A 576,716-nucleotide genomic window follows, 5' to 3' on the forward strand; every position below is an offset into this window, starting at 1 on the left:
GCGCAGCTAGTTCTGGAGCACAAGTTTTCAGCATTACAGCCGGGATGTTGTCGGGGCCCATAGCCTTTGCTGTATCCAGTGCACTCAGCCATTTCTTGATATCACGTGGAATGAATCGAATTGGCTGAAGACTGGCTTCTGTGATGGTGGGGATATCGGGAGGAGGCTGAGATGGATCATCCACTCGGCACTTCTGGCTGAAGATGGGGTTGCAAACGCTTCAGCCTCGTCTTTTGAACTCACGTGCTAGACTCTGCCATCATTGAGGATGGGGATATTTACAGAGCCTCCTCCTCCCGTTAGTTGTTTAATTATCCACCACCATTCATGACTGGATGTGGCAGGACTTCAGAACTTTGATCTGATCCATTGGTTGTGGAATCATTTAGCTCTGTCTGTAGCATGTTGCTTACGCTGTTTAGCTATGCATGTAGTCCTGAGTTGTAGCTTTACCAGGTTGGCACCTCATTTTTAGGTACGCCTGGTGCTGCTCCTGGCATGCTCCAGGATTGATCCCCTGGCCTGTTGGTAATGATAGAGTGAGGAATATGCCGGGCCATGAGATTACAGATTGTGCTGGAATACAATTCTTCTGCTGCTGATGGCCCTCAGCGCCTCAACGATGCCCAGTTTTGAGCTGCTAGATCTGTTCTGAATCGATCCCTTTAGCACGGTGGTAGTGCCACACAACACGTTGGATGGTGTCCTCAGTGTGAAGACGGGACGTCTTCTCCACGAGGACTGTGCGGCGGTCACTCCTACCAATACTGTCATGGAGAGTAGAGCAAGAGCAGGAGGTGATTAAGACCGAGAGTGGAGCGGGAGCGGGAGGTGATAAAGCCTGAGAGTAGCGCAGGAGCGGGAGGCAATAAAGCCTGAGAGTAGCGCAGGAGCGGGAGGCAATAAAGCCCGAGAGTGGAGCGGGAGTATTGGTGAGTATTACTGTTTTTTTCTCTCTAAGTTAGGGCAGGGATTTAACTACAAACTTAAATCAATAACTTTAACTGGATAAATTAATTAGTTAATAAATCTAAGAATAGCGAGAGATTAAAAACTCTTTAAAGTATATGAATAAATTCTGGTTCGACAAGTGATGGCAGGCCAGGAGGTGTGTCATAACTGCAGCATGTGGAAGTTTGTGGAGAGCAGTGTGATCCCAGGCAACCACATCTGCAGTAAGTGTATGCTGCTCAAGGAACTTCAGCTCAGAGTTTGTTGATCTGGAATCTGACCTGCAGACATTGCGATGCATCAGGGAGGGGGAGAGTTAACTGGACACTTTGGTCCAGGAGGAAGTCACACCCCTTAGATTAGGTAGTAGTTTAGATTCGTTCAGGGTTCAGGGAGAGGAGGGTGTGACTGCGAGTCAGGCAGGTAAAGGGACCCAGGATCCAGTGATGGAGAAGCCTCAGCCTTTGACCTTGACAAACAGGTATGAGGTACTTGATACCTGTATGGATGAGAGCAAAGACTGCAGAGAGGATGAGCAAACTGATCACGGCACTGTGGTACAGGAGGCCATTCAAGCGGGGGGAGTAAAAAGGAATGTGGTCGTCGTAGGGGATAGCATAGTCAGGGGGTCTGGCAGAGATGGGCTGGGCCTCAGGGTCCTGCAATATTTTGAAGCGATCCTGCAGCTGGGAACACTAGGAGGAGAATGCTATGGTCTAAGGACACTGCAGAGAGGGATCTCTGAGGATGGGGATATTTACAGAGCCTCCTCCTCCCGTTAGTTGTTTAATTGTCCACCACCATTCACGACTGGATGTGGCTGGACTGCAGAGCTTTGATCTGATCCATTGGTTGTGGAATCATTTAGCTCTGTCTGTAGCATGTTGCTTCCGCTGTTTAGCATGCATGTAGTCCTGAGTTGTAGCTTTACCAGGTTGGTACCTCATTTTTAGGCACGCCTGGTGCTGCTTCTGGCATGCTTTTCTACACTCCTTATTGAACCAGGGTTGATCCCCTGGTTTGTTGGTAATGGTAGAGTGAGGAATATGCCGGGCCATGAGATTACAGATTGTGCTGGAATACAATTCTGCTGCTGCTGATGTCCCACAGCGCCTCATGGATGCCCAGTTTTGAGCTGCTAGATCTGTTCTGAATCTATCCCATTTAGCACGGTAGTAGTGCCACACAACACGTTGGATGGTGTCCTCAGTGCAAAGACGGGACTTCGTCTCCACGAGGACTGTGCGGTGATCACTCCTACCAATACTGTCATGGACAGATGCATCTGCGACAGGTAGATTGGTGATGACAAGGTCAAGTAGGCTTTTCCCTCGTGTTGGTTCGCTCACCACCTGTCACAGGCCCAGTCTGGCAGCTATGTCCTTCAGGACCCGGCCAGCTCGGTCAGTAGTGGTGCTACCGAGCCACTCTTGGTGATGGACATTGAAGTCCCCCACCCAGAGTACATTCTGTGCCTTTGCTACCCTCAGTGCTTCCTCCAAGTGGTGCTCAACATGGAGGAGGACTGATTCATCAGCTGAGGGAGGACGGTAGGTGGTAATCAGCAGGAGGTTTCCTTGCCCATGTTTGACCTGATGCCATGAGATTTCATGGGGTCCAGAGTCAATGTTGAGGACTCCCAGGGCCACTCCCTCCTGACTGTATATCACCGTACTGCCACCTCTGGTGGGTCTGTCCTGCCAGTGGGACAGGACATACCCATGGATGGTCAGGGAAGAGTCTGGGTCAATGACTGAAAGGTATGACTCTGTGAGTATGGCTGTGTCAGGCTGTTGCTTGACTGGCATTCAAATTCATTTTCCAGCTTGGGTTAAGTCACTTGGAGAAAACTGAATTGGTATTTGACTTCCCACTCAGAAAAATAAATTCATTCTCAATAAAGATTCAATTGGTTCACATTTTTTCCCTTTTTAATTTTTTTTTTGGCAGTTTCTTCTGTCTGGTCATTCAGGATTAGTTCTGTTTGTAAGTCTGCATTAGTTTCTCATTGACTCTGTTCCAGCAGTTGATCTGTACGTTCCCTATCTCTTCAGTTCTGATTTGTTGCTGTTTTACCGTGAGGCAATCAATGAAGTGTTTCGACAACAATGTGATGGTAAACGTGTGCCAACGGAAGTAAGACCAACATGAACAACATGAAGTGTACACCAGATGCAGGACTGTTCATAGATTGTTGAGAGTAAGATGTCTTGTGGTGCTGCTCTGGTTAACTCAGATGATACAGTGCTTCATATGGACAAGACTGTTACATCATGTAATGCACAACACGTTAATCTGCTGCTAAGGTGAAGCTGTGATCATAAAGTATAATCACTGCTAAGTAAAAACAGCCCGAGGTCAGAGCTTAATTGCTCTTCGATTGGAAGCTTTTTATAACTTTCAGTTTGCAGGTCAGGACCCAGGGTGAAATGTCTGTTTTTAAAGTGTGATTACAAAAACCAGTCATAGATTCTAGCCTAGGTTTTCCAATCTTAGTGTCATTTATGCTGGAATGACATTGGTTGGGTTTTGGACAGACCCGATTTGGATGGCAGTTTTCATCTAGTTTTCAAGGTCATTTCATCAGCGTGGCTTCAGGAGCAAACTTCGATGGGTGCAAGGAACGCACTAGTGATGGGAGTGAAAAATTCCATGCAAATAAAATTTAACGGCATGGAGATAATTAAAGAGGACTGTCACCAAACTTCTGAAAGGTTTCTCAACAGAATCACGGCCTTTGCCAAGGCTGAAGGGGCAGGGGGTTAATAAGTGATAGGCGGAAATGAACATAAGAACATAAGAAATAGGAGCAGGAGTAGGCCAATCGGCCCCTCGAGCCTGCTCCGCCATTCAATAAGATCATGGCTGATCTGATCCTAACCTCAAATCTAAATTCATGTCCAATTTCCTGCCCGCTCCCCGTAACCCCTAATTCCCTTTACTTCTAGGAAACTGTCTATTTCTGTTTTAAATTTATTAAATGATGTAGCTTCCACAGATTCCTGGGGCAGCAAATTCCACAGACCTACTACCCTCTGAGTGAAGAAGTTTCTCCTCATCTCAGTTTTGAAAGAGCAGCCCCTTATTCTAAGATTATGCCCCCTCGTTCTAGTTTCACCCATCCTTGGGAACATCCTTACCGCATCCACCCGATCAAGCCCCTTCACAATCTTATATGTTTCAATAAGATCGCCTCTCATTCTTCTGAACTCCAATGAGTAGAGTCCCAATCTACTCAACCTCTCCTCATATGTCCACCCCCTCATCCCCGGGATTAACCGAGTGAACCTTCTTTGTACTGCCTCGAGAGCAAGTATGTCTTTTCTTAAGTATGGACACCAAAACTGCATGCAGTATTCCAGGTGTGGTCTCACCAATACCTTACATAACTGCAGCAATACCTCCCTGTTTTTATATTCTATCCCCCGAGCAACAAAAGCCAACATTCCGTTGGCCTTCTTGATCACCTGCTGCACCTGCATACTAACTTTTTAATTTTCTTGCACTAGGACCCCCAGATCCCTTTGTACTGCAGTACTTTCCAGTTTCTCGCCATTAAGATAATAACTTGCTCTCTGATTTTTCCTGCCAAAGTGCATAACCTCACATTTTCCAATATTGTATTGCATCTGCCAAATCTCCGCTCACTCACCCAGCCTGTCTATATCCCCTTGTAGGTTTTGTATGTCCTACTCACTCTGTACTTTCCCTCCCATCTTTGTACCATCTGCAAACTTTGATATGTCACACTCGGTCCCCTCCTCCAAATCGTTAATATAGATTGTAAAGAGTTGGGGACCCAGCACCGACCCCTGCGGAACACCACTGGCTACTGGTTGCCAGTCCGAGAATGAACCATTTATCCCAACTCTCTGCTTCCTGTTAGATAACCAATCCTCCACCCATGCCAGAATGTTACCCCCAATCCAGTGATTCTTTATCTTGAGCAATAATCTTTTATGTGGCACCTTGTTGAATGCCTTCTGGAAGTCTAAATACACTACATCCACTGGTTCCCCTTTATCCACCCTGTACATTATGTCCTCAAAGAACTCAAGCAAATTTGTCAGACATGACTTCCCCTTCGTAAAGCCATGCTGACTTTATCCTATTAAATTATGTTTATCCAAATGTTCCGCTACTGTCTCCTTAATAATAGACTCCAAAATTTTACCCACCAAAGATGTTAGGCTAACTGGTCTGTAATTTCCAGCCTTCTGCCTGCCACCCTTTTTAAATAAGGGTGTTACATCAGCAGTTTTCCAATCTGCCGGAACGTTTGCCGAGTCCAGAGAATTTTGGAAAATTATTACCGAAGGGAAAGGAAACCCAGTCTAAAGTCAAGTGATGGTGCAGCTCAGAATAAGGCCCTCTGTTTGATAACTACCCTGAAGTGGAGGTGGTGCTGTATGAGGTAGCTCTGAGAACAGTGGCCATCAGTGCCACTCCACAGTACTGTGAGGATGGTATAATGTTGCTCTGTGGGGATGGTATAATGTTGCTCTGTGAGGATGGTATAATGTGCCTCACAAAGCTACATAAGACCATCCTCACAGAGCAACATTATACCATCCCCACAGAGCAACATTATATCATCCACACAGAGCAACATTATACCATCCTCACAGAGCAACATCATACCATGTCCACAAAGCAAAATTATACCATCGTCAAAGAGCAACATTATACCGTCCCCACAGAGCAACATTATACCATCCCCACAGAGCAACATCATACCATCCCCACAAAGGAACATTTTACCACCCCAGAGATCAACATTATACCATCCCCACAGAATAACATCATACCATCCCCACAGAACAATACTATACCGTCCTCAGATAGCGACACAATACCATCCCCACAGAACAACATTATACCAACCCCACAGCATCCCCACAGAGCAACATTATACCGTCCCCACAGAACAACATTAAACCATCCCCACAGCATCCCCACAGAGCAACATGATGCTGTCCTCACAGAGCAACATTATGCCATCCCCACAGAACAACATTATACCATCCCCACAGAGCAACATTATACCATCCCCACAGAACAACATTATACCATCCCCACAGAGCAACATTATACCATCCCCACAAAGCAACATTATACCATCCCCAGACAACAACATTTTACCATCCCTACAGAGCAACATTATACCATCCCCACAAAGCAACATTATACCATCCCCACAGAACAACATTTTACCATCCCTACAGAGCAACATTATACCATCCCCACAGCATCCCCACAGAGCAACATTATACCATCCCCACAGCATCCCCACAGAGCAACATTATACCATCCTCACAGAGCAACATTATACCATCCACACAGCATCCCGACAGAGGAACATTATACCATCCCCACAGAGCAACATTATACCATCCCCACAGAATCCCCACAGAGCAATGTTATACCATCCCCACAGAACAACATTTTACCATCCTCACAGAGCAACATTATACCATCCCCACAGAGCAACATTATACAATCCCCACAGAGCAACATTATACCATCCCCACAGAACAACATTATACCATCCCCACAGAGCAACATTATACCATCCCCACAGAACAACATTATACCATCGCCACAGAGCAACATTATACCATCCCCACAGAGCAACATTATACCATCCCCACAGAGCAACATTATACCATCCCCACAGAGCAACATTATACCATCCTCACAGAGCAACATTATACCATCCTCACAGAGTAACATTATACCATCCCCACAGAGCAACATTATACCATCCCCACAGAACAACATTATACCATCCCCACAGAGCAACATTATACCATCCCCACAGAGCAACATTATACCGTCCCCACAGAGCAACATTATAACGTCCCAACAGAACAACATTATACCGTCCCCACAGAACAACATTATACCGTCCCCACAGAGCAACATTATAACATTCCCACAGAGGAACATTTTACCACCCCAGAGATCAACATTATACCAACCCCACAGAATAACATTATACCATCCCCACAGAGGAACATCTTACCACCCCGGAGAACAACATTATACCATCCCCACAAAGCAACATTATACCGACCCCACAGAACAACATTATACCATCCCCACAGAACAACATTATACCATCCCCACAGAACAACATTGAACCATCCCCACAGAGCAACATTATACCATCCCCACAGCATCCCCACAGAGCAACATTATACCATCCCCACAGAGAAACATTATACCATCCTCACAGAGCAACATTATACCATCCCCACAGCATCCCCACAGAGGAACATTATACCATCCCCACAGAGCAACTTTATACCATCCCCACAGAACAACATTTTACCATCCTCACAGAGCAACGTTATACCATCCCCACAGAGCAACATTACACCATCACCACAGAACAACATTATACCACACCCACAGAACAACATTATACCATACCCACAGAGCAACATTATACCATCCCCACAGAAAAACATTAAACCATCCCCACAGAGCAACATTATACTATCCCCACAAAGCAACATTATTCCATCCCCACAGAACAACATTATACCGTCCCCACAGAGCAACATTATACCGTCCCCACAGAGCAACATTATACCATCCTCACAGAGGAACATTTTACCACCCCAGAGATCAACATTGTACCATCCCCACAGAATAACATTATACCATCCCCACAGAGGAACATTTTACCACCCCAGGGAAAAACATTATACCATCCCCACAGAGCAACATTATACCATCCACACAGAACAACATTATACCATCCTCACAGAGCAACATTATACCAATCTGAGAGAGCAACATTGTACCATCCTCACAGAGCGACATTATACCATCCCCAGAGAACAACATTATATCATCCCCACAGAGGAACATCTTACCACCCCAGGGAACAACATTATACCATCCACACAGAACAACATTATACCATCCTCACAGAGCAACATTATACCAATCTGAGAGAGCAACATTGTACCATCCTCACAGAGCAACATTATACCATCCCCACAGAGCAACATTATACCATCCCCTCAGAGCAACATTATACCATCCCCACAGAGCAACATTCTACCATCCCCACAGAGGAACATTTTACCACCCCAGAGATCAACATTTTTCCATCCCCACAGAGCATCATTTTACCACCCCAGGGAACAACATTATACCATCCCCACAGAATAACATTATACCATCCACACAGAACAACATTATACCTTCCTCAGATAGCGACATTATACCATCCACACAGAACAACATTATATCGTCCCCACAGAGCAACATTATACTGTCCTCACAGAGCAAAATTATACCATCCCCACAGAACAACATTATACCATCCCCACAGAGCAACATTATACCATCCCCACAAAGCAACATTGTACCATCCCCACAAAGCAACATTTTACCATTCCCACAAAGCAACATTGTACCATCCCCACAAAGCAACATTATACCATCCCAACAGAGCAACATTATACCATCCCCACAAAGCAACATTATACCATCCCCACAGATCAACATTACACCATCCCCACAGCATCCCCACAGAGCAACATTATACCATCCCCACAGCATCCCCACAGAGCAACATTATACCATCCCCACAGAGCAACATTATACCATCCTCACAGAGCAACATTATACCATCCCCACAGCATCCCCACAGAGCAACATTATACCATCCCCACAGAGCAACATTATACCATCCCCACAGAGCAACATTATACAATCCCCACAGCATCCCCACAGAGCAACATTATACCATCCCCACAGAGCAACATTATACCATCCTCACAGAGCAACATTATACCATCCCCACAGCATCCTCACAGAGCAACATTATACCATCCCCACAGCATCCCCACAGAGCAACATTATACCATCCCCACAGAGCAACATTATACCATCCCCACAGAGCAACATTATACCATCCCCACAGAGCAACATTATACCATCCCCACAGAGCAACATTATACCATCCCCACAGAACAACATTATACCATCCCCACAGAGCAACATTATACCATCCCCACAGAGCAACATTATACCATCCCCACAGAGCAACATTATACCATCCCCACAGAACAACATTATACCATCCCCACAGAGGAACATTTTACCACCCCAGAGATCAACATCATACCGTCCCCACAGAATAACATTATACCATCCCCACAGAGGAACATTTTACCACCCCAGGGAACAACATTGTACCATCCCCACAGAACAACATTATACCGTCCCCAGATAGCGACATTATACCATCCCCAGAGAACAACATTACATCATCCCCACAGAGGAAAATCTTACCACCCCGGAGAACAACATTATACCATCCCCACAAAGCAACATTATACCGACCCCACAAAACAACATGATACCATCACCACAGAACAACATTAAACCATCCACACAGCATCCCCACAGAGCCACATTATACCATCCCCACAGCAACCCCACAGAGCAACATTATACCGTCCCCACAGAACAACATTATATCGTCCCCACAGAGCAACATTATACCATCCCCACAGAACAACATTATACCATCCCCACAGAGCAACATTATACCATCCCCACAAAGCAACATTATACCATCCCCACAGAACAACATTTTACCATCCCTACAGAGCAACATTATACCATCCCCACAAAGCAACATTATACCATCCCCACAGAGCAACATTATACCATCCCCACAGCATCCCCATAGAGCAACATTATACCATCCCCACAGCATCCCCACAGAGGAACATTATACCATCCCCACAGAGCAACATTATACCATCCGCACAGAACAACATTATACCATCCCCACAAAGCAACATTATACCATCCCCACAGAGCAACATTATACCATCCCCACAGCATCCCCATAGAGCAACATTATACCATCCCCACAGCATCCCCACAGAGGAACATTATACCATCCCCACAGAGCAACATTATACCACCCGCACAGAACAACATTATACCATCCCCACAGAGCAACATTATACCATCCTCACAGAGCAACATTATACCATCCCCACAGAGCAACATTATACCATCCCCACAGCATCCCCACAGAGCAACATTATACCATCCCCACAGAGCAACATCATACCGTCCCCACAGCACAACATTATACCATCCTCACAGAGCAACATTATCCCATCCTCACAGAGCAGCATTATACCATCCTCACAGAGCAACATGATACCATCCCCACAGAGCAACATCATACCGTCCCCACAGCACAACATTATACCATCCTCACAGAGCAACATTATACCATCCCCACAGAGCAATATTATACCATCCTCACAGAGCAACATTATACCGTCCCCACAGAGCAACATTATACCATTCCCACAGAGCAACATTATACCATCCCCACAGAGGAACATTTTACCACCCCAGAGTTCAACATTATACCATCCCCAGAGAACAACATTACATCATCCCCACAGAGGAACATCTTACCACCCCGGAGAACAACATTCTACCATCCCCACAAAGCAACATTATACCGTCCCCACAAAACAACATTATACCATCCCCACAGAACAACATTAAACCATCCCCACAGAACAACATTAAACCATCCCCACAGCATCTCCACAGAGCAACATTATACCGTCCCCACAGAACAACATTATATCGTCCCCACAGAGCAACATTATACTGTCCTCACAGAGCAACATTATACCATCCCCACAGAACAACATTATACCATCCCGACAGAGAAACATTATACCATCCCCACAAAGCAACATTATACCATCCCCACAGAACAACATTTTACCATCCCAACAGAGCAACATTATACCATCCCCACAAAGCAACATTATACCATCCCCACAGAACAACATTTTACCATCCCAACAGAGCAACATTATACCATCCCCACAGAATAACATTATACCATCCCCACAGAGGAACATTTTACCACCCCAGGGAACAACATTATACCATCCCCACAGAACAATATTATACCGTCCTCAGATAGCGACACAATACCATCCCCACAGAACAACATTATACCAACCCCACAGCATCCCCACAGAGCAACATTATACCGTCCCCACAGAACAACATTATATGGTCCCCACAGAGCAACATGATACTGTCCTCACAGAGCAACATTATGCCATCCCCACAGAACAACATTATACCATCCCCACAGAGCAACATTATACCATCCCCACAGAACAACATTATACCATCCCCACAGAGCAACATTATACCATCCACACAAAGCAACATTATACCATCCCCAGACAACAACATTTTACCATCCCTACAGAGCAACATTATACCATCCCCACAGCATCCCCACAGAGCAACATTATACCATCCCCACAGCATCCCCACAGAGCAACATTATACCATCCTCACAGAGCAACATTATACCATCCACACAGCATCCCCACAGAGGAACATTATACCATCCCCACAGAGCAACATTATACCATCCCCACAGAATCCCCACAGAGCAATGTTATACCATCCCCACAGAACAACATTTTACCATCCTCACAGAGCAACATTATACCATCCCCAGAGAGCAACATTATACCATCCCCACAGAGCAACATTATACAATCCCCACAGAGCAACATTATACCATCCCCACAGAACAACATTATACCATCCCCACAGAGCAACATTATACCATCCCCACAGAACAACATTATACCATCCCCACAGAGCAACATTATACCATCCCCACAGAGCAACATTATACCATCCCCACAGAGCAACATTATACCATCCTCACAGAGCAACATGATACCATCCTCACAGAGCAACATTATACCATCCCCACAGAGCAACATTATACCATCCCCACAGAACAACATTATACCATCCCCACAGAGCAACATTATACCATCCCCACAGAGCAACATTATACCGTCCCCACAGAGCAACATTATAACGTCCCAACAGAACAACATTATACCATCCTCACAGAGCAACATTATACCATCCCCACAGAACAACATTATACCGTCCCCACAGAGCAACATTATAACATTCCCACAGAGGAACATTTTACCACCCCAGAGATCAACATTATAACATCCCCACAGAATAACATGATACCATCCCCACAGAGGAACATTTTACCACCCCAGGGAACAACAATAAACCATCCCCACAGAACAACATTATACCGTCCTCAGATAGCGACATTATACCATCCCCAGACAACAACATTGTACCATCCCCACAAAGCAACATTATACCGTCCCCACAGAACAACATTATACCATCCCCACAGAACAACATTAAACCATCCCCACAGAGCAACATTATACCATCCCCAAAGCATCCCCACAGAACAACATTATACCATCCCCACAGAGCAACATTATACCATCCTCACAGAGCAACATTATACCATCCCCACAGAGCAACATTATACCATCCCCACAGAGCAACATTATACAATCCCCACAGCATCCCCACAGAGCAACATGATACCATCCCCACAGAGCAACATTATACCATCCTCACAGAGCAACATTATACCATCCCCACAGCATCCCCACAGAGGAACATTATACCATTCCCACAGAGCAACATTATACCATCCCCACAGCATCCCCACAGAGCAACGTTATACCATCCCCACAGAACAACATGATACCATCCCCACAGAGCAACATTACACCATCACCACAGAACAACATTATACCATCCCCACAGAAAAACATTATACCATCCCCACAGAGCAACATTATACCATCCCCACAGAACAACATTAAACCATCCCCACAGAGCAACATTATACTATCCCCACAAAGCAACATTATACCATCCCCACAGAACAACACTATACCGTCCCCACAGAGCAACATTATACCATCCTCACAGAGGAACATTTTACCACCCCAGGGAACAACATTATACCATCCCCACAGAACAACATTATACCTTCCTCAGATAGCGACATTATACCATCCCCAGAGAACAACATTATACCGTCCCCACAGAGCAACATTATACCGTCCCCACAGAGCAACATTATACCATCCCCACAGAGGAACATCTTACCACCCCAGGGAACAACATTATACCATCCACACAGAACAACATTATACCTTCCTCAGATAGCGACATTATACCATCCACACAGAACATTAAACCATCCCCACAGCATCCCCACAGAGCAACATTATACCGTCCCCACAGAACAACATTATATCGTCCCCACAGAGCAACATTATATTGTCCTCACAGAGCAAAATTATACCATCCCCACAGAACAACATTATACCATCCCCACAGAGCAACATTATACCATCCCCACAGAGCAACATTATACCATCCCCACAGAGCAACATTATACCATCCCCACAGAACAACATTTTACCATCCCGACAGAGCAACATTACACCATCCCCACAGCATCCCCACAGAGCAACATTATACCATCCCCACAACATCCCCACAGAGCAACATTATACCATCCCCACAGAGCAACATTATACCATCCTCACAGAGCAACATTATACCATCCCCACAGAGCAACATTATACCATCCCCACAGAGCAACATTATACAATCCCCACAGCATCCCCACAGAGCAACATGATACCATCCCCACAGAGCAACATTATACCATCCTCACAGAGCAACATTATACCATCCCCACAGCATCCCCACAGAGCAACATTATACCATCCTCAGAGAGCAACATTATACCATCCCCACAGCATCACCACAGAGCAACATTATACCATCCCCACAGAGCAACATTATACCATCCCCACAGAGCAACATTATACCATCCTCACAGAGCAACATGATACCATCCTCACAGAGCAACATTATACCATCCCCACAGAGCAACATTATACCATCCCCACAGAACAACATTATACCATCCCCACAGAGCAACATTATACCGTCCCCACAGAGCAACATTATACCGTCCCCACAGAGCAACATCATACCATCCCCACAGAGGAACATTTTACCACCCCAGAGATCAACATCATACCGTCCCCACAGAATAACATTATACCATCCCCACAGAGGAACATTTTACCACCCCAGGGAACAACATTGTACCATCCCCACAGAACAACATTATACCGTCCCCAGATAGCGACATTATACCATCCCCAGAGAACAACATTACATCATCCCCACAGAGGAACATCTTACCACCCCGGAGAACAACATTATACCATCCTCACAAAGCTACATTATACCGACCCCACAAAACAACATGATACCATCACCACAGAACAACATTAAACCATGCCCACAGCATCCCCACAGAGCCACATTATACCATCCCCACAGCATCCCCACAGAGCAACATTATACCGTCCCCACAGAACAACATTATATCGTCCCCACAGAGCAACATTATACCATCCCCACAGAACAACATTATACCATCCCCACAGAGCAACATTATACCATCCCCACAAAGCAACATTATACCATCCCCACAGAACAACATTTTACCATCCCTACAGAGCAACATTATACCATCCCCACAAAGCAACATTATACCATCCCCACAGAGCAACATTATACCATCCCCACAGCATCCCCATAGAGCAACATTATACCATCCCAACAGCATCCCCACAGAGCAACATTATACCATCCCCACAGAGCAACATTATACCATCCTCACAGAGCAACATTATACCATCCCCACAGCATCCCCACAGAGGAACATTATACCATCCCCACAGAGCAACATTATACCATCCCCACAGAGCAACATTATACCATCCGCACAGCATCCCCACAGAGCAACATTATACCATCCCCACAGAGCAACATTATACCATCCTCACAGAGCAACATTATACCATCCCCACAGAGCAACATTATACCATCCTCACAGAGCAACATTATACCATCCTCACAGAGCAACATTATACCATCCTCACAGAGCAACATTATACCATCCCCACAGAGCAACATCATACCGTCCCCACAGCACAACATTATACCATCCCCACAGAGCAACATTATACCATCCTCACAGAGCAACATTATACCATCCTCACAGATCAACATTATACCATCCCCATAGAGCAACATCATACCGTCCCCACAGCACAACATTATACCATCCCCACAGAGCAACATTATACCATCCTCACAGAGCAACATTATACCATCCTCACAGAGCAACATTATACCATCCCAACAAAGCAACATTATACCTTCCTCACAGAGCAACATTATACCATCCTCACAGAGCAACATTATACCATCCTCACAGAGCAACATGATACCATCCCCACAGAGCAACATTATACCATCCCCACAGAGCAACATTATACCATCCCCACAGCATCCCCACAGAGCAACGTTATATCATCCTCACAGAGCAACATTATACCATCCCCACAGAGCAACATTATACCATCCCCACAGAGCAACATTATACCATCCCCACAGCATCCCCACAGAGCAACGTTATATCATCCTCACAGAGCAACATTATACCATCCTCACAGAGCAACATTATACCATCCCCACAGAGCAACATTATACCATCCCCACAGCATCCCCACAGAGCAACGTTATATCATCCTCACAGAGCAACATTATACCATCCTCACAGAGCAACATTATACCAGACCCACAGAACAACATTTAACCATCCTCACAGAGCAACTTTATACCATCCCCACAGAGCAACGTTATACCATCCCCACAGAGCAACATTATACCATCCCCACAGAGCAACATTATACCATCCTCACAGAGCAACATTACACCATCACCACAGAACAACATTATACCATCCTCACAGAGCAACATTACACCATCCCCACAGAGCAACATTATACCATCCTCACAGAGCAACATTACACCATCCCCACAGAACAACATTATATCATCCCCACAGAGCAACATTATACCATCCTCACAGAGCAACATTATACCATCCTCACAGAGCAACATTATACCATCCTCACAGAGCAACATTATACCATCCCCACAGAGCAACATTATACCATCCCGACAGAACAACTTAATACCATCCCCACAGAGCAACATTATACCGTCCCCACAGAGCAACATTATACCGTCCCCACTGAACAACATTATACCGTCCCAAAGAACAACATTATACCGTCCCCACAGAGCAACATTATGCCATCCCCACAGAGCAACATTATACCATCCCCACAGAGCAACATTATACCATCCCCACAGAGCAACATTATACGGTCCCCACAGAACAACATTATACCGTCCTCACAGAGCAACATTGTACCAATCTCACAGAGCAACATTATATCATCCTCACAGAGCAACATTATACCATCCCCACAGAGCAACATTATACCATCCCCACAGAGCAACATTATACCGTCCCCACAGAGCAACATCATACCGTCCTCACAGAGCAACATTATACCAATCTCACAGAGCAACATTATATCATCATCACAGAGCAACATTATACCATCCCCACAGAGCAACATTATACCATCCCCACAGAGCAACATTATACCATCCCCACAGAGGAACATTTTACCACCCCAGAGATCAACATTATACCATCCCCACAGAATAACATTGTACCTTCCCCACAGAGGAACATTTTACCACCCCAGGGAACAACATTATACCATCCCCACAGAACAACATTATACCGTCCTCAGATAGCGACATTATACCATCCCCAGAGAACAACATTATATCACCCCCACAGAGGAACATCTTACCACCCCGGAGAACAACATGATACCATCCCCACAAAGCAACATTATGCCGTCCCCACAGAACAACATTATACCATCCCCACAGAACAACATTAAACCATCCCCACAGCATCCCCACAGAGCAACATTATACCGTCCCCACAGAACAACATTATATCGTCCCCACAGAGCAACATTATACTGTCCTCACAGAGCAACATGATACCATCCCCACAGAACAACATTATACCATCCCGACAGAGAAACATTATACCATCCCCACAAAGCAACATTATACCATCCCCACAGAACAACATTTTACCATCCCAACAGAGCAACATTATACCATCCCCACAAAGCAACATTATACCATCCCCACAGAACAACATTTTACCATCCCAACAGAGCAACATTATACCATCCCCACAAAGCAACATTATACCATCCCCACAGAACAACATTTTACCATCCCCACAGCATCCCCACAGAGCAACATTATACCATCCCCAGAGCATCCCCACAGAGCAACATTATACCATCCCCACAGAGCAACATTATACCATCCTCACAGAGCAACATTATCCCATCCCCACAGCATCCCCACAGAGGAACATTTTACCATCCCCACAGAGCAACATTATACCATCCCCACAGAGCAACATTATACCATCCCCACAGCATCCCCACAGACCAAGATTATACCATCCCCACAGAGCAACATTATACCATCCTCACAGAGCAACATTATACCATCCCCACAGCATCCCCACAGAGAAACATTATACCATCCTCACAGAGCAACATTATACCATCCCCACAGCATCCCCACAGAGGAACATTATACCATCCCCACAGAGCAACATTATACCATCCCCACAGCATCCCCACAGAGCAACGTTATACCATCCCCACAGAACAACATTTTACCATCCTCACAGAGCAACATTATACCATCCCCACAGAGCAACATTATACCATTCCCACAGAGCAACATTATACCATCCCCACAGAGCAACATTATACCATCCCCACAGAACAACATTATACCATCCCCACAGAGCAACATTATACCATCCCCAGAGAGCAACATTATACCATCCCCACAGAGAAACATTAGACCATCCCCACAGATCAACATTGTACCATCCTCACAGAGCAACATTATACCATCCTCACAGAGCAACATTATACCATCCCCACAGAGCAACATTATACCATCCCGACAGAACAACTTAATACCATCCCCACAGAGCAACATGATACCGTCCCCACAGAGCAACATTATACCGTCCCCACAGAGCAACATTATACCGTCCCAAGGAACAACATTATACCGTCCCCACAGAGCAACATTATGCCATCCCCACAGAGCAACATTATACCATCCCCACAGAGCAACATTATACCGTCCCCACAGAACAACATAAAACCGTCCTCACAGAGCAACATTATACCAATCTCACAGAGCAACATTGTACCATCCTCAAAGAGCAACATTATACCATCCCCACAGAGCAACATTATACCATCCCCACAGAGCAACATTATACCATCCCCACAGAGCAACATGATACCGTCCCCACAGAGCAACATTATACCATCCCCACAGAGCAACATTATACCAACCCCACAGAGGAACATTTTACCACCCCAGAGATCAACATTATACCGTCCCCACAGAACAACATTTTTCCATCCCCACAGAACAACATTAAACCATCCCCACAGCATCCCCACAGAGCAACATTGTACCGTCCCCACAGAACAACATTATATCGTCCCCACAGAGCAACATGAGACTGTCCTCACAGAGCAACATTATACCATCCCCATAGAACAACATTATACCATCCCCACAGAGCAACATTATACCATCCCCACAGAGCAACATGATACCGTCCCCACAGAGCAACATTATACCATCCCCACAGAGCAACATTATACCAACCCCACAGAGGAACATTTTACCACCCCAGAGATCAACATTATACCGTCCCCACAGAACAACATTTTTCCATCCCCACAGAACAACATTAAACCATCCCCACAGCATCCCCACAGAGCAACATTGTACCGTCCCCACAGAACAACATTATATCGTCCCCACAGAGCAACATGAGACTGTCCTCACAGAGTAACATTATACCATCCCCACAGAACAACATTTTACCATCCCCACAGAGCAACATTATACCATCCCCACAGCATCCCCACAGAGCAACATTATACCATCCCCACAGCATCCCCACAGAGCAACATTATACCATCCCCACAGATCAACATTATACCATCCTCACAGAGCAAAATTATCCCATCCCCACAGCATCCCCACAGTGGAACATTTTACCATCCCCACAGAGCAACATTATACCATCCCCACACCATCCCCACAGAGCAACATTATACCATCCCCACAGCATCCCCACAGACCAACATTATACCATCCCCACAGAGCAACATTATACCGTCCCCACAGAGCAACATTATGCCATCCCCACAGAGCAACATTATACCATCCCCACAGAGCAACATTATACCATCCCCACAGAGCAACATTATACGGTCCCCACAGAACAACATTATACCGTCCTCACAGAGCAACATTGTACCAATCTCACAGAGCAACATTATATCATCCTCACAGAGCAACATTATACCATCCCCACAGAGCAACATTATACCATCCCCACAGAGCAACATTATACCGTCCCCACAGAGCAACATCATACCGTCCTCACAGAGCAACATTATACCAATCTCACAGAGCAACATTATATCATCCTCACAGAGCAACATTATACCATCCCCACAGAGCAACATTATACCATCCCCACAGAGCAACATTATACCATCCCCACAGAGGAACATTTTACCACCCCAGAGATCAACATTATACCATCCCCACAGAATAACATTGTACCTTCCCCACAGAGGAACATTTTACCACCCCAGGGAACAACATTATACCATCCCCACAGAACAACATTATACCGTCCTCAGATAGCGACATTATACCATCCCCAGAGAACAACATTATATCACCCCCACAGAGGAACATCTTACCACCCCGGAGAACAACATGATACCATCCCCACAAAGCAACATTATGCCGTCCCCACAGAACAACATTATACCATCCCCACAGAAGAACATTAAACCATCCCCACAGCATCCCCACAGAGCAACATTATACCGTCCCCACAGAACAACATTATATCGTCCCCACAGAGCAACATTATACTGTCCTCACAGAGCAACATGATACTATCCCCACAGAACAACATTATACCATCCCGACAGAGAAACATTATACCATCCCCACAAAGCAACATTATACCATCCCCACAGAACAACATTTTACCATCCCAACAGAGCAACATTATACCATCCCCACAAAGCAACATTATACCATCCCCACAGAACAACATTTTACCATCCCAACAGAGCAACATTATACCATCCCCACAAAGCAACATTATACCATCCCCACAGAACAACATTTTACCATCCCCACAGCATCCCCACAGAGCAACATTATACCATCCCCAGAGCATCCCCACAGAGCAACATTATACCATCCCCACAGAGCAACATTATACCATCCTCACAGAGCAACATTATCCCATCCCCACAGCATCCCCACAGAGGAACATTTTACCATCCCCACAGAGCAACATTATACCATCCCCACAGAGCAACATTATACCATCCCCACAGCATCCCCACAGACCAAGATTATACCATCCCCACAGAGCAACATTATACCATCCTCACAGAGCAACATTATACCATCCCCACAGCATCCCCACAGAGAAACATTATACCATCCTCACAGAGCAACATTATACCATCCCCACAGCATCCCCACAGAGGAACATTATACCATCCCCACAGAGCAACATTATACCATCCCCACAGCATCCCCACAGAGCAACGTTATACCATCCCCACAGAACAACATTTTACCATCCTCACAGAGCAACATTATACCATCCCCACAGAGCAACATTATACCATTCCCACAGAGCAACATTATACCATCCCCACAGAGCAACATTATACCATCCCCACAGAACAACATTATACCATCCCCACAGAGCAACATTATACCATCCCCAGAGAGCAACATTATACCATCCCCACAGAGAAACATTAGACCATCCCCACAGATCAACATTGTACCATCCTCACAGAGCAACATTATACCATCCTCACAGAGCAACATTATACCATCCCCACAGAGCAACATTATACCATCCCCACAGAACAACTTAATACCATCCCCACAGAGCAACATGATACCGTCCCCACAGAGCAACATTATACCGTCCCCACAGAGCAACATTATACCGTCCCAAGGAACAACATTATACCGTCCCCACAGAGCAACATTATGCCATCCCCACAGAGCAACATTATACCATCCCCACAGAGCAACATTATACCGTCCCCACAGAACAACATAAAACCGTCCTCACAGAGCAACATTATACCAATCTCACAGAGCAACATTGTACCATCCTCAAAGAGCAACATTATACCATCCCCACAGAGCAACATTATACCATCCCCACAGAGCAACATTATACCATCCCCACAGAGCAACATGATACCGTCCCCACAGAGCAACATTATACCATCTCCACAGAGCAACATTATACCAACCCCACAGAGGAACATTTTACCACCCCAGAGATCAACATTATACCGTCCCCACAGAACAACATTTTTCCATCTCCACAGAACAACATTAAACCATCCCCACAGCATCCCCACAGAGCAACATTGTACCGTCCCCACAGAACAACATTATATCGTCCCCACAGAGCAACATGAGACTGTCCTCACAGAGCAACATTATACCATCCCCACAGAACAACATTATACCATCCCCACAGAGCAACATTATACCATCCCCACAGAGCAACATGATACCGTCCCCACAGAGCAACATTATACCATCCCCACAGAGCAACATTATACCAACCCCACAGAGGAACATTTTACCACCCCAGAGATCAACATTATACCGTCCCCACAGAACAACATTTTTCCATCCCCACAGAACAACATTAAACCATCCCCACAGCATCCCCACAGAGCAACATTGTACCGTCCCCACAGAACAACATTATATCGTCCCCACAGAGCAACATGAGACTGTCCTCACAGAGCAACATTATACCATCCCCACAGAACAACATTTTACCATCCCCACAGAGCAACATTATACCATCCCCACAGCATCCCCACAGAGCAACATTATACCATCCCCACAGCATCCCCACAGAGCAACATTATACCATCCCCACAGATCAACATTATACCATCCTCACAGAGCAAAATTATCCCATCCCCACAGCATCCCCACAGTGGAACATTATAGCATCCCCACAGAGCAACATTATACCATCCCCACAGAATAACATTGTACCTTCCCCACAGAGGAACATTTTACCACCCCAGGGAACAACATTATACCATCCCCACAGAACAACATTATACCGTCCTCAGATAGCGACATTATACCATCCCCAGAGAACAACATTATATCACCCCCACAGAGGAACATCTTACCACCCCGGAGAACAACATGATACCATCCCCACAAAGCAACATTATGCCGTCCCCACAGAACAACATTATACCATCCCCACAGAAGAACATTAAACCATCCCCACAGCATCCCCACAGAGCAACATTATACCGTCCCCACAGAACAACATTATATCGTCCCCACAGAGCAACATTATACTGTCCTCACAGAGCAACATGATACTATCCCCACAGAACAACATTATACCATCCCGACAGAGAAACATTATACCATCCCCACAAAGCAACATTATACCATCCCCACAGAACAACATTTTACCATCCCAACAGAGCAACATTATACCATCCCCACAAAGCAACATTATACCATCCCCACAGAACAACATTTTACCATCCCAACAGAGCAACATTATACCATCCCCACAAAGCAACATTATACCATCCCCACAGAACAACATTTTACCATCCCCACAGCATCCCCACAGAGCAACATTATACCATCCCCAGAGCATCCCCACAGAGCAACATTATACCATCCCCACAGAGCAACATTATACCATCCTCACAGAGCAACATTATCCCATCCCCACAGCATCCCCACAGAGGAACATTTTACCATCCCCACAGAGCAACATTATACCATCCCCACAGAGCAACATTATACCATCCCCACAGCATCCCCACAGACCAAGATTATACCATCCCCACAGAGCAACATTATACCATCCTCACAGAGCAACATTATACCATCCCCACAGCATCCCCACAGAGAAACATTATACCATCCTCACAGAGCAACATTATACCATCCCCACAGCATCCCCACAGAGGAACATTATACCATCCCCACAGAGCAACATTATACCATCCCCACAGCATCCCCACAGAGCAACGTTATACCATCCCCACAGAACAACATTTTACCATCCTCACAGAGCAACATTATACCATCCCCACAGAGCAACATTATACCATTCCCACAGAGCAACATTATACCATCCCCACAGAGCAACATTATACCATCCCCACAGAACAACATTATACCATCCCCACAGAGCAACATTATACCATCCCCAGAGAGCAACATTATACCATCCCCACAGAGAAACATTAGACCATCCCCACAGATCAACATTGTACCATCCTCACAGAGCAACATTATACCATCCTCACAGAGCAACATTATACCATCCCCACAGAGCAACATTATACCATCCCCACAGAACAACTTAATACCATCCCCACAGAGCAACATGATACCGTCCCCACAGAGCAACATTATACCGTCCCCACAGAGCAACATTATACCGTCCCAAGGAACAACATTATACCGTCCCCACAGAGCAACATTATGCCATCCCCACAGAGCAACATTATACCATCCCCACAGAGCAACATTATACCGTCCCCACAGAACAACATAAAACCGTCCTCACAGAGCAACATTATACCAATCTCACAGAGCAACATTGTACCATCCTCAAAGAGCAACATTATACCATCCCCACAGAGCAACATTATACCATCCCCACAGAGCAACATTATACCATCCCCACAGAGCAACATGATACCGTCCCCACAGAGCAACATTATACCATCTCCACAGAGCAACATTATACCAACCCCACAGAGGAACATTTTACCACCCCAGAGATCAACATTATACCGTCCCCACAGAACAACATTTTTCCATCTCCACAGAACAACATTAAACCATCCCCACAGCATCCCCACAGAGCAACATTGTACCGTCCCCACAGAACAACATTATATCGTCCCCACAGAGCAACATGAGACTGTCCTCACAGAGCAACATTATACCATCCCCACAGAACAACATTATACCATCCCCACAGAGCAACATTATACCATCCCCACAGAGCAACATGATACCGTCCCCACAGAGCAACATTATACCATCCCCACAGAGCAACATTATACCAACCCCACAGAGGAACATTTTACCACCCCAGAGATCAACATTATACCGTCCCCACAGAACAACATTTTTCCATCCCCACAGAACAACATTAAACCATCCCCACAGCATCCCCACAGAGCAACATTGTACCGTCCCCACAGAACAACATTATATCGTCCCCACAGAGCAACATGAGACTGTCCTCACAGAGCAACATTATACCATCCCCACAGAACAACATTTTACCATCCCCACAGAGCAACATTATACCATCCCCACAGCATCCCCACAGAGCAACATTATACCATCCCCACAGCATCCCCACAGAGCAACATTATACCATCCCCACAGATCAACATTATACCATCCTCACAGAGCAAAATTATCCCATCCCCACAGCATCCCCACAGTGGAACATTATAGCATCCCCACAGAGCAACATTATACCATCCCCACAGAGCAACATTATACCATCCCCACAGCATCCCCACAGACCAACATTATACCATCCCCACAGAGCAACATTATACCATCCTCACAGAGCAACATTATACCATCCCCACAGCATCCCCACAGAGCAACATTATACCATCCTCACAGAGCAACATTATACCATCCCCACAGCATCCCCACAGAGCAACGTTATACCATCCCCACAAAACAACATTTTACCATCCTCACAGAGCAACATTATACCATCCCCACAGAGCAACATTATACCATTCCCACAGAGCAAAATTATACCATCCCCACAGAGCAACATTATACCATCCCCACAGAACAACATTATACCATCCCCACAGAGCAACATTATACCATCCCCAGAGAGCAACATCATACCATCCCCACAGAGCAACATTATACCGTCCTCACAGAGCAACATTATACCATCCCCACAGAGGAACATTTTACCACCCCAGAGTTCAACATTATACCATCCCCAGAGAACAACATTACATCATCCCCACAGAGGAACATCTTACCACCCCAGAGAACAACATTATACCATCCCCACAAAGCAACATTATACCGTCCCCACAAAACAACATTATACCATCCCCACAGAACAACATTAAACCATCCCAACAGCATCCCCACAGAGCAACATTATACCATCCTCACAGAGCAACATTATACCATCCCCACAGCATCCCCACAGAGGAACATTACACCATCCCCACAGAGCAAAATTATACCATCCCCACAGCATCCCCACAGAGCAACGTTATACCATCCCCACAGAACAACATTTTACCATCCTCACAGAGCAACATTATACCATCCCCACAGAGCAACATTATACCATCCTCACAGAGCAACATTATACCATCCCCACAGAACAACATTATACCATCCCCACAGAGCAACATGATACAATCCCCACAGAACAACATTATACCATCCCCACAGAGCAACATTATACCATCCCCACAGAGCAACATTATACCATCCCCACAGAACAACATGATACCATCCCCACAGAGCAACATTATACCATCCCCAGATATCAACATTATACCATCCCCACAGAGCAACATTATACCATCCCCACAGAGCAACATTATACCATCCTCACAGAGCAACATTATACCATCCTCACAGAGCAATATTATACCATCCCCACAGAGCAACATTATACCATCCCCACAGAACAAGTTAATACCATCCCCACAGAGCAACATTATACCGTCCCCACAGAGCAACATTATACCGTCCCCACTGAACAACATTATACCGTCCCAAAGAACAACATTATACCGTCCCCACAGAGCAACATTATACCATCCCCACATAGCAACATTATACCATCCCCACAGAGCAACATTATACCATCCCCACAGAGCAACATGATACCGTCCCCACAAAGCAACATTATACCATCCCCACATAACAACATTTTACCATCCCCACAGAGCAACATTATACCATCCCCACAAAGCAACATTATACCATCCCCACAGAACAACATTTTACCATCCCCACAAAGCAACATTATACCATCCCCACAGAGCAACATTGTACCATCCCCACAGCATCCCCACAGAGCAACATTATACCATCCCCACAGCATCCCCACAGAGCAACATTATACCATCCTCACAGGGCAACATTTTCCCATCCCCACAGCATCCCCACAAAGGAACATTATACCATCCCCACAGAGCAACATTATACCATCCCCACAGAGCAACATTATACCAGCTCCACAGAGCAACATTATACCAGCTCCACAGCATCCCCACAGAGCAACATTATACCATCCCCACAGAGCAACATTATACCATCCTCACAGAGCAACATTATACCATCCCCACAGCATCCCCACAGAGCAACATTATACCATCCTAACAGAGCAACATTATACCATCCCCACAGCATCCCCACAGAGGAACATTATACCATCCCCACAGAGCAACATTATACCATCCCCACAGCATCCCCACAGAGCAACGTTATACGATCCCCACAGAACAACATTTTACTATCCTCACAGAGCAACATTATACCATCCCCACAGAGCAACATTATACCATCCCCACAGAACAACATTATACCATCCCCACAGAACAACATTATACCATCCCCACAGAGCAACATTATACCATCCCCATCGAGCAACATTATACCATCCCCACAGAACAACATTATACCATCCCAACAGAGCAACATTATACCATCCCCACAGAGCAACATTATACCATTCCCACAGAGCAACATTATACCATCCCCACAGAGCAACATTATACCGTCCCCACAGAACAACATTATACCATCCTCACAGAGCAACATTATACCATCCTCACAGAGCATTATACCATCCTCACAGAGCAACATTATACCATCCCCACAGAGCAACATTATACCATCCCCACAGAGCAACATTATACCATCCCCACAGAACAACATTATACCATCCCCACAGAGCAACATTATACCATCCCCACAGAGCAACATTATACCTTCCCCACAGAACAACATTATACCATCCCCACAGAACAACATTATACCATCCCCACAGAACAACGTTATACCATCCCCACAGAGCAACATTATCCCATCCCCAGAGAGCAACATTATACCATCCCCACAGAACAACATTATATCGTCCCCACAGAGCAACATTATACCATTCGCACAGAGCAACATTGTACCATCCCCACAGAACAACATTATGCCATCCCCACAGAGCAACAACAATTTGCATTTATATCGCGGCTTTAATATAGAAAAACGTCCCAAGACACTTCACAGGAGCATTATCAAACAAAATTTGTCACCAAGCCACATAAGCAGATATTAGGACAGTTTTTAAGGAGCATCTTATAGGAGGAGAGAGAGGTGGAGAGTTGGAGAGGTTTAGAGAGGGAATTCCAGAGTTTAGGGCCCAGGCAGCTGAAGGCAAGGCCGCCAATGGTGGAGCAATTAAAATTGGGGTTGCGCAAGAGGCAAGAATTGGAAGGGAGCAGAGATCTTGGAGGGTTGTCGGGCTGGAAGAGGTTGCAGAGATAGGGAGGGGCATTGCAGCATCCACACAGAGTAACATTGCAGCATGGCTGAGAGGCGAAGTTGGGCTTGTGGCATCACCTGATCTTCACTTTCGCTGGATGTGCCAGCCCCATGCATTTGCTTCTCTGCTGACTTGGATCCTAAGTAGACAGTTCTCCATGATTATTGCCATGCAGCTATGCCAGGACCTGCAGAATCAGCTGGTAGCATCCTGGCAGGTGCAGCAGCGAGTGACTCACCTCCTGACTCCCCAAAGCCTTTCCACCATCTACAAGGCACAAGTCAGGAGTGTGATGGAATACTCTCCACTTGCCTGGATGAGTGCAGCTCCAACAACACTCAAGAAGCTCGACACCATCCAAGATAAAACAGCCCGCTTGATTGGCACCCCATCCACCACCCTAAACATTCACTCCCTTCACCACCGGTGCACAGTGGCTGCAGTGTGTACCATCCACAGGATGCACTGTAGCCACTCGCCAAGGCTTCTTCGACAGCACCTCCCAAACCCGTGACCTCTACCACCTAGAAGGACAAGAGCAGCAGGCACATGGGAACAACACCACCTGCACCTTCCCCTCCAAGTCACACACCATCCCGACTTGGAAATATATCACCGTTCCTTCATCGTCGCTGGGTCAAAATCCTGGAACTCCCTTCCTAACAGCACTGTGGGAGAACCTTCACCACACGGACTGCAGCGGTTCAAGAAGGCGGCTCACCACCACCTTCTGAAAGGCAATTAGGGATGGGCAATAAATGCCGGCCTCGCCAGCGACGCCCACATCCCATGAATGAATAAATTTTTCAAAAGCCAATCCTGGTACGCTGTAAGTTGATTGCCCTAGTAAGCCTTCTTTCACGCAATGTCAGTAATTGTAGGATGTACGGTGATTGAGATACTTCCCAATAAGCATCCAACTGTATGATTAGGCAGGGACTGACATATTTCAGTGGTGTCATCGGGTCTGCTGTCGCAGCGTCCTGTGGGACGAGGCGCCTCCACCTGCTTTAAGTGCCTGCGGCACGTTCACCTCTGTCAAGAGGTAGCAGCGTATGGTTACACAGCAGCTTGACCTGCCTCCTATCCCTATGTAGACCCTCCTCTTCTTGCAAACATGTCAGGATGATTCCCATTGGGAAGCCCAATTGGTGAGAATAATGCTGCTGGGGCAGAAAATAAATGACACTAATTGTCATGAAGGTTCACAAGACTGAAGCGCCAGCAGGAAAGAAAAATCACAAATAAAGAAAAACAGTTATGAAATGGCTAAAATAGTCTTCCCTTCATATGACTGTTTCCTTTGTACTACTTATGCCTTGCAACCCTGGAACACCCAATTCCAATGGACGTGATTTACGTTGAATGTTCTGCATGCCAGAACGGCACAGAATGGCTTACAGGTCAGACACGCAAACAGATTAATATTTAAATGAAGCGCCCGACCGTTTGAGGCAGAAGCTTCCAATTCCACTGGTCCCAACCACTGGAAAATGCCCCAGTACACAAAGTGGGCAGAGTTCTGGAGGGTTGGGATTTCTGCCCATTTTCTGACGCCAGCTGCCTGATTTACGCCACGGCTGGTGGTGGAAAATTCAAGCTTCTGACTCTTGTTTTTTCTGCTGTTGGGGGAATTTTTCTGTTCATTGTTAGTGATTGCTTCTCTTATTTTAAGACCTTTTTTAGAAAAAGAAGTGTGGTGTATAAATCTTTATATAAGATATGTATGGTTACAAAGTGTATGTTTCATAGACTAGCCTGAAATTCCAGCATCCTGGGGACAGAAATATGTTACGGCTGAAGGGGTAGGTGTTGGAATTTGGGCAGGACCTGGTTATACTGGGTTCTTGCCCCTTTTATTTGCCCATCAAAAATTCTGTCAGGTGTGGGAGCAGTCACATAATACACCCACCCACATATGGGCAGGTGCATTAAGATACCATGCAAATGAGGGAAATATGTCATATAACGAACGTCCAGTTGTTTGCACCCATCGCTGAACATAAGAACATAAGAAATAGGAGCAAGAGTAGGCCATACGACCCCTCGAGCCTGCTCTGGCATACAATAAGATCAAGGTTGATCTTCGACCTCAACTCCATTTTCCCGCCCGATCCCCATATCCCTTGATTCCCTTAGAGTCCAAAAATCTATCCATCTCAGCCTTGAACATACTCAATGACTGAGCATCCACAGCCCTCTGGGGTAGATAATTCCAAAGATTTACAACCCTTTGAGTGAAGAAATTTCTCCTCATCTCAGTCCTAAATGGTTGACCCCTTATCCTGAGACTATGCCCCTAGTTCTGGACTCTCCAGCCAGGAAAAACAGCCTCTCAGCATCTACCCTGTCAAGCCCCCTCAAAATCTCATATGTTTCAATGAGAACACCTCTCATTCTTCTAAACTCCAGAGAGTATAGACCCATCCTACTCAATCTCTCCTCATAGGACAATCCTCACATCCCAGGAGTCAATCTAGTGAACCTTTGTTGCACCGCCTCTAAGGCAAGTATATCCTTCCTTCGGTAAGGAGATTAAAACCGTGCACAGTACTCCAGGTGTTGTCTCACCAAAACCCTGTACAGTTGCAGCAAGACTTCCTTATTCTTGTTCTCCAACCTCCTTGCAATAAAGGCTAACATACCATTTGCCTTCCTAATTTCTTGCTGTAACTGCATTTTAACTTTCTGTGTTTCGTGTATAAGGACACCCAAGTCCCTCTGAACACCAACATTCAATAGTTTCTCACCATTTAAAAATATTCTGTTTTTCTATTCTTCCCACCAAATTGAATAACCTCACATTTCCCCACATTATACTCCATCTGCCACCTTCTTGCCCACTCACTTAACCTGCCTATATCCCTTTGCAGACTCTTTGTGTCCTCCTCACAGGTTACTTTTTCATCAGCAAACTTGGATACATTATACTTGGTCCCTTCTTCTAAGTCATTAATATAGATTGTAACTTGCTGAGGCCCCAGCACTGATCCTTGCGGCACCCTACTAGTAACAGCCTGTCAAACTGAGAATGACCCGTTTATTCCTACTCCCTGTTTTCTGTCTTTTAACCAATCCTCTATCCATGCTAATATATTACCCCCAACCCCATGAGCCCTTATCTTGTGTATCAACCTTTTGTGTGGCACCTTATCGAATGCCTTTTAAAAATCCAAATATACTACATCCACTGGTTACCCTTTATCTACCCTGCTAGTTACACCCTCAAAAAACTCTAATACATTTGTCAAACATGATTTCCCTTTCATAAAACGATGTTGACTCTGCCTGATCATTTTATGATTTTCTAAGTGCTCTGTTACTACTTCCTTAATAATGGATTCCAGCTTTTTCCCGATAATGATATCAGACTAACTGGTCCGTAGTTCCTTGTTTTCTCTCTTTTTCCTTTCTTGAAAAGCAGTGTTATATTTGTTTCCTTCCGAGCCACTGGGAACGCTGGCTTCAGACTGCAGTAAGATACCAATGGACTGTTCAGGTGGGCAGAAAAGTGGCAAATGGAAGTCAATCCGGAGAAGTGTGAGGTAATGCATTTGGGGAGGGCAAACAAGGCAAGGGAATACACAATAAATGGGAGGAGACTGAGAGGTGTAGAGGAAATGAAGGACCTTGGAGTGCATGTCCACAGATCCCTGAAGGTAGCAGGACAGGTAGATAAGGTGGTTAAGAAGGCATACAGGATACTTCCCTTTATTAGCCGAGGCATAGAATATAAGAGCAGGGAGGTTATGCCGGAACTGTATAAAACACTAGTTAGGTTACAGCTTGAGTACTGCATACAGTTAAGGACACCACATTACAGGAAGGATGTAACTGCTCTAAAGAGGGTACAGAGGAGATTTACGGGGATGTTGCCAGGACTGGAGAATTTTAGCTATGAGGAAAGATTGGATAGGCTGGGGTTGTTTTCTTTGGAACAGAGGAGGCTGAGGGGTGATTTAATTGAGGAATACAAAATTATGAAGGACCTATTTCCCTTAACAGAGAGGTCAATAACCAGGGGGCATAGATTTAAAGTGATTGGTAGAAGGACTAGAGGGAAGCTGAGGAAAAAGTTTTTCATCCAGAGGGTGGTGGGGGTCTGGAACTCACTGCCTGAAAGGGTGGTAGAGGCAGAAACCCTCATCACATTTAAAGAGTACATGGAGATGCACCTGAAGTGCCGTAACCTAAAAGGCTACAGACCAAGTGCTGGAAAGTGGGATTAGGCTGGGTGGCTCATTTTCGGCCAGTGCGGACATGATGGGCTGAATGGCCTCATAAGAACATAAGAACATAAGAAATAGGAGCAGAAGTAAGCCATCCAGCCCCTCAAGCCTGCTCCGCCATTCAACAAGATCATGGCTGATCTTCTACCTCAATGCCATTTTCCTGCATTATCCCCATATCCCTTGATGCCTTTAATATCTAGAAATCTTTCGATCTCTGTTTTGAATGTACTCAATGACTGAGCCTCCACAGCCCTCTGGAGTAGAGAATTCCAAAGATTCACCATCCTCTGAGTGAAGAAATTACTCCTCATCTCAGTCCTAAATAGCCTACCCCTTATCCTGAGACTGTGACTCCTGGTTCTAGACTCCACAGCCAGGGGAAACATCCTCCTTGCATCTACCCTGTCGAGCCCTGTAAGAATTTTGTATGTTTCAATGAGATCATTTCTCATTCTTCTAAACTCTAGAGAATACAGGCCTAGTCTACTCAATCTCTCCTCTTACGACAATCCCACCATCCCAGGAATCAGTCTGGTGAACCTTCCCTCTATGGCAAGTATATCCTTTCTTAGGTAAGGAGACCAAAATTGTACACAATACTCCAGGTGCGGTCTCACCAAGGCCCTATATAATTGCCGTAAGACATCTTTACTCCTGTACTCAAATCCTCTTGTAATAAAGGCCAACATACCATTTGCCTTCCTAATTGCTTGCTGCACCTGCACGTTAGCTTTCAGTGACTCATGTACAAGGACACCCAGGTCCCTTTGAACATCAACATTTCCCGATCTCTCACCATTTAAAAAATACTCTGCATTTCTGTTTTTCCTATCAAAGTGAAAAACATTTTTCCACATTATATTCCATCTGCCATGTTCTTGCCCACTCACTTAACCTGTTTATATCCCCTTGAAGCCTCTTTACATCCTCCTCACAACTCTCATTCCCACCTAGTTTTGTGTCATCAGCAAACTTGGAAATATTACATTTGGTCCCCTCATCCAAATCATTGATATAGATTGTGAATAGCTAGGGCCCAAGCTCTGATCCCTGCGGTACCCGACTAGTGACAGTCTGCCAACCTGAAAAAGACCCGTTTATTCCTACACTCTGTTTTCTGTCTGTTAACCAATTCTCAACCCATGCCAGTATATTACCCCCAATCCCAAGTGCTTTAACTTTATTCACCAACCTCCTGTGTGGGACCTCACCGAAAGCCTTCTGAAAATTCAAATACACCACATCCACTGGTTCCCCCTTATCTATTCTACTAGTTACATCCTCGAAGAACTCCAGTCGGTTTGTCAAACATGATTTCCCTTTCATAAATCCATGTCGACTCTGCCAAATCCTAGTATTAATTTCTAAGTGTCCTGTTATCACATCCTTTATAATAGATTCTAGCATTTTCCCTACTACTGATGTCAGGCTAACAGTAGTTCCCTGTTTTCTCTCTCCCTCCTTTCTTAAATAGTGGGGTTACATTTGCTACCCTCCAATCTGCAAGAACCGTTCCAGAATCCTTCTGTGCTGTGAATTTTCTATGATTCTATGATTCTATCCTTCCATGGTTCTATGGAAGTAAATTGACCCCACAGCAATTAATTGGAAATCAGCCCAATGAGACACTGGAAGAGGTTAAAAAAAAATTTGAGCCTATCGAGCTGGGTCTGCCGGCATATTCATGCTGTGCCAAGGTGTCACAGTGAAATCCTTCCCCTGTATCTGAGGCAGGCGCCCCATCAGTGCTATAAATGGCCTGGGCACCCACTCACAATATATAAATGCCCCCGGACGTGGGCCATGATTGGAGGGCATCCATGGGGTGGCCAGAAGTTCTGCTTCATACACACATACATCTGCCTCAGATCCATCCCTTTGGTACCTTCGCCCAGAATTTCCGGGCCACTGTTTTTAAAGAGTCAAAAAATAAAGAGATATAAGTACAGACTAAATCAGTACCTCGCCTGATCTATAGTCATTGCTATTTTCCAATATGACTAAAACTACAATAGTACTTCTTTGAGACTGCCAATTTGGATCCAATTTGCATAGAAATTAAGTTAACGTTCTGTAAAACATTCAGGTCACAGAATCGGCAACAGTTTAAATGAACTACCTCAGAAAACTAAATGAACAGCCACACTTACTCATACACGCTGTGACACTGTAGTGTCCATTTGTCAGCCGGATACTGTGATGTCATTTCCCTTGGTGTACACTCCTCAGCACAAAGCCAAAATGTCTACCCAGCCATAAACGTAACCGGTTTGATCAGGCTGAGACATGAATTGGTTTTAAATCAGCTTATGTTGGATCTTGGAAAGTGACAGAATGTGTTGTTCATCAAAAAAAATCTGAAGCCACACCTGACATTTGATGCAAAGCCAAGAATTCAACTGCTTTATGGACTTCAGCAAATTGAAGTTTAATGGAGTGGAGCCAACTTAGGTCAAAACATAATGGTTCACATGACCCTACTGGCTAACCTACATGTCTCGAAAAAAAATTACATTGGCAATATTTCATCTCTGAATTTTACTCAATGTTCCTAGTTTTACACCTGAAAATTTTCCATAGCCTTTAGGGTGAGATAGTTCCAGATTTCCACTACCCTTTATTTGAAAAAGTGCTTCCTGATTTCACTTCTAAATGGCCTAGCTCTAATTCTAAGATTAAAAATTCATATGCGTGATTTAGAGCCATGTAATCACATGCATGATTTAGAGCCATGTAATCACATACATGATTTAGAGCCATGCATTCACATGCATGAATTAGAGCCTTGTAATCATATGCATGATTTAGAGCCATGCATTCACATGCATGAATTAGAGCCGTGTAATCACATGCATGATTTAGAGCCATGCATTAACGTGCATGAATTAGAGCCATGCATTTACATGCATGAATTAGAGCCATATATTTACATGCATGATCAGCACTTCAAGGGAGTGAATCCTTCATCTAGCTCTGGAATATGAGAAGATGCACCTATGGCTTGCGCTTTGGGGAAATTAATTAGATGGTTGAAGCAAACTCCCTTTACTCCTGCTGCTCAAGGACCATGCTGAACTCAATGAGCTGGTGCATCCTCCAGCAGTTGATCTCCATCAAGTCTCTGATGAGTCCTTGAAAAGTGCTGATGTAGAAATGCAAGTGCTGATTACCTTTACTTCCACCAACAGTCCTGTTGTTCCTTTTAACCTCAGCCGAAGGTCTCCCCACACCAAACAGCACAACTTGGTGTTAGCTTCTTTGCTCAGCCTGAGCCTTATCACACACTGCATCTTGATGAGTTCCAGGTAACAGTGCCTTCCACAGAAGCAGCCTCAGCCTGGGGTTGCAGTCAAGTTAAAAGCTGAGGGAAAAGCATGAATGTATGGCAAGTACACAGCTATGGCCTGAACAACAAATACATTACCTGACATTACTTGTTAAAGTGCACAACTTTGCAAGTCGGTGCCTTTGTACAATATATTATAGAAGACGGCAATGATGATTCATGTGGCTGACAGGCTGATTTACAATGTGTGGTCACCCAACAACTGTGCCTTCCTATCCTGAGAATGAAGGTATGTCTCACAAAGAAACTGCACTAACATCTCAGGTGCTTTATATCAAGTTGTAGCTGTATATAGGGAGATGGGATTTGAGCACAGGGGCCATGATTGACAGAGTGGGCCCTGTTTGAGAGCCAGTCAAGTTTGAAATGGAAGCAGGATGATCATTTGCATCAATCCCAAAGTAGCCACCCTGCTTCAGATAGTATTGCCTGCTGAAACTTAGGGGTGTGCATAGTTACAAAAATATTGAACTAAATTATTATTGATTCATAATAACAATATAGTGGAACATGCTTCTTGGACAGATGTACCTCTGTTTGAAATTTAATGTCCAGTCTGAGTAGATAGCAATGTCACCCTCTTTGAACTGTATCCAAGTTAAGGAAAGCACCAACTGTTTCTGTACAAAAAGGTTCAAAAAACACATTCCTGGTGTTAACAATCAATTAACAAGTTTTTTCTCATCTTCCATCAGCATTTTATGAACAGGAGGAAATCATCTTCAAACAACAAAAGCCCGAATCGAAGGAACTTTACAGAAAGATTGCTTCACCACTTTATGCACTGCAACTTTTTTCTAATGGTTTTCACATGAAAGACAATGTAGGGTATGGAGTGTGTTTTTTTAGTGTAATATACATCAAATAGGTTACATTTTAAAACTAAAATGAGTAATAGTTGATAGGACTGCAAATACACAGAATATTAATACATCAATACCGAGCATATGTACTCCAGAGTGCCTACTGTCATCTTTTATTATATATGCTTGAATTTATTTTGAACTTAATACCTCAGCTAAGACATGTAGACAAGAACATTTCGTAATTGCTGTTAATTTTAAAATCAAGCCTCTACATGCTTGTGATCTTTGACTCTGCAAAAAAATACATAGTAATCATTTTGTCAAAGATATCAGCTGAATTTCAAGCACAGCCAATTCTCGCTCACACGAACACTACCTGGACTGTAACAAAAGCTTTTTGTATAAAGAGGCAGACTTGAATTGGAAAACACTAGATTTTTTTCTATCACTGATAAGTTCATAGGAGATATCAGGAAAAAGTCATATAACCTGGTGAGATTGTCACAGCAGTTAACATTAATGACTGAAGTAGACTTGATCCCAGTATTGTAAGTAACATTTGATGCCTGTGACCCAGGGACTTTCACAAGCTCATAGTTGTGTGGGGTTTGTGAAAGAGCTGGTTTCATTGCTAGGACCGAACAGGACCAGTCTAAAGCAATTTCCCAGACTCTGTCAGCAGCCCTGCTGACAACTATGGTGCTGGTTCTCAGATGTAATTGCAATGCCAGCCTCACTCAATATAAACTACCTTAAGCTCAATTGCCTCTTGAACAATCCTACAAATTCCCCAGTTGCATTGTACTTCAGCTCAGGCTCTCTTCATTGAAACAGATCGATGTGCTTTCCCACAGGTGACCTATGTTAGAACCTAATTTAAATGCAAAGAAGTACGACAAGCCCTCTTAAAGGGACCACGCATTATGTCTGGAATGTGTACTAATAGCTAAGTGTAAAAAAAAACACAGGCTCGGCAATCAGAGTGAGGAGTTTGAGCTCATTAATGATTTTTCTGTTCCCCATTTCAACAGAGAATCTGCAGCATTCCAACACGATAGGTAGCTTTTTTAGTGATGAACACTAAACTGAAGTTAACGATTGGGCCAATTAGCATTAATTTACACAAAACATAACATTGGGCTCAGATTGGCCTGAACCTTTAACCCTCATTCTGCTATTTATGGATTTTTATTGTGTGTCCACGTGGGAATTTCAGCAGACTGAAAGTAAATGCTGGAATACCTGCTCAGAGGAACAGGCTAGCCCACTGATGAACACCATCCTTTCTGACTGCAAGTTTTCCTGACATGATTCATTGCAGCCAGCAAGTGAACAACTACTATTTGTGCGCCACCATAGCCATGGGGGAGTTTTCAAAGTAACTGTTGAATGATGTCCATTGGAAGTATTGGTCCATCTAATTCTAGGCAGCACGGCTGGGATCCTAATAGCTGGTAACCCAATACTCGTATTCAGCTATCGGATCTCCATCAGTTCAATGGGGAAGGAGTATGTATGTACAAACCCTGATAGTCAAGTGCGGGAATATGCTTTTAACTAATCTCTGATAACCTAATGTTTTTATTCAAGTTCTGTTAGCTCAGTATGGCTTTTTCAAAGCTGTGATCGTCTACAGTGGGAGGGTCTTCTTTCATCTGATCTAGTGTAGAGGGGAAGGAGATGCAGCCTTGAGATGATGATGCGCCGTACAGTCCAATCCAAACTGCATAATACAGTGTTGTATTTGGGCAGTTTCACAGGTCAACATGACTATGGTACTTACCCATTCTCTCCAGCACTGGTGAAAATGCTGTTTAAGTTCTGTGGGGCTCAAAACCTCTTTAACAAGACATTTGAAGGAAAGGCTTAACTGTACCCCTTTTAAACAAAGACATTTGAAAACTTGCAAACTGTGTTCTCGCTAATCCTGTTTTCCCCTCACAGACGCTGATGGCATTAGAGAAGTGTGAGTTTCGGGATCGAAGACATTGTACTGAGGATAGATATCTAGATTGTTAAATACATAAGCTAGATGGATAATATTGAGCTTAAAGTGTTTTCAGGCTTTCAAAACGCATAGGCTTTTGGAAACACAAGCTTTTCAACACAGCAGGGGGTAACGTAAGAAAAGGCAACAGGGACATACATCAAAGGCTTCAGATCAGGAAAGCAATGATAGGTGTGAAAAAAGCATGGGCCTCTCATTCCTATCTGGTAATCTGTTCAAAGAACTGGGATTTGTAAAACATCAAATAGTGTTGCATCCAGCATATGGTCAAATGGTATAAGGATTGGATTTGAAGCCACTTAAGCAATCAAAATTGGAGACGCAAGAGCCATTAAGAATATCTGGGCATAGAAATGTAAGGGGCTATCTCTACATGAAAGGCCATAAACAAAGACAATAAAGGAGCTTTTTATAATCCATGCTTCGAGCACATGGTCTTTTCTACATCAAAAAGTCTCTGGTCACATGATCTAGGTCTAAACTGTCAATCATTGAGGTATGTTAATGATTAATGAATAGCAACTGGGAGCGATTGGACAAAAAGAATGTCCCTCCCCAATCCTACGGCCTATATTTTTAAAAAAATATAAAAAGACTTTGAGAGAAGAACAGTCTCTTCACCACCTGGCAGTCACAAGGAACACACACTGCAGTTGAACATCATGCAAGAAGAAGAAGAAGAAGAAGAAGAAGAAGAAGAGCACCTCAAGTACTGAAGAGCTGATCAACCTTCAGGCCTGATGAGCAAAATCCTTGGTTTAAAGGTTGTATATATATTAATGGTGTGCCTGGTGCGTGTATGAATTGTTAAGTTATTACATAATAATGTTGCAAATTATTAAGTGTGTAGTGGGATTTTATAGAGGAAATTCATGTGTATGGTTTGATTTTGCTTCATGAATGCTTGTATGAATGATAACATCATTAAATAATTACTTCTGATTAATAAAACTACCATGAGTGAGGGTGACTTTCTTTGCTTGACTATTCGACCAGTGTCCAAGAATCACACGAAATAAGGAATTCCCTACGGTTCCTAGAACAGTTTTAGCTATAATAATGGTAAGAAATTTTGATAAGGATCACTGTCATTTTGACTTGTGTAGCACTGCTTTAAATTTGGTGAGCAGAGTCCCTGATCTTTCATCACCCCAAATTAAATTTGAACGATTGCAAATACTACATGCTGTTTTCCAACCAGAGGCTCCCACCCACCTTCCTACCCTCCAGAAGGGTACTTTTGTTTTAGCTCTAATGTTAAATGTGATGTCATGCAATAAGGAAATAAAGAGACATCAATATTACAGCACATGTGCTGTGTTCATAAAAGTCAGGTTATTAATAGAACAAGGGGTTAACCTTCTATCAATTACCTGTGAGATCTCATCTCCAAGGGGTGTCTCTGTTATGGATGTTGCAATAAATGGGCACCAGGATAAAACATTAGAGATGAGAAATAAGGTGCACAGAAGACTGGGAGAGACAAGTAGCACTAGAATAAAGAATAGCTGAAATAGGCGGGATCAGACGGGGCAAATGTGAGGCAATCTAAGATGAGTTTAGAGTGCATGTACATAAATACAGGTAGTGTGGTAAATAAGGTTGGTGAGCTGCAGGCACAAGTCACCACATGGTACTATGATATGGTGGCAATAAGAGACCTGGCTCAAAGAAGGGGAGGATTGGGAACTTAATATTCCTGGGTACCAGGTATTCAGGAAAGAAAGGGGGCAGGGGTGGTGACAGTATTGATCAAAGAAACTATTATAGCACTGGAAAGGGATGATGTAGTTGAGGGTTCAAAGACAGAATCTATTTGGTTAGAATTAAGGAACAATAGAGGAGCTATTATGCTACTGGGTGTATACTATAGGCCACCAAATAGTGGGAAGGAATTAGAGGAGCAAATTTGCAGGCAAATTACAGAAAGATGCAAGAACTATAGAGTAGTGATAATGGGGGACTTCAATTAATCCCAATATAGACTGGGATAGTAACAGTGTAAAGAATCATAGAATCATAGAAAGTTACGGCACAGAAGGAGGCCATTCAGCCCATCATGTCCGTGCCAGCTGAAAAAATCTATCAAGCTTAATCCCACTTTCCAGCACTTGGACCGTAGCCCTGTAGGTTACGCCACTTCAAGTGCACATCCAGGTACTTTTTAAATGAGTTGAGGGCTTCTGTCTCTACCACCCTCTCAGGCAGTGAGTTCCAGACCCCCACCACCCTCTGGGTGAAAAACTTTCTCCTCAGCTCCCCTCTAATCCTTCCACCAATTACTTTAAATCTATGATCCCTGGTCACCAACCCCTCTGCTAAGGGAAATAAAGTCCTCCCTATCCAATCTATCTGGTCCCGACATAATTTTATACACCTCAATTAAATTTCCCCTCAGCCTCCCTTGTTCCAAAGAAAACAACCCCAGCCTATCCAATCTTTTCTCATAGCTAAAATTCTCCAGCCCTGGCAACATCCTGGTAAATCTCCTCTGTGCCATCTCTAGGACAATCACATTTTTCCTGTAATGTGGTGACCAGAACTGTACGCAGTACTCAAGTTGTGGCCTAACCAATGTTTTATACAGTTCCAGCATAATCTCCCTGCTCTTATATTCTATGCCTCAGCTAATAAAGGAAAGTATCCCATATGCCTTTTTAACCACCTTATTTACCTGTCCTGCTACCTTCATGGTCCAAGGTCCCTTTGTTCCTCTACACCTCTCAGTATCCTCCCATTTATTGTATACTCCCTTGCCTTGTTTGCCCTCCCCAAATGCATTACCTCACACTTCTCTGGATTGAACTCCATTTGCCACTTTTCTGCCCACCTGACCAGTCCATTGATATCTTCCTGCAGTCTACAGCTTTCCATCTCACTATCAGCCACACGGTCAATTTTCGAATCATCTGCAAACTTCTTGATCAAGCTCCCCATTCAAGTCCAAATTATTAATATATACCACAAAGAGCAGGGGACCTAGTACTGAGCCCTGCGGAACCCCACTGGAAACAGCCTTCCAGTCGCAAAAACACCCGTCAGCCATTAGCCTTTGCTTCCTGCCACTGAACCAATTTTGGATCCAACTAGCCACTTTCCCTTGAATCCCATGGGTTTTTACTTTTTTGACCAGTCAGCCAAGTCGGACCTTGTCAAAAGCCTTGCTAAAATCCATGTACTCTACATCAATAGCGTTACCCTCATCAACCCTCCTTGTAACCTCCTCAAAAAATTCAATCAAGTTAGCCAGACACGACCTTCCCTTAACAAATCCATGCTGACTGTCCTTGATCAACCCATGCCTTTCTCAATGACGATTTATGCTGTCCCTCAGAATTGATTCCAACAATTTGCCCACCACCGAGGTTAGACTGACTGGCCTGTCAGTCTAACCTCGGTGGTGGGCACCGGTCTATTGGTGTATCTTTTTCTCCCTTTTTAAATAACAGTGCAATGTTAGCAGTCCTCCAATCCTCCGGCACCACGCCTGTAGCAAGGGAGGATTGGAAAATGATTGTCAGAGTCTCTGCTTTTTCCTCCCTTGCTTCTCTTAACAGCCTGGGATACATTTCATCCGGGCCTGGCGAATTATTTACTTTTAAAGATGCTAAACCCTTTAATACTTCCTCTCTCACTATGTTTATCCCAAACAATATTTTACACTCCTCCTATTCTACTACAATCTCTGCGTTGTGCCCCTCTTTTATGAAGACATTTCCAAAGTATTCATTAAGAACCATACCCGCATCTTCCACCTCCACACATAGGTTACCTCTTTGGTCTCGAGTAGGTCCTTTTCTTTCCTTAGTTATCCTCTTGCCCTTTATGTATTTATAAAACATTTTTGGGTTTTCCTTAATTTTACTTGCCAGTATTTTTTCATGCCCTCTCTTTGCTTTCCTAATTTCCTTTTTAACTTCACCCTTGCACTTGCTATACTCCTCTAGGCTTTCTGCAATATTGAACTCTCGGTGTCTGACATAAGCTTCCCTTTTTTCCTTTATTTTACCCTGGATGCTCCTTGTCATCCAGGGGGCTCTAGATTTGGCAGTCCCACCCTTTATCTTTGTGGGAACATGTTTACTCTGAACCCTTTGAATCACCCCCTTGAATGCTCTGACACTGATTTACTTTTAACTGATTTACCTTCAAGTAGCTGTTTCAAGTCCACTTCTGCGAACTCACTTCTCAGCTTAGTAAAATTGGCCTTTCCCCAATTTAGCACTTTTACTCCTGTTCTATCTTTGTCCTTTTGCATAACTATGCAAAATCTGACTGAATTATGATTACCACCACCAAAATGCTATCTCACTGATACTCCTTCCACCTGCTCAGCTTCATTCCCTAAAACTAAGTCCAGAACTGCTCCCCCTCTTGTTGTGCTTTTTTAAAATTCATTCATGGGATGTGGGCATCGCTGGCAAGGCCAGCATTTATTGCCCATCCTTAATTGCCTTGAGAAGGTGGTGGTGAGCTGCCTTCTTGAACCGCTGCAGTCCGTGTAGTGAAGGTTCTCCCACAGTGCTGTTAGGTAGGGAGTTCCAGGATTTTGACCAGTGATGAAGAAGGAACGGCGATATATTTGCAAGTCAGGATGGTGCGTGACTTGGAGGGGAACGTTCAGGTAGTGTTATTCTCATGTGCCTGGTGCCCTTGTCCTTCTAGGTGGTAGAGGTCGCGGGTTTGGGAGGTGCTGCTGAAGGAGCCTTGGCGAGTTGTTGCAGTGCATCCTGTGGATGGTACACACTGCAGCCACGGTGTGCCAGTGGTGAAGGGAGTGAATGTTTAGGGTGATGGATGGGGTGCCAATCAAGTGGGCTGTTTTGTCCTGGGTGGTTCTTGAGTGTTGTTGGAGCTGCACTAATCCAGGCAACTGAAGAGAATTCCATCACACTCCTGACTCATGCCTTGTAGATGGTGCAAAGGCTTTGGGGAGTCAGGAGGTGAGTCACTCGCTGCAGAATACCCAGCCTCTGACCTGCTCTTGTAGCCACAGTATTTATGTGGCTGGTCCAGTTAAGTTTCTGGTCAATGGTGACCCCCCATGATGTAGATGGTGGGGGATTCAGCGATGGTAATGCCGTTGAATGTCAAAGGGAGGTGGCTAGACACTCTCTTGTTGGAAATGGTCATTGCCTGGCACTTGTCTGGCGCAAATGTTACTTGCCACTTATCAGCCCAAGCCTGGATGTTGTCCAGGTCTTGCTGCTTGCGGGCACGGACTGCTTCATTATCTGAGGGGTTGCGAATGGAACTGAACACTGTGCAATCGTCAGTGAACATCCCCATTTCTGACCTTATGATGGAGGGAAGGTCATTGATGAAGCAGCTGAAGAAAGTTGGGCCTAGGACACTGCCCTGAGGAACTCCTGCAGCAATGTCCTGGGGCTGAGATGACTGGCCTCCAACAACCACTACCATCTTCCTTTGTACTAGGTACGACTCCAGCCACTGGAGAGTTTTCCCCCGATTCCCATTGACTTCAATTTTACTAGGGCTCCTTGATGCAACACTCGATCAAACGCTGTTTGATGTCAAGGGCAGTCACTCTCACCTCACCTCTGGAATTCAGCTCTTTTGTCCATGTTTGGACCAAGGCTGTAATGAGGTCTGGAGCCGAGTGGTCCTGGCGGAACCCAAACTGAGCATCGGTGAGCAGGTTATTGGTGAGTAAGTGCCGCTTGATAGCACTGTCGACGACACCTTCCATCACTTTGCCGATGATTGAGAGTAGACTGATGGGGTGGTAATTGGCCGGATTGGATTTGTCCTGCTTTTTGTGGACAGGACATACCTGGGCAATTTTCCACATTGTCGGGTGGATGCCAGTGTTGTTGCTGTACTGGAACAGTTTGGCTAGAGGTGCGGTATAGTTCTAGAGCACAAGTCTTCAGCACTACAGCCGTGATATTGTCTGGGTCCATAACATTTGATGTATCCAGCCATTTCTTGATATCACGTGGAGTGAATCGAATTGGCTGAAGACTGGCTTCTGTGATGGTGGGGATATCGGGAGGAGGCCGAGATGGATCATCCACTCGGCACTTCTGGCTGAAGATGGTTGCAAAAGCTTCAGCTTATCTTTTGCACTCACGTGCTGGACTCCGTCATAATTTAGTTTAGTTTTAGCTTGCTACGTACTGGCTAAAAAGTTCTCCTGAATGCAATTTAAGAATTCTGCGCCCTCTATACCTTTTGCACTGATTGTATCCCAGTTAATATTAGGGTAGTTGAAATCGCCTACTATTACTGCCCTATTGTTTTTGCACATCTCAGAAATTTGCCTGCATGTTTGTTCTTCTATCTCCTGCTCACTGGGGGTCTATAGTACACTCCCAGTAATGTGACTGCCCCTTTTTGTTCTTTAGCTCAACCCATATGGCCTCATTTGATGATCCTTCTAATATATCATCCCTCCTCACAGCTGTAATTGTTTTTATCCTTTTTTATCCCCCTCTTTCTCGTCTGAAAACCCTTTAACCATGAATGTTGAGCTGCCATTCCTACCCCTCTTTGAGCCATGTTTCAGCAATAGCTAAGATATCATACTTCCACGTGTCTATCTGTGCCCTTAGCTCTTCTGCCTTGTTCACTATTCTCCTTGCATTGAGGTATATACCATTAAGCACTGCCAAACTCGTTTGTTGTCCAGTTTTTAACCTTTGTTTCCTCTGCTTTCCAAACTCACTAACTAATTTTCTGCCTTCCATTTCCACCTCTGCTTCTTTCCCTTCTGAATCTACGCTCAGGTTCCCATCCCCCTGCCAAGCTAGTTTAAACCCTCCCCAACAGCACTAGCAAGCCTCCCCCAGAATATTGGTCCCAGCCCTGTTGAGGTGCAACCTGTCCGGCTTGGTCCCACCTCCCCCAGGAATCTAAAGCCCTCCCGCCTGCACCATCTCTCCTGCCACGCATTCATCTGCTCTAGTCTCCTATTTCTATGCGCACTAGCACATGGCACCGGGAGTAATCCGGAGATTTGAGGTCCTTTGAGGTCCTGCTTAAAAATCTGCAAGCAGATTTTAACTCCTTAAAATCTGCTTGCAGGACCTCATGTCTCTTTCTATCTATGTCGTTGGTACCAATATGAACCATGACCTCTGGCTGTTCACCCACCCCCTCCAGAATGTTCTGTAGCCGCTCAGTGACATCCTTGACCCTGGCACCAGGGAGGCAATATACCATCCTGGAATCACGTCTGTGGCCGCAGAAACGTCTGTCTGCTCCCCTAACAATAGAATAACCTATCACTATAGCTTACTTGACCTTTCTTCTCCTACCCTGTACAGCTCAGCCACTCATGGTGCTATAGTCTTGGCTCTGGCTGCATCCCCAGGGGAACCCTCATCCTCACCAGTATTCAGAACCGGTTAAAGAGCGAGATACCCTCAGGGGACTCCTGCACTACCTGCCTGGTCCTCCTTGTCTGTCTGGCGGTCACCCAGTCCCTCTCTGGCTGCATTCTCTTAAGCTGTGGGGTGACCACCTCCTGCAATGTTCTATCCACGTAGCTCTCAGCCTCGTGGACGCACTGTAGTGACACCAGTTGCTGCTCAAGCTCCGAAACCCAGAGCTCGAGCTCCTCCAACTGACGACACTTTCTGCACCTGTGGTTGTCCAGGACATGGAAAGCGTCCTGGAGTTCCCACATGGCACATGATGTGCATTCGACGGGAGTGAGCTGCCCTGCCATGCCTCGATTTATTATATTATTAAATAAACTTAATGGAAATAAACTTAAAGACTTAAAAAAATCACTCACCAGCTACTCACCAATTAGCTCCTTCCCTTGAGCTGATATTACTTTGGGTTCTTTTTCTCCCTCCCTGACGTTCGAACTTCCTCCACCATTCCTCTCCTCTGCACCACCGCCTCAGCCGCTTTCGGGCCTTTGGCTCCCGCCTTTTTATGGGCCGTTCCCTATCTTCCACTCTGCCGCCTCAGCCGCTCTCGGGCCTCCGGCTCCCGCCTTTTTATGGGCCACTCCCTCTCCTCTGCTCTGCTGCCTTAGCTGCACTAAAGGGCAAGGAGGGGGAGGAATTGCTGAAATGTGTACGTGAATTGCGGAATGTAATGGGGCAGGTGGATCATGCTTCAATGGGGGAGCATTTGGGCAACAGTGATCATAATATCATCAGGTTTAGAATAGCAATGGAAAAGGACAAGGAACAATCAAGCTTAAAAATACTTAACTGGAGGAGGGTTAATGTCAGTGAGTTAAAAAGGGATTTTGCCCAGGTGGATTAGAATCAAAAATTGGTGGGCAAAACAGTAATTGAACAATGGGAGGCCCTCAAGGAGGAGATGGTTCAGGTACAGCGTAGACACATTCCCATGAGGGGGAAAGGAAGGGCATCCAAAGCTGGAGCTCCATGGACGACTGAAGATATAGAGATTAAAATTAAACAGAAAAAGGAGGCTTATGATAAAAGTAAGGTTCATAATACAGTAGAGAACCAAACTGAACATAGAAAGCACAGAGCACATCTAAAAAAGGAAATAAGAGGGGCAGAGAAAGAGTATGAGAATAGATTAGCAGCTAACATAAAAGGGAACCCAAAAGTGTTTTCTAAACATATAAATCGTAAAAGGGTAGTCAAATGAAGGGTGGGGCAGATTAGGGACAAAAAAAGATATTCTTGTGGAGGCAGAGGGTATGGCCGAGGTACTAAATGAATACTTTGCATCCGTCTTCACTAGAGAAGAGGATGCTGCCATTGTATCAGTAAAGGAGGAGGTAGTAGCGATATTGGATAGGATAAAAATAGATAAAGATGGGGTACTTGTAAGATTGGCAGTACTCAAAGTAGAAAAGTCACCCAGTCCAGATGGGATGCATCCTATGTTACTGAGGGAAGTAGGGGTTGAAATTGCAACGGCTCTGGCCACGATCTTCCAATCCTCCTTAGATGTGGGGCGATGCCAGAGGACTGGAGGATTGCAAATGTCACACCCCTGTTCAAAAAAGGGGAGGGGATAAACCCGGCAATTACAGGCCAGTCAGCTGAACGTCGGTGGTGGGGAAACTTTTAGAGACAATAATCCGGGACAAAATTAATTGGCACTTGGGAAAAGTATGAGCTAATAAATTAAAGTCAGCATGAATTTGTTAAAGGAAAATTGTGCTTGATTAGCTTGATTGAGTTCATTGATGAAGTAACAGAGAGGGTTGATGAGGGTAGAGCAGTTGATGTTGTGTATTTGGACCTTCAAAAGGCATTTGATAAAGTACCACATACTAGACTTGTTAGCAAGGATTAAAGGGACAGGGGCAACATGGATACAAAATTGGCTAAGGGACAGAAAGCAGAGAGTAATGGTGAACGGTTGTTTTTCGGACTGGAGGGAAGTATACAGTGGTGTTCCCCAGGGGTCAGTATTAGGACCACTGCTCTTTTTGAAATATATATTAATGACCTGAACTTTGGTATAGAGGGTATAATTTCAAAGTTTACAGATGACACAAAACTCGGAAATGTAGTAAACAATGTGGAGGATAGTAACAGACTTCAGGAGGACATAGACAGACTGCTGAAATGGGCAGACACATGGCAGATGAAATTTAATGCAGAGAAGTGTGAAGTGATACATTTTGGTAGGAAGAATGAGGAGGGGCAATATAAACTAATGGTACAATTTTAAAGGGAATGTAGGAATATTGAGACCCGGGGTGTATGTACACAAATCTTTGAAGGTGGCAGGACAAGTTGAGAAGGCTGTTAAAAAAGCATATGGAATCCTGGTCTTTATTAATAGATGTAAACAATTTTACAACACCAAGTTATAGTCCAGCAATTTTATTTTAAATTCACAAGCTTTCGGAGGCTTCCTATGTTACTGAGGGAAGTAGGGGTTGAAATTGCAACGGCTCTGGCCGTTCACCTGACGAAGGAGGAAGCCTCCGAAAGCTTGTGAATTTAAAATAAAATTGCTGGACTATAACTTGGTGTTGTAAAATTGTTTACAATTGTCAACCCCAGTCCATCACCGGCATCTCCACATCTTTATTAATAGAGGCATAGAATACAAAAGCAAGTAAGTTACACTAAACCTTTATAAGCCATGATGTGGAGATGCCGGTGATGGACTAGGGTGGACAAATGTAAGGAATCTTACAACACCAGGTTATAGTCCAGTTGGACTATAACCTGGTGTTGTAAGATTCCTTACATTAAACCTTTATAAAATATTGGTTAGGCCTCAGCTGGAGTATTGTGTTCAATTCTGGGCAGCACATTTTAGGAAGGATGTCAAGGCTTTGGGGAGAATGCAGAAGAGATTTACTAGAATGGTACCAGGGATGAGGGACTTCAGTTATGTGGAGAGAGTGGAGAAGCTGGGGTTGTTCTCCTTAGATTAGAGAAGGTTAAGGGGAGATTTGATAGAAGTGTTGAAAATCATGAATGGTTTTGATAGAGTAAATAAGGAGAAACTGTTCCTAATGGCCGAAGGGTCAGTAAGCAGAGGACACAGATTTAAGGTGTTTGGATAAAGAACCAGAGGCATCATGAGGAAACATTTTTTTACGCAGCAAGTTGTTATGATTTGGACTGAACTACCTGAAAGCGGGTGGAAGCAGATTCAATAGTAACTTTCAAAAGGGAATTGGATAAGGACTTGAAGGGAAGGAAAATTACAGGGCTATGGGGAAAGGGCAGGGGTATGGGACTAATTGGATAGCTCTTTCAAAGAGCTGGCACAGGCACGATGGACCGAATGGCCTCCTTCTGTGCCATAAAATACTATGATACTATGATAAGCTCATAGAAATACAGTGCAACTTTTAGAATCTCTTGTTTGCCAAAACTAAATTTCACTACGTCAAAAGCAAGCCGATTGAGTGCTACTGACAGATTAATGAAACAGAGAAACAACAATTAGGTACTCCTCTGTACACAATTCGCACACAAGACTTGCAATCTTGAGACTGTAATTGGACTTGGCCTCACTGCCATCCCTGTTTCAGGTTGTGAGCCTGAGTAAAACTGACTGCCTTTGCTACAAAGAAAATTATGAGCTTGACACTGATTTTTTTTCTTGTAGTTGAATTGAATACTTAACAACTGTAATTGTGCAGACAGACATTAAGAGCTTTATTACTGGAGGCATTAGTCCTCATTGATTTCACGCCAATTTTACTGTTCCATATGGGCTAAATAACCTATCTATCTATATAGTTAAAGTTTTGCAACCAGCATATGTCCAATGTTTCTCTAGGACATGGGAAAGTATCCAATGTGTTCACGAGGCGAAGCATGTTGATTGGTGAAATCTGAGCCAATTTATCAAAAGACACTTAAACAGTCACAAATACAGAATAACTGGCCCCGATTTTAACTCCCCCCCCCCCACCCGGCGGAAACCGGATGGTGGCGGGGGGGGGGGCGGTGTCAGCTAAAATAACGGGAGTCACTTCCGCCCTCTGATTCCTGTTTCTTCCTGCCATGTGTCCATAGTAACCACACCTGCAGGAGGGAAGCGGGGTCCTTTTTAGACTCTGTAGATCAAGTCTGGTAATGTCATCAGGACCCAATTTGCAAATTTAAGCTGAGGCCCAAGGGGAGGGGGGGGGGGGTGAGGTCCGTGTCAACTCCCCCATCAGGCAAAACCTGCCAGGAGCAAGATCATGGGCCAGAGGAGGTCCTGAAGGTAAGATTTAAATTTATTTTTCAGGTCTCCTTGTGGGCCAGGACTCCGGTCCTCACAAGGAAGGTTTAGGCTTCTCTTGCACCGAGCAACCCCGCTCTCCCTGATCATATACAGAGCCTCCCCCTCCCCTTGATCACATACAGAGCCTTCCCCTCTCCCCCTGATCACATACAGAGCCTTCCCCTCTCCCCCTGATCACATACAGAGCCTCCCCTCTCCCTGATCACATACAGAGCCTCCCCCTCCCCTTGATCACATACAGAGCCTTCCCCTCTCCCCCCGATCACATATAGAGCCTCCCCCTTCCCTTGATCACATACAGAGCCTCCCCCTCTCCTCCTGATCACATACAGAGCCTCCCCTCTCCCTGATCACATACAGAGCCTCCCCCTCTCCCTGATCACACACAGAGCCTCCCCCTCTCCTTGATCACATACAGAGCCTCCACCTCTCCCCTCCGATCACATACAGAGCCACCCCCTCCCCTTGATCACATACAGAGCCTCCCCCTCCCCTTGATCACATACAGAGCCTCCCCCTCTCCTTGATCACATACAGAGCCTCCCCCTCCCCTTGATCACATACAGAGCCTCCCCCTCCCCTTGATCACATACAGAGCCTCCCCCTCTCCTTGATCACATACAGAGCCTCCCCCTTCCCTTGATCACATACAGAGCCTCCCCCTCTCCTTGATCACATACAGAGCCTCCCCCTCCCCTTGATCACATACAGAGCCTCCCCTCTCCCCCCGATCACATATAGAGCCTCCCCCTCTCCCTGATCACATACAGAGCCTCCCCCTCCCCTTGATCACATACAGAGCCTCCCCCTTCCCTTGATCACATACAGAGCCTCCCCCTCTCCTTGATCACATACAGAGCCTCCCCCTCTCCCCCCGATCACATACAGAGCCTTCCCCTCTCCCCCCGATCACATATAGAGCCTCCCCCTTCCCTTGATCACATACAGAGCCTCCCCCTCCCCTTGATCACATACAGAGCCTTCCCCTCTCCCCCCGATCACATATAGAGCCTCCCCCTTCCCTTGATCACATACAGAGCCTCCCCCTCTCCTTGATCACATACAGAGCCTCCCCCTTCCCTTGATCACATACAGAGCCTCCCCCTCTCCTTGATCACATACAGAGCCTCCACCTCTCCCCTCCGATCACATACAGAGCCTCCCCCTCTCCCCTCCGATCACATACAGAGCCTCCCCCTCCCCTTGATCACATACAGAGCCTCCCCCTCCCCTTGATCACATACAGAGCCTCCCCCTCCCCTTGATCACATACAGAGCCTCCCCCTCCCCTTGATCACATACAGAGCCTCCCCCTCCCCTTGATCACATACAGAGCCTCCCCCTCCCCTTGATCACATACAGAGCCTCCCCCTCTCCTTGATCACATACAGAGCCACCCCCTCCCCTTGATCACATACAGAGCCACCCCCTCCCCCCGATCACATACAGAGCCTCCCCCTTCCCTTGATCACATACAGAGCCTCCCCCTCTCCTTGATCACATACAGAGCCTTCCCCTCTCCTTGATCACATACAGAGCCACCCCCTCCCCTTGATCACATACAGAGCCTCCCCCTCTCCCCTCCGATCACATACAGAGCCTCCCCCTCCCCTTGATCACATACAGAGCCTCCCCCTCCCCTTGATCACATACAGAGCCTCCCCCTCTCCCCTCCGATCACATACAGAGCCTCCCCCTTCCCTTGATCACATACAGAGCCTCCCCCTCTCCTTGATCACATACAGAGCCTCCCCCTCTCCTTGATCACATACAGAGCCTCCCCCTCTCCGTGATCACATACAGAGCCTCCCCCTTCCCCTGATCACATACAGAGCCTCCCCCTCCCCTGATCACATACAGAGCCTCCCCCTCCCCTTGATCACATACAGAGCCTCCCCCTTCCCTTGATCACATACAGAGCCTCCCCCTCCCCATATCACATACAGAGCCTCCCCCTCCCCTTGATCACATACAGAGCCTCCCCCTCCCCTTGATCACATACAGAGCCTCCCCCTCCCCTTGATCACATACAGAGCCTCCCCCTCCCCTTGATCACATACAGAGCCTCCCCCTCCCCTTGATCACATACAGAGCCTCCCCCTCCCCTGATCACATACAGAGCCTTCCCCTCTCCTTGATCACATACAGAGCCTCCCCCTCTCCTTGATCACATACAGAGCCTCCCCCTCCCCTGATCACATATAGAGCCTCCCCCTCCCCTTGATCACATACAGAGCCTCCCCCTCCCCTTGATCACATACAGAGCCTCCCCCTCCCCTTGATCACATACAGAGCCTCCCCCTCCCCTTGATCACATACAGAGCCTCCCCCTCCCCTGATCACATACAGAGCCTTCCCCTCTCCTTGATCACATACAGAGCCTCCCCCTCTCCTTGATCACATACAGAGCCTCCCCCTCCCCTGATCACATATAGAGCCTCCCCCTCCCCTTGATCACATACAGAGCCTCCCCCTTCCCTTGATCACATACAGAGCCTCCCCCTCCCCTTGATCACATACAGAGCCTCCCCCTCTCCCCTCCGATCACATACAGAGCCTCCCCCTCTCCCCTCCGATCACATACAGAGCCTCCCCCTCCCCTTGATCACATACAGAGCCTCCCCCTCTCCTTGATCACATACAGAGCCTCCCCCTCCCCTTGATCACATACAGAGCCTCCCCCTTCCCTTGATCACATACAGAGCCTCCCCCTCCCCTTGATCACATACAGAGCCTCCCCCTCCCCTTGATCACATACAGAGCCTCCCCCTTCCCTTGATCACATACAGAGCCTCCCCCTCCCCTTGATCACATACAGAGCCTCCCCCTCTCCCCTCCGATCACATACAGAGCCTCCCCCTCTCCCCTCCGATCACATACAGAGCCTCCCCCTCCCCTTGATCACATACAGAGCCTCCCCCTCTCCTTGATCACATACAGAGCCTCCCCCTCCCCTTGATCACATACAGAGCCTCCCCCTTCCCTTGATCACATACAGAGCCTCCCCCTCCCCTTGATCACATACAGAGCCTCCCCCTCTCCCCTCCGATCACATACAGAGCCTCCCCCTCTCCCCTCCGATCACATACAGAGCCTCCCCCTCCCCTTGATCACATACAGAGCCTCCCCCTCTCCTTGATCACATACAGAGCCTCCCCCTCTCCTTGATCACATACAGAGCCTCCCCCTCTCCTTGATCACATACAGAGCCTCCCCCTCTCCTTGATCACATACAGAGCCTCCCCCTTCCCTTGATCACATACAGAGCCTCCCCCTCTCCTTGATCACATACAGAGCCTCCCCCTCCCCTGATCACATACAGAGCCTCCCCCTCCCCTTGATCACATACAGAGCCTCCCCCTCCCCTTGATCACATACAGAGCCTCCCCCTCCCCTTGATCACATACAGAGCCTCCCCCTCTCCTTGATCACATACAGAGCCTCCCCCTCTCCTTGATCACATACAGAGCCTCCCCCTTCCCTTGATCACATACAGAGCCTCCCCCTCTCCTTGATCACATACAGAGCCTCCCCCTCCCCTTGATCACATACAGAGCCTCCCCCTCCCCTTGATCACATACAGAGCCTTCCCCTCTCCTTGATCACATACAGAGCCTCCCCCTCTCCTTGATCACATACAGAGCCTCCCCCTCCCCTGATCACATATAGAGCCTCCCCCTCCCCTTGATCACATACAGAGCCTCCCCCTTCCCTTGATCACATACAGAGCCTCCCCCTCTCCCTGATAACAAACGGAGCCTCCCCTCTCCCTGATCACATACAGAGCCTCCCCCTCCCCTGATCACATATAGAGCCTCCCCCTCCCCTTGATCACATACAGAGCCTCCCCCTTCCCTTGATCACATACAGAGCCTCCCCCTCTCCCTGATAACAAACGGAGCCTTCCCTCTCCATGATCACATACAGAGCCTCCCCATCTCCCCCTGGGGGGTGAGGTCCGTGTCAACTCCCCCATCAGGCAAAACCTGCCAGGAGCAAGATCATGGGCCAGAGGAGGTCCTGAAGGTAAGATTTAAATTTATTTTTCAGGTTTCCTTGTGGGCCAGGACTCCGGTCCTCACAAGGAAGGTTTAGGCTTCTCTTGCACCGAGCAACCCCGCTCTCCCTGATCATATACAGAGCCTTCCCCTCTCCCCCTGATCACATACAGAGCCTTCCCCTCTCCCCCTGATCACATACAGAGCCTCCCCTCTCCCTGATCACATACAGAGCCTCCCCCTCCCCTTGATCACATACAGAGCCTTCCCCTCTCCCCCCGATCACATATAGAGCCTCCCCCTCTCCCTGATCACATACAGAGCCTCCCCCTCTCCCTGATCACACACAGAGCCTCCCCCTCTCCTTGATCACATACAGAGCCTCCCCCTCTCCCTGATCACACACAGAGCCTCCCCCTCTCCTTGATCACATACAGAGCCTTCCCCTCTCCCCCCGATCACATATAGAGCCTCCCCCTCCCCTTGATCACATACAGAGCCTCCCCCTTCCCTTGATCACATACAGAGCCTCCCCCTCTCCCCTCCGATCACATACAGAGCCTCCCCCTCTCCCCTCCGATCACATACAGAGCCTCCCCCTCCCCTTGATCACATACAGAGCCTCCCCCTTCCCTTGATCACATACAGAGCCTCCCCCTCTCCTTGATCACATACAGAGCCTCCCCCTCCCCTTGATCACATACAGAGCCTCCCCCTCCCCTTGATCACATACAGAGCCTCCCCCTCTCCTTGATCACATACAGAGCCTCCCCCTCCCCTTGATCACATACAGAGCCTCCCCCTTCCCTTGATCACATACAGAGCCTCCCCCTCTCCTTGATCACATACAGAGCCTCCCCCTCCCCTTGATCACATACAGAGCCTCCCCTCTCCCCCCGATCACATATAGAGCCTCCCCCTCTCCCTGATCACATACAGAGCCTCCCCCTCCCCTTGATCACATACAGAGCCTCCCCTCTCCTTGATCACATACAGAGCCTCCCCCTCTCCCCCCGATCACATACAGAGCCTTCCCCTCTCCCCCCGATCACATATAGAGCCTCCCCCTTCCCTTGATCACATACAGAGCCTCCCCCTCTCCTTGATCACATACAGAGCCTCCCCCTCCCCTTGATCACATACAGAGCCTTCCCCTCTCCCCCCGATCACATATAGAGCCTCCCCCTTCCCTTGATCACATACAGAGCCTCCCCCTCTCCTTGATCACATACAGAGCCTCCCCCTCTCCTTGATCACATACAGAGCCTCCCCCTTCCCTTGATCACATACAGAGCCTCCCCCTCTCCTTGATCACATACAGAGCCTCCACCTCTCCCCTCCGATCACATACAGAGCCTCCCCCTCTCCCCTCCGATCACATACAGAGCCTCCCCCTCCCCTTGATCACATACAGAGCCTCCCCCTCCCCTTGATCACATACAGAGCCTCCCCCTCTCCTTGATCACATACAGAGCCTCCCCCTCTCCTTGATCACATACAGAGCCTCCCCCTTCCCCTGATCACATACAGAGCCTCCCCCTCCCCTGATCACATACAGAGCCTCCCCCTCCCCTTGATCACATACAGAGCCTCCCCCTTCCCTTGATCACATACAGAGCCTCCCCCTCCCCATATCACATACAGAGCCTCCCCCTCCCCTTGATCACATACAGAGCCTCCCCCTCCCCTTGATCACATACAGAGCCTCCCCCTCCCCTTGATCACATACAGAGCCTCCCCCTCCCCTTGATCACATACAGAGCCTCCCCCTCCCCTTGATCACATACAGAGCCTCCCCCTCTCCTTGATCACATACAGAGCCTCCCCCTCTCCTTGATCACATACAGAGCCTCCCCCTTCCCTTGATCACATACAGAGCCTCCCCCTCTCCTTGATCACATACAGAGCCTCCCCCTCCCCTGATCACATACAGAGCCTTCCCCTCTCCTTGATCACATACAGAGCCTCCCCCTCTCCTTGATCACATACAGAGCCTCCCCCTCCCCTGATCACATATAGAGCCTCCCCCTCCCCTTGATCACATACAGAGCCTCCCCCTTCCCTTGATCACATACAGAGCCTCCCCCTCTCCCTGATAACAAACGGAGCCTCCCCTCTCCCTGATCACATACAGAGCCTCCCCATCTCCCCCTGGGGGGTGAGGTCCGTGTCAACTCCCCCATCAGGCAAAACCTGCCAGGAGCAAGATCATGGGCCAGAGGAGGTCCTGAAGGTAAGATTTAAATTTATTTTTCAGGTTTCCTTGTGGGCCAGGACTCCGGTCCTCACAAGGAAGGTTTAGGCTTCTCTTGCACCGAGCAACCCCGCTCTCCCTGATCATATACAGAGCCTCGCCCTCTCCCCCCGATCGAATACTGAGCCTCCCCCTCTCCCCCCCCGATCGCATACAGAGCCTCCCCCTCCCCTTGATCGCATACAGAGCCTCCCCCTCTCCCCCCGATCACATACAGAGCCTCCCCCTCTCCCCCCGATCACATACAGAGCCTCCCCCTCTCCCCCCGATCGCATACAGAGCCTCCCCCTCTCCCCTCCGATCACATACAGAGCCTCCCCTCTCCCTGATCACATACAGAGCCTCCCCCTCTCCCCCCGATCGCATACTGAGCCTCCCCCTCTCCCCCCCCAATCGCATACAGAGCCTCCCCCTCCCCTTGATCACATACAGAGCCTCCCCCTCTCCCCCCGATCACATACAGAGCCTCCCCCTCTCCCCCCGATCACATACAGAGCCTCCCCCTCCCCTTGATCACATGCAGAGCCTCCCCCTCTCCCCCCGATCACATACAGAGCCTCCCCCTCTCCCCCCGATCACATACAGAGCCTCCCCCTCCCCTTGATCACATACAGAGCCTCCCCCTCCCCTTGATCACATTCAGAGCCTTCCCCTCTCCCCCCGATCACATACAGAGCCTCCCCTCTCCCTGATCACATACAGAGCCTCCCCCTCCCCTTGATCACATACAGAGCCTCCCCCTCCCCTTGATCACATACAGAGCCTCCCCCTCCCCTTGATCACATACAGAGCCTCCCCCTCTCCCCTCCAATCACATACAGAGCCACCCCCTCCCCTTGATCACATACAGAGCCTCCCCCTCCCCTGATCACATACAGAGCCTCCCCCTCTCCCCCGATCACATACAGAGCGTCCCCCTCTCCCCCCGATCGCATACAGAGCCTCCCCCTCCCCTTGATCACATACAGAGCCTCCCCTCTCCCTGATCACATACAGAGCCTCCCCCTCCCCTTGATCACATACAGAGCCACCCCCTCCCCTTGATCACATACAGAGCCTCCCCTCTCCCTGATCACATGCAGAGCCTCCCCCTCCCCTTGATCACATACAGAGCCTCCCCCTCCCCTTGATCACATAGAGAGCCTTCCCCTCTCCCCCCGATCACATACAGAGCCTCCCCTCTCCCTGATCACATACAGAGCCTCCCCCTCCCCTTGATCACATACAGAGCCTCCCCCTCCCCTTGATCACATACAGAGCCTTCCCCTCTCCCCCCGATCACATACAGAGCCTCCCCTCTCCCTGATCACATACAGAGCCTCCCCTCTCCCTGATCACATACAGAGCCTCCCCCTCCACTTGATCACATACAGAGCCTCCCCCTCTCCTTGATCACATACAGAGCCTCCCCTCACCCCCCGATCACATACAGAGCCTCCCCTCACCCCCCGATCACATACAGAGCCTCCACCTCTCCCCTCCGATCACATACAGAGCCACCCCCTCCCCTTGATCACATACAGAGCCTCCCCCTCCCCTGATCACAGACAGAGCCTCCCCCTCTCCCTGATCACATACAGAGCCTCCCCCTCTCCCCCCGATCACATACAGAGCCTCCCCTCTCCCTGATCACATACAGAGCCTCCCCCTCTCCCCCCGATCACATACAGAGCCTCCCCCTCCTCTTGATCACATACAGAGCCTCCCCCTCCCCTTGATCACATACAGAGCCTCCCCCTCTCCCCCCGATCACATACAGAGCCTCCCCCTCTCCCTGATCACATACAGAGCCTCCCCCTCTCCCTGATCACATACAGAGCCTCCACCTCTCCCCCCGATCACATACAGAGCCTCCCCCTCTCCCCCCGATCACATACAGAGCCTCCCCCTCTCCCTGATCACATACAGAGCCTCCCCCTCTCCCTGATCACATACAGAGCCCCCCCTCCTCCCGATCACATACAAAGCCTCCCCCTCTCCTTGATCACATACAGAGCCTTCCCCTCCCCTTGATGACACACAGAGCCTCCCCCTCTCCTTGATCTCCCCCCGATCGCACAGAGGGCCTCCCGCTTCCCCCACCCTATCATGGCCAGTTCTCCCCACCCACTCCCCATGAGAAAAAAATCCAAAACCAATTACATCCCTGAAAACATTTTTTCCAAAGGATTTTGAATGGACCATATTAGTTGCCATCTACCCCAGTATATATCCCCCAAAAATAAAATATACAAAATAATGAACACAAAAGCAATTCAACAATTCTGAAAAAAGAAACCATAAAACTTAACGCATAATATTAGTCAAATTCTCTTCCAATACAAGTTTTCCCTGCATAAACCCTTCTCTGAGTGACCTTAGACTTGCTTGACACTCTATTCCCAGAGCTCAGCAGGTTCACAACTTTGACAAGTGCATTACCAGGTTTCTTTGAACAAGCAGGCAACCAAGGAATAATCCCCTAGGCTGCTGTAACTCCCCAAAAAATGAAGGTGGGTTGATTCTCTCAAACTTTAAATGCCACTATTGGGCAGCCCAAATCTACAGCATCATTGCCTGGAGCAGGCCTTCCCCAAGGATGTACCGAGATTAACCCTCATTTATCCACCTGTAGCAGAATGAGAAAGGGCCAAGTCAGAGTGCTCCACCATGCATATCTCATCCTGCACAAATTTAGAAAATCTTGCCTGACTATGGCAGATGTGTACTGGTGGAATTATGGCCACAAGGGCACACATTCTGTTCCTGCATCACTCTCCGGCACCTCGAAACTGAAGATAGGCCTAACCATTCCCATGGACCCATGCTCATGCATACTCAGCCTACTAGGCTCAGTGGTAGCACCCTTGCCTCTGAGGCAAAAGGAGGTGGGTTCAAGACCCAATCCAGAGACTTTAGCACATAATCTAGGCTGATACTTCAGTACAGTACTGAGGGAGTGCTGCACTATCAGACAGATGACGTCTTTGGGATGGGACGTTAAACGAAGACCTCATCTGCCCTCTCAGACAGGCATAAGGGATTTGATAGAGGTATTTAAAATCATGAAGGGTCTAGATAGAGTAGATAGAGAAACTGTTCCCATTGGCGGAAGGGCCAAGAACTAGAGGGCATAGATTTAAAGTGATTGGCAAAAGAACCAAAGGTGACATGAGGAAAAACTTTTTTACTCAGCGAGTGGTTGTGATCTGGAATGCCCTGCCCAAGGGGGTGGTGGAGGCAGATTCAATCGTGGCCTTCAAAAGAAAATTAGATAAGTATTTGAATGGGAAAAAATTGCAGAGCTACGGGGATAGGGCGGAGGAGCGGGACTAGCTGGATTGCTCTTGCATAGAGCCAGCGCAGACTCGATGGGCCAAACAGCCTCCTTCCATGTAACCTTTCTATGATTCTATGATAAAAGGTCCCATAGATCTATTGAAAGAAAAGCATCGGAGTTCTCTTTGAGTCCTGGCCAACACTTAACCTCAAACAATATCACTAAAACAGATTATTTGGTTGTTTATCTAATTGCTGTTTGTGGGACCTTGCTGTGTGCAAATTGGCTGTTGTGTTTTCCTACATTACAACAGTGACTGCACTTGGAAGGTACTTTGTTGGCTATGAAGCACTTTGGGATGTCCTGAGGACCTGTGTAAATGCAAGTTACTTTTTCTTCTTACCAGCAAGGTAAGGAATTCCGGCCACTCAAAAGCTCACATAAACTTTGCTCTTGGCGGCCCATGAGGGATGGATGGCCATGAAAGTTCATGATCCAGGCCCAGTTGAAAGAAGTAGCCTTGACAATGAGTGGCACCTCCAGCAGGGCTGCATGGCTACTCAATGCCAGAATAAGGATTACTGACATCTCCAGGGCAGTAAAGGTAATAGGAGGCAGTTTTACCTTGTAACAGTATTAAGCATGGATCCCAGTTACAGCAACCTTGTCTTCATTGCATTAAACAGCATCTGCAACGTACTAGCAGCATGCAGGAGGTACCACAATACCCTTCATAGCACTTCCTTTACTCACAGCTAAACAGGTAGGGATGTAGTGGAAGACTCACACATGCCTCCCATTTTCAGCACCTATTGTAACCCCGATGGAGGAATGCTTTCAATATGAAGGCACACTGAGTGCTTTCACACTTTCTACTTTCTTGTTGAAGAGGAAATGGATCACAACCAAAGACAAGGGAGTGCCACCTTAATCCTCCATGGCTCCTGGTGGTAAGCATCCAACAGACACCGAGAACCTCACTTCACTGCAGGAGAAGCAAGAGGTTAGGATTGAAAGGGCACACAATCGTAGGGAGAGAGGGGGGGTGGTGCAGACATCACCCTCCAGCACCTCGGAATTGAAGATAGGCTGTCATAAGCAGTAGGAAGTTAGGCCGATTTGTTTTCATTGAAATGTATTTGTCACTGACGGGATATTTGCTGAATGATTTGGGGCAAGGTGGGGAATGCCTACGGGGAATAGAAGAATGTGTTTGAACTCAGAGCATTGATAGTTGTGGAGGAGAGTTAAATGTCAGCAAGAGAATGAGTTGAGTTCATTACCAAAGAAGGAACATGATGGTAGAACTCATTTGGCAATAGACTAGGATCTTATTCAGCAGAAAGCCTGCAGCTGGCACAACTCAATTATTGCCTCATGAGGGAACTCCATTGCTGAGTCATGAAGCTGAAGTAACATTACATGAGCATGCAGACAAGAAGGTGTGGGTACCAATGGTTTGAGTGTTTGATGAGCCTGGCCCTACTGCGATGGTCCTCCTGATCTTCCTCTTCTTTCACCTCACTCCATTGTTTCCTGAGGTGCACAGTTCAGCAATATCTCCCGTCCCCCCAAAAAAAACAATTAGCTTAGATGCAGCTGGTGAATCTCTGAGCAAGGGATAGATAATGAAATCAACATTAAAAAAACTCACTACAGCAGTCTTCTCCAGCTAACTCTGATAACTCTGCAAGGACTCTTTTGCCTGTGCCCCAGCAACCTAAGTGCCTCTTTCCTTCAGACGCTATTATCCGGAGGTGGCCATGGGCAGCAGGGAAGGAAGAACCACACAGCTCAGTCAAACAATGGACAGTGCTGTCCGCATACAGTGGAGACAGAGAAAAATTTTGCCCGCATTTTTTGAATAGCAAGCCTCTCCCGCATTTCAATTCGGCCATCCTGGGACCACCTGAAAACGGGAAGAAAATCCAGGCCAAGTTTTCCAGGAACAGCAGAGGAACATAGGAACAGGAGTAGGCCATTCAGCCCCTCGTGCCTGCTCCGCCATTTGATAAGATCATGGCTGATCTGTGATCTAACTCCATATACCTGCCTTTGGCCCATATCCCTTAATACCTTTGGTTGCCAAAAAGCTAACCATCTCAGATTTAAATTTAGCAATTGAGCTAGTATCAATTGCCGTTTGCAGAAGAGAGTTCCAAACTTCTACCACCATTTGTGTGTAGAAATGTTTTCTAATCTTGCTCCTGAAAGGTCTGGCTCTAATTTTTAGACAGTGCCCCCTACTCCTAGAATCCCCAACCAGCGGAAATAGTTTCTCTCTATCCACCCTATCTGTTCCCCTTAATATCTTATAAACTTCGATCAGATTACCCCTTAACCTTCGAAACGCTAGAGAATACAACCCCAATTTGTGTAATCTCTCCTCATAACTTAACCCTTGAAGTCTGGGTATCATTCTAGTAAACCTATGCTGCACTCCCTCCAAGGCCAATATGTCCTTCCAAAGGTGTGGTGCCCAGAACTGCTCACAGGACTCCAGGTGAGGTCTAACCAGGGTTTTGTATAGCTGCAGCATAACTTCTGCCCCCTTGTACTCTAGTCCTCTAGCTATAAAGGCCAGCATTCCATTAGCCTTATTGATTATTATCTGCATCTGTTCATGACACTTCAATGATCTATGTACCAGAACCCCAAGGTCCCTTTGGACATCCACTGTTTTTAACCAGGAGCTAGACAATAGAAAATTAATAACAAGCTCGTCACAAAAAGGTTAGGAGCTCTTAAAATAGAAAGATTATCTGTACCCTTAACTTTTAAAGAACGTGGGGACTGAATTTAGTGGGGTTTTAAGTGACATTTTTGTAAGTTCACAGTTTGTTTGGTACAGAGGATTGAAATTGAGCAATACAGCCCCACTGTTCAAAAAACAATCATGAGATAAAACTGGAAGGTATACATCAGAAAGTTTAATAATAATCAGAAAAAAATCTTAAACCAATTGACCTAATCCGATGGGTGAGCATTTAGAGTATAATTTGATAAAGGACAGCCAATATCGACTCAGGGAAGGATGTTATACTTAACTGAAAGACACTACTGACATAGTGGACAACGGTAATATAGTCAACGTGACATATTTGGATTTTCAGAAAGCCTTAGACAAGGTTCTACATCAACAGTTAATGGCTATGCTAAGGAGGAATGGAATAGGGAACCTGTCTGTTTGAAATACTTGTTCCATCTATCTGGTAGCTGAATGCACCATATTAGCCATATATCTAATGATAGATTTTTGCTTTTTTTACACCCTGTAATCAGCCCCATGCAGAAGCTTCTCCAAAACTGTCCTGTAGTTGTGTTATGAATTGAGCTCTAAGAAACCCCTTCCATATTATAATTTTGTAACATTAAAAAAATGAACAGCAAAATGACAGTGAGAGTGGGCAGATTTTCCACTTCACCATCAGGCAGGGTGGATCACTCTTTTTAGAATCCACCTGATTTTCATTCCATTGATTTCAGTGACATGAAAATCAGGCGGGTTCCATAAAGGGCTTGCAATCTGCCCGGCCAGATTACTGTCTAAATGGTGATGAGGAAAATCGACTCCAATGTTGCTTTTTTTCATTCGTTCATGGGATGTGGGCATCGCTGGTGAGGCCAGCATTTATTGCCCATCCCTAATTGCCCTTGAGAAGGTGGTGGTGTGTTGCCTTCTTGAACCGCTGCAGTTCGTGTGGTGAAGGTTCTCCCACAGTGCTGTTAGGTAGGGAGTTCCAGGATTTTGACCCAGCGACGATGAAGGAACGGCGATATATTTCCAAGTCGGGATGGTGTGTGACTTGGAGGGGAACGTGCAGGTGGTGTTGTTCCCATGTGCCTGCTGCTCTTGTCCTTCTAGGTGATAGAGGTCACGGGTTTGGGAGGTGCTGTCAAAGAAGCCTTGGCAAGTTGCTGCAGTGCATCCTGTGGATGGTATACACTGCAGCCACGGTGCGCCGGTGGTGAAGGGAGTGAATGTTTAGGGCGGTGGTTAAAAATACAAAATGCAAATCTGCGTAGATGGGATTCCCAAAGCACCCTGAAGATTGAGAACATTACAGGTGACAACAAGAGAAAGTTGGGGTCGATATTGACTTGGCAAAGAGGCCCCTGTGATTTTGAGGCCCTGGCTTCATTTAAATTCAGCAGGCAAGCCGCGGCGTTCCAAGGAAGCTTACCAGATTGAGGCCTCAAGATCAGGCTGGGGCAGTTGCGGGGTGGTGGGGGGGTGGGGGTCGTGATTGTGAGGGTGGTGATCCCAGGGCTGCAGCAGCCCAGATCATCTTTGTGGACCCCAGAGGTGCTCCTCTGGGTCTGACATAAATAACTCGATATTTACTGATGGTGGGCCTCTTTGGTTCCATCGCCCGTGGAACTGGTCTTTCGCATGGTGCAAGTTCCGACTGAAAATGGCAATCGGGTTCCTATTTACATCATACAACCCTGACTTCATATTAAATGGGACCTATCGCCAGAAACAGGCGAGCACTTTGGACACCTGTCAGTAGGCCCCCTTTCAAAATGAAGCTGTCCGCATCGCCGGTGTTAATGGGGCAGAAATGCCACTGACCCCATTTTGCGGCTGTTACAACCCCATTGACGCCAGGCAAAGGCAGTAAAAATCGCTCCTAGTACGTGAGGCTCACAAGAAAATAATAGAAGATAAACAGAAAGACAGAGGGGTTGAAACCACACTGTGAGATATTGGTAACAAATGGGTGGGTTCATATAAAGAATCCTTTTTGCTTAGTGTTTAACAAAGATTTAAACTTTTTATTTTAAATATATTAATGCCTTTGTTAAAATAGCAGGTTACATACGATTACATTTATTGCTGATATTGCAGGGCTCGATTTCAACTCCAGAGTGAAGGAAACACAAAGTGAGAAATAAGTAGAAAGGAAGGAGAAAGGCACAATTGTTTTTTATTATTGTTGTCTATGGGCAACACCACGAGAGGTCAACTGGTGAAGTAATAGGTAATTAGTGCTTGGATTCTCACTCTAAGCAGTGGTGTTCCTATATCATGATCAGACTTTTCCTGTGAACTATGATTCTTTTTCCGCCCATATTTTTCTTTTTGTTCTTTGGGAATTCTCTTGTATATTTTTTGTATTCACATATGTGCTTTGGAACTCACCAAGAAAGCAACATAATCTCTTAATATTTTACAGCAATATGTGTATGTTAAGAATGCCAACCAGTAAAGACAAGAAAAGTAAATTGCATAACATAAAACATAATAGAATTTTATATACCAAATATTCTGTTTATTTTGCTTCCATCTCCCTTTTCTTTCTCTACCTCCATTTGCTTTGATTTTCTCCCCTTCTCTTAGCTAAAGTGCTTTTTATCTCACTGTCTTTTTCCTTTGCTCTCGTTACCTTGTTGCCTTTACTTTCTCTGCCTGCCAAAATGTAAGGCCTACTGTGATGTTGCTTGGTCTGAAGAATGTGCTTCAAAACTGTGTGAAATAAATTAATTCAAAATGCCTGCCCAAGATCCTGTTAGGAAACATACACTGAAAAACAGACATCATAGAAAGAATGAAATATTTGTATTTATATAAGCATGTAATCGCATTATTGAAACATTTCAAAGTGCTGCACACAAGTAAGTACTTTTGGAATTTAATCATTGACTGGCTGGTCAATATTGACTCAGCGTATAGTCCAGGGTGCATTTCTCTGCCCTTCTGAAAGTGGGAACTTACATTAGATACAATTCCACGGGCTCCAACAGTTCTGTAGTCTTTTAATCAAGTGACTAATGTTCAAGTGTTAACCTAGACGGTAAGGCCTGGGTATTCTTCTTGTGTGCTCACCAGTCCATCATATTCCCCCCATTCATTTTAATGGACAGGACAATCACAGGCTGCCTGGGCACAATGGCAAATCCCTGTCTGAGTGTTAGATGTTCAACGAGGGAACTCAGCCAATACTAATCTCATCCAAACAGGTACACTTTCCAGTCGAGGTCACTGGCTAGCAATTAGAAGTGGGAATACTGGCTGATGTTTACCATTCCTAGCCCAGCAATGTGGTAACCTTGCTGATATCTCAGTTGAGATCAACTAACTCAATACAGATGAAGTATTGAATCAGGAACCTTAGTGGCCTGTATGACTCAGTGCCACTCAATATGTTAAAGACATTAAATGGAGGTAATTTTTGATATTTTATTTGTATTTATATTCTTCTATAAAATTCAAGGCAAGGGATGCCAATGAACGGAAATGGAACACTTTTCCATTTTGGGCTCCTAGTGGGTGTTTACAGATCAGGTATACTATAGCTAGATTCAGGCTAAAGCTCTCTCTCCATCACTCAAACATTGCACTTTAGCACCAAACTATTGTCCCACACCTGCTGTCCTTGTGAGGTTGTCAATTTGTGCCAACTAGTGCTGAATTGTCAGTAGTTTTGTGTGGTGAACACGTCCCACTAGCAAATGGGTTGAGACTGCCCCAACTCATAACATGTATTTTAGGAGCCATACAGCCACCCAAGAAGGCATTCTTTCACCCCATCAGTTTGGGCTAGATTTGAGGGCAGTGCAATTCCTCACAGTGCTACTCAATGTATTAAAAACAAAGCAAAACAAGAGTAGTGAAACTGGTTATCAGAGGCAGCCTTACCACCATGGCAAGCTTGATCGGATGGTAAGGCAGGGCTCAGAATTGATCTGGACTAACAGTTCTTTTGTTGCAAATTATAAAAACTGTTTGCAAACCCAACAATTTAACCACTAGTTTTTTTTCTTAACACTTATCTGGGTCATTGAACTCGACATTTGTGAAATCAATTAATAGTGTGTAGAAAAAGGCCTGACTGTCCAGATCAATTCAAGACCCACTAAATTAGGCTGAGATAGATTAGAGAGTGAATACCAGACTGTGGAAATATAAAGGTCCCTAGTCAGTCTCCCGTGGCATTGGACACAGGGAGTCAAGAGCAAAAGTAGTATTCAGGTCAAGCAGGGTTAGAGGGCAGGATTTTTTTTTTATTGCTTTAAGGGATGTGAGCGTCGCTGGCAAGGCCAGAATTTATTGCCCATTCCTCATTTTTTTTTTATTCGTTCATGGGATGTGGGCATCGCTGGCGAGGCCAGCATTTATTGCCCATCCCAAATTGCCCTTGAGAAGGCGGTGGTGAGCCGCCTTCTTGAACCGCTGCAGTCCGTGTGGTGAAGGTTCTCCCACAGTGCTGTGAGGTAGGGAGTTCCAGGATTTTGACCCAGCGACAATGAAGGAACGGCGATATATTTCCAAGTCAGGATGGTGTGTGATTTGGAGGGGAACGTGCAGGTGGTGTTGTTCCCATGTGCCTGCTGCTCTTGTCCTTCTAGATGGTAGAGATCGCGGGTTTGGGAAATGCTGTCAAAAAGCCTTGGTGAGTTGTTGCAGTGCATCCTGTGGATGGTACACACTGCAGCCACTGTGAGCCAGTGGTGAAGGGAGTGAATGTTTAGGGTGGTGGATGGGGTGCCAATCAAGCGGGCTGCTTTGTCCTGGATGGTGTCAAGCTTCTTGAGTGTTGTTGGAGCTGCACTCATCCAGGCAAGTGGAGAGTATTCCATCACACTCCTGACTTGTGCCTTGTAGATGGTGGAAAGGCTTTGGGGAGTCAGGGGAATACCCAGCCTCTGACCTGCTCCTGTAGCCACAGTATTTATGTGGCTGGTCCAGTTAAGTTTCTGGTCAATGGTGACCACCAGGGTGTTGATGGTGGGGGATTCGGCGATGGTAATGCCGTTGAATGTCAAGGGGAGGTGGTTAGACTCTCTCTTGTTGGGGATGGTCATTGTCTGGCGCTTGTCTGGCACTAATGTTACTTGCCACTTATCAGCCCAAGCCTGGATGTTGTTCAGGTCTTGCTGCATGCGGACACGGGCTGCTTCATTATCTGAGCGGTTGCAAATGGAACCGAACACTGCAATCATCAGCGAACATCCCCATTTCTGACCTTATGATGGAGGGAAGGTCATTGATGAAGCAGCTGAAGATGGTTGGGCCTAGGACACTGCCCTGAGGAACTTCTGCAGCATTGTCCTGGGGCTGAGATGATTGGCCACTATCAACCACTACCATTTCCCTTTGTGCTAATTGCCCTTGCGAAGGTAGTGGTGAGCCGCCTTCTTGAACCGCTGCAGTCTGTGTGATGAAGGTTCTCCCACAGTGCTGTTAGGTAGGCAGTTCCAGGATTTTGACGCAGCAACAATGAAGGAACAGCGGTATATTTCCAAGTCAGGATGGTGTGTGATTTGGAGGGGAACGTGCAGGTGGTGTTGTTCCCATGTGCCTGCTGCTCTTGTCCTTCTAGGTGGTAGAGGTCGCGGGTTTGTGACGTGCTGTCGAAGAAGCCTTGGCGACTTGTGCAGTGCACCCTGTGGATGGTACACACTGCAGCCACTGTGCGCCGGTGGTGAAGGGAGTGAACGTTTACGGTGGTGGATGGGGTGCCAATCAAGCCGGCTGCTTTGTCCCGGATGGTGTCGATCTTCTTGAGTGTTGTTGGAGCTGCACTCATCCAGGCAAGTGAAGAGTATTCCATCACACTCCTGACTTGTGCCTTGTAGATGGTGGAAAGGGTTTGGGGAGTCAGGTGAGTCACTCGCTGCAAAATACCCAGCCTCTGACCTGCTCCTGTAGCCACAGTATTTATGTGGCTGGTCCAGTTAAGTTTCTGGTCAATGGTGACCCCCAGGACGTTGATTGTGTGGGATTCAGCGATGGTAATGCCGTTGAATGTCAAGGGGAGGTGGTTAGACTCTCCCTTGTTGGACCCAGGCAGAAAAAAGGGGTGGAGGGTCGAGGAGAGGAGGGAGGGGTGGAAGAAGGGGACGGGGATGGAGAAGGAGAGAGAGGAGAGGAGGAGAGGCAGGAGAGGATAGGCGGCGGGATAGGGGAAGGGAAAGGGATGGATGGAGAAGGACGGAATGAGTAATGGGAGGGGTGAGGTTAGGGGTTGAAAAGGATGGTGGTGAGGGATGGGGAAGGGGACAAAGGACAGGAGTGGTAGGTGGAATGGGGGTGGAAGGTAGGAAAACTACCTCAGCTGAAAGGGGTGACCCTCAATTTCACCTTAGCTATGTGGGTGGGGTGGGGAGTGGGGGAGGGATGGTGGGAAACTGTCATTCCCCTTCCCCTAGCCCCAAATTCCTTCTCAGTGGAGGGGTTGGGTGTGCTAGACCATCCATCTCTCCAGGCCCCACAGTTTTACATAGTGGGTAGGCATTTACACTGCTGCCTATTTATGTGACTGGTACTGCAAGCAATTGTTAATCATTTTAAAATGGTTCAACCCATTGACCAAGCCTGACACAGGAGTTTTGAATTTAATTTGAGATGGAAGGTTATTATCCACTTAGCATTTTTAATATATTACAGATTTCATATAATGATATTCTTTGTCAGAGTCTTGATAATTCAAAACAAAACTTAACTACATTCTCTGAACCTCATTGAACATAACATTTCAACATTTTGTTTCCTTAACAATTGTGCTCAATTTTAGTGCCAGGAATATGTCATCTTCAGGATGACGATTTGGGTCAATATGTTAAAAGATGTGAGGGTCCAAGGAGAAATGAAAATAACATGCCTGTTAGTCTCAGCTCTTGAAAACTACCTAAGGACTACAATATTATGCACACAAAATAAATAGCTGAATTTAAAGTGAAGTGTGTTCTGTTAAATTGCCCCGTAATTGTTAAGTGCTGTTACGGCAGAAATTGTTTATCCTCACATAGAATTACATTGAAACTATGGCATAGAAACAGGCCTTTCAGCCCAAGTGGTCTATGCCGGTGTTTATGCTCCACACGAGACTCCTCCCACCCCTCTTCATCTAACCCTATCAATACATCCTTCTATTCCTTTCTCCCTCATGTGTTTATCTAGCTTCCCCTTAAATGCATCAATGCTAGTCGCCTCAACTACTCCTTGTGACAACAAGTTCCACATTCTTACCACTCTTTGGGTAAAGACATTTCTCCTGAATTGCCTATTGAATTTATTGGTGACTATTTTATATGTATGGCCCTTAGTTTTGGTCTCCCCCACAAGTGGAAGCATCTTCTCTATGTCTACCCTATCAAACCCTTTCATAATCTTAAAGACCTCTATCAGGCCACCCCTCAACCGTCCCTTTTCTGGAGAAAAGTGCCAATAGTGTTTTTTAAAAATTTATTTATTCATGGGATGTGGGCGTCGCTAGCAAGGCCAGCATTTATTGCCCATCCCTAATTGCTCTTCAGAAGGCGGCTCACCACCACCTTCTCAAGGGCAATTAGGGATGGGCAATAAATGCTGGCCTTGCCAGCGACGCGCACATCCCATGAACGAATAAAAAAAGGTGGCGGTGGTGAGCCATCTTCTTGAACCGCTGCAGTCCATGTGGAGAACTTTCTCCCACAGTGCTGTTAGGTAGGCAGTTCCAGGATTTTGACCCAGCGACGATGAAGGAACGGCGATATATTTCCAAGTCAGGATAGTGTGTGATTGGAGGGGAACGTGCAGGTGGTCGTGTTCCCATGCGCCTGCTGCCCTTGTCCATCTAGGTGGTAGAGGTCGCGGGTTTGGGAGGTGCTGTCGAAGAAGCCTTGGCTGTTCTGTATGACTATGGCTCCTCCTTTGTCCGCTGGTTTGATGACGATGTTTCGGTTGGTCTTGAGAGCGTTGATGGCGTTGCGTTGTGCTCGGGTGACATTCTGGACTGTCTTCTGAGTGCGGCTGATGAATCTGGCATTGACGCATTTCCTGACAGCTTGAGCATACATGTCCAGCTGAGGGCAGCGACCCTCTGGAGGAGTCCAGTTTGACTCTTTCCTCTTCGGTTGCTGTACCACGGATCCCTCTGTCTGCTGTTCCGGATCGTCGATTGTCTCATTGGGTTCGCTGCTGAAATTTTGTGGTTTGTGGTAGAATTCCCGGAGCCTCATTTTCCTGATGAATTCCTCTGTGTCTGCCGCGAGACTAGTGGGGTCCATTTTGGTAGTGGGGCAGAAATTGAGCCCTCGGCTGAGAACTTCGATTTCGTCTGGTTGAAGGGTGTGGTCGGACAAATTGACGATAGACTTCCCTGTGGTTGCAACCGTGGTACCAGGGGAAGCTTGGTCGATGCTGGTGGTGATGCCGAGTTTCTCAAGCTTCCTGCTCTTGGTTTTCATGTAGGCAGCGTAGTTCCGTTGCCTCGTCTGTTTGGCGGTATATCGTAGCTGGTCTGCTGTGTCCTGAGTACAGGTTGAGAGTATGGACTCTATCTTGGTTTCGAGGTTGTGGCGTCTGCTGTAGAGTTGGTGTATGAGATGGTTGCAGAGTGTGCGAGAGGTACGGCGGCAGAGTCTCTCAGCATAATCCGAGTTGTATGTGGACCTGAGTGGGTTCGTGATCTGGAGTCCTTTCGGGATCTTGTCTGCTTTCTTGCAGCTCTGCAAAAACTTGATGTCTGTGTCTAAATGCGCGATCTTCTTGGATATCCTTTCCACTGTGAGCCGGCAGTTTGTGGTGTCGATGGTAGTCATGATGTGGAGATGCCGGTGATGGACTGGGGTTGACAATTGTAAACAATTTTACAACACCAAGTTATAGTCCAGCAATTTTATTTTAAATTCACAAGCTTTCGGAGGCTACCTCCTTCCTCAGGTGAACGATGTGGAGGCGAGGTGAAGGACAAGGGCAGCAGGCGCATGGGAACAACACAACCTGCACGTTCCCCTCCAAGTCACACACCATCCCAACTTGGAAGTATATCGCCGTTCCTTCATCGTCGCTGGCTCAAAATCCTGGAACTGCCTACCTAACAGCACTGTGGGAGAACCTTCACCACATCGACTGCAGCGATTCAAGAAGGTGACTCACCACCACCTTCTCAAGGGCAATTATTGATGGGCAATAAATGCTGGCCTTGCCCACATCCCATGAATGAATTTAAAAAAATACATAAACCAGTGCTCTTATTATAATATATCAACATGGATATCAACATATAGTTCAGCAAGTTTGTAATTTCCTCTTTCTGAACCCAAAGCAAATCCCTTGACTGGTTTTTGTTTGTGTGTATGAGTATATGTATCTGGCAAAATTAGGGATTGTTGACTACCTGACCTCATAGAGATTTTTGTTTTGAGCTGCAACATGTTTCTGCTATCAACTCAGGTTTGGATATGATAATGGAATTGCCATTGAAACCAACATCCATAATGACTTGGGACAATAGATAATTCTAGCCAAGCTGTTCCAGTACAGCTACAACATTGGCATCTATCCGACAATGTGGAAAATTGCCCACGTATGTCATGTCCACAAAAAGCAGGACAAATCCAATTATGGCCCATCCGTCTACCCCCAGTCATCGGCAAAGTGATGGAAGGACTCATCAACAGTGCTCTCAAGCAACAATTACTCACCATTAACCTGCTCACTGATATTCAGTTTGAGTTCTGCCAGAACCACTCGACTCCAGACCTCATTACAGCTGTGGTCCAAGAGCTGAATTCCAGAGGTGAGCTGAGAGTGACTGACCTTGAAATCAAGGCAGCATTTGACCGAATGTGGCCCCAAGGAGACCTAGTAAAACTGAAGTCGATGCGGAATATGCGGAAAATTCTCCTTGGCACAAAGGAGTAAGGTTGTGGTTGTTGGAAGCCAATCATCTCAACCCTCCAGCCTCGGTCCAACTATCTTCAGCTGCTTCATCAATAGCCTTCCCTCATAAGGTCAGAAGACGCGCTGTTAGCTGATGATTGCACAGTGTTCAGCTCCATTCATAATTCCTCAAATAATGAAGCAATCCATGCCCGCATGCAGCAAGATCTGGACAACATCCAGACTTGGGCTCATAAGTAGCAAGTAACATTCATGCCACACAGGTGCCAAGCAATGACCATCTCCAACAAAAGAGAGTCTAACCACATCCCCAACATTCAATGGTCATACCATCATGAGTCACCAACCATCAACATCCTGGGGGTCACATTGACCAGAAACTCAACTGGACCAGCTACATAAATGCTATGGGTACTAAAGCAGGTCAGAGGCTGGATATTCAATGAATGACTCACCTCATGACTCCCCAAAGCCCCTCCATCATCTACAAGGCACAAGTCAGGAGTGTGATGGAATACTCTCCACTTGCTTGGATGGTAACAACTGCAATAATACTAAAGCAGCTCAACATCAGGCAGGACAAAACAGTCCACTTGATCGCCACCTCACCCACTAGTCTAAACATCCACCCTCTCCACCGTATTATGACTGCAGTGTTTACTATCTACAGGCTTTTTCGGCAGCACCTCAAACCCGTGACCTCCAATCACCTAGAAGGACAAGGGCAGCAGGTGCATAGGAATACCTCCACATTCCCCTTTGTCACACTCCATCATGCATGAATATACATCCTTCATCATCGCTTGATCAAAATCCTGTCGCTCCCTACCTAACAGCATTGTGGGAGCACCTTCACCATATGGACTGCAGTCGTTCAAGATGATGCCCCATTAGCCAGATCAGGAACAACCTGTGCCAGGAATCACTGGTACAGCCATTCTATGGCATGGCACATTTAAAATAAGTGAATTAACATCTCCATTAAAATAGTGGTAGGATGAATTTGGTATGAGCAGATTTAGCATTTGTACTCTAACATTACCAACACTAATTTCTTCTCTTGAGGAAGGGAAAGGGAACCTACATTGCAAAAGTTAACACTACAGCAGAACAGGCACTTTCACAGCAACTCAGTGACTTTTCCACAGACACTTTGGTGTAGGCATCTGAGACTGGCTGCAGTGTGACAGCAGAGGGTATTTAAAAGCTATTGATAATAATTAGCGGAATTATAGGGCGCTAACTTGGGCCGTGTAGGATGCGCACGCACGTTTCCAGCGTGACGTGCGGCAGACGCCATCTTGGCATAGGAGTTAGCGCAGGCGCAGATAATACACGCTGGAATCATGTAAAGTAGGGAGAAAATGGCTTCAATCAGTGTGCAACACTGATTTATAGTGATAGACACCATTTTGGGACTTAACACTCAACTCAACGCAGTCTTAACCCCAACCATCTGAACATGTCTTAGAGTGCCTGGATGACCCCCTCACCAGCGCTATTTATAGGGACCATGCAGGATTTACAGATTAGTGGCTGGATTAATGCTTCAGGCTGCCGAGACATTTGTAACTGTTTTTAGAGGTCTCCTAGACTTGAAGACTAGGACGTGGGGACATAGCCCAACATTTAGAGCCAGGACGTGCAGGAGTGAAGTTAGGAAATGCTCCTACATGTAAAGGGTGGGAGATGTTTGGAACGCTCTTTTGCAGATGGCAGTTGATGCTAGCTCACTTGTGAATGTTAAATCTGAGATTGATAGATTTCTGTGAACCAAGGGTATTAAGGGATAGGGAGCAAGGCAGGTATATGGAGTTAGGTCACAGGTCCACTGTGATCTCATTGAATGGTGGAACAGGCTCGAGGGACTAAATACCGCTGCCACTTGCTGCTTCCTGACATGCGCCACCTTCTCCTGCAAGAAAGCGAGACATGTGTCTGGGTGATGTGCCTGTCATGGTTGAATAGCTAGTGTGTGTGGCCTGTGAGTTGTGGGGGGTGGGCGGCTTGAAACAGTGGTAATGTGTAAGGGTGAGAGGAAGCATCTGGTTGGAAGAGTTGAGTACTGATGGAAAGAGTTTGTTGGTATGTGGGTGATGGGGGGGTGTAGTGCATGGTGCAGTTGGTAGGAGACACCACTTGACAGTTGACCTCACTCACCTTGACCACTCTTGTCAAAGCATTGAACTTCTTCCTGCACTGCATCCATGTTCATGATGCTGTGCGCCTGGCATTGACTTCGTCCCCTGCTGCCTCCCACGGCCTTTTGGATATATGTCCGGAGGGCCTCTTGCCCCCCCACTCCCCCCCCCACTTCGGATATAGGATGTCCCTCCTTCTGTCCACCTCTTGCACCCAAGGTTTCTAGTGCATCAGCCTTTATTCAATGTTTTAACATAACTCATCAGTGTGTAAACATTGGGATGGGACCTGCATCTGTGTGTTATGTGCGCGAAGTCTGATCTCCGTTCAGACTCCGTGCAGACAGCAGACTGTTATTTTCAGCAAATAACAGGTACCAGCTACCTTTAAGAGATTTCTAAGAAACATCCTCCCTTTAAGAGATTGAGCTCCCCTGGTGGTGGAAAGTGCAAATTGCATTGATTCCAGTTGCAAGGCCTGGAAAGGAACGCTGATTGCAGGTGAGTCCTCGGGTGGGCCGAAACTTGCATCCTGCCTGCGCAGGGGGTCATTGGGCACGGGGTAAGAGCACATCACACTACCTATGCCCAAAAACGGCCCTTATCCAATTTTTCCCCCATAGATTGGTGGTAAGTTTCTCATTTACTTGTGAAGTGTGTATGAAAAAGTTCTCATGCAATGACTTGGCCCATCTACTGCCTTTATTAAAGTTTGCTTTGCATTGGTTGCAATTCTACTGCAATGTGTGAAGCTGAAGTGGTATGAGACTGCCTCCTGGTGCTGGTTTCACAACACTGCAACCAAAATACTCACACTTTAACTGCAGCATACACATTTATACCTGCAATATACACATAACGACATCCTAAATACTCACACTTACACCTGCAACAAACCTACATCCGAACTACCCACACTTATACCTGCAATACACATAAACCTAAATCCTAAATACTTACACATAGACCTGCAATACACCTACAGCTAAATCGAAAATACTCACACTTATACCTGCAATACACATACATCTACATCCTAAATGCCCACACTTACATCTACAATAAACAAACCTACATCCTAAATACTCACACTTACACCTGCAATAAACTAACCTACACCCTAAAGACCCACACTTACACCTGCAATAAACAAACCTCCATCCTAAATACTCACACTTATACCTGCAATGCACATACAACGGTATCCTAAATACTCACCCGTAAACCTGCAATAAACAAAGCTACATCTTAATTACTCACACTTACACCTGCAATAAACAAACATACACACTAAATACTCACACATATACCTGCAATAAACAAACCCACATCCTAAATACTCACACATATATCTGCATTAAAGTAACCTACATTTAAATGGGTACGGTAGCATAGTGGTTATGTTACTGGACTAGTAATCTAGAGTCATGAGTTTAAATTCTGCTGCGGCAGCTGGGGAATTTAAATTCAATTAATTAAATAAAGTCTGGAATTAAAATACTAGCATTAGTAACGGTAGCCATGAAATGGATTGTCGTAAAAACCCATCTGGTTCACTAATGCCCTTTAGGGAAGAAAACCTGCTATCCTTACCCGGTCTGGCCTATATGTGACTCCAGACCCACAGCAAGGTAGTTGATTCTGAAATGGCCGAGCAAGCCACTCAGTTGTAAAATCTCGCTAAAAAAAGTCAGAATAAGAATAAACCGGATGGACCACTAGGCACCGGACATGTCAAAGGCAAACAAAGCCCAGTCGACCCTGCAAAGTCCTCCTCACTAACATCTGGGGACTTCTGCCAAAATCGGGAGAGCTGTCCCGCAGACTAGTCAAGCAACAGCCTGACATAGCCAGACTCACAGAATCATACCTTTCAGCAAATGTCCCAGACTCTTCCATCACCATCCCTGGGTATGTCCTGTCCCACCGGCAGGACAGACCCACCAGAGGTGGCGGTACAGTGATATACAGTAATGGAGGGAGTGGCCCTGGGAGTCCTCAACATTGACTTCGGACCCCAAAGTTTGCACTTTCCACCACCAGGGAAATCTCATGGCATCAGATCAAACATGGGCAAGGAAACCTCCTGCTGATTGCCACCTACCGTCCTCCCTCAGCTGTTGAATCAGTCCTCCTCCATGTTGAATACCACTTGGAGGAAGCACTGAGGGTAGCAAGGGCACAGAATATACTCTGGGTGGGGGACTTCAATGTTCATCACCAAGAGTGGCTCAGTAGCACCACTATCTGACCGAGCTGGCCGAGTCCTGAAGGACACAGCTGCCAGACTGGGACTGCAGCAGGTGGCGAGCAAACCAACACGAGGGAAAAACTTACTTGACCTCGTCTTCACCAATCTACCTGTCGCAAATGCATCTGTCCATGACAGTATTGGTAGGAGTGACCACCGCACAGTCCTCGTGGAGACGAAGTCCCGTCTTCGCACTCAGGAGACTATCCAACTTGTTGAGTGGCACTACCACTATGCTAAATGGGATAGAATCAGAACAGATCTGTCAGCTCAAAACTGGGCATCCATGAGGCGCTGTGGACCATCAGCAGCAACAGAATTGTATTCCAGCACAATCTGTAACCTCATGGCCCGGTATATTCCTCACTCTACCATTACCAACAAGCCAGGGGATCAACCCAGGTTCAATGAGGAATGTAGAAGAGCAGGCCAGGAGTAGCACCAGGTGTACCTAAAAATGAGGTGCCAACCTGGTGAAGCTACAACTCAGGACTATATGCATGCTAAACAGCGGAAGCAATATGCAGCAAGTCCTGGACAACATCCAGGCTTGGGCTCATAAGTGGCAAGTAACATTCACGCCAGACAAGTGCCAGGCAATGACCATCTCCAACAAGAGAGAGTCTAACCACCTCCCCATTGACCAGAAACTTAACTGGACCAGCCATATAAATACTGTGGCTACAAGAGCAGGTCAGAGGCTGGGTATTCTGTGGTGAGTGACTCACCTCCTGACTCCCCAGAGCCTTTCCACCATCTACAAGGCACAAGTCAGGAGTGTGATGGAATACTCTCCACTTGCCTGGATGAGTGCAGCTCCAACAACACTCAAGAAGCTCGACTCCATCCAGGACAAAGCAGCCCACTTGACTGGCACCCCATCCACCACCCTAAACATTCACTCCCTTCACCACAGGCTATAGGGTGTTTTGGGGTTGTTCTCACCCTATTGATCGGTGCAGATATCTGGTCCCCGGTCTAGCCAAGGAACACTTATACCTCACGGATCAGGGGTTCAGGAAAACCGGACTTATACTAACGCACCCGGTGATGGATCACGCAGCCGAGTAGCACAGGGAACGCACAAACTCGGTGTTTGAATTGAATTGGAATGTTGGTTTTATTATACCGTCAACACGAAGAAAATAACAATAAAAACGGTCCTACATAGTACATTGAGTTACACAAACCCACTACAGCACTTTATCCCGCTAAACTAAGAGGTTGGTGGGGACCCTGAAGACACCTATCACACACACACACGCATGGTCAAGGCTCACTAATCCTTTGCGCTTGCAGGTCTGGCTGACCGGTTCTCTCACATAGGGTTCGTTGGTTTCGCTGGAAGCTGCTCTCCTCCCTGGAGAGCTCAGGTGAAAAAAAAAAGAAAAAGAAGAAGCAGAGCAGAAACTAAGAGGAAGAGAGAGAAAGAGAGAGAGAGAGAGAGCTGGAAAAGAGATGAGAGCTAAGAAGCAAGAACCAGAGACAGCAAACAAGAGCCAGAGAGCAAAACAAGAGGAGCAGAACAAGAGACAGCAAAAGCAAGACTGCAAAACAAGAGGGAGAGGGGTTTCAAGCTTCCACTTATATACCCCTCTCTTACAATGGTCTCCGTCACTTAAATGAGGCATTTCCTTGCCTGTTTAAACAGTTCTTACAAAGTCCTTAAGAATCTTTGATAGCTTTTGATGGTCCCTCATCATGTTGCAATTGCTTCTCTCGATGGGCCATTGTTCATTCTGATTTGTTGAGCACTTGCCACACAAGGCTTCCTTTTCATCCCATGTCCTAGGTGTCGATTGGTTTTGCATCAGAACCGAGGCATGGCCCCGCCATGTCTGGAGCAGTTGCCTCTCTCAATGGCCGACTGCCTCTCGAATTAGTGCTGACTGTTGACCACCTGCTGTAGGTTTTGCATTAAAACAGAGACATGTCTGAAGCAGTAATTATCCCACATTCCACTGTGTGTGTTATTGATTTGTCTGGTGACCTCTCACCTATCCTTCCATCTTAGGATTTTGGTCAATGGCCAAAGTTTTACATACTCAGGGAAAAGATGGAATTTCCAGAATCCTTACGGCGCACAGTGGCTGCAGTGTGTACCATCCACAGGATGCACTGCAGCAACTCGCCAAGGCTTCTTCGACAGCACCTCCCAACCCGCGACCTCTATCACCTAGAAGGACAAGAGCAGCTGGTACATAGGAACAACACCACCTGCACGTTCCCCTCCAATTCACACACCATCCCAACTTGGAAATATATTGCCGTTCCTTCATCGTCGCTGGGTCAAAATCCTGGAACTCCCTACCTAACAGCACTGTCGGAGAACCTTCACCAGGCGGACTGCAGCGGTTCAAGAAGGCGGTTCACCACCACATTCTCAAGGGCAATTAGGGATGGGCAATAAATGCTGGTCTCGCCAGCAACGCCCACATCCCATGAACAAATAAAAAAATTGCACACACTTACACAACAAAATCAACTTGCATTTATATAGCGCCTTTAATGTAGTAAAAAGACCCAAGGCGCTTCACAGGAACAAATATCAATCAAAATTTGACACCGTGCCACATAAGATGTTAGGACAGGTGACCAAAAGCTTGGTCAAAGAAGTAGGTTTTAAGGAGCATCTTAAAGGAGGAGAGAGAGGCGGAGAGGTTTAGGGAGGGAATTGCAGGTCTTAGGGCCTAGGCCGCCAATGGTGGAATGATTAAAATCGGGGATGCGCAAGAAGCAAGAATTGGAGGAGCGCAGAGATCTCGGAGGGTTGTAGGGTGGAGGAGGTTACAGAGATAGGGAGGGGTGAGGCAACGGAGGGATATAAAAACAAGGACTGTAATATTGAGGCATTCCCAGACCGGGAGCCAATGTAGGTCAGCGAGCACAGAGGTGATGGGAAAACGGGACTTGGTGTGAGTTAGGATATGGGCAGCAGAGTTTTGGGTGAGCTCAAGTTTATGGAGGGTGAAAGATGGAAGGCTAGCCAGGAGAGCATTGGAATAGTCCAGTCTGGATGTAACAAAGGCACGGATGAGGGTTTGAGCTGCAGTTGAGCTGAGGCAGGGGTGGAGACAGGCGATGTTATGGAGGTGGAAGTAGGCGGTCTTGGTGATGGAGCAGATATGCTGTCTGAAGCTCATCTCAGGGTCAAATCTCATACACATGCAATAATCAAACCTACATCCTAAATACTTACACTTGCACCTGCAGTGTACACACCCTACATCCTAAATACTCACACTTACACCTGCACTAAACAAACCTACATCCTAAATACTCACACTTACACCTGCAATAAGCACACACCTACATCCTAAATACTTACACTTAAGCCTGCAATACACACATAGCTACATCCTAAATATTGACATGCATACCTCTAATAAATAAACCTACATCCTAAATACTCACACTTATACCTGCAATATATACACACCTACATCCTAAATACTCACACTTACACCTGCAGTGAACAAACCTACACCCTGAATACTCACTTGCATCTGAAATAAACTAACCTACATGCTAAATACTCACACTTACACCTGCAATATGCACACACCTGCATCCTCAATATACAAACTCTTACATATGTAATACACAAACTTACATCCTCCATCTTTGGCTTATATTAGATTTATTTAGGTGCCATGGTGTCTTCATTGATCCCCTTTTTCTTCTGTTGAGGGAAATCTTTGTGTGTAACCACTTTAATGTGGTCAAGATGCTTTCTGAAGTCGTCTTCATTAAGAACAACTTTTGAAACTTGATCAATTCTGTGGACAATGGCAAATCATTAACTATTCCTCTGTATTTGTCACTTTTGATGGACTGCCAACAAATACATGTTTTATTTTCATAACGCTAAAACGAAAACCACCAAATACTGGGCAATCTGAAATAAAAACAGAAAATGCTGGAAATTTACATTTGGTGTATCAGCACAGCAGCCAAACAGGCTAATAGGCCTAATTTTCACTCTGGGAATGTTTTGGGTGGGTGGGCAGTGGTTGTAAGTTAGAAACTCACCTGCTGCTCCAGAAATGAGGCCTGGGGTATTTAAACTCATTTAAATCCCATTCTGGGTGGGAAGTCGGCGGGATCCGGCAGAAAATTACCTGGATGCCACCCTTCGACAACAATTAGGTGGTGGGATCGGATGCTTGGTGGTTCTGCAGGGTTCTCGCGATTGGGAAGGGGAGAGGACGAGTCCATGGCAGGGGAGGCATAAGCTTTCCTTGTGAGGCCCCGAGGAGCACTCCTTTTCCTCCTGGCCTCACATGGAAAGTAAAAAAACTCACCTGTTTGGGCCTCTTCTGACCCTGGATTCTTTCCCTCGCCATCTTCTCCTAGAGGGAAAGTTGTCATTGGGACCCGACATGCATTGTATAAAAGGACCCTGCCAGCTTTCACCAGGTGTCTTTGCTGCCTGCTCAATAGAGCAGGTTATAAACGGCAACCATCAGCTCCCAGTGGCTCCAGGGCGGGTAAGTAACCTGGTTGATTTTAACTGCTCACTCGCCAGGTTTCCGTTGGGCAGGTAGGGTTAAAATTGCCTCCAATGTTTTAGATGGAATCTTTCATTGAATGCTTTCAGAATTTTATTTAGGCTACAATACTAAAATAGTAATTTAATAATGTTTCGATTATATAGCAGCTCAAAAAAAAATACATAATGAGTTACTTTGAGTGACAGTGACATTGTTCTATAGAAAAACATAGCAGCCATTCTGCAACAGCATTGTTCCACAAATGGCAGAGATGAATGACTAGTTTATCATTTTTTTTGATGATGTGGAGATGCCGGTGATGGACTGGGGTTGACAATTGTAAACAATTTTACAACACCAAGTTATAGTCCAGCAATTTTATTTTAAATTCACAAGCTTTCGGAGACTTCCTCCTTCCTCAGGCAAATGTTTGCCTGAGGAAGGAGGAAGTCTCCGAAAGCTTGTGAATTTAAAATAAAATTGCTGGACTATAACTTGGTGTTGTAAAATTGTTTACAATTTTTTTTGATGATATTGCTTGAGGGAGGAATGTTGGCCAGGACACAAAGAAAACTCCCTTTTTCAAATCTTGCCATGTGTTCTTTAATCTGTATCTGAGCCATGTGAACATGCAGACAAGATCTCAGTTTAACATCTAATCCAAAGGATGGCATCTCCAACAATGTAGCACTCCCTAGGTGCTGCACTAGAGTGTCACCTTAGATTATGACGATGTGATTGAGACTCTCTGAAATGCAGTCTGCCTGTAGACTTGGGTACAATTACCATTTCCCACCAGAACAGTGAAAGCAAGTCTGACTTCAAGTGGCCAATTTCTGATTATTGAAGTAGTAAATCTGATGATTCAACTCACCGCCAAAGGTAAATTAAAATAAATGCAGGAGACCGGAAATTGCATTATTTTTCAGATTGGCAGTAATTGAGTGATAGTCCTCCGACTCTGGCCTTTTAGGCAACCCTCTTCCCTTTGATCCACCATTGGTGGCAGATCCTTCATCTGCTTCAGGCCTACTATGTGGAACATCCTCCCTAAACCCTTCCACCTTTAAAAATCTTTGAAAGCCATCTTCCTGACCAAGCTTTTTGATCACCCCTCCCAATCTCTCCCTACATGGCTTGTGCCCGTTCCCTTATCTTTTCGTGTTTTTTCTCTTTTCTGTGAAGCGTCTTGGAATGTTTTATACATTAGAGGTAACTATATAAATGCAACTTGTTGTTGCTATTGATAAACTGTCTTAACACCTTTTGATGTAAAAATATTTCCTTTGAGTTTGAGACATTTATTTTCTCAACAACAACAGCAACAACTTGTATTTATATAACGCCTTTAACCTAGTAAAACTTCTCAAGGCACTTGACAGGAGCAATTATCAAGCAAAATTTGACACCGAGCCACATAAGGAGAGATTAGGACAGGTGACCAAAAGCTTGGTCAAAGAGGTAGGTTTTAAAGAGTGTCTTATAGGAGGAGAGAGAGTTAGAGAAGCGGAGAGATTTTAGGGTGGGAATTCCAGAGCTTAGGACCTAGGTAGCTGAAGACACGGCCGCCAATGGTGGAGTGATTAAAATCAGGGATGCGCAAGAAGCAAGAATTGGAGGAGCGCAGAGATCTCGGAGGGTTGTGAGGTTGGAGGAGGTTACAGAGATAGAGAGGGGCGAGGCCATGGGGGGATTTGAAAACAAGGATGAGAATTTTAAAATTGAAGCATTCCTGGACCGGGAGCCAATGTAGGTCAGCGAACACGGGTGAAGGGTGAACAAAACTTGGTGCAAGTTAGGATAAGGGCAGCAGAGGTTTGGATGAGCTCAAGTTTATGGAGGGTGGAAGATGGGAGGCCGGTCAGGAAAGCATTGGAATCGTCAACTCTAGAGGTAACAAAGGCATGGATGAGGGTTTCAGCAGCAGATGAGCTGAGGCAGGGGACCGAGACAGGCAATGTTACGGAGGTGGAAGTAGACAGTCTTGGTGATGGAGCGGATATGTAATCGAAAGCTCATCTCAGGGTTAAATAGGACGTCAAGGTTGTGACAGGTCTGGTTTAGCCTCTGCCAGTGGCCAGGGAGAGGGATGGAGTTGGTGTCTAGGAAACCGAGTTTGTGGATGGGGACTGAAGACAACGGCTTTGGTCTTCCCAATATTTAGTTAGAGGAAATTTTTTTTCATCCTGTACTGGATGTTGGACAAGCAGTGTGACAAATCAGAGGCAGTGGAGGGGTCGAGGGAAATGGTGATGAGGTAGAGCTGGGTGTCGTCAACGTACATGTGGAACCTGACATTGTGTTTCGGATGATGTTGCTGAGGGGCAGCATATAGATGGGAAATAGGAGGGGGCCAAAGATAGATCCTTAGGGGATTCCAGAGATAATGGTGCAGGAGTGGGAAGAGATGCCGTTGCAGGTGATTCTCTGGCTACGCCCATTCACCTCTCTTGGATCATTCAGTTTTATAAACTTTCTGTATGCATGACAGCAAGAAAGCCAACTGCTCCACGATCCCCACCAAAGCTACTCTCAAACCAGTTACTTGGAGCTGGGCCTTTGCTCTGTGTCTGTAACTGCTGAGTTAGTTTCAAGTGAGTGAGTTACTTTGTAACTGCTGATAGTTTCACAGCAAATGGGGACATAAGTTGGGTTGCAATCGGGTGAAAATAACTGTCAGCAAGGAGAGCATTGGAATAATCGAATCTGGAGATGACAAAAGCGTGGATCAGCATTTCAGCAGTGTGTGCGTGTGTTGGGGGGGGGAGGGGGCGGGGGAAGGGCTCAGGTGTAGGTGGAGACAATGTATTTGAGTAAGTGGAGCTCAGCGATCTTGGTGATAGACAGGATGTGGGAATTAGAGCTCAGCTCAAGGTCGAACAGGATGCTTAACATGCTCATATCCAGGTTGTAATTAACTAATCACGTGAATGACTCCTGTGGAACTAGGAATTTGATTTAAGCACATTGCAAATCTGTATGATAAAATCGGTGACAGTTATTTCTGCTCTTTTGCGTTACTGATATTACAAAGATAGTGCGAAGGTTTGCTGTGTGAGACATTTCTAGTAAACTGGTGAAAGTATTCTGAAAGAACGGGTTCAGAATTTTGCTAAAAACAGCGAGCAGACGAATTATTCCTGCTGTGTTTATGATCTCATTAACACATAGCGACCAGAGAGAATCTTCCAGCTGTGTTTATTAATCTCATTAACACATAGCAACCAGAGAGAATCCTTCTGCTGCATTAATGATCTCGTTAATACATATTGACCAGAGAGAATCTTCCTGCTGAATTTATTGATCGCGTTAATACATATTGACCAGAGAGAATCATCCTGCTGCATTCATTGATCTCATTAACACATATTGACCAGAGAGAATCTTCCTGCTGTGTTTATTGATCTCATTAATACATAGCCATCAGAGAGAATCTCCCTGCTGTGTTTATGATTTTGTTAATACATATTGACCAGAGAGAATCTTCCTGCTGTGTTTATGGGGCCAGACCGCGAGTGGCGAACGAAAGGCACCAGCCATTCTTTTTTCTTATTCGTTCATGGGATGTGGGCGTCGCTGGCGAGGCCGGCATTTATTGCCCATCCCTAATTGCCCTTGAGAAGGTGGTGGTGAGCCGCCTTCTTGAACCGCTGCAGTCTGTGTGGTGAAGGTTCTCCCACACTGCTGTCAGGAAGGGAGTTCCAGGATTTTGACACAGCGACGATGAAGGAATGGCGATATATTTCCAAGTCGGGATGGTGTGTGACTTGGAGGGGAACGTGCAGGTGGTGTTGTTCCTATGTGCCTGCTGCTCTTGTCCTTCTAGGTGGTAGAGGTCGTGGGTTTGGGAGGTGCTGTCGAAGAAGCCTTGGTGAGTTGCTGCAGTGCATCCTGTGGATGGTACACACTGCAGCCACTGTGCACCGGTGATGAAGGGAGTGAATGTTTAGGGTGGTGGATGAGGTGCCAGTCAAGCAGGCTGCTTTGTCCTGGATGGTGTCGAGCTTCTTGAGTGTTGTTGGAGCTGCACTCATCCAGGCAAGTGGAGAGTATTCCATCACAAACTTTGAAATTATACCCTGCAGACCCAAGTCCAGGTCATTAATATATATCAGAAAGAGCAGAAGTCGTAATACCAATCCCTGGGGAACACCACTGTAAACTTCCCTCCAATCTGAAAAAAAAACGTTCAATACTACTCTCTGCTTTCTGTCCCTTAGCCAATTTTGTATCCATGCTGACATTGTCCCTTTAATCCCATGGGCTTTAATTTTATTAACTAGTCTACCACCGTGCTGAATGGAATAGATTCAGAACAGATCCAGCAGCTGAAAACTGGGCATCCATGAGGCACTGTGGTCCATCAGCAGCAGCAGAATTGTATTCCAGCACAATCTGTAACCTCATGGCCCAGCATATTCCTCACTCTACCATTACCAACAAGCCAGGGGATCAACCCTGGTTCAATGAGGAGTGTAGAAGAGCATGCCAGGAGCAGCACCAGGCGTACCTAAAAATGAGGTGCCAACCTGGTGAAGCTACAACCCAGGACTACATGCATGCTAAACAGCGGAAGCAACATGCTATAGACAGAGCTAAGCGATTCCACAACCAACGGATCAGATCAAAGCTCTGCAGTCCTGCCACATCCAGTCGTGAATGGTGGTGGACAATTAAACAACTAACGGGAGGAGAAGGCTCTGTAAACATCCCCATCCTCAATGATGGCAGAGTCCAGCATGTGAGTGCAAAAGACAAGGCTGAAGCGTTTGCAACCATCTTCAGCCAGAAGTGCCGAGTGGATGATCCATCTCGGCCGCCTCCCGATATCCCCACCATCACAGAAGCCAGTCTTCAGCCAATTCGATTCACTCCACGTGATATCAAGAAACGGCTGAGTGCACTGGATACAGCAAAGGCTATGGGCCCCGACAACATCCCAGCTGTAGTGCTGAAGACTTGTGCTCCACAACTAGCTGCGCCTCTAGCCAAACTGTTCCAGTACAGCTACAACACTGGCATCTACCCGACAATGTGGAAAATTGCCCAGGTATGTCCTGTCCACAAAAAGCAGGACAAATCCAATCCGGCCAATTACCGCCCCATCAGTCTACTCTCGATCATCAGCAAAGTGATGGAAGGTGTCGACGACAGTGCTATCAAGCGGCACTTACTCACCAATAACCTGCTCACTGATGCTCAGTTTGGGTTCCGCCAGGACCACTCGGCTCCAGACCTCATTACAGCCTTGGTCCAAACATGGACAAAAGAGCTGAATTCCAGAGGTGAGGTGAGAGTGACTGCCCTTGACATCAAGGCAGCATTTGACCGAGTGTGGCACCAAGGAGCCCTAGTAAAATTGAAGTCAATGGGAATCAGGGGGAAAACTCTCCAGTGGTTGGAGTCATACCTAGCACAAAGGAAGATGGTAATGGTTGTTGGTGGCCAATAATCTCAGCCCCAGGACATTGCTGCAGGAGTTCCTCAGGGCAGTGTCTTAGGCCCAACCATCTTCAGCTGCTTCATCAATGAACTTCCCTCCATCATAAGGTCAGAAATGGGCATGTTCGCTGATGATTGCACAGTGTTCAGTTCCATCCGCAACCCCTCAGATAATGAAGCAGTCCGAGCTCGCATGCAGCAAGACCTGGACAACATCCAGGCTTGGGCTCATAAGTGGCAAGTAACATTTGTCCCAGACAAGTGCCAGGCAATGACCATCTCCAACAAGAGAGAGTCTAACCACGTCCTCTGGACATTCAACGGCATTACCATCGCCGAATCCCCCACCATCAACATCCTGGGGGTCACCATTGACCAGAAACTTAACTGGACCAGCCATATAAATACTGTGGCTACAAGAGCAGGCCAGAGGCTGGGTATTCTGCGTCGAGTGACTCACCTCCTGACTCCCCAAAGCCTTTCCACAAGACACAAGTCAGGAGTGTGATGGAATACTCTCCACTTGCCTGGATGAGTGCAGCTGCAACAACACTCAAGAAGCTCGACACCATCCATGACAAAGCAGCCCGCTTGATTGGCACTCCATCCACCACCCTAAACATTCACTCCCTTCATCACCGGCGCACAGTGGCTGCAGTGTGCACCATCCACAGGATGCACTGCAGCAACTCACCAAGGCTTCTTCGACAGCACCTCCCAAACCCGCGACCTCTACCACCTAGAAGGACAAGAGCAGCAGGCACATGGGAACAACACCACCTGCACGTTCCCCTCCAAGTCACACACCATCCCGACTTGGAAATATATCGCCGTTCCTTCATCGTCGCTGGGTCAAAATCCTGGAACTCCCTTCCTAACAGCACTGTGGGAGAACCTTCACCGCACGGACTGCAGCGGTTCAAGAAGGCAGCTCACCACCACCTTCTCAAGGGCAATTAGGGATGGGCAATAAATGCTGGCCTCCTCAGTGATGCCCACATCCCATGAACGAATAAAAAAAAATTATGTGGAACTTTATCAAATACCTTTTGAAACTCTATATGCACAACAACCGCACTACCCTCGTCAACCTTTCCGTTACTTCATCAAAGAACTCAATCAAGTTAGTCAAACACGATTTTCCTTTAACAAATCCCTGTTGACATTCATTTATTAACCCATAGTTTCCCAAGTGCCAATTAAATTTGTCCCATGTTTATGGGCGGTAAATTGGGCCGTGTAGCGCCCGTCGTTTCGGTGCTACACGGCCTCTCTGACATCTAAGATGGCATCTTGGCTGCACACGCATGTTTCCAGCGTGATGTGAGCCGGACACCATCTTCGTATAGGAGTTAGCGCAGGCGCAGATAACGAACGCTGGAATCATGTAAAGTAGGGAGAAAATGGCTTCAATCAGTGTGCAACGCTGATTTAAAGTGATAGACACCATTTTGGGACTTAACGCTCAACTCAACGCACAGTCTTAACCCCGACTATTTTAACGTGCCTTAGAGGGCCTGGAGGAACCCCCATCAGCGCTATATAAACGGACCATGCAGGATTTACAGGTTAGTGGCTGGATTATTGCTTCGGCCTGCTGAGACATTTGTAACTGTTTTTGGAGGTCTCCTAGACTTGAATACTAGGACGCGGGGACATAGCCTAACATTTAGAGCCAGGACGTTAAGGAGTGAAGATAGGAAATGCTTCTACACGCAAAGGGTGGGAGACGTTTGGAATGCTCTTCTGCAGATGGCAGCTGATGCTAGCTCACTTGTGACTGTTAAATCTGAGATTGATAGATTTCTGTGAACCAAAGATATTAAGGGATATGGGGCTAAGGCGGGTATATGGAGTTAGGTCACAGGTCCACCATGATCTCACTGAATGGTGGAACAGGCTTGAGGGGCTAAATGCCACTGCCACTAGCTGCCTCCTGATATGCGCCACTTCTCCTGCAAGAAAGCGGGACGTGTGTCTGGGTGATGTGCCTGTCATGGTTGAATAGCTAGTGAGTGTAGCCTGTGAGTTGTGGGTGGGCGGCTTGAAACATTGGTAATGTGTAAGGGTGAGAGGAAGTATCTGGTTGGAAGAGTTGAGTACTGATGAAAAGAGTTTGTTGGTATGTGGGTGATGAGGGGTGCAGTGTGTGGTGCAGTTGGTATGAGATGCCACTTGACAGTTGACGTCACTCACCTTGACCACTCGTGTCAAAGCATTGAACTTCTTCCTGCACTGCATCCATGATGCTGAGCGCCTGGCATTGACTTCGTCCCTCGCTGCCTCCCACTGCCTTTTGGGTATATGTCTGGAGGGCCTCTTGCCTCCCCCCGCCCCACCAACAGCGGATATAGGATGTCCCTCCTTCTGTCCACCTCTTGCATCAAGGTCTCTAGTGCATCAGCAGAGAACCTTGGTGCACGCTCTCTCGCAGACCCGGTACCAACTCAGATCGGCAGATTGGTGAGGTCTGGAGTGCAGATTAGAGGATGTGGGATTTAGTAGTGCGCAACCTTTATTCATTGTTTTAACATCTCATCAGTGTGTAAACATAGGCATGGGACCTGCATCTGTGTTTTACGTGTGCGATGTCTGATCTCCGTTCAGACTCTGTGCAGACAGTAGACTGTTATTTTCAGCAAATAACAGGTACCAGCTACCTTTAAGAGATTTCTAAGACACATCCTCCCTTTAAGAGATTGAGCTCCCCCCTGGTGGTGGAAAGTGTGAATTGGATTGATTCCATGTGCAAGGCCTGGAATGGAACGCTGATTGCAGGTGAGTCCTCGGGCGGGCCGAAACTTGCGTACTGCCTGCGCAGGGGTCATTGGGCACGGGGTAATAGTGCATCATGCTACCTACACCCAAAAACTACCTTATCCAGTTTTTTTCCCCCATTGTCTCTAAAAGTTTCCCCACCACCGACGTTAGGCTGACTGGCCTGTAGCTGCCGGGTTCATCCCTCTCCCCTTTTTTGAACAGGGGTGTAACATTTGCAATCCTCCAGTTCTCCGGCAGTGTCCCATATCTAAGGAGGATTGGAAGATTGTGGCCAGAGCCTCTGCGATTTCCCTCAGTAACCTAGGATGCATCCCATCTGGACTGGGTGACTTTTCTACTTTGAGTACTGCCAATCTTTTAAGTACCACCTCTTTATCTATTTTTATCCTATCCAGTATGGCTGCTACCTCCTCCTTTACTGCTACAATGGCAGCATCCTCTTCTCTAGTGAAGACGGATGTGAAGTATTCATTTAGTACCTTAGCCAGGTGATCACTAAATTCAATAAGGACAAACTAACTAAATCTATAACTGAAGAAAAGGTCTAGTTGTTTGATGCAGCAACAATTGAAGCAGAAAAGAAAGCAGCAAAAGAAGAAGCAGCAGCAGCACAATAAGATTGGTTTTCTGATTTGCACTGTATATTCCACAAGCACTGCCTTCTAGCTATATATCTTTGTACCTCAGCCTCCACAAGAAGATCTTTTTTGTCTCTAATCTTTCCCACGCTTCCTTTAACTACCCTTTTACTATTTGTATGTTTATAAAAGACTTTTGGGTTCCCTTTTACGTTAACCACTAATCTCGTCTCATACTCTCTCTTTGACCGTCTTATTCCCTTTTTTAGGTCTCCTCTGAACTTTCTGCATTCAGCCTCGTTCTCTTCCGTATTATGAACCTTACATTTGTCATAAGCCTCCCTTTTCTGTTTCATTTTAATCTCTATATCTTTAGTCATCCAGGGAGCTCTAGCTTTGGATGCCCTTCATTTCCCCCTGTAGGAATGTTTCTATTCTGTACCTGAACCAACTCTTCTTTGAAGGCCTCCCATTGTTCAATTACTGTTTTGCCTACCAATTTTTGATTCCAATCCACCTGGGCAAGACCCCTTTTTAACTCACTGAAATTTGCTCTCTTCCAGTTAAGTATTTTCGCATTTGATTGTTGCTTGTCCTTTTCCATAACTATTCTAAACCTAATGATATTATAATCACTGTTCCCCAAGTGCTCCCCCATTGAAACTTGCTCCACCTGCCCCACTTCATTCCCCAGAACTAGATCTAATAGGTCTATAGTTCCCTGGACTTGTTCTATCTCCCTTTTTAAATATGGGAATAACATTTGCTGTCCGCCAATCCTCTGGCACTATTCCCTTTTCTAATGAATGTTTTAATATATGTAATAGTGCCTCTGTTATCTCTTCCCTAACTTCTTTTAATATTTGAGGATGCAATCCATCCGGACCAGGGGTTTTATCCTCTCCAAGTTTCATTAGTTTATCAATTATCTCCCCCCTTTCTATCTTAAATGTTTTTATATCTTTTTTGATCTCTTCTTCTAATGTCATGCCCACCTTGTTAGTCTCCCTAGTAAATACTGAGGCAAAGTAGCTGTTCAATATTTCTGCCATTTCACTGTCATTACCTGTGTTCATCTTGTGCATTCTTTAGTGGCCCTATCCCTATTCTGGTTTTTCTTTTATTATTTATGTGTCTGTAGAATACTTTACTATTTCTGTTTATATTCCTTGATAATTTAATTTCATAGTTCCTCTTTGCTTTCCTAATTGTTTTTTAAACTTCTTTCCTAATCTCTTCCCTTTTGTCATCCTCTCCTTTATTGTCTATGTACTTTTGTATGCTTTTTTCCTTAGTTTCAATTTCATCCTTATCTCTTTATTCATCCATTTATTCTTCATTATTAGCTAGTTTGATCTTGCTTTTTAGAGTTTATTTTCCCTAGTTCTAGTCTCATCCCCATAAAATCATTTTTTCCCAATCTATTACTTCGGTCTTTGTCTTACCTGCAGCCTTCTCAATTCTTGCCGTTTTAATGCCCTGTATTGTGATGTTCACCAGCGATGCTTCCATGTTGCTTCACCATCAGGAAAACACCAACCCACCCCTAATCAGCAACACTGTAAAATGATGGAAATAATGAACAATGTCACTAGAAAAAAAACAATAAATAAAAAAATTGAAATCATAATTCATTGAAGCTGACTCAGTGAAATATGAAGGTAATAAATTACTCTATTGATAATTAATGAAATAGTAGCAAAATATAGAAACAATCAATCATCTAGTGTAACTCGGTGAAATGTAAAAATTAATTGCAAGTGAGTATAGTTCAGTATGTGTATGCAAATTAAAATTAGCATTTATGAATTGAACATTTAAAAATTATATAAGATGATTAAGTGAATTAATATTTATTAATTGAAATTATAAAAATTATGTATTTATTAAATTCTTTATAAAGTATATATAAATACTAAGTGAATGAATAAATACTTATTCATTGAAGAAGTCTGGGGAACGGCTAAATGGATGGAAGAGAAGACCCTGGAAGCTCAAGTGAAATGTCCTTGAAGGCGGTAGTTCTGGCTAAGGGTAGGGTGGGTTGGGCATCAGGAATAGTCTGATCTCAGGCAGGGAATGTCTTCTCAACTGGAAAAAGGGAGCAGATGGAAGTTTTTGGGGGAGATGAAAGGAGATTTAAAAACAATTAAATCATAACAATCAAGGAGAGGCCAGATGAGTGGAATAGAGGGCCCAGGAGGCCCAAACTAGAATCTGGTGGGAGGCAGCATTTGGGAGGGGGTAGGGGAACTGCATGGAGGCCCCTTCAGAAACAGAATCCTGAGCTGGAGCCAGTCCACCTGCTTCACCATCTCCAACCTTACCCTCCCCCCACCATGTGACTGTGACTGTGGTAAACGATCCCTCCTCAACCTTCTCGACCTATCTGCAGCCTTTGACATGGGTGACCACACCATCCTCCTCCAATGCCTCTCCTCCATTGTCCAGCTGTGTGGGACTGCCTTCGCCATTCCTAACTATCCAGTCGTAGCCAGGGAATCACCTGCAACGCTACTCTTCCTGCTCCCGCACCTTTACTTCCATAGCCCCCAAGGATCTATCCTTGGCCTCCTCCTAATTCTCATCTACATGCTGCCCCTCGGCAACATCATCCGAAAACCCATCAGGTTCCACATGCTCGACATCCAGCTCTACCTCACAACCACCTCTCTCAACCCCTCCACTGCCTTCGATTTGTCACGCTGCTTGTCCGACACCAGTTTTGGATGAGCAGAAATTTCCTCCAATTAAATATTGGGAAGAGCAAAGCCATTGTCTTCGGTCCCCGCCACAAACTCCATTCCCTAGCCACCGACTCCATCCCTCTCCCCGACCACCGTCTGAGGCCGAACCAGACCATGCACATCCTTGGCATCCTATTTGACTCTAAACTGAGCTTCTGACCCCATATCCGCTCCATCACCAAGACCGCCTACTTCCACTTCCGTAACATCGCCTGTCTCCACCCCTGCCTCAGCGCATCTGCTGCTGAAACCCTCATCTGTACCTTTGTTATCTCTAGACTCGACTATTCCAATATTCTCCTGGCCAGCTTCTTGCCTTGCATCATTCGTAAACTTGAGACCATTCAAAACTCTGCTGCCCTTACCCTAACTTGCACTAAGTCCCATTCGCCTGTAAGAATATGGTTTGAAACAAGCATAGACAAGAATACCATCTCGCACAGCGCCAAGCATCATAGCAAGTGGGTGGATGTTAAAGGGGGGGGGGGGTGAAATTCAGTATCTCTATGAGAAAGATAACTTACAGAAATCCAAGAGGTCACTGAAAGAATGTTGAGGCATTAGAATGGTGAAAAACAAGTAAAAGTCAAGAAACAGTTCGTACCAGATAGTTGCTCAGAAACTACATATCAAGACTTGATTAACAGCGAAAGGCGAAGTAAACAATAGACATCGCAGATGCCAAGCAAGGCTGACATGGAACAAACTGTTTATGCAGCAGAGATAAGGATAAGGAGCCACGCTAACATAGTATGGCCATCCTTGGTTGTGTTTGACAGTCAGCACAGTGGGATGTTTTACAACCAGGAGAAAAGGACAGAGATGCTTACTTTCAGAATAACACAGCCAAATAGTATAAAGATAGGGCATGCTCCCTCTCACAAGTTACAGCTTTCGGGAGGAGACGGTCAGAAGTTCGCGGAGGTCAGGTCTGATCATCCTGAATTAATGGGAAATTATTGATTGCTTGTCATTTCATGTAATTTGAAGACAGTTGTATTATAACTATAATACTGTTGTGAGTCAATCTATTAAAGCTTGCTATTTTATAATCACACGGGCTTGTATCACGTGGCAGTTATTGTTGAAGGATTAACAACCGTTTTGTAGCGTTTTGTAATGAGAAAACCCGCTAACATCACCCATCACCTCCGTGCTCGCTGACCTACATTGGCTCCCAGTCCAGCAATGCCTTGATTTTAAAATTCTCATTCTTGTTTTTAAATCCCTCCATGGCCTTGCCCCTCCCTATCTCTGTGACTTCCTCCAGCCCTACAACCCTCTGAGATCTCTGCGCTCCTCCAATTCTGGCCTCTTGCACATGCCCAATTTTAATTGCTCCACCATTGGCGGCCATAGCTTCAGCTGCCTGGGCTCTAAGCTCTGGAATTCCCTCCCTAAACCCCTCCGCCTCTCTATCCTCCTTTAAGACCCTCCTACGCTCCTTAAAACCTACCTCTTTGACCAAGTTTTAGGTCACCTGACCTAATATCTCTTTATGTGGCTCAGTGTCAAATTGTGTTTGATAACGTTCCTGTGAAGTGCCTTGGGACATTTTATTACATTAAAGGCGCTATATAAATGCAAATTCTTGTTGTTGTTCCTATTGTGGCTGCTTTCTGAGATGCTCTTACTGTCAGGATGCTTCAATGAGGACCAATATCCTCGCGGGAGCATTTGCTAGTTCTGTTAGGGAGGGTTTAAACTAGTATGGCAGAGGAATGGGAACCAAAGGGCAGGTACAGATAGGACAAATTCAGACCAGGAAACGGGAAATAGAAAAGCAGTTAGTGACGTAGTTAACAACTCAGAAAGGCAAAAGAAGCAAAGGTTAAATAGTATTCAGCACAGGAATTTGACGGGGTTAAAGGGTACATACTTCAATGCAAGCAGTATTACAAACAAAGCAGATGAGCTTAGGGCACAGATAGACACATGGTACATGATATCATTGCTATAACGGAAACCTGGTTTAAAGAGGATGATAATTGGCAGCTCAATATCCCTGGATAGAGTTTTCAGGCAGGATAGAGTGGGTGATAAAAAAAGGAGGAGGGTAGCATTATTGGTTAAAGAATCAATTACAGTTGTGAGAAGGGATGAAATGCTAAATGGATCATCAATCGAGGCCATATGGATTGAGCTAAGAAATAAAATAAGGGGCAGTCACACTACTAGGAGTGTACTATAGACCCCCGAATAGTGAAAGGGAGATAGAAGAACAAATATGTAGGCAAATTTCTGAGTGCAAAGAGGGCAATAATAGTAGGGGACTTCAACTACCCTAACATCAGCTGGGATTCAAACAGTGTGAGGGGCACAGAGGGCGCAAAATTCTTGATCGGCGTCCAGGAGAACTTTTTTAGCCAGTACACGACAAGCCCAACAAGAGGGGATGCAATTCTAGATTTAGTCCTGGGAAATGAAGATGGGCAAGTGGGTGAAGTGATAGTGAGTGACCATACTGGGGATAGTGACCACAGTTAGTTTTAGCATTATTATGGAAAAGGACAGAGTTAAATCAGGAGTAAATGTTTTAAATTGGGGGAAGGCAAATTTTACAGATCTAAGAGGTGATTTGGCAGAAGTGGACTGGACACAACTACTTGAGGAGAAATCAGTGGCAAATCAGTGGGAGGCACTAAAAAGTGAAATTCTACGGGTACAATGCAGACATGTCCCCTCAAAGAAAAAGTGTGGCACTGCCAAATTTAGAGTCCTCTGGTTGTCTAGAAGTACACGGGGCAAGATAAAGCAGAAAAAGAAAGCTTATGACTGTCACAGAAAACTAAATGCTGCAGAGAGCCTAGATGTGTATAGAAAGTACAGGGATGACGTAAAAAAGGAAATAAGGAAGCAAAGAGAGGGCATGAAAAAATATTTGCTAGTAAGATTAAAGAAAACCCAAAGATGTTTTATCAGTACAGTAAGAACAAGAGGATAGCTAAGGAAAAGGTGGGACCTATCAGGGATGATAAGGGTAACTTGTGTGTAGAAGCAGGGGATGTGGGAAGGGTTTTAAATAATATTTTGTCTCCATATTCACAAAGGAAAGGGATGATCCGGATGTAGTAGTTAAAGAGGAGAGGTGTGAAATATTGGATAAGGTAAACATAACGAGAGAGGAAGTACTAGAGGGACTGGAATCCTTGAAAGTTGATAAGTCACCAGGGCCGGATTGTTTCCTAGGCTATTGAAGGAAGCCAGGGAGGAAATAGCGGATGGTCTGAGGATCATTTTCCAATCCTCAGTAGATACAGGGGAGGTACTGGAAGACTGGAAGACTGCAAACGTAGTACCATTGTTTAAAAAGGGTACGAGGGAAAGGCCGAACAATTATAGGCCGGTCAGTCTTACCTCGGTGGTGGGCAAACTATTAGAATCAATACTGAGAGATAGGATAAACTGTCACTTGAAAAGGCATGGTTTAATCAGGGATAGTCAGCATGGATTTGTTCAGGGAAGGTCATGCCTTCCAAATCTGATTGAATTCTTTGAGGAAGTGACAAGGAGGATTGATGAGTGCAGTGGATGTTGTCTACATGGATTTTAGTAAGGCATTTGACAAGGTCCCACATGGCAGACTGGTCAGAAAGGTAAAAGCCCATGGGATACAGGGAAATGCGGCGAATTGGATCCAAAATTGGCTCAGTAACAGGAAACAAAGGGTAAAAGTTGATGGATGTCTTTGCGAATGGAAATCCGTTTCCAGTGGTGTGCCACAGGGCTCAGTGTTGTGTCCCTTGCTGGTTGTGGTATATATTAATGATTTGGACTTGAATGTAGGGGGCATGATTGGCAAATTTGCAGACGACACAAAAATTGGCCGTGTAGTTGATAGTGAAGAGGATAGCTGTTGACTCCAAGAAGATATCAATGGGTTGGTGGAGTGGGTAGAAAAGTGGCAAATGGAGTTCAACCCGGAGAAGTGTGAGGTAATGCACTTAGGGAGGGCAAACAGTAAAAGGAAATACGCAGTAAACGGGAATATATTGAGAGGGGTAGAGGACGTGAGAGACCTTGGAGTGCATGTGCACGGGTCCCTGAAGGTGGCAGTACAGGTAGATAAGGTTGTGAAGAAGGCATACGGAATGCTCTCCGTTATTAGCCAAGGTATAGAATACGAAAGCAGGGATATAATGAGGGAATTGTATAAAACACTGGTAAGGCCACAGCTGGAGTATTGTGCGCAGTTCTGGTCACCACTTTACAGGAAAGACGTAATTGCTGTGGAGAGGGTGCAGAGAAGATTTACAAGAATGTTGCCAGGGCTTGCAAATTGCAGCTACGAGGAGAGATTGGATAGGCTGGGGTTGTTTTCCTTGGAGCAGAGAAGGCTGAGGGGAGACTTGATTGAGGTGTACAAAATTATGAGGGGCTTAGATAGAGTAGACAGGAAGTGCCTGTTTCCCCTAGCGGAGAGTTCAAGAACTAGAGGACATAGATTTAAGCTGATTGGCGGAAGGATTAGAGGGGACATGAGGAAAAACTTTTTTACCCAGAGGGTGGTGGGTGTATGGAATTCGCTGCCCGAATTGATGGTAGAGGCAAGGAGCCTCAACTCTTTTAAAAAGTACCCGGAGCTGCACCTAAAGTGCTGTAAGCTGCAGGGCTACAGACCTGGTGCTAGAAGTTGGGATTAGAATGAGCACCTGGTTGTTCTTCGAGCCGGCGCGGACACGATGGGCCGAATGGCCCCCTTCTATGCTGAATCTTTTCTGTGGTTCTATGGTTCGAATGTGCTCACCTCCAACTACTCCCTAACTCCAATGCTGTCAAACCTTCATCCCCACTTATGCCTCTGATTCACAGTGAGGAACTCTGTAACAGGTCCAGTGCTATCAATCTCAGTATTGTAAATTCTAATTGATCCCTAGCATCCACAGCCTTCTGGGGGAGCGAGTTCCAGATTTCCAATACCGTGTGCGAAAATGTATTTCCTGATTTCACTCCTGAACGGTCTAACTCTAATTTTAAGATTATGTCCTTTTTTCTGGATTCCACCACCAGAGGAAATGGTTTCCCTGTATCTACCCAGTCAAATCTACTTGTCATTTTAAACACCTCAATCCAATCACTCCTCAAATTTCCAAACACAACAACATCAACTTGCATTTATATAACGCCTTTAACGTAGTAAAACATCCCAAGGTGCTTCACAGGAGCATTATGAAACAAAATTTCATACTGAGCCACATAAGGAGGTATTAGGATAGATGACTAAAAGCTTGGTCAAAGAGGTAGGTTTTAAGGAGACTCTTAAAAGAGATGTAGAGAGCCAGAGAGGTTTAGGGAGGGGATTCCAGAGCTTAGGGCCTAGGCAGCTGAAGGCATAGCCGCCAATGGTGGAGCGATTAAAATCGGGGATGCGCAAGAAGCCAGAACCGGAGGAGCGCAGACATCTCGGAGGGTTGTAGGACTGGAGGAGGTTACAGAAATAGGGAGGGGCGAGGCCATGGAGGGATCTGAAAAAGGAATGAGAATTTTAAAATCGAGGCATTGCTGGACTGGGAGCCAATGTAGGTCAGTGAGCACGGGGTAATGGGAGAATGGGACTTGTTGTGAGTTAGGATATGGGCAGCAGAGTTTTGGATGAGCTCAAGGGAGGGTGGAAGATGGGAGGCCAGCCAGGTGACCATGGGAATAGTCCAGTCTGGAGGTAACAAAGGCATGGATGGGGGTTTCAGCAGCAGATAAGCTGAGGCAGGGATGGAGAAGGGCAATGTTACAGAGGTGGAAGTAGGTGGTCTTGGTGATGGAGTGGATATGTGGTCGGAAGCTCATCTCAGGGTCAAATAGGACGCCAAGGTTGCAAATGGGAAACTCAGGGGAATACCAGTCAAGTTTACGCAACCAGTCCTCATAATTTAACCCATCCCCCTTTCATCACCCCTCCCCCATCCATCACCCCTCCCCCATCACCCATCCATAACCCCTTCCCCATCCAGCTCAGCTCCCCATTCATCAATCACCCCTCCCCACCATCAATCACCACTCCCCATCCATCAACCACCCCATCACCCCACCCATCCATCCATCACCCCTCCCCATCCATCAATCACCCCTTCCCCATCCATCAACCACCCCATCACCCTCCCCCATCACCCCACCCATCCATCCATCACCCCTCCCCATCCATCAATCACCCCTCCCCGTCCATCCATCACCGCTCCCCATCCATCCATCAGCGCTCCCCATCCATCAATTACCCCTCCCCATCCATCAATCACCCCTCCCACGTCCATCAATCACCTATCCCCATCCATCAATCACTGCTCCCCATCCATCCATCACCCCTCCCCATCCATCAATCACCCCTCCCCATCCATCAATCACCTATCCCCATCACCCCTCCCCATCCACAATCACCCCTCCCCCATCCATCCATCACCTCTCCCCCATCCATCCATCGATCACCCCTCCCCATCCACAATCACCCCTCCCCCATCCATCCATCACCTCCCCCATCCATCCATCGATCACCCCTCCCCCTCCCCATCCATCAATCACCCCTCCCCCATCCATCACCCCTCCCCTTCCCATCCACAATCACCCCTCCCCCATCCATCAATCACCCCTCCCCCTCCCTATCCATCAATCACCCCTCCCCCATCCACAATCACCCCTCCCCTTCCCATCCACAATCACCCCTCCCCTTCCCATCCACAATCACCCCTCCCCTTCCCATCCATCAATCACCCCTCCCCATCCATCAATCACCTATCCCCATCACCCCTCCCCATCCACAATCACCCCTCCCCCATCCATCCATCACCTCTCCCCCATCCATCCATCGATCACCCCTCCCCATCCACAATCACCCCTCCCCCATCCATCGATCACCTCCCCCATCCATCCATCGATCACCCCTCCCCCTCCCCATCCATCAATCACCCCTCCCCCATCCATCACCCCTCCCCTTCCCATCCACAATCACCCCTCCCCCATCCATCAATCACCCCTCCCCCTCCCTATCCATCAATCACCCCTCCCCCATCCACAATCACCCCTCCCCCTCCCCATCCATCAATCACCCCTCCCCCATCCATCACCCCTCCCCTTCCCATCCACAATCACCCCTCCCCCATCCATCAATCACCCCTCCCCCTCCCTATCCATCAATCACCCCTCCCCCATCCACAATCACCCCTCCCCTTCCCATCCACAATCACCCCTCCCCCATCCATCCATTAATCACCCCTCCCCCATCCATCACCCAATTGGTCGGAAGTCGGGGAAAAGAAATCACGGAGCAAAAGACTTTCCACGGTTGGCAGATCCGGGACCGTTAAGTGAGGCCATCTCGGTGAGTTGTGAAACTCGGAGGGAGGCGACGATTCTCATTACAAAAATATACATAAAATATAATAACTGGCATCGAGCAGGTCGGCGCGAGCAGTTTCCGTTGAACTGTCATTACGCTGTACGCGCACGCGCATTCCTCCCTCCCGGTCAGAGCCGGGGTATAAAGAGCGGAGCGGAGCGAGGCGGCCGAGAGCGAGTTGGCGATATACTGATGATCGATGGTAAACACCGCAAATATCCGGCATGAGCAGGACAAGGGTGCGCTCGCTCGGCCGGCCGGCCGGCGTGAGTGAGCCCTCTCTCCCACTGCTGTCCAAAGGGCGTTTATTGCGGGTAGTGGGTATCATCAGTTAGAGGGAGATGCGCTTTGTAGATGTTTAGACAGCCCTGGGATTAGTCAAGATAGGCCACAGCGGTTGTCACGACAACGGGCTGAAAGTTGGCTGGCCGGCCTGTCAATCATGGCTGATCGACGTTGGGTTTTATCTACATGTCGAGTTGGCGATGATGGCTTTTGCCAGTCAATTTTTATTTTCCCTAAAACTTTCAATGTATTCTAAAATGTTGGTGGGCTTGCAGTCTGCCAGTCTTCCTCTTAAACCCCTCCATGTTCTTGTGCACACCGTTATAGGCCTGTTTCTGTGCAGTAAATTCTGTGTCTGTAATTTTATACACACGGAGCAGGGGGAATCAGTTGAGTTTAAACAGACTTGCCAGCTTTATGCAAGATTTAGGGAATCAAGTAAATGTCACACTGGTGTAGATGGTTTAATGGCTGTAAAAGTAAATTAATACATTATTCTACACGTATGTTATTAGGGATGAGTATTTAGAAGGTTTGAAATTTGAATAAAATTAGTATATGAATATTTGCTAGACTGCCAACAAAATAGATGTATGTTATCTAATTGGCAGGTATGAAATTGATGGAATTTGACTAAAAGATTGGCAGGAACCTGTTCTCCATCTTAACATGTCTAATTTATGGTGTCCTTTTCCATTTTGGCTACTGATATCTGTGGATTGAAACCTACCTATGTTGCATTGGCACAGAAGGACACTTTTTTGTTATCTAGAGACCAGTTTAATTTTTTTAATCACCTAATGAGTTGATTGAGTTATAGAGCACCTTTCATGTTCTCAGGACATTCCAAAGTGCTTCCTAGCTAGTGAATCTCACTTTTGAATTGTAGTCACTATTCCAATAGAGGTAAATGTGACCGTCAATTTGTGTGTGGCAAGATTCCATCAACAGCAGTGAGAAATGATTAGATAATCTGCTTTAGTGCTGCTAATTGAGGGATTTTTTTTGTTTGCAGGAGAACTCCCTTGTTCTTTGAATAGTGATATGGGATCTTTCATGTCCACATGTAATGTTTGTATTTTGTTGAAATATAATTTTGCTCTATTTAAAACATTTGGTTGTGAATTCATGTGTTAAGTAATATTGGTAAATATACATTATCTTTTGTAGAAGAATGTAGTACTGGCATTTAATAGTTTTTTTTGCAAGGTTTGCTTTAGAAATTTTACACTGAATTGTTTTCATCTGAATTTAAATGTCTGCCTTTTTCTAATTTGCAACATCATACAAAATGAGCAAGCTTAGTTTTCAACTTTCTTGAAAGGTTGTGTGAAATTTCACACAACACTTAGAATCATAAAATCCTACAGCACAGAAGGAGGCCTTTCTGCCCATCATGCCTGTGCTGGCTCTCTGAAAGAGCTATCTAATTAATCTCACTCCCTGCTCTTTCTGCATAGCCCTGCATTTTCCCCCTTCTAAGTACTTATACAATTTCCTTTTGAAAGTTACTATTGAATCTGCTTTTACCACCCTTTTGGGCAGTGCATTCCAGATCATCATAACTTGCTGTTTTTAAAAAAAAATCTCCCCTCCCCTCTGGTTCTTTTGCCATTTACCTTAAATCTGTGTCCTCTGGTTACTGACCCTCCTGCCAGTGGGAACTGTTTCTCCCTATTTACTCTATCAAAACCCCTTAACCTTCTCTCCTCTAAGGAGAACAATCCAACCAAACAGACTAGAGACACTAGATCAACAAAACCTTCTCTGCTAATGGCTTTCACATGGGGATTTTGGGCACATTGGTGTAGCTCCTAGTTTCTTTATCAATGGATGTGACAATTGTTGACTGTTGAATATTCATTCTGAGTGACCAATTTTTTTTTATTATGTTTCAGAGCAACAAGAATGGGCCTCTGACAATGCTAGGAGTACCATGGGTAGTATCAGGTTCCACTTTTTCTGCTATGGATGCCTTTTTTCTTCATTGATTTGGACGTTTCTCCTTTTCATCTATTTCAATTTAAATTGGGAAAAATATACTTTCAGTAATGTGCCCTTCCAGGGGCATCCAGGGGTTGTGCAGAAATTCCAGCCTCAAATAGCATACAGTCATAAATGGCTTCCTGAATTTCAGCAACAAGGTAATCATGGAGATCAGTTTATGAAATCTGTCCATAATGAGTTCAAGAAAATTGAACTGTCTCCTGAGCTGGGTGAGTGGCCAGAATTCTTTGAATGTGATGGACCCAGAAGTGTTAACCCAACAAAATAGTATTATCATTCATTAATCAGTGTGATGTCCTGTAGTAGCCAAAACCCTGTACTATATTTTATAGTGAACAATCTTAGTTTTGCCCTCCTTTTTTTAATTATTAATTCTAATTTCAGTTAACAGTATGATTGCACCTGTTTATGCAAATGCAGTCTAATCAAATAACTGACAGATTTGCCGAATCCCAATTTTGCTTTCGTTGTCTTAAAAGTAAGCTATTACTGATCGCATAACTCTAGTTATATCCACATATAGCTTAAATGCTTGGACATTTTATGCAAAGTGAAGAGGATTGTGTAAATGGACCCATTTCTCTGGCTTGAAGTGTTTTTCATGGACAATGGAAACCACTGTTGTGGAGGAGAGATCATGGGACATGGAACAAACCATATCCGACTAATTCTGGTGTGCAAGCTGGATCCTGACAAAGACATAGGGCAAGATTTTAAAAGAAATCTGGTGGTGGGGCAAAGAAAATCGGGATTTTTTTTTGGAGTGAGCAAGGATCCCAGCTCCAATCCGCCGAAGAATGCGCACGACCCAGAGTCATCTGGTTGCGCATGCCGTTCCCAAACCCGGGAGTCCCACCAGTGATATTTAAAGCAGTAAATCAAGTACTTAAAGTAGTTTAAATGTCCACAAATCCAATTAACAATGAAGGCAAGTGATTTTAACACTGCCTCATTGTTTCCTGTGCTGTGTGAAACACTGCATTGGAAAGTAGTCTGGTTTCAGCCGGCAGCCATTTGGACATTTAAATACTTGTTTGACAGATGGGGCTAAAAGGTGAGTTAGTGCAGCAGGACACTCAGTTCTCTCAGACAAACGTTTGGCTGGGAGATCTTTGTGTTTAGACTGAAAATTCATGGTTTACACTCAGAATTGTTCTTTTTACACATTTACCCATTTTTCTGTCCCCCCTCAAACTGACAGTCAGAATGGGGGGGGTGCGATGGCTGCATTCACCAGTACATCTGAGGACAAGGAACATTACCATCCTCGCCAGGCATGGCGTGCACTTCTGTCACTTGGAGCTCCATAACACAGTGCTGCGCCACAAGCACCTGCATGAGAGCAGAGAGGGGAACAATAGAGGGACCGAAGTAACAGGAGGCACTACCCTCGTCAGAGGGTCTACAGACCGAGGCTAAGCTTCCTGGACCTCTGAGGAACAGTGCATAACGGAGGCTGAGAGTTGCCAGGTGGTCAGACATCTGCAGCCTCCATGTGGGGCTGGGCCTGGTGGCACCTGTCGCTGTTAAAGTGACCACTGCCCTAAACTACTTCGCTTCTGGATTATTCCAGGGTGCCATTGTGACATCGCCGGGATCTCAGTCATCTGCCCACAATTGCATAAGGCAGGTCACCGACTGTTTGTTTCGCAGGGCCTTGCAATACGTCAACTTCCCCTTGGATGACCTCAGCCAGACGGAGAAGGCAGTCGGATTCCACTCTGGCTGGCTTTGCATGTGTACAGGGTGCAGTTGATTGCATGCATGTAGCAATCTGAGCACCTGCACACAAACCAGGACTATTCATCAACAAAGGGGTATCACACCATCAATGCTCAGCTCGTTTGTGACCACCGCAAAAAATTTCTTCCCTTGTGTGCGAGATTCTCTGGCAGCTGCCACGATTCGCTCACTGAGGGAATCCAACATCCCGGACCTCTTCCACGCACCAAATAGCCTTAAGGGCTGGCTCCTTGGGGACAAGGGATACCCCATGCACACATGGCTGATGACACCTCTGAAGAATCCCATCAGTGAGCAACAGCATCGATACAACAACAGCCACATCGCCACCAGGTCTGTAATTGAACATGCGATAGGACTGCTGAAGATGTTACTTTGGTGTCTCTGACTGTTCTAGGGGAGCGCTTCAATATGCACCAGCAAGAGTGGGTTACATTATAGTAGTGTGTTGTGTCCTGCACAACAGAGAGGGGTACTGGTTGATGAGGCCCTATGCCCTCATCCAGCATCTGCAATGAACATGGAGGAGGACAACGACAAACCCACGGGCAGGGCAGCGGCTCACCTGGCTGCTTGTGAGGCCAGGAAGTCGCTCGTGTGAACGGTTCTCATAAGGTCACAACGTGAGAATAGTCCAGTCCTCTCGCCACCTGGAAAGAGTAACGTCAACACATTTTCCTTCCCCCCCCCCCCCCCCCCCTACCGGCACAAGTCCTGCAACTACACATACACCCACTTTAAATCACACACTGGCATCAAGATTCGCCTTTCATGATGAAGCACATGACAGGGTGCCATCACAAAAATGATAGTCTGTCAGACACCCTGCAGCAGAGGTAGTGGCAGGTTGCTCGTGTCAATGCCTGGGCTGCTTAGGTGCTTTCGGCCTACGGCTTGTGGGTTTTGGAGCCCATGAGGGCTGCGCAGAGGCAGACTCAGCCACCTGGAGGAGGCAGCATTGTGGGTACTGGTTGAGAGGTGGGGGGGGGAGGCAATGGGTGAGTCATGGGAGCACTTTAAGTAGCGTCCCCACTTCCATGTCCCCTTTTGCCATCATCCCTCTCCTGGACTAGGCCCAAATCATTCCTGCCACCCTGCTGGAGAACAGTTTGGAGGACATGAATGATGCCTTGGAAGCCCAGTTCTAAAGTTTCTGTCTGCCTGTTTAAGGTGGCAGAATGTTGTTCTGAGTCTGGATATCCATTGTCAGGGTCTGAATGGACTCATTTATGAGCTGTGCTTGAAGCTTAATGGAGGCTAGCCTCTCCATTGCAGACGTTCCCGCACTTGCCTGTGACACATTTCTGCAGTTACGTGAGACACCTCCCGTACCTGTGCCACCATTCCACTAATGCTGGAGTTTGACTCCTCCATCCTCTGCGCTGTTGTGGAGTGTGCATGGCACCTGTTCCAGTACTTTGCAAATGTGCTGCTGTTCCTCTATATCATTCTCCTTTTTAAAGGATGGCCCCCAAGGTTCAGCATCTGCTTCCAGCTGAGCAGAGCCTGGAGAGGAGTGCACCCACCGATGTGGACTCTCCACAGCTGCCCCTGCCACCAGTGTCTGCTCGGTGCTCATTTGTGTGTCATGACTCACCAGGTGCCAACCCAACAAACTGACTGCTAGGACCCACCGAGACGTGAGTATCTGCACTGGTGGATGGCTCACTAAGATGTGACTATGCACCCTCAGAGGCCGGGAGTTCCCCTGAGGAATTGCTCTCTGCTGCCACTGCTGTGGTTGAATGGCCTGTCAGAACAGAAGATAATATTAAGCATCATCACAGATGTCATGTTGCGATGAGCATACTGAGGTGTTCAACATGCCAATTGTTAACATCAATTCATGTGTGTGATGAATATTAAAGTTGTCACCAGACATTTGTGGGATGCCAGACTCGGGTGCAGCTAACCTCCAGGGCCGCCTCTGAGGACCACTGTTTGTTATGGCCCCCCCCTCCAGCTCTCGCATGCATTTTGTGCTCTCTTCTAGAAGGGGAGAAACTACACATGTGAATGAGTAGTGAGGTGGTCAGCTGATGAATGCATTGCTTTGGGTGAGGCTGACCATGAAAGAGGTGCATCAGAGGGTGAGTATCAGGCAGAGACATCACATTGGATCAGGATTGGGGTGAGTGGTATGGGTGAGGTCACAAATGGGGAGGTGAGGAAGTGCAGGTAAGTTGAGGATGAGCCTTAAATGGGTGTGAGGAGTGATGTGATAAGTAGTCTTGGCAGTGCAGAATGAGTTGGGACGGGGCGAGGACATTGATGTGCACCATGGAATGCAGGAGAATCTAAGTGTACTCGCTTTTGCTGACCTAGTTAGGTCATTGAAACGCTTCCTGCTCTGGACCCAAGTGTGGGATATGTTGCTCCTGCTGGTGACTCCTCTGCCACTTTTGAGCCAGGCTGTCTTGGTGGCAGCAGCAGGGCACTTCTTGTCAGCCGGGTAAATTAGTTCCCTCCTCCTCCTCACCCTGGCCAGCACCACTTCAAGTGAGGCATCACTGAATCTTTGAGCAGTCTTGCCCCTGTGCTGCTCCATTGTGTCTCCTTGCTCCAGCAAAATCCATTGGAGGAATGTCCCTTTAAATCTAGACGCTCCAGCTGACAGCCTGTCATGCGGGTGCGCAGTCCGCCTACTGTGCAGCTTTCGGACGGCAAACCCGGAAACAAGATTAATGGCCACCAAATAATTTGAATCGCGTGGGGAATGGTAAGTTTTTATTTTGAGTTTGCTACGCACCCATTGACCATGCCGCCGCCTTTTTAAAATCATGCCCATAGTGTCAAAAGCTGATACTTTTGGAATGTGCAAACAGGGTCTTGGGTATTACTTGGAGGATAGTGACTGGTACTGAAGCAATGGGAAGTAGTGTTCTGTATGCAGTAGCAGGGTATGTTATGGCAAGAAGATTGTGATAAAGTGTGTGTGATTTAAGGTTGAAGATTCTTGTCCACAAAAGGTGTTACTAGTGAATTAAGCTTTGTATCAAAATTACCAATATATTTTTAAGAATTTGAGGCAAACTACACAGTTCACAAAGGATTTATATTCTGATTCAGAGTATTTAAATATGCTAGATATGGAATCTAAATGCAAGGTGATATTTTCTCTGGTATTTTAACACTAGTAAATTCAAACCTTTCTTTTAGGAAGGATTTTCAATGAAGCTGACCAGGAGGTTCGGGATATGGGATACCAGAAACATGCATTCAACGTGCTCATCAGTAATCGCTTGGGTTATCATCGAGATATTCCTGATACCAGAGACCCAAAGCAAGTCCTGCACTTTTTTTTAGTGAAATGCCTAAACTGAACCCTGCATTTAGTAGACTCCAGTTATCCCCATAGCAAGGGAGCATCAATTTAAAAAAAAATCCAGAGTTGATGTAGAAATTAGTAGTAAATATTAGGTTTAGTAAATTCATTAATATATGGATTTAACCTTTTGACTTTGTTGCATTAATGATGAAAGTATTGGAGGTGTTTACTTTACAACCCCATACCTTGCACTACAGTGGAATTACAGCCATTATCCTGCCATAATGTAGGGCTGCCTCTGGTGGATAATGGCAATTTGCAGATGGTCGAGAATCCACTTGTTAGTCTATATATAATAGCAATATCCTTGACATGGGAATGGAGAAAAGTACAACATGAATAACATTAACTACATTTAATTGCTGATTTTTATGTCAGAATGAGGTTGTTTGAGGTCTACCTTGTGCAAAGCTATGTTCCATTTTAAAAATTCTGGTGGATAATCATGAAAGATGATAATTGGAGGGCAGATCCTGGAAGTCCATTGCACATGACTATACATTTAATACAATAGGATGCAATTGAAAGCCTTTTTTAAATGTGACTATCACAACTAAAAGATGGTAATGTACAATAGCATAGCCCACTGCAAATATTAGTACTATATTGCTGCTTGGAGAGCCTTCCCTGATGGTATATATGGCTGAAGTGGGTACCTAGTTCTGCATGGACCTCCAGTTCTGTCACCATGCCACTCTTTGTAATTGTTTCAAGAACTGTCTTTATCTTAATTTCAGTGTTCAAAATTTTGTTAATCTTTTGTAGTCTAGTGGAATAGAGTATTGTCTGAAATTAGCAACTTTTTTGTATATTGCAGTACAAAATCACTTTTTTTTAAAAAAAGGCTTATAAACCTGTATTTAACTGAAATATGGTATGATGGTGTTTAACATGTAGTGCCATTAGTAATGGGGCATATGTGTTTGATCAACTAGATGGAGTTCATAGTTGTACGTCTTATTACCAATTCTGCTCATGTTGCTGGAGAGCTTTCTTACAGATGCCCTATACAGTGGTGGAGGGGCAAAATCATCATCCATTGTTATAACCTGGTGGCTGGCTTAGAGTAACTTTGAGGGATTAGGAGCAGGTCATCTGTTCAAAGTCACAGTTGCTGGCATTAGCTTAGATTCAAGCAATCTTTACAAGATAGTAAATGATTGAGGGAGGGGTGGAATTCAGCTGAATGCCTTTATAACTTATGAAGCTTCTTGGTTTCTGGTTAATCTTTGCAATAGATCGCTGGGATCTGCAGAATTAAAACTGTACACATGTGCACAAGTTTAATTTGCTATTTATGTCCAGGGGCTGCTAGTGCATTTTATGTTGATATGTCATTGCATTTACATTAGAGGATTAGGTTTTGTGAGAAAATGGCTACCAAGCTTGAAAGAAATATTGAAGTAGATACTGGGGAAATGTTATGGTTTGATATTTTTCACAGATGTAAAGAAAAGAGCTACCCTATCAGTTTGCCATCTGCTAGCATTATTATCTGCTTTTATAACGAAGCATTATCGACCCTGCTTCGGACAGTTCACAGTATTCTGGATCGCACTCCTGTGTACCTTTTGCATGAAATTATCCTAGTGGATGACAGGAGTGATATCAGTGAGTAAATGTTCATTTTTTTTCCCCATCTTCACTCCTATCCCCTTTTACAAGCAACTGACAGTTTATTTTTGTCCCTTGCAATGTCAGGTGATAAAATCAAAATTTGATGTCTGCTTCATGTATCCAACTCTAATCTTGTAAAACCAGCATTAAACATTTTGTTTTTTAACCCCCCCGCCCCTGCCATTCTTCTCCCAGACGGTTAAAAAATGAGACTTAAAGCTAATAACTTTTTTTTCCCCCTTTTTTTTTTAGTTGAATTGAAAGATGAGCTAGAGAAGTACATTGGAGACAACCAACTTAAAAAGGTGAAACTGTTAAGGAATGTAATGCGAGAAGGTCTAATACGTGGTAGAATGGTTGGATCATCTCATGCAACAGGTATCGGATTTAGCTCCAATTCCTCTTTTTCTGTTTCAATTTGGTTTACATTACGTTGTAGGTTTTTTTTTGTCAAACCGTTGGGGGTGGGGTATTAGTTGAACTTGGAAATAACTGTTTTTGTTCCATGGCCTTTGTGCTTTGTGTAACTCAGTCAATCTTTTGTTTAGGATTCATGTCATTTTTCTTTCATTTGTTTGATTTTTACTTCGTGGTTGTACCATAATAATCTGTTGCTAAAAGACAGATAGGTGAGACTATTACGAGGCTGTAAAATCCAAGAGTTTGTTATAAACCACAGAAGTAATTTATGCAGTTGGCAGAACTCCTACACCAAGCTTGAGGTTTGGATGAAGGGCCTTGCATCAGAATGTGCTGAGTGAGTGAAGACCATTCTGCTCATCAAGCTGGCTCCTTCGAGTCTGTATATAATGTACTTCCCTATGCTACCATCTCCACATCATTCATTATAGCATCTAGCTGTTTCTTAAATGAGATCCGTGTCCTAGCCTCAACCACCCTTCCTGGCAACCTGTTCAGGTGTGTATGTGTGCCCCCAGCTTGCACTCGGCCTCAATCCAATCCCACCTCATCAGTAGCTATGAAGCGAGATGGTGTAATTAATCCATCAAGTCCTAGAGCTTATCAAAACAAGAACACTGTTTACTGTGAGCACCTGATCACTTTCCCATCTTGTTCAGTGCTTAAAGAATTACCAGCAGTCAGTGTGTGCAACGTGTAGTAGAGGTTGTTGCTTGATGCAAGGAGAGTGCTTGTGTAAATGATTTAAAATAACTGCTTAGTACAAGTGTTTAAGTTCACATGTGAAAGAAATCCCTTTGTAGAGCTGTAATTAGTATGATCTGCTGCTAATATTATCATTTGTGTTGATCATGAGATAATTGTAAACAATTTTACAACACCAAGTTATAGTCCAGCAATTTTATTTTAAATTCACAAGCTTTCGGAGGCTTCCTCCTTCGTCAGGTGAACGATGTGAAAATCGTTCACCTGACGAAGGAGGAAGCCTCCGAAAGCTTGTGAATTTAAAATAAAATTGCTGGACTATAACTTGGTGTTGTAAAATTGTTTACAATTGTCAACCCCAGTCCATCACCGGCATCTCCACATCATGACGATCATGAGATAGACACTGATCAGGAAGGCCATTTATGCCACCTCAGCTCATCCATTTAGAAAGAACCTACAGTAAACCCCTCCCCCACTTCACATCAAAACATTCACCTGTTTCTTAATGAGTCCATGGTTTTCTTTTGCCTCCAATACTGCACTCCAAAAGCCCATCTATAGGTTGATCACTGTTGGTTGTGTGTGAATAACTTTCTGACACAAATCCTAAGCTTACTTTACCATAGTTTGAACCTACTTCCCACATCATAGGTTAGCTTGAGATCATGTTCCAGATTTTACCTTTTTGTTGAAGCTCAATTTGGATTTTGATCATAGTAAGTCAAATGATCATTTATTATATTTTACAGGTGATGTGCTGGTGTTCATTGACAGTCACTGTGAAGTAAATGAGATGTGGTTACAGCCTCTCCTGGCTCCAATTAAGGAGGATCACAGCACTGTAGTCTGCCCACTAATTGATATCATCAATGCTGATACACTAATCTACAGCTCTTCTCCAATAGTGAAAGGAGGGTTTAATTGGGGATTACACTTCAAGTGGGATCCTGTCCCTGCCTCACAGCTGAATGGACCAGAAGGAGCAACTGAACCCTTCAAGTATTAATCCTGTTATTTTGTTTGTTTTTTGTGTGGGGGAGTGGGTTTAAAGTAATGGGAGTATATAGGTTATCAGATTCCTAAAAGCCTAGACAATAAACTCTTGCTCTCAGCTGGGTAGGCTTTAAACTGGAAAACCAATTTTAATTTTGTGCTGATTTAAAGTCTGGATTGCTGCAGTTTATAGTATAAATGTGATTAGACTGAAGACTATTTTGTTCCCTCATTCAGATCACCTACAATGGCAGGAGGCCTGTTTGCAATGAACCGGGATTACTTCAATAAACTTGGGCAGTATGACAGTGGCATGGATATTTGGGGAGGGGAAAACCTGGAAATTTCCTTTAGGGTAACTTTCTCTCCCCAATATCTCTAAGAATTGTTTTACTACACACTAAAATTCCTAATGATGCACAAATTTAGTTTTGTGCTGTGTGATCTATACTTATGACTTGCATCAAGTAATTTATAAATCTTTTCCATGCAGGGTCTGTCCCTGATTTTTTTTTTCTTTGTCAAATTGGTAAACATATTATGGATTTATTATTAACTTATGAAAATTAACTAGGTGTATGTAGATGGAACATAAAGGTTACTTGATATGTGGTGGTAACTGGCTCTCAAACTGCTTGAGAAAATGTATAACTTCTCAATATCTAGTATACAAAATTGAGGTATAGAATAACTTTCCTGTCATTATGAATGCCATAACTTTTTTTTATTTGACTCAGATTTGGATGTGTGGTGGGCAGCTGAAAATAGTTCCATGTTCTCGTGTTGGACACATTTTCCGCAAATGGCGCCCATACGGTTCACCCGGAGGAGTGGATACCATGGCGTACAACTCTCTGCGTCTTTCTCATGTCTGGATGGATGAATATAAGGTATGCATGTACAAGGGGATATTTCATTGGTCAATTTTAGTGAAAAGTACAGGATACATTGCAGAAAATGCTGTGTACAATTCAGTTGATGACGGCAACTTGCATTTATATAGCGTCTTTAATATATTAAAAACATGACACCTCATGGGTAAGTGTAAGGAGAATGGATACCAACTTGGGAAGGAAGTGTGGCTGAAAGCTTGGCTTAAGTGAGTTTTTGAGGTTTAGGGAGAGAATGCCAGAGAATAGACTGTTTACCAATGGTGGGCAAGGGGTTAGAGTAATGAAGTGTTTGTGGAGGGAAATGTAGGGCTGAAAGAGATTACAGTGGTAGTCATGATGGGATTTAAAGCTGACTAGGATTTTCAATTTAATATGTTGGGGTACAGGATACCAATGTAAATCAGCAGTGACAAGCCAGGACTTGGTGTAAGATAAGTGTTTGGCAGAATTTTGGACAAGGTAGAATTTATGAAGGATGGAAGGAAAGTATTGAAGTAGTTGAATTTGGATGTGGCTGAAGCCAAAGATTGGGAAGACCAAAACATTGTGTAGCTGGAGAAGGTTATAACACATTTAGGACTGGTTGGTGAACTGACTGACAGCACAGAAACAGATGAGGGGTGGGTTTTGAGGTAGAGCTGGGTGTCATCAGCATTCATATGTACACTGACCATGTACCTGTGGACGATGTCACTGACTGGCTTATATGTACATGGAGTAGGCCAAGGTTAGATTCTTGCAATCTGAAGGTGATGGTGTGAAGGAGGGAAGAGTAGCCAATGCTAGAAGTCCATTGGCTATGTTGAATTAAGTGGGACTTCTAGAACGATGCAAGGGTAGCCTCAAAACTTGGCAATGGAAGAAATTATTCAATCAACTGCATTGAATGCTGTGGGCTGATAATTGGCATGAATGAAAGGGTTGATGATGGGTATTTTGAGGGGCGATTGATTTCAGTTTTGAAAGTGAGCAGGCTAGTGCCTGAAGAGAGGAAACCATTTACAGTGTCAGCTAGCATGGGGGTCAGGAAGTGGATCTGTGTCGTCGGGAATTGAGTAGAGTAATAGTATGCAGCGAAAGCCATTTCAGTTTTATTCTGCACTGTCAGTCTATTTTCATTTTTTCTGAAACTGCCTACCTTGCTGACAGCAATCAAAATGTTATAAATGGATTTACTGGGTCAGTAACAATATATTAGATTTTTGAACTAAAGTCTTTGTGTGCTTTTCCAAAGAAACGGTCTTTGTTAACATAATACATGAGACCAGTGGATTATGGGTAAACTTGCCCATTTTCAATTTTGGGTTCTCTTTCCAACTTTAAACTTGTCTGCCACAAAAAAGGTTCTGGGTCTGCAATAAATTGAAATTTATATCCTATGTATTGTGAATATGTTGCAGAATTATCATTTACCAATGAATTACACACCAGACACCATGTGGCTTGTTCCCCAGTTTCCTTCCAGTGCCAGAAGCACACTTGATGGTAATGCTCAGGCAATATTTGAATTTATTTATTAGAAACATATAGCAAGAGGCTAGCAGTAAAATACTTGACCTAAAGGACATGAACTGTCCCAACAATAGTCCGTGCAATCCCTCGTGACTGTTTTATGTGGAACAGGACTTGTCAAGCAGGGAACTAAAATTACAGGAAAATTTTATGGATCATTCAACTTTCTGGGACTTTCAAGATGGATATCATCACCAAATACTTGCAGACATAATGAACAGTTTGATTCCTGTTGTCAGGGTCTTGCATTTGCTGAGACCTAGAACAATGCATTCATTTTTGAACTTCAGCTAGAGTGAAGCTTTCTTAATATTGAATTTGTCTACTCTCCAACTTGCATACATCAACATCTCAAAGACATAAAACTCTTTAAAGGTACAGCTAATCTGAAAGCAATTTCTAATTTGTTACCTATCATGTTTTTTTAAAAGAAAGATATATAAATGATTTGTATTTGACACAGGCTAGAGTTCTGCTTCCATCACATCCTATACAGATGTCTGGGCAAGACTTTGATTCTAATAGGATGAGAAGTTCCACAAAAAGTGTCTGCTCTCAGGCTGCTTCTAACCAGCAATTCTAATGTTTAACACAACAACCACAGGTGACTGAGCAATGCTTAGTGTACAAGGTATCTCTACTTGCATTTAGAGTTATGGGGTAAATCCACAGAACAGATCTCTCTTAAACCTTGTCCTCCATAATCAGAGCTAACAAAAGACATGTTAGTTTAATTCACCACTCCATCATAACTAGTAAATCCGCATCCACAAAAAGAAAACTTGAATGTATTGATAGAATAATATTTGCATATTGGTGGAACTTCTTTTAAACAGCGAATTTCAAATTAGATTATTTAGTCAGTACATGCATTTCATAGCTGTAGCATTTTTTTTTAATTTCATTTTCCACCCCCTTTCAATTTATGTCTCTGCTTACAAGATGTTTATACTTTACTGGGCTGTGAATCGATGGGTGACGGTCATTCCCTGTTGCCTTGCACAAGTCATTATTCATGTATGAGCCTTGACTGAGGCTATAGTTGGCATTAGTGTGGCCTGTCCCTATCCGTACCCAGCATCTAGACATGCACTTCTAGCAGGGGTCACTATAGAAATTAAAAGCAGAAACCTCTGACTTTCCCATAACCAATCAATAATGGACAATTTGTACCATTCCTACTGTCACAAGTGAGAGTAGCTGACTTGGCACTAGCTGGGATTAAGCCTAGCAGCTTCCCAGTCCAGATGACCAAGGCATTGGAGCATCCCAGCTTACAGGGTTTTCAGATTGTGACAGACTACTTTCAATTAGCTTGGTTTTCTAGAGCTGAAGTTCAAATATTGGCTTCAATTAAGGCATATCGCTGGAGATGGATTCTTTCTTGCTTTTGAAATGTGAAATCCAAAATTTATATTCTGCCCCACTTTTTCACAGCGGTCAAGGTTTTTTTTTCTCAACTGGAACTTGTTTGTCCGATATCTCAAGCACTTCAAGTAAAATTAATCTCATTGTGTAGCTACTGTTAATTGAGGTCTTGGAGAGGGTGTGAATTGAATGGACAAAAGTAACCTGGACTTGATTGTTTAAACATGCTGCTGTTTGTTCTAAAATACAGAAATTTGTATTTAAATTTCAGGAACAATACTTATCCTTAAGACCTGAGTTGAGGAAACAAAGTTATGGTGACATTAGTGAACGTTTGGAACTGAGAAAGAGGCTGAACTGCACATCCTTCAAGTGGTATCTGGACAATGTCTACCCAGAGATGGAAGTTAATGGACCAAATGTAAAAGCTAAAATACAACGACCATTTTTTAATAACAAAAGTCCCAAACGATCTAAAATATTGCAGCGGGGAAGGGTAAGATTCAACACACACTTGCACTAAGATTCTGAACTCTTTCAAAGGCTTCCCCCCCCCTGCCCCCCCCCCCCCCCCCCCCCAATAAAATGTTTTGTAACTGGGGAGAGGAGAGGTCCCAGTTATTCAGATTTTTCTTTGGTGTTTGCTTGCATGCTTTTCAGGTTAACTTGAAGAAATAGAAATGTAGGGAAAAAGTTTAAAATCTTACTTGGGAATGAAAAGGTGTGGAAAATATTAGTGAAAACCTATTGTTACTTAACTTTCTCTCCAAACAACTTTAAAGTTCAAAAGGTTTTCAAGTCTCTACCTCAATGCAGGAGATTAAATGGCTTTGGTTTAATAGATTTGCTTCAAAAAATACAAATAGTGATGGGGAAACCAGACCTTTCTGCATCTAATTTGTTTTTTTTAAAAAAAGTTATTCTCCATTTACTTTCTTTTCCTATCCATTGGATTTGTACATCTATGCCATGGCTGGGTGGAGGCTTATATTTTTTTTTTTAGCTCGGCACTTGAGTGCATGTCAGTTGATACCATGCTTTACACTCTGGTTTCCTAGTAGGGTGTCTATTGGTGTTGGCTAGTGAAATAGCCCCTCACCAATGCAGTAAGAAAATTGAATTTTGGGAACAATTTTGCTTCCATAGAAAAGGAATTGCTTCAATTACAAGGCCTAAGATCAGATGAAGTCCAATTTTTTTTTATGGGAATGGATAGACTGGCGAAAAGTTACAATTATTGAGTCAGCTCAGAAACACTGCTTGTTTCATCTGAGTATAAACACATATTAAATAGGAACAGTCTTTTTGAGGAATACATTCATTTAAAACTGTTTCCACCATCCTTGGTTTTTGTTTACTTTTTCTCTGTTCCAAATCTATTAAATAAAAGGATTTTAATCTCCTTTATTGAAGTTCAGTGAATGAAAATGTTTTGGACTTTTTCACTAAGGGATTTTTGGATGCCTTTTTTATTCCTGTACAACACTTTACAACTTTGTTTCTCTATTTCTCTTTTTGCCATCTTTCCAATATTCAGTTTTGCAGGTTACAAGGTAGGATGGAGTAGACTCCATATCACAATCAGTAACAGAACCTGGCTCCACTCAGGAGGTACTTCATCTCCAAGCTGAAGATTCAGGCCTGGTTACCATGGACATTACAACCTAACCACTGCACATCCCAGAATTCTTCAAAATCTGTAGGGCTCTAATTCAGAAACTACAAGATTCCAAGTGTAATTGTAGCTGCTTTATGCTTCATGTATTTGAATATGTAACTTGTATTTTAAAAACCTCCCTTGGGAGGAGGAGCTACCAGTATAATTTACTTTCTGTAAATTGCCTCATTAACTTTTTTTCCTTTTTATTTTAAAAAGTGGTTTTGTAACTCCTTTTTTATGTCCATATAACATGAAGGATTCTTAGAAGCAAATGGAGTGGGTGGATCAATACTAATGAGTATATTTCAGGCTACGTTTGGTAGTGCTGGGCCTGAAATTTATCTTCCTGTAGGGCTGGGAGCAACATTTTTAGTTATTCAGCCCTTCAGGCTGATTCCCTCTTGCCTAGCAGGAGCATTTGGACTATTGGCCGAAGTTGAAGGGGGGGGGGGGGAGGGAATTAGAAATTAAACACTGCCATGTTCATTTTGAGCTTTATTTATTTTTAAAAATTGCTTTCCAATTAGGCTTTTTGACAATAGGCTGATGATATTTCAGTCAACTTGCATACCTTTTTCAGCTCCATTAGCTTTAATTAATGATGGGGTGCTTTTACTTACACAAGCAACAGAAACCAATAATAGTCACTGTTGATCCCCTCAACAAGCAGGAAGTGAGACCCTGGATCTTCATAAATAACGGAGCAGTAATTTTGCCACCAGAACTGATCAACTAATATGCTTAACTAAATAATGAAGGAAGCTCAAGTTTATTGAACAGGAGCTTATAGCTAGTGATGTGCAAGGTTGTAGGTAGGAGGGTATGAAAGGAAGAAAATGTCTGCATCATAAAACCAGCAGAACTGCTGGAGTTAAACCCATAGCACAATCTGAATTTCAGCAAAAACAATTGAAATGTGTTACAAAGCCCAGTAAGGGAGATACCGCTAGTGAATCTAGTATGTTCCAGCTTAGTGAATATTATTTAAATGTTAAATGATATTAATGTTAAATTCAGTCAATGGATGATGGACTGTGAGCTCCTTTCAGTAAACTTGTATTTTGTACTGTGTTTTAATGCCACCTCATGAATGCTCCTCTGAGAGATGAGAAATAATCACTTCTGTTATAAGCAGGTAAATTGGATTTGCTGACTTCGTAGATTTCTGGTGTAAGAAGTAGTCAGTGAGTGAATCCTGAAGATATGTTGCTGCAGCAGGATAGATGAAATGCTGCTATTTAGTTCTAGGATGTGATGAGTTGAAGATTAGATGCATGCCCGGGCACAATCTCTTAAATTACATATGATAAATTGGATGGCATTTACAGTGCTGAAGTCAAATTCATTCACCATCCATCAGTTACTAAGTAATTATCATCCAATAATGTTTCTGCAGCAGAATACTTAGTAACTGATTGATGTTGGATGTATCTGCCTTGATCAATATTGCAAGTAACTCAATGGGCACTACTTTGTGATATTGGAAAGGAATGATGGTTATTAGTGAGATGGTTTGGCAGCACAGATAGGTGTCTGTTTGGATTTAGTCTAATCAGTGACAATATTCAGTATCTTTCCAATTTAAAATTCTGCAATTTATAGATGGCATATTGGCTCTCTGGTCAATGAGCTATTTATTGGGACCTGAAGGCCACTCCATTTCTCTAACAGTCTCCCTTCCCCTACCCTTTGATAGGATATGGTTTGAATACTTACCCCTTCATCATGCCTGTATCTTATTTTTTTTGCCGGGACCTCTACAATTGGTGCTTCTACATCTACAATGACTCTGATTACAGCATCAGAAGTGGCACAGACCGGAACATGTATATGATCAATGAAGATAATCACACAGCTTAAAAATGGGGACGTACCTGTTAGAACATTTAAATGTTGGACAATAAAGTATAGCTAGTATCATTAATGGGTATTGTTTATAATTCAGTGACTGGTGGCCAGCTGTTGGTGAATCTTTTATAAGGTGGAAAATGTGGCTGACAGTATTCATGTGGCATACCTTCAACTCATATTCTTTATTGAAGTTGCCTCTAATCTCTTGTAACAATGGACAATCCTCCTGGAGTAATTACATTGGCAGGGCATGGATTCAATTCTTTATTTAGTTGGAAGAGGGACTGAAAAGCACACAAGTGAGACTAGGCCCAATTATAAACTAGCAAACTAATTTATTTTGCATAGAATACATGAATAGACAGAGTACAGTTTTTCAGTGAGATTTCCTACTTTTCCTTGCACCATTTAAAAGTAATAAACCACATCTCCCTGCTGCAATTTTAGGTGGAATCTCACTTTTCATGCCCAAGCTAACTGGTTCTGACTTTAGGTTACAAGCCATATGGGTTTATTCTGGAGGCTGTTTGTCTGATGCAGACTGACTGAAGGCTCGCCTAGATCTGCGTGTGGACATACAGCCATTTTTTGACATTCTGCAATTGGTTGACTGAAAATAAAGGAGACCAAAGTGATGGCTGAAGACATTTGACATGACCATTTGCTCATTAACCCCTGTGCTACTTCCAATTATTTCAAAGCTACAATAAGATAGAATCAACATTCTAAACGGCTTGTCCATCTCTGGAAGTTAACCATGTGTATACTGAATCTAACCATTGTAGCAAAATCATAATATGAATCAAAATAAAATCCCTTCCAGGCCATATATGCAGAAGGAACGTAATATAATTTCTACATGTTTGAATTGTTGAAGAAACAATTGAACCTGTTGAATTTCCAGAACAGTGCATCAGTGAACACCTGACTACAGGTGGACATAGTACTACCAAAGTGATGCTGTTGTCGGGAAGAACTCAGTCAGGAAGTTAATGGTTGCGGTCAATTTCAGGGTCAGAGGCAAAGCGATGGTTGTCCTCCCTGAGGACTCCAATTCGGGTATTACCTAATTGAGCCTGAATCTCTGAAGATGGAGATCCTGTATACCCCTTTCACAGCAATAAGATCTAGATAACCTTCCACTTGTCTCATTATATTTTTGCCCTGTCCTTGTAATGTCTCAAAGGCAGAATATCAAAGTAAGACTTGCTAATTTTACTTTTGTGCCTTGGAGGTGTTTATCAAGAGCAACATAAGATACTACCCACACTTTTTTTGTAATCAATAATTAGAGACTGAAAATCTTGAGTCCTTTCATCAGGTCCTTCATTAAGTAATGATACAATTCAAGAGAAAGTAGTTTACTGGAGTTCTATCAGTTTTTAAAAATGTAAATAAAAAGTTTTGAGACATTTCCTTCAGATTTCAGATGTTTTGCCTGACGTGCACATTTCTGTGTCATACTGGGGGAGGGGGCGGGGAATGAATGAGAAAGAAATATGCTTCTTTCCTGCTGGTTTTAAGCACTCAAAGGCTGATGAGATGCTGGGCTTCATCACAAGAGGGTTGGAATATGAAAGCAAGAAAGCACCACTAGAGTTAAACAGAGTTTTGGCTAGACCTCATTTGGAATATTGTGGTCAGTTTTGGTGCCTCACCTAAGGAAGGATATACTAACCTTAGGGGAAGACTGGCAGCGATTAATAGGATGATACCTGTGATGAGAGATTGGGTAAATTTGGGTCATATTGGAGATGAGGATATTAAGGGATGGTCTGGTTGAGGTCTTTAGGATAATGGGAATTGACGGGATAAGGTACGACTATTCCCTCTAGTAGGGGAATAAAGAACAAGCGTACATAATCTAAAAATTCAAGCTAAACTAGTTAAAGCAAATCCAGGAAAAACATTCTTCATATAGTGGGTTATGAGAATGTGGAAAGAATTGCTATAGATGCAAAGTTTTGGAATCAACTCTTTTGCAAATAGACTAGTTTATTTCTTTCTGATATTTTGTCAATGATCTGATGATCAACCATTTTGTTTATTTATATTCCCTCCTATATCTTCTCCTTCCACTTCACATTCTTGTTTTCTTCTCATTATTCCAGCTCTTTTATTCCTGGACAGAAAGGACAGGTCTCCAGACCTCTATCAATGCTATAAGCAGCCACTGGAAGTGCACATAGTCTCCCACCATGCCCTCTTCACATTTCCTTTTCCCCTACTTAGGCATTCCCATTGTAGGTTTAATTGAGACTGTGAAATCTCTATCTGCATTCCATGTCCTGTTTCCCTATGGCACTGTGGTTCACTTTACTAATGTGTACCCAATTTGTGATGGGAGAATTACATAATTTGAACTTTGCCTGATTGTACATTTCTGTTTAAAAAGTGATATTAATTTCTCTCTGTGAGGCTGTACTGAACTCTTTATAGTCTCGATAATGGGACAGTAACAGTGGACGGTCTTGTTCTAGGGAAAATTAAGTTATTTAAGAACTACTGTAGTTACTTGAATATAGGCCACATTTTAAGCCCAAAAAAAGTTTAAATTGGAGTGTGGTCTATAAGTCAGCAATTATTCTTCCTGGGGTAAGGCTCAAAGTTTGGGTACAGTACCTTTTTTATTATTTTCTATCTCTGCAGCTGTTCAATCTACAGACAAGCAAATGCCTGGCGGCCCAGAAATACCCTGATCAAAAAGGAGGAATAGTGGTGGTTAAAGAATGTGATTGGACAGATTCAAATCAGGTGAGCAACTGTTCTGAGCTTTTATTTCACTGGTAACCAAGTGATTTCTTTACAAGATGAGGGATTGGCCTGGGTTCAGTATTATTTTGAATTCTAGGTTACTTTGGAGTAAAATTTTCTCAATGTTCAAAGTCTCCTAGCCTCTTGGTCAAAATTGGTCTGTAGTTTGCTTTTGTCAAATTAAGCCTTAGTACCTAATTCGTTTTTCATCTAACTTTCTTTTCTCCCCCCTCTCTTCAACTGAAGGTATGACTCGTGCTCTGATACAGTTCCATTTGTGAGCCTGGACAATGAGTGTTGGCAGGTTATTTGACTAGGGGCCTAATCACAGCCAACCCCAATCCTGTTAGTACTTTCTTTCTCCTTCCTTCCCTTCCTCCCTCTGTCTCGTCTCTAACTCTCTGTCTAGGAGGGGTCACTAAACAGAAATCAGGAGCCTGCTCTCCTAGCTAAGTTCTGCCCTAGCACATCTAACACACTTTGAAAGTGTCATACATACAAAGTGTATGCCACACAATGCATCTGATTGGCTCAATATTCATGAACCAGCAACAAATCACGACTGAGTAATCGCAAGAAAAAGAAAGCCAATCATTTCTTCCTGGTTTCTTCTGACCTTGATAACCTGGCTTCTCTGTAAACTATAGATTTGGAAGCAGCTACCAATCTAGCATCAACAGTAGTGATCTCAGGATTACTACCGGTGCCACCTGCTAGTAAGTATAGGAACAGGAGAATAGACCGGATGAATGCATGGCTGCAGGGATGGTGTAGGAGGGAGGGATTTAGATTCCTGGGACATTGGGACCGGTTCTGGGGAAGGTGGGACCTGTACAAGCGGGACAGGTTAAACCCGAGGGACCAATGTCCTCGCAGGGGTGTTTGCTAGTGCTGTTGGGGAAGGTTTAAACTAGAGTGGCGGGGGGATGGGAACCTGAGCGGGGAGTCAGAAGGGAGTAAGGTTGAGAGCAGCAAGAGAGGGGAATACCCAGGGGAAATTTACAATACAAATAGTACAAACAGTTGTTCAAGAACAAGTGAAAGGGAAAAGCGTAGAGCAGCGGAAAGAAAGTGTACTTTAGGCACTACAGATAAAGTAAAAACTAGAAGGCGTAAGGCGATTATCCCAGCATCAAAGCTGAAGGTCAGGCTAGGGTGTGTGGCCCAACTAAGAGTTCTATATACAAATGCACGGAGTATAAGGAATAAATTAAATGAACTACAGGTTCAAATTCAAATTGGAGGGTATGACATGATAGCTATTACTGAGACATGGCTGCAGGATGGTCAGGATTGGGAACTAAATATACCAGGTTATAAGGTCTACAGGAGAGATAGGGAAAATGGAAGAGGGGGAGGAGTAGCCTTAATGATTAAAGATGAAATCACTTCAATGATAAAGGAGGATATAACGAGAGGTAAGCAGCCAACAGGGACCTTATGGGTTGAATTGAGAAATAGGAAAGGATCTAAGACTATAGTGGGAGTTGTATATAGGAGCCCTGGCAGCACCTCTGAAGTGTTAGATTGTATAAATGCAGAGATTAGTCAAGCGTGTAAGAAAGGCATAGTGGTCTTAATGGGGGACTTTAACCTTCACATAGATTGGGGAAAGCAGACTAGCAACTGTCAGAAAGGTAGTGAATTTCTTGAGTGTGTCCGGGATAGTTTTCTACAGCAGTATGTCCTAGAGGCAACAAGGGGGCAAGCCATACTAGATTTAGTAATGAGTAATGAACCAGATTTAGTTAACGGCTTAACTGTGCGTGAAGATCTATCCAATAGTGATCATAACATGATCGAGTTCAATGTAGTGTTTGAAAGGGAAAAAAGTGAATCAGCTGCTAAGATTCTAGACTTGGACAAGGCCGACTTCAATGGGATGAGACAGAGACTGTCCACAGTAAACTGGGAAAATCTGTTAATGGGTAAAACGACTGATGATCAGTGGGAAATGTTTAAAGAAACATTTAACATGATACAGAATCGGTTTATATCCCTGAGGGGCAAGAACTCTACTTGCCAAAAAAAACAGCCATGGACAACTAAAGAGGTAAGGGACAGTATAAGACATAAGGAAAGGGCATACAAAAAGGCAAAAATCCTGGCGAATGGGAAAGATACAAAGATCAACAAAGGGTCACAAAACAGATAGTAACAGCTACATAAAGAGAGGATGAAAAGAAACTCGCAAGGGATATCAAAACTTTTATAGTTACATTAGGAAAAAGAGGGTGGTCAGGAACAGTGTTGGCCCCTTTAAAAACTGAAAGTGGGGATATTGTCATTGACAATGGGGAAATGGCGAATATGTTGAACAATTACTTTGAGTCAGTATTTACAGTCGAAAAAGAGGATAGCATGCCGTAAATCCCAAGAAAACTTATATTGAATCGGGGACAGGGACTTGATAAAATTAACATAAGTAAAGCAACAGTAATGAAGAAAATAATAGCACTAAAGAGTGACAAATCCCCAGGACCAGATGGTTTCCATCCCAGGGTTTTAAAGGAAGTAGGTGAGCATATTGCAGATGCCCTAACTATAATCTTTCAAAGTTCTCTAGATTCAGGAACTGTCCCTCAAATTGGAAAATTGCACATGTCACTCCGCTTTTTAAGAAAGGAGAGAGAGGGAAACCAGGGAATTATAGACCAGTTAGCCTAACATCTGTTGTGGGGAAAATGCTGGAGTCTATAAGGATAGGGTGACTGAACACCTCGAGAATTTTCAGTTAATCAGAGAGAGCATGGATTTGTGAAAGATAGGTCATGCCTGAAAAAACTGATTGAATTTTTTGAAGAGGTGACTAAAGTAGTGGAAAGGGGAATGTCAATGGATGTTATTTATATGGACTTCCAGAAGGCATTTGATAAGGTCCCACATAAAAGACTGTTAGCTAAGATAGAAGCCCATGGAATCGAGGGAAAAGTACGGACTTGGTTAGGAAGTTGGCTGAGCGAAAGGCGTCAGAGAGTAGGGATAATGGGTAGGTACTCACATTGGCAGGATGTGACTAGTGGAGTCCCGCAGGGATCTGTCTTGGGGCCTCAATTGTTCACAATATTTATTAACGACTTAGGTGAAGGAATAGAAAGTCTCATATCTAAGTTTGCCGATGACACAAAGATTGGTGGCATTGTAAGCTGTAGATGAAAACATAAAATTACAAAGTGATATTGATAGATTAGGTGAATGGGCAAAACTGTGGCAAAGGGAATTCAATGTAAACAAATATGAGGTCATCCACTTTGGATCAAAAAAGGACAGAACAGGGTACTTTCTAAATGGTAAAAAGTTAAAAACAGTGGATGTCCAAAGTGACTTAGGGGTTCAGGTACATAGATCATTGAAGTGTTATGAACAGGTGCAGAAAATAATCAAGGAGGCAAATGGAATGCTGGCCTTTATATCTAGAGGACTAGAGTACAAGGGGGCAGAAGTTATGCTGCAGCTATACAAAACCCTGGTTAGACCGCACCTGGAGTACTGTGAGCAGTTCTGGGCACTGCACCTTCGGAAGGACATATTGGCCTTGGAGGAAGTGCAGCGTACGTTTACTAGAATGTTACCCGGACTTCAAGGGTTAAGTTACGAGGAGAGATTACACAAATTGGGGTTGTATTCTCTAGCGTTTCGAAGGTTAAGGGGTGATCTGATCGAAGTTTATAAGATATTAAGGGGAACAGATAGGGTGGATAGAGAGAAACTATTTCCGCTGGTTGGGGATTTTAGGAGTAGGGGGCACAGTCTAAAAATTAGAGCCAGACCTTTCAGGAACGAGATTAGAAAACATTTCTACACACAAAAGGTTGTAGAAGTTTGGAACTCTCTTCCGCAAATGGCAATTGATACTAGCTCAATTGCTAAATTTAAATCTGAGATAGATAGCTTTTTGGCAACCAAAGGTATTAAGGGATATGGGCCAAAGGCAGGTATCTGGAGTTATCAAATGGCAGAGCAGGCACAAGGGGCTGAATGGCCTACTCATGTTCCTATGTTCCTAACAGGTAGCCTCTAATTGACCTCAGCATGGGCCTATTTATAGACCTGTGACTCTAAAGGTACGGTCCTGGTTAAATACAGCTCCACTTAAGCAATAGTTAGCTTCCCAAGACTGTCCCTTTGTGCCCCTTATAAAAGGGATATGAAGACATAAACACTCTTGTTGTATAATACACTGTGCATTACATGGTATAACATCCTTGTCATTATAAAACAGCATGTCCTTCGGCTTAACCATGAGCAACACCATGGGATATCTGCTATTTTATAACCTACACTTATCCGGAGATCTGCCTCTCCCAGTTTCCTGCATGTTTCTTAGGAAAGTTACACATTGTAATTACTATACCTATCTATAATGCATTCAAATTCTACTTCTGCGCCGCTTGATTTCTTGTCAAGTTTTTGTGTTAACTTTTTCCAATTATAATTTCCTATGCCCACATTTAATATGGATTTTGCCTATGTAAACTTGTGATGTCATAGTTACACCCTCCCACCGCATGTGTCCCTGCAACACACCTGCCCAGTCGCTCAGGTCTATTGCCAGTGACGGTGCTGTAGTGCCTATTTCCTATGACCAGCTTCCTATAGTGGTTTTGCTCACTGGCCCAAAAACTGGCCCTGATGCTTCAGGCCTGCTCTAAGAGAATGCCATTTTTTGATCAGTCGGCCCCGTTGGTGTAATGTCCTTTATATTAAACTATATTGGCTTTGTTTCTTTTAAGCTCTAGCACAAGATGTTTTCTTTTCTTTAAAAGACATTGCTAGCAGCACTAGAGGTTGCTGCCTAGTCAGTAACTTACGCCAGACTTGAGGCTGCCATATCTGAGAGGAACTGATGTCATGGCTGAAGCGTTGCTGATTTTCTTTCCTGCCTGCAGCAATGTCCTGATAGTGGAAGATGGGCACAGATGTAACTGCATTATCATAGAATGGTTACAGCACAGAAGGAGGCCATTCGGCCCGTCGAGTCCGTGCCGGCTCTCTGCAAGAGCAATCCAGCTAGTCCCACTTCCCCTCCCTTTCCCTGTAGCCCTGCAAATTTTTTCCCTTCAAGTACTAATCCAATTCCCTTTTGAAAGCCACAATTGAATCTGCCTCCACCACCCTTTCAGGCAGTACATTCCAGATCATAACCACTCACTGCGTAAAAAAGTTTTTCCTCATGTCGTCTTTGGTTCTTTTGCCAATCACCTTAAATCTGTGTCTTCTGGTTCTCGATCCTTCCACCAATGGGAACAGTTTCTCTCTATCTACTCTGTCTAGACCCTCGTGATTTTGAATACCTCTATCAAATCTCCTCTCAACCTTCTCTGCTCTAAGGAGAACAACCCCAGCTTCTCCAGTCTATCCACATAACTGAAGTTCCTCATCCCTGGAACCATTCTAGTCAATCTTTTCTGCACCCTCTCTAAGGCCTTCACGTCCTTCCTAAAGTGCGGTGCCCAGAATTGGACACAATACTCCAGTTGTGGCTGAACCAGCGTTTTATAAAGGTTCATCATAACTTCCTTGCTTTTGTACTCTATGCCTCTATTTATAAAGCCCAGGATCCCGTATGCTTTTTTAACCACTTTCTCAATTTGCCCTGCCACCTTCAACGACTTGTGCACATATACCCCCAGGTCACTCTATTCCTGCACCCCCTTTAGAATTGTACCATTTAGTTTATATTGCCGCTCCTCGTTCTTCCTACCAAAATGTATCACTTTTCACTTCTCTGCGTTAAATTTCATCTGCCATGTGTCCGCCCATTCCACCAGCCTGTCTGTGTCCTCTTGAAATCTATCACTACCCTCCTCACTTTTCACTGCACTTCCAAGTTTTGTGTCATCTGTAAATTTTGAAATTGTGCCTTGTACATCCAAGTCAATAATATATATCAAGAAAAGCAGTGGTCCTAGTACCGATCCCTGGGGAACCTTCCTCCAGTCCGAAAAACAACCGTTCACCACTACTCTCTGTTTCCTGTCACTTAGCCAATTTTGTATCCATGCTGCCACTGCCCCTTTTATTCCATGGGCTTCAACTTTGCTGACAAGCCTATTATGTGGCACTTTATCAAACGCCTTTTGGAAGTCCATATACACCACATCAATTGCATTGCCTTCATCAACCCTCTCTGTTACCGCATCAAAAAGCTCAATCAAGTTAGTTAAACATGATTTGCCTTTAACAAATCCGTGCTGGTTTTCCTTAATTATTCCACACTTGTCCAAGTGACTGTTAATTTTGTCCCGAATTATTGTTTCTAAAAGCTTCCCCACCACTGAGGTTAAACTGACTGGCCTGTAGCTGCTGGGATTATCCTTACACTTTTTTGAACAAGGGTGTAACATTTGCAATTCTCCAGTCCTCTGGCACTATCTCCCTATCCAAGGATGATTGGAAGATTATGGCCAGTACCTCCGCAATTTCCACCCTTACTTCCCTCAGCAACCTAGAATGCACCCCATCCAGACCTGGTGACTTATCTGCTTTAAGTACAGCCAGCCTTTCTAGTACCACCTCTTTATCAATTTTTAGCCCATCCACTATCTCAACTACCTCCTCTTTTACTGTGGCTTTGGCAGCACCTTCTTCCTTGGTAAAGACAGATACGAAGTACTCATTTAGTACCTCAGCCATGCCGTCTGCCTCCCTGGGCAGATATCCTTTTTGGTCCCTAATCGGCCCCACCCCTCCTCTTACTACCTGTTTACTATTTATATGCCCATAGAAGACTTTTGGATTCCCTTTTATGTTAGTTGCCAGTCTATTCTCGTACTCTGTTTTTGCCCCTCTTATTTCCTTTTTCACTTCCCCCTCTGAACTTTCTATATTCAGCCTGGTTCTCACTTGTCTTATCAACCTGACATCTGTCACACATTGCATTGCACACAACACCTGCTCCTATGTGCAAAGAAGCGAGGCCAACATCTATAAAGAATAAAATACCTTGCGCCTGCAAAGTGACAAACTAAAAATATCCCAAACTAAAAGAACTTGATGATGTGTTTGGTGAAGCTGCTGCTGGAGAAAATGATGAATCTGAAGCAGCAATGTGTATATAGGCATACTTCATGCAGTGACCGACCAGATCTGCTGATGAACCCAGGAAGTGGGCATCGACATCATCTGTCAGACCTCTGATATGAGGGTTCAGTCTCTTGACTCTTCTTTGACTGCCTCCAATGTTTAAATGTCTCCTTTTAGTTCAAATGTTGTTGAGTTTGAGATGATAAGCTCTTTGAGCTGATAGGCTGGTCGTCACACTGAGGGTAGTGGAAATCTGGAACTCTCCCCCAAAACGTTGCTGAGGTTAGGTCAATTGAAAATTTCAAAACTGAGATTGATAGATTTTTTGTTAGCCATGGTATTAAGGGTTATGGAACCTAGGCGGGTAGTTTATAGTGTAGTGAAACCATTGCTTAAGAGCTTGCTACTTCCATTAATGCTGTGTATATTTCTCAGCTGTTTGTTATTTGTCTAGTCAGGACACCCTATGCTCAGTTATTTTGGTCCCCTTGATGTCATGATGCTGTTAATATTAGCCAGAATTTTATGTGGAGATATTGTGTGTTTTTGCTTTACAACAATCCTTGTTGATGGTGCTTGCAGGTTTGGACTTACAATGAAGAACATGATCTGATTCTGGCCAACCTTCTTTGTTTGGACATGTCCGAAACCCATTCATCAGACTCTCCACGTCTCATGAAATGTCATGGCAGCGGAGGGTCACAACAGTGGACTCTAGGGGTGAGATTAACCTGACCAGAAAGCTTTTTACATTTTACCAGTATGGGGTCTACACAGACTTATTTCCATGCAATGGCATCATATCATGTATTAACAAAAGGTATAACTGAACTAACTATGCAATTGCACAGTGTATTTGATTCCTACCATTGAATGCTAGGATGCAGGTTAGCAGCAAGACACTTCCCAGCTTGTTATGGATCTCAGTGTGCTGTTGCCAGTAAGCACCGATCGGAGACCAAGGAAGAAAATCTAGTGGAAGCAGCTCCTGGGCTGTGCTTACCATCTACTGGCTTGTATCCGAGTGGGATTTGCGGAGGCCTGGGGACAGACTACTTGCCTGTGCTCTTTGCTTGGTCCTGGCACCTGGACAACCAAAAAAGGCGAGAGAATACCTTGTTTCTTTTTTTTAAAAAAAAGGTGTTCTCAAAACAGAGTGAATATAATAAATTTAAAAATGTTATTTTAACAATTGAATATGTTAAAGAACCAATATTGTCTCACATCTGGTAACATACGATGCAACAAACTGATAGGGGCATAGGTTCATGTCAGTGGTTCCATCCTGTGGGATGGCTCCATCCTAAGTCCAGCCATCAGGGAAGGCACTACATGCAGACACAAATTAGAGGAGGTGGCCACCTGGATCATTCTCATGGCTTGCTCTAGTGTGGAAGGTCTGGGATCAGGTTACATGTACACCACCTCAGTTATAAAAAGAAATGCATTTACTTTGGAGGATTAACAATTCTTTTTGGTTAATACTGAATTGCTGTATGCAGCGTAATCATTATTCTTTGTGCGTGTGCGCTGTATGTGGTGAGATGCATTTATAACTTGAAAAAAATCATTTATTTTTACTTTCCCTCCAATCCCAACTCCAACTCATCCACCACCCTTCTGCTTTCCTGCTGCCACTCCAGGCTTGAATTCCCCTTGGATAAGCCCATAGCTACTCTCTGTGTCTCGGCATTCTCCGAAGAGCCCATTGAGGTAACAATCATCGCTTTCTTACAAGCAGCAGCCTGCAATCCTCCTTTCTTACCGACTTTCCTACCCAGCGCGCCAGACTAATCTTGCCAGCGTCCTTCCCATCTTGCTCAGCCCACCCGGCACTGTCCCCCAGGCTCTGCCAGTAGATGATCAATCACTACTCCTCTCCATATTTCCCTCCAGAATGTCCGTTCACTTGTGAGCAAGGCACTTGCCATCCATGAACTTATAGTGGATGATTGCATTGACATCCTGGTTTTGACAGAAACTTGGCTCATGGGTGGTAACACCTTGTCCGCCTCCCCACTTGGCTATACTTTACACCACCTGCCCTGCCCAAACTGATGCACTGGTGTTGTGGCCCTTGTCACCAAATCACACCTTGGTTTCTCCCTCTGGTACCTTCTCCTCCTTTAAGCACCTTACCTTATTCAGCCCCTCTCACTTCTCCTCTGCTGCTCCCTTCCCTTGCCCATCAAGCTAAACAATCCTCCTTGATCTAGCCCTGAACCAGCATCTTTCTCTAGTTTCTCTCCCAGCTCTCCATAACTCTTGCAAACTACCGCTCCATTTCCAGCCTCCATTTCTTCTCCAAAGTCCTTGAATGAATCTCGTGGAGGCTGAATGCCAACACTCTGACAACTCCTCCTACCTCTCCCTGGACAGCCTCATTACTGAACAGCAGCAAGCCAATATCTCCCCTAGAGATCTTCTAAACCCCTCCCCCCCCCCCCCCCCCCCGCCCAACGGCCTCCAACTTCATAGTCCTCCGACTCTATACAGCCTGCTACTGCCCCACGGAATTTATTTCCTCTTACCTCGACTCCATTTTTTTCCCCTTATCCGGTTCTTACTCACCTATATCCACGACTCTTATGGCGCATAGCAGTCTCCTTTTCACTGGATAATCAGTTACTTCACATCTCCATCCCCCACCAGGATGGCTTGAGGACCCTCTGCTTCTTCCTTGAACAGCGGCTCAACCAGTTTCCATCCCCCACCACCACTCTCCTCCACCTTGCTGAACTTGTACTCACATTCAACAACTTTTCCTTTAACTCCACTCATTTCTTCCAAATAAGAGGTGTCGCTGTGGGAACCCACATGGTTCTGAGCTATGCCTACCTTTTTTTGTAGGATATGTTCAACATTCTTTGTTCCAATCCTACTCAGGTCCCCTCTCTGACCTCCTCTTCTAGTACGTAGATGACTGTGTTGGTGCTGCTTCCTGTTCTCAACCTGAGCGGAGAATTACATTAATTTTGCTTTTAACTTCCACCCCTCCCTTGCCTTCATGTGATCAATCTCTGACTCTGCCCTTCTCTTCTATGACTTCTATATCTCCGTCTCTGGGGATAGAATGCCTACTGATACCTACTACAAGCCCACCGACTCCCACAACTACCTCAATCATACTTCTTTCCACCCCAATTTCTGTAAGAACTCCATTCCCTTTCTCAGTTGTCGAAACTTAACACTATACCAATGCGTTAACACCCAAACAAGTAGTACTAAGAGAAAATTTTATTTTAACTTGTATACAAGGGAAGAGCACCTCAAAACAATGGTTGAAGGTACAGCTTCTTCGAGTCAGTGAAACAGCTCATGTTTATACAGTTCAATAAAAACGCCCATCTGCTACAGAATATGGGCATACACATACATTCTTTATTGGCTCAGGTAGTTGGTCAATCAATTAGTGAGCCTGCCCCCCCAAACATCCATAGCCCTTTATTACTTTGGCACGTAGGCCTGAGCATTCCCATCCTTCCCACATTTCTGTCCTGGTTATCAGTAGGGCTGAAGTCAGTCTCAAGGCCACATGGCCTTTCAAGAAACTGTATTCTCATTATATTTTTGTAGTCAGCAATACCCTTATCTGCTAGGGGGGCCAGACGGTACTAAGCACCTGCTCAGCTAACTTAATTATCAACATACCAAGGCTTAAACGTAATTACACAATTGTGCTTCTCTGTGTGCTGTAGCTAAACCTATTATGTGGGTTAATAAAGAGTTAATATGGTCAAGTATCCCTTCATGTACTTCCACATTAATATGGTCAAGTATCCCTTCATGCACTTCCACACAGTCACCGTCACATCTGCTTTGACCATTCCGCCTTCGACACCAGAGCTTCTGAAATGTCCTTCTATTTTCTCGGCTGAGGATCCCCCTTCACTTTGTAGAAAGATTGCTCAATCTAATGCCATTTCCCAAACTTTGGCCCTTACTTCTCCTCCGTCCTAGAACCATGTTAGCATTCCCCCTCTCCTCACCTCCTACCCAACCAGCCTCCGCATTCGATGGATCCTCCTCTGCCATCTTCAACTCGATCCATCACTAGATACATCTTATCCTCCCCTCCCCCAGCATTCTGAAGGGACTGTTCCCTCCATGACACCCTGGTCCACTCCTCCATTACCCCTAACACCTGCTTTCCTTTCCCTGGCACTTTCCCATGCAAGCACAGGAGATACAACACCTGCCCTTTCATCTCCTCTCATACCCCATTCAGGGCCCCAAACACTCCTTCCGGGTGAGCTAGTGTTTTACTAATAGTTGACTAACCTAGTACCCTGTATTCACTGCTCCTGATTCCCTCTACATTGGGGAAACCAAATGCAGATTGGGTGATCACTTTGCTGAACACCTCTGTTCAGTCTGCTAGCATGACCCTGAGCTTCCGGTCACTTGCCGCTTCAGTTCGGCGTTCCACTCCCCCTCTGACCTCGGTCTCCAACACTGTTCCAATGAAGCTCAATAGAAACTCGAGGAGCAGCACTTCATCTTTCTACCAGGCACTTTACAGCCCTCTGGCCTTAACATTTACTTTAACAACTTCAGATCTTAACCACAGCCTCCATATTCTCTCGGACAGCAGGTGTTAGTAATGTATGATGGTTGCAACAGCATTGCGGGAATGGGGGAGGTTGTGGGATGGTGCTTGTGATGAGGATCACCAGCACACCTGGTGTCCACCCGCCTTTTTCTTCCACCACAGTCCCAGCTCACATGAGCCTTCTCCACTTTGCCAGATTTTCCATGCTGCCCTCCCTCTCTGCTAGTCTGCTGTAACCATTTATACATCCTCTGGGTCTTGGATACGTAAATTATTTCTCTCATTATTGCCTCCTTTTGTCTTACACCATTATCACTTCTGTCATTTACTCATCTCCTGTCCTCCACCTAATCACAAATCACTTTTTTTCTCCCCGCCTCCTTTTCCCAGGCTCTCTTCCTCCTTATAAGTTGTACATCTGTAACATCGTCCAGTTCTGGCGAAAGGCCATTGACCTGAAATGTTAACCCTATGTCCCTCTCTCCTGATGCTGCCTGACCTGCAAACATTTTCTGTTTTTATTCCTTGAATATATTATTGCTTCCCAAATCGGTGCCTATCTTTCCTGCAATGCCATGTTTGAATCTCTATAACCAGGTTTCTGACCCTGCCATAGCACCAAAATGGTCCTAATGAAAGTCACAAATAATATCCTCTGTGTTTGTGCCCATGGTGAACTATCCCTTGTCACCCTTTGATACAGCCGTTGATACAGTTGACCACACCATCCTCGTCCAACACCTCTCTTCTATTATCCAGCTCAGTGCGACTGCCCTCGATTGGTTCCAGTCATAGCCAGAGCATCTCTAGCAATGGTTTTTCTTCCCGCCCCCCCCCCCCCACCTACACTGTTACCTCCAGAGTCCTCCCAGGATCTATCCTTGCCCCCCCCCCCCTTCTCTTCATCTACATGTGACATCAACCTAAGATATGGGGTCAGGTTCTACATGTATGCTGATGACGCACAGTCCTACTCCACCACCTGCCTTGACCCCTGCACTACCTCTGTATTGTCAGCCAGCTTGTTCGACATCCAGTCTTGTGTGAGCCATAATTCCCTCCACTTAAACGTTGGGAAGACTGAAACCATATGCTTCAGCCCCTGCCACAAACTCCATACCCATGCCACTGATTTCATCCCACTCCCCACTATCTCAGGTTGAACCAGGTAGTTTGTGATTTTGGTGTCCCATACGACCCTGAGCTGAGCCTGTATCCTCTCCATCACAAAGAACAGCAACTTCAATCTCCATAACATCACTCCTCTGTCCATCTGCAGGTGAGAACCTTAGTCATGCTTTTGTCACCTCCAGACTCAACTATTCCAATGCTCTTACGGCCAGCCTCCCATCCTCCACCGTCCATAAACTTCAGCTCATCCAAAACTTTGCTCCCTATATCCTCTCTCACACAAAGTTTCACTCATTCGTTACCCCTGTGCTCGCTGACCTAAGTTGGCTCCCTGTCTCCCAGTGTCTCCAATTTAAAATTTTCATCCTCGTGATCAAATCCCTTCATGGCTTTGTCCCTCTTTATCTCTGTAGCCTCCTGTAGCCATACTATTTCCCACCCCCCCCCACTCCCCGGCCCAGAACTCTCCGTTCCTCCGGACTATTGTACATCCTTCTCCCTTCGCCCCTCCGGACTATTGTACATCCTTCTCCCTTCGCCCCTCCATTAACAGCTGTGCCTTCAGTTGTCTAGGCTCCACACCCTGGAATTCCCTCCACCTCTCTCTCTCTCTCTCTCTCTTCCTTTTAAGATCCTCCTTAAAATCCCTTTGACCAAGCTTTAGGTCACCACCCCTATTATCGCCTCCTTTGGTCCATTTTTGTCTAATTATGTGAAGTGCCTTGGGACGTTTTTGTATTTTTAAAGGTGCTATATAAATGTAAGTTGTTAATATTTATTTAAGTTCTGTAGCAGAACAATCATTTTTGTAGAAGAGTCCAGGACCATGTTCCTGCCATTTTATATACCAATAGCAATATGAATTAGAGCCATTATCATAGCAGGAATATCCCAGAGCCACTTTAAAGCTGCTGCAGATCTTGGGAGGGGTGGGGGGGGGGGTAATCTGAGAGGACTAGTTTACATTGCAATTTTTGTTTTCATGTTTTTATAGGTAAATAATTCTTTGTATCAGACATCAGCTGGACAGTGCCTGAAGGTGATAGATCCGGATAGTCCTAAAGGATATGTTTCCATGGCAATTTGTGATGGTTCTGGATCTCAGCAGTGGAAGATGGACAACTGATGTTGAGCAACAGACTCGAATGCTCCATGTGGACCAGTTTAAACAACTGCCCGAGACTGATTCTTAAGACGTGTAGGCATAGAAAGGCTAGCAGTTAATGTTTGAAATAGAGATGCTGCATGTTGGTAAAGCTCCCCACTTTTAATTAGGTGAATACTAATTTTATCATGAAGTATTTTGACTCTTTTTTTTTTCTCCAGTACACTCTTTTACAATCGTTGTAAGATGAAAAGTTTTAATTTTGTGAAAAATATTGAATAAATGTAGTTATACATGTTTTAATTTAAAACAAAAAGTCCAATTTACCCAGCCCCGGTGGTAATTTAGAGGGACATCATGTATTAGTAGTTTAAAATGAGTTTCTCCAGTGAATCAGGTGGTAAGTGCACTGTCCAGTGAGGTGAGTCCTGCAGATCAGGTTCGAGGTTTGATGCCTAGTCTGTGCTGAATTTGATGATCTCATGCCAGGTGGCAGTAGGGGTGCTGCACTTGGCTTCATTCCTCTGGGCTAGAGAGGAGAAGAATCAGCCAAGGTTCCTGCTTCACTGACTCCCATCCAGGGACTCCAGTTGGAAAGTGTGTGCGCTTGTGCAAGTTGCCTAACAACGGGATTGCATTTGACCATGATACCTCCCACTGTTGTATAGTCTGCCAAAACTTCTCCTCTGGGCTAATGCATGAAGAATGAATGGCCTTTTGGGCGAGATTTCAGAGTGGCTGGCAGCTAGGGAACTACCAAAGCATGCGTAAAGGAAGGGGGAAAAAAAATCATGTTACAACTTGGTACAAATTAACTTAAAGTAAGTTCTTAAAGTAAAACACCAATTAAAAATTTCCAAATTGCAGTTGTTTCCTATTCTGAATGGACTGTACCAATTCTGATGTGACAGGTTGAATTTCTGATTCTCTTCATTACTTGCTCTACTTGTGGTATCATTTGGTGGAACAGCTCATACGAAAAGATGGGAGCAATATTATTTTGGCTGCAGATTTGCAACCTTGAATTTCTTATTAGATTGTTGTGAAAAGGCTATAAAAGTATCTTGTTAAAGAGCTGACTTATTTTAATGTTAAATTGCGTGTATATAAAGTAAGTTTAAATTAAAACCACGTTTGTACCAGATAGTAATAAAGATAGCTTATGCTGCAGTTACATTGTTTGAAAGTGGTGTCTGCTTCAAGAGCAGTGAGAGTGACCGCACCAATTTGTACCTAAGTTATACTGTTAGCTCAGCCTGGTTCTCAAAATGGGAGGCAACAGAGCACTGCCTATGTGGAAAGCTTCAGTCACTGATGTTAAATACCAGTGATGTTTCTAATGTTACTGTCCTGTCCGCTCTTTCCTAACACAAGAGGATTTCCTCTGGTCCCTTTGTCTTAGTGAATGCAGGAGGAGAATTTCCTCTCTTCACTGTGCGTTAATGACAATAAAAACAGGAGCATTTCACCAGGTCACTATTTCTAACAAAATTGTAAACCTGTTCTTCTGCTTATACGATTTCACTAGAAAACATAAGAAATCTTGCTTCTGTCATGCCACTAATCTAACGACCGGAGGAAATCTTTCCTCTCTGCCTTGCCCCCACCCCCCCCCCAACCCAATAAAGCGCTTAAAGGTGGTCCAACAGACTTTAAGAACTGTTTCATTTACAACCTTTCTTGAATACTGTGCTCCAGTGGTATGCTCATCAGAGAGGTAGTGGTTATGTTACTGGACAAGTAATTCAGAGGCTAATAGTCCAAAGAACATGAGTTCAAATCCCACCCTGGCAGTTTGAGAATTTGAATTCAGTTTAAAAAAAGTTGGTATCAGTAAAAGTGACCATAAAGACTGTATTTTTTTAAAAAAAACAACTGCTTCCTTTATGAAAGGAAACCTGTCGTCCTCACAGTTTGTGACTCCAAAGTGTCTCTTAACTGTCCTCTGAAGGTTGTATCTAACTGCTATTTGGGCAACTAGCGATGGGCAGTAAATGCTGGCCTTGCCAGTGATGCCCACATCCTGAGAATTAATTTTTAAAAAGCAAAAACATTAAACTAGGCATTGGGTAAAGCACAGACTGCTTCCAACTTTATTCCTACCTAATTTAGCAAGTTTTTGTTCGAGTTGTAATTTCTGACCAAATTCCTTTATTCAAACATTTATTTCACATTGATTTGAGCAGTGTCTTTTTACAGAAGTGGACCAGAAAATCTCAAACCAAATCAAAAATATCAAGCTGTTTACTATAGGTGCTTTCTGGAGAGCGACATAAAATGAGAACTGAATGCGTGTGTATTTATCCTTATAGTATTTGCAGGCAGCAATTTGTTAGCTTGTTGAAAGTGGAAGTTTAGAAATGGATACCCAGCGTTTCCGTTTGATTGCGCTGGCTTTTTCAGCACAATCTGGTCGAATCAGCGCAAAACATCATGGAATTTCAAATTACACTGGCCGTAATTTGCATTCAGCGTAATTTGAGTTTCTGCAATCTTTTGTACTAGCTAAAAAAAAAATCGCTAAAACTGGCCACGTCCCCCTCCCCTCCCCCCTCCCCCCTCTCCCCCCCCCCCTCCCCTGCTCGAAACAACGAGGATGGTGAATTTCCACCGATTGTGCCAGGCTGCGGCCGTTCGAGGAGGGTTTTAAAATTACGCTAGTTTTCTTAGGTGCAAAAGCACTAGTAGGCACTGTTTATATTTTTTAACTTTTTAAAAACTTTTAAATTTACCAAGAAACAGACTGTTGTACACCAATGAAAGTAGTAAATGCTTCGGTATAGATTTTTTGAGTCATTTTCAGTGGGTTTAAATCAGGTTACTCCCAGGCAGAGGACTGGACACCATTATTCAAAAGTGCTTATTTTTAGTGATAAATCCATTTTCAGCTATATTAAGAGCTGTGCCAGGTTACCACTCTTAAATACATCAATGAATATTTTTGATTGCAAAAAAAATAAAGAAACCATTATGCTATGTTAAGCTGCCAAATTGCGCTAATTCATGGCAGATGTTACGTTTGTGATTATGTTAATGCATTTTAGCGGAAACTTGGTGTAAAATGCTCCAGCGCAATTTTTGGGCGTAATTTGTACCCAAATGCCGATTGCACCCAAAGTGGAAACTCCAGCCCAGAATGTCTAGAAATAGCGAGTAACAATGATATTGGTTGGTGTGGAGTAGATTAAAACTACTAAGTACAGATTTAACCAGTGTACTATTCCACAGTGATAACTTCAGTCCCTGAATGTAGAGATGTTCATCAGGGTTTTCCACTATTGCACTCGCCAGCTTGCAATTTTTCCCGTTCATTTTAATGGACAGAGAAGTCACAGGCTTGTGAGCGCATAAGTGGAAAACCCTAGTTGTATAGTCACACATTTGGGAATGACTGGTGAATAAATAATCCCATGGTAATGCAAGCAGCTACATCTTTTACCCACTGGAGCTGTACTACTTTCAATTGATTAGACAACAATTTAGCAAAGCTTTAGAAACAGGTCCGTTTGAATTTTGCTGCCGTAAGTCCTCTTTAAGCGACGTACCCAGTAATTGGCAGACACTTGGCCATTTCTCAATAGGTTCCATGGTTTCGATTGATGTTTTGTGCAGAACTCTTGTGTTCTGAAGTATCGCACCCCAAATGTTAATCTCTTTCAGATACTGATTTGCCTTCTGTGCACTGCCAGCATGTGGAATAATTTAATTATTCTTTTTAAGACAGTAAATTGTATTTATTTTGCTTAAGAGACTTTTTTCCTTTTATTAAAATATAATGGGTGACACCTTATTAATAGATGAATACAACTGGAAAGTTGCTGACAATGTGATTTGGTTGTAACTAGAATTAGTAAATACGCCAGTAAAACCAGTCAGGAATAAATTCAGGCCTGGTTTAAAAATGACTTAGCCACAACATTTAAGTACACAAATGTGACCTATGATTTTGACATACATATCTAGTATCAGCAAAAGAGCCATTCATCTGAAGTCTAAGCAGCAGCTAGCTATGACTTAGTCTGCTGATGTCACTTATGCCTATTGTTAATTTAAGAGAAATTCTCTGTATTGAACCGATAAGTTTTATTTTACTGAATGAAAAAGCTGCTAGGTATTTATTGGAATAAAGAACTAATTTTAAATAAACATCACGTTTTGATCATCCAACAAACCCACAATGGAGCTGTTTTAGCCGTTTAATTTTGAATAATTTCACTTAACGATTTTGTTCCACAGCAAATGTCGCAGTGCTGTATACACTTTCACAAAAAAACACTACCAGCATGGGCCAATTAGCAAATTCTCATGAGTTGACTGCACACCTTAGTTGCAGTCATCATTTATTTTTAATTTGTGTCATCACTGATGAAATTGTAAGTGTATAGACGAGAGAGGTGTTGGGTGCCAGGTTGTGAGGGAGTAAAGCTGACAGTGCCAGAACAAGATGATCAAGGAGCATGCAAAATCAAACATCAAAGCAGGAAAAGAATTAGCCTGTCACAAAAAGTCAACTGTAGACCTACACTGAGTTTGTGAACAACATTTTGTAATGGTACAATTAACTGGTAACGATGATACTTGAGCAATGTCCCAGACCCCTCCATCACCAACCCTGCGTAGGTCCTCTCCCGCAGGGAGGAGTGGTATACTGTTGGTTGGTGGGGTGGGGGGGGAGAAGGAGAGGATTTAGGAGTTCTTATCATTGACTGCAGACTTCATGGTCTCATGGCTTCAGGTCAAACATAGGCAAGGAAACCTCCTGATGACTACCACCTACCACCCTCCTCAGCTGATCACAGTAATCCTCCATGTTGAACACCACTTTGAAGAAGCACTGAAGGTAGCAAGGGTGCAGAATCCACTGTGGGTGGGGGACTTCATTGTCCATGATCAAGAGTGGCTCAGTAGTAACACCACTGACTGAGCTGGCCGAGTTCTGAAGGAGATAGTTGTTGGACTGGACTTGTGGCACGTGGTGAGATGAGAGAATAACCTTGTCCTCACTAATCTACCTGTCGCAGATGACTGTGTTAGGAGTGATCACTGCACAGTCCTCAGAGAGACTAAGTCCCATCTTCACACTGAGGATATCCTCCATCTGTGCTAAGTGGGATAGATCAAAAACACATCCAGCAACTCAAAACTGGGCATCCTGAGGGACTGTGGGCCATCAGCAGCAGCAGAATTGTATACCATCACAATCCAACCTCATAGCCCAGCATATCCCTCACTCCTCCATCACCATTAAGCCAGATGACCAACCCTGGTTTAATGAGGAGCGTAGAAGAGGATGCCAGGAGTAGGACCAGCTATACCTCAAAATGAGGATCCAATCTGGTAGAGCTACAATACAGGACATGTATGCTAAAAACAGTGAATACATCATGCTTATAGATAGAAAAGCAATCTCACAGCCAACAGATCAGGTCAAAGCTCTGCACTTCTGCTGCATGTGAGGGAGTCTAGGACAAGGGGACATAACCTTAAAATCAGAGCTAGGCCAGTCAGGAGAGAAGTTAGGAAACACTTCTTGTGTTGAAAGCTCTCACAAAAAGCAGTAGATGCTAGCTCAATTAATCATTTTAAATCTGAGATAGATAAGATTTTTGCTAGCCAAGGGTATTAAGGGATATGAAGTCAAGGTGGATAAATGGAGTCAGGGTACAGATCAGTCATGATCTCATTGAATGGCGGAACAGGCTCGAAGGGCTGAATGATCTACTCCTGTTCCTCTGTTCACATCCAGTCGTGAATGGTGGTGGACAATTAAGCAACTAACGGGAACAGAAGACTTTATGAAACATTCCCATCCTTAAGCTGTTCCAGTATAGCTACAATACTGGCATCTACTAGAAAATGAGGAAAATTGCCCAGATGTGTCTTGTCCACAAAGAGCAGAGCAGTAATTGGCCTGAATGGAAGTAGGCTGATTAGACAAATCCAATCATAGACAAAGTACATTCCCACTGGGGAGAAAGTTAGGGCAACTAAAGCCAGAGCTCCCTGGATGACAAAAGAGATAGAGAGTAAGATGAAGTAGAAAAAAGGGACATATGACACATCAGGTTGATAACACAAGTGAGAACCAGGCTAACGCTGTAGAAAGTTCAGAGGGGAAGTGAAAAAGGAAATAAGAGGGGCAGAGAGGGTATGAGAAAAGACTGGCGGCCAACATAAAAGGGAATCCAAAAGGCATGTAAACAGTAAATGGATAGTAAGAGGAGAGGTAGTGCCGATTAGGGACCAAAAAGGAGATCTACTCATGGAGACAGAGGGGATGGTCGAGGTACTAAATTAGTACTTTGCATCTTAGAATCATAGAAAATAGGAGCAAGAATAGGCCATTCGGCCCTTCAGGCCTGCTCCACCATTCAAAATGATCATGGCTGATCGTCTAACTCAGTACCCTGTTCCCGCTTTTTCCCCATATCCCTTTAGCATTAAGAAATATATCTATCTCCTTCTTGAATATATTTAATGACTTGGCCTCCACTGCCTTCTGTGGTATCTGCCATCGATGACATGTTGAAGGCTGCATGTTCTTCGCAGCCTTCAAAATGTCATCGATGACGACGAACACCTCGCTAAGGCCATCCCCACGCCTCCACTACTCTCTTTCAAACAGCCACCTAACCTCAAACTGACCATTGTTCGCAGCAAATTACCCAGCTTTCAGGAGAACAGCGTCCACGACACCACACAACCCTGCCACGGCAAACTCTGCAAGACATGCCAGATCATCGACACAGATACCACCATCACATGAGAGGACACCACCCACCAGGTACATGGTTCATACTCCTGTGACTCAGCCAACGTTGTCTACCTCATACGTTGCAGGAAAGGATGCCCCGGAGCATGGTACATCGGCGAGACCATGCAGACACTGCGACAACGGATGAACGGACACCGCACAACAATCGCCAGACAGGAGGGTTGCCTCCCAGTCGGAACACTTCAGCAGTCAAGGACATTCAGCCTACGATCTTCGGGTAAGCGTTCTCCAAGGCTGCCTTCGAGACACACGACAACGCAGAAATTGACAGCCAAGTTCCACACCCATGAGGACGGCCTCAACTGGGATCTTGGGTTCATGTCACGCTACATGTAACCCCACCAGTGAAAAAAGAGTTATCTTTTTAATACAACTGGACATTCTCTCTCTCTCTCTCTCTCTGCCTTTTGGGTCTCTTTCTCTCTCTGTCTTTGTAATCTGACCCATTGTGTATTCAGTATACTGGGATGTAATGTTTTCCGTGGCTAACCTGTCTGAACACCAACGACACCTTTGATTGCTGTGATCGTCTCCCAGCTGAGACGTGATAGGGGGCAGTTGGAAAGATTATCTGTAATCACCAGGCATTGTTCTCTGACTATATAGGCTATGCGTTTTTAGAACCCTCCACTCACCTGACGAAGGAGATAAGCTCCGAAAGCTTGTGATTTAAAATAAAACTGTTGGACTATAACCTGGTGTTGTGCAAGTCCTTACATTTATCTTGATGTATATTAACGACTTGGACTTGGGCCACAATTTCCAAATTTGCAGAGGACACAAAACTTGGAAGGATGGTAAACAGTGAGGAGGATAGTGATAGACTTCAAGAGGATATAGACAGGCTGGTGGCATGGGCGGACACGTGGCAGATGAAATTTAAGGCAGAAAAATGCGAGGTGATACATTTCAGTAGTACAAATGAGGAGAGGCAATATAAACTAAAGGGCACAATTCTAAAAGGGGTACAGGAACAAAGAGATCTGGGGGTATATGTACACAAATCATTGAAGGTGGCAGGGCAGGTTGAGAATGCAGTTAAAAAAGCATATGGGATCCCGGGCTTTATAAATAGAGGCATAGAGTACAAAAGCAATGAAGTCATGATGAACCTTTATAAAACACTGGTTCAGCCACAACTGGAGTATTGTGTCCAGTTCTGGGCACCGCACTTTAGGAAAGATATGAAGGCCTTAGAGAGAGTGCAGAAGAGATTTACTAGAATGATTCCAGGCATGAGGGACTTTAGTTATGTGGACAGATTGGAGAAGCTGGGGTTGTTCTCCTTGGAACAGAGATGGTTGCAAGGAGATTTGATAGAGGTATTCAAAATCATGACTGGTCTAGACAGAGTAGATAGAGAGAAACTGTTCCCATTGGCAGAAGGGTCAAGAACCAGAGGACATAGATTTAATGTGATTGGCAAAAGAACCAAAGGTGACATGAGGAAAAACTTTTTTACACGGCGAGTGATTGTGATCTGGAATGCACTGCCTGAGGGGGTGGTGGAGGCAGATTCAATCATGGCTTTCAAAAGGGAACTGGATAAGTACTTGAAAGTAAAAAATTTACAGGGCCACGGGGAAAGGGCTGGAGAGTGGGACTAGCTGTAACCTTTCTACGATTCTAAGTGATGCAAGGAGTTGTTATCAACGCTATCAAGCGGGACTTACCAAAACCTGCTCACCGTTGCTCAGTTTGGATTCTGCCAGGCCCACTTTGCTCCAGTCCTTATTACAGCCTTATTCCAGAGGTGAGGTGAGAGTGACTGCCCTCATCATCAAAGCAACATTCGACTGAGTGTAACTACAGGAAGCTGTATTGAAATGAAAGTCAATGGAGATTAGGGGGAAAGCTCTCCATTAGTGGGAATCATATCTGGTGCCAAGGAAGATAGTTGTAGTTATTCGAGGCCAATCATCTCAGCCCAGCTCCAGTCTCTATTCTTCAGATAATGAAGCAGTCCATACCCACATGCAGCAAGACCTGGACAACATCCACGCTTGGACTGGTAAGTGGCAAGTCACATTCATGCCAGACAAGTGCCAGGCAATGACCATCTCCAACTGAAGAGAGCTTAACCACCTCTCCTTGACATTCAACGGCATTACCATTGCCAAGGCCCCCACCATCAACATCCTGGGGGTCACTATTAACCAGAAACTGAACTGGACCAGCCACATAAATACTGTGACTACAGGAGCAGGTCAGAGGCTGGGCATTCTGCAGCAAGTGGCTCACCTCCTGATTCCCCAAAGCCTCTTCACCTCCTACAAGGCAAAAGTCAGGAGTGTGATGCAATACTCTCCACTTGCACCTGCAACAATACTGAAGAAGTTCAACGCTATCCAAGACAAAGCAATTTGCTTGTTCGGCACTTCATCCACTGGCTTAAACATCCACCCCCTCCACCGCCAGCGCACCGTGGCTGTAGTGTGTACCATCTACAGGATGCACCTGCAGCAACTCGCCAAGGCTTCTTCGACAGCACCTCTCAAACCAGTAACCTCCACCACACAGAAGGAACAAGGGCTGCAGGTGCACGGGAACACCATCACCTCCAAGTTCCCATCCATGTCACACCCCATCCTAACTTGGGGCATATATCGCTGTTTCTTCATCATCACTGGGTCAAAATCATAGAATTCCCTAACTAATGGCACCTTCATCACACGGACTGCAGCGGTTCAAGCAGAAGGCCCACCAACACCTTCTCAAGGGCAATTTGGGATGGGCAATATATGCCTGCCTTGCCAGTGACGCCCACATCTCGAGAATTTTTACAGCCTGCAACTCAGTCTAACATGACCTCACTATAGTGTGGCCTTTATTTCTGAACTTAAAACTGTAATGCAGTCCACCATGACTTTCTTCTGAACATGGGTATGGTTAATGACATGGGAGGGTAATACAATAGTAAGAGACATTTCTACAATTATGTTGAGTCAGTATATATTATGCACTAATATATTTTAAGACAGAATTCTTATCTTCGAATGAAAAATTCCCTGGTCAAAACTACCAAAATCTCTGTAATGGAGGATAGTTTCATAGTGAACGGAGGTTCTTGGAATAAATAGAACACACAACCCACTTACTTTATGTCAGCCGTGGCTGAGTATTAACACTCTTGCCTTAGTCAGAAGGTCATGGGGTGGGTTTAAGCCCCACTCCAGAGACTTCAGCACATAATGTAGCTTGACATTTCGGTGCAGTACTGAGGGAGTGCTACACAGTAGGAGGTGCTGTCTTTCAGCTGAGATGTTAAACCAAGGCCTCAGGTGGATGTAAAAGATCCCATTTGGTGTCCTTGCCAATATTCATCCCTCAACCAACATCACTAAAAATATTGGGGAGAAGTTTCTGTTTATTTTGCACCCAGGTTCCAGCAAAAGATCAGAAAATTTAAAACGTAGGTGAGATATGCCCAAAACCACTTACTTCTGGGTATTCTGCGATCTTACACACTGATTCAAGATTCAATTCACTTGCATCAGGCCCTGACCCCAGGGTGAATTTACGAGATTCCACCGACTGTGCAGGTTCGGGAAGGCTCTTCAAATTGCGATAATTTTCTTAGGCTCACAGACACTAGTAGGCACCGTTTAAAAGTTTCTTCATATCAAAAAATATTTAATTTACTAAGAAACTGACTAGTGAAACTATTAAATAGTTCAGGATCATTTTTTTTTTAAAGTAATTTTCAGTGATTTTAAATCAGGTACCTTTATTAAAAATGCTTATTTTTGGTGATAAACCCATTTTCAGCTGTGTTAATAAAACTGCACCAGAGCACAACACGTCAATACATCAAGCAATACTTTTTAACAGAAAACAAAGGAACAATTACATTCTATTACACTGCCTGATTGCGCTGGTTCATGGAAGATTTTACGCTTTTGATTGTGCAAATGAATTTTGGCAGAAACTTAAAGTGTAACATAACCAGTGCAATTTAAGCCCATTTTGGGCACAATTTCCCGACTGTGCCCAAAGCGGAAACTCTAGCCCGTTATCTGGCCATTTATCTCATTGCTGTTTGTGCGACCTGGCTGAGGGCAAATTTGCCATATTACAACAGTGACTACACTTCAAAAGTACATATATATATATATGTATAAATGCAAGTTTGTTCATATATTACAAAAAAAGTTTAAATAAAATTAGACAAATGTTACACAAAGAAGGATTTGCTTTATTATAAAATTGCTTTTATTGATCATAGTTTCAATACTGTATTTAGTTTCAGATGCAGTACATTGCGAAAAAAACATCTTCACTTAGGCTTCTGTCATCTTTGTTTTAAACATCGACTACATTATTTACAAGTTTTCTGTATACATACACATAAGCACCCGTCCCCATGATATATGTTTTGTGGTGGTGGTTGTTGCTGTGGTACATTGAGGGGAGGGGTTTAAATTGCACAGCCTGTGAGGAAACAGTGAACTGTATCCAGTCATTTTGCAATTCAGTCCAGCGAAACTACTGCTGAACCCACTGTTTACTTTATCTTAAAATTTCTTTTCCCTGAATATACAGAAATGAAAGATTTTATAACAAAAAAAGTTCACAGTAATAAATATCAAAAAATTATACAACTGTATACAAGTTCTATTGAAACAAATAAAAATAAATTTCAAGTCAAAAGAAAGAGAGAAAAGGCGAGATTGGAGCATGATATGAGCCGATGATTAATGTTCTCATCCCAAAAGGCATTTTAAAATATAATGGCATTTATATAAATAAAAAGCTCTGAGCAACCTCAGAATATTTAGTGCATTGTTGTTAATTAGTGCAGTTGTCTTTAACACAGTCACGACTCAGAAGGAATGAGACAGTAGCAAAATGATCAAACTGGACATTATATTTCTTTTGTATGGTCAATAGAATTGTAACAACTTCAAAAACAATATTTTTTAAAGCGTTTAAACGTGCACTGTATGAAACTATGGCATTCTCAGTTTTGGCAAATAAATAAACACAGACAAAATACTCAACAAAATCTACTGAACAACTTAAGAAAAATGTTCTTTAAAGCATATGAGATGCATAGAATTTTTTTTTAAATGTTAAAAAAAACAAAATATAATTTTAGATCAGAGTTCTGCCTCCATGCAGTTTTCCTTTCTCACCTCAGAAGAGGTCCAACAAAGCAACATCCTTCAAAGCTTTTTACTGCAGAGGGTTAAATTCTGGATAAAATGTTCCAGCCTCCAGCTGCTGCAGTAATGCATTTGGACCACAGGATGGCAGGGTGAGATTTACTCCCGTTTCCATCTCCCGCAATCAAACTATTGCTGCAAGTTGTTTCAGACTTCAGCCCCCAGTTCTAGGACCCCAGACTCAATGATGGGAACATACTTGTCTTCAATCTGAACCAGCAGGATAGTCTTGTCTATGTGGGACCTGCTACTTGGTTCTCTGCTGCAAGGCACCCAACGGTGAATCACCTAATTATATAGAGAAGGAAATATTAAACAGGTATAAAATAAAGAAATCTGGAATACTGAAGAACTTTCCATAATCAAAAGTGCAGATTATTCTGCTCAATGCTTTCATTTCTATTGAATATACTGGTTTCCAGGTTAAAACTGCATTGGAATGTTTTTAAGTAGGTAGTTAAAGGGTATTATTTCACCGTACAAGTTAATACCTTGTTTTGAGTTCTAAATTTTTTTCTCTATTCTTTTTCCTGCCTCCTCATGTCGTGTGTCATTAACAGCCAAGTTGACCACTATCTGAGGAGTCCACTTTGAAACCAGCTAGGAGCATAATGGAGGTCCAGAGATCGCTCTGATTTCCCCTCCCTGTGGGAAAGTACTGGACCTCCATGGCTCAACACTTCCCTCCTGCAGTATAATTGAGTTTGGAGGCCGACCGCTGGCCGTTGCCGAGACAGCCACTGTGGCTTTTCTACAAGGTTAGATAAAAAAAAAACAGAAATTATAACAAAAAACAAATTCCCCAGTGAAGTCAACAGTGAAAAGTCTGATCTATAGGCTTATTTGTTATTGTGTTATTAATTGTTATTAATATTATTGTGCTTATTTGTATGGAACACATTCCTTAGTTACAGTCAAACCCATTACAGCAACCCTCTCTGTATGTGGAACTCCTAAAACTGGATCTTTGGGGCAGTCTCAGTTGTATTGGTTGGGGGTCTGTACAGCAGCTCATACGCAATCTTCTATCGCTCCTTTTTACTGCCCTTGCACACAAGATTGTACCAGACAGTTGATGCAACAAACTGGCCGCACTGCTTAGTACAAGACGACTCAGGAGAAAGAAATTGGAAATTGGTGGTAATGCAGCGCCCCTGTCAAGGTAATGCAGGGCCGCTGTCAAGGTAATGCAGGCATGTCATAATGGGTGCTATCACAAACCAAGCTCAGTTTACACTGATACAGATTTAGTACTCATGACTTGGTTGCCTTATTTTTACATATTGGAGATCACATTGGGACAGACGTCAGGGCTGATCTGACCTCCGACGTGCATCAAAGCAACAGTCTTGGTTGGAGGGAAAACTTTGTTTTGATCCCAAACTAAATATTTTCCCCTGTTGCAGTATCTCAGTCATCACATACCCTATTTATACTTGGGCTGTAAACTCTATCTGTTGAGAACTTGTGGCACAATCACAACAATTGGGGAGGTGTAAATAACTGAGTTCTGAATGGAGTTCACAGTGAAAAACCTGCATCTGTTCCTCTGTTTTGCCTGGCACTGCAGAGCAGGCAATTTGCACCAGGCAAAATCCCCTGTGCACTTGAGCTGTAAACAGGCTGGCATGTACCTGTCAAGTAGTTTAAATGAATACAGCTCAGTCTATGAGCAGAAGAGGGACAAGATCCTAACTTAAAAACCTTGTTTAAAACCTAGTCTGAAGGATCCCAACAGTGCACATTACAAAGAACACAGCAGACTGTAGTACGTTCAAAGGATGAACACATCTTGGTGTTAAAATGATGTGGCACTTTTGCATTGCATAGAATGCTAGTGTCGCAGTGCTTAAAGACTTGCAACCTCCATGTGCAGTTCTCCCCTATTCATCTTACTTCTTGCTGCCGCTCCAATCAAGGCCCATTTAAGGCTAGAGACCCAAAATTCCATAAGCCTTGGCTCAGTGGGTAGCACTCTCACCTCTGAGTCAAAAGATTGTGGGTTCAAGTCCCACTCTAGAGACTTGAGCACCATTTATAGATTCAGAGAGAGATTAAAAAAAAGATAATTATGAAACATCTAACCGACAGCGTTGGGGAGTTGCATCGAATCTACAGCACAGAAACAGGCCATTCAACCCAAAAGGTCCATGCCGCTGTTTATGCTCCACACAAGCCTCTTCCCACCCCTTTTCATCTAATCATATCAGCATATCCTTCTATTCCTTTCTCCTCATGTGCTCAACTACTCCTTGTGGTAGTGAGCTCCACGTCCCTCCCACTCTTTGGGTAAAGAAGTTTCTCCTGAATTCCCTATTGGATTTATTGGTGACTATCTTATATTCATGGCCTCTAGTTCTGGTCTCCTCCACAAATAGAAACATCTTTTCTACTTCTTTCCTATCAAACCCCTTCATAATTTTAAAGACCTCTATCAGGTCACCCCTCAGCCTTCTCTTTTTTTTTAAAAAAGAGAAAAGATCCCCAGGCTGTTCCCTCTCCATTCTGGTATCATCCCTGTGAATCTTTTTTGCACTTTCTCCAATGCCTCTATATCCTTTTTATAATACGGAGACCAGACAGTGCACAGTACTCTAAGTGTGGTCCAAGTTACAAGTTTAACATAACTTCTCCGCTTTTCAATTCTATCCCTCTCAAAATGAACCCCAGTGCTTTGTTTGCTTTTTTATGGCCTGATTAACCTGCATCGCTACTTTTAGTGATTTGTGTATCTGTACCCCGAGATCCCTCTGCTCCTCTACCCCATTTAGACTCTTATTATCCAAGCAGTATGTGGCCTCCTTATTCTTCCTACCAAAATGTAATACCTCACACTTACCTATATTAAAATTCATTTGTCAATTACACACTCATTCTGCAAGTTTATTAAGTTCTTCTTGCATTTTGTCGCAGTTTTCCTGAGTATTAACTATATCCCCCCATTAAAATTTGGTGTCATCCGCAAATTTTGAAATTGTACTTCTGATTCCTGAGTCCAAATCAATAATGTACATTGTGAACAACAGTGGTCCCAGCACCAATCCCTGTGGATCACTACTTCCCACCTTTTGCCAGTCTGAGTCAAGCTAAAACTCCCAAATAACAATCCAACATTACTGTCCATATTAATGGTTTCACTCGCTGACATGTTTCTAATTCCAACACTTCAATACTAAAGCTACTTGCATCACTATAAAAGCATTAACTGATCCTTCTCATTTGAACCTTTCATTATACTTACATTCATCATTATCCTGAACTTTACTTCCTTCTACCTCTTGATTACCAATAACCATATTGTCAATTAGCTTTACTACTGCCTCAACCTCATGTGGAAGATCCAGTGTACCCGCTCTGTCCTCCACAATCTCACTCTCCTGCCTTGTACCAACTCTTCCACCAATTTTCACTCCATCCTTTGAGTGTCTCTCTGTGTGCTATACTAAGCAGCTACACTTGTACTCAAGATTGATGTTCCATTTATCAAAAATGGAGGAATTATTGATGGACATGGGAACTTACATGGCCTTCCATGCCCTCCTGAGGGCTCCAGTCTTTCCAGCTGATTCGACCAGCCCTCATTCGGATTGCTTCATCTGGCCAGTGAAGCTCTCTCCTCTTGGACATGTTGATGGCTTCCATGACTTGGCCAGTGTCAGTTATCTGCAAATAACCAGCAAAAGAAAAAAAAACATACTGACCTCACTAATTGGCAAAGTGGTAAATTATTTTACAATGGGACACTCGATCTAGCACTTAAACTGAAAATCTATTGAGATTCCCCTCTCCAAATTTTAGTGTTTAATTCAGGGTGTCAAAGTGCTAACTTAGTTACGATGTTCTGTTGTAACTGTCTTTACCATGTTTTGCAATATATGATAGAATTTACTGAACATCTTTGTACCAGAGAACGTTTTGCTCTAAGCTCTATGTTTATTATACTGGATCCAGTGTGGAAACTTTTAATTCTTGCTGTTTCCAAGCTGGATAATCAGCTGTCACCAGACACGTGCTCGATGCAGAACTGCTTGAGCACTTTGTTAGTATTTATTTTGATCATTTAACACTCTATAGTGTACTGTGTTCTACATCATTAAAAGAGGCTGTCCACTGACTGCAGCACAGCTCTCTGAGTTAAACAATAATGCTTTTTTAGCATTAGCAATTATAAATCAATTTTCTTTTTTAAAAAAAGCAATCGGTAGCTAGAGGTAGTGCTATTCAGGGTTAAATAAACCTCACACAGAATTACATTTCACAGGTATCATTCATTAAATTCAACAAAATTTAACATTTTCATGTATACAAAGGGATGCCTTTGCACTGAATAATGCATTGTTGGTGTTATGTTTTATCACTTGTGAAGAATTACCACTTAACTCTTAGCAGAGAAGGTTAAGAGGATATTTGATAGAGGTGTTCAAAATCATGAAGCGTTTTGATAGAGTGAATAAGGAGAAACTGTTTCTAGTGGCAGAAGGGTCGGTAACCAGAGGACACAGATTTAAGGAGATTGGCAAAAGAACCAGACGTGACATGAAGGAAATTTTTTTTTTTTAAACGCAGAGTTGTTATGATCTGGAATGCACTGCCTGAAAGGGTGGTGGAAGCAGATTCAATAGTAACTTTCAAAAGGGAATTGAATAAATACTTAAAGGGAAAAAATTTATAGGGCTATGGGGAAAGAGCGGGGGAGTGGGACTAATTGGATAGTTCTTTTAAAGAGCAGGCACAGACACAATAGGCCAAATGGTCTCCTGTGCTGTAACACACTATGATATGGACTCACTGATGAGCAGTAATGTATTGCAGTCCACAAAACATCAGAAACGTCCATTCCTGTGTCGCTGTTCCGACCTCATCATGCAGCTATCTGAGGGACATGTCTGTTCCCAATCAGCTACAGATTGGGAAAATAGTGGAAAACTACCAAACACACTGGTTTGCTCACCCAAGAATCAGAGTTCACCCACTCAGTGTTTGACTCCAGCAGCTGCAAAATCACCACCCCACGTAAGAACTACATTGGCTGGGCTGCTGTGCGAAGACCACATATTGACTGGGTAGCACTATAGGATCAATGTACAAATCCAACTGTGGAACAGGGCACTATGGGTCACTGGCTGCTAGAAATTTCACTTTCAGCTTAATATTCGGATTGCAATTGATCACATTTTCAGGAACGAAATTCACTTTATCTGGATTATCATTAATCCGTTGCTACAGTTCACTTTTTGAGGCACTGCCAAATCATGGTACTCCTCATGAAAGAGTGAGAGAGAGAGAGAAAGAAAGTGAACAAAAGTGGACCCAAAGTCCAGTCCATGAGTGAAACATAATACACAAAGTTACTCCAGGATAGAAACTGATGGAATCGATCTGGTTTCATCTCCACTATTTAGGGCTGTTGCAATTAATAACAATATGAGAGGTTTACAAAGATACTCTTATTCCTCCCCCAATATACCGTGCTTAGTTTCTGCTCTTTTTCTATTTCTTTAGCCATCATATTTCTCTCCATTATTTTTGCAGGCATTCTTTCGCCCTCCATTGTTTTCTATTATTCATAGAATGTATCCAACTCTTCCTCTGCACGGTGCTAATTTCTAAATTCAGTCATTTTGTTATCATCCTGCCCACTGCCATCCCCCCACCCTACCAATCTCTGGTCTTCAGTGTCTCGTTTAGGTAAAATACAGCAGTAACTGGGTTCAGACAAACCAAACTTATTCACACTGCAGTATAATGCCTTAACTTGAACGAGGTGCTGCTGCTGTCTCCAGCGACCCCATGGCCCATCTAAAACAGTGATTTTTGTTTTGCTGCTGCCTCCAGTGGTAGCTGCTCCCCATCAGAATGAATGGTGCAGCCCACCCGTCCAAAGCAGCGATGTGGCTCCTTGCCTGGGAAATGAGGGAAGGTGCGCTGGGTAGAACTTAGCCACAAATCACTTATAACTGCGCACACACACCAAGCGCTGAAAGGCACAGGCTACATTGCACAACCACCAGTTGGAGAGACTATATTCTGCTTCCTCCAGCAGTTTTATAATGCATATGCAGCATGAGTTAATGAATGGTGCTGTTGGGAATTGGAGTCTTAGCATCAGGCCACAGCGATCTCTGTAAGTGCTGCTGATGATTCAATGATAGTTAATTAGGAGCCCAGCAGCAAGTGATGCACTATTGTCTGTTTGAATTTTGTTTATGACTAACAGATGTGACTAACAAAAGATTAATTTTAAAGGATTTTGTTGCCTTGAAGACATTTGACAACGCTTGTTTAAAAACAAATGTACAATTACGTCATCTCACCAACTGTGTCTACTATAAGAGATTATTAAATTGCAAAAGTTAAATATCAAGATCCACATTGTGAAACTTAGCACCACCTCAGTATCGACCTTCTCCATTTAGCAACATAACTTTGAATGGAATGTTCCAGAACAGTTCTTCCTAACACAATGACGTTTCAGCTGCTCCCAAGTGACAAATGTACAATCAGAATTAAGGCTTTGCAAGATTTGCATTTACAAACTGCTTTGCCACATCTCTCAAAAAATTTACATAAAACAACTTACTCAAAGCACAGTGACTCATTACGTAGGCAAACACGTTCAGAAATATTTTTGAACTACAAAATTATTTGTATTTACCTACTGGTTTCCCATATTGCATCCATGCAGCTGAAGGATTCTAGTTGTTGTGAGTTTCAGGTAAGGAATGACCTGGCCTCACTAATGGCCACTGTTAAACTCAGAGCAATTCTACTTTCCACACTTGGTCTGGGATATTTCCCAGCTGGAGTTACTAAATTGCTGAACTACTTTAAATTGATTCCTGCCTCTTGTAAACTGTACAGATATTGCCAGAATTAAAATCATCTCACATTCATAAACAGCTTTCAACAAGCCTCCACTGCCTAAATCTAAACAAAGGATGATGTGGAGATGCCGGTGATGGACTGGGGTGGACAAATGTAAGGAGTCTTACAACACCAGGTTATAGTCCAACAGCTTTATTTAAAATCACAAGCTTTCGGAGGCTTCCTCCTTCGTCAGGTGACGAAGGAGGAAGCCTCCGAAAGCTTGTGATTTTAAATAAAGCTGTTGGACAATAACCTGGTGTTGTAAGACTCCTTACATCTAAACAAAGGAAACTACGAAGATATGAGGAGTGAGTTGGCTATGATAGATTGGGAAGCTTCATTAAAAGGCATGACGGTGGATTGGCAATGGCTAATATTTAAGGAACGAGTGCATGAATTGCAACAATTATACATTCCTTTCTGGCGCAAAAACGCAAAAGGAAAAGCGGCCCAACCATGGCTAACAAAAGAAATTAAGGATAGTATCAGATCCAAAGAGGAGTCATATAAAGTTGCCAGAAAAAGTAGCAAGCCTGAAGATTGGGAGCAGTTTACAATTCAGCAAAAAAGGACCAAGAGATTGATTAAGAGGGGAAAAAGAGTTTGAGAGTAAACTTGCAAGGAACATAAAAGTGGACTGTAAAAGCTTCTACAAGTACATAAAAAGAAAAAGATTAGTGAAGACAAATGTAGGTTTACAATCAGAAACGGGAGAATTTATAATGGGGAACAAGGAAATGGCAGAGCAATTAAACAAATACTCTGGTTCTGTCTTCATGGAAGAGGACACAAATAACTTCCCAGAAATGCTAGGGAACCAAGGGACTAGTGAGAAGGAGGAATTAAAGGAAATTAGTATTAGTAAAATAATAGTGCTAGAGAAATTAATGGGACTGAAAGCCGATAAATCCCCATGGCCTGATAATCTGCATCCCAGAGTATTAAAAGAGGTAGCCATGGAAATAGTGGATGCATTAGTTGTATCTTACAAAATTCTATAGATTATGGAACAGTTCCTGCAGATTGCAGGGTGGCAAATGTAACCCCACTATTTAAAAAAGGGAGAGAGAAAACAGGGAACTACAGACCGGTTAGCCTAACATCAGTAGTAGGGAAAATGCTGGAGTCTATTATAAAGGATGTGATAACAGGACACTTAGAAAATATCAACAGGATTAGAAAAGTCAACATGGATTTATGAAAGGGAAATCATGTTTGACAAACCTACTGGAGTTTTTTGAGGATGTAACTGGTAGAATAGATAAAGGAGAAGCAGTGGATGTGGTTTATTTGAATTTTCAGAAGGCCTTTGAAAAAGTCCCACATAAGAGGTTAGTGTGCAAAATGAAAGCACATGGGATTGGGGGTAATATACTGGCATGGACTGAGAATTGGTTAACAGGCAGTGACTAGTGGGGTACCACAGGGATCGGTGCTTGGGCCCCAGCTATTCACAATAAATATCAATGATTTGGATGAGGGAACCAAATGTAATATTTCCAAGTTTGCTGACGACACAAAACTAGATGGGATTGTGAGTTGTGAGGAGGATGCAAAGAGGCTTCAAGGCGATTTAGACAAGTTGAGTGAGTGGGCAAATACATGGCACATGCAGTATAATGTGGATAAATGTGAAGTTATCCACCTCGGAAGGATAAACAGAAAGGCAGAGTATTATTTAAATGGTGATAGATTGGGAAATGTTGATGTACAAAGAGACCTGGGTGTTCTTGATCGCAGTCACTGAAAGCAAACATGCAGATGCAGCAAGCAGTTAGGAAGGCAAATGGTATGTTGGCCTTCATTGCAAAAGGATGTGAGTATGGGAGCAAGGATGTCTTACTGCAGTTATACAAGGCCTTGGTGAGACCACACCTGGAGTATTGTGTGCAGTTTTGATCTCCTTACCTAAGAAAGGATATACTTGCCATTGAGGGAGTGCAGCGAAGGTTCACCAGACTGATTCCAGGGATGGCAGGACTATCGTATGAGGAGAGATTGGGTCGACTCGGCCTGTATTCACTCGAGTTAAGAAGAATGAGAGGGGTTCTCATTGAAACATATAAAATTCTGACAGGGCTAGACAGACTGGATGCAAGGAGGATGTTTCCTCTGGCTGGGGGATCCCGAACGAGGGGGTCACAGTCTCAGGATACGGGGTAGGACATTTAGGACTGAGATGAGGAGAAATGTCTTCACTCAGAGGGTGGTGAACCTGTGGAATTCTCTACCACAGAAGGCTGTGGAGGCCAAGTCACTGAATATATTTAAGAAAGAGATAGATAGATTACTAGACACAAAAGGCATCAAGGGATATGGGGAGAGAGTGGGAATATGGTATTGAGATAGAGGATCAGCCATGATCATAGTGAATGGCAGAGCAGGCGCGAAGAGCCGAAGGGCGTACTCCTGCTCCTGTTTTCTATGCTTCTATGTTTCTAAGCTACATGTAAAACCTGGCTCCCAGATATGAAAGGATAAGAAGAGCTGGATAGATAAATGTAGATTTGTATTTCAGTACAATAAATATGCATCAGGAAACATACTCCTTGCTGCCTGCTTAGCTTTAACCAATCTTTGAGAGTCTTTTTTTGTTACTTTGTTCCATTTTTCTCTTCTCTCCCCAAGATGCATTCTACTGTAAATGGATCAGAGAGATATACCCACACATATATGCAGCTATGTTAACCCACGAAGTAGGGAGGGAGCACTGAGGCTCAGCTAAGACTGGCAATTTTGTCCACATTGGAAGATGTGGGGGGGGGGATACAGAAAGAGAGCACAAATGTCTGACAAGGAAGAGTGTAAACACTGGTCTATCGTCCAATACTCTAACACCAGGCAGTGCCAAGCTTTTTGTCTTGAGTTCTTTAAGAGCATATCATGGAGCCTTGTGGGCCACACATTAACATTTAAATCAATGATCTCGCTAACTTCAAGCTGCAGATACTAAAAAATCTTGTTCTGATTTAGGATTTATCCATCAATGAAGCAACAGTGCTAAAGACAGCCCTTTCCAGCCTCTAGGCTCACAAAATTCAAACATGACAAGCCAGCGAGTGAAAATATAAACACAAACAGAACTGAGCTGCTTGGGCTTCGTTGGCCAGATCCCAGGGCTCACAGGCCACTGTAGTCCCCGGGCTTAATTTGGAGGATACACTGCTCTGCAGTGTCGTTTTTGGGTGGCTCTAAGATACATCCCATTCGAATGGAGGGAACGTAACCGGAAATTGCTTGCTGCGGTGTGATTTTAGCTCCAGCTTGTGGGGGACACAAAATTTCTTAATAATGGGTATGTACCTGGACTTTGTAGTTAATTTCGTCCTTTTTGGCAGGTGTGTTAAATGCTGTGCTCGAGTTGCTGCCTGGCTGAACGTCTGCACTGGTGACACCTTCTGCTCCTAGAAGTCCTGCCAGTGTGTTGCGTTTGCAGATGGGAATGCTCTGGCTGGAGCTGCTGGAAGAAGGCAGGCCGCACTGTATACTCAGAGTGCCAGTCTGGCTCGTCGGTTCTATCTGGTTCACCATAGAGAGTCGGGACTGGATTGAGCTGGGCAGGTTTCGCAAAGACAATTGGCTAGTGGATGAACGGCGGCATGGCACCAGGCCGGTGGCAGATGTCCGTAAGGAAGAGTGGCGGCTGTTATAACGATATGAGGACTGGCTGGCGACTGAGGCACGTGCAGGGGAATGTCTGACGAGGCTGGATTGCACTGAGTGGCTGCTGTGGCTGGTGCCTGTTTAAATCAAAAACGAGAAATAACATTTTGTACACTGTGACCTCAACCTGGATTATGACTTTTGAACTATGATCCCCACTGTGTTTTGCATGGCTAAAATTTTAAATCATAGAATTTTGATGATACACAATTCAAATATGGTTACAATCTTGGTTTTGTAATAAATCACTCTGGCCAACAATTAGTCACAAATAATTTCAAAGCATTCCGCTCCCCGGAATAATGGATTTTTACATTCTTATCAGTCCAGTAATAAACTCAAACCTAACTGTACTAGAAATGGTGTTGAGTAGATGATAAGTAGGTGACCATTAGAGGTTTTATTTGCTTTCAAAATTCAACAAATATTTTCTTCCACAAAATAATTCAAATTAGGATGAGGAGAGGCACTCTGGGCTTCTTTCCCTCCCACAGCTTTATATGCAATCTAAAGTTTATAGAGTATGTTTCAAACACCATCTAAAGCTATAACAGGTGGGTAATTATTACATTTGTTCATTTTAAAAATCTTTTTCTCTGTCTCTTGCTCACAGAGACACAGGCATCCCCTCCATTTAAAAAAAACATTCAATATAAATTTTACCTGAATAAATCTCTTAAAATTTGCCCTGCAGCTTTTCTTCAAATAATTTTGAAAAACAACTAAATAGATTTTGGTAGGTACTGAGAGAGAAGGTTAAATGCTACTGATGCATCCTGGAAAATGTCCACACTGCACTGGTTCAGACTGCAGAACAGTCTTCAGCTTAGAGTCACCACTGTGGGTAAAAATATCAGGTCCAAGCCCAGGCTTTTGGGAGAAGCTGGAGTCGTCGTGAAAATTGTAATGAAAGCATTAAAAGATTTACATTTTCTCCGTGTCCTCCCAACGTCTCAAATTTAAAATTCACATCCATGTGTTTAAATCCCTCCATGGCCTTGCCCCTCCTAATCTCTTTAAACTCCTCTAGCGCTACAGCTCCCAAACTCTCCCGACTCCTCCCTCTGTGCAACCACTTTGTCCAACAATTCGTGGCCGTGCCTTCAGCTGCTTAGTTCCCACACTCTAGAATTCCCTCCCTAAACACTCTTGCCGCTCCATTTCCTTTTCCTACTTTAGGGGCCTTCCTTAAAACCTACCTCTTTTCCAATCTTTTGATCACCTCTCCAGGAAGTAAGATTAATTTGTACAGGAAGTGCATGCTATAAGCAAGATTTTAATAGATATTTACAATAGAAATTTTACCTATTTCCTCGAAAAGGAAAACAGCAAAAGGTTGCAATCTATTTACTAAACTGTTTCTCTACAAACAACTTCATATAAACAGCTACTCCCCTCTTTATCTTTACAAGCTGCAGGAGCTTGTTAAACCTATTTGTCATTCTGTTATTTATTTGATGCAGTCCCACTTCCAGGATTGTTCTCAGTTTGTTCCTTTTTTTGCACCCCTCAACAAGCTGACTAAGCTCCTTAGAAATTCATAACGGCCGGCCTTATTGCAAAAATAACAGGCTGTCATATTTGTAGATGGACAAATCACAAAGTCTGTATATATTTAAAATTGTATCTTTGACTCCCTCTGAAAACTGTTTCCAGGGAAAGAAAGAAAGACTTGCATTTATAATAGCTTCTTTCACGATCTCAGGACATCCCAAAGTGCTTTACAGACTTTTGAAGTGTAGTCACTGTTGTAATGTAGGAAACCCGGCAGCCAATTTACACACAACAAGCTCTCACAATCAGCAATGTGATAATGACCAGATAATCTGTTTCAGTGATGTTGGTTGACGGATAAATATTGGCCAGGACACCGGGAGAACGTCCCTGCTCTTCTTCGAAGTAGTGCCTTGAGATCTTTTATGTCCACTAGAGAGGGCCTCGGTTTAACATCTCATCCAACAGTGCAGCATTCCCTCAGTACTGCACTGGAATGTCAGCCTTGATTTTGTGCTCAAGTCCCTGGAGTGGGACTTGAACCCACAACCTTCTGACTCACAGACAAGAGTACTACCACTGAACCAAGGCTAACGCCTGAGGCAGAAAAATAAACTTTGGAACAAATGAAACAGTACAGGCTGATGCAGCAGAAGTGTCATGTTTTATATATCATGCCTGATTTAAGGGGCGAGCTACCAGACCGATGCAGGACGGATCTGTTTCATATTTACCACAAACACCTTCTGAATAGGTCAGTGAACACTTGTCTTTGAAATTAAGCTGCATCATGTAAAGAGCTTCTGAAACATCTAGGGAGTTCAGCTTCCTCTGATACCTCACTGCTTAACACATTTGCAATGGGCTATCGGAGGAAACAGAACCCCCATCACAGTTAATATTGTCAGTAAAATGCTGCAGTGATCAAACATAGGACTTTACTGATAACACTTTTATTACAAATATGAAGATAGCTTCAAAATAATGTGCTCAAGTATATTACAGACCAAAATAACCTTACCCAATATGGGTGGGTTAGATGTGACTGGAGGCTGGAGACCTGCTCCAGGCCCATATCCAGCTGGTCCAGAGCCTCCATGGGAAGTACTACTTTGGGACTCATTTGCAGTCACATTATTACTGGCACTGGAGACTCCACCTGCATCGGAATCCTCAATATTTCCACCACTGTTGCAACCGGCGCCACATCCTTTCCGTAACCTGAAGAGAACAGTTACAATCAGTTAAAGTCTGTGGATACTTACGTAGAGTTTGTTAAACAAGAGCATGACACCTAGTGACAGGGAGTACTATACTGCAGGGTAGCAGCAGGCTAGGGAAGCATATAGGCTCTTTCCCACAATTCCCAACACACAGATACCCCAGTCTCAACTGAGACACCTGAGTAGGTTCTGAGTACAGAAAACTACTGCACTGCATGATGGCTATTTCAGCTGTGCCCTCATCTAACACTGTATCGTGTAATCTGCGCTCTGGCCTTTGTGTTCTTTCGCCTATTCTCAGTGGAAACCAATTTTGCACCTGTTCATGTCATAATGTTAAAAGTGACGCCACAATTGGACACACACCTTCCACACAGCAAACTGTCTTCTAATTAAAACCATCTGCCTTAGAACCAGCTTCAGTATGTCCCCCCTCCTTTCCCTACCTGAGACTGAGGACAAGTACTACAAATATTTACCCAATTAGAGAAATATTAACACACCTTAATATGAATGCAGAACATTTTACTAATGCTGCAAAGTTTTGGCACTTAAAACTGCCAGATCGGGTACATACAGGCTGGACACACAGTAAAGGTTCCTCTACAGCTGTTATGACACAGTACCTTAACGCTATCCTCAGAGGAGTGCATCTGAGTTATATTGCCAGTTTTGCACTGAAACATTGGTAGCGATGTGTACCTGTGCCAGGCCATGCTCACTATGGGTTCAGATTACCTAGTTCCTAGTTAGCAGAGAAAGAGGAGATTTCATCCAGTCTGGTTGGATTCAAACCCTGTTCTCAAAACAGCAAGTACGTTTGCTAACCCAGTGAGTCGCACCGTCACCAAAATGTATGCACTTTAATTAAAAAATCCTTCTGCATCCCTTAAATTGGCCAGTCATTTTGTTCCTGATACTGAAACATATCTTCACACGTATTGTGAACAAGCTTGAATTGTACAAAAGAGGCAGCACAAACCATTTGAAGGAACCAGCATTATTGTGATTAAAGAACATTGGCAGAAGAATTTCTTTTGGTGAACGTGTGTGTGTTCATCAAGGTGAGGGATGCAACATATTCGCACTTTGAGCACCCACTATAAATATCAAGCACTCCCAGGTCAGTAACAACATGGTGGATGGGGTGCAAAACTTTAAAATTACATTTTTGAAATGAAAAATACATATTTATCTAACCCTATTGAATACAACTCCAATTGAATACAGTCTTTTATACAACTTCTGCATCCATCACCAATAACACGCTCTGAGCTTTGTCACTTATGTATTATGTGATATTTTCAGTTGCTGAACAAAAGTATGTTAAACTCATGAACCAATTTTTACAGTAGCAGTGCAGACACTTACCTGTGCCATGTAGACACAATGAAATTCCTTATGTTTGTGATACTTATGGGTCCTCCCAGGATAGTTTTCAGCTGCTCATGTGTATCAGAGTAGGACGTTGTAAGTGGAGAAACATAAATCGGGTAACCAATTGGCTGGTCACACGAGGAGTTTATCATGTTTCTTAAGGCTTGCTTTGCATTTTGGATACTTCCACGTTCTGGGTTGCGATTTCGCAGGAAGACCAGCTCCTGCTGCTGTCCGGCCCACAATCCCCGCACACATTCTTTGTTCACCTGCACACAAACATGGACAGAGTGTGAAAAACTGGAGCAGAGAGATCACTCATTAAATACTGTTGTTTTTTTTCTCTTCAATTCTGTCACTTTAGTTTGAGGGTCTGATGCTGATGTTGGATGTGGCACAAAGTCAGCATCTCACTTTGACTGTCAAAGTGGCTCTTGTGGTACCAGTGCCATTACATATACTGCACAACTCTGCAGGTTCTGAAACTCAAATCACCTACATGCAAGCGTATGCACATAAATACTTCTGCTGCCACAGATTCAGAGATTCAGAGGTAGTCAGAACCACCAGGATGTGCAGGTAGCATTACCGGGACCACACAATATCTACTGGCACATTGTGAAAGTCAGCTCGAGCAGTCAGCTTCCACCAGTAAGTGGCATCACTTACGGTCAATGAATTCTCCAGCATTGAGACAACTCTTCATTAGTGATATATTAGTTAGCGTCTAATTGGCTGAAACCACCACCAACACAAGGAAACTAGGCTGTATCTGTCACATGCTCATTTAAAAAAATATTTCTTTGAAGCAACCTTTCAAAATTCAAATGCTCTAGGTGATTTATTGAAGTAAAAGAAGGCTGCAGCAAAAGTCTACACAGGCTGTGCAGGTCATATCAAAGAGCATTGGACAGCGCACTGTCCTGTAAACACATGGGACGCTGATCTTTTCAAACATGTGTAACCACCGTCTTTCCCCACTAAAGTTCAAAAAGTAAATGTTATTTTCTTTGACAGGAAACTTTCAACTGACCTCAGTTTCAATTTCCAAAACGGGGTCCCCAGAAGGAGCAACTAAAAACCTTCAAAATGGAGACCCTTATTCAGCTTTTTCATAATGTTTAGATGGGTTTGGTGGAGTTTGTCTGTGAAGCAGTTCAAAGAATCACCATTTTTTTTTTACATAGGAGGTATTCCTATCGGGCAAACAGGAGAAATAACAGGCACCAATTCCCTTGACTTTCCAAGCAGTAGTTCCCCAGATACATTGACTGATACATAGCAACTGGCTGATGTCCATGCATGATGCTTGCTGGTCAGTTAGCCCTCAGGCAACAGTGAAAGCAGCGCTGATTTTATCTCGGATCTCACGCAGCTGGTGGCCACATCTAGATAAATTTACCAGATGTTTTAAGACTGGTGATCAGTAAAATTCAATTTTTTTCTACTGGGTCTTCCTGGGGCCAATAAACCAGCTGCTCGTCAACACCGTAATTTGGTTGTGACGCCTTGACACAAAGTCATTACGCATGCTGCTATCTTCTCTGCAGTGACGTTATGCGTCTCTACCATGTGCACACATGCTGGCCAAAATGTCATAGTCGGTTTGTGCAAGCAGGAATGGTGGCAGTGCAGGAAGACCCGTTGCACATTACAAACGTGAATGCAAGAGTGTGGCGTGGTTAGCTCACTCTCCCAAAGACTGGGCTGTAATAAAATAACTTTGGGATAAAACCATTGCCAGGGAGGGCAGGAGCAGTGGCGACATAGGCACCTTTTTTTTAATATACTGAAACCCATGAATCCATTAATTGGCCAGGACTCCAAACCGGTCTGAATCATAAGGCAGCTTTATACTGCTAGAAGCACTGTCGACGGCAAACAAGGAGTTATCCTGTTGTCAACAGCACGCTTTGATATAAATCTGGCCTTTGGAGAGCCGACTGCATCAGAGACCCACCTTTTTGTGATTTTCACAAGTCGTTTAAACATGAACCCACAGATCCAGATTCCCTCCCTTTTAGCAGTGGGAATCACAAGACTCCAGTCTTATTTCAGAAAAGGCATGAAGAAGTGTAAAAGTTGAAGAACGACATATGGAGGTTGTGGGTCTTGTTTGCGCACCGCTCCACCAGGAGCACTTCTGTAAATGTGAGACAACTCCAGGCCAATGCTGAGTCCCGAGTTTGGAGCATTTAGTTTCAAAAACAAGCAGTGCAATTAGCAAAATCAATATACATGCCCACTGTGTGTTGGTCACATTAAACCAGGTATGGGGATTGGGGGAGGGGGTGGGGGGTGCAGAAAGAGACTCTCTCGTCCACCAGAATGTCACCAAACTTAAGAGCTCTCTGAGGATTTTGATCTTGATTATATTTTGGTCAAATGTAAACAGTCTATTCAAAGCTGTTGCCATCCGCCACTGCAGCGGAACAGGATTAGAAAAGCCTCCTCTCCAGCTCTTTTAACACCTAAGTAATTATCTAGTAAATGGCATCTAACATTCTTCACAAGGCAGCTTGTGTTAGGAATTATGAATCACATTAATCATTCACATCAACTTCATGACGATATGAGATGACCACAAACTGTGTAAGGTGCATCCACAACTAGATTGGTATTGAGAATAAATGTATATCTGCGGAATTTGTAAAGAAAACCTAACTGTGACATACTATAAAAATTCACAATGTGTTTAAAATCCAGGTTTGCGGGTCACCCAGGGCCACTGGTTTGCGGGTCACCCAGGGCCACTGGTTTGCGGGTCACCCAGGGCCACTGGCTTCCTGGTTATTGAGGACTGCTGACTTAACGGTCACTGAGGGCAACTCCTCTTATTACTTTACTCAGAGGTTTCCTTACATATATACCACTTACACCATACCAGGTAAAGGGCAACAGATTCACAACCTCTCTCTCCACAGGGGAGGTGAATCTCATACAGGCTATACTTTTTTAAACTGGTGACTTTGACAATAAAAACAACTTTAAAAAAAATTAATTGCAGCTGCAAACTTCATGAGCTACTTTCTAATATCTAGGTTACCAGCAGGGTCCTGTGGTGCACCTGTTTAAATGCTACACTCTAAGGTGTGCAACTGAAAATTAATAGGCTATAGAGTGAAATGGACTTTCTGGGCAGTACTATACTACGTGCATCAAACCTCCATGGTTGCACAATGCCCACAGTGAATTCAAGCACCTAATATAATAATGCAACTTTAAAGCAATGTACCTTAATGACTCGGAAGCTGAGATATCGTTTGTTCAGCATGATGATTTTATATTCATTGGTCCCGTCATCCATAACATGTCGCAGAGCCAACAGTGAGGGAGAGTTGGAGAGCACCGCACTTCGCCAGGCTGGGTCTCCTTCATGAGCTATGACCAAGTTCTGCTCATGGGATGTTATGGCATCAAACAACACCGCCGGGTCATCATATTCATCGGGTGAGGTGAAGTGATCCTGTAGACATAAACAGGAAACTCTTTGGTTTTGGAAATCATTGAAATGATGAATAAAATTACTGCCTGGTTAGCGAAGGGGCTAGGATTGAAAAGAGCAGCAAAGTCCAGTATTTTTTTGTTCCCCCTTGTCTATTCAAAAAGAACAACCCTTCGTGTTTTCCTCAATGGAGGCCCACCAGTCTAGTAGTAGATGGTGTGTTGCTTCATATGGCCCAGAGTGGCTCCATTGACTGCAGCGGGGGTTGCAACTTCAGGCCAGCCTGGGAGCCATTCTGGATGTACCTACTCCTATAAGAACATGCTAACAATTGGATATCCAAAGCAGTGACCTGCACCCCAATCAATGGAGCCATTCTGGGGCGTGCTGAGCTCCTCCCCGTCAGCCATGCCACCGAAGCTGCGTATTAGAAGGCAATCCAATATGGCTGGTCTTCTGCTGGGGTGGAAAAATTAACACATTTTTAATCTAGGTTCATTTTTCTCAATTTTCTTTTGAATAGACAATATGGGAATCATCTTGAACAAAATGTCCTTCCCCTTTAAGTACTTGTTCTACTCTCCAAAAGCTCAAATGTTTTTTTTTAAATCATAAAAATAGAGTACCTATACATTAAAAGTATTGCTATTGTCTTTAATGGAGGCTTAGGGTTTCTGAATTTTATGTGGGTGAAGAAAATCCCCCAAGTTAACATCTTTGTAAACAGTTTTACCAGCATATTTAGCACCATTTACAGCATCATTAAAATCCCATAAAACAGTATGGGGCTTCAAAGAAAGCACATTATGAATAAACGAATTGTATAGTACTTTAAATTTTATTAAAAAAGGACAGGATAAATTTGCGTTAATAAATAAGATTCAGGGTTATTAGTTCTAGTAAGGAACCTGATTGGAGATTTGAAAGGGTCGGCTAAATTGACCAATGGTCGCCTCCTGCTCAAAACATTATTGTGCTTTAAAAACGTTTTACTGCAACCGAGAATATACCAGGAAACTTAGAGTAGTGGACACAGTTAATGGTTCAACGAGTAAAACTTTGTAGTGGATTGCAGATCTCCTTACTGTATCTATTATTTGAGTCAGTTTTTAAAATATTTAACCAAACCTAGCCTATTCATCAGTGCTTAACTTGTAATATTTCCCAGCCTGCAATTCTTAAAAAATGCACACCATTGAGAGCTTGCAACTCTTCCAGAATCATGAATTTCAAATATAACCAACTGCAATTCCTCTAAATGATTACTGGGAACCAGGGGCTCAATTCTGCAAAAGTTGCAACATAATTTATCAGTACAGCTCAATTGAGTACATCCGCATTGTGTGGCTAAAATATTGTCCGCTCACACAGCTAAGGATTTATGTGGTAGACTTGAAGTCAGGATCCTGAATAGTTACAAGCAAATTAAAATTGCCTATTACTCTGCACCTCTAATTTCTGAGGAATAAGCTCCATGTTTCACTGCAAACAGCTGCATCTGTTCTAGCTACTGGAGGCAGTTATACATCAGTTATGTGGAGAACAGTGTGCAGTAAAGAGTAGATAACTGCAACATCGCTGTGTAAATCATGGATAAATTGGGACAAAGTAACCAGAGTCCTGCTGTTTGCCTTGGTATTGATTTAATGTCTTAATAGTGTTTGGATTTTACAGAAAAGTCCACCCACCCGGCACCCCCCGAAATAATTGGTTAATTATCCCTATATCTTAAGTCCATCTGAATTCACTTCTCCGGTGGGCGGACGGTCTATCTGACTTCCTCTAAACCCTTGCTGGCTGGTCACTAGGGTGCACTGAACAATGAGGACAACCCACCCAATTTTGCTTCTCTCCTGTGGGAGCTGCTGTGGCCTCCACCTGGTGAATCTTAAACTGTGAACAGAATGGGGGCAGTGGGAAGGCAGGTGTCAAACAGGTTAGCTTCTCTTTTCATTATAGTGTGCCTGAGTGCTCCAACATGCAGTGAACCACAAGATTATTTTATTTTGAGAGTTAAGTAAGTGTTTGAAGAATTGTTTGCCCATATACCAGTAGTTAAAGTAATTCACTGTGTGAAGCACTCGGAGTCGTTTAGATGTGACAAGGCACTATATAAATAAATCTTTATCTTCTTTATCCATATAATGCTGAAGATAAGCAAGAAGTTACTGACTGCAGTAAAAAGAAATGTGCAATCCCAAACTACAACACTGTCTTGTAGAACAGTGCCCCATAAAATTTCACGAAGGGCTGCCTTCGAGATTTGTAAGGAAATACCCTGTAAACTGCCTGAGGATACCCATACAATATGGAGTTCAGCTGTTGAACTGAGTGCTGGGAAGTCAACACTTACTTTTAAAATTAAGTTGTACAATACAATATGGGCCTATGTGCATCCTAAACAGCAAAAGCAGCATGCTATAGTCATAACTAAGTGATCCTACCAACAACAGATCAGGTCAAAGCTCGACAGTCCTGCCAGATCAAGTCGTGGATTATAACCTCAAACTCTGGTCACCACTATAGTTAATACTCAGCATCCATTAGTGCTGATTTACAGTAATACAATTAATTGCCCGCGTAACCTTTGTTACTTGCTTTGTTAAGTAACATTGACCATTAATGATTTGCTGCTCAACTGCTATGTAGCTCTGATTACATCTATGCATGTCTATCAAGAGTTTATGTAACCAATTTTAACTTTAAGTTGTGACTTGGAACCAATAGTGTTTAGTATAAAACTCTTGGGGCCCGATATTAGGAGGGTGGCGGGTTCGCAGCAGGGGGGGGGTCGACTGGGCACGTGGGTAACACGCCCAGTGAAATCGGGTTGCTCCGCACGCAATCGCAGGCTAATTGAAGCCACTTACCTGTGCTTCCTGGTTCCGCGCTGGAAAGCTGCGCAGCGGGCGGACTGCGCACCCGCATCACAGGCTGTCAGCTGGAGGAGCCCTATTTAAAGGGGCAGTCCTCCACTGACTGATGCTGCAGAAAATAGGAAAAATTACAGCATGGAGCAGCCCAGGGGGAAGGCTGCTCCCAGGTTTAATGATGCCTCACTCCAGGTCTTATTGGATGGGGTGAGGAGGAGGGGGAGGACAGAGATCTTCCCCCCCCGGCGGGCAGGAGGAAGTGGCCTGCCTCTGCCACCAAGAAGGCCTGGCTCGAGGTGGCAGAGGAGGTCACCTGCACCACCGACATATCGCCCACCTGCATACAGTCTAGGAGGCGCTTCAATGACCCAAGTAGGTCAGCCGAAATGAGTACACTTACTCATTCCCCTACACTCCGTCTGCCACATCACCGCCCCCACCCCACATCTCCTTCTGCACTGCCAACACTACTCTGTCACATCACCCCTCACACCCACTCAAAGGTCATCCTCATCTTACCTGCACTTACTCACCTCTCCAGTACTCATCCCACCACTACCGACGTGCCCAGTCGACCCCCCGCTGCAAACCCGCCACCCTCCTAATATCGGGCCCCAAGAGTTTTATACTAAACACTATTGGTTCCAAGTCACAACTTAAAGTTAAAATTGGTTACACAAACTCTTGATAGACATGCATAGATGTAATCAGAGCTACATAGCAGTTGAGCAGCAAATCATTAATGGTCAATGGTCATTAACAAAGCAAGTAACAAAGGTTACGCAGGCAATTAATTGTATTACTGTAAATCAGCACTAATGGATGCTGAGTATTAACTCAACCCAATCCTCATACAATCTCATGGCTCTACCTCATACTCACCCTCTCGTGCCTCTTTTTCACGGTCAGCCTAACTAAAGCTGCCACTACCTGTGCTGCAGCCACAGGGCATGCATCACATATGTGCAGTAGGAAGCGTAAGGCAAACGTGTCGTGAGCATGAAGGGGATGCACAAGGGTGTTTGAGGGTTTGTCATGGTTTTTACTTATATTTGATGTCTGATCAACTCACATTACATATTATATTGTCACACTACTGCCACGTCTTTGCGAATCTCGTCTGGTTTGTGCAATAATGCCCTTTCCTGAGGATCACAATGAAGACCCACAACTGATGCCACCCATTGTGTCACTGCAGAGTGGGTGTAGGTGTATTTCCAGGGCTTTTTTGTGCAGACGACTGAGAGACGACTGCGATGTCCCCGATGGCACCCTGGAAGGATGCGAAGGAGAAGTTGTTGAGGGCAGTGGTGACTTTGACAGCGACAGGTAAGAAGATGGTGCTTGGGCCAGCCGGGAGCAGCTCGGCATGAAGGAGGCTGCAGATGTCCACGACGACATGTCGAATGACTCTGAGCCTCCATGTGCACTGCTGCTCAGAGAGGTCTAGGAAGTTGAGCCTCGGTCTGTAGATCCTGGGGCGAGGGTAGTGCCTTCTGCGATGTATCTCTCTCTGCAGTTGCCCTCCCTCCTGCTGTGCAGGTGGATGTGTCACAGCACTGTGTTGTGGGGCTCCACGTGTCAGAAGTGGACGGCGTGGATGGCGAGGCTGGTGATGCTGTTTGTTTTCTGAGGAGGTCATGACTGCAGCTACGGTGGCCCTCATCCGGAAGATGTACATTTGAGGGGGTCCGCAAGGTAGGTACATGTCTCTGGACACCGGGGTAAGTGTGGAAGTTTGTGAATTTTATTGTTTGGAGGAGGGTGGTGGAGGCCAAACTTTGACCAAAGTGACAGAGTGGCCTCCTGCAATGAGTGAGGGTCTCCCCACCGCACCAGTCAAATGGACCTTTGCAGCTGCCACAGGCTGATGGCTACAACACGTCCATTTCAACTGGGAGTGTTTCTCCCAGTATGGGAAACAGTCTCAGTTGTTTGGAAAATCCCACCCATCCTAAAATATCATGTTAATCAGGTCTGTAAACGACCTGAAGTACCTAAATAATTACCTTAAGTGGCATCCCGTCGGCTTTAATTGCCGGCAGGAGTCCCACACGCGCATGTCAGCGCATCACTGGGGAACCCGGAAGTGGGTGGGTTGGAGCCGGGCTCCGGACCCGCCCTGGATAGCCCCGATTTTCGCAGCCCCCCCTCCCCCGCCACGAACGCACCCGCTCGGGGGTGCGAAAATCGAGCCCTTGATCTGGCAAGAAAGAGTTCATTAACTCACTCAGCAGCTTGAGGGTATCCTAATCGAGGGTTAGTGAGTTAAACCTATTTTGATCCAACTGGCTATTGTAAGGCGGTTCGGTGAACCGAGTCAGGCCTCATACATCCTTAGACCTGCGCTAAGAGGTAAATTCTCAAATGGTTCCTTAGTAAAGAGTTAACGGAGATAATTAAGGATATTTCTGGTTCCTCAGCATATATTTATCAGGATATTAAAACTCAGCTTTCTTAGCCTGTAGGCCGCTGCTTGAAACTTTTCTACAGTAAGTTACAAAAGTGGTCACTTGCACATTCATTAGAGTTTTACCTGATGGAGTTTAAGGGACATTCGTATTCCAGGGACTACCACTTTCCGCAGCAACTCCATATCAGCAAATATCCATTCGTCTCGAACAGAGGAAATTCGAAAATCTCCCTTGAATAGTGCATGGAGGCCATACAGGAAGGACTCTAGGTTACTGAAAGAAAACATGTTCGTTATTAATCATCTGTCAAAGTTGACAAGCTGTAAAAAAAAAACTCTATCAATAAATCTAACTGAAAGTAAGCATTGGAGCACCAACATTCAGCACCACTGAGTGAAAGAACATGGACTAAATTCCTCCTTCCTATCGAGCTCCTCATTGCAGCTGCATTGTTGTGCACAGCCCAAGAAAATCAGACAGGGAGTTTCCGCTGCTACTCCCGTATGCCTCCAGGAAGCTGTACCCCTGCCTTCTCAGCTATGGAAAATGAGTATCCAATACTGGCTCAAGGGGAAGGGGGTTTGGAAGGAAGGTTAATGCAAGGTTAGGATAAGAGGCAGATACTTGAGAATGCTTATGTTTCAACAGTGAGTGCTGATGACAACTGTGGGAACTGACTGGGAGGAGTTGCATGGTCTGGCAGGTATTAAAAGGGAAATAAAAACAGAAAATGTAGAAAGTACAAAGCTGGTCCATCAGGATCTGAAAAGATGGAAGTCAGGTTAAAGTTTTGGAATGTACACCTTTTGTGGGTGTAGAGGTTCTCTCAGAATTCAGGGGGGAGTGTAGTGTCTATGAGGTGTTTTTCCTTTGGAGTTCAAGCAAACTCCTTGCAGATGATATTGACCATCAACTTGATTATATTAACCATCCTTTCTCTTTTCAGATTTCAAAGATCTGCTTTATATTTCTAACATTTTCTGTTTTTATTTCATATTACTCGTTTCTTTTTATTTCAGGTATTAAAAGGAGATAAATGAACACAATGAAAGTTATGTAAATTGCTTAGATGCAGACTTTTTAAATGGAGCAGGCATTCAGTGAAGGCGTGAAGAGCAGGGGAATGGGACTAACTGGATTACTCTTACAAAGAGCAGGCAAGGCTCAATGGGCCGAATGGCCTCCTTCTGTGCTGTAACCATTCCATGATTCTATGTGAAATACTAAGATCATGGACATATATGTAATACGGTCTGGTTAACACGAACCTCGCGTCAGCATTTTGGAATTTCCCCTCGGAAGAGACTGTGCAGTAAGGCCTTGTTGTAAAGTCTTATTTCCTTTATAGCAAAATCATAAGACATAAGAGATAGGAGCAGAAGTAGGCCATTCGGCCCCTCGAGCCTGCTCTGCCATTTAATGAGATCATGGCTGATCTGAATTTTACCTCAACTCCACTTTCCCGCTTTTTCCCCATATCCTTTGACTCCCTTGCTGATCAAAAATTTATCTAACTCAGCCTTGAATGTATTCAATGACTCAGCCTCCACAGCTTTTTGGGGTAAAGAATTCCAAAGATTCACGACCCCCTGGATCTCCTCTCATTCTTCTAAACTCCAATGAGTATAGGCCCAACCTGTTCAATCTTTCCTCATAAGACAACCCTTCGATACCCGGAATCAACCTAGTGAACCTTCTCTGAACTGCCTCCAATGCAGGTATGTCCTTCCTTAAATAAGGGCACCAGAACTGTACGCATTACTCCAGGTGTGGTCTCACCAGCACCCTGTACAGTTGTAGCATGACTTCCCTGCTTTTATACGACATTCCCCTAGAAATAAAGGCCAATATTCCGTTTGCCTTCTGGATTACCTGCTGCTCCTGTATGCTGACATTTTGTGTTTCATGTACGAGGACACCCAGATCCCTCTGTGCCGCAACATTTTGTAGTATTTCTCCATTCAAATAATATTTTGCTTTTTTATTTTTCCTCCCAAAGTGGATGACTTCACACTTTCCCACATTATATTCCATCTGCCAAATTTTTGCCCATTCGCTTAACCTGTCAATATCCCTTTGCAGACACTTTGGGCCCGATATTACCATGGCGGCGGGGGGTCGATTGGGCGTGTGGATAACGCGCCCGGTGAAATCAGTCTGCCCCGCGGGCAATCGCAGGCTGATTGAATCCACTTACCTCTTGTTCCGGATTCCCCACTGCTGAGCTGCGCGGCGGGCGGACTGCGCATGCGCAGTAAGGTCTGTCAGCTGGAGGAGCTCTGTTTAAAGGGGCAGTCCTCCACTGACTGATGCTGCAAGAAATAGGAAAAAATACAGCATGGAACAGCCCAGGGAGAAGGCTGCTCCCAGGTTTAATGATGCCTCACTCCAGGTATCATTGGATGGGGTGAGGAGGAGGGGGAGGACAGAGATCCTCCCCCCGGCGGGCGGGAGGAAGCGGCCTGACTCTGCCACCAAGGAGGCCTGGCTCGAGGTAGCAGAGGAGGTCACCTGCACCACCAACATATCGTGCGCCTGCATACAGTGCAGGAGGCACTGCAATGACCTAAGTAGGTCAGCCAAAGTGAGTACACTTACTCATTCCCCTACACTCCGTCTGCCACATCACCGCCCTCACCCCACATCTCCTTCTGCACTGCCAACACTACTCTGTCACATCACCCCTCATACCCACTCAAACCTCATCCTCATCTTACCTGCACTTACTCACCTCGCCAGTACTCATCCTGCCACTACCACTCAACCCAATCCTCATACAATCTCATGGCTCTATCTCATACTCACCCTCTCATGCATCTCTTTCACAGTCAGCCTCACTCAACCTGCCACTACCTGTGCTGCAGCCACAGGGCATGCATCACATATGTGCAGTAGGAAGCGTAAGGCAAACGTGTCGTGAGCATGAAGGGGATGCACAAGGGTGTTTGAGGGTTTGTCATGGTTTTTACTTATATTTAATTTCTGAGCAACTCACCTCACATATTATATTGGCACCACTACTGTCACGTCTTTGCGAATCTTGTCTGGTTTGTACAATAATGCCCTTTCCTGAGGATCACTATGAAGACCCACACCTGATGCCACCCATTGTGTCACTGCAGAGTGGGTGTAGGTGTATTTGCAGGGCTTTTTTGTGCAGACGACTGAGAGACGTCTGCGATGTCCCCGGTGGCACCCTGGAAGGATGCGAAGGAGAAGTTGTTGAGGGCAGTGGTGACTTTGACAGCGACAGGTAAGAGGATGGTGCTTGGGCCAGCCGGGAGCAGCTCGGCATGAAGGAGGCTGCAGATGTCCACGACTACATGTAGAGTGATTCTGAGCCTCCGTGTGCACTGCTGCTCAGAGAGGTCCAGGAAGCTGAGCCTCGGTCTGTGGACCCTGTTGCGAGGGTAGTGCCCTCTGCGAAGCATCTCTCTCTGCGGTTGGCCTCCCTCCTGACGTGCAGGTGGATGTGTCACAGCACTGTGTTATGGAGCTCCACGTGTCAGAGGTAGACGGCGTGGCCGGCGAGGCTGGTGATGCTGTTCGCCCTCCGAGGAGGTCATGACTGCAGCTACGGCGGCCCCCATCCGGAAGATGTACATCTGAAGGGGTCCGCAAGGTAGGTACATGTGTCTGGACACCGGGGTAAGTATGCAAGTTGGTGAATTTTGTTGTTAGGTGGAGGGTGGTGGAGGCCAAACTTTGTCCAAAGTGACAGAGTGGCCTCCTGCAATGAGTGAGGGTCTCCCCCCCACCACCTGTCAAATGGACCTTTGCAGCTGCCACAGACTGATGGCTGCAACACATCCATTTCAACTGGGAGTGTTTCCCCCAGTACGGGAAACAGTCCCAGTTATTTGTAAAATCCCACCCCTCTTAAAATATCACGTTAATCAGGTCTCTAAACGACCTGAAATACCTAGATAAATACCTTAAGTGGCACCCCACCGGCTTTAATTGCCGGCAGGAGCCCCACATGCGGGGGCTGCGCGCGCATGTCAGCGCGTCAGTGGGGAACCCGGAAATGGGGCGGGTTGGAGCCGGGCACCCGACCCGCCCCGGGATTTCCCAATTTTCGTAGCCCCCCCCCGCCAGGAATGCACCCGATTGCGGGTGCGAAAATAGAGCCCTTTGTGTCCTCATCGCAACTTGCTTTTCCACCTATCTTTGTATCATCAGCAAATTTGGCCACAAGACACTCTGTTCCTTTATCCAAGTCATTGATATACATTGTGAATTGTTGAGGCCCCAGCACCGATCCCTGCGGCACCCCACTAGTTACAGATTGCCATTTTGAAAATGACCATTTTATCCCGACTCTTTGGCTAACTAACAGAAAACAATCTCTATCCATGCCAGTATATTACCCCCAACACCATGAGCTCTTATCTTGTGCAGTAATCTTTTACGTGGCATCTTAATGAATGCCTTTTGGAAATCCAAATATACTGCATCCATTGGTTCCCCTTTATCCACCCTGCCCGTTACTTCCTCAAAGACCTCTAATAAATTTGTCAGACATGATTTCCCCTTCATAAAACCATGTTGACTCTCCTTGATTGTAATATGAGTCTCCAAATGTCCTACTACTACTTCTTTAATAATGGATTCTAGCATTTTCCCAATGGCAGATGTTAGGCTAACTGGTCTATAGTTATCTGCTTTCTGTCTCACTCCCTTCTTGAATAGGGGTGTTACGTTTGCGGTTTTCCAATCCGCTGGGACCTTTCCAGAATCTAGTGAATTCTGGAAGATTACAACCAATGCATCCACTATCTCTGTAGCCACTTTCTTTAAGGCCCTCGGATGCAAGCCTTCAGGTCCAGGGGACTTGTCAGCCTTTAGACCCATTAGTTTACCTAGTACTTTTTCTCTAGTGATCGTGATTGTTTTTAGTTCCTCCCTCTCCTTTGCTCTTGATTTTCTACTATTATTGGTATGTTTTTAGTGTCTTCTACTGTGAAGATAGATACAAAATATCTGTTCAATTCCTCTGCCATTTCCTTGTTTTCCATTATTATTTCCCCAGTCTCATCCTCTAAGGGACCAATTTTTACTTTAGCTACCCTCTTCCTTTTTATATACTTGTAGAAGCCTTTACTGTCAGTTTTTATATTTCTTGCTAGTTTACTCTCAATTTATTTTTTCCCTCTTTATTATTCTTTTAGTCATCCTTTGCAGGTTTTTAAAGCTTTCCCAATCTTCGGGCTTACCAGTAATCTTTGCCATGTTGTATATGCTTTTTCTTTTAACCTGATACCATCCTTGACTTCCTTAGTTAGCCATGGTTGGTTCACCCTTTTTGTGGAGTCTTTCCTCCTCACAGGGATATATTTTTGTTGCGAGTCATAAAATATATTTTTAAATGTTTGCCACTGCTTATCCACCATCATACCATCTGATCTGTTTACCCAGTCCACTTTAGCCAATTCGTCCTCATTCCTTTATAACTGCCCTTATTTAATTTTAATACATTAGTTTCAGACCCAAGATCCTTGCTCTCAAACTGGATGTGAAATTCTATCGTGTTATGATCACTGCTTCCCAAGGGATCCTTTACTTTAGTTCATTAATTAATCCTGTTTCGTTACGCATCACCAGATCCAAAATGGCCTGTTCCCTGGTTGGTTCTCCGACGTTTTGATCTAAGAAACAGTCCCTAATACACTCCATGAACTCCTCCTCAGGGCTACTTTTGCCAATTTGATTTGTCCAATCTCTGTGAAAGTTAAAATCGCCCATGATTATTGCATTACCTTTTTTTACAAGCCCCCCCTTATTCCTGATTTATATTTTGCCCTACAGTGTAGCTACTGTTAGAGGACCTATATACTACTCCCACCAGTGATTTCTTTCCCTTGCTATTTCTTACCTCCACCCAAATTGATTCGACCTCTTGATCTTCTGAGCCAACTCAAACTCTATTGAATCACTAGAGGAACTCTAATCTCTAGGATGAGCCTTTGATATGCAGGAAACCAGAGTATGCACAGATTTTAGCATGGTTTCCCCATAATCATGAAGCAACAATCGTGACAAAAATAGAACTTTCTTCCGGTGAGATATCTATATCTGGTATATGTATCATTTTGAAGTTGTGGTAAACCTAAGATTGGAAAACCTCGGCTAAGGTGTGGTGGGAACCTGTAAGCCACTTACTAGGATCAGATATAAATGTTAGACCAGTGATAGGCTCAAGAATAAGTAAGGTTAAGAATAAAGACATAGGTTTCAGTTCATAAGAGACTTGGACTGCTTATGGAAACTGCCATCCAGCAGTGTAGACAAAGAAAAGGTTTTGGGGGAAATCCCGAACTGTAACAACAGCCATTAAAAAGTGAATTTGGCCAAGTGCCATGAGACGTTAATCCTTTTTTTTAAAAAAGGGGCAAAATTGTTAAAACTGGGGCATGGAGGGTTGGTACAGCACTTCATTAGATGGCCTCAGATGAGACTGGGAGCCAATAGTGAGCAATCACTGTAGGGACCCTGCATCTTGCAACTCCATTAATCAGCACAACCTTCACAAACACAAAATGCCAGTAGGTCTTGTTGAAGTCACACCTTAAATCTATTAAGTTGTTCGCATTACTGTCTTTGTCTCCTAATTACCACATTTGGAAGCAAGCCGAGGAATAGGTAATAAATGTTATAATCCTGCTGGCTGGTGAAGCTTATCAAATATTTATCAGTACAACTACTGTATGATGCCTGTGGCTTAGGTCTCCAGGAGTGTGAGATTGCATTCAGATGGAGTCTTCAAACCCCAAAGACAGAAAAATGCATTTGGTACTCATAATTCCAGCATTAGTGTGCAATCCACCATCCATCGATTTGTCAAAGTGAGCGAGTACCTGGACATGTGGTGGGAAGCTGTCCCGAGAGCTCTCCTCCCCAACACACTGAGCCCATAACACAGAATCACCAATGCAGAGTCTCTGTCTGAAGATAGAGGCTGAAAAATAAAAAAAACAAACGATCAGGATCTGCATCATATAAATTCACAGCCCATCACACTGCCTCACTCAGCAAGTTATTTCTGTCACCATGGTGCTTTTTAATCATCAGCAAACATTAACATAAGGTGAAAAGAAAAAAAGAATTACCCTTCAGTCTCACAACAGGATTTCCTATTATTGAGCTACATCCTGCTGGAATGTGCAAAGAAGTGAGTGTCTCTCATGGGGTTATTAAAGGACAATTTTTTTGGCTAAGTATACATATTAATATTGGATGTATTGTACTGTGTTTATGTATTGTCTGATATTCCATTGCGCATCTACCTACATATCTTTATTGTATATAATTATTTAACATTAGTGGCGATAAAGCTTTGAACCTTCCCCTTCCAATTTATACTTCTACATATGACCCTGAGATTTGTTACTTTTGGAGCTTTTTTGAAAATTACATTGAAATATCCATTAATCTTATACTTCAAGATGAAATGAATACCCATAATAAAGACTTTAGGAAAAATACACTGGTTTGGTAATTTCCCTACTGGTCACATAATCTGGCCAATGGACTGCTGTATGCTGCAATCTGAAGCACTCAGTGATCAGCCAATTGAAGGTGTACTATCCCTGTGCAGACTAGGCCTCTGGTACTCTGTACCCAAGGTGTGCCACAAACTACTCCACGAATGAGTGTCGCTGAGTTCAAATAGCCACTGGGTGTGCAACTCAAACCTGGGTCTCTGAAAGGGAGTACAATCCTCATACAACAGAGTCAACAGGTTAGACACTTTAAAACATTTCTATCTCTGCATAATTTATTAAAAATCTTATATGTTTGTGGACTGGAGGACTGCAAATGTTATGCCCCTGTTCAAAAAAAGGGGAGAGAGATAAACTCGGCAACTACAGGACAGTCAACCTAACATCGGTGGTGGGAAAACCTTGAGACACAATAATCCAGGACAAAATTAATTGGCACTTGGAAATGTATGGGCTCATAATTGAAAGTCAGCACGGATTTGTTAAAAGCAAATCATGTTTGACCAACTTGATTGAGTTCTTTGATTAAATAATTGAGAGGGTTGATGAGGTTGATGTGTATATGGGCTTTCAAAAGGTGTTTGATAAAGTACCACACAATGGACACGTTAGCAAAGTTGAAACCTGTGGAATTAAAGGGACAGTGGCAGCGTGGATGCGAAATTGGCTAAGGGCCAGAAAGCAGAGTGTAGTGGTGAACGGTTGTTTTTCAAACTGGAGGAAACTTTACAGTGGTGTCCCCCAGTATTAGGACCACTGCTCTTTTTGATGTATATTAATTTTCTTTTTTTTTATTCGTTCGTGGGATGTGGGCGTCGCTGGCAAGGCCAGCATTTATTGCCCTTCCTTAATTGCCCTTTGTAAACAATTTTACAACACCAAGTTATAGTCCAGCAATTTTATTTTAAATTCACAAGCTTTCGGAGGCTTCCCCCTTCGTCAGGTGAACGATGTGAAATGAAATCCTCGAAATGAAATCGCATTTATAATTCACAGAACAATGCTTGGTGAGTACAGACAGTTTTTTCAACTGCCCGTTGCCAAGGCAATCAGTGTGCAGACAGACAGGTGTTACCTGCCAGGTCTCACAGAATATACAAATCACCAAAAAAAAACAACAAACAAAAAAAAAACAGAGATAGAGAGGTAGAAACATAGAAAAGACAGCAACTGACCCGTTATATTAAAAACAGATAACATTTGTTCGCTGGTGGGGTAACGTGTAGCGTGACATGAACCCAAGATCCCGGTTGAGGCCGTCCTCATGGGTGCGGAACTTGGCTATCAATTTCTGCTCGACGATTTTGCGTTGTCGTGTGTCTCGAAGGCCGCCTTGGAGAACGCTTACCCGAAGGTCGGTGGATGAATGTCCATGACTGCTGAAGTGTTCCCCGACTGGGAGGGAACCCTCCTGTTTGGCGATTGTTGCGCGGTGTCCGTTCATCCGTTGTCGCAGCGTCTGCATGGTCTCGCCAATGTACCATGCTCTGGGGCATCCTTTCCTGCAACGTATGAGGTAGACAACGTTGGCCGAGTCACAGGAGTATGAACCATGCACCTGGTGGGTGGTGTCCTCTCGTGTGATGGTGGTATCTGTGTCGATGATCTGGCATGTCTTGCAGAGGTTACCGTGGCAGGGTTGTGTGGTGTCGTGGACGCTGTTCTCTTGAAAGCTAGGTAATTTGCTGCGAACGATGGTCTGTTTGAGGTTGGGTGGCTGTTTAAAGGCGAGTAGTGGAGGTGTGGGGATGGCCATAGCGAGGTGTTTGTCCTCATTGATGACATGTTGAAGGCTGCGGAGAACATGGCGTAGTTTCTCCGCTCCGGGGAAGTACTGGACGACAAAGGGTACTCTGTTGGTTGCGTCCCGTGTTAGTCTCCTGAGGAGGTCTATGCGATTTTTTGCTGTGGCCCGTCGGAACTGTCGATCGATGAGTCGAGCGTCATATCCCGTTCTTACTAGGGCGTCTTTCAGCGTCTGTAGGTGTCCATCGCGTTCCTCCTCGTCTGAGCAGACCCTGTGTATTCGCAGGGCCTGTCCATAGGGGATGGCCTCTTTGACGTGGTTAGGGTGGAAGCTGGAAAAGTGGAGCATCGTGAGGTTGTCCGTGGGCTTGCGGTAGAGTGAGGTGCTGAGGTGCCCGTCTTTGATGGAGATTCGTGTGTCCAAGAAAGAAACTGATTCTGAGGAGTAGTCCATGGTGAGCTTGATGGTGGGATGGAACTTGTTGATGTTATCGTGTAGTCTCTTCAGTGATTCCTTGCCGTGGGTCCATAGAAAGAAAATGTCGTCGATGTATCTGGTGTATAGTGTTGGTTGGAGGTCTTGTGCAGTGAAGAAGTCCTGCTCGAACTTGTGCATGAAAATGTTGGCGTATTGGGGTGCGAATTTGGTCCCCATGGCTGTTCCGTGTGTTTGGGTAAAGAACTGGTTATCGAAGGTGAAGACATTGTGATCCAGGATGAAACGGATGAGTTGTAGGATGGCGTCTGGAGATTGGCTGTTGTTGGTGTTGAGTATTGATGCTGTCGCAGCGATGCCGTCATCGTGGGGGATACTGGTGTAGAGTGCCGAGACGTCCATCATGGTGAGAAGTGTTCCTGGTTCAACTGGTCCGTGGGTACTGAGTTTTTGTAGGAAGTCTGTAGTGTCGCGACAGAAGCTGGGGGTTCCCTGTACGATGGGTTTCAGGATGCCCTCGATGTATCCAGAGAGGTTCTCACACAGGGTTCCGTTGCCTGATACGATAGGACGTCCGGGTGTGTTGGCTTTGTGTATCTTTGGGAGGCAGTAGAAGTCTCCCACGCGGGGAGTACGTGGGATGAGAGTGCGTAGGATGCTTTGAAGGTCTGGATCGAAGGTCTTGATCAGTTTGTTGAGCTGGTGGGTGTTGAACTGGACAACCAGGAACACTACAGACGGTTACCCGCAGACCCGACCAAAGAACACACCCACCAGCTCAACAAACTGATCAAGACCTTCGATCCAGACCTTCAAAACATCCTACGCACTCTCATCCCACGTACTCCCCGCGTGGGAGACTTCTACTGCCTCCCAAAGATACACAAAGCCAACACACTCGGACGTCCTATCGTATCAGGCAACGGAACCCTGTGTGAGAACCTCTCTGGATACATCGAGGGCATCCTGAAACCCATCGTACAGGGAACCCCCAGCTTCTGTCGCGACACTACAGACTTCCTACAAAAACTCAGTACCCACGGACCAGTTGAACCAGGAACACTTCTCACCATGATGGACGTCTCGGCACTCTACACCAGTATCCCCCACGATGACGGCATCGCTGCGACAGCATCAATACTCAACACCAACAACAGCCAATCTCCAGACGCCATCCTACAACTCATCCGTTTCATCCTGGATCACAATGTCTTCACCTTCGATAACCAGTTCTTTACCCAAACACACGGAACAGCCATGGGGACCAAATTCGCACCCCAATACGCCAACATTTTCATGCACAAGTTCGAGCAGGACTTCTTCACTGCACAAGACCTCCAACCAACACTATACACCAGATACATCGACGACATTTTCTTTCTATGGACCCACGGCAAGGAATCACTGAAGAGACTACACGATAACATCAACAAGTTCCATCCCACCATCAAGCTCACCATGGACTACTCCTCAGAATCAGTTTCTTTCTTGGACACACGAATCTCCATCAAAGACGGGCACCTCAGCACCTCACTCTACCGCAAGCCCACGGACAACCTCACGATGCTCCACTTTTCCAGCTTCCACCCTAACCACGTCAAAGAGGCCATCCCCTATGGACAGGCCCTGCGAATACACAGGGTCTGCTCAGACGAGGAGGAACGCGATGGACACCTACAGACGCTGAAAGACGCCCTAGTAAGAACGGGATATGACGCTCGACTCATCGATCGACAGTTCCGACGGGCCACAGCAAAAAATCGCATAGACCTCCTCAGGAGACTAACACGGGACGCAACCAACAGAGTACCCTTTGTCGTCCAGTACTTCCCCGGAGCGGAGAAACTACGCCATGTTCTCCGCAGCCTTCAACATGTCATCAATGAGGACAAACACCTCGCTATGGCCATCCCCACACCTCCACTACTCGCCTTTAAACAGCCACCCAACCTCAAACAGACCATCGTTCGCAGCAAATTACCTAGCTTTCAAGAGAACAGCGTCCACGACACCACACAACCCTGCCACGGTAACCCCTGCAAGATATGCCAGATCATCGACACAGATACCACCATCACACGAGAGGACACCACCCACCAGGTGCATGGTTCATACTCCTGTGACTCGGCCAACGTTGTCTACCTCATACGTTGCAGGAAAGGATGCCCCAGAGCATGGTACATTGGCGAGACCATGCAGACGCTGCGACAACGGATGAACGGACACCGCGCAACAATCGCCAAACAGGAGGGTTCGCTCCCAGTCGGGGAACACTTCAGCAGTCATGGACATTCATCCACCGACCTTCGGGTAAGCGTTCTCCAAGGCGGCCTTCGAGACACACGACAACGCAAAATCGTCGAGCAGAAATTGATAGCCAAGTTCCGCACCCATGAGGACGGCCTCAACCGGGATCTTGGGTTCATGTCACGCTACACGTTACCCCACCAGCGAACAAATGTTATCTGTTTTTAATATAACGGGTCAGTTGCTGTCTTTTCTATGTTTCTACCTCTCTATCTCTGTTTTTTTTTGTTTGTTGTTTTTTTTTTGGTGATTTGTATATTCTGTGAGACCTGGCAGGTAACACCTGTCTGTCTGCACACTGATTGCCTTGGCAACGGGCAGTTGAAAAAACTGTCTGTACTCACCAAGCATTGTTCTGTGAATTATAAATGCGATTTCATTTCGAGGATTTCATTTCACATCGTTCACCTGACGAAGGGGGAAGCCTCCGAAAGCTTGTGAATTTAAAATAAAATTGCTGGACTATAACTTGGTGTTGTAAAATTGTTTACAATTGTCAACCCCAGTCCATCACCGGCATCTCCACATCTTAATTGCCCTGGAGAAGGTGGTGGTGAGCCGCATTCTTGAACCACTGCAGTCCATGTGGTGAAGGTTCTCCCACAGTGCTGTTAGGTAGGGAGTTCCAGGATTTTGACCCAGCGACAATGAAGGAACGGCGATATATTTCCAAGTCCAGATGGTGTGTGACTTGGAGGGGAACGTGCAGGTGGTGTTGTTCCCATGTGCCTGCTGCCCTTGTCCTTCTAGGTGGTAGAAGTCGTGGGTTTGGGAGGTGCCATAGGACATAGGAACAGGAGTAGGCCATTCAGCCCCTCGTGCCTGCTCCACCATTTGATAAGATCATGGCTGATCTGTGATCTAACTCCAGATACCTGCCTTTGGCCCATATCCCTTAATACCTTTGGTTGCCAAAAAGCTATCTATCTCAGATTTAAATTTAGCAATTGAGCTAGTATCAATTGCCGTTTGCAGAAGAGAGTTCCAAACTTCTACAACCCTTTGTGTGTAGAAATGTTTTCTAATCTCGCTCCTGAAAGGTCTGGCTCTAATTTTTAGACTGTGCCCTCTACTCCTAAAATCCCCAACCAGCGGAAATAGTTTCTCTCTATCTACCCTATCTGTTCGCCGTCGAAGAAGCCTTGGCGAGTTGCTGCAGTGCATCCTGTGGAAGGTACACACTGCAGCCACGGTGTGCTGGTGATGGAGGGAGTGAATGTTTAGGGTGGTGGATGGGGTGCCAATTAAGCGGGCTGCTTTGTCCTGGATGGTGTCGAGCTTCTTGAGTGTTGTTGGAGCTGCACTCATCCAGGCAAGTGGAGAGTATTCCACTCCTGACTTGTGCCTTGTAGATGGTGGAAAGGCTTTGGGGAGTCAGGAGATGAGTCATGTGCTGCACCATACCTAGCCTCTGATCTGCTCTTGTAGCCACAGTATTTATGTGGCTGGTCCAGTTAAGTTTCTGATCAATGGTGACCCCCAGGATGTTGATGGTGGGGGATTCGGCGATGGTAATGCCGTTGCTCAGTTTGGGTTCCGCCAGGACCACTCGGCTCCAGACCTCATTGCAGCCTTGGTCCAAACATGGACAAAAGAGCTGAATTCTAGAGGTGAGGTGAGAGTAACTGTGCTTGACATCAAGGCAGCATTTGACCGAGTGTGGCACCAAGGAGCCCTAGTAAAATTGAAGTCAATGGGAATCAGGGGGAAAACTCTCCAGTGGCTGGAGTCATACCCAGCACAAAGAAAGATGGTAGTGGTTGTTGGAGGCCAATCAACTCAACCCCAGGACATTGCTGCATTAATGACCTGAACTTGGGTATACAGGGCATAATTTCAAAGTCGGCAGATGACACGAAACTCGGAAACGTAGTAAACAGCAAGGAGGAAAGTAACAAACTTCAGGAAGACATAGACAGACTGGCGAAATGGGCAAAAATGGGCAGATGAAATTTAATGCAGAGAAGTGTGAAGTGATGCATTTTGGTAGGAAGAATGAGGAGAGGTAATATAAACTAAATGGTATAATTTTAAAGGGGGTGCAGGAACAGAGAGACCCGAGGGTGCACATACGCAAATCTTTGAAGGTGGCAGAACAACTTGAGAAGGCCGTTAAAAAAGCATATGGGATCCTTGATTTTATAAATAGAGGCATACAGTACAAAAGCAAGGAAGTTATGCTCAGCCTTTATAAAACACTGGTTAAGCTTCAGCTGGAGTATTGTGTTCAATTCTGGATGGTACAGAAGAGATTTACTAGAATGGTGCCAGGAATGAGGGACTTCAGTTCTGTGGAGAGACTGGAGAAGCTGGGATTGTTCTCCTTAGAACAGAGAAGGTTAAGGGGAGATTTAAGAGGTGTTCAAAATCATGAAGGGTTTTGATGAAGTAAATAAGGAGGAAACTGTTTCCAGAGTCAGAAGAGGCGGTAACCAGAGGACACAGATTTAAGGTAATTGGCAAAAGAACCAGAGGTGACAGTGAGTTGTTGTGATCTGGACTGCACTGCCTGAAAGGTGGTGGAAGCAGATTCAATAGTAACTTTCAAAAGGGAAATGGATAAATACTTGAAGGGAAAAAATTTGCAGGGCTCTTGGGAAAGAGCAGGGGAATGGGACTAATTGGATAGCTCAACCAACGAGCCGGCACAGGCAGGATAGGCTGAATGGCCCCCTTCTGCGCTGTATGATTCTATGATTCTACATCTGACGACCAAAAAAGTTTTTCTAGTAATATAGAATCAAAGTATTGTCTGAAAGTAAGGACATTTTGTACTCAATGGTCCTAGCAACACAACCCAAGGCCTATAGCCACCTCACACTGCTCTGCTATGGTGGGTATACACAGTGACTTATCCAATGCTTCATGCACATACAGGAATTGACTAGACATATGGGCTAGAGAATCATGCAAGATGTGACCTTTGCCCAGTGAATGCCGAACAGGTGCTGTTTCTCATACCTTTTCTCTTCGAGAAGCACAGTACTGGATCCAGTTGAGGTAAACCCCACAGAAACTATCTCTCGATACCCCTGCCAGCCTGTGATCATAGTCCTCATCGATGTTCGGATTAAAGGTGGGATCCACGTCCACGTAATTATGGCTAGTACATGCACGAAGTCCATCCTGCATGGTTTCATTAGCAAGCCACTCCTCCAGCTTGGGAGAACTCGTTACATAGAATAAGATACTCTGGGTGTGAACATGAAGACAGAGGATGAAGCCACTGAAATTACGCATGGGTAACCCTTCCCACAAAACAACATCCTTTTAAAATAAATTACATTAACATTGGTCATCCAATATACCATCAGGCTGGCCCATGGGCTCACTTTCACTGTATAGAGCCTCTGTTACCCAGGGTCAACATCAAGCACTCCCAGGTCCAATGTAGCTGGGCCAAATGCAGAATAAAACTCCCGGTACTCTGCTTAAATAATGGACCTTAGCCCCAACCTTATGAAAGCAATCCATACAGCATGATAGTAGCATTATTTCCATTAGTCACAACAGCCATCCCGTGACCTCCCTGACTGAGGCCGGCAACTTATTGCGAACTTATATCAAGAGTGCAGGCTCTTTTGTGCTGTGGGTTGATGACCCGAAAGAAGTTGGTGAGACTGCCCAGATGTATTGGACATAGGATCTTTACAGACAGCAGAGACAGGAGGTAGCTCATTTGTACAGATTGGATTTCAACCAAGCCCTGAGGTGAAAGGGTAGTGTGCTTACCCACTGTACTTTCCTCTCTTCTTGTTGCTTTCTTACTTATTTTCTTTCTGCTACAAAGCTGCAATAAGGAAATGCATCCCAGTCCCTTCTATACTGACAGGCATCCTACTCTCTATCTACCCGGCTCTCTGTTCTGAGGCTAGACTTCCAACTTTTCCCTCTCCACCATACCCAGCTCATTTCTGAGGAGACAGTCAAAGCTAATTAAAGTTTAAAACAAACTCTCTCTCTCTATCACTGTAGCAAGTGACTCGTTGAACTGGTCACCTGAAGTGCTGCGTCATGCATCTGTGACTTACTCTGTCTTGCCAAGTCCCTCAGGCTCCGACGCAAGGCAGAGTTTGTTTAACACTGAGAGGGAGTATAACATGGAAACTCTAAATCTGCTCATTTTCTATTGCACAACACAATGAGATTTTTTTTAACTATGCAAGGGCAACTGGGTAAAGATCACCTCCCATAATGTTCAACTCTGCCTCACCTGGACTACACAAGCAGGAGACATAGGGCAAAATGCAGGTCAGTGTTACGACACCAAGAAGGAGTGGACCCAGGTGACACTGCAGCAATATAGGAGTGGTGGAGGTGCTCAAGAGCCCCTGGATTTCTTGCACCAAGAGATATGTGGTACACACAAAAGATGTAGTCTAATTTTAGTAGACCTTTTAGGCACTGAAATTTCACAGGTCAGGGATTTTTTTTTAAGAGATTCCTCTATCCTGTATTCCAACTGAGAATCCCATAAAGTACAGGAACATTTAAAGGTGGAAAACACTTTTTTTGTGACCTCCACATACTGTTGAGTAGAACCTGGTTAACAGTGCACAGATAATGTTATTATTCATTAAACTATAATCAGATATTAATGTAGTCAGGTGACAATCTGCAGAATTCATGAATACACTACCTTCACGTAGTAAGTTGTGAGGATCTTTCTCAGATCGAACACCTGCAGCATGGAAGCAGCACTGTTGTCAGTGATGCTGTAACCCTCCAGCACATACTTGGTGACCAGAACCTCCCAGGCCAGCCAGCGTTGGCCGAAAGCGGCATTAAAGGACAACATGTGAGGAATGTGACCTGGCTCGCAACAGCAGAATCCCTCGTCTTCCTCAACCCCTTCCGTGATTGCTTCCACCTCCCGCTGTTGACAGTAGGTGCCTGCAAGGGAAGAGGGATGATTAATGCGGATCTGAATTCTGACTTTCACCTGTCCCCATTTTTCCTGAAGGCTTAAGGGTACCAACCGCCTTCCAGTACCACACTCGGGTGGTCATTCTGTACGAGGGACTATCAACAAGCCATCTAACTAGGTGAGGGGCCAAGCTCGATTCAATCCTGAACCAATAACCACATGCACGTATTTTCCTGAAAGGACTGCTGGCTGGCAATCAGGAGCCCTGGCCGACTATATCCTTCCCTCGCCCTGAGGCCAACTACTCGGACTGAGATCAGCTAACTCAGCACTGGGAATCAAGGGGTATGGGGATAGGGCAGTAAAGTGAGGTTGAGGTAGACTATCAGCCATGATCTTAGTGAATGGTGGAGCAGGCTCGAGGGGCTGCAAGGTCTACTTATGTTCTTATGACCTGGAACTGAACCTGGGAATTTCTGCTCTGTGTGCCACAATGCTACACTGAACACTACCTTCATTCATTCTAAGGATGTCAACTGTAGCTTTACATACTCGTTTACAAAAATAATGCATTTTGTTAGGTGACATGGTCAGCATGGGCTCAGTGGTAGCAGTGGTCTCTGACTGAGGAGGTCACAGGTTCAAGCCCCACTCTGGAGATTTAAGCACATAATATAGACTGACACTTCAGTGCAGTAGAGCGAGTGCTCCACTGTCAGAGATGGCTTCTTTTGGATGAGATATTAAACCGAGGTCTCATCTGCTGTCTGGGTTGGACGTAAAAGATTTCACGGCACTATTCAAAAGAAGAGCAGGACAGTTCTCCTGGCCAACATTTATCCATTACTAAAACCGATTACTTGGTCATGTAGCTCATTGCCGTTTATGGGACCTTGCTGTGGGCAAATTAACTACCACGTTTGCCTACATTACAACAGTGGCTACACTTCAAAAGTACTTAACTGGCTGCAGAGCGTTTTGGGACATCCTGAGGATGTGAAAGGTGCTATATAAATGCAAGTTCTTGTTTTCTTTCAGTTGGTTTATAATTCAATCCTACACTTACACACGAGAGTGGGATAGCTTACCAGCACAATTCCCACAATGCACCAAGTCACTGATCAGTATCTGCGGGGATGCATGTTGCACGATTGGTACTAAGCTGGAAGGTTCAGAGTTTGATTCCATGCTCGTCATTGAGTCAGCTGATCTCAGCCAAGACGCTTGTAGGGACAATACAATTGGCCTCCATATCCGCAGACTGGGATGGGGGAGAAGGGGAAACAGGCTGCCATGGTTCCCACTCGATTGTTATTCAGCAACTCTGAGATAGAAAATACGCGCGTGCGTGCGTTTGAGAGAGAAAGTGAGTGTGTGAGTGTGCGTGAGTGTTTAAGTGAGAGATGTGGACAAGATTGCGCTCAACTATGATTACCCCCTTCCCCATTCCCATTATTGAATAACCCACTGGCACTGATGATGTAGCCTCACACATGAAGAATGGTCACTGGGACCAGAGGGGGCTCATATCTGTCGAGTTGTACCCCTATCATGAACACCAGCTCAATGAAAAGAGTCAGAAAAAATTAGAGAAGCAAGAGGAAAGGCCACTTTAAACCCATACAATAAGATTTCCTTTCCTTAGATCAACATCAAAATTGCAGTGTTCATTTCATGAAGTTAACACAATTCAAAGGAAGAAAACAGATTCAAGGATAAATGAACAGAACTGACTTGTGTGTCAATTTAGAGGACGAGGCAGAAAACCTTAGAATCTGAACAATTTTAAAACATTTTTGACCTTCCATTAAGTCAGTGAACTGGAACGCGAGGACTCTCACCTCTGAACTCCAGGCCCCGTAGTTGGTAGGTGACCAGGCCGTTTCCTATTTCTATAAGGTGAACCAGTGCATTGAGGTAGTCGGAGGCGAGGATGAAGCAATCCCCAGTATTGAAATTGCCCCAGCGTCCCAACATCAGGTCCCCACAGAGGCTGTGCTGCAGAGATCTCGTCAAATGCTCGTAAAAGATAGAATTCAGATTGTTGTCATCCGAGCCTACAAAATGAGAAGAAAAATATTAAAGGCATCGAGTAACAGACTGTACTCAGGTTTATGAAAGTGCTTCAAATGTGGAGTGATTCGGTAATCGCTGATGGGTGTCTAGATTTTTAAATCAATTTTTTTTTTATTGCCAGCAGGCTAAAGCATTCTCCCACTGGTAATGGCCCTGACACTAGGATTGCAAATGACCAGTATAAAAGGTGAAGGAAAAACAAGAATGCTGTATGAGTCACTCAGAAAATGACGAGGAACAGAAATACAAACCATGTTGTGAAGCTGTCAGGTCCAGTTTTAAAAACTGCAGCATTAATTTGTTAAAAAAAAGCAAACCTATTTTGTCTATGTTTGCAATCTATTTTTCATCATTCAGTGGCTGGGTCTTATGACATTAATAATGAATACTAAAGCATCAATATGATAGTCCTCTGTTCACTATAGTATTGAAGGCACTAACCCGTTTGAAAGTGTCTTTGTTAAAACAGCAGACAGAAGAATTTCATATGAATGGGTTAATGAGTTACTAATATGGCAAAGTGTGATTTCAACTCACGTGCCTATGAAAACATAGAGTGGATTCACTTACAAAACATATAGGATTTTCTCAGCTAAAACATCCTTAGTAAAGAAAATCCCATACTAAAGGAACTGTGGAAAACAAGACTGATGATGAAGTTTGGTTAAACTTCAGTAAAGAATGTTGTTTCCCACCCCCCCCTGCAAATTTCTTGGGTCTGTTGCAGAACCCCCAGGCATTTGGTGAGATGATCTGCCCTAATCCACCTACCAATGCTGCACTGAACAGATTGTCAGGAATGCGTATGGGGTAGCCCCAGAGCAATCTCTTGTCCCATGTATCCTTCCTGCCTGTGGGGAAGTGCCTAGACTCTGTTCAGCACAGGAATAGGCCATTATTCCCATCAAATCTGTGCCATTGTTTTTCTCTACATTAACCACCTAATCTAATGCCACTCTCTCACTCACTCACTCCCCACACTCCTTAATATTCCTCTTCTTCAAGCAACTATCTCATTGCTTTTTAAACAAATTTACGTTCTCTGCTTTAATAACAGTTTTGTGGCAGAGAATTTCATTTTCTAACCACATTTTGAGTAAGAATTTTTTTTCAAATGTCTCCTGTAATTCTTTTTGTGGTTATCTTAAATTTGTGTCCTCTTGTCACAGTCGCACTTACGACTGGAAACAATCTAATCCCTATTTGCCCTACGAATACCCTTCATAATCTTGAAGTCCTCTATCAGGTCACTCCTTAATCTTCTCAGCTCCAGTGAAAAAAGCCCTAACTTCTCAAGTCTATTATAACAGTAACTTCTCATCCCTGAAAACATCCTATTCAATCTATGTTGCACCTTTTTCACGCTTTTATTTCCTTCCTATAAGGTGCCTGAAACTGCAGACAATACTCCAACTGTGGCTTAACTAAGGTCTTATACAAGTTCAACATTACTTCTGTGCTTTTGTATTCTAGTTAAGGCCGTACAGGTCCTTGGGACATTTTTCTATGTTGAAGGTGCTATATAAATGCAAATTATTGTTACCTACTTGCACTGCCACCTTTCATGACCAATGTATCTGCACACCAAGATCTCTCTGCTCCATTTAAAATCTTAACATTTAAGGTGTCTTTCCTTTCCCTAGTCTTAATTACAAAATGTATTACTTCACATTTTTCTACAGTTTTTGCTACCTATCTGCCCATCCTGCTGACCTATCTATATTCTCCTGCACTTCCCTACGACAGCATGGTTGAGAATGGGAACTTACTTCATGAAGGACAGTATGTGCTGTAAGCTAGGGTGACCCATTACTTCTTCCAAATATGCAAAATTAAACATAGACACTTCAGATATACTTATTTTCAAAGAAGCAGAACCCAGCACCCAATGAGAGGCTAATAAAGACACTTACAAAATTTGGTTGGCATTTGGTGAATCAGTTTTACTGTAATTGAACAGGCAATTTATCGTTTACAGAGTAGCACAGTTATCCATAACAAAGGATGGTAGGGTAACAAGCTGGTTTTATTACAGCAGGATCAGGACAAGTATTGGTGCTATTGCTTGTCAGGGCCATCAGCAGTTTGAGATCATGTTCAGTTCTATTTATACCATCAGTGTGTGAAAACCATTGCCAGGTTTCTCTTCAAGTGAGCTGACCTAAAAAGCTTTGTATTTATATTATATTTCTCAGAAAGCCTCCAAGTGCTTTATACAATGAATTACTATGAAGCACAGTAGCAGTTATTGCATACAGCCATTTTGTAGACAGCAAGATCCCACACAAAGCAATAAGATAAATGACTGGTTAATGTTTCTGACAGAGGAATGTTAGGCAAAACACCAGGATAACTCCCTGCTCGGTTTTAAATAGCGCAATATGACCGTTAACAACATCCATAAGAGAAACAATTTGCATTTATAGAGTACCTTTACCCGTATTAATGACTTGGACTTAGGAGTACAGGGCACAATTTCAAAATGTGCAGATGACACAAAACTTGGAAGGGTAGTGAACAGTGAGGAGGATAGTGATAGACTTCAAGAGGATATAGACAGGCTGGTGGCATGGGCGGAACAATGCGAGGTGATGCACTTCGGTAGGAAAAATGAGGAGAAGCAATATAAACTAGAGGACACAATTCTAAAAGCGGTAGAGGAACAGAGGGATCTGGGGGTTTATGTGCACAAATCATTGAAGGTGGCAGGGCAGGTTGAGAAAGCGGTTAAAAAAGCATACGGGGTCCTGGGCTTTATAAATAGAGGCATCGAGTATAAAAGTAAAGAAATTATGATGAACCTCTATAAAATACTGGTTCGACCACAACTGGAGTGTTGTATCCTGTTCTGAGCACTTCACTTTAGGAAGGATGAGAAGGCCTTAGAGAGGGTGCAGAGGAGATTTACTAGAATGATTCCAGGGATGAGGGACTTTAGTTACGTGGATAGACTAGAAAAGCTGGGATTGTTGTCCTTGGAACAGAGAAGGATGAGAGGAGATTTGATAGAGGTATTTAAAATCATGAAAGGTCTAGACAGAGTAGATAGAGAGAAACTGTTCCCATTGGCAGAAGGTTCAAGAACCAGAGGGCATAGATTTAAGGTGATTGGCAAATGAACCAAAGGTGACATGAGGAAAAACTTCTTACACAGAGAGTGGCTAGGATCTGGAATGCACTGCCCGAGGGAGTGGTGGAGGCAAATTCAATCATGGCCTTCGAAAGGGAACTGGATAAGTACTTGAAACGAAAAAATGTGCAGGGCTACAGGGATAGGGCAGGGGAGTGGGATCAGCTGGACGGCTCATGCATAGAGCTGGCGCGGACTCGTTGGGCCGAATGGCCTCCTTCCGCGCTGTAACCTTTCTATGATTCTATAAGGCACTTCGTAAATAGACGTCTGGAAAATGGACACTAGGCATAATGGAGATATTAGGAGGGGTAACCAAAGACTTGGTCTAAGAGATGGGCTTTGAGAAGGTTATTACAGGAGGAGAGAGATGGAGGGGTAGAGTGGTGTGGAGAGGGACTTCCAGAGATTAAGATCCAAGGGGATAAAGGCCCAGCCAACAACAGCGATACAAATGAAGGGGAGATGTACAAGAGGCTAGCTTCAGAAAAAAGGAGTTTGGGGGTGATAAAGGGCTGGAGCAGAATGCAGACGCAGGGTGCGCACGCTATATAGAGATTTAAAGGCAAAGACAGGCATTTTATACTTATGAGGACTTAGTACAAGGCAGTATATATGAAGAGTTTTGAGCAAGTTGGAGTTTATGGAGGGTGGAGGATGGGAGGCCAGCAAGGACAGCACTGGATTAATCAAGTCTGGAGGTGTTAGGGGTTTTAGTGCTGGAAGAGCTGAGGTAGGGGCAGAAGTGAGCAATGCTGTACAAGTGAAAGCAAGTGGTCTTTGTGAAGGAGCATATAATAAGTTCTGAAGCTCACGCAGGGCTGAACAGGATGCCGAGGTTACAAACATTCTGGTTTGGCCTGAGAGAATGGCAAGAGAGCTGAGTTTCTGGCTGAGGCTGAAGACTATGGCTTTGGTCTTCCCAATGTTCAGCTACAGGAAGTCAAGACTCATCCAAGATTGGATGTCAGAGAAGTCCAACAGTACAGAGACAGTTAAGGGCCCAAGAGATGTGGTGGACAGGTATAGCTAGGTATCATCTGCATACATGTGAAAACTGACCCCATATCGGCAGATGAGGTCACCGAGGAGCAGCTTGTAGATGAGGAATAGGAGAGGGCCGAGGATAAATCTCTGGGGACTCTGGAGGTGATAGTGCAAGATTGGGAAGAGAAGCCATTGCCTATGTTTAGATAGCCAAGAGTGGAACTATGTAAGGGCAGTCCCAGAGAGGTCGATAATGGAGGAGAGGCGATGGGAGGGTGGTATGTTTGACCATGTTGAACATTGCAGAGTGGCTGCAGAGAGATAAAGCATCCTGGTCAGAGTTATGGAGGATGTCTTTCATGACTGGTTGGGGCTGTTTGGTTGCTGTAGGAAGGATGGAAACTGAGCTGGAGGGATTCGAACTGGGAATTACAGAAGAGATATGCACAGAGCTGAGAGGTGAGACCAGAATAGGCAGAGGTGTGCCGTGCCACACTCTTCACCCCAGGCAACTCATTTCAGTATCAAGTACTGTATGGTCAGGTACAGTATGGGTTAGAGTAAAACCACCTCTATGCCACTCCTAGAATGCATCTTAACCCCAATCTCACAAGAGCACTCTTCAATCTAATTTTCTCATTTCCTGCACCAGTAATCTTTATAGCCTGAGGTTAGCTACCAATATTCCATTGACGGCAACACTTGCTAGAAATTGGATTAGAATTGTTCAAATTCATTACACTTAAGATTTAGAGAGAAGGGACTTTCATCACACCAGCCTGGGCTGAATTTGAACCCAGGTCCCAAAGGTGAAATAAAAATTTGCTGATCTACTGCACCACTCAGTCCTCTTTATGGAGACGTTACATTTCAGTGCTAACCATATGTTTATGTTTGAAAGTTTTATTGTAGGTCATTTAATGCAATCCTGTAAATTTTTATCTGAATTGAGGTTTGAAAATTTGCAGTTTAAAAGGGGATGGTTTGTAAACAAAAATGTTTGGAAAATGTTTCTCCACTGGTTTGGTGAACACACAACATAACATCCAGCACTGCAGTGCAGTGATGTCATGCACAAAGCAATGGACAGAGTTTTTCCATTCCTGATGATGAAGATAATCCACCTCATTTAAAACCTGAATGCATAGGCTGCAATGTAGTATCAGCCTTTTAGCACACCTCAATGTGAATAATAAGAGGTCCTTCGCTCCAGTCAAACATTGTGAAACATGCTCCATCCTATCACAGGGTAATAACAGTAGGTCCAAATACTTCAATATTAAAAGCTCTGAAATGTTGTTTATGGAAATGGCACCAGTCTTTACATTCTGAAAACGTCAAAACCAGCCAAAGAACATTGTTTCTCAGAGGTCTTTATTGCTCACCTTGAACAGAAAGCAAAATAATATATTTGCACACACTGACAAAGGAAGGCAGTGCAACAAGCACAAAAACAGCAAGATTTTCAGTTTACTCAACTTTGAAAATGAAATGACAGAAAATAATATTAAGTGAAAATGGAAGACAGTTCATTACGAGTATGCGTGAAAGCCACTTGATAGTCCATAGAAAATCATTCTCTACTCATAAACCAGATAATACTGATGGCTAATATATTGCAATCCCAATTCAATCTTCAGTAACTCACTTTGCCGAAACTATCTTGCACTGCTGTTACACTGCTGGTACTGGTATGGTACCAGTCCAATTTTTGGAGCAGTGTGGACAGTCATTGCATAGTTGTGTTGTCTGCTCACAGCTCATCTGGAAGCTCTGTGGATGTGTTCTCAGGCGGGTTCCACTGATATTATTTGGAAAATTGGCAACATTGTGGTGCATGTTTGATGCTGTTCTACTGCAGCTTTCAATAAGGTATTATTTCCACTTAAGCAGTATAAATGGCAACATTAAACAGAAAAGATGATTGACACTAGTAATTGAGCTCAACTGAGTTGAGGATCTATTCTCAATACTTCTTGACCCTACCTTGTAAAAATGGCACTCTCTCACTCCCCACCTCGAGTGAACATCTTATCAAAACATACAGTATGGAATCAGAGGTGGGGTGAAATAGGACTTGAGAAATAACTTGTAGTGTCAGAATGATACCGGAGCTTAGAGGGTTAAATTATGAGGACCCGTTTCATAAACATGGCTTGTGTTCCCTTGAGTATAGAAGATTGAGAGGTGATCTGATCGAAGTGTTTAAAATGTTAAAAGGATTTGATAGGGTCGATACAAAGAAACTATTTCTTCTGATGGCGGAATCAAGAACAAGAAGGTATAATGTTAAAATTAGAGCTAGGCCATTTAAGAGGGAAATCAGGAGAGAATTTTTTTCTTGAAGGGTAGTCAAAATCTGGAATTTTCTCCCCCAAAAGGCTGTGGATGCTGGGACAATTGGAACTTTCAAGATTGAGATCGATAGATTTTTAAAGGTAAGGGTACTGAGGGATATGGAGCTAAGGCAGATAAATTAAATTGAAGTGCAGATCAGCCATGATCTAATTGAATGGTGGGGCAGGCTCGAGGGGTTGAATGGCCTACACCTGTTCCTACATTCCTATACCAAAATCCAGAAAACATAAACCAAAGACACGATCAAAGGGATAAGTTTTAAGAGGGTCTTGAAGGAACAGAGAGAGGTAGGAAGGCAAAGCGTTTTTGGGAGAAAGTTCCAGAAAAGGGCAGAGTGAATGATTGGTCTCCTACGGTGAATTGGATGGAGCAGGGGAATTATCAACATTACTTCATGGTCATAAAATATGGGTAAACAAATCACTGCATCTCAGGGCACACATGAACTGTAGCAAATGATGCTATAACAGCTCAGGCCATTCAAATGTGAGGTAGCTCTGTGTTTGATTGTACAGTAAAGATTTTGCTTGAATGGCATTAATATAATCATTTAAAAAAATATATATATTTTGTAGCCTACCTGGGTTTCTGTCGAGCTGAGATGCCAACCTGGTATTCGAATGATCCACCCGTTTTGTGCTATAAAACAAAGTGAAGTTTTAACACAGAAACCTGCAGCACACAAAATAAAATTGTAGTATTCATCAATGACATGACACGCCAAATCAGTGACAGGGTGATAAGGGTCAGGTCCAAAAATCCCCCCACTCACAAGTTTATAATCTCAGCCTTGACGAAAGGCTAGAGGTGAGAGGGAAGGAGAGAAGATATAAACCATCGGAGTGAGTGTTACTCAGGCACTATCCATGTAACTCCTAGGGGCTGTTAATACAGTGGCACTGGAAGCAGAGAAGTGAAGGAGGTAGACTCTGGCCTTTCATCTCCAATACCAGGTTTCATATCCAGTTTGAAGTGATGGTTTGAAAGTCTCTTCTGTCTGCTGGCTGTAAGGGTCCTTTGTGAAATACGTTTGGGGAGTCTCAATGTGGTTCCTTGTGGGTATAGGCTGACAGAACAAAATTGTCCTTGATTTATCACTAATTGGCAATCTCACTCAGAGATCATAGGGTAGCTACTGTGGGAAATAAGGAAAAAATGTTATGTTGGTAAAGTCGAGGGTGCTCTTCTGAGGTTATGGCTAAGGCACAATGTCAGGGCAGAGTAGCGGGAGTTTTACTTTGCATCTGGCTGTGCTATAGTTGTACTGAGATTACTTAATGCTGACACTCCATTCCTGAAATGGGAACATTTCGATTCCCCAGTAAAAACATTCCTCGTAAAATTTAAAATCATTTTTTTTAAATATGGAGGTAGAGCGCCTGCCATCTACAGCACTCCGTTGTATGAAGAAGTCAATCTCCAGAGATCCAACAGTGTTAGAGACCCAACTTTCTATAGATCCCATGAGCTACCAACAACCTCCAATCAGCTTTTGTGCTGTTATTTTTGAGGAGTGGTGACAGGGTTACATGTAAACAGGTGTAGTGCTGGAGCCATTCCACAATGCACAATATTATTAATTGTAAAGTACTTCGGGAGAAAAACAACAACAACTTGCACGTATTGGGTGCCTTTAACTTCGTAAAACGTCCCAAGGCGCTTCATAGGAGCGATCAAACAAAATTTGACACCGAGGCACATGAACAGATATTAGGACAGGTGATTGAAAGCTTGGATAAAGAGGTAAGTTTTAAGGAGCGACTTAAAGGAGGAAAGGTGGAGAGGCGGAGAGGTTAAGGGAGGGAAATCCAGAGATTAGGGCCTAGGCAGCTAAAGGCACAGCCACCAATGATGGAGCATTTAAAACCGGGGATGCGCTAGAGGCCAGAAATGGAGGTGCACAGGGATCTCGAAGGGTTGTATGACTGGAGGAGGTTACAGAGATAGGGAAGGGTGAGGCCATGGAGGGATTTGAAAACAAGGATGGGAATTTTAACATTGAGGCATTGCCACACTGGGAACCAATGCAGGTCTGCAAGTACAGGGGTGATGGGTGAGCTGGACTTAGAGCGAGTTAGGATACGGGCAACAGAGTTTTGGATGAGCTCGAGTTTACGGACAGTGGTAGGTGGGAGACCGGCCAGGAGAACATTGGAATAGTCCAGTCTGGAGGTAACAAAGGCATGGATGAGGGTTTCAGCAGCAGGTGAGCTGAGGCAGGGGCGGAGACAGGCAATGTTATGGAGGTGGAAGTCGGTGGTCTTTGTAATGGAGAGGATATGGGGTCGGAAGTTCAGTTCAGGGTCAAATAGGACGCCGAGATTGTGAACAGTCTGGGTTAGCCTGAGACAGCAGCCAGGGAGAGGGATGGAATCAGTGGCTAGGGAACAGAGTTTGTGGCAGAACAGCAGTGGCAAAGAAGAAACCGAAAGAGAGTGAAAATAGACTGACTTTTCATGAATTTTACTTTAAGTTCCATGACTTCTAACCACGATTTTCTCAAAAGTTTATCATGGCAAAATTACAGCCCCATAGATTATAAATGTCAAGTTCTTAAATTAGATGCCAGTGTCCTGTTAGCATCATCTAGTGTCAATAAAGAAAATTCCAATACATCCAAGGAGTGATAAGGAAAGAAAAATGACAATCTGTTAGATAGCAAAGGGAAAATTGCTTTGTAAAAAAAACACACCATTTTTACCCACATGTATACAATTGCATCACATTCTCAACAAAGCACTTACTTGTAGTCCCTTTCCCAGAACTTGACTGGGCGTACATATGAAGTAATGAATATTGCACTTCCAAGAAATGGGTTTAAAGGAGTTGAGAATAAAGCTGATACCATCGCCTGGACAAATAACATGGCTGAATCTGAAGCAAGACAATGGTTAAGGAACAAAAAAGCATATCACAACCACACCACACACTGCAGTGAAACCCCTGAAACGATGGCATAAAATGGGCCAAAGGGCCTTCTCCATCAAAATCTATCGAGACCACGTTATAAAGCACTGTACATTTGCCCAATATCTGCACTGCTTCAGACTTGTCTTCCTTTCGTGTTAACATGTGTATCTGTCATCTGTAACAATGGTCTTTAGTCTACTCGTGCTTTGTGATTCAATTGTCCAAAGTGACATACAAAGTAGTAATCTACAATTCCAATAAGAAACAGACTTGCTCCACCCTTGAGAAGTGCTGTCAAAAGTCCTGAGTGAGCTCACATGCCAGTAGCATTATTTGTTTAAAGTCATAGCTGTGCATGGACTTTTAACTGTGCCGACCTGAAAGAGACTTCGGAATTGTGTGTTGTGACTCTGACACCTCTGTGCAGGGGAAGCCTCCTTGCAGCACAAGCCTCCTTGCAGCACGAGTTGTTGCTAACTAAGTCAAAGGTGGCTCAAATACAGCACTTAGTCACTTAATTGCAGTTTAGCTTTCAGTCGATATAAATGCATTCTAATTGTCTGGTTTCACAAAGTAGTTTAGATGGTGTTTTTCCGGGTATGTCAGCCCAAAATATTCCCATGTAAATTTCAATGATGTCAGAATTAAGCGGAATACGGTAGACTCTTTACAAGGCTAACAATATCACAACCTAGATCATGAAACACATTTTCATGGTTGCTAATAGCGAACTACTTTAAATCCCTTACCCCTTATAACAAAGAGTACCTTATAACAGCAATGCATGATAAAAGTGAATTGCCTTTGTGCGTTTAAAGCATATCTTTAGATCTGTGTGTGGTTTAATTCAGCTTGGATTACTGCTCTCATTTGAGTTTTATTGCAGGAGGAGATTTACTGCTCGTCTGAGCATTAGGCTATTCCAAGTGCACGGCTAATCCTCAATTCACAAAACTAACAAGTAGACGTTTATGATATCCTGCGCTGCTAATGCAGTACATCGCACAGCAAATGGAGGTCCAAACAATATTAACCATTCCCAAAGCACGAGTACAGGATACGGGGCACAGCAAAAGGCTGAGCAAAAGCATGAAACGCTGATCCCCATGTGATTTGCCAAGGAGCGATGTAAGTGAAGACAAATCTCAGTCTGTAGAAAAGTTCCCATAACTAAAATCAAATGGAAAAATATTAAACATATACATTTTTGCAATTCAACACTTGAATTCAGATTACACTTCAATGGAATACTGTATATTTATTTCATGGAGAAATGAAGGACCTATATCCAGTCCCCTCATCACATAGCACGGGACTACACACCATTTCTAGCAGAGGGCAAGTAAATGACCTGCTCCTAGACCTGCTGGCATCCCTTGGTGCAAGAACAGGGAAAGAGAATAAGTGGAAACACTCTTAAAATTGTACTCATGATACCATCAGCCTTCATACTTGCAGGTCCTATAAATCTTTTGTCCCACATCACATCATATTATTTTCACCTACAAATGGTGTCAGAAAATCTCCACAGCATACAGACGGATTACAGAAATTGATTCAAAAAGAAAATTTGCCATTTAACACATATTCTAAATATCAGATAGGTAGCTGCAATCTCTGTTTTTGAGATACCATCCATATAAATTGTTCTCGTTTATAACATCAGATAATTTCCTCAATTACACTGCAACTGATTTGGAGTATCCATTTTCCTTGTAAAAATACAGGTGGGGAATAGTGGAAAAAATATGAAAAACTTTGATTGAAGAATGATAAATGTTTGCAATAATCCTACCAAGCAAAGTAATAGAAGCAAAAACACAAGGCTTATTCAACTTGCAATTAGATGCCATGATGGAGAAGTTAATATACTGGAAGGATGGGCTTCAATGAGCCCATTCAGGCTTTTTCTTATAAATATCAAGTTTATTCCATATGCGAGAAAGGCCAGAATAAATCATAGAATAGTTACTACACAGAAGGCGGCCATTCAGCCCATCGAGCCCGTGCCGGCTCTCTGCAAGAGCAATCCAGCCAGTCCCACTCTCCCGCCCTTTCCCCGTAGTCCTGCAAATTTTTTTCCTTCAAGTACTTATCCAGCTCCCTTTTGAAAGCAACAATTGAATCCGCCTCAATCACGCTTTCAGGCAGTGCATTCCAGATCATAACCACTCGCTGCGTAAAAAAGTTTTTCCTCATGTCACCTTTAGTTCTTTTGCCAATTGCATTAAACTTGTGTCCTCTGGTTCTTGACCATTCTGCCAATGGGAACAGTTTCTCTCTATCTAATCTGTCTTGACCCATCATGATTTTTAGCATCTCTATCAAATCTCCTCTCAACCTTCTCTGCTCTAAGGAGAACAACCCCAGCTTCTCCAGTCTATCCATGTAACTGAAGTTCCTCATCCCTGGAGCCATTCTAGTAAATCTTTTCTGCACCCTCTCTAAGGTCTTTACATCCTTCCTAAAGTGCAGTGCCCAAAATTGGACACAACACTCCAGTTGTGGCTGAACCAGTGTTTTATAAAGGTTCATCATAACTTCCTTGCTTTTGTACTCTATGCCTCTATTTATAAAGCCCAGGATCCTGTATGCTTTTTTTAAACCGCTTTCTCAAACTGCCCTACCACCTTCAGCGATTTGTGCATGCATAACTCCAGGTCCCTCTGTTTCTGCACCCCCTTTAGAATTGTACCATTTAGTTATTATTGCCTCTCCTCATTCTTCCTACCAAAATGTATCACTTTGCACTTCTCTGTGTTAAATTTCATCTGCCACGTGTCCGCGCATTCCACCAGCCTGTCTATGTCCTGTTGAAGTCTATCACTATCCTCCTCACTGTTTACTACACTTCCAAGTTTTGTGTCATCTGCAAATTTGAAAATGATGCCCTGTACACCCAGGTCCAAGTCATTAATATACATCAAAAAAAGCAGTGGTCCTAGTACTGACCCCTGGGGAACACCACTGCATACCCTCCTCCAATCCGAATAACAACCGTTCACCACTACTCTCTGTTTCCTGTCACTTAGCCAATTTCGTATCCATGCTGCCACTGCCCCTTTTATTCCATGGGCTTCAACTTTCTGACAAGCCTATTATGTGGTGCTTTATCAAGCGCCTTTTGAAAGCCCATATACACAACATAAATTGCATTGCCCTCATCAACCCTCTATGTTATCTCATCAAAAAACTCAATCAAGTTAGTGAAACAAAATTTGCCTTTAACAAATCCGTGCTGGCTTTCCTTAATTAATCCACACTTGTCCAAGTGACTGTTAATTTTGTCCCGGATTATCATTACTAAAAGTTTCCTTACCACCGAGGTTAAACTGACTGGCCTATAGTTGAACGAGGGTGTAACATTTGCAATTCTCCAGTCCTTTGGCATCACCCCCATATCTATGGAGGATTGGAAGATTATGGCCAGCACCTCCGCAATTTCCACCCTTATTTCCCTCAGCAACCTAGGATGCATCCCATCCGGACCGGGTGACTTATCTACTTTAAGTACATCCAGCTTTTCTAGTACCTCCTCTTAATCAATTTTTAGCCCATCTAGTATCTCAACTACCTCCTCTTTAACTGTGACTCTGGCAGCATCTTCTTCCTTGGTAAAGACAGATGCAAAGTACTCATTTAGTACCTCCGCCATCCCCTCTGCCTCCATACGTAAATCTCCTTTTTGGTCACTAATTGGCCCCACCCCTCCTCTTACTACCCGTTTACTGTTTATATGCCTGTAGTGGATTTCTGGATTCCCTTTTATGTTAGTTGCCAGTCTATTCTCATACTCTCTCTTTGCCCCTCTTATTTCCTTTTTCACTTCTCCTCTGAACTTTCTATATTCAGCCTGGTTCTCACTTGTATTATCAACCTGACATCAGTCATAGGCCCCCTTTTTCTGCTTCATCTTACTCTCCATCTCTTTCGTCATCCAGGGAGCTCTGACTTTAGTTGCCCTACCTTTCTCCCTCATGGGAATGTACCTAGACTGTATCTGAACCATCTCTTCTTTAAAGGCCATCCATTGTTCGATTACAGTTTTGCCTGCCAATCTTTCATTCCAATTTACCCGGGCCATATCTGTTCTCAACCCACTGAAATTGCCCGTCCTCCAATTAAGTATTTTTACTCTAGATTTCTCCTTGTTCTTTTCCATCGCTTATCTAAACCTTATGATACTATGACCACTGTTCCCCAAATGTTCCCCCACTAATACTTGCTCCACTTGACCCACCTCATTCCCCAGATCCAGCAACGCCTCCTCTTCCTCGTTGGGCCGAAAACGTACTGATCAAGAAAGTTCTCCTGAACACACTTCAGAAATTCTTCTCCCTCTCTGCCCTTCACACTATTACTATCCCAGTCTATATTAGGATAATTGAAGTCCCCCATTATCACTACACTTTGGCTCTTGCACCTTTCTGCAATTACCCTGCAAATTTGCTCCTCTATCTTCTTCCCACTAGTTGGAGGCCTATAGAATACACCCAGTAGTGTAATGGCACCTCTATTGTTTCTTAACTCTAAACAAATAGATTCTGTCCTTGACCCCTCCAGGACATCCTCTCTCTCCAGCACTGCAATATTCTCCTTAATCAATACTTCCACCCGCCCCCATCTTTCTTTCCTTCCCTATCTTTCCTGAACACCTTGTATCCAGGAATATTTAGTACCCAATCCTGCCCTTTTTTGAGCCAGGTTTCCCTTATCACCTCTACATCATATTCCCATGTGACTGTTTGCACCTGCAGCTCACCAACCTTATTTACCTCGCTTTGTGCGTTTACACACATGCACTGTAAACATATCTTAGACCTTCTCATATTCTCCCTTAGACTGAGCTCACCTAATACCGTACTATTTCTTACTCTAGTGCTATCTGTCTCTCCCAATCTTTGTGTACCTTGTTTCTCCTTTCTAATGCTACATCCTGGTGCCCCTCGCCCCGCCAAATTAATTTAAACCCTCCTCCACAGCACTAGTGAACCTTTCCACAAGGACATTGGTCTCAGCCCTGTTGAGGAGCAACCCGTTCAGCTTGTACAGGTCTCACCTCCCCCAGAACCAGTCCCAATGCCCCAGGAATCTAAAGCCCTCCTTCCTACACCATCTCTCTAGCCATGCATTCATCATCCTATCCTCTTATTTCCGTACTCACTAGCGCGTGGCACTGGGACTAATCCAGAGATTACTACCTTTGAGGTCCTGCTAATTAATCTCTTTCTTAGCTCCTTAAAATCTGCCTGCAGGACCTCATCCCTCTTTCTACCGATTTCGTTGGTACCGATATGGACCATGACCTCTGGCTGTTCACCCTCCCCCTTCAGAATAAGTTTGCACATTCTGTTTACATTTTTTTGAGAATACGAGAAGGTCTAAGATAGGTTTACAGTGCATGTATATAAACGCACGAAGCGTGGTGAATAAGGTTGGTGAGCTGCAGGTGCAAATAGTCACATGGGAATATGATGTAGAGGTATTTGGATGTTCCTCATCATGTCATGCAGCTCACTTTCTCCAAATGGAGCATTCTACTGCCATACACATCTTCTGAACAGGGACTTAACATTAAATTCATAGGATATCTCAACTCCAGCCAGTACAAATTGAAACAAAGTGTTCAGATCAGTATTGAGATCAGTAGTTCCATATTACAAAAAATTACAGAACCATGTTTGATTATAATATTGCTAACAAATTGCCAAGTTTTTAAGAATTAATATGCAACATAATTGAGACTCACTGAAGATACTTTATCCATCTCAAAATGTATATGCTCGTCAATTTCACAAATCCACTGCTTATTCAATCATTCTTATCATTAGGCTTGTGTGCACCGATTTCAGCAGATATGTCAATAACATCACCAGTTGGTTGAAGTTGGATTTCCAAAAGAAAATGTTCATCTTCCTTAGTTTGTTTGATGATGGTTTTGATATCAATGTTACAGAGTAGCTTTACTTACTTTGTATTCCTTCCTTAGTTAACAGACAATGGGCAAGTTAGATCTTACTTGCAATTATCTCTGCTATCCTACACTACAGAAATCATTGACATGTGGAAAGCTGATCAGCTCTCATTCACTGCTAGAAAGATCTACATACTGTTTGTCTTATATCAGTCAACTCTGTTTTTGCTCTTATGATAACATACCTTACTGAACAATATGGACATGAAGAAGAGGTCCAAAAGCAGAGTCTCTGAAAAGGCTTTGTAGTCGAAGGTGAAGAAGAGCACAGTGAAAACAACAGTCACATATTGGTACGTGGGACTACTGTAAAACGATCGAAGCAATTTCATCCCTGCTATGGTGATCATTAGTGCACCAAACCTAGAGGAGAGTACAGATTTGGTTCTTGAGAGTACCATACTTAAAGCAAACAACTGTGACCAACTAGTCAAGCAAAAATATGAGGATTTAATCATTAGGGTTATCAAGAAGCACAATAAATGCTTCACAAATTCTATTCCAAATAATAGTGCCATTCTTCTATTTAATAAATAGATTTGCTTATTTATTACTGAATAAATTAATGCATCAAAAAGTTTCACATCTCTATGAATGTATGATTTTATGAGCACAGCTTTCTGATTGATCTGATTAGTCCCCGTAGCAGTGATAATGCCATATGGATGGCACAGATCAAAGAATCACATTCGACAAGAAACCCTGAAGGAATCCATTACAGTTCCACATCAAAACTTAAAAGTTTAAGTACGTTAAAATAACAGCATGCATTCTAAGCTGAAAGCCTAGGCCTGGTCAAACCCCAGGTCTCTGGACCAGCCTCAAATTTATTTATGAACAAATCTAGTCAGATGTGTCAACTGCATTACATTAAAAAAAATCATCCATGAGCCACCATGGGAAATCATTTATCATACAATATAAAACATTAAAAAAAATACTATGAATATAGATTTATATTGGTTGATGGTTGACAAGTAGTTACCCAAGCTCATGGATAACCCAGGGGGAAAGAGACAAGCAGAGGTAAAACACAATTTGTGGGAATGGATCTAAAGTAAAACATAAACAGCACTTAATATTCATGGCAGGTCAGCCTAAGCTGCTCCCTTATGCTTCGTGAGCAGCCAGTTCCGGGAAGTTGCTGACAAGACCTATGAAATGATCGAATGACTACCTGCTGGCTCTGTCAGAAATGATATATGGCACAGGGAAACTTATAAAAGAAAAAAAAATGTAATTATCATAGGGGCATAGGTGAAGAAGAGAATAATAAAAGAGAAACACCTTACTCTGCGTCCAGTTTCTTTGGGCTCGCTATCGTCTTAGCGCTGCTGCTCAGCTCATTGAGGACGATCAGTGGATAAATGACGTTCTTTTCCACAAAGAGAAGCCAAACGTAAATATTTTCAAACCACATGACATGAGCAGCATCTGTGAGAAAATAACAGTTAAGGTGGCTTTCCGAAGGACACACAGCCAAACAATTCATCATTAGAGCACAACCTGGGCAAAGTGGTCATCCTGCAGATGCTTTAACAAGAATTTATTTTCAGCACATATAAATATCACTGGTTATCACTGAAATTTGTGACTAAAATATTTTTTTACAAATATTCCCATTTAAACAACTCACACTTTTAGTAATGAAAATATTAAAGTTACACAAATAGATTAACACACTTTCTACTTAATATTTTGAACACTTTGAAACTATTTCTAGGCCGAAATGAAATGCACAAGGCAAGGTGTTTTATTTGCCAAAGGTGTGAAGATGGAAATTCTTTCTCTAATATAAACTGAACCTTACAAATGACTTGTAATGATATTTACATTTTGATAAATGCAGAAATGTTTCTTTAAAAATGGACCCAATGAAATACTTAAGAGCACTGGAAGTAGACACATGCCAATAAAATGCAAAATTGGGAAAGAAGGAGCTTGTGATATACCCTATCTGGGGCTGATATTACCATCTTCACTGTTTCATTTATCTCTTAATATCTCTCCCAAAATTACTTTTAGGACCTTTTTTGCAAGATGCCTCAGTCAATTCTATTTAATGCACTTTTACGCTCTTAAAGACCACTTTCCTTTCAAGCTTGCTTCTTTCCTTAAAAATGGAGTTAAATCTCATCACAATTTCATAGCATTATGCGTTTTGGTAATTGCTCTACTGACTCTGTTGCCAGACTACTTTGAAATATTACAGTGCAACATTTAAATCAATGCACCTTGATTGACAGTCACAATTCATTGCAGTTATTGTTGTGTAGCTATTAGAGGAATACCTACTTCTCACTTCAAACTGATAGTACTCCTTGGTTTTCAGCAGTGGATGAGAGAAGCAGTGCCAAGGGAGCTGCTTTCTGAGCTGGGGCAGCAAGTAATGTGTTAGAAATCCCACTGCACCCACCAGGGCATACAGCACATAGCTGAGGACAGGCTGAGAGACAAGAGACAAATATGCAGTCAATACATTTACTTCAGTATACTCAGCCTACTGCGTGAAGCACTGAGATATTTTACCAACAAAATATAAATTCAAGTTTAGATTAATTTCTTATTACCACCAAGGGGCCTTATGAGATTTAGTATCCTTTTTAATGACATTACTGGAAGCCTTGTTCTATCCACCCCCTTTATTTTGGGGACAGAGGAGCAAAGGGGTTAAAATTTCACAGGTTTTGTGATCCAAAAATGAATATTAACACATGCCAGGTCACAACATTTAGTGTTGAATAACAATTTAAAACATTAAAATCCAGTGAATTTTCCATTTTCTCCCCCAAGCTAATGTTTCACTGACTTTCTCCCTATATGAGCCATACAGCAAATGGGGCCAAAATAGCAGATGTCTTATGGGGCTCTTACAGTACAGGGATGCAGCTGACGATGGACGCAAGGTTCTCCCTATGTTGACTGCACGTCATTGCGGAAATGGAGCGGCTTCTTATGTATGGCTCTCCTTGCATTCTTGTTCTCTTAAGCTGACCATATAAAAAGCTGCTTACTCCCTAAGCAGCTGATCTATGCACTCCTCACTCTAATGGAACTTCAATTATCCACCAATTTCCACTGGCCAGCGGAGAATGGCAGATAATCTAGGTTCCACTGGAAAAGGACTTCGCAGTAGTTAGTTCTTAATTCTACAATCACAATTAAGAGCATTTAATGGTGATTAACATTTCAACAATAACTGTTCTCATCAATTATTCCTTCCTGCTTACGAACACGTCACAAAGCTTTTATCTGTGCACAGCATTTGCTATGTACATTTGCCTATTAAGCGGCCAATTGCAGATGGAAAACATTTCTACTAAAATCACCATAAAATTCAGGAAACAATGACATTAGCTTAAATCGCCAAAGATATCACCACCCCCACCTCCCCCCCAAAAAAAGCTGAAAGAAATTTGTGAAATATTATAGCTCGTTTCTAAGTGGCTCAACCCCACACACACAGATTGCAGGTGGAACCTAAAAAATGCATAAAAATAATTCACGTTGGTACTGATCACCCATCATTCAGCAGAAATTACACTGTGATGCAGTGGCTGAACCGTGACCAGCAAAGAAATTTAAATGAAAAACAACAGTGTCAAACTTGTTTTCTGTTATTTCATAATTTAAGAAGAGTAATTGGGTTTAAAAGTTACAATTTGTGCCAAAGTAAGTTATTCTGGTTAGTACTACTGCTCTCTATAGGGTCAGACACCAATATCGCACGGCACAATTTCTTTCACTCATAAGGAAAGTCACAGTGGCTCAGACTGTTTTAAGCTGCTCTCACACCATTTTTGATTGGATTTAGAAACCAGATACCAATGTTATTTGTCACAACTTAATTTTACTATGAACAGTAGATTTTAACTCCATTAGAAAGGACCTGGATGAGTCCTGGCTCAGAATGGAGGAATTCAGGTTTATTCCTCACTTCATTGACTTTTCAATTGGTATGCTGAGATTGATGGGAGACATATATGTCGTCTACCAGGGAAGGGAATAGAGGCCAGGACTAATACTAAGGGCTCTGTGAAACTGCCTGTCACATAATTACATTCATGTTTGATGTTGGAACGAATGGTCAGCTAGACTGTTCATTTTAGTCAGTTATGGTCAAAAAATCAGTCAGCCACTAAATTCTAGACAGTACTGCATTGAAAGGAAGGGGGCTTTCATTGGACGTCAATTGGAGAGGACATTGAAAGTCAGGAGGGCTTCCAAAATTATACACTTTGAAGATGGTAGAAGAAAAATGGTCCTTAGAGGCAGGCAATTTATAGACAGTGAATGTAGTTGGAACTAAGCTTGTTGCAGTTGAGTCTGCAGCCAAAATGGAGATTTATTTTCAGAAAGTCTTCAATTTCAAGGATTCTGTCTCATCCCCAAATGTGAAGCTCCCTCACCGAAGCATTGCCTTGTTTTAAGAAAAATAAATTATTCGCACATGCAACAAAATTCTGCTCCCAACGATTAAATTCCAAGGAAAATGCACTGTGTATTGTTAGCATACATCGCTTATATAGTTTAGAGGAATGATGCCTCTGTTTGGCTAGTCATCATTCGGCATGCTCACGACAGCAGAGTTCTATATTTGGATCAAGCTACTAACTAGTGCATAACCATAATAAATCTAGGTCTCCCATTCCAATCAGAGCATACACACAGAGCTTTGTAATGCAGTTTTTGGCACGGTTTCCTTTCAAGAGCAGAGTATAGAGCATTCCACAAAATATTTCTCTGCCCAAAGGGTTTTTCCACCCGATACTTCCCTAAAAGAACATCACTCAACCTAACAGTTTGTACTGGCCGCTATTCATAGCCTCACTGGACTGTGGTTTCTTGTGTGCTCTTCTGCAAAAGGAAGTGTCAAGCCATTTACCTGCAGGGCAATGAAGACTGTGCTGACGTGGATTGCAAAGTATAACACGGCAATGACTGTGCAAACTATCAGGTCGGACTGTAAACGCTCACTCTAGAGAAGAAACAAACCAAAAAAAATCAATAGCAAATCAATCAAAGAGGGAGGGGAGCATCAAGACACAGAAGCTGACCTATGACACAGGTGAACTTTAAAATAACTCCATGAAAATAGGGGTATGATAGACTAGTGGTTATAGTAGTGGACGAGCAACCCAGAGGTTGTGAGTTCAAACCCCACGATGGTAATTTGTGAAACTGAATTCAATGCATCTAGCAATTTGTGTGCTAGCACCAGAAGAACAACATGGAAGTTGCTGGATTGTTGTAAAAACTCAACTGGTTCACTAATGTCTTTCAGGAAGGAACCGGTCACCACAACATGGCGAGGCCCTCGGGTCGACTAGAAATGGGCGATAAATGCCACCTTGTCTGTATCGCGCACATCCCAAGATAAAATAAATAAAGCCATATATTTGAAAATGATTTATAGGCTAGAGAGTTGCACATATATCCATGTAGTAATTAATAAAAATAAATATTACTTACAACAGACTGCTTCAGTTTTTCAGGTAGGGGGTCTTTTACCTCTGCCAGTGGGTCTTCAGGATTTTTATCATCAGTATTTGGAAAGATTTTTGATCTCACTAAGGACCTGTAATTTCAGAGCAAATATGAGAGTAGTTACCGACTCAGCAACCAATACACCTAAAGGTATGGGATCATCTACTGTTCATTCCACAAGGCCCGTACCCCAATTATTTCCTTCTGTGAAGGATTTAAACCTTTCCCCATTGCAGAGGTGCATTCAAGGTTAAGCAAAAGGGACTCTGCACAGCAGTAAATCACATTTTGGTTCTCATGGCTATGTTCATTCTTTTTGATAACCAATAAAATGTCATAACCATTAAAAAAAATTGTGAATGCATCTCAGTGGGAAATTTAGCAAAATCAAAAAAAAACTTCCAACAGAAAATTGTAAAAAAAAACCCTCAGAAAGAATACTGCAATAACCAGAGAGCATCTGGATAATCAGAACTCCCATAGCTACCTTGATTACATTTCCTCTCACCCCCCCCTTCCTGTAAGGACTCCTCCATTCTCCCAGTTTCTCCACTTCCGTCGTATCTGTTCTGACGATGCCACCTTCCACACCAGTGCTTCCGATATGTCTTCCATTTTCCTCAACGGAGGATTCCCCACACAGGGCCCTTGGCCATCTCAGTCCTATTTCCTGTACTTCTGCCTTCACCCCTTCCCCTCCCTCCCTGAACCATGATAGGGCCCCCATCCCACCAGCCTCCACATTCAACGTATCATCCTCCGCCATTTCCGCCACCTCCAGCGCGATGCCACCACCAATCACATCTTCCCCTCCCCTTTCAGCGTTCCGAAGGGACCAGTCCCTCCCCAGCACCCTGGTCCACTCTGACATCACCCCAACATCCACTCTCCTCCCCACGGCATCTTCCTGTGCAAGCACAGGAGATGCAACACTTGTCCTTTCACCTCCTTCCTTCTCACTGTCCAGTGCCCCAAACACTCCTTCCAGGTGAAACAGCGATTTAGTTGTACTTATTTCAATTAGTATACTGTATTCGCTGCTCACAATACGGTCTCCTCTACACTGGGGGGACCAAACGCAGATTGGGTATCGCTTTGCTAAACACCTCTGCTCTGTCCACAAGCGTGACCATGACCTGCCGGTCGCTTGCCATTTTAATTCCCCTTTTCACTCCTACTCTGACCTCGGCCTCTTATACCGTTTTAATGAAGCTCAACGGGAGCTCGAGGAACAGCACCTCATCTTTCAATTAGGCACTTTACAACCTTCCGGACTCAACACTGATTTCAATAACTTCAGATCATAACCACTGCTCCCTTTTTATGGACAGCAGGTGCTGGTAATGGTTCTGCTGTTGCCATTTACAGCTCCTCGAGACCCATCTTTTGTTTCTTTACTTGTCCCATTACCACCCTCCTTGCCTTGCACCATCATCCCTTTTGTCATTTAATCACTCCTGCCCTCCACCCTAACAGAGACCTTCCCTTTTGTTCTTTCCTCCCTTTCCCTGGCTTTGTACTTGTTTAAAAACTGTTAAATCTTCAACTTTTTCCATTTCTGATGAAGGGTCATCGACCTGAAACATTAACTCTGTTTCTTTCTCCACAGATTCTGCCTGACTTGCTGAATATTTCCAGCATTTTCTGTTTTTATTTCAGATTTCCAGCATCCGCAGTATTTTGCTTTTGAGTTAAATAAAAACCTGACTTACACAACAATACATGGGCTGATTAGGATTCTTTTCTAATCACTTTGCAACAATTACAATTACTTATGTTGGTTTTAATTTTATCTGCATTTTTCCCCTCCCCTTTCTCCAGATGCTGCTTGTTCCTTCCTGGGATACAGTTCCATGGTTTTTGGGCCCCCTATAGTACCTTGTTCTATTGGCCATTCTTCCTGTGTAAGTCAGGAGAGGATGAGGGAGAAGGAGCAGAAGAGGGAGAGGAGAAAGAAAAAGGAAAGAAAGAAATTGCATTTATATAGCACCTTTGTTGACTTCAGGACGTCCCAAAGCACTACACAGCCAATGAAGTACTTTTTGAAGTGTAGTCACTGTTGTAATGTAGGAAACGCGGCAGCTAATTTACGTACAGCAAAGCTCCACAGACATCAACAAAATAAATGACCAGATAATCTGTTTTAGTAATCTTGGTTGAGGGATAAATGTTGGCCAGGATACTGCAAAAGCTTCCCTGCCGTGGGATTTTGTACTTCCCCGAGGGGGCAGACGGGGCCTCAATTTAACATCTCATCTGCGAGACGGCACCTCCAAAAGTGCAGCACTCCCTCAATAGTGCACTGATATGTCAGCCTAGATTATGTGCATCACAGTTGAGCCTGACGTCCACACACAAACTTTCTAGCAGGGTTCACTGGACAGCAATCAGCTGTAGCAGGAGCCCTGGACAATTACCCCCTGTCTAGCCCGGGGTACTGCAGACAACTGTAGCATTCCTGCAGCCTCCCTGGCTAGCAATTGCAATTTTTTAAAGAAATATCAACTTATTCAGAAACTTTTCCATGTACATATAATGTAAATGTTTCCGCTGCTTTAAATATATTACATCTTTTCGTCTCACTATATCAAATATTGAAGATAACGTTATTTCTGTATTGGAATTTCTGTTGAGGAAGCTGCACTATCAACACAATTTCAAAATGGTAGTACACATTCTTGCCAAAAGAAGTTCCTTGAGCCAACAACAGTTACAGTTTAGAATATATTGATAAATTTCTCATTAATTCCTTTCAAAAAGCAATTGGTTGAATATTTGAAGAGAAAAAGGTTGCAGGACTACGGGGAAAGAAGAGGGGAATGGGATTAACTGGATAGCTCTTACAAAGAACCAGCACAGGCTTGATGGGCCGAATGGCCTCCTTCTGTGCTGTAACAATTCTATGATTCTATTAAGTTAAGAACATTCAGGCCTGGAGAGGCTACTGTGGGCCATCAGGGCAGTCTCAGTTTCAGAAATAACACAAACATACTCTTGACTTATACTCCTCAGTTGCTTCCTCTATCCCTCTTGAATTCGCAAAAATGATCTATCTCTCCTGTTAAATATATTTACCACCCTCCGTGTAAAGGACTTGCATTTGAACCATGTTCACCTTCTGAGCTCGCATCCATCATCTTATGTTGTGGAGCTTATGATTATGCCTAACCTTAATATTCAGTTTATCTAAAGCCCTTAGAATCCTCAATACCTGAATAAGATCCCCCTAAAGCCAACAAAACTTTTAAAAAAAAACCCAACATTGACCAGATTTTCACACAAACATGTTTAACTTTCTTACTTGAAAATAGAATACGATTCCAACCTTAAACACTAGAAAGTAGAATTGCAGAAAAAGGAGGAAGCTCCAAAGTTTGGTCTCTGTAATTCTGAATGTAATGCCTTTTTTTTAATAGCTCTGCTTCTTAGTAATTTTCTCTCCTCCTGAAGGCATTCAATCCTTACACTTCCGTGGGCACCGACCACCCTCTGTTGACATTCTTGGGTCAGGTATCAAAGTATTCAACCATGAGGGTATTATTTCTATCCCCATCTGAAGTCAGCAGACATGCACTTCCAGTGGGTGTTGTTCGACAGCTATCAGGTGAAGGAACTTTTGGTGATTCCTCCACCCCACCAGCCCACACCAACTTAGAGGTATTATGGCCAACTCAACACCGAACCCCGGGGTGCAAATGTGGGATCTTCCTGGTTTGCATGGCTCAGTTACTTACTGCATAAGCTTGCGGAGCCATTGGGTACCCTGAAATCACATACTGAAAAAAATTGTTGGTGTATCTACTTGCTTTGGTTTTATTTGCCACAAGAAAGATTCTTACACAAGATAAGGGCTTCTGGGGTTAGGGGTAATATATTAGCATGGATAGAGGATTGGTTAATGGACAGAAAACAGACAGTAGGAATAAATGGGTCATTTTCAGGTTGGCAGGCTGTTACTAGTGGAGTGGTGCAAGGATTAGCTATTTATAATATATATTAATGACTTAGATGAAGGGACCGAGTGTAATGTATCCAAGTTTGCTGGCAATACAAAGCTAGGTGGGAAAGTAAGCTGTGAGGAGGACGCAAAGAGTCTGCAAAGGGATATAGACAGATTAAGGGAGTGGGCAAGAAGGTGGCAGATGGAGTATAATGTGGGGAAATGTGAGCTTATTCACTTTGGTAGGAAGAACAGAAAAGCAGAATGTTTTTTAAAATGGTGAGAAACATTAAATGCTGGTGTTCAGAGGGATTTGGGTGTCCTTGTACATGAAACACAGATAGTTAACATGCAGGTGCAGCAAGCAACAAGGAAAGCAAATGGTATGCTGGCCTTTATTGCAAGAGGGTTGGGAGTACAAGAGTAAGGAAGTCTTGCTGCAATTGTCAGGGCTTTGGTGAAGCCACACCTGGAGTACTGTGTACAGTTTTGGTCTCCTTACCTAAGGAAGGATATACTTTCCTTAGAGGCGGTGCAACAAAGGTTCACTAGATTGATTGCATGGATGAGAGGGTTGTCCTATGAGGAGAGATTGAGTAGAATGGGCCTATACTCTTTGGAGTTTGGAAGAACAAGAGGTGATCTCATTGAAACATAAGATTTTGAGAGGGCTTGACAGCATAGATGCTGAGAGGCTGTTTCCCCTGGCTGGACAGTCTAGAACTAGGGGGCATAGTCGCAGGATAAGGGGTAGGACATTTTGGACTGAGATGGGGAGAAATTTCTTCAGAGGGTTGTGAATCTTTAGAATTCTCCACCCCAGTGGGCTGTGGATGCTCAGTCACTGGGGTATATTCAAGGCTGAGATCGATAGATTTTTGGACTCTAAGGGAATCAAGGGATATGGGGATCGGGCAGGAAAGTGGAGTTGAGGTTTAAGATCAGCCATGATCTTATTGAATGGCGGAGCAGGCTCGAGGGGCCATGTGGCCTACTCTTGCTCCTATTTCTTATGTTCTTATGTAAACAAGCCCTTAGTTTTTCCAGTCACAAAATGAAAATAAATTTATTAAATTTCACAAATATATTTCATTATTTAGGTGCTTTGTTTTTACTTTTTGAAATTGCTTAAGAGTTTCCCAATGCTTCAAAAAAATTAAATCTCGATATTAAAAAAATGGAGGTGGGGAGAAATTATTCAATTTCACCTGAGAAATATGATAATTGTCCAAAACATCCAGCAAGCACTTTGCACACATACTCACTTGGAAGTGCATTTCTACTTTATAGTTCGGACAACCAGGTCATCAACCTGAAACGTTAACTGTTTCTCTCTCCATAGAAGGAGCCTGAAGTGAGCGGATCCAGCATTTTCTGTTTTTATTTCAAATTTCTAGAATCTGCAGTATTTTGCTTTTGATTTAGTGTTTAATTCACTGCCACTTCTCCTCCAGGAATTCCCACCTTGAAGAAGTTCTGCTCGTCTCCCCGACTGGATTTCCACTTGTCTCTTTCACCTTGTTCACCTTCATTGCTTTCCGTTTCCCTTCTCGTGTTTGATCGGGTATCTACTAAAACTTGCTTTCACAGCCACATCTCTTTCCTCAGCAACTGTCTCCGGCTCCAACTTATTCCATCGTGGATTCCAACTTAAATTCCACCCTTCATGTTTCGGATCCACCCATGATTACAGATATCTCCCAGTTCTCATGAAAGGTCATCGACCCGAAACGTTGGGGGACATTTCAACTTCCTCATCACAGGCAGGAGAGGAGGGGGTGGGGGTTTAAAAATTTTAAATTGCGTAACGCGACCCCAACCTGCCTGCCACCATTTTCACGCTGGCGGATTACATGGCGTATCTGTATCTCGCTCTTGGGAGGCGGGACAGTTCTTTATAATATTTAATCCGGCCCCCACAGTACAGTTGGAGACGGGAACAGCCAGATCAAGCAAGTAAGTGCTTTTTATAGCACTGCTGGTGAGCCAGGAGGAGCAGGAGAGCCCCCCCCAGCCCCTCAAGCAAACCTTCTGCCACGATCATCCGACTCTCCTCCCTGCCACACCCCCCCACCACCCCTCAATCACAAGCCTTATGGCCCGCAATCTTTCCCTCCCATCTGATTGCTGGTCCGACCTCCCGCCTTATGGCCCGCAATCTTTCCCTCCCATCTGATTGCTGGTCCGACCTCCCGCCTTATGGCCCGCAATCTTTCCCTCCCATCTGATTGCTGGTCCGACCTCCCGCCTTATGACCCACGATCTTTGCCGATTCCTCCTATGCCCCGTGATCTTTGTAACCCCTCCTTATGCCCCGCGATCTTTCCCAATTGCCAGGGAACGTTGCGGATTTCTACCACAGGCTTTACCGTCAGACAGCCGGCCAGTCTGTCAATCTGGCCAGCTATTGGGCAGGAAACATAATAAAAAATGATGACGCGCCTGCCGTTAAATTCGGCAGGTCCTCCCCCTTCCCGGGATATCACCTCCCACCCACCCCCCCCGCCCCAAACAAATACCGGGGCCGTTAATTCTGTTTCTCTCTCCACAGAAGCTGCCTGACCTGCTGAGTCTTTCCAGCATTTTCTGTTTTTATTTCTACTTTATACTCATCTATTTTCCCACTAAAATTAGTGAGCATAAATTATATTAGGCAGTCTCTTTAATTATTTACACGAAACCAAAAATGACTTGTGTGCGATGTAAGTGTACAAACAATTGACTGTATGGCATTCCTCTGTCCAATACTTTAACTGAGACGCGTTTATTTTAAGTAAATTAATGCCTTCACTAAATAGTGGAGAGCAATATTACCGGAATGTGGAACACTCATACATTAATATCGCAAATATTTGCTGAGTATTTCCAGCATTTTCTGTTTTTATTATCCTTCCTGAGGTTCGGTGTCCAAAACTGAATGTGGTACTCTGGGTATAGTCTGACCAAGGCTCTGAACAACTGAAGCATAACTTCCCCACTTTTGAATTCCAACTCCCTTGAGATAAAGGACAAAACTCCATTAGCCTTTTTGACTACTTTCTGTACTTGTGCACTAGCTTTTAGTGATTTGTGTACATGGACACCTAAATCCCTTTGCTCCTCCACAGTTCCCAATTTCTCACCATTAAGAAAATATTCTGATTTGTCTGTCTCAGATCAAAAGTGGATGACCTCACACTTCCCCATGTTGAACTCCATCTGCCATAGTTTTTCTCACTCTCTTAGTCTATCTATGTCCCTTTGCAACTTCCTACTCCCATCCATACAACTAACTTAGTGTAATTGGCAAACTTGGACACACAACTCTATTCCTTCATCCATGTCATTTATATATAGTGAAAGGCTGAGGCCCCAGGACAGATCCCTGGAGAACACCACTTGTCACATCCCGCCAATCAGAGAACGGACCCTTTATCCCTACTGGCATGGATTGAGAATTGGTTGACAGACAGGAAATAGAGAGTAGGAATAAACGGGTCTTTTTCCAGGTGGCAGGCAGTGACTAGTGGGGTACCGCAGGGATCAGTGCTTGGGCCCCAGCTATTCACAATATATATCAATGATTTGGATGAGGGAACCAAATGTAACATTTCCAAGTTTGCAGACGATACAAAGCTGGGTTGGAATGTGAGCTGTGAGGAGGATGCAGAGGCTCCAATATGATTTAGACAAGTTGGGTGAGTGGGCAAGAACATGGCAGATGCAGTATAACGTGGATAAATGTGAGGTTATCCACTTTGGTTGTAAAAACAGAAAGTCAGATTATTATCTGAATGGTGATAGATTGGGAAAAGGGGAGGTGCAATGAGACCTGGGTGTCCTTGTACACCAGTCGCTGAAAGTGAGCATTCAGGTGCAGCAAGTAGTTAGGAAGGTGAATGCTATGTTGGCGTTCATTGCAAGAGGATTTGAGTACAGGAGCAGGGATGTCTTACTTCAGTTATATAGGGCCTTGGTGAGACCACATCTGGAGTATTGTGTGCAGTTTTGGTCTCCTTATCTGAGGAAGGATGTCCTTGCCATGGAGGGAGTGCAACGAAGGTTTACCAGACTGATTCCTGGGATGGCAGGACTGACGTATGAGGAGAGATTGGGTCGACTAGTCCTATATTCACTAGAGTTTAAAAGAATGAGAGGTGATCTCATCGAAACATATAAAATTCTAACAGGACTAGACAGACTGGATGCAGGGAGGATGTTCCCGATGGATGGGGAATCCAGAACCAGGGGTCACAGTCTCAGGATACGGGGTATGCCATTTAGAACAGAGATAAGGAGAAATTTCTTCACTCAGAGGGTGGTGAACCTGTGGAATTCTCTACCACAGAAGGCAGTGAAGGCCAAATCATTAGACGTATTCAAGAAGGAGACAGATATGTTTCTTAATGCTAAAGGGATCAAGGGATATGGGGATAAAGTGGGAACAGGGTACTGAGTTAGACGATCAGCCATGATCATTTTGAATGGCGGGGCAGGCCCCAAGGGCCGAAGGGCCTACTCTTGCTCCTATTTTCTATGTTTCTCTCTGTTTCCTACCCTCCCAACCAATTACCAACCCATGTCGCAAGGTTACATTGAATTACGTATGTTCATTTTTGCTAATAATCCCTCGTGCGGAATCTTATCAAATGCCTTCTGGAAGTCTATATAGACAACTTCCATCAACACTCCCCTATCCACCATATTAATGACCTCCTCAAAAAAAATCAACTAGATTAGTCAGGAATGACCGACCCTGCACAAATCCATACTGACTCTTCGATCAGCTGATACGTTTCCAAATGCTGAATCACTGTCTCTGATGATAGATTCCAGTAACTTCACCACAATTGATGTTAAAATTCTACAATCTTTTCTCAGCATTTTATTGGGTTGCAGAGCATCATGATGGAGTGGACTGCAACTGGTCTGTCAAAGAAGCGAACTTAGTAGGCCAAATAGTCTTTATTCGCTCCATGGACTCTTGCACTATTGTGATTTATAAAAATCATAAGGTTTCATGGAATTTGATAAGAAGGCAAATCTGTCAAATTTTAGAAGAAAATAAGTGATCTACTTATTTTTAAGGCAAGTGATTTGTTGCAGCCATGATTTGCCATCACTTAGATCTACTTAGAACTAGAATTTATTAATGCAAAACTGTGGTACTGTACTACACACGCTAAAGACAGAACCCAAGGGATTTGTTGCAGGATGTCAGACCGCACAAATCACATGCGCCTCTCTTTGCTCATTTCACAAAACAGCCACAATACCACTACATACCTGCTGGTGGCTCCCTTAAACTTTCTCAGCTGCACAAACAGCATGCATCTAGTGTACGTACAGTGCAATACCACATTCGCACTGTGCATGAACCTGTTTACTTAAACATACAAAAGGCAAAGTCCTGGCTCTTATGTCCAGCAAGGGCTCACTTAAATATGGTAACACACTTGAGCCTATGTGGTTTACTGTTTATTGACTAGATAAAATTACTTTGCTCTTTTTCTGAAAAAAAAGGTGCATTTTAAAAACTGCCCAAATGGGGAAAATCTAAACTAAAGAGACCCAACTTATGCTGCAGTTGCACTATAGGGACCAGTCTCAGACCAATGTTATACCGCCAGCTGCATCTCATGTGGAATTTAGCACAAGGAGTTCTAAGCATGGTTAGGAGTGTGGGGGTGGAAGTATTAAAAATATTGAAAAGTGAGTTTATAAAATGCCCAGGAGGTCCAATCTAAAATGCAGCTTTGGACAAAGCTGAAAATAAACTGCACTTAGTAACTAAAAGCAGTGTAGGACTACCTACTAGAAGTGGTCTCAGATTGTCTGATTGACTCCCCTGTTAAATTGCCAGCTTCGCACACCCAAAGCCACTTTATACCAATCTAACTGTACCTTTAGACTCGTGCATCATGAATATGACCGCTGCATGCTGTTGTGATGTACGTTTGCGGTGCTGGGAATATTGAACTGGGTTGGAATGTGACTCCTGTAAGCACCATTTCTGATTTTTTATTTAAAATGAAAATTTCACACAGAATCACAGCAGTTGGCTATCTGGCCCATCAAATCTGTGCAGATATTTTTCTCTACCTCATAAATCTCACTTTCCTGCTTGCTCTCCACACCCATTAATATTCCTCTTTTTGAAGCAACTATCTAATTGCTTTTTAAAAGCAATTTATGGATTCTGCTTCAATGATAGTTTGCGGCAAAGAATTCCATATTCTAACCACCTTCTAGGTGAGGAATTTTTTCCAAACTTCCCTTTAATTCTTTATGTGATTATCTTAAACTTGTGCTCTGTCTCTAATCAATGGAAACAATTGATGACCATTTATCTCATCATAACCCTTCATAATCTTGAAGACCTCTATCAGATGACCACTCAGCTCAACTGAAAAAAGGCTTATTTCTCAAGTCACTCTTTATAGTCGTAATCTCTATGGTATAATCCTAGTAAATCTACACGGCACCTTGTCCGCTGCTTTTATATCCTTCCCACTGAGGTGTGCACAAAATTGCACATAATGCTCCAACTGCAGTCTAATTAAGGTCTTGCACAAGTTCAATATTACTTCCTTCCTTCTGTATTCCATATATCCAGATACAAAGCCAAACTGTGCTGCCACCTTTAATGACCCACACGATGGTCCCTCTAGTCTATTTAAAATCTTACCATTTAAGTTGTACTTCCTTTCCCTCTTCTTACTTCCACATCTCTCATTTCTCTAGACTGAATTGCATCTGTCACCTATCTACCCATTCTGTTTGCATGTCTATGTGCAGGAGCTAGTGCTGGGGGATTGGACCCCACAGGTACCAGTTCACCAGAGGGTGAGATTGCATTCCAGCTCTGCTGCAGACGACTCAGATGTTGACTTCAAAGGCACGGGCTGCCAAAGGAGGCCGATGGGCATATATCAGAAAATGCTGGGTGCACTGAGCAGCCTGCCAGAGCATTTGCACACAACGTCACAGAGCGTGGAGGAGTCCAGATCCAACTTGCGTTGCTTTGCACAGAGCATTCAAGGCCATTCACGCAACATGGAACGAGTGGTCAGCTCCGTGAAAACGACAGTGAGGGCCAGCATGATGGGGCCTCTGCTGGCAGCTTCCATAGCAGCTCACACTGCTTTCATGGAAGCTCAGACAGCTGTCACCTTGGCTCTGGGGGCCAGCATCAACAGGGGCTGCCAGGGTTTTACATCACTCCTCCTGCACTCAGTTCTCTTGCAGAGCTATAGGAGTTGCTGAAGTGCAGTCCCAGGAATGTGACATTATCTCCATGGGAGAGGCATCTGCTGTCCTCTCTCAGGAAGACAGAGTGCCTGCTCCCCCACCACCCACTTAGTGCCACTCAGCCAGCTGGCCCAGACTGCTCTGGCCCACGCTGAGATGCCACAGTCTGTAGCCAGGCCCTAAAGGCCCAGAGCTGCTCAAGGTCGCCCACCACGGGAATCTGAAGCGTCCTCAATGGAAGCTCAGCAGGCTCCCACCTCCCAAACTGTAGCCAGTGGGGATACACCGCATAGGAACACTAGAATAGGTAATCAAGCACAGAAGACAGGGACTGAGGGTTGCACAATAATTCTTAATTATTCCTGTTAACTATTATACACCTGGGCAATTGAGTAAAGTTTTCATTTCCGGTGTTGGTGTTGATATTTGTAGTGAAGTGAAGGCAAGACCCATAAGGTTGGACCCATAATGAAGAAAGGCAATCGGATGGTGATAGTGAGGACAGTGATAAGGATTGCAGGACTGTGGTATATTAGACATGGGAGGGATGGTTCAGGTGAAGCACTCTTGGATGAATTTCTCTGGCAGCTATGTGTACTGGATCAGAAGGTTGTGGGTTGAAGTCCCACTCCAGAGACTCGAGCGCAAAATCTAGGCCCTGTCTGCCCTCTTTGGTGGACGTAAAAGATCCCATGACACTATTCGAAGAACAGCAAGGGAGTTCTCCCCAATGTCCTGACCAATATTTATCCCTCAACCAACATCACCAAACAGATTATCAGGGCATTATCACAACTGCTGTTTGAGGGACCTTGCTGTGCGCAAATGGGCTGCCACATTTCCTACATTACAACAGTGACTACATTTCAAAAGTACTTCATTGCCTGTTAACTGCTTTGGGATGTCCTGAGACCATGAAAGGCGCTATATAAATGCAAGTCTTTCTTCCTGTCTTTACGGGTGGTTGCTGTTTCTCCTGCTCTTCCTCTTCCTCCACTTCTTGCTGCCCAGGTAGTGGTAAGGTGTGCAGTGAAGTTATGCAGTATAAAGAATACTTCCACAAATCTGAGAACCCGGTCAGCGGTGTACTGAAGTGCTCCTCCCGAACGGTCCAGGCAGCGAAAGCGTTGCTTGCTCAATAAGCTTTCTGGTGGTGGCATGGCTCTCTTTATAGGTGTTCCTGACAGGAGTCATGTGTCACTTCTGAAGGAGATACCCTTTGTCATCAAGTAGCCAGTCTGCGATTGACGGCGTGGTTGGAATAAAGACGGCCCAGTGGTCTGGCACACAATAAATGAATCATGACTACTGCTAGGAAACCGGGCACATACCTGCATGATGTGCTGCCTGTGGTCCAAAGCAGGTTGCACATTCAAGAGTGGTATCCCTTTCTATTCAGAAAGATGCCAGGCTGGTGATGGGGTATACAAAGGGTAATGTGGGTGCAGTGTGTCGCACCTTGGACCCTGGGGAAGCCTGCAACGTGGGCGAAGCCTAGTGCTTTGCTCTATCCATAGGGAATGTAATGTATGTGTTCCGCCTGGCGGAGAGAGCCTCGGTGAACTCCCTGATACAGTGGTGCATAGCAAACTGCGAGATGTCGTTAAAGTCACTTTAAAAATTAAGGGCCATGGATAGCTATAGGCAGTGCTGTTCATGTCCTGGTGCGAGGCTCAAGTTGTGGCTGCAGCAGGTGACTTAGCTCTGTGATAGCTTCCGTGGTGAAGTGCAGACACTGACACGTTGCTCTTCAATGAAGTTCAGTTAGGAGAAGTGCTCCCTGAAGACCTGCTGTGGGTATGGTCTTCTGCCCAGTGCTCTCCTCCTCCCTCTTCTCCCACCTGCTCCTGCTCTCTCTTGTCTTCTTTGCTGCTCCTTCTCACCCTCCAGCCCTAAAGGCAGTCCTACCGGACTAACCATGACTGGAATAAAACTCTGTCCAAAGCAGACAAAAGCAGTCCAGCACCAGCCCAAAATTGTTCCCAGAAGTCAGAATTCACTTGCGGAATGCAGAAAATCACCAAAAATAGGCCCAGAAGTTAACCAGCAGCCTGAGGATAGACCAGCAATTAACCTGTATGGAGTGGACGAGCCCTTTAAATAGAGCTCCTGCAGGGTCCTTGCTCACTATTAGATTTGCTGGGCGGGTGTGCAGACTAATTTCCCAAAAGGCACCTACAATAAGCCTACTGAGCAGCCGATTCAATATGGCGGGCAGCAGACCTCCAGCGTGGGACAAGCACATGCGCACCAGGCTCCATATTGGACTCTCTGGCGCCTATTTTACACCTGTAAAAACAGGCGCAGTGTGATCGAATTTCTTTGTCCAGATCTTTCCATTCCAAGGAACTTCCATTTATCCGAACCCTTGGTTTCCTGCCCTCCATCCATCTCCCTTTCCCTGTGGCCATATTCCCCATAATTCCATGTGCAATTACCTTCGCCATAAGCATTTTATGTGGTACTTTATCAAATGCTTTTTGAAATTCCATATTAACCAGATCCACAGCATTTCCTTCATCTATTCTCAAAAAATTCTATAAAGTTGATCAAGTACTATCCATCCTTCAGAAATATGCACTGACTAGCTCTGATTAACGCACATTTCCCTGAGTGCCAAGTAATCACATCCCATCTTATAGACTCGAGAAGTTTACCAACTGAACTAAAATTAACCAGCCTAAAATTGCCCCCTCTCCTTTTTTGAAGAAGGGTGTCATATTTGCCATCTTCAATTGCTCTGGCAGTTTTTCTTTGCTCAGAATTCTGGAAAATATGTTGTAGTTAGAAACTCTGCTGTTTCTTCCCTCATGATCCTCTTGGGTAAATCATCACGTCCTCGTAATGCATTTACTTTAAGCTCGAGTAACTCTTTTTACACCATTTCTATAACCTCACCAGCAGTTCTACGCTCACCTTCGGTGATTGTATAATCCCAATACTCACCTCAAGTTTACCTGAATGTTTTATTGCTGTTTTATCCCACAAAATTGGAATGGAAAGGAGCGCAGCAGTCAGATACTTAGTCATGTGGTGCACCACGTGACTAGTGAAAACTGCAGCTGTGAGAAAGCAGTACCACACAGACGCGGGCGTGCTGCTCTGAGGCCACACTCATTGTACATTCACTAGCAGTAAAATTCAAGAATTTCAAGTTCCACATACAATGAATAATTAATCAGTTATTCACAGATTTGTCAAATAGGGGAATCAAACCACAGGATTTCCATCAACACCACTGACCTGCCAAGCATATCTGCTTTTATAATTGGATTGCAAGTTTTATATCTACCTTAATATTGCTTTACAAAATTTCTACTCAAATATTGCCTCGAAGGCTTTTCTGCTGCAATAGCCGCCTTAACATTCTACTCTCGTTCCAAGGCTATATAATTATATGGCACATCTCCAAGAGACAGAACAATGTCTTGTAACTGCATACCTGGTTTTGATACATTCACTATCATCTACACCTTTCATGTTCTCCCATTTATATACACAGCAACTATATCACTAAAATTTGCATAATCAAACTCTGGAACTCGAACACTAATTAGAATTTAAGTTGTAATTCCAGCTTTAGAAGTTTCACATTCATCACAAAATACATTTTCATCTCACTTTAAAATACGTTATCACAATTTTCAATAGAATTGATGCAAAGAAATCTCAATTTATGGCTGCAATCAGCACACCTTATATAGATACTGGTTACATATGTTCCTTTAGTTAGGTGTCAGTTTGAGTCAAAGTATTGTGGGTTCAAGCCCCACTCCAGAGACTTGAATACATAATCTAGGCTGACATTTCAGTGCAGCACTGAGGGAGTGTTCCACTGTTGGAGGTGTCGTCTCTCAGATGAGACGTTAAACCGAGGCCCCGTCTTCTCTTTCAGATGAAGACAAAAGATCCCAGGGTGCTATTTGAAAAAGATCAGGTGAGTTGTCCCGGTTTCCTGGTCAATATTTATCCCTCAACCAACAACACTAAAACAGATTATCTGGCCATTTATTTACGGGAGCATGCTGTGCACAAATTGGCTGCTGTGTTTGCCTATATTACAACAGTGAGTGCACTTCAACAGTACTCCAATGGTTGTGAAATGCTCGAGATGTCCCGAGGTCATGGAAGGTGCTATATAAATGCATGTTCTTTCTTTTCTTTCTTTAGTTAAAAGAAAAAGATAGTACCAGGTGGAGTCAGAGTTGGATAAAAGTTTGTGTCAGCACAAGTTTCAATCTGGGGTATGAGATGGGAATGTCGAGAGAGCTCAGCAGGGGGCGGGGCGAAACAAATGTATTCTTATTTTAGAATCTTGGAAGGAAGCAGAAGGAGGCCATACACCCCAGCATTAGTTTTACACTGGAACCATCCACTCCAGATAGCAGTGATGTAAAGCAGCCTTCAGAATAGACCTCTATGGAAAATAAGATTAGCCAATGTTCCCGGTCCTGACTGCCATGCAGTGACTGCTGCTGGATGCTTGGATATCTGGAACGACCTCAATGCTCATATGTTTATGTATAAATCACGGTACTTTTTTTCCCTTAGTTTTCTATCGCCATTATGTGGACTTATGATGAGAACTCTTGCTTCTTGAAATGGGATCACTTACATCAGTACACAAGGGTCGCTGCTTTGTCTGCTCAGATGATAGGAGACAGCAACCAGGAGGCCACAAAAGACAGAGAAAAGAACTGGAATATGTTGCGCATCCCAGGAATCCTGGAAGGCAGCAGTAAAAACAAGATTATTTCAAATTACTGAACACAAGATGACAGTTACCGTAATGTGTAGATCATTGTCTGTTCCTGCACATTAAGTTAATAGTGATCATGTGATTTGATGAAAGATTATAAAATGAAATTATAACACAGTAGGATAAATGATGATGCTCCACTAGTAAACGGGCCATGATTGTTACTTTAAGGTAGAGATTATCAAAGCCTCTAGATTCAATATAAAGTTAACAACCATCACGATCAGTTGAAATGATCAGATGCGTAACAATTCATAAAACAAGCAAACCAGTGCAATAAAACATTGCACAGAATCTTCTTTGTTTCTTGTACAATTAAGAATTGAAGAATCTAGTTCTGTGAAAGGTAAAACGTGTCTAACTAACATTCTAGAGTAATTGAAGTGGTGTATAGAGCAGGATCAGTGCGTGCCACTTTGAAGGATTTTTCAAAGGCATTTGATGAAGTTGAACACAACAAGCTGCTAGCTAAAACTGAGGAGCACAGAACTGGAGGCAATCTTGCGATATGGATACAAAACCGTTTGGGAGGTAGGAAGCTGGGATAAAAGGGACAATCTTAGATTGACGGGCAGTGACAAGTGTTCCCTAGGTTTTCATTCTGTATATAAATGACCTGGATTTGGGAATATTCAATTTTGCAAATGATATTAAGTTAAGAGCTGTGAAGAAGAGAGCAAAAAATTAGCATGAGGCCATTAATTAATTAATCAAGTGGACATTACAATGACAGATGCAGTTTAACATAACAAGCATGAGATAGTACACTTTGGTCATGAAAATGACATATGGGAATACTGCTTGTTGAGAAAACACTGGGGGTAGATGAAAAAAGGGATTTTAAGGCACAGATACAAATTTCATTAAAAGCTGGCTTGCAGGTGCAAAGAGCGATTAAGAAGACTAATTGGACACCAGGTTTCATCACAAGAGGGATAGAATATAAAAACGAGAAAATGCTACTGCAAATTACAGAACGCTTAGACCTTACTTGGAGCACAGTGATCAGTTTTTGGCACTGCACCGTGGGAAGGATATACTGGCCTTGGAAAAAGTCCAGCAATGATTCACCAGGGTAATACCTTGGATGAAGGGATTTAGCTATGATGAGAGACTTCGGTTATATTCCCTGGAGGTGGGAAAGTTAAGCGATAATTGTATTCAGTCATTTTAAATGACGGAGGGAATTAACAGGGTAGATAGGGAATGACTATTCCCTCTAATTGGGAAATCCAGAACAAGGGAACATAATCTTAGTCATACTATTTGCCACACTGATTGCTGCTTCTCTGTGAATGGAGGCTTTGAGTGCCAAATCTACTGTAACCTCTAGATCTCTATCAACTTCATCCTTAGCTACTTCAACGCCATTCATAGAGTACTTACGCTGCTTATTTTTTCTTCGTATGTGAAGTACTTTACACAGTTCTATATTAACTTTCATCTGTCATTGTTTCACCCACTTACATATTTCATCTTAACTCATTTTGTGGTTCCCAAGTTGTCTCCTCAGATTGAACTGCCCCTCCTAGTTTGGTATCATTTGCAAATCTGACCAGTTTGCATTCAGCTTCTGAATACAAATTGTTAATGTAGGTTAGAAACAGTTGGGGTCCCAATGATCCCTGGGTCACTCAGCACATGTCTGCACCTTGATATAAATCTTCTAACAAGAACCCCACTGCCTCCTACCCTGGAGCTAATTTCTTATCTACACCCTGGTTCTAGCCTGGATCCCCATTACCTTAAGCTTAAATAGTGGCCTTTTCTGTGAAACTTTGTGAAATGCTTTTTGGAAATCAAGGAACACCATGTCATGAGTCCTTCCACATTCCACCTGAGGTGTCACTTCTTCAAAAAACTTAAGCAGGTTCTTCTGAATCTATGTTGGCTGTTGTTTATTGATCATCGGACAGGCTATCCTCAAATTTACTCTTGATAATTAATTCCATTATTTTACACTGTATTGATACAAGGCTAATGGGTCTGTTTTTCCCCTTTTTTTTGAAGATGAACACCATTGTAGCCTGTTTAGAATCTACTGGGACCTGCCCAGTGTTCAGTGACTCCCTCATAATAACTGTCAATGCCTCACAAGTCTCCTCCCTTGTGTGCCTTAGTACTCTGGCTAACTATGACCCATTCCTCAGTATTGATTTGTTTTGAGTCTTTTTATCCATGTAGGACTTCCATCCATTTAATGCCAAAGTTATTGTTTCTACTTGTAGTACAGCTATTTAGACATGGCAGGTTGATCACACCTTCCCTCGTGAATATCTGGAAGGAATATCATTTAGTATATCGACTATATTACGCTCAACCTCATTTTCAGCCATATTAATATTTTTTTGAGGTTCTTGCTTCGTCTCTGCTTGTCCTCTTACTGTTATTGTACTGAAAGAATATCCTACTGTCATGTTTTGCATTGGCAGCTATACTTCCCCTCCCCCTCTATTGAAGGATAAGCTAGATTGGGTGAATGGCCTCCCTCATCTGTACTTATCTCAGTAGAGGAAGCTTTTCTCTGCATCCAGCTGCTAAACCTGACTTGCTGACATTGATTTCCAAAAAGGGAAAATGTTCCATTTCACCAGTATTAACATCCTTCACCTTGATGAGCATAAAATTCACAAAAAAATTCCTATACAATTGCTGCTGAGAAAGATCTTCTTTATCACACAAAGACCCACAACATGAGAGGTTAATAACAAAAATAAGAGCACCTACCCTCAGGGCACCATAACACAGTCCATATAACAAAGCTACTGCCAAGATACTACGAATGAAACTGTAAAGTGCTGCAAGGAGGTTTGTGGTAGCTGAAAAATATAAATATAAGAGACGACTGAATTCTTTCCTGGAAACATTTTAGATCTAAAAGTTACAATGGCTGCCTTGTTTAAAACGCATATGAACTTTTGCTTAAGCACAAGACATTTATGGACCAAATGCAATGATAATACTGGTTGCATTCAAATTTCTGCTTGAACATTAGTTTTCAGATTTCTCATTTGCAGGAAAAAGTTAAGTTTAAATAATTTTTTTGTAATATATCCACGTATTTCTCAATGTTTTTCAAAAAATGGAACTATTTCATATAACTAAGCTTTCATCATCTTTAGTGGCATTTAAGTGTCAGTTTGGCTCATTGTAGTATTCTTGCCTCAGAGTCAAAAGGTCATGGGTTCAAGCCCCACTAAAGTTTAAGCACATAATCTAGGCTGACACTCCAGTACAATACTGCAGAAATTGTCAGAGATGCTGTTTTTCGGGTCCATCGTTAACCCAAGGCAAGATCTGCCTCTCCAGGTGATCGTAAAAGATCCTATTCCATTATTCAAACCAGATCAGGGGAGTTCTTCCTATTTCCTAGACAATATTTATCCCTCAACCAGCACCACCAAAAAACACATTAACTGGACATTTACCTTCTTGCTATTTGTCGACTTGAAAAATTGGGGCTGCTTTCGTTAGAACAGGAAGATTGATAGAGCTGCTTAAAATTATGAAGGGATGGAACACAGTAGATAGAATTAGACTGCTTCCAGTGATTAGGTGGTCTAGAACAAGAGGACATAGATATAACATTAAAGTAAGTGATTTAGGACACGGAGCAGGACAGAAGGTTGTGAGGCTGTGGAATGCACTACCAGAGTTAGTGATTGAAGAAGAGACCATCTCAATATTTAGGAATAGGTTAGATAAGTGGTTGAAGGAAAGGGATATTGAAATGTGGGATTATGACTTGCATGGAGGATAAACACCAAAACACCAACACAGACTGGCTGGGCAAAGCTGCCTGTTTGTGTTGTAATTTCTATGTAAATCTATGTGGAACCTTGTGCGCAAAGTTGGCTGCTGCGTTTGCTTACATAACAACAGGGTCTACACTTCGAAAGTATTTGTTGGCTGTAAAGTGCTTTGAAAATTCCTGAGGGTACAAAAAGGTGCTGTATAAATGCAAGTTATTTCTTTCATTCATTTGAAATGAATATATTTTAAAAGCAGCTCTTAATTGGCACATGGTGTTGCAATGCTAATTTAGATTGCCACGTGTGATAGGGGCACAGATTGGAGCTCACATTTTGCTGTGCCAAGTTACTAATTTTAGAAGGAGATGCAGGCTACTTATTCCACAACAGTGTGCAAAAGGATGAGGATAACCCCCCCCACCCCCCTCAAAAACAGACAGCAAAATTCTCTGGCTCACTTGAGTCCCCACTGTAGTACATTACAAAATATTACTGGTATAGTCATGACAGCAGGTGTCCCATTTGGGCTCTCAGCTTGAATAATGCATCACACAGGGAGACTGAAAGAGAAGTGAGGCCTGATAGCGCTAAAGATTTTGATGTAGTTACAAAAGTATGTCAATTTGAGCAGAATTTATGCAAACGTCAGCCAAATGAAAACTACTTATGGGGATTTCTCAGTAGTTTGTTTTAAAAACTCTTAAGCATGATGATGGGTTTCCACATGTCAGACACCTGGCTTACCAAAAAAACCTTCAAACATCAGAATACTCACCGTTTCCACCAAACACATGGATATCGAATTGCTCACAAAGGTACATCACAAATGTATTTACTTGTGGAAGCAACCCAATGAAGAATATCACTGGGAAACACAACGTAAATGCTGTAAAGTAAAAAGAAAAGGCAATTACAATTAGAGTTATGGACATAATTAAAATTAAACATAGATATTAGAATACAAGTGTGAGAGCGCTAGGTATTCCATATACCAGCAATGAAGCCAGATGGGAAATAGGGGGTCATAATACTCCTTGTACCTGAAGTTAACCAATATGTGCAAACTTTATATGTTCTGCTCTAAAATGGGTCAGTGGGAAGTGCTCAGATAGGTTAATCTTTGGTGCAATGTCTTCAGGTATTAGACTGTCAGTGACACTCGAAATACCACCCCAATGAAGCTGTATAGACAATAAAAGGGTCACAGGTACTTTACTTGTACCATTATTGGTACTGAATGTACTGGTGCTGGGACTTTATCACCAAAATAGTGGAATTATAGAACCATTGTTGTTATAGTATAGAAACAGATCATTCGGCTCATCAAGTCTGTGCTGGTGTTTTTCTCCACGAGCCACCTGATCTCACTTTCCCTCTTGCTCCTTCTAGCCTTTAATATTTCTCTTTTTAAGCAACCATTTAATTCCTTTAAAAAAAAGACTCTGATTCAACAACAGTTTGTGGCCGAGCATCCATATTCCAATCAGTGACTATATAAAATCATTTTTTTCTAAACTTCCCTTCATTCTTCTTTTGTGATCATCTTAAACTTGTACCCTCTTGTTTATCTTTGAGTTATAGTTGAAACCACCTATTGCAATTTACCTAATCATAACCCTTCATAATCTTGAAGATCTCTATCAGGTCACCCTTAACCTTCTCAACTCCAGTGAAAAAATGCTGTAACTTCTCAAGTGTCTCTTTGTAACTGTAACCCCTCAACCCAAGTGCCATCCTAGAGATTCTACGCTACATCTTTTCCACTGCAGCTATCTTTCCTATAATGGGGTGCCCAAAGTTATACATTAACTCCAACTGCACCATAACATTTTGCACAAGTCCAACATTACCTCCTTGCTTTTGTATCCTATGTCTCTAGATAGAAAGCCAAAGACTCCATTTGCCTTCTTATGGTGTTATTCATTTGCTCTGCCACCTTTAACGACCGGTGTATCTGCACAACCAGGTTCCTCTGCTTCTCTACTCCACTTAAAATCTGATCCTTCAAGATGCACCTCCTTTTCCCATCTTTATTTCACATTTTTATACATTGAATTGCATCGGCCACCTATTTTCCCATCCTGTTAGTCTATCCATGTCCTCCTGCAGTCTTTCTCACCAATCATGGCAATTTATCATACGTTTCTATCCTACCCACCTCCCCACCCCCACTCTGCCAATTTGGTGTCTCCAGCAAATCTCAACTTTGTTCCCTAAATTCCTAAATCCAGATTATTTGTATTAATAAGATAACAGTCTAGGGAACAGAATGGATGTGGATGAATTAACAGACTGTTATCATATGGCAGGAGCTTCTTAATGGGAACATAGTCATGGCAACCAAAATATTCTTTTCATCTTGCTGTCTGTACAAACCCCATGAAATGATTGTTTACTGATCCTAACTAGCAATAACATGTCTTAGAAGAACTCAAAGCATTAACCCAACTCCAATAATGAGTTCACATAATATGAAAAGATGGTGCAAGGCCAGCATGCTGTGCTTTGCGCACCCTGGATTTATTTTAACAAGGATTTACAGAGAACCTACTTAATGATACCAGCTAAACTTCCTAGTTAATATACATTAAAAAATCCTAAACAGCATCCATTAAAGAATGTTACAACACTGGATTTACTAAATGCAAATTAAATTCTCACTATTGCTTTTGTTTAAAGTACTTACATCTGCTATTCCTGTAATGGTGCCTAAGAATCGTGGCTACATTGCGGCAACCTCAGTCTATATTGTTCCTGTAAACCAGCAGGTTTCTCATTAGAATATACAGGAAATTAATCTGTATCTAAGCAAATGATCCTTTTTAAGTATAGCGTCTAGTAACTAATGAATTCTATACAGCTAGGAAATGTCAGAGAAATTAACAGAACCAAGTTGATGATACAGGTCTATCTACTACAAATACCAAGAAAATTCGGATGTAATCCATTACTTTAGATGCTGCCTACCCATTTAATCTGTGCTCAGTTTGCACTGCAGCAGTTCCACTAACTCCACCTACTCAACCATAGGCACTTTTATACTGCCTATGTCATATGGTTGCTAGGTAGTGAATAGCATCGGTGTGCGTCCCTCTCTCCTTTTACGTGTTGCCAGTCACGTTGAGCTCCACTGTGTTATGGAGAGGCCCAATTGCTAGAGGTGATAGCTACTGAGACTGATCTCAAAGAATTTCACATTAGAGCAAAAGACTTTGGGGGGAGGGGGGGAAAGAGAAAACTGATAGAATGGAAGCAACATTTGAGCATAAATGTGAGAACCAACTCCTGAATTTGCTGTGCTGAGATCAGCTCCCTTTACCTGACAACACATTCACTGACGCCATTTTCATGAGTCCGTGATCGTGTCAGTTTCACAAATGTTTATTCTATGGAGTGCAGCTGACAGAGACCCAAATTTCTCTTATCGTCTGCACTCCTCTACTATATAAGCACCATATCAAAACTATGATAAAGCAAGTGATGGCGCAGTGTTCTTTTGAGTTTAGGTGTTATGCTTTTGAATTTGTTTAATAGCAGAATAAAAAAGGCAAAGAATCCATGAAATTAGAAACAATTTTGTTTAAAGTTCATAGCCTGAAGGTAAGGGGTCGCCATTTAGGACCAAGATGAGGAAAACATTTTTCACTCAGAGGGTTGTGAATCTAGTCATTTGCTTAGTCGTTGAGTATATTCAAGGCTGAGATCGATAGAACTGTGGACTCTAAGGGAATCGAGGGATATGGGGATCTGGCGGGAAAATGGAGTTGAGGTAGAAGATCAGCCCTGATCTTATTGAATGGCGGAGCAGGCTCGAGGGATCATATGGCCTACTTCTGCTCCTATTTCTTATGTTCTTACGTTCCCATATAAGGTTGCCACCTATTGTCAAATGGAGCGCAGTGTTTAAATAAAAACAGTGTGTAAATGTGCAAAACAGATCCACTTGTGCATACAGGAAAAGGCAATTCCACACATGCACGGGCTATTTAAAAACTCAGCTTTTACTGTCCAGTTGTCGATTATCAAAATTACTGAGCGGTCATCCTAAAACCAAAATATCTGGTTCAAAACTTGATATGTAGTTATTCCATCCCCATACCAATTCTTACTGTAATCATTCACATCAAAAAGAATTAAGAGCCTACACATGGTGTGAAGTGTACACAGCAAAACACAGTTAGAAAGAGAGCAAACAAATAATTTTAGATTTCAAAGACTGATATTTCCTTTTAAAATGGCTCCTATGGAAGCAATACAAAGTCAGGTTTTAAAGTTGAAGGCCCTTTTCGCGAGTTTTTTATTAGCAAGAAAGTCATAAAATTACATTCCGTGAAAAGCAAAATAAAGCAGATGCTGGAAATCTGAAATAAAAACAGAAAATGCTGGAAATACTCAGCTAGTCAGGCAGCATCTGTGGAGAAAGAAACGGAGTTAACGTTTCAGGTCAATGACCTTTCGTCAGAACTGGAAGAAGCGAAAGATTTAACAGTTTTTAAGCAAGTACAGAGCCAGGGAAAGGGGGATGGAAGGAGAGGGGAGGAAAAAATAAATGGGAAGGTCTCTGATAGGGTGGAGGGCAGGAGTGATTAAATGACAAAAGCAATGATGGTGCAAGACAAGGAGGGTGGTAATGGGACAAGAAACAAAAGATGGGTCCAGAGGAGCTGTAAATGGCAACATCAGAACCATTAGCAGCACCTGCTGTCTGAGGAAATGGGAGCAGTGGTTATGATCTGAAGTTATTGAAATCAACGTCGAGTCCAGAAGGTTGTAATGTGCCTAATCGAAAGATGAGGTGCAGTTCCTCGAGCTCTGTTGAGCTTCATTGGATCGGTGTAGGAGGCCGAGGACAGAGAGATCAGAGAGGGAGTGGGATGGAGAATTTAATGGCAAGCGACCGAAAGGTGAGGGAAATGCTTGTGGACTGAGTGGTGGTGTTCAGCAAAGCAATCACCCAATCTGCATTTGGTCTCCCCAATGTAGAGGAGACCGCATTGTGAGCAGCGAACACAGTATACTAAATTGAAAGTAGTACAAGAAAATCGCTGTTTCACCTGGAAGGAGTGTTTGGGCCCTGGACGGTGGGAAGGCGTTGCAACTTTTGCGCTCGCACGGGAGGGTGCCGTGGAAAGGAGAATGGGTGCTCGAAGAGTGGACCAGGGTGTCGGGGAGGGAATGGTCCCTTTGGAAAGGGAGGGGAAGACATGTTTGGTGGAGGCATTGTGCTGGAGGTTTCAGAAATGGCGGAGGGTGATACGTTGAATGTGGAGGCTGGTGGGATGGAAGGTGAGGACAAGAGGGACCCCATTGTGGTTCTGGGAGGGAGGGGAAGGGTGAGGGCAGAAGAGCGGGACACGGTCGAGGCCCTGTCAACTACAGTGGAGGGGAATCCTGGATTTAGGAAAAAGGAAGAAATTGTATTCTGTGTTAGAGAGGAACCTTTGTAAAGGAAGTGTGCTTACACTAAATCAGCACCATTAACGGCTGGCAAACAAGAAGGGAATCAGACTGCTTTGAAAAATAAAAACCAAATGCACATCTTTGTTTCTCAGTTGGAAGGTTGAGTCAGTAGGTCCATTAATCAAATCTTCTTGGCTTGCCTTAGTTTTGTAAACCTTTTAAAAATTATCTTTAAAGAAGGATTAAAGTGTTTTTCTTTTCCAAATCCTAATAATCTTTTGATCCAATATTCCTTACCCATGACAAGATCCCTGGCAGAAGCCAAAAGTAAAGGGCTTGTAAAACCCACTCCGTATAACTTGAATCTTGTTGTTGATGTATGTTTACTCCCATAATCCAACAGCCAGATCAGGCCACAGCACACACAGAAGTAGACAGGCCTACTGTAGGCTATAATGCGATTATGACCCTAAGGGAAAACAAAGATTCAATAAATATCATTTCACTTAAGGTTAAGGTTGCACTGCAGCACTGATCTGAGACTGATCTCCAGCTGCAGAATTCCAAAGTAAAGCCATCAAGACCCTTGCTCATATTGCCTGGCTGCAATCTCACATTGCCCAACAGAAAAGAGTGTATGAGGGCTTATATAAACAAGCAGAAACCCCAGAGCCGGCTAGTATATTTTCAGTGTTCTGAATGCATAGATCATCCATGTATTACCTGAGTTATGCTTCATACAGTGTCAAACTAAGCAATGTAAGAACATCTCCCCAAATAGGTTTCACAATGCTGCATTGGGGAGTCAGATCAGAACCCGACTCCTGAGTTACGTTGCTGCATTCGTGTTGATACACCGCAGAGACTGCTGTACACTGACACCAAAGTGACAGGATAACGCGCAAGATGGCGTAAGATTTTCTGATAAATGTAGTTACCCCAAACATAAACCGCCAACAATTACGAAAAATTGTGATCAAATGCATTCTGAAGGAGGAAAATAAATCACAAAGTATATGAGGAGGCAGATGAAAGGTGGATAAGCCAAAAGTTCTATTTTGATCCAACTTGTAAAATATCTGAGTAATTTTAAGAGGTGATTAATACTGATTTCAGCCCAATGATGGGAGAGGAGGGGAGAATTCCCAGCAAAATACAGAACACCAGGACATTGAAACTTCAGACATACAATGAATTCCTCCAGATATACTTTCACTTAATCCTGCCCACAGAGATCATAAAAAGAAATGTGGAATTTGTGACTAGACTCCCAGTTTGAGAAAATGGATGCAAGCTCTGGCTTTTTGTGCACTTAAAGCAATGACATGATTAAAAAGCTGCAGTGAGAGAAAGGCAGAAATATCTATTTAAAAAATTGCTCAGATTCAATTCAGCAAACTTTCCATTTTAATCCCTCAAAAACAGTGAATTTAAATCCTGACCTTTGCTGGAGCAACTGATCTCAGTGCATACAAATAATTTCATGAAAGTATGATGACATCATGTAGATTTAATTATATGACCACGCAAATGTCACTATGCTAATAAAGGTACTGTCAAATGGGATGTCATATATGTAATTCTAGGTTTCTATATTTAAAACAAGTTTAATGATTAACTATACCAGCAAGCCAAGGGTGATTACAGGATGTTTCTTAAGCCATCAATTGTCAACTAGTTAACCTTGTGCTCATCAAGTTGAGGGATATTGGTAGTGTGGAATGGAATCCTTTCCTATTTCAGATATCGTGTGTCAGCATCAAATTCTCCCAGGTCAGATTTAACACAGTTAGATGTAAAGTAAAACTGTTTAGCTTGTCCCAACCTCAGAAGCGCACTTTCCAGTGCATCATGTGACATTGTTCAAATTCCGTCATCAGAAATCTTCGGGCCTGTCTCCATGAGATTCCCTATTTAGCGCAAAGTGAGGGGCAGTTTTGTGTGGGGGTTCATTTCCACTAGAAATTGGAGATTGAGACTGACCAAGCTGAGGAGTTATAAACATTGAAGACTAGTCATGCCTAAACCAGTGGTTTCCAAGTTTTCCTGAATGAGGGACTCGCTAGAAATACTGACACACTCTTGAGGATCTCTGAAAATATAGATACACTGCCAGGGATTTCTGTCCTAATTTCTGAAAGACAATGTCAGCTACCCAACTGAAAACAGCCCCAACAGCAGGGAATACTTTAATAATATATAGCAATAGAAATAATGAGGTAAGTCAACAAATACAGAAAACAATGCTGAATACTGAACTCTTGAGACACTGTCGTTGTGTGTGGTATGACTAGTCCCAGACATGACAAAAATCTGATTACTTCACAGAGCCCCTATGGTATAGACTGTAATAAAATTCCTTAACAGCTTCTTATCCGAAATGCACTCACAACAGGTTTACTTCAGTACACATTTTTGTTCCACGGCCATTGATACGGTTGAGAACAATGTAACAATTTTTAAGAGTATTATTAACTTTCCACTAATTATACTTCATACACATGAAATAATTCACACAGATAGAAAGAACTTGCATTTATATAATGCCTTCCATATACTCAGGACATTCAAAAGCACTTTACAGTCAATGAAATACTTTTGATATGCAGTCATTGTTGTTACATCGGCAAACGCGGCAGCCAATTTGCACACAGCAAGGTCCCACAAACAGCAATGAGACAAATGACCAGTTAGTCAGTGGTGTTGTTGAGGGATAAATGTTGGCCAGAACATCAGGAGGACACCCCCACTCTTCTTTGAGTAGTGCCACGGGACCTTTTCTATTCATCTGGAAGGCAGTTTAATGTCATATGAAATAATGCACCTCTAATAATGCAGTACTCCCTCAGTAATGCACTGAAGTGTCAGGCAAGATTATATGCACAAATCCTAGAGTAAAACTTGAACCTTCTGAATTAGAGGCAAGTGTGTTATCACCGATAATACTGTTAATTTATGACAATTTTTAATTACAAAGCACTGAAGAGGTTTTAATTTAATTGATTTCAGCACCTAAGACTGAAGACTCTGGAAAATGAATTGTAGTTTTATTTGCACAACAACAATGGCAGCACTATTTGGGAGAAGTAGAAACTTCACATTCCATGGTTTCTGAACTCAGAAGTGTGAGATGTGAATTACTCAGCAATGCCTCATTAAGGTATTTTAAATGGTTGGTAGGGAGAGGAGATAGCGAAGGGCAGAAAGGGAGCACATCACAATATTTGCTTCGGAATCAAGTAGGACTACAGCGACAACAAACCAGTATAATTGAACCCAAGTTACTATCATTATTACAGAGCTAACAGGATTTTATTGGAATTAACTAACAGATAGAGGAATTGGGGTCGAACCTTCGATGTCCTGCTTTTATACAAAAATGAAAAGAAGTTAGGAATGCCAAACTAGTAGTTAGTGAACCAGTGATTTCAAAGAGAATCTCACTGTCATGAATCCTTTGGGAATCCAAATCATTATGCAACATTATGATTGATTTTTACATCTGCTTTTTTCCCATTTTTTAAGCAGATTCACTTAAAGGGAGAGAGCTGGAATACCAGAGCATCATTTTGGTCATGATATTTCCACGACAGGACAACACTTTCTGGGTCACTGTGTTCAGGTTTGACAAACAAAAAAGCGACCGTGTCTCTTTAAACAGTGATGCTGATGAAATTATTGCAGGTATAGCTTGGAGGAATCAGTGAGCCTGGTCGCAATGAGGGAGCTCAATTAACTTCGAGATACCGGAGTAGAGTTTCCCCCTTTGATGCAATCGGGGAATTGCGCCAAAAATGAGCTTGTAATTGCGCTGGTTAGGTTACACTTCAAGTTTCTGCTAAAATTTATTTGCATAATTAAAAACTTAAAATCTTCCATCAACCAATTGCAATCCGGCAGTGTGACAGAATGTAATCGTTTCTTTTTTTTTCTTTCAATTAAAAAGTATTGCTTGATGTATTGACGTGTTGTGCCCTGGTGCAGTTTTATTAACACAGCTGGAAATGGGTTGATCACCAAAAATAAGCATTTTTAATAAGGGTGTCCAGTCCTCTGCCTGTGAGTAACTGCATTTAAAATCACTGAAAATTACTTTAAAAAAACGATGCTGAACCATTTAATAGTTTCATTGGTGTACACTAATCAGTTTCTTAGTAAATTAAATATTTTTATATGAAAATATTTTTTTTTTAAAAAGGTGCCTACGAGTGCCAAGAGGCTAAGAAAATGATCACAATTTGAAGAGCCTTCCCAGTGCAATCAGCAGAATCTTGCAATTTCGACTTGGGGTCGAGGCCTGATCCAAGCTAATTGAATCTTGAACCAGCGTGAAAGATCGCGGAAAACACGAGTCTAAGTGGTTTTGGGCATATCTTGTGTTTTAAATTCCCCAATCTTTTGCGCTGGTTCTGGCAATTCTGCCCAGATGCACTGGAATCTGGGCTCAAAAATGGCAGAAAGCTCCCCATACCATCTTTAAACCGGTGTGCTTCAGCAATTGTATTGCTCCAACGGTGCGGATTAATTCTGTTCGACTCAGTAACCACCAGCCATGGAATCAGCAGGCCTTACACTAATAGTTTCAGAAAATTACTACAGATATAAAAATATAAATTCAAAAAATAAACTTAATTATGCACTAGTGAAATTATAAAAATCTTCAATCTGAAATAAAAACTGAAAATGCTGGAAATACAGAGCAGACCAGTCAGCATCTGTAAAAAGACAGGTTAACATTTCACCAGAACATTAACCTGTTTTTTTTTAAAATCATGCTGCTCTACTTGCAATGGACTTCTAGCATTTTTTGTGATTTGTTATTTAAGTTAATAATAGGTCTTCTTAATTATTTAATTTCTAACTGGGTTCACGATGGCGTGGTGCTCTCTTTGAAGTAACTTGATGCTCAAGGCTCCGTGTTCAGTGAAGGACCTAATAGTCGATAAAACAAATGAGCCAGTGGTTGGGTGTGGAGTATTTGTACGCGTGTTTGTTCACCTTACACAACCACTGATCAGCAAGCCAGTTCAAAGAAGTGAGAAGTGACTGTGAGCAGCTATGACTGAAAACTGCTCAGCCTTATGCTGAAGAGCAGAGCCATCAATACATCCAAAGGGGTTCAACATTTTAGCTGATTTTCTCATTCATAAAGCTGTTATAGCCATGAACAAGAATAAATCATTTACTATAGGGTACAGTGACCTATCATTATATTTTTCCCACCTAAAAGACAGCTATTGAAATGAAAGGTTTTTGATAACTGTAAGTGAAATGAAACGTATATTTGTCAAAGAGCAAACTATTTAAACTTACATGTCTTGGAGAGGAAGAATCAGGCTGTACACTCTATTAAAAGAAAATGCAGCCATTGTAATTCATTTGGTAATGTGTTGATATTTTGTCATGTAACATGAAATAACATTTAATGAGTACAAAACAACCCATACCTTCAGAAGTGAATACTGGCAGCTGGCAATAACCAGGCAAAACTGGAAGACCCAAATGTCTTTAAAGAACCCATCTATTAACAGAACAGATCCAAGGAAGGCAACAAGAATTGCCAAAACAATGGCCAAAACATTCTCCATAATTTCACGATTCCTAGGAGCAGATCAGAGACATATTATTGTTCCAGTATAGGATGGTAGGCAATTCCAAGTTGGACATGCAAAATATAACAGATACATTTCATCTGTCAATTTCACATAAACCTGCTTGCAACTTCAATAAATTAATTCATGTCAAGCATCTTTAACAGAAAGGGAGGATACACAAGTGCCATTCCACCTTAAGATTTAGTCTTGGTCTACAGGTTTACAGTTGTGAATGGAGCCAAGTTCCATTTTTATCCCAGAACTTTTACCTGTGTTTCTGGGGATCATGTTTCAGGATTCAATCCAATTTCCTGTGAAAGTTGCAAACCAGTCAGTCACTTTGATCCTTATTTGCCAAATAAAAAAAATCTTGGGTGCAATTGTTTATTGACCCTGTTGTTTTGCTGCAAAAACTCAGCAAAAATCACTGAATTTAAAATGTGTAGCCAGATACAACTTCTTTGACATGACAGATGAGAGCAGTGGATGGGATTTACATCAAACATTTTGGAATATTAATGATAGTCTTCCAAGGGTACCTTTCTTAAACTGCTGTCTGGAGGCAGGCAAGTAAACATGAGGTGTTTTTTCCCCTCAGGTAGCATTGGCAAAACCCCTGAAGACTAGATTACCTGCTTGCACTTGCAGCTGCGAAACACTGTACGATTCTAGGGGGCTGAGGAGCAAGGTACAAATAATTTTAAAATGGGAAGGAGAAACTAGCTAAAAGGCACTTTTGTAACATTGGTGCTGTTGACTCCAGACATGTGGGTCTCACAGTCGTTGGTACATTCCCTGCCTGAATTGTCGGATTTATCTGGTTTCTATAGCAGCTGTAAGCAAAAGCCAATATTTAAGTAAAAATGCCTTTGACTTAATAATCCCAATTAAGGCGTGAAGTGGTTTTGTTCCAAAGTATAATGGCTTTATTAAAAGATAGCAGATTATTAAGAGGTTAACATACGAGAATACTACACTAGATAGATAAATACAACCTGATCTAACTCGTTCACTCGCCAAAGCCTCGATGTACACCCCGATGACCTTGATAGTTAGACAGCCAGTCTGCCTCAAGAATTCTAACCAGTTATCGGAAAGCACCTTTCTTATGTATGTTTTAAACATAAAAGAGCTCTGTTTGAGTTTCCCTTCAATCATCCTCCCTGCTGTGCAGGGCTGCCACCTCCATACCCTCCCTTCGCATGTCACGATGATATGCGCGTGCCTTGGGACAGTGCAAAGCTCCCCATTCAGGAAGGATGTCTTTTTGGTGTCAGCAAAGAAGGTCGTTCACAGCTTTCGGCAGACTCAGGAGAAAATTAATGAAATAATAAGCGATACGTGACATCCAAGTTTCAGATCTTTAGGGGGATCACGTGCAGTATGAAAGGCGCATTTATGCTATCTCAGGTGCAAAAGGGATTGGAGGATGTAGAGAACAATCATAGCCCTTCTTTTATAACGGATGAACAGATAGATAAATGGACTGATAAAAGAGGAAACCACTGTAACATTAGGCGACTGGGTTCTGTATATACAGTGAAACACACCTGTGAAGAGTGGAGGAAAGGACAAGTTTTCGCTGTGACTATTGCCATCTCATGCCTGTCACCTGATCAGAAGCCCTTAGAGGTTTTCAAAGTGGAGTCTATAGGTGTCCTCGAAGGTGAAATACATAAGAAATTTGTTAATTATCCAAAGGTATTGGCGAAGAGTGGGGAAACCTGGGTAGCACCCAATTTATCTTGCTATACTCGGATCAAAGGCACGTGTCAGTGCAATGTTACCCAGAACAGTGCCCCAGCTTGTGGTTTCACCCTAGATGAGCACTCCCCCAATTGTACTGTTAGTATTCAAAAATGGAAATCAGGACGTGCAAGGCACGGATACATGGTCGTTACTGTGTGACGACATCGGACTTGGTTTACCAACATGGGAAGCAAGAGTGCCCTGTATTAACTCCATCGTTCTGCTTCACTCCTGAGTTACCTGCCAGAATTGCAAGTTCAGTTCTGATCCCAGTGAATGTTCATAATGCTACAGAAACTCAGGTGGAAGGTGGAAATCGGTTTAAAAGAGGAAGCCCAGAAGGCGATTGCACGGTTTGGACATCCGATTCCACCACTGTCACTGAGTCTTCAAATCATACTTGACCAGACGGTCACATCAGAGCATCACCTGATTGATCTACAACAACGAAATGCAGCCATAGAAAGTGATATAGGACAGCTAAGGGAACCTAAGTGGTGGAAAACAATATACAATGCAGGACAACATCCTTCGACTTGAATTCTCTCACAGGTTTGTTCAGCTTGTTTTAATTGTAGTTGCTATTATAATGCTTCGTGCAGTGGTCCTCATGTATAAAAAGCTGGACAAGCAAGTTGGGGTAGTGGCCTACCAAGCTGTGATCTAAAAGAGGACAAAGGTACGAGCCTAAAGGGATTTTTCTCTCCTAGGCTCAAAGGGGGGGAATGTAAGAAAAGCTTTAATCCAGCTTCCTTAATTATTATAAACTTGGTTTTAAGTCAAATGTATGTAGTCTAGCACTTTGCTGTGAACAAAGGGTTGTCTGATTTCAATCCTGACAGGCTTTCTGTAGCCTTGATCAAAAGGAAGGCCCTTTACATAATGGCACCTGGCAATGTCCTTAAGGCTTGTTTTCTCAGCAGGAAAGCAAGTCAAACAAGACGTTATCACCTTGGTGTGGAGATAAGGGTGCGCTAGACCCTTCTCAAAGCACTTATACACTGGTGCTTTCTTTGGTTATCAGTGTGAAAGGAAGTCATCCTTCTTGGATGGGGAGCTTTACACCGTCCCAAGGCATGAGCATATCATCGTGACATGCGAAGGGAGGGTAAGGAGGTGGCAGCCCCACACAGCAGAGAGGATGACTGATATGAAACTCATACAGAGCTCTTTTGTTTTTAAAACTTATATAAGAAAAGTGCTTTCCGATAACTGGTTAGAATTCCCGAGCAGACTGACTGTCTAACTATCAAGGTCATCAGGGTACACACCGAGGCTTTGGCGAACGACCAAATTGTATCAGGTTGTATTTGTCTATCTAATGTTGTACTCTTGTATGATAACCTCTTAATAACTTGTTACTTCTTAATAAAACCATGACACTTTGGAACAAAACCACTTTGCGCCTTAACTGGGATTATTAAGTCAAAGGCGTTTTTACTTACATATTGGCTTTTACTTACAGCAGCGGAGACCCTTTTTTTTAGGCTCTCCGGATCCGCTGTTGGAACGACCTCCTCCGTGGATCCAATCAGCCTGGAGGAGGCTGGCGGCAGAGTTCAAATATAAAAACGGAGAATTGCTCAAATGGAACACAGAATGCATCAAACCACATTGTAAAAGTGCCTAAAAACATCAACACATGTAACCATATCCAGGTGTTAATGGTTGCAAGTGTAGTGGACCTTTTTCCACCCTCCTGAGCAACAAAGCTTTTGTACAGCAACTGTGAATCACAGATGTATTCATAAAGAGGATGCATCACTTGCATTACTTTATGTCCACTGCATCACAAAAACATAAAGGACAAAAAAGACTGCCTTACCAATGGCTCCTTAAAATTAAACCATCAGACAACTATATACTTTTTATTCATGGATTTCAGTAAGATTTCTACTGACTGAAAGCAAAATATATCTTAGAAAGTGCATATGTACTATGCACAAAATGTGTAAAGATATTTAACTCAACTCACACAGAATGAAAAGACCATGACTGTAATAAATCATTACATATTGATTGATGTTACAGCAAAACGGGGCAGAGAACTGTCTCTTGTTTCTCCATTCCCCATGCCATCTCTGATATATGGAGAACTTAAAGTATCAAGTATGAAATAATTCCAGTTTTATGGTACAATAAACTGTTGCCTGCATTATTCTTATGAATTCCACAGATTTAATCATTCTACCTGTTGCACAACAAACTGCGTTGCTAGATTAAGGCATATAAAAAATTCATAATCATCACAATCATCTAGTTAATGAGCGGGCACTGATCCCTGGTAAAGTTATAGATTCTAAGGGCTCCACTGCAAATTGCACCAAACAATTCTGTAAGAGATAGTGCAGCCAATTATCTATTTATGGCGAAAGCCAGCCATTCAAACAACATTTGGCAGTGTGTCCTTCAACATGCACCAACTTGCTGATGTTGTCTTTATCCAGTAAGCAGACATTGTAAACAGAAGCACAGAGCTTTAAATTACTTTTGGATATGATTCCATTTGATCAGACTTGAAATTACACAGTGGGAATGCTCAACTCGTCAGTCTTTCCACCATTTATTTTAATTGGATTAAGGCCAATGTGTTTGAGAACAAGAGCTTCATGTGAGAAAAATTAAGAAAATAATAGAAACCAGATTTCGTAGGATATCCGTTCTTCATAGTTAATGTCTTGTGGCCTTCAGTTCTATAAATTTTGATTTTCATGAGGGTCTTACCGAAATCCAGGTTTGAACCTGCAGGTCACATTTCGGAATAGAAGGCGTTGAGCTATTAAAAGCAATTAGCTGCCATGCAGATCAGAAGGTTCCAGGTTCGATTCCCGGTTTGTTAAGAGTTAGCTAATATTAGGTTGGGCAGTGACTGGGGTACCCCAAATGGCCTTAGTGTGCCTGGGCTCAGGACACGAAAAAAAGTTAAGACAAACCTCTCATTCCTTATCACTATCCAAACATTCAGGGTAGAAAACGCCTGTGTATGGGATACCAGTTGAGAACAATATTGGACTCCGTTATGATGCTCTCCACAGTTGGATAACCTGTTGGTGCTCACTCTCCAAGCTTGCACATAAAGAACGGCCAATTGAGACACTGGCAACCAGAAGCTTGCCAGCACCCATGGAACTGTGCACCAGGAGAAGATGAAGAAAAGCACAGAAAATTGGAGGCGAAAAGAAAATCAGGTATTTGTCCCATATTTCATAACATGAATTTTAAATTCAGCTGTTGCAGTATGGTGGAGCACGCAAATTTGGTGTTATACTAAGCAAATCCACACCTATGTCACCTCAAGTAGTTATGACCTCTTACCTATCAAACAATGCTAATAGGGTTAGGCGGTCAAAGTTCACTCCTATCCATATCTTGGGAAGGATCCAGAACCTGTAGTAGTGCTTGATTTTCTGGGCCTCCTCTTGTGGCTGTATGTGATCTTGTAGATCAGGGCTGAGATCTGTGTCCTGCTGCTCCAGGAGATCTGGATCAATTGTCAACAACCTGTTCAGTCGAATCTGTGGAAGAGACAACTGTAACTGGGTTACGTCAGAGCTGTGCTTGAAACATTCTAGTTTGCAAAGTTGCACTGTGTCTTTGATTTAAAGAAAATCTGTATATTGATTTAATTATTAGCATTGTTCTTTTGAGCCAACAAACTGATTTGTTCCAGCAAAAGGATCTGTATGCCCAATGCAAAATATGCATATCTCCAAGACAAACTGGATGCTCATTAGCAGGGAGTTCTAAAAAATTAAAGGAATTCCTTTGAAAACAGTTTTTTGGATATTTGCCAATTACTACTCTTTATATTAAAAAAAACTTTTATTTTTAAATAAATTGTAAGTATGTCAACCTGTCGCGTAATAGCCGCCGTTTTGAATTTGGTAATGCAGAGTAGAATTACATCAGATCCATTGAGTGGGATAACTGTTAACTAGGATAGATAACTTTTGTGTTTACGGTAATCAGAAACTATAATTAAGTCAAAGAGTGTGTTTTATGTTCCAGTGGGGTTTACCGTCTTAACAATATGGCTTCTTCAAGCCATTATAACGGTAGAAGTGGAAAATCAGAATACAATGTGTATTTGAGATCTCCAACCCATGCCACATTGTTTCACTGATAATAGACTTAGTAATTGGATAGGCAAAGGTTACAGACGATCCAAATTTACTCACTGCCCTGCAGCATCTCTCTGGATCTGGTAATTAGAAAAACCACGAATGCTACAAAGCTGAAAATGTGTCTTATGAAGGGTCTGGCTCAAAACGTTAACGTGTTTTTCTTTCAGATGCTGACCAGACTGCTACGTATCCGCAACATTTTCAGTTTCTGTAGCACATCTGTAACCACACATTTCAAACAGAATCCAAAAAATAATGGTAGCCCCACTATAGGTTCTTCTTGCAGAAACAGCACTGTACCAAATACTTACTAGATCATGTGGATAAAATCTAACTGAGGTAGAGCTTGATAGATGGGAATCTGTGTCCCTGTAAGGGGTAAATAAAACTGCATTAGTTTCTGAAAAGTATAAATCTTACTTGTTTTGTGACTGGGTGAGGGAATATCATAAATGACATTTTGAAAAGGTCAGTGTCTAGCTGATTTTGAATTTTTATCTTTTTTATCTTGGGCAACACTATAAATAGCTTGTACATCTCAGAGTAAAAGAGGAAGATTTTAATCTTCAGAAGATGACATATTAACATTTTACATTTGAAATGCTAGATGGCCTGTCAGCTGTAAATAACACAGGCTAACCTTGAATTGAGGGACTGGAATGCATTCAGGGCAGTACTATTAGAAATATCGCTATTGCTCCGTCCCATATTCTTTCAAACAAATCCTGCCAGCCACGATTTCCAACCACATTCCACACTGATTTAAAAATACAATCAAGTGCAGCTAGCTTGTTGTCTTTGAGTGACTCTACCGACAGATCTTCAGTTCTGACAAGCATACCTGATGATGAACTGTCACCTCTCTTATGCATCTCCCCTGAAGGGAAAATTAGCTACCCGTCTGTTCTGTTATGCAGACTAGTTGAGAGTCGAAACACTGTAGTTGGAGGAATTCTGTGTCCCTCCTCAAAATTAGGAGCAATTATCAATTACAATAACAAATGATTTAAAAAGGACTGGAAAGCTTCCAGGTTCAATCGCTAGTCTGTGCTGAGTCAGTTGTTCTTACCCAGTGCAGTGACTGGAACACTGCAATTGACTTGAACCTTCCTGGAATAGGAAGGGAAAAATCATAGAATTACATGGAACCTACAGCACAGATACAGGCCATACGGCTCAACTGGTCTATGCCAGTGTTTATGCTCCACACAAGCCTCATCCACTCTACTCCATCTAACTAAATCAGCTGGAGTTTCTGTTCCTGATCACTATCCAGCAACTCCTCCTGACAAATGCGCAGGTGTCAATGTTGGGTGACAGACAGAGCTGGGCTTAGCTGTGATTCCACCTACGCATATGGTTAAATAACCTGCAGTCATTCATTCTCTAGAGTCTGAAGAGAGGCCATCTGTACAACGTACTAGGAGCTCACAGCCATACATGAAACTATATCCCAAGCATGAGTTACTAACTTGAGAAGAGAAGAGGCAATTACAAAAATGATAACTGGAAAAAAAGAGGTGGAAAGAACAGAGGCAGGTAAATGGAGTTGAGGTACAAATCAACCATGATCTAATAGAATAGCGGAACAGGCTTGAGGGCTAAATGGTTTACTGTTCTTATGTTCCTATAACTGAAATTTTCAAGACTGAGATTGACAGATATTTGTTAGGTAAGGATATCTGGCTAAGATGACAGATGTCCTCAAAAAATTCAACGAGATTAATCAGACATCACTAGCACAGTGGATTGGGAAGTGTCTATGGGTGTTATCCATTTGGACTTCCAGAAGGAATTTGATACGACTCCGCACAAAAGATTATTAGCCAAAATGAAAGTGCATTGAATTGGATGTAACCTTGTGAAATGGGTCAGTAACTGGTTGGAAGGTAGGAGAAAGAGAATAGGGATAAAGGGATGTGCCAAGTGGTGTTCCCCAGCGATCTGTACTGGGGTATCAGCTTTTCACCATATATATTAACAACCTGGATGAAGGAATAGAGAGTTGCTTATCCAAGTTTGCTGATGACACTAAGTTAGAAGGCACAATAAGTTGTGTGGATGGGTGGGAGGAGGTTACAAAGGGATATGGACAGACTAGTTGTGGAGCAGCAAAGGGATTTTGGCATCCATATATGCAAATCACTAGAAGCAAGTGCACAGGTACAAAAAGTAATCATTATGGCTAATGAAATGTTAGCTTTTAGCTAAAAGGGATTGGAATAAAAAAGTGAGGAAATGATGCTTCAGTTGTACAAAGCCTTAGTCAGACACCATCTGGAGTACTGCATACAATTTTGGACACTGTACCTCAGGAAAAATATATTGGCCTTGGTGGAGGTACAGCGCAGAATCACCAGAATGATACAAGGGCTTAAAGAGTTAAATTATGAGGACAAGTTGCATAAACTTGGTTTGTATTCCTCTGAGTTTACTAGGTTGAGGGGTAATCTAATTGAGATTTTTTTTTAAATGATTAAGGGATTCTATAGGGTAGATACAGAGAAACTATTTGCTCTGGTGGGGGGAATCCAGAACAAGGGGGTGTAATCTTAAAAGTTAGAGGTAGGCCATTTATGAGTAAAATCAGGAAATAATTTTTCACACAAAAGGTAATAAAAATCTGGAACACTCTACCCCAAAAGGCTGAGGTTGCTGGGTCAATTGAAATGATCAAGACTGAAATCAATAGATTTTTGTTAGGTATGGTTATCAAGAGATTATGGAGCAAAGGTGGGTAAATGGAATTAAGGTACAGATGATCCATGATCTAACTGGATAGGCTTGAAGGGCTGAATGGACTTCTCCTGTTCCAATGTTCCCACAACAGCAACCCATGGAAATTCACTGTTGGATTTCTCCTCCCAACTCCCTTTGAAAAATCTAGGCTGAGGTTTTCTAATTCAATGATCCGAAAATCACAGGCTAGAGTGTGGAATTTTGTTAATAATGGTCAGAAAATCAGAGGCTGGGCCCATGGAATTTCTCAATACGTGGTCTCGGCGTACTCCTACAGCACTGAAACAGAAAACCGCGATCCTAGTTTCCACTCAGTGCCTTTCCCTGATAGCATATCCAAGGTCAGGGATTCACTGTATTATGAAATCTCAGAAAGCAAATCCATGCCACAGGGTACGAGAGCTTCAATGTTTCTCATCCAAGCACAATTCCCCTTTCCATTCTGGAATGAGGATCCCAAATAACTTTAGATCTTGAAATCTAAGCACAAGCAAAATTAAGCTGCTCTAAAGTTACTTTGGTTAGCTGTAAACAACGGAGTAAACTTTACACTAATTCATTAACTTCCAACAAACAGCAGACATGAAAGGAAGAAATAAACCTAGAAATTACTAGTGCAACAAAAGCATATAAATTTTTTATGTGTTTGTGTGACCTCATTTCATCCACTGGTTTAACAGAGTTTAAAATAAATGAATTAATGCCTCCATTAAAACAAATGTAAGGAATCTTACAACACCAGGTTATAGTCCAACAAATTTATTTTAAAATCACAAGCTTTCGGAGATTATCCCCTTCGTCAGGTGAATGAGTGAAAAGGTTCTCAAATCGCATATCTTATACTAGACTGGGACAGCATCACACCAATCAAAAGGTGTCGTTGTTATTCAAACAGGCCAGTCACGGAGAAACGCACGTCCCAGTACACTGGATATATATTGTGTCAATTACACAGACAGACAGAAAGAAACCCAAATGGCAGAGAGAGAGAGAGAGAGAGAGAGGGAATATTAAAAACATAATTTTTTTTCCCTTTTTTGCTGGTGGGGCTACGTGTAGCGTGACATGAACCCAAGATCCCGGTTGAGGCCGTCCTCATGGGTGCGGAACTTGGCCATCAACTTCTGCTCGACGATTTTGCGTTGTCGTGTGTCTCGAAGGCCGCCTTGGAGAACGCTTACCCGAAGATCGGTGGCTGAATGTCCAAAGCCAACACACCCGGACGTCCTATCGTATCAGGCAACGGAACTCTGTGTGAGAACCTCTCTGGATACGTCGAGGGCATCCTGAAACCCATCGTACAGGGAACCCCCAGCTTCTGTCGCGACACTACAGACTTCCTACAAAAACTCAGCACCCACAGACCAGTTGAACCAGGAACACTTCTCACCACGATGGACATCTCGGCACTCTACACCAGTATCCCCCACGACGACGGCATCGCTGCAACAACCTCAGTACTCAACACCAACAACAGCCAATCTCCAGACACCATCCTACAACTCATCCGCTTCATCCTGGATCACAATGTCTTCACCTTCGATAACCAGTTCTTTACCCAAACACACGGAACAGTCATGGGGACCAAATTCGCACCCCAATACGCCAACATTTTCATGCACAAGTTCGAGCACGACTTCTTCACTGCACAGGACCTCCAACCAACGCTATACACCAGATACATCGACGACATTTTCTTCCTATGGACCCACGGCGAAGAATCACTGAAGAGACTACACGATAACATCAACAATCATAGAATCATAGAATCATAGAAGTTACAACATGGAAACAGGCCCTTCGGCCCAACATGTCCATGTCGCCCAGTTTATACCACTAAGCTAGTCCCAATTGCCTGCACTTGGCCCATATCCCTCGATACCCATCTTCCCCATGTAACTGTCCAAATGCTTTTTAAAAGACAAAATTGTACCCGCCTCTACTACTGCCTCTGGCAGCTCGTTCCAGACACTCACCACCCTTTGAGTGAAAAAATTGCCCCTCTGGATCCTTTTGTATCTCTCCCCTCTCACCTTAAATCTGTGCCCCCTCGTTATAGACTCCCCTACCTTTGGGAAAAGATTTTGACTATCGACCTTATCTATGCCCCTCATTATTTTATAGACTTCTATAAGATCACCCCTTAACCTCCTACTCTCCAGGGAATAAAGTCCCAGTCTGTCTAACCTCTCCCTGTAAGTCAAACCATCAAGTCCCGGTAGCATCCTAGTAAATCTTTTCTGCACTCTTTCTAGTTTAATAATATCCTTTCTATAATAGGGTGACCAGAACTGTACACAGTACTCCAAGTGTGGCCTCACCAATGCCCTGTACAACTTCAACAAGACATCCCAACTCCTGCATTCAATGTTCTGACCAATGAAACCAAGCATGCTGAATGCCTTCTTCACCACCCTATCCACCTGTGACTCCACTTTCAAGGAGCTATGAATCTGTACTCCTAGATCTCTTTGTTCTATAACTCTCCCCAACGCCCTACCATTAACGGAGTAGGTCCTGGCCCGATTCGATCTACCAAAATGCATCACCTCACATTTATCTAAATTAAACTCCATCTGCCATTCATCGGCCCACTGGCCCAATTTATCAAGATCCCGTTGCAATCCTAGATAACCTTCTTCACTGTCCACAATGCCACCAATCTTGGTGTCATCTGCAAACTTACTAACCATGCCTCCTAAATTCTCATCCAAATCATTAATATAAATAACAAATAACAGCGGACCCAGCACCGATCCCTGAGGCACACCGCTGGACACAGGCATCCAGTTTGAAAAACAACCCTCGACAACCACCCTCTGTCTTCTGTCGTCAAGCCAATTTTGTATCCAATTGGCTACCTCACCTTGGATCCCATGAGATTTAACCTTATGTAACAACCTACCATGCGGTACCTTGTCAAATGCTTTGCTGAAGTCCATGTAGACCACGTCTACTGCACAGCCCTCATCTATCTTCTTGGTTACCCCTTCAAAAAACTCAATCAAATTCGTGAGACATGATTTTCCTCTCACAAAACCATGCTGACTGTTCCTAATTAGTCCCTGCCTCTCCAAATGCCTGTAGATCCTGTCCCTCAGAATACCCTCTAACAACTTACCCACTACAGATGTCAGGCTCACTGGTCTGTAGTTCCCAGGCTTTTCCCTGCCGCCCTTCTTAAACAAAGGCACAACATTTGCTACCCTCCAATCTTCAGGCACCTCACCTGTAGCGGTGGATGATTCAAATATCTCTGCTAGGGGACCCGCAATTTCCTCCCTAACCTCCCATAACGTCCTGGGATACATTTCATCAGGTCCCGGAGATTTATCTACCTTGATGCGCGTTAAGACTTCCAGCACCTCCCTCTCTGTAATATGTACACTCCTCAAGACATCACTATTTATTTCCCCAAGTTCCCTAACATCCATGCCTTTCTCAACCGTAAATACCGATGTGAAATATTCATTCAGGATCTCACCCATCTCTTGTGGTTCCGCACTTAGATGACCTTGTTGATCCTTAAGAGGCCCTACTCTCTCCCTAGTTACCCTTTTGCCCTTTATGTATTTGTAGAAGCTCTTTGGATTCACCTTTGCCTGATCTGCCAAAGCAATCTCATATCCCCTTTTTGCCCTCCTGATTTCTCTCTTAACTCTACTCCGGCAATCTCTATACTCTTCAAGGGATCCACTTGATCCCAGCTGCCTATGCATGTCATATGCCTCCTTCTTATTTTTGACTAGTGCCTCAATCTCCCGAGTCATCCAAGGTTCCCTACTTCTACCAGCCTTGCCCTTCACTTTATAAGGAATGTGCTTACCCTGAACCCTTGTTAACACACTTTTGAAAGCCTCCCACTTACCAGACGTCCCTTTGCCTGCCAACAGACTCTCCCAATCAACTTCTGAAAGTTCCTGTCTAATACCATCAAAATTGGCCTTTCCCCAATTTAGAATTTTAACTTTTGGGCCAGACCTATCCTTCTCCATAGCTATCTTAAAACTAATGGAATTATGATCACTGGTCCCAAAGTGATCCCTCACTAACACTTCTGTCACCTGCCCTTCCTTATTTCCCAAGAGGAGGTCAAGTTTTGCCCCCTCTCTAGTCGGGCCATCCACATACTGAATGAGAAATTCCTCCTGAATACACTCAACAAATTTCTCTCCATCCAAGCCCCTAATGCTATGGCTGTCCCAGTCAATGTTGGGAAAGTTAAAGTCCCCTACTATTACCACCCTATTTTTCTTGCAGCTGTCTGTAATCTCCTTACATATTTGCTCCTCAATTTCCCGTTGACTATTTGGGGGTCTGTAGTACAATCCTATCAAAGTGATCTCTCCCTTCTTATTTTTCAGTTCTACCCATATGGACTCAGTGGGCGAACCCTCGGATATATCCCCTCTCACTACTGCCGTGATGTTCTCCCTAATCAAGAACGCAACTCCCCCTCCTCTCTTACCTCCTGCTCTATCTTTCCTATAGCATCTGTACCCTGGAACATTGAGCTATCCCACCATCCCACCATCAAACTCACCATGGACTACTCCTCAGAATCGGTTTCTTTCTTGGACACACAAATCTCCATCAAAGACGGGCACCTCAGCACCTCACTCTACCGCAAGCCCACGGACAACCTCACGATGCTCCACTTTTCCAGCTTCCACCCCAACCACGTCAAAGAGGCCATCCCCTATGGACAGGCCCTACGAATACACAGGATCTGCTCAGACGAGGAGGAACGCGATGGACACCTACAGACGCTGAAAGACGCCCTCGTAAGAACGGGATATGACGCTCGACTTGTCGATCGATAGTTCCGACGGGCCACAGCGAAGAATCGCATAGACCTCCTCAGAAGACAAACACGGGACGCAACCAACAGAGTACCCTTCGTCGTCCAGTACTTCCCCGGAGCGGAGAAACTACGCCATGTTCTCCGCAGCCTTCAACATGTCATCAATGACGACGAACACCTCGCTAAGGCCATCCCCACGCCTCCACTACTCGCCTTTAAACAGCCACCCAACCTCAAACAGACCATCGTTCGCAGCAAGTTACCCAGTTTTCAGGAGAACAGCGTCCACGACACCACACAACCCTGCCACGGCAACCTCTGCAAGACATGCCAGATCATCGACATGGATACCACCATCACACGAGAGGACACCACCCACCAGGTACATGGTTCATACTCCTGTGACTCGGCCAACGTTGTCTACCTCAAACGTTGCAGGAAAGGATGCCCCAGAGCATGGTACATTGGCGAGACCATGCAGACACTGCGACAACGGATGAACGGACACCGCGCAACAATCGCCAGACAGGAGGGTTCCCTCCCAGTCGGGGAACACTTTAGCAGTCAAGGACATTCAGCCACCGATCTTCGGGTAAGCGTTCTCCAAGGCGGCCTTCGAGACACACGACAACGCAAAATCGTCGAGCAGAAGTTGATAGCCAAGTTCCGCACCCATGAGGACGGCCTCAACCGGGATCTTGGGTTCATGTCACGCTACACGTAACCCCACCAGCAAAAAAGGGAAAAAAATTATGTTTTTAATATTCTCTCTCTCTGCCATTTGGGTTTCTTTCTGTCTGTCTGTGTAATTGACACAATGTATATCCAGTGTACTGGGACGTGCTGTTCTCCGTGACTGGCCTGTTTGAATAACAACGACACCTTTTGATTGGTGTGATGCTGTCCCAGTCTAGTATAAGATATGCGATTTGAGAACCTTTTCACTCATTCACCTGACGAAGGGGATAATCTCTGAAAGCTTGTGATTTTAAAATAAATTTGTTGGACTATAACCTGGTGTTGTAAGATTCCTTACATTTGTCCACCCCAGTCCATCACCGGCATCTCCACATCATGTCCATTAAAACAGCGGATGAAGTAATGCTGTGCAAGCACATTAGTGTTCATTGCTACTATTGCACAAAGTAATTTCTACACTACAGTGTGTAATGATACCGAAGAAATTAGCAGAGATCACAAAGCAATAATCTAGTCAAGGGATTCAGATAATACCACAACCTATGAGAGATCTGAACTATAAAAATAGATTACTAGCTTGAAATTACTCCTTGTTATGAAGAATGTATGCCAGATAAAACACAAAGCAATAACACTGAGCAACAACATAGGATAATTGAGACACCATGAAAGCAAAACTCAAGAGCCTTATTAATCACAGCCACGAGATGAATTGCTATGTTGGAACACACTCCAGAGCACGTTATTATGCATAATGAGTACAAACTTAACATTAGTGACTGTGCTTTATAGTTGTCCACTTTTTGCTGGCAATGGTGTCATATCTTAAATCAACGATTCCCACAACAAAATTACAACATTTCACAAGCGCTGATGTGAACAATACAGAATACCACAGAATGCACATATTGTTAATTTAATGGGGTGATTCAGAGGATAGGAAGTCTCAAAGTCAAACTCCACAAAAGTCACCAAGGTTTTCTCAGACCGACTGTATTCGAAGAAGATAGCAGCGGTGGGTCTTAGTAATGTGGGCAGGGGCAGGTGTGAAAGAATCTATGAGATGTTAACACAGTGTGTTCCAATTGGGATTCACTACTTTTCTTTCCCGCCCTAGTTACTTACCATATGTTGTTTGATGTCCTTCTTGCAGCAGTTTCAAAGTTCACGAGCGACATGTCACAGCCTCCTGTTTCATACAATTTGCCTGAAATAAATAGATTTTTTTTTAAAAGAAAGAAAAACAGATTGAGGAGATAAAATCTCAAAACACTCTTTAAAAAAAGTCATTTGAATAATTATGGTGCTGGGTCATAAATAAAGAGCAGAAAATAAGCTACTTCATTATCTCTGATCCCATCTCCAACAGGTTGTACAGATCTGTACCGACGTGGACAATATAACCCACAGAATAAAATATTACTCCACCAAATAACTTTCACAGGAGCTACTTTAAGAAGCTGTCCCCAGCTCTAAACAGTAACAATCCAATCCTCCTCCCTTGCAAAAAATGCATCCCATCTCCTTCATATAAATGCAAATCTTTCAAGGTTTTTAAATTGAGTGCTAGCCTTTGGCACAAAAGGTATGTCATAAGAAAAAGCCATTTTGGCCCAACAAGCCCAGTCATTCCACAGAGCACATGCAACCAATTTGATTTCCTAAGGGGCTACAAGGTTTCTCATTCTTTCCCTCCCCCGGAAAAGAACATCTAACTACATCCTAAACCAACTGCCTTCCTTTGCATGACGTTTCCACGGTCCCTTTATTAAAAATAGCTACCAGCTGGGTTGGCTCTCTCTATCAATAAATAAACTGCTCAACTTCATTAAGTATTAAAATCAAAGTCTGAAACAGAGCTACCGAAATATATGTGCCATTCATCTCCTTTCCCCTAGAACATACGAGGGACAAATTCAGTTAACCGCAGCTGCCTTAAATTGAAGAAGCAGTGCAAGATTTATTAAACGTAACATATTTAGTTTTGTAAAAAGACTCATTTTGTGAAAGCATTGTTCATTTAATTGGGCGGTTCAGTATTTCCAATGATCAGTATTTGCATTTTCCCTGGTCTAATTGTTACTGAGGTAACAGAGACCATCAACTCCAAACCCTATTCCTCGAGCATGCTGAAAGGCTTCAACGACAGCTGTTTTGTTTTTAAAAAATTCCTGCCACACTCAAATGAAGCAAAGAAAGATTTTGGAGTAGGAAAAAGTAGGTATAAAATATTTTTAAACGTCTCATGTATTTTTCCCCACTTTCCTTTTAATTGGGAACAGTTCCTTCCCACTCACTGTGCCATTGTTTACCTCAGCGGTAATCACTGCTTTTTTCTTAAGTTTAAATGCACATAATAGGGAAACAGTGGGTTAATCAGAGCATCATAGTGTCAATTAGTTTGAAGTCACCCAGTCCAAAATCAAACCAGTTAAAGCTTGCTGACCCAACCAATTGTAGTGTTAGGAGTGTGACCATTCCTTAGGTCAGTTTGCCTTCTGTTATGCATAAGTGGAATGTTGCTCTTAAACACTTTTGCGAATCACGTCATTGCTTTGGACATATCGAAAACTTCTGACAGGGTCTCGCACTGTGCACTTCTAAACAGTTACCAGCACATAATCTATCACCAAAGCTATGTTCATGGATATTCAGTTTCCTCTCAAATTACATTATCTGTGCTCCCTTGGGATGATTTACTAAATTAAAGGCACAATATAAATGCAAGTTGTTATTGTTGTAGTTGAACCTCACTCTCTAGCCCTTTTCATTAACTCAAGGGTTCACAAGTGCTTTGTCCTCTCTCCTACTCTGCTCCTTCTCCATAACAATTACCTCTTCTACTCATCATCCAACCTCTAATCATACAACCCTATCAACTTTTTTTTGGCTTATAATTACATTCTACATTCATCCATTCTTTTCATGGTACAAGGATCTGAATCACCATATCTTGATCTTCTCCATGCACTTCAACAGTGCAATGAAAATCTTATGTTTTTCTAATTTTTCAAAGACACAATTTCTTCACGACTGTTGTAAATCTAACCATGATGTGGAGATGCCGGTGATGGACTGGGGTTGACAATTGTAAACAATTTTACAACACCAAGTTATAGTCCAGCAATTTTATTTTAAATTCACAAGCTTTCGGAGGCTACCTCCTTCGTCAGGTGAACGATGTGACCAACGGCATCTAAGGTGCATAGATTTATCAAAGGTGCATAGATTCTGTATGTAGTGAACTTTATGGCATGTTTTATGCTGGCATATGGGACAAGAACAGGCGCAAGCATCTTCCTATTCCCGCACAGATGCATTGGAACTTTTGTTGTAAGCATTGGTAGATTGTGATGTAACTACTGAGCTCATACTAGGAACCCCATAAATCTAACCAACTGCAGCTAGTAACTTTTGATGGCTTGACCGTTGGTCCTTACCATAGATCCATAGAAGTTTATAGCACAGAATACCATCTGACCCATTGTGTCTATGCTGGCTGTCAGCTATAACAAAACAAAACAAATCCCCATTACCCATTCTCTCTGTCTCACTATCTCTTTCGAGCTCAAGCTGACCTCCTAAATTTCCTCCAGTGCTTCCAATAAACTTGATTTGCTCTTTCCTGTTGAATATTTGTTCTTCTCTTAACAACTCTTAACCATGAAGTGTAACTCCCCTATTTTTTCAATACTACCATGTTCTTCATATGTTGTCAATATGCCATCCTACATGATCTCCCTACTCCCTGCATTCCAACTGTGTTGAAATCAAACTCATCATACATCTCTTACTCAAAATAATTCATTCACAGGATCTCAAAACTGTGAGATTCCTTATCCTCCTCAGCTTTTTCTTCCCCCTACAATCTTCAGACTTTTAAACCTGAATCAATACTTCCTGATTTACCTTGACTTTTCTTTCACTCTTTGCAGTCTAAGTACTGCACAATGGGTTCACCTAGACTTCTCAGTTTAAGAAAAAGCTGTTTGTGTCCAAGTGCATGCACATTCCTAGTATGAGCTCAGTAGTTACATCACAATCTACCAATGCTTACAACAAAAGTTCCAATGCATCTGTGCGGGAATAGGAAGATGCTTGCGCCTGTTCTTGTCCCATATGCCAGCATAAAACATGCCATAAAGTTCACTACAAACAGAATCTATGCACCTTTGATAATCTAGGTTATCACAGGATAATCCAGCTATCAGTCGGTCAGTTAGTCTCACATGGCTAGCAGGAAAACTGCAAGACGCTTTTTAAGGGATAACATTAGTGGACACAGAAAATATTGGACTAATCATAGGCAATCAACAGGGATTTGTAAAGATCAGGGCATGCATGACTAATTTAATCAAGTTTGAGAAAATTACTAAGTGGATCGACGAGGGGAATGAAGTAGATAAGATTTATCTGCACTTTCAAAAAGCATTTGATGAAATGTCACATAAGAGATTTGTAGTAAAGAAAAAGGCCACTGGTATAAAGATAAAACGCCAGTGTCAATAGAAAGATGATCTAAATGTAGATGGCAGCAAGTAAGAGTAAATTGACATTTCTCAGATTGGTGAGATGTAGTTGGTGGTGTGCCCAGGGATCTGTGTTCTCCATAAACATAAATGGTTTGGACATATGCTTAGAGGGAGTATCAAAATTTGCAGCTAATGCCAAATCAAAAGGCATGACAAACTATGAAGAAGAATACAGAAGACTGTGGGAAGACATAGGCCAGTTAGGGGAGTGGGCATATATATGGCAAATGTAGTTCAGTGAAATAAATGTGAAGTGGTGCATTTTGGGAAGAAGAACAGAGAATGGAAAAAATACTTTAAATGGTAAAATTCTCAATGCAGAAGAATAGAGAAATCTAGAAATGCAGATATACAGATCAATAAAAGCAGACTACTGGTGGAAAAGCAGTAAGAAGGGCATTGAATAGAAAAGCAAGGGGATGATGACGGTAAGAGCGCACTAATATAAGATAATTATAAAAAAAACTTGATGGGGAAGTTAGAAAAAATGTATTTACAGTGGGTGGTTAGGAAGTGGAATTCTCTAGCAGAAACAAAGCCCATAAATAAATTTTAAAAGGGAATTAAATAGTTGCTTTAAAAGACAATGTTGAAGGACACAGGAGCGATCAGGAGAAATGGAGTTAGATTAGATGGCTCGTGAAAAAAAACAGCAGCACAGACTTGATGTTTTTGTACAGTAACATTCTAGGATTTGGTTATGAAAGGTATAAGCACTGCGTCTTCTGTAATGGAGTTTGGCAGCCAACCCAATTACGCCAACAGGGGAGGTTTTAAAATAGTGAACTGTGATAGGCAGTGCAGGATTTAACAGTATTGGGCATTTATTTAATCTACAAAACTTATGAACAGATAGACTTGATGCCCAGTAAGTTACAATGAACGTTTCATGTTGAAATACTGGACAGAAGTTATTAAAACATAAGCCATAATTAAGTTCAGGTTGCCTATTACCAACAAGAAACATATGATTGTTGATAAGGAAATTGACTCTAGAGTTATGTAATGTACTGACTAATTCAGTTTTTAGTGCACAGCACAGCTTCTGATTTCTTGCACACATTTTAGGAATGGGGGCCAAAGCAATTGGGATTGCTCGCTCCCCCTCATATCAGTAGTCTTCAAGAGAATTCAGTTTTGACATACCATTTCTTGGACCTCAGAATTCTCTTTACATACAGGTTAACAGCATCACAGAGACAGCATAATTGGATGGGCATACTTTAAAAGGAGGGATTTAACCAATTCCTGGTAATAAATAACTTTTAAATAAACAAAGCAGTCAAACAGCCAGCTTATTCCTCTATTCCCTGTTGTGTATCGTGAATGTATTCGATACAGTCACCTGAACTACTTGTAGTGCACAACAGTGATCTTCCACCTGTACCAAAATGGTCATTTATTTTGGTTGAAGTGTAATTTTTAGCATATTACTGCAAGTTGATCAGAACCTTGATGTGTGCCATGATTTAGTTGCATATTGATTACATCTTTTAATTTTCTGGCTTTGCATTTCCATAAGTCAAGCAGCATTTTCCCCAAGTTTGTTCTATAAGAGCACTGAACTTAACCATGCTACATGTATGCTTTTCAATTAACAGTTTTACTTTCAAACATCAAGGCAAATAAGTAACTGTCAATGAAAGTGAATTTGGCAGTCAACAAAAAACATGAACACTGGTTTCTACACATCCAAGAAGCACCATTGTTAAAGGTGGGCTGAGTATCTCCAATATTGAAACAGAAACAAAGTGATTTGTGTCAATGCCAGTCCTTTAACACACATTTAAGGTATAGAAGATCTCAGAACTCTGAAAGAGGGCGAATGTCACAAACAAGTCAGCCTGATTCTGAAAATGCTTTGAACTGCTAAAACACTTTGAGGTGTTTATTTGCAGTATAGTATACATCTCTTTCTATAATGCCTTCCTCATAAATGGCAACATATAACACGACTAATTTGCCATGGAAATCTTTATGTGGATCATGTTTATCTAGGCTCTACCATAGACATAAAGTTAGTGTGCTTTTGTGAATGGTCAGTTCTGGCATACTGGAATACTTTTTAAAGGGGTTAGGAAGCACTGCTCAAATTAGAAGTATAACATTAGCAGCGAGTACTGAAAAAACTTTGCAATTTAAACACAAAAGGGGTTTCTGTTTAAGACATTTTATTTCCACCTCTAGTGTTGGGTATTCTAATTCCATTACTTTACATGAGTGTACAGTATTTACTAATTTCACAGTATTTTCCAAGGTTCATCTTGGATGCAGAAGTGTTACTGCATAGAGGCCAAAGACATTAACAGGTTGTTAATGGATTGTCAGGTTACATGGACTTTAATCCGAACGTCGAATGCTGCGTGCTTCAGGCAAATCACTCAAACGAGTTAAAGCCAAACACAACACTTTCCTGACATATTTTTATAATAATTAAAATCAACTAGTAATAAAATCAGAGCAAATCCCAACCAGTGTAGCCTAAACGCCGATCTTCGGGTCAGCGTTCTCCAAGGCGGCCTTCGAGACACACGACAACGCAAAATCGTCGAGCAGAAGTTGATAGCCAAGTTCCGCACCCATGAGGACGGCCTCAACCGGGATCTTGGGTTCATGTCACGCTACACGTAACCCCACCAGCAAAAAGGGGGAAAAAAAAGTTATGTGTTTTAATATTCTCTCTCTCTCTGCCATTTGGGTCTCTTTCTTTCTGTCTGTGTAATTGACACAATGTATATCCAGTGTACTGGGACGTGCTGTTCTCCGTGACTGGCCTGTTTGAACAACGACGACACCTTTTGATTGGTGTGATGCTGTCCCAGCCTAATATAAGATATGCAATTTGAGAACCTTTCACTCATTCACCTGACGAAGGGGATAATCTCCGAAAGCTTGTGATTTTAAAATAAAATTGTTGGACTATAACCTGGTTTTGTAAGATTCCTTACAGTTGTCCACCCCGTCCATCACCGGCATCTCCACATCATATTCAAAGCAGCAGATGACAAAATAATTTGTCGCACTGACAAGCAGATAGGAAATATAACTACCAAGGACACTGTACAAACTAAAATACCACATTAGTCATCTTATTTAGGACACAATGCAGACACCAAAAGTTTATAATGAACTCAGATCCATCAAGAGGATTTTAACAATCTCCATGTAAATACATACAACCGATTTATTCAGAAAATTGCAATCCAGTTCAGTTATTCTGCCGCTGGTGAAATGAAATAAATTATGTGGTTCAATTTCATCCTAAGGATTTATGGAAGACACATAAGGAAAATGGGACTGACACTTACTGATTTCACATTCCTATTTGAAAATCACACAATGTGATATGAGCAAACAGACCATCTAATTTGCTGAAGATCATCACTAGACATGTAGACAGCTGTCCGCTTCTTTCAAACTCACACTCCTCATGAACACAGCTTTAAGCCAAGAAACCGAAGAGCTGGGTAACCATGAATAACTTGCCAACAATCCTCCCAAGAAAAGGGCCTTATTTTGGGGGCAGAGGGCAAGAATAGAGGGCATTTATGTTGGGCTTCTCCCCCATGTGGTGGAACAATGCGTTGGGTGCATCACAAAGTGGACAGACATGGTGCGCACGAGCAATCCCCCCTGGGCCGAGTTCTTGCTGTGGTTTTGTGAGGAGGAACCATGCAGAAGCTAGGTGCTTCCGTTAGGGAAAAGAGAAGCAGAGAGGAAAGTCATATCTAGGGTTATCCCGGGGCTACTTTTACACAACTTCCAGTGGTTGGTTTTAGAGCAGCACTGGCACTAAGTCGGTCCCTCACCCTTTCGGCAGAGAATAAAGTGTAATGCAGTGAGACCCAGTAAATGAGAACGGGAGAAAGTGCAGGGGATTTTCTGACGTCTTTAGTCCCATATTTTGACCACTTGTAGTATCATAAATGGCTGCCAATGGACCAATGGCCAAGACAATATCCTTAGACATCTACCTGTACGAGTTTATTGGTGAGGCAATCCTAAATATGTTGGGATTTAATTCAACTTCTGCAGGGGCGCAAAACCGGTGGCAGTAGATGGGCATCCAATTTTACACCCCTCACAAATTTCCTTTCTATTGACGTCAATGGAAAGGAAAGTCGGGCGAGGAGTGTAATGGGTGACGATCTACTACTGCCCATTTTGTGCTCCCGCCGAAGTTGAATTTCACCCCCATTATATCGAAGGCTGTAGAATATAGAGGTCCACTCCATACATGCAGCTTTACAGCGAATGCTGTAATCAAGTCAGGAAGGACATGCTTTCATGTCTTGTAATACCACCTCATTGACACCCATTACATTATATTCCAAATGTAGGAACTTAGTAGGCGAGGGACAAACAAAAGACCTTTGTAAATAACGCAAAAATGAAACCAGTGCAGAGTGATTTGAAATGCTGGTGTATTTATAGCTCAAACTGGAGCCTGCATGAGTCACCCAGTTGAGGTGCGGATTTGTTTTTTTAAAAAAAAGTCTGGGTAGTTTCTTATTCCGAGCAACAGAACTGTAGACCCATGAAAAACTGGCTTGGAAAGAAAAATCGGATGAGGTATACAATGGGTGACTGATCGGTTATCACCCATTTTACACTATCAGCGAAAGTTAAAATTATCCGCCAATAAACGATTCTGCAGCCAGGATAAGAGTGGTAGATTGAACAACAACTTGCATTTATATAACTCCTTTAACGTGTAAAACATCCCAAGGCACTTCAAAGGAGCATTATCAAGCAAAATTTGACACTGAGCCACGTTAGGAGATATGAGGACATTGGTCAAAGAGGTAGGTTTTAAGGAGCCTCTTCCAGGAGGAATGAGAGGTAGAGAGGAGAGGTTTAGGGAGGGAATTCCAGATCTTAGGTGAAATAGGTGAAGGCTCGGCTGCCAATGGTGGACCGATGAAAATTACAGATGCATAAGAGGCCAGAATTGGAGGAGCGCAGAGATCTTGGAGGTTTGTAGGGCTGGAGGAGGTTGCAGAGATGGGGAGGGGCGAGGCCATGGAGGGATTTGAAAACAAGGACGATAATTTTAAAACTGAGATGTTGCTGGACCGGGAGCCAATGTAGGTCAGCGAGCACAAGGGTGATGGGTGAACGGGACTTGGTGAGAGTTAGGATATGGGCAGCAGAATTTTTGATGAGCTCAAGTTTACAGAGGGTGCAAAGTGGGAGACCAGCCAGGAGAGTAGTGGAACAGTCGAGTCTAGAGGTAACAAAGTCATGGATGAGGGTTTCAGCAGCAGATGAGCTGAAACAATAGCAAAGACGAGCGATGTTTATAGAAGTGGAAGTAGGTGGACTTGGTGATGGAGAGGATAAGGGGTCGGAAGTTCACAAATGGTTCATTAATGTCCTTTAGGGAAGGAAACCTGCCGTCCTTACCCAGTCTGGCCTATACGTGACTGCAGACCCACAGCAATGTGGTTGATTCTTAATCGCCCTCTGAAATGGCCGAGTAAGCCACTCAGTTGTGCAATCTCGCTACAAAAAATCATAATAAGAATAAAACCGGACGGACTACCCAGCACCGGACATGACAGAGGCAAACCAAGCCCAGTCGACCCTGCAAAGTCCTCCTCACTAACATCTGGGGACTTCTGCCAAAATTGGGAAAGCTGTCCGACATACTAGTCAAGCAACAGCCTGACATAACTATAGACACAGAATCATACCTTTCAGCCAACGTCCCAGACTCTTCCATCACCATCCCTGGGTATGTCCTGTCCCACCAGCAGGACAGACCCACCAGAGGTGGCGGTACTGTAATATACAGTCAGGAGGGAGTGGCCCTGGGAGTCCTCAACATTGACTCCGGACCCCATGAAATCTCATGGCATCAGGTCAAACATGGGCAAGGAAACTTTCTGCTGATTACCACCTTGTGCCCACCCTCAGTTGATGAATCAGTCCTCCATGTTGAGCACCTGATGAATCAGTCCTCCATGTTGAGCACCACTTGGAGGAAGCATTGAGGGTAGCAAGGGCACAGAACGTACTCTGGGTGGGGGACTTCAATGTCCATCACCAAGAGTAGCGCCGTAGTACCACTACTGACCGAGCTGGCTGAGTCCTGAAGGACATGGTTGCCAGACTGGGCCTGCGGCAGGTGGTGAGCGAACCAACACGAGGGAAAAACCTACTTGACCTCGTCCTCACCAATCGACCTGTCGCAGATGCATCTGTCCATGACAGTATTGGTAGGAGTGACCACCGCACAGTCCTTCTGGAGACGAAGTCCCGTCTTCACTGAGGACACCATCCAATGTGATGTGTGGCACTACCACCGTGCTAAATAGGATAGATTCAGACCAGATCTAGCAGCTCAAAACTGGGCATCCATGAGGCGCTGTGGGCTATCAGCAGCAGCAGAATTGTATTCAAGCACAATCTGTAACATCATGGCCCGACATATTCCTCACTCTACCATTACCAACAAACCAGGGGATCAACCCTGGTTCAATGAGGAGTGTAGAAGAGCATGCCAGGAGCAGCACCAGGTGTACCTAAAAATGAGGTGCCAACCTGGTGAAGTTACAACACATGACCACATGCATGCTAAACAGCGGAAGCAACGTGCTACAGACACAGCTAAGCGATTCCACAACCAATGGATCAGATCAAAGCTCTGCAGTCCTGCCACATCCAGTCGTGAATGGTGGTAAACAATTAAACAACTAACAGGAGGAGGAGGCTCTGTGAACATCCCCATCCTCGGTGGCAGAGTCCAGCACGTGAGTGCAAAAGACAAGGCTGAAGCGTTTGCAACCATCTTCAGCCAGAAGTGCCGAGTGGATGATCCAGCTTGGCCTCCTTCTGATATCCTCACCACCACAGAAGTCAGTCTTCAGCCAATTCGATTCACTCCACGTGATATCAAGAAACGGCGGAGTGCACTGGATACAACAAAGGCTATGGGTTCTGTCAACATTCCGACTGTAGACTTGTGCTCCAGAACTAGCCGCACCTCTAGCCAAACTGTTCCAGTACAGCTACAACACTGGCATCTTCCTGACAATGTGGAAAATTGCCCAGGTATGTCCTGTCCACAAATCCAATCCAGCCAATTACCGCCCCATCGATCTACTCTCAATCATCAGCAAAGTGATGGAAGGTGTCGTCGACAGTGCTCAGTTTAGGTTCTGCCAGGACCACTCGGCTCCAGACCTCATTACAGCCTTGGTCCAAACATGGACAAAAGAGCTGAATTCCAGTGGTGAGGTGAGAGTGACTGCCCTTGACATCAAGGCAGCATTTGACCGAGAGTGGCACCAAAGAGCCCTAGTAACATTGAAGTCAATGTGAATCAGGGGGAAAACTCTCTAGTGGCTGGAGTCATACCTAGCACAAAGGAAGATGATAGTGGTTATTGGAAGCCAATCATCTCAGCCCCAGGACATTGCTGCAGGAGTTCCTCAGGGCAGTGTCCTAGGCCCAACCATCTTCAGCTGCTTCATCAATTACCTTCCCTCCACCATAAGGTCAGAAAGGGGGATGGTCGCTGATGATTGCAGTGTTCAGTTCCATTCACAACCTCTCAGGTAATGAAGCAGTCCATGCCCGCATGCAGCAAAACATGGACAACATCCAGGCTTGGGCTGATAAGTGGCAAGTAACATTAGCGCCAGACAAGTGCCAGGCAATGACAAGAGAGAGTCTAACCACCTCCCCTTGACATTCAACAGCATTACGATCGCCGAATCCCCCACATCGACATCCTGGAGGTCAGCACTGACTAGAAACTTAACTGGACCAGCCACATAAATAATACGGCTACAAGAGCAGGTCAGAGGCTGGGTATTCTGCGGCGAGTGACTCATCTTCTGACTCCCCACAGCCTTTCCACCATCTACAAGGCACAAGTCAGGAGTGTGATGGAATAATCTCCACTTGCCTGGATGAGTGTAGCTCCAACACTCAAGAAGCTCGACACCATCCAGGACAAAGCAGCCCGCTTGATTGGTAATCCATTTATCACCCTAAACATTCACTCCCTTCCACCGGTGCACCGTGACTGCAGTGAGTACCATCTACAGGATGCACTGCAGCAACTCGCCAAGGCTTCTTCCACTGCACCTCCCAAACCAGTGACGTCTACCACCAAGAAGGACAAGGGCAGCAGGCACATGGGAACACCACCTGCACGTTTCCCTCCAAATCACACACCATCCTGACTTGGAAATATATCGCCGTTCCTTCATCGTCGCTGGGTCAAAATCCCGGAACTCCCTACCTAACAGCACTGTGGGAGAACCTTCACCACATGGACTGCAGCGGTTCAAGAAGGCGGCTCACCACCACCTTCTCAAGGGCAATTAGGGATGGGCAATAAATGCTGGCCTCGCCAGCGACGCCCACATCCCATGAACGAATAAAAAAAATTTATGTCTTCTACTGTGAAGACAGATACAAAATATTTGTTTAACGACTCTGCCATTTCCTTATTCCCCATTATAATTTCTCCTGTCTCTGCCTCGAAGGGACCCACGTTTACTTTCACTACTCCCTTCCTTTTTACATACTTGTAGAAGCTCTTACAATCTGTTTTTATATTTCTTGCTAGTTTACTCTCATATTCAATTGTCTCCCTCTCTATCACTTTCTTGGACATCCTTTGCTGATTTCTTAAAACCCTCGCAATCCTCAGGCTTACTATTCTTTTTGGCAACACTAAGCCTCTCCTTTTAATTTAATACTATCCTTAACTTCTTTAGTTAGCCACTTGTTTGGATCATTTATCCCGTGCAGTTTTTATTCCTCAAGGGAATGTATATTCGTTGAGAATTATGAATTATTTCTTTAAATGTTCACCATTGCTCATCTACAGTCATATCCTTTAACCTAATTTCCCAATCTACCATAGCCAACTCGTCCCTCATACCTACATAATTGGCTTTGTTTAAATTTAAGACCCTAGTTTCGGACTTAACTGCATCACTCTCAAACGCAATATGAAATTCTATCATTTTATGATCACTCCTCCCCAGAGAGTCCTTTACTATAAGATTACTAATTAACCCTGTCTCATTACACAATACTAGATCTAAAATAGCCTGTTCCCTAGTTGGTTCCTCCACATATTGTTCTAGAAAATTGTCTCAAATGCATTCCACGAACACGTCCTCCAAACTACTTTTGCCAATTTGGTTTGCCCAGTTTATATGAAGATTAAAGTTCCCCATGATTATTGCATTACCCTTGTTACATGCTCCTCTAATTTCCTGATTTATACTCTGCCCAACACTATAACTTCTGTTAGGGGGTCTATAAACTACTCCCACCAGTGTTTACTACTCCTTGTTATTTCTTAGCTCCACTCATACTGATTCTACATCCTAATTTTCTGAGCTAAGATCCTTTCTCACTGTTGCCTTTATCTCATCCTTTATTATCAGAGCTACCACCACCCCCCCACACCCCCTCCTTTTCCATTTTGTCAGTCTTTCCTGAAAGTCAAGTACCCTGGAATATTAAGTTCCCAACCTTGGTCACCCTGCAACCACATCTCAGTAATAGCTACTAGATCAAACCCATTTATCTCTATTTATGGCATCAATTCATCTCCTTCGCGCATTCAGATAACTTTAATTTTAACGTTTTACTATTTTTCCCTGATGTGACCTTAATCACTAACGCCCTATTATCTTCGTTAAACTCTCCGTCCCTGGATTGATAGATTTTTAAGACACAAAGGGAATCAAGGGATATGGGGTTGAGGCAGAAGATCAGCCATCATCTTATTGAATGGTGGAGCAGGCTCAAGGAGCTGTATGGCCTACTCCTGCTCCTATTTCTTATGCTCTTACGTACCACAACACCTTGGTCAACTTGCCCATCCTCCCTGCAGTCTTGGTTCTCATCCACACAGGTTGCAAAAATTAAACAACTAGGAACTTTGAGTATCTACTTCCTGCAAATGGGATTTTCAATTTTAATATTGCCACGCCATAGGTCCCTACCCCCATTCAATTCATGAGATAATTTTCAGAATTTAAATAACCTCTTCTCTATTTCCCCACAGTGCTCAACCTCACTAAAGTCACTAACACAACAAATGTACCTTATCTAATGACTGTATTTTGCTTATTAATCAATATCGTTTCAGTTATCAGTAAATTGATATACATTTACCTCAAAAACATTTCAAGCCCATCTACTCAGAGGAAAGTCAGGATGTTATTGTGTCAATTTCTGCTGTCCACAAAGATTTGTGATCTTCAGTCTCATTCAAACCAAAATAATCAGAACTTTTCAACACATTAAAAATTCAAGGTTTGCTTGCTTAGCACATGTTATGCTCTTGCAGTCCACAATAAGTGAATCATTATTTTATTCTTAAATTAATAGTTTATAATATAGCGATTTGGAATGGCCTGAATGCATAAATCACACATAGCAGTGATTCTGATAAAAGTCTCAAAACTCAAAAAGATGCACTACAGCTTAAAATAATGAAAGTTAATTTAAAACCTTATACTTCCATTCACTTGAACGCTCCCGGAGCTCTAGAATGTGCTGTCACTTCAGCTCTTAGTTCGGGGTTTAGTGCCTGATTCGCCACGGTGAATTAGAAAACCAGCAAAATTCGGAACAGGTTAGCAACAGTGAGATTAGCACGCTAAATAGCAAGATTTATGGTACATGTCACCAATCTTGACGTTGCAAGAAAATCTGAGCAATTATATCACGACCAGAGGAAATATTTTTAAGTTGTGGAAATGAATTGGGCTCTTAATTAAAACCCACTACCTCAAAAAAAATTCTGAAGATACTAATTAATTATAACAGCCAAATCTTTCTCTCCTTCCCTCCGCTATCAAAGAATATACAGCGTACAGCTGTGGTACATGACTTATCACAATTAAATCTGATCACAAAACCAAACGATGGAGCCACAAGATGGTTATGCTGGTCAGGTTCATAAATAATAGAAAGCCACACACCATAGCCGACTGCTGTGCTATGAAAAATCTCATCCAAGGAATGGGATTTGTATATCACTGTACCACAGGCCAGAACGAGGGCAAACAATTGAGTGATGAGCAGGCACAAGAAGAACATGACTGAGGCACACCTAGGTGACACCATACAAGATCAGGGAAAATAAATAAGGCTTTCATGTGCTGTCAGGCAAAGTGGCTACAATGGAAATGACACTCATCCAAAAAAAAAATGTTTTTTTTGTAGAAGTAACATTATTCCTTAAATTGTGAGTGCTGCTGGCATTTCCAGAGGAACCTCACTGGAAGCCAGTGAATCAAATTTATTGGTGTGAGAGTGGAGTTGCATAATTACTGGATCTTTGTCAATGTGCTGTTTGGAAATGTTACGGTCATCAAGGTATGGGATGGTAATGCTGGTATTGTCTCAAATCGATTTCTGATAAATTAAAATCTCCAATTACTATAATTAGTCCCTTACTAGTTACCTTCCTTATCTCATCCCACAGTTCCAGGTCAAGGCTTTCACCCTGGCCTGGGAGTCTATCGCATACCCCCAATAATAGGTTACCTCTGTTACCACTTATAAATTCTACCCAAAGTGATTCTGTGTCTGCACTTTCCTTTTTCATATCCGCTGTCATTTGTGCCTCAATACTGGAGTTTACATGTACTGCCACACCACTTCCTTTTCTTCTGATAAGGTACTTTGTAAACTATGTATCCCATTGATTGGAATCATTCCACCATGTCTCTGTGATGCTAATTAGTCCAATGGACCGCCTCTTGCAAGACCTTCCAGGTTACACATCTTATTTGTCACACTTCTTGCATTAATGCAAGTACAGCTCCAATGCTTTTCACCTTTCCCATATGCTTTATTAACATTTTTACTTTGTTTATCTCCCGCCATTGGATTGGATTTTTTAAGCTTTGATGTGTGCGTTCACCAGTACACCTTAAGGTTTGCTCTAATCGGTACTGGCATTCTCTTACATCTATTGCAACCACCCCCACTTGTAGTTTAAACACATCACCATTCTACTTATCCTGTCTGCCAACACCACTTATCCTCTCCCCCTTTTGTTTAGGTGGAGCCCAACCGGTCTGTATAGACTCCCCCTATTCCAAAAGGTGTCCCATTGTTTGAAGAACTGAAACCTTGATTCCCTACACCAAGTGAAACAGGGCGGAGCGCCCCAAAAATGGTGGACAATGACCTACCACCCCATTGTTGTCATCACTTTAGCCACAGCAATATCCCCCCGGGCCTACTGCAGGGTGACCAGAGTGGCCCCGAGTCAGGCAGTAAATTTTTGAACTGAACTGGGCGCTGTGCACACTCCAACCAGTATCAGCCGGCTCCTCTCTCTCCAGACATCAGGGTCCCCCTTCTCCTCATCTGGAGGCCAGCTGGGCCGCCCGATATTGTAAAGGTCCCAGAGCCGGCAGGCTGCCCTGGAGCGCACAATCACCGACCGCAGCCCGTTGTCTTGATGCTAATGAGGTTCCTCTCTCAAAATGGACTGTTCTCTCGCCAAGACTACTGATTGGCTGGCTGGCAGATTCCGTCAGCCAGACGCCCGAAGTCCACAGTGGGGACATCCCCCTGTAGTATCTAACAGCAAATGAGGTACTTCAACAATAAAATCAAAAGGTTTCAGTGTTCAACAAATTCACTAATCTTTGGTATGACAAGCAGTAAATGGAAGGCCATGCATCAGTGATCAATTTTTGTATACATAGGTCAACTGATAATGAAAGAAAAACATGCATTTATATAGCACCTTTCAGCACATCCCTAAGCGCTTTATAGCCAATGAAGCGCTTTTGAGTGTGGTCACTGTTGTAATGTAGGAAATGCTGCAGCCAATTTGCAAACAGCAAGATCCCACAAACAGCAATGCAATAATGACTCGTAATCTTTTTTTTTTAAAGTGATGTTGGTTAAGGGATAAATATTGGATGGGAAACCGGGGAGACATTGGAGTCATGAAGCTGAATTAGTACTTCATCTGTTATAAAGAAGGTCCTATTCAAGAATTAATTTTAAATGTGAATATCATCCCATAGCAACAGATTAATAAGATGCACCATAATTAGTCATTTGGAGCAGTGGGTTTCTTTTTGTTATTGCTAGTTGAAACAACCCTTCCAACCATAATTTTGTCTTGTGCACGAGATTCCAAGCAGCTCAGAAACATAGAAAAATAAACACAATTAATTTCTGAAGAGTAAAGATTCTATAGTTTAATTAGAAAAGATGATGCAGCTCATTGTCTTTGCACTAAATCTTTGATCTTACCATTCAAATCCCAACCATTCCCGGTCACCCTGGGGCATTTTCTTTGTTGTATTACTGAAACATTTTTCTTTTTTCTTTTACTTTCAGTCCTGCTGAATTGCATCAACTCCAAATGTACTCAGTGAAGAAAATGTGACAGATATCCAATGTAAATGATCCCAACAAAATCCGGACAAGACATGCAAAAATCAAAATATAGACTTATTCGGTCTGGAGGACATTGTATTCAATCTTCAATTATAGGCTTGAGCTGGTGAAATGTTCAAAAGCTGCATCGTCTTTTTTAAGCATGAAGAAGCTAAAAGTTGCAGCTTAAAGAGACAGTACCTCCTTAAAATATTTGGGTTGAATTTTGCACCCACAACTAAATTTGTCTATTGCATTAAACAAATTTATTAGTTTGGACAAACATTCTACATCTTAGAATCCTTTTAGTGGACTCATACATCTGATATTACTGCCAACTGCTTCTTCTGAAGTAGTTTGAGGTTTGGGAAAGAGTTTGCACATGTATATTAAGTAATGTTGCAGGTTTTAATTTCAATTTGAATTGGCCAATGTGATTCTCTAAAAGGAATACAATCTCTTTACTGATTTGCTTATAACAGGATTTAATACTAATAGTAATATAATACATAATTTGTGTAGTCTTCCAGGCTGCCTACCAAACTCATCCTGTAAACTGCAGCCACCAACAGCAGAGGCATTGTCATGTGATGCTTCCAGGTGGACACTTCCATTCCTGACCAGTAGGGAGGCGCTAGCGCTAAGTACAGCAGCTTGTGATGGGGGACGGGACTGTATTTTGATCTGGGAAGTAGATGGCTGACCCTGCTGACTATCTTGAAGGCTACAGTAAAAAGAGTGAATACGAAGACATCACATCAAAAGACGACAAAAGAAAACATTGATCTAATCACGTTGATTATGCACTGAGTAAAGTGGGACCACAAAAGCACACAAACAGCACAAGCTTGGATAGTTCATGCAGTTTTCCACTTGCAAAATTAAAGAAAACAACCCATCAAAAGAAACATAGAGAACGGTATCAATTAGGAAGCACAAGGCAGAGAATTTTTAAAGCAGCATTGGCTTTGAGACAATGGGCCAACATCCACTAAGTTTGCAGACATCACTTTCTAAGTTACATCCACAACAACCACAAATATATATAATCTTGCATTTTTCCCCCCAACATCTATAGTTGTTTTCCAGCTACAAGCTAAGATGTTTTGTGTATAACATCATAACACAAATTCTATGCACTGAACGGATGGTGGAACACAGAGGAGAACACAAAAGGGATATTGCATAGTGAAGTTTTCGGAGATGCCCTGGACTGGGTTAGACTTCAGTTTAAAAACCATGCCTTGTACATTAATGGATGGATCTTGTTGCTTATAGACTTTTTGAATCCTAATTACACCAACATATGAAATGTTGATTAATCAAAGGTACATGCAAAATCCATCAAAATTTGTATTTTATTTTTTAAAATCTAGTTTAAATTCTGTATGCAGCACACACACAAACAGACACTATGAACATGACATGAACTATTTTGTCTCCAAGCCTGAACTATAAAAGCTGAACAAAAAGGATTAATTTAGCTTTAATTCCAAATGGGGCCCATAACAACAGATTATACACTAGAGGAAACACAAAGCATAGGCCCCTTGACACTTCGTTACATATTGCAATGGACATGTGAGGCAAGATTTCTGATAATGTATCATACACTCCAAGGCTAGCAAGAGCTGGCTCCCTAAACTACCGAAACTTCAATGAAACTGGATTGCTTACTGAAAGGAAATATGCTTGTTGGTTATAAATAGATATTGATTCATGATTAATGCCATAGTGCTTCTTTGTAAAGTTACCTTGTTGCATTTATAGTAAGACAGACATGATTTGGAGAGATATGCATGCAATATCAATCAGGTATAGCAGGCTTCTGATACATATTGTACGAGCACACAGGAGACAAGTCTAATATTGTCCATTTGCATCTTGATCAGATTTCCCCACACTTACTAAATGTTAACTGGGTTTTCTCCATTCTTCGACTTGGAGGCTTTCATTTCCAACAAAGTAATATGTATAGGTGTGAGCTGATTTATGGTTTATTATGGAGCTTCAGTTAAAAAAAAAAAAAATTTTTTTGGCCTCTCCTGGAGATTTTATGATGGAGGAGGTGGGGTCAGTTGGAGCTAATATTGCATGTAGGTTACACCATGTCAAGATAGGACAGGTTTGATGGACAAACTGGTCTTTTCCTGTTCTTTTTTGAATGTATATTTTGTTTTATTAAAGCTTTGTCTATCTAGATTGTTATTTGTACCTGAAATTAAAACTTGTCAATTAAAATAATCCAAATATTTTTCAGATGGTCATCACTAGGTCAAATGATTTGTTGCAATAAGTGATTTATTATCTCTCAGATCCACTCAGAAACCACTATTTCCACTGTCTCCAGGACTTTTAGTGTAAAATTCTGGTATTCAGGCGGCAAATCATGCTACGTGCAGTCAGTGTAGAAATTTGCAGGATATTGTGCCGCACCAATTCACTAATCCTCCAAATTGTTCAATTAAAATGGCTCGAGAATTACATTTCAGTATAATTCCCTATATAAACATTTGTTAAAATTACTTTCCTATGAAGAACGCTTTTTTAAAAAAGATCAGTTGACTTCAGTTTATTCAAATTCTGGCTCAGATTGTCCAAAACAAATAGTAACATTTTTTTCTTCAGAAAAGTGTTTCATCGAAGGGAACTTTCTTTTGTTCAAGTCCTTCCCTCCCCCACCCCCAAACTTCCATTTTAAATACTGAATGTATTTAGTGTGGCTAAATTAAACTGATCTGATAACATGGAGAAATTGTAAGAATATGAATAGGCACGGTGATGTAACAAAGGCTATAAAAAGAAAAACTAGATCCATAGTGAATTCCATTGTACTGTACAAAGTTTTCAGTTAACAAGGAAGTTGGGAGCAAGAAGACACTCAGTCCATCAAGCCTGTTCCATCTGATTATTGCATTATGGATCCCCTTGCGCAGCAGCCCCCACCACACCTCCTTCCCCATTGTGGCGTGTCTATTTTAAGGAAAACTAAGTGCTATCCTTTGCCTTCCCTAAAAAATAAAATCAAGCTGTTAATATCTCTCTAAACCTCTATTTTCCCTCTCAACAGATAACGATCCAGCTCCCTTATAAAGAAGTCAATTAAATCCTGAGTCTGGGAGTCTGTTGCACATATCCAATCTAATCTCTAACCTCGCTCGGGGCTTTTAAATTTTGCACTTGTATTCTCTAGTCCTATGTCATGCCTCCTCACCAATTTTCTGAATTCCAGCAAAAGTTAGTTTTGTTCAATGAAACCTCTTCAAGACCGCCATTAAATTGTAAAATTAAAGCTACAAAATGAATATATTGCATAACAATGTGCAAAACTATTTCAAATGCACAAATCCGTAATTCAATAATTCTGTTTTATACAAATGTAATTTTTGTCCGAGAGTTAACTGATAAAATTTAGTCCTCCATTGATCCAGCTTCAAGATTGTAATTGTTACTCTGCCCACATCAAAAAAAAATCAGTCTCTTCTTTTAATTTGGTTGTAACATCTAAAATGTGCAAGTTAAACAAAAAAAATGGCTCTGAGGTGACAGATATAGTATGTTCCTGTGCCAGGTGGTATGTTGAGCGTGGTAGGCAATGGGTTTATAACCGTGACTCTACCAATAGCAAATTCGCAGTCTTAGCTAGGCTATTTGGGGAGAGGGAGCAGGGGAGATAAAAGCACATGCAGCCCAGGTGCTTCAATTTCTCACTTGTCCAACTTTTAGATGCCAGTTACAGGGATAGCGGAGGCCTAAGAGGATGCACTTCCCAGCTGAGAACAGTGTATGGTGTAAAGAGTGAATGGGATGGGGGAGAATTGTGTAGGATGATAAGCAAACAGCTGGGTCATGTAGGTCAATCTGAAATGCGATGCATTATATATTAACCCTTGCCGCAGGTCATTGACTGGTAAATCATTTATCAGGACCCACTTGGTGATCATGGTGACGTCATGCCTTGCCTAAGTTACTAATAGCAAATATTTACAATTCTGAGAAGCAGTGGATAGATCCCTTATTAAACACTAATGTTTAAAGGCTTATAATCCTGAAAACACACCTTCTATTTTGTCAAATTTATGCTGCTCCCCTTTGGCAAAATGGACCGTTCCACCGATCTCATCTTGGGTTGAATCCCAGCCATGCTCCTGTTCCAACTCACGATCTCTTCCAGTGGAACAATTCATACAAAAAACAGGGAAGCAACATCATTTTGGCAACAAAATTTTAAAGGTGTAGTCAAGATTCTGAACTGATCAAAATTGAGTTCTGATTAAAAACTCATTAGTCGTCAGAATTTATCAAGTGTGTGGGCAGACTTCGGGATTTATTTTAAGAGTTTGAACTCAAGTACAATATACTGCATTCCTGAAGATGGGCAGAAAAAAGGTAATGGTTTGCAGATTTTAGTCAACTATGAATTGAAAAACAACGTTAACAATGCCTAACTTGTAGTAAAAGAACAAAGGATTTTATTTCCAATTCATTAGACTAGTGTCACAACAAACACTAGATAGTAGTTAGGGAAATTTTTAAAATGGAGAAGCTTAATCTTGGTCCAAGGCTTGCAACATCAAAACTTTATGCACAAAGCAGAGGATAACATGCACTTTCATCAAGCCAACATGCTCATGAAGTCATGCAGCAACAGCCTAAAGGCACAGAACATGCTTTAGTTTTTAAAAACAGCTGAGGAAATAGAGGAATGCAAGAGATATTTGTGGCATGCATTTGGCATGGTCATTTCATGTCATACCTGAGAGGTGATCCAATGAGCGAGGCTGGAGGGGTGGGGTTACTCCCCGCATTGTGCCGCCGCCGTACGGCTTGGCGCCTGAACGTACTGCGTTCACGACGAAAAGTAACCGTCTCATCAGTGGCTTGGGCTGGCACAGCAAGACAGGTGTAAGCAAGACAGGCATTAACAACTCAGTCAAAAAACAGGATGAACAATTTTGTTCCGTTCATGTTAACTGACTCCTTATTTCCACGGGTTGTCACTAAAGTAGCATTTTTGTACCAAAATGGCAACGTCAAGTTCATCGTGATAGAATAGATTTTGTCGCTTGTATCAGAGAACTTTAATACCCGATCTATCTGAGTTGCTCTAGATCAATTTCAAAGGTAAAAAACTGCAAATTACAATAAAATGCACAATGCACCACAAACCAATGTATAACCAGAAAAAAAGTCAATTTTAGATATTAACAGATTGATTTTAAAGTTTAATGCTGCTATGGCTGAGAATTTCATTTGTATGCACATTAACCATCTCATCTGGTACCAATGGTGGTTGGTCACACCTCATATTAAGAAAATTAAGTCTAGCTATGGAAAAAAAAAATGTTCCAAAAGCACAAATCCCTGATGAAAGATTTACTGCTGAGATGTGGCATGAGGAAGAATTGGATTGGCTGCCATTGGTGGTTGGGAGGTTTCTCGCCCAATCCACAAAGAACATAGCAATGGAACAAGAGACCGTCGCAACTGCAACCAATCCAATTTTTTATAGAATTATTCCACCTTTTATGAATGATCTTTCTGACAACAGTAACTTCAAACCCTGCCCGCGAACTATAGCTTTTTAACAGTAGATGTTACGGCACATTAATTGAACACATAGTCATTTACCATAGAGTGGTGAAATGCGGACGAATACCCACATTCTGCCATATGATAAATCTCTGATATCAGCAACACCACTCTGGGGAGGTGCTGCATTAGCACCTTCTCAGAGGGAAGGGGTATATTGGAAGAAATCTCATTGCAATCCACTCATGGACATCTCTAAGCAACTGATTTTGGAGCTGAATTGCCAGAGGCCTAGACACAGATTAGCAGAAAAAGGGGTAAAAATAAATATCAAAAGTCAGATGGACAAACAACAGTGCAGAATACCAACTGCACATAACGAGTGTTGCTAACATCAAATTTTTGTTTTACCATTGTCGAAGCTTTAAGTCTTAACATCTTCACTCACAAATACCCGTAGAAGAACTGCCAAAATATTCTGTGATCCCCGATTTTCAGCGCTCCACCATTGGCGGCCGTGCTTTTTAGCTGCCTAGGCACTACCCTCTGGAAGCCCCTCCCGAAACCTCTCCTTTTTGCTACCTCTCTCTCCTCCTTTAAGACGCTCCTTAAAACCTACCTTTTTACCAATCTTTTGGTCATCTGTCCTAATGTCTCCTTATGTTGCAGGGCATAGTCGCAGGATAAGGGGTTGGCCATTTAAGACTGGGATGAGGAGAAATTTCTTCACTCAGAGGGTTATGAATCTTTGGAATTCTCTACCCCTGAGGGCTGTGGATGCTGAGTCATTGAGTATATTCAAGGCTGAGATAGATAGATTTTTGGACTCTAAGAGAATCAAGGGATATGGGGATAGGGCGGGAAAGTGGAGTTGAGGTAGAAGATCAGCCTTGATCTTATTGACTGGCGGGGCAGGCTCGAGGGGCCTTATGGCCTACTCCTGCTCCTATTTCTTATGTTCTTATGTGGCTCTGTATCAAATTTTGTTTGATAATGCTCCTGTGAAGCGCCTTGGGAAGTTTAACTTTGTTAAAGGCGCTATATAAGTGCAAGTTGTTGTTGTGATGCTAACATTTTAATGAGAGAATGCACTGGAGCATAAATGTGCAGCCAACAAGACTTTCATGTACAAAGTAGTATAATACAAATCTTTGTAGCATGAAAGATGGCAAAGACTGTGACCTTAAAAGAACCCTGAGTGAAAACATTGGGAGTCTCACCATCAGTCCAATTTAAAAATTACGTCATTATATAAACTAGGACAACTAGTTTTACCCCCCCTCCATTTTAATTTTTCAATTTGGTAAATAGCTAGTTTGATGACACCATCAGGAGAGCTGAATGAGGTGCAGAGAAGAAAGAGAGAGAGAGGGAGGGAGAGAGAGATGGTTATGACAAAAATGAAACATTTTCGTATTGTCTAACTTTGGTAGTGGTTCCATTAATTCAGTTACAAGACATAAGGAGCCAGATTTTCCTGCTCAGCGCCCAGGTGGGAAAGCTTGGCAGGGCCGGAACGACTTATCACAAGTAAGGGCACAAACTGCTCACGATTTTCCATTCCATTAAAATTAATCAAATGAAAGTCAAGAGCAGCTTGAGCCCAAATTGGGAATAAGCCCTTCTGCCCCACCAGGCTGTCATGTCTGGGTGCTAAAGAGGAAAATTTGCCCCGAGGAGTTTAAAAACAAGCTGCAGTCAGTCATGTCCCCAGACTAACTCAATAGAAATGTTGCAACCATTAATTCAGCTACACCAAAGCTAAAGAAAGCTTGACAGACATACGCAACACATTCAAACAAAACTATAATGTTTTATTTGTTCCGAGAATTGCATAGAAATTATAACATGGTACAGCCCATTCACTCAACCAGCTGTTTATCCTCCATGAGGAGTACCTCTAATCCCATGTGCCCACCAGGTTCCCATATCCTATTAATCCCCTTTTGCTTCAACCGCTTATCAAACCTGCTCTTAAATGTTGACATGGTCTCTGCTTCAATTACCAATTCTGGTAGTGCATTCCAAAGCCTCTCCGGCCCTCTGTCCTAAATTTCTTGCATTTCATGTTATATCTATGTCCCCTCGTTCTCGACCCATCTGGAAACATCTCTTTATATAATTTTAAACACTTCTATCAAATCATCCCTTAATCTCTTCTGTTCGAATGAAAACAGCCCCAATCTTTCAATTCATTTTTTGTACTTGTATTTCCTTATACCAGGCAGGATACTGATAAATCTGCACTGTAACCTTTCTGTTGCCTGAACATGGTTCCTGTAGTCTGGAGCCCAATACTGCTCACAGCACTCCGCTTGTGGTCTTACTAAGGTTTTATAAAATATTTTATATATTATATATATTCACTATTACATATCGACTTTTCTATTCTATACCATTTGTCGTAAAACGCAGTATTCCATTTGCTTTCTTTATGCATTTGAGGTGATGCTTTTAATGTCGTGAACCTGAACCTCTAAATCCCTCTGCTCTTCATTCAAGATGTAATTAATTTCATTCTTTTACCAAAATATCTTTTCTCATATTTACTAATACAGTTCCCATTGCTCATAGTTGGTGTCAATGCAATTTGCCCGCTATACACGGTGGCCGGTGTAACAAAAAAATGATGGTGTGAAGTAATGGAGACATAAAGGAACTCAGGATAATTCGGTTCAGCACACAGAGGGTGATTCAGATGCCTGCACTGACAACCAATGAATCTGTTAACTTTTTTTTATTCGTTCATGGGATGTGGGCGTAACTGGCAAGGCCAGCATTTATTGCCCATCCCTAATACTTTGCTGAGATTAAAGTGAGTGCTCTCCCTCATCTTAAAACTGTGCCGGAATTAAATGGACAGTGGCAGCGTGGATACAAAATTGGCTAGGGGACAGAAAACAGAGAGTAGTGGTGAACAGTTGTTATTTAGACTGAAGGGAAGTTTACAGTGGTGTTCTCCAGGGATCAGTATTAGGACCACTGCTCTTTTCGATATATAATAATGACCTGGACTTGGGTATACAGGGTATAACTTCAAGGTTACGAAACTCACTGACACGAAACTCAGAAATGCAGTAAACAATTGGAGAATAGCAACAGACTTCAGGAGGACATATACAGACCGGTGAAATGGGCAGACAAATGGCAGATGAAATTTAACACAGAGAAGGCATCAGGGTGTAGCATTAGAAAGGAGAAACAAGGTGCACAAAGGATTGGGAGAGACAGATAGCACTAGAGTAAGAAACAGTACAGTATTAGGTGGGATCAGACTAAGAGAATACGGGAAGGTCTAAGATAGGTTTAGAGTGCATGTGTGTAAACGCATGAAGTGTGGTAAAATAAGGTTGGTGAGCTGCAGGTGCAAATAGTCACATGGGAATATGATTAAGTGGCAGTATTGGGTACTAAATATTCCTGGATACAAGGTGTTCAGGAAAGATAGGGAAGGAAAAAAAGAAGTGGGGGGGGGGGTGACAGTATTGATTAAAGAGAATATTGCTGGAGAGAGAGGATATCCTGGAGGGGTCAAGGACAGAATCTATTTGGTTAGAGTTAAGAAACAATGGAGATGCCATTACACTACTGGGTGTATTCTATAGGCCACCAACTAGTGGGAAGGATAGAGAGGAGCAAATTTGCAGGGAAATTACAGAGGTGCAAGAACTATAGAGTAGTGATAATGGGGGAATTCAATTATCCTAATATAGACTGGGATAGTAATAGTGTGAAGAGCAAAGAGGAGGAGGAATTTCTAAAGTGTGTTCAGGGGAACTTTCTTGATCAGTTTGATTCAGGCCCAACAAGGAAGGAGGCATTGCTGGATCTAGTTCTGTGGAATGAAGTGGGTCAAGTGGAGCAAGTGTCAGTGGGGAAACATTTAGGGAACAGTGATCATAGTATCATACAGTTTAGATTAGTTATGGAAAAGGACAAGAAGCAATCTAGAGTAAAAATACTTAATTGGAGGAAGGCCAATTTCAGTGCATTGAGAACGGATCTGGCCCGGGTAAATTGGAATCAAAGATTGGCAGGCAAAACTGTAATTGAACAAAGGGCAGCATTTAAAGAGGAGATGGCTCGGGTACAGTTGAGGTAGGAGGACAGGTAGGGCAACCAAAGCCAGAGTTCTCTGGGTGACGAAAGAGATAGAGAGTAAGATAAAGCAGAAAAAGGGGGCTTTTGACAGATGTCAGGTTGATAAATTCAAGTGAGAACCAAGCTGAATCTAGAAAGTACAGAGGAGAGGTAAAAAAGGAAATAAGAGGGGCAAAGACAGAGCCTGAGAATAGACAGGCAGCTAACATAAAAGGGAATCCAAAAGTCTCCTATAGGCATATAAATAGTAAACGGGTAGTAAGAGGAGATTTGCGTATGGAGAATGAGGGCATGGCTGAGGTACTAAATGAGTACTTTGCATCTGTCTTCACCAAGAAAGAAGATGCTGCCAAAGTCACAGTAAAAGAGGAGGTAGTTGAGATACTGGATGGGCTAAAAATTGACAAAGAGGAGGAATTAGAAAGGCTGGCTGTACTTAAAGTAGATAAGTCACCCGATCCAGATGGGATGCATCCTAGGTTGCTGAGGGAAGTAAGGGTGGAAATTGCAGAGGTGCTGGCCATAATCATCCAATATGGGGGGGGGGGGGGGGGGGGGCGCCAGAGGACTGGAGAACTGCAAATGTTACACCCTTGTTCAAAAAAGCGTGCAAGGATAAATCCAGGAACTACAGGCCAGTCAGTTTAACCTCGGTGGTGGGGAAGCTTTTAGAAACGATAATCCGGGACAGAATTAATAGTCACTTGGACAAGAGTGGATTAACAAAGGAAAGCCAGCACGGATTTGTTAAAGGCAATCGTGTTTAACTAACTTGAGGTAACAGAGAGGGTTGATGAGGGCAATGCGGTTGATGTTATGTATGTGGACTTTCAAAAGGCGTTAGATATAGTGCCGCATAATAGGCTTGTCAGCAAAATTGAAGCCTATGGAATAAAAGGGGCAGTGGCAACATGGATATGAAATTGGCTAAGTGACAGGAAACAGAGAGTAGTGGTGAATGATTGTTTTTCGGACTGGAGGGTTGTATACAGTGGTGTTCCCCGGGGTGGGTACTAGGGCTACTGCTTTTCTTGATATATATTAATGACTTGGACTTGGGTATACAGGACACAATTTCAAAATTTGTAGATGACACAAAACGTGGAAGTGTAGTAAACATTGAGGAGGATAGTAATAGACTTCAGAAGGACATACACAGGCCGGTGGAATGGGCGGACACATGGCAGATGAAATTTAACGGAGAGAAGCACAAAGTGATACATTTTGGCAGGAAGAATGAGGCGAGGCAATATAAACTAAAGGGTACAATTCTAAAGGGTTCTGACGAATGGTCTTCGACCTGAAATGTTAACTCTTTTTTTCTCCATAGATGCAGCCTGACCTGCTGAGCTTTTCTAGCATTTCTTGTTTTTAATTCTAAAGGGGGGGTGCAGGAACAGAGAGACCTGGGGGTGCGCAAGCACAAATCTTTGAAGGTGGCAGGGCAGGTTGAGAAATTGGCTAAAAAAGCATAAGGGACCTTAGGTTTTATTAATAGAAGCATAGAATACGAAAGCATGGAAGTTATGCGAAACCTTTATAAAACACTAATTTGGCCACAACTGGAGTATCGTGTTTAATTCTGAGCACCACACTTTAGGAAGGATGTCAAGGCCTTAGAGAGGGTGCAGAAGAAATTTACGAGAATGGTGCCAGGAATGAGGGACTTCAATTATGTGGAGAGGCCGGAGAAGCTGGGGTTGTTCTCCTTAGAGCAGAGAAGGTTAAGAGGAGATTTGATAGAGGTGTTCAAAATCATGAAAGGCTTTGATTGAGTAAATAAGGAGAAACTGTTTCCAGTGGCAGAAGGGTCGGTAATCAGAGGGCACAGATTTAAGGTAATCGGCAAAAGAGCCAGAGGTGACATGAGGAAACATTTTTTTACGCAGCGAGTTGGAATGATCTGGAATGCATTGCCTGAAAGGGTGGTGGAAGCAGATTCAATAGTAACTTTCAAAAGGGAACTGGATAAATATTGAAGGGAAAAAAATTTACAGGGCTATGGGGAAAGAGCAGGGGAATGGGACTAACTGGATAGCTCTTTCGAAGAGCCAGCACAGGCACGATGGGCCGAATGGCCTCCTCCTGTGCTGTACCAACTACAATACTATGAGGTGTAACCTTAATTCTTCAGTTGGATCATACTTTAACCCACTTTTTTTCCACTTTGAGAAAAAAAATTGACTTTGCAACCCCTTTCCACAGTATAAAACAGAACCAGAACGCGTCCAGCTCAGCAAGCCGGCAAGAAGGGCTCGCAGCAGTTGCACGAGTTCCAGAGGCCACGGGGGCAGGGGGGTGAGGACTTAATGACAGGTAATCACACTTCGAGGTGCAAACAGCTGCTTGAACTGCCCGAAATAACTGGCCCGCTTAATACGGTTTAAACAGCGCCGTTGCAATTGACGCCTATGGCAATGGCAAATGTTCAGCACCATTCACCCGACATAGACAACTGTCCGGTATAAGCGGAGTTTGTGTATGTGGTGGGGACTGTACCGAACTTCATCTGCCACTTTTTTGCCCACCTCCTTTTTCAATATCTCCTTGCGGCTTTCTTTGGTCCTTAGAATTAGTAATAAATTAGGAAGCTTAGTTAATGTCTATAAATGATATCCAAATACCCAAATTGTTGCTGTACAGAGTTCACAGAAGTGTTCCCAGAACAGAATCACAACCTACTTCCAAGAACTGAGAAACTACCATTAACTCCTACTCTGTTTCCTCCCTTCTAACTACTTTTTCAATTCAATTTGCTATCCTACCCCTAACTCCAGATGGCTTAATCTTTTCCAATAGTTTCCTGTGTGGTAGCTGCTCAAAGGCTTTATTAAAGTCCAGGTACACCACATCCATTGCAATTCCCTCATTCCACCATATCTGTCACCTCTTCAACGAACTATAAGATTTGTCAAGCACGATCTTTCTTTCTGAACTCTATATTGTGGAGATGCCGGTGATGGACTGGGGTTGACAAATGTAAAGAATCTTACAACACCAGGTTATAGTCCAACAATTTTATTTGAAAATCACAAGCTTTCAAGATGGTTGCAAGATCACAAGAACTCTATATTGGCTGCTTCTAATTATTTTCTCTTGAGCTAGGTATTTAGTAACTTCATCTTTAATTTAAGATTCCAAAATTTTCCCTACCACAGATGTTAAACTACCTTGCCTGTAATTACCTGGGTTACAGTTATTTAAATCCAACAAGTCCCCGCAACTGTCCAAGGGGTATTCAAACAGGATGAACAGTTCAAATCAGGGAGCTGGTTGGAACCTTCAGAGATAAACAATAAGGCAGTTTAGCTCCCATAGATAGTGAGACTACAAGAAATGAATGGTATATATATATATATATATATAAAAAGGTCAACTACAAATAATAACAGCATAGATTGTGACCATTTTTTTGGTTCAAGGTTAGCATAATATGTACTATAAATATGTCATAGCATGGTTTTATATATATATAATCTCGCTACAAAGAAGAATAAAACCCGACGGACCACCAGGCACTGGACACGACAAAGGCAAACCAAGCCCAGTTGGCCCTGCAAAGTCCTCCTAACTAACATCTGGGGACTTGCGTCAAAATTGGGAGAGCTGTCCCTCAGATTAGTCAAACAACAGCCTGACATAGCCATACACACAGAATCATTCCTTTCAGCCAACGTCCCAGACTCTTCCATCACCATCCCTGGGTATGTCCTGTCCCACCAGCAGGACAGACCCACCAAAGGCAGCGGTACAGTGATATACAGTCAGGAGGGAGTGGCGCTGGGAGTCCTCAACATTGACTCCGGACCCCATGAAATCTCAAGGCATCAATTCAAACATGGGCAAGGAAACCTTCTGCTGATTGCAACCTACCGCCCTCCCTCAGCTGATGAATCAGTCCTCCTCCATGTTGGAGGAAGCATTGAGGGTAGCGAGGGCACAGAATGTACTCTGGATGGGGGACTTCAATGTCCATCACCAAGAGTGGCTCGGTAGCACCACTACTGACCGAGCTGGCCGAGTCCTGAACGTCATAGCTGCCAGACTGGGCCTGCGGCAGGTGGTGAGCCAACCAACACGAGGGAAAAACCTACTTGACCTCATCCTCACCAATCTACCTGTCGCAGATGCATCTGTCCATGACTGTATTGGTAGGAGTCGCCACTGCACAGTCCCTGTGGAGACCAAGTCATGTCTGAGGTCACCATCCAACGCGTTGTGTGGCACAAATACCCTGCTAAATTGGATAGATTCAAAACAGATCTAGCAGCTCAAAACTGGGCATCCATGAGGTGTCATGGGCCATCAGCAGCAGCAGAATTGTATTCCAACACAATCTGTAACCTCATGGCCCGGCATATTCCTCAACTCTACCATTACCAACAAGCCAGGGGATCAACCCTGGTTCAATGAGGAGTGTAGAAGAGCATGCCAGGAACAGCACCAGGCGTACCTAAAAATGAGGTGCCAACCTGGTGAAGCTACAACTCAGGACTACATGCAAGCTAAACAGCGGAAACAACATGCTGTAGACAAAGCTAAGCGATTCCACAACCAATGAATCAGATCAAAGCTCTGCAGTCTACCACATCCGGTCATGAATGGTGGTGGAAAATTAAACAACTAACTGGAAGAGGAGGCTCCGTGAACATCCCCATCCTCAATGTTAGCAGAGTCCAGTATGTGAGTGCAAAAGACAAGGCTGAAGCGTTTGCAACCATCTTCAGCCAGAAAGATCCAGACGGGATGATCCATCTTTGCCTTCTCCCGATATCCCAACCATCACAGAAGCCAGTCATCAGACAATTCGATTCATTCCACGTGATATCAAGAAACAGCTGAGTGCACTGGATGCAACAAAGGCTATGGGCCCCAACAACATCCTGGCTGTAGTGCTGAAGGCTTGTGCTCCAGAACTAGCTGCACCTCTTGCCAAGCTGTTCCAGTATAGCTACAACATTGGCATCTACCCGACAACATGGAAAATTGCCAAGGTATGTCCTGTCCACAAAAAGTAGGACAAATCCAATCCGGCCAATTACCACCCCATCAGTCTACTCTCAATCATCAGCAAAGTGATGGAAGGTGTCGTCGACAGTGCTATCAAGCGGCACTTACTCACCAATAACCTGCTCACCGATGCTCAGTTTGGGTTCCGCCAGGACCACTCGGCTCCAGACCTCATTAAAGCCTTGGTCCAAACATGGACAAAAGAGCTGAATTCCAGAGGTGAGGTGAGAGTGACTGCCCTTGACATCAAGGCAGCATTTGTCCGAGGGTGGCACCAAGGAGCCCTAGTAAAATTGAAGTCAATGGGAATCAGGGGGAAAACCCTCCAGTGGCTGGAGTCATATCTAGCACAAAGGAAGATGGGAGTGGTTATTGGAGGCCAATCATCTCAGCCCCAGGACATTGCTGCAGGAGTTCCTCAGGGCAGTGTCCTAGGCCCAACCATCTTCAGCTGCTTCATCAATGACCTTCCCTCCATCATAAGGTCAGAAATGGGGATGTTCGTTGATGACTGCACAGTGTTCAGTTCCATTTGCAACCCCTCAGATAATGAAGCAGTCCGTGCCCGCATGCAGCATGACCTGGACAACATCCAGGCTTGGGCTGATAACTGGCAAGTAACATTCGCGCCAGAAAAGTGCTAGGCAATGATCATCTCCAACAAGAGAGAGTCTAACCACCTCCCCTTGACATCCAATGGCATTACCATCACCGAATCCCCCACCATCGACATCCTGGGGGTCACCATTGACCAGAAACTTAATTGGACCAGCCACATAAATACTGTGGCTACAAGAGCAGGTCAGAGGCTGGGTATTCAGTGGCGAGTGACTCACCTCCTGACTCCCCAAAGCCTTTCCACCATCTACAAGGCACAAGTTAGGAGTGTGATGGAATACTCTTCACTTGCCTGGATGAATGAAGCTCCAACAGCACTCAAGAAGCTCGACATCAGCCAGGACAAAGCAGCCCGCTTCATTGGTACCCCATCCACCACCCTAAACATTCACTCCCTTCACCACCGGCGCATCGTGGCTGCAGTGTGTATCATCTACAGGATGCACTGCAGCAACTCGCCAAGGCTTCTTTGGCAGCACCTTTCAAACCCGCGATCTCTACCATCTAGAAATGACAAGGGTAGCAGGCACATGGGAACAACATCACCTGCACGTTCCCCTCCAAGTCACACACCATCCCGATTTGGAAATATATCGCCATTCCTTCATTGTCGCTGGATCAAAATCCTGGAACTCCCTGCCTAACAGCACTGTGGGAGAACATTCACCACACGGACTGCAGCGGTTGAAGGCGACGGCTCACCACCACCTTCTCAAGGGCAATAAATGCTGACCTTGCCAGCGACGCCCACATCCCATGAACTAATATAAAAAATATACTTGCTCAGCTTTTGTCCAATAAGTTTGCTTGTTTACAGGGGAGTTCTCTATGGTGTCCTGGACAAAATTTAGCCCTCAACTAACATCATTAAAAAGAAAGTTTATTTGATCATTATAACACTGCTGTTTGTGGGACCTTGTTGTATGCAAATTGGCTGCCGAGTTTCCTGCATTACAACAGTGACTACACTTTAAAGGACTTCATTCGCTTTAAAGTACTTTGGGATGCCCTGAGGTCGTGAAAGGCACTATATAAATGCAAGTCTTTCTTTCTTTTGAAGACATTTTCTCACATCTGAATAGCACCTTTCACATCATGAGACAATCCAAAGCACTTTACAGCCAATTAGTTACTTTTCAAGTGTACTCACTGTTATGTAGGAAAATGCAGCAGCCAATTTGCACACAGCAAGTTAATGACCAGTTAATCAGCTTTGGTGGTGTTGGTTGAGGTTTAAATGTTGGCCAGTATATGGGGAGAACCACCCTGCTCTTCTTCTAAATAGTGCCATGGGATCTTTCATGTCCACCAGATCATGTGGACAGGGCCTTGGTTTAACGTTGCATTTGAAAAACAGCACTTCCGACAATGGAGCACTTCCTCAGTACTGCATTGAGCTGTCAGCCTCAGGGAGAGTAGCTGAGGCTTTTGTAGACACCATCAATGATTGTTACCTTACACAGCTTGATGGTGAGGCAACTAGTGACAAACAAATTCTAGATCTGATTTTTAGCGATGACCCTAATGCTGTATCAAACCTCCATGTGGGGGAATACCTGGCCAGCTCTGATCATAATATAACTAGATTTAATCTTATTGGTCAATCCAAGGCTGCAGCCAATCTAATGCTGATCCCAGATTTTAAAGAGGGCTAACTTTACAAAAATGGCTGAAGAACAGGCAAAAGTTGACTGGGCTACTCTACCAGATAGGCAATCAAGTGCTGAGAACAAATGGGTTCTATTTAAAACCACTCAAACATAATGAAGCCATATATGCCCAATGGTTAAAAGAAGGGCACATGGTAAAACAAAACCATTATGATTGCCAAGGAATGTACAGAGACAAAATCGAACTAAACAGAAGGCATTCTACACACTTACGGCAATTAACACACAGGAGATCAGGGAAAAGTATCACATGCAACTAAGGAAGTCAAAAAAAGCCATAAGATTAGCCTAGAGATCTCTGGAAAAGATGACTGTGCATAAATGTGGTGGTAATAGCAAAAACATTTTTAGCTATGTCTGTAGTCAGAAGACCATAAAGGACTGTATAGGGCCACGAAAGGATACTGTAGGGCAGATTCAAACTAATTCTCAGGTTATGGCAGAGTTGCTATTTGATTGTTTTGCATCAGTCAATACTCCTGTAGACGATGCTCATGTTCCAGATGAGGGGTGCTTAGTATTGAATAACATTATTAATAGATAGATAGTAGAAAACAGATAGTAATGTCATCTTGGATATGTTAGGAAAGCTCAAAATTGATAGAGCTCCAGGTCCGAATAATATCCATCCAAGGGTGATTAAAGAGATGGGATAGGTGCTTTGTGAGCCCTTGCCCATATCTTCAATAGTTCAATAGAGTCAGGGATAGTTCCCTTAGACTGGAAGTTAGCTCATATAGTTCCTATTTTCAAAAAAGGGGACAAATCAGAACCAGGGACCTACAGGCCTGTCAGCCTGACATCAATTATTGGGAAGATGCTAGAAGGGATTGTAAGAGATGCCCTTTATGATCACTGGGAAAGGGACGGAGCCATTAGAAATTCACATCACAGCTTCCGAAAAAATAGGTCGTGCCTAACAAATTTGTTGAATTTGTAGAGGAAGTCACTGCGGTAGTGGATGAGGGTAATCGGGTAGACGTTGTCCACCTGGACTTTCAGAAAGCCTTTGATAAGGTACCTCACACTAGGTTACTTCACAAGATAGAATCTTGTGCTCTCAGTAGAAATTTGACACGTTGGATTAGGAAATGGCTCTAATCCTGCAGCCAAAAAGTTGTAGTTAACAGATGTGGTTCAGCCTGGAGACATGTTACTAGTGCTGTCCCCCAGGGATCGGTCCTAGGCCCGCTATTCTTCACGGTCCTTATTAATGACCTGGACAGTGGTGTTGGGCGTATGGTCAGTAATTTGCAGATGACACCAAAATCTGTGAAAGTGTTAAGATGGTACAGGAGTGCAATCAAATCCCAAAAGATTTAGATGTGCTTGGGCAGTGGGCCACACATTGACAAATGGCATTTAATTTAGACAAATATAGTGTTATGCATGTTGGTAGGGCCAACACAGAGTACACATATCATTTGCAGGGAACAATACTGAAAGAGGTTGAGCGACAAAAAGATCTTGGTGTTACTGTGCACAGATCAGTAAAGGTTAGCGACCAATGTAGAGAAACTGTAGCTAAAGCTAACAAGGTATTGGGTTGTATTAATGGAACCACTCAGTATAAATCAAAGGACATCATTTTGACACTTTACAGGTCGCTGGTCAGGCCACATTTAGAGTACTGTGGCCAGTTTTGGTCCCCCCACATGGTGGGTGATATAGCGACTTTGGAAAAGGTCCAGAAAGAGCTTCAAGAATGGTTCCTAGCTTGAAGAACCTCAGCTACTCGGAAAGGCTCAAGGACCTTGATCTATTTACTTTAGCAAAGTGTAGACTTAGAGGTGACCTGATAGAAGTCTATAAAATAATGAAAGGGCTGGATAACTTTCCTTTGATAGATTATTCCAGTTTAACAGATTGGGGGGGGGGCGCAGAGAACATGAGTTTAAACTATGAGTAGGAACAGACTGGATGTTAGGCAGTTCTTCTTTTCCCAGAGATTTGTGAGCCTCTGGAATACATTGCCGGCTGGTGTGGTGGGTGCTGACACTCTGCCTTCAAGAGGGAGTTGGACTGGTACGTGATTGGGGCAGAGATCACATCATATAGAAGGTAAGTGTCTTTCTAGATAATACTTGGTCCATGTGATCTCCTGGAATGGTTTTGATCAACTGAGGGGGTCGGAGAGGAATTTTACAGGGTATTTTTCCCTTTCTGGCCCTGGGTTTTTCTGTTTACTGCCTCTCCCAGAAGATTACATGGCTGCAGGGGTGGGTGTGAGGTCGGAGGAGGGAAGCAGTGTTTATCTATGCTGGTCTGGTCATGGTGTGGGGCAGGCTTGATGGACCAGCTGGTCTTTTCCTGCCCGTCAATTTCGTATGTGCGTATTATGTGTTCAAGCCTCTGTAGTGGGGATTGAACCACGCCCTTCTGAGCGAGAGTGCTACCACTGAACCAAGGTTGGCACCTATTAGTCTAAAATGAGGTCTTATGTTGTGAGGCTCTGCGTCTTTTCAAAAATGGAAGAAAGTTCTTATGAAAGTACAGGATAGATACATGAATTTATGGCAAGTTTTTCTGTTTGTTTCCTGTGCTCGTTGTCAGAAACTTACATAGATATTATGGCCACTGAAGATACTTCCAAGACTGCAGGGTATGAAGACTCATCTAACAAGAGAATTCTAAATATACAGAAGCCAAAGTATGTAGCATAATAAGGGCAGAAAAGAGCCAAAAACATAATAGTCGTTACGTATCCCGAAAGGGCAAGGAGATTGAATTAACACAGTCAAAACTGAGACTGCTTGGACACCCTGAGTACATCTACGGGTGTTGCTTCAACTTTCAACTTATGTAAAGAACCCAGCCAACGTGACAGACATCATTTCTGCGGTTTAAATAAAAATATTTGCAAACAAAAAAACAACAGAAGAGTTAAAGCTAAATAAAAAATATCATTTTATATAATGGGTAGTGATGATGTGACTAACCTCTAACTAAAATTTAGAGTCGATTATTTATAGTACACCAGTCAGCTCAACATTGGGAGTGGGTAAGCTTCCAAAGGTCATAATACGGGATAAAATTAATACTCAAACTAGAAAGACACAGAATAATTAAGCACAACCCACGTGGATTTGTAAAAGACAAATCATGTCTTACAAATTCAATAGAATTCTTTGAGTAAATAATGGAGTATGTTGATAAAGGAAATGCCATGATGGTGTGTATGTGGATTTTCATAAGATGCAGCATTGGAAGCTTGTTGATAAAATTAAGGTATGTGTGTGGGAGCATGGACAGGAAGCTGGTTAAAGTGCTGAAAACAGAAACTAATGGATATTTTTCAGATTGAAGTCATATAAATAATGGTGTCCCCCAGGGGTTAATGTACATATATAATAATGAAATGGATTTGGGTACCGAAGCACATCAAAATTTGCACATCACACAAAAATAGGATGGTTAACTGCAAAGTAAGCAACTTCAAAGAGACAGGCAGATTAATAGATTGGACGGATAAATGTCAAATGAATTTTAGTGCAAAGAAATGGGAGGTAATACAACTTGGGAGGAAGAAAAAGAAGAGGACATGTACACTATAACGTAAAACCTTAAAAGGATAGAGCAAGAGAGAGACTTTGGGGATACACATACAGAAATCTTTGAAAAGTGGGAGGACAAGTTGATGGCAGTTGTTCAAAAAAAGCAGATGGGATCTTAGGTTTTATAAATAAGGATATAGAGTACAAAAGAAAGTGGTAATGCTAAACCTATACAAATCATGGGTTAAGCCACAGTTAGAATTCTGTGTCCAGTTTTGGGTACCCTCGATAGAGAAGATGTCAAGGCTGTAGAGAAGAGATTCATAAAATTATGCCAGAGATGAGAGGCTTTAGTTACGAGGAGAGAGTGGAGAAAATGGGGCTCTTTTCATCATAGCAGAGAAGGTTATGAGTTCTGATAAGAGTTTTTCAAAATTAGAAATTGAGAAAAACTGTGTCCACTGGTTGATGAGTTGGTAACTAGAGAGCAATAAAGTTAAGATTATCACCAAATGAATTAAGAGACAATAGGAGAATTCTTTTTAATACAGAGGGTTGTAAGATATGGAGAGCTCAAAATTGGACTGCGCAGCACCCGTTGGGGAGGCGTCACATGGACTCCTAATGACCCAAAATGGCGTCCAGAACGCACACGCACACTTCCAGCATAATGCACACTGAACTCCATATTGGTAAAGGCGTCCGCAGATAATGATTGCCGGCGGCATATAAAATAGGGAGGTCATGCGATAGATCAGTGTGCAATGCTGATTTAAAGGGACAGACGCGATTTTGGAACTCCATAGTCGAGCCAATGCACTGTCATAACCTCGCATTGCTGAACAGGTCTTAAAGAGCATGGAGGACCCCCCCGCTCCCGCACCACCAGCGTTATCTGAAGGGATCATGCAGGAGTTACAGGTTAGTTGCTGGATTATTGCTTCTGGTTGCTGACGCATTTGTACCTGTTTTTGGAGGTCTCCTATACTTGAATACTCAGACGAGGGGACGTAGCCTAAAAATTAGAGCCAGGACTTGCGGGAGTGAAGTTTGGAAACGCTTCTACACGCAAAGGGTGGTAGGAGTTTGGAACACTGTTCCGCAAACGGCAGTCAATGCTAGCTCAACCGTTAATTTTAGATCGAGATTTTTGTTAACCAAAAGTATTAAGGGATATGGGGCTACGAAGGGTACATGGAGTTCGATCACAGATCAACTACGATCTCACTGAATGGCGGAACCGGCTCAAGCGCAAAATGGCCTACTCCTGTTCCTATCTTCCTGAGTTCCTTTAGTGAAGTTTCAATACTCTACAGGGAGTGGGCTGGCTAGCTGACAGGCAACAGCAAGGGCACTGGCAGAGTGGCAGGGGTAGGACAGGAAGTCGTGATATCTGGGCCTCCTGATGGTGAGCAGCCAATCAACAGCGCAAGTAGCACTGGCTGAATGCAGCAATCAAGTAAATCACCAGGCAGCATGAATGTTACATGCTGTCTGCATCTCAAGGACCAAGCGCAGGTTAATCGCGCACCCCGACCCCGACCCCCACGCCCGGTTTCCGGGGTTATCCAATATAAGCCCCGGAATATCTTACCAGAAACAGTGGTTGTAGTAGAATCCTTAATGGATTTTAAAAGGGAAGTGACTGTATATTTGAAAAGGAAAAAGCTTAAAAAGGTTATGAGGAAAGGGCAGGGGGACACGACTCAGTGGATAGCTCTTTTGGAGAGCTGGCACATTGCAATGGATTTAATGGCCTCTTTTTGTGCTGTGAAATTCTAGAATTCTAATAAAGGGGAAAGATTTTATGCAGGGTAAAATTTGATCTCAGTGTTGCTATTCAGTCGCTCTTGATTGAGTTCATAAAAATATTTTTCCACTCCATCACAAAAGTTGTTCTTATGAGAATTATTTGTGCAAGTTTTCTCATTCTTATATTTTAAGAGTATAAAAATGAGCTACCCATTAATGACAGCATTTTTCAAGGTACCAAATGCTACTCCTGTAGAAGACAATATCCTCTCCCCTTTTCTGTGCCAACCCCACATTCTGCCCTGAATTGGCAGGACGCCAGCCTATAATCTATCCTTCACCAGTACATCCCATGTATCAGCCACTATTAGACACATGAGAGCATGTCTGACTCATATCTTTTTTCCACTGTGGCATAGAATCTGGAGCCTGTTTAAGGCTTTCACTCACTCTTCTTCCACCTCAACATTATGGCTGAGATCAGGAACTCAACTATGTTTTTGGTTCTTTTCTCCCTTCTTTATTCTAGATATTTTAGTTCTACTTTCTTAGCTTACTCTCATAGACGAGTCTCAACTGTTTAAACGTTCTACAGTGTCTTCCCCAGCCTTACTATCTAGGTCAATGTTCGATAACAGAACTGGAACAACAAACAAAAAGCCTTGCTCTGTTAATTATTTTTAAGCTACTGGAATTATTCCTGTGCCTTCATGGATCTGTCTCCAGTACTCAATAAGCAATAGAATATCACATCAGACCTTAAGTAATTAAGTAAATAATGAAGTGAATATGTAACTATATGTACATATTTATAGCAGAAATTTTATTTATCCATCTGGAAAGAGAAAATAAGAAAAGGTCACAAAATCTATATGCTTACCTGTTTCTCTGTAAACAAGCATTGTGTATACTGTTTCCACCCCCGGCAAGATTTCAATTTGTTCCTCTTATCATAATAGGTATAGCACAGGAAGAAGCCATTCGGCCCATCGTGCCTATGCCAGCTCTTTGAAAGAGCTATTCAATTAGTCCCATTCCCCTGCTTGTTCCCCAAAGCCCTGTAAATTTTTTCCCTTCAAGTATTTATCCAATTCCCTTTTGAAAGTTACTATTGAATCTGCTTCCACCACCTTTCAGGCAATGCATTCCAGATCATTACAACTCGCTGCGTAAAAAAATGATTCCTCCTGTCGCCTCTGGCTCTTTTGCTGATTACCTTAAATCTGTGTCCTCTGGTTCCGACCCTTCTGCCATTGGAAACAGTTTCTACTTATTTACTCGATCAAAACCGTTCATGATTTTGAACACCTCTATCAAATCTTCCCTTAACCTTCTCTGTTCTAAGGAGATCAACCCCAGCTTCTCCAGTCTCTCCATATAACTGAAGTCCCTCAGCCCTGGCACCATTCTAATAAATCTCTTCTGCACCCTCACTAAGGCCTTGACATCCTTCCTAAAGTGTGGTGCCCAAAATTGAATACAGTACTCCAGCTGAGGCCTAACCAGTGTTTTATAAAGGTTTCGCATAACTTCCTTGCTTTTGTACTCTATGCCTCTATTGATAAAGCCCAGGATCCCATATGCTTTTTTTTTTAAAAACAGCCTTCTCAACTTGTCCTGCCATCTTCAAAGATTTGTGTATGTGCACCCCCAGGTCTCTCTGTTCCTGCACCCCCTTTAAACTTGTACAATTTAGTTTATATTGCCTCTCCTCATTCTTCCCACCAAAATGCATCACTTCACACTTCTCTAAGTTAAATTTCATCTGCCATGTGTCTGTCTATGTCCTCCTGAAGTCTGTTACTATCCTCCACATTGTTTACTACATTTCCGAGGTTTGTGTCATCTGCAAACTTTGAAATTATACCCTGTATACCGAACTCTAGGTCATTAATATATATCAAAAAGAGCAATGGTCCTAATAATGACCCCTGGGGAACATCACTGTATATTTCCCTCCAGTCTGAAAAACAACCGTTCACCACTACTCTCTGCTATCTGTCCCTTAGCCAATTTTGTATCCACGCTGCCACTGTCCCTTTAATCCCATGGCCTTTAATTTTGCTGACATGTTTATTATGTGGTACTTTTATCAAATGCCTTTTGAAAGTCCACGTGCACAACATCAACCGCACTACCCTCATCAACCCTCTCCGTTACTTAATCAAAGAACTCAATCAAGTTCGTCAAACATGATTTTCCTTGAACAAATTGTTGCCCTTGACACACTGTTCTCAATTTACCCTTTTATATACTTCTTGGCAAGGCTCGTTAGCCTCATTCAAAATATAACAGGCTGTCATATCCAAAGTCTGAATATATTTGAAAATTGTTTGACTTCCCCTCAACCCTGTTCCCAGGAAACAGTAACGACAAATTTCATAATATATTTAATGACATCGGTGGAGGCTGCAAAAGTGTCTGTTTTAATTTTCATGTACTGTACTTGACTGAAAGGGATAGTCTTTTGTTTGTGTTTAATTTTTTTAGCTTGTATTCTTTATTTCTGCAAACATCATGTAAGGATAATGACCCATGGTCACATAGAATATTTCTCGAAGGAAAAGCTTTAAATTAAGAGAGCAGACATGCTGGCTTCAGTAGATTTCACAGGGTGTGGATTATTAGGGAAAACACAACAGGAAGTCTAAGGCGCTAATTGGGTTTAAATGGCTGCAGATTTCATATTGCATAGCAAGGATCATATGCCACTGTCAAAGAATGACTATACATTTAAGTAAATGCAGCCTTTTTAATTGGATTTTATCCCTTTGAACTTCAAAGGGGGTCGGATTGCATTTCTGTGAGGAGCCTGCTTACCTGAGGGAAAGTTTCCGAGGTATGGGGGTTGGGTGTACATCAACCAGCAGCAAAGTTAAGCGGTTATACCAGTCAGCTTTGAAACAGAGTCTGTTTCACAGTGTAAGAAGTGGCCTTCTGTTTTAAAGTCGATATATGGAGAGAAAGTGAGTGGCGTTTTTATTATTTAACATATCAAGGAGAATGCAGAATGACCCACTGTCGTAGGCTGCATTTACTTCTTTTATCAAATAAAGAAAAGGAAAGGACTTGCATTTATTTCACGCCTTTCATGACCTCAGGATGTCCCAAAGTGCCTCACAGCCGAAGAAGTATTTTTGAAGTGTAGTCACTGTTGCAACGTAGAGAAACACGGCAGCCAATTTGCGCAAAGCAAGATCCCACAAACAGCAATGAGAAACATGACCAGCTAATCTGTTCCAATAAACAGTTTGTTGGTTGAGAGCTTGAGTCACAGAATGGTGAGTGTACATTAGTTTGTTTTTCAAGGAGAGGAGAATCGTGTGGCAGCACTTAATGTATTCTGGTAGTTGGTGTACAGCTCAAGGGTTCTCTGTTGCAATCCCTGAGTTTTGCTATTGTTTATACGAGGCAGAACAGGGTACATTCCTGATCATGGGGTAACAGGAACAGGCATGGGCCATTCAGCCCCTCGAGCCCGTTCCGCCATTCTATTAGATCACGGTTGATTTGCATCTCAACTCCATTTACCTGCCTTTGCTTCATACTCCTCAATACCCGGACCGAACAAATATCTATCTGTAGAAGAACTCTTAGATACCATCACCCCTCCTGATCTTTTTACCATTCATTTTCATCTGACCCCATCCCTCACTCCAATCTCACCCTTTGTCGTGTTTTCACTCTCCCCTCTGACCTTTCCCTCTCTGACCCCAAACGATCAGTTCTCAGCAAAGGTCTTAGCTTCATCCCCTTATGCCCCCACCTCAATGAATTTCGAGCTCGACACGATGCTGAGCTCTTCTTCCATCACCTTCACCTCAGTGCCCACTTCTTTGGTCAGGAGTCCTCCCCCCGCACAACGGACCCTTTCTCCAGTCTTCAGAATTCTCATTCCACCTGGACTCCTCCCTCTGATGTCTTACCCTCTCGATCTTTTCATTGCAAACTGCCTGCGTGACATCGGCTGCCTCAATTTTTCTACTCAATCGAACCTGCCTCCCTCTGAACTTGCAGCACTCGGTTCTCTCAGGTCCAACCCTGAAATTGTCATTAAACCTGCCGACAATGGCGGCGCTTTTGTTGTGTGGCAGGCAGACCTCTAGCTTGCGGATGCTGAACACCAACTCTCTGACACCTCCTCCTGGACCATGATCCCCACCGCCGAACATCAAACCATAGTTTCCCAGACGGTCACTGACTTCATCTCCTCTGGAGATCTCCCCCCCCCTCCCACGGCCTCCAGCCTCATAGTCCCAAAACCCCGCACAGCCTGCTTCTACCTCCTTTCCAAGATCCACAAATAGGACTGCCCTGGGAGACCCATCATTTCAGCCTGTTCTTGCTCCATAGAACTTACTTCCTCCAATCTCGACTATATTTTTTCTCTCCTTGTCCAGTTTCTTCCAACCTACATCCGCGATTCTTCTGACACCCTCCGCCACTTTAACAGTTTCCAGTTCCCCCGCCCTAACTGTCTCCTTTTCAATGTGGATGTCCAATCCTTCTACACCTTCACCCCCACCAGGACGGCATGCGGGCCATCTTCTTCTTCCTTGAATGGTGGCCCAACCAGTCCCCACCACCCTCCTCCGCTTGGCTGAACTTGTTCTTACATTGAACAACTTCTTCTTGGACTCCACTCACTTCCTCCAACTAAAAGGTGTCGCTATGGGAACCCTTATGGTCCCAGCAATGCCTGCCTTTTTGTGAGATACGTGGAACATTCCTTGTTCCAGTCCTGCTCAGGGCCCCTCCCGCATCTCTTCTTCCGGTACATTGATGACTGTTTCGATACCGTTTGTTGCTCTCGTCCCGAACTAGAAAATATCAACTTTGCTTCAAATTTCCACCCTTCCCTCACCTTCACGACTCTTCCCTATCCCTATTTCTGGGGATAGGCTGTCAACCAATATCTATTATATGCCCACCGACTCCCACAGCCATCTTGTTTACACTTCCTCCCACCCCGCTTCCTGTAAGGACTAATTCCCTTCTCCCAGTTTCTCCGTCTCTGTCACATCTGTTCTGACAATGCCACATTCCACACCAGTGCTTCCGATATGTCTTCATAGAGTCATAGAGTTATACAGCACGGATAGAGGCCCTTCAGCCCATCGTGTCCGCGCCGACCATCAAGCCCTGTCTACTCTAATCCCATATTCCAGCATTTGGTCCGTAGCCTTGTATGCTATGGCATTTCAAGTGCTCATCCAAATGCTTCTTGAATGTTGTGAGGGTTCCTGCCTCCACAACCCTTTCAGGCAGTGAGTTCCAGACTCCAACCACCCTCTGGGTGAAAAAGTTCTTTCTCAAATCCCCTCTAAACCTCCTGCCTTTTACCTTGAAGTCATGTCTGACAAATTTGCTTGAGTTCTTCGAGGATATAACGTATAGGGTGGATAAAGGGGAACCAGTGGACATAGTGTATTTAGACTTCCAGAAGGCATTCGACAAGGTGCCACATAAAAGATTATTACTTAAGATAAAAAATCACGGGATTGGGGGTAATATTCTGGCATGGGTGGAGGATTGGTTATCGAACAGGAAGCAGAGAGTTGGGATAAATGGTTCATTTTTGGACTGGCAACCAGTAACCAGTGGTGTTCCACAGGGGTCGGTGCTGGGTCCCCAACTCTTTACAATCTATATTAACGATTTGGAGGAGGGGACCGAGTGCAACATATCAAAATTTGCAGATGATACAAAGATGGGAGGGAAAGTAGAGAGTGAGGAGGACATAAAAAACCTGCAAGGGGATATAGACAGGCTGGGTGAGTGGGCGGAGATTTGGCAGATGCAATATAATATTGGAAAATGTGAGGTTATGCACTTTGGCAGGAAAAATCAGAGAGCAAGTTATTTTCTTAATGGCGAGAGACTGGAAAGTACTGCAGTACAAAGGGATCTGGGGGTCCTAGTGCAAGAAAATCAAAAAGTTGGTATGCAGGTGCAGCAGGTGATCAAGAAAGCCAACGGAATGTTGGCTTTTATTGCTAGAGGGATAGAATATAAAAACAAGGAGGTATTGCTGCAGTTATATAAGGTATTGGTGAGACCGCACCTGGAATACTGCATACAGTTTTGGTCTCCATACTTAAGAAAAGACATACTTGCTCTCGAGGCAGTACAAAGAAGGTTCACTCGGTTAATCCCGGGGATGAGGGGGCGGACATATGAGGAGAGGTTGAGTAGATTGGGACTCTACTCATTGGAGTTCAGAAGAATGAGAGGCGATCTTATTGAAACATATAAGATTGTGAAGGGTCTTGATCGGGTGGATGCAGTAAGGATGTTCCCAAAGATGGGTGAAACTAGAACTAGGGGGCATAATCTTAGAATAAGGGGCTGCTCTTTCAAAACTGAGATGAGGAGAAACTTCTTCACTCAGAGGGTGGTAGGTCTGTGGAATTTGCTGCCCCAGGAAGCTGTGGAAGCTACATCATTAGATAAATTTAAAACAGAAATAGACAGTTTCCTAGAAGTAAAGGGAATTAGGGGTTATGGGGAGCGGGCAGGAAATTGGACATGAAGCTGAGTTCGGATCGGTCAATGCCCTGTGGGTGGCGGAGAGGGCCCAGGGGCTATGTGGCCGGGTCCTGCTCCGACTTCTTGTGTTCTTTAGATTTGTGGTTGGGATCAGATCAGCCATGATCTTATTGAATGGCGGAGCAGGCTCGAGGAGCCGATTGGCCTACTCCTGCTCCAATTTCTTATGTTCTTATGTTCTTATGTTCCCCTTGTTATAGAACCCTCAACGAAGGGAAAAAGCTCCTTAGTATCCATCCTATCTGTGCCCCTCATAATTTTGTACACCTCAATCATGTCCCCCCTCAGCCTCCTCTGCTCCAAGGAAAACAAACCCAATCTTCCCAGTCTCTCTTCATAGCTGAAGCGCTCCAGCCCTGGTAACATCCTGGTGAATCTCCTCTGCACCCTCTCCAAAGCGATCACATCCTTCCTGTAGTGTGGCGACCAGAACTGCACACAGTACTCCAGCTGTGGCCTAACCAGTGTTTTATACAGCTCCATCATAACCTCCTTGCTCTTGTATTCTATGCCTCGGCTAATAAAGGCAAGTATCCCATATGCCTTCTTTACCACCTTATCTACCTGTTCCGCCGCCTTCCTTTTTCCTCAACCGAGGAATCCCCCTCCACTGTAGTTGACATGGCCTACGACCGCGTCCATCCTATTTCCCGCCCTTCTGACCTCAATCCTTCCCTTCCCTCCCAGAACCATGACAGGGTCCCCCTTGTCCTCACTTCCCACCTCACCAGCCCCCATAGTCAACGTATTATCCTCCGCCATTTCCACCACCTCCAGTGCGATCCGATCACCAAACACATCTCCTTCCCTTTCAGCATTCCGAAGGGACCGCTCCCCCCGTGACACCCTGGTCCACTCTTCCATATCCCCCAACACCCGCTCTCCTCCACACGGCACCTTCCCGTGCGAGCGGAGGACATGCAACACTTGCCCCTTCACCTCCTCCCTTCCCACCGTCCAGGGCCCCAAACACTCTTTCCAGATGAAACAGCGGTTTACTTGGACTTCTTTCAATTTAGTATACTGTATTCGCTGCTCACAATGCGGTCTCCTCTATATTGGGGAGGCCAAACACAGACTGGGTGACCGCTTTGCTGAACACCTCCGCTTAGTCTGCAAGTATGACCCAGACCTGCTGGTCACTTGCCATTTTAATTTCCCATCCCGCTCCCACTCTGACCTCTCTGTCTTCGGCCTCTGACACTTTTCCAATGAAGCTCAATGTAAGCTCGAGGAACAGCATCTAATCTTTCGTTGAGGCACTTTATAACCTTCTGGACTCAACAATGATTTCAATAACTTTAGATCATAACCACTGCTCCCATTTTTTCGGACAGCAAGTGCTAGTAATGATTCTGCTGTTGCCATTTACAGCTACTCCTGACCAATCTTTTGTTTCTTAACCTGTCCCGTTACCACCTTCCTTGCCTTGCACCATCATCCCTTTTGCCCTCTATCCTATCACAGACCTTCTCTTTTGTTCCTTCCTCCCCTCCACACCCCCCCTCCACCCCAACCTTTTCCATGTCTCTGTACTTGCTTAAAAACATTAACTCTTTTAACATCTTCCACTTCTGACGAAAGGTCTTCGACCTGAAACGTTAACTCTGCTTCCTGCTCCACAGATGCTGCCTCACTTGCTGAGCTTCTCCAGCATTTTCTGTTTTTATTTCAGATTTCCAGCATCCGCAGTATTTTGTTTTTGAAATATCTATCTATCTCAGTCTTGAAAATTTCAATGGAATGTAAGATCTGCTTACAGGAGTGTTGTGACACTGATGCCAAACAAGTAAAAAACCCCAAAACAGACCAAAGCTAAACAGAGTTGCTTCTTATTTGTCACACTCGTGTTAAAAGAGTTGGTACAAACATGCACCTTACCTGGGACAAACAGAACATTTCCATTCTCACTAACTTACTCATATTAAAAATTTTCAACTGACTAAAGACATTACTGATAAAATCATGGGGCTCGATTTTAGCATCCGCAATCGGGTGCGATCCTGGCGGGGGGACTACGAAAATCGGGGATTCCCGGGGCGGGTCGGGAGCCCGGCTCCAACCCGCCCCATTTCCGGGTTCCCCACTGACGCGCTAACATGCGCGCGCAGCCCCCGCATGTGGGACTCCCGCCAGCAATTAAAGCCGGCGGGGTGCCACATAAGGTATTTATTTAGGTATTTCAGGTCGTTTACAGACTTGATTAACGTGATATTTTAGGAGGGGTGGGATTTTGCAAACAACTGGGACTGTTTCCCGTACTGGGGGAAACACTCCCAGTTCAAACGGACGTGTTGCAGCCATCAGCATGTGGCAGCTGCAAAGGTCCATTTGACAGGTGGGGGGGGTGGGGTGGGGTTGGGGAGAGACCCTCACTCATTGCAGGAGGTCACTCTGTCACTTTGGACGAAGTTTGGCCTCCACCACCCTCCACCTAACAATAAAATTCACCAACTTGCACACTTACACTGGTGTCCAGACACATGTACCTACTTTGCGGACCCCCTCAGATGTGCATCTTCCAGATGGGGGCCGCCGTAGCTGCAGTCATGACCTCCTCGGAGGGCGAACAGCATCACCAGCCTCGCCGTCCACCTCTGACACGTGGAGCTCCACAACACAGTGCTGTGACACATCCACCTGCACAGTAGGAGGGAGGGCAACCGCAGAGAGAGATGCATCGCAGAGGGCACTACCCTCGCCACAGGGTCCACAGACCGAGGCTCAGCTTCCTGGACCTCTCTGAGCAGCAGTGCACACGAGGCTCGGAGTCACTTGACATGTCGTTGTGGACATCTGCAGCCTCCTTCATGCCGAGCTGCTCCCAGCTGGCCCGAGCACCGTCTTCTTACCTGTCGCTGTCAAAGTCACCACTGCCCTCAACAACTTCTCCTCCACATCCTTCCAGGGTGCCACCGGGGACATCGCCGATGTCTCTCAGTCGTCTGCACAAAAAACCCCTGCAAATACACCTACACCCACTCTGCAGTGACACAATGGGTGGCATCAGTTGTGGGTCTTCATAGTGATCCTCAGGAAAGGGCATTATTGCACAAACAAGACAAGATTCGCAAAGACGTGGCAGTAGTGGTGCCAATATAATATGTGAGGTGAGTTGGTCAGAAATTAAATAGAAGTAAAAACCATGACAAACCCTCAAACACCCTTGTACATCCCCTTCATGCTCACGACACGTTTGCCTTACGCTTCCTACTGCACATATGTGATGCATGCCCTGTGGCTGCAGCACAGGTAGTGGCAGGTTGAGTGAGGCTGACTGTGAAAGAGATGCATGAGAGGGCGAGTATGAGGTAGAGCCATGAGATTGTATGAGGATTGGGTTGAGTGGTAGTGGCGGGATGAGTACTGGCGAGGTGAGTGAGTGCAGGTAAGATGAGCTTTGAGTGGGTGTGAGGAGTGATCTGATAGAGTATTATTGGCAGTGCAGAAGGAGATGTGGGGTGGGGGCAGTGATGTGGCAGACGGAGCATAGGGGAATGAGTAAGTGTACTCACTTCGGCTGACCTACTTAGGTCATTGAAGCGCCTCCTGCACTGTATGCAGGTGGGCGATATGTTGGTGGTGCAGGTGGCCTCCTCTGCCACCTCGAGCCAGGCCTTCTTGGTGGCAGAGGAAGGCCACTTCCTCCCGCCCACCGGGGGGGGGGGGGGGGGGGCGGAGATCTCTGTCCTCCCCCTCCTCCTCACCTCATCCAATAAGAACTGGAGTGAGGCATCATTAACCTGGGAGCAGCCTTCCCCCTGGGCTGCTCCATGCTGTAATTTTTCCTATTTCTTGTAGCATCAGTCAGTGGAGGACTGCCCCTTTAAATAGAGCTCCTCCAGCTGACAGACCTTACTATGCATGCGCAGTCTGCCCGACGCACAGCTTAGCAGCGGGGAACCCGGAAGAAGAGGTAAGTGGATCCAATCAGCCTGCGATTGTGTGCGAAGCAGACTGATTTCACCGGGCGCGTTACCCACGTGCCCAGTCAACCCCCCGCCACGAACCCGTCGCCATGGTAATATGGGGCCCATGATGTTCAAAATTAAGCAAAAGAGCAGGAACCCCTCAGCAGTTTAAAAGCAGCGTCGGCAGAGAGCAGCTGATACCAGACAAACAGAGGGAAAATTCAAAAAGGGAAGTCAGTGTCAGCGTCAGCAGAGCATAAGGAGCATAAGGAATTCGACCCAAGTGTTTAATTTATCATTTATCTAAAATATTAAGAGCATAATATCCATTAGGAAAACAAATCGATCTCAGAGGCTAAATAGCCTAAATAGAGGAAACCAATATTAAAGTTGTCCAATTTGCATTGAATAAGTATCTGCTATACACAATCAGAGTAATTAATTACTAATAAATTTGGAATCAAACTAATCCACCAACTAATTAATAAGACCTCAAGTGATTGTATATAAAAATCTACTAGTTCTAGATTTTTAAAAATTTGTTCATCGTATGTGGGCGTCGCTGGCAAGGTCAGCATTTATTGCCCATCCCTTATTGCCCTTGAGAAGGTGGTGGTGAGCCACCTTCTTGAACAGCCGCAGTCCGTGTGGTGAAGGTTCTCCCATAGTACTGTTAGGTAGGGAGCTCCAGGATTTTGACCCAGCGATGATGAAGGAACGGTGATATATTTCCAAGTTGGGATGGTGTGTGACATGGAGGGGAAGGTGAAGGTGGTGTTGTTCCTATGTGCCTGCTGCTCTTGTCCTTCTAGGTGGTAGAGGTCGCGGGTTTGGGAGGTGCTGTCGAAGCAGCCTTGGCGAGTTGCCGCAGTGCACCCTGTGGGTGGTACACACTGCAGCCACAATGCGCCGGTGGTGAAGGGAATGAATGTTTAGGGTGGTGGATGGGGTGCCAATCAAGTGGGCTGCCTAGCCCTGGATGGTGTCGAGCTTCTTGAGGGTTGTTGGAGCTCGAGGGGAGTCACTCGCCGCAGAATACCCAGCCTCTGACCTGCTCTTGTAGCCACAGTATTTATGTGGCTGGTCCAGTTAAGTTTCTGGTCAATGGTGACTCCCAATGGTGATCTGGGATTTGGCGATGGTAATATCGTTGAATGTCAAGGGGAGGTGGTTAGACTCTCTCTTGTTGGAGACGGTCATTGCCTGGCACTTGTCTGGTGCGAATGTTACTTGCCACTTATCAGTCCAAGCCTGGATGTTGTCCAGGTCTTGCTGCATTCGGGCACAGACTGCTTCATTATCTGAGAGGTTGCAAATGGAACTGAACACTGTGCAATCATCAGCGAACATCCCTATTTCTGACATTATGATGGAAGGAAGGTTATTGATGAAGCAACTGAAGAAGGGTGGGCCTAGGAGACTGCCCTGAGGAACTCCTACAGCAATGTCTGCAGCAATAAATTACTGCTAACTATTTATTTATTGATTGATTTGTTAGTTAAAGATTGGAGGTGACAGTGCAGGTTGTGTCAGGACTGTGATATGTGGGAGTTTGTGGACAACGAGACTGTCCCAGATTGCCACATCTGCAGGAAATGTCTCTGCCTTGGGACACTCCGGCTCAGAGTCCTTGAGCAAGTTAGAGACACTTTGACACATAAGGGAAGGGGAGGAATTTCTGGATAGTTTTCTCCAGAGTACAGTCACACCTCAGAGGAACGCACAGGTGCAGGAATGGGAGAGTGTGACTGTCAGTCAGCAGAGCAGAGGGAAACCAGGGGAGGCAGAGAAGGAGGTCCCGCAGAAACTGGTCCTGTCCAACAGCTACAATGTTCTTGCTACCTGTGAGGATAAGGATGCAGGCTGCAGGGCGGACAGCCACAATGCTAACCAGGGCACCATGGAGCAGGAGGCAGTCTGGGGAGGGGGAGGAAGAGCAGGATAGAAAGGTTGTAGTCGTAGAGGGATTCGATAATACACCCCAGCAACTACTGGCCAGTCAGTTTAACCTCAGTGGTGGGGATGCTTTTACAAATGATAATTCGGGAGAAAATTAGCAGTCACTTGGGTAAGCACAGGTGCGTTAAAGGCAAATCGTGTTTAACTATCCTGATTGGGTATTTTGATGAGATAACAGAGAGGGTAGATGAGGGCAATGCGGTTGATGGGGTGGATATGGACTATCAAAAGGCATTTGATAAAGTGCCACATAATAGGCTTGTCAGCAAAGTTGAAGCCCATGGAATAAAAGGGGCAGCGAGAGCATGGCTATGAAATTGGCTAAGTGACAGGAAAAAGAGTAGTGATGAGCGGTTGTTTTTCACACTAGAGGGAGATATACAGTGGTGTGCCCCAGGGGTTGGCATTAGGACCACTGCTTTTCTTGATATATATTAATGACTTGGACTTGGGTGTACAGGGCACAATTTCCAAATTTGCAGGTGACACAAAACTTGGAAGGGTAGTAAACATTGAGGAGGATAGTAACAGATTTCAAGAGGACAGAGACAAGCTGGTGGAATGGGCGGACACATGGCAGATGAAATTTAATGCGGAGAAGTTCAAAGTGATACATTTTGGTAGCAAGAATGAGGAGACGCAATAAAGGGTACAATTCTAAAGGGGGGGTACAGGAACAGAGAGACCTGGGGGTATATGTGCACAAATCGCTGAAGGTGGCAGGGCAGGTTGAGAAAGCGGTTAAAAAAGCATATGGGATCCTGGGCTTTATGAATAGAGGCATAGGGTACAAAAGCAAGGAAGTTATGATGAACCTTTATAAAACACTGGTTCGGCCACAACTGAAGTATTGTGTCCAGTTCAGGGCAGTGCACGTTAGGAACTTTGTGAAGGCCTTAGAGAGGATGCAGAAAATATTTACTTGAATGGTTCCAGGGATAAGGGACTTCAGTTACGTAGATAGACTGGAGAAGCTGGTGGTGTTCTCCTTAGAGCAGAGAAGGTTGAGGGGAGATTTGATAAAGGTGTTCAAAATCATGAGGAGTCTAGACAAAGAAGATAGAGAGAAACTGTTCCCATTGGCAGAAGGGTCGAGAACCAGGGGACAAAGATTTAAGGTAATTGGCAAAAAAAACAAAGGCAACATGAGGAAAAACTTATTTTACATAGTGAGTGGTTATGATCTGGAATGCACTGCCTGAGGGGGTGGTGGAGGTAGATTCAATCGTGGCTTTCAAAAGGGAACTGGTCGAGTACCTGAAGGAAATAAATTTGCAGGGCTACGGGGAAAAGGTGGAGAGTGGGACTAGCTGGATTGCTTTTGCAGAGAGCCGGCAGTGGCTCGACGAGCCGAATGGCCTCCTTCTGTGCTGTAACCATTCTATGATTTTAAGGGGGATGGATCGTGTCCTCTACAGTCACGACCAAGAGTCCAGGAGGTTGTATTGCTTACCTGGTGCAAAGGTAAAGGATACAACTGGAGAGGAACTTGGAAAGGAAGGGGGTAGATCCAGTTGGCATGATCCAAGTTAAGACTAATGATGTGGAGAAGAATAGGTAGGAGGTCCTGCTAAGGGATTATCAGAAGTTAGGAATTCAAATCAAAAAACAGGACCTCACAGGTGGTAATCTCAGGATTACTACCCGAGCCATGTGCTAATTGGCATAGAGACAGACAACAACTTGCATTTATATAGAGTCTTTAATGTAGTAAAACGTCCCAAGGCACTTCACAGGAGCATTATCATACAAAATTTGACACTAAATCACATAAGGAGATGTTAAGACAGGTGACCAAAAACTTAGTGAAAGCGTTAGGTTTTAAGGAGTGACTTGAAGAGAGAGAGGTAGAGAGGCGGAGAGGTTTAGGGAGGGAATTCCAGAGCTTCGGGCCTAGGCAGCTGAAGGCACATTCGCCAATAGTGGAACAATTAAAATCGGGGATGCGCAAGAGGCAAGAATTGGAGGAGTGCAGACATCTCGGAGGGTTGTCGGGCTGGAGGAGGTTACAGAAATAGGGAGGGGTGTAGCCATGGAGGGATTTGAAAACAAGGATGAGAATTTTAAAAATCGAGGCATTGCCGGACAGTGAGCCAATATGGGTCAGTGAGCACAAGGGCGAAGGGTGAACGGGGCTTGGTGCGAGTTAGGATACAGGCAGCAGAGTTTAGAATGAGCTTAAGTTTATGGAGGGTGGAAGATGGGAGGCCGGCCAGGAGAGCATTGGAATAGTCAATTCTAAAGTTAACAAAGGCATGGTTGAGGGCTTCAGCAGCAGATGAGCTGGGATAGGGGTGGAAACAGGCAACGATATGGAGGTGGAAGTCGGTGGTCTTGGTGATGGAGAGGGTATGGGATCGGAAGATCATCTCGGGGTCAAATAGAATGTCAATGTTGAGAACGGTCTGGTTTAGCCTTAGACAGTGACCAAGGAAAGGGATGGAGTCAGTATCTCTGGAACGGAGTGTGTGGCGGGGACTGAAGACAACGGCTTCGGTCTTCCCAATATTTAGTTGGAGGAAATTTTTGCTCATCCAGTACTGAATGTCGAACAAGCAATGTGGCAAATCAGAAACAGTGGAGGTGTCGAGAGAGGTAGTTGTTAGGTGGTGGGGAGGTAGAGCTGGGTGTCGTCAGCATACATGTGGAACCTGAAGTTGTGTTTTCGGATGATGTCACCGAGGGGCAGCATGTAGATGAGAAATAGGAGGGGCCAAGGATAGACCTTTGGGGGACTCCAGCGGCAATAGTGCGGAGGTGGGAAGAGAAGCCATTTCAGCTGATTATCTGGCTACAACTGGACAGATCAGGAAGGTGAATGTGTGGCTGAAGGACTGGTGTGGGAAGGAGGGGTTCCATTTCATTGGACGCTGGCACCAGTACTAGGACAGGAAGGAGCTGTACAGCTGGGATGGGCTCCACCAGAAATGAAATGGGACCAGTATCCTGGCGGAAAGGATAAATAGGGGCTGTGGATAGGACTTTAAACTAGTAAGACAGGAGGAGGGATCTGGTGAAAATAACATAAGTCTGAAGATAAAGGAAATAGGAGATGAGCGTAAAGATCAGACCAAGGAAAGGAATAAGGGAAACATAAACAAACAGTCAGGGAACAAATATAGTTACAGAACATAAGTACAAAATGACTGTTAAAAATAAAGTGAGGGCAACGATTATTAAAAACAAATTAAATTGCCCGTACAGGAATGAGTAGAGCATCTGAAACAAAACGTGGGAACTGGAGGCAATAATTCGTAGCAAGCAGCCAGATGTAGTATGGATAACTGAAACATGGTGACATAAAGAACAGGGCAGGCAGTTAAATATTGCAGGGTATAACGTATTTAGAAAGGATGGTGAAAGAAGAAGGGAGTGTGGGGTAGCTGTGCCAATTAGAGACAATATAATGGCAATAGAAAAAAAGGGACATAATAGTAAGATAGAAACAGAATCCATATGGATTGAGACAAGGGATAAGAAGGGATCGATCACGTTAATAGGGGTATTCTACAGACCATTAATAGTGGAAGAGAAATGGAGGAAGAAACATGTAGGCAAATCCATGAAATGAGTAAAAGACATTGAATAATAATCATGGGAGATTTCAACTAACCCCAAATAAACTGGCAAGAGGTTGGGAAAGGGGAAAAGGGGATGGAGTTTTTAAAACAGTGTGTACAGGACTCCTTTCTTACCCAGTAGCCAAGAAGCCCAACTAGAGGGGAATCACTGCTGGATCTAATAATCTAAAATGGAACCCCTCCTATCCACACAAGTCTTCCAGCCACACATTCACCTACCTGGTCTGTCCAGTCACAACCAGAGAATCACCTGCTATGGCTTCTCCACTTGCTCTCGCATTGTTACCTCTGAAGTCCCCAAAGGATCTATCCTTGGCCCCCTCCTATTTCTCATCTACATGCTGCCCCTCGACGACCTCACCACTACCTCTCTTGACCCCCTCCATTGTCTTTCATTTATCACACTGACATCCAGTACAGGGGGAGTAAAAATTACTAGAAATGAACCACAGCAGATAAGAGAGGAAGCCTAAGGGAACATCTAGGCAATAGCGATCATAACATAATAAGGTTTAAAATAATGATTGAGAAAGACATAAGAAAGACAAAGATGAAAGTAGTAGACTGGAAAAAAGCTAATTTTGAGAGGATGAGAATGAAACTAGGCAAGGTAAACTGGGAAAAAAGTCGACAGACAAAGAAATAGAACAGCAGTAGGAAATATTTATATCGGTGATCCAGAGAGTTCAGGAAGAATATATTCCTCTAAAAAATAAGAACAAACTAGCCAATAGTTCGGCCTTCGAAACGCACGACAACGCAAAATCGTCGAGCAGAAATTGATAGCCAAATTCCGCACCCATGAGGACGGGCTCAACCGGGATCTTGGGTTCATGTCACGCTACATGTAACCCCACCAGCGAAAAAAAAGTTATCTTTTTAATACAACTGGACATCCTCTCTCTCTGCCTTTCGGGTCTCTTTCTCTCTGTCTTTGTAATCTGACCCATTGTGTATTCAGTATACTGGGATGTAATGTTTTCCGTGGCTAACCTGTCTGAACACCAACGACACCTTTGATTGCTGTGATCGTCTCCCAGCCTAATATATGCTATGCGTTTTTAGAACCCTTCACTCACCTGACGAAGGAAGTAAGCTCCGAAAGCTTGTGATTTTCAAATAAAACTGTTGGACTATAACCTGGTGTTGTAAGATTCCTTACCATGGATGAAGAGAGAGATACGGGTAAAATTGAAACTTAAGAAAAATGCATACTCTAAGTACATAGACAATAAAGGAGAGGATTTCAAAAAGGGAATAGGAAGAAGTTAGGAAAGAAGTCCAAAAAAAATTAGCAAAACAAAAATGAACCACGAAAATAAATTATCAAGGAATATAAGAAGAAATAGTTCTGTATTCTACAAACACAAATAACATGAGAAAAATCAGGATGGGACCACTAAAGGATGCACAAGATAAACTCGCAGGTAATGATAGCGAAATGGCAGAAATATTGAATAGTTACTTTGCCTCAGTATTTACCAGGGAGACTAACAAGATGGGTATGACATTAGAAGAAGAAATCGAAAAAGATATAAAGACGTTTAAGATAGAAAGGGGAGATAATTGATAAAACAATGAAACTTAGAGAGGATAAAACCCTTGGTCCGAATGGATTGTATCCGCGCATAATAAAAGAAGTTAGGGAAGAGATAGCAGAGGCACTATTACCTATATATAAAAATTCACTAGAAAAGGTAATAGTGTCAGAGGACTGGCAGGCAGCTAATGCTATTCCTATATTTAAAAAGGGAGTTAGAACAAGTCCAGGAAACTATAGACCAGTTAGCTTAACATCAGTGGTAGGAAAGATAATGGAATCTTTACTCAAAGATGTAATTGAAATACATCTAGAATCCGAAAATATAGTAAACAGTCGTCAGCACGGATTTCAAAAGGAAAGATCATGCTTGACCAAACTAATTTAATTTTTTGAAGTAGTAACAGAAAGGGTAGTCAAGAGTAATTCAAATGGCCTTCGATAAGGTGCCGCATAGTTGACTCGTGACCAAGGTCAGAGCATGTGAAGTCAGTGGACAGGTAGCAGAATGGATAACAAGCTGGGGCTACAAAAGAGAAAACAGAAAGTAGGGGTTAATAGTAGCTACTCAGACTGGCACAAGGTGGGAAGTGGTGTTCCACAGGCATCGGTGCTGGGAACACTGTTGTTCACAATTTACATTAACGATTTGGACTCAGGAATCAAAGTACAATTTCAAAATTTGCGGACGACACCAAATTGAGGGATGTAGTTAACACAAAGGAGGAATGCCGCAAAATACAGATGACATTAATAAACTTGCAGAATGGGTTGTAATTGGCAAATGAATTTCAATATAGTTAAGTGTGAGGTGGTGCATTTTGATAGGAAGAATTAAGAGACCACACACTATTTGGATAATGAGTCTAAACGGGGTGGAGGAGCAAAGGGTTATATGGAGTCTACAGGACAGAAACAGGTCATTCGGCCCAAATGGTCTATGCCCGTGTTTATGCTCCACACGAGCCTCCTCCATCCCTACTTCACCTATTACTATCAGCATACTATTCTATTCCTTTCTCCTTCATGTGCTAATCTAGCGTCCCCTTAACTACTCCTTGTGGTAGCACATTCCACATTCTTACCCCTCTTTGGTAAAGAAGTTTCTCCTGAATTCCCTATTGGATTTATTAGTGACGATCTTATATTTATGACCTCTAGTTTTGGACTCGCCCACAGTGGAAACATTTTCTATACATCTACCCTATTGGACCCTTTCATTATTTTTAAGACCTCTATCAGGTCACACCTCAGCCTTCTCTTTTCTACAGACAAGAGTCTCAGCCTGTTCAGTACATCCTCTCAGTTCTGCTATAATCCTGTGAATCTTTATTGCATCTTCTCCAGTGCCTCTATATCCTTTTTATAATATGGACACCATATGGATGATGGCATACACATTCACAAGTCACTAAATGTAACGACTCAGGTTAATAAGGCCATGAAAAAAGAAAACCAAGCACTGGGGTTCATTTCAAAAGGAATAGAATTGAAAAGCAGAGAAGTTATGTTAAACTTGAATAAAATCTTGGTTAGACCAGACTTGGAGTGCTGTGCAGAGTTCTGGTCTCCATATTTTAAAAAAGGATACTTGTGGGACAGTCCAAAACTAGAGGTCATAAATATAAGATAGTCACTAATAAATCCGAATGGCCTCCTTCTGTGCAGTAACTATCTATGAAATTGAATAGAGAATTCAGGAAAAAACTTCTTTACCCAAAGAGTGGTAAGAATGTGGAATGTGCTACCACAAGGAGTAGTTGAGGCAAATAGCACCGATGCATTTAAGGGGAAGCTAGATAAGCAGATGAAGGAGGAAGGAATAGAAGGATACATTGATAGGATTAGATGAAGAAGGGTGGGAGGAGGCTCGTGTGGAGCATAAACGCCGGCAAAGACCAGTTGACCCAGATGGCCTGTTTCTGTGCTGTAGACTCGATGTAATTCTTCAACAAGTACGCAGTTGCAACAAAAGGATTTTTTCTGCCAAACTGAGTGCCTAATTTCCTTAATGATTTGTTGCGAGTAAATGGTACAGGAAAAAACAGTAACCATGCAACAAAACAAAAGGGTGGGGAAAATTAACTTTTCACAGCAATCAATGTTAGTCATAATATTTGTTATGTTAATCATACAAAGTTCCAGTTTATCTAGCATGGGGGAAGGGGGTTAAAGGATAAAAGCTGTTCAGGTTTCATCTGGCATTTCATATCCAGGACATGGGCAAAAATAAATCTATTATACAGCTCTCATTATAAGTGCCTTTCAATAAAGCTGGAGATTTATTCAGTTCAGAACAGCAAAAAGTTCACAGATGTCATCTTGAATGACCTAAAAAAAATATGGTTTTGGTTCAGAAATACTACATCACCCTTGAATATTTCGTACACACAAGTAAATAAACAATTACATTATAATAAACATAAATTCTATTAGTGAATCCTTTATCTTTCCTCATCCCCTTTTATAATCAAATGTTCCATGGTATGATTTTGTTTTTGGAAGAGGATTAAGTGTGCTCAGGGGTTACTAGCCGCAAAAGGAGTTCAGTCATGAGCCAATTATTCATTCACATATAAGGCCAAGAATATGAGAGGGGGGGTATGTAATTCATATTTCAAGTGTACTCATTGACAGCATGCTATTGTTACTGTTTGAAACATCTAACTGTGCATCAAGTGACAGTACCAAGTACTATCAGGATGACAAAGAAATGCTTCAGACAAGATGCCTCAAGATCAGTTCCTCTCACTCTAATATAACACTTATGCGACGAAATCACATTGTCTTGCATTAGCATATGAATGTTTAGTTCATTTGTATAAAATTCATTTCAGTTTTTTAACAGAGGATTTAATCCATTTATTTTTAACTAGCACTGATTTAAGAACAGGAGCACTATACCATGTGCAGCACAATATATTACTGTTTTGCTCAAACTGAGTGCCTAATTTCACACAGTGGAATTGCTGTACCTTCCTGAGCTCAACTGGAAGTACCAATACCATTTACACATTAATTAGGCAGAGACTGCTTTCTTTTTTAACATTTTATTTTTAAAAAGTGTGACTCCTGAAGTCAATTTAAAGGCAATTTCTTTTGCTGGGGGAAGTTTCTTTGTACAGGAAATGACTGTCTCCCTTTCTGCTTTTCAATTTTTCAATTTAAAAAAAACTACAACAGAAATGTGCATGCCTAACAGTTAAAATAACAAGGAACTAACCAATAACCGTTAAGTATTAGTATGCTAATTCACACAATCCAATTTTACCCCATTAATCTATCCTATCCTCTAGCTGTTTTCTTTTAAGAGTCTGACTGCCAATTAATGCTGAATTGATATTAGTGCTTTTTACAAGTAGTAGGCGATTTACAAGATCAATTTGTAAGAAGTAGTAAACTAGTGCAAATACAAGTTCGTACCCCAGTATAGCATATGCTCTCAAGAACATAAAACCGGAAAACTGGGTCCTTATAACAAAGGTTAGATATTGCTTCAAAAAAAGTCATTGATAAGGAACTTCTACATGGTGATTAAAACTTTTACCATTCATAAACATGTTGGCAGAAAGGCATTTGAAGAAAAACATGTGATGGAAATGGCTAATTTCTCAGAAACTATTAAGATTCTCTAACGAGATTTCAGGGCTTAGAGGGTAAACATAAATTTCTTGGGACAGATGTAATCAAATCATGGGTTAGTAGTGGAACATTACCTTCTGCACTTTTTTTTGAAGAATTCTACATTAGAAACAGTACAGAAGTAGGATCTTCTCCCATCAGCAAAATCATAAACTCAGTATGTTCTTTACAAACATGTTGATGAGTTTGCTGCAAATCGCTCACAGAGGAAATCTTCTCCTCGATAAGCTCACCCTGGGAAAACACAGTAAAAACACTGGTATTTTTCCACTCATTACATAGAATTTACAGCACAGAAACAAGCCATTCAGCCCAAATGGTCCATGCCGGTGTTTATGCTCCGCACAAGCCTCCTTCCACCCTACTTCATCCAACCCTATCGGCATAATCTTCTGTTCCTTTCTCCCTCATGTACTTATCTAGCTTCCTCTTGCATGCATCAATGCTATTTTCCCAAGTACTCCATGTGGTAGCATATTCCACATTCAAACCACTCTGGGTAAATAAGTTTTTCTTTAATTCCTCATTAGATTTATTAGTGACTATCTTATATTTATGACTATTAGTTTTGGATTCCCCACAAGCAGAAACACTTCCTCTACATCTACCCTATCAAATCCCTTCATAATTTTCAAGATCTTTAGGTCACCCCTCAGCTTTCTCTTTTCTCGAGAAAAAGGACCCCAGTCTGTTCAGTCTTTCCTGATAGATAGAACCTCTCAGTTCTGGTATCATGAAGTACATATTTTTGAATTATCATCACCTATAAAGATAACATCCCACTCAACACACGTAACAAGTTCAAAGCATTTAATGAATTCAGTCCATTCAGTTTTCAATTCTTCGTTTACTGAAAGGAACACAGTAATTGAAGAAGGGACAGCGATTTCCCAAAGAATAAGCAGTTCAACCACCAAGAACATCAGCCTCGCATAATGGTAAAAAAATTCTACGGTGATATGAGTAAAAGTTCAGAGTTAGAGAAGTTTGACCAAACTTTCTGTCCCTGCAGGTGTGCTGGACATCTGTTGGCCCTGAAAAGAGCAGCAGACTTCTTAGAACCATCACCTTTAAGTTTTCATAAAATGCAGAACCTTCTCAGAAAAATACAATAAAGGATGTTGCATAGATCTGCTTTGTGATTGAGGAACAATTAATCTCAAAAAATAAAATAACAGGGCAGAAATGACTGACTTTCCCAGATCATGTGGCGCGGTGTCAAATTTTGTCTGATAACGCTCCTGTGAAGGGCCTTGGGACGTTTGACCAAGTTAAAGGCACTGTAAAAATGCAAGTTGTAGTAGTAGAACATAATTCGAAAGAAAAGTCAGACGCTTTTCATTATCATTCCCCTTTCAATCAGGATTTCAGTAAAGGGCAACGATGGGTATGTGAAATGTTCATATGTGTTCACTCTAACTGTGAAAAACTCCGAGCAGTAAACTATAATCTGTCCTTCCAAGCTTGAGTTGTGTTTAGGGTCAGCATGTGCTTTTGAGGTATAACACTAGCATCACGTACTGGTGGTTACAGGTCTCAAAAAGAGAGAGATGAGTTATGTGTAGAATACAAGCAGCATTATCAGCAAATATTAAAAAGTTATTGGCTTCAGTGCAAGATTTTCCCTGCTCTATTCTATTGATATAAAAGTCTGAAATCTGGTGTCAATGCTGTGGTCAACTTTATTACAGACTTTCATTTTTGCAAACCAATAAAAAAGACATTATAAAATAAATAAACCAGTCCAGTGTGCAAAGGAATCTAATATCCCATTAGTTAACAGTCTTTTGCACACAAGAGCTGAAACTTCCACTGGCCCAAATCTATGAACCTGTCTTCTAGGTACCTGAAAACAACATGAAATCCAATGGATTCATGAAAAACATATAGTATGTTCTGTAGTATCAGAGTGCACCAATTCTGCGGAGCACTTGGGCGTTTAATTTCCTCTGTAGCACATGAAATTCATTGTGTGCTATTTTAATACAGTTGCTAATCCATAGGTTAAAATAGCGCATAAAGGAATTTTACACAAACTTATCAACGCAATAACATAAGAAATAGGAGCAGGAGTAGGCCGTAGGGCCCCTCGAGCCCGCTCCGCCATTCAATAAGATCATGGCTGATCTGCTACCTCAACTCCACTTTCCCGCCCTATCCCCATATCCTTGATTCCTTTAGTGTCCAAAAATCTAGCGATTTCAGTCTTGAATATACTCAACAACTGAGTATCCTTAGCCCTCTGGAGTACAGAATTCCAAGGATTCATAACCCACTGAGTGAAGGTTTTGCTCATCTCAGTCCTAAATGGCAGACCCCTTATCTTGAGAATATGACCCTAGTTCTAGACTCTCCAGCCAGAGGAAACAGCCTTTCAGCATCTACTCTGTCAAACCCTCGAAGAATTTTATATGTTTCAATGAGATCACCTCTCATTCTTCTAAACTCCAGAGAATATAGGCCCATTCTGCTCAATCTCTCCTCATAGGACAACCCTCTCATCTCAGGAATCAATCCAGTGAACCTTCGTTGCACTCCCTCTAAGGCAAGATAAGGAGACCAAAATTATACACAGTACTTCAGGTATGGTCTCACCAGAGCCCTATATAATTGCAGCAAGACCTCCTTACTCTTATACTCCAATACCCTTGCAATAAAGGCCAACATGCCATATGCCTTCCTAATTGCTTGCATGTTAACTTTGTGATTTGTGTACAAGGTCACACAAATCCCTCTGACTATTAACATTTCTTAGTCTCTCACCTTATAAAAAATATTCTGCTTTTCTAGTCTTCCTACCAAAGTGGATAATTTCACATTTCCCCACATTATACTCCATCTGCCATCTTCGTGCCCACTCACTTAACCTGTCTATATCCCTTTACAACCTCTTTGCGTCCTCCTCACAGCTTACTTTCCCACCCAGCTTTGTATCATCCTCAAAACTGGATATATTACACTCGGTCCCCTCATCTAAGTCATTGATATAGATTGTAAATAGCTGAGGCCGAAGCACTGATCCTTGCGGCACCCCACTGGTTACAACCTGCCAATCCGAAAATGACTCATTTATTCCTATTCTGTTTTCTGTCCGTTAACCAATCCTCAATCCATGCGATCATATTACCCCCCAATCCCATGAGCCCTAATCTTGTATAACAACCTCTTGTGTGGCACCTTATCGAATGCCTTTTGAAAATTCAAATATACAACATGTACTGGTTCCCCCTTATCTACCCTGCTAGTTACACCTTTAAAAAAATCCTAATAGATTTGTCAAACACGATTTCCCTTTCATAAAACCATGTTGACTCTGCCTAGTCATATGATTTTCCAAGTGCCCTGTTACTACGTTCTTAGTAAGATATTCTAGCATTTTCCTACTACTGATTTCAGGCTAACTGGCCTATAGTTCTCTGTTTTCTCTCACCCTCCTTTCTTGAATCGTGGGGTTACATTTGCTACTTTCCAATCCATGGTGACCATTCTGGAATTTAGGGAATTCTGGAAGATCAAAACCAATGCATCCACTATCTCTGTAGCCACCTCTTTTAAAACCCTAGGATGTAGGCCATCAGGTTCAGGGGATTGGTCGGCTTTTAGTCCCATTAATTTCTCCAGTACTTTTTCTTTACTAATATTAATTACTTTAAGTTCCTCACTCTCATTAGACCCTTTGTTCCCCTTTATTTCCAGTATGTTTTTTATGTCTTCTACTGTGAAGACAGATACAAAATATTTGTTTAACGTCTCCGCCAGTTCTTCATTTCCCATTATAATTTTTCCTGTCTCTGCCGCTAAGGGATCCACATTTACTTTCGCTAATCTCTTGATTTTTACATACTTGTATAAGCTCTTACAATCTATTTTTATATTTCTTGCTCGTTTATTCTAATATTCAATTTTCTCCCTCTATCAATTTCTTGATCATCCTTTGCTGATTTCTAAAAACCCTCCCAATCCTCAGGCTTAGTACTCTTCTTGGCAACACTGTAAGCCTCTCCTTTTAATCTAATTCTATCCTTAACTTCTCTAGTTGGCCACTGTTGGATCACTTACCCTGTGGAGTTTTTGTATTCCTTAAGGGAATTTATATTCATTGAGATGATGAATTATTTCTTTAAATGTTTACCATTGCTAATCCACCATCATATCTTTTAATCTAATTTCCCAATCTAACTTAGCCAACTCACTCCTCATACCTACATAATTAGCTTCGTTTAAATTTAAGACCCTAGTTTCGGACTTAACTACATCACTTTCAAACTCAATATGAAATTCTATCATATTATGATCACTCTACCCCAGAGGATCCTTAACTATAATATTACTAATTAACTCTGTCTCATTACACAATATTATATCTAAAATAGCCTGTTCCTTAGTTGGTTCCTCAACATATTGTTCTAGAAAATTGTCTCGAATGCATTCCATGAACTCATCCTCCAAACTACTTTTGCCAATTTGGTTTGCCTGGTGTATAAGAAGATTAATGTCCCCCCACGATTACTGCATTACCCTTATTACAAGCTCCTCTAATTTCTTGATTTATACTCTGTCCAACAATGTAACTACTGTTAGGGAGCCGAAAACTACCAGTGTGCTTTGAAAGAAAATTACTCCCCAAATGTCAAATACCAAGCACTGCAATAAAATAAGACTGAGCAGACCTCGCCCTTTTTGTCTCAGAAGTTTATTGTTTTGTTACTGGACCAGTGTGTTTTGAAGACAATCTCGTAAGCAAACAAATTAACAATGCAGTAAAATCAACCTAATCAACATGTATTTTTGATACTTTGTGTCATTCACCATGTCAAATTTTTTGGGGTGCAGTGTTTTTCTGTATGGTTCACCAAAGATGCAGTATCTCCTTCTCAGCCATTTCTAATCCATATTATAATCTGCATCATTAAAAAAAAATCACCTTGTCCCAAGGCTAAATTTCTGTAACAATTGCTGCCAAAACACTTAGTTTTTGAAAGTTTATTTTTTATTCGTTCACGGGATGTGGGCGTCGCTGGCAAGGCTGGCATTTATTGCCCATCCCTAATTGCCCTCGAGAAGGTGGTGGTGAGCCACCTTCTTGAACCGCTGCAGTCCGTGTGGTGACGGTTCTCCCACAGTGCTGTTAGGAAGGGAGTTCCAGGATTTTGACCCAGCGACAATGAAGGAACGGCGATATATTTCCAAGTCGGGATGGTGTGTGACTTGGAGGGGAACGTGCAGGTGGTGTTGTTATTTAAACATGTCACAGCATTTGGCCCCACTTTCACTGTAAATTTGAAATCTACTTGATTTTGAGGTGCAACAAAGCATTAAATACACTGAATCACTGGCTGGGAGATCCAGTCAAATCCCAGTTCAACCTGCATTGGCATTCCGCATAGCAAGTTATCCAGGTGGCCAGCACAGCAGTGAACAGGGGCGAGGGGCTAGCTGACGGGAGAGAAGGGAGTAGAAGAAACAGATAGCAGGGACACTTGTCTTGGGTCACAGCTCAAATTCTCCTACCAGCTGGCCACAGAATGGCATTGGCTATCATGGCATGGATGATTACCCACCTAGCTTCTGAATTGGAAGACCAGGATGTGTAGCTAGGGCAGATGCTCAAGCAATAAAAATCAAGATGAAATGCATTTTAAACAGTCTGCTTGATTTTTTTGAACAAGTAGGCTACCAGACTATAGCAACCTCAGAAACTACTACTGCTAGCATATCAAGACTTTGGAATAGGTGGAGGTGAGGGTAATCATTTGTAAAAAAAACCTTCAAAGTAATTATGTACAATCCAGTTTTAAATTATACAGCACATTAAGGTGCCTCATTTCTATAATTACTGAATTTCATAATAAATACCCTGATTTTATATTATTCTTATGAGAGATGTGCCAATTTATGCAGCTCCTTTTGAGTCCTGAAACATGTTCTCGGTGCCCTTTCACAGTGAGTGGTGTGATCAGCAGCATTTTCTCTCAGCACTTCTCCAGTAAGTCTTCAAAATAGAAGTGATCTGTGTTATTCCCATCCTTCTAACACTTTTGCTTCCAGTGTGATTAACAGCCTCATTACTACTCACAGTCTTTGCATGATCTTTCCCCTCATTCCACTTTCTCCTACCTCTCCCCAATCTCGGTGTGACTTTAGTTTTTCCACTTTCTTCCGTGTCTCGCTACTTTTTCTTGATGTGTGCTTGTCTTCCAGTTTCCTGCATCTCCCCACACTTCTTACAACTCAGCTGTGAACCTCTCGCTACTATGCCCAGGCAACCTCCAGCACCAGTTCTATCTAAGTTAATAAGATATTAAGGGGAACGGATAGGGTGGATCGAGAGAAACTATTTCCGCTGGTTGAGGATTCTAGGAGTAGGGGGCACAGTCTAAAAATTAGAGCCAGACCTTTCAGGAGCGAGATTAGAAAACATTTCTACACACAAAGGGTGGTAGAAGTTTGGAACTCTCTTCCGCAAACGGCAATTGATACTAGCTCAATTGCTAAATTTAAATCGGAGATAGATAGCTTTTTGGCAACCAAAGTTATTAAGGGATATGGGCCAAAGGCAGGTAAATGGAGCTAGATCACAGATCAGCCATGATCTTATCAAATGGCGGAGCAGGCACGAGGGGCTGAATGGCCTACTCCTGTTCCTATGTTCCTATGTTCCTAATTCAAAGCTAGTGTTCCCAAGAGCATTTGGGTTTGAATACACTGTCCACTAGCATGTAGGGTAAATAATTAACAAAAAATGATACAAACTGTTCATTCTCAATAAAAATGTTATTTAGGTCATACTTTGTAAACCAATTGGTATTTTCTAACTTTATTTTACATTATTAAATAAAATTAGAAAACAAGTATTAGAATTATGTAATTGTTACAAAAAAGAATGAATGGGTGAAATTGAATTGTGCAATATTAGTGATGAACACATTAACACGCTCCTATGAAATTCTTCCATTCCCTGATTTAATAAAGGCATTAAGTCATTTACATTGATAAGAACCTTTGTTAAAATAAGAGATGAAAGAATTTAATGCAAGCACAACACTTTCATTATTAATAGTTCACAGTGCAATTTCAACAATTTTAGAGTCAGCTTACTCTGTTCGGAGTACTCGCACCTTTAAATCAGTAGGGTATGGATCCAAGTCCCACTCCAGACCATGAGCACATAATCTAAGCTGACACTTTAGTATAGTACCGAGTAAGTGCTACATTGTCTTTTGGATGAGACATTAAGCAGAGGCTCCAACTGCCAGATGGATGTAATAAATACCATAGAACTTTTTGAAGAAGAGCAGGGAGTTCTCCTGGCATCCTGGCCAATATTCCTCCCTCAACCAAAATCACCAAACCTAGATTAACTCGTCATTCATCTCATTTGCTGTTTGTGGGGCCTTGCTGTATATAAAATGGTGGCCAAGATTTCCTCCTTCAAAACCGTGACTGCACTTTAAAAGTAATTCATTGATTCATTTCAGGGCATCCTCCAGACATTACATAAACATAGGTTATTTCTTTTTATTCACGAGTAAGTGAGTAAAAGGTTGTGTTGAATAATTTTGTAACTAAAATTGCTAACTAATTTTCACTCCAGATAAATGAGATACCCCCCCACCGTTTTCAAACAGATTTAATTATTTTGAAATGGAAAATAATCCCTAGTAAGTTTTAAAAAACTAGAAACAAAAGAATTACCACAAAATAAAATGAATATGAATCAAGCAAATTGAAGACCTATATAAATGATGCGGCATAAGAGCAATTTTTGACCGTGCGTGGAAAAGTTCCAATACCGCAAGTAGCAAACAAATGAATTGCACATTAACACGTTAAGAGCTCACTGCTAACATTTACAAAGCATAGTTTTTCGCAACCTAAGATTCGTAGTATTACAGTATGGTACAGCACAGGAGGAGGCCATTCAGCCCATCGTGCCTGGCCGGCCAGCGTGAAATGTGGATTTGAGATAAAATCTGAAGCTTGCGGGGACCCACCTCCCTCCTCCCCCACCCCCACCCGGCCTGACATGGAAGGTTAAAATTCTCCCCATAGGATCCCTGTAGGATGCAGGCCCATCCAACCTACCCACAAGGTGGTGTCATGCGAAGCCCAAGGACATTCCCACAATGCAAAAGGGAAATTAGAAACACAGTCCAGAGTTGCTCCGTCATACCTCTTAGCGGGCAAGTCAGTGTGGCACTGGCTGACTTCTAACAGCCCATCTGCCAACAACTGGTGCATGGCTTGGGAAGGTCAATGGGAATTAAGGAGATGAAGAGATTTTATACTCAAAAAAAATAACCACCTCACCCTTCCCATGCAAATTTTTTTTTAATAAGGTGACAGCTTGCTCCCATGTATCATTGTTAAACAGCTGTATGGAGGTACTAAAGGGGATTCAGACAGATTCCAATTTTATCTCCCTTATGATTCCACCAAACACATACCCAATGTGGCTCATATGGTGCTTGATATTCAGAGTGCAGAGAATCACAGGAGGGAACTGGAAGCTGTTTGCTTTGTTGAATAGGATATTATTAACTTTGTTTTTGAGAACTTCATTGTTCTCTATTATCAAAGATCAAACTGAGAGGAAACTGGTTGCACCAGAACCAAAAAGTTAAAAAAATACAGAATGAAGTCATGGCAAAAAGAAATAAACTCAAACAATTGGACTGAGTAATTACAATGAGAATAGCTGCAAATGAGTTTCAGAATACAGACACAATTTCTGATACCAGACAACAACAGATTTGCACAGAACTTAAACAGAATCATGACGGCCACTGGCTTTTCCAGTTTGGGCACTCATTTCAATCAGGGCTGAGCTCTTTTTAAGGAAATTATTTTGAATCACTTGCCTATAAGGAAATATGCCAAGATAATATGAAGGTGCCCTAAAGTCACTTTCACTTACTCACCAAAGGAAATGATCAGCAAAACACAAACACAATTTCCTTTAACACATGGTAAAATAGCATCCTTTCAGCTTTCCTTGCTATGTCTCATTAGGATCTGTTTACCATTGGCTAGCAGTTAGTTGGCATTCACCTCTTCCTATTCTATTGTTGATAGGCAGGTCTAAACTGTTGGTGGAAAACACTGCCCAATATATCCTATTTAATGATCTGTACTTTACCAGGATGAAACTCATATGAACTTCTCAGTTTGGATGGTTATTTTGCAAAGTCTACTCTTCACACCTTGTTACGTTGATCCTGTGCATGCACGGTATTTGTGGCTATTTTGTCAGGTCAGACAAACAGCCATTTTGATGTGTGATGAAATGATGCTATACGACTGTATTGATTATTCGGCTCAGAAAGTTACTCCATAAAAACCGACAGCTGCTATGAATTGCTTATGCTTTAGTTCCTACTGAATAGCAGTGCTGCCAGCATTATAATATTTTTTGTAATTATATCAATGCATCCGATCAATTTGAAGTAAATCACCACATTTTAACTTTTACTTAGTAACCTCCTTTACATAGCTGGCTGCTTGAGACAGACCTCAGCTAGTTTAGCTAATTGTTACTGCACCTGTGGTATCCAAACACTTCCCATTAGAGAGATAGGGTACCAGTCAACAAATGGAGTACAAACATTTCTGGAACCATCCAGAGTAATTTTCCTAATACTGTAAAATAGCTCAATTACAATTTACAATTTAATTGCAATAATTATTAAGGCCATCACAAAGTGAAGCTAAGAAAAACAGATCAATTTACATAAAACATTATTTGTGCATTAGGTATATACTGATGATGTTTATCTAGCAATCAATCAAGTCTAAATATTTAACAACCTACCTCCACTGGTGGCTCCTTGCTCTTCTGCTTCAGGAAAGGTTACTTGACTAGGCAAACTATTTCGTGAGCGAGTTACTGATTCTAGTTGTGAAGCTCTGCCTATGAGGGACAGTTCATCCAACACCTCTCCCTCCTTGGCTTCCAAATCTGATTTGGATGTAGTTAAAGGCCTTGCTTTATCTGGTGTGCCTAGTCTGTTAGGGTCACTTAAACAGGCTGCTGTGCCACTGTCCAAGCTCAGTACTCTTGCGTGAGTCTTGGCACTGGCTGCACTGAGAGTCCTGCGTGTTGACCTTCTCCTGGCATTCGCACTGCTTTCTGAACCAGAATGCACCTTTAACGTAACTTCAGGGTCAGTGCCTCTTTCCCGAGACAAGTATTTTGCTTTTAAGACGTGGTATCGTCCTTCAGGAGAGTGACATGAATGGGAGGTGGTGCTGGATGAGCTGTCTGAACTGAAACGATGCGCTGAATGCATGCTAGAGGTCCTGCTCAAGTCACTCTGATCGCTTGAATCCTCATCTGGACAAAAATTATTACTATTAGTTTTGACACCGGCCACAGCACGAAAGGACACGTACTCCCTATGCCGGCTAGAGTCGAAACTGCTTGCTCGTTTTTTCCCTGTCTTTCTTCGGTTTGACTTGTGCGTAGAGGCAGCTCGGTGGATAAAGTTAGAAGACTTGGGCCTCACGTCCCCATCCTTTTGCTTAGCTGCTTCATCCTTTAGTGTTTGTATATCAATTGACAGAGAGGATTTTTCAACAACCCCTTCTACTGCGTTCTCTACCACGATCTCTGTAAGTGATCCACCTTGCTGTTTCAGTATATCTACAGTCAATTCGTTAGCATGAGGGTTTTTGTTGGCATCACCAGACCCAGAACCACTGAGCCCTTCTCCAGTCTGCACCTGGTCAGAAGTCTGCATCTGATCAGAAACCTGCCCAGGATCTTGACTGCAACTTCCATCTTTACTTGCAGCGTGTAACTTTTTCCTTTTGCCATTAGTCCTTTTATGACTTTCCACAACGCTGTCACCTTCAGGTTCACTACTGTACCCACTGCGGGCATCGCTTTTCTCACAATCTTTTTTCTCAGAACTGTTCTCATCTGCTGAGGTTTCTGCTTGCTCTGAAAGAATGCTCTCCACATGGGTTGAGCTTGTTTGTTCACTCTTGTAACTGCTGATGGTGCTGTTAGTGTCTCTATCTGTCCCACTACAGTAGCTTTCTGTTGACCCACTACTTCTGGTACTAAGACTCTGCAAGCTATCAACACTATTATCTGTTTTTAGAGGCTTACTGAGTCCCATTTTGGAGGATGGTTGGGAAGCACCATTTTTGAGCAAGTCATCTAGCTGGAAAACGCCAGCGTAACAAGAGTTTTCAGTCAATGATTCCTTGGATCCCGAAAGGGGCTTAGAACTTTCTAATTCACAGACAGTATCTAACCCTCTCCTTTGCTGAAAGAGAGCAAAATCGCTGAGAGATGTGTCTGGAAAGGCAACTGCTGAACTTGAAGTCCTTGGCACACCCCTCGGCCGATGATCTTTCCGGTAAGACTGGGAATGCAAAGGTACAAGGGAGGCTGCTTCTGTGTCGCAGGCAGTGGACAATGACTGCTCTGTGTGTTGGTAGCACATTTTGTCATTGGGATCCCTTGAAAAGTCTTGAGCTCCTGAGGATGTTAATGGGTGGTTAGATATGAAGGAATCATTCGACACCACTTGGAAAAGCTTGGAATCTAGTACCAGATCTGTGGGAAGAAATGGCAAGAATAAACTCGCAAAGGTTGTGCAACTTTCAAAACTATCTACAGTTCAGCATTAGAAATAGATTCTAGAGTTTTCACATTATGATAATTATGATGAGCTAAATTGTGCATTTTTCCATCACCTAAGATTATATCATACTTCAAATGTATAAAATAATTTGAACTTTAGATCTACTGACTTGTGAAATGATGAAACAAGGTTAATATTTCTGACTGTTAACCTATAACTTGCATTTATATTGCACTTTTAACATAGAAAAAAATTCCACAGCATTTCACAGAGCTGTAAGAAAAAAAATGTTAGTGAAACCAAAGGATATAATTGCAGGCATGGCCAAAGATTGGTCAAAGAAGTGGGTTTTAAGGAGGTTCTTAAAGAAGGAGAAGTAGAGGCAAAGTGGTTTAGGGCAGGAATTCCAGAATGGAGGCTGAGACAGTGTTAAGGGAGATGGGCTTGCACAAGAGGCTATAGTTGGATGAACGAAGAGTTTAGCAGGGGTTAGAGGACATTGCAGAGATTGTGAGAGGCAAGGCCATGAAGGGACTTAAAAACAAAGGATGAGAATTTAAAATTGGACGTGCTGGGATACTGAGAGCCAACAGTGGTCAGCGGGGATGGGGGTGATGGACAAGCTGGACTTGATGCAGGATGGGTATGAGCAGCAGACTTTTGGATGAATTGAAGTTTATGGAGGGTGGAAGATGGGGGGCTAGCCAGGAGAGCATTTGAATACTAATCTGGAAGTGACTAATGCCCAGATGAGGATTTCAGCAACAGATAGACTGAAATAGGGGCCGAAGTAGATGATTTTATGGAGGTGGAAGTAGGATAGGGAGGTCAGAAGTGCTGCTCAGGATCGAATAGAACGCTGAGGTTGCGAACAGTCTGGTGCCCGTTGAGATGGTGGCCAGAGAGGGGGATGGAGTCGGTGGTGAATGCAAAGCCTTTGTGACTAAGGTGGGGGGAGGGCGCGAAGACGATGATTTCAGCCTTCCCAAAGTTAAAGAAAGCTGAACAAATGTCTATTATTCGCATTCCAATTATATGCTTTCCAAATTATTCACTAGAATTTTCACAAGACAAAGCTTTGAGCATTGCCTCATTTTACTGCTCGCTAACAGTATCCATCCTCCTCTGTGATTTAAGTCAATCTCACAGCCAAATAATGATTAAATTCAGTTTGGTATTTGGTTCTCAGCTTGGCATTGTCTTCATTTTTATTACTAAATCATATGTGCAAGAAAAATTTGGACACTCATTTTTGCTGCTTTCCATTGTCCATTGGGTGCTTGGGCCCCACATCATGGCAGATAATGGAGGTTCCACTGTACAAGGATCACTGCATAACCTGTGGTAATGAACTTGAAAGAGGTGAAAGGGCAATAAAGATTGTTATATGTGAATTGAAGATATATTTCACCATGAGCATTGTATTACATATTTCCTAAGATTCAAACATTCCCTCCCTCTGTTCTCAACAGTGTGAATTTGAGAACTCAACCATTACCAAATGGTCCATCAAGCATCTCAGTTAAGAAAGGGGGGAAATGTGCTCAATGAAAGAAGGAGAAATAGAATGGCAATTGCATCCATTTGAGTGACCACAATAAACTTTTTAAAAGTTCAGCTTTCTGCTACAAGCAGAACAATGCTTGCTGAAGCTAGAGATGAGATAATTAGATTACTGAGTTTTATAGTAGCTAAATGCCTCCAGTTCAGTGTCAAGTTAAACCTGGACACAGGTTTATTAGCATTTACGGAGGTATAATGTACAGTTTCATATTGAACCTTTTCAAAAAGAGCTAAGGTCATGACGACAAAAATGCACTCATGAGATTTTGTTACCGTATGAAGTGCTTTAAGTTACTGACTCGATGATAATTTATGGCTAGAAGACAGATAATAGACAGTGTCGTAAAGCAGGGATGCCCAAGCACAGCAGTATAGCATAAAACCTTGGGGGTCGTTTATAAAGTTTAAATCTATGATCCATTAATATGCGGGTATCTTTAATTGCTAATACTCTCAGATCTTGGTGCCCTGATTTAGGATTTATCCAACAGCAATAAAAAGAGAGTATTTTATAAACATCCAGACCAACAAAAATTCAAATGGGATAAACAAGTACCTTTAAAAAAAACACAACTAGGTCTGGGCTTTGAGGGCTGGACTGTCAGGGCCCAGGGCCACACATGGCCCAATGACTACAGTATGGACACTCCTGCCATGATATACCACACCTCTGTCGAATTTGGTATGGGAAGTATTAAACGGCACACAAATCAAATTTAAATTACTATAAATTGTACTTGTGTTGCGATTTGAAAAAAAGTGCACAGCTCAACAGTGGTATCACGAATCACAATTCCCAGTTAATTTTATTTTCTATTTACACATTAAAGGCAGTGGCTGCCGTTGCACTGTTGATATAAAGTAACAAACACAGGGATAAACTGCACAGTAAAGCAGTGTATGATTTCCTATTTTAAAAAGTGAAACATTCCGAAGATGTTACTTTCCCCTTTCCCTTCTAAATGCCTGTCAAGAGTGCAAATTTCAATAGTTGTAGGGTAAAATATCTTACAAAAAAAAATGAAACCCACTGTACCATAGGTAGAATGGTTTTGAAAATGAATGCTCCACCTAACTTTCTTGCTCTTCTATAATGCAGACCCCACAACTAATTTAGGCTAGCTCATCCCAAACATAGTAATAAATGTGCTAGTCTTATTAACAAGTTATACCTTATAGAAGCAGGTCAATGTTCAAATTCCATTATTGCCTAAAATAGACTGTTACACTGAAAATCACCTGTTTGTTATTAAAGTGGAATGGAGCAGAATGTCAGCCAGATACATTTATGGAAACATCAGCACAAAACATCAACAAAAACATTCTATATTGTTTGCCAGTCAAATCCCTGCAGGCCAAGCTCACCTTGCTCATCATTCGCATCTTTGTATAAACTACAGCTCTGGCCCAAGCTCAAACTAATATCGTCAGACGTTTTTGCAGTCTCTTCATCCCCTGTAGTGGACATGAAAAGGAATGTCAATCTTCCAAGGACCCAAAATGTTAGAAATATATTCTACTGTAAATACATACTAATCTGGAGTGACCCGACCTCAGAAAAACACACTACCAGCTGGGGACTGCGTTTGTGGAAAAACAGACTTGCACTGACTTTGCCAGGCAATCCAGAGTGCTGGTTCCAAGTGTAGTGAGCAAAGGTGCTTCAGAATATATGTGTCACCCCTTCCCAATGGAGTGGCTGAGGAGGAAGGCCCACAATATGATGGGTCTCGAACCAACAAGAAATATGATGACTATTTTGACCAGTAATGCATTACCCATTTTTCCCGACAGACACTGGAAAGAAAGTACTTCTAGACTTGCCAACATTTTTAAGCATTATTTCCTTCCAGTTAAGAGTTTGTTTTAGTGTTAAATCCATTTGGAAAGTGCTTCACACCAACACTATAACTCTTTAAAGAAAAACTGCCACCACTATAACATAACTGGTAGGCCTTTCCATATCAAAATATAAATTCAGAGCACAATAAAATTGTTGCCAAAGACTTCACATCACAAAACGATCACACCGCTCGCATGCAGGTTATTGTGACACAAAGTGATGCTCAACTTTTTTGATTGGTTTCCCTCCTTGAAACGGCAACAATCTCCTTTTACAACCTTACTTAATTGGAATTCTGACCAGTGGCAGAATGTTGCTAGAAAGGATCACAACTTAAATCTGAAACCAGTCTGGAAAATTCCACTGGCCAGCTTGTCTGGCGTAATATTACTTCCAGCCTCTAGTGAGTGCACAAAGCAATGTGCCAGCCTGCCTGTGAACATCACTTCTTTCTTTGCATTCTTGCTGTATATTATCAATTTTGGCTAGTTGGAACTTTTCCTCATTCCACCACAAGGTGCATTTTATTTGTTTGAAAGATTAATTCCCTAAAGTTGAAGTTCAAATAACAGGTTTCACTAATTGAAAAGCTAATCTTGCAAAGTCATAAAAACCCCAATTACCAAATGATCGAGCTTTTCCCAGCGCTGAGGAATAACCCAGCATTCAGTCATTATTTTGCAATCTTGGTTACCAGCTTGGCTTCCAGTTAGTAATGGATTCAAACAAAAACATTTCTACTGGCAGTTACTGCAACTAGAAAAGTGACCCAATAATAAGACACCTTAGCTGAAGCACCAATAATATTTAAGGAATAAAGATGAGCTTGACTCAAATATTTCCAAGAGCACATGGATAAAAAAATTAATTTCCTTCCCCATTTCTCCTTTATGTCCTTATGCCACATATTCTGCCCAGTTAAGAGATCTTGCTCTATAGCCACCTGTTAGCAGTGAACTGCTTGTGTAATTGACTTGCAAATTCAGTATACTCTGCTACTCTGATGTAGCACAATGCAGCTCTCACATGCTGTACCAACACCCTTAAAAACTGGCACTCCAAAACTCTCGACATTATGGTCATAATTCTCAATTGTGCCTTTATACTACAGACAAACCTCAACAACCAGGAAACAATTGCCAACCACAAAGTAACCACTGCTCAATTGCACAGCACAGGACATTTGCTGTTAAGATTAGTAATATTTTTTGGCTCATGCACCCACAATTACACCATGACAATCCAAATTATTTGTTGGATGTATTGGCAGCTTTAACAGCCGTGGCAAATTGTTTTCTTTAAAACATTTAAAAGGACAAACAACATCAACAAAGTCGTGATGATTAAATGGTAAATTCATCTTTGAATATCTGCTATGAATGGCACACCACCATCACTTTAGTCGAGTCAAGTACTGTCTAACAGCTTTTGTAACCTTGAAGGAAAAGATAACTTTAGGGGATGTATTTTAAGTGTTTTTCTGTTAAATGAACTGCATCGACCAAAAACAATCTCCAAGAGCAGTCTTTTGAATTTTAAAGCTGTCCTTGGGAATTCTGTGTTCCAATCTGAACAAAAGCAAAATTTAGTTGAGAGTAAAATCAGACTGGTCTCTGTCACTATCTACACAGGCAAGCCTCGCAGTGCACCACTCTCATTGTGGCACTGGACATGCTCGATGAGAATCCTTACTGGCAGGTTCACATCTGCTTTCCACTTCAACGAAGTGCCGGATATTCAGGGCTCTATGAAGATGCCCTTTTAGAGCAAGACGATCTTAAAACAAATTGAACAATTTTGAATTCAAGTATGGGACACATCAGGAGGCGCAGGAAGGTCAATTGCATTAGATTTTCTTGAGAGTAATGCCTCTCTCAAGATGACCCTAACAGTATGCATCCTTAGTGTTCTGTTTGACCCTGAGCTGACCTGTAAACCTGATATCCCAACATTCCTCAAGACCGCTTACTTACACCCTCAGAGTAGAACCCACCTCGGCCCTTATCTCATCCCCGCTACTACTTTAGGTACCTCCAGGCTTGATTTCCCCAATGACCTCCTCAACAACCTCTCGAGCTCCAGTCTTTTTAAACCCCAATTTATGCAAAACTCCTCCACCCTGTCCTGCCACACACTAAGTTACGTTCACCCATCGCCCATCCTCCATTGCCCGGTTGCCCCCTCCCCCTAAAATTCTCATCATTTACAAATCCCTCCATGGACTCATCCCACTCCATTTCTGCAATCTCCTCCAGCTCTACTTTCTAGCCTATGCCTTTCAGTCTTCTAACAATGGTCTCCTGAGAATCTCCCATCTTCTCTCCATTTTAGCAGAGCCTTCAGCTGAGTCAGACCAACTCTAGAGATATCCCTCCCTAAACCCCTTCACCTTGCCACCTCTAACCCTGACTACAACAGCCTCCTCAAAATCCTTCTACGACCATTATTTCCATAATTTCTCCTAATTCTTCTGTTATTGCAGTATTCATTTCTCCTCTGTGAAGTAAGTTGGGACATTTACGACAAAGATGATTTAAATGTAAATGGAGGGGATTGTTCTCATGATTTTTTTTGCACTTTTTCCCCCTAAATGGGTCACCTTGTGCCATCTATCACACCTAGCCATTAAGACTAATGAACTACTTTCAGGACACCACTAGTGTTGCTCTTTTTTTAAAAATTCGTTTGTGGCATGTGGGCATCGCTGGCAAGGCCAGCATTTATTGCCCATCCCTAATTGCCCTCGAGAAGGTGGTGGTGAGTCGCCTTCTTGAACCGCTGCAGTCCGTGTGGTGAAGGTTCTCCTACAGTGCTGTTAGGAAGAGAGTTCCAGGATTTTGATCCCGCTACGATAAAGGAACGGCGACATATTTCCAAGTCAAGATGGTGTGTAACTTGGAGGGAAATGTGCAGGTGGTGTTGTTCCAATGTGCCTGCTGCCCTTGTCCTTCCAGGTGATAGAGGTCGCAGGTTTGGGAGGTGCTGTCGAAGAAGCCTTGGCGAGTTGCTGCAGTGCATCTTGTAGATGGTACACACTGCAGTCACAGTGTGCCGGTGGTGAAGGGAGTGAATGTTCAGGGTGGTGGATGGAATGCCAATCAAGTGGGCTGCTTTGTCCTGGATGGTGTCAAGCTTCTTGAGTGTTGTTGGAGCTGCACGCATCCAGGCAAGTGGAGAGTATTCCATCACACTCCTGACTTGTGCCTTGCAGGTGGTGGAAAGGCTTTGGGGAGTCAGGAGGTGAGTCACACGCCGCAGAATACCCAGCCTCTGACGTGCTCTTGTAGCCGCAGTATTAATGTGGCTGATCCAGTTAAGTTTCTGGCCAATGGTGACCCCTGGGATGTTAATGGTGGGGGATTCAGCGATGGTGATGCCATTGAATGTCATGGGGAGGTGGTTAGACTCTCTTGTTCGTAGGTGAGAGTAGCCCACTCTCCCTTGCTCGTAGACAGGAAGCACCTAACCTCCCACCCCAGTGAAATGATGGGGATCATAACCTCAGTGATATTTGATATAGTAGATACAAATCCACATCTCACCACTAAATGGCATCATGCATTGATACTCCAACACACTGAGTTAGTGCAGAACATTGATTCGGAGCTTCAAATTAAGGATGTAGACTGATTAAATGGCACAAATAATTGATAGTCCATAATCAAAGAAAAGAACCTCCATTTATATAGTGTCTTTCCACATCTCGCTGAAACACTTATATGGCTAGGGGAGGTTATAGAGAGGGACACAGCCAAAGATTTAAATGCAAAAATGAGAATTTTAAATTTGTGGGTGCCTATGTAGGTCATCATGGACGGAGTTAATGGATAGAGGGATTTGGTGCAGGATAGGATGCAGGGCAGTGGTTTTGGACAAGCTGAAGTTTATGGAGGATGGAATGCACTCCAGGAGAGGTTGGGAATAGTTAGGTCTGGTGAGAGCTTTATCAGCAGATGGGCTTCGGTAAAGGCGATGTGTGGCAGCGCTAGAGGTGGTAGTAGGCAGACTTTGTGAAAGAGAGAATATAGGGCTTGAAACTTAGCTCAGGGTTGAATAGGATGCTACAGTTGCATACAGTCTGGTTTAGCCTGAGGCAGTAGCCGGGAAACGGTGAAATCAGAATCGGCGGCAAGGGTATGGAGTTTGGGGGTGGGGCGGGGGGGGGTGGTGGGGAGCGAAGACAAAGGCTTCAGTCTTGCCATTGTTTAACTGGAAGATTATTGCGGCTCAACCAAGATTAGATGTCTGACAACACAAACAGTGGAGGGGTCGAAACAGGTGGTGGAGAGGTACAGCTCTCAGGTGCCATCAGGATACGGGCGGAAGCTGACCCTATGTCTGCAGATGTCACCAAGGGGCAGCATGTACATAAGGAAGAGGAATGGGCCAAGGATAGATCCTTGGAGGACTCTGGAGGTAACGGTGACGGGGCAAGAAGGGAAGTCACTGCTGGAGATGTCCGGCGATGATCAGAGAGGTAAGAGTGGAATCAAGCGAGGGCAGTCCCACTGAGTTGGTGAGGTCGAACAAGTCAGAACGATCGGAGAGGGATAATGCACCATGGTCATCGTCAGATAGGATGTGACATTGTATACGGCTATTTTGGTACTGCGGCAGGGGCAAAAACCTGATTGGAGAAATTCAAACAGGGAGCTGCGGGAAAGATGGAAATGGATTTGGAGACGACATCACTTTCAAGGTTTTTGAAAAGGAAAGAGAGGTCTGCTATGGATTGGTAGTTTACAAGGACATAGGGGTTGACGAAATTGGGAGAACTCTGCTTTGAATAATGCCATAGTATCCTTTAATGTCCACCTGAAATGAAGCCTTGGTTTAATTTTTCAGCCAAAGGACGGCTCCTTTGGATTACTTTTCCAGTACTGCACTGGAGTATCAGCCGAGATTACGTACTTAAATCCTGGAGAGAGACTCAAACCAGAACCTTGTGACTCAGGTGAAAGTACTACGAATTGACCAATAAAAATTACTGTTCCATTAATAGAAACCATGGGGTTTAAATTCCTTTGGCAGTGCACTGGTTACTGTGTTAGTGCAAAACTCCTTTGCAAAGTATTTTTTAACAGTCAATCCATTTAAAAATTTTTAAAATGACAAAGAATGGTAAACCAGAGGATTACCAAAGGAAACTAACCCCCAAAGTGTAATTCATGTACACAGACTGGTATTTGTTGAAAGCCTGCATGCAAAGCTTTTCCATTCCTACTGAGAACACAATTCAGGAAGCAGGCCTTGGCGTCGGAATGCCTTCAGGGATCTATTGGACCAGTCACATACACTCACGTTCTGCCTGTTGCTAAATATACTGGGTTCAGGGCAGTAGACTAAATTTAAGCCCTGTCGAAAATTCTGTCTCTCACAGTTACTATCTCCTTACAGTTTTTTTTCCTTTAACTTGCAGTTAGAATAAATGTATCAAAGCATTTGATTTATGGTTTCAGCTTTTGCTAACATCTTACTAAAGAGGTCAAAGTGACTCACAAATTCACAGTATCAAAAGATTCAAAATGCTTATTTTTAGGAAGCTCACTAGCAGGGCACCAGTACTGCATAAGCAAACCATCATACAGTGCTTCAGTACAATTCAGCGAGGAATTTAATTCTGGAACATTCAGCACTACGAGATAAATTAATGAACTACAACTCATTAGACTGCAGATCTCATACCTCTGATACTTGCTGTTGCTCCAAGATGAGGCGACACAACCTGTTAACAAAGGATTGGAAATAATTAAAAAGGCGTAAGCTTCATAATTCAGGTATGTTGCCTTATAACCAATTCAGTTATTAAGAACAAGACACGTCAGTCGAAAAGCTAAAAATAAATCCAAGGTTGTAAAGTCAATCTTCCCTGGATGGAGACAAATGTAACATTATTCTGATCGCGTGTACGATTTAAACAAAAACGCAAAGGTATGCGCTCTTTCATTTACAGGGATGAGTCCCATCAATTGTAAAAAGATTTGCTCTGGAAATTGTTCTGGAAAATTTATGTCTTAATTTTGAAATAATACGTGTATTTGAGTGTTGACTCTGCACATACAGTAGAAAATGTTGGGCAATGGTGCCATATCTCAGTGCTCCACAACCTGCCCCATAACCTTTAGTACCAGATTCAAACAGTCCCAATGTAAGTACAGCACCTTTACAAAGTACTTCAAATGTATCTACATGAAGTTGACATTTCTCACACTCGAATGTCTTATTCACATGCACACCTTAATGACAGAATTGAACCAGCATCTTTAGTCTGAGGTATGTAATATGAATCTTCCCAAACTGCACACTCCAAACTCCCAACAGAGTTAGGCTCCATGGCAGCATGAGCTATACGACACTGAGTACAAACAGCCTGTCTGCTGTCTGGAATAAAAAAACTTGAGTCACTATCATGAAGCAAGGATACTCTACAACAGAAAGACACTTTTTTCATTATTGAACAGTTTATTTATGTTGTAGTTCAGCAAATTACTACTTGAATAAAGTTACCATTTTTAAAATGAAGTTATGTGGGTAGGGAGGCAAAAATGGTAGCAGAATCTAGAAGCCAAGATTCAACTTGATCATAACCTTTAAAGATGCGCAACATAATGGATAAATGGAGTTGAAGTACAGATCAGTTATGATCTAATTGAATGGTGGAGCAGGCTCGATGGGCTGAAAGGTCTACTCCTGTTCCTAATGTTCCTATAATACTGACTGTTCTCTACAGGCTGTCAACTACGGATTACTACCCAAACTTATCATGAGTACATCACAATAGTTAATTATTTACTGTTGACATTACGAGGAAATTACACCACAGTGTGTACTGGACAGGTTCACACGTAACATCTGTCATCAACAAGAAAAACACAAAAACCCACAGATTCCACAGTACACATTTTATAGGGAATGATAATACATGGGAATGGTTTGAAGGCTGTGGCATTATGCTAGATATTGATAACAGCATAACTGATGGCAGTAAAATCAAATGGTTTGTACTCATTGTCCGAAATCCTCAGTAGGATCTCAGCCTTCTAGCCCACACCCGAGTACCCACTGTGCTCTATCTTATCATCTATAGAAATTATCCAACAAGTATACAGGTTACCCTGAATCACTTGAGTGCAAGAATCACTTCACAGAGATCAACATGGTCCAGACTGGGTCTGTCTCCAGTTGCACTCATACACCAAATAATTACCGTTTAAAACAAGTATTTGCTCAAGTATCAAATACAAAATTAAAAGGAGAGTTGTAGTTATATGTATCAATAGTATCCTGTGAAAGAAGAGAACATTCCTCAATACCACAGGAAAGATGTTCAAGTAGTTTTGTTGGACTTTGTGGTAGTCAAGATGTTTGGGAATAGAATACTTTTTCTACTTATGGTACCCAATTCTGTGCCAGGTATAGCAGAAGTGTTTCCCTGTCAATGTGGTGGAAGGGAAAGTCTGAAGACAGGAATGCAAGAATGGTGAGGATCATGGGTATAGCTAAGAGTGAAAATGGCATAAGGGCACAGTTACCAAAATACTGAAATTCAAGTTTGTCTGTGGGAAGGAAATACGCACCAGTACCACAACTCAACAACTGCACTCAACATTACAGATATCAGTAGAAATGTCAAGAATTGAAAGGGTGGTAGTTTAAAGCACTGTGCTACCCAGTCACCTCTGAAAATGGCTTGTGAAAATTTGAATAGGTATCCTCTTCTACTTCACAGTTGCTTGTATTTGTCAATAATTTTCTTCACGAACCTTCTAACCTAATTTGGGAGATGAATTTGAATGACAATGTACCAAGACTTTTTCTAAACTTTTGGTGATCAAGATGAGGGCTGCAGTATTTAAGCGTTGATATTTTTCCACCCCTTCCCCATGCCAGCATCCACAGGTCAGATGCTGAGTAAATCTCTCTAAATTTGGCTCATCAACTTGCCCCCTAAATTAAAACTAATCCCACCAGCATCATTTCCCTCCAGTCTCAATACCTCTTTGACAGAGACTGTCCATTTCCTATCAATTTGGAGTGAATTGCAGACAACTTTTAGCTCTAGGCTCGTGATCATTATGAGTGGGTTGAGACTGCCTCAAAGTCATTCCATCCAGAATCCCTGCAGCCAAGAGGCAGAGATAAGTTCCATCTCATCAGTACAAGCTGGATTCAAAATACAGGTTTCCAAAGTGAAAAGAAAGCATGCTGACTCACCACATTTTAATTAGTGATATTTGGGTATTGTCCAAAGTTCATAGCTTCTATTATCCTTTAAAGGCATTGATGGGGGAACAGTTTAACATAGAGTTGTGTGCATATATTAGTTTATAACAAATCAATAAAAAGTCCAAAACATTTTTTCCATTCTTGTACCATACAATATAGGGGCATAAATATAATGGCATTTGGTAGTAACAGGAAGACTCATTCTTGCTTCTCCACTCTTTCCTTACATTGAATAAAATGCAAAGACTTGGCAGTTCTGTGCTCTGGATGCCCATGTCTGACAAAAAAGGCTGAGGGTGTGAAGATGTGGAAAAGGCAGCACCGATCACAATTAAAAACAGTAACAAGCTGTGGGAAAAAAAAACTAGATCAAGACATATTTTCCGTATTGGGGAATTCATATTTAAGTCAGTAGTGTCGGTGTGACTCCAACAAATATTGGCAATAGTAGAAGTACCAACACGTACAAGAACCAATTAAAAATTAAGCTAAGAACTGAAAACAAAACTGCTTTGAAGATTCTACGTTCAGGAGATGTACGATAGGAAGCGAATGAGTGAAATCACAGATTTCTGGAAGAAGCAAAAGCTACTGTATGAAAACATTCCTGAAATCATGAATACTGGATCACTAAAATAATGGAGAAAATATGAAAATAAAGGAAAATAGATGTAAAAAAAAATCACAAGAATGGAAAAGAACTTAAATAGAGGTACTGTACATTACACGATATTGTAAAGGAAGGGTACACAGACACACAATGAGAATGAAAGTACAAGCGCTGAATATCCAGAAGGAACTATTATTTTATGATATTCATATCATTTTGTGTTGCATCAAGTTTAATATGCTGATGACAGAGATCTAGAATAAGAGTACTTTGAAGGGAAAATGCTTTCAAAACAATAGATTTAGATTGGCAAAAAAACAAAAGATCTGGGAGGAGAATTTTTTTTTTGAGTTCCATGGCGATTCAACATTTTGTATCAGGAAGAAGCTCCGATTAATGCTCAACAAAGCTTCTACAAATACATAAAAGGGCAAAAGAGTAACTAGGGAGAGAGTAGGGCCTCTTAAGGATCAACAAGGTCATCTATGTGCGGAACCACAAGAGATGGGTGAGATCCTGAATGAATATTTCACATCGGTATTTACGGTTGAGAAAGGCATGGATGTTAGGGAACTTGGGGAAATAAATAGTGATGTCTTGAGGAGTGTACATATTACAGAGAGGGAGGTGCTGGAAGTCTTAACGCGCATCAAGGTAGATAAATCTCCGGGGCCTGATGAAATGTATCCCAGGACGTTATGGGAGGTTAGGGAGGAAATTGCGGGTCCCCTAGCAGAGATATTTGAATCATCGACAGCTACAGGTGAGGTGCCTGAAGATTGGAGGGTAGCAAATGTTGTGCCTTTGTTTAAGAAGGGCGGCAGGGAAAAGCCTGGGAACTACAGACCGGTGAGCCTGACATCTGTAGTGGGTAAGTTGTTAGAGGGTATTCTGAGGGACAGGATCTACAGGCATTTGGAGAGGCAGGGACTGATTAGGAACAGTCAGCATGGTTTTGTGAGAGGAAAATCATGTCTCACGAATTTGATTGAGTTTTTTGAAGGGGTAACCAAGAAGATAGATGAGGGCTGTGCAGTAGACGTGGTTTACATGGACTTCAGCAAAGCCTTTGACAAGGTACCGCATGGTAGGTTGTTACATAAGGTTAAATCTCACGGGATCCAAGGTGAGGTAGCCAATTGGATACAAAATTGGCTTGACAACAGAAGACAGAGGGTGGTTGTAGAGGGTTGTTTTTCAAACTGGAGGCCTGTGTCCAGCGGTGTACCTCAGGGATCGGTGCTGGGTCCGCTGTTATTTGTTATTTATATTAATGATTTGGATGAGAATTTAGGAGGCATGGTTAGTAAGTTTGCAGATGACACCAAGATTGATGGCATTGTGGACAGTGAAGGAGGTTATCTCGGATTGCAACGGGATCTTGATAAATTGGGCCAGTGGGCCGATGAATGGCAGATGGAGTTCAATTTAGATAAATGTGAGGTGATGCATTTTGGTAGATCGAGTCGGGCCAGGACCTACTCCATTAATGGTAGGGCGTTGGGGAGAGTTATAGAACAAAGAGATCTAGGAGTACAGGTTCATAGCTCCTTGAAAGTGGTGTCACAGGTGGATAGGGTGGTGAAGAAGGCATTCGGCATGCTTGGTTTCATTGGTCAGAACATTGAATGCAGGAGTTGGGATGTCTTGTTGAAGTTGTACAAGACATTAGTAAGGCCACACTTGGAATACTGTGTACAGTTCTGGTCACCCTATTATAGAAAGGATATTATTAAACTAGAAAGAGTGCAGAAAAGATTTACGAGGATGCTACCGGGACTTGATGGTTTGACTTATAGGGAGAGGTTAGATAGACTGGGACTTTTTTCCCCTGGAGAGTAGGAGGTTAAGGGGTGATCTTATAGAAGTCTATAAAATAATGAGGGGCATAGATAAGGTAGATAGTCAAAATCTTTTCCCAAAGGTAGGGGAGTCTATAACGAGGGGGCATAGATTTAAGGTGAGAGGGGAGAGATACAAAAGGGTCCAGAGGGGCAATTTTTTCACTCAAAGGGTGGTGAGTGTCTGGAACGAGCTGCCAGAGGCAGTAGTAGAGGCGGGTACAATTTTGTCTTTTAAAAAGCATTTGGACAGTTACATGGGTAAGATGGGTATAGAGGGATATGGGCCAAGTGCAGGCAATTGGGACTAGCTTAGTGGTATAAACTGGGCGACATGGACATGTTGGGCCGAAGGGCCTGTTTCCATGTTGTAACTTCTATGATTCTATGATAAATAGTGTCAGGAACAAGCTGGATCAGCAAATGCCTGACCTTAAAAGAAAAGCACTTGAAAAAGCTTTGTAGCTCAGAGTTTTAAGAAAAATAAAAGCAAAGGGAATCCATGGCAAATGAACCAGCTGCACTGAAAACCGCTTTGGCAAAACACAGCAAGTGCTGATCAATATGCAAGACACTAACTGCGCATCAATGACAAGCGGAAACTTTTAGGAATCGCTTGTATATCCCCTGTGATTTACATGATTCAAAAGTTATATACAGAAGGATATTCCTTGCACTTTGATTGTTTTAACCAGGTGATAAATGTGGAGGAGATTGACATCACTGAAAAAGATCTGGACAAATTAAATGAATGGATTAAGGAATGACAGTTACATTTTTAAGATATAAAAATGCATTACCTTATATTTGAAACAGGAAACATTAAATACCCCGTCCTTTTTGTGAATTTTGAGGCACCAACATTCAAAAGGACAAAGATGCATTGGAAGGGGGGTCAAAGAAAAAAATAGTAGAATTCTGGAACTTTAAAATTCTCAGTTATGTGACACAAAATTGAACTTCTCGTCACTGGAGAAAAAAGACTAGCAGGAAATAACATACAGTCTTTAAAATGATGCATGGTGCAGATACTATAGATGTAAGCAGGTTATTTAAGTTCAGGTGTTATCGCAGCATAATAGAATGTGACAAAACTAAAAATGGAAAAAATTGTGCCCCCCCCCCCACTACAAATGGTAAATTACAAGAAAGACACAGGTGAGGGAGGCCATTTGGACCATGTTAACTGATCTATACAGAATAAAATAACCTACAAAACTCAGAAAAGCTATCAGCTTCAAAATCTTCCATAACTTTCCTGATTCAGGAATTGTCCCCTTGGATTGGAAAACTGCCAATATCACTCCATTATTTAAGAAGGGTAGGTGGGATAAACTGGGAAATTATAGACCTCTTGTTGTGGGGAAGTTACCAGAATCTGTTATTAGGGACAGAGTGACTGAGCACTGAACTAATCAGAGGCAGCTAGCATGGATTTTTAACAGATAAGTCATGTCTAATTAACTTTGAAGAAGTAACTCATGTGGTAGATAAGGGAGTGTCTATGGTTGTTATTTGTGTGGACTTCCAGAAGGCATTCGATAAGGTTCCACCATAAGAGACTGTTACAAAAAGGAGATCGAAAGATTTTTGGATACTAAGGGAATCAAGGGATATGGGGATAGGGCGGGAAAGTGGAGTTGAGGTCGAAGATCAGTCATGATCTTAATGAATGGTGGAACAGGCGCGAGGCGTCCGAGGGCCTACTTCTTTTTTTTTTATTCGTTCACGGGATGTGGGCGTCGCTGGCAAGGCCAGCATTTATTGCCCATCCCTAATTGCCCTTGAGAAGGTGGTGGTGAGCCGCCTTCTTGAACCGCTGCAGTCCGTGTGGTGACGGTTCTCCCACAGTGCTGTTCGGAAGGGAGTTCCAGGATTTTGACACAGCGACAATGAAGGAACGGCGATATATTTCCAAGTCGGGATGGTGTGTGACTTGGAGGGGAACGTGCAGGTGGTGTTGTTCCCATGCGCCTGCTGCCCTTGTCCTTCTAGGTGGTAGAGGTCGTGGGTTTGGGAGGTGCTGGCGAAGAAGCCTTGGCGAGTTGCTGCAGTGCATCCTGTGGATGGTGCACACTGCAGCCACAGTGCACCGGTGGTGAAGGGAGTGAATGTTTAGGGTGGTGGATGGGGTGCCAATCAAGCGGGCTGCTTTATCTTGGATGGTGTTGAGCTTCTTGAGTGTTGTTGGAGCTGCACTCATCCAGGCAAGTGGAGAGTATTCCATCACACTCCTGACTTGTGCCTTGTCGATGGTGGAAAGGCTTTGGGGAGTCAGGAGGTGAGTCACTCGCCGCAGAATACCCAGCCTCTGACCTGCTGTTGTAGCCACAGTATTTATATGGCTGGTCCAGTTAAGTTTCTGGTCAATGGTGACCCCCAGGATGTTGATGGTGGGGGATTCGGCGATGGTAATGCCGTTGAATGTCAAGGGGAGGTGGTTAGACTCTCTCTTGTTGGAGATGGTCATTGCCTGGCACTTATCTGGCGCGAATGTTACTTGCCACTTATCAGCCCAAGCCTGGATGTTGTCCAGGTCTTGCTGCATGCGGGCTTGGACTGCTTCATTATCTGAGGGGTTGTGAATGGAACTGAACACTGTGCAGTCATCAGCGAACATCCCCATTTCTGACCTTATGATGGAGGGAAGGTCATTGATGAAGCAGCTGAAGATAGTTGGGCCTCGGACACTGCCCTGAGGAACTCCTGCAGCAATGTCCTGGGGCTGAGATGATTGGCCTCCAACAACCACTACCATCTTCCTTTGTGCGAGATATGACTCCAGCCACTGGAGAGTTTTCCCCCTGATTCCCATTGACTTCAATTTTACTAGGGCTCCTTGGTGCCACACTCAGTCAAAAGCTGCCTTGATGTCAAGGGCAGTCACTCTCATCTCGCCTCTGGAATTCAGCTCCAGACCTCATGACAAGGCTGTAATGAGGTCTGGAGCAGAGTGGTCCTGGCGGAACCCAAACTGAGCATCGGTGAGCAGGTTATTGGTGAGTAAGTGCCGCTTGATAGCACTGTCGACGACACCTTCCATCACTTTGCTGATGATTGAGAGTAGACTGATGGGGCGGTAATTGGCCGGATTGGATTTGTCTTGCTTTTTGTGGACAGGACATACCTGGGCAATTTTCCACATTGTCGGGTGGACGCCAGTGTTGTAGCTGTACTGGAACAGCTTGGCTAGAGGCGCAACTAGTTCTGGAGCACAAGTCTTCAGCACTGCAGCTGGGATGTTGTCGGGGCCCATAGCCTTTGCTGTATCCAGTGCACTCAGCCGTTTCTTGATATCACGTGGAGTGAATCGAATTGACCGAAGACTGGCTTCCGTGATGGTGGGGATATCGGGAGGAGGCTGAGATGGATTACCCACTCGGCACTTCTGGCTGAAGATGGTTGCAAACGCTTCAGCCTTGTCTTTTGCACTCACGTGCTGGACTCCGCTATCATTGAGAATGGGGATGTTTGCAGAGCCTCCTCCTCCCGTTAGTTGTTTAATTGTCCACCACCATTCACGACTGGATGTGGCAGGACTGCAGAGCTTTGATCTGATCCGTTGGTTGTGGAATCGCTTAGCTCTGTCTATAGCATGTTGCTTCTGCTGTTTAGCATGCATGTAGTCCTGAGTTGTAGCTTCACCAGTTTGGCACCTCATTTTTAGGTACGCCTGGTGCTGCTCATGGCAAGCTCTTCTGCACTCCTTATTGAACCAGGGTTGATCCCCTGGCTTGTTGGTAATGGTAGAGTGAGGAATATGCCGGGCCATGAGGTTACAGATTGTGCTGGAATACAATTCTGCTGCTGCTGATGGCCCACAGCGCCTCATGGATGCCCAGTTTTGAGCTGCTCGATCTGTTCTGAATCTATCCCATTTAGCACGGTGGTAGTGCCACACAACACGTTGGATGGTGTCCTCAGTGCGAAGACGGGATTTCATCTCCACGAGGACTGTGCGGTGGTCACTCCTACCAATACTGTCATGGACAGATGCATTTGCGACAGGTAGATTGGTGAGGACGAGGTCAAGTAAGTTTTTCCCTCGTGTTGGTTCGCTCACCACCTGCCGCAGGCCCAGTCTAGCAGCTATGTCCTTCAGGACTCGGCCAGCTCGGTCAGTAGTGGTGCTACCGAGCCACTCTTGGTGATGGACATTGAAGTCCCCCACCCAGAGTACATTCTGTGCCCTTGCTACCCTCAGTGCTTCCTCCAAGTGGTGTTCAACATGGAGGAGGACTGATTCATCAGCTGAGGGAGGACGGTAGGTGGTAATCAGCAGGAGGTTTCCTTGCCCATGTTTGACCTGATGCCATGAGATTTCATGGGGTCCAGAGTCAATGTTGAGGACTCCCAGGGCCACTCCCTCCTGACTGTATATCACTGTACCGCCACCTCTGGTTGGTCTGTCCTGCCGGTGGGACAGGACATACCCAGGGATGGTGATGGAAGAGTCTGGGACGTTGGCTGAAAGGTATGATTCTGTGAGTATGGCTATGTCAGGCTGTTGCTTGACTAGTCTGTGGGACAGCTCTCCCAATTTTGGCACAAGTCCCCAGATGTTAGTAAGGAGGACCTTGCAGGGTCGACTGGGCTTGGTGTTTTGCCGTTGTCGTGTCCGGTGCCTAGTGGTCCGATGCCGGGTGGTCCGTCCGGTTTTATTCTTATTATGACTTTTCGTAGCGAGATTTTACAACTGAGTGGCTTGCTAGGCCATTTCAGAGGGCAATTAAGAATCAACCACATTGCTGTGGGTCTGGAGTCACATATAGGCCAGACCGGGTAAGGGCGGCAGGCTTCCTTCCCTAAAGGACATTAGTGAACCAGATGGGTTTTTACGACAATCCGGTAGTTTCATGGCCATCATTACTGATACTAGTATTTTAATTCCAGATTTTTTATTTATTTAATTAATTGAATTTAATTAATTAATTGAATTTAAATTCGCCAGCTGCCGTGGCGGGATTTGAACTCATGACTCTGGATTTTAGTCCAGGCCTCTGGATTACTCGCCCAGTAACATAACCACTATGCTACCGTACCTGCTCCTATTTCTTATGTTCTTATGAGAGTGCATGGAATTGGAAGCAATCTATTGACATGGGTAGGGAATTGGTTCAGAGGTAGGACTCAGACTAGGGATAATGGGTATGTATTCAAATTGGCAGGATGTGACCAAGGATCTGTACTGGGGCCTCAGCTTTCCATTATATTTATAAATGACTCAGATGAAGGAATAGAGAGCCGTATATCCAAGTTTACTGATGACACCAAGTTAGGTGGCACAGTAAATAGTGTAGATGGGAGCAGAAAGTTGCAAAGGGACATTGATAGATTAAGTGTCCAAAACTGTGGCAGATGGAGTTCAATGTGGGGAATTGTGAGATTATCCACTTTGGACCTAAGAAAGATAGATCAGAGTATTTTCTAAATGGTGAGAAGCTTGGAACTGTGGATGAGCAGAGAGATTTAGGGGTCCAAGTACCGAAATCACTAAAAGCTAGTGGACAGGTACAAAAAATAATTTAAAAGGCTAATGGAATGTTGGCCTTTATCTCAAAGGGAGCTGGAATACAAAGGGGCGGAATTTATGTTACAGTTATATAAAGCTCTGGTTAGACCGCATTTAGAATACTGTGTCCAGTTCTGGGCACCGCACTTCAGGAAGGATATATTGGCCTTGGAGGGGGTGCAATGCAGATTCACCAGAATGATACTAGGGCTAAATGGGTTAAATTATACGGACAGGTTTAATAGACTAGGCTTGTACTCCTTTGAGTACAGAAGATTAAGGGGTGATCTAATTGAGGTGTTTATGATGATTAAAGGAGTTGATAGAGTAGATAGATAGAAACTATTGCCTCTGGTGGCGAGTCCCCAAGAGGGTATAACTTTAAAATTAGAGCTCGGCCGTTCAGGGGTGATGTCAGGGAGCACTTCTTCACACTAAGGTTAGTGGAAATGTGGAACTCTCCCCTCCCAAAAGCTGCTGAGGCTGGGGGTCAATTGAAAATGTCAAAACTGAGATTGATAGATTTTTGTTAGACAAGGGTATCAAGGGTTACAGAACCAAGGCAGGTAGATGGAGTTAAGATACAGACATATCAGCGATGTCTAATTTAATGGTGGAACAGGCTTGAAGGACTGAATGGCCTACTCCTGTTCCTAATTTCCCAAAAAACTGACAAAGCCCCAAAAAAGCTGACAACTCCAAGAACAATTTACTGTTGAAAATTAGCCCTGAATATAAGGTCTATATCCAAGGCCACTGTTACAAGAAGATTTCTTTTTACTGTACTGAATTTGAGGACATGTATTGGTGTTCTAGGATCACATTTCACAATTCAGTTTGTTTTGCTGTGAAAACTAAAACTCAAGGGCCTCATGCATGACACAAAAAACTGGAAAACAGTGGGACTTGATTTTCTTATGACTTCAGCTGTAGCTAAACCCAATATTTCATTAATTGTATTATTGGGAGAAAACCACTAAGTACACAAGTGTAATTTTTGCAGTGCCAGACTTAGAAATATTTGAAGAGTAAAACGAGTGTGATGGTGCAAAATACTTTGAGAGGGTGTCTGAAGGCATGCCTGTGCCTATTCCTCCTCTGGGAAATTTTGATGTTTGATGATTTTTTGTGTTCATTTTCCTATATTTTGAAGTGCACTGTGATAAATTCCCTTGCCTGATTTTTTTTCTGAACTTTTGCTTTGCTTTCTCAATTCCATATTAATTTCAATTTTTTGTCCTGCTATTGACATTGAACCCAATCGTGCCACTTTTGCGCATGGTGCTATTCCTTTAGCCCATGAGAAAAGCCATGCAACTTCAACTAGTTATATTAGAAAACTCAATGAAATCCAAATAGTCCGAGGTGAAACAAATAAACACACAAAATAAAACGCATTGTGTTGCATTATAAGAAAATATCATTGTTGGTAACTATTATATTTATCAGGGATTTGACTAAGTTTGGAATCAAATCACAGAGTTACTAAAATGTTACTAACATTTTCTGAAACCTAGGGCCACATTCAATAATCTTTCATCTTTAAAATAATTCTGATACTATTATTTTCACCAATGAATCTCTCCAATTTCAATCTCTTTATTTTCTTTTACTCTTTATACAACTCATTTTTAAATGAAACAAATTGCTTCAACATACACATGTTCAATGTAGAATACTTTGAGACTTTGTTCTACATTGTGTAACAAAAGCATAAAGCATTAAAAAAAATTGAGAATTAACAGTATTTTACCCATAGTCAAAAAAGGAAATGCAAAATTAATTCTATTGGAGCATGAAAAATTGTCAGAAATTCAGTGATGCAAAACCAATAAAGTATTTAGAGTTACGGCTGACTTCTGAGTTTATGAAAAGGTTTGTGACAATACCTTCTTGAAATTGTTTTTAGGAGGGTAGAGCAGTCTATGTAAATACAGCCTTTCAAACCCCTTAAATGCTTTAGCTACCTGAGGCCACCAAAGTAATCAAACTAAAAGGGCCATGATGAATTGAGAATCAAAATTCCTGCTTATCAGAAAGGACTTTATTGTGGCCCTAATAACCTCCCTACTTGAGTAAAAAGTTGGTTAAATGCTTGCAATGTTGGGACTGGGTAGGGATGATGAATGTAATATGGAGCACAGTAAAATTCGACAGGTTCATGTACAATACACCACATGCTAGTTCAAAGGAACCGTTCTTAGTGAAGCAAACTGCATGGATAAAAGGCCAGTAAATGTACAAAGCCAAACTATAGCATCAGGAATCTTGCTAATATTTCTTGTATTAACACTGAGTAAAGTTAGGCCAGTAGTACTGAAAATGAAATAAGGCATCGCCCAGTAAATTGCAAATGAAGTAAAGAGTATAGGCCCAAGCCTGGTGCTAAGATTTTGGTGGCCCAAATGCAAGGTGCATTTCTGGACAGTGGCTCTGACAATGCACATTTGCTTTATTCATTGCAATCTTGATACATTCTGCAATAACCACACTCTACTTCACTGAGAACAATGACTGTGACAATAATATTCAACGAATCAAATGATTCAGCTTGCCAAGTGTTATGATGGCAGATATTTTAAAGAAGGCAAGTATTTTTTTTAAATGTCCATATTACAGTAAATGAGGGTTGAATAGTAGAGTTGGCTACGGTCCCTGCAGTGTTTGGGGCCTGTATGTGCATGTATCGTTATATCAAACGGCAGAATCATACGACACATTGTGACCCAATACTTTGAGATCTACGTCAATCTCCTTGATTAATTTTCAACCACGCAAAAAAAACCAGAACTATCCATCATACAATGTCACAGACAACAAATTTAACATTATCACTTTTGCTGTCTTGGTAGAATGCTGTTAAATAAATAACTTGTCTATCCTTTTTGACAGTTTTCATGTTAAATGTTGCAAGCTGTTGCAATGTCATCTGAAGAAGAAAATGTGAAATCTCAAAGGTTTAAAATGTTATGGCATAATTAATTGTTGCTGTAACATAAGTTTTACATTTGCCAAGAGCTGGTACAAGATTAGAAGTTGACTTCAAAGGACGATACTCACATTTTGTGACCCACAATACTATAGGAAGTGTTTTATATACCTGCAGAGTCCATTTCTGATGTCAGCTTTGTATTTTAATACACCTGCCAACATTTCTAGCTCCCATTCGCAGAGAGAGCTCCATATACATTGTATATTCTCTCTTCTCTGTGTGCACTGAAGCATCACTCACGTGCAGTGGAGATAACGCAAAAAGTATTATGGGGTAACTTAAGGGTGAATTAGCAGGACGAGCAGCATGAACAGAGGCCAAAACACCAACTGTCCGTGCAAAATTTGACAGTCAACTGCATCCAATTGTCTCTTGAATGAATATAAGGTTTATGCTGCCCCTATTCTCCCTAGAAGACCATTCCAAGTCTTGATCACTCTGTGCAAAGAAGTTCTTCTTCACATCTGTTGGAACAGTTCCTTTGCCAAAATTTAACCGATACTCCCTTGTTCTAGTATCCTAACAAACCTTGACGTTGTGCTCTTTACCAATGCCGTTTAATATCTTGTATGCTTCTATAAAGTCTCTTCTCAGCCACGTCCTTGCAAAGCTCATTGGTCTTTCCTCGTAACTCAATTCTTTGATGTCAGGGATTAACCTCGTGGCTCCTCTCTAGATTGACTCCATGGTTTCAATGTTTCCCTTATGCATTAGTGCCAAAACTGAATACAGTACTTAAGGTGAGGTTTGGCCTGGGCATTGTACTGCAAGACATCTTTGGACATAATGTATTTTATGTCAGGTCAGTTGAGTGACATGTTAATTAACTTGTATAAAACATGGGTTAAATGAATATATAGCTAAGAACGGAACTAAAGATTACATGGATAAACGGAAGCATAAATGATTGAATACTCAATGGAACACTATGATTTCAGTTCTGCTGAACCATAGAAACATCATCTGTGGAATACAGCTGGAAGGATCATAGCAGCTGTCTCATTCCATGTTTTCTTATGTTATCGCAGGCAGCATTTCACTTCTGAAGTCTCAGCAACATTGTAAAGCAATAATTCATTCTAATTTTATAACTCCTTTATTTTTATCCTTTGTCAAATACAAGTTGGTCTGATTTTTTTTTCTGAATTCAGGTAAAAAGAATAGGATTAAATCAGCTCCAAGCAAATACCTGCTTTCTCCAATCAAAAGCAAAGCAGAATCTTCATGAGAAAACTTCGGATTTAAATTAGTAAAATAATTTTGGAAAGAACAATTAAATATTTTCAGTAAATAAATGCTTAAAAACTGTCTTCACAAAATCTAATGCTAAAAAAGGTTGATGAGCATCAGGAGTTGAATCCTTAGTGCTTCTACATTAATGTTGGCTGTGTCAACATTAATTTCCAACAACGTTCACCTGAGGAAGGAGGAAGCCTCCGAAAGCTTGTGAATTTAAAATAAAATTGCTGGACTATAACTTGGTGTTGTAAAATTGTTTACAATTGTCAACCCCAGTCCATCACCAGCATCTCCACATCGTGTCAAAGGGGGTAAGTAGCTGTATGCATCACCCAAGAACTGCAGTGCCCCAACACTGATGTGCCTCAGTATTCTCAGGTTTAACATTAATTTTGAAAAGCACTTTTTTTCCGGAGGGTAATTATCTAGTTTAATCAGGTTCAACTCCAAAATCAGAAGGCTTAAATATAAAATCAGCACTCCTCTCCTGCTGATAAACATTTGTAACTATTTCAAATGTTTCATCACGTCCAGCTTTAATTAATTGCCCATTAACCTCGCCAAAGAAAGTGAAGTCCAGTAATTATCAGCAGAAGTACCCTTTTAAACTATGTGATAATTGGTAATGACTGTCAATCAGCCTCTCTTGCCCAAAAAGTAAACAATTACAAGTGTGAAGTCTCATTCCTTCAGGTTGTGAATTGCTTCAGGAGATTTTAAAAATGTCAAAATTTAAATTTTTTGCTTCTTTTTCTTACTTTTCCTTTGTGTCTTTTTCTCTCTCACTCTCTCTTAATCCAATCTTGCCTTCCCGCTCTTCATTTCTCTTTCTGTACCTGATTTGACATTGAATTCACCCTCTCAAATTCACCCTCGTTCCTCTACTTATTTCTCAATCCTTGAATCTTGTTGGTTAAGGAGATACGCTGTTTGTCCTGTTGTTCACCAAGGTACCAGATGCCCCGTTGTCCTCGCTGTGCCATTATCAGCTCGCACTTCCAGCAACTTTGTGGGCAAAAAAATGTTAAAACCTAAACGTGCAATTGTAAGTCTTACTAACTGGGCAGATGCCCCGTTCCAGCAAAATCTGGCCCACTACAGTGCTCTGTTAACTATGCCCCATCATGCAATCAACATATACTAATATATGGCTGCAATTAATCAAATTAAAATTTTTCATGAATTTCATGCTCATCAAGGTAAGAAATGTCCCACTTTTATCAGCAAATACTCACTAATAACATAAAGCACAGGCCATGCACAGACTCTGCTGCCTCAACAACGGCCCAGAATTCACCATGAAAATAACGGTGAGGCTAACAGCGCACACCGTTATTTATGCGCAAATCGGACAGCAACTTCCAGAGGGTGCACATGTACAGTTTAAACACGAAAATCCAAAAGTTGCTGTCTGAGATGCGCTGTCCCTCGATCAGCTTCACGAAAATGGCATCTCGTCGTTCGGCTCCCCATTAAAGTGCATTGAGCGGCATGAATTTCCTGTACTTACGTGGTAGATACGGACTAAACGCACGCCAAAAAGTTAGGGCTTGCCCATTCTAATCTAAGCACCCTTTTAACGACATAAGTCTTAATTACTGCCAAACAACCTCTCTGGCACTGAAAATTAACTTTCACAAATGTAGCATCTCATTCCATCAGCTTTTGACTGTTGTTGAGAGGTTTGTAAAAAAACATTTAAATACATTTTTTTTTACTTTTTCTTTGTCTCTTTTTTCTCTCTCTCTCTCTCTTAATCTAATCTTTCTTTCCCTCTCTTTATTTCATTTTCTGTACCTGATTTGACATTGAATTCACTATTCCAATTTACACTTCCTGGATTAGATTCTGTGTTACTCATTAATGATTCTTCAATCTAATTGATCAAGGAGATACACAGTTGTTTGCCCTGTTCACACAAGTCCCAGATGCCCTGTAGAGGGCACGGCGCTGTTTGGATCTCTAACTTACAATAACTTCCAGCGCAAAAGCTCAGAGAGTATACGGGCAAGGGCAAGGGCAAGTGTAACGAACGGCAGGTGCCATTTGTTTGCCGCTCACAGTAAATTCTGGCCTGGTATGCCTAAACTGCAACCTCAGAAGGAAACCCTTGTTGCAAATTTTCCCTCATCAGCCATTCTTGTGGCGTCTGTGTGTAAGTGCCAATTTCATGCCAATTTGTACTGTGGAGGAGTGTTCATCACCAACTGAGTTGAGACTACTTACAATCATTCCTTTACAACCCCGACATCTAGCAGAGGAGATTTACATACCATTAATCCGGGCTGAGTTTAAACCCAGGTCATACAAGTGATATAACGTGTTAGAATCTGTCCTATCAATCAAACTTATGAAGCAACCATCTATACAATATATTAAAAATCTTATGTCTGCGGGTACTTCCCGTCAACTTTTTCCATTGTAAATTCCTACATCCATAGTTATAATGGAAACTGCACATATAAACTTGTACTGTAATTATATCATCCTACCAGCAGTGGCACTGTAGCATCGCAGTTCAGCATCTACCAGCTCCTCAGCCAAAACCGCGAGAAACATCTATGCCTCAACCAACTCTACTTCCCTGATTCACAAACTGCCCTAAGTTTTGCTATTTAACTTTAAATAATAATATCGTATCCTAGTATTATTTAAAAATAAGAGCAGAATATACAACTGCACATCCTGGTCCCATTAATTCCACCCCCCCCCCCCCCCAACAGCCACTTCACCTAAGGCTACACTTAGTCTTGATTCCCCATTTCTAACACTGCAGGAGATCAATTTGTTTTTTTAAAAAAGGTATTTAACTAAAATATGTAGCACAATGTACTTCAACCACCAAAGCCTGTCCTAATGTTATTAAACTTTGCTATATATAGGACTACCATAATCTTGGTAAGGTTTGTCACCTTTATACACATCTCGAACTAAGAACAACGATACATTTATCATGTGAATGAGATGAAAATTAAGATACAGAGAGCACTCCAGAGAAACTGTAATCATAGCCATTGCTGAGAGATTATACAAGTTATGCTAATCATAGTATATGTTGTGTATTAGGAGGTGTTAAACTCATGAGGGAATAAAGCTCAAATACAAAATTAAAATTGCCAACAATCACAATGAATGCAGCAAGGATTTTGCAACAGGTTCATTAAAACACAACAAAAAACCGCCATCAATTCATTTATGTAAGCGCCAATTTTGATCTTCAAGTAGTTTTGTTTAGGTAATTTTCAGCAGGGCAGTCTAGAGAACATGACACATATCGATATTGCAAAGGCGGCAAACAAAATGACAAGCTAACAATTTTCCAGATTCAATAGTTATCAGGATGTGTTCATGTGCAGAATTAACACTAACAATTTAATAATTAACATGTTAGTATAGTAAAGACACATCTCACTGTAACAGATAGCAGTTGCTTTGACTCTTGGGACAAGTACAATGATTTCATGAATGCACAGCTCCACACTTCTTTTTAAACAAGAGAACCTAATTTAACCTTTAATACTATATTAAAAAAAAGTATAAACTATGAGCAAAGTACTCCATTTTTGTCAAAACATGATCTTTTCCTAATTTGCCAGATATGCCATTTTGGAGTCTAGACTCAGTGATGCCCTAATGATGATACTCCAGTAACCTAAATACTGTACTTGCTAAATTTTTAAAAATGCAATTTTGAAAGATGTAGGAAAAGTGGAACTAGGAAAATGCTAAGAACAAGTCTTTCTAATTCCTTCCATCTGAAATTTAAGGCTGTGTTTATGGTATGTAGCGCCTTTATTTTCTAGAACTAAATCAGGTCCATCTTCAGCAAAGGTTTCTGATGGTTTGCAACAAAACTGGTGTTTCCTAATGTTTTGATATTTGACTACAAATTTTTGGAACCTAAGCAAAATTGAAATAACACTTCTAAGCAGCAGTCACCGCCCACAGTAACAACGTGTTAACAGTACCTGGTTGTTGCTGTCCAGACCAGCGTAGGAATTGCGTGAACTGCAGCCAACTGGAGGGGTAGCTTCTCGTACAAACTCAGTCATCTCTATTCCACCTCCTGGGTCACTGTAAATTAAATACAGGCAACTGAAAAATCTGAGGACAACCAAAGAAAAATTATGCCAATATTGCTCTTTTCAAGTATTATTTTGGTTAAAACTTGTCCACAAGAGTTCAACACAAATTTTGCAGAACTATAGTTCACTTCTTTGGTGTTCTGGCCAATATTTATCACTCAGCCAACATCACTAAAATAAGTCATCTGATCATTATCACAATGCTATTTGTGGGACCATGTTGCGTGCAAATTGGCTGCCACGCTTCCTACATTACAACAGTGACTCTACTTCAAAAGTACTTCATTGGCTGGAAAGCGTTTTGGGACGTTGTGCGGTCATGAAAGGCGCTAGATAAATGCAAGTCTGTACTTCATTCATTCCTTTCTTTCATAAAATCACATGGAAATTATAACATGGAAATAGGCTGTTCAGCCCAACCAGTCCGTGTTGATGTTTATTCTCTACACGAGCAGCAGTCCCAATCCCATGTGCACATAGAGTCATAGAGTCATAGAGCACGGATAGAGGCCCTTCGGCCCATCGTGTCCGCGCCGGCCATCAAGCCCTGTCTACTCTAATCCCATATTCCAGCATTTGGTCCGTAGCCTTGTATGCTATGGCATTTCAAGTGCTCATCCAAATGCTTCTTGAATGTTGTGAGGGTTCCTGCCTCCACAACCCTTTCAGGCAGTGAGTTCCAGACTCCAACCACCCTCTGGGTGAAGAAGTTCTCTCTCAAATCCCCTCTAAACCTCCCGCCTTTTACCTTGAATCTATGTCCCCTTGTTATAGAACCCTCAACGAAGGGAAAAAGCTCCTTAGTATCCATCCTATCTGTGCCCCTCATAATTTTGTACACCTCAATCATGTCCCCCCTCAGCCTCCTCTGCTCCAAGGAAAACAAACCCAATCTTCCCAGTCTCTCTTCATAGCTGAAGCGCTCCAGCCCTGGTAACATCCTGGTGAATCTCCTCTGCACCCTCTCCAAAGCGATCACATCCTTCCTGTAGTGTGGCGACCAGAACTGCACACAGTACTCCAGCTGCGGCCTAACCAGTGTTTTATACAGCTCCATCATAACCTCCTTGCTCTTATATTCTATGCCTCGGCTAATAAAGGCAAGTATCCCATATGCCTTCTTTACCACCTTATCTACCTGTTCCGCCGCCTTCAGGGATCTGTGAACTTGCACACCAAGATCCCTCTGACCCTCTGTCTTGCCTAGGGTCCTCCCATTCATTGTGTATTCCCTTGCCTTGTTAGTCCCTCCAAAGTGCATCACCTCGCACTTTTCCGGGTTAAATTCCATTTGCCACTGTTCCGCCCATCTGACCAACCCATCTATATCGTCCTGCAGACTGAGGCTATCCTCCTCGCTATTTACCACCCTACCAATTTTTGTATCATCAGCGAACTTACTGATCATACCTTTTACATTCATATCCAAGTCATTAATGTAGACCACAAACAGCAAGGGACCCAGCACCGATCCCTGTGGTACCCCTGTTTTCTTGTCCTTTTATTGCCCTTTCCTTCAACCACCTATCTAACCTATTCTTCAACGATGACATGGTCACTGGTTTATTCATCAGCTCTGAAAGTGCATTCCATGCCCTCATAATCGTCTGTGTAAAAAGGTTTCTCCTGCTCTCTGTCCTAAATCTCTTACATTTGATCTTATGACCCTGTCCCCTTATTCTCAGCCCCTCAATCACTGGAAACAGTCTGTTTCTATCTACTCTGTCCCATTCTTCATAATATTAAGCACCTTTATCAAATCACACCCTAATCTCTGTTCCAATGAAAGCAGCCCCATTTTTTGAAGTCTTTCTTTGTATTTGTATTTCCTCACACCCGGCAACATCCTAGTGAATCCATGCTGTACCCTCTCCACTCCCTCAACATCCTTCCTGTAGTATGGAGCCGAAAAATGCACACACTACTCCAACTGTGGTCTCACTAAGGTTTTATACACATGCAGTATAAATCTCAACTTTTATATTCTATATTTGTCTTGCCATAAAACCCAATGTCCCGTTAGCTTTTTATGGCCATATGCACTTGAGGTGCTGTTTTTAATGTTTTGTGAACTGCACCTCAAAATCTCTCTGCTCTTCCACATCTCCCAACCATCCTTCATTCAAAATATAATGAGGACTTTTATTTTTCACCTAAATACTTGATCTCACACTTCCTGATAGTGAATTCCATCTGCCACTTTTTTGCCTATTTCCACTATCTTATCACTATCCCCTTGCAGCTTCCTTTGGTCCTCAGGGAGTTATTTATTATGCCTTGAATTTTATTATTGTATACAAATTTGGACATCACACCCTCTAGTCCTATATCCAAATAATTGATGTACAGTGAACAGAAGCAGTATCAGAAGAGAACCCTGTGGGACACTGCTCGTCACACCGAACCAATCTGAGAAATTGCCCTTAACTACTCTCTGTTTACTCCCTTCTAACCAGTTTTTATTCCAATTTGCTACCCTTCTCCTAATTCCTCACCCCTTAATCTCCAGTTGTCTCCTATATGGTGCCTTGTCAAAGGAAAAGAAATCAAGGGGGACTACATTCTATAAAAAGTAATTCCCCATATCTCTCACTGCAGGAAGAAACAGCAAATATTTCCTACCATTTGGAGACAGCGTCACTTTTTATTTTCAGCTTCAAGGAGACCTCCCATTTGTCTTTCATTTCCTTCCCAATCCCTTCACTCCAGACCATGTTTGTCCTGGAGCAACTTAATTTATTTTAATATGAACTGGTGCTTCAGAGTGCCTCAAACTGATTTGGAGCCAAAAAACACTAAATAAAAAGATACTGATATTTTTTTTTCAAAAAAGAGATTGGCAGTTCATTACCATTTCTTTCAACTGGTCAACTTGTTTATGTTTTAATATTCTATAATACAGGCTAGAGAATGGCCTAATAATCAACTGCATATTATTTCTTAATAAACCTGCAGTAATGGCATCACACTTGTTCATTTTTCAGTGTAAATATCATCTAGCATCTATGTGAAAGGCACAGACAACTACTAAATAATGATATCCCACATAGAACCTCTTTTGTAACCCTTCCTGTGCACAATTTATGCACAGTTAATTCCAACAAGACTCACAACTTTGGTGCTAAATGAGCAGCTCGACAGCTTGCTCCTAAACCTCTGCCATTACCTAGTTTGGTTGGATGGTAGGAAGTAAAAACTGCTAGCCTGGTAGGATGTGTCAATCCAATATTCTCTCTCTTGTGCACAGAGATGTCACAACTGCCACTCTGCATTGCTCAGAGCATAAACTCATTGTTCAGAGTGGGGGAAATAGCCCTCCATTATCCCACTTTACAGTACTGAGTATTAATGCTGCAATACTCAACATCACCAAGCTGCCCCTGAATAAATCTTGTGTAATATTTTAAAAGCTGCCAATATATTATTACACCTTGCATACACCTAAAAAAAACTTGAATGATTTCAAGGAAAAAAAATCTAATTTAGGAAGGATTCTCAAAGTGGTTAAACTTTGAGAAAATTTACATCCTCACGTGCCAAATTCCTCATTTGTAAACTGTGCCGTCATGGGGTAGGTGCCAAGCAGAAATCAGGCACTTCTACATGAGCAGAGGTTGAAGGGTTTGGTGGGGGGAGGGGGGGAAATCATGGGACCAAGTTACCATGGGCCATTTTCACACACCTCCTTGTGCCCAGCTTAACAGCAGCATTGGTAGAGGCCTGGCAGCTTGTCCTCTTGGCTGGTGAAGGTGGGTGGCTAGGAAAATCTGTGCAGGGAAAAGGGGAGAAAATCAAATTACAAAACACAGCTGATCAAGCTTCATCAGTCTTGGTTTAATGATGTAATTTGAAACCCTTGATTTTTTTAAAGGAAGAACGAACTTTCATTTCTTTAGCACTTTTCACAACCTCAGGACATCCTAAAGCCCTTCACAGCCTATGGAGTACTTTTGAAGTTTTAAAATAAGGGACACAGCGGCCAATTTTTGCACAGCAAGGGAATGACCAGATAATCTGTTTTAGTAATGTTGGTTGAGGGATAAATGCTGGACAGAACACTGGAAGAACTCCCCTGTTCTTCTTCAAATAGTACCGTGCGATCTTTTACATCCCCAAGGGGACAGGCGGAGCCATCCGAAATTGTGCAGCACATTGAAGAGTGCAGCATTCCCTCAACACTGCATTGAAGTATCAGATGATGTGCTTAAGTCTCCAGAGTGGGGCTTGAACCCACAGCCTTCTGACTCAGACGAGAGTGCTACTACTGAGCTACAGCTAACACCTGTGGAAGCAATTCGTAACTTCAAAACATAAGTAGCGCCCAAATTTGTTTAGCAACTTGAAATATTTTACGCTGTGCGGCTGTGGGGGGGGGGGGGGGGGAGGGGGAGGGGGCAACAATGCTGTTATTACTTCTAGGTGGAAGGACACGATCGAATTCCGTACAGTGGAATATGATGTTGTCTTTACACTTCCGTAGCCCTTTGTTAGAATCCAGGTCAGACTGATGGGATACAAATCTGCATCCAACAGCTGGAAGGATCTGAAGTGAAATGAGTTTGTGGCAACAGTCTGAACCCGAGTCCCAGTGCATGCAAGTTCACAACCCAGAACTATCCATCATTTTAGATGCTTAAATCAGCAGAAGGACAAAATCATATTTAGGAATGTGAGACATGTATTCTCAAGGTGAAGCAATTCCACCTGTTCCCAAATGGTTTAAAAACGTGTTTATTTGTTCTTCCAAGTAAGGTGGCAACCATTTTTAATCAATTCCAGGATACTTTCAAGAGACCTGCCATTTTCGGTGCCCACGCCAGAAAAGAGCTGGTCTGTTGACACTGGCAGCTGGTCAGTGAGCTACTGTCAGCATCTATCCCAGTTTCTGGGATGCTAAACCTATTTTACCAAAAAGTGATATTTATTTATTAATAATCCAAGAAAACACTGCCAGCCCCAATTCATTAATATAAGATTTACTACATTGTACTGATGCCGCTTTATATCTCTACTCCTTTCATTAACATTCATTACAGCAGTGAAAAGATGTTTGTTAGCCAGTGTTTGTATACAACACCTTGCATTTATATAGCGCCTTTAATATAATAAAACATCCTTGTAAATTACATTACTTTTTGATAAAAAAAAAGTTGAGTGGATGACATTTTTGTTTGAAGGAGGCTTTCAAACAAAACAAAGATCATCGTATCCACAGAAGGAGACCATTCGGCCCTTCGTGCCTGTGCTGGCTCTTTGGCAGATCTATCCAAATAGTCCTACTCCCTGCTCTTTCCCCATATCCCTGTAAAACTTTTCCCTTTTAAAAGTTATGATTGAATCTGCTTCCACCACCCTTTCAGGCAATGCATTCCAGATCATAACTTGCTACGTAAAAAAAACGTTTCCTCATGTCGTCTCTGGTTCTTTTACCAATCACCTTAAATCTGTGTCCTCTGGTTACTGACCCTTCTGCCACTGGAAACAGTTTCTCCTTATTTGAGGGCAAACAGTAAAAGGGAATACGCAGTAAACGGGAATATATTGAGAGGGGTAGAGGAAGTAAGAGACCTTGGAATGCATGTGCACGGATCCCTGAAGGTGGCAGTACAGGTAGATAAGGTTGTGAAGGCGGCATACGGAATGCTCTCCGTTATTAGCCGAGGTATAGAATACAAAAGCAGGGATATAATGATGGAACTGTATAAAACACTGGTAAGGCCACAGCTGGAGCATTGTGAGCAGTTCTGGTCACCACATTACAGGAAGGACGTAATTGCTCTGGAAAGAGTGCAGAGAAGATTTACAAGAATGTTGCCAGGGCTTGAAAATTGCAGCTACGAGGAGAGATTGGATAGGCTGGGGTTGTTTTCCTTGGAGCAGAGGAGGCTGAGGGGAGACTTGATTGAGGTGTACAAAATTATGAGGGGCCTAGATAGACAGGAAGTACCTGTTTCCCCTAGCGGAGAGTTCAAGAACGAGAACACACAGATTTAAGCTGATTAGCGGAAGGAATAGAGGGGACACGAGAAAAAACTTTTTTACCCAGAGGGTGGTGGGTGTATGGAATTTGCTGCCCGAAATGGTGGTAGGGGCAGGGACCCTCAACTCTTAAAAAAAAAAGTACCTGGACCTGCATCTAAACTGCTGTAAGCTACAGAGCTACGGACCAGGTGCTGGAAGGTGGGATTAGAATGGGCACCTGGTTGTTCTTCGAGCCGGCGCGGACATGATGAGCCGAATCGCCCCCTTCTGTGCTGTATCTTTTCTATGGTTCTATGGCTCGCGACCAAATCTCCTCCGAACCTTCTCTGCTCCCAAGGCGGACAATCCCAGCTTCTCCAGTCTCTCATCTGAAGTCCCTCATCCCTGGTGCCATTCTAATAAATCTCTTCTGCACCCTCCCCAAGGCCTTGACATCCTTCCTAAAATGTGGTGTCCAGAATTGAACACAAGACTCCAGCTAAGGCCTAACCAGTATTTTATAAAGGTTTAGCATAACTTCCTTGCTTTTGTACTCTATGCTTCTATTAATAAAGCCCAGAATCCCATATGCTTTTTTGACAGCCTTCTCAACTTGTCCTACCACCTTCAAAGATTTGTGTATGTGCACCCCCAGGTCTCTCTGTTCCTGCACCCCCCTTTAAAATTGTATCATTTAGTTTATATTACTTCTCCTCATTCTTTTTGCCAAAATGTATCACTTCACACTTCTCGGTATTAAATTTCATCTGCTATGTGTCTGCCCAATTAATCAGTCTGTCTATGTCCTCGCGAAATCTGTTACTATCCTCTACATTGTTTACTACATTTCAGAGTTTCGTGTCATCTGCAAACTTTGAAATTAGACCCTGTATACCCAAGTCCAGGTCATTAATATATATCAAAAAGAGTAGTGGTCCTAATATCGACCACTACTCTCTGCTTTCTCTCCCTTAGCCAATTTTGGATCCACGCTGTCACTGTCGCTTTAATCCCATGGGTTTTAATTTTGCTAACAAGTCTATTATGTGGTACTTTATCAAATGCCTTTTGAAAGTCCATCCACCCAAAATCAACCACACTACTCTCATCAACCCTCTCCGTTACTTCATCAAAGAACACCATCAAGTTAGTCAAACACGATTTTCCTTTAACAAATCCGAGCTGACTTCCACTTATTAGGCCACACTTTTCCAAGTGCCAATTAATTTTGTCCTGGATTATTGTCTCAAACTTTCCCCAGCACTGATGTTAGGCTGACTGACCTGTAATTGTCGGGTTTATCCCTCTCCCCTTTTTTGAACAGGGGTGCAACATTTGCAATCCTCCAGTCCTCTGGCACCACCCCCATATCTAAAGGGAGGATTGGAAGATAAGCACATAAGAAATAGGAGCAGGAGTAGGCCATTCGGCCCCTCAAGCCTGCTCCACCATTCAACAAGATCATGGCTGATGATCTAGCTCCACGCCATTTTCCTGCACCATCCCCATAACCCTTGATGCCTTTAATATCTAGAAATCTAATGATCTTTGTTTTGAATGTACTCAATGTCTGAGCCACCACAGCCCTCTGGGGTAGAGAATTCCAAAGATTCACCACCCTCTGAATGAAGAAATTTCTCCTCTTCTCAGTCCTAAATGGCCTACCTTTTATTCTGAGAAGATTGTGAGCCTTCGCAATTTCTACCCTTACTCCCCTCAGTAACCTAGGATGCATCCCATCTGGACCGGGTGACCTATCTTCTTTGAGTACTGCCAACCTTTTAAGTACCTCCTCTTTTATCTATTTTAATCCTATTCAATATCACTACTACCTCTTCCCTCACTGCTGCATTGAGAGCATCCTCTTCTCCAGTGAAGACCAATGCAAAGTATTTATTTAGTACCTCTGCCATACCCTCTGCCTTCACAAGAAGATCTCTTTTCTTGTCCCAAATCAGCCCACCCTTCCTTTGACTACCCATTTGCTATTTATATGTTTATAAAAGACTTTTGGGTTCCCTTTTATGTTAGCCGCTAATCTATTCTCATAGTCTCTCTTCGCCCCTCATTCCCTTTTTTAGATCTCCTCTGTACTGACTGTATGTAGCTTGGATCTCTACTGTATTATGAATCTTACATTTGTCATAAGCCTCCTTTTTCTGTTTAATTTTAATCTCTTTATCTTTAGTCATCCAGGAAGCTCTAGCTTTGGATGCCCTGCCCTTCCCCCTTGTACGGATGTGTCTGCTCTGTCCTCGAACCCATCTCCCTCTTTGAATGCCTCTATTGTTCAATTACTCTTTTGCCTACCAATTTTTGATTCCAACCCAACTGGGCAAGATCCCTTTTTAACTCACTGAAATTAGCCCTCCTCCAGTTAGTTATTTTTACGCTTGATTGTTCCTTGGTCTTTTCCATAACTATTCTGACCCTAATAATATTATGATCACTGTTCGCCAAATGCTCCCCCACTAAAACATGCTCCCCTTACCCCACTTCATTCCCCAGAACTAGAACCAGCACTGCTTTCTTCCTCGTTGGGCTGGAAACACACTGATCAAGAAAGTTCTTTGTATACATTTCAGGAATTCCTCCCCTTCTTTGCCCTTTACATGGTTACTGTCCCAGTCTATATTTGGATAACTGAAGTCCCCCATTATCACTACTCTGTAGTACTTGCATCTTTCTGTAATTTGCCTGCAAATTTACTTCTCAGTCTCCTTCCCACTATTTGGTCACTTATAGTATACACCCAGTGGCATATGAACTCCTCTACTGTTCCTTAATTCTAACCAAATAGATTCTGTCTTTGACCTCTTAACCTTGAATACCTTGTAGTCAGGAATATTAAGTACCCAATCCTCCCCTTCTTTGTGCCAGATCTCTGTTACTGTCACTATATCATAGTCCCATGTGGTGACCTGTGCCTGCAGCTCACCAAATTCATTTACCACGCTCCGTGCATTTATGCACATGCACTCCAAATTCATCTTAGATTGCCTCGCATTTGCCCCCCGTTTGATCCCTCCTATTTCTGAACTATTCTTTAGTCTAGGGCTATTTGTCTGTCCCAGACCTCTGTGCACCTTGTTTCTCCTCTCCAATGTTCAATCATGGTGCTCAACCCTTTGCCAAATTAATTTAAACCCTCCCCCACAGCAATAGTTAACCTCCCCCACAAGGACATTGGTCCCAACTCCCAGATACCTGACAATAGAAATTTTTTTTAAAAGGTAAACAGCCACAGTTTTTTTTCCCTATTCCCCATTTCCACGGTTGTGTACCAACCATTGCTAAGTGGAGGAGTTTGGGAGCTGCTCCTAACTCTCTGCCAATGTTCCTCTAAGTTGGCTGCTAGAAGCTATGCATGAAGAGCACAATTCCTTTGATTTTTCCTCACTCCCTGTGGGGAAGTGGCAGATCTTGATTCAGTAACTTTCCACAGTGAGGCAGCTGACGTATGGAATTCAGCAGCATAGTCAAATTGAGCTTTGTACCATTGTTTAATAGCAGGGTGCATTGATGCTCCAATGTGCTGTTCCACGCATGGTACACCTGGGAGTAATTCAGCAACGAAAGAAAGGCAAACAACAATTTACCAAATACCAAAAGCAACCAAGAAATGCCTCATGAATTTGATGAAAACTGAACCATTAACATGTTTAATGTTATTGAGATGGCAAATTAGTGTTCAAGTGTAGAATGCTTACAAGCATGAATGTCTTAATTGATACCCAGCACAGTAATCCAGTCTCAACACTCAAGTCGAAGAGCAAGGGCTCAGTCGAGCTCTCTTTTTTTGAACTGCTTGAGCCAATAATTATTTCTCCACGAGCTGCATTTTATATGTATATATATATATATATATAGATATAATGCAGCTCGTCAAGAAACTGTGCGTGCAACCCTTTTAAAAAAGAAAAATCATTCATATATTATTCCAATATGGTACCAGAACAAACAGCAAATTTTGAGGGTGGATGTGTTCGGGTAGATTTGAAGTTGCAGTGAATCCAGAAAATGTTATGTTGTGCTGTCTCTCATTGGTCCTAGCATGAAACATCTCCCAAAAATTGATGTACTTGAAACTAAAAATGATCCAGACGGTAGAATTTACTGAGTTTATACTGGTATACAGAGTTCAGGATTTGACAGATTTCAGACTCGATTCAACTAATGGCCAGTGTAAAACGATAGCAGTTCAATGCATCAATAGTTCCTTTTTATCTGACTATATTAAATATAAGCTAGAAAAGGGGACAAAAACAACCAGGGTCCCCAATTCTGATCACTGTCCACTGACCTCTCCTGAAGAACGCATGTGTCGACACGGTATCTTAACAAGAACGAGCTCATCATTGATGTGTGTAATCATTTGTGTCCTCGTGTTTGAATAGCCTGCTGACGTTAACTGCCTGTACTATCTACAAGATGCACTACAGCAACTCCCCAAACGTACTTCAACAGCACCGCCAGCTCTGCAACCTCTACCACCGGAATTCTAAACCCAATACTATCGCGGGAACACCAGCGCTCAAGGAATGCAGTGGTTCATGGAGAAAGCCAAACACCCCTTCTCAGATTAACAAGGGGTGGGCAGTAAATGTGGTCTTGTCAGCATTGCCAACATCACCCAGAACAAATAAAAGGTGCTGGATGGCTGCTGGTGCTTGTGGGACCATACTCCAACAATCAGTAACTTCAGGAAAAAATGGGAATAAAATTGGGGGAAAAAAAATTGAAAAAGAATGTATCTTTTGCTATCAAAGCAAGAAGCAAGTGGTAAGTCCTTTGTGCACAACAAATCTAAATTTATTCCTTAGATTTCCCATGTAATGAGTGTCAGCTACATTCAGTATTACAGAACAATTCTGAACGTCACAGAACTTCGAATAAACATTTACCAGTGATTTGTGAGAAAAATCTTCCCATCTGATTCTCATCTGTCTGCCCAATCATAATGGCAAAAACAAAAATCCATGATCACACTTCCATGGTTGCACAAAGCTTCCTTCCAGACAAAAACAATCTTGCACCGAAAGCATTCTTTATTCTAATCTGGCTGGCAGAGTGCCAATTTCCACCTCAACAGCCAGCTATCTTTCAGAAAGTCAGCACCTCACAATCGTACCAGTGTACACACTGACATGTGTTGCAAGGGCTACGAATGTTCGCTACCATTTTTAATCACTGATTAAAAATGTTCATTTTACTTAAAAGCAATGGAAGTCCTTTTCTTTATGGCAAATATATGAAGGATTCTTCCAAAAATATGTTCGAGCAGACCAAACTGGTGAACACGTCCACTCTATTTTCCATTGCCTGGAATTATATGGACTAAAGATATAGGAATGTTTGTGGTCAGATTCACTTGTTTTTCAGCAGATTGCTAGCCCTTTCAGTCAGACAGGCAAGAGACACTGCTGAACCCTTGATCTTTGCGATCCAAATGGAAACATGTGATCTTCCATGCAATTTTACAGAGATAAAGTCTGAGCACTGTTACTGTAGGTTGCTGCCAATCTAGGAATTGCTACATTGAAAGTTGCTATTAACACAAGAGTTTATTGGTCTAAGCAACTGGATCTGGACGTATGTCTATGATCTGTGACCCACAAACATCTTTGCTCATCATAGAAAATATTACAGCAATATTGGCTAACACTCAAATTATCACCAAGACAATCTTAGTATGAACATATTTAATATTTTCTTTCAATAAAACAGTCAGATTTAGAAAAAAATAATAATCTATCACTTTGTGCACAGACACAAATTGTCACATTACTACACAGTCAGGACCAATGATATTCGGTACAAATACCAGAACAAAACCCATCCAATCACAAACACTCAGATGTTTACCACTGAAGATTAAGCCAGGACAAACATATGCCAGATCAATCAGAGTCCACATCAAATAACAGTACACTGTCCTGTTTACTGGCAACTGTTAACCAGCAAAACTTATTATTGTCTTTCATAGAATTATGGAAATTTCATTACAGAAGCTGATCATGCCTGTTGCTGCCTCCACATTGGAGCTATCCGCTCTAATTCCACCTTCCTGCTCTTCCCCATAATCGGAGGCCTCATGTGCCAGCTCTGGTGGCTTAGGTGTATGTAAAATATTCCCTGGCACTATTCAAAGAACAGGGAGTATTCCCAGTGTATTGCCCAACATTCCTTCCTCAATCGACTAAATCAAAACAGACTTGACTGGTCATTCATCTCATTTGCAATTTGTGGGACGTTAATGCACACAAATTAGTGGCCTCTTTTGCCTACATAATAAGAGTGACAATCTTTCAGAGGTAATTCATTGAATCACACCTGGAACTCGCTGGTGAGGTATTCTGGGTATTATCCAGTTTTGGCCTTGGGTCAGTAGTAGCACTCTCAGCTCTGAATCAGAACGTCTTGGGTTCAAGCCCTACTCCAGGGCTGGAGCACATAATCTAGGCTGACGCTTCAGTGCAGTTCTGAGGGAGTGCTGTACTGTCAGAGGTACCATTTTTTTTGGATGAGACATTAAACAGAGGCCCCATCTGCCTGTGGGCATGAACTAAAAGATCCCATGGCACTATTTGAAGTGGAGGAGTGTTCTCCTGCTGTCCTGGTTAACACTTATCCCTCAACAAACACCACTAGAAAAAGATTAACTGGTCATTTATCTCATTACTATTGATAGAACCATGTGCACAAGTTGGCTGCTGGGTTTGCCTACACAACTAGTGACTACAGTTCAAAAGTAATTCATTGCAGTGGTAGATAAAGGCAAGTTCTTTCTTTCCTTTCACCAATTACAGACGCACATTACCACAGGAACATAAAACCTATAAAACAAATCAAGTTAATTCTTGATGCTAATTATAGAACACCACAATTCTAAGTATATTCAACACAAAATGTAACCACTAATCAACAGCTCTCGATGAATTCAACATATACTTTGCTACTGCACAGAACTGACAAAAATTGTATAGTTGTGACAGAAGTTCTTACTCAACAAAATTATATAGGACACTGAAATTTTCTAACAGTCATCTTCCAGAAACAACCCAGTAAAATGAAAAGTCCTCAGTTACTAGCCCAATATCATGCAACATCTTGCATCACGCAGTATACCTTCAATGCCATGTCATAATCTGTTGCTACTTAAAACTGTTTTAAAACCATTTAACAAGTTCACTAATTTCGATATGGCAGGTTTAATACCAATGATGAATCAGTGGATTTCATGTAACAATCCAACCTTGGAATTCAGTAGATTAATAAATTCTTTGACCTGATCAAAAATTTAAAGTCACAGAGGATCAGTGGTAGGCCAAGAATTAAGGAAATGCTTGAACCAGTTATATTTGAAACTTGGTGATGTAAAACTGCAGTAATAACCAATAAGTTCTTAAAACTTAACTTTTACCAGACAGTTTAGAAAGCAAAGGAAAATTAATTCTAGATAATTGACATTCTGGTCAACTTGCAAAAAGCCACCTCAGACAATCTCTCAGTGATCTCATAATTCTATTCCGGCATTCAAGTAATCACTGCCTTGGAGAACATTAGTAGCCTGAGCAAAGTAATAAGGCTGTATATAAGTTAGCATTTTTGAAAAGAAGTAGTGTTTTTGAACGATTGCAGTCAAGCATGTCTTATATCAATCACTTACCCTGGTCCATTGCTGTCATCTCTCCTGGATGACCCATCTTGCTGCTCAGTTTTTGTATGTCGTTCAGTTATCTCATTGCTGCTCCGATCCACAATCTCTCCTTCATCCAGTGCACGGTGCAACCGATAGTTCACTGTTTTAAGTACAATAAACACGGCTGCTATAACAGCACTGTAGCTTCCTACAATTATCATACTTGATGGTAGGGCCTGCAAGAGGAGGAAAAGTATAAGAAATGTCAAGAAACTTCAAGCAATGTATTGAGGGATGGACATAAAAAAGGAAAACCACCTTTACTCCTTCCAATCTGATTTCCTTTCTACTCTCTGCACACCAAGTGCTGCTCAAATAGCTTGATAGGGTTGCAGATCACCTGTTCCCAGGCGTTCGCCTTTGCTACTCTGTAACTAGTAACAAAAAGGTGATTGTCTTTATGATTTTCCTTCCTGCCTGCCAAGAAGCCTAGCCTTCAGCATTGTGCCTCTCCAAGTTTCAGCAGAGTTGAAAGGACAATTTGCTGAACTAATGCACCAGCCAGTTTCCCACTGTATCCACTTGTTAACTGTATACCAGACAAGCATCAGAAACTGCAGAAAATAAATAGTACTCTTAACAGACATACATTCTACCAGTAAATAAATCAACCTCAAAAGGAAGGCTTCTGAAACGTTCTAACAGCTATCTTGTGACCATCCCTCCAGATACTGACTTCAACAACTTGTAAATCAGTAGCTGTTTAATACAGTATTTGCTTCCATTACTTCACCATTTGACAAACAAACAAAACATAATCCTGTTATTCTATCTATATATGGAAGCCAATGGACAGTACTCCTTTGATATTCCTAATTACCGTAGACAATCAAAATGTTAAAATAATGTTGACCCATATATATCACCACCTGCAAATAGAATATCAGGAACACAGCCTGAAATATCAGGATGTGGAGATGCCGGTGATGGACTGGGGTTGACAATTGTAAACAATTTTACAACACCAAGTTATAGTCCAGCAATTTTATTTTAAATTCACAAGCTTTCGGAGGCTTCCCCCTTCGTCAGGTGAACGCCGTTCACATCGTTCACATCGATTTCACATCGTTCACCTGACGAAGGGGGAAGCCTCCGAAAGCTTGTGAATTTAAAATAAAATTGCTGGACTATAACTTGGTGTTGTAAAATTGTTTACAATTGTCAACCCCAGTCCATCACCGGCATCTCCACATCATGACTCCTGATACTGTTAGTAAGCAAGCTGATATACCAGTCAAGACATTTGAAGCCGTATTCAGAGGATCCAGGAAGATGTAGCCTCCTCTTGTCAAGTGATAAGAGAACTAAATATGACACACACACACACACACACACACACACACACACACAGTGTGATTCGAGTTTGCCAAGTATGTGGTTGGGCACAAAGTAATGGAGGAGTGCACTGATACAAAGCAAAACACCATAAGATGAATAAGAGCTCAACTGCGACCTTTAAATTGGACTAACTGAAGAAACTGCATCCTTACCCAGATCCAACAACTCTCACATCTATACTAGAACCAAAATAGCACTGTCAACCCTATTTTCTAATTGAAGAATTAGAAGCTTTTTTGTCAAGGTTTTCACAAATCTGCACACTTAAGATATCCATGCATCATTCACCATTCAATTTTCCAGCGACCCGGCGCATCTTGAGTGCAACCAATTCCTGGGCTAATAGTGGAAGCATTGAAAGTCACATTGAAAGAATTCTAGTGTTTCTTAGATGGACATGAACAGCACATCATTGAGTTTGGAAATGCATTGAGTGTGATATATTTGGAGATTCAAAAGTGTTTCATCAAGTGCCACATAAGAAATTCTTAGGAAGATTACAACCCATGGTATTAAAGCTGAAGTGGTTGTATGAATATACAGATGGCTGAAGGATAGAAAGCAGAGTGGAAGAATAATGGATGCTTTTCGGGTTGCTAAGATGGAGCTAGTGGGGTGCCTCAAGAATCTGTGTTGGGACCTCTCTTGCTCTCCATATATACATAAATGATTTGGGCATGAGCAGGGAGGGAGCAATATCAAAATTTGCTAATGACATCAAATTGGAGGTATGACAAATTGTAAGGAAGAATGCAGATGGCTGTAAGAGGACATATGATAGATTAGAAAAGTGGGCAGATATGTAGCAAATGCAGCTGAGTAAAGATAAATGTAAAGTGGCACATTTTTGGAAAAGAACAGAGAAGGAAAATATATCCAAAATGGTAACATTCTCATTATAGTGGAGGAATAAAAAGATCGATAGATGCAGATATACAGATCTTTAAAAGTAGTGTTGCATCTGGAAAAATCTAGAAAAAGTAATTGGAATGTTATGTTATTAATAATATAATCCATATATACGGAGAATTTGTATAAGACATGTTAGACCACAGTTAGAGTACGGTGTGCAGTTCTGGGCACCACATTATAAAAAGGATGTTCCAGCAATGCAAATTGATCGGGATACCAGCGATGAAAGGATATAGTCATGAGGAAGACCTGAAATACTAAGGCTGTATTCTCTCAAGCAGAAAAGCTTAAAGGAAATCTAGTGTTTAAAAATGTGAAAAAATTTGAGGGGATAAATAGTGAAAGATTATTTCCACCAGTCACTGAATTGGTAACAAAGGGCATAAATTTAGGATTAGTACTAGAAGCCTAACAGGGAGGTTAAAAACATTTTTTCACACAACTAGTTATTAGAATATGGAACACATTACCAGAAGTGGTTATTGAAGCAGATTCAATCACAACATTTATGTGGGAGTTACATAAACACTTAAACAAAAATGTTCAACAGTATGGGAAAGAGCAGGAAAATAAATCGAGAGTAAAAACTTTGATATAGGAGTAGAACAGGCACAATGAGCCAAAATGGCCCACTTCAGTGCTTAAATTTCTATGTTATAATGATTGTGAACCTTTTCAGAATAAACACACCAGAGACCATATTGTGCAAGCTTGCAAATGAGGGCAGAATGCCCATTTTTGTTTCTGCTTCTTGTACTGACCTGCTTCAGCCTTAGTGTTTCAACAAGCTGTTTGAAGAAGAAGTGAAAGAACTGTGCACCAATGGTTTGTTGACTCTGTTTCCCAGGAATTGAATAATGGAAGAACTGGTCAAATACAAGGAGATCAAAATATGCCTGTGCTGAAATTCGGGTATGCCAAGCTGCTCGTAAAAGGCACTAAATTCAAGTGGGTGTATTCAATGTCAAATCGGGTACAGAAAGAGAAATAAAGAGGGGGAAAGAAAGATTGGATTAAGAAAGGGAGAGAAGAGACAGAAAGGAAAAGTAATTAAAAAATTAAAAATTTTACATTTTTAAAATCTCCAACAGTTAAAACCTGAAGTAATAAGACTCCACACTTGTAATAGTTAATTTTCAGTGCCAGAGGTTGATTGGCAGTAATTAACACTTGGCATGTCGTTAAAAGGGTACTTCAACTTGAAATAACTTCGAAGCGAGTTTAGTTCGTGTCTGCCAAGCAAATACAGCAACTTCATGCCATTCAATGTATTTCAATGGTGAGGCAGACAGCAAGATGCAGTTTTCGCAAAGCTAACGACGGAAAGGTGCAACTCGGACAGCAACTTTTGGATATTTGAGTTTAACCATGCAGCTACCCCTTGCCTGAAGTTGATGTACCATTTGCGCATAAATAATGGTGACGCATTAGCCTCACGTATTTTAACAGCAAGATCTAGGCCGATGTCTGGGAGTAGACTGATAAACAGAATTGAGACGACACCAATTTTCAGTTGAACACAACCTATATACACAAATTCACATCTACCCATCCCCAATTTTACGAGTGTTCAATTAACTATGAATCACGCCCATATTTTACATCTACCTGGAGTAATGCTCCATTAAATCAATATGGTGCATAAGATACTCATACAGGTTTGCAGCTCATTAAAGAAATCTGCATGAAGATACATTTTTGCCTTAAAAGAAATGCTACTTTCTCCGAGGAAGCTGGTCTGTTGACTCAGCACCAAAACTGTGCTGTCACCAATGCACACTCATGCTGAAACCTAGTGTTCCACTTAATATCTCCTCCCCCTAGTGCTACCACACACCACCCAATTTAGGTGTTGTCATATTCCAATTGTAAAAAATCATTGCCTATAGACATGGTGGTGGAGGGTGATTCTTTTCACATACGTTGTGCTCTTGAGAAATTTATAGCTTTGTTGATATTAAATGATTTACCAAAATGAACGTTATTCACTGTTTGGGTTTCATTTACAGCTTTCAATATCTCTACAGTTTCATTTATTCAAAGGCTCATGAGTGCAGGGGTGCAAAAGAAAAAAACATTACAGCATACATAAAATGCTGTCGTACAAAATAATGGTCATTTGTATTTGCTATGTTTTTTTTAAAAATTCATTCATGGGATGTGGGCGTCGCTGGCGAGGCCATCCCTAATTGGCCTAGAGAAGGTGGTGGTGAGCCGCCTTCTTGAACCGCTGCACTCAGTGAGGTGAAGTTTCTCCCACAGTGCTGTTCGGAAGGGAGTTCCAGGATTTTGACCCAGCGAAGATGAAGGAACGGCGATATATTTCCAAGTCGGGATGGTGTGTGACTTGGAGGGGAACGTGCAAGTGGTGTTGTTCCCACGTGCCTGCTGCTCTTGTCCTTCTAGGTGGTAGAGGTCGCGGGTTTGGGAGGTGTTGTCCAAGAAGCCATGGCGAGTTGCTGCAGTGCATCCTGTGGATGGTACACACTGCAGTCACAGTGTACCGGTGGTGAAGGGAGTGAATGTTTAGGGTGGTGGATGGGGTGCCAATCAAGCGGGCTGCTTTGTCCTGGATGGTGTCGAGCTTCTTGAGTGTTGTTGGAGCTGCACTCGTCCAGGCAAGTGGAGAGTATTCCATCACATTCCTGACTTGTGCCTTGCAGATGGTGGAAAGGCTTTGGGGAGTCAGGAGGTGAGTCACTCACCGCAGAATACCCAGCCTCTGGCCTGCTCTTGTCGCCACAGTATTTATATGGCTGGTCCAGTTAAGTTTCTGGTCAATGGTGACCCCCAGGATGTTGATGGTGGGGGATTCGGCGATGGTAATGCCGTTGAATATCAAGGGGAGGTGGTTAGACTCTGTCTTCGTGGAGATGGTCATTGCTTGGCACTTGTCTGGCGCGAATGTTACTTGCCACTTATCAGCCCAAGCCTGGATGTTGTCCAGGTCTTGCTTCATGCGGGTACGGACTGCATCATTATCTGAGGGGTTGCGAATGGAACTGAACACTGTGCAATCATCAGCGAACATCCCCATTTCTTACCTTATGATGGAGGGAAGGTCATTGATGAAGCAGCTGAAGATAGTTGGGCCTCGGACACTGCCCTGAGGAACTCCTGCAGCAATGTCCTGGGGCTGAGATGATTGGCCTCCAACAACCACTACCATCTTCCTTTGTGCGAGGTATGACTCCAGCCACTGGAGAGTTTTCCCCCTGATTCCCATTGACTTCAATTTTACTAGGGCTCCTTGGTGCCACACTCAGTCAAAAGCTGCCTTGATGTCAAGGGCAGTCACTCTCATCTCGCCTCTGGAATTCAGCTCCAGACCTCATTACAAGGCTGGAATGAGGTCTGGAGCAGAGTGGTCCTGGCGGAACCCAAACTGAGCATCGGTGAGCAGGTTATTGGTAAGTGCCGCTTGATAGCACTGTCGACGACACCTTCCATCACTTTGCTGATGATTGAGAGTAGGCTGATGGGGCAGTAATTGGCCGTATTGGATTTGTCCTGCTTTTTGTGGACAGGACGACCTCGGCAATTTTCCACATTGTTGGGTAGATGCCAGTGTTGTAGCTGTACTGGAACAGTTTGGCTAGAGGCGCGGCTAGTTCTGGAGCACAAGTCTTCAGCACTACAGCCGGGATGTTGTCGGGGCCCATAGCCTTTGCTGTACCAAGTGTACTCAGCCGTTTCTTGATATCGCGTGGAGTGAATCGAATTGGCTGAAGACTGGCTTCTGTGATGGTGGGGATATCGGAAGGAGGCGAGATGGATCATCCACTCGGCACTTCTGGCTGAAGATGGTTGCAAACGCTTCAGCCTTGTCTTTTGCACTCACGTGCTGGACTCCGCCATCATTGAGGATGGGGATGTTTACAGAGCCTCCTCCTCCTATTAGTTGTTCAATTGTCCACCACCATTCGCGACTGATTGTGGCAGGACTGCAGAGCTTTGATCTGATCCGTTGGTTGTGGAATCGCTTAGCTTTGTCTATAGCATGTTGCTTCCGCTGTATAGCATGCAAGTAGTCATGAGTTGTAGCTTCACCAGGTTGGCACCTCATTTTTAGGTATGCCTGGTGCTGCTCCTAGCATGCTCTTCTACACTCCTCGTTGAACCAGGGTTGATCCCCTGGTTTGCTGGTAATGGTAGAGTGAGGAATACGCCGGGCCATGAGGTTACAGATTGTGCTGGAATACAATTCTGCTGCTGCTGATGGCCCACAGCGCCTCTTGGAAGCCCAGTTTTGAGCTGCTGGATCTGTTCTGAATCTATCCCATTTAGCACAGTGATAGTGCCACACAACATGTTGGATGGCCTCCTCAGTGCGAAGACTGGACTTGGTCTCCACAGGGACTGTGCAGTGGTCATTCCTACCAATACTGTCACGGACAGATGCATCTGCGACAGGTCGACTGGTGAGGACGAGGTCAAGTAGGTTTTTACCTCGTGTTGATTCGCTCACCACCTGCCACAGGCACAGTCTGGCAGCTATGTCCTTCAGGACTCGGCCAGCTCGGTCAGTATTGGTGCTAGCGAGCCACTCTTGGTGATGGACATTGTCGTCCCCCACACAGAGTACATTCTGTGCCCTTGCTACCCTCAGTGTTTCCACCAAGTGGTGCTCAACATGGAGGAGGACTGATTCATCAGCTGAGGGAGGACAGTAGGTGGTAATCAGCAGGAGGTTTCCTTGCCCATGTTTTACCTGATGCCATGAGATTTCATAGGATCTGGAGTCAATGTTGAGGACTCCCAGGGCCACTCCCTCCTGACTATTTGTCACTGTACTGTCACCTCTGGTCGGTCTGTCCTGCCGGTGGGACAGGACATACCCAGTGATGGAGATGGACGAGTCTGGGACATTGGTTGAAAGGTATGATTCTGTGAGTATGACTATGTCAGGCTGTTGCTTGACTAGTCTGTGGGACAGCTCTCCCAATTTTGGCACAAGTCCCCAGATGTTCATGAGGAGGAGTTTGCAGGGTTGATTGGGCTTAGTTTGCCTTGTCATGTGCGGTGCCTAGTGGTCCGATGCCGGGTGGTCCATCCGGTTTGATTCTTATTATGACTTTCTTTGTATGTTCTTGTGTATAGTACTGCATCAGGTAAGCCAAGTAAAATGGGGCCTGTGTACAATTTTAGATCTAATTACCAGCTGTTGGGCAAATAAATGAAAAATAAAATTTCTAATTCCCTTCAATGACAGTTCAGTACAAACCAAATATTTTGCAACATAAAGAAACAGAACAAGCAAAGTTCTTCCAGAATCAGAAGACAACAACTTGCATGTATGCAGCACCACAAATATAGAAATAAATTCCAGAAGCATAATCAAAAAAATGAATGCAGAGACAAAGGAGGCTCGATAAAGAGTGACCAAAGGCTTGATGAAAGGGATTAGTTTTAAGGATGGTCTTAAAGAAGACGACAGAGGTTGAGTGGCAGGCAAGGAACAGGGAGGAAATTCCACAGCATTTGAAGGGATGACCTAATTATCGGTAAAGACGGATTTGTAGGCGGGGGGAGGAATGTACAAGAAGCCAGTGTCAGAAAAACAGAGTTCAGGGAGTCGGGGTGGGTGTTGGGCTAGAGGATGTTAGAGATGGGGAGGGAAGAGGCCATGAAGGATTTTAAACACAAGAATGAAAATTTTAAATGAGGTATTGGATGACCAGGAGCTAATACAGGTCAGTGAGAATAAGGATGCTGGGTGAGCAGGACTTGGTGCGCATAGGATATAGACAGCAGAATTTTGGATGAGTTGATGGAGAGTGGAGGATGGGAGGCTGGCTGGCTGGCTAGGAAAGCAGTGCAATAATTGAGTCTCAAGGTGATAAAGACATGGATGAAAGCGATAGCGGCAGATGGGCTAAGGCAGGGGCAGAGGCAGGGAATATTACGCAGATGAATGTAGGCAGTCTTTGGAATGGAGAGGGTATAGGGTCGGAAGCTAAGCTTAGGGTCAAATAAGAGTGCTGATGTTGCTAACGGTCTGATTCGTCCTGAAACAGTGGCCAGGAAGGGAGTTGGCTCATTGGCAATCTAACAGCACAAAGGTAATGGAGGGCTCAAGAGAGGGAGAGCTCAATGCCATCACAATGCATGTGAAAGCTGATGTGGTCCGTGTCTATGGATAATGTCGCCAAGGGGCTGTATGTGGACAAGGAAGAGGAAGGGCCAAGGATAGATTTTTGGGATGACTCCTAAGGTAACGGTACGAGACAGGAAGAGCAGACGTTGCTTCAGATACTCTGGCAATGACTGGACATTAAGAGTGGAACCAAGTGAGGGCAGTCCCACTGAGCTGAAAAACAGAGGAGACACATTGGAGGAGGATGGTATGGTAAACTGTGTCAAAGGCTGCATACGGTCAAGGAGGATGAGGAACTGTAATGCACCAAGGTCAGAATCACAGAAAATGTTGTTTGTGACATTAGTTATAATTGTTTCGGTGCTCTGGAAGGTTCAGAATCATGATTGGAAAGATTCAAGCAAGTTGTGGGAGAGATGTACATGGATTTGAGAGGTGATAACACGTTCAAGGGTGGGTTTTTGAGAGGTGGATGATGTTGACAGTTTTGAAAGTGTGGAGACAGCACCTGAGAAGAGGAAACCATTTGCAATGTCAGCTCACATGGGGCCAGAAAGGGAAATTGGGTGGTCAACAGATTAACGGGAATGAGGTAAAGGGAGCAGGAACTCAATCTCATGGATGAGATGAGTTTGGAGAGAGCATGAGGGATGACAGAGCATGAGGGATGACAGAGAGATGAGGGTTCAAGGTTAGGGCAAGGGGAAGCCTGGGGTGGTTTGACTTGGTGGGAAGGAACAGGGAGGGGAAGCAACAGAGGTAGCTCAAGAGACGGTGACAAAGAAGTCCATAAGCTCCTCGCACTGTGTTGGAGGTCAGGAAACAGGGGCGAGGGGAGAGCAGTTTAAGGAGATGGTTGGCAGTGGAGAAAGGAATCCAGGGTGTGAATTTTCTCTCCAGGATGATCCTGGAGAAGCGGTCGGTTTTGGCAAAAGGAGAATGAGGTGCGGTACCACTTGATGTAGTATAGCCAGATCTGCTGATGGATTGCTATGCAAGTTGTGTTCCATATACACTCAAGTCTGCATCCCTTGGATTTCAGGGGGCTATACCAGCAGTGATGGCTGGACTGGGAGACAGTGAAGGCTTTGCTGGGGGCATCAAACATGGAGTTGAGGCAGTGTTCAAGCAAATCGGTGGCTGTTGAAGTGTTGCGTCAAATGCAAAAGTGGTGGGAGGTGGCCTTTCCATTGATTGAGACCACAGAATTAAAGAGGCCGTAGGAGATGGGCGCCATGGTTATGGGTTGGAGAGTTCATAGAGAGAGGGGTTTAAAAAAGACAGGAGGCCAGTGAATTCAGAGATAAGAGTGCATAGGAAGCTGAAACAGAGATTGGAATCATCGAGGATGAGGAGTCATTCACTGCAGAGGATGAAGGCAGGAGGGAGGATATCTTGGAAACAAACTTGGAATAGGGCTTGGTGGAGCGGTAGGCAACCAGGATTTTAAATGAGACAAGAGGGGAAAGGAGAGAGGTGCTCAAAGCAACAGAAAGGCCAAGGTGTGACGATGGTTTTGGTAGGACAGGTTTTGGAAAGTATTGCCAGGCAGAGAGGCTTCAATAAGGGGCAAGATGTCACGACCCTTGAGCCAAGTTTCTTTCAAAGCCAGAATGTCAATGCAATTATCCACAATAAGGTCATGAATGGCAAGGGCTTCTTTTAGTGAGTGAACAGACATTCTGGAGGGAAATGCAGAGTCCAATGGGGCAGTGGTGGTCGGGTGAGCGGGACAAGGAGGTTGGCGAGGAGAGCCACCCAGTCGGCACACATGCTGAGAAGGCCAGCAAGAGGGCAGGATTGGGCAACCTGGAGGGAACTATCGTTCATAAAATAGCTTGGATGGGAATAAAAGACACAAAATTATCAAGTGAAATAAAACAGGGTCCTGGCACACAGCATGTGCTTTGTGGAAAACGATGGTGACATAACTGGCTTCATTTCTCTTATGGCATTTTGGCAGTGTTTACGATTAGCATAAATAAAAACAGAAAATGCTGGTCTGACAGGATCTGAAAAGAGAAAAGGCAAGCTTTTTGTCAGAGCTGCAATAAAGCATTTACACCTGAAACATTAACTGGCAGATGCTGATGGGCCTGCTATTTGGAGTTTAATTTTTATCTCTTTAAAGTTAGTATACTTTGCGAGAGAGATTAAGCAGTAACTTTTAAATGAAGCCAAACTACAAAGAACTGCAGTCACTGCCTTTCAAATACGCAATCATTGCTCATGAGCTATTGTTTAGGATGTCAGCTGACTTCTTCCTACACGATTGCCGTAACCGATTGCCTAATTCTCCACGAAGTGATTTACAGTGTGGTTTTCATGAGTCAGTAACAAAGGAATTGCTAGACGAAAAAAGACCACAGTCCATCTGGATTGCCTTTTACCATCTTGGTAGTCGTATCGTACAATAATAATGGAGCTTGTGTTTAATCATAGAAGTCAAATAGTCTACAACAGACCCAGAAATGATGCAAGGAACACCCCCCCCCCCCCCGCACCCAGTGGTGGAGCGTTAGGAACCATAGGTCCAAAATCACCTTCTTCCTCCGAAACATGCTACACTTACCACATGTCACGTCTCAAATGACACATACACTGTATCCCAAAATATTATTTTGTAAAAGAAATCTAACTCTGATCTATACTTGGAAGAGTTCTGCCTTACATTGCTTCTTCTTGTACTTGTATTCATTGCCTTGTCGTATAACAGCTATGGCAGCGAGTACCTTGTAGTTGTTCCAGAGAATGAAGCATCATGGCACTTTACCTTTTCTTCCCCCCTTATTTCACTACTAACCTTCAAAAGCTCAGAGGAGGAGCATAGGCTTGTTTGCAGTCCAAGGCCTTCTCATCAGATAAAATGTACTGCCAAAACCTGAAAGTATTCCATTATCAGATCTGGCTCTGTATTTTAGTTAAAAAGAAACACCTTGAAATGTTGTTCAGTAAGTACTGATAAACTTAATTGGTTGGTGAACAAAAAGATCACCAGATTTCAAATCTGCCATCACCACCATCCTCAATAAACCCCCCACCACTGCACCCTTGTGCCCTTGCAAACTACCGCCCCCATCTCCAACCTCTCTTTTTTCTTCAACGTCCTTGAACATATTGCCGCCTCCCAAATTCGTGTCCATCTTTCCTGCAACTCCATGTTTCAAACTCTCCAATCAGGTTTCCTCTGCCACAGCACGGAAACGGCCCTAATCAAAGTCACAAATGGCATCCTATGTTACTGTGATGCACAGTGCACGAACCCTCTTCATCCTTCTCAACCTGCTTGCAGCCTTTGACACAGCTAACCACACCATCCTCCTCCAACGCTTCTCCTTTGTTGTCCAGTTGAGTAAGGCTGCCCTCGCCTGGTTCCATTCTTATCTATCCAATCAAAGCCAGAGAATTTCCTGCAATAGTTTCGCTTCCCACCCCCACAATGTTACCTCTGGAGTCCCCCAACAATCTATCCTTTGCCCTCTCCTATTTCTCATCTACATGCTGCCCCCTCGGCAACATCATCTGAAGATATGACTTCAGGTTCCACATGTATGCTGATGACACCCAGCTCTACCTCACCATCACCTCTGCCAACCCCACCACTGGCACTGTGTTGTCAGACTGCTTATCCGACATCCATTCCTGGATGAACTGAAATTTCCTCCAATTAAATATTGGGAAGACCAAAGCCATTGTCTTCGGTCCGCACCACAAACTCCATCTTCCTCCCTGGCCACTGTTTCGTGGCTGAACCAGACTGTTTGAAACCTTCGCATCCTATTTGACCCTAAGCTGAGCTTCCGGCCCCATATCCTCTCCATCACAAAGACCGTTTACTTCCACCCCCATATCATCGTCCGTCTCTGCAGCTACCTCAGCCCATCTGCTATTGAAACCATTGTCCGTGCCTTTGTTACCTCCAGATCTGACCATTCCAATGCCCTCTTGGTCGGCCTCCCAACTTCCACCCTCCATAAAATTGAGCTCATTCAAAACTCCACTGTCCGTATCTAAACCAGCACCAAGTCCCGTTCACCCGTCACCACTATAGTCTCTGACCTACATCGGCTCCCGGTCCACCAATGCCTCAATTTTAAAATTCTCATCCTCCTGTTAAATTCTCTCCAAGGCCTCAGACCTCCCCATCTCTAAAACTTTCTCCAGCCCTACAACCCTCCAAGAACTCTGCGTTCCTCCAGCTCTTTTGCATCCACCACTTCCTTCACCCCACCATTGGCGGGCGTGCCTTCAGCTGCCTAGGCCCTAGGGAATTCCCACCCGAAACCTCTCCGCTTCTCCACCTCTTTTGCTTCCTTTAAGATGCTCCTTAAAACCTATCTCTTTGACCAAGCTTTTAGTCACCCATCCTAATATTTCCTTCTTTGGCTGGGTTTCAATTTTTGTCTGATTATGCTCCTGTAAAACAGCTTGGGACATTTTACTATGTTAAAGGTGCTATATAAATATAAGTTGTAGTAAAGTACTGATGAATTCTGGAATTATTTGCCAGGCTGGGTAGTAGAGACAATCACATTAGGATTGTCAAAATGCAGTTCGATGCTTCGATGGGAGGTACAGAAAACTAAATGGATAAGCTGATGATGAAAGACTTTTGCTTATAGTCAATTTCTCGTGTTTTTTCATTACAGTTTTACCAGAATATGGCCTTCAAAGGCGGTTTCTTTTTGCCACAAATGCATTAAAGAGAAATGTACTTAATTGCTTGAAATCCAAGAAAACAACTGGCGAAACTGAAGTTTTTTTGGGGGGCGAGGGAGGGGGATGGAGGAAAAAAAAAAGGCTTTTACTTTCAAATGCTCCGAATGCAAGACAAACAACTACACTTAGCCAAGCAAGGCAGAGAGGGATGATTCACAGCTTATTCACAGAACGACAGGGATGGTTCAAGTTAGCCAACAGTTTAACATAATTACACACAGGATCCAAAAATAACAAAGAAAACAAGTTTGGAGAGGCCTTCCGCACAGGAACAAATATTTAAGGATCTGTGTATTTGTTGGATCTCTAGTTTTATTGCAGTTACTGCTACCAGACTTAAAAACATTTCACTATGTTTATTTAAATTCGGATTCTGCAGCATCCGTGAACTGGCTCCCAGCATTTATGAAGGGAAATTAGTTTTCTGTAGTCTGGCAGCAGAATCATGGACCTAGGTAAAACTGTGTCCAAGTCTGTTGATAAATCCATTTTCTGTAACCAGCAGCATAAACACCAGGAGCCAATTCATGATGAGACACCCCCCAAATTCCAAATGTTTAAAAAAGTACAAGAGCAGCTTAAGTTTCATATGCCAAAAGCCTTCTGAAAACCAAGTAAACAACTATCATAAAGAATCCCAAACCCTTTCCAATGTCAATTCACTCTTTATACAAACAGCAGCTTTGAAGTGGTTTTTCATTTGGTCCAAAGTGCAGGATATCAGGAAGGATGAAAAAAGATGAGATAAATCAAGAAGCAGTGATCAGGTGACATCAACTTCGTTTCCAGAGAACTGTATGTTGTAGGAGGAAGGGAAGACTAAGGAGTTCCACAGTTTTGAGAATGGCTTAACAGTAAGAAATGTTGCGATGATTTCAACACAATGAGATGTAGGAAGGAGGAAGGTGTAGGATGTCATATTTGGAAATGAAGAGGAACAGAAGGAAGTTCAGAGAAAAGCTGCTGATAGTGTTATCAATGAAATATAAAAAGCCCAGAAATATTGTATTCGACAAAGAGAAGGTGGAGGCTACAGGTTAAAAAGTGAGAGCAGTACAAGACAACAAGCGTTTTCCTCTATCTTAAGTGTGATAGACGTACTTCAAGATCCTCCGAAAATACTGAAGCAGTATTCAACTGTTGGACAGAGATAAGTTCATAGAAAGTTAGGGATTATTGAGGGGAGAAGTGTTTGGCACTAAAGAGGAAACTGAGCTTCACGGTATTATTGTAAAAATGAATGAGGACAAAACACTAAGCTTGAAAACCATTAAGTATGTTGTTCCTTTACACCCATCAAAAATGAACGCTTGCTGACAAGTTTTTCCATGAAGATGGTGCGCAATTAAAGGGAGATGTAACAGTTATGGAGAAATCTTCAGTTTAACTAATGTTATACTATAGAACTGAAGGCCACTGGCAAAAAGAACATCTATCTGGATCATCCCAGAATAGGTCTACTCCAGGTTTTAAAAACAAGTTAGTAGTTTACTAATCAACCTCCCAAACCATTCATGAAATTATTAAGCATTTTGCCACAAAACTGTGGCATAAACTTTTGGAGAAGGTCTGCTGCAATCCAAGTAACCTTTCAATTTTGTCAACGTTAAATCAGGAATGGAGCCAAGAATGTCTCAATGTCTTCAGTAAGAGGAGCTGTTTTTGTCTGGGAAGAACAATTCCGTCACAATGATCTAAATATTTATTAATTTTCTGTATTTTTTTTAATCTCAAAATTTACTACCATCATTAGAAGATTTATTGTAAATGTTTCAAAATAGTAATGTACTAGCAAGTGGAAGGAGTCGCCGAACAAGTCATTTTTGCCCAAGACTCAGAAAATAGAAACAGTCCTGTAAATTGTCCCATCTCAGGATTACATTGGCCATACATAGTGAGCTGGTATCAGAGAACTAATCCAGGCAGAAAATGTCCATTCAATAATTTCTAGCTTTGGCAAACTGAGAAACAAAGCAGATCACCAGAGTGGAAACTATTTGTTTTTTCTCTCTCCATCTCCAATGCTCCATTGCTTCCATCTCTACTTTTATGGTTGCTGTGATCCTATGTGGTCTGCTACAGCTCTTCCTCACCACACTTACAAGCTCCTTCATCCAAAGGAAATGCAGATTTTAGTCCTTTTCACAGATTACTGCCTCTGGCTAAATTTTAAAGATGTATAAGTTTTTGGTGAGTAAAAAAAGTTAATTTAAATAAAAAGTTTGAGTCAGCAAGCAAAGCTAATTCAATAAAAAATATTTTCTTTTACCACAAGTGATAATTGTGATAGTATTCCAGCTGGACTCACTGAAGCTAGAAGGCAATCCTGTGAAAACTACTGCTAATGTAAAGTAGATAGCTGCCCTTGTTTGGTAGAATCATAATGCATATTGCTGGACAGAAGGATTTAGTTTATGACTTGAAAAAGTATTACATACTTAAATAAATGACAAGGTGCGCCAAATCACTCTCAGACTGTCTTGGACATGAGCGGACATTTTTGCTGTTCTTAATCCCTAATTCTCCAGCTGCACAATCTAAATGTATTTTGGACCCAAGACTATATAGGAACAAGAAAATTCCTCTAGGCACAGCAAGAGTACCCTGCCAAAGAGTCCTCCCACCATGTCCCCCAATTCCAATATTTGTTTTATTTTGATGGGAAAGCTGGACAAGGAGCAACTTCATAGCATGCAGGGCTACCCTCTCAGCTCAAGTGATGAAAACGGGCTCATCTTACTTACCCAGGAGACAGAATAAAATTAATCTGTAACTAGAGGATCAACAAATTAGAATAAAAATGTTCAAAATACCCAAGATAATTTTATTGCTTGCTTTGCGCTGTAATCGCTGTGAGGTATCAACCGAATATTAATCCAAGGCCACGCCATCTGAGCATAATTTGGCACTGCGCTGGTAGCAGAAGATTACTTTTACCGATATTATTATTTCCATCCCATTTTCCACTTTCACTGCCTCCCAAGCCAATGTAATTTTGCAACTGGCAAGAGTTGAGAGAAAATGGACAAAGTGACTCTTCCTCTGGATCCTAGTACCGTGTAACTAATATCACCAGTCTTTATTCTTTTATTCACAAAGTACCAGTGAGCTACACTATGGAACGGTACAGCACAGATTCACACTTGCAATTACTCAAGGCAAGTACCCAAAGTTTGACCTAAACTAAGAACATTGAGGCACCTACCCAAAGAAAGAAGGCGAAAGAAAACCTAACAGATGAAGCACACTAAGCTTCTTCTGCAAGTAGTCAGCTGCAGACTGGCAGAGGTCTGAAAGTAATTTGTCCACCCTCAAGTAGGGAAGGACACACATGCACACTGTATAATGGTGTGTGAGCGCACATGTGATGTTATTTCCAATTATTTCATTTTATTGCTAAAATTACAACAACAACTTCCATTTATATTGTCCCTTTAACATGGTAAAAAAGAGGCGTTTCACAGGAGCGTTATCTGACAGAATTTGACATTGAACCACATAAGGAGATATTAGGACAGGTGACCAAAAACTTGGTGGAGAGGCGAAGTGGTTTACGAGGCAATTCTAGAGCTTAGGGGCTAGCCAGCTGAAGGCACAGCTGACAAGAGTGGAGCGATGAAAATCGGGGATGCGCAAGAGGCTAGGATTGGAGGAGTGCAGAAATCTCAGTGGGTTGTCGGACTGGAGGAGGTTACAGAGATAGGGAGGGGCAAGGCCATGGAGTGATTTGAAAACAAGGTCAAGAATTTTAAAAATCGAGGCTTTGCTGGACCAGCAGTCACTATAGGTCAACGAGCACATGAAAGCTTGTTGTTCAACACACACATAAATTTTATGAAATATAAAATTACACCAACTGGTGGAGGAAAAATCTCATCACAATACTATTTTTACAAAACTTAACATGCAATCAAAGCAACCTTTTATATACACAATAATCTACCTTCAAATATCATGTAACTTATGTACTTAATGAATAGGCAATTTTCTTTTTGAAGGTGTCCCATAATTTTGCTAAATTATGACATTCAGCTACAGAATACTTATGGTACCAGAATTTATTTTATTACATATAAAATACTTGAAGGTGGACTCTGAATTAAATTAAGAAATTATCCTATACTAATCACTCATAAATGGAATGCATGTCCATCTGTTCTAAAAAAAAAATTGATTGCATTCTCCTCTAGCTGATTGATGCATGATGTGCTGCAGCTTTCTCGTGACTCCTTGGCTACTAGTAACCACATGACCCTTTCCTCCAATGAGGTACTTACAGCTTTGCCTGGTCTGCCAAAAGCCACTACCGACTGCCTGAGCCATTCCTGTGATTGCTGCCACCTTGTAGGCCTAACTCCGAAGTTTTCTGAGTGATTCAACTGTATTAGAATCATAGAAAGGTTACTGCACGGAAGGAGGCCATTTGGCCCATCGATCCACGCTGGATCTGTGCAAGAGCAATCCAGTTAATCCCACTCTCCCGCCCTATCCCCATAGCCCTGCAATTTTTTTCCTTTCAAACCCTGACAGTGCATTCCAGATCCTAACCACTCACTGTGTAAAAAAGTTTTTCCTCATGTCACATTTGGTTCTTTTGCCAATCACTTTAAATCTATGTCCTCTGGTTCTTGACCCTTCCGCCAATGGGAACAGTTTTTCTCTATCTACTCTGTCTAGACTCTTCATGATTTTGAATACCTCTATCAAATCTCCTCTCAACCTTCTCTGTTCCAAGGAGGTATTGAACTTCGGTCATTTTATTCAGCTTCAATCTGTAATGTCACTCTGCAAGAATATTGGAAATAGGGAAAAATTGACATCTTTTTCTTAAAGCTACTAACCTTCATGCTCTGCAGGCTATGCTGCATATTTTGCTGAGTGTGCAGCTTATTTTGCTGAATTGTAAACTGTTAACCTTTGACTACTGACTGACCTGTGTCACCCTCCTTGCTCAACATGACAGCTACGTGACATAAAAGCAGAACAATAATCCAAAGATAGCAATAAGACCAGGACCATGGCTAGATAGCTAGACAATGCTCCCTTGAAAAGGGTCTTGTGATTAAATGAGCAATGTTATAACAAGCTGACCATCTTGAATTCTTTGAAAAACAACTTTGTTAATCTATGAGGGTCTCATGAGTGTTGTTCCATATATGGTGTGAGTTTCCTGCCCCAGGGGGGCATAAAAACCCAACATCTTTTGGGCTCAGGGCAGAGGAATCAGCGAAGATCACCCAACTGTCGAAAGGACACCTCGCTGTCTGAAGACGACTCCACAGTCAGAAGAACACCTGACAATCAGAAGACTACCTCACTGTGGGAAAACTTGAAATGACCACATTGCCAACTTAATTAACACCTCTGCCCAGAGATCAAACAGGGTAACATTGTTTGATCTTTGTTGTCTAAATATTTGATACTTTTAAATAAATGAGACATTGATTACCAATTGGTGTCACCTTCCAATCTGTTACATTTCTCTACCCGATTTTGGCTCCATGAGCTATTCCTACGGCCTTGTGCATTACTGTAACCTCACTAACTAGTCGGCGTGATTCCAAAAGTGGGAAAACAATTAAATTTTATTCCCCCAGCTCCAGTGCTCTACAGCAGAATAAACTGTTGCGGATTTGTGCATTCCAATCAGTTCTGTCCGAGGGGACAAGTATTTCTAAACAGGGATTAACTAAAAATAGAGGCAGTTGTCACTGCCTCATATGTCGTTGCAGGAACCCACAAAATCCTGTATCTCTCCAACTTTTAAACTTCAAGTGAAGCTTCAGAATTACATTCTTTGCTTCGCATTTTCTTTGGCAGTTCTAGTAGAAATATGGTGACCATACCTACAGCAGAATAAACTAATTATACATATGTGACTAGAGGTAGCAACTGAGTTAACTCAACTATAATGAAGAACGTATGTCTAATGTCAGGAACCATGCTCAACTAGATGCACTAAAAAAAAAATCACATTGAAGCACCAAAAGTTCCTCATCTATTAAGCAGTCACAGATCCTCGTATGGAACTGATATTTTTATTTTACAGTGCCAACTGCACAGATCGAATATAAGAGAAAATAGTAAGATTACATTAACAAAAGATACATTCCCAAGAATTACAAGGAATCTATTTCCAGGCTTCCAATATCACTGCCCAGTAATACAGCAACAGGCTGTGACAAACAGCAATGAGACATGGGTTCCTGAAAGCAGATTCCGACGTGGGAAGCTTGAAATCTTGCTGAGCTATAAGTGGGACATGCTTCCTCAGCAGTCTCTGCTTGGTGCCTGCAATTCATAGCCCAGGAAACAATCTAAGGTACTCTTGCTGACCTTCTGCATCTGCCGAAGAAATGGTATTGAGACCAAGCGAAAACCTTCTCTCCTAAATGTAGCATTGTGCTTAGCCGATCAATGAAAAATGACAGATTTGGAGTGAGGAGCAACAAATTTTTTTTTCAAATTTCAATTCCAAACAGCAATGTCAATCATGGGTAGAAATTCGGGCAATTTCATCGGTAATTAATTTGAATATTACTGCTACTACTCAGGCAACAAGGGGGCATAGATCAGTAACAAGGTACATTGGCTGGCTTACTTCAACAGCACCTGCCAGTCCCATGACCTCGACCACTGAGGGCAAAACCAGCAATATCATAGGAACGCTATCACCTGCAGCTTCCCCTCCATGTCACACACCATCCTGACTTGGTATCAGTGGCCTTCTGGGGTGATGCATTCCAAGTTCTCATAACCCTCTGTGTGAACGATTTTTTTTCTGGATTCGCGAGTTCTGTCTCTATCTACCTATAAACAGTGACACACTGTCCGCAACGTTTTTGATTCATACTCCCTTTATATCCTAATTCTATTATTGGTCTCCTTTTGTTGCTTTCAATTATCTTCCCAGTCTCATTCTTGCCACTTATCTTCACCTTTACAAGAGCTTTCTCATTTTGTTTAATACTGGTGTGAGCCATTCTTATAGACCATGGGTGCATTACCTAGATGCATCTTCTATCATCTTTTACATTACTCTGTAATCCACTAATTACCTTCCTGAATAGATTCCATTATTGGTTGCTAGATTTACCAACTAAATCTATTTCACCACATTGTAGTCAGTTTCTTTCCCATCCATTCAAAGATTGCCTTGTTTACATTCAAAACCTTGGTTTCTGACCTTTCTTGGTGAATTATCCATATTGTCGTCACTATTCCCAAGACGCTTCCTTACGACCAGATTGTTAACTATTTCTGTTTCATTACTCATAACTAAATCAAATATCCGCTGTTTTCTCCTAGCTTTAGGACATCTCTTGGAAACTATATTAAATGCATTCAAAAATCTATTATCTTTTCCACTTGTGATCTTTCTCTCTCAATCTACATACACATCAATATCTCCCATTATTACCATATTTTATCCTCACAGGTCTCCCTGATCCGCATATACCTACATTCCTGTTAAGTCATCAATTCAGGTGTTCTACAAAATAGTGGGTTTTATTTTACCTTTTCTGTGGCATAAAAAGTGCAGGAGTGAATTAAAAAGGAAATTAGGAAAGCAAAGAGAATGCATGAAAAAAAATATTAGCAAGTAAAATCAAGGAAAATCGAAAGATTTTATAAATACATTCAGAGCAAGAGGATAACTAAGGAAAGGGTAGGGCACATTAGAGACCAAAAAGGTAATCCATGTGTGGAGGCAGAAGATGTTGGTATGGTTCTTAATAAATATTTTGCGTCTGTCTTCACAAAAGACAGGGATGACATTGCAGTTAAGGAGGAGGAGTATGAAATATAGGATGGGATAAACAGAGAGGAAATATTATGGGGATTAGCATCTTTGAAAGTGGATAAATCACCAGGGCCGGATGAAATATATCCCAGGCTGTTAAAAGAAGCAAGGGAGGAAATAGCGGAGAGCTCTGACCATCATTTTCTAATCCTCACTGGATACAGACGTGGTGCTGGAGGATTGGAGGACTGCTAATGTTGTACCACTGTTTAAAAAGGAAGCGAGGGATAGACCAAGTAATTACAGGCCAGTCAGTCTAAACTTGGAGGTGGGCAAATTATTGGAATCAATCCTGAGGGACAGGATAAACAGTCACTTAAAAGGCACGGAATAATCAAGGACAGTCAGTATGAATTTCTTAAGGAAATCGTGTTTGATTAACTTGATTGAATTTTTTGAGGAGGTAACAAGGAGGGTCGATGAGGGTAGTGCATTTGATGTAGTCTACATGGATTTTAGCAAGGCTTTTGATAAGGTCCCACATGGCAGAATGGTCAAAAAAGTATAAACCCATAGGATCCAAAGGAAAGCAGCAAGTTGGATCCAAAATTGGCTCAGTAGCAGGAAGCAAAGGGTAATGGTCAATGGGTGTTTTTGTGACTGGAAGGATGTTTCCAGTGAGGTCCCACAAGGTTCAGTACTAGGTCCCTTGCTTCTTGTGATATATATTAATGATTTGGACTTAAATGTAGAGGGCACGATTAAGAAGTTTGCAGATGATACAAAAATTGGCTGTGTGGTTGATAGTGAGGAGGAAAGCTGTAGACTGCAGGAAGATATCAATGGACTGGTCAGGTGGGCAGAAAAGTGGCAAATGGAATTCAATCCGGAGAAATGTAAGGTAATGCATTTGGGGAGGGTAAACAAGGCAAGGGAATATACAATAAATGGGAGGATACTGAAAGGTGGAGAGGAGGGGTCAATTACCAGGGGGCACAGATTTAAAGTGATTGGTAGAAGGATTAGAGGGGAGCTGAGGAAAATTCTTTTCACCCAGAGAGTGGTCGGGGTCTGGAATTCACTACCTGAAAAGGGTGGTAGAGGCAGAAATCCTCAACTCATTTAAAAAGTACCTAAGATGTGCACCTGAGGTGTCATGACCTACAAGGCTACGGACCAAGTGCTGGAAAGTGGGATTCGGCTGGGTAGTTCATTTTCAGCCGGCGCGGACATGATGGGCCAAATGGCCTCCTTTTCGATGATTCTATATTTTCACCTGCTGGTTGCACTAATTTAGACCCCTCCTTTCCACGGTTGTTGATGCTAAAATTGCTATTTCCCTCCACCTTCTTTCCTATTTTCCATATCCCTCCGAAAAACACCTATATCCTGGTATGTTTAGCTCCCAATCTTGCCCAAGTTGTAGCCACATTTTGCTGTAAAAAACAGCAGCAACAGCAAGGGAAAACTTGGAAGAAACGGTCATCAGAAGCCTGAACAATAAAAATGTTAAGTACAGTTATACCAGTTAAATTAGTGATGTGGCTTGCCTGTGGACTTTCGCACAAATTAAAAGTGCAATCGAAAAGTTACTGAAGGGGTTATATCCATGCTAAAGAACATGCTCTGGCAGTTTTTACTTAATGAATTTACAAGCCTGTTTGATGTCATATTAAGTGATTACTTGCATTAAAACTGTTCATAAGTAATATGAAAAAGATTTCTGTTGTCAGATGTAATCATAATATTCATTGAAGTTAGGCAAATTCATGAATACTTCAAATAAACTTCAGATGAAATCCTATAAAGGTAAACAATGATATCACACTAAGGCGCTTTGACAACACAGAACTATTCCCACACATTTTCCCAATGACTGTTAACTTCATTGGCAGGCAGTGCTGAGTCTGCAGTTTATAGTTTATTTCTTCAACATCAGTTGCAGTTCTGTGACAATTACAAATTCAGCAATGATTAACTGCAACACAGTTCACCACCTAGCCACACAACAGTGGCCAGTTCTATGGAATGCCACACAGCTACAACTAATAAAGTGAACTGCCATCAACTACTGCGTCACTCAACCACTTAACCTTGTCAGTAACGATACTATGTGCCAAATAATAACAACTTGCATTTATATAGTGACTTTAAAATAGTTAAATGTCCCAAGGCACTTGACAGGAGCGTTATCAAACAAAATTTGACACCAAGCCACATAAGGAATTATTAGGACACGTGACTGGTCAAAGAGGTAGGTTTTAAGGAGCTTTTTAAAAAGGAGAGAGATATGGAGAGCCCAGAGAGGTTTAGGGAGGGAATTCTAGAGCTTAGGTCCTAGGCAGCTGATGGTACAGCCGCCAATGGCGGAGCGATGAAAATCGGGGTTGCACAAGAGTCCAGAATAGGAGGACTGCAGAGATCTCAGAGGGTTGAAGGGCTGGAGGAGGTTACAGGAATAAGGAGGGGCAAGGCCATGGAGGGATTTGAAAACAAAGATGAGAATTTTAAAACCAAGGCGCTGGTGGACCGGAGCTAATGTAGGTCAGCGAGCACAGTGGTGATGGGTAAATGGAACTTGGTACAAGTTAGGATATGAGCAGCAGAGTTTTGGATAAGCTCAAGATTATGGAGGGCACAAGGTGGGAGGCTATAAGATTGACATGGTATGAAGTGTTTTATGATTCTCATCGAGACCCAAAACCTCAGTGTTATGAAGTGCTTCATTTAAAGAGATTAAAAGCAACATACAATCCCACGCCACAATTTCCTTTGCTGGAAGGATGAGGCTTACAAGGATGCCATGTTATTCTCAGCAGCACTTGCTGAAGAAGCTCACCTTCCAACAGAAGTAAATTTCAGTAAGAGGGGACTTGGGCTGACATTGCTCAGTGCTGAAGGGACACTTCTAAAACAGAAAGGATTTGGTAAACATTTTTTTGGATGGGACTAAGAATCATCAAGCATCATTTTTGTTACAGTAACTTCATATACAAATGACGAGATTAGTTTCAATGCCATTTATATAGTTCCTTTACATATTTCTAACCAAGTGAAGAAAGGTTCACCAAACATTCGAGGAATAACAATGTCTTTTGTAAATCACCCCAACTCACTTATTGCATAACTCCTGTGCACCATGTCTGGGAGTTACTTATCACCTATATAGTATTCCGTCCTTCCTTGCATTACTTATGATCATTTCCAGGCTCATTTCACATCATTTGCTTTGGAGCAGTTTTTGAATTTCTAGAATTCAAGCTGTTATTGGCACAACTCCAAGACTACACTGCATCACTGGCTACAGAATTCAGTTGCCAATGGCCAAACAAGTTTAATATAACGAACTAATCAAGAAGATAGAGAGTGATGCCATTGCCTGCTTTTGCACTAAAACCTCAAGGTTAACAAGGCAGGCTGGCTAGGTGAAATTGGCTAATTGGCTAGCTAAGAGATCCCACATAATACAGCGTGTAAAAAGAAATGCTGTGTATAGTTATTTTTAGCATTGAAGAACAGTCCATTGAAAACTTAAAAAAAAAGGATCCTGCCTCTTCAAATCACAAACATTTTGAATTGTCTTTCGTATTGAACAGCGGATATGGCTGCCTGACTTGGTCATTGTTGTTGCTGTTCTTGTACATTGTGGCATTTTGTGTTAAGTGTTCCGGGGGGAGGTGGTGGAGAAAGAGGGGAACTTACAAAAGATCAAGATTGTTTCTTTTAAATTTTATAAACACAATTGCATTATGTGCGCCAATTACCATCTCCTGAAATACAGAACAATTGTTCTATTAAATAATTTAGCAAATAACACAGGAAATGAAAAAAACTATTTTCTGTTAATGTGCAGTTATTTAAAGTTAATAAGTTATCTTCAAACCACAGTGCAGCATCATTTTCTCTGTATTACCAGCATGGTCATTATAAACTTCTATCATATTTTATATTTGAAAAACTTGCAATTATATAACCTTTAACATAGGAAAACATCCCAAGGTGTTTCACAGAGGCGTATGAAAAATATGGACACCAAGCCAAAGGAGACATCAGAAAGAAAGGTCAAAACCTTGGTGAAAGAGGTGTGTTCTAAGGATGGTCTTAAAGGTGGAAAGGGAGACAGGGTTGCAGAGGGGTTTAGGGAGGGAATTCCAGAGCTTGTGTCCTAGATAGCTGAAGGCATGGCTGACAATGGTGGAGCAAATGGAGGGAGGATACACAAATGGCTGGAATTAGAGGAATGCAGAGTTTGGAGAGGATTGCAGCACTGAAAGAGGTAACAGATATAGGGAGGGAACGAGGTCATGAAGGGATTCAAATACAAGGATGAAAATTTAAATTTTGAGGTGTTGGAAGACCAGGAGCCAATGTAGATCAGCAAGAATGGGGTGATGTTTGGGTAGAGTAGGATACAGGCAGCAGAGTTTTGGTTGAGCTGAAGTTTACGGAGGTCCAGGATGGGAGGCCAGCCAGGAGAAGTTTGGAATAGTCCAGTAGAAAATCGCTGACTAGCTGCAGACATTGCTATAGCGACAGATACCGTTATAGTCATAAGCACTAATTTTACTAGTAAACAGGTAAATGTACTTCACCTGTATGTTTATTTAAACAAACATTTACCATAATTCAGTGCAAAACTCTGCAGTCTTTCTCTTTCACCGATGTTCGGAATTCTAACATGAATTAATCAGATACAGCACATCTTAGTGCAGCTTCTACGTTTTTGTCCAGCAGTTGTGAACGGTACTTTGACTTGATCAGAGTCTCGCACAACGAGACACGCCAGACCCCATCCCGCCCTGCACCCAGACCCCACCCCACCTCGCCCTGCACCCAGACCCCACCCCACCTCGCCCTGCACCCAGACCCCATCCCACCCCGCACCACACCCAGACCATGGCTAGATGCTGTTTTCCTTTTGCCAGGACGTGCCCTATTGGAGCTGCTCATTATTGGTTGGGTTGCTTTCTTCTGCTGGCCTGGAGCAGTTATTACGATTGGTCAAGCTGACCACAATGACAGCTCCCCTCTCCATACAATGTCCAGTGTTTTCATCCATGTCACATGCCATTTTAGCAGCAACCAAGGAAGTAAAGCACACACAATAATCAAAAAACACATGAACACTCTGCTTTTCATCTTACCATTTTACCAACAAATGCACAAAAAGGTTAAAGTAGACATGCATACACCATCCAAACATGGGTATTGAGATACAGGCCTAACGACAGTATCTATTACTCATTTTTTATTTACTAAGCAAAAATGTAATCAGCCACATCTGGATTCCCAATTAGCCACATGTGGTTAATGGCTAACATATTGGACAACAATGAAGTAGTCATGTCTGGAAGTGACAAAGACATGGATGACAATTTGAGTGACAGAAAACCCATAAAACTTAATTGTTACAAAGGCATGATTAATCACCATTTTCTCTCCTTGCAGGCCACCCAGTAGCACAATCTTGATCTCCATTTCCCTGCTCCAACCTTATACCTATCTCTCTACGTGAAGAGTAGAGGGAGGGAGTGGCTTGGATGCTGGAATTCTCTCCATCTGTTCTCAATATCTTTCCCTGAACTGGCAGGCAGTAGAATTCAACCACTTGGCCAAACATTATTATTTTTCCCCTCCTTTCTCTGGCCATTAACTGATGAAGCTAACCTGATAAGTAACTCTCATGCTCAGATTCTTGTGAAAGGACAAACATTTTAACCATCTTCACAAATTCTTCTGAAAATACTAAGATCCATTAACAAATACATTAATGATAAATCATGGATGGACAACAAGGTATGCCACCGATTAAGACCACACAATCTGCTTTTCTTATAAAAATGTAACGCTTCCTTTACTGGAGACAACCAGCTACTTATAAACAGTAATCTAACTGTTTCAAACAATCAGGGGTAGGGGCAGGTTTGGCGAGCTTAAGTTCGGAGCTGAAGTTACCACTCTGGCTGAAATGCCTTCCCCTTTAATGTAGGAGCCAAACATATCAAAATGTTTGTTTAGCTAAGCTCTCTGCTGCATCAACAGTGCTACCAAGCAGCACTTACTCATCAATAAACTCAGAGTTTGGGTACTTTTTATGAACCATGAGGAAAATTATGATTTTTTTGTCATCTTAGCTTGATGGCTCTCCATTTAATTCAGCCAAAAGACATAAAGGAGTTTGAACACCAGCTCCAGTCAGAATCATGTCCCCAGCCTAACTTGATACCACTGTTTTAAGTATTTATCAGCCGTCTATAAAGTTACAGAAAGGTTGATGAAGCAGCCAAGACATACTCAAACAGAACATACCGTGCGATTTGTTCATTTATGTTTATGACTGGCAGTTACTTTTGAATTTAGTTGACAGTTATTCAAATCCAAGACTGGAAAATATTTCTGAGCAAAGACAGTTACAAATCTGGGAGTGGGTTAGAATCTTCAGAGAAATAGGTTGGATCATTTGAGCACCGGCAGTTAGAAGGACGATAAGGAATACTGCGTATATAAAGGCTAACCACAAAATAATACCTTAGCACACAGATTGTGACCATTTATTGTTTTCGTCCAAGAATTTGGTTGGTATATCTACTGTAAATACTGTTATATATTTACTTCTTCATCTTTTGTTCCATAAATTCGCTTGTTAGTTAATGTCTAAGATGAGATCTGAAGACGTAATGCTCTGCTGTTTTTGTAAGACAGAAGAAAATTCCTGTGAAAGTGAAGGATAGGTGGACATTGACAATTTACAGAAAGGTTTTCTGTTCATTAACCTGGGCTCACTGTCAGAAACTTACCTCGACATTACAGCCAATATTCTCAAAACCATAAGGAGCCAAGACTCACCTCAGAGTAATCTAAAATAAAGTATCTAGGATAACAAGGACACAAGACACAAAAAGAACACTTACACTATTTGTAGTTCAGAATATAACATTGCACTCATGACATTGAGAGATTTTTTTAAAAATTGATTTTAATACATTTATCCAAAAAGTCCCTTAAATCCCCCCAATGCAGCATCCAATTATTCCTTAAAATAATTCCAGATTTTTCACCTCACTACTCTATCACTTTGGGTTTGGAGAGCTCACTTATACTGGCACCTTCAAAATCCATTCAATGGATTTTGTGGTTTGAAGTCGCTAGAGATTGCAGCGTCATAGCACAATGGACAGAGTTATATCATCAAATGTGAAATAATTGACTGCATTTTCAAATACACATTAATAATATTATAATTTTTGCTAGAATTAGAACAAACCCTATTCCATCAAATTTGCTCTGCATATGGCTGTGGAAGCGATTACGCAGCTTCTAAGAATTGAAACCTTTGTTCCGTATCAGATTATCCTGTGCTCCATTTCCTTCCTCAATCCCATATGCAGACAATCACATACGTGCAGCAGTCTGCAGTTATGTGGTCAGGTCAAGTTATCAGGTGCTGAGTTTTGCAACTCTGGGATTGGAATGCAATGCAATCTGGCATTGCTACCAACAGTGCCAGTTTATACACCATTTTTAGTATCATCTTGAAGCAGAAATCAATGCTAAAATCAGACTACAGTTTTTTTTATTCATTCATGGTATGTGGGCATCGCTGGCAAGGTCAGCATTTATTGCCCATCCTTAATTGCCCTTGAGAAGGTGGTGGCGAGCCACCTTCTTGAACCGCTGCCGTCCGTGTGGTGAAGGTTCTCCCACAGTGCTGTTAGGTAGGGAGTTCCAGGGTTTTGACCCAGCGACGATGAAGGAATGGCGATATATTTCCAAGTTGGGATGGTGTGTGACTTGGAGGGAAACGTACAGGTGGAGATGTTTCCATGTGCCTGCTGCCCTTGTCCTTCTAGGTGATAGAGGTTGTGGGTTTGGGTGGTGCTGTCGAAGAAGCCTTGGTGAGTTGCTGCACTGCATTCTGTGGATGGTACACACTGCAGCCACGGAGCGCCAGTGGTGAAGGGAGTGAATGTTTAGGGTGGTGGATGGGGTTCCAATCAAGCGGGCTGCTTTGTCCTGGATGGTGTCAAACTTCTTGAGTGTTGTTGGAGCTGCACTCATCCAGGCAAGTGGAGAGTATTCCATCACACTCCTGACTTGTGCCTTGTAGATGGTGGAAAGGCTTTGGGGAGTCAGGAGGTGAGTCACTGACCACAGAATACCCAGCCTCTGACTTGCTCTTGCAGCCACAATATTTATGTGGCTGGTCCAATTAAGTTTCTGGTCAATGGTGACCCCCAGGATGTTGATGGTGGGGGATTCGGCGATGGTAATGCTGTTGAATATCAAGCGGAGGTGGTTAGACTCTCTCTTGTTGGAGATGGTCACAGCCTGGCACTTATCTGGCACGAATGTTACTTGCCACTCATCAGCCCAAGCCTGGATGTTGTCCCGGTCTTGCTGCAGGCTGGCACAGACTGCTTCATTATATGAAGGGTTGAGAATGGAACTGAACACTGTGCAATCATCAGTGAACATCCCCATTTCTGATCTTATGATGGAGGGAAGGTCATTGATGAAGCAGTTGAAGATGGTTGGGCCTAGGACACTGCCCTGAGGAACTCCTGCAGCAATGTCCTGGGGTTGAGGTGATTGGTATCCAACAACCACTACCATCTTCCTTTGTGCTAGATATGACTCCAGCCACTGGAGAGTTTTCCCTCTGATTCCCATTGACTTCAATTTTACTATGGCTCCTTGGTGCCATACTCGGTCACATGCTGCCTTGATGTCAAGGGCAGTCACTCTCACCTCACCTCTGGAATTCAGCTCTTTTGTCCATGTTTGGACCAAGGCTGTAATCAGGTCTGGAGCTGAGTGGCCTTGGCGGAACCCAAACGGAGCATCGTTTAGCAGGTTATTGGTGAGTAAGTGCTGCTTGATAGCACTGTCGACGACACTTTCCATCACTTTGCTGATGATTGAGAGTAGACTGATGGGGCGGTAATTGGTCAGCTTGGATTTGTCCTGCTTTGCAAGTATTGTCTACAGTTTTGGTTCTCTCATTTCAGGGAGCATATAAAAACAGTGGAAAAGGTGCAGCATAGATTCACAAGTATTTTACAAGGGCTGAAGAATTACCAGGGTGAATTTTAACTCAGCAGGTGTCCAGCAGGAACCTACACTGGCGAGTTAAATTCCCACCCGCCCAGCTACAGCATGGGGCCACGGCAGTTTTAGGAAGGAAGTGGATCAGCGGCACAGTAATTCTGGGCAGGAATTGGGCAGAAAGAGGCTGTCGGCCCATGGAAAATTAGGCAGTCCATAGCCGCCTGCCAGCGTGCAGGTAGGCGTGGAGAAGGGGGTTCCAGGAGGGTCTAGCAGGAGGAGGGGGATGCAAGAAGAGGCCGAGTGGCCTGAATTTTCCTCATGGGGCCTGGGGAAGCACTCCTGCTCTCCTGGTTCCACAAGGAAAAGTAACAAAATACCATTCAGGGCCTCTTCATGTCCCACTCTGGCCAGAATTAAAATTGCAGTCGGGGCCTGAGGACGCCATTGGATACAGATATATATTTAAAGAAGGACTCACTCCGCTGGGCAGGTAGGGTTAAAATTACCTCAACTGTTATGAAAACAGACTTGAAAAGATAAGTCTTTTCCTTTACTGAAGTGAAGAAGAGTAAGGGATGACCTGGTAGGGGTCTTCAAGATTATGATGCAGTATATTAAGGTGAATAGATTGCTTCCACTGGTTGGTGAGACCATAACCAATTAGAGGGAGCTCTTTTCCATCAGACTTGCTCATGTGGACACTGGAAGTGATTAAGCATCACAATGGAATTTGAACTTTTGCTCCGGATGACATCATCATATGATGACATTGCCCTCGCTCCTTTTACCACAAATTTAAGATGATCACAAAAACGACTGAAGAGGTTAGAAAGCATTTCAAATGTAGTATTCTATGTCACAAACCATAGTTTAAGCACAGTTTAGAAATTCTTTTGAAAGAAAATTAGATAGATGCTTGATAGGAATATAAAGGAGCATGGGAACGAGTGGTAGAATGGGACTAGACTATGTGGCTCATGCAGAAATTAATTGTTCAAATGGGATGAATGGCCTGTTTCTGTGATGTAAAATTCTATAATTCTAAAACTTGCTTCCTCAACAACAAGAAGCTGCATTTATATAGTGCCTTTAACATAGTAAAACATCCTAAGGCACTTCACAGGAGCGAAATCAAAAAAAGTGCGACACCGAGCCACATGAGGAGATATTAGGACAGGTGACCAAAAGCTTGGTCAAAGAAGTAGATTTTAAGGAGCATCTTAAAGGAGGAGATAGAGGTAGAGAGGCAGAGAGGTTTAGGGAGGGAATTCCAGATCTTAGGGCCTAGGCAGCTGAAGGCACGGCCACCAATGATGGAGCAAAGAAAATCGGGGATGCGCAAGAGGCCATAATTAGAGGAGCACAGAGATCTCAGTGGGTTATAGGACTGAGGAGGTTACAAAAACAAGGAAGGGTGAGGTCGTGGAGGAATTTGAAAACAGGGATGAAAATTTTAAAAATTGAGGTATTGCCAGTCCGGGAGCCAATGCAGGTCAGCGAGCACAGGGGTGATGAGTGAAAGGAGCTTGGTGTGAGTTAAGATACGGGCAGCAGAGTTTTGGATGAGCTCAAGTTTACGGAGGGTGCAAGGTGGGAGCTCGGCCAGGAGGGCACTGGAATAGTCCAGAGGAAACAAAGGCATGAATGAGTGTTTCAGCAGCAGATGAGCTGATGCAGATGTGGAGACAAGCGATATTAGGGAGTTGGAAGGAGGCGGTCTGGGTGATGGAGAGGATATGGGGTCGGATGCTCAGCTCAGGGCCAAATAGGACGCCAAGGTTGCGAACGGTCTGGTTCAGCCTCAGACAGTGGCCAAGGAGAGGGATGGAGTCGGCAGCTAGGGAACAGAGTTTGTGACGGGGACCGAAGACAAATGTTTGACAACCATGATTTCAGAATACAAAAAGGACACACTCAACCCCAATTTAAAATAGATTTTCTCTTCCCACTAATTAATATATTTCTTCTTTTGGGGACACATTTTACGATTTTAAAAAGAAACTAATTAAAATTTAACAGCAGTCCTTCAAAACGTTCTCCCAGGAGGTGGGATAACAAAAAGATAGAACAGAACACCAGCATATAGATATGTAGTCTATATGCAGTGCAACACCTTCTAAAATAACCATCTCTCTTCCTCGCTCTTCCCTGCCAAATGGTATACTTCAAAGAAACTGCAACCAAAGTAAGACTGATGGGGACAGCAAGCAATTTAAACATGTTGTTTTCTAGAGGTCAACAGAGGGGATCATCATTCCAAACCAAAGGCTGATGAAAAATTGTGCAACAGGGATACCAATCTGTTTAAAAGGAAATGTTATCGCTCACTTGAAAAAAAAATGAACAGGATACTTAATTCAATGCCTCCGGGAAGACTTTCATCAGTTGGCTTATCTGTACTCCCAATTCTCTTTAAAAATTTCTAACAAACCAAAGACAATTCTTATGCTGTGGGTACCAATACTGAGACTTGGTAGTATCCTCCAGAGCCAATAAATCAAATCTGCATCAGATAGATTAGTGGAGCTGTCCTAGACACATTATTGTATAGTGCTCTGCTGCTGCTCATTAGATTTGTTCATCATGCACAGACAAATGTATGTATGTTCACATGGATAAGCAATTTCTTTTGAGCCCCAAATTTACAGTGGACCAGCAGCTAATGCAGCCATTCAGCAGGTGCACTAAGGGTAGGAGATATAGCAGGCAGAAGGAGGATGTGTGTAAAGCGTCTGCTCCGCAGGTTATATTGGCATGCAGTGTGAAACCCCTAAAAGTTAGTTTACTTTATACAAGTTCTGACTAGGCATTTGTGATACAGGTGAATTATATTGCAAATTAAAAAACAAATGAGAAACCTAGTTGAAAGGCCAAGGCCCTTAAGCCACCAAGAGTATAAAAGAAAATAAATCAAGTGGTACTGATTAGGTGACAAAAAGCTTGGATTTTAAAGCCTAAGGATTGCAGGAGTAAGGGGACACAAGCTATATTAACAACTGACTTAGTCAATGCAACCAGGATGTAATATTTTCACTAAAGTATCTCACTTAAACAAACCTTCCAGAGTAAGATACTTACTGCAGTACAGTTGTACACCATTTAAAAAGTCACACACAAGAATTTTACAACTGCAGTGATCAAGGACATAGCTTTGTAACTACCAGACTCCACAAAATCTTCAATCCTTTTAAGCAGGGCAATACAAGTGTCTGCCTCATAGACTGGGAGCAATTATAAGATACAAAAGCATAATTATAGGTATCCAAATTGAAAGGGCTCATTTTCTCAAACATCTGCCTTGAAAATTCAATGGTGCATCAACACCAGGAGATTTGTTATTGCACATCAATATTTCTGCCTCTACCTGTAAGAGACAGGATGTGGAGATGCCGGTGATGGACTGGGGTGGACAAATGTAAGGAATCTTACAACACCAGGTTATAGTCCAACAAATTTATTTTAAAATCACAAGCTTTCGGAGATTATCTCCTTCGTCAGATGATGAAGGAGATAATCTCCGAAAGCTTGTGATTTTAAAATAAATTTGTTGGACTATAACCTGGTGTTGTAAGATTCCTTACATTTGTCAGAGACAGGACAAAGCAGGGGATTTGTTATTATGCACAGATATTAGTACCTCTTTTAATTCCTGTAAAGAGATACAACATATCAAGAAATTTGCAAGGTATCACGGCCTCCTTTTATTCTTTTGAACAGAAGGCACATTCAAATTCATTGAGACCTTCTGAAAATTGACAAACATTGTTTTGAAGTACTCTTCTGATTTCAGGCAGAAGCCCCATGGTCAATTGGGATGCTGGAGCTGAATCCCACTCTTGATTGACATTATTAATCAAGAATGTTTCTCTCTTCCCCTCCCCACAAACATGAAGTAAGTTGGGGTAGAAATATTTGCAAGTCTTTTGAATGTCAACCTTAGCTCAGTGGTAGAATTCTCATCCTGATCAGTAGGTCATGGGCTAAAGCCCCACTCTAGAAACAGGAGCACGTATTCTAGGCTGTCACAGGTGCAGTCTTTCAGATGAGGCAAAAAATCGAGGCCCCATCTGTCCTCTAAAGGTGAACATAAAAGAGCAAGGGGCTTCTCCCAGTATCCTAGCCAACATTTATTCCTCAACCAACATCAGTAAAAAATGATATCGTCATTTGTTTTGTTGCTGTCTCGGAGGCCTTGCTGTGAGCAAACTGTCTACACTATTTTCCTACATTACAATAGTGACTATACATCAGAAGTATTCCATTGGCGATAAAGCACTTTGGGATGTCCTGAGGTCATAAAGTGCTATATAAAAGCAAGTTCTTTTGTTTTCTTTTACCAAGATTTTAGGGACAGGAAGAGGAGGAAAATGTGCCCAGTGTGGTATCCGTCCTGCATCTCATATGTGAAACAATTTCAAACACCAATCTCAAATGATATCTAGACCAGCAGGATGGAGGAAAAACAGATAATTCATGCACAGTTTAGAATCTTACAGCATGGAACGTGGCCATTCGGCCTATCGTGCCTGCACTGGCTCTTTGAAAGAGCTATCCAATTTGTCCCACTCCCCTGCTCTTCTGCATAGCCCAGCAATTTTTTCCTTTTCAAGTATTACAATTCCCTTTTGAAAGAGACTATTGAATCTGCTTCCATCACCCTGACAAGCAGTGCATTTCGGATCATAACAACTCTGACTCCACCCTCTTGTGCATCCCTCCCTCCACATCCCACCACTGGCAGCCATGCCTTCAGCTGTCTGGACCCATGGTCTCGAATTCCCTCCCTAAATCCCGCCACACGTCCACCTCCCTCTCCTTAAAATCCACCTCTTTGACCAAACGTCCTAATATCTCCTTCTTTAGCTCGGCATCCATTTTTGTCTGATTAATCCACTGTGAAGTGCCTGGGGACACTTTTCTACTTTAAAAATGCAAGTTGCTAATGTTGTGTGAGCAATAAACTATTACTCCCCACGTAAAAACTGAACTATCAGTGTTCCGCTGGATTTTCCTCTCTTGCTCCTCTTCAGCTCAAAATAGGTCATCCTCCAGCTTTCTTCTCACTCTATCTTCACTGCGATGAAATCAACCCATCACAAAGTCTCTAATTTTTTTCCAAGGATATCAAAACTTGCCTTGCTCAGTTTACAGACTTTCAAACCCCAAGCTTGACATCATCTTACCACCACTATTTGAATTATCTTGCCATATCTCCTATTTTAAACCTTGCTGTTGTCTTGCACCATATACTTGGGCCCTTGACTTCAATTTCTCAAGAAAAACAAAGAAAATTTAGATGAAGGGAGTCACTCAGCTCCAGCTCCCAACTTAACCAAATATAAGCATTGTCAATAAATATCGATAGGCTGGACTGTCCAGCACTCCCATCCAGAGATAAAGATGTGTAAAAATACATTTTTCAAAAAAAAACAATGTAAAAAGACACTGATACCATGATAAGTTATTGGGCAAAGATTTCCGAGCTCGGTTTATTAACACAGAACGCGAGATAATTTACCTCAGTTGTGTGCATCGTGACAAACAAAGAAGATAATGTTTGCACTTCCAGAACCAGGCAATTGCTATTCTGTTCTCTAAATGCTGACAACTCCTGTAAGAATGGAAAAAGGATGAACTATAGTTTTATTATTCCGTTGTGGTACCACACACCGTTTTTCATAAAATTCTCTCAAATTAATCTTCTTGGGTTTAGAAGTAGTCATACAACAAAACCATCTGATTGCTAGTGCAATGACGATTTTGTTCATTTTAGAGAAGCCAGTACTCCTTTGGTTCTTTCATTGTGTCTCCTAGTGGTAAGTATATTAAATTCCCTTTAATTGGAACCAAATTACTTTTTTGAAGTGTTTTCCTTGTTGAGCAAATGTGAAACTGAATACGTGTGTTAACTTCAGTATCCATTTTCAGGGTACTAGTCTCTTTCAATATTGCATGATCTCCTATAATAGAGCTCAGTGGATGCCCTGGAAAAAGCTGCTTGGGAAAGACATGAGGTATAATTACATTTCAACATGAACCCAATTTCTCTCTTTGACCTGATACTGTGTGAGGTCACAAAGATTAATTTTTGCACTTCAACCAAAGTAGTTGAAGCATATTTACATAGGAGAAAGAATGAAAGGAGCTGGAATTTAGACCCATGCAGCAAAATACCCTATTTATTAAGTCAACAAACAGCTGTTTTTCAGCCAGTCATCGGTAGTCTTGTAGGATTACGTAATTTAATATTATAGTCACACTCCTAGAATCTCAAATACTGCTTTGGAGAGTCTGGGAGTATGATTGATACATGGCGATACAGGCCTAGGTTTTTGATCAGTTCACTGACTGTAGCCCGTTCATTTTAAATAGGTTACCATCGGTATTAAAATTCAAAAACTTAGGCCACAAAGACTACAACACACAACCTAGGCTGTCACCTCACTGCAGCAATGAGGGAATGCTCCAATGTCAAAGGTACCGTACTTCAGTTGACATGATAAGTTACGGTCCTGTCTGGTTATTCCAGTGATTCTGGTGGATCCCAAGGCAGATATTGAGGATATTGAGAACAGCAGTTCTGCCAGTATCTTAGTTAACATTTCTTCCTCTACCAACCCCATCAAAAACAGATTAACTGGGTGCCCAGCTCACTGCTATGCACAAAATGGTCGTCATGCTTGCCTACATAACAACAGTGTCTGACTTCAAAGTAATTAATTGTATGTGCAATACTTTTAGATATTTCTGAGACATATAATAAGGTGCTACATAAATGCAATGCTCATCCTTTTTTGCTGCCATGGACTAATGCTCCATGAGGATCCAAGCTTTCTTCATATCTGGCAAATACTCCATTCATTGATTATTCAGCTGAAGTAAAGGCTTCAGCCTTTTTTTTGTACTGATATTAGGATATCACTAATGAAAAACCAGTCCAACTTGAAAAAAACAAGTCGAAGCTCTGCAAATGGGGTATGACAAACACAGGTTATTAACAATCAAGGTCTTACAATGAATAACCAATTTGAAAATTTGAGATGCAATTTTTACAGCTGCACTTCATAAATTTACTGAGTGCAGCATCCAGCAATTGAGTTAGTTACAGTATCAAGTACACCAATCCAGTCTTCACCTTTTTATCCTCTCCACGTAGACATAGTAATTTTAAGTACTGCTAAAAAAACATTATCCAATAATTTGAATTAAGCAACGTAAATGACACTTTATTCACTGCTCAAAAAAAATTTAAATCAAATAATTCAAATTATGCGACTGTATGATCAAATCTACTAGCAATGACTGGCACCTCTTCATAAAGCTAAAGTGGCTTGCAGAAATGCCAAGAAAAGTGGAAATTCAGCAGACACTGAGAAATATTGAAAGCATCAAAGGGATACAAAGAAAATATTAAGAACTACAAAAAGGAATATGAAAAAAACTTGCAAGTAATATAAAGGCCAACAGTAAAAGTTTTTATAAATATATTAATCAGCTGAATAATGAGAGTGACGGAGGGAGGTGCGGGCCCATTAAAGACAGACGCAGGTGTCACTGTAATAGACAACAAGTTAATGTCAGATTTAATAAACAAGTATTTTTTATCAATTTGCGCAGTAGAGGATAAGGACAAAATATAAGTTTTCAGATGACACCAAGTAAGGAGGCACGGTAAGTTATGTGGATGGAAACAGGAAGTTACAAAGGGACATAGACAGATTAAGTGAGTTGGCAAAACTATGGCAAATGGAGTTCAATGTGGGCAAGAGTGAGATCATCCATTTTGTACCCAAGGAAGATAAATCGGTGTATTTTCTAAATGGAGCAAAGAGATTTCGGAGTCCAAGTTCACAACTCATTAAAAGCCAGTAGACAAGTACAAAAAGCAATCAAAAGGGCTAATGGAATGTTGGCCTTTAACTCAAGGGTGATGAAATACAAAGGGGAGGAATTTATACTTCAGTTGTACAGAGCCCTGGTCAGACCCCACCTGGAGTACTGCGTTCAAGTTTGGGCACCGCACATCAGGAAGCATATGTTGGTCTTGGAGGGGGTGCAGCATAGATTCACCAGAATGGTACAGGGGCTTAGTGGGTTAAATGTTGAGGACAGGTTGAATAAATTGTTCAACTTGAGCTTAGAAGTTTGAGACATGATCTTATCGTGGTGTTTAAAATGTTAAAAGGATTTGATAGGGTAGATATGGAGAAACTATTTCCTCGATCAGAGCAAGGCCATTCAGGAGTGAAATCAGGAAGCACTTTTTCCAAACGAAGGATGGTTGAAATCTGGATATCTCTCCCCCAAAAGGCTGTGGATGCAAGGACAACTGGACCTTTCAAGACTGAGATAGATAAAGATTATTATTAGGTAAGGGTATCAAGGGATATGGAGCAATAGCAGAGAAATCGATGTGAGGTGCAGATCAGCCATCATCTAACTGAATTGCGAAGCAGGCTCGAGGGGATGAATGGCCTACCCCTGTTACTATATGTTCCTATTCCTTTTAACTCCTACTGCTGTATGTATATATGCAACTAAAAATACCAATATGATTCATCTTCATAAGCCTATGTAGCTGTTTTTCCAGTTCATTGTATGCTTATAAGTATGACTGCACCAGTAGCAGAGAGTGGGTCCCCAAATCACTCAGGAGTCATATTATTTTAAGTGCAGTTATTGTCTGGTTACAATGTATTGTCATGTATTATTACACTCAGTATACAATATACAAAGTTCAAAGTGCGTGGTGCAGTGCAATAACGAGTGACTCATCTTGTAAGTGATTAGCAGAACTGACTCAAAGCATTGGCAGTTTAAGGTTTTACTGTTACGATTGTTCGCAAAGTCATCGTCCAATGAGTTGTGCACTGAGTGTTACTGATGTGTCAGCCAATCGCTGGTAGGTCAGAAACGGGGACCAAATTTCAAAAAAACATTTTTCCTCCTTCAGTTTCTGAGTACATGATTTTCTTGGGCTTGGGCTATTTTCTATACCCCCTCAATCAACATTTACTTAAATCGAAGGCTCCGCTTACCACCATCTCTCTGGGATGCAAAGAGGAAGCTCAGGTGCTTAGTCGAGTGAGAGTAAGGCCCGGGAAGCAATAAGCTGGCTCTGGAGCAATTGTGTGCTTGATGATCTTTTTGATGTCACACAGCGGTGTTTGCTAGTCAGGCTAAATCTTTGCACAGGCTCAGATGTGCAAGCTTGTACCTTCTGTACCACTTTGCCAAGACTCCAGTGCTGCAAACAAGCTGGGGTATAATGTGTATGCTGACTGAGCTTAATTTGCCCTTCTTTTAATTCATTACATATTTAAATTCTATGCACTGCTTTGCAAATCGATTCCCATTCATCATTGAAGTGGTCAAAATCCCTTTCCCAGGTTAGTTTTGCTACATTTGTACTTTCTGAGCACATGGAAATAAAAATTACATAGCCCTGTGAAACTAAGCTTGGATATGTCTTTGTGGAAGGTTTCTAGGGCTGTGGGTGGCTGGATGACTGCCAATGTTGGTTTGATGTGATAAAAAAAATATTTCATTTGCAGGTACCATGAGGCTCTCGTTTGCGAGAACTGAAATTCAGTTTGGCGAGCACTGAAGGGTTTAATGCTTCAATCAGCAATGGGCTCCAACTTGCATCTAACCTCAAAGGTTCAAAAAACAATTATAAACATTCATAGCTCAGAAACATCTGAATACCACGATTAAATGCCAGCCTTGTAATCATTCCCAGGTATCCATTATTATCAATTTAGAAAAGGTTTATTAGCAAACAGAATGAATCAAAGGAACTGCAAAATATTGTTTAAAAACTGTTGTTGTATGAACAAAAACATCTATGGTTAAACTAACAAGTCATCTCAGTAGTCATAGGGTTAATGTGTAAAAAGAAATTAAATATAGCAATCTGCAGAATCTGACCAGTTCGCAGCACATCTGACTGTTCGCTTACAGTCTGCCCATGTTTTTATCATTTATGGTAAACTGCACATAGCTAGCATACTGTATGATCCAACATTGCTCGCAGCTGTTTTCCTTCAATCCTCAACAACAATAAAAAAAACAGTAGGCAGTAACTAAAATTGGCGCCATGGGGCATTTTTGCGCAAAATCATAAATGCGCCATTTATAAATAATTAAGCACCGCATGCAATGCTTTTGTTTTTAAATTCAATGACGCACCTACATAGATGATCACCTCTTGTATGCCAGTACTGAAAGCAGCATTTTTCATCTAAAACACAATTAACTGTTCAGATTTCAGATTTTAGATGAGAGATGCAATGTAGCATTGCAATGTAAAGATCCACATGGCAGGCCTGCCTACAAATGCCAGTGGGCCTCTGGAGGATCAGAACACAGTTGCTAATTCAAACATTTTGATTTACCAATGCACATTTAGTTGGCTTTGGCCCAGGCAGTACTGGAAAATATTTTACATGGGCTTGCTGATTAGATTTTTTTTAAAACCTACCTAAATTACCTTCTACCTTGCCAAAGAAACTACTTGACCTTTAACAAAAAGGGATGAGATACATCTCAAATTGGACAAAAAGGCCATCAGCAAAGCAGTTTTGGTCTCAGCTGCGATGCTCCCCACAGTCTGCTGAATCTCAGTAACCTGCCATAAGGAATGGCTACTTGGATGAAGATAACGCCCATGGAACTGTACTCCAACCAGTTAGTACCTTCAGGAAAGGACAGAAGATAAGAAGAGGAACAGTTTGGAGGTGGGGGGGGGGGGGGTCACAAGCATGGCAGAACAGCAGACTACCATGAATGGCGAGAGAAAGAACCAAGGATTGAAGATTGAGAGACAAAGACAGGACTGGGGATTTGTGGGATTACCACCCAGATATTTATTGTATGGTGACAAATTGCTTTGTTTCATCAGCTCATCACGGCAGGAGAGTAACCTGACCCCAGCAAGCTTACAAGTGAAAATTTCCAGGCTTGGGACATATCACATAAAAGGCTGAGAGTCACCATTCTACAGTGTTGTATAACATGTGTCACATCAATTTAAATAGAAACTTATTTTTACATTCACTTAATTACAAATAATCTACAATACAGTGAAACATGCAGTGTCAACACGTAGCATTCTCTCGCCTCTGGGTTTGAAGGCCTTGGGTTCAAGTCCCACGTTAGGACTTCAGTGCATAATCTAGGCCTACGTTCCAGTGCAGTACTGATGGAGTGCTACCCTTTGGGTGATGTTAAGCTGAGGTGTCATGTGCCTTTTCAAGTGGTTTTAAAGGTCTCAAGGCATTATTTGAAGATGATTCAGGGAGAATGACCAACATCCTTCCCTCAATGGAAATCACCAAAAAAACAAATTAACTGATTATAAAGGCCATTGCTGCTTTTAGAACAGAATGGCTGCCGCGTTTGCTGACATAACAAGTCACAAGCTCAATGTGTGAAGTGCTTTGAGGTGTTCCAACAACATGGTACAGCAGAACATAAATGCAAGTGTTTCATTTTTTGTCAGTAACAGATACACAGCAATCATTTTCTTGCACTAATACACTTGGATTGGATAAGAATGGAGCAGATCTCACTAATCTTTACAATCCTACGCTTGTAATTGTAACAGAAATGGAAAGCCTGGCAAATTCGGATGTACAGTAGATTCCTTTTAGTGGCATAAAAGGCATGCCTGAGTAAATATGATTTGATTGTTAACCATCCTCACACCTTGAGGATTGCACAGTCCTGAGGGTATTTCTACACACTTGATGGACTCTGGAGATGCTGTCCACATTTACATTCTTATACATGACATATATTAAATACATCTTCTATCACCACTGTTTTCCCCCTTCTCTCCCCAAATAACATATAGCATCAGAACAGGTTAAAATAAAAGACGATTTTCTGTCCGAGAAACACAGCAACAATGTGCAGAAAAAAACAAATGTAGTCTGATTAGAAGGATCCATCTGTAATGTGTGTTGGTGTCATCCAGTTATTTCCAGCCAGTCAACAATAACAAAGGCACGGCCACCAACGGTGGGACGAAGCGAGTGGGGGATGCGTACGAGGCCAGAGTTGGGGGGAACGCGGAATTCTCATAAGCATGTAAGGCTGGTAGAGGTTACAGAGATAGGGAGGGCCAAGGCCATGAAGGGATTTGAAAACAAGTATAAGAATTTTAAATTGAAGGCGTTGGGAGACTGGGAGCCAATGTTGGTCAGTGAGCACAGAGGCGATGGGTGAGCGGGCAATCACATATCATTAGGTCTGCAACATCGAGAAAAGAGCAATCTTATCTCTGTATGTCAGCTCAATTCTCATGATCTATGACACAATTGTCTGGAATTCAACAATTGCTCAACTGGCACAAACCTGTATGAAGGTTTGAACAAAAAGCCCTCTCACCTTTAGATGACAGTATCAAGCAGAATGGACCAGGATTCCCATCATCGGCTTTTCAGCCAGTAAATATCCCCTGGAATAATTTTAAGACCTCAGCTAAGAGTAAAATTACAATATATTTTATTTTAAACTTTTGGGCCAGCAGGATATGAAATATGTAAATCATAGAAAGGTTACAGCATGGAAGGAGGCCATTTGGCCCATCGAGTCCACGTCGGCTCTATGCAAGAGCAATCCAGCTGGTCCCACTCCCCCGCCCTTTCCCCGTAGCCCTGCAAATTTTTTCCTTACAAGTACTTATCCAGTTCCCTTTTGAAGGCCATGATTGAATCTGCCTCCATCACCCCCTCAGGCAGTGCATGCCAGATCCTAACCACTCACTGCGTAAAAAAGTTTTTCCTCATGTCACCTTCGATTCTTTCGCCAATCAACTTAAATCTATGTCCTCTGGTCCTTGACCCTTCCGTCAATGGGAACAATTTCTCTGTATCTACTCTGGCTAGACCTTTCAAGACTTTGACGACCTCTAACAAATCTCCTCGCAACTGTCTCTGCTCCAAAGAGAACAATCCCAGCTTCTCCAGTCTATCCAGGTAACTGAAGTCCCTCATCCCTGGAATCATTCTAGTGAATCTCTTCTGCACCATCTCTAAGGCCTTCACATCTTTCCTAAAGTGCAGTGCCCAGAACTGGCCACAATATTCCAGTCATGGCCGAACCAGTGTTTTATAAAGGTTCATCATGTCTTCCATACTTTTGTACTATATGCCTCTATTTATAAAGCCCAGGATTCCATATGCTTTTTTAACCACTTTCTCAACCTGCCCTGCCACCTTCAACGATTTGTGCACATATACCCCCAGATCTCTCTATTTATGTACCCCTTTTAGAGTTGTACCCTTTAGTTTATATTGCCTCTCCTCGTTCTTCCGACCAAAATGCATCACTTCACATTTTTCTGCGTTAAATTTCATCTGCCACGTGTCCGCCCATGCCACCAGCCTGTCTATATCCTCTTGAAGTCTATCACTATCCTCCTCACTGTTCACTACACTACCAAGTTTTGTGTCATCTGCAAATTTTGAAATTGTGCCCTGTGCACCCAAGTCCAACTCATTAATATGTATCAAGAAAAGCAGTGGTCCCAGCACCGACCCCTGGGGAACACCACTGTACACATCCCTCCAGTCCGAAAAACAACCATTCACCACTACTCTCTGATTCATGTCACTTAGCCAATTCTGTATCCATGTTGCTATTGCCCCCTTTATTCCATGGGCTGCAATCTTGATGATAAGCCGACCGTGCGGCACTTTATCAAACCCTTTTGAAAATTCATATTCACCACATCAACTGCATTGCCCTCATCTACCTCTCTGGTACCTCATCAAAAAACTCTATCAGCTTAGTTAAACACGATTTGCCTTTAACATTAGGCTTTCCCTAATCAATTCACACTCATCCAAGTGACTTAATCCTGTTCCGGATTATTGTTTCTAAAAGTTTCCCCACCACTGAGGTGAAATTGACTGACCTATAGTTGCTGGGTTTATCCTTACACCCTTTTTTGAACAAGGGTGCAACATTTGCAATTCTCCAGTCCATTGGCATCACCCCCGTATCTACGGATGTTTGGAAGGTTATGGCCAGTACCTCCGCAATTTCCACCCTTACTTCCCTCAGCAACCAAGGATGCATCCCATCCCGACCGGGTGACTTATCTACTTTAAGTACAACTAGCCTTTCAAGTACCTCTTCTTAATCAATTTTTAGCCCATCCAGTATCTCAACAATATCTTCCTTTACTGAGACTCTGGCAACATCTTCTTCCTTGGTAAAGACAGATGCAAAGTACTCATTTAGTACCTCAGCCATCCCTCAGCAAATGAGTAGATCTCCTTTATGGTCCCGAATTGGCCCCACCCCTCCTCTTACTACCCGTTTACTGTTTCCATGCCTGACTTTTGGATTCCCTTTTATGTTGGCCACCAGTCTATTCTCATACTCTGTCTTTGCCCCGCTTACTTTCTTTTTTACTTCCCCTCTGAACTTTCTATTTTCTGCCAGGTTCTCACTTGTGTTATCAACCTGACATCTGTCATACGTCCCTTTTTTCCGTTTCATATTACTCTCTCTTTTGTCAACCAGGGAGCTCTGACTTTAGTTGCATTACCTTTCTGCCTCGTGGGAATGTGCTTAGACTGTACCCGAACCATCTCCTCTTTAAAGTCCGCCCACTGTTCAATTACAGTTCTGCCTGCCAATCTTTGATTCCAATTTACCCAGGCCAGATCTGTTCTCATCCCTTTGAAATAGTAGCATAAAGAACATTTATACTCAACACTATTCAATTCTTACATGTTTTAAATGAAAACATGGAATCCAATTGGCTGGAAGATGGGCCTTTAGGCATGGTTCAAGCTTGCATTCTGAAAATAAGTGTAGAGATCCAAAGAAAGACGACTAGTGATCCAAGCTGCACACAGCTATATTGTAAAATAATTCCAAAAATGATTTTATCTAATAATGTTTAGAAACAGATTTTTTTCCAGGGTATAGATCAATTAAGGCATGAAAAAAAATGAAATTCTCTCCCCCCACTTTTCTACTCTTCCCTCTCCCAAAAGCACTGGCTCCAGTTCTGCAGGCACTAGCATCAGTCAGCTATCTTGCCCAAATGGACAATCTTCATGTATGGTTGGGCCCAAACAGTGAATGTCTATAAGCTATGCAAAGAGTCACAGCCAAGCCGGATTTTGTCCTCACCCAACATACACGTAGGTTCATTTTCCAGCAGGAATTAACTAGATCAGGAACAAGATCCCTGGCTGGATTCCAGAGAGTAAAAATCAGAGGCACCAAGGCCAATTTGCACTGCTGCCCTGCTGGAATTAACATAGACTGTAAATCAAACCTGGGACCTTCTGCTCTATGTGCCACATCATCTGGTACATTTACCTTCTTAGTCATTGTGGAATTTGGGTTTTTTCTAAAATAAAGTACATGTGGCTACCCTAATGGCTCAGTAAGTTTAACCAGTGAGTAGTTGGAAAGTCTCAAGTTCAATCCTTGGCATGTGCTGAAAGTCCCAGGTTCAATCCTTGGCCTGCGTTGACTTTGCTGATCTCAACCAGAGCCATAATATTGGTTACAAATGGCCTGTTTGCCATGTGTTAGGGAAAGGACAGAAAAATAAAATTGGCCATCGTCCAATTCTGGCCTCTTGCGCATCCCTGATTTAATCGCTCCACCACGAGCAGCCTGGCCTTCAGCTGCCTATGCCCCAAGCTCTGGAATTCCCTCCCTAAGCCTCTCTACTCCTTTAAGATGCTCCTTTAAACCTCTTTGACCAAGCTTTTGGCCACCTGTCCTAATAGTTCCTTATGTGGCTCAGTGTCAAATTTTGTTTGATAACATTCCTGTGAAGCAACATTTTACCACTTTAAGGGCGCGTTATAAATGCAAGTTGTTGTTGGTGTTCATGATTGCCATCCAGCAACTCCTGTTGGAATTCTGTGTGTGTGGTGGCGGGCATACCAGTTGAGGATAGGTTTTAACTCAGACGCAATCCTCCTCCAGTCAAACAATCTAACAATAATCATTGTTAACTCATCCTTTTTTTTTCTCTCTCTCTCTCTAGTCATGACTAATGTAGCCACTTGGCTGAGATACTGGAGAGTAACTGTTGCCTGTGGCACCTCACCCCTTCAGAGAGGACTGGACAGCAGAAAGTTGATAGGGGAAAAAGGAATCATTTGGCCAAATTCTAAGATAAAAATTTGAATTTAGCATATGGTTTCCTGTATGCTGCAGGAAAACCAGTGTGGTGTATCTGCATGTTATATCCTGGAATGGGGACCTCATGCTTCAATCACTCCTCTGGCCTCCAAACCAACAGAACACATAGCAAGAGCATTCTCTGTAATCATTCAAGCTCAATGAATGAAATTGAAGATTTGGACCGGCTGATGACCAATCATTAATTTCTAATAAAGACATTCTGTGCACAGAAAAAAAACAAACTTGAAACTATCAAAAGAGGCGGCGGCGGCGGCAGGCGGGGAACAGAACAGAGAACTCCAGCCCTCTTTGGGAAACATTTATATGTGCAGAGACTAAATGGCTATAAGTTAACATGGGGGTGGGGGTACAGATAACATCAACATAACACTCAAGTTTTGCTCTTTTATGACACTACTGCAATCTCCTCAATGAAATTATAGCACTTCCCAACATAATTAATTCTACCATAAATACTCAGTACAAATACACTTCAGGTGGTAATGGCTGTGTTGTGTGGTGACTATTGGAACTGACTGGCTACTTCCAGGTGACCTGGAAAATGGTCCAGACTCAAAAGATTATGTTCACTCCAAGCTTTGACTCAATAAATTTTCCTAAAGCTAGTCTCTTTTTCTACAGTGCTGTTGGCAGTGCCTTAGCTCAGACATCTTAGGGTGAACCAATTTCTGTGACAATATATTTATTAACGAGATGTTTGCTGAATGTGGGCCTTGGAGAATGAGGCCCAATGTCCTGTTCTGAATTTTGGAATAAAATACAAACTGTTGACTTAAATTAGGATCATTAGGAACTCAACAAATTGTTAAGATTTTGCATTCTGACCCCAGGAGTTGCCAAATTGATCTTGACATAGCCCAGCTGATCCCACTCCACTACAGTATTCCTTCCTTCACGTACTCCTGGTTCAGAAAAATCTACCAATCTTGCTTGTTTCCAAATTATTTGGTGTCTTTTTAAACCAACTATCGCATTGGTTTCGCTGTGAATGCTGTGTAATTGCAGTTGTGGTCAACATTTGTTGTTCTGGCCTTGCACGATCTCAAAATTATTCTAACTGCTGTAAAAATCTTCAATTATAAGTTTTAAAAAAGACACAAAAGGTATTATTTTTCAGTAAAAAGTGTTCTTTGTTGATGTTACTGCAACTTGGATCTATCATCATCATGCATTTTTTTTAAAAAAGCTCCAGGTCACATGATGTGAAGCAGCACAGCAAAAGCTTGTGACCATAATTCCAGCTTTTACGTACAAATAGTCAGCAGCAACAGAAGACGCTAACCCAATAGCACATCTGGGAGAGATCAGGAATAACTCAGAGTATGTATTATACTAAAGGCAAGTGGTTTTCTGTGGCGCAATATCCTGCCATAAATCCCACTACTTTCACCCGACAGTGCTACCTTCCCTGTCAGTTTCTCAATTCATTGGCATTTTAATGTTAATTTAAGTCAACAGTTTGTTTTGAAGTGCCAGTGTTGTGCCTCCCTCAACCTGTGCAAGAGTGAAGGGAATTTCCAGCTGGTGAGTTGAGTGCTTGTCAACTCTGCAGCCAAGTGTCACAGTAACCAGCTGGAAACATCCTCCAATGCTAGACGGACAAAGTGGCACAACATGGGCACTTAAAGTCATGCTGATCAAAATTTGCCCCAAGTCATTTGACTAAAATATATTTTATTAGTTGGAGCCAAGTGCTCTCAATCATTGTCCAGTGACTCCAGCTGGAAATGCATGTGCATGGATACTCGATAAGGGCTCGATAAGCCCAGCAGTGATGTGTCCTTCCTCCACTTCACTCACATAGCCTGCGAACACGCATTAGTCAGACTCTTCCGCTAAGGCAAGGTACTAGAGGGCTGCTGCCATGCATGGAAGTGTACCCCTGCACAAGTAATCATCTAGAAGAGAGAGGGGATGTGACTAAGAGGAGAAAATTTAGAGGAAGCTGGAAAACACTGCACTGGCGTAACTGAAAAGGATTTTTTAAAACTAAATGCTATATAGAAATGCTTCCTAGAGCACTTTAGTCAAGAAAGCAGGGCACTTCAACATAATATATGGTCAACATCATTCTCTGGTCTACCCACCAAGAGATATGCATTCTATTCCGCCTCCAACCTGGCAAAGAAAACTGAAGTGTAAAAATTAGTCCAGACTGAGATTTAAATCAAGATCAAACAAATATTATCGGTAGTTGATCGTACCAAGTACTTCAGTTCCTCCCCCCGCCCACCTCCTCTCCTAAGAGGTGGCAGCTCTTGCTGAAATAAGGCAGCAGTGAGTCTCCATTGCCAGTGGCGATTCTTCATGTGCGAGCCTGGATATTGAGCTTCAGGAGACCATTTAACCATTGGATCGTCACGGCTGAACCCAATCCTGTCCTCAACCAACTCTTTCTCACTTGCCAGCTGAAGAGATTGTTGCTGGATGGTGATCAGGTTATGGAAACCCAGCCAATTCTACCTTCACTAAACTTGTCACATCACACCAACATCCCCCCTATCCCCACCTCAAGCGAAGGCCAACTGTGGTGTCCTTACTGCTGCAATGGCCAACATCAAAGACCAGGGATCAAACCCTGATTACGGCTCGGTGCCACACGATGCATTTAGTATTGAGCTACTAGGAAGTGGGATTCTCTCCATTGTTTCTCACATACACAGTGAGATCCTATTACATAGATTAAAATTCTTTTTCAAACCATTCCACATCATAGTTAATTGAAAAATACCATTTAACATTGATACTTCCCATCAGCATTGATCCCATTAGAAGATGCTGGCCTGTTATTGCTAAATTTACCAACAATTATTGAAAAACTTCAATGAGATTCATAAGAACTTGAGAAGATTCCATGACCTACGGCATATGGGAGTTCCCTCAACATTAGAGAAAAGCTCTAACAGCTAAACAAATGTTTTATAGCATGTTGGAGTCTTTATTTAATAGAAAATGTCAGAGGTGTCACAGGGACTCACGAAAATTGATGTTCACAAGATCTATTCTTTCCCTCTCAAGCAGCTATGGTACAAGAGCCACATTGAATTTATTTGCCTCAGTAGCTGTCAGAATTCACAATATACAATTATCTGACAGCTTGTCTGTCTAGTTATGCATGCAGCTTCCCCAATTATAAGACCAAGGATTTGCAACATGTGTGATGCCTACATCAAGTCAATCCATTATCTCAGTTTCCTTAAAATGAAGCAAGGCATTCCCCCTCTAAGTCCCTCTGTGCTTTGTTACTGTTGAGCTGGTGTTGAGTTGCAAGAAAGTCAGCCCAGCACACACCCTTCTTTTTTCATTCTAACTCTATGAAAATACAATCGCAGCAGCCTGGTTGGGATTGGAGATACAACAGATATCTTCTAATTTATCCACTTTATTTGTCTCCTTTTTATAAAAGGACATTTTGATGATTTATGCACTCATCAAGTTGAGGGATGGATAATGCTGATGACAAGTGGAACACTTTCCCATTCAGACACCCAGTATCAGCATTAAGCCCATGAAGACCATCCAAAGCAAAGGCGTGATACAGTGTAAAGCTTCACAATGTGCCCACCACTGTACTAGTGTTGCATTTTTCCCTTTCCTTCACCGACCATCCTCCAGCCATAAATTTAGGGCCAATTCAGGCCTAAATTCACTTTCAATATCCAGCTGAAAGCCAGCATAATTGTGCATTAGCCTGTGCGTATGTGAGAGAGTGAGAGCACCTGCACGTACGTGTGTTTTGGGGAGTAAGGAAAAGAGGTTGTGAAGAAGATTCAACCTCGGCAGTTGAGTCATAATGATTCACTATTAGAGCTATTCACAACTTCAACACTATCATCTGTAAAATCAAAGTGGTACCGTTTGCAATGGTCCATGTGTTATTGTTAATGTACCTCATCATCGGCACATTCCTGTGAAGCACAAATATTTGGAGGTGCAAAAACCAAGACAAACTTGCTACAACACATAATTATGATTCACAAATATTTTACAGTATTTTGTCATTTGATAAAGTAGAATTCTTAATTGTAACTGGTTGTGAAAGCAATATTTCTACTGTTGACACTTAGTTTTTCAAAAAAAAATTATGTTGAAAATATATCCTTTTTATTCATTTTTTTAAAAAAAGCACAGCCCAGCCTGACCTATTTTCTCCTTCACAGCATCAACCCCCTCCGCTCATACCTCACTGTCTCCATCTTTGGCACCTTCAGACCCGACAGATCCAACACTCTCCTTGCTGGCTTCCCAAGTTCCACCCTCACAAACTGCAACTTAAATACTCCAACCCCAACCTACTAACCCGCAATAACTACCATTCTCTTCCTTTGGCTTCCCATCTTCCAACGCATCAAACTGAAAATTCTTGTCCTCCTCTGCAAGACCTTTCACGGTCTCACTCTGCTCTTATTCTGCAATCTCCTCCAGCCCTACCTGCTAGCTTATGCCTTCTAGTTTCGCAACGCTGCACCTCCCCTCCCCTTCAATGCACCTTCAGTAGTACAGCCTTCAGCCAGCTTGGCCCCACATTCTGGAACGTTCTCCCGAAATCGCTCTGCCTTGCTATCTATCTCTCTTCTCTCCTTCAAAAGCTCATCAAAACCTGTACCTTTGATCTGTATCTAACTCTTCACTGTAGGGTTGCCAGCTCTGGATGGACGTGTTCATTAAGGTTTCATCACATGACCTCCAACCACCCCATCCAATCAAACAGCTTTTTCTCACATATCCAATATTTTTATAACTAATAAACAAAAATGTTCAAAGGAAATGAAAGATCACACACAATTCTTTCAATGCCCCCTATGATTTTTCTCCTACGTTACTCACAGCAGTTTCTCGGAGATTAATCTTTAATTCCTGGAGACTTCAGAACAATCCTGGAGGGTTGACAACCCTACTTCACTGCTCGGTGTTCACTTTTACCCCAGCAAAATACTTTGTGATGTTGTATTACGTTAAACGTGCTTGAAACTGAACCAATGAATGGGAAAGTACATGGATGGGTGACACTAAACCAACCTTGGAGCCCTAAATGAGCACATGGAGACAAATGATGCATAAAGCCAAAATATTTTTTTTTAAAAACAAAAATACCAAGAAGGTACTCTGCCCAAGTATCTTCAGCTCAGTGTCAATTTTTGTCTCCTGTGAAGCATCTTCGGATGTTTTACTATGTTAAAGGCACAATATATAAGTGCAAGTTGTTGTTATGAAGCCCATCGCTATGGCTTTACTTTGACACATCATTGCAGCCCACATCTAAATTTACAGGACTCTACCTTTAAGAGTCTACCAAGAGCTGTGCACAGAGAATCTCACTGCCAACATATAAAGGCTATCATAACTCATACCTAGTTTTCTGCACTTGTGAAAAAGCTGTCATTAACTCTCCATTCCCAGTGAGAATGCCCGTTCCACAGCAAACACAACACATCACCTCTTTTGTTTCTTACGTTTTACATGCCCATTTTTCTGGAAGCATGGCCCACTAAATGAATCAGGTGACATTACAACCAGTAACAAAACAGGAAAAACAAACAACACCAGCTGCTAAAATTCAGGGCTGTAGAAATAACAGCAATCCTTTCTTGAAATCAGAAAAATAATGTGCAAGTAGCTTTATATCAAAGTGTTTAAACAAACAGAAACATGAAAAATTATCCAACATATTAAAAAAAAGTTTAATTCTACCTAAAAAACCAAATTAAAATAAAAAGCACAGATGAATCTGTGAAACAAACAAAAACAAACTGGGGATAAACTAAATTTTAGATCCCCTCTGCAACACTGGACAGTCCGGTAAACGAGCAAATCTTCAATCCTAAATATTTTTATTAAAATGATTTCTCCTTTGTATTCCAGTTAATTTTACAGCCATTGGCCTATACACATTTCATTTTGTTACTGACTTTATATTCCCAGTACTTCCACGGATGTCAGATTCGGATTTATTTATTTTAGATTTAAGTCCCATATCATTATGACTACACACAGCTTAATTTTTTAGAGGGGAACTCATACACGCTGTATATATGTTCTATATATATATATATATATACACACACATGTACATTTTTGAAACCCTCAATGATGAATTTCAAAACATCCCAACCGATTATTAGTAAACACGTACAACCAAATACTCACCATATACAATGTGAATGGGAAACAAAGGAGAAAGAGCCAGATGTAGAGATGGAAAGCATTCACAAATGTGTTTTGATGAGGATCATAATACCATCCGCCAGTGATGGAAGCCCAGACTCCCTGTCTCAGGATTTGTAGAGTCTGAGACCCCATTTCTGTCCATATATCGCTCTAATACTATCCCAGCGGTATGAAAGCAGGAGCTCCGAGCCCCAGCTATCCTCCTTTGTACGTGTAGGATGCCGCGGTGCTGGTCGCTGCCGGCTTCAACTTACTACCGACAGCCATCTTGTCGTTGGGCAACAGCGGCAGCTCGGATGACTTCCAGTGGTCCTCCAACTCCAGCTATGCCATCCCGGCAGCGCCCGGGGCCACGGCTTGGTAAACAGCAGCGAACCACGGCCCAATAACAAAAGCCATACTGGAAAACGCCGCCAACGAGCGTGCGATGAGCAAGAGGGACACACCCCACCTCCGTCTCCGTCTCCTTGTCGCTGCTGCGCTACCTCGAGGCAAATTGACGACGCTTAAGGTGAGGGTGTTGATGATTCGCTCCATCCTGCGAGCCTTTAAAGGAGAAGGTACTGTCTTCGAAAACTAAACATGTTTAGCAAACACTCCCCCCCCCCCCCCCCCCGTTTCTTTGCTCTGACACTCTGGCATGAAACGACATTGCATCGCTTCATGTGACATCTCGACAACAGCTTGCATTTATAAAGCGCCTTTCACGTCGTAAAACGTCCCAAGGCGCTTCACGGGAGAGATTATCAGACAAAATTTGACAGCGAGCAACATAAGGAGATATTGGAACAGGTGACCAAAAGTTAGATCAAAGAGGTAGGTTTTAAGGAGCGTCTTAGAGGAGGAGGAGAGAGGTAGAAATGCGGAGTGGTTTTAGTGAGGGAATTCGAGAGCTTTGGGCCCAGACAGCTAAAGGCACGGCCGCCAATGGTGGGGCAAAGGAAATCTGGGATCCACAATCGGCTGGAATTGGAGGAACTCAGATTTATCAGGGGATGGTAGTGCTGGAGGAGACTACAGATATAAGGAGGGAGCGAGGCAGTGAAGGAATTTGAATCTCAAGATGAGAATTTTACATTCGAGTCTGGACCGGGAGCCAATGTAGGTCAGTGAGCACAAATGTGATGGGTGATTGGGACTTGATGCAAGTTGGGATGCAGGCAGCAGAGTTTCAGATGAGCTCATGTTCACGGAGGGTGGAAGATGAGAGATTTGCCAGGAAAGCATTGGAATATTCGAGTCCAGAGGTAATGACGATAAAAAATTAAAGATAGTGCATTCACTGTTCAATAAGCAGCTACAAATCACACACTCAAAGACAATTCCTCCTTGCTGGTTGCTAGAGTAAACCTGTGTTGAAATATAAATTGCGGGTGCAAGTCCTGACCCGGGGATATTTTGAGCTGTACTCCCGTGCCACCTTGGACTAAAGCTTTTTTTTAAATGTTAAATTGTATTTCTGCTGGCTCTGGAATCCAACACTTGAAATTTAAAAGGGATTCAGCATATAGGAGGAACTGAGTGATCCAGCTTTTTATTGGTTGGCTGGTGTAACACAAATGCTTGTACAATGGAAACCGTCAATCACATGCAATGTTACATCTCTGAAGTCTGGGATTTCTGTAATACAAAAATCGAATGTAGATAAAAGGCCTGAAAGAGACCTCTTAATGAGAAGACAAAAAAGTAAAAGAATGCTTGCATGTATGTAGCACTTCATCACATGGTCAGAAGTGTTTCACACCATTAATGACTTTTTTAGAGTGCAGCAACTGGTGTGTAGGCAAACTTAATACCCACTCTACATCAGCAATATCCATAAACAATAATGAAAGATCACTTCAAATGTTTTTGATATTGGTTGAAGAATGAGTGTTGATCAAGACACAAAGACTCCTTGCTTTTCTTCAAACAGTATCATGTTATTGTGTGTGGCTCAGAGATGATATTGCAACCAACTGAACCAAGATAACTTAACTAATGTAACCCTGCATCAGAACTGGAATTTCTATTTTTAAAAATACCACATTATAAGTTCCCCTGACCAAAATAAGAAACCTGTTACTAGCATTTCTACCATGGTTACTCTGTGACATGAATTAATCTGAGAAAGCACCTCAGTCCTGCTTAGATGATCTGGGTAATATTATAAATACACCATATAGGAGTACTGTGCACAGTTCTGGTCTCCATATTGTAAAAAGGATATAGAGGTATTGGAGAAGGTGCAAAAATGATTCTCAATGATGATATCAGAACTGAGAGGGTATCCTTATCAGGAAAGATTGAACAGGCTGGGGTTCTTTTCTCTAGAAAAGAGAAGGCTGAGGGGTGACCTGAGCGAGGTCTTTAAGATAATGAAAGGATTTGATCGGGTAAAAGTGGAGAAAATGTTTCCACTTGTGGCGAGTCCAAATCTAGAGGTCACCAATATAAGATAGTTACTAATAAATCCAATAGGGAATTCAAGAGAAACTTCTTTACCCAAAGAATGGTAGGAATGTGGAACATGCTACCACAAGGAACAGTTGAGGCAAATAGCAGAGATGCATTTATGGGGAAGCTAGATAAGCACACGAAGGAGAAAGGAATAGAAAGGTATGCTATTTGGGTTAGATGTAGCAGGGAGGGAAGAGGCTTGTGTGGAGCATAAACGCTGGCATAGACCAGTTGAGTCGAATGGCCTGTTTCTGTGCTGTATACTCGATGTTACTCGATGTAATGCAGATTTAACCTGGACAGCTAACATTATATGATTGCTGAAACATGATGAATAATGGCTGTAGCATTGCTAAGATTAATTCAGAACCTTCACACTGTCAGGCCTACTACTTCTCCCAAACCAGTTGTGTGTCCCAATGATGTTGTCCGCATCATTATTTAAAAGGGAAGTGTATCCTCCTAAATTTCCCATAATTTTAAACATAAAAAGGGAAGCTATCTGTAATGTTACTGACATCTCTCAGTTGTCCCTTGTTACAACAACAACAACTTGTACTTATATAGCATCTTCAATGTAGTAAAATATCTCTCCATGCTTCATGGAGATGTAATTTAATAAATGAATGTGAATCCAAGGAAGGAGATGTTAGAAGGATGCCTAAAAGCTTGGTCAAAGAGGTGGGTTTTAAGTAGGGTTTAAAGAAGGACAGGGAGGTAGAGAGGCAAAGAGGTTTAAAGAAGGAATTCATAGAATCATACAACACAGAAGGAGGCCATTCAGCCCATGATGCCTGTACTGGCTATCTGAAAGAGCGATCCAATTAGTTCCACTTCCCTGCTCTTTCGCCACAGCTCAGCAAATTTTTCCTTTTTTCTCTTATGGAATTCCAGACAAATAATCACAACTGATTAATTTTATTTCCTGAAACCAGATAAGCAACAATAATTTGCCTTTATATAGTGCATTAATATAGAAAACATCCCAAGACACTTAGAGGAAGAAAGGATCAGACACTAAGCCTTCGTGGGAGCGTGAGGAGAGGTGAGGGAATGCTTGGTTAAAGAGACTGGCTTTTTGAAAATAGAGAGAGAGGTAGAGAGGCAGAGGTGTTTCGGGAAGAAGTTCCAAATGATATGGTTAAGGCAACCAAACAACATTAAATAGTCCTCGTAACTATGTGGATTTACCAAATAATCCTTCTTAAGTAATGTACCGAGACAGAGGTGGATCATTCTTTTGCAGCGTTATTTTACATTCCAAATAGCAATGTGTATCCTCTCCAATACAAAGAAAACCATTCTGTCGCAAAAATATTCTGTCACAAATTTGCTTTTTTTTGAGAATCTACAAATAAAAAGTGCAAAATTCGCCCATGTTAAATTTAGTCCAAAACCACCAATAGCAGTGCAGGGACAATGCCCCAGCCTGAATTCAAAGGGGTAAAACAAGTTTACCAGAAGAAGTGAGCAGCAGCCTGTAGTGGGACAGGAGCAGATCTACAGAATCTGCAGCGAGAAACAGAAAAGCAGCGGCCTCCCGTTCTCCCCTTGGCCTCCTTGGTCTCGTACCTCAGCACTGTCTCCTGGCCACACAGGTAATCTTCACTGGTTGACTGGCTTTTGACCTAAAGCACTGATAACACATTATGCTTCCTGCCTCTTGCTTCGGAGCTTGTTGGCTGCTTTATGCCAGTGGGAAATCATCCGTTCACTTTTTAAAGTGCTCATTACTCCACAGATATAGTATAAGTGCTATGAGTGCTTAAAAAGTAAACAGCTGGTTTCCCACTAGTGGAGTGCAGCCACTAAGCCCGGGAGCATTGTGGCAAAAGGAAGGTCAAGATGCAGATGAGAAGGAAAGCAGCTGGAGGACCTTAAACAAAGGAGGGGAAATTTTCCTTTTTGCTGTGCCTGGGATCACTGAGTTCTGGAGGAACTGGTGGTGGAAAGCCATTGCAGTAGGTACCTGCCACCACAACGCTGCCCTACAATTTGCAGGAGGAAAAATTGTGGGAGTGGACACCTGGAATGACAGGTCTCCCCAATCTGACATAACTGGGCCTCCACCTGGAATCGGCACAGGGCCAGCCTAACAATGGAAATAAGGAGGGAAGGGGGTCTTTTGGGCCTTCACCCTCAGTTTCCTCTTCGTTGGCCTCTGGTTTACCCTAGCAGAGGGACGCCTCTCAGGCCTGCAGCTACGTACTTGTTTCCGACCACCCTACCGATCCCAGGACAAGGCTTTTCCAGGAGGTGGCAGGAGTGCGCCCGGGTCAATCAAAAGGCCCGAGCCAGCAAGATTGTCGGCACTTCTCTCCTCATAGGCACAGTCTATCTCGGGTGCACTTTGCCTGTCAGAAGGCCGGCGGGGGTGCAAAGAGAAAAAAATGGCCTTGGAGTTTTCTACAAGGACAAAAACAAATTGGCAGTGCATAAAGTGGGGAAGCAAGTGAGAAGTCCAACAGAGAAGACAAAAGGGGCAAGTCAGATGTGCCAGAGTTATACTTGTTCTAAAATACAGGTTAAATTGGACTTCATATTACAAGGTAATTATGCTGTGCACAGATATATTTACAGCAAACGCTTCTTCTTATCACAGTGACTATCACTGTGCTGCTTTTAAACCTATCCCGGTGCTGCAACGAGGTGATACTTGAGGGTCACTGATGTCGGTGGTGCTTGGCTGCGCTGTGGTATTGTGGGCCTCTTGAGACTGATGTTGCCCTTGTCTCAGAGTCCTGAATCCTGGGAGAGCCCTTCAACGGGCTGTGTCACCACTGCCGGTGTATGGACAGCCTGGTCCTGTATCCTGACATCTACATGAGCAGGCTTTTAAAGTTTTCAGCCTCCCCATTGGTGCCCAGTATCTGCTTTGGATTACGTGATTATTTTTTCTTGCAGTATGCAGTGAATAAAACCTTTGAGTAACAACAGCATTTCTAAATCAAGTTAGAGAGATCAGCAAATTTCATGTAATCGGGAATCAATCTGCTCTTATTTACGAGAAACTGTGATATTAATTTGCAAGGACTTATAACTTGGGCATTACTAAAAGGGAGGGAAAGCATAGGAAGCAAATACTTTCACTTACAAATGTCCCTTCATTGTTAGTCTTGGTTTCTTTAATAAAGACTTCATGAGTCCCACTCCAGGATTTGTGTCCATATCTAGGTTCTAAAGGAGTGCTGTATTGTTGGAGGTGCCGTCTTTCAGATGAGACATTAAACCAATGCTCCACTGGCCTGTGAGATGGTTCAGGTGGCCATCAAAGATCCCACGGAACTATTAAAAGGAGAGTAGAGGAGCTGTCCCAGTGTCTTTGCCAACTTTCATCGCTCAACTAACACCAACAAAAACTTGCATTTGTATAGCACCTTTAACGTAGTAAAACGTGCCAAGGTGCTTCACAAGAACAATCATCAAACAAAATTTGACATCAAGCCACAGAAGGAGACATTAGAACAGCTGACCAAAAACTTGGTCAAAGAGTTAGGTTTTAAGGAGCATCTTAAAGAAAAGAGAGGTAGAGAGATGGAGAGGTTTAGGGAGGGAATTCCAGAGCTTAGGGCCGAGGCAGCTGAAGGCACGACCGCCAATGATGGAGTGATTAAAATTGAGGATATGCAAGAGGCCAGAATTGGAGGAGTGCAGTGGTCTCGGAGGGTTGTAGGGCTGGAGGAGGTTACAGAGATAGAGAGGGGCGAGGCCATGGGGGGATTTGAAAACAAGGATGAGAATTTTAAAATCGAGGCGTTGCCTGACCAGAAGACCAATGTCGGTCAATGAGCAGAGGGGTGATGGGAGAATGGGACTTGATGCGAGTTAGGATACAGGCAACAGAATTTTGGATGAACTCAAGTTTACGGAGGGAGCAAGATGGGGAGCATTGGAATAGTCGACTCTAGAGGTAACAAAGGCATGGATGAGGGTTTCATCAGCAGATGAACTCACCAAAAAAAAAGATTAATTGGTCAAAAATAAAGTGATAGCCTTGGATCAGCCTGCACTCTTGCCTCTGAGTAAGAACGTTGTGGTTTCAAGCCCCACTCCAAAACCTAAGCACATAATCTTGGCTGATTTTCAGTGTAGTACTGCACTGTCGAAGGATGAGCTCTCTTAGATGAGACGTTAATCTGAGGCCCCATCTGTTCTCTCAGGTAGAAGGAAAAGATCCCATGGTACTATTCAATAAGTAGGTTCTTCCCAATGTCATGGCCAACATTTATCCCTCATCCAACATCATTAAATCACTACTCTTCAGGATCAACTAACTTGGCACAGAGTGGGAATCAAATCTGGAACTTTCTGGTCTGTAATGCTTAGTACTACACCATGCAATGCATTTATCGACTGAACCAATAGGAAGGCTTCAGACATCTTATTTTTAACCTACATCATAGTTTTCTTCTCAGAAAATTGGTGGGCTACGATAGAAACATAGAAAATAGGAGCAGCAGACAGCCCTTCGAGCCTGCTCCGCCATTCAATATGATCATGGCTGATCCTCTACCTTAATACCATATTCCCGCTCTCTCCCCATACCTCTTGATGCCTTCTATGTCGAGAAATCTATCTCCTTCTTAAATATATTCAGTGACTTGGCCTCCACAGCCTTCTGTGGTAGAGAATTCCACAGGTTCACCACCCTCTGAGTGAAGTATTTTTCTCCTTATCTCGGTTCTAAATAGCCTACCCCTTATTCTGAGACTGTAACCCCTCGTTCTGGACTCCCAGCCAGGGGAACATCCTCTCTGCATCTGCCCTGTCGAGCCCTGTAAGAATTTTGTATGTTTCAATGAGATCACCTCTCATTCTTCTAAACTCTAGAGAATACAGGCCTAGTCTACTCAATCTCTCCTCATACGACAATCCCACCATCCCAGGAGTCAGTCTGGTGAACCTTCATTGCACTCCCTCTATGGCAAGTATATTCTTTCTTAGGTAAGGAGACCAAAATTGTACACAATACTCCAGGTGCGGTCTCACCAAGGCCCTATATAATTGCCGATGGTAGTCATGATGTGGAGATGCCGGTGATGGACTGGGGTTGACAATTGTAAACAATTTTACAACACCAAGTTATAGTCCAGCAATTTTATTTTAAATTCACAAGCTTTCGGAGGCTACCTCCTTCCTCAGGTGAACGATGTGGAAATGAAGTCCTCGAAATGAAGTCGCATTTATAATTCACAGAACAATGCTGGTGATAACAGACAGTTTTTTCAACTGCCCGTTGCCAAGGCAATCAGTGTGCAGACAGACAGTTGTTACCTGCCAGGTCTCAGAATATACAAATCACCAAAAAAAACAACAAACAAAAAAAAAAACAGAGATAGAGAGGTAGAAACATAGAAAAGACAGCAACTGACCCGTTATATTAAAAACAGATAACATTTGTTCGCTGGTGGGGTAACGTGTAGCGTGACATGAACCCAAGATCCCGGTTGAGGCCGTCCTCATGGGTGCGGAACTTGGCTATCAATTTCTGCTCGACGATTTTGCGTTCCCTCCCAGTCGGGGAACACTTCAGCAGTCAAGGACATTCAGCCACCGACCTTCGGGTAAGCGTACTCCAAGGCGGCCTTCGAGACACACGACAACGCAAAATCGTCGAGCAGAAATTGATAGCCAAGTTCCGCACCCATGAGGACGGCCTCAACCGGGATCTTGGGTTCATGTCACGCTACACGTTACCCCACCAGCGAACAAATGTTATCTGTTTTTAATATAACGGGTCAGTTGCTGTCTTTTCTATGTTTCTACCTCTCTATCTCTGTTTTTTTTTGTTTGTTGTTTTTTTTGGTGATTTGTATATTCTGAGACCTGGCAGGTAACAACTGTCTGTCTGCACACTGATTGCCTTGGCAACGGGCAGTTGAAAAAACTGTCTGTTATCACCAGCATTGTTCTGTGAATTATTAATGCGACTTCATTTCGAGGACTTCATTTCCACATCGTTCACCTGAGGAAGGAGGTAGCCTCCGAAAGCTTGTGAATTTAAAATAAAATTGCTGGACTATAACTTGGTGTTGTAAAATTGTTTACAACTATATAATTGCAGTAAGACATCTTTACTCCTGCACTCAAATCCTTTTGTAATAAAGGCCAACACACCATTTGCCTTCCTAATTGCTTGCTGCACCTGCATGATAGCTTTCAGTGGCTCATGTACAAGGACACCCAGGTCCCTTTGAACATCAACATTTCCTAATCTCTCACCATTTAAAAAATACTCTGCATTTCTGTTTTTCCTACCAAAGTGCATAACTTCACATTTTTCCAAGTTATATTCCATCTGCCATGTTCTTGCCCACTCACTTAGCCTGTCCATATCCCCTTGAAGCCTCTTTGCATCCTCCTCATAACTCACATTCCCACCTAATTTTGTGTCATCAGCAAACTTGGAAATATTACATTTGGTTCCCTCATCCAAATCATTGATATAGATTGTGAATAGCTGGGGCCCAAGCACCGATCCCTGTGGTACCCCACTAGTGACAGTTTGCCAACCTGAAAAAAAAACAGTTTATTCTTACTCTCTGTTTTCTGCCTATTAACCAATTCTCACTCCATGCCAGTATATTACCCCCAATTCCATGTGCTCTAACTTTATTCACCAACCTCCTGTGGGACCTTATCAAAAGCCTTCTGAAAATCCAAATAGACCACATCCACTGGTTTCCCCTGATCTATTCTACTGGTTACATCCTCAAAGAACTCCAATAGGTTTGTCAAACATGATTTTCCTTTCATAAATCCATGTTGACTCTGCCAAATCCTATTTTAATTTCCAAGTGTCCTGTTATCACATCCTTTATAATAGATTCTAGCATTTTCCCTACTACTGATGTCAGACTAACAGGTCTGTAATTCCCTGTTTTCTCTCTCCTTCCTTTCTTAAATAGTGGGGTTACATTTGCTACCCTCCAATCTGCAGGAACCATTCCAGAATTTATAGAATTTTGGAAGATGACAACCAATTCATCCACTATCCCTAAAGCCACCTCTTTCAAAACCCTGGGATGTAGATCATCAGGTCCTTGGGATTTATCGACTTTCAGTCCCATTAATTTCTCTAGTACTTTTTTTTACCAATACTAATTTCTTTCAGTTTCTCATTCTTGCCAGATCCTTGGTTCTCTAATATTTCTGGGAGGTTTTTTGTGTCTTCTTCCGTGAAGACAGACACAAAGTATTTGTTTAATCTCTCTGCCATTTCCTTTTCCCCCATTATAAATTCTCCCGTCTCTGTCTGTAAGGGACCCATATTTACCTTCGCCAGTCTTTCTCTTTTTACATACGTATAGAAGCTTTTACAGTCCGTTTTTATGTTTCTCGCTAGTTTGCTGTCATATTCGATTTTCCCTTTCTTTATCAATTTCTTGGTCCTCCTTTGCTGAATTCTAAAATGCTCCCAATCCTCAGGCTTACTGCTTTTTCTGGCAACTTTATATGCCTCTTGCTTTAATTTAATACTATCTTTAATTTCTCTTGTTAGCCACGGTTGGACCACTTTTCCTGTTGGGTTTTTGTGCCTTAAAGGAATATATATTTGTTGCAAATTATGTATTAATTCTTTAAATGCTAGCCATTGCCTGTCTACCGTCATACCTTTTAATATAGTTCCGCAGTCAACCACAGCCAACTTGCACCTCATACTTTCATAGTTTCCTTTGTTTAGTTTTATACCCTAGTTTTGGATTGAACTACATCACTTTCAAACTTAATGAAGAATTCTATCATATTATGGTCACTCTTCCCTAAGGGCTCCTTTACAACAAGATTATTAATTAAACCTTTCTTATTGCACAATACTAGATCTAAAATGGCCTGTTCCCTGGTTGGTTCCTCAACATACTGATCTAGAAAACCATCTTGTATACATTCCAGGAATTCGTCCTCTACAGTATTAGTGCTAATTTGGTTTGCCCAATCTGTATGGAGATTAAAGTCCCCCATGATTACTGTATTACTCTTGTTACATGCACTTCTAATTTCCTGCTTTATACTGTGCCCTACATTACCACTACTGTTTGGTGGCCTATAAACAACTCCCACCAATGTTTTCTGCCCCTTGCTGTTTCTTAGCTCCGCCCAAACTGATTCAACATCTTGGTCTTCTGAGCCAAGATCCTTTCTCATGTTGTACTGATCTCATTCTTTATTAACAGTGCTACCCCATCTCCTTTTCCTTTTTGCCTGTCCTTCCTAAATGTCGAATATCCTTGAATATTCAGTTCCCAGCCTTGGTCACCCTGCAGCCACGTCTCTGTAATGGCAATTCTAATTGTGCCATCAATTCATCTGCCTTGTTGCGAATGCTGCATGCATTCAGGTAAAGTGCCTTTAAAATTTTGCCTTTTTAACATTTTTTCCTATTTTGACCTTATTTGCTGCTGCCTTCCAATTTCACTTACTACTTTTCTGCCTTCCACTTCCAGCTTTGTTACTCTCCCTTCTGAATCTCCTCTCAGGTTCCCACCCCACTGCCAAGTTAGTTTAAAACCTCCCCATCAGCACTAGCAAACCTCCCCGCAAGGATATTGGTCCCGGCCCTGTTGAGGCGCAACCCATCCGGCTTGTACAGGTCACACCTTCCCCAGAACCGGTCCCAATGCCCCAGGAATCGAAAGCCCTCCCTCCTGCACCAGATCTCCAGCAATGCATTCATCTGCTCTATCCTCCTATTTTTGTACTCACTAGCACATGGTACTGGGAGTAATCCGGAGATTACGACCTTTGAGGTCCTGCTTGTTAATCTCTCTCTTTATTGTCTATGTACTTAGAGCATGCCTTTTTAAAAATTTCAATTTCACCCGTATCTCTTTATTCTTCTATGGTGTTTCATTATTGGTTAGTTTGTTCTTGTTTTTTATAGGAATATATTTCTCCTGAACTCGATGGATCACCATTTTAAATATTTCCCCACTGTTGTTCTATCTCTTTGTCTGTCAAAAATGTTTTCCAGTTTACCTTCCCTGGTTCCATTCTCATCCCCACAATATTAGTTTTTTTTCCAATCTAATACTTTGGTCTTTGTCTTACTTATGTTTTTCTCAATCATTATTTTAAACCTTACTATGTTATGATTGCTGTTGCCCAGATGTTCCCCAATGCTTACTTCTCTTATCTGCTGCCGTTCATTTTCCATTCTTGGGCTTCTTACATACTGGATAAGAATGGAGCCATGTACACACTGTAAAAACTCCTTTCCCCTTTCCCTACCTCTTCTTGCCAGTTTATTTGGGGGTAGTTGAAATCTCCCATGCTAATTATTCAATGTTTATTAACTCATTTCATAGATTTGACTACATATTTCATCCTCCACTTCCTTTCCACTATTAGGTGGTCTGTAGAATATACCTATTAACGTATTTGATTCCTTCTTCACCTTTGTCTCAATCCATATTAATTTTGTTTCTAGCATAATACTACTTATGTACCTTTTTTCTATTGCCATTATGTTCTCTAATTAGTCCAGCTACCCCACCCCCTTCCTTCCTTACCTATCCTTTCTAAATATATTATATCCTGCAATATTTAACTGCCCGCCCAATTCTTTATGTAGCCACGTTTCAGTTATCCATACTACATCTGGCTGCTTGTTACAAATTATTGCTTCCAGTTCCCCCGTTTTGTTTCGGATGCTGTGCACATTGCTGTACAGGCAATTTAATTTGTTTTTAATAATTGTTCCCCTTACTTTATTTTTTAATTGTCATTTTGTACTTATGTTCTATAACTGTACTTGTTTGTTCCCTGACCGTTTATGTTACCATCATTCTTTACCTTGGTCTGACCTTTACTCTCATCTCCTGTTTCTTTTATCTTCGGACTTATGTTATTTTCACCAGATCCCTCCCCCTATCTTATTCATTTAAAGTCCGATTGACAGCCCTATTTATCCTTTTCGCTAGGACACTGGTCCCACTCTGGTTCAGATGGAGCCCGTCCCAACTGTAGATCTCCTTCCTGATCCAGTACTGGTGCCAGTGTCCCATGAAATGGAACCCCTCCTTCCCACACCAGTTTTTCAGCCACGCATTCACCTTCCTGATCTGTCTATCCCTATGCCAATTAGCATGTGGCTTGGATAGTAATCCTGAGATTACCACTAATGAGGTCATGTTTTTAATTTAGTTCCTAACTTCTGATATTCCCTTAGCAGGACCTCCTCTCTATGTCATTGGTCCCAACATGGACCACGACAACTGGATCTTCCCCCTCCCTTTCCAAGTTCCTCTTCAGTTGTTCCAAGATGTCCTTTACCCTTGTACCAGGTAGGCAACACACCCTCCTGGACTCTCGATTGCGACTGCAGAGGAGGCTATCTATCCCCCTAATTATCGAATCCCCGAAACTACAACCTTTCTGTTCTGCTCTTCCCCCTCTTTGGACTGCCTCCTGCTTCATGGTGCCATGGTTAGCATTCTGGCTGTCCACCCCACACCCTGCATCCATATGCTCACAGGTAGTAAGGACATTGTACCTGTTGGACAGGAGCAGTGTCTGCAGGACCTCCTTCTCTATATCCCCTTGGTTCTCCTTACCCTGCTGATTAACAGTCACATTCTCCCCTTCCTGTACCTGTGCTTTTCTCTGAGGTGTGACTGGAGAAAACTATCCACAAATTCCTCCTCCTCCCTTATGTGTAGGAGTGTCTCTAACTCACACTCCAGCTCAAGGACTCTGAGCTGGAGTGACTCAAGCTCAAGGACTCTGAGCTGGAGTGACTCAAGCTCAAGGACTCTGAGCTGGAGTGACTCAAGCCAGAGACGTTTCCTGCAGATGTGGCAATCCAGGATGGTCTCGCTGTCCACAAACTCGCACATATTACAGTCCCGACATGTAGCCTGCACTGCCATTTCTAGTTTTTATCTATTTATTTATTAGTATTAATTTAGTTCGAGAGACAATACAATTACTTGAGATCTAGGTTATATTTAGTAGATGGATTTAGCTTGATTTCAGATCACCATGTAACTCATTAGCCTTGTTTTTTGTTTATTAACTTCTTTATTATTTCCTTAATTCCCATTTATTATTGACCAGATTTTAATTTAATGAAATTTGGAACCCTTTAATGTTGGTATCCTCCATTTAGTTAATTTTAATTTTATCCCCTTAGATCTGATTAACTAATTAAACACTTAGTTCAATTATATAGTAAATTAAACACTTAACTTAATTATCTAATAAATTAAACAAATGACTTATTTATATAATAAATTAAACACTAAGCTGTAATTCCTCGGATTCCGCCGCTGCTCCCTCTGCTCTGACGTCATTTTTTCAGATTCAGAGGTTTTTTTCAGATTTTTCCCTGCGTCTGCTTTATAGTGCTCCCCTCAGCCGCTTCTCCCGCTTTATAGTGCTCCCCTCAGCCGCTTCTCCCGCTTTATAGTGCTCCCCTCAGCCGCGCTTTATAGTGCTCCCCTCAGCCGCGCTTTATAGTGCTCCCCTCAGCCGCTTCTCCCGCTTTATAGAGCTCCCCTCAGCCGCTTCTCCCGCTTTATAGAGCTCCCCTCAGCCGCACTTTATAGTGCTCCACTCAGCCGCTTCTCCCGTGCTTTATAGTGCTCCTCTCAGCCGCTTCTACCGCGCTTTATAGTTCTCCACTCAGCCGCTCCTCCCACACTTTATAGTTCTCCTCTCAGCCGCTTCTCCCGCTTTATAATGCTCCTCTCAGCCGCTTCTCCCGCGCTTTATAGTGCTCCCCTCAGCCCCGCTTTATAGTGCTCCCCTCAGCCGCGCTTTATAGTTCTCCACTCAGCCGCTTCTCCCGTGCTTTATAATGCTCCTCTCAGCCGCTTCTCCCGCTTTATAATGCTCCTCTCAGCCGCTTCTCCCGCGCTTTATAGAGCTCCTCTCAGCCGCTTCTCCCGTGCTTTATAGTGCTCCACTCAGCCGCTTCTCCCGTGCTTTATAGTGCTCCACTCAGCCGCTTTTCCCGCACTTTATAGTTCTCCACTCAGCCGCTTCTCCCGTGCTTTATAGTGCTCCCCTCAGCCACTTCTTCCGTGCTTTATAGTGCTCCCCTCATCCACTTCTTCCGTGCTTTATAGAGATCCTCTCAGCCACTTCTTCCGTGCTTTATAGTGCTCCCCTCAGCCACTTCTTCCGTGCTTTATAGTGCTCCTCTCAGCCGCTTCTTCGTGCTTTATAGTACTCCTCTCAGCCGCTTCTCCCGTGCTTTATAGTACTCCTCTCAGCCACTTCTCCCGTGCTTTTTAGTGCTCCCCTCAGCCGCTTCTTGCGTGCTTTATAGTACTCCTCTCAGCCACTTCTCCCGTGCTTTTTAGTGCTCCCCTCAGCCACTTCTTCCGTGCTTTATAGTGCTCCCCTCAGCCGCTTCTTGCGTGCTTTATAGTGCTCCCCTCAGCCACTTCTTCCGTGCTTTATAGTGCTCCCCTCAGCCACTTCTTCCGTGCTTTATAGTGCTCCCCTCAGCCACTTCTTGCGTGCTTTATAGTGCTCCCCTCAGCCACTTCTCCCGTGCTTTTTAGTGCTCCCCTCAGCCACTTCTTCCGTGCTTTATAGTGCTCCCCTCAGCCACTTCTTCCGTGCTTTATAGAGATCCTCTCAGCCACTTCTCCCGTGCTTTATAGTGCTCCCCTCAGCCACTTCTCCCGTGCTTTATAGTGCTCCCCTCAGCCACTTCTCCCGTGCTTTATAGTGCTCCCCTCAGCCACTTCTTCCGTGCTTTATAGAGATCCTCTCAGCCACTTCTTCCGTGCTTTATAGTGCTCCCCTCAGCCACTTCTCCCGTGCTTTATAATGCTCCCCTCAGCCACTTCTCCCGTGCTTTATAGTGCTCCCCTCAGCCACTTCTTCCGTGCTTTATAGAGATCCTCTCAGCCACTTCCTCCGTGCTTTATAGTGCTCCTCTCAGCCACTTCTTCCGTGCTTTATAGTGCTCCTCTCAGCCACTTCTTCTGTGCTTTATAATGCTCCCCTCAGCCGCTTCTTCTGTGCTTTATAATGCTCCCCTCAGCCACTTCTTCCGTGCTTTTTAGTGCTCCTCTCAGCCACTTCTTCCGTGCTTTATAGTGCTCCTCTCAGCCACTTCTCCCGTGCTTTATAGTGCTCCCCTCAGCCACTTCTTCCGTGCTTTATAGTGCTCCCCTCAGCCACTTCTTCCGTGCTTTATAGAGATCCCCTCAGCCACTTCTTCCGTGCTTTTTAGTGCTCCCCTCAGCCACTTCTTCCGTGCTTTATAGAGATCCTCTCAGCCACTTCCTCCGTGCTTTATAGTGCTCCCCTCAGCCACTTCTTCCGTGCTTTATAGTGCTCCCCTCAGCCACTTCTCCCGTGCTTTATAATGCTCCCCTCAGCCACTTCTTCCGTGCTTTATAGAGATCCTCTCAGCCACTTCCTCCGTGCTTTATAGTGCTCCTCTCAGCCACTTCTTCTGTGCTTTATAGTGCTCCCCTCAGCCACTTCTCCCGTGCTTTATAATGCTCCCCTCAGCCACTTCTTCCGTGCTTTTTAGTGCTCCCCTCAGCCACTTCTTCCGTGCTTTATAGAGATCCTCTCAGCCACTTCCTCCGTGCTTTATAGTGCTCCCCTCAGCCACTTCTTCCGTGCTTTATAGTGCTCCTCTCAGCCACTTCTTCTGTGCTTTATAATGCTCCCCTCAGCCACTTCTCCCGTGCTTTATAGTGCTCCCCTCAGCCACTTCTCCCGTGCTTTATAGTGCTCCCCTCAGCCACTTCTTCCGTGCTTTATAGTGCTCCCCTCAGCCACTTCTTCCGTGCTTTATAGTGCTCCTCTCAGCCACTTCTTCCGTGCTTTTTAGTGCTCCCCTCAGCCACTTCTTCCGTGCTTTATAGTGCTCCCCTCAGCCACTTCTTCCGTGCTTTATAGTGCTCCCCTCAGCCACTTCTTCCGTGCTTTATAGTGCTCCCCTCAGCCGCTTCTCCCGTGCTTTATAATGCTCCCCTCAGCCACTTCTTCCGTGCTTTATAGAGATCCTCTCAGCCACTTCCTCCGTGCTTTATAATGCTCCCCTCAGCCACTTCTTCCGTGCTTTATAGAGATCCTCTCAGCCACTTCCTCCGTGCTTTATAATGCTCCCCTCAGCCACTTCTTCCGTGCTTTATAGAGATCCCCTCAGCCACTTCTCCCGTGCTTTATAGTGCTCCCCTCAGCCACTTCTTCCGTGTATTTTAGTGCTCCCCTCAGCCACTTCTTCCGTGCTTTATAGAGATCCTCTCAGCCACTTCCTCCGTGCTTTATAGTGCTCCCCTCAGCCACTTCTTCCGTGCTTTATAGTGCTCCTCTCAGCCACTTCTTCTGTGCTTTATAATGCTCCCCTCAGCCGCTTCTTCTGTGCTTTATAATGCTCCCCTCAGCCACTTCTTCCATGCTTTATAATGCTCCCCTCAGCCACTTCTCCCGTGCTTTATAATGCTCCCCTCAGCCACTTCTTCCGTGCTTTATAGTGCTCCCCTCAGCCACTTCTCCCGTGCTTTATAGTGCTCCCCTCAGCCACTTCTTCCGTGCTTTATAGTGCTCCCCTCAGCCGCTTCTCCCGGTTTATAATGCTCCCCTCAGCCACTTCTCCCGTGCTTTTTAGTGCTCCCCTCAGCCACTTCTTCCGTGCTTTATAGTGCTCCCCTCAGCCGCTTCTCCCATGCTTTATAGTGCTCGCCTCAGCCGCTTCTCCCGTGCTTTTTAGTGCTCCCCTCAGCCACTTCTTCCGTGCTTTATAGTGTTCCCCTCAGCCACTTCTCCCATGCTTTATAGTGCTCCCCTCAGCCGCTTCTCCCATGCTTTATAGTGCTCCCCTCAGCTGCTTCTCCCGTGCTTTATAGTGCTCCCCTCAGCTGCTTCTCTCGTGCTTTATAGTGCTCCCTTCAGCTGCTTCTCCCGTGCTTTATAGTGCTCCCCTCAGCTGCTTCTCCCATGCTTTATAGTGCTCCCCTCAGCTGCTTCTCCCGTGCTTTATAGTGCTCCCCTCAGCTGCTTCTCCCGTGCTTTATAGTGCTCCCCTCAGCTGCTTCTCCCATGCTTTATAGTGCTCCCCTCAGCTGCTTCTCCCGTGCTTTATAGTGCTCCCCTCAGCTGCTTCTCCCGTGCTTTATAGTGCTCCCCTCAGCTGCTTCTCCCGTGCTTTATAGTGCTCCACTCAGCTGCTTCTCCCATGCTTTATAGTGCTCTCCTCAGCTGCTTCTCCCATGCTTTATAGTGCTCCCCTCAGCCACTTCTTCCGTGCTTTATAGTGCTCCTCTCAGCCACTTCTTCCGTGCATTATAGAGATCCTCTCAGCCACTTCTTCCGTGCTTTATAGTGCTCCCCTCAGCCACTTCTCCCGTGCTTTATAGAGATCCTCTCAGCCACTTCTTGCGTGCTTTATAGTGCTCCCCTCAGCCACTTCTTCCGTGCTTTTTAGTGCTCCCCTCAGCCACTTCTCCCGTGCTTTATAGTGCTCCCCTCAGCCACTTCTTCCGTGCTTTATAGAGCTCCCCTCAGCCACTTCTTCCGTGCTTTATAGTGCTCCCCTCAGCCACTTCTTCCATGCTTTATAGAGCTCCCCTCAGCCACTTCCGTGCTTTTCAGTGCTCCCCTCAGCCACTTCTTCCGTGCTTTATAGTGCTCCCCTCAGCCACTTCTCCCGTGCTTTATAGAGATCCTCTCAGCCACTTCTCCCGTGCTTTATAGAGATCCTCTCAGCCACTTCTCCCGTGTTTTATAGTGCTCCTCTCAGCCACTTCTCCCGTGCTTTTTAGTGCTCCCCTCAGCCACTTCTTCCGTGCTTTATAGTGCTCCCCTCAGCCGCTTCTCCCGTGCTTTATAGTGCTCCCCTCAGCCACTTCTCCCGTGCTTTATAGTGCTCCCCTCAGCCACTTCTTCCGTGCTTTATGGTGCTCCTCTCAGCCACTTCTCCCGTGCTTTATAGTGCTCCCCTCAGCCGCCTCTCCCGGTTTATAATGCTCCCCTCAGCCACTTCTCCCGTGCTTTTTAGTGCTCCCCTCAGCCACTTCTCCCGTGCTTTATAGTGCTCCCCTCAGCCGCTTCTCCCATGCTTTATAGTGCTCGCCTCAGCCGCTTCTCCCATGCTTTTTAGTGCTCCCCTCAGCCACTTCTTCCGTGCTTTATAGTGCTCCCCTCAGCCGCTTCTCCCATGCTTTATAGTGCTCGCCTCAGCCGCTTCTCCCGTGCTTTTTAGTGCTCCCCTCAGCCACTTCTTCCGTGCTTTATAGTGCTCCCCTCAGCCACTTCTCCCGTGCTTTATAGTGCTCCCCTCAGCCACTTCTTCCGTGCTTTATAGAGCTCCCCTCAGCCACTTCTTCCGTGCTTTATAGAGCTCCCCTCAGCCACTTCTTCCGTGCTTTATAGTGCTCCCCTCAGCCACTTCTTCCGTGCTTTATAGAGCTCCCCTCAGCCACTTCTTCCGTGCTTTATAGTGCTCCCCTCAGCCACTTCTCCCGTGCTTTATAGTGCTCCCCTCAGCCGCTTCTTCCGTGCTTTATAGTGCTCCTCTCAGCCACTTCTTCCGTGCTTTATAGAGCTCCCCTCAGCCACTTCTTCCGTGCTTTATAGTGTTCCCCTCAGCTGCTTCTCCCATGCTTTATAGTGCTCCCCTCAGCTGCTTCTCCCATGCTTTATATTGCTCCCCTCAGCCGCTTCTTCCGTGCTTTATAGAGCTCCTCTCAGCCGCTTCTCCCGTGCTTTATAGAGCTCCCCTCAGCTGCTTCTCCCGTGCTTTATAGTGCTCCCCTCAGCTGCTTCTTCCGTGCTTTATGGAGCTCCTCTCAGCCGCTTCTCCCATGCTTTATAGTGCTCCCCTCAGCTGCTTCTCCCATGCTTTATAGTGCTCCCCTCAGCTGCTTCTCCCGTGCTTTATAGTGCTCCCCTCAGCTGCTTCTCCCGTGCTTTATCGTGCTCCCCTCAGCTGCTTCTCCCATGCTTTATAGTGCTCCCCTCAGCTGCTTCTCCCATGCTTTATAGTGCTCTCCTCAGCTGCTTCTCCCATGCTTTATAGTGCTCCCCTCAGCTGCTTCTCCCATGCTTTATAGTGCTCCCCTCAGCTGCTTCTCCCGTGCTTTATAGTGCTCCCCTCAGCCGCTTCTCCCATGCTTTATAGTGCTCCCCTCAGCCTACTTACCCGTAAGTAGTGAGTGAGTATTCTATCACACTCCTATCTTGAACCTTCCTTTGAAGCATCAGGAAGTGAGCCATTCGATGAGTACCTGCTCTTGTAGCTACAATGTTGATACGGCTGATCCAGTTCAGCTTCTGCTCAGTGGTGACCCCCAAGATGTTGACAAGATGGTCATAACCTGGCACTTATGTGGCATGAATGTCATTTGTTAGCCCAAGCCTGGACATTATTTAGCTCCTGCTGTAGACTGGTATGTGCTTAATCCACCTGAACTAACATGTTAGAATGCCTATGTGCTATTTGAAAAAACAGACCATAGGAAAAATATAGCCACTTTATTGCTGGCTACAGCCTGGCTCACTACCTGTAAATGAGCACAAACATAACTGGTGAATTTTTTTTAAATGAAAATTGGATTTTCATTTTAATGTTCAACCAGTCCCCTATTCTGCTGAGAGATAGCTGTCAACTGAGTTGCAGTGATATGTCGACCAGAGGAAAAGGCTTATCTAAGGTGAAAGTAGCTTTGTAGGTAAATCAGTGAGGGAGTTATCATTTGGCCAACTTCACACACTTCCATGGGTCTAACTTCCGAGCTGCATTGGTGGAGATATGGGAATAGGTTTCTTGGACCCGCAGAAGACGCATGGTCAAGTGAGATCAGAATGCATGAAGATTGAGAAAAAAAAAAGAAGGTAACATACCCTCAATAAAGTATCAGACTTGACCTGAATCTTGCAGATTCGCAAGATTGAAAAAGTTATTGGTTTAGATTACCAAATTGAATCAAAGCTCTTCAACTATTCGATTTCTGACATACAATGCATGCATTACTGTGAGATCATTCAAGGCAGATTCCACACTGCAGTGTCCACTGTAGGCCATAAGGTGGCAGCCACTGCATAGTGCTTCCTACTGGTGCAGAGCAGATTAGATTTGACTGTGCGACTGTAAACCCCATTCTGGAGAATTGTAAACAATTTTACAACACCAAGTTATAGTCCAGCAATTTTATTTTAAATTCACAAGCTTTCGGAGGCTTCCTCCTTCCTCAGGTGGACGATGTGGAAATGAAGTCCTCGAAATGAAGTCGCATTTATAATTCACAGAACAATGCTTGGTGATTACAGACAGTTTTTTCAACTGCCCATTGCCAAGGCAATCAGTGTGCAGACAGACAGGTGTTACCTGCCAGGTCTCACAGAATATACAAATCACCATTCTGGAGAGACATTGGGCTCAATTTTAAACGTAAATTGCGGGTGCGTTGGGGGCGGGGGGGCTGCGAAAATTGCAGAAATGCAGAGCGGGTTTGGAAGCCGGCTCCAAACCGCAGACTTCCGAATTCCCCACAGACACGCCTGATGAGAGTTAAAGAACCAAATATACCTCATTGAGGTACTTAAGGCACTTTACTTGTGACATATTAGGTCGTTAGAACGATTTTTAACTTACCTGGGCAGCTTTCCCACGGCTTCTGATTCACGCCTGGTGAAACCTAGGCATGAAGGGCCGGATCAGGAAAAAAGAAACAAATAATTTAAATAAAAAACCATCACCCCCCCCCGATCTTCCACTCTCGCCCCCCCCCGATCTTCCACTCTCGCCCCCCCCCGATCTTCCACTCTCGCCCCCCCCCGATCTTCCACTCTCCCCCCCCGATCTTCCACTCTCCCCCCGCGATCTTCCACTCTCCCCCCCCGATCTTCCACTCTCCCCCCCCGATCTTCCACTCTCCCCCCCCGATCTTCCACTCTCCACCCCCCGATCTTCCACTCTCCCCCCCCGATCTTCCACTCTCCACCCCCCGATCTTCCACTCTCCCCCCCCCCCCGAACTTCCACTCCCCCCCGATCTTCCACTCTCCCCCCCCGATCTTCCACTCTCCACCCCCCGATCTTCCACTCTCCCCCCCCGATCTTCCACTCTCCACCCCCCGATCTTCCACTCTCCCCCCCCGATCTTCCACTCTCCCCCCCCGATCTTCCACTCTCCCCCCCCGATCTTCCACTCTCCCCCCGCGATCTTCCACTCTCCCCCCCCGATCTTCCACTCTCCACCCCCCGATCTTCCACTCTCCCCCCCCGATCTTCCACTCTCCACCCCCCGATCTTCCACTCTCCCCCCCCCCCCCGAACTTCCACTCTCCCCCCCCCCCCCGAACTTCCACTCTCCCCCCCCCCCCGAACTTCCACTCTCCCCCCCCCCCCCCCGAACTTCCACTCTTCCCCCCCCCCCCCCGATCTTCCACTCTTCCCCCCCCCGATCTTCCACTCTTCCCCCCCCGATCTTCCACTCTTCCCCCCCCCCCGATCTTCCACTCTTCCCCCCCCCCCGATCTTCCACTCTTCCCCCCCCCGATCTTCCACTCTCTCCCCCCCCCGATCTTCCACTCTCCCCCCCCCCCCAATCTTCCACTCTCTCCCCCCCCCGATCTTCCACTCTCCCCCCCCCCCCCCGATCTTCCACTCTCCCCCCCCCCCGATCTTCCACTCTCCCCCCCCCCCCCGATCTTCCACTCTCCCCCCCCCGATCTTCCACTCTCCCCCCCCCCGATCTTCCACTCTCCCCCCCCCCGATCTTCCACTCTCCCCCCCCGATCTTCCACTCTCCCCCCCCGATCTTCCACTCTCCCCCCCCCCCCCCCGAACTTCCACTCTCCCCCCCCCCGATCTTCCACTCTCCCCCCCCGATCTTCCACTCTCCCCCCCCCCCCCGATCTTCCACTCTCCCCCCCCCCCCCGATCTTCCACTCTCCCCCCCCCCGATCTTCCACTCTCCCCCCCCCCGATCTTCCACTCTCCCCCCCCCCCGATCTTCCACTCTCCCCCCCCCCCCCGATCTTCCACTCTCCCCCCCCCCCGATCTTCCACTCTCCCCCCCCCGATCTTCCACTCTTCCCCCCCCCCCCGCCCCCACTCTCCCCCCCGATCTTCCACTCTCCCCCCCCGATCTTCCACTCTCCCCCCCCCCGATCTTCCACTCTCCCCCCCCCGATCTTCCACTCTCCCCCCCCCGATCTTCCACTCTCCCCCCCCCGATCTTCCACTCTCCCCCCCCCGATCTTCCACTCTCCCCCCCCGATCTTCCACTCTCCCCCCCCGATCTTCCACTCTCCCCCCCCGATCTTCCACTCTCCCCCCCCGATCTTCCACTCTCCCCCCCCGATCTTCCACTCTCCCCCCCCGATCTTCCACTCTCCCCCCCCGATCTTCCACTCTCCCCCCCCGATCTTCCACTCTCCCCCCCGATCTTCCACTCTCCCCCCCGATCTTCCACTCTCCCCCCCGATCTTCCACTCTCCCCCCCCGATCTTCCACTCTCCCCCCCCCCCCGAACTTCCACTCTCCCCCCCCCCCCGAACTTCCACTCTCCCCCCCCCCCCCGAACTTCCACTCTCCCCCCCCCCCCCCCCCGAACTTCCACTCTCCCCCCCCCCCCGATCTTCCACTCTTCCCCCCCCCCCGATCTTCCACTCTTCCCCCCCCCCCGATCTTCCACTCTTCCCCCCCCCCCGATCTTCCACTCTTCCCCCCCCCGATCTTCCACTCTCTCCCCCCCCCGATCTTCCACTCTCTCCCCCCCCCCGATCTTCCACTCTCTCCCCCCCCCCGATCTTCCACTCTCTCCCCCCCCCCGATCTTCCACTCTCTCCCCCCCCCGATCTTCCACTCTCCCCCCCCCCCGATCTTCCACTCTCCCCCCCCACCCCCGATCTTCCACTCTCCCCCCCCACCCCCGATCTTCCACTCTTCCCCCCCCCCAATCTTCCACTCTCTCCCCCCCCCGATCTTCCACTCTCCCCCCCCCCCGATCTTCCACTCTCCCCCCCCCCCCCGATCTTCCACTCTCCCCCCCCCCCCGATCTTCCACTCTCCCCCCCCCCCGATCTTCCACTCTCCCCCCCCCCCCCCGATCTTCCACTCTCCCCCCCCCGATCTTCCACTCTCCCCCCCCGATCTTCCACTCTCCCCCCCCCGATCTTCCACTCTCCCCCCCCCCCGATCTTCCACTCTCCCCCCCCCGATCTTCCACTCTCCCCCCCCCGATCTTCCACTCTCCCCCCCCCCCGATCTTCCACTCTCCCCCCCCCGATCTTCCACTCTCCCCCCCCCGATCTTCCACTCTCCCCCCCCCGATCTTCCACTCTCCCCCCCCCCGATCTTCCACTCTCCCCCCCCCGATCTTCCACTCTCCCCCCCCCGATCTTCCACTCTCCCCCCCCCGATCTTCCACTCTCCCCCCCCGATCTTCCACTCTCCCCCCCCGATCTTCCACTCTCCCCCCCCCGATCTTCCACTCTCCCCCCCCCCCCGATCTTCCACTCTCCCCCCCCCGATCTTCCACTCTCCCCCCCCCCGATCTTCCACTCTTCCCCCCCCCCGCCCCCACTCTCCCCCCCCGATCTTCCACTCTCCCCCCCCCGATCTTCCACTCTCCCCCCCCCGATCTTCCACTCTCCCCCCCCCGATCTTCCACTCTCCCCCCCCCGATCTTCCACTCTCCCCCCCCCCGATCTTCCACTCTCCCCCCCCCCGATCTTCCACTCTCCCCCCCCCCGATCTTCCACTCTCCCCCCCCGATCTTCCACTCTCCCCCCCCGATCTTCCACTCTCCCCCCCCGATCTTCCACTCTCCCCCCCCGATCTTCCACTCTCCCCCCCCGATCTTCCACTCTCCCCCCCCCGATCTTCCACTCTCCCCCCCCGATCTTCCACTCTCCCCCCCCGATCTTCCACTCTCCCCCCCCGATCTTCCACTCTCCCCCCCCGATCTTCCACTCTCCCCCCCCGATCTTCCACTCTCCCCCCCGATCTTCCACTCTCCCCCCCGATCTTCCACTCTCCCCCCCGATCTTCCACTCTCCCCCCCCGATCTTCCACTCTCCCCCCCCGATCTTCCACTCTCCCCCCCCGATCTTCCACTCTCCCCCCCCGACCTTCCACTCTCCCCCCCGACCTTCCACTCTCCCCCCCGACCTTCCACTCTCCCCCCGATCTTCCACTCCCCCCCCGATCTTCCACTCCCCCCCCGATCTTCCACTCTCCCCCCCCGATCTTCCACTCTCCCCCCCCGATCTTCCACTCTCCCCCCCGATCTTCCACTCTCCCCCCCGATCTTCCACTCTCCCCCCCCTGATCTTCCACTCTCCCCCCCTGATCTTCCACTCTCCCCCCCCGATCTTCCACTCTCCCCCTCCCCCCCCGATCTTCCACTCTCCCCCCCCCGATCTTCCACTCTTCCCCCCCCCGATCTTCCACTCTCCCCCCCCCCGATCTTCCACTCTCCCCCCCCCGATCTTCCACTCTCCCCCCCCGATCTTCCACTCTCCCCCCCCCCGATCTTCCACTCTCCCCCCCCCCCCCGATCTTCCACTCTCCCCCCCCCCCGATCTTCCACTCTCCCCCCCCCCCCCGATCTTCCACTCTCCCCCCCCCCCGATCTTCCACTCTCCCCCCCCCCCCCCCCCGATCTTCCACTCTCCCCCCCCCCCCCGATCTTTCTCTCTCCCCCCCGATCATCCACTCTCCCCCCCCCCCCCCAATCTTCCACTCTCCCCCCCCCCCCCGATCTTCCACTCTCCCCCCCCCCCCCCCCGATCTTCCGTTCCAGCACCAAATAATGTCTCTCTCTCTCTTCCCCTCCCCCCACCCCACGTTCCAGTTCCTGTCGACAGCCAGCCTGTCAATCAGGCTGCCTGCCGGGCGCGAAACCCGGAGAGAACTTTGATTACCGTCAATTACATTGCGATCGCGTCGGAAACGGTAAGTTGTATTTCATTCGGTTTGCCACATGCACCTTCACCGCCCCCCCCACCCCCACCCCGCCACCATTTCAAAATTGAGCCCACTGGGTCCAATATTCCCCTTAGGACACGAGCACAAATGCTAATTGTGCTTGCCCCAAGGGTACTTTTTATCTGGAAGAGGGCAAATGCAGACTTTTAGGGTAATTTTAACCTAATTCGCCAGGCGGAAAACCCACGGCATCGGGTGGAATGCCGATTTTATGGCCCGCCCAATATTCGTCTCCTTTGACTTCAACGTAGAGTAAAATTAGGCGGGGCATAAAACCAGCAATGAACCCGATTCTGTCAGTTTCCTAATGGGCGGGTTAGGTTAAATTACCGCTTTTGTGTCAGTGCCTGTACTTATTAAAATTTTTATTTACCTGGCAGCATCAGCACCTGACAACTTGTGCTGAGACACTTTTGAAGGGGCATGCCAATCCAAATTGGTGTGGGTTGGCACTGAAAGCATCCAGCACAGCTGCCTTTTGTATTGCCTCAACAATAAAAGACTAAAAATCAGATCTGCAGGAGGTTATTCCAGAAGTCTGATGTGAAGTTCGGCATGTCTAAATTAGAATCAGGTACCTTCGTTTTCTACAGAGCAGTGAAGCTTATATATTATGTAAAATGGCATTTCCCAATCGCTTAGGTGGTCAGTGCCCTAATTCAGCTGCTTCAATTCTGACCTTAGTAATAAGGAGTACAAAGATCCAAGGTTCCATCCCTGACCTTTGCTGAGTTGGCTGGCCACAGCTACAATTGGCTTTGGCACTCCTAGAATAGGAAGAAGGAAAAAAAAATCAAGCAGTGTTTCCACTGTTGATCACCACCCATTGAGCCCTGCAAAGGATACAGGGCTACTAGTTCCAGAATCATGGTAAGAGAACTGAGGAATTGTTTGGAAGGTTAGGCCAGATAGACCAATGGCTTTCTCCTGTTCAAAACATTATAATGTTCCTATGTAAAAGTGCGCAGGTGTAGACATTGGGTAGGGTCAGGCTCAAGACCACCCTTCGTGGGCGAATATCCTACCAACACTGACTGTCTAGGCTCACACATGAAGAATGGGTACTTGGGTAAGATACAGCTGGGTGATCAGTATTCACGGTACTCGAGCTGAGTCAGCGGCTTTAGGAGAAGAAAGAAGATTGGAGGGAAGACGTTTTTAAAAAATGAATTAATAAAATGGAATCAATAAGTATTTCATAATGGATGTACAGCATAGTACAAGAAAGTACAAGAGAATGATATGACCAAAAAAAAAGCCAACTACAAATTAAGGGAACCCCTCGCTCAGACGATAGTGTACAGAATGAAATAACCCTTTGGAGACTCCTGCCAAGTCCAATACTCTCTTGTGATTTTATAGCACAGTGTCGGTTCTTGACCCCTTCTCTTTCCCCCTCCTCCTTCTCTGAGATGATAAGTGCGCGATGTGACTCCTGACTTGGAAGAAATAACTATACGTGTATGAAAGAATATTTTTATTAATTAATTAACCATTATTAAGACACAACAGAAGATATGCAGAGAGGTCAACATGCATGGGATTTTTCAAACTTTAATGGTGATCAGCAAGCCTATTTTAGTACACTTTATGAACGTTGCGATGACATAAACCATTATTTATGAGCAATTGTAAAAAATAAAATAACATGGAACATTAGAAAACTGGAAGACTGGCTCCCTTAATTGAAAGACCTAACTGTTTAGTATTGACTTTTTTCTAGCTATATAAGGGCCCTTTTGGGACCATGTAGTTGAGTTTGCCTTTGAAGGATTTTTTTTGAAATTGTAAGTTATTTTAATTTTTTATATATATACTTTCAGGCATTTCTGACAACTTTTGAAACTTGGTTGCCTCTTCCCAGGCCTTTTGAGGGACCTCTGTTAATGGTCATGTGGCCCAGGGCTTTTGAAGGACCTCTGTTGATGGTCATGTGGCCCAGGCCTTTTGAGGGACCTCTGTTGATGGTCATGTGGCCCAGGGCTTTTGAGGGACCTCTGTTGATGGTCATGTGGCCCAGGGCTTTTGAAGGACCTCTGTTAATGGTCATGTGGCCCAGGCCTTTTGAGGGACCTCTGTTGATGGTCATGTGGCCCAGGGCTTTTGAAGGACCTCTGTTGATGGTCATGTGGCCCAGGCCTTTTGAGGGACCTCTGTTGATGGTCACGTGGCCCAGGCCTTTTGAATGACCTCTGTTAATGGTCATATTTCCCAGGTCTTTTGAAGGACCTCTGTTGATGGTCACGTGGCCCAGGCCTTTTGAATGACCTCTGTTAATGGTCATGTTTCCCAGGTCTTTTGAAGGACCTCTGTTGATGGTCATGCTGCTTTGTTGCTAAGGAAGCAGGCTTAAAATTGATACTTTGCCTCACTAAGGGAACATTTCAGTCTCACCGTCTCCCATGTACACCATTTCTGGGTAATCTAGTCTATTTAATCACCACCCTCTGTGATTTTTTTCTCACGGTAGTTTACCCTTCACTGCAGCAGTCGGTCACATTCATCTGAAACAAGAAAATCAACACTTGCATTTGTACAGAGTCTTATCACATCATCATAGATGCTTCACACAACAAATTATTTTTTAAAGTGCAGTGACTGTTGTTGGTCAGAAAAACAGCAGCTATTCTGCAACAGTAATGCCCCACAAACGGCAGTGAGATGAATAGCCAGTTAATCTGTTTGGTTTTTTTTTGGTGGTATTGGGTGAGGAAGGTGCTGTGGGGTTTTTATCTACCAGTACAAGTGGATCTGTACCAGTTTAGCATTCATCCAAAGGTTGGCACCTCTGACAATAAAACATTCCTTTGGTGCTACTTTGGAGTGTCAGCCTAGATTATTCGCTCTAGTCACAGTGTGAGGTGCTACCTCTAGCTTTCTGACCCATGAGTTCTACTAACTGAGCCTCGCTAACATCAGGTCAACTTTTCACAGGTCAACTCATTTTTACTGGTTTGAGTGCTAAATTTCTTATCCAAATAAATGCTTTACCTCACTGCTGGTAGTAAGTTTCAACTTTCAACTTTTTGATATGATTTTTGGTTTTTAATTACATTTCTTTCCCTTTATCTTTCAAGGTCTCCAAACAATACACAACATCCCAGGCCAAGAATGCAGGCAGGCATCCTACTCCCATGCATCTGCCCATGTGCCCCTATTAACCAGCTGCTAGGATGTACACAAGAGTGTCTCTCCGTGGGAAATTCTACTTGGTGCTACCCGTTGACTTCACAGCTCAGTAACTTCAGTAACTCACCATGTGGTAACTTGTAGGCATGAACCTCCTGGTTTTATAGGTATTATTTGTTCAACATACTGGGCCACAGGGCCATCTGCTGGGCTATAGGCTCCAAATTTGAAATTCTACACCATACATCCTCAGCCATTTGGCACATACATTTCTAGACTGGTCAGTGGCATGCCTCCACCAAAAATGTTACATTTTTATATTAAAATGGTGCATACTGTCTTTTATAAAACACTTTTTCATTTCATAATTGATCTATACAAAATATTTGAAAAAATACATTTGGGTTTATCTCTATTCAGCAGATCAATCACCCCATCACCTTTCCAAATACTGCCGAAACAATCACCCTCACCCTTCTTGGAGGCATTCCGCTCACGGAGAACTCACGTCCCCTTTACAGAGGCACATTTCTTCTCCAACTCCCGCCAATTTCTCCTCTAAACGCGCCTGTTCACAGGGGCACTCTCCTGTCTACCTTCCCCCTGTTCACAGGGGCACTCTCCTGTCTACCTTCCCCCTGTTCACAGGGGCACTCTCCTGTCTACCTTCCCCCCTGTTCATAGGGGCACTCTCCTGTCTACCTTCCCCCTGTTCACAGGGGCACTCTCCTGTCTACCTTCCCCCTGTTCACAGGGGCACTCTCCTGTCTACCTTCCCCCTGTTCATAGGGGCACTCTCCTGTCTACCTTCCCCCTGTTCACAGGGGCACTCTCCTGTCTACCTTCCCCCTGTTCACAGGGGCACTCTCCTGTCTACCTTCCCCCTGTTCACAGGGGCACTCTCCTGTCTACCTTCCCCCCTATTCATAGGGGCACTCTCCTGTCTACCTTCCCCCTGTTCACAGGGGCACTCTCCTGTCTACCTTCCCCCCTGTTCACAGGGGCACTCTCCTGTCTACCTTCCCCCCTGTTCACAGGGGCACTCTCCTGTCTACCTTCCCCCTGTTCACAGGGGCACTCTCCTGTCTACCTTCCCCCCTGTTCACAGGGGCACTCTCCTGTCTACCTTCCCCCTGTTCACAGGGGCACTCTCCTGTCTACCTTCCCCCCTGTTCATAGGGGCACTCTCCTGTCTACCTTCCCCCTGTTCACAGGGGCACTCTCCTGTCTACCTTCCCCCTGTTCACAGGGGCACTCTCCTGTCTACCTTCCCCCCTGTTCATAGGGGCACTCTCCTGTCTATCTTCCCCCTGTTCACAGGGGCACTCTCCTGTCTATCTTCCCCCCTGTTCATAGGGGCACTCTCCTGTCTATCTTCCCCCTGTTCACAGGGGCACTCTCCTGTCTATCTTCCCCCTGTTCACCGGGGCACTCTCCTGTCTATCTTCCCCCTGTTCACAGGGGCACTCTCCTGTCTATCTTCCCCCTGTTCACAGGGGCACTCTCCTGTCTATCTTCCCCCTGTTCACCGGGGCACTCTCCTGTCTATCTTCCCCCTGTTCACAGGGGCACTCTCCTGTCTATCTTCCCCTGTTCACAGGGGCACTCTACCGCTTTAAACACGCCCCCAGTCCAGAGAAGCACTGCTCACCCTCTAACTCCCTCACAGAGGCACTCGCCCTCCCAGATGATCTTCTCATTGTTATTTCCACTTTAATTCCTACGACTTTGCTAATTCGCTTCAGAATTGGAATCTGTTATGTCAGTGGAATTTCCTGCACAGCACAGTGCCTGCTCTCAGAACAAAACAGAAGCATCAGATACAAGCTGCAGCCAGAAGCACCAGTGGGAAGAGCATCAGGAAGCAGAGCAGGAGCAGCCTTCCTGGTCAGATCTCTCAGGGCTGCAAATCAGCTGTTGCAGCATGAGCTCACACTGCAACGGCTGATTTGCTGCCCCAGGAAATAAAAAGTGTATGGGCTGAAATTCCTTGAGGTTTGTGCCAGGTCTGCATTGTTTCTGGGAATTTCTGACTTGCCTTGTAAAGGGCAGAATCTCTGCCCACCTTTTATAAGGAAAATATCCTGGGGTGGAGCAGAGTCAGGGCTGGGGTTGGGGGCAGCGACTCACTAAGCTGGTAGTTCCCATTTCATTGACTCAGTTGGGAGCTAAGGCCTCCAGAAGAATGTCGGCCCCACCAGTGGGGTCCAAGGCCAGAGAAGAAACCTGGACCCCCCCTGAAGAAAAGTAAGGTTTGTCTTGTTAAATTTTTAACTGATTGACCCCCTTACGCAGGGGACCACGGAAAACATGGCCGGGATTTGGGGGGACGGGGGTGAGGGTGAGCAACCCCTCCCCCGCTCCCACTCCCTCAATGGCGTGCGGGTGTCAGAGGTTTCAGCTGCTTTGGGCAGGTGGATGCTCATAGTAGCACCTTGCACCTGCCTGCCCCGCACTAATGAGGTGCCCTCGTGCTGACCTCAAACACTTCACCAGGATTGCCCCCATATGTTTGTGTGCATCTGTATGCCTGGCTACACCCTCACTGCTTCCTAATATATTCCGTACACTTTTGACAGAAATTCAGGCGAAGGCTGAAAACTTTACGATTTGTTCATGAATAATTATTTGAAATCAATGAAAATAAAAATCAGGAGAGATGTAAAATGGGCTGCCGGCTCACTATCACCTGTTTTACACTATTGTACAAAGTCAAGATTTACCCCTATGTGTCTCCACTTAGTCTTGGTCATATAATCACCACCCTCTGTGTAAAGTAGTTAAATGTAAAGTGTCTGTTCACCTTCTTGCTTCTGAGTTTGAGTCCGTGCCCCTTTGTTGCAGAGGTTGTGATTGCACCAAATGTATTATTAGAGTTCAATATACCTATACTCAGCACAGAATTCCTTACTCATTGAATATCTCAAGTAAAATCAAATCTTTTGTAATTTAATCGCCACTGTGGAGAGCCATAGCTTCGTATGAAGATGTTGAAATGTGAGTTTCCTGTTTGCTAAGAGGCAATGTCATCACTCTGAGGCAAAGTATTTACTAACTCTGCCAAGTGTCTGATGCAAGTGAGAAAATATAATCTAAAACGGTAAAATGCTGTGTATCTCTATTGACTTCTTGCATTTGAAATTTTTGGAATGTTTTCTTGTGCTCCAGTAAAACCCAAGCTTGCTGGCATTAAAACATTACTTCCTGATTAACAACTTTACAGACTTAACATTGATTTCAATAACTTAAGATCATAACCACTGCTCCCATTTTTTCGGACAGTAGGTAATGGTAATGCAGTTGTCATTTAGACCTCTAGCCCCATCTTTTGTTTCTTTACTTGTCCCATTACCACCCCCTTTGCTTTGCACCATCATTACTTTTGTCATTTAATCACTTCTGCCCTCCACCCTATCACAGAACTTCCCTTTTGTTCTTTCCCCCCTCCCCTTCCTCTCCCCCCCCCCCCCCTCCCCTTCCTCTCCCCCGCCCCCCGCCTTTGTCTGGCTCTGTATTTGCTTAAAAACAGTTAAATCTTTACTTCTTCCAGTTCTGATGAAAGGTCATCGACCTGAAACGTTAACTCTGTTTCTTTCTCCACAGATGCTGCCTGACCTGCTGAGTATTTCCAGCATTTTCTGTTATATTTCAGATATCCAGCATCTGCAGTGTTTAGCTTTTGACTTCCTGATTTGCCTCACCTTCTTTTGGAGGTTCCCTGCACTATGGCTATTGACCCTTCATTTAGGATAAGAATACACCACAAAACATGAAGACCAGTTTCCAATCTGGAATGATCGTGCCCTTCATTGTTGCAATCAAACCTACAACTTGTGCACATAAACTTTTTCAGCAGTTGCTTGAAGTTTCACTTTGAAACTGTTAAGGCTGGAAATTCCTCCACACATCATTTATCTCATGGACAAAGTCATAATAGGTACATACCATGGGATAAATATAACACAGGAAGGAATTTTTAGCATTAGCTTTTTATCAAATTCTCTCCCTTTCTGTAACAAAGCACCTTCCCTCAATTTGCAATTCTGTCCAACAACTGTGAACCTGAATCCTGGAACTCACTGGCACACACCCCAATACAATGGCCCATCAAGTCACCATTCTGTATTGTGAATCTGGCAAAGCTTAATTCATCATTTTCTATGTCAGAGACATTCTATTTTACTTTTCATAATGTTGAAGTTGACCACTAAATAATGACTATCCTGCTGGGAGGGTCGGCGGTCGGGGAAAATAGACTTTCTTTGTGGGCAAAGTGGCTCTGAGATGTCAGCCAATGAAATTTAGAAACCAAATTAACCATCATGGCAAATATGGTCACCCAATATCTGAGCTATATAGATTCACAGTACTTCAAGGCATTGTTGATTAACCAGCCAGCCTGCTTACTAAAGGGACCCGCAGGGGTAAACCTGTATTTGTCAGCTAAGATTCTACCCACTTGACTTCAGATAACCCTGCAAGTCAGTGCCCTTACAGGTAGGGTAGTCCTGGCTTAACCCACAGCAGGGAGCTTACTGTTACCCGGAGCTCTGAATCCCATAATCATCCTTGCTTACTGACCTTTTTTGTTTTTCTATCCAATTTTCACTCCTCCTCAGCTAAAAATGACGACTCTTGCTGGGATATAGTTTCATGACCAGCAACTGACCTCTTGCATCTGGCCCACTGGCCATTCTTCATGTGTTCACCTATGATGTGGAGATGCCGGTGATGGACTGGGGTTGACAATTGTAAACAATTTTACAACACCAAGTTATAGTCCAACGATTTTATTTGAAATCTACAAGCTTTCCGAGGCTTCCTCCGTCCTCAGGTAAATGTCAGGAACTCCTGACATTTACCTGAGGAAGGAGGAAGCCTCCGAAAGCTTGTAGATTTCAAATAAAATCGTTGGACTATAACTTGGTGTTGTAAAATTGTTTACATGTGTTCACCTAGACTGCTGAGTGTGATACTGTCATCACTCGACATCCACACACACGCTTTCCAGCAACAGTCACTGGCTAGCCATCAGGATTGGGAACCCACGCTAATTTCTTCTCCCTCCCTAGCCCAGGGATGCTGAAGCTAATTGTCGTGCCCTTCCAGTCACCTGACTGTTACCAGTTATCTCAGCACAGACTGGTGATCAGTTGCTTTTCTCTGAACTCACTCCTGTGCATCGATATCCCTTTGAGGGTAGGCTTCTCCAAAACACCTACAGTATCCTAAATGTGTACTCAATGAGTTATACATGATCAAAGCAACCTGTTTTGACATCTCAGTGCTTGATTTTCTTTATTAATGGAGGCTTCACATTGACTGGTTATTTTCAGTGAATGGTCAAAATTCACAACCAAATATCTTTTTGCAATATAGTGACAAATGAGGAAGGCCATTCAGCCCACCCATACAGAAAGAACCTGCAGTTCCCCCATCACATGATCCCAAGGTTTTTGCCTACTCTACCTTACCTCGAAGTCCATTCCAAGTGTCCATTCCTTTCTTTGTTTAAAGTACAGTGCCCTGACATCAGTCCTAAATTTGCCTTTTCCTTTCCCACCATGTAAATGTTTACCTTTCCTGTACTCATGTGCATTCCCTTATACTTACCCAAACTAAAATCCATCTGAGACACCTACTTAATTTGTCTGGACCCTTGGAATGCTATCAACCCAGTCAACTGGTCAGACAATTTGGTGCCACCAGCAAATATAATATAAATGTAATATAATTACATGCCATAAGTGCTTACCTCCAGGAACTCCATCAATCACTGACATCCAGGAAAAGCCTTCCCATTTACCAAGCCCTTTCATATTCTATTCCCAGGCCAATTTTTAATCCGACCACCTAGTTTGCTATCAGTTCTATTACCTTCAGCACAACCAGTGCACAAAACATACAGATGACAGAATTGAAGAGTTAGACCTCACCTCCCTTTAGGCGAGAAAACTGACGAAACTCCCTAGACAGTACTTGGTGGTCCTTCTAGGACTATAAATGAGTGCATAATGGGATCTGAGCAACTGAGAACTGACTATCTGGAATACACAAAGAGCTATAAATTCATTGGCGCCACACCCATTACAATATGGCAGGCAGCATGCATGCATATATTTGCCCCTAGAAGTGTGCCGCCCGCCATATTGGATAGATGTTCAAAGCCCGCGCTTGAATTGGGAGTTAGCCCCTTTACATGTCCAAAATTCATTAGCGACTGACTGCAGCGAGTGCCATGTATGCTGCACTCAGTGTTCTCAGGGGTTTGGCAGCTAAACAAGTGATCCTTAAAGGGACCGCTGGAGGTTGCCTCAAGAAAGGTAAATTTTGTTTTTACTTACCTTATTGTGGAGCCAGGAGGAGCAGGAGTTCTCCTCCTGGCTCCACGTTAAATTCACAGCCGCTTCCAGCTGCCGCTCGGCCCCTCTCCTGATTGCTTTCCCTCAGAGTCTGCTTCCCCCCCACCCCGGACTCTGCTTACTGCCTGAGCCAGCATCCAAGCCGACCGATCCTCATTCTTGAAACCGGTGAGCTGCCTTTGAAGCCGTGACTGATGCCTGCAGCGTGCCGGTAGTAAAGTCATGAGGCTGGCAGACCAATTTTGCGTAATCCTGCCACCCACCTCACGAGGCGTGGGCAGCACCGGGATTCCACCCCAATTCAGGCTGACCCAATTTCTAGACCGGTGAAAAAAATAAAAGTTATGTATTTGCAGGATGCAAAATTCATTTTAAACAGTTTCTGGCAAGAATGTGTGCACAAGTAAATTAACAATAAACAAATTGACAATAATATTCTCAGATTGACTGATACTGGCATTGGATAGCATGACAATATTGTATGGCCTTCAAAGACTCAGTTTTAATAAACAAACACTTTTGTGACCTGTGTCAGGAGAATTTGGAGTCTTATGATCACGCTTTTGAAATGCAGCTGGCACAAGCGAAGCTGATCACTGCAATTTCCAATCGTGCTGAGTTACTGATGTCAGCTGGGGCAGGGATGCTACAGTTAACTTTAATAACCCTGGGCTGGGGGAAGAGGGGCTGGAGATGAAATCAGCCAGAATTCCCACTCCCCATTGCTCTCTCGTAATTTATGTAGGAAGTGGGTGGAGAGGATTGGGCTCAGCTGTGAATATCTGAATAGCCTATTGACATTCACCATCAACTAGGTGGATTTCTGCACAATTTGATACATTACCTAAATGGAGGGGAGCATCTATCTGTCTGACTGTCTATCTATCTATATTAAAAACAGTGAGTGGTCTCAAGTTTGCAATGATATTGCATCTGAAGGTGATGATGTGAGCATAACCTTACACGACCTGTAGGGCACAATGGCCCGTAAATTGCGATGAATTGCGAGCAGTGCTCGCCGCTCATTAGATTTAAATTCACTCACTAAGTTACCGCATTCTTTTTGGCGGCAACTTCCTTGAACTGCGACTTCAAATAAAATCAGCATTCTTTCCTGGGCTGTGTGAGTGGTGAAAGGATCATTACGGCCCCTCAACCAATCAGCTTGAAGCAAGTCACACTGTGAGAACCAGGAAGTGCAGTTCATTCACAAACTAAAAACCCAGATGTGCCCGATAAGGTATTATAAAATAACATGCAGAAAGCGAAATAAAAAGAGAGGATAAGAGTAAAAGACTGAAATAAAAGAGACAGAAGGAAAAAGTTAAAAAAAAATTAAAATTTTTTCATTAAAATTTTTTTTTTAGATGTCCAAAAACTCTTAAAATCAGGAGTAATGAGACACCACTTTTTAAAAAGTTAATTTTTAGTGCCAGAGAAGTTGATTGGCAGTCATTAAGACTTACCACACTATTAAAACTTAGTTTAGGCCTAAAAAACTGAGCATAATTGTTCTGTGGCAAGATTAGTTTGTTTCCAGCTGGGCAGGAGAGCAAGTTAGCACTGGCCTGTTGATTCCATTGATTGCAGCCGGCGATATTCCTTTATAGCGAAGCTGTCATATCGCTGGCGAACCAGGAAGAGCAAGTTCCTGACTTCCACATTTAACTGCTCATGTGCAATCGCCGAAACCTGCTCTGCGGTTTCACCCTTTATAACGGTGAACGCTGTTAGGCTCACCGTTACTTTAAAAGCAATTTCTGGGCCAATGTGTTTGGACCTAACGTTATGGCGTCCATCAAATACCATTCTTTAGCCTCCTGCTGTGGGAGTGTAATAACTGTATGGCAAGCTTACATATGGAATTTATCATTAAAATGTAGATATAGTCATTTGTAATGGAACAATTTGATAGGAAGTACACAGAGAAGTAAGATTTTTTAATATAGTTATTTAAACATATCTGAGATTGCTAGGCAGCAATCCATTGGAAGGGTTCATTTGGGTTATGTGTCAAATAATCAATAAAGCTAACAGTCTAATCAAGGGGTTCAGATGACATTATAAGCAAAATACATAGAATTACATAGAATGTACAGCACAGAAACAGGCCATTTGGCTCAACTGGTCCATGCCGGTGTTTATGCTCCATACGAGTCTCCTCCCTCCCTACTTCATCTAACCCAATCAGCAGATCCTTCTATTCCTTTCTCCCTCATGTGTTTATCTGGCTTCTCATTAAATGCATTTATGCTAGTCGCCTCAACTATTCCTTGTGGTAGCGAATTCCACATTGTAGCCACTCCCTGGGTAAAGACGTTCCTCCTAAATTCCCTATTGGATTTATTAGATCTTCTATTTATGGCCCCTAGTTCTGGTCTTCCCCGCAAGTGGAAACATCTTCTCTACGACTACCCTATCAAACCCTTTCATAATTTTAAAACCCTCAATGAGGTCACCCCACAGTCTTCTCTTTTCCAGAGAAAAGAGCCTCAGCCTGCTCAATCTTTCCAGATGGGTATAACCTCTCAGTTCTGGTATCATCCTAATATATCTTTTTTGCACCCTCTCCAGTGGCTGTATATCCTTTTTATAATATGGAGACCAGAACTGTTCACAGTACTCCAAGTGTGGCCCAACCAAGGTTCTATACAAGTTTAGCATAACTTCTCCGCTTTTCAATTCCAACCCTCTAGAAATGAACCCCAGTGCTTGGTTTGCTTTTTTAATGGCCTCTAACCAATAGAGTAAACTCAAATGGTTTATAATCATTTAAACATTATGACATAACATTCACAAGAGCAGAGTCTCCACTGTTGGGAGCACAGATTGGAGAATATGACATGGAAGGCAGCACATCTCATTCGTAGCGCATCCCAAAGTTCCAGCCATTAAAATCGATGATTGGCAAATTGGGAGTATCCCGAATCAGGCGTAATGATCTCCATACCCAATTCGCCAATCTGTACTCTCATTGAGTGAAATGCCATCTAGGGAACTGAGGCTCACAATTTTGGGGCTATATAATACACTCGGGGGTTTTGAGGGGTGAATCTGTTTACCTTTGGGGGTTTTTTTTGGCCTGTCAGGGCAGGTGCCAACAGAGAACATTGGGTGCCATTGATGCAATTAGGCTGACACCCTTACTGAAGGACTAATAATTGTCACTCAACAAATTTATGTTAAAATCAACAGTTGATCATCAGAAAACATAGTAATTTTATATATTGTAAAGTATATTGCTGAACGGTTAATTTGCACTATAAAAGCTTGCAGGCCTTGGGGGTTCAGGGGTAGAATTCTTGTCAGCAACATAAGATATCTGGGTTCAATTCCCACGCAATGCCGGAAATACTGCATTCTTCACTCGTGAGATCGCCCGAATTGTGATGAATTCACATTCACCTTCTGGCACAGGCTTGATGGGCCAGATGGCCCCCTTCTGTGCTGTAACCATTCCATGAAAGCAGAAATCTAGCAAGGGATGACTTGCATCCACTCTGGACACCGACTGAGAATTAACTTGTGACAGTTATCCTCATGCAACCCACCAGTTCTTTGCAGATGTGTTTTAATTTTTGAAGTACAAGTAGCTCTTTGTGGACACTGTTTCTGCTTCAAAACACTGAAGATAACAAGAAATAATTTACTGAGACTGGTGGCATAGCTTGCCAGTTCAACAAATGGCACCAAAGAATGGTGGGATGTGGGTTTGTGCCAATTGTCCCTCACACAAGTCCTTAATCTCCACTGGACTGTAAGGGAGAAAGCGGGGGTCAACAGATGATGAGCATGTCCCCACAAGGAAGTAAATTTGGAGGGTGAGACACCATGGATCATAGTAGAATGGCACTGTCAGAGATCTGGGAGCAAGTTGCCCACCTTTTATCTCAGCTGTGAATGCATTGGTTATATACAGGGACTTAAAGAGAAAAACACACACGCAAAAAAAATTAAAAGGCAAAAAAGAAAATTTGAAACGATTTGCTTAACTAAGAAAATTCTATATTTGTAAAATAAATGCAGGTAGTTCTTTAGGTAAACTCTTTATTCAAAAATTCATATTCCAATACGTGCTGCTGATGATAATTAGAGATATCCTTTGTAGAGAAATAGTGTATGAGGTTAAAGAGCATACAGCTTCCCATTTGGGCATTCATGTTGTCTGCAAAACGGCTCAGACTATTTCCATAGTGATTCTTTTCTTCCTCTTGGCCATTTTAAAAAGTTTTCCTTCTGTTTCAGATATGCTCGGGGTCATTTTAACCTAACCCACTTGACAGGATTGATTCGGCTGCCTGTTTCACACCCTGCCCGATGTTATTTCCCATTGATTTCAATAAAAAGCAAAATTGGGCAGGGTGTAAAACAAATGGCTGATCTGATCTCATTAGTTTCCTGCCGGTTGAGTTAGTTTAAAATTTCCCCCGCTGTTTCCAAACATAATGCAAACAAATTTCTCCTTACAGTAGTTTTGTTCCTATCCTTAATACACGTAGCTACACTTGTCATTGCGATTGCTTTAATTCTGACATTGGGCTTGTGATCCGATAGCAAAGCCACAATCTCTTCACATGCAGTGACCAAATGGGAATAAACTGGAGGTCCATTGTGCAGGAGGAAACTATCTTTTTTCTCATTTTAAGTTGTGCATTGCTGAAGCAGATAAGACAGTTTATGATGTGGAAGATGATCTTGTGTCAGGCAATGTGCTTGAAGATGTTGGCCAAATAGTTCTCATAATCCAGTGTGGTCTCCTCCACTGAAAACTCTTGATACTTCTTGCATTTGTGAAACATTTAGGATGATATTATTGGAAATATCAAATTCAGCACTGATTTGCAGACCTTTATTAACTCAGTGCTCGTCATTGAGATGCAGTAGCAAGCTGAATAAGGTTAAATTGGTATCTTCAATAAATACAGTGTCCATTGCATATTTATAAGAACATAAGAAATAGGAGCAGGAGTAGGCCAATCGGCCCCTCGAGCCTGCTCTGCCATTCAATAAGATCATGGCTGATCTGATCCTAACCTCAAATCTAAATTCATGTCCAATTTCCTGCCCGCTCCCCGTAACCCCTAATTCCCTTTACTTCTAGGAAACTGTCTATTTTTGTTTTAAATGTATTTAATGATGTAGCTTCCTGAGGCAGCAAATTTCACAGACCGACTACCCTCTGAGTGAAGAAGTTTCTCCTCATCTCAGTTTTGAAAGAGCAGCCCCTTATTCTAAGATTATGCCCCCTCGTTCTAGTTTCACCCATCCTTGGGAACATCCTTACCGCATCCACCCGATCAAGCCCCTTCACAATCTTATATGTTTCAATAAGATCGCCTCTCATTCTTCTGAACTCCAATGAGCAGAGTCCCAATCTACTCAACCTCTCCTCATATGTCCGCCCCCTCATCCCCGGGATTAACCGAGTGAACCTTCTTTGTACTGCCTCGAGAGCAAGTATGTCTTTTCTTAAGTATGGACACCAAAACTGTATGCAGTATTCCAGGTGCGGTCTCACCAATACCTTATATAACTGCAGCAATACCTCCCTGTTTTTATATTCTATCCCCCTAGCAATAAAAGCCAACATTCAGTTGGCCTTCTTGATCACCTGCTGCACCTGCATACTAACTTTTTGATTTTCTTGCACTAGGACCCCCAGATCCCTTTGTACTGCAGTACTTTCCAGTTTCTTGCCATTAAGATAATAACTTGCTCTCTGATTTTTCCTGCCAAAGTGCATAACCTCACATTTTCCAATATTGTATTGCATCTGCCAAATCTCCGCCCACTCACCCAGCCTGTCTATATCCCGTTGTAGGTTTTTTATGTCCTCCTCACTCTCTGCTTTCCCTCCCATCTTTGTACCATCTGCAAACTTTGATATGTTACACTCGGTCCCATCCTCCAAATCGTTAATATAGATTGTAAAGAGTTGGGGACCCAGCACCGACCCCTGCGGAACACCACTGGCTACTGGTTGCCAGTCCGAGAATGAACCATTTATCCCAACTCTCTGCTTCCTGTTAGATAACCAATCCTCCACCCATGCCAGAATATTACCCCCAATCCAGTGATTCTTTATCTTGAGCAATAATCTTTTATGTGGCACCTTGTCGAATGCCTTCTGGAAGTCTAAATACACTACGTCCACTGGTTCCCCTTTATCCACCCTGTACGTTATGTCCTCAAAGAACTCAAGCAAATTTGTCAGACATGACTTCCCCTTCATAAAGCCATGCTGACTTTATCCTATTAAATTATGTTTATCCAAATGTTCCGCGACTGTCTCCTTAATAATAGACTCCAAAATTTTAACCACCAAAGATGTTAGGCTAACTGGTCTATAATTTCCAGCCTTCTGCCTACTACCCTTTTTAAATAAGGGTGTTACATTAGCAGTTTTCCAATCTGCCGGGACCTTTGCCGAGTCCAGAGAATTTTGGAAAATTATTACCAAAGCATCCACAATCCCTACTGCCACTTCCCTCAAGACCCTAGGATGTAAGCCATCAGGTCCAGGGGATTTATCCGCCTTGAGTCCCATTAATTTACTGAGTACCAATTCCTTAGTGATTTTAATCGTATTTAGCTCCTCCCCCCCAGAGCCCCCTGTTTGTCCAGTGTTGGGATATTCTTAGTGTCCTCTACCGTAAAGACTGAAACAAAATATTTGTTCAGCATTTTTGCCATCTCCATGTTTCCCACCATTAATTTCCCAGTCTCATCCTCTAACGGACCTACGTTTGCCTTAGCCACCCTTTTTCTTTTTATATAACTGTAGAAACTCTTGCTATCTGTTTTTATATTTTTTGCGAATTTATTTTCATAATCTATCTTCCCTTTTTTAATCAATCCTTTAGTTACTTTTTGCTGTCTTTTGAAGACTTCCCAATCTTCTATCCTCCCACTAAGTTTGGCTACCTTATATGTCCTTGTTTTCAGTCCGATACTATCCTTAATTTCTTTACTTAGCCACGGATGGCTGTCATTTCTTTTACACCCTTTTTCCCTCAGTGGAATATATATTTTTTGAAAGTTGTAAAATAACTCCTTAAATGAACACCACTGCTCATGTACCGTCTTACCCTTTAATCTATTTTCCCAGTCCACTTTAATCAATTCCGCTCTCATACCATCATAGTCTCCTTTATTCAAGCTCAGTACGCTTGTTTGAGAACCAACCTTCTCACCCTCTAATTGGATATGGAATGTAACCATGTTATGGTCACTCATTCCAAGGGGATCCTTAACTAGGACATTATTAATTAATCCTGGCTCATTACACAGGACCAGGTCCAAGGTTGCTTGCCCCCTTGTAGGATCAGTTACATACTGCTCAAGAAATCCATCCCTAATACACTCAATAAACTCTTCCTCAAGACTGCCCTGCCCAATTTGATTTGTCCAGTTAATGATAGTTAAAATCCTCCATAATTATAGCTGTTCCCTTATTACATGCCCCGACTATTTCCTGATTAATACTTCTTCCAGCAGAGTTGCAACTATTAGGAGGCCTATATACTACGCCCACTAGTGTTTCTTTCCACTTATTATTCCTTATCTCTACCCAAACTGTTTCATTATCCTGATCCTTTGTCCCAATATCATTTCTCTGTATTGCAGTGATTCCTTCCTTTATTAACATAGCCACCCCACCTCCCCTTCCTTCCTGCCTGTCCTTCCTGATTGTTAAATACCCTGGCATATTTAATTCCCAGTCGTTGTCACCCTGCAGCCATGTTTCTGTAATGGCCACAAGATCATACCCATACGTAGTTATTTGTGCCGTTAACTCATCCATTTTGTTACGAATGATACGTGCATTCAGATAAAGAACTTTCAAATATGTTTTGTGACACTTAGTTCCTGCTTTTTCCTTTTTTAACACTTTACCTTTTATTCCATACCTTCTGTCCCTGACACGCTTTCCTCTGTCTCCCTGCTCAAGTTCCCAACCCCCTGCCACAGCTTTGATGCGTGGTTAATTGCCTTACGCCTTCTAGTTTTTATTTTATCTGTCTTGCCTAAAGTACACTTTCTTTCTGCTGCTCTACGCTTTTCCCTTTCACTTGTTCTTGAACAACTGTTTGTACTATTTGTATTGTAGATTTCCCCTGGGTCTTCCCCTCTCTTGCTGCTCTCAACTTTATTCCCTTCTGACTCCCCGCTCAGGTTCCCATCCTCCTGCCACTCTAGTTTAAACCTTCCCCAACAGCACGAGCAAACACCCCCGCGAGGACATTGGTCCCGGTCCTGCTCGGGTGTAACCCGTCATGCTTGTACAGGTCCCACCTTCCCCAGAACCGGTCCCAATGTCCCAGGAATCTAAATCCCTCCCTCCTACACCATCCCTGCAGCCACGCATTCATCCTGTCTATTCTCCTGTTCCTATACTCACTAGCACGTGGCACCGGTAGTAATCCTGAGATCACTACCTTTGAAGTCCTGCTTTTTAATTTATCTCCTAACTCCTTAAATTCACCTTTCAGGACCCCATCCCTTTTTTTACCTATGTCGTTGGTACCAATATGGACCACGACGACTGGCTGTTCACCCTCCCCCTCCAGAATGCCCTGCAGCCGCTCCGTGACATCCTTGACCCTAGCACCAGGGAGGCAACATACCATCCTGGAGTCATGTTTGCGGGTGCAGAAACGCCTATCTGTTCCCCTTACAATTGAACCCCCTATCACTATAGCCCTGCCATTCTTCTTCCTCCCCTCCTGTGTAGCAGAGCCACCCGTTGTGCCCCGAACCTGGCTCTTGCTGCTTTCCCCTGATAAGCCATCTCCCCCAACAGTATCTAAAGCAGAATATCTGTTTGAGAGGGAGATAGCCCCAGGGGACTCCTGCTCGACCTGCCTAGTCCTTTTACTCTGCCTGGCGGTCACCCATTTCCTTTCTGCCTGCGTAATCTTTACCTGCGGTGTGACCACCTCACTGAACGTGCTATCCACGATAGTCTCAGCATCGCGGATGCTCCACAGTGAATCCACCCGCAGCTCCAGCTCCGAAAGACGGTGAGCCAGTAGCTGCAGCTGGACACACTTCCTGCACACATGGTCACCAGGGACACTGGTAGTGTCCATGACTTCCCACATAGCGGAGGAGGAGCATATCACGGGTGCGAGCTGTGCTGCCATGACTTGCCTTAGACTCTCAGACTCTCCTCCCGCTCTAGGTCTCTCCTTTTATACTGTGCTCACCTCTCGGACTCTCCTGCCTCACCTGTGACGTCGCATAGTAGTTGTCTCTTGTTGCAGGTCTGCTGCTGCTTTTATTCCCCAATCTCAGTCTTCTACTCTCAGGTCCACTGCCGCTCTGGGGAAAAAGTTAGGAAAAGCAAGGCAAAGCAGCACCTCCTTCCCCCACTTCACCGAACTCCCACAGGTACCAAACTCTCAGCAGTTCACACTGTGTTGTCCGCACTGATAGGATGCGATGGTAGGAGGGTCTTTTGCTGTGGGGGGAGGGGTGATTCAATTGAATCACCCCTCCCACCATTTCCAAATATGATTGGCTTTCAAGTACATTAAATATATAAATTCAAGAAAAGTTCATTTGCAAGTGCCACATCGGCAAGAATGGAATTTACATAATTCTGTTGCAGCTGATCTAGGATCTTGGATATGCTCGACATTGCTGAATTTCAACTTCCTGGGGCTGATTCTCATTTTACGACCAGTGCGATGTTGCTGCCCGTCCAATGTCCTCGGCAAGAGGACCAAGCCGTTGTGATGGCGGGGCATCATCTGCATAGTATCATCCAGCTACAACCGCTGAACCAGGGCTCACAGGTAGCTTGCTGATTGGAGGGGGGTGGGGTAAGAGCAGGAAATCTGGTGGCTCCTCCATGGAACCGGGCCATAAGTTCGGACTTAAAGGGGGCTCGAGGCAATCATAGTCGGAGGCTTGGATGGGCTGGCAGTGGTTGGGAAGATTTTTGCGGGACCAGGAAAAGCAGTCACGCTACTCTTGGCCCCACAAAAATGAGTACCACAAGTGTTTTGTTGTGTGTTCTGAGTGGCCTGCAGCAGTCCCTTTAAGGAGTGGTACCTGCTCTGCCCATTGGTACCTGAAAATTGCATCGAGGTACTACAAATGGCATAGGACCCCAATTTGCATATTACAAGTAGGCTCCTCTGAAACAGGTGGGCACTCTGGCTGCCCATTTCCACAAGTCAGAAATGGCAGCAAGTGGACTAGGAGCAGGAATGGGGCAGTAAGTCCAGCACTGCAAATGTAGGCAATGAAAATCAGCCACCAATCTACCAAAAGCTATGCCTCAATTGAATCACCCCTCCCCCCACAGCAAAAGACCCTCCGACCATCGCACCCGGTCCTTACACCCTCTGGAAGAATGCCCTTAAACTCAATCCCTGCATGGATATTGGAATGACATTACTGAGCAAGGTCAAACACACACCAATGAAAACAAACTGTGCATAACAACAAACTGGTTCAGAATTGAGAATTGTGAATAAGCAATTCTGAAAACTAAAAATCTTCCTCGTGCAAACCCCTGGTGTCTACACGTGTAATACAAGTCCTTGCAGCACAGAGTTCCCAAAAAATAATTACACTTACCTTTTCAATGGCGGCCACTGGCTAGGCTGCATCCACAACCAGAAAACGTGAGGGGAGCAGGCCCAACAACTGCTCCGCTCAGGGCAGCCCAATGTGGCAGAGGGGTTTTGCCCCTCATCAGCATATGCAAGGGGCCTAATGCCTGTTTTAGGCAACTGCCCCGGACGCCTGAAAAATGGCCCAACCCAACTTTGTGTCCTTTGGGTGCAGGACGTTGGACCCTGAAATTGGGTTGTGTTGTGCCGATTTTATGCCTGTAAAATGGGCACAATGAGGTCCAATTTCAACCTCAATGTCTCCTCCTGATGAACACATATGCCAGTAGTTTCTGCAGGGTTCTCCCACCATAACTTCAGGTTTCCGACAATTGTCCACCAAAGTTACAGTGGAAGATTGGGGAGCCCGAGTGGAAATTCTACCCTTTTGGTCTGTACAGTATGGATTTTCCATATAGATCTTCATGATATAGTTTTGATGTTGCCTCGTTTCTGAATGATTTATCAATTTTCTTCAGCCTAACACAGGCTATTTTCCACCAAGTTCTCGCAACAGAATTACAAATCCTATGCAGGTTTTTCCTCATAGATTCCTATTTTGGTGATGTGATGCAGAATTTAGTTGATTTTGTTTTGAAACTTTCTCCCTTGCTCTCACGGTCATACGCAAAGTTTAACTGCTGTCGATCCAAGCAGCCAACAATTTTATCTGAAAAAGCCATTGTGTCACTATTTGCTGTTTTAGCAGTGTCATAAATGTCATGCTGACATCTTGTGGTTTGAGCTATCAGCAGACCTTCCAGGTGATGAGCTCATTAGTGATAATAACCTTATAATTGAGTGAGTTATGCTTTGGTGAGTTGATGTTTAAATCACTTATTAAATTGTTTTTCAGAAAGCCTATTGAAAATATATGCTAGATTTTATGAATTTGTGCTTCCAGATGGAAATCTTGCAGGATACGTCAACTTCCAGGTCCCATCTTCCCAATATTTTCCCAGCGGGTGAGGCTTAGCACTAAGAGTCTGATTTCATCAAATTTACATTATACAGTATCAAATGGGTTCAAGTTCTGAAATATGAGAGATCACTTTGATAGGATTGTACTACAGACCCCCAAATAGTCAACAGGAAATTGAGGAGCAAATATGTAAGGAGATTACAGACAGCTGCAAGAAAAATAGGGTGGTAATAGTAGGGGACTTTAACTTTCCCAACATTGACTGGGACAGCCATAGCATTAGGGGCTTGGATGGAGAGAAATTTGTTGAGTGTATTCAGGAGGAATTTCTCATTCAGTATGTGGATGGCCCGACTGGAGAGGGGGCAAAACTTGACCTCCTCTTGGGAAATAAGGAAGGGCAGGTGACAGAAGTGTTAGTGAGGGATCACTTTGGGACAAGTGATCATAATTCCATTAGTTTTAAGATAGCTATGGAGAAGGATAGGTCTGGCCCAAAAGTTAAAATTCTAAATTGGGGAAAGGCCAATTTTGATGGTATTAGACAGGAACTTTCAGAAGTTGATTGGGAGAGTCTGTTGGCAGGCAAAGGGACGTCTGGTAAGTGGGAGGCTTTCAAAAGTGTGTTAACCAGGGTTCAGGGTAAGCACATTCCTTATAAAGTGAAGGGCAAGGCTGGTAGAAGTAGGGAACCTTGGATGACTCGGGAGATTGAGGCACTAGTCAAAAAGAAGGAGGCATATGACATGCATAGGCAGCTGGGATCAAGTGGATCCCTTGAAGAGTATAGAGATTGCCGGAGGAGAGTTAAGAGAGAAATCAGGAGGGCAAAAAGGGGATATGAGATTGCTTTGGCAGATCAGGCAAAGGTGAATCCAAAGAGCTTCTACAAATACATAAAGGGCAAAAGGGTAACTAGGGAGAGAGTAGGGCCTCTTAAGGATCAACAAGGTCATCTATGTGCGGAACCACAAGAAATGGGTGAGATCCTGAATGAATATTTCACATCGGTATTTACGGTTGAGAAAGGCATGGATGTTAGGGAACTTGGGGAAATAAATAGTGATGTCTTGAGGAGTGTACATATTACAGAGAGGAAGGTGCTGGAAATCTTAACGCGCATCAAGGTAGATAAATCTCCGGGACCTGATGAAATGTATCCCAGGACGTTATGGGAGGTTAGGGAGGAAATTGCGGGTTCCCTAGCAGAGATATTTGAATCATCCACCGCTACAGGTGAGGTGCCTGAAGATTGGAGGGTAGCAAATGTTGTGCCTTTGTTTAAGAAGGGCGGCAGGGAAAAGCCTGGGAACTACAGACCAGTGAGCCTGACATCTGTAGTGGGTAAGTTGTTAGAGGGTATTCTGAGGGACAGGAATTACAGGCATTTGGAGAGGCAGGGACTGATTAGGAACAGTCAGCATGGTTTTGTGAGAGGAAAATCATGTCTCACGAATTTAATTGAGTTTTTTGAAGGGGTAACCAAGAAGATAGATGAGGGCTGTGCAGTAGACGTGGTCTACATGGACTTCAGCAAAGCATTTGACAAGGTACCGCATGGTAGGTTGTTACATAAGGTTAAATCTCATGGGATCCAAGGTGAGGTAGCCAATTGGATACAAAATTGGCTTGACGACAGAAGACAGAGGGTGGTTGTAGAGGGTTGTTTTTCAAACTGGATGCCTGTGTCCAGCGGTGTGCCTCAGGGATCGGTGCTGGGTCCGCTGTTATTTGTTATTTATATTAATGATTTGGATGAGAATTTAGGAGGCATGGTTAGTAAGTTTGCAGATGACACCAAGATTGGTGGCATTGTGGACAGTGAAGAAGGTTATCTAGGATTGCAACGGGATCTTGATCAATTGGGCCAGTGGGCCGATGAATGGCAGATGGAGTTTAATTTAGATAAATGTGAGGTGATGCATTTTGGTAGATCGAATCGGGCCAGGACCTACTCCGTTAATGGTAGGGCGTTGGGGAGAGTTATAGAACAAAGAGATCTAGGAGTACAGATTCATAGCTCCTTGAAAGTGGAGTCACAGGTGGATAGGGTGGTGAAGAAGGCATTCGGCATGCTTGGTTTCATTGGTCAGAACATTGAATGCAGGAGTTGGGATGTCTTGTTGAAGTTGTACAGGGCATTGGTGAGGCCACACTTGGAGTACTGTGTACAGTTCTGGTCACCCTATTATAGAAAGGATATTATTAAACTAGAAAGAGTGCAGAAAAGATTTACTAGGATGCTACCGGGACTTGATGGTTTGACTTACAGGGAGAGGTTAGACAGACTGGGACTTTTTTCCCTGGAGAGTAGGAGGTTAAGGGGTGATCTTATAGAAGTCTATAAAATAATGAGGGGCATAGATAAGGTCGATAGTCAAAATCTTTTCCCAAAGGTAGGGGTGTCTATAACGAGGGGGCACAGATTTAAGGTGAGAGGGGAGAGATACAAAAGGGTCCAGAGGGGCAATTTTTTCACTCAAAGGGTGGTGAGTGTCTGGAACGAGCTGCCAGAGGCAGTAGTAGAGGCGGGTACAATTTTGTCTTTTAAAAAGCATTTGGACAGTTACATGGGTAAGATGGGTATAGAGGGATATGGGCCAAGTGCAGGCAATTGGGACTAGCTTAGTGGTATAAACTGGGCGACATGGACATGTTGGGCCAAAGGGCCTGTTTCCATGTTGTAACTTCTATGATTCTATGATTCTATGACCAAATTAATCATGGGGTACACCAGTGTAAATCAGTTTTATAATTTTAACTTTTATTTTTAAGTATGTTGAAAGTTGCAGGAAAAGTTTTTCTACTGAATTGCCCCATTATCAACAACAACAACTTGCATTTATATAGCACCTTTAATGTAGTAAAACACCCCAAGGTGCTTCACATGAGCATTATCAAACAAAATTTGATACCGTGTCACATAATAGTAGGACAGGTAACCAAAAGCTTGGTCAAAGAGGTAGGTTTTAAGGAGTGTCTTAAAGGAGGAGAGATGGTGAGGTGGAGAGGTTTGGGGAGGGAATTCCAAAACTTAGGACCTGGGCAGCTGAAGGCATGGCTGTCAATAGAGGGGCAAAGGAAATTGGCGATGCACAAGAGACCAGAATTGGAGGAATATGTGCAGAAACAGAATCTTCAAGGCACACATCAAAGACAGCTACAGGCTGTCAAAGGTGAAAGCAAAGAGTTTTATAAGGTCACCAATATCATGTATGGCTACATCACATCATTTTCTCACTCTCATCATTACTCTCAACCAGGAGACAATTAAGCAGCATCCTGGCAAGTCTATGTTATATCTCAATGACCCATGTACCTAGATGAAACAGTATACTGTACTCTCTTAGTTCAAGGGTCTCTGAAGAGCAATAAATGGTTTATAATTGTATCATGTTCACTGATTTAAAATACTTGAATATAATGTAGGTGACTAGAAGATTAGAACACAATGTGGAAGACTTATTCTTCCAGTGTGCCCAAATGCCACCCGGAAGGAGTGTTTCACCTCTGGTGCAATCTCATTAAAGAGAAAGCACAACATCCCTGGCTATCATCGTTGACACTGCTGTTGATTAATTACAGGGCAGAGTACTCAAGGTCACTAATATAGCAGATACAGACCCGTAAGGAAAATATAATGACTGTAAGGAGTCTTACAACACCAGGTTATAGTCCAACAGCTTTATTTGAAATCACAAGCTTTCGGAGGCTTCCTCCTTCGTCAGGTGACAAAGGAGGAAGCCTCCGAAAGCTTGTGATTTCAAATAAAGCTGTTGGACTATAACCTGGTGTTGTAAGACTCCTTACATTTGTCCACCCCAGTCCATCACCAGCATCTCCATATAATGTCTGTGACATTCAAGATGAGTGCTCCTGTCAACTTGTAGACAATCTTCAAATTTTATCCTGTCACATTACACAAACAAGTTAGTCCAGCATGCCAAAATATATCATTTGGGCAAAGCAGTGCACTCTGCTCTTTTGGGCTTCCAAAGTTTCAGAAAGCTGTCACTTGTGGAGTTCAATAAAAGAAAATCCGACAACTCATGCAAATTCCCAGGGCCACGCAGTGGTTCCAAATTTAACCGAACTATTCCATGTTCAACATTGACCAACAATGTGGAAACGGGCCTGTTGGTAGGTATGAAGTGAAAGCAATTGGCAGCCCTGTGCTGAGGAGGAGTCAGTCATGGGTTTTGAATGCACAATACACCAAACAGTTAGCTCCCAATCTTAGCCATGCGTGACAAGAAATGAAGGCTGGGACCATCCTCACATGAAGGGAGAAAGGAAAGAGATAGAGAACAGGGAGAGGCCTGAAGACCACCAGGAACAGGTTGGCTACATACCCTCTCGGCTTGGGAATGGTATATGGCCCCGAGAGAATTAAAAATGGACGGAAAATACATTTTGGGGAAAAAAGGATATGGTGAGTATACAGTATATTTTTGTTTGTTACTCATGGTAATGCTTTTGGTGACACCCATACATCTGCCAGCATCACATAATAAAGCTTCTACTGTACCACTAAATCTATCAGTAAAAGGACATTTGGGGTCCTTAAAGAGCATGTCCAATGTCTTGACACAACTGCTGGTGTCCTACTTTCAGGCTGAGAAATTCTGGACCATATTCTTGATGTGATGTCTCCTCACAATATTGCCATTATTTTGTTATTGATCCTATGGAAATAAGCTTGGCTTCCCAATGTAGCATAATTCCCAATATAATGATGCTGGAATGTTAATTTGTGATGATTGTGGGTACTAGCAAACAGGACTTGTGATAGATCAATCCAACACTACAAAAAAAATGAAGCAAAAACAAGGACATTTAAAGCATTTTTGGAGCACATGCCATTCATTCAGCTAAAAAATGCACTGTTGACATTGTAACACAAGGCAGATGGAGATTTTAAAGCTTCCCAGTTGGATATGCAACCTCCTTCCTGAGCTTTGCACATGAGTGAGCCAAGCACTGACTGACTGGGCAGTAACAAAACAGCATGTGTGTCTCTGGTAGGGCCAGAAATGTCACCTGGGGCCTCTAAATTCTTCCCTCGAGGTAATTCTGCTTCTCCTACCTTTCTTGCTGTCTCCACATTGTCAGACATACATGTCAATGCAATGAAACAATATTCCCATGACTTCCTGAAAGCATCACTTGAGGATGATTTAAATCCTGCAAGATCCCCATCCTTGTTCCACTTTGCTCTGAAATTATTTTTGCAAAAACTGTCCTCAGATGAGAACAAAATAGACATGACTCTCAATCAGTCTGGAAAAGATAAATTTCAAGAAATTACACATGAAATCTTACAATACAGAATCTGAAGCTCATCACTGTCCACACACTCAATGGCAAAAAATACTTAACAAAAAAACAGAATTAATATCTTCTCTCATGGACTCCACCTGGATGTATTAAAATTACCAAAGCAGGTTGAAGTATATTTCAAGGATGTAAACAATTCTTGGGGATCAGAAAGAAAAAAACTTGCATTTATATAGTATCTTATGTTCACAGGATGTCCCAAAACACTTCACAAGCAATGAATTATTTTTGGTGCAGTCATCATTGTGTGTGCGAAAGAGGCAGCCAATTAGTGTACAACAAGGTGTCACAAACAGCAGATAAGATGTGACTAGTTAATCTGATTTTGGTCATGTTGGTTGAGAGAAGAATGTTGGACAGGACACCAGGAGAACTCCATGCTTTTCCTTGAATTGTGACATGCTATTTTTAACATTCACCTGAACAGGTAGTTGGAGCCTTGGTTTAACACTGCATTCAAAAGACAGCACCTCCAGCAATACAATACTCTCTCGGGACTGCACTGAAGAGTCAGTCTATATTATGTGCTCAATTCCAGGAATGGGGCTTGAATCCCCAGCCTTCTAACTTAGAGGCAGGAATGCTACCAAATGAGCCAAGCTGAAACCAATTAGATCAAGTTTTGTTCTTGTATTTTATGTCATCTCCAGCCCGCAAAAGTGATTGTCCTATAATACATTTTATACTGTGTTTTTTCCAATTTAACACATCAAGGCTCCTCCCTTTCCTCAAGGCACTGACTCATGTTGGGATTCAGTTCCAAGGTGCTGGCTGCCTTCCAACAGAGTGCCTGCATGGCCATATTTCACATGTCAGCCTAGCAAAAGAGTGCTGGTAGGAGATCAGGAGTGGCCGTCCTGGACTTTCCACTCCCTAGCCCTGAGGAACAAACAGAGGCACAACCACGTATAAAGAGTTGGGGGGGGGGGGGCAATTGCAGGATTTGGAACATGGGTAGGAAAGGGGGACAAAACACATATCTTCATCCACCCCAACAGTTGTACATATGGATTTATTGTGTTTACTAATTTAGATCTGGAAACAACCTGGGTGAACTTGCTCTGTTAGAAGAACCTGGACACAGCCCTGCAACCTGCTAAATTTAAGAGGTTCAGGGACTCTACAATCCAGACAATCGATGCAGTGCCTCCAAGTGGTCCAAAGAAACAACAACTAAGAAGTGCAAAGGAAAATTGCAGAAGAGAGGCAGTATGAAGATATCTTATTTAACTATATCTACATGTTCAAAGATCATGACTATTATGTTCTTAACTGCACTAACATAACAATAGTTCCATTTCAGTGTAATAGTATTAGCTGGGTTTAACTTATTATTGTGTGACATTCGATTTCCGTAATTACAGTATGTGCTTGGCAATTCTAACCTCTATAGTTTACATACAAACATAAAAGGGAACAATCATATCCAGTATTAAGTCTATAACTTTGATGAGTTTAGCATGAAAACACGGGACCTCTATCATCAGACATCAGATTATCCAGTGTATCAATATAATCAGATATCGGATTAACCAATGTATCAATATAATTCAGTCTTCTCGGAGATGCGCGGATTCAGATCTCTGGAGGATGTAATCGACGAATCATCTGTAGTCTTATACAAGAACAGTGAAGGATAAGAAAAAACATTTGGCTCATTAAAGTTCATCCTTCTCGTACCCTAACTCTCCCAGTTTAGCATCCTACTGTATTTCCAAAACTCCTAACATTTTTGACTCTACTACCCTGCAAGGCAGATAATTCCAAATATACCCCTACATTACAACAATGACTGCACTTCAAAAGTACTTCTTTGACTGTGAAGTCCTTTGGGATATTTTGAGGATGTTAAAGGCATTATATAAATGCAGGTTCTTTCTTTATCAACAACAACATTTATATATCATTCACATAGCATTTATGTAGTGCCTTTAATGTAGAAAAATGTCCCAAGGCATTTCTCAGAGGCATAATCAGACAAAAATGGATGTCGAACCAAAAAAGGAGCTGTTTGGAGAGGTGACCAAAAGCTTGGTCAAAGAGGTGTGATTTAAGGTGGGTCTTAAAGAGGTAGAGAGAGGTGGAGGGTTTCGGGAGGAATTCCAGAGCTGAAGGCATGGCACCAATGATGGGGTGAAGGAAGTCACCCTTAAAATGAAGAAATTCTTTCTAATATCTGTTTTAAATTTACTTTTCATCAATTTAAATTAGCATCGCAGGTCATGCTAACCTAACTTACTATATATTTTATATAGCTCGAAGAGTCCCCTTCAACCTTCTCTCTGGACTGTAGATCTTGAACTTCTCTTATATTTCTTCGAAGCTCATCCAAACATCTGGAATTAATCTTGTTGCCATTTTCTGTATCCACCAATTCAAGTACATCCTATTTGTTACATGGTGACCAGACTGAACACAGTACTCCAAATATGACCCGACCAGTGCATTGTAAAGCCTTAACGTAACCTCTATGGACTTGTACTCTGGAGCTCAATTTCATCTCTCTCAACATTCTGTATGTTTTTTTAAAAAATTGCTTTACTATATTCTTTTGACATTGAAAGTGATTATCTTACCTTTCTTGGTATTTGTTCACTCTATTCATTGTATATTTATAGGGCTGTATATTTTGCATCCACTTATAGTCCAGGGAAGAAACTTAGCCCATAAGACACACCTTTTCATCCAAATGGGTAATACTACATATTGCATTGACCATTTCTTATTTCTTCCTAGTTCTTTGCCGTCTTCTTTCCTTAATTTCTAGCTGCCACCTTGCATATATTTTATACTGTCACACTTTACTTTTTATATTTCTGTATTACTTCTATTCTGATGGCTATATTGCTCTACTATTATACACTGACACTTGAACTGAACTGTTTAGAAGTATTGAACTGAGCGGTTAAAGCAAATTGTTTCAATTTATACACATTTAATTGTCAAAACTAAAGCATTACATCATATAATCTGACCTGTTACTCAGCAAACCTTAAAAACTGCAATTCACGTCTGTGAATATTATCTGTCAAATAGCTTTATCTGCAAAGCTTTCCATCAATGAATTTAATTAAAAGCTAGTAAGTGACAGGGTAGACAATTGATAACAAAGTCATCTTCAGGACTTTCAGTCCTAGTTATTGTTTGACTCCTAAACCGTGATTGATGTCTGAAATAAAAACAGAAAAATGCTTGAAATACTTAGCAAAACAGGCAGCATCTGTGGAGAAAGAAAGAGTTAACATTTCAGGTTGATGATCTTTTGTCAGAACGGGAAGAAGTTAAAGATTTAACAATTTTTAAGCAAGTACACAGAGAGGTAAAGAGGGGGGGGGCAAAGTGGTTTGGATCACTTTATTTGCCACTGTCTCTTGGTACTAAAAGTGTTAAATACCCTCAGCTCAGTTTCAAACAGCTTGTGATACCCTTACCATGTTAAGATTTAAACCCTGTAAGAGCAGAACATTCTGACAACACTCAGATGATCTTTCAGTATCTGAAAAAGAAAAGACAAGTTAACATCTGAGTTAGAGACATCAGAAGAATTACCTTTTGTCTTTCTGATGCAGGGGGACTGTTGTATATTTCCAGTATTTATTTAGGATTCCCAGCATGCAGTCTTAATTTTTACCTCATAGTGTCGGCTTTGTTGTAGCTTCTCCTCCACGCCCCTGCCATGACCAGGCTAAGATCCAACAGGGCACCTTGCTGCTCTGGGCAGTTTTCTAACTGGATGAAATTTGTTTTGTTACCATATATTTATTCATTGGATTATTTGGCTTCACAAATGGCCCAAATTGCCAAACACCAATAAACTCAATCCAATGCCCAACGCGGTTACGAAGCAAAGGTACTGATCCTGATGTGCATTCTGATTTAATTACAATGAAAAGTGAATGCAAGGTGCAGGGAATGAATGGTTTGAGAACATCCTGCAACAGTTAATACAAGGAAAGCACAGCCCTACTGTACAATCATATGACATGTTGAACCAATACCGGACCCCGACCTACCACCGCATTACCATCACTGCTGTAGCTGGCCGAGGTCACAGTGCTTTACAGCTCGAGATAACCGACAGCTTTGCATAAGCATCTATTTTAAAGCAGCAACTTCTATCACCGGCTTAATATGCGACGGACGGTACAGCGAGGGGGAGGTAGGAGAGAATTTGCACGCTATCCTTCAAATTCAGTGGCATCTCCAGAGAGCGGAGACAGCAGCCAGCAGCGTCCGACATCCACAGATTGCGCTGTCTGCATTCGCTGCTGCAACCTAACTTAGCCGAATCCCCGGGACCCTGGACGTCCCGCGAGCGCTTGCTTGATTGACGGCGGGCCGCGGCCAATCAGGCTCGGAGCGGCTTTGGAGTGGCAGCGCTTGTGGAGCCAATCGGTGGAGAGGAACGCGGGAGGAGGGGCGGGGTAAGAGGAGGTTCCACCCACTCAGGTTAGGTTGAGCCGCAGGTGGGAGACGGATGCGAGCGAAGGAGTGGCGCCGGTGTTGCTGTTTCCTCTCCCTTCTCCTTCCCTCCTCCCTCGCCCCATGGAGCAGCTCAGGTCCATGTTCATCAGGTCTTCCTCCTCCTCCTCGGCCGCCGCCGCCGCCACTGGGGAAGAAGAGGACGAGGACAGGGGGCGCGGGCGGAGCGCTGGGGACAGGGCGGTGCAGAAAGCCGGGCAGCAGCAGCAGCACCAGCTGGAGGAGGAGGAGGAGCAGCCGCCGCCGCCGCCTCCGCCTCCGGAGCACCCCTCCACTAACCTGTACTGGACGGCCGTCTTCGACTATGAGGCGAGCGCTGAGGACGAGCTCACCCTGCGCAAGGGGGATGTGGTGGAGGTGCTCTCCAAGGTAGGTTCGCTTTCTGTACTGCATGCCCCCCCCCCACCCCGGGCAAGGCTTGTTGCAAACGCATCTTTCCGAATTGGTTTCGCCAAGGATCAAGGGTCTCATAACTGGTCTGCAAAATAAAATAAATCAAAGCATTTTGCTTGGCAGCCAAAAGGAACCAACCCAATATTGTAGAAGTAGGTGCTAAAACTCTGGAGTGTTCGGGACACCACTGTCATTTGAAATGAATATTTGACCATATTGAACCTTTGTAGGAGAGGCATCTCCCCCCATAACCTTAAGCTACGCTCTAAGTGCGAATTGACATTAATTTAATTGTCAATTGAACAGGGCAGAAAAAAACTTTATTTTTTGGAGGGTAGGGAAGAGAGGAAAGGCTTGTATAATAGAGCAGTATGGTGTTCATATGAAAAATTTATGAACAAATGACACTGGCCACACAGTAAGGTGGCAGAATAGGCACATATGGTTGCTTTGTAATGATTTAAAGGGGCATCACCCTACTTCCATGCTGCAAGTATAGTTAGAATGGTGCTGCTCAATTGTAAATGGCTTCCCAATCTTTGGTACTATTCCCCCCCCTCCCTCCCTCCCTCCCTCCCTTTCAAAGCTGCTGTCATCAACCCCCTCAAAAATCCCAACCTTGACCCTTCTGTCCTTACAAACTACCACCCCATCTCCAACCTTCCTTTCTTTCCCAAAGTCCTTGAATGAGTTGTGGCATCCCAAATCCGTGCCAATCTTTCCTGCAACTCCATGTTTGAACCCCTCCAATCAGGTTTCTGCCCCTGCCACAGCACTGAAATGACCCTGATCAAATTCACAAATGACATCCTATGCGACGGTGACTGTGGTAAACTATCCCTCCTCCTCCTTCTGGACCTGCCTGCAGCCTTTGACACAGCTAACCATACCATTCTTCTCCAGTGCCTCTCTTCTGTCGTCCATCTGGGTGGGACTGCCCTTGCCTGGTTCCATTCTTATCTATCACCTGCAATGCCTTCTTTTCCTGCTCCTGCACCATTACCTCTGGAGTCCCCCAAGGATCTATCCTTCGCCCTCTCCTATTTCTCATCTTCATGCTGCCCCTTGGCAACATTATCTGAAAACACAATGTCAGATTCCACAAGTACGCTGATGACACCCAGCTCTACCTCACCACCACCTCTGCTGACCCCCTCCACTGCCTCTGATTTGGCAATCTGTTTGCGCGACATCCAGTACTGGATGAGCAGAAATTTCCTTCAACTAAATATTGGGAAGACTGAAGCCGTTGTCTTCAGCCCTTGCCACAAACTCCGTTCCTGAGACATCGATTACATCCCCCTCCCTGACCACTGTCTGAAGCTGAACCAGACTGTTCGCAATCATGGTGTCCTATTTGACCCTGAGCTGAGCTTCCGACTCCATATCCTCTCCATCAGCTACTTCCACCTCCATAATATTGCCAGTCTCTGCCCCTGCCTCGGCCAATCTGCTGCTGACACCATCATCTATGCCTTTGCTACTTTCACATTCGACTATTCCAATGCTCCCCTGGCTGGCCTCCCATCATCCACCCTCTGTAAACTTGAGCTCATCCAAAGCTCTGCTGCGCATATCCTAACTCACATCAAGTCCTGTTCTCCCATCACCTCTGCGCTTGCTGACCTACGTAGGTTCCCGGTCCCTGGTTAAAAATTCTCATCCTTGTGTTCAGATCCCTCCATGGCCTCATCTCCCTATCTCTGTAATCTCTTCCAGCCCGACAACGGAGAGGGTTGTTGTGAATATGGACTTTCCGAAGGTGTTTGATAAAGTGCCACATAATACACTTAGTGGCAAAATTGAAGCCTGTGGGATTAAAGGGGCAGTTGGCTGCGAAGCAGAGAGTAGTAGTGAACGGTTGTTTTTCGGACCGGAGGGAAATGTGCAGTGGTGCCCCCACGGTGCAGTCTTCTGGACCAATGCTGTTTTTGATATGTATTAATGAACTGGACTTTGGTATAAAGGGCATAATTTCAAAGTTTGCAGATGATACAAAACTTGGAAATGTGGTAAACAATGAGGAGATAGTAACAGACTTCAGGAGAACATAGACGGACTGATGAAATGGGCAAACACATGGCAGATGAAATTTAATGCAGATAAGTGTGAAGTGATGCATTTTGGTAGGAAGAATGAGGAGAGGCAATATAAATTAAATGGTACAATTCTAAAGGGGGTGTAGGACCTGGAGGTTCACGTACACGAATCTTTGTAGCTGGCAGGACAAGTTGATAAAGATGTGTTTTTTTTAAAATTACATACGGGGATCCTTGGCTTTACAAATAGAGGCAGAGAGTACAAAAGCAAGGAAGTTATGCCAAACCTTTATAAAGCACTGGTTATGCCTCATCTGGAATATTGTGTCCAATTCTGGGCACCACACTTTAGGAAAGATTTCAAGGCCTTGGAGAGTTTTACTAGAAATCCTATCCTAAACCTCCCTGCCTCTCTACCCCTCTCTCCTCCTTTTAGGATGTTTTTTAAAAACAAGTTCTTTGACCAACTGTCCTAATATCTCTTTATGTGGCTCAGTGTCAAATTTTGTTTGATAACGCTCCTGTGAACCACCGTGGGATGTTTTTCTACATTAAAGGCACGATATAAATGCAAGTTTCTGTAAGTATGTGGCATGGTGACTTCATCCACAATATTTTGGTGCCAGTTATGTTAGGTCAAGGTCATTCCATAACTTAGCCTTCATTGTACATATTTTTGAAAATGATAGTCTATCCTTCCCAGAATTGAGCACTTAAATTTCCCTACCCCAAAGGGATACTGATCCCTTTTAATTGTTCACACTGTCTGTTTTCTTATTTTCGAGTGCGAGAGTAGGTGAGACAGGCCCCATATGAAGTAAGAGTCTGGTTTGGGTCTTGCATTTGAGTGAAAAGAAGGGACATTCCCAAGGAGAAAAGAAATGTTCTGGAAAAACATATTTTTGAACAGGTGAGAGATACCAAAAATTACTAGTGATGGCAAATGAAGAAGATGTTCACTACACAGGTAGCTGACTTCTGGATTGTAAAAAAGAAATAAATTGATGAAGCAGGTTTGTTTAAAATAAGCGGGCTTATAACTGCAATAAGGATGGCCATAAGTGACATTGCATTGCGTGAAGGCTGTAAACACTGATAGTTAACAGTATTTCTTCTTAAGAATTATAGTTTAATTTCTTGTGAATGTTGTCTGTATGAAGGATGTAATACATACTTTGGGCTGTTATCAGCAAAACAGCCCAGAAATCAAATGAAGAAAAGCACAAGTAAATGAATGAATGAATAAATATGCGTGCAAATGTATTAAATGGAGAAGGGTGGTGGAAAGTTTGACACGAGCCTAGAAATATAGAGTGCGGTGATATCGTTAAGATCAGTGCTTGAGTGTTCGTACCATTATCTGTGAGTGCATTGCACCATTGAACATGATTGATAGATGGTGTGTGTGCGTCATTGTGTGCCGTTGTAGTGTGCGCGCGTGTGTAGATGTATGCGGTCACAGAGCGCGCGTGTGTATGTATATATGTAGGCCATATGGCCCCTTGAGCCTGCTCCACCAATCTGTAAGTTCATGGTTGATCTTCGACCTCAACTCCACTGTCCCACCCGATCCCCATATCCCTTGATTCCCTTGGAGTCCAAAAATCTATCTGTTCAGCTTTGCATATACTCAACAACTTAGCATCCACAGCCCTCTGGGATAGAGAATTCCAAAGATTCACAACCCTCTGCGTGAAGAAATTCCTCCTTATCTCAATCCGAAATGGCCGACCCTTTATCCTGAGACTGTGCCCTCTAGCTTTAGACTCTCCAGCCAGGAGAAACAGCCTCTCAGCATCTACCCTGTCAAGCCCTCTCTGAATCTTATATGTTTCATTGAGATCACCTCTCATTCTTCTAAACTCCAGAGAGTAGAGGCCTATTCTATTCAATCTTTCCTCGTAGGACAATCCTCTCTTCCCAGGAATTAATTTAGTGAACCTTCGTTGCACCACCTCTAAGGCAAGTATACCCTTCCTTAGGTAAGGAGAGCAAAACTGTACACAGTACTCCAGATGAGGTCTCACCAAAGCCCTGTATAATTGCCGCAAGACTTCCTTACTCTTGTACTCCAACCCACTTACAATAAAAGCCAACATACCATTTGCCTTCCTAATTGCTTGCTGGACCTGCATGTTAAGTTTGTGTTTTGTGTATGAGGACACCCAAATCCCTCTGAACGCCAACATTTAATAGTTTCTCACCATTTAAAAAATATTCTGTTTTTCTATTCTTAACAAAGTGTATTACCTCACATATTTCTTTATTGCGTATATAAAGATATATTTCTTTAAAGTGTATATATTCCTTTTTGTGTGTGTGTGTGTGTGTGTACGGAGATACATAGATATTCCTTGATAGTATTTAGTAAAGTGAAACAGAGCTGAAGTTTAAGTCTGGTGATCAGTTGTGGAAGCCCGCTGAGATGCTAGCTGACCACTGAATAAAATTGTTGAAAGTGGAATAAGCCCGATTTCTCATCCCCCGTAACAAATTACACCTGTATGTGTTAAATTGAATAGCACCTCGGCCAGAATGGTTCAAGGATGTAACACTGACTGTGTTCTATGGTGACATCTCAATGTGTCATTGCCTTGTCATGCATTCTAGCATATGTGCTATTCTATCTATATAGCTAAGTCTATCTGTAATCTTTCTTTCCTGCCCCCCACACCACCCCACCGCAAAAAACGAAATTCTGAACTTTCTCATTGGAATTGTATTTCGTGTTGCCTTCTGACCGATACCAGCATGATTGAATGTTGAAATAAAAGCAACATGTCAGGTCAGTGCACAGTAGGTCATTCAGCACCTGAAAGAGTAAGGGGCAGGTTAATGCTTTGGATGTGACCCATCAGTTTTGATGAAGGATTGCATGCAAAATGTTAAACCACCTTTCTTTTCAGATGCTGGATGGTTTGTTGTGGTGCACTTTGAGCATTTGCTATCTTTATTTTTAGATTTCCAACATTTAAGGTTTTCCACTGACTTTTTTTGCTCGTTGCTGATGTGATAAAAGTTCACTTTTGCTAGGGAATGGGGTAGATTTGGAAAATAACGTGGTCTTCACACAGGATTATTTTACTGCTTGTGTCTGAATATATATTTTAAACCAAAAATAAATGGAGTTATCTTTTTGGGTGCAGGTGATTTATAAACCATTACCAAGTTTTGGCTTTGTGGTTTTGGCATTGTTATGACCATGAGATGAGATTGCAGCCTTGATTCTCACTCTTGGGTGACCTCTCAACTCTCTACGTTAACAGCCTTTACACCTATAAACACTAAAGAGGATTAAAACTGAAAACCATACTTATCACTGCTGCAGAATCTGTATATTTTATTGTGCAGTCAGTTGCTAAGGTCATTACAGTTAGTTTTCCCATCAATGGTAGTGTGACAATTAAGTGCTCATCTGTGTAATGATTTGTTCACAGCAATTCAAAAAATGTTTTAAATGTGATCCATTTTAAGCTGAACTACTGAACTCTGTAATTTTTCTGTCAATTTTCTGTCTTGTATATTGTGAATTTATAGTTCCTTGCGCTGCTGTAGCACACCTTTAGTGTTGTAAATTCTCTGGAGGAATGTTGTGCTTGCCTTGCAGTAAATTTCAAGCAAAAGCAAGGATCTCTTAGAAAATTACAACAACCACTGAGACAAATTGTCTAGATTTAATCCATGACTGTAAAATTCTCAGCAGAACAATACCTGAATGACAGCAAGGGCACATGTACCTTATGCCATAGAGGCCATGGGGTTCCACTTTGAATCACTGGCCTGTCCTAAATTAGCCTATCTAACCAAGGATAGCAAAAGGAGCAAAACAATTGACCTCATTATATGTGGCCAATCTCAACCTGACAGCTGTGAGGTTAATACAGAAGGCCTCAGGGCTACCAAGGGATTATGTATTGACCTGGGTTATTGTACCCGAATACTTGTTTAAAAAAAATAATAATTGCATTTGTGTGGATTTATGGGTGAGGACAAGGCTGAGCTTGGCTGGGATATTTTGCACAGTCAAAGCAGCCCACTGCCACTCATTGCTTAAGGTGGCACAGGAAGAATGGGCACTTGGGTGAATTGTATCCCAGCATGAGTCATTGCCTGTCACTGGGAATGTTGGTCTGAGATTGGATGCCAGAAGTAAAAGTATGTGCTATACTTCAATACTGACCTCCCTGGCTTTGACAAGCTCATCCTCCCATTTTTCTCCTGCCGCCCCCCCCCCCCCCCCAAAATAGAAATTAAGTCGGTTAAGGAATGCTGTTTTCTCTGATATCCTGATATGATAGTGATCACCATATTGAATGAGGTTTCTTCATACTCTCCAATTTGTGGCTTTTGCTGATTCAACTTACTTTTGCATTGGGTCTGTTCTTTTTATGACTAATACACTTCAGTCTATGCCACTTAGCATATATTCCCTGTTGTCTATTAGTAATGTATCCGACCTGGGTCAAAGGAGCATCAAGAATATCTCTAGGTCCTTCATTGCTTGGGATTGACCTCAAGTTCATTCCAAAGACCAAACTTAAGTAATACTAAAGCCTGTGTTTTGGTTAGCAGTTACTTCAGACCTTTTCCTTTCTATTTCAACCATTCCATTGTCGCTCAGGTGACAGAGGTCACTCAGGTCACAAATGAGGCAAACCTTTTTTATAACAAGTCAAAGAATAACTTATCAGGAGATCAGCCTATAATTGGCGGCTGGTCTCGATTGGATGGGACCCTGGAATTATTTATCAGGTCAATTTCTATACACTGAAGAATAGGGGAAGATAGTTGGAGAATAGGAAGAAAACATGTAGCAACAGAGTATGAATAACACAAGGGCGTTAAGTATTAATTGTATCAAACAGAAGGTGTTAGAAATGCACAGCAGGTCAGTCAACAGCTGCAAGAGAACAGCTTATTTGATGCTACACCTGGGACCTGTCATCAGAATGGCAAAGTTAAGCTGTAAGAAGTTTCTTCTCTCGAGGGGAGAGCAAGAGTTTGAGGTTCAAAGTTCAAATACACAAAGATACTTTTACAGGAATGCTTTTCTTTGTCGTATAATTGGATTGTATTTGTGGGAAAACATATAAAAAATTACAGCATAAGAGTGGTCGATAAGACAATTGAGTATTTGTTTAATAGAATTGAAGATGGAATCAGTGGGTGGGGATCGATATTGTATCAAAAGCAGTATGAAGTCAAATAAAATGGATTAAGTGTAACACTATCAGCAGCACAAGGAGAAACGATGAGTGCTGTCAGGGACAAAAGGTACATACAATGAGCTGGAATAAATCAATTTTCTTTTCTTCCTATGTTGGCTGTTTAGGATTCCAAGGTCTCTGGAGATGAAGGCTGGTGGACAGGCAAAATCAATGACCAGGTTGGCATCTTTCCCAGCAACTATGTCACCAGTGCCCCATGTTACAGCAAGTTGCAAAGCAGGAACACAGAGGACTACCCGCCACCTCTGGAAACGGACTTTAATGAGCTGCAGCTGGAGGAGATTATTGGCATTGGTGGCTTTGGCAAAGTCTACAGGGGCATCTGGAGATTGGAGGAGGTCGCTGTTAAAGCAGCTCGCCAGGACCCAGATGAGGATATCAGCCAGACCATTGAGAATGTTAAGCAGGAAGCAAAACTATTTGCCATGTTGAAGCACCCCAACATCATAGCCTTGCAAGGGGTTTGTTTAAAGGAGCCCAATCTCTGCTTGATCATGGAGTTTGCCCGCGGGGGCTCCTTAAATCGAGTGTTGTCAGGCAAGAAGATCCCCCCTCATATACTTGTCAACTGGGCAGTGCAGATTGCAAGGGGCATGAATTACTTGCATGAAGAAGCAATTGTTCCTATCATCCATCGGGACCTCAAGTCTAGTAACAGTAAGTACATCGGAGATGTCTGTTTAAATTGAATGCCACTAAAAAAGGATGTGCTTGTTGATTTGATGGGAGAAGTTCAAACAGCTTCGGGGCACGAGTTGTTTTGCCGTTTACATTGTGCTGGATATAAGTGTATTGTGAAATGGAGTGTACAAATTCAGATTTGCTTCATTTCTTCAGTAGTGATGGGAAATGAATTCCCCTGAGTGTGCTTTTAATGTTGGAAATACAGGATGAAGTGGTGGTAGGATTAACATGATATGCAGTATATCCCACAATGAACGATACAGTTTGCAGATTTCTTCCACTGCACGCTAGTACTATGAACCAATAAAGATAAGGGCACCTTACCAGAACACATGCTTTTATGCAGTGTCACAAAATAGAAGGAACCAGATTCTGGTAGATTGGGTGGTTGGGAGTAAGGCTGTCTCAGGGGAAAAAAAATAAATGCAGTTTAAGCCGATGTTTTGCATATGAGCCAAGTTTGGACCGGGCTTGCCCTCTGTAAAATAAGGAATGTAACATCTGCCTAAATTGGAACACAGGAACAGTAGTAGGCCATGATTCAGCCCTAGGAGCCTGTTCCGCCATACACTTAGGTCCTGGCTGATGTATACCCAAATCTCATTTACCTGCCGTTGCACCATATCCCTTGATACCCTTGCCTGACAAAAATCTGTTGATCTCAGTTTTGAAAATTTCAATTGACCCAGCATCCACAGCCTCTTGTGGAGAGAGTTCCAGGTTTCCTCTACGCTTTGTGTAGAAAAGGTGCTTCCTGATTTTATTCCTAAATGGCCTCGTTCCAATTTTAAGATTATGCACCCTTGTTCTGGATTCCCGCATCAGAGAAATTGTTTCTCGATATCTGTCGTGTCGAATCCCTTAATCATTTTAAATACATTGATTGGATCACCCCTCAACTGTCTGAACTGGAGGGACTGCAAGCCAATTTTATGCAACTTGTCCTCATAATTTAACACTTCAAGTCCTATTATTCTGGTGAATCTGTGCTGTACCCCCTCCAAGGCCAATATATATTTCCTGAGTTTCAGTGCCCAAAACTGAATGCAATACTCCAGGTGGAGTCTGGCCAAGGCTCTGTACAACTGAAACATCACTTCCTCACTTTTGTATTCCAACCCCCTTGAGATAAAGGCCAATGTTCTATTAGCCTTTTTGATTGCACTAGCTTTTAGTGATTTGTGTACATGGACACCGAAATCCCTTTGCTCCTCCACAGTTCCTAGTTTCTCAACATCAAGAAAATATTGTCTTTCTCAGATCTGCTTTCCCACATTGAACTCTATCTGCCTCACTCTGCCTTATAAGTTGCTCTGTTCTAGATAAATAGCACAGCAGTTGACCTTTGCTGCATTTGGTTTATGAGAGGCAGATTGAGCAGCCATATGTAAGAGATTAGTTTATTCACTCTTGAGCACTTCTCTACTTGGCCTGGATTGGTTGGGTGGGGTGGGAGAGGGGAAGAAGAGACTTTGGTAACTTGTGACCAGGATCACAAGGGTATTAAACCATCATACAGTGGATCTCCTGACAGGATTTCCTTCTGATAAAGGGTAGCACAGACTTTTGTTGCAAGATCTGTGACCCATTCTGATTACGACAGGCAGGGCATAAAGTCAAACGTATTAGCTTGTGTTTCTATTATCAAACTTAATTAGCTTCGATTTTGGAATGGAGAGTTACTTTTATGGATCGTTCTTAACCTTGCGCACTCTGCTAAGTTTTGAAACTAATTGTTTAAGTGACTATCTGTTGCACATCATTCCAGTTTACCTCACTAGAGGTGGTTAATCCAGTACATCATCTGATAGCAAGGCAGGTAATCGAGTCATAACTAGCCAGTTAGCTCCTGATGCATAGCAAGCTTTTAAGAAATGTCTTTGTCATTCATTTATTGCACACTGTTAAATTGAACGCATGTCTGTGATTATGGGAGCCTAAAGCCAGTATTATCTCCACTCACATCTAGTGTAGTAGTAGCAATACACCATAAGAGAAAAATAAGCCAGTACTTGTGTGTGGTACTCAGCATTTACTATCCTAAATTGCTTCCACAGCTAGCACTTCACCTTAGTGTTAGTATAGAACAAAGTCATAGAGGGCCCAGGCTCGATTGTTTCATTGCACTAAGTCAGCATCTGAACTGAGGTGGTAGGAATGCTGGTGTCGGTATCCTTGGGCTAGGGATGATTGGAGGCACAGCAGAGAGAATCAGACAGAGTCCCTGCTTCTGAACAAAATGTTGTTTCAAGACATCATCTTCAGTTTGGAGTGATAAAATCTATAATTGTATCCCTTTGGTAGTTTGTGAGCATCTTTGTGAAGTAACAGTGTGGCTAGTGAAAATATTACTGTCCTATTAAAGTCCTAATGACAACATTGAATGGAAGAAAGACCAAACTTGCATTTATATAGCACCTTTCATGTCTTTAGGACGTCTCAAAATGCTTCACAGCCAATTAATTACTTTTGAAATATAGTCATGATTGTAATGTAGGGAAACGCGGCAGCCAATTTGCACACAGCAAGGCCCCACAAACAGCGGTGAGATAAATGACCAGTTAATTTGTTTGTGATGTTGGTTGAGTGATAAATATTGGCCAGAACTCCCCTGCTCTTCTTTGAATAGCACCAAAGGATCTTTTATGCCCACCTGAGAAGGCAGATGGAGCTTCGGTTTAACATCTCCTTTGAAAGACCACACCTCTGACAGTGCAGCACTCCCTCAGTACTACACTGAAGTATCAGCCTAGATTTTGTACTCGAGTCTCTGGGGTAGGGCTTGAACCCACAACATTCTGAGTCAGAGATGTGAGTGCGACCACTGAGCCAAGGTGCGTATTCTGCACTTCATGATGCTTCTGAAAACCCAAAGTATATTTTAAATCTGATTTTTTTTTTTAAATCCTCTGTACATAGGTCAAATTACCTATCTTGACTTAAAAAAATTAATTTTATTTAAATATTTTTACTTAATTATTGTACTGAATGGATAAGCAACAGAGAGGTCTCTGAATCCTATGAATTTGTTGTGCATGTAAGAATTGTTATATTGATTTAACAAGATGATTGATCCTTCCAATCAGGCTTCCACCCCTGCCACACTACTGAAATGGCCCTTATCAAAGCCACAAATGATATCCTATGTGAACGTGACGGTGGTAAACTATCCCTCTTCATTCTTCTCGTCCTGTCTGCAGCCTTTGATACGGTTGACCGTATCATTCTCCTCCATTGCCTCTTCTCCGTCGTCCAGCTGGGTGGGACTGCGCTCGTCTGGTTCCATTCTTATCTATCCAGTCGTATCCTGCAATGGCTTCTCTTCCTGCTCCTGCACAGTTAGCTCTGGATCTACCCCAAGGATCCAATTCAGCCATTTACCGCTCCATCAGTCTACTTTCAATCAGCAAAGTGATGGAAGGGTGTCGTCGACAATGCTATCAAGCGGCACTTACTCACCCATAACCTGCTGACCGGTGCACAGTTTGGGTTCCGCCAGGACCACTCGGCTCCAGACCTCATTACAGTCTTGGTCCAAACATGGACAAAAGAGCTGAATTCCAGAGGTGAGGTGAGAGTGACTGCCCTTGACATCAAGGCAACATTTGACCGAGTGTGGCACCAAGGAGCCCTGTAAAATTGAAGTCAATGGGAATCGGGGAAAACTCTCCTGTGGCTGGAATTATACCTAGCACAAAAGAAGATGGTAGTGGTTGTTGGAGGCCAATCATCTCAGCCCCTGGGCATTGCTGCAGGAGTTCCTCAAGGCAGTGTCCTAGGCCCAACCATCTTCAGCTGCTTCATCAATGACCTTCCCTCCATCATAAGGTCAGAAATGGGGATGTTTGCTGATGATTGCACATTGTTCAGTTCCATTCGCAACCCCTCAGATAATGAAGCAGTCCGTGCCTGCATGCGGCAGGACCTGGACAATGTCCAGGCTTGGGCTAAGTGGCAAGTAACATTCGTTCCAGACAAGTGCCAGGCAATGACCATCTCTAACAATAGAGTCTAACCACCTCCCCTTGACATTCAATGGCATTACCATTGCCGAATCCCCCACCATCAACATGCTGGGGGTCAACATTGACCAGAAACTTAACTAGACCAGCCACGTAAATACTGTGGCTACAAGAGCAGGTCAGAGACTGGGTTTTCTGTGGCGAGTGACTCACCTCCTGACTCTCCAAAGCCTTTCCACCATCTACAAGGCACAAGTCAGGAGTGTGATGGAATACTGTCCACTTGCCTGGATGAGTGCAGCTCCAACAACACTCAAGAAGCTCAACACCATCCAGGACAAAGCAGCCCGCTTGATTGGCACCCCTTCCACCACCCTAAACATTGACTCCCTTCGCCACCGGCACACTGTGGCTGCAGTGTGTGCCATCCACAGGATGCACTGCAGCAACTTGCCAAGGCTTCTTCGACAGCACCTCCCAAACCCGCGACCTCTACCACCTAGAAGGACAAGAGCAGCAGGCACATGGGAACAACACCACCTGCACGTTCCCCTCCAAGTCACTCACCATCCCGACTTGGAAATATATCGCCGTTCCTTCATCGTCACTGGGTCAAAATCCTGGAACTCCCTTCCTAACAGCACTCTGGGAGAACCTTCACCACACGGACTGTAGCGGTTCAAGAAGGCAGCTCACCACCACCTTCTCAAGGGCAATAAGGGATGGGCAATAAATGCCGGCCTAGCCAGCGACGCCCACGTCCCATGAACAAATAAAAAAAAAAGGATCTTGGCCCCTTCCTACTTCTCATCTACTTGCTGCCCCTTGGTGACCTCATCCGAAAACACAAGGTCAAGTTCCACATGTATGCTGACGACACCCAGCTCTACCTCACATCCACCTCCCATGACCTCTCACTGTCTCTGATTTTTCACATTGACTGTCTGACATGTGCCAAAATTTCCTCTGACTAAATATTGGAAAGACCAAAGGCATTGTCTTTGGACCCCAGCACAAACTCCGTCTCCCTGGCCACTGACTGAGGCTGAACCAGACCGTTCGCAACCGTGGCGTCCTATCTGACCCTGAGATGAGCTTCCGACCACATATCCACTCCATCACCAAGACTGCCGACTTCCAACTCCTTAACATTGCCCGTCTCCGCCCCTGCCTCAGCTCATGTGCTGAAATCCTCACCCATATCTTCGTTACCTCTAAACTTGATTATTTCAATGCTCTCCTGGCTGGCCTCCCATCTTCCATCCTCCATAAACTTGAGCTCATCCAAAACTCTGCTGCCTGTATCCTAACTCTCACCATGTCCCGTTCACCCATTGCCCCTGTGCTCGCTGACCTACGTCGGCTCCTGGTGCAGGAACGCCTCGATTTTAAAATTCTCATCCTTGTATTCAAATCCCTCCATGGCCTCGCCGCTTCCTATATCTGTGACTTCCTCCAGCCCTACAATCTTCTGAGATCTCCACGCACCTTCAATTTAGGCCTCTTGTGCATCCCTGAGTTTCATTGCTCCAACATTGGCGGCCGTGCCTTCAGCTGCCTAGGCCCTAAGCTCTGGAATTCCCTCTCTGCCTCTCTACCTCTCTCTCCTCCTTTTAAGATGCTCCTTAAAACCAACCTCTTTGACCAAGCTTTTGGTCACCTGTCGTAATATCTCCTTAGGTGTCTCTGTATCAAATTTTGTTTGAAAATCGCTCCTGTGAAGCACCTTGGGATGTTTTACGTTGCTATATAAATGCAAGTAGTTGTTGTTGTTTGTCATAAGGGCACAGTAGGCATTGGCAAAGTTAAAAGAGGGGAACTGGGTGACCTTTGGGACCTGCTTTCAAATCCAGCCCCTTACTGGTGGGTTGAATGTCTCTGTCGGATGTAAGGGTTCTCTGAAATTAATTTGTGTAATCTCAATCCAGTTCCCAGTGAGCACAGAGCTGCAGCATTAAACTTCCACTAATTTGACACTGTTGGGTAATGGCACTCAGACAGGCCTAAGGATGTTATTGTGGGAAATGAAAAAAATGGTGCAGCAGGGACTGCTCTTCAGAGATTGGGACTGGGGTATGTTGAGGGCAGAGGAGAGGGAGCTTTACTCTTCATCTGGCTGTGTTATACCTGACTTGGGAGTGCTTGATGCTGACCATTTGTACCTGAAAAGGCTTCCATCTCCCCAACACTAACATCCCTTGTCTTAATGAACAGAAAAGTAGGTACAACAAAAAACTGATTTACTTTTAAGGAAGAAAAAACAAGGTTTATTTGTTTATACCAAGGTTAGCAACTGCACCATTAATGGCCGCTCAGTGCTTCTGTAGAGTGTGGCTCTGTCGGTGCCTGGAGCCTTGCGATTCCTCGTCCGAGAGGCTTTTCATTATGTGGGTGAGCTCGGTGCTGTCTTTTAACCAACATTCACACAGGATTAAGGTCACTGGATAGTGATCAAAAGTGTGGACTTAAGTTAACTTCCTCCTTCCCCCTCTCCCCTCTCCCCTCTCCACCCCCCCCCCCCCACCACCCCCTGCAAAATCCCAGTTTCTTGATCGAGAACTGAGTTCAGTTATACCTCCCCTCCTTCCATCTTGCCTGAGATAGCTAACTCAGCACAGACTGAAGATTGAACCTGGAACCTTCCTGGTCTGTGTGCCTGAGTTCCACACTGACCAATGGATGTGTCGGAGGTGGGGTGGCTCATGATAATACTTCAAATATGTTTTTGTTTTAAGCTTTCCTCCCACAGCAATTCATACCAACCGAAAAAAATCAAAGTACCCATGTGACTTGTTTTATTGCAACAGCAACAACTTGCATTTATATAGTGCCTTTAACTTAGTAAAACATCCCAAGACGCTTCGCAGGAGTGATTATCAAACAAAATTTGACACCGAGCCACATGAGCGATTAGGACAGGTAACCAAAAGCTTGGTCAAAGAGGTAGGTTTTAAGGAGTGTCTTAAAGTTGGAGAGCGAGGCGGAGAGGTTTCAGGAGAGAATTCCAGAGCTTAAGGCCCAGGCACCTGAAGACATGGCCGCCAGTGGTGGTGCGATTTAAAATCGGGGATGCAGAAGAGCCAATAATTGGAGGAGCGCAGAGATCTTGGCAGGGATTTGAAAACAAGGATAAGAACTTGAAATCAGAGGCGTTCCTGGGCTAGGAGCCAGTGTAGGTCAGTGAGCACAGGGGTGATGGGTGAACGGGGCTTAGTGCAAGTTAGGATATGGACAGCAGAGTTTTGGGTGAACTCTAGTTTATGGAGAATGGAAGACTGGAGGCCAGCCAGGAGAGCATTGGATTAGTCAAGTGCAGACTTAACAGAGGCACGGATGAAGGTTTCAGCAGCAGATGGGCCAAGGGGGGGCGGAGACGCGCGATGTTAGAGTTGGAAATGGGTGGACTTGGTGATGGAGCAGATATGTGGTCGGAAGCTCATCTCCGAGTCAAATAGGACTCCAAGGTTGCGAACGGTCTGGTTCAGCCTCAGACGGTGGAGAGGGATGGAGTCGGTGGCTTGGGAACGGAGCTATTTATGATGATCCTTGTGATCGCTATTGCTGATCATTCCATTTTCTCAATGTGCAGCATGTTTCCCTGTGTCAGTGAATTGATTTTAACCTTCCCAATTGTAAGCACGGGGCATTTAAAGCATTTTGCTAATTAGATCATAATGCACCTTTGTAATGAAGGAGCTAGGAGGGAAAAGAGATGTCTGTAATTACTGATAATTATCTTGATTTATTTTCAGCATGGACTTAAAATGAAGTGAATATTTTATTTTTTATTCATCTGTTAATTTGGCTTTTTTTGTAAACAAAGGTCTGACAATTAAGAGTATATTGAGTCTTCACTTCAACACTTCCCCAAAGTGGAGTCCATCCTCGGTCTGGACGCTGATCAGCTCATCTCTGAACAGTTAATTAATTATTAAGTTAAGTCTCTCTCAACATGCAGTAAATAAATATAGGCCATAATTTGGAGTGGTGACAGTGCCACCACAGGTGATCCGAGATGGTGAAACCTGCACTTACAACTAAGTGGAATGGGATGCGAGTTCATGTAGCCCAGCAGTTGAGTTCAAATTCCGAGAGGTCATGTGGAAGCTATACCTGCAGTACGACATACAGTTCTGCTCACCACTGCAGAAGGGAGCCAGCCAGACCTGGAGAAAGTGCAGGGTGGAAAGGGAAATACCATGACCAGCTAGGGATCTTCAGCTTTGAAAAGCAACACCTCACTGAAAATCTTGGACTTATATTAGATTCATGACGGAATCGAGAAAGAAAACCTGTCGCATCACTTCTCGGCACGCTAGTACAAGAAGGCACAGGTTCAGAGCTCAGAATGGCAAATATAGAACAACAGTCAAGATGTATTTTTTTCACACAGAGGATTGTTGGATAGAGTGGTTAAGGTCAGGACACTGGACTCATTTAGGAAACGCCTAGATGCTGTAAAAGGAGGGGGGAGGGGGGAGGGGGTGCGGGGCTACCGAGGCCATTGCTAAGATCAGCTAACTTAAAGTCGTGGATTGAATTTGGGACCTTCCTGGTGTGTTTTACTGAAGTACCCTGTTCATTGGCCACTGAGCCATGTGGACAGATCTGTAATATACTTGATTTATATTTTAGAAGAAAATTGAATACCTTTCAGTTTTTGAAAAATGTTTTGCATTAGTCTAAAAATACGTTGACTGTCAGTGACCTTGAACAATGTGCAATATGTGCAGTAATTGCTAATGGGCTACATTGTTAACTTATTTTATGACTGATTCGACATGGGCTTGCCTTATACATTTCTATTCTGCTGTAAATTTTTAATCAGTATTCAATACACAATTGCAGAAAAATAAATTTGTACCATCTTCAAACCTTGGACATACCAGGAAGGGTCACGTTATGTCTATCGTGAATGGTAATATGGAGGGTAAAATTCCTTTTGTTAACAGAAAGGAGGTTCCATTTTTCTCTGTAATTAACGAGCCGCAAATGAAATTGGATTCATAGAAATCGTATGTGTCAAAGCTGTGTGCTTGTAAAATTTAATGAACAACTTATTGGAGAAAAACAGGGGTTGCCCCATTGTCAATAAGAAGAATTCCCTTCCATTGCATGTGTCACCCGCTGTAGTACTTCTGCGTAAATATGTAGCAAGCTGGGAGCCTGGTTCTGAATCTGAAGTAAGCTGTATGATGGTGTTTGCAGAACTGAGACTGGTGGCACCCAAATTAATTAATGGAAAAATGAATGGCAAATTGCTGATCTGGTCAACTGTATGTAGTGGCCACTGCAAGTGAGTGAGATCCTTATTCAGTGCTTTCAGATAACTTTGCATGCATCTGATAATTAACAGAAGCAAGAGTGCAATCAGTGCATTCTTATTAAAGTTACAGGACCATTAAACATCTGTTCAGTGGGCAGAGTGGGAGTTGTAGATTTTATCTGCTGCAGCAGCTTTCTGTTGATTGCACGCCCATGATCGGAATGGTGTCCTGAAGAGCCTGGATAAATTCCACTTGGGAGGGTGCGTGGAGGAGCCCATACGTTTTCTTATCGGTGCTGTAAAGCAGATTGGCGGTTTGTGTACCTTTTTTTTTAAAAAGTACACGTTTTAAGCAATTTTATTTTTTAATTCCAGATGTGTGTCATGGAGGAAATCTTTCATGAAGTGAGCCAGTTCCTCCCAAAAAGTAAGAATCGGTTCCATTATTTGAAATAAAAGCTAGGAGGGTTTAAAAAAATGTCTGATTGAAAATGAAAGATGTATTTTTTTTTTTTAGTTCAGCATGTGCTGCACTAATTCAGCCACAGCCCTTTGCTTCACTTTGGAATGGATTGTAAGTGAGAAATAGTCCTGGGACAGAAAGCATTGATGTTGCTAAACATGGGGCCAATACAGTTGAATGTTAGCTACAGGCTCTCCTGATGAATTAATAGGTAAATGTGTTGTGTGGTGTAATACTAAGCAACACAGGCGCGAAAGGCCCAGGCTTTATCCATATCCTGTGCTGCCAGCTGATCACAGCTGTGGCAGCAGAAGAGGCATTATGGTGGCCTCGGACCCCCAGGTGACGGAGCAAGGGGAATAATCAGGCGGCTTACGGTTCTGATCACGATTGAGCTCTGTGTGTCTGTAACATCTGCTCTTTGGGCTCACCAATACTGGATATTTGGCTGCAATATCGGCGGATTACTGCTGAGCTTGGAATCGTATCCCATGAACAGTCAGCATGTTGGCTGGGGAAAAGAGATTTGCAAATGCATATTGTTGCCGCTTTCGGGCCGGTATTAGGAAGAATGGTGGTGGACAATTAAACAACAAACAGGAGGAGGAGGCTCTGTAAACATCCCCATCCTCAATGATGACGGAGTCCAGCACATGAGTGCAAAAGACAAGGCTGAAGTGTTTGCAACCATCTTCAGCTAGAAGTGCCAAGTGGATGATCCATCTCGGCCTCCTCCCGATAGCCCCACCATCACAGAAGCCAGTCTTCAGCCAATTCGATTCACTCCACGTGATATCAAGAAACGGCTGAGTGCACTGGATACAGCAAAGGCTATGGGCCCCGACAACATCCCAGCTGTAGTGCTGAAGACTTGTGCTCCAGAACTAGCCGCGCCTCTAGCCAAACTGTTCCAGTACAGCTACAACACTGGCATCTATTCGACAATGTGTAAAATTGCCCCGGTATGTCCTGTCCACAAAAAGCAGGACAAATCCAATCCAGCCAATTACCGCCCCATCAGCCTACTCTCAATCATCAGCAAAGTGACGGAAGGTTTCGTCGACAGTGCTATCAAGCGGCACTTACTCACCAATAACCTTCTGACCGATGCTCAGTTTGGGTTCTGCCAGGACCACTTGGCTCCAGACCTCATTACAGCCTTGGTCCAAACATGGACAAAAGAGCTGAATTCCAGAGGTGAGTTGAGAGTGATTGCCCTTGACATCAAGGCAGCATTTGACCGAGTGTGGCACCAAGAAGCCCTAGTAAAATTGAAGTCAATGGGAATCAGGGGGAAAACTCTCCAGTGGCTGGAGTCACACCTAACACAAAAGATGGTAGTGGTTTTTGGAGACCAATCATCTCAGCCCCAGGACATTGCTGCAGGAGTTCCTCAGGGCAGTGTCCTCGGCCCAACCACCTTCAGCTGTTTCATCAATGACCTTCCCTCCATCATAAGGTCAGAAATGGGGATGTTCGCTAATGATTGCACAGTGCTCAGTTGCATTCGCAACCCCTCAAATAATGAAGCAGTCCGAGCCCACATGCAGCAAGACCTGGACAACATCCAGGCTTGTGCTGATAAGTGGCAAGTAACATTCGCGCCAGACAACGACCATCTCCAACAAGACCGTGTCTAACCACCTCCCTTTGACATTCAACGGCATTACCATCGCTGAATCCCCCACCATCAACATCCTGGGGTCACCATTGACCAGAAACTTAACTGGACTCGACATAAAAATACTGTAGCTACAAGAGCAGGTCAGAGGCTGGGTATTCTGCAGCGAGTGACTCACCTCCTGACTCCCCAAAACCTTTCCACCATCTACAAGGCACAAGTCAGGAGTGTGATGGAATACTGTCCACTTGCCTGGATGAGTGCAGCTCCAACAACACTCAAGATGTTCGACACCATCCAGGACAAAGCAGCCCGCTCGATTGGCACCCCATCCACCACCCTAAACATTCACTCCCTTCATCACCGGCGCACAGTGGCTGCAGTGTGTACCATCCACAGGATGCTTCTTCGACAGCACCTCCCAAACCCGCAACCTCTACCACCTAGAAGGACAAGAGCAGCAGGTACATGGGAACAACACCACCTGCACGTTCCCCTCCAAGTCGCACACCATCCCGACTTGGAAATATATCGCCGTTCCTTCATCGTCGCTGGGTCAAAATCCTGGAACTCCCTTCCTAGCAGCACTGTGGGAGAACCTTCACCACACGGACTGCAGCGGTTCAAGAAGGCGGCTCACCACCACCTTCTCAAGGGCAATTAGGGATGGGCAATAAATGCTGGTCTTGCCAGTGACGCCCACATCCCATGAACGAATAATAAAAAAAACTATAGTTGTGGGGTGGTGTCAGTATCAGAAAATAAACCCACTTCAGGTAAATTCAGACAAGGCTTCCCCTCTTGAAATAAAATCTCAACAAAATAAAATCACTGCTTGAAATCATGATATCCTGAACTTTACCTGGAGAGATTATATTCTGGAATAAAATCACTGTGGTGGTTCTGTTGAGGGCGGGGGTAATGGGATGGGTTGGTGGGGGGAGAACTAAGGCACTTTGTGACATTGGTGCTGAAAGTTTTGCGACGCTGTAGTATGAGGCATCAGGAACGTTTACAAAGTGCATGTTTGTTTTAAAAATACAGAGCGAAAATACATGGCCACAAATGTAACTTGATCATTCCATCAACAGTTTAACTGAGATCTCGCTTGCTAACCAGGCTGGTAAGCTGCGAATGTCCCATGTAGGTAACTAACTTGTTGCTTTTCCCGGGTCTTTGTGTGAAGTTCAAAAGGCCACATTTTCCCTGTTTCAAGTTCTTCCAATGTTTTGGTCGGAGAGCTATTGCTTCTCACTGAAGTTGGGTTCCACCTCCTTGCAGAGATGTAATTGTTTTTAAAATGTGTCAAGTCCACTGAAGTCGGAGGGTGATCGGCTCTCAAACTGGTGAAATTGAGTTGAAATTGAAGTGTACGTTTGTTGGTCTGCAGCTTTAGAAGCTGAGGGGCAGGTGTGTAAACGGGTAAGATTCGATATGGTTCAGGATATGTTCGGTTACCTAAATAATTCATTCATCTCAAGGCTGTTGGATATTGCTGCTGCAGAATGGCTGCCACGTTAGCTTACGTAACAGTCCCTGCACTTCAAAAGTAATTCATTGTGTGAAGTCCTTTGAGACATTTTGAAATGGTAAATCCCTACTTAAACAGAAGTAGTAGTGTCGTAATGAGAGTAATTTTAACCTAACTCACCTGGCGGGAAACTGGTGGGATTGGATCGGCTGCTCATTTTACAACCCGCCCGATATTACTTTCCATTGACTTCAACGCTGGTGTTCTCTCTCCAAAAAACACTTCACAGTACTGGCAATGCCACGACTTCTTCCTTAAGTTGTTAGTTCTCCATTTAATCAAAGAGTGAAGCGGACAGTGGTTGTATCAATGGGTAGGATCCCTTTGAAATGCCTTTCGAGTTTACCATCAGACTCGTCACACATGGTCTTTAATGTTGCAGTTATTTTTGCACTGATGCCCTGGCACCAGTAGCTACAGAATGCAAAATGCAGCTGGCAACACTTGGGTTATACTTTGAGCTGCAACTTGTGCTTTGCCCACCAGTGGCAAGGTCTGCACTTCATTTTTAACGTATTTTATTGCCTGGCCAGTAAAATTTCAATGTTTTTGAGAGCAGCAGTTGGTGATGTCTGGTTTCTCAAAACATTCGAAAGATTTTGCAGTAAGTTTTGTAAAGTGCCAGGAGGTCCAGCGGGCTAAATGTGCACTTTTCAAAGATGGCTTCACGTCCCACCAGCGTTTACTTCCATGTGGTGTTGAGCCCGAGCAGTTGGCTTCAGTCTGTTCGAGGGGCAGATCGGGACCTAGTTCTGGACTCGTGCTGCCTCTTCTGCATCAATGCTAAACTGAAAGGAACTGCTGCACAGATTGAGTTGGCACTCAGTCATACTGCCCCCAGTGGTGAGTGGGAGACGTGCTCAAGTGCTGCACTTGGCTGATATCATTGGAACTGCCTTCATGGCTGCTTCATTCAGTAAACTGAGCACAAACTGGTTTCTGTGGAGGTGCTTTTAAGTTGTGATGGTTTTCAGATGAACTATTTTGCACTCTCCCTTCCCCCACCCTAGCAACAAAACAACCAAGAAGGACACATCTCGGGGTAAATACCCAAGTCACAAGAGGATGAAACAAGGAAAGACTGTTGGCCCATCCAGCTTGCTTCTTTTACAGACCTCGTAAAATCCACTCTACTCTGGACTCAACAGATCATTTAATCTCTCGAGAAAAAGTTCTGCTGAGTTCTCCAAAGATAAATCAAGCACAGCTTCAGAATCCAGTCTTGGCATTATACCTCCTAGGCCTTTGGTGATCTTTCAATGGACTTCTCCTGTAGCCTATTGATTGAAATAGCTGGTGCATTTTTGAGATTGTCTGTAAATGTTTCCTTCCTGTATACTGTGTGTTGGATGTGGTTTGTAAAGATCTGTGTACGGAGCTTCCTGTATGAGGGAGCACAGCAGAGTGGCCGTGTACTAACGATTGAGTCCATTCGCTCACCTGTCCCGAAACATCATGGTCTCAGTTTTGGGTGCAGTGTTCCCCACATAGTATGAGATTGAGTTAGCAACAGCAGCATTGTTCACGTCCATTGAAGTCGTAGAAAGTTCTACGTAACATTTTTATAGAAAAAAGCTGTTTTGTTTTTGCTTTTACAACAACTGTAGCATTATTACACAGCTGCCATCCAGTATCCTCTCCTGAATTTTCTCTTCTGATTTAATCGAATTTGCAAAAAGAATTGAAATTAAAATAAATATGCTCACTTTTCTCTTTTTTTAAGAACTGCACAAATTTACAAATTACAATACTGATTAAAATGCTAGCTTTCACTCCTTTCCGTGTTGTCTTACCACACACACACTTGGGTGCACGGTTTCTTGATTTTCTGAGGAAAGGAAAGTTGTTCTTTTCCTCTCCAACACCCACCCCAACTGATAGTTCCACATTCGTGCATTAATGGCTTTGACAGCTCGCTGAGATGGGGCAACACAGGAGAAGCTGGAGTTCAAATACCCAGCGAAGGTTCAGCCATGGATCGAATTGAATGTCTGAGCAGGCTCGAGGGGCTGAGTGGCCTATTTCTGTTCCTATGTTCGAGGTTGGGTTTGAACTGCGGTGTCTCGGTCACAGGTGAGCTTCTGTTGTATTGCACCATGGTGGAATTTGACCATTCTCAGCTGGCAAACGTAAACTATTCATGTTACCAGCCACAGACATTTCAGGCAGCTTGTTTTGCCACTTCAGACACCTACTGCACGGCCATGAAATACAGCAACGGTTTTTACATTTACAATAAATAAATAGCTGCTTGATCAATAATGGACACAAAATAAAGAACGGTGCCTTATGTTGCGACTTGTGTAGCAGTCACAGGAAATACTGTGTATGACGTTGGGGTGCAACAAGGGTCTGCTAACCTTTTGGGGCGGGGAGAGAACATGCAGCTGTGAGGCCCTTGGGGGAGTTGAATTTGTGCGTCCTTCCTTCATTTCCTTCTACTGACACTGTCTCCCTCAGCCTTGGCTCAGTTCACTGCTGAGTCAGAAGTGAGTGGGTTCAAGCCCAACTCCAGGACTTGAACACATAATGTAGGCTGTCGCCTAACTCTAGTACTGAGGGGAGAGCTGCATTACCGGAGGCGCTGTTGATCAGATGATATGTTAAACAGAGACCCCATCTGCCTTTTGATGTTCACATGGACATTGAATAGAATGGGATCTTTAAAGAAAAACAAAGGAGAGTTTCTCCTGGCATCTTTGCCAAAGTACTTCTCTCTCCCAGCACCATTTTTAAAAAAAAAACAGATTAACTTTGTTTGTCTTTTTTTGGGACATTGCAGTGTAAAAAATGGCTGCATTTGAAAAGCAATAGCTTGCATATGAAGCAGTTTGAGATGTGATGTGCTGTATAAATGCAGGTTCCTTATCTTTATTATTCTCGGGATATTTATGTAGATTTATCAAACCTGTTTGTTTTGTCCTCCAAACATCAGCACAAAGGAGTTATTTTCAAACCAATGGCTTTTTAAATTGTGTTTAAGGATGCATTTATAATACTACTGAAATGGCCTTCACTTCGAGGCAACACTCGTGTTGCAGTGTAAAACGTGAGTCAGGGCCTGACGACTCCAGGGAACAGTAGTAGTGGAACTCCTGGAGGAGGTAGTCTGACACCACTCGAGTTTGACAGTGCATGGAATGTAACTACTTTGGATCTCTGGACACTTGCTAAACTTGTCTGTGGTTAATTTGAATGTCGAGACAGTTAACTGAGCTCTTTTCTTGACAGGTGAATAGCAGCTCCAGTCAGGCAGTGTAAACTGGGTGCTGCAGACTGATAACGGCGGTATAACTGTTGCATTAACGTGCTTCACAATGCAAGAGCCCACCTTGCACAAAACGTTTAACAGGCTTTTCAGTATGTTGGTAAAGGAGAAGTTACCCTGACGTATAGCGCTGTATCGATGGTGCTCTTTTGCCAGGCTGCACCACTCTAAAGGCTGACCAGAAGCTGTGGTGGGAAACTCCTGAGGAGGGCAAAGAGATTGAAATTGAGGATAGATATTTGATTTTAAAGGTGGAAAAAGATCTTTTCTGGGTTATTAGGCAAGGATGAATAAACATATGAAACTCCTACGTGAAATAACGAGCCAACAGTTAAATCTTCCTTCTCATTCCTCACCCCCCAATCCCATTTTGTTCTTGTTTGAGAGGGAGAGTCACAAACCAAGGTTTCAAATTGAAGTGAGGCAAAACTTGAAAGGGACAAGAAATCAACTGACCACAGTAAACTGGACTGAACTGTTAATGGGTAAACCTAAAGACAGTCAGTGGGAAGTATTCAAAGAAGTAGTTGGTATGATATAAAACCAGTACATATCCCTAAAAGGCAAAGGCTCCACCTGTATAGACAGGCAACCATGGTCAATAAATGAGGTGCGACTCAGTATCAAGCTAAAAGAAAAGGCTAACACAAATGCAAGGAGAAGTAGAAATCTAGACGATTGGGAGAGCTATAAAAAAACAACAAAGGGATACAAAGAAGGTAATAAGAGCTGCAAAAAGGGAATATGGAAAAAACAATCTTTCAAGGGATATCAAAGCTAACAGAAACCATTTTGGTAAATATATTGAGAATGGTGAAGGGTAATGTGGGCCCATTAAAGATGGATGCAAATGAGACTAGTAGATGATAATAAAAAGGCAGACTTGTTAAATGAATACTTTGTATCTGTTTTCACAGTAGAGGAAGAGGACAAAATACAGTGGCACAAGGAAACCTTAAAATAAGTTAAGGGGAGGAACTTAGTGGATTTAATATAAGTTTTTAAAAAAAACATGGTAATAGAGAAAATAGTGGAACGTAAGACAGACAAATCTCCAAGAACTGATGGTTTCCACCCCCAGGTATTAAAAGAAATAGGTGAGGAAATTGCAGATGTCATCTTTCAAAGTGCTCTAGATTTACGATTAACCCATTTTCCCCACCTGTCTCACTGAGTCATAGAAACATAGAAAATAGGAGCAAGAGTAGGCCATTTGGCCCTTTGGTCCTGTTCCGCCATTCAAAATGATCATAGCTGATCATCCAACTCAGTACCCTGTTCCCACTTTTTCCCCATATCCCTTGATCCCTTTAGCATGAAGAAGTATATTTATCTCCTCCTTGAATATATTTAATGACTTGGCCTCCACTGCCTTCTTTGGTAGAGAATCCCACAGGTTCACCACCCTCTGAGTGAAGAAATTTCTCCTCATCTCGGTTCGAAATGGCATACCCTGTATCCTGAGACTGTGACCCCTGGTTATGGATTTCCCCATCCATCAGGAACATCCTCCTTGCATTTAGTCTGTCTAGTCCTGTTAGAATTTTATATGTTTCGATGAGATCACCTCTCATTCTTCTAAACTCTGGTGAATATAGGCCGAGTCACCCAATCTCTTCTCATACGTCAGTCCTGCCATCCCAGGAATCAGTCTGGTAAACCTTTGTTACACTCCCTCCATGGCAAGGACATCCTTCCTCAGATAAGGAGACCAAAACTGCACACAATATTCCAGATGTGGTCTCATCAAGGCCCTGTACAACTGCAGTGAGACATCCCTGTTCCTGTACTCAAATCCTCTTGCAATGAACGCCAACATACCATTCCCCTTCCTAACTGCTTGCTGCACCTGAATGCTCGCTTTCAGCGACTGGTGTACGAGGACATCAAGGTCTCGTTGCACCTCCCCTTTTTCCCAATCTCTCACCATTCAGATAATCTGTCTTTCTGTTTTTACAACCAAAGTGGATAACCTCACATTTATCCACATTATATTGCATCTGCCATGTTCTTGCCTACTCCCCCAACTTGTCGAAATCACATTGGAGCCTCTTTGCATCCTCCTCACAGCTCACATTCCACCCCAGCTTTGTGTTGTCTGCAAACTTGGAAATGTTACATTCAGGTCCCTCATCCAAATCATTGATATATATTGTGAATAGCTGGGGCCCAAGCACTGATCCCTCCGGTGCCCCACTAGTCACTGCCTGCCACCCGGAAAAAGACCCGTTTATTCCTACTCTCTGTTTCCTGTCTGTCAACCAATTCTCAATCCATGCCAGTTGGGCCAGTGTCCTAGGCCCAACCATCTTCAGCTGCTTCATCAATGACCTTCCCTCCATCATAAGGTCAGAAAGGGGGATGTTCGCTGATTGCGCAGTGTTCAGTTCCATTCGCAACCCCTCAAATAACGAAGCAATCAGAGCCTGCATGCAGCAAGACCTGGACAGCATCCAGGCTTGGGCTCATAAGTGGCAAGTAACATTCGCGCCAGACAAGTGCCAGGCAATGACCACCTCCCCTTGACATTCAACCGCATTACCATCGCCGAATCCCCCACCATCAACATCCTGGGGGTCACCATTGACCAGAAACTTAACTGGACCAGCCATATAAATACTGTGGCTACGGGAGCAGGTCAGAGGCTGGGTATTCTGCGGCGAGTGACTCACCTCCTGACTCCCCAAAGCCTTTCCACCATCTACAAGGCACAAGTCAGGTGTGTGATGGAATACTCTCCACTTGCCTGGATGAGTGCTGCTCCAACAATACTTAAAAAGCTCGACACCATCCAGGACAAAGCAGCCCGCTTGATTGGCACCCCATCCACCACCCTAAACATTCACTCCCTTCACCACCGGCGCACTGTGGCTGCAGTGTGTACCATCCACAGGATGCACTGCAGCAACTCGCCAAGGCTTCTTCGACAGCACCTCCCAAACCCGCAACTTCTACTACCTGGAAGGACAAGAGCAGCAGGTACATGGGAACAACACCAGCTGCACGCTTCCCTCCAAGTCACTCACCATCCCAGCTTGGAAATATATCGCCGTTCCTTCATCGTCGCTGGGTCAAAATCCTGGAACTCCCTACCCATCAGCACTGTGGGAGAACCTTCACCACACGGACTGCAGCGGTTCAAGAAGGCGGCTCACCACCACCTTCTCGAGGGCAATTAGGGATGGGCAATAAATGCTGGCCTCGCCAGCGACGCCCACATCCCAAGAACGAATATATAAAAAAAATCCCATGTTGCACACTAACCTCTTGTGTGGGACCTTATCAAAAGCCTTCTGACAATCCAAGTACACCACATCCACTGGTTCTCCCCTATCGATTCTACTAGTTACCTCAAAAAAACTCCAGTGGATTTGTTAAGCATGATTTCCCTTTCATAAACCCATGCTGACTTTGTCCAATCTCGTTAATACCTTCCAAGTGTTCTGTTATCACATCCTTTATAATAGACTCTAGCATTTTCACCACTACTGATGTTAGGCTAACTGATCTGTAATTCCCTGTTTTTTCTCTCCCTTTTTTAAATAGTGGGGTTACATTTGCCATCCTCCAATCTGTTGGAACTGTTCCAGAGTCTAGAGAATTTTGGAAGATGACTACCAATGCATCCACTATTTCCAGGGCCACTTCCTTTATTGTTCTGGGATGTAGATTATCAGGCCCTGGGGATTTGTCAGCCTTGAGCCCCATTAATTTCCCTAGCACTTTTTTTACTAATACTAATTTCCTTCAGTTCCTCCCCCTCATTCGACCATTGGTTCCCTAACATTTCTGGGAGGTTATTTGTGTCCTCCTTTGTGAAGACAGAACCAAAGTACGTGTTTAATTGTTCTGCCATTTTTTTGTTCCCCATTATAATTTCCCCCATTTCTGACTGTAAGGGACCTTGTCTTCACTAATCTTTTTCTCTTGACATATTTATAGAAGCTTTTACAGTCAGTTTTCATGTTCCCTGCCAGTTTACTCTCATACTTTATTTTCCCCTCTTAATCAATCTCTTTGACCTCCTTTGCTGAATTCTAAACTGCTCCCAATCCTCAGGCTTGCCGCTTTTTCTGGCAATTTTATATGTCTCCTCTTTGGATCTAATACTATCCCCAATTTCTTTTGTTCGCCACGGTTGAGCCACCTTTCCTGTTTTTTATTTTTGTGCCAGACAGGAATGAATAATTGTTGTAATTCCTGCACACGTTCTTTAAATATTAGCCATTGCCTATCCGCCGTCATCCCTTTTAGTAAAGTTCCCCAATCTATTCTAGCCAACTCACACCTCATACTTTCATACTTTCCTTTATTTAGATTCAGGACCCTAGTTTCAAATTCAACTACTTCACTCTTCATTTTAATGAGGAATTCTATCATGTTTTGGTCGCTGTTCCCTAAGGGACCCCGCACAACAAGATTGTTAATCCTTTCTCATTGCACAATACCCAGTCTAGGATCGCCTGTTCTCTAGTTAGTTCCTCAACATATTGGTCTAGAAATCCATCACGTACACACTCCAGGAATTCCGCCCCCACAGTATTATTGCTAATTTGGTTTGACCAATCTATATGTAAATTGAAGTCACTCATGATAATAGTTGTACCCTTTTTGCATGTGTCTCTAATTTCCTGTTTAATGCCCTCCCCTACATCTCCACTACTATTGACAACCCCCACCAACGTTTTCTGCCCCTTGGTGTTTCTTAGCTCCATCCATACAGATTCCACATCGTGATTTTCCGAGCCAATATCCTTCCTCATTATTGCATTGATTTCCTCCTTTACTAACAATGCTACCCCACCTCCTTTCCCTTTTTGTTTGTCCTTCCCAAATATTGAATACCCCTGGATGTTCAGTTCCCGTCCTTGGTCACCCTTCAGCCATGTCTTCGTAATCGCAACTATATCATACCCATTACGATCTATCTGCGCTGTTAATTCATCTACCTTATTGCGAATGCTCCATGCAATGCCTTTAGACTTGTCTTTTTAAGATTGCTAGTCACCTTAGTTTTATTTTGCACTATGGCCCTATATGTTTTTTGCCTTTGTTTTCTCTGCCTTCCACTATTGCTTCTTCCCTTTCTCTCTTTTGTTTCTATCCTTGTTTCCCCCTCCTTTGTCTCCCTGCTCAGGTTCCCATCCCCCTGCCATTCTAGTTTAAACTTTCCCCAACAGCACTAGCAAACACCCCCGCGAGGACATTGGTCCCGGTCCTGCTCCGGTGTAACCCGTCCCGCTTGTACAGGTCCCACCTTCCCCAGAACCGGTCCCAGTGTCCCAGGAATCTAAATCCCTCCCTCCTACACCATCCCTGCAGCCACGCATTCATCTGGTCTATTCTCCTGTTCCTATACTCACGAGCATGTGGCACTGGTAGTAATCCTGAGATCGCGACTTTTGAGGTCCTGCTTTTTAATTTATCTCCGAATTCCTTAAATTCACCTTGCAGGACCTCATCCCTTTTTTTTTAACCTATGTCGTTGGTACCAATATGGACCATGACTACTGCTATTCACCCTCTCCCTCCAGAATGCCCTGCAGCCGCTCCGTGACATCGTTGACCCTAGCACCAGGGAGGCAACATACCATCCTGGAATCACGTTTTCGGCCGCAGAAACGCCTATCTGTTCCCCGTACAATTGAATCCCCTATCGCTATAGCCCTGCCACTCTTATTCCTCCCGTCCTGTGCAGCAGAGCCACCCGTGGTGCCCCGAACTTGGCTCTTGCTGCTTTCCCCTGATAAGCCACCTCCCCCAACAGTATCCAAAGCAGAATATCTGTTTGAGAGGGAGATAGCCCCAGGGGACTCCTGCTCTACCTGCCTAGTCCTTTTACTCTGCCTGGTGGTCACCCATTTCCTTTCTGCCTGCGTAATCTTTACCTGTGGTGTGACCACCTCACTGAACGTGCTATCCACGATCATCTCAGCATCGCGGATGCTCCACAGTGAATCCACCCGCAGCTCCAGCTCCGAAATACGGTTAGCCAGTAGCTGCAGCTGGACATGCTTCCTGCACACATGGTCGCCAGGGACACTGGTAGTGTCCATGACTTCCCACATAGTGGAGGAGGAGCATATCACGGGTGCGAGCTCTGCTGCTACGACTTGCCTTAGATTTACACTGCGTTCACCTTTCAGACTCTCCTCCCGCTCTCGGGCTCTCCTTTTACACTGTGCTCACCTCTCGGACTCTCCTGCCTCACCTGTGACGTCGTACAGTAGTTTTCTCTTGTTGCAGGTCTGCTGCTGCTTTTATCCCGCTCTCTGTCTTCTGCTGCTCAGGTCTGCCGCCGCTCGCTCAGTGCCAATTCCCTTTGGACATATATTTGAGTCAGTATATTTGTTTCCGTGGTATAACAACTCAAAAAAATTACCACAGTAGGACCTGTGGGCATTGTAACGATAATTGAATTTAAAAAGTGAATGAATCTACTGTACCATGGTAATGCATTCTGATGACTTTAGATTAAACTGTGTTGTACGTGTGTATATTTAAAATATGACTGTGTGTATATTTTAAAATATATATCTTAAAGTATACATATATACATGCATTATAGGGGAATTAGGGGTTACGGGGATCGGGCAGGAAATTGGACATGAATTTAGATTTGAGGTTAGGATCAGATCAGCCATGATCTTATTGAATGGCGGAGCAGGCTCGAGGGGCCGATTGGCCTACTCCTGCTCCTATTTCTTATGTTCTCTTATATACACATTCTCACACATTGTATACACACACACATTGTATACAAACTCTGTTCCCTAGTCACCGACTCTATCCCTCTCTCTGGCTATTGTCTGAGAGTGAACCAGACCGTTCGTAACTGTGACATCCTATTTGACCCTGAGATGAGCTTCCGACCCCACATCCGCACCATCACCAAGACCGCCTACTTCCACCTCCATAACGTCGCCCGTCTCTGCCCCTGCCTCAACATATCTGCTGCTGAAACCCTCATCCATGCCTTTGTTACTTCCAGATTCCTGGCCGGCTTCCCATCTTCCACCCTCCGTAAACTTGAGCTCATCCAAAACTCTGCTGCCCGTATCCTAACTCACACCAAGCCCCGTTCACCCATCACCCCTATGCTCGTTGACCTACATAGGCTCCTGGTCCGGCAACACCTCGATTTTTAAAATTCTCATCCTTGTTTTTAAATTTCTCCATGGCCTCGCCCCTCCCAATCACTGTAACCTCCTCCAGCCCTACAACCTTCAGAGATCTCTGCTTTCCTCCAATTCTTGCCTCTTGTGCATCCCTGATTTTAATTGCCCCACCATTGGTGGGTGTGCCTTCAGCTGCCTCGGCCCTAAGCTTTGGAACTTCCTCCCTAAACCCCTCTACACCCCTCTCCTCCTCTTTAAGATGCTCCTTAAAACCTACCTCTTCGACCAAGCTTTTAGTCACCAGTCCTAATATCTGCTTATGTGGCTCGTTGTCAAATTTTGTTTGATATTCGCTCCTGTGAAGTGTCTTGGGATGCTTTTATTATGTTAAAGGTGCTATATAAATGCAAATTGTTGTTGTGTATAGGAATTGAGCATTAGGTGTAATGCTAATACCTCGGATAATTTCTGCACTTCGTCTTCATGAGTTCTCCTAGTAACCTAATTCTTGATGAAACTTTTGCAGAGTGTTCACGATATACCTGTGGCCTTCCTGCACTCTACTTCTGTTACGGAAAAGTGGCTGTTCTACCTGTTTGGTAGCTGGCTATACTGTCGAGATCTTAATGAACTTCAGCTACATTCAGTAATGTGTTAAGGTGACCGTTCACCATGACTGACGTTGAGTTGCCTTTCATAAATATTTTTCCATAGATTATTCTTTTGGATTTATTATCACCAATGAATAAATAAATCATCTGTTACTGTGTCAAAATTTGTGAACAAGACAAAGAAAGCGAATGAGGTTGCATTCCAAAGGGCGCAGATCAAATTTTTTCTGCACCGTATTTAATAATTAGTAAGGAACAGATTCTATCCACTTAAGTGGAAGTGAGATTTTATTTTACTGACAGTTTTCTTCCTTCCTCTCCTGAAGGCACTGAATCATTCTGGGGTACAGTTCCATGGGTACCTGCAGCTCTGGGTATCGTATCCAAGTGATCATCATTCCTGTGTGAGCCCAGTTGATCGTTCACTATTCAAATACCTGGGGCATAGCAGCCGTCCTCTTCCATGTCCACATTTGTGCACTTGCAGCCAATGTGACTGGATCGTGACCAGAGGTGGGAGGCCGAATTTCTTTTCCTCCTTCCTAATCCAGCACTGCTGAGACCAGTTGTCGTGACTCTATAGCTGCCCCAGTTGAAATCGTCTGACTCAGCACAGACCAGGAATTGAACTTTGGTCCCTGGTTGAAGAGCCATTGGGAGAGCTCCCCTGCGTAACGGTATTTTGAAGATGTCTCCACGCTCACAGGTTCAAGGTACCAGCAGTGTATCAGGGGATCTGGTGGGGCCAGTGTTGGATCTGTACAAACTGCATCAAGGTGCCCAGTGCTCTGGTGCCTTTCTGACTGGACATTGCAGGTTGCTGTGATTGCTCAGTGAGCCGTACAAACCAGGAAGGTTTTTGCTTCAATTACTGGTCTCTGAGTTCGCCATTCTAAATTGGTTTGTTTGGTCTGCCACTGGCCTCCAAGTCACTGGGCTAGAGAGAAGGAAAATCAGTTAGTGCAATTCCTGCTCCCAATTCAGTGACCCTTCCTAGAACTGTACATAAGTACGCCATTCGAGGGCAGTTTCAAACTTGACTTCGCTCCTCTCCCTGGTAAAATTGTCCACTGGTGCTCGCTGTCCAAGGTCTGTCACAAAGGATGGTTGTTTATGAGGTGGCAGAGCGCTGCTGGCACCTTTTGAGCAGGATCTAGCCAGAGTTGCCACGGTCAGTGAGGGGGAGAAAATTGGAGTGGTGTGTGTGGGGGGAGGGGGCTAGTTTACATGGAAATGGTGATAGGTCGGCAAACAGATAATCTGACATAAACAAAGGTTTGTATAGTGCTGAATGTCTTGCACTAGAAGTTAGTATTCACTTATTCACTAGAAGTTAATATTCACTTAAAGTGCAGAGTCCCTTTATATATAAAGGATTCTACCAGAACTGAGAGGTTATACCTATCAGGAAAGATTGAAGAAGCTGGGGCTCTCTTTTTTCTAGAAAAGAGAAGACTGAGGAGTGACCTGATAGACAACTTTAAGATTATGGAAGGGTTTGTTAGGGTTGACAGAGATATTTCCACATGCGGGGGGAGACCAGAACTAGGGGCCATAAATATGAGAGAGTCACTAATAAATCCAATAGGGAATTCAGGAGAAACTTCTTCACCCAGAGAGTGATTAGCATGTTGAATTTGCTCCCACAAGGAGCAGTTGAGGCGACTAGCATAGTTACATTTAAGGGGAAGCTAGATAAAATCATGAGAAAGGAATAGACTGATATGTTGATAGGGTTAGATGAAGTAAGGAAGCAGGAGGCACCGGCATGGACCTGTTGGGCTGAATGGCCTGTTTCTCTGCTGCACATTCTATGTTGTTCTACGTTTTAAAAAAAAAACTTGCAATTATATAGCACCTTTCATAACCTTGGACGTCCCAAAGTACTTTTGAAGTGTAGTCACTGTTGCAATGTAGGAATATGTGAGGTAGGTTGTTTGAAACAAACCAGTATACAATTGGGCAACATCTGGGCTGCACACCTAAGTTGGCAGCCTGCTATCAAAATTTGTAGCTCGCGGTACAGTATCATTGAGCCATCAGTGATGTTCTTCATGGGTGCTGTGCCTCGAGGGGCTGTAACAGACTCCTCAGGCTGAAAATGGTAGAGGTCAACATGTTTTGCAGCACGAAGGCTGGGGCAGATGCTTGTGGTCACGATTCAGATCTTCACTCTGAAAGCTATGTTGACTGAGGTTGTAAATTGAACATCTCCACCCCTAACTTACTGCATGGATGACTGAGTTTTGAACTCAGCTTTCCCTCCCCGTCACCATTTGCTTCCCTTTAACAGCACTAACTTGTTCCGCGGTTTGGTCGTATGGATGCTGACAGCCTTAAGTGCTTCATCTTAGTGGCAGTTCTTCACATGGTACCCTTAACGGTGAGTGCCGGCAGAGGTATTTGAAAATGGACCGCATCGCACTCGAGCCAGATTCACAAATGCACTTTCCAGCAGGAATTGTTGGAAAATAATTGAGGAACGAACCCACCCTCCATACCTCAGGGTTGCAGAGTTCAATTGCAACGCCCATGCTGCTGCTGCTTCGACTAAGATCAGCTTGATGGAACTCGATTTGAGCCCAGTTGATTGTGGTCCAATTTCCACGTTGTGTGTAGTTAATAATCCTCACTCGGATGTGACAGTACGTACAGTGCTGATATTGTAGTCTTGGCATGAGATGTGCTGTTGCTGGGGAATGCAATGTTTAAAGTTACAAATTGGTAGAAACAATGTCTATTTTTGGAAAGATACAATAGCCAAAGGATGAATAATTGGTTTTGGCGCAGGCCCATTAGTCATTGGTCTGATGAGTTGCTCTGCGTAAGATACAGTCACTGCGTTGCATTTACGTCATCGAAGGATGGTGATTCCGAGATGGCAGAAAGAGGACCGGGGACTGCTCAACACAACTAAACATTTTCTGCAGGGACAAAAATTTTCTTTGCTTAGGATTTTTTTTAAAGATTAAGATTCTGTTGAGTTTCTTTTTTATATCTCATCCCAATCTCTGTTTTAAACAGGAAGGACGAGGCAATGTTCTTGTGTATTATGAGAATGCAAATAAAAAATGCTTTGGGTGGTAAGGTGTGAGTTTTCATAACTGATTGCCCACATGGCGAGTTACTGAGTTTGGCCATGCTGTCATGGGACAGAGAGAGCCAGAGTAGGCAGAAAGGGAAAATCAGAGGCCTCGTCATCCTGAGTAACTACTAGAGACTAGTTGCCTGACTGCAAGACACAAGCCTGTTCTTGTGGTCAGTCAGGAAGTTGTGGAGCAGTGGTGACACTAGAGAGGAAAAATTGTGAAGTGTGAGAAGCGAGATTGCTTGACATATGGCTCCATCTGAGAGGATGACGACATGACCAAAGACTGGGAATGGTCTTTCTTGTTGTTACAATGGAGGATAACATATTTAGTCATCTATTTTTTTGATATTGTGATGGGGAGACTCGGTTTTTTTTTGGTCTGGTCAAGCTAAGGAGGACCAATTAGCCTCCCTTGTGTATTTATCTTGTGATTTGTCCAGCCTTTACCAATGTTACTGTGGGTAGCCAGTAGTCGGTGTTGAAATTGGAAAGTTGAAGGTGAAAGCACTGCTGATGTCAGGCTGATTGTGCTTTCTCACATTTTAAATATTTAATCTCTCCTCTCCTAGTTAGTGAGGCCTCTCGCCCCCTCATGTCACTTTAGCTCAGGGGTAGAACAATTCCCTCCTGAGTCAGAAGTTTGTGGGTTCTAGCCCTGCTCCTGGACTTTGAGCACATAATCTAAGCTGACATTTCAGTGCAGTAGTGTTGCATTGTTGGAGGTGCCATATTTTGAATGAAACGAGGCCTTCTCTGCTTGTTAGGATGGACATAAAAGATACCAAGGCACCATTTGAAGAAGAGCAGGAAAATTCTCCCAATGTCACAGCCAATTTTCACCCCTGAACCAACAGCAGGAAAACAGATCTTAGTTTATTTCATTTGCTCTTCATGGGACTGAGCTGTGCACAAATTGGTTCATGAGCTTGTTTACATATTAAAAATGACTATTAGACAGTTAAATAAAAATAACAAAAACATTTTGTGATGATTGAATGGGAAACCAAAGACTTGGGGTATAATTTTGTTAATGAAACACAGTTTATGTAAGGACATGGTCTTTAACTGGAGCGCAATAAGAATTCTTCGCCGTCCATCCTTAAGTAGGGGTGTAAATTTTTGTTAACTTTCATAATTTTGTTTTAGAAACTTTGTTCATGACAATCAGTAATACACACATGTAAGGCCCTAATTGAACAGCAGCAACAACAACTTGCATTTATATTGCGCCTGTAACATAGAAAAACATCCCAAGGCACTTCACGGGGGCGTAATGAGATAAAAAAGGACACAGAGTCAAACAAGAGGATATTTCGAGGGGTTACCAAAAGCATTGTCAAAGGGGTGAGTTTTTAGGAGAGTCTTTAAGGAGGTGGCGGACTGGTTTTGGGAGGGAGTTCAAGAGCATGGGGTCTCGATAGCTAAAGATACACCCACCAATGGTGGGGCAAAGTGAGGTGGGCAATGCACAAGAGGCCAGATTGGCAAGAATGGATAGTTCTGGGGGGGTTGCAAGTCTGGAGGCAGTTACAGAAATGGGGAGAGATGAGGCCATGAAGGGATTCTGGGGTGTGGGAGCCAATGCAAGTCAGTGAACACAGTGGGTGATGGGTGAGCAGGACTTGGTGGCGGATAGAATACAAGCAGCAGAGTTTTGAATTAGCTGAAGCTCGTGGAGGATGGGAGGCCGGCCAGGAGAGCATTGGCACAGTTGCGCCTCATGGTGACAAAGGCTAAGATGAGAGTTGCAGTAGCAGATCGGTGGAGGCGGATTATGTCACTGAGGTGGAAGTACACTATCGAATAGGATGCTAAGATTGCGAACCGTCTATCAAGTTGAGACAGCGGTCGGGGAGAGGGTGTTGCAAGTGGTGGCAAAGTTATGGAGTTTGTGGCAATGGCCAACGATAATGGCTTCAGTCTTAATGTTTTACTGGAGGAACAGTGTAACAGCTAGAAGTGGTGGAGAGGTAGAGTGGGTGTCGTTAGTGTACACGTTGAAGCTGACCCCATGTCGCCAAGGACGTAGATGTGGAAGCAGTGAGGACCAAGGGCTGCAGAAGTAACGGTATAGAGGCAGGAAGATAATCCATTGCTTGAGACACTTTGGCTACGATTGGATCGGGAGGAGTGGAACCAAATAGGCTCAGTCCCACTGAGCTGGACAATGGGGGAGAGGCATTGGAGGAGGAGGAGGAGGAGGATGTGGTTAACAGTGTCATAGCTGCAGAGAGGTTGAGGTGGATAAATGCATCACAGTCCAGAGGATGTCATTGGTGACTTTGACTGGGGTGGTCTTGGTGCTGTGGCAGAGGCAGAAACCTGATATTGGAGAGATTCAAACATGGAATTACGGGAAAGATGGGCATGGATTTGGGATGCAACAACACATTCAAGGAGATTCGGAGATGGGGCAGTAGTTTGCAAGGGCAAAGGGGTCGAGGAGGGGGATTATATTTGAGAGGAACCATTTACATTGTTAGCTCGCATTAGGACCAAGAAGGGAAGCTGGATGGTCAGCAGTTTAGTGGGAGTTGGGTCAAGGGAGGAGAAGGTTGGTAGGTCTCAGATGGATGAAAGGAGATGGAGAGGCAAGAGGGGTAAATCGGAGAGAAACTAGAGAAAGACATGGGATCAGAGCTAGGGCAGGGGGGATTCTGGGGGTGATGTTTGGCTTGGTGAGCAAAGGAAGCAGCAGAGAGCAGAGGCAACTGAACAGATGGTCCCAATCGTAGTGACGAAGTCCAAAAGCTGCTTGCACGAGGGGGCGAGGGAGAGGGGTTTAAGGAGATGGTTAATAGTGGAGAATAGAAGCCGGGGGGTTATCTTTCATCTCCAGGATGATCCTGTGGTTTTGGCAGATGAGAGTGTGCTCCAGCTGATGATGGGGAGCTAAAAAACAGTTGTGCTGCAGCGACACTGAAGTCTGTGCCCTTTGGACTTAAGGAAGCCTTGATGGGGAATGACTAGGATAAGAGAGACTAAATGTAGCATGGGCACAAGAGAATCTAAGGTGAATGTGAGGGAGCGGTTGAGCAGATTGACGGTTGCAGAAGTATCGCGGCGAATGGAAAGCCAAAGCCAAGTTGGGAGTTTGAAAATGCAATTGCAAATGACTTGAAGGAGAGTTTTTTCCAGAAGCGGATGCAGAAGGAAGTGGGATTGGAAGGGGGTGTGGGTAGGGAGGGGTACAAGGAAGTGGTTGGAGTTGGCCTCGTCTGTGATCGAGACCATGGGAGTAGAGTGTCACATGAGTTGGCAAGGTCAGTGGGATGGCTGTGAACGCAGGTAGGAAGTTTATAAGGAGGAAGAGGTTTAAGGAGGATAGGAGGGCAGTGAATTCTGAGGGCAAGGTGAGTTTTATTAGCAGCCAGACTTTCAGGAGTATAGTGGCACAACTTGAGGCACTTTCTGGAGGTGCTGCTTTTGCACCCCGCCCCCCATCCCCTGCCAAATAACGAAGTAACATAGAAGCTCCATCATCAAAGACATTTTGGCGAGTATGCTGATAAAAACGAGATAGAATGCAAGTCCAGACAGAAGAAATGAAAGAGGGGGGGGGGTTAAATCTTTAACCCTCCACACACCTCTTTCCAGAGTGCTAGGTTACTGAAAAGCCATTGTCCACAAACCACTTTCCCTTGTGCTATAATGCGGGAGTACAAGGGATGCCTTCATTCAAATTTGATGCATCAGCTGCCTGCTCAACTCGTCCTTCTTAGTTACCAAATGTTATTGCTGCCCTTGAGGATGGCCACAGTCCACCAGTTGGCAGCAAATGATTTGTGCAGCCCCATGCTTTCAGATGGACTTGTTCCAGTGCCCGTGTTCTCGAATGGTGTCGTAACAGCTGAAAGGGTCTGCAGAATATCCAATTGTTTGGCGACTGGGTCTGTTGGTTGGTGTCCTACTTGTGCAGTCACGCCAATTGCTTTTGAAAATCTGGGCAAGCTGTAATACGTTTTTGAGACGAGAATGGGAGAAAGCTGTTGACATGATCAAAATAACTTCTATGCTCTGACCACACCATCAAAGGCAGTGTAAGGGCTCTGCCTTGCTTGCAGCTGGCTGGACGAGGTGACTTAATGTATTGAAAATGCACGTGCAGGGAATGCGGAGCAGAGATAGAAAATTACTTCCTGGGTCTAGGCAATCGCCAATGTGCATCTGACTTCACTCATTTTGTTTAGAAACTGTAGGGGACTTTGCAGATTAAGTACAGACTAAACCTTCTGGAAAAGTAGAAAGGCTTCACTGTGATGGTCAAAGTTCAGTTTCACTTTCCTTACCTCCTGGTACAATTGACCCAGAAGATGGATCTATAAATTTGCGCACACAAGTTATTGCACAACCGTGTAAACACAGTTTCAAAATTTGTGCCAGTCATGTCCAGATAAAAGATTGCCCATCTGTTGCGAACAATCTTATTGGCCCATGGTAATCATGTAGAGACATCAGTTATAGGGTGAATAAGGACCCGTCAGATCTGAAAACTATAAGAAGTTTGAGTCCACACCAGTATCTTAACTCCTGGCCTGCATTCCCCTGATTCGACAGGCAGACTACTCCTAGCCAGACTCTGCACCCAGCTTCCACGCGACCTGGCCACGCCATGCCTCAGTCTGCATCTCTGCTGTCAGCCCCCGTCCCCAGATAATCTTCGAGAACAAAGTTTTCCTGGCTCAGCTGCTGCCCCATTGACCATTTACACTTGGACCAGCACCTGATTTCACCCTGCTGCCACCATCACACCATGACCCACCTTTTCACCTTCGTGCCCTCTGTGTAGTTAAGAAATCTCTCCTTGCTTTGCTCTCATTCAGGCTACTCCCTCAGTTTCTCTCGCTCTCACCCCCTCCCCCACATCTTGTAGTGATTATCGGACATTATAAACCAAAGTCATAATTTTGGCTTCTCAGCATTAAGCGAAGGACCATCTGGCCTGGGGTATAAGGAAATGTGGCACTGGATCCACCGCATTCTCCCAGCTCAGACTGCATTCCCCTCGTTTCTCTTTTTTTCCCCCCCCCACCACCCACCCACCCACCTTCCTTCCTGCCAGGCTCCATCCCAGGTCAGACTCAGAGCCCTCCCACCTACTTGCTGTCAACCTAAGCCCCTCCTGGCAAGAGCTCCCCCATGCCCAGACCCGAGTTTCTTTTACACCCGCATGTGTTACAGCACTTCCTGGATGGCCTCCCTCCACCTGATCCAGATACCCACTCTAACTAGTTATGTTTTGACTCTCATCTCACTCTGTGCTCTGAGATACAGATTCCATACATCAGTGAACACTTGTGAGATGTGTACAGACACGTTGGGATTCATGCGGAAGAGAAGCAAGTAGAGGGAAGGCCAAACTTGCAGGAAAAGTGAGGGAAGAGTGTGGGACAAACGAGGACTACTAAGATGGTCAAATTAATTAAATAATGAGAGATGGTGAAACGGAGACGTATGCAGGAAGAGATTATTTTTATTGGTGAGCAATGCCATCAACCAGTTTATGTATGATTTTGTGTAATTATCAACAGTTATACTATCTGGCATGTTTAGATTTATTGGTGGCAAAGAATCGAAGAAAAATTACAGCACACAAGGAGCCATTCAGCCCATCGTGTCCGCACCAGCCGAAAATGAGCCACCCAGCCGAATCCCACTTTCCAGCACGTGGTCCGTAGCCTTGTAGGTTACGGCACTTCTGCGGTGCACATCCAGGTACTTTTAAAATGAGTTGAGGGTTTCTGCCTCTACCACCCTTTCAGGCAGTGAGTTCCAGACCCCTACCTCCCACTGGGTGAAAGAAATTTTCCTCAGCTCCCCTCTAATCCTCCTACCAGTCACTTTAAATCTATGCCCTCTGGTTATTGACCCCTCTGCGAAAGGGAAATAGGTCCTTCCTATCCTCTCTATCGAGGCCCTTCATAACTTTGTACACCTCAATTAAATCACCCCTCAGCCTCCTGTTCCAACGAGAACAATCCCAGCCTATCCAATCTTTCCTCATAGCTAAAATTCTCCAGTCCTGGCAACATCCTCGTAAATCTTCTCTGTACCCTCTCTATTGCAATTACGTCCTTCCTGTAATGTGGTGACCAGAACTGTACACAGTACTCAAGCTGTGGCCTAACCAGTGTTTTATACAGTTCCTGCGTAACCTCCCTACTCTAATATTCTATCCCTCGGCTAATAAAGGAAAGTATTCCATATGCCTTCTTAACCATCTTATCTACCTGTCCTGCTACCTTCAGGGATCTCTGGACATGCATTCCAAGGTCCCTCACCACCTCTACACCTTTCACTATCCTCCCATTTATTGTGTACTCCCATGCCTTGTTTGCCCTCCCCAAATGCGTTACCTCATACTTAGAATCATAGGTTACAGCACAGAAGGAGGCCATTCGTCCCATCGAGTCTGCGCTCTGTGCAAGAGCACTCCAGCGAGTCGCACTCCCCCGCCCTTTCCCTGTAGCCCTGCAAATTTTTTCCTTTCAAGTACTTATCCAGTTCCCTTTTGAAGGCTATGATTGAATCTGCCTCCACCAGCCCCTGGGGCAGTGCATGCCAGATCCTAACCACTCGCTGTATTTTTTAAAAAAAAGTTTTTCCTCATGTCACCTTTTGATTCTTTTGCCTATCAACTTAAATCTATGTCCTCTGGTCCTTGACCCGTCTGCCAATGGGAACAGTTTCTCTCCATCTACTCTGTCTACAGCCTTCATGATTTTTGAATACCTCTGTCAAATCTCCTCTCAACCGTCTCTGTTCCAAGGAGAATAACCCCAACTTCTCCAGTCTATCCACGTATCGAAAGTACCTCATCCCTGGAATCATTCTAGTAAATCTCTTCTGCACCCTCCAAGGCCTTCACATCCTTCCTGAAGTGTGGTGCCCAGAAGTGGACACAATACTCCAGTTGTGGCCCAACCAGTGTTTTATAAAGGTTCTTCATGACTTCCATATTTTTGTACCCTATGCCTCTATTTATAAAGCCCAGGATCCCATATGCTTTTTTTAACCACTTAATCAACCTTCCCTACCACCTTCAACGATTTGTGCACATATACCCCCAGATCTCTCTTCCTGCACCCCTTTTAGAATTGTGCCCTCTAGTTTATATTGCCTTTCCTCATTCTTCCTACCGAAATGTATCACTTCGCATTTTTGTGCGTTAAATTTCCGCCCATGCCACCAGCCTGTCTATATCCTCTTGAAGTCTATCACTATCTTCCTCACTGTTTACTACACTTCCAAGTTTTGTGTCATCTGCAAATTTGAAAATTGTGCCTTGTACATCCAAGCCCAAGTCATTAATATGTATCAAGAAAAGCAGTGGTCCCAGCACTGACCCCCGGGGGACACCTCTGTACACCTCCCTCCAGTCCGAAAAACAACTGTTCTCCACTATTGTTTCCTGTCCCTTAGCCAATCTTCTATCCATTTTACTACTGCCCCCATTATTCCATGGGCTGCAAACTTGATGATAAGCCGACCGGCGGCACTTTATTAAACGTCTTTTGAAAGTCCATATACACCACATCAAATGCATTGCCCTCATCTACCTCTCTGGTACCTTATCAAAAAACTCCATCAGGTTAGTTAAACACGATTTGCCTTTAACAAACCTGTGCTAGCTTTCCCTAATCAATCCACCCTCGTCCAATTCTGTCCCGGATTACCGTTTCTAGAAGTTTCCCCACCACTACGGTTAAACTGATTGGCCTATAGTTGCTGGGTTTATCCTTACACCCTCATTCAAAAAAGGGTGTAACATTTGCAATTCTTTGGTCCTCTGGCACCACCCCCATATCTATGGATGTTTGGAAGATTATGGCCAGTACCTCTGTAATTACCACCCTTACTTCCCTCAGCAACCCAGGATGCATCCCATCCGGACAGAGTGACTTGTCTACTTTAAGTACAGCTAGCCTTTCAATTGCCTATTTATCAATTTTTAGCCGATCCAGTACCTCAACAATATCTTCCTTTACTGAGACTCTGGCAGCATCTTCTTCCTTGGTAAAGACAGATGCAAAGTACTCATTTAGTACCTTAGCCGTGCCCTCTGCCTCCATGAGTAGATCTCCTTTATGGTCCCTAATTGGCCCCACCCCTCCTCTTACTACCCGTTTACTGTTTACATGCCTGCAGAAAACTTCTGGATTCCCTTTTATTGGCCGCCAATCTAGTCTCATACACTCTCTTTGCCCCTCTTATTTACTTTTTTACTTCCCCTTTGAACTTTCTATATTCTGCCTGGTTCTCACTTGTGTTATCAACCTGACATCTGTCATACGCCCCTTTTTTCCGTTTCATCTTACTCACTATCTCTTTTGTCATCCAGGGAGCTCTGGCTTTAGTTGCCCTACCTTTCTGCTGCTTGGGAATGTGCCCAGACTGTACCCGAACCATCTCCTCCTGCCCACTGTTCAATTACAGTTTTGCCTGCCAATCTTTGATTCCAATTTACCCGGGCCAGATCTGTTCTCATCCCATTGAAATTGTCCCTCCAATTGAGTATTTTTACTTTAGAGTGATTCTTGTCCTTTTCCATAGCTATTCTAAACCTTATGATACCATGACCGCTACTCCCTAAATGTTCCCCCACTGACACTTGTCCACTTGGCCCACCTCATTCCCTTGAGCCAAGTCCAGCAATGCCTCCTTCCTCATGGGCCAGAAACGTACTGGTTAAGAAAATTATCTTGGACATATTTCAAAAATTCTTTCCCTTCTATCAGTTTTTTATTCATTTTTATTATTTATTATTATTGTCATCCCAGTCTATTAGGATAGTTGAAATCCCAGTTTTCACTACTCTATAGCTTTTGCACCTCTCTGTAATTTCCCTGCAAATTTGCTCCTCCATATCCTTCCCACTAGTTGGTGGCCTGTAGAATACACTCAGTAGTGTAATGGCACCTCTTTTATTTCTTAACTTTAACAATCAGATTCTGTCCTTGTCTCCTCTAGGACATCCTCTCTCTCCAGTACTGCAATATTCTCCTTAATACCTCCACTGTCAACCACCCCCGCCTCCCCCCCACACTTTCCTTCTTTCCCTATCTTTCCTGAACACCTTGTATCCAGGACTATTTAGTACCCAATCCTGCCTTTCTTTGAGCCAAGTCTCCGTTATCGCCACTACATCATATTCCCATGTGGCTATTTGCGCCTGCAGCTCACCAACCTTGTTTACCACGCTTCGTGTGTTTACACACATGCAATGCAAACCAGTCTTAGATTTTTTTTTTAACTCTCTCTTAGTCTGATCCCACCTTATACTGTACTATTACTTTAGTGCTATTTTTCTCCCCCGATCCTTTGTGCCCCTTGGTTCTCCTTTGCAATGCTACATCCTGGTGTTCATCCCCCTGCCAAATTAGTTTAAACCCTCCCTCACAGCACTAGCGAACCTCCCCGCGAGGACATTGGTCCCAGCTCCGTTGAGGTGCAACCTGTCGGGCCTGTACACGTCCCACCTTCCCCAGAACTGGTCCCAATGCCTCAGGAATCTAAAGACCTCCCTGCTGCACCAGCTCTCCAGCCATGCATTCATCTGCTCTATCCTCCTATTTCTGTGAGTGTGGCCCTGGGAGTAATCCGGAGATTGCTACCTTTTGAGGTACTGGTGGGGGAAGAGGGTTCCTTTACGGAGTGCGGCCGCAGGCGTGATTCCAGGATGGTATGTTGCCTTCCTGGTGCCAGGGTCAAGGATGTCACTGAGCAGCTGCAGAACATTCTTTTAGCGGGAGGGGGGAGTGAAAAGCCAGAGGCTGGTGGTCCACGTTGGTTTCGGAGCTTGAGCAGCAACTGGCGTCACTGCAGTGCATCCGCGAAGTTGAGAGCTGTGGATAGCACGTTTCAGGAGGTGGTCACCCCGCAGCGTGAGAATGCAGGCAGAGAGGGACTGGGTGACCGCCAGACAGACAAGGAGGACCAGGCAGGTAGTGCAGGAGTACCCCGAGTGCATCTCAGTGACCACCTCCAGCTGACAATACTTCCTGCACCTGTGGTTGTCCAGGACACGGGAAGTGTCCTGGAGTTCCCACATGGCACAGGCTGTGCATTTGACGGGTGTGAGCTGCCCTGCCATGCCTTGATTTATTAGATTGTTTACTAATCTTATCAAAAATAAATTAAGCCTTAAAAAAAACACTGAACAGAAAAAGGAAACACTCACCAGCTACCAGCCAATCAGTTCCTTCAGGATTGAATTCCATTTGCCACTTTTCTGCCCACCTGACCAGTCCACTGACATCTTCCTGCAGTCCACAGCTTTCCTCCTCACTGTCAACCACATGACCAATCTTTGTATCATCTGCAAACTTCTTAATCATGCCCCTTACATTTAAGTCCAAATCATTAATATATATCACAAAAAGCAAGAGACCTCGGACTGAGCCCTGCGGAACCCCACTGGAAACAGCCTTCCAGTCATAAAAACACATGTCGACCATTATCCTTTGCTTGCTGCCACTGAGCCAGTTTTGGATCCAACTTGCCACTTTACCTTGGATCCCATGGGCTTGTATTTTTTTGACCAGTCTGCCATGTGGGACCTTGTCAAAAGCCTTGCTGAAATCCATGCAGACAACATCAAACGCACTACCCTAATCGACCCTCCATGTTACCTCCTCAAAAAATTCAATCAAGTTAGTCAGACATGACCTTCCGTTAACAAATCCATGCTGACTGTTCTTGATTACTCCGTGCCTTTCCAAGTGACTGTTCATCATGTCCCTCAGAATTGATTCCAATAATTTGCCCACCACCGAGATTAGACTGACTGGCCTGTAATTACTCAGTCTAACCCTCACTCCCTTTTTAAACAATGGTACAATGTTAGCAGTCCTCCAATCCTCCAGCACCACACCTGTATCCAGTGAGGATTGGAAAATGAAGGTCAGAGCCTCCGCTATTTCCTCCCTTGCTTCTTTTAACAGCCTGGTGATTTATCTACTTTCAAAGATGCTAATCCCCATAACACTTCCTCTCTCACTGTTTATCCCATCCAATATTTCTTCTTGTGGAGGCAGAGGGCATGGCTGAAGCACTAAATGAATATTTTGCATCCATCATTAAAAGAGAAGAGGATGCTGCCATTGTAGCAGTAAAGGAGGAGGTAGTAGCGATATTAGATAGGATAAAAATAGAAAAAGAGGAGGTTCTTAAAAGATTGGCAGTACTTAAAGTGGAAAAGTCACCCGGTCCAGATGGGATGCATCCTAAGTTACTGAGGGAAGTAAGGGTGGAAATTGCAGAGGCTCTGGCCATAATCTTCCAATCCTTTTTTTTAATTCATTCATTGGATGTGGGCATCGCTGGTGAGGCCGGCATTTATTGCCCATCCCTAATTGCCCTTAAGAAGGTGGTGGTGAGCGGCCGCCTTGAACCGCTGCAGTCCGTGTGGTGAAGGTTCTCCCACAGTGCTGTTAGGAATGGAGTTCCAGGATTTTGACCCAGCGACGATGAAGGAATGGCAATATATTTCCAAGTCGGGACGGTGTGTGACTTGGAGGGGAACGTGCAGGTGGTGGTGTTCCCATGTGCCTGCTGCTCTTGTCCTTCTAGGTGGTAGAGGTCACTGGTTTGGGAGGTGCTGTCGAAGTCTTGGCGAGTTGCCGCAGTGCATTCTGTGGATGGTACACACTGCAGCCACTGTGCGCCGGTAGTGAAGGGAGTGAATGTTTCGGGTGGTGGATGGGGTGCCAATCAAGTGGGCTGCTTTGTCCTGGATGGTGTCGAGCTTCTTGAGTGTTGTTGGAGCTGCATTCATCCAGGCATGTGGAGACGATAACACAGTTGTTGGAGTTACATCCTTTCCTCTATTATAAGCCAGTTTTTTTTTATTCGTTCATGGGATGTGGGCGTCGCTGGGGGGGCCGGCATTTATTGCCCATCCCTAATTGCCCTTGAGAATGTGGTGGTGAGCCGCCTTCTTGAACCGTTTCAGTCCATGTGGTGAAGGTTCTCCCACTGTGCTGTTAGGAAGGGATTTCCAGGATTTTGACCCAGCGATGATGAAGGAACGGCGATATATTTCCAAGTCGTGATGGTGTGTGACTTGGAGGGGAACGTTCAGGTGGTGGTGTTCCCATGTACCTGCTGCTCTTGTCCTTCTAGGTGGTAGAGGTCGCGGGTTTGGGAGGTGCTGTCGAAGAAGCCTTGGCGAGTTGCAGCAGTGCATCCTGTGGATGGTACACACTGCAGCCACAGTGCGCCAGTGGTGAAGGGAGTGAATGTTTGGGGTGGTGGATGGGGTGCCAATCAAGCGGGCTGCTTTGTCCTGGATGGTGTCGAGCTTCTTGAGTGTTGTTGGAGCTGCATTCATCCAGGCATGTGGAGAGTATTCCATCACACTCCTGATTTGTGCCTTGTAGATGGTGGAAAGGCTTTGGGGAGTCAGGAGGCGAGTCACTCGCTGCAGAATACCCAGCCGTTGACCTGCTCTTGTAGCCACAGTTTTTATATGGCTGGTCCAGTTAAGTTTCTGGTCAATGGTGACCCCCAGGATGTTGATGGTGGGGAATTCGGCGATGGTTATGCCGTTGAATGTCAAGGGGAGGTGGTCATTGCCTGGCACTTGGCTGGCGCGAATGTTACTTGCTACTTTTCAGCCCAAGCCTGGATGTTGTCCAGGTCTTGCTGCATGCGGGCTCGGACTGCTTCATTATTTGAGGGGTTGCTAATGCCACTGAACACTGTGCAATCATCAGCGAACATCCCCATTTCTGACCTTATGATGGAGGGAAGGTCATTGATGAAGCAGCTGAAGATGGTTGGGCCTAGGACACTGCCCTGAGGAACTCCTGCAGCAATGTCCTGGAGTTGAGATGATTGGCCTCCAACGACCACTACCATCTTCCTTTGTGCTAGGTACGACTCCAGCCACTGGAGACTTTTCCCCCTGATTCCCATTGACTTCAATTTTACTAGGGCTTCTTGGTGCCACACTCTGTCAAATGCTGCCTTCATGGCAAGGGCAGTCACTCTCACCTCACCTCTGGAATTCAGCTCTTTTGTCCATGTTTGGACCAAGGCTGTAATGAGGTCTGGAGCCGAGTGGTCTTGGTGGAACCCAAACCGAGCATCGGTGAGCAGGTTATTGGTGAGTAAGTGTCGCTTGATAGCACTGTCGACGACACCTTCCATCACTTTGCTGATGATTGAGAGTAGACTGATGGGGCAGTAATTGGCCGGATTGGATTTGTCCTGCTTTTTGTGGACAGGACATACCTGGGCAATTTCCCACATTGTCTGCTAGATGCTAGTGTTGTAGCTGTACTGGAACAGCTTGGCTGGAGGTGCAGCTAGTTCTGGAGCACATGTCTTCAGTACAACAGCCGGGATGTTGTCGGGGCCCATAGCTGTATCCAGTGCACTCAGCCGTTTCTTGATATCACGTGGAGTGAATCGAATTGGCTGAAGACTGGCTTCTGTGAAGGTGGGGATTTCGGGAGGAGGCCGAGATGGATCATCCACTCCGCGCTTCTGGTTGAAGATGGTTGCAAACGCTTCAGCCTTGTCTTTTGCACTCATGTGCTGGACTCCACTATCATTGAGGATGGGGATGTTTACAGAGCCTCCTCCTCCTGTTTAGTTGTTTAATTGTCCACCACCATTCACGACTGGATATGGCACGACTGCAGAGCTTTGATCTGATCCGTTGGTTGTGGAATCGCTGAGCTCTGTCTATAGCATGTTGCTTCCAATGTTTAGCATGCATGTAGTCCTGAGTTGTAGCTTCACCAGGTTGGCACCTCATTTTTAGGTATGCCTGGTGCTGCTCCTAGCGTGCTCTTCTACACTCCTCATTGAACTAGGGTTGATCCCCTGGCTTGTTGGTAATGGTAGAGTGAGGAATATGCCGGGCCATGATGTTACAGATTGTGCTGGAATACAATTCTGCTGCTGCTGATGGCCCACAGCGCCTCATGGATGCCAAGTTTTGAGCTGCTAGATCTGTTCTGAATCTATCCCATTTAGCACGGTGGTAGTGCCACACAACACGTTGGATGGTATCCTCAGTGCGAAGACGGGACTTCGTCTCCACGAGGACTGTGTGGTGGTCACTCCTACCAATACTGTCATGGACAGATGCATTTGCGACAGGTAGATTGGTGAGGACGAGGTCAAGTAAGTTTTTCCCTCATGTTGGTTCGCTCACCATCTGCTGCAGACCCAGTCTTGCAGCTATGTCCTTCAGGACTCGGTCAGTAGTGGTGCTACCATCTTAGAGATGGGGATGGTGAAGGAGGACTGGAGGATTGCAAATGTTACACCCCTGTTCAAAAAAGGGGAGAGGGATAAACCCGACAATTACAGAGCAATCAGACTAACATGGTGGAGAAACTTTGAGACAATAATCAGGAACAAAATTATCCTGGACAAAATTAATTGGCACTTGAAAAGCATGGGCTAATAAATGAAAGTCAGCACTTATTTGTTAAAGGAAAATCGTGTTTGACCAACTTGATTGAGTTCTTTGACGAAGTAACGCAAAGGGTTGATGAGGGTCATGTCGTTGATGATGTGTATATGGACTTTCCAAAGGCATTTGGTGATGTACCACATAATAGACTTGTTAGCAAAATTGAAGTCCATGGAACAGTGGCAGTGTGGATACAAAATTGGCTAAGGGACAGAAAGCAGAGAGTAGTTGTGAACGGTTGTTTTTCAGACCGGAGAGACGTTTACAGTGGTGTTCCCCAGGGATCAATGTTAGGACCAATACTCTTTGATATATATTAATGACCTGGACATGGGTAAACAGGGTATAATTTCAAAGTTTGCAGATGACGCGAAACTCAGATATGTAGTAAACAATGTAGAGGATATTAACTGATTTCAGGAGGACATAAACACACTTGTGAAATGGGCAGACACATGGCAGATGAAATTTAATGGAGAAGTATAAAGTGATGCATTTTGGTAGGAAGCATGAGGAGAGGCAATATAAACTAAATGGTACAATTGTAAAGGGTGTGCAGGAACAGAGAGACCTGGGGGTGCACATACACAAATCTTTGAAGGTGGCAGGACAAGTTGAGGGCTATTATTAATAGAGGCATAGAGTACAAAAACAAGGAAGATATGCCAAACCTTTTTTAAAAAAAAACACTGGTTAGGCCTCAGCTAGAGTATTGTGTCCAATTCTGGGCACCACACTTTAGGAAGGATGTCAAGGCCGTAAGAGAGGGTGCAGAAGAGATTTACTAGAATGGCACCAGCGATGAGGGATTTCAGTTACATGGAGAGTCTGGAGAAAGTGGGGTTGTTCTCCTTAGAACAGAGAAGGTTAAGGGGAGATTTGATAATATGTTCAAAATCATGAAAGGTTTTGACAGCGAAAATAAGGAGAAACTGTTTCCAGTGGCAGAAGGGTTGGTAACCAGAGGGCACAGATTTGAGGTGATCGTCAGAATAGCCAGAGGTGACATGAGGAAACATTTTGCTATGCAGCGAAATGCAATGATCTGAAATGCACTGCCTGAAAGGGTGGTGGAAGCAGATTCAGTCGTCACTTTCAAAAGAGAATTGGTAAATACTTGAAGTGAACAAATTTACAATGCAATGGGGTAAGAGCAGGGGGATAGAACTTAATGGATAGCTCTTTCAAAGAGCAGGTGCAGGTACAGGCACGATGGGCTGAATGGCTGCATCCTGTGCTGTACCTATTATAATATCCCAATGTGTTACTACTGGGAAGTGTGAGGAAATCGTATTTTGTATGGAAGTCGATATGACGTGGTGGTGATGGGAAGTGAGCGCATTAATTAATTAATTTGTGTTTCTTTTATCGAAGCCTAAATGCAGCTAATAAATTACACTGTATATTTAATTAGGATATGCTGATAGCATTACAACATCCACAGCTTGCATTTACATAGCGCCTTTAATGTTGTAAAACATCCCAGTGTCCTTCACAGGAGCGTTATCAAACATAATTAGACACATCGGGAGATATTACAACAGGTGACCAAAGACTTGGTCAAAGAGGAAGGTTTTGAGGACCATTTTAAAGGATGAGGGAGAGGCGGAGGTGTTTGGGGAGGGAATTCCAGAGCTTCGGGCCCAGGCAGCTGAAGATACAGCTGCTAATGGTGGAGCCTGAAAATCAGGGAATGCGCAAGAGGCCAGAATTGGAGGAACGCAGAGACTTTGGAGGGTTGTGGAGCTAGAGGAGATAAGAGCTGGGGAGGGGCACAGCCAAAGAGGGATTTGAAAACAAGTATAAGAATTTTAAAATCGAGGCATTGCCAGACAGGGAGCCAATGTCGGTCAGCGAGCACAGAGATGATGAGTGAATGGGATCTGGTGCAAGTTAGGACACGGGCAGCAGAGTTTTGGATGAGCTCAAGTTTACGGAGGGCGCAAGGTGGGAGGCCAGCCAGGAGACTGTTGGAAAAGTGAAATGTAAAGCTAACAAAGGCATGGATGAGGGTTTCAGCAGCTGATAAGTTGAGGCGGGGCGGAGACGGGCGATGTTACGAAGATGGAAGTAGGCGGTCTTGGTGATGGAGTGGATATGAGGTCGGAAGCTTAGCTCAGGGTCAAAAAGGGCGCCAAGGTTAGATGAAATGGGGTGTGATAAGGTTCATGTAAAGCATAAATACCGGCATGGGCCAAATGGCCTGTTTCTGTGCTGTAAATTGTATGATTAACTAGTGGCCGGCCTGCTTTCCCTGACGGCCGATTACATGTATTCAGGCATGTTTCTTTCAGCAGTTATTCAGTCGTGGGTGACCTGCTGCCCTGAAGCGCCATTAAATGCATTGAGGGCAGTCTCATCCCATTTGTCAATTCCCGGCTGTTTGGGTGCTGCTGAGGATGAATTGCACCTATGTAGGAGATTCTTATTTCTTGCATTAATTGCTGGCTGGTCTGCTACCTAGAAATCTTGTTGAGCATTTGTTGAGGCCGCAGTTAATTATTCACTGATCCTGAAACTGGGCTGCTTGTACTGAAGGTGGATTTATTTACTTAACCGCAGACTGGCAGACTGCCGCCAAAGATAGATGAAATCAAAGAGGGATGAAATTTATTGAGGCTGTAATTATTTATATAATTATTTAGCAAGCTGATCTTGAAGCCCAATTCCATGCTGATCGGTTCCCTGCGGAAACCGATAAAATTACTGAGGCTGCAGTATGTCGGCTGGCCCAGTGTCCATGAGAGCTGATTCTATTCACGTTTCATACCAAGGCAATTTATTTATTTGGGCAGTGAGCAGCTATTTCAGCGGCTATTTGGGAAGTGGGCAGCCACATATTTGATCAGCAAGGAAAGCAGCACCATGTTATTTATTTCACATTGGCACGTTGGGAAAGGCCAGGGGAGAAAATCTGTCACTCCCAAATCAACGTTAGGTCAAAAATATTGGCCCAGAATTTGCTGGAGGGGGGCATCTCATGGCATGCCCCCATTAGTTAGACCCTTTCCCTCACTCTTCAGCTCAGACTTGTTACCCGACAAATTACTGGCACTGCGAGCTGATAACGGCGGCGAGGGTAACGGGGAACCTGGGACCTTCGTGAACGGCAGGATCAACAGCCAGCCTACCTCAACCAATGGGGTTTAAGGTTTGAGAAAGAACGAGTGGAACAACAGAGAAAGAAATAGGGTGAATTGGAGCCAAATCAGGAACAGAAAGAGAAATTGAGAAAGGGAAAGAAAGATTGGATTGAGAGAGGAAAAAAGAGACAGATAGGAGAATCATAGAACGATACAGCACAGAAGGAGGCCATTCGGCCCATTGTGCCTGAGCCAGCTCTTCGAAAGAGCCATCCAATTAGTTCCACTCCCCTGCCCTTTCCCCGTAGCCCTGCAAAATTTTCCCTTTGAAGTATTTGTCCAATTCCCTTTTGAAAGTTATTATTGAATCTGCTTCCACCACCCTTTCAGACAGTGCATTCTAGATCATATTGACTCGCTGCTTAAAAAAAATTCTCCTCATCTTGCTTCTGGTTCTTTTTTTAAAAAAAACTTTTAAGTTAACTAACATTTCAATACCACTGAGAACAATTTACTACCTGCAGGAATGAGACTTTACAGTTTCAATTGTTCCTTTTCTGGGCTGGGGAGGTTGAGTGATGCACTGCAGCAACTCGCCAAGGCTTCTTCGACAGCACCTCCCAAACCCGCGACCTCTACCACCTAGAAGGACAAGAGCAGCAGGCGCATGGGAACAACACCACCTGCACGTTCCCCTCCAAGTCACACACCATCCCGACTTGGAAATATATCGCCGTTCCTTCATCGTCGCTGGGTCAAAATCCTGGAACTCCCTTCCTAACAGCACTGTGGGAGAACCGTCACCACACGGACTGCAGCGGTTCAAGAAGGCGGCTCACCACCACCTTCTCAAGGACAATTTGGGATGGGCAATAAATGCTGGCCTCACCAGCGACGCCCACATCCCGCGAACGAATAAAAAAAAAGTGGCATTGCAAAAACATAAATCTTGTCATTAAAAGGTACTTATGTTGTTAAGTACTAGGCTTGAATTTCTGCAGTTCAATTGGCAGTTAAGGTGCAAATGCAGCAATTTCTTGAAACTCATGGGGAGGTTGAGGGCTGCTGCCATTTTCCCGAGGCTAAGAGTAGGATATCCCTTCACAGGGTCTCCCTTCACCGGGTATCTATTCCTTGCCACAAGTTGCTTGACGCTTTGCACATTAATAACGGCTAGCGCATTAAACTCTCTGTTATTGACACCAAAATCTGGGCCATTAATACTCAGAGTTGTAAATCAGCAGGAGTACGGAAAATCCCTTCAACTTCAAACTTCTTGGAGTCTACGAACGGGCTGAGACTGTTTCGGAGCTTGCATTGAAGACAGTCGGACCACAGTGGAGGAAGCATGCTTAGCAGGAGATACCTGTTACTGTGTTACACGTTCGTATTACCTATTAAATTTAACATAAGGAACTAACATTGAGGCTTTACATGTGCTTCACTCAAGTGTTAGCAAGTGTCATAAAGCTATGACTAAATCGTGACAGTAGGAAATAGGCGTGACAGAGAGCAAGTTTTGAGAATTCTCGATGATATGGACTGATGTTTAAGCAATCGGATATGATTCTAATTTTTATTTTATATTTGTATGTAATGTGATCTAGATTCTCATAGAGTCATAGAGTTATAGAGTTATACAGCACGGATAGAGGCCCTTCGGCCCATCGTGTCCGCGCCGGCCATCAGCCCTGTCTACTCTCATCCCATATTCCAGCATTTGGTCCGTAGCCTTGTATGCTATGGCATTTCAAGTGCTCATTTCAAACATTTAATTATAATAGCAAGGTATGGGGTGACTGAGGGAGGTGAGCATTTATTATAACTGTGGTCCATGAGTGTGCTGTGCAGATTTTTTAAAAATCTAATTGTAGTGGGTGAAGGACAGATCTATTATATATTCCTTTATATTAAAAGAAACTTCAACCAGGAGCAATAATGTGGGAGATTCACGATATTTATAAATTATACTTTTTTTTTTAACCTAGACAGGTTATAGGGAGGGTCATGCTTTGGGCAGGTAGAGTAGAAAGTAAGCTCCTGCAACTTTTCCTGCCATTTTATGTATATGAGGATTCTGTTGTGAGTTGTGGGGAGTTTCACCGAATTTCAGCTGTAACAGGTCTCATCGACTGACTTCCAGGGGCAGAACAAGTTTGGCGGCTGCACAAAGTTGGGGGGTTGCAACTGGAGAGGCAACACTCTGATTCTCCTGGTGTCTGAATGTCTTTGTGAAATAATTTGAAGTGGGGAACCTGCGGGGAATCATCAGTCATAATTGGAAGCGCATGAAGAGTGGCATTGCTGAGTCTTGGGAGCTGGGTGCGAAGCTTTGCACTCTGTCAGAGATTAACAGATGACATAGAAAGTCCTAATAGGCAGTGAGGAAAACGCAACATGTCAGCCAAGACAGATTTTGAGGTTCGTGTCTGAAAAACAGAAAATGTTGGAAATGCACAGCAGATTCATCAGCATTTAAAGAGACAAATGGGACGTTTTGGATGGGACCTTCCATCAGATCTGTGATTTCTTCCCCCTCCCCCAAACAGGTAAATGAGTTTGCTGTGCTCCTGGCAATTTATTGCAGGACCAGTGTTGGTTTGCTCTACACCAGCAAATGTATGCAGACTTGCAGAAGGTGCTAGTGATTATTTCCTGTGGTGTTCAAGATTAGCGCCTTCAGGAACTTCACTACAGAAAGACCTGAGCGCCTGCAGTGAATATGTAAAGTTTAACTAGTCATGTGTGTCACAAAATGCACCATTTACTTACTGGCCTCGACATCATGAAATGTTTGCAAATCACATCAGCAACGTTAAGTGGAACAACTCCCACAGTCACAAGTAGAGCTGTTTATATTGAGTCTGCAGCACAGAAACAGGCCATTCGGCCCAACTGGTCTATGCCAACGTTTATGCTCCATATGAGCATCCTACCTCCCTACTTCATCTACCCCAATCAGCATACCCTTTCACCTTCGTGTGCTTTTCTAGCTTCCCCTTAAATGCATCTATGCTGCTATTTGCCTCAGTTACTCCGTGTGGTAGCATGTTCCACATTCTTACCACTCTTTGGGAAAAGAAGTTTCTTCCGAATTCCCTATTGGATTTATTAGTCACTATCTTATGTTTATGACCCCTAGTTTTGATCTACATTTTCTCTACATTTACCCTATCAAACCTTTTCATTATCTTAAAGAGCTCTATCAGGTCATCCCCCTCAGCCTTCTCTTTTCTTGGGAACAGTAATGTTTGATCACTAATGGATAAGTGGTCAAGTTTTTACTTGCACTCTCTTATTTTTTTAAAAAAAAAGTATCTCAAGCAAAATAATCCACACCTGGACAATGTCTGATTAGATATTTAGGAAAGCTAAAAGAAAATAAGCCAGGGCTGTAATCTATTTAAAAATAAAATGTTTGTTTAATGCGAGCCCACTGTATGAAAGCAGCATGGAGAATTTCTTTCTGCACTATACAACTCCAAACCACAGTGATGCACTTCAGAATTGAATTAGTGCATCTTGTGCAGATGGGCTAACCAGCTGCATTATTTCCCTCCAGGAAAGATACGGATTCCCTCCCCCATCCTGGTCTCAGTTAGGAAACGCACTACTGAGTGTGGTGCTGAGCCATTTCGACCAGGCAGGTTCCAGTTTTGATGCCCGGTTTGTGCTAAATTAGCTCATCACTGGCAGTTGAGCACAATACTTGAGGGAAACATTCAGCGAGCGCCAATTCCTGATTGCTGTTGAGCGACTTCTGCTGTGTCATGCCCATATACTGGCATCAGGTGAGCATGGATGGCGTTGTCCCTTGCGGTAGAATAGTCCGCGGACGTTCACTATCGAAGTTCACAAATTAAGAACGGGAGAGAAAATCGGATGTGAGGGGGCGGGAGGAAGTGAGGGGAGAAACAGAATAGAAAAGGACTTTCTCCAAAGATAGAATCATAGAATGGTTACAGCACAGAAGGAGGCCGTTCAGCCCATGCCGGCTCTTTGTCAGAACAATCCAGTTAGTCCCATTCCCCCACTCTTTCACCATAGTCCTGTAATTTTTTTCCCTTCAAGTATTTATTGAATTCCTTTTTAGAAGCCACATTGGTTGAATCTGCTTCTATCACCCTTTCAGGCAGTGCATTCCAGATCATAACTACTCGTTGCGTTAAAAAAAGTTTTCCCTCATGTCACCTTTTGGTTCTTTTGCCAGTCACCTTAAATCTTTGTCCTCTGTTCTCGACCCTTCCGCCAATGGGAACAGTTTCTCTTTATTTACTTCATGATTTTGAACACTTCTATCAAGTCAGCTGTTAACCTTCTCTGTTCTCCAAGGAGAACAACCCCAGCTTCTCCATTCTATCCATATAACTGAAGTCCCTCATCCCTGGAACCATTCTAGTAAATCTTTTCTGCACCCTCTCTAAGGCCTTCACATCCTTCCTAAAGTGTGGTGCCTAGAATTGGACACAGTGCTTCAGCTGTGGCTGAACCAGTGTGTTATAAAGGTTCAACATAACTTCCTTGCTTTTGTATTCTATGCCTCTATTTATAATGCCATATGCTTTTCTAACCGCTTTCTCAACCTGTCCTGCCACCTTCAAAGATTTGTGCACATATACCCCCAGGTCTCTCTGCTTCTGCACCCCCTTTAGAATTGTACCATTTAGCCTCTCATGCTTCCTGCCAAAATGTATCACTTTGCACTTCTCTGCATTAAATTTCATCATCTGTGTGTCCGCCCATTCCACCAGCCTGTCTGTCCTCTTGAAGTCTATTACTATCCTCCTCACTGTTCACTTCACTTCCAAGTTTTGTGTCATCTGCAAACTTTGAAATTGTGCCCTCTACACCCAGGTCCAAGTGGTTAATATATATCATAAAAAGCTGTGGTCCTACTACTGTATACCTTCCTCCAGTCTGAAAAACAACCCTTCACCACTACTCTCCGTTTCTTGTCACTTAGCCAATTTCGTATCCATGCTGCCTCTGCCCCTTTTATTCCATGGGCTTTAATTTTGATGACAAGCCTATTTGGCACTTTATCAAACGCCTTGTGAAAGTCCATATGCACAACATCAACCGCATTGCCCTCATCGATCTTCTCTGTTAATTCATCAAAAAGCTCAATCAAGTTAGTTAAACACAATTTGCCTTTAACAAATCCATGCTGGCTTTCTTTTATTAATCCATATTTGTCCAAGTGACTATTAATTTTGTCCTGGATTATCGTTTCTAAAAGCTTGTTGTTTGCAAGTTATTCCGGATTGCTCGTGATTGAAATGAGACATAATTTAGCTCCTCCTCTCCACCCCGCATACCAAATTGAAAGTTGTCTGTGGAGCAGAAGGAAGATGCCTGACTAAGGGTGTGGGACTGAACATGTGACGACCAGAAGCCATTGTGATGTTTATCCTCCGCTGTAGTTAGTGTCAAGCCAAAGGGAGAAAATGCATCACATTAGTTTGATCACTGAGTTGAGAGAGAAAAAAAACTTTTGAAGGAGGCACTTGTTTGTTGAAGGACCATGGATATAAAGATGTAAAAACAAGGGGAATCAGATATGACAAGAAATCAAGAATATCTAATTCCAAAAATTAAATAATTCCAAAATCTCCTTACTGACTACCATTTTCCTGTGTTTATACAGAGATCAGTATGTGACCAATTCCCATTCATCTCTTTTTTTTTTCCCCCCCCCCCACCGATGCATCACCATAAGATGCCGCAAATATTAGTGAAGTTGTTAACCCTTGCAGCATGCTGACTAATCTACATACGGCAATCAAATTGGCATTGTGCTTTGATTGAAACCAAAGCACGATGTGTTCTGGAGAAGGTAGTGACGCTGACTGTGCACAGTGCTATGTGACCTTGGCTCAGTCCCAAAAGAACATCAATGTGCTCAGTGTTGGGAAAACCACCTTGTAACAATTTAAGTTAGAAATGGAGCACCCCCTTTTTTATTTTCCACCACTTTACTTTGCTTTCCTCCTCTTTTTGAAGGCAATTATTGGGATGTAGTCCTTGGCCAATGGCTGCCCTTCAATACCTCACCTAAATGGCCATTCTTCATGTGTGAGCACTGACAGACGATTCAACCATTCTGTAAGATTGCTTTGTATTGGGGCATCACTGTTTCTATAGATACAGATACTATTGACTATAAAACACAATTTTAATTATCTGCCTTCTCATTATCTGCATGCCTGATTCACAGGTTAAAGGTGATTTCACTAATTACATAACTTTGCTGCCATCTCTCAGTTGGGTTCCAATTGGTAGCATATACAAGACTGCCATTTGGAGCAATTCTCACACATTTGCTAACAGCACTCTCTACACTTGACCGCATGATGTATCGCCACCTTTTGGTAGAATGGTCCTGACAGCTGATGGTATGGTTCCCATTCAGCCCTTCTCCCTCTACTAAATTTGTATAAGTTAGGTATACCCCTAAGGTATGTGGAGGATGCAGAATGAAGATAGATTACCTAGATGAGGTCTTCATTCTTGATAAGTGGTTAATATGTCTTAGTTCAGCTTCCGGTCTAAACAAACGAGTGTAGTGGTTTAGGTCCTAAGGCTTTATACACGTGGGAGACAACATGCGACACGATCTACCTATATTTTTATGTTTCTGCTTCGCACATTGTTTCACTGGACCAACCAAGCTAGACTATACTATGGTGTGTGATGGTTCTGTATCATTCAGGGAATGAAGAAGAGCCCACAAATTAGCTAGTGTTTCTTTCTATGCATTTTTCCTAAGGGCTATTAGAAACCAGGGTGAAGTATTCTCGAGATGTGTCTGGATTATAACATACAGGTTGGCTTTGTATTGTTTGCTGGAAGGTTTGATATTTATATGGTTTAAAGCAGTGTTGTCCAACACATTAGCCACAAGCCACATGTGGTTAATTGGGAATCCAGATGTAGCTAATTGCATTTTTGATTATTACTCTTTTATTTACTCGACATTGTCATTGGGCATGTGCCTCAGTAGTCATATTCACATGGCGTGTGCATCTGTACTTTGAAGCCATTTTGTATAATTGTTGATAAAATGGTAAGATGAAAAGCAGAGCATGTGACTCTTTTGATCATTGTGTGCGCTTTACTTCCTTGATTACTGCTGGTCAGTTATCTCTGAAATGATGTGTAACATGGGTGAAAACGAACCATGGAAACACCAGAAACATTGTATGGAGAGGGGGGCTGTCATTGTGGTCAGCTCGACCAATTGTGAGAACCGCTTCAGAAGAAGGGAACCCAACCAATAATGAGCAGCTCCAGTTATGGCAAAGGGAAAACCTCATCCAACCATGGTCTGGGGGCGGGGCGGGGTCGGGTCTGGGGGCGGGGCGGGGTCGGGTCTGGGGGCGGGGCGGGGTCGGGTCTGGGTGTCTCGTTGTGAGAGACTCTGATGAAGTCAAAATACTGTTCACAACTGCTGGACAAAAACACAGAAGCTGCAAGAATATGTGCTGTGTCTGATTAATTCATGTTAGAATTCCAAACTATGGTGAGAAAGACTGCAAAGTTTTACACTGAATGGTGGTAAATGTTTGTTAAGTAAATATACACGACGTGTATTATGTGCAAGATGTTTTCTACTAAAATTAGTAGAAGCCACTTAAGGCTCTATCTACTCCATACTGCCAGGGAGACAGATGCCGCTTCATTTATGTTACAGCATTGAATCTAACACTGTATTTATATTGTGGTCAGGGATAACCCCAGCTTCAGTGCTGTAAAAATAAATGCAGCATTCGATTTAAGACTGTTATTCTGCAGTCGTCTGTTTCAGACTAGGTGGCTGTTGACGGTAGTTCAACCTTCATTTATCTCAGGAAATTGCAGTGCCGAAATCTTGTCTGCCCTCGTGTGTCTTCCTTTGAAAGGAAGTATCACTTTGTATCCGCAGAGTGTTTGCTTTCAACGTAGAACAAAGAGCCCTCACCAATGTGGACAATTGTTTGTCGTCGGAACAAAATTTGAGATAAGCCCATCACTAAGAATAGACAAATGAATTGAGGCAGTAGAGTGCATCTCCTTGTGTTAACCCCTGGCTGGCCATAAACTGTCAGGAAAAGGTATACGTGAGGATGTTTGTGCCATGGCTTCTCAGCCCTGTCGTTTGTGGATGATTTTTTAATGCACGAGGTAAGGCAGCTACCTGGAATAACTTTTGTGCTGTCATCAATCATTAGTGTGTCAGTCTGATAGCTTAGCACCACGAACTGGTCGCTGTATTCTGGTTTTCAGGATACCAACTCCATATTCTGTACTACTGTTGAACGAATCCTATCCTCTCTTTTATATTACGGGCTGGATCCTGTCTTTGGCCACAGCATTATAATATAAACAAAGTGGTGCTGCTGTCGCTGCTGGTTCCCCAAAACCTTTTAGGAGACCGCAGTATTGGTGCCAGGGAACACACTGCAGACCCTCTACCTATATAGGCCAGCCAGGGATCCGCCCCACAATATGACACGGACTCAAGCTCCACACATAAAGCTCAAACCTGGCCGACACCATGATTTCAGATCTGTGCCATGTTGTGCTCACCCATCCCCAACACTCCATGATATAACATGATTGAGTGCTCAATGTGTTCCATATAAATCCTCTTAAATTGATGCTCCATCAGCTGACTTCCCAATCCTGATTCTGGAACAAGAGAGTACAGCCGTGGATCACTGTCAACATGGTGCACACGTTTTTTAAAAATATAAGACTCCCTTACTTTACTGCTTAAAATCCAAATGAAAGCTCTATTTTACAATGCTTTAACTTATGAGTTGCTATGTAAGTAAGACTTAGAGTTTCTTATTTGAGAAATGGATTGCACTGCACTGTTTACTTTGTGGGCAGAATTGCACATCACCAACAAAAGCTGCTTTAATGTTGCAGCCCAGATCTTGAGAGTGCTTCCAGTGTCCTGTGCTCTTGTACTTGTACTTGCCTTTCTAATGGGCAGCCACTCTTCCTGCCTTTTGGCCATATGCAGATTAGTGAGGTTATGATGTGTTACGACGTCACATAGAAATACATCAAAGTTATAACATGGAAACAGACCACTCAGCCCAACCAGCCCATGTTGTTGTTTATCCTCCACACGAGCAAATAGTCAAATTCATGTTTACCCACCCTGTTCCTATAATGTGTTCAACTCCTTTTCCTTCATCCACCTATCCAGTCTAATATTGAATGTTGAAATGGTTTCTTCCTCAACCACTAACCCTGGAAGTAAATTCCGCAGCCTCACAACTCTGTAAAGATTCTTTTCCTACCCTCAGTTCTAAATCTCTTTGATCTTGTATCTATGGCCCCTCATTCCTGACCCCTCAACTACTGGAAACAGTCGTCTTCCTTCTACCCTGTCTCGTCCATCCATAATTTTAAATACTTCTATCATATTGCCTGTTATCTGCATTCTTTCACTTTAAAAAACCCCTGTTTTTCAAGTCTGTTCGTATTTGTATTTCCTCATACAGACAGCATTCTGGTGAATCTGTGTTGTACCCTCTCTAAAGCCTCAATAAGCTTTGTGTGGAGCCTAATAAAACACACAGAAATCTAACTGAGATATTAGGGTTTTATATAGGCTCATCATTACCTCTTGGCTTTTATGTTCTGTACCTCTTAAAACCGAGAATTCCATGAGCTTTTTATGGCCTTATTGATCTATGTCGCTGTTTAGAGTACAATTACTGCTATTTGTTTTTGCCAAAATGCAACACCTCACACTTGCTGACATTGAATTCCATCTACCACTTTTTAGCCCATTCCTCCATTTACCAATATCCCTTTGCAATTTCCTTTGGTTTTCTATCAAATTAATTTTGCTCCTGTTTTGGTATCATTTTGAAAACTTTGATACCACTTCCTCTACCAAATCATTGATATACACAGTGAACAGAAGTGACCCCAGAACTGAACCCTGTGGGACACCATTACCCACTTCAAACCACTCTGAAAATCTGCCCTAAACTCGTATTCTCTCTTTTCTCCCTTCTAACCAATTTTTAATCCAGTTTGCTAATTCCATACCTCACAATTTTCTCTAGTGACCGCCTGTGTGATACCTTGTCGAAGGCTTTCCTTACATCCATATACATTACATCTACCATGTCTGTTACCTCCTCCAAGAATTCTATGAGGTTTGTCAGGCATGTTTGTCCCTTTTGAAATCTATGCTGGCTACAACTATTTCCTCTCTCTCTAGATCCTTGGTAATTTCATCCTACCCTCAGTTGAGAGGGTGCACTGGTGAAGCTCTAACATCTCTAAGGATGCTGTTAATCGTTTGACTGAACCTCTCCCAAAAACAGTACACACAGCTTTTGTCCTTAATATGAAACTGCCCTCCAGTTTGCGAAAGACAGTTGATTTTATATTTGACCTTTGATGTTGAGCCTGGAATGCAGAAGTCAGTTGTAGCTACCAGATTGCCTATAAATCAGGCCACTCGGTGCAAGCTATGATATGAACGGTGAATTAATAAGTCCTGTTTCAAGGCTGGGAACTTGCATATCATACATTATGCAAGGTATACATACACGGTAGGAGGGGAGGGAGTGGGATCGTAAATCTGAAGCTTTTTTGGTAATTACTTTTGTGCAGCAAACTGCAGTGGAGATGCCAGTTGATATCTTTTGTGGAGCCCGTTATTCCGATGAGTTTGTTTTGGAGAATTGTGATCATAAGAATGGGTCTTACTGATTTTGTTTTCTTCAAAAGTACAAGTGTTGTAAACTCTCACGTGAATCGTACATAATACTTTGCTCCATTAAGTTGTTTTTTGCAATGATTTGCATTGGGGATTGATGTTTCTTTGTGTAAATAGTGACTGTAGGCCTTGGCCATGCCATGACCTGTTGGATGTATGCCAGGCAGTGGAGCTGTGTGAACAATCCTGAACCAAGCTATGGCTCTGCAGGAATTCCTTGAATGTTTAAAATATCAGGAAATCTTGCTGTGCAGCACTGATGGAGTTACCCGGGTTCCTTTGTGTTGCAGTGATTCAGCGTGCAGAGTTCAGTGCCATGGTGTTTACAAGTGGCTTTTGTTCTGGCTGGGGAATTGTGACAGTTACACTAAACAGTTTGTGTTAGTGTTTGTGTGTGTGTGTGTATTTTTAATAGTTGCAATCAACAAGTTTGTCCCAGGTGATGGTAGTGGTGTCATTTGTGACTAAAACAAATGTATCTGGTTTCCTCTTCACATCAGCATACTTCCCTAACACAAATCCTGTCATGAAGCAACTCCATTTCTTGAAGTTTTTTTTCCAGTTCTCCACCCCCCACCCCCCCCCCCCCCACCCAACCTCCTCCCTTGATGGCGGTGTCTCTTGTTGGGGTACAATTCCACAGCCCTCACCCAATGCCCAATGTCCACATTTGCACTTTCCAACAGAAGATTTCATCCTATGAGTCATTCCCGTAAAATAATTCGCCTACTTCAGATATTTGGAAACCTGAGGGGAGGGGAGATGTGGCTGAGGGGAATTTCCTTTTGTTGTTGCCTTTTTTTGCTAAAATTATCGTAAGTCTCAAAATGAGGACTCCCATGTTGAAGCCAACTCTCTCAAATTGTCAACAGAAAGCATTGTGCCCATCAGTGAATTAATAAGTCCTGTTTCAAGGCTGGGAACTTGCATATCATACATTATGCAAGGTATACATACACGGTAGGAGGGGAGGGAGTGGGATCGTAAATCTGAAGCTTTTTTGGTAATTACTTTTGTGCAGCAAACTGCAGTGGAAATGCCGGTTGAGTTGCAAAGGTTTTCATTTTGGAAGTGTAATTCAAGAGATAAATAGGCCCTTGCCCAATCCATGTTTCCCCATGTCTGGGTAGAGCCAAGACTATTAATATTATGGGACAGAAATTACTTCGGAAAAGAAAGATGAGCTCAACAGTACTCACCATTGTTAGTGGCGAAATGGAGGAGCAGGTTCTGGCATTCACACGTGCACAGTGAAATGTGGAAATCTGGAACTTGCTCCTACTGGTTCGCTGGTGATATGACAGCTTTGAATTAGAGGCAATCCGAGAAATCAATGAAAAAGCAGCAACTTGCTCATCTGTCCAGCTGGAAAGTAAATAATATCGCCACAAAACAGGTACGCTTAAAAATACCAGGTCTAAACTAAATTTTAATAGCGTGCTAAGTCTTAATGACTGCCAAACAACTAAAAATTAACTTTTAAAAATGTGGAGCCTCATTACTCCTTATTTTAATAGTTTTTGGTCATTTTAAATTTTTTTTTACTTTTCCCTTTTGTCTCTTTTTAATTTGATTATTTCGTACCCTCTTTTTCGCTGCCTATAACTGTTCTCACAATGATTTTAATGGACATTTCAATTCCTGGTTTTCACGTTCGAAGCCTGCAGAAAGTTTTGCAGCTTGTCAAAAATGCTGCAATCTGATGGGTCGAGGGGAGAGGAGTGTTCCTCTCGCTTCACCCATGGGTCCTAACTTCGCTTGAACTAACGCTGGGCTCTTCTCTGCTTCCTATTAGAGGAGGTGCACCCAGTAAAGACCACTGTTGGTTCACCGTTCCAAGCTATTTCTGCCCGGGGCTTGTCTGTTTATAAAAGTCAATAGAAGAACCAGGTGGGGCAGGAGCCTTTTTTGACTGAATGGAATAGCTCCTCCAGAGTGAGCACATCTAAAGCCACACAGTCTGCTTTGTCTGGCTGCAGGTAATCCTGAAGTGTATCCAGCCACGTTTTGGCTTCCGAGTGTAGAATAAAAACCAACCGGACGCCAGGTTAGCCTCCACAGAACTAATGGCAGCGCCCAGCATTTGGCAAGCAGAAAGAGAAAAAGCTTCCCAACACTTTTTTTCAGCAAAGGAGTTCCTTTAATTTACACAAAGGCTGTGAGAGCAAATGGTTGGGGCAGGCAGCATGTTGGTTTAAAGATGCACTGCGTGTCTGTGCAATGACTGGCACATGATGACTCTGCCATTCTGCATACTGAAGTACAAATACCAAACATTATAAAACTGCAAGAATGGCAAATTTTATCATGTACCGCAGAAGTGTTGTCATCCGCATTGGGAGAATAGTCTCACAAAGCGTCTGCCTGGATCCTTGTTCTATTCTGTCTTGCTGCAGGATGTCAGTCACTGCAAGGGCAGACCGAGATGCACCAGTGAATGTCATATCCTTTATTGATTTTTGTGGTATTGAGCTCCTAATGAATTTTTAAAATCCATCTTTCCAATATGCTTCGGTGGTAGAGCTGCATTTCACACGGGCGCTTAGGGATACTGAGTCATGCCGCACGCTCCAGTTCTGGAACTCTGAGTACAGTGCACAGACTGGTAACATTGCATTGCAAATATTGGGTTCAAACTGCTGTCTGTTTAAAACTGGTTAACACAATCTTGGAGAAATTGCTATTCACAATCCACAGGTGGTGAATCCATTTTCATATCATTAGAAATAGGAGCAGGAGTAGGCCAAAGGGACCATCAGGCCTGCTCTGCCATTCAATCAGATCATGGCTGATCTTCCACCTCAACTCCACTTTACTGCCCTATCCCTATATTGATTCCCTTAGCGTCCAAAAATCTATCGATTTCAGTCTTGAATATGATTAACGACTGAACATCCACAGCCCACTGGGGAAGAGAATTCCAAAGATACAAAACCCTCCTTGTCTTAGTCTTAAATGGCTGAACCCTTACCCTGAGACTGTGACCCCCAGTTCCAAGCTCTCCAGCCTGGGGAAACAGCATCTCAGCATTTGCCCTGTCAAGCCCTCTAAGCATTTTATATGTTTCAATGAGATCATCTCTCATTCTTCTAAACTCTGGAGAATATAGGCCCATTCTTCTCAATCTCTCATAGGACTGCCCTCTCCCAGGAATCAATCTAGTGAACCTTTGTTGCACCCCCTCTCAGGCAAGTATATCCTTCCTTATGTAAAGAGACCAAAACTGTACACATTACTCCAGGTGTGGTCTCACCAGAGCCCTATATAATTGCAGCAAGACCGTCTTATTCTTGTACTCCAAACTCCTTGCAATAAAGGCTAACACGCCATTTACCTTCCTTATTGCTTGCTGTACCTGCATGTTAACTTTCTGTGATTTGTGTACAAGGACACCCAAATCTCTCTGAATGCCAACATTTCTTAGTCTTTCACCTTTTAAAAAATATTCTGCTTTTCTGTTCTCCCTACCAAAGTGGATAACTTCACATTTCCCCATATTATACTCCATCTGCCACCTTCTTGCCCACTCACTTACCCTGTCTACATCCCTTTGCAGCCTCTTTGCATCCTCCTGACAGCTTACCTTCCCAACTAGCTTTGTATCGTCCACAAACTTGGATACATTTCACTTGGTCCCCTCATCTAAGTCATTGATATGTATTGTAAATAGCTGAGGCCTAAGCACTGATCCTTGCGGCACCCCACTAGTTATAACCTGCCAATCCAAAAATGACCCATTTATTCCTACTCTCTGTTTGCTGTCCATTAACCAATCCTCAATCCATGCTAATATATTACCCCCAATCCCATGAGCCCTGATCTTGTGTAACAACCTCTTGTGTGCCACCTTATTGAATGCCTTTTGACAATCCAAATATACTACATCCACTGGTTCCCCTTTATCTACCCTGCTAGTTACACCCTCAAAAAACTCTAATAGATTTGTCAAACATGTTTTCTCTCTCATAAAACCATGGTGACTCTGCCTAATCATATTATGATTTTCGAAGTGCCCTGTTAGTACCTCCCTAATAATAGATTCTAGCATTTTCCTTCCTACTGATGTCAGGCTAACTGGCCTATAGTTCTCTGTTTTCTCTCTCCCTCCTTTCTTGAATAATAGGGTTACATTTGCTCCCTTCTTATTCAAGAATCTAGGGAATTTTGGAAGATCAAAACCAGTGCATCCACTATCTCTGCAGCCACCTCTTTTAAAACCCTAAGATGTAGGCCATCAGGTCCAGGGGATTGGTCGGCTTTTAGTCCCATTAATTTCTCCAGTACTTTTTCTCTACTAATCTTGATTACTTAAGTTCCTCACTCTCATCAGACCCTTGGTTCCCCACTATTTCTGGTATGTTTTTTTGTGTCTTCTACTCTGAAGACAGATACAAAATATTTGTTTAACGTCTCTGCCATTTCCTTATTTCCCATTTTCAACTATATTTTGTTGACATTCTAAAATCCATTTAAAATAAAACGTTCCATCACAGTTTATCTGACTGTCTGGAAATGTTAAAATCTGCTTCACTTTGGTTGCAGTTACACTTCAGCTGGTGCTAAGTCATAGTGGTGTGAGATTATCTCCTGGAATAGCACATGCTAACCCCATCGGAAGACTTCACGCCAGAGTCGTGCTACACTTCTGATATCCAAGTGGATTCAAAACCAATTTGCATTGACGCTGTAACTGACCTGCAAGTCATGTCGTGAAAGGAGTTGCTTGAATGTTAATTTCCCTGAACTGCAGCAGTACACCATCATTCATTTCATTTAGTTGATGCTGATGCAAGGAGCTCGGTTGCAGCACAGCTATGCTCTTGAGACTCTTGCAACTCTTGGCTGTTCCTTGGGCTGATCTGTGAAGACTTATTGTGCTGAGTGTTGGTGTTTAGCTCTATTCTAAATTGCATTAAGGGTTTTTATATTGGACTTTTAAGTTTGGATTCCAGGAGCTACCAGTTGTGGAGTTGTGACAGATTTGCAGGTTCCGGTGAAATTGGGTCTACAGGTCCATCACTGATGTATGGAAAAAAAAAATTGACAGCATAAAGATCAGGACGTCTCTTCTGTACCCCCTCCTGGTCTCCCCTCCCCTGCCCCCCGACCCACCCCCCCCCCCCGTGTTCTCCCATTGACTCTCCCCCACCCTCTCCTCTGATTGCTTCCAAACTCCAATATTTTTTGAAAAATGAGTTTAAAATTAGGATGAGAAATATTTTTTCCCTCTTTCCTTTCTCCCCTTCTCCCTCCCTTGCCTTTTCAAAAAAAAAACACTCAATCTTAACTTCACCTGAACAAAGGCTTTGAAATCTAAATTTTCTTCAAATAATTTTGAAGAACAACGGAGCAGAAACTGTTACAGATGAAGAGAAATCTTCCTCCGTGCAGCTGGGTCGAGGGTGCTGATGCATACTAGGAAATTGGGTACACGGCACATGCTCAGAGAGCACAATCTGATTTCAGTTATCAAAGTGACAGCACTAGGCAAAACTATCAACTCCAAGCCCAGGCTTTTAGGAGATGCTGAGGCCTTCAGGTAAAAAAATTATTATGGCATCAAAAGGCAATACGATTGGTACATTTAATCATATTATTGTCATTTTTTTTATTTTTTCAATTTTGTTTAAACCCTTATTTTGGATATTAGAGATTGTAATTACTGAGAGGAAGTGGCACATGAAATCTTTTCAGAAAGAATTTTGAGTGATTTGTGTGCAAGATGGGTATGAGCACCCTGTGAAATACTGAATGCGATGTGACTGGTAAGCTAACATTTCTAACATTGAAACTCCAATCACAATGCCACCTATTATCACTGTTTGTGCATACATTATACTGAACTTTGAGGTAGTAAGGAGGGAGGAGTTTATTGCCTTGCTCCTGTCTGATGTGTATCAATTATCTGACAACCCTCTGGTCTTGTATTTCTCGAGCTGTTTGTTTCTGCTCCATTGTTCAGTTTCTTTTATATTGTCGTGGTGCTTTTTGGTCATTTCATTGTACCTGGTTTATTTTTATTTTATTTTGGAAATTCTTATGGATTCTTTATTTAGGAGTGCGTAAACATCGCAGACCCTTGAATGAAGTACTGAAGTGACTTCTGGAACTATCAATAGTTGCTGATGGTTAAATTTCACTGTAACATTGCTTTTTATTGTCTTTTCTGTCTCTGACAGCAGCGGCAATGATGTTGCATTAATGTAGAAGAATTGATGTGTTGTGATGGTTCCGGAACTATTGAGAAAAAGCTGCCTTCAAAATGCTGTGTCAGTGCCTTTGTGATGTATGGAGCATAAAACACTTTGATGTATTGATGTGACTTCTTTAAGACTCATTGTTGAACAGCAGAGACTGAGAGAAATGGGTTGGGGTTCTTTCTGAAAATTCCTGGCTGCCGTTTACCAATAAAAGCAGAGAAGTTCAGTCAATCCGCAGTTCTGACCTTGGTTAAAGCCTGAAGAATCAGCTTTGAAAGTCTGTGGTTGACAAACAGATAGCTGTCCGATTTGACTGTGTCATTCCCACCGGTGCAATGCATGGTTCCCATGGGCGTGTATTAAGGTTGAATCAGGAGTGAAACCCAACATAGTGTTGCTCGAGTTCCTCAAGGCTGTTGGTCCGATTTGGGTACAGACAGGAACAGCATCGTTTAGATGGCCGTGACTCAGAGAGAACTTCACTTGAGTAAGTTCGATGCATCTGCGTGCTTATGCAATGCAGTATTGTGTCACCACTCCATCACTCACGCACAGAACTGGGTGGAGCACTGTCAGAATGACGGCAACAGGGGGGAAACCATATGTCTGCCATCAACTGCATTCCTTCAAGGTACAGATACTGCCTATAAAGAAGGCTGTCATTTTTGAATGCTTATAGCAATCTCGAGGGTCCTCTTACTGTATAACTTTGTGCTTTTGTCACCTCCCGACTTAGCTTTTCCAACATCTTGCTCACTGGCCTTCCAAGTTCCACCCTGCATAAACTCCCAACCTCTTCGTGTCCTGGCTAACACTCATCCCTGAACCAGCACCACCAAAACAGATTATCTGATCACTTATCTCATGCTGTTGAGATCTTGCTCTCTAGCCACCGATTCCATCCCCCTTCCTGGCCACAGTCTCAGGCTGAACGAGACTGTTTACAGTCTCTGTGTCCTATGTGATCCTGAGCAGAGCTTCTGACCCCATGTCCTCTTCCGGCCCTCCATAAACTTGAGCTCATCAAAAATTCTGTTGCCTGTATCCTAACTCGCACCAAGTCCTATTCACCCATCACCCCTGTGATCGCTGACCTACATTGGCTCCGGGACCACACATACCTTGATTTTTAAAATTCTCAAACTCATGTTCAAATGCCTCCATGGCCTGGCCCCTTCCGATCTCTGTAACCTCCTATAACCTTCCGAGAACCCTGCGCTCCTCCAACTCTGGCCTCTTGTGCATCCTCCACTTCCTTCGCCCCACCTTTGGTGGCCGTGCCTTACAGCTGTCAAGGCCCTAAGCTTCGGATTTCCCTCCCTAAACCTCTGTCTCTTCACCTCTCCTCCTTAAGACTCTGCTTAAAATCTATCTCTTTGACCAAACTATTGGTCACCTGTCCTAATGTCTCCTTCTTTGGCTCGGTGTCAATTTTTGCTGCTGTGAAGCGCCTCGGGACTTTTTACTATGTTAAAAGTTATTAGGCCACAATTCGTTGTGGCAGGGCATCTAACAGCGTCTGCCATTAGTTGGACTTGCCCTTGCACATTTAGGTTTTAAAAATGTTTGTGTAGTAAGTTGCTGAAAGTGCGAGCTGATAACGCAGCGAGGGAAACGGGGCATCTGGGACCTGAGTGAACAGGGCAAGCAACTGGGTATCTCCTTATCCCATCAGATTGAAGGATTGTGAAATTAACAGTGCCAGGATTGAGAAGGAAGTGTAAATTAGAATGGGTGAATTTAATGGCAAATCAGGTGCAGAAAGACAAATAGAGAGGGAATGAAAAACTGGATTGAGAGAGAGCAAGAAAAGAGGCAGAAAGGAAAAGTTTTTTAAAAAAATTGATATTTTAAAGATCTCCAACAACTGTTCATTCCTGAAGGAATGAAACTTCACATTTGTAATAGTTGATTTTCAGTGGCGGAGAGGTTGAATTAAAAGGGTACTTGAACTGAGATGGACAAGACTGACCCTTCTGTTGCAAGTTTAGTTCCTATTTATTGCGCAAACACAGCAACTTCACACCATTCAATGCATTTCAATAGTGAGGCAGACAGCGAGATGCCATTTTTGCGAAGCTAATGGTGGAGTGCGCATCTTGGACAACAACTTTTGGATTTCCGCGCATCTGCTCCTTGCCTGAAGTTGCTGTAGCATTTGTGCATAAATAACGGCGACGCCATTAGTCTCACTGTTACTTTGACAGCTAAGCGTCTCCACTTTGTTCCACCTCCTCCCCCTCCACCTTCAAAAGCCTCTTTAAAACTTTCCTCTTCAGACATCTCCTCTAATTTCCTTCCAATTCAGGCTTGACCCTCAGTTGTGAAGCATCTTGAGATGTTTTGCTAACTTAAAAAATTCATTATAAATGTATAAATATATAAATGGACACTTAGAATTTTTTTTTTTATTCGTTCATGGGATGTGGACGTCACTGACGAGGCCAGCATTTATTGCCCTTGAGAAGGTGGTGGTGAGCCACTACCTTGAACCGCTGCAGTCCGTGTGGTGACTGTTCTCCCACAGTGCTGTTCGGAAGGGAATTCCAGGATTTTGACCCAGCAACGATGAAGGAACGGCGATATATTTCCAAGTCGGGATGGTGTGTGACATGGAAGGGAACGTTCCCTTGTGCCTGCTGCCCTCCACCTAGGTGGTAGAAGTCGCGGGTTTGGGAGGTGCTGTCGAAGAAGCCTTGGCGAGTTGCTGCAGCACATCCTGTGGATGGTACACACTGCAGCCGCAATGCGCCGGTGGTGAAGGGAGTGAATGTTTAGGGTGGTGGATTGGGTTCCAATCAAGCGGGCTGCTTTGTCCTGAATGGTGTCGAGCTTCTTGAGTGTTGTTGGAGCTGCACTCATCCAGGTAAGTGGAGAGTATTCCATCACACTCCTGACTTGTGCCTTGTAGATGGTGGAAAGGCTTTGGGGCGTCAGGTGGTGAGTCACTCACCGCAGAATACCTAGCCTCTGACCTGCTCTTATAGCCACAGTATTTATATGGCTGGTCCAGTTAAGTTTCTGGTCAATGGTGACCCCCAGGATGTTGGTGGGGGATTCGGCAATGGTAATGCTGTTGAATGTCAAGGGGAGGTGGTTAGACTCTCTCTCTTGTTGGAGATGATGTGGAGATGCCGGTGATGGATTGGGGTGGACAAATGTAAGGAGTCTTACAACACCAGGTTGTTGTCCAACAGCTTTATTTGAAATCTCAAGCTTTCGGAGCTTTCCTCCTTCGTCAGGTGAGACCTGACGAAGGAGGAAAGCTTGTGATTTCAAATAAAGCTGTTGGACAACAACCTGGTGTTGTAAGACTCCTTACATTCGTTGGAGATGGTCATTGCCTGGCACTTGTCTGGCACGAATGTTAATTGCCACTTATCAGCCCAAGCCTGGATGTTGTCCAGGTTTTGCTGCATGCGGGCTCGGACTGCTTCATTATTGAAGCATTCAAGCATATCCAGGAAAAACTTATTCACACACACTGTTGAGAATGTGGAATGCACCACCACAGAAGGCAATGGATGTCAAGTCAGTGGGGAAGTGAAAGGTATTAAGGGATTTGGGATTAAAAAGATAGAGCCTCCAAGGCTAATGAAAATAAATGAGCAGGCTCAGTGCGCAGAATGACCTACTCCTGTTGCTATTTTCCTAAATGTACGTTGAATATCTGTACATACAGCGTTTCACTTAGCATGGACTAATGCTGTGATGGAAGCAGAGATCCAAATCGTGAAATGTTGCTTATATCTTTTTCCCATTACGTTTTAGGAAGTCCTTAATATAGCAAATTTAAAATGTACTCAGTCAGCTGCGTCAATGGGGAATTGTCATTGCATCTGTAGCACAGCTGGCTGTTCTTGTCAAAAGCTCTGGTTACCTTTGAACTCTAGCTAATCAAATTACTGATGGTTTGCAGGACAATGGAGGTTTGTAGGTTCCAAACAAACAGACGGGCGGTTCCCATATTCTCTCTAATATGCATTGTTCTGAAGAGAAGTCCAATTGTGTTGTTTAAGGCATTTGCGCTACCTGAGCTAAACAGAATGCTGGGGGCATAAACATAGAATACAAGCCTCATCCATCCTTGTGTCTTTGATCTGGTTTGATTGAGAATTGTCTAGCCAAGAGCTTGTTGATGGGGACTATACATTGCAGCTGTTCGCTATTCTGCAGTTCAGTTTTGATTGTATTTAAAGGGCAACAACAGGGCTCTGCATGAATGGCGGGACTTACGATCCTGGCAGGGAATGGATGGTAGGGGCTTTGCCACTTATTACATTTGTACCAGGAAGTATTGTAGTTTACGAAGAAATATGCTGAGAAAATATTTTTAATCTCTCTGGGCTGATACAATCTTTGCTGTTTTTGTAAGTGTTGATACTGTAAGTCTTGTAAATAAATTTAACTTGGAATTTTAGCCTGAACAATATGATGTTACACCGTGATGATTTTCCACCCACCAGAGAATATATTGGGTGTAGGGAGAGAGCCTAAATGGCATTAGTTGCTTTGCATAGGGATCTGTAAAAGGAATGGATATTTTATGTGTTAGTGAATTTGCACTACCTGGGTTAAGCAGAATGTTGGTGGCATTAACATGGCCTACAAGCCTCACCCATCCTTGTCTTTGACAACTGTCAATCAAACCAGATCAATGAATAAAGCAAGGAAGCTTGTATGCGAGATGGAAAAATTTCATGGTGGATGTTTGGATTATGACACTGGTGAGTTTGTGTGAGAGGTTCTCTTACACAGATTAGTGTGTAACTTGATTGTTTGTTTCATTGTTCACTGAGCGATGGGCAGCCACCTCTCCAAAGGAGGGAGAGTTGTTCTCCAGTAACATTCTCACATTTCTTAGCAGCATCGAGAGGATGCAGGAAAATTGGCTGCACTTTCTTCTACCAGTTTTATATTTGGAAGAGGCTCCGTAATTTGTGCTGGTTTCTGTTGTGCCCAATGTGCTCCATTTATACTGCAGCGTGGATTTGATGGCGAGGTGGGGGTAACTGTGCCCAAACAATTCCTCCAAAGTCAGATTGCAACTTCAACATTATTACACATGACTGAATCTTGTGTTCATGATATTGTCAGTCTGGCCATGGACCTTTTGTGACTCCCTTTGAGGGCAGGAGGAGGCCATTGGTTCATCGAGCAAACCCATTGGGTTATTCCTCTTTTTTGTCTTGTAAGATACCTTGATGTCAGGGTAGGTTCATATAGGGCAGCAATACTGTTAGCAGATTGCTGTTCACTATTGGGCTGACAGTTCAGTCAACACTAAAATGGCAGACCCTCCTTGCTGTTGCATTGTTTATATCTGTCCCCGGAAGCAGTTAGTGAAACCTCCCCCTCCACTTCCCCCCCCACTGGCTCCAGGAGGATTCCCCTGCCACCAGCGCCAAGTGTTGAGTTGTATGTGCTGCAGGGTTGATGCTAATGATACTCCTGCTACCTGAAGCAGCTCTAAAGTATAGAGGTGGCACCAGTCATGGATGATGTGTCAGATGGGGAAACCAATTGTGGGCAGAGGAAGGGAAAATTAGCTTTTAAAAAGGGAGTGTACCCTTCACAAAAGAAGTTGTCCATAGTTAAAGAGCTGAGTAAAGAAAAGAAGGGAACCCTTTTATACAGACCAGTTGTGTCTTGTCGGCCAATCTTGATCCATGCCTTGTGTAAGGTTAAGAGTTTGTGCAGTCAGGACAAGACACTCCATAAACAAAACTTTTTTTTACAAAAGTAGCCCTTTCCGTAATGGGACATTTTACATGGTATTTTTTTTTCCTATTTTTATTCATTGAGATGATGCTCACAGAGGGTTAATTGTAACCGCTCCACAGGCAAAATGGTGCCATTATTTGCTTTTAAAAAGAAAAGATGAAAAGCACATGTTGGTACTTAAACTGTAGTAAATTTCCGATTTATACGGGTCAGAGGTTTCAGCTGACCCGGATCATTCGAAATTCCCCAGCTCTGGACAGCAGTCTGTGAACTGGAGACTTGACAACTGGCCCACCACAGGCTGCCTGCTGCAAAGGAAAAAGATGAAACCTTTCAGGCACAGGAGTTGGTGATCCAAACAGGCGCTGAGAAGAAAGGCCCTTCATTTAATGGCTGTTCACAGGGCCTGTGGAATACTGGTGCAGTGGCTGTCCCTTGTTCCCAGCTTGGCTGCCAGCCCAGCCTCAGTAACCAGTGTCCTTGATGACTCCTGGTACACTTTGTCCAGATTTTTTTAAAATTCCTTTCTGAAAGCAGTTCCTCTACTAGCTGAAGGGATTCAGAGTGTCTTATTGTCGCTAATTCACTTCATTCCCTGTCAATTATGCTGGTAATTACTGAACCCACCAGTTTGTTCAGTTTGAGGCTTCCAAATGTCTGGTCAGATTACTGCTCTGGAAACTGTATCTAGGATTAGTTCTCTAAAGATTAGGGAGACTTGTGTTTTTATTTCCCTTAACATTGAATGTTTTATAATTTAATAAGAGGTAGAGGTGCAAGAGAATCTAACCCCACAGCACCTGATGCACTGAGGATGACATCGAATCAATAGTTGTAAATTGCTTTCTATTGGAAGTACCATCTTATGACGTGTGAATCCAGACTCTGGGATGCTGGTGACGCTGAATGTATCATGTTTCCATCGCAACCCTCTCTCCTAATTGGCCTGCAATGGGACTCCTGTGCTGAGGAACCGATTTTATTAGTAACTCGAAACGGAGAAATAATGAAGTGTTTGTTCACAAAGGGAGGTTGGATGGCAGTGCATTACTGTCTGGAGTTCCGTGTTGAAGGCGGGGGTCTCATTGCGCTCGGGAGCCATGTTGGGGTGCTGCATATTGGGGGGGGGGGGGGGGGGGGGGAATCCTGCTCGGGTCGGATTGGAGCCCTTCGACCCAACTGCTGCCTTTTGGGTGAGATCCACTAATTCAGCGCAGACTGAGGATCAACCCTGCGATGATTTCAGTTCAGTACCACAAGGGGTGTTGTGTTTATCCACTAAGCTTTCAGGGGAGCTCGTGGCAGCTGGACAAGAATTGTTATGTCCTGTGGCACTTCACAAACCATGGCTTGAGATACTGGAGTGTTAAATAAAGCAAACATCTTTTTTTTCTTTTTGGCAATGGTGATGAGCAGTACAGTCCGTAAAACTTAAAACAGATGTGACCCAAAACCCACTGAGTCAAATCTGTTTTTCCATGTAGATGGGGCGAGGAGTGCCTGGGTTTTTAAAAGGCTTCCATATTGAATTTTTAAAACATTTATTTTTTTGGCTCTGTGACTCTGTTTTGCTGATCAGTCCAAATGATTTTGTTGCGTTTTGCTTCAGTGGAGGTGCTGACAGCGCTGTTTGTAAACCAACCAACCTCACAGCTGCCAGATGCTCCTATTTTGAAAGGTTTCTCAGTTTGCAATGCAGATCAGCACTCTCCATGAGAATCTCTGAAGCGATTGTTTCTTTTAGGGCTGAATGGCTAAAGGCCTTTCAAAAAACCTGATGCGAGATCAAAGTATTCTGCCTTTTTAATTTTTTTTTATAAAGCTTCATTGCATCTTAACACCAGTGCACTATATTAAGAGCTGCTTCAGATTTCCATGTTAAAAGCTGGAAATGGGGCTGACTGGGCTCAGCACAGCCATCTGTTTAGGAGTTGGCCGTCCTCTTGCCTGTGCTGTTGGGATGACCTCCAAACAAAACGGACGAATTCTTCTCCTGCCGTTTTGGCCTCTAATTATCACTGGGGGTGGGTGGGGGAAGAGTTGGAGGCAGTCACAGATGAACTGGTGCCAGGCCTTCAGCTGCCTAGGCCCAAAGCTCTAGAATTCCCTCCCAAATCTTCTCCGCCTCTCTACCTCTCTCTCTCCTCCTTTTTAAGATGCTCCTTAAAACCTACCTCTTTGACCAAGCTTTTGGTCACCTGTCCTAATGTCTCCTTATGTGTCAAATTTTGTTTGGTAATTGCTCCTGTGAAGTGCCTTGGGCCGTTTTACTACGTTAAAGGTGCTATATAAAAGTAGGTTTTTGTTGTGGTAAGGGCTGGTTAGTGGTGAGAGAAATTGGGCTCAGAATGATTTCCTCCATCCCCTTCTGATTTTTCTTTAAAGTCCATTTTTAAAAAAGTGGTCCATCTTTCCCTTTTTGAGATAGCTTGGCTCAAGGAATTGTGGATATTAAAGCCATGCTTTCCTTCCTCAAGTAGCACTGCTTTGGTATGTACCAGAACACTGGCACATTCTTCAGCAGCAGCGCCAGTCTCTATTTAATGTTCACTTGTCAGCCCTTGTGTGAAGAATGTGTGGTATAGAATTAAGGGGAGGGTCGCAAATTGGATTAAAATTGGTTAGAAAGGAGGAAGCAGAGAGTCACAAATGACTTCCTCTGTGACTGTGACCATGGCGCACACTCCCTCCTCATCTTTCTCAACCTGTCTGCAGCCTTTGACCACATCATCCTCCTCCAACCCCTCATAGCATCATAGAAAATTTACGACGCAGAAGGAGGCCATTCGGCCCGTTGTGTCCGCGCTGGCTGAAAATGAGCCACCCAGCCTAATCCCACTTTCCAGCATGTGGTCCGTAGCCTTGTAGGTCACGGCACTTCAGATGCACATCCAGGTACTTTTTAAATGAGTTGAGGGTTTCTGCCTCTTTTTTCCTCCCCCCCCCCCCCCCCCCCCCCCCCCCCCTCACTTTTCAGGCAGTGAGTTCCAGACCCCCACCACCCTCTGGGTGAAAAAAATTCTCCTCAGTTTCCCTCTAATCCTTCTACCAATCACTTTTAAATCTATGCCCTCTGGTTATTGACCTCTCTGCTAAGGGAAATAGGTCCTTCCTATCCACTTTATCTAGGCCCCTCATAATTTTGTACACCTCAATTAAATCATCCCTCAGCCTCCTCTGTACCAAAGAAAACAACCCCAGCCTATCCAATCTTTCCTCATAGCTAAAATTCTCCAGTCCTGGCAACATCTTTGTAAATCTCCTCTGTATCCTCTCTACTGCAGTCACATCTTTCCTGTAATGTGGTGACCAGAACTGTACATAGTACTCAAGCTGTGGCCTAACTAGTGTTTTATACAGTTCCAGCATAACCTCCCTGCTCTAATATTCTATGCCTTGGCTAATAAAGGAAAGTATCCCGTATGCCTCCTTAACCACCTTATCTACCTGTCCTGCTACCTTCAGGGATCTGTGGACGTGCACTCCAATATCCCTTTGTTCCTCTGCACCTCTCGGTATCCTCCCATTTATTGTGTATTCCTTTGTCTTGTTTGCCCTCTGCAAAGGCATTACCTCTCATTTCTCTGGATTGAATTCCATTTGCCACTTTTCTGCCCACCTAACCAATCCATTGATATCTTCCTGCAGTCTACAACTTTTCTCCTCATCAACCACATGGCCAATTTTTGTATCATCTTCAAACTTCTTAATCATGCCTCCTGCATTTAAGTCCAAATCATTAACATATACCACAAAAAGCAAGGGACTAGTACTGAGCCTTTCGGAACCCCACTGGAAACATCCTTCCAGTCACAAAAACACCCGTCAACCATTACCCTTTGCTTCCTGCCACTGAGCCAATTTTGGATCCAACTTGCCAACAAGCCATGGGCTTGTATTATTTTGACCAGTCTGCCATGTGGGACCTTGTCAAAAGCCTTGCGAAAATCCACGTAGACTACATCAAATGCACTACCCTCATCGACCCTCCTTGTTACCTCCTCAAAAAATTCAATCAAGTTAGTCAAACACGACCTTCCGTTAACAAATCCATGCTGACTGTCCTTGATTACTCCGTGCCTTTCTAAGTGACTGTTTATCCTGTCCCTCAGAATTGATTCCAATAATTTGCCCACCACCGATGTTTGACTGGCCTATAATTTCTTGGTCTATTCCTCGCTCCCTTTTTAAACAATGGTACAACGTTAGCAGTCCTCTAATCCTCTGGCACCATGCCTGTATCCAGTCTATTGGAAAATGATGGTCAGAGCCTCTGCTATTTTCTCCCTTGCTTCTTTTAACAACCTGGGATACGTTTCATCCGGGCCTGGTAATTTATTTGCTTTCAAATATGCTAATCCCCTTAATACTTCCTCTTTCACACTGTTTATCCCATCCATTATTTCACAGTCCTCCTCCTTAACTATGTCTACATTGGCCCTCTCTTTTGTGAAGACAGATGCAAAGTATTCATTCAGAGCCATACCAATATCTTCCGCCTCCACACATAGGTTACCTTTTTGGTCTCTAATAGGCCCTACTCTTTCCTTAGTTATCTTCTTGCTCTTAATGTATTTATAAAACATCTTTGGATTTTCCTTGATTTTACTTGCCAATATTTTTTCATGCCCTCTCTTTGCTTTCCTAATTTCCTTTTTAGTTTCACCCCTGCACTTTCTATACTCCTCTAGGCTTTCTGCAGTATTGAGTTCTTGGTGTCTGACATAAGTTTTCCTTTTTTGCCTTATCTTACCCTGTATGCTCCTTGACATCCAGGGAGCTCCAGAATTGGCAGTCCCACCCTTTTCCTTTGTGTGAACATGTTTACTCTGAACCCTTTGAATTTCCCCCTTGAATGCCTCCCATTGCTCTGACATAGATTTACCTTCAAGTAGTTGTTTCCAGTCCATTTTTGCTAAATCACTTTTCAGCTTAGTAAAATTGGCTATTCCCCAATTGAGAACTTTAACTCCTGTTCTACCTTTGTCCTTTTCCATAACCAAGCTAAAACTAACTGAATGATCACTACCACCAAAATGCTTACCCACTGCTACTCCTTCCATCTGCCCAGCTTCGTTTCCTAAAACTAAATCCAGAACTGCCCCCTCTCCTCTGTTGTCCAGTTGAGTGGGACTGTCCTCACCTGGTTCCACTCTTGTCTATCCAGTCGTAGCCAGAGAATCTCCTGCAATGGCTTCTCTTCCCATCCCTGCACCGTTACCTCTGGAGTCCCCCAAGGATGCATCCTTGGCCTTCTCCTATTTCTTATCTCCATGCTGCCACTCGGCGAACATCATCTGAAGACATGACGTCAGGCTCTACATGTGTGCTGACAACACCCATATCTACCTCCACCACCACCTCCATCCATCCCTCCACTGCCTCTGTGTTGTCACACTGCTTGTCCGACATACACCAATTAAATATTGGGAAGACTGAAGCCGTTGTCTTCGTTCCCCGCCACAAACACTATTCTCCAGCCACCGACCCTATCCCTCTCCCTGGCCACTGTCTATGGTTGAACCAGACCGTTCACAACCTGGGCATTCTATTTGACCCTGAGCTGAGCTTCCGACTCCATATCCTCTCCATCACCAAGACCAAAGCCTTCCACTTCTGTAACATCGCCCGTCTCTGCCCCTGCCTCAGCCCGTCTGCTGATGACACCCTCATGCTTTTGTTGCCTCCAGACTCAACAATTCCAATGCTCTCCTGGCCGACCACCTATTTTCTACCCTCCATAAACTTGAACTCATCTAAATCACTGCTGCCTATATCCTAACTCGCACCATGTCTTGTTCACCCACTGTGACCACTGACCTACATTGGCTCCCAGTCCACTAATGCATCAATTTTACAATTCTCATGTTCAAGTCCTCCATGACCTCACCCCTTCCTTTCCCTGTACCCTCATTCAGCCCTACAATCCTGTGCGAACTTTACATTCCTCCAATTCTGGTCTCTTGCACATCCCTGATTTTGTTCGCCGCACCATTGGCGGCCGTACCTTCAGCTGTCTAGGCCCTAAGTTCTGGAATTCTCTTCCTCCCCCCCCCCCTCCCCCTCTCATTCCTCCTTTTGAAGTGTCCTTTAAACCTAGCTCTGACCAAGCTTTCGTTAACCTGCCCTAATATCTCCTTTTACTCGTTGTCAATTTTTGCCTGGTTATGCTCCTGTGAAGTGCTGTGGGATTTTTATTACGTTAAAAGCGCTATATAAATTAAGTTGCTGTTAAGGGCAGTTTCTCAGTTTGGAAATGGATTGCAGTGTCCCACAGGGTTCTGTTCTGGGGCTGCTTTTGTTCATTGTGTGATCAGTGATTTGGATATAGAGCTTAAGGGAGTGGTGTCCAGATTTTCAGATGGTACTAAAATAGATGGCATAGTAAATACTTTTGAGGACCAAAGGAAACTGCAAAAGGATATTCAGAAGATGGTAGAGTATTCAAAAAAAGGGCCGATGCAATGAAATGTCAGTAAATGTGAGGTACATTTTGGTTGAAAAAGATAAATAATTAATATATCTACATCATAGAACCGTACAACGTGGAAGGAGGCCATTTGACCCATCGTGCGTGTGCCGGCTCTTTGAAAGAGCTGTCCAATTAGTCCCACTCCCCAGCTCTTTCCCCAGAGCTCTGCAGATTCACAAGACATGAAAAACAACACCTAATCTATAAAGCCATAAAATCGCAAATGTAATGCTTGGTTGATTGGCAAGCGGTATAGAATATAAAGGTTGAGATGTAATGGTGAACCTGTATGAGACCACAGTTGGAATGGTGTATGCAGATTTGGGCTCCACGTTATAGGAAGGATGTTGAGGGTACAGTGCAGATTCACTGGGATCCTGCTTGGTATGAGGAAATACAATTATGAAGACAGACTTGGAAAAATTGGGGCTATTTTCGTTCGAACAGAGAAAATTTAGTGATGACTTGATAAAGGTGTTTAAAATTATGAAGGAGTGGGACAGCGTAGATGGAAACGAGCTGTTTCCAGTAATTAAGGCATGTAGAACAAGGTGACATAAGATTAAATATAAGAGATGAAGGACAGAAAGCAGGTGAAACTTTTTTTTTTAAAAAAGAGGGTTGTGAAGCTTTGGAATGCACTACCGGAATTGGTGATTGAAGTGGCAACCATGTCAACATTTAAGAGTAGGTTAGGTAAGTGGTTGAAGCGAAAGGGGATAAAGGGATAGGGAACAAGGTGATCACGTGGGATTAGGATTTACGTGGAGGATAAACACCAACATGGTTGGGCCGAATGACCTGTTTCTGTGTGGTAATTTCTTTGTAATTCGAAGTAAAAAGTGTGGCTGCATATGAGGAAAAAGAAAATTGAATATTCCTGCTATCTACTGATCAGGAGCAGACAACAGTGTTTGTGTTGGAAGAGCATACTGTTGTAGTCCATGTATCAGGAGATATTGATGAAATAATAAAACTTTAACCTTGCTTTGCTCCATGGCAACCAAGTGTTGCATAAGCCTGTCCCGCAAGGCCCAAAGGTTGAAATGCAAGCTACTGAATGGGGAATATATGCTCTACTTACTGTGTGTCAACATCATCAGAACAGAGTGGAGAGATTTTCTTCCTGATTGTTATTTGTAGCAAAATACCTTTTAAAAGCATTCAAAAAGAAGTAACAAAGGGAGGAAATCTGCCAGCTAGGTGTATAATGAACTAACATATCGGAGACATGGGGATTTCCTCCACCTCTGTGGATGTTTGTATGTGCTGCCACTGCACTAAAAATAGTCTTTCACCTACTTCCAAAGCAGATGTGTCTGTAAGAGATAAAACCGATAAGATATTTGGACGATGATTATTTGCTTCTATCAGATCTTGCCCTTCCACCCAGCAGTTAGTTTTGTGTGCTGGTTACAGTCTATTCCCACACTTCCTGTAAGTTTTGTACTCGCTGGGGGATGGAATACCTTTCCACTGAGTACACCGTGTAAGCATTGGACTCTCACAGGTCAGCTATAACACACTTGGATCCCCCTTCCCTGCCTTAGCAATGAACCTCAATCTCATAAGAGAAGTCCCTGTTACGCTAATGTGTTACCATTTTGCACACCCACCATCCCAAGAATTTTACAGCACAGAAAGGAGGCCGTTTGACCCATCGTGTGTGTGCTGGTCCTTTTACCAGGTCAATCCAAAACTAACCCGACTGCCCAGCATACTCTCTTCATTGCCCTGAGTCCTCCTCTGCTTCAAATTTTTATCAGCTATACCCCTAAAAGATGCAATGGTCTCTGCCTCAACTGCTCCCTGGGGCAAAGCACTCCATGCTCCAGCAACTCTCTGCATAAAGACGACTCCCCAACAAGAGGAAATTGTCTCTCCATATTTGCCCAATCAAAACCCTTCATAATTTTAAAAACTCTTATTAAATCTCCTTAGGATTATTTCCAGTGGAGCAGGAAAGGCTAATATCTCAAGTTTCTCCTAGTAACTATAGTTTTTTATGCCTGGTAACAGAATCTAAGCTGTATGCCATCTCCGGCTTTAATGCCCCTTTGTATATTGTAGCATTCAAAATTGCACTTTGTTGTCTCATTGTTGCCTAATAGAAATTACATCTTTACTATAGTACTCTATACCCCTATTTGCAAAACTAAAAATGCTATCTGGGCTTTTTTATGGCTTTATTGGCACACACTTTTACGGAATTATGTGTTTGCATCCTTTGGTCTTCTCTTGGTCCACCGCACCCTTCCAAGTCTTTCCATTGAATATATACTCCCAATTCCTTTCTTTTTCTCTCTCGATGTATTACCTTCGACCTCTGTGCATCGAACTGCTCCTGCTACCTTTTTGCCCATTCCATTGACTTGTCTGTCCTCCTGAAGTCTCTTATTTTTGTGGAGTCAGCAAATTTCAAGATTGTGTTCCCTGTACCCAAGTTCAAATTATATCACAAACAATGCTGACTCCTGACTCCTTGCCTACTCTAATCCAAGGAACACCCATTAGCCCTAACCTTCTGTTTCCTGTCCATCAATCAACTTTCTATCCACTGTTACATTTCCTCTTTTACCTCACACCTGAACGTTTGTAACAAGCTCCTGTGGGACATCTGATCAAATGCCTTCTGGAAATCCATATACACTACAACCAAATCACCTCTTAGTTCTTGTCTTAGGCTGTTATCTAAGAATGGCGGCCCAAATTTAAGTAATGCAAGATGCGAACTTCTTAGGCCTCTTGTTCTGATATACCGTCACAGGATTCCGATATGGGCCTGTGAGGAAGAGACTGGGTCAGTTGTTAGCTATAGTCAATTACCAGCAGTAAGGTCAGTTGGTAATTTACTTGGAGTTATCTGAGCCAAGTCCTTAGTCAGTCTTCAGCCAGTCAAGGGCCTACATTAAATCAGTTTTTCAACCAGTAGACGAGCTAGATTAGTTTTGACTCCATTCACCATATAAATGAACGCTCATTTCAAAAGTTCACTATAAGCTGTGAGACTGCCCAGAGAGAGGGTTTTAAAAAATGATTTTGGATATCAATCATGAAATATAGCAGTTTGTAAATTCATGTAACACAATAATTTGTACTGTTCATTTACCTGTTTTTTTTAAATAAATTGTTGGTTTATAGCCCGAGTCTTGTTGTGATGGAGGGTATATTCAGTCTGACTATCGAAGACAAGGAGAGTCAGGTGACAGAATGTAAACAATGCAATAAGCTGTGTCTAGTGGTAATGATCCTCCATTTGATCCCTGGGTCTTGCTATTGCTTACCTGGATATTGGGCAGATGAGGGAACTTGCATTTATATATTGCCTTTCACTTCCTCTGGACATCGAGTGCTTCACAATTAATTGCTTTTTGAAGTGTTGTTACTCTTATGTAGGCAAACATGGCAGCCAATATGCACATAGCCAGGCCCAAAAAACAGTAAATGAGGTAAATAACTTATTGTTTTGGTGGTGTTGGATGAGGGATGAACGTTTGCCAGAACACCAGGAAGACTTCCTGTTCCAAATAGCATCATGGAATCTTGTGTCCACCTCAAGAAGCAGATGGGTCCGCGGTTTAACACCTCATCTGAAAGACAGCACCTCCGACAGTGCAGCACTCCCTCAGTACTGCACTGAAGTGTCAGCTTAGATTATGCGCTCAAGTCTCTCAGGTGGGGATTGAACCTACGACCTTCTGACTCGGAGGTGAGAGTACGATAACTGAGCCAAGGCCGACGCCTGAAAGCACACTCCGGGTTCTAAGGAATTCGAGTTCTGCCCACAGGAGTGATCTGCGATGCTGAACCCAAGTACTGACATAAAACCCAAACAACTTGACAACATCGTTTAGGATTGTTGAAATACATATCTTACTGGAAAACTGGTGTACTTCCTTGGTTGATTCTATTTACCAGATCTTTTACACTGAGACACAGGAGGACGAGGATAGAAATAGGTCATTTGTGTGTGAACAAGAACTGGGGGATACAGAACTAGTAGAGTAGATTGTACGTAGGCTGTAAAAGGAGTGGGCTTGATGGGCCTGATGGCTTTTATTTAATTCACGTTTTTGCATACACAGTGGGAAAGCACAGGGTCAAGGTCTGAATGCCTGATGAGTCCTGTTCAAACGTAGATACTGAAAACTGCCCTGAATGCAGTGGACCTGGGTTTGTAACCAGTCTGTGATATTGATAATCACTGCTTTGTATGGAAATCCTCTCTGCTATTTTTAGTTGCTCTTGTAGTGCTGGAGATTGGTGAGATGTAGATTCTTCAGTAGTCCTAACAGTTGTGTTTTGGCATTATTCAGAGAAGGGCAGAGCGTTGTCCTGTTGTCCTGGCCAACATTTATCCGTTAGCCAACACCACAAAAAGATTAACAGGTCATTCATCTCTTAGTGTTTGTCATTTACTTGCTGTGCACAAATTGCCTGCTGTGTTTGCCTATGTAACAACAGTGACTTCAGTGGTTGTCAAGTGCCTTTGGACCTTCTGAGGAAGTGATGAGGTGTAGTATAATTCCAAGTGTGTTTTTCTTTTTCTAGTACCGTACATGGGGTTTGTTACCTGCTTCATGGCTGATCATAAAACACACTTAGTATGTTCGTTATATCAACATCAGTGTAGGCTGCTTCTGTGGATGGCACTAAGTTATTGGCCTGCATGGGGCAGATAGGGGAGCCCTACTGTGCATTTCACCAGGCAACACCTGAGCTGGGAATACCTGAAACCACACAGGACACTCAAACACCCGATTCATAGATTGGCAGTTAAATGAACAGTGTTGTGCTGTGTGGAAAGATACAATAATGACACCCGAGCCAGTTTAGTCCATCTGAACTTTTTTTATTCATTCATGGGATGTGGGCGTCGCTGGCGAGGCCGGCATTTATTGCCCATCCCTAATTGCCCTTGAGAAGGTGATGGTGAGCCGCCTTCTTGAATCGCTGCAGTCCGTGAGGTGATGGTTCTCCCACAGTGCTGTTAGGAAGGGAGTTCCAGGATTTTGACCCAGCAATGTTGAAGGAATGGCGATATATTTCCAAGTCGGGATGGTGTGTGATTTGGAGGGGAACATGCAGGTGGTGTTGTTCCCATGTACCTGCTGCTCTTGTCCTTCTTAGGTGGTAGAGGTCGCGGGTTTGGGAGGTGCTGTCGAAGAAGCCTTGGCGAGTTGCTGCAGTGCATCCTGTGGATGGTATACACTCCAGTATGAGCATGGCAAGGTGGTGTAAAAACACTGGGGTTACGAATGTTTAAAATCGCTGGGCTGTTCGTCCTTTATGAATAATTGCCTGTTCTTCTGTCCTAGACTGAATCGCTGCTGTGGTCTGATTCAAAGCACAGTATTTATTGTACATGTCGTCCACATTCCTGTTAGGGACGAGGGAAAGGTTACAGTTACCCCGGACACAACTGGAACTATTTTCCTTCTGTTCCCCCACCCCAAAAGTATTGCAACTTACTTATGTCCCATCACTGAGCAGTAAACCCTGAAAACAAAAGGCACTTGCTTCCTTAATGCACTCACTGACCGTGCTCAATAGAACTTCATGTCAACAACCCCTTCCACTCCCGATGTCTCTTTTGCAAGATGTGCAGGGAGCTATTATAACTTTACAGCACTGTAATTTATCACCTGATGTGCTCCTTAGTTGGTGACATGACTCATCACTTTTCACTTATGGGATATGTTGACTCAGTTTGGAAGGTTGCATGCATCACTTGGGGTCTGTTTTGGGTCACCATTCAGCAGTGATCCTTCTAACCTGGTAAATGTGTGTACAGTTGTACTGTGCGTAGGGTGTCTCCCGCTGAGCACTGCATGTGGTGGAGATGGTATAAATATCCAGTGTGGCTGCTCCATTGTGACCTATTTGTGTGTAACCCAAGTTGTGGACTCTGCCACTGGGTGAACATAGCATAGTATCATTCTAACATTGCTCCCTTGATAGTTCAGCAAGCTTATCCAGTGAGGCCATACAGTCTGGTTACAAACCCTAGGTCCATTCAGGTCCTGGTCTTGCTGAGTTTAACTGATCCCAGGATTAGGTGGTACTTTTGTCCCCGGCATCCTTGGGTTAGGGAAGAGGCAAAAATTGGCCAGATTCTCACTCCGAATTTGTTGTCTGATGCCTCTTGTTGGATAGTCTGTTTGTTAATGTCGGAGCAAGACAGAGATGGGACTAGTCTGTGATGCCCCTGCCATCGAATAGTCTATTAACACATTCACACTTGAATAAAGGCTATTCGGGCAAGGTACCGGAGGACAACTCGTGCCCATTAGAGCTGTTTTCCAAGAATGAGTTGATGTATTCATGGGAGGGGTTCCCTTCCCAGGTTCTGCCAATCCTGCTATCTGTCTAGTTCCTCGCTTGCTCACTCACTAGTCCCAGCCACTGTCCTGCACATACTCTGTTGGTCTGCCTTCTTTGCTTGCAGGTTCACTGCTGGTGTTTGTTGTGGATATGTTCTTTCTCTCTGATTCCCTTATTTATGCTCTCTCACTTCCTTTCTTGGTGATGTGTACGTCCTCTTTGTGTTAATTATTGGTGCATCCCCGTGCTCCCTATCCTCCTCGCTGTCTTTTGCTGGCAGACTCTCTCTGTGTTGCTGCTTCTCTATCGATCCTTCTCATTCATTCTTTCTGTCAAAGCCTATTTGTTCATCCCTCTCATTCACTCTCAGTTCCCAGGTCTATCTATCTCTCTCCCTCTTTGATTCTGCTTCTATCTGTACCTTGCTTTCATTCACTATCTAATTTTGCCCCCCTCCTCCCCTCTATATCTCTGTGATCCCCTCTTCTCTGAGCTGAATAAATGAGATGCTCTGAGTTAGGCTGTCCTCGAGCCCCCTGGCACTTGATCATTTTTATATTTTGTTTCTGTCCTCGGGTGTTTGGACTGGTAAAAATTCTGATTGTCTCTTTACTGGTGGAACAATCTCTGTGAGAAATTCTATGGTTTTGCTTCCACCTGGTGGAATTTGGATCAAACTTCAGCAAAACAAGCAGCCTAGAAGCTTGGTGCTCTGTAACAGCGATAAAGAATCGATGCCCAGACATATTGTACACAGTATAATTGTAAACAATTTTACAACACCAAGTTATAGTCCAGCAATTTTATTTTAAATTCACAAGCTTTCGGAGATTTTCTCCTTCCTCAGGCAAATGTTTCAAGATCTTGAAACATTTGCCTGAGGAAGGAGAAAATCTCCGAAAGCTTGTGAATTTAAAATAAAATTGCTGGACTATAACTTGGTGTTGTAAAATTGTTTACAATTGTCAACCCCAGTCCATCACCGGCATCTCCACATCATGTACACAGTATAGACAGTGATTTATCATGACACCACTAATCCTTCAAAAACAGTTATTCAGGAAACATTTAAGCGAGGTTCTGAATTTGCTCAGAGAATGGGGTCAGATTTTTAAGTTTGAAAAAATTTTTTTTTTTTCAAACTCCAATTGTAGACCACTGTGCAAATCTGCTCCCCGTGCCTAATTATTACTCGAGCAGGTCCTGTATGCGGGTGTCGGGTCACGTGGTGCACACTATCAGAACCGCAATAGGACTTGAGGAATTGTCTTCATCCAATTTGAAAGCTTCTGGTAGCGTGGGCCAAGGCAGTAATCTAATCCTAATGTCCTGCTCATGTGCCTAAACCACCTGAGCATTCATCTTATGGTTTGTGGCATTGAAGCCTCTTGGTTGAATTTTTTGCCTTATCGACCTTACTGTGTCTCATACTTTGGAATTCAGTTGCGATTTACATAGTCTACGTTGAGGTTTGCCGATCTGAAATTGTATTACAAATTATAACTGTTGTGATGGATTCTCAAATTGCCAGTAACTCAGAAACCAATACATGAATTTAATAAAATCATTATTTTAATATGGGAAATGATTTTAGATTTTAGTCTGTCTAAAGAGAAAAGGCAGGTTATGATGTTTCCAGTGTGTACCCTTCAACATTCAGTTTCAATGGCAGATGGAGCTTCCGATACTACTTCAGATTTGTCTTCTCTAATCCCGTGATCCTTGTCCCACTTGATCGGACACCGGGCTCAATTTGGGGTGACTGGTTATTGGTGATCTCTTGTGGTGGGTGCAGTGCCCTCTGCTGTTGGTGTTGCTGTCCATCGTCTGGTTAAGTGCATTTTTGCTTAGTCAGCCTGTCACATCAAGCTGCTGGAGCCTGCAAACGTCAGGCAGCCGTTGGCAGGCTCTCTGCAGAATTTCACAGCAACGCGCCAGATTTCAGCCAGCAGGAAACAGCAGGGTGACATGTGACTGGCATGTTCCTAGAACGGTGAGAAGGGAGTTTGTTGTACAGAGTCGACAGGGTATGAATCGCTTTGAATCTCTTATTTTTACTTGTTTTGTTTCAATTTTCTCTCTTCTATGAAGGCACAGACTTGTGCTGAGATGCAGTTCCATAGATGTCGGCTGTCCTCCCTTACCCATCCAGCTATTGTTCATGTACGTGAACCTTGACGGTGACTGTTGTCAGGCTATTCAACTGAGAGAGGAGTCGCAGCTTAGCCTGATCCTATCCTGACCCAACGTTAACCTGCTCACTTTGTAGCAGTGATCAGTGGATCATGATTCGGAGTGGGAACCCCTGCCTGGATTCCCCCATCCATTCTAGTCAGTACAGGCACTGAGGCCATTTGTAGTTTCCTAGCTGCTGTCGGACTGCAATCTGCTAAGTCGGTGCAGATTGGGGTTCAAACCTGGGACCTTCCTGCATGGCTCAGGATGGGTAATTTGAGAGGTAACATCTCCTTTCAATGCTTTAGAAAGTACCAATGTTGGGACTGTAGGACAGTAGATAGGGTTATGAGGAATCACCTTTCAATGCTTTAGAATGTGCCAATGTTGAGTCTTTCTCAGGGGTAGGGTGAGCACAAGCAAATTTCAAAGGAAGAGGAAAGGTGGAGTCAGAGGCAGCGTACAACATAATGAGGGGGATACCATCAGGAGTCGAGGTCTTATTGGAATCCAGAGAGCAGAGTATAAAATTTAATATTGGCCATAACGGTTAACAGAATGGAGAAATGGAATGAGTTTCTCATCAAGATCATTGAGGTTTGAGTTGGAGGGGAAAATAGAGATCAAACAGTCGGCCAGCTAATGACTCCATCAGATTCTCAGTTATTATGAGACCACACTGGCAAAGGACCAGAGGAAGTGACTTCTGGGAAGGTAGGAAAGCAGCAGTTGGCACTTCTTTGCACTAGTCATGTTTTGCAGCTTCTTTGTGCTTTTCATTGTTGTCACTGAGGTTAGTTAGGTGCTGGCACCAAGGCCTTAGAAAGAATTTGTATTTATACAGTGACTTATGTCCTCCGAACACCTCAAAGTGCTTCATAGCCAATGAATTGCTGAAATAGGAAAAATGACAATTGAATCGATATAAACAAAAAGCAAAAGAACTGGAAATCTGAAACACAAACAGAAAACACGAGAAACGATCAGCAGGCCAGTCAGCAACTGTGGGGAGAACAGGCAAGTTAAAGTTCCAGGTGTAGACTCTTCAGTGGAGCTGCAGGAAATTACAGATGAACAGCATTTAAAAAGGACGAGGGGAAGGGGAGAAAAAAGCATGAACACGGACACAAACACACGCTCGTAAAATTCTTAAACGGACAGCGGACTATGGTGAAATGGCTCAAGCGAGAGTAACGAGCCAATACGTAGCATAATGAGGGAAATTAAGGGCACTTAAGAGACACAGAGAATACGTGAATAGCTGAGGTCATGGGTAAGGCAAGTCTGAAATAGAAACAGAAAAGGCTGGCAAAGCAGAACAGGCTCCAGTTGGCCCGGAAGCCGAAGAGAATGAAAAAAGCAGGCTGACACCAAGGTCACAGACTGCCCCGCCAGCACTTGCTGTTCCTTCAGTGTCACTAACCTGAGCGCCGACCTGTTTTCACCCAACCCAAATGCCGACACTTGCATCCCACATCACCAGCATTTCCTGCCGTAAACAGCTCAAGATGCTCTATCCAGACTTGACCCAAGTTTGGACAGATTAAACCCTTTCTTTATACTGATGGGATAGTTCTTCGCACGTTGGGTCGATCCAGTGACGACACTTGACTTTCTCAACTACACGCAGTGCTTGAGGGGCACTGGAACAGCCATTGCGGAATTGTTCCTGAGCACAGGGGGAAAATTGTATCTACTAGTTATTGTGTCTTCCCCTGTCCTGGAACAATATAGAGGTATTCACCAACCCCCCCCTCCCCCGCGCCCGGCCAAAGAGTGTTCTTCGTACAGGGAAAAAGTTTTCTCTGTTCCCTTCTCCACTTGTTAATGTGGAGATCAGGGGTTTGACTGCAATATCATGCTGTTTAAAACTAGTTTGGCGCTGGTTACTCTTCCATAGTGCAGGACATCACTAAGGTCAAGAAGAGTGGGAAAGATGGAGTGGTAAATTAGGAATTGGTGGTTAGATGACGCCAGCTTGGGTTGTAAAAGCCTGTAAGTTGTATGAGGAAGGGAAGGCTGAGGGAAGTAAGGAGGTCCACAGTTATGAGAGGGTCTCATCTGGGAGGTGCATGTGGATGGGGCAGTGTTCTTGTGTGTCTCCTAGTGGCCTGGCTGAAATGCTTCATTAGGAGAGGCCCAAAAACAGATCAGCTGCTTGTTTAGGGTGTGGTGCAGAGGGGATGAGAAAGAGAAAGTGTGAAGATTTTTTTTTAAAATGAACGAGTTTGTGTTCAAACAGCTGAGGCTTTGTTCCTCTCTGCATCCTCTCCACCCCCCTTCTCCACCCACCACAGTTTGGCTGATTTATAAATAGAGGTATAGAGTACAAAAGCAAGGAAGTTGTGCTAAATCTTTATGAAACTTTGGTTATGCTTCAGCTGGAGTATTGTGTCCATAGGAACAGGAATAGGCCATTCAGCCTCTCGAGACCACTTCGCCATTTGATAAGATCGTGGCTGATCTGTGATCGAACACCATATACCTGCCTTTGGCCCATATCCCGTAATACCTTTGGCAAAAAGCTATCTATCTCACATTTAAAATTAGCAATTGAGCTAGTATCAATTGCCGTTTGCGGAAGAGAGTTCCAAACTTCTACAACCCTTTGTGTGTAGAAATGTTTTCTAATCTCGCTCCTGAAAGGTCTGGCTCTAATTTTTAGACTCTGCCCCCTACTCCTAAAATCCCCAACCAGCGGAAATCGTTTCTCTCTATCCACCTATCTGTTCCCCTTAATATCTTATCTTACAAACCTCGATCATATCACCCCTTAACCTTCTAAACTCTAGAGAATACAACCCCAATTTGTGTGATCTCTCCTCATATCTTAACCCTTGAAGTCCGGGTATCATTCTAGTAAACCTACGCTGCACTCCCTCCAAAGCCAATATGTCCTTCCGAAGGTGCGTTGCGCAGAACTGCTCACAGTACTCCAGGTGCGGTCTAACCAGCGTTTTGTATAGCTGCAGCATAACTTCTGCCCCCTTGTACTCTAGTCCTCTAGATATAAAGGCCGCATTCCTTTAGCCTTATTGATTATTTTCTGCACCTGTTCATGACACTTCAATGATCTATGTACCTGAACCCCTAAGTCCCTTTGGACATCCATAGTTTTTATCTTTTTGCCATTTAGAAAGTACCCTGTTCTATCCTTTTTTGATCCAAAGTGGATGACCTCATATTTGCCTACATTGAATTCCATTTGCCACAGTTTTGCCCATTCACCTAATCTATCAATATCCCTTTGTAATTTTATGTTTCCATCCACACTGCTTACAATGCCACCAATCTTTGTGTCATCGACAAACTTAGATATGAGACTTTCTATGCCTTCATTGAAGTCATTAATAAATATTGTGAATAATTGAGGCCCCAAGACAGATTCCTGCGGGGCTCCACTAGTCACATCCTGCCAATGTGAGTACCTACCCATTAGCCCTACTCTCTGTCTCCTTTCGCTCAGCCAACTTCCTAACCAAGTCCGTACTTTTCCCTCGATTCCATGGGCTTCTATCTTAGCTAACAGTCTCTTATGTGGGACTTTATCAAATGCCTTCTGGAAGTCCATATAAATAACATCCATTGACATTCCCCTGTCCACTACTTTAGTCAGCTCTTCAAAAAATTCAATCAGGTTTGTCAGGCACGACCTACCTTTCACAAATCCATGCTGGCTCTCTGATTAACTGAAAATTCTCGAGGTGTTCAGTCACCCTATCTTTAATTAAAGACTCCAGCATTTTCCCCACAACAGATGTTAGGCTAACTGGTCTATAATTCCCCGGTTTCCCTCTCTCTCTCCTTTCTTAAAAAGCGGAGTGACATGTGCAATTTTCCAATCTAGAGGGACGGTTCCTGAACCTCGAGAACTTTGATAGATTATAGTTATGGCATCTACAATCTGCTCACCTACTTCCTTTAAAACCCTGGGATGGAAACCATCTGGTCCTGGGGATTTGTCACTCTTTAGTGCTATTATTTTCTTCATTACTGTTGTTTTACTTACGTTAATTTTACTGAGTCCCTGTCCCCGATTCAGTATTAGTTTTCTTGGGATTTCCGGCATGCTATCCTCTCTTTCTACTGTAAATACTGACGCAAAGTAATCGTTCAACATGTCAGCCATTTCCCCATTGTCAATGACAATATCCCCACTTTCAGTTTTTAAGGGGCCAATTCTGGGCACCACACTTTAAATATTTTAAAAAGTCGTTTGATTCTATTTATTGCTGTCTATTGAATGTTCTGGGTGGGAGGAGAGGAGGAGATAAGTACAAGTGAAGTTCATCAAGGCTGATGTGAAGTTGCCCATGACCCTCATGTTGAAGGATTGTTTAACCCTGGCAACTAGGTAGACTTGCCAAATTCTGGTAATATTAAGGGCAAGGTTAGTAACAGGATTCAGGTGGCAATATCTGTGATTTGATTATTTCTTCCGTGTAATTCCACCTTTTTTTCATGGTCAATGGATGTATCTTGCAGTCTGCCTTCCACTGTGGGTAAGTGTACTTTTGATCTGCTCCCATAATTAGTGTGTGCGAGTTAATGGTGCGTTCCTCGGCTGCACGCAATGACCCCTAGTTCTCTCTTTGCCTTTACATTGTGCTGTGTAACTCCTGGTTTTGACTAGATGTGTACAACCTTGCCTTGACTCTAGGTTTCAGACAGAGCTTTGATTCCTGTTCTTAAATCTCCTCCTCCTCCTCCTCCCCCTCCCCAGTAACTGCATGGAGGAGCAGAGTTTGATGTACAAACAGAAAATGCGGGAAACACTCAGCAGGCCAGCTGGCAGGCTGGAGCGAGGGACATGGGTTAATGTTTTAGGTCGATGACCCATCGTTAGAACCAGAAGATGTTACAGACAAACAACTTAAAAGGAGCAACACAGCCAGGGAAAAGGGGACGGAGAGAAAACAAAATGATCCATGATTAGGTGGAGGACAGGAGATTACTAAATGATAATTTAATGGTGAGTGATAATGGAGGCAATAGTAAGAGAAATCAAAAGATGTGTCCAAGACCCAGAGGATGTGTAAATGGTTACAGCAGACTAGCAGAGGGGGAGGGCAGCATGGAAAATCTGGCAAAGTGGAGAAGGCTCATGTGAGCCGGGACTGTGGTGGAAGAAAAAGGCGGGTGGACACCAGGTGTGCTGGTGATCCTCATCACAAGCACCATCCCACAACCTCCCCCATTCCCGCAACGCTGTTGCAACCATCATACATTACTAACACCTGCTGTCTGAGAGAATATGGAGGCTGTGGTTAAGATCTGAAGTCAATGTTAAGGCCAGAGGACTGTAAAGTGCCTGATGGAAAGATGAGGTGCTGCTCCTCGAGCTTCATTGGAACAGTGTAAGAGGCTGAGGACAGAGAGGCCGGAGTGGGACAGCGAATTAAAGTGGCAAGTGACCGGATGTTCAGGGTCACACTCGCGGACTGAACGGAGGTGTTCAGCAAAGCAGTGACCCAATCTGCATTTGTTATCTCCAATATAGAGGAGACCGCATCGTGAGCAGTGAATACGTTATATTAGGTTGGAAGAAGTACAAGTAAATCACTGTTTCACCTGGAAGGAGTATTTGAGGTTCTGGACGGTAGTATGGGAGGAGGTGAAAGGGCAGGCATTACATTTCATGAGCTTGCATGGGAAAGTACCACGGGAAGGAGAGCAGGTGCTAGCAGTGATGTAGGTGTGGATCAGGGTATCATTGGACGGAACAGTCTCAAATTGCTGAAAGGGAAGGGAAGATTTGTTTGGTGACGGGATCAACTTGAAGATGGCAAAGAATAATCCATTGTATGTGGAGGTTGGTGGGGTGGAGTTTGAGGACAAGGGGGATCCCTATCTTAACTCTGGGAGGGAGGAGAAGAGGTAAAGGCAGAAGTGTGGGAAATAGGACAGACACAGTTGAGGGCCCTGTCTACTATGGTGGAAAGGAATCTACAGCTGAGGAAAAAGGAGGACATTTCAGAAGCTCTGGTGTGGAAGGTGGCATCATCAGAGCGGATGTGAGGGAAACTGGGAGAAGGGAATGGAGTCCTTACAGGAAGCAAGACGGGAAGAAGTATAAGCGAGGTATTTGTGGGAGTCGGTGGGCTTGTACGGTCTATCCCCAGAGATGAAGATAGAGAAATTGAGGAAGAGTACGGAAGAGTCAGAGATGGACCACTTGAAGTTAAGGGAGGGGCGGAAGTTAGAAGCAAAATTCATGACATTCTCCAGCTCAGGGTGAGAACCGGAAGCAGCACCAACTGGAAGAAGAGGTCAGAGAATGAAACTGAATAGGATTGGAACAAAGTATGCTCAACACGTCCTACAAAAAGCCAGATATAGCTAGGTCCCTTGTGGGTTCCCAAAGCAACACCCTTTTTTTGGCAGAAATGAGTGGAGTTAAAGGAAAAATTGTTGAATGTGAGAACAAGTTCAGCCAGGCAGAGGATGGTAATGGTGGACGAATATTGGTTGGGGCGCTGTTCAAGGAGGGTCCTCAGGCCGTCCTGGTGGGGGATGGAGGTGTAGAGGGGCTGAATGCAGAGTTTGATGACTCGCTCTGGTGAGGTGCCCCCTCCCTTCTCAGTAACTGCATGGAGCAGCAGGATTTGGTGATTCATTTTAAGCAGGTCCCCCCGTAACAGATTGGGATTACGGCAGAGTTAGCTGGATCACACTGACCTCGGAATGCTTGATGTTGGAAGGAAAAGTATTTAATTCCCGAGTTCGCTCACTAATTGGTGTAAAAATTCATTGGTAATGAGGTGAAAGATGAACACAAAACAGTGAGTCTGTAAAGTTTGGAATCTTAATGCATCTGTGTGCATCTTCACAACCTATGCTTCAAATTCTGAGTTTTATTTGATCACCAATTAGCCAGTATTGTCTTGCATTAGAATGAATCATCTCACACTGGGAGTAGCTCTTGATATATTTTCCCCTCCAGTTTTTTCTGAAGGCATTGGTTCATTATAGGGTGTGATTTCGCAGCCAGTTTCTGCCTTCCAAATGTCTATTCTATTAATTAGTCTGGACATTAAATATTGCCAGTTTATCCAATTGTGGGAACATCACAGTCGAGCTCGATCCTGTTCTCCCCACATGTTTGCTATCCAGCCAGGATAGTGATCTGAAGTAGGAACTCTGCCTTGGGGGACTGAGGCCATTTGTAGCAACCCTACCACCGTGCTGTTTGAGATTAGCGAACTCGACACAGGTTAGAGATTGAACCTGCCCTCTATGGTGCAGTATCACATGGAGTAGTTTCTGAAGAAAGACAGACTTTCATTTCTACAGCACTTTATCGAATCGCACAAGTGCTTCACCTTCAATTAATTATATTGAAGTGCAGTAACTGTTGTTATGCTGGCAAACATGGTCACAGTTTTGCATGCAGCAAGATCCCACAAACAGCAATGAAATGAATGACCAGTTAATCTCTTCTTTGGTGGTGGTGTATGAGTGAGGAATGTTGGCCAGGACATCAGGAGAATTTCCCAGCTCTTCATATCGTGTCATGGGATCTTGAACATTCATTTGAACCAGTAGAACTGTTTTTTGTTTGTTGTAGTGGAGAAAGGGTTACTGTCATATGATCCAAAGAGCAGACTGATCAATCCAACCAGAGCATTGTACGTTTAAATGACTGTTAGATTGAGAAAGATGCCAATCACTCGGACAGAATAAATCGTACAGAATGTTTGTATTTGAATTAGCTAAATATCTCGAGCCATGTGGTTCTTTGACACTTTCTCTCCTGCAGATTGAAGATACCCAAGTATCTCCCAGTTTTTGAAGAGATGTCCAAAGGGGGATGGTTTTGTACAGATTATAAATTCTCACTCCACTTTATTCCCTTCTTAGTTTTAATACACGAGAAAGTGGAGAACGATGGCCTAAGTAATAAGACTCTGAAAATCACAGACTTTGGCCTGGCGCGGGAGTGGCACAAGACGACCAAAATGAGTGCTGCGGGGACCTACGCCTGGATGGCACCAGAAGTCATCCGATCCTCCATGTTCTCCAAAGGCAGCGATGTCTGGAGGTATGAACCCGAGCCTTGCCGGATGCTCATAATTTTCTTCTCTACCCTTTGTAGACGTTATCTCCTACACTCAAAAAAAAAAAGGTTGGGAGGAAAGGGTCTGCTGATTTCTTTGGCTGATCAAATGGAATGAGAAATATGTATAGAGCAGTTGTGAATCTCTTGATTCAGGTTTGTCTGATGGTGGGGGGTAGGGGAGGGCTTGTTACATTCTGTTAAGAGAGCAGAAATGATAGACATTACAAGCCCTTGTTAATACAATGTAGCCAGTCACTGAATTTCCAGATATTTTTCCAGTCACTCAGTGGCGACTTGCTAAGCGAATTCCCACCTGAAATTGTTCAATTGTGTTCAAACGGGACCATTTTAAACTGTGGGGGGATGTGATGTGAAGGGGACAGGTGCAGGTTCAAGTCTGCTCACCTCAATCCATGACCTCAGCCATTTTGAGCACAAGGGTTAGCGAGTGGAGGCTTCCTTTTAGGGGCAGGGAAATTCAGGTCGTGGCAATTGATGCAGCCTGCTTCCCGAGATTGAGGCATGCAGGCTGCCCTGCTGGTTACAGAATGGCATTGAAAGAGAGCAGGCAGTTTCTCTGCAACCTCAACTGGCTAAAGGTATTGGAGACCATACAGAGTGGGGTGGGGAGGAGGAACAAACACAAAGGTTGATATCCATATGTGTAGCACAACGCTTTGAAATATTGAGCATCGCTACATCGAGCGAGCAATGATGTCATTGCAATCGTTTGGACCAATCATATTAGAAGTGTTTGTCACAGCTTTTTGTAGTGTGTGCTGTTCTTGGAAACTGAGGCTGTGCATGGAAGTGGCCGTGGAAATATTCACTAAAATGTAGTTTTTATTCTAAGGGGAGGGATGTGGATGCTTTTCAACTCGAGCCTTCTATTTTCATTTTATCCCCCTCTTTCTCCCCCCACCCCACCCCATGCTAAATATCACATCTCCTCTCACTTTGACAGCGAACCATACCGCGAGGTACTTGCACA

General features: G+C 43.5%; 4 protein-coding genes across 15 annotated transcripts in view; 3 read left to right on the top strand and 1 right to left on the bottom strand.

Annotated features, from left to right (window-relative positions):
- Positions 1-99,461: 99,461 nt before the first annotated feature.
- Positions 99,462-138,690, top strand: LOC137326304 (polypeptide N-acetylgalactosaminyltransferase 11-like). Of its 8 annotated transcripts, none has more exons than XM_067991261.1 (13): positions 99,710-99,761; positions 100,860-100,910; positions 101,743-102,060; positions 106,754-106,877; positions 108,367-108,533; positions 108,792-108,917; positions 110,417-110,666; positions 110,898-111,015; positions 111,398-111,550; positions 114,705-114,929; positions 120,594-120,698; positions 128,307-128,444; positions 134,402-138,690. In XM_067991261.1, the coding sequence occupies exons 3-13, from the start codon at positions 101,781-101,783 to the stop codon at positions 134,531-134,533; spliced, it is 1,818 nt and encodes a 605-aa protein (XP_067847362.1). In that variant the 5' UTR covers positions 99,710-99,761; positions 100,860-100,910; positions 101,743-101,780; the 3' UTR covers positions 134,534-138,690. The 8 variants fall into 8 exon arrangements, with proteins under 8 accessions (XP_067847363.1, XP_067847361.1, XP_067847364.1 ...); XM_067991265.1 differs by having other exon boundaries at positions 99,712-99,761; positions 101,743-101,784; XM_067991262.1 differs by lacking the exons at positions 99,710-99,761; positions 100,860-100,910 and adding an exon at positions 99,462-99,541.
- Positions 138,691-145,476: 6,786 nt separating this feature from the next.
- On the bottom strand, positions 145,477-421,352 carry pcnx1 (pecanex 1). 4 transcript variants are annotated; one of them, XM_067991270.1, is made up of 36 exons: positions 421,026-421,352; positions 368,797-369,005; positions 355,050-355,155; positions 336,347-336,386; positions 330,184-330,273; positions 325,473-327,227; positions 277,059-277,188; positions 272,842-273,026; positions 255,504-255,585; positions 246,448-246,505; positions 245,328-245,527; positions 240,117-240,270; positions 239,983-240,015; positions 234,967-235,138; positions 230,045-230,155; positions 228,245-228,336; positions 225,374-225,483; positions 209,574-209,679; positions 208,987-209,079; positions 206,397-206,547; positions 205,394-205,535; positions 204,287-204,464; positions 199,189-199,297; positions 197,962-198,091; positions 195,798-195,856; positions 188,508-188,723; positions 186,439-186,692; positions 184,761-184,991; positions 176,666-176,766; positions 169,931-170,081; positions 164,312-164,542; positions 161,071-161,345; positions 159,498-159,697; positions 156,623-157,059; positions 149,975-150,115; positions 145,477-146,740 (listed from the first exon to the last, which is right to left on the bottom strand). In XM_067991270.1, the coding sequence occupies exons 1-36, from the start codon at positions 421,176-421,178 to the stop codon at positions 146,600-146,602; spliced, it is 7,026 nt and encodes a 2,341-aa protein (XP_067847371.1). In that variant the 5' UTR covers positions 421,179-421,352; the 3' UTR covers positions 145,477-146,599. The 4 variants fall into 4 exon arrangements, with proteins under 4 accessions (XP_067847371.1, XP_067847370.1, XP_067847372.1 ...); XM_067991269.1 differs by having other exon boundaries at positions 245,328-245,542; XM_067991271.1 differs by lacking the exons at positions 368,797-369,005; positions 421,026-421,352 and adding an exon at positions 365,431-365,511 and having other exon boundaries at positions 245,328-245,542.
- A 55,875-nt stretch (positions 421,353-477,227) lies between these two features.
- Positions 477,228-500,136, top strand: LOC137326102 (mitogen-activated protein kinase kinase kinase 9-like). 2 transcript variants are annotated; one of them, XM_067990976.1, is made up of 3 exons: positions 477,228-477,619; positions 485,015-485,567; positions 499,448-500,136. In XM_067990976.1, the coding sequence occupies exons 1-3, from the start codon at positions 477,314-477,316 to the stop codon at positions 499,504-499,506; spliced, it is 918 nt and encodes a 305-aa protein (XP_067847077.1). In that variant the 5' UTR covers positions 477,228-477,313; the 3' UTR covers positions 499,507-500,136. The 2 variants fall into 2 exon arrangements, with proteins under 2 accessions (XP_067847077.1, XP_067847078.1); XM_067990977.1 differs by lacking the exon at positions 499,448-500,136 and adding an exon at positions 495,198-495,279.
- A 75,454-nt stretch (positions 500,137-575,590) lies between these two features.
- The window catches only part of LOC137326103 (mitogen-activated protein kinase kinase kinase 9-like), a 53,162-nt gene continuing 52,036 nt past the window's right edge, over positions 575,591-576,716 (top strand). Inside the window, exon 1 of the mRNA XM_067990978.1 lies at positions 575,591-575,707. Coding sequence (XP_067847079.1) covers positions 575,625-575,707 — 83 coding nt within the window. The 5' untranslated portion in view covers positions 575,591-575,624. The remainder of the gene's footprint in view (positions 575,708-576,716) is intronic.

Source organism: Heptranchias perlo, chromosome 10 (genome assembly GCF_035084215.1).
Source record: "Heptranchias perlo isolate sHepPer1 chromosome 10, sHepPer1.hap1, whole genome shotgun sequence".
Classification (NCBI taxonomy): domain Eukaryota; kingdom Metazoa; phylum Chordata; class Chondrichthyes; order Hexanchiformes; family Hexanchidae; genus Heptranchias; species Heptranchias perlo.

Excerpts from the sequence above, each read along its gene's own strand:
- LOC137326304 (XM_067991260.1), top strand. Across the intron at positions 102,061-106,753 it reads TGAACTGTCTCCTGAGCTGG|GAAGGATTTTCAATGAAGCT; the intron begins GTGAGTGGCCAG and ends CCTTTCTTTTAG. Across the intron at positions 111,016-111,397 it reads ACCTGGAAATTTCCTTTAGG|ATTTGGATGTGTGGTGGGCA; the intron begins GTAACTTTCTCT and ends TATTTGACTCAG.
- pcnx1 (XM_067991269.1), bottom strand. The coding sequence starts at position 421,178 with ATGGGGTCTCAGACTCTACAAATCCTGAGACAGGGAGTCTGGGCTTCC. Across the intron at positions 277,189-325,472 it reads GCAAGGAGCCACCAGTGGAG|CCCAAGCCACTGATGAGACG; the intron begins GTAGGTTGTTAA and ends TTGCTGTGCCAG. Across the intron at positions 225,484-228,244 it reads TGTGTTATGGTGCCCTGAGG|GATTCCTGGGATGCGCAACA; the intron begins GTAGGTGCTCTT and ends GCTGCCTTCCAG.
- LOC137326102 (XM_067990976.1), top strand. The coding sequence starts at position 477,314 with ATGGAGCAGCTCAGGTCCATGTTCATCAGGTCTTCCTCCTCCTCCTCG. Across the intron at positions 477,620-485,014 it reads TGGTGGAGGTGCTCTCCAAG|GATTCCAAGGTCTCTGGAGA; the intron begins GTAGGTTCGCTT and ends TTGGCTGTTTAG. Across the intron at positions 485,568-499,447 it reads GGACCTCAAGTCTAGTAACA|CAACAAAACAACCAAGAAGG; the intron begins GTAAGTACATCG and ends CCCCCACCCTAG.